Source organism: Chlamydotis macqueenii, chromosome 3 (assembly GCF_036417535.1).
Source record: "Chlamydotis macqueenii isolate bChlMac1 chromosome 3, bChlMac1.mat, whole genome shotgun sequence".
In the NCBI taxonomy this organism is placed as follows: domain Eukaryota; kingdom Metazoa; phylum Chordata; class Aves; order Otidiformes; family Otididae; genus Chlamydotis; species Chlamydotis macqueenii.
In genome coordinates this window covers 110,568,429-111,029,792 of record NC_141558.1, presented here as the reverse complement: position 1 = coordinate 111,029,792, position 461,364 = coordinate 110,568,429, and the positions used below count along the sequence as shown (strand labels likewise).

Here is a 461,364-nt window from a genome sequence, read left to right as displayed (position 1 = left end):
GCGGGTGGGCGATACGGAGAAGCCCCTCCCACGCGGCCTGACCTAGCGGCACCAGCCTCTCTCCCTGTGCAGGCTCAGCCGCCGTCGCTCAGGGGCACGCCCCTCCTCCCGCTGGGAGTTGTAGTTTCTCTCCCTGGCTTTCGCCAAGCGGCTCCGGAGGAAGGGAGGGCGGCGGGAGGGACTACAAGCCCCAGCATGCCTTGCGAGGCGCCCCGGCGGGAGGGGGCGGAGCGGGCCCGCCGGGCAGCCCTGGCAGGGCCCAGCGCGACGGGGGGGCGGGGCTGCCCCGGCGGCCGTTGGGAGGGCGGTTCCCGCCCCGTGTGGGGCGTCAGGTGGCTTCGCCCGGCCCGGCCGGGCCCCGCTGACCCGAGGCAGCGCTGCCTTCTCGTCTGCCTTCCCCCGAGGGCTGAGCACTGGGTGTTTGTGGTTGTGCTTGTATTTCAGTCAGGCCTGAGGGCCGGGGCTGTATACCCTGCTGCATCCAGCTGCGCTGCCCTTCCACGCCTCCCTGGTCACCCAGCATAACCATGGGTTGCTCCTGACGCGCCTGCCCAAAGTCCTCGACTTTGCGAGGTGGGCCCACAGCCGGCTGTCCCTACTGGTGCTCATACAGGCAAACGTTTCACTGCTTTAGCGGTGGTGTCCCCGCGTGCCATTACATTGCTGGCAGAAATGGCCTTGTCCACCAACGCTGCCGTGTTCGTACAGACCCTTACCCTGTCCTGACTTCATGAGGCTCATCCTGGGAAGATACAAGCTGCGAAGGAAAAGCTTTTCCAGAAACACAGTCCTGTACCGACCCCTTCTCGCGCGGTACCGCCCTGGTACGAAATGGCGCCAGTGGCAGGGTCACCTGCGGAGAGCCCAGAGAGGGGGGCTTCCCACAGGTGAGGCAGAACCACTCTCCAAGCTGCTTGCTCTTGTTTCTGCCTAGCATGTTCTCCGTGAAGTACTAGAAATAAGCAGGTGTGCACAGTGCTAACAAGGGGTTTGCTTTGACGCATCTTTGACAAAGGTTTGCAACTTGCTAGCGGAGGTGTGTAACCTACAGAGGGTGGACTAGTTTGGGACACGCAGTAGGAATCAACCCTGAGTTCAAAAAACCCAAAAGCATACTGAAAAAAATTTCTGGAAGTTAGGATACACTACAATCAGCCTGCATCGCTCTTCAATGTTGTCCTAGGAGAGACAAAAAAAAAAAGCATGATGCAGCTGAGTTCTTGTACATAGGCAATGTGTTTTCTGTTTTCATAATTTCATTTCTAATTTTGGAATGGAATATTTATCCCTTTAATAATTTAATTTAATTTAAACTAATTCTTTATCCATAAACAGTGCCTCATAACAAAAGAACCATGGAACAGATTGTCCAGCACTGGATATTCCCTCTTCCTTGGAGGAAATTAATTACTTAGGTAACCAAATTACACAGAGTAGCCTAGGAGACACTCTCCTGGTGAGTCTATAATCCATTTTATTGATACACAAGAATCATTTTGGAGATGTTAATGCCACATGGGAAAATACAGAGGGGTGTCTTCCTCTGCAAGGTGTAAAAGAATAGGCCTTTGGCAAGTGGGCAGCAGGATGTAAAACCAGTTTCTGATACCATCTCTCATGCAAATGCATTGGCATTCTTTTTCCTACATGTAATAGATGCTGCTGCATTATTCCTTCCCATCTCCTCCTCCTCTTGTAGTGCCTGTTGTCAACAGTTTGCCTGCTAGCTCATTACTTAGACACCACAGCATTTTTTTATTCTTTGAAATGTTCTTTATAAACAGCTAATAACTTCTATCTTCATGAATATAGCATCAATATATGCCAGCAGAAGCGTGCTGACAGAAATTTTGTGTTCACTGACAAGCATTTTCAGTCTTCATCAGGTTTTTATTAGCATGTTGCTGGAGATCTGTCTTCAGTGCTTTGACAAGATTCATGACTGTATGATGTCAAATGGCACTATTCTCCCCTGAGATTATGAAATATTTTAGACATTCGCAAATAGAGCAAACAGTTTGTGTAAAAATGTCATTGTTGGCTTATCTTCACAGGTAGCACTCTTCAGAAGCAAAACATTTGTAAACAAGACCAGCACCTCGTTCAAGCTGCTGTCTTACTCCACAGTCTTTCCCTTGGGTTTTAAGATGTTATGGTTGAGAAGTCATATTAATTGAGAAAAATACATAAAAGAATTTGAGGAGTGCCTGGAAGAATAATTTTAATAGTCAAGCTTGGAGAACAAACACACTTTTACTTTCAATAGTGAATCTACTTTCGTTCTAACAGGATCATCTAGTGCCACATATTGTACTTTTCACATGACAGCCTGTTCTAGTCCCTAATCAGTACCAGTATTGCCCTGGAATTTAGAGTATTGTTGAAGTCCTTTTGCAAACATTATGAACACACTGTCAACACCTCTTTAAAGCTGCTTTTAAAACAATTGGAAAACTCCCCTACGAAAAAAAAAAAAGACTTTATACAGCTAATATTTCACACAATTTAGCATTATTCCTGAAAGGATTTGCTATTGTTTATTCACAACATTAATGAAAAATGGTTTGAGGCACTGCATAGATTAAATCTTAAATGCAGTAGGTAGGACAAATACTCTCTCTTAGTAAAACTTTGTAGGATCAGCTGTTACGGTATATACTCCTCTGATTTCTTATTTGTGACTCAGGTTGATCTCGTGCAATAAATGAATATGTTGCAGCAACATTACTTAGTTTAAAAAAAATAGATAGACTGTATTTTTGCTAGGAAAATGCTACTGAAAGAGCACACAGAAAGCTGCTATCTCTTACCCTGTCTGCAGCATGGAGGTGTCATAAGGGCGAGTCTTAAAACAACAGGGAAGCTAATTTGCTGAGATGACACGCCACCCCACATACATAGAACATCTGTTACCATGCTTCATGGCAGAATCTGCTTGACTATGGTGGAAGCATTATCAAAACAAAGTATTTAAGTCATTAAATAAACACAAACTAGCAAACTGTGGCATTTTGGACATGAGATATCTGTATTCCACACATCCTACGCTGCCAAACCAACTGCTTTTTACTTCCAACCAAAAAAAAAGGAGATGAAGTGACAGGTATTGAACTGAAAGATGTTCTGATATTCTTAGAGGTGGAAAGCAAGCTAAGCACTGCCATGGACACATTTTCTAGGCACATTTTCCACATATTTCACAATGAATTTTGAAAAAATTTAAAAAATTTTCAAGCAGAGTAGTGATAGTACCATTGTCATGCAAGACACTGAAAGTAGCCTTGCAGGTCCAGACTTGCTGAATAGTACAGTACATCATACATGCCAGTTTTCAGTGCAAAGAGCACATAATGCTGAGAGTGTTGTAAAAATATACCTGTTTTCCTGAACAAATATTTTTCTCCTTTTTCTCTAATATTTTTCAGAAGTAACATCGCCCTGTAGCACTGCTTGGACAGTAAGCCATTGTTTTAGAGTCTTACCAATACCAACTATTCCTTTTGTGAAAGTACTTAATTTACTTGAAAAAGGTTTTGGGTAAACTAGAAATATTGCATTTCATAAAAGTTGGCACATCAGAATCACTCTCCAAGGAATCAACAAAATAAAGAATGGTTTTCATTACAACAATGTGATCAACTTAAGCAGGTCCAAAAAGCTTTTAAGTCTTGCTTAAGTCTTGCTTTTGAAAGACCAGGATGACTAGTCATACAGCCTTCCAACAAAGTGTAACATATACTACTTCTCTGCAGCAGGTGAGTTAAGCAGGCAAGAGGAGGTAAGAAAGTTTTTTCATGGCAAGCTCTGCAGACCAGAAGCAATTTTGTATTTACATTGTCCACTGCACGTTAAAACCAAATCTGTTGATTGAGGTGGTCTTTTTCTGTTTGGAGCATTAGAAACACTGTTGTTTATGATTAAAAAATCTGAAATGGTTTAATCATGTAAAGTCTGGAATATTTTTATAGTTTTTCAAATTATTATTTTGGCTTCTTACCATGTAGCTTCATTGCTTTGGATAGAAATCGGAATCTATGGATATTTTAATTTATTCCAGCAGAATAAAATGAGAATTCTCCTTTAAAATGCAATCAAAATCCTGAAGTTTTCAGAACTGGCCATGCTTCCCTGATCAATGACCGGTTCCAAAGCTCAGGAGAGACTGCCTTAAAATCTTACAATTTAAACTGAAAAAAATAAACACAAGCATTGTGCAAGATCATCAGTGTGGTATTTTAACTCTGTTTAACATTTCTTCTTGCTCTACTTTGAGTGAAAGAAAGAAAAAAGTCTTTCATTCTGGGAAGTTGACAGGGAACATAAGCCAATGCAAAAAAGAAAGGCCAGGAAAGTACGGTTACCTGAGGAAAACCCCAATTTTTCCAGTGTTATCAGTCTTGGAGCACACCAAACATTCCCTCACTGGAGCCCGCAAATAATTTTCCTCAGTCTTACATCATCTATTAGTAGAGTACACTGCTCAAACAGTGGAGTGAATTACAGTTCATTTGATGTTTTGCTTCCTTGTGAAGAATCTTTTATTCATCATTGCTTGATGCAGAACAGTATCATTTAATTGGTCGGTACTATACAGAAATTTCTGTATACTTCAATGAAGGTCCAGCCTCCACATTACTGATTCTTGATTAACACAGTTCATACAGCTTTATCCTAATCCCAGTTCACCAAGTTCAGTATTTTTTCTTCAGTAAACTTCCTCTTTAAAATCACCTTTTTTTTTTTTTTCACAATACGTACAGGAAATGAACTTAGCACTTCAGAGAAACATATGATCGTGGGTCATGCCCATCTATACTCTTCACAGCACATCTGCTTTCCAGTTTCTGTGTGTCTCCATTGCTGAACTCCTTACTGTTGAGCCAGGCCTCATTGTTTGTGTTCAGCACAATTAATATTAAAACAAATGCCCGTGTGAGCAGTGGATGAAACCGAACTGGATTTCCTTTCTCCATCACAACAACCTCGCTTTCCCTGACGGGGGAGGTGTCACCCATTCCCTGCTTGACAAGAGAATCTCATACTCTGGCTAACTGGGAGCGGCACACATGCTGACCAGCGGCCAACCGGCTGCCATCAAATGACCAAAATTGAAGTGACGTAAGATGGGCGAGTGGCTGACCAGAGCTAGCAGCTCACTAGCACCAAGGGAGGAAGGTCACCTTTCCTTTCTCCTAAACTAGCAGTGAAGAGTGGCAGTTGTCCTATCCTTTCCTCTGCTCAGACCCTTCCACCCTCTCCCTTGCAGTCTCTCCACTGCTCATCGGATGTTTTGCTGAGTTGTCTTGGTACAAAAGTATCAGCAGAAACAGAAAACTACTCCCTTTTTTTTTTTTCCACCGAGTTAATTTTCTGCCACTTTATCATGCTGAAATGACTCAGCAAAGGACATGACAAAGCATCCAGGGCTGGTGCAAGGGAGGGGCAGGAACAGATTGCCCAAGAGGAAGTGTAAGAGGAAAGGCTTTTCCTCTTTATAATTATACATACAATAAGTTTAAATACATACAAAATAAGGGCAGAGAGTCGGACTGTAGGCAGCAGTTAGATTGGTCTAGGCTGCCGCTGAACATCAGGCTCAACCAGATGTGCTCACGGAGGCATCCCACAGCTGCAGGCGCTGGCAAAAAGTGAGAGGGGACAACACGCAGCTTAAAACAGGAAAGGGAGGGAGGGCAGGACCTTCGCCCCTGGTAGTGGTTGACTGTTAGCCATGGTAGACTGATGGCTCAAGCCATCTCTACGACTTGCTCAGAATGGTAGTGCATAATGACCGTTTCCACAGCATTGGCATTAATTTATCTTTCTTCCATTGATTTTCAGGAAACTTTTAATAATTTAATTATACTTGAAACTTCTGCTTTTTCCTATTCAGCTGAGCAAGTTCCAAACTCTTCCTTTGGTGAGAGAAGGAAAGCCTGACTGCAAACAATTGCATAAGTCTGTTCCCATAGGAAACAAAACAAAAAATAATAAAATACACACCTACGAATGGTCACATAATTAAAGGGATGCTGTCAACTGCAATTATTTTAATTAAGCAATTAAAATAGTGAAAATGTTTAGAGATAGAGTTCTTTAATATCTCCTGTGTAAAAGAATATCCCACTTGGGGCTATAGAAGGGACTGGACTCCTGGTCAGCAAAAGAATAACTGCAAATATGCTCCAGTTTATCTCACATACAAACTGCCCCCCCCCCAAGCCGTGTATGTTTCCTGGCTGCCTGTTCCTTTCTTTCCTCGGTTGCCTCAGCAAACAGCCGCTTACAGTACTGTGGGAAAGCAGGAATTTGTGCTCTGCAGGAAAGTGATGCCATCCAGCTCACGCAGGAGCATGATGCTCATTTTGAGAAAAGCCTTTTTTATAATTACAGTCGTGGGCTGTTTCACTGTTCTGGATTACACGCTTTGAGCACGTACAGCAGAGCCATCCACTGCTGTCAGTGGAACACATCCATGATGCGTGTTTATATGGCTTAACACAAAATACATAATAGTTTTCCTGGAGGAATTGGGCAATTAGAGACTTCTGAAAATGCCAGAGAGGGGGCTATCTGCATCATTAAACACTTAACTAGGCTGTCTCAAAATGGAACTAACTGCTTTTGAAAATCTCTTTAATGCTTCATTGTCACAATTCAGCATCATTAACGGGGAAGATTTAGTATTATATCGTTGCTTTTCTCTTGTTCCTTTCTTCTCTTTCCCATACTCCTTTCCCTGCCTTCCACTTGGTTTTGTGTCTCTTCTATACCAGCCCTCCTCCACTGCATATACTTTCAGCAAACAGCAATGTTGGTCCTGGGTTTCATACCCAGCCCTCTTTCCCACCTTCCTACTATAAAACAATGAGCAAAAAGAATAAGGGAGAGCAGGTAATTTTACATCTCTCAGAGCTATTGTTTTCAGGACAATAAGCCATGACAGACTCAGGGGTGCAGCACTATAAGGACTTAATTAATTTCAAATTTGGAAAGCCTAGTTTCCTTCCCATCCCCCTCCTAAAACAGCATGAAAAATATTTCATTTACTTGGAAATTTATACTCTGTAGAATCTGAATATTCAATGAGCTCTGTATACAAAGGACTAGCTATGACTCATGAATCATATGGCTGACAACACTGCGGTAGAGAGAGGAAGTCTGACAGTCAACAGAAATGTGATACTGATCATACACAAGTGTGGTCAGAGGCATAAAACAAAAAACTTTTTTTTTCTGCTATTTTTGTTCATTTATTTACTATAGTGATCATTCCTGTTTTTCTGTGAACACGTAACTGGATGGGCTTTGCTCTGCTCAGAAGCTCGTGCCTGACTATGTACGTGTTTATGGCCCCAGAGTTTTAGCAGTTACTTCTATTAGTACTTGATGCAGTATCTTCTGATGGAAATGTGATTTTCACTTTATACATTCATATTTCATTATTGCAATCGATGTAAAGGTTCACCTTTAAGCATTCTCAGAAGTTTGCCTTCTTCAAGTATGCCCAAGCGGGCCTCATAAGACATATTTCCATTTTTTCCTGTAAGATTATTACTCATTAATTATTTTAACCAATAATTATTCTTCAAAAAATTCAAGAACTTCTTATAAGAAAAGGTATGTGATTATTTGTATGGTTAAGACAAGGTTTCAGCCAAGATTCTGAGAGTGACTTGTAAAGGCTTTAGAATACATGCTTTTTACACCAAAATAGAAGAACAGTTTATAAATTTGAATTTTTGTAGAATTAATTTATTCTAATCTACTAGCATTCATATATATGAATTCTGATGAGCAAATGGCAGTCTGCAGTATAATCACATCTTAAACCAATAAAACTGTAACCAGCAAATCCAGGAAATCCATTCAGAATTGTAAAGAAAATTATTAATGAAATAAATAATATGCAAAGATTAGTCTTGGGGGCATTATGTATTGGTATATTTTATTTGATTAAAAGAAGTGTAGGTACAGAATACTAGCAGGAACGTAGCAGAAAAAAAAAAAATCTGAACTTCAGAAAGAAATGAGGTTGAGAGAACAATTTAAACTCAGACTTGATGTAAAGACAACAGAAGTGTTTACCAGTAACCAGAGTTCCTCTTAGTGTGAGGGGAGGAACGTATTCATCTGTAGCACAGGTGTGTGTAAGCAGACATTGGAGAAGTCATTGGAGAAATCTTTTCACTTTGACTATGGTGAGGTGCACTCAGCCTGCCTTCCTTCTAGCTCAGAGCACACGAAGTGGACCATCCTAATTCAGTTGCCTCTCAGACACGGAGCCCCAAGTGACCAGTAAGACCAATTTCAGACCAATTTCAGAAAGAAATTGGGCAGGAGAGGAGTGCTTGTGTGAATATCTGAGCTTGAAGAGCTTCAGTTACTAGTAAATAGGCTCCACTTTTAAGTTGTAGATACAAAGAAAGATTTTTACATATGCAAATTTATAAAGTGAGGTTAGACATAGAATAAGGAAGTCTCCAAGTACCTACAGTGAGGAGCCTGACTCCTTCATGCAAACAGCATCAGCTCTGGATGCCTCAGAGATGGTGAATACCTGGTAAAGTTGATGGCTGAAGCTTCAGGTGGCTGCTCAGAGCTAAGGAGCAGGGGCAGAGGACATCAAGAGGGGAAAAGTACAGTACTCACTGCCCATGGGAGAAACTGCAGATGGATCTTTAGGGATACTTTACTCAGAAGTAACATATTATAAGGGGAAATAATCTGTAAAAACTCGCATTTTTCCACTTCCGAAGACAACTGCAACTAGGAAGGATTCCTCCACAGAGCAAGGCTAACACGAAGCAAATTATTGGTAGCATGAAGGGGCAGCTCACAGGGGTTTATGAGAACCCAATTTAATTTCCATTTTTTGTGATTCTCATCCAGGCCAACTGGTGCAGACCAGCTTTTGATATGCAGGTCAAAGCTAGGGCTTTCCCAGCTTCATCCTTTCTTCATGCTCAGAGAAGCACATTTTAGTGAAAAATCCATCCCGTGCTTTTTTAATCTGCACACCACAGCCCTGCCTATTATGTATTATGCACAGCACTCAGCAATTGTCTCCTCTAACTGCAACACCTAACCACAACATGTTGCTCAGAGTAAGCCTAGCACACATTAGTGACCTTTGCATAGCCTACACTACAAATGTCCCCCACGTGCTGTTCTTTTGCTTACTGCAGCTGCCACTGTACCTGCTCCTTGTGTGACAGCTCAAGAAACCATGACAGCATCTCAGACATCTTCTGAGCCTGCCTGGGTCAGGTAAGCCATCTCCAGATCTCACATCTCAACACCTTACAGAAACTCCTAGATTTACATGAAATAGATTTTTTTTTTCTTTTTTTGCCAAGGACTTTTTTTTTTCTTTTTTTTTTCTTTTTTTTTTTTTTTTTTGGAGATAACCAGAACTTTATAACTTAGGAAGTTTTGCATCTTGGAGAGTAACATTACCTGTGGCACCATGTTATGGTCTGCATCTGGGATGAGCAATAGATAATCAAGAATTCTTGACCACAGGAAGCCACATGAGAGATGCCGGTCTCAGAGAGAGCACCTGCCATTCAGCACTATCATTCTGGGCACCATGCACATTCAGGAGGCATCTGGTACAGTGTGGCTTCAGCAAATCCAAGGTGGTTCTGTTTACAGTCAAGATCTTCAAAGCCATTCTGTGGTATCCCCATACAATCTTTTTCAGCAATACTGAAAATATCTTTTAGGAGCGTGGACTCCTCCGTTGCAAGGAACAAAAGATGGGATTCACATTCCCATAGGCTGCATCTACACAGTTCTTACAACTACACTAAGAGAAAAACAGTCATTGTTAACTCCCCACTCTTCCAGAGTGGGTAGCTGGCACTTTCTACCCCTCTGCAGAACCTTGCCTTCTGCAAAGCTGGAGAACCTGTATTTATGTCAGGCATTGCAGCTTTTTTTTTATCTTGGACAAAGTGCCTGTATCCAGCCAAGCTGCACACACGCAGTGTTGGGAGGGACTCTGCACTCAGCTTGCTAACCATGTGGCCTGCCAGGATACAGGGGATGCCAATGTCCCATGTTTTCCTGGAATCCCTATGACCAGATGCAGCGCACACCATCTCGGTATGAGTGGGTTGGTGAACTCTTCAATATGGATTAGCCCCGTAAGATTATGTCTTTCAGTCTGTCTAGTGCTCACAGGGCAGAATTTTTATCTCCATACATAACTCAATAAAAGCACTGATTTCCTTCCTCCCTCTGCACCTCCTCAAGAAAACAAGAGCAAGAGTTTCCTGTCCCTCTTTATACAAAAAGACCAAAAAATCCAAATCCCCACCCGTCTTCCTTTTTCCACTTCCTTCCAAAATCACAAAAAACACCTACCTACCCAAAACATATAGCTCTCCATCTTCTTAACACCTCATAAGCTTAACACCTCTCCTGCCTCAGAGAAGTTGGCAGGCTGAGGAGTGCTCTTTGCAAAGGCCAGCGGTCAAGCTTGTGTCATGAAAGCCTTGTACAAGAACAAAAACCAACCGCGCTCAGGCAGATTGACAGTATCTCGCTGCTTTTCTGCCTGCCCCATATCCCCTCCAGACAGAGGTAGCCCACACTCCCGGCCACCCCTCCTGAGGAGGCCAGCTGTAGAGTTGAGATAACGGGAGTAAATAGTTGCCTTCCAAGCCCTTACTCAAAAGAGAGAGCAAGCAGAAAACTTTAAATAAAAACATGTTGTAAAATATATGTAGACCTGTATGTAAAAATATTTCTCCTAAGTAGAAGAGTTGGCCATAATTAACCCCTCTCAATAAATCCAAGTGCTTATATGTTACGGTTTATCTAGTGTTCTCAAGGTGGAGAAGCACTGGATTGAGCCACAATGAATAACGGATGCTCAGGCTGGAAGTTGCTTTGGCTGGTTCTATTGCTTGATGGGCTGGAAAGATAGGAGGTTCCCCCTTGGATGAGGTTTGAACAGAGCTGAAAGTCAGAAAGTGCCTGAAGAGCTTTTGAAGAACCTAGCATTCCAGTAATAAAGCACTCTGACCCTGCTAGCGGGTGAGATGTTTGTATATCGCCCATCTCTGTCAAGACACACCACCTCCTTAATAGCACTTGTCTATCACAACTTGTCAGCCTCCTCTTGGCAGCAGGCAGATCAAGAACCTTGTACTGCTGTATGCAGACATCTTGGCCACATCTTCCTCAGTTTCAGAAGAGAAAGAGAACAGGGTGATTCAGGGATTTCCAATGGCTTTATCATCAAGCGCCAGAAATAGGTTTTTGCAGCAATGAAAGCGTGCAATAACCAATGGTCTTTGAATCTTCAAGTGTGTCTCAGAGCTTTTCGTATCACAGGAAAGTCTGGGAGGAGAGAAGAAGGGAGTTCTTCAGTTCTACATTTCTTTGATAAATGGCACCTGCCTGGAACATGCTGTTTGCAGTACTGGGAGATATTGTGAAAGCAGAGGCTTCTCTTCCAGATGGGAACAGTCCACATAGATCATGGAGTCCAGCAGGTGCCTGACAGATATCCTCAGCTGCTGTCAGGCTGAACATTTATCTGAAAATGCACCTAAGATGCTTCCATGTGCGCACAGAGTACAACTCACACAACATGTGGATGAAATTAAACTTTGGGAGAGGATATCAACATGAGACAGCTGGAAACATAAGAGTGCTGTAGCAAGAACCTTAGCTGGCCCAGAACTGGGGCACCTATTTTGTTTGAATAAAATCTTTCATCATGAAACGAATGCTTTGTCTCTGTTGAGTGGCTGAGAACTGAAACAGAGTTGAACTCGCTCCATCTTATATGAATATGTATGGGCAGCGCAGAGGCACACCCTCTAAAGATACTCAAATTTCTCCTGTCTGGAGTGAGAGGACATAGGTACTACACAGCTTAAAGACAGAAATACAGCTGGCAAGGAAGTAACTCTCTTGTGCTACGTGAGGATTTGAACCCAGTTTTTATTACAACTGCATGTTTTGAAGAAAAGGAAATTTTTAGAAGATTGAGTTTTCAAGAGAGAAAGGTATTCACTGGAGTGCCAAAGGATGTTGTCCAGATCTTGCAAAATTCAATTAAAAAAAAATCAATGAGAAATTTTGTGATTTTTAAAAATAATGAAAATAAGAATACTTTTCTGAAAATACTCTATATGGAAAGAGAGAATACTCTCTTTTCAATATTGAGTTAGAATAGGAATAATAATTTTTAATAGATAAGGCTTTTAAATTTTAACACAATCTTTTGCACTTTAATTAAAAGTTACTACAATGTATAATTTTGTAAGTAAAACGCAAAGTTCCTCCCATCCCTAGGAATGGCATTTGATTGCACTGTTGGATTCTTCATATAATAAACTATCTGAAATTCATTGTCTCAGAGGAATATACTACATTGTCATTTTAACATTTGGGAAAGCAGAATGAATTGTATTGATCAACAAAGGTCTCCTTAAAATCTTAGAAAGCTTACCTCACTAGAGGAACAGTGAGAAATGGTGTCTGTGGCTGCAATTCTTCATGGTTTTGGAAGGCTTGCTGGATCCAAAGGTGGAGGTGACATACTGCTTGGAAAAATGGTAAATTAGATTACAACACACATCACATATGGCCATCATCCACGTGGCCAAGTGTCACTTTTATACCCCCAAAAGCATCTGCAGTCAGACCATGTTGTCGTGTCTCTGTCCACCCAGGGCAATAAACACCATAAACCTGGCATTTATAAAGTTCAGAATTAATCTCATATTTTCTGCCAAAGACAAAACCAGGAAGACTCTCTTCAGTTTTCAATTCTTTTTTGCCCCTCTGCTTTGTATCAGGCCGGAATACTCTTTTCCATCAGTTCAAAGGATCACCTTCTCCAGGAGAGGGAAGTTTCCTCCAAACCTTCAGGTTCCTCTAGCCTCTTGCTGAGCTGAAAGCATTTTAAATGTCAGCTGTGAATCAGAAACCCTGGGCTGGTTTGTAGTATTTGTGCCTCCTTGTTTTACTGAATAGGTTCAGCTGACCTTCCAGGTGTTCATATACCCTGTAAGAGGGCAAACCATTCATGTTTGCCCAGTAGGACAACAGATTTAATATAATCTGCCTGATAAATATGCATTCAGCATCCATGCATGTGTTCTAACTCCCCCCCTCTATGCACAGACAGACACAGCAACGTCCCCATCTGACCTTCCAACAGCCATCCTTCCACAGGGAGGATCCATGTGAACCATCTCCTGACCTGACAGTTGATTAGAAGATTGGGGCCACAGTTTAAACTGTGTATCAAAGAGTTGTAAATCCTGACATTAACAAAAAATTAAATAATTTCAGCTCTGTGAATGTGGCAAATGTCATTCTGAAACGCAGTATTCCTGTTTCTTTCTCTGGTCCCTCATTTTATCCACTTTGTAGCTGTTACTGGTGTTAACCTTGTGCGCAAAGCAAAGAGGCTTGGAAAAAAAAATCTGCAGAGGGTCAAGAAAACACACAGCATTTTTCTAGAGAAAAAAGCACCATCCAGTGAACACAGAAGGAGATGAGATGTCAGCAGTTAGTTTTAAGCTTTATTTCTGGTCTAAAACCAAAGACCTCTTTATAGCCTAATACAATTATAGACTTGAGTCTACCATGAGTAGCATGCATGGCGCCAGTGTAATAAAAAATGGAAATTCATTGTCCAGGCATGATTTATGAAGTTCAGTAATTCATATCAGAGTTTCCACAACATTATGCTTCTCAAAAAATCTCAGTTCCAACGAACTAACAGTGCTCCGTTAGGCATTGATCCTTTAATGAATGTGTGCACTTTACTGACTATTTTGGCAATGTTTCAAGCATGGAAGCGAGTGAGCGAGAGAATATGTGCAGTAAATCTCATCTGCTTTGTATTTGGTATCTTTAAGATGTTCATTTCACCTTTCCACCCTCTGGGACAAATATAACCATGGAACACGTAAACTTCTGAAAAAATGCACATTTTTTTCATATTGAGGTCAGCAGAATATGTAACGAATAGATGTGAAGAGGCAACGATCAGACTTGAGGATCATTTTAGCAGTAGGCTTTATTTCAGATCTATAACCTTGAATAAAAATAATGCATAGAAAATATTAATTAGCCCATTTTCAACCATTTGTGTCTCTGTAGCGCTATATGAAGTGAGCTTACTCACTTTTTTTTTTTTTTTTAAACCATGTACGTTCAATTTTAACGGTTTGGCTCTTCTTCAATCATCAATAGGGAGCCTTGTTGCCATGGTGACAGACAGATGGATTAATGCGATGTTTAGCGAGATACAGTAGTGCCAAATTTTGATATATACAGTAAGCACTAATGTACTGCATACACAAGAGGGCATGCATGCAGAAAATCTCAGGGACAGTCTTCCCTATGCACAGAGAGTGCCTTGCCACTACATTCCCATTATCTTCAGACAGAAAGCGGCCATCTATCTCCCACTTACGCCCTTCAAAAACACCCTGTTGGAGTCACGGACAGTTGCTCTAGAAACTTAAAATGAATGTCTAATGAGGCCCGTTGGAAAAGGCTCCTGTCAACACCTAACACGTCAGCTACGTGTATTAGGCCATGAAGCACTAGTCATCTTAGAACGATTATCTATAATCCACTTCTTGAAATGCAGTCTGACACCTTCAGCTGAGACCTTTACATTTGCCTGTTTGCTCATCGCAGGTCTCACTAATGAGAAAGAAACGCAAGGGATACAAAAGTCTCTGGATTTTTACAGAGCACAAACAGATTGCATGCCACGTAATTCTTCTTTACAACGTTCACACTTCCTTCTCTTTCAAACCTTAGTGACCTGCACCTTCCTTGCCCATCTCACCCCCTTCCCTAGAGCTGCTAATGAGCTTTCCTGTTTCCAAAGTATTAGCTTAACAGTTTTTGTCTTGCAAAAATCCTCAGATGGAGATGAAATTAATACAGGAAGAAAACATTTGACAGTTACACCATGAATCTGTTCTTTAGACTGTGAATCCTCCATGATCGTAGAACTAAGGTATTATCCTAGTTGCATAGTTCTGTTTTATTTTATTTTATTTTACTTTATTCTCCATGCAACGTTTGAATCATTCAATCATTGCTGAACATCTTCACTGCAGATACCTATGATAAGCTGCTAAATTGACTGAAAAGTCAAGTATTTTTAAAAGACAATTTGACCTGCCGACTGAAACTCTGGCACAAACTTGGTGCTCTTAGAAATATTCTAGATGTGAAATCAGAAGTACTTTATCCAGATCACACTGTTAATTTATGTTACAAGAATAATTTAATTAGTAATGTTTTCCATCCACCTAGACAAAGTGATAATTATCTTTCATCAGGAGCCTCATATTCAGCTCTCCTTCCAGGCTTTTTTTAATTGTAATATTAAACTGTAGCAATTAAGGTCTGTGAATGACCGCAAAAAAAAAAAGGGCCTTTGGATATAATTGCACTGAGGCTGATTAGGAGAAGTATACTTCTCGTATTCATGCCAATTAATTTTACTGTTGGATTTCTCAGCAGGTGATGTACTCATGAGTCAAGTTTATATTGGCTGCCTCCCCACAATAAATGAAATGCAAGTTCGATTTCTTTCCTCTGCCGGCTGCTCTGCAGCCTGCGCCACTGCTGAGGGCCCCCAAACCGGTGTTGCTGGCCACACGAGGACAGCCGGTGGCATGGGACAGGCATAGCAGCCCACCCAACAGAGCAGTCTTGGAGCATGGCATCTGAGGGGCTTCTGCTGCCCAGCAGTGGTGGCCTACGCCAGCAGCCCCCTCCTGCCCCACAGCCACCATGGCACGGGGTGTTACCTCTGAGCCAGGTGCAAGTGAGCAAAGCTTGAAGTTACCCTTGCCCACAAACCAATTTGTGGGGGAGTCTACCCACATGTCCCGACTCGCTCAGGCTGGAGGGGAGCTCAGGAGGTGTCGGTCCAACCTCCTCCCCAAAGCAGGCTTAGCTGCGAGCTCAGACCAGCTCACTCGGGGCTTTATCCTCTTGAAAACCTCCTCAAAAGGAGAGTGCACAACGTCTCTAGGTGGCCTGATTGTCCTCATGGGGACCAGTTTGAGCTATGGACAAATAAGTCATCTCCTGGAGATGCAGGAAACACAGGATGGACAACTCTACATATTGGACTGTCACCAAGAGGCCTCCTCTGTCCTGCTAACCGTAATTTTGGAAGTTTCCAATTCTGGCTGTGTAGACCAGGAGCAGATTTTCTCTGCAGAAAATCCTGCTTCCAGGCTGTCACCAGGCAGAACTGATCAGCTGGTCAATGCGACCGGCCGTGCAGGACCACCGCTGCAACCTCAGGCAGCAGCATCCAGGCAGAGTGGCTAAGTCTCTAAAGACAGTGGTAATACCACAGTAATTGGGAAGGGATCTATGATTTGCCTCTCTAGTTAATGTGGGCAGAGTCAGAGAGATATGCAGAGAGAGAATATCCTAAGCACTGAGCGGGTAATAAAAAATGTAATTCGGTAAAGGGTAAGAATGGAAAACAAGTAGATGCACCCATATGTAGAAGACCCTCCCGAAGTGTTCTCATCTCTACAGCACCACGTAAATGCTGTCCATGGCATATGACAGCTTTGATAGGTGTCATCAACAGCTCTGAAATTTGTAGTATGCCTCTGGCCAGGCACAGCGTCATCATCCATGAGTGCTAATTTGGGATTTATAACTGAAGCTCTGGTCATACTGCCAGTGGGACTTTTGCCATTTACTGAAACGCGGCCAGGCGCTGGCCATAAAAAGCAATGCCGCTGTGGTGTCAGTGCAGCGTGCTGGCACACTCAGTCTTGTCCAAAGCTATGGCTGACATGCCCTGCTGAATAACCAAAAGTAAAAACAAAATAAAAAAAGAAGCGTTTCATCTTCTGCAGAAGTAAACTGCAGCTTAGAAAGACAGCTCTGGGCCTGGGGGAGGTGACTGGGAATCTGGAGATCCAGCCTCTCAGCTCCTGCTTTTTCTGGAGACCTACAGCAGAACTTTGTGCAAACTGATTCATTTCTTCCTCTTCACTAAATTGAAAAATACCCCTCCCATAAATCTGAGAAGCTAGCTCAACTGATATTTCTAAAGTGTCTTTCAATTCTCCAAGGCAAGGCTCTTCTTATAATTGTTCTTACATTTGACAAATGAGCACTGACTTTGTCACTGTTTCTGTGGTTAAAGTCTACACACCATTATTCAGTGACCAGATTTTTTTCTGCAATATGAATCAAGAGACCTGAGGACTTACTCTCAACATGGGAATTGCAGACAACAGGTTTTTAAGAGATACACAACAGTAACCAGCTTACTGTAAAGACAGAGGTTCCTGCAGAAGCCAAATCACAGCTGCAGAACGCTTTCATTTCTTCTCCAATCGACCAGAAAATTGTTTGGAAATATGTAACTGGTTTCTTCATGCCCCCGCCTGCAGACAGGGCTGAGGCTGCACAGTGCTTTCAGCAATACCAAAGCTTCCACCCGTACAGGAAACGCGCCCAGCGCGAACAGCGGAGAGCAACGCTCAGCTCTCCCGAGAGCCAGAGAGCAGCCCAACTGCTGCATTTTCTCTCTTTCCAAAACCAGCGCTTGGCTCTCTCCCAAATACTTTTGCATAATCCCCATATCATGTCAGTTTAACTGGTATTCAAATCAACCTCCTCTGTGTTTTGAATTGGATTTTCAAACTGCGAGGAGGATCCTGTGTCTCAGTGCCAACTTTTTTTTTTTCTGCAGTGGCACTCAAGAGCGTTTTGGATGTATAAAATCAGTCAGTCAGACGATTTAGTGGATGTACCAAATTACTTCATTTATTATGTTCCGGCCAGCTTGTAAACTAGCTCTGAAGACCTAGATTTCAAGCTTGGTCCTCAAGTGGAACTCGCCTTTGAGAGAAGGGGTTAAAAGAAAACTCCTAAGTAGGTATAGCATTAATCAATTGCAGCTGTGCATACTAAGACAGATGGTGCTTTATGCTTTACTAACCAGCCATTGTGTAGACTATCTAAAGCGAGAAGTCTTGTATCCCTCCCAAGGACAGTTCCTGATAAAAGCTGAGGGGCCTTCTGTATGAACCAGCTAGAACCGACCCTGCGGTTTGGACAAGAACCAAAGCATAACCGAGTCTGCGCGAAAACAAAGGGTTACTAGCGGTGACGAAGAGGAGCGGCCCATCTTCATCCCCACGACCCCCGATGACCACCACCAGGAGGCACTGCGCAAGCGCAGATGGGGGCAGTTTATGAAAATGACCCCTTGGGACTAATTTTAATACGAAGCGAGGATAGGTCATGCATATGTATAGGCGTATTGTAAAACTTCATGTATATGTAACGCTTGGTTGTATAAATTCAAAGTGAGTTGCTGCGTCAGGTGCGCACGGTTTTGGCAGGGCTACCCCCCCGTGCTGCCCGGCGCTGAATAAACATACCTACTTTACAATCTTACAGATGGTGGAGTCCGTTTTCCGCACGTCACGTTCAGTGGCGATGGCCAGGTGCAGTCCCGCACAGAAGAGGAAGGGGAGCAGGAGAAACACAGGCCAAGACTGAAAAACTTCGCAGCATTCTGTTAAGGAATTTGCACACCGTGCTGTTATTTCTAGATAGAGCTGCTTATTGGCAGAAATAGCAGGCATTCACAAGGATTATAAAAATCTCTTAGGGAATATATTTATGCAAACCTATTGCTTTTGTATTTTTCTTAAATTTCTTTTCTTCCTTCCACTCTTCCTTACTCTGTTTCCACACTTCACCCTCGCCAATACTGTACATTTTTAAAGAACTTTCATGAGAAAGGCACTATCTTACCAATTTTTCATTAAAACCCAGGGGTCAATGTAGAAATCCTAACCATAACTTCAGAATCACAGGTAGAGATTTAAAACTTTGTTTGCCTCTCACTGCCTGCTTTTGGCTCAATATTTTATTTTTTTTTTTTTGTAATAAAACAGGAAGACCACAGAAGGAAGCCTACCATCCACAAACTCGGGGCACCTTAGCTATTGCAAACCTTGACAGAAAGTAAGCATGCGCACAGAGCCTGAACCTACCATGTAATTAATTTGCCCAGATTCAAAGCTACTAGATCTCAGACCTGTGGTCAAATTACATATGTATTTTTCAGCTCTGCTATCACCTACATAACCTACTCGTTTGCATACACATTTTATGAAGTGTTGGATATTTGATACTAGAACAATAAAAATCTGTCTCTCAAGCAAAAATGTGCCTGCTTTTAGAAACTGAATTTTAGAAAAATGTAACTGGTTAATTCTGACTAGACCGGTATGCTTGCATGTGTACCGTAACGGTGACAGAGAAGGAATAATGAGAGAAAATGCAAAACTCTTGGGTGAGGTATACATAAAAGGAGAGAAAGCATGTTATACTCAATTACATAACAAGAAGAGATCAATACTGTAACCTAAACAGATGCGATTCTGCTGAAAGTCCTTGGTTTTTTTAAAGCAGGTAAACTTATTTTACAACACTCATAATTTAAAGTTACTCAGTAAGACAGAGTGGAGTTCACGGGTTTTATGCCCTACTTTAAGTCTCTGTGAACAGAGGCAGATCTTATCTGAGTCTCTTAAAGATAGCTTCTTGGCATTGTTCAAACCAGGATTAAATAACATCATTATACTTTTTCTCTTCCTTTTCTTTCTAGTTCTGGAGAAGATTTGAAAGAAAGTGATGTCTTGATTGATGTGAACTTAAAAACTATCCTGAGAAGAAAATCTAGGATTTTATCATCAAAGACACACACAAAAAAATAGGTTATTACCTCTCACAGTTCAAGGATTTTTCTAGCAGATGCAATGGTGATCTTGACACAATTTACAATCAAAATGACATGCATGCTGCTGTTTTAGGTTTATGCATACTAATAGCATTCAAATACTTTATATAATCATGTACACTTCAGTATGAAGGTAAAATAAAAAGTAATTTCCTCTTTTACCTGTACCTGTGCAGTTGTACCTGTGCAGTTTTTCTAAGACCTTTTATCTAAGCTTTTCCGGGAGGTTCTGTTTGTGGCAAAGTCTAATGCTATTTCACAGAACACAGACAGGACTTTGGGGTGCTTTTTCCAAAGGAAAGAATAAGACTAGACATCATTTAGGTGCCCTCCAGATTAGAAAAATTGAGTTAATGATGATGGGTCAGCTATCAGCAGAAATAACACCTACTTCTTTTGAAATAACTGCTTCTTAACTGTGTAAAATTTTGTTTAAATGAGGCCGTACACGGACTATTAGCAAATGGCTTTGGATTGGTTTGCAGAAGTACCATGAACAGGAAGTTTCCCAAAATACTAAATTTTTGCCTAGCAACCCAAGCCCCTATAATTAGCCCCTTAGATACAGGCTATAAATGATGATTAAAAGATACAAAGAAGGAAGCTGGGGAAGAAGCACTTGTTTTGGATTTATTTACATTATTTGCTTGCTGTTAAAGTACTAACTGTTACCATATAAAAATTCATTTCACCTGCTATCATGCCTGTACTGAATCTTGCTCAGTTAGTAGGTTGTTTGATAAAGGAACGCGTTCAATGGCGTGGCAGGGAACTGTACAGCAACTGGTATCCATCAGCAACAGTTGCTGAGAATTACTGCGGCACGGGCGTGAAAGAAAACAGAAACGTATGGTTGCTGTAGTGTTACTTGATGCTTCCATTCAGACAGAGCTGACATGTGCATCATCTACCTAACTTGGGAGAGTGCGGACTTGGAACAACAAAGATGCATTTTACAGCAACACCATTCGTCAAAGTATAGCTTAGTAAAATTCAGGGGAAGTAAGAACTTCCCCCAGTTTTATTTAGTAAAGTCCGTGACGTTATCTGTCCCGCAGACTTAAACAGAAAACCTCTATGAGGCTGCTACAAAAGACTTGATTTACAAGAACGTTTTACAACTTTTGCCAATTTTCCCTCAGCACGATGTGACCTCTCGGGGACACTAAACGCGGCGGGGGGGGGGGGCACTCCCCCTCGCTGGGGGCCGACAGCGGCCGGCCAAGCCCCTCCGGGTGGCGAAGGCTCCCCCACCCGACTGCGCGGCCGAGGAAGAGGAGGAAGAGGAAGCACGGCTGCGCCTCCCGGCCCGGCGCCGTTTCCTTCCGGGTTGCGGCCCGCAGCCGCCTCCCCTTCCCGCGCCCTGGGCCATGGAGGCGGCTGCCGGCGGGGACGCCCAGGAGGGGGCAGCGGCGGCGGCTCCGCTGGACGCCGGGCGCGGGCTGCCCCTGTCCCGGGGGGCCGGGAGCCCTGCGGTGTCCCAGGACCAGCTCTTCTTAATCAAAGGTGCAGAAAGCCCTCCCCTCCTCCTTGGTCTGCAGGGGTCAGGGACCAGCAGCAGCAGCGGGTGCGGGAGCCCCGTGGCCGTGCCGCCGGGACGGCGGTGGCCGGGAGGAAGGCGTTTCCGCGCTCCTTTGCCGTAGCCCAAGGTCTTGCCCCTCTTTCCTGCCCCCGGGGACGAGCCGAGGCGTTTGGGGATGGCCTCGGCCAAGGCCTCTGAGTGCGTGAGGAAGCCCCCGCAACGCTGCCCACCTTTTCCCTCCCCTTCGGCTGTGGCGGCGCCCCTGCCCTCAGCCACCCGCCCCCGGCTCGAGGGCAGCAGGCGCGGGGTGAGCTCCCTCCGGGACGGGGGCGGTAGCCACTGAAGGGAGCTGCCTGTCTCCCCCGCCTCGGTCCGCAAGGCGCGAAGGCCGCCGGGGCCGAGGGAAGCGGACCGCAGCGAGGTGGCGACGGGGGGCTGCGGGAGGTCCGGGGTGCGCCGGGCGGCCGCGGCCGGCCCCGCCGGAACGCCCTGAGGGGCCGGAGCGGCTTCGGTCCCGGCCGCTCCCTCCCGGTGCCCGGGCTGCCCGCGCCCCCTGGCGGAGCGGAGGCTGCAGCTGCTCCCGTCGCGCTGGGACAGCGCCAGGCAGAAGAGGTGCTTTATGGACGTCATTGGCACCGGTACGGCCAACTTCTCCGTCACAGTATCTGGATAATTAGCTTTTAAAAAGCGAGACCTAACATAAGCGTGTTTTGCTTCTTACATCCTATTCATCCCGGTTTTTTTAATTACCTGATACCCTAAAGGCTGGGTATTAATAATTGACAAGGAAGAACATGTAGCCCTCCTGAAACTTTTAAATTTTACTATGAATCAAATAGTTTTGTACAGTGCATTCAGTCTCCGTAACAAGCCTTCTTCTTAAAAGTGGGCAGGTATGGTTACATGTGCCTGTGATGCAAGAACCTTCTAGGATCAAGGGACCTCAAGTGACTTTGGAAACTCTGAAAGAACTGAAAAGTGAGGAATGCTTTCTGTCTTGGGAAGGCTTCCTGCTGGTGTCATTTTCTTTTTTTTAATAGGGCATTAGAACATAAACTGAAGGAAGCTGAAGAACAAGTGTTGCTTATAGAATGGTCTTTGGAAGTACTGGTGGGTTTTCAAGTGGTCATTTGAAATAAAAAGTGATGTAACAAAAATAATTATGTCTTCCTTTTGGGGAAGGGTGGGGCATAGACAAAGAACAGGACGATTTTAGTAGCCTGGCTCTGGAGTGAGAGAGAAATTTCCAAATACCACAAAAAGGCATCGTGGGATTTGAATGATTTGTGTGTATATGTGTGTGGCTTGAAAATACACATAGATTTGCCATTCATTTTCAAAATGCTCAATTTCAAAATATGCTTTCTTGGTTTCTTGCTGTATTGAGTTAATGTAAATAATGTAGACAACTGTGCCTTTCCCTTCAGCCTATGCTGACTGATGTTAATTTTTCAGGTTTTGTTTTCAAAACAGGTTTGGTTTTGTGGTTTGGTTTAATTTTTTTTTTCTCCCCTTAAGAAACAAAATGTTAATTTTTGTTTCTTAAACTTTTCTTGGCAGGTGGAATTTTTCTAGGTACCGTTGCTACAGCAGGAATGATAGCAGGTTTTGGCACCACGCTTGCCATGACAAAAAAGAAGAACCCAAACTGGTTCAATAAGGTTTGTTCCTTTTAAACTATTTTCCAATTGTTATATGCAGGAAATAAGAATGCATCAAGTGCTTTATAGAAGTGTTGATAAATATGGAGTTTGGGTGTATAAAGGTGATGGTAAGAGCACTAAACTTAATTGAAGTAAATGGGGATAGGATTAATTTAAAAATCAATTCAGAATTGGCACTGCTAAATACTTTAGTACTTGAGATTAGTTGAAATACATAAAACTTACACTGTTTGCTGGAATCATACTGCTGCTGTATAATGCAATATGGTTGATTCTGTGATGTGAGCACACACACAGCCTGTATCACCTCAGTGATCCAGTTCACTCTGCGATCCCACATTGCTACAGTGAGTTGGGAAGCGAGGTGACTGCGGTGAGGAGGGGAATGAGGAGGTAGAAAGCCCATAAGCTGTGGAGAATGTAAGTGGAACCACGTAGTCAAAACTGAAGTTCTCCACTCCCTTCCCACTGTTTAAGGGGACTGATGAGAGTGAGTAGTGGCTTAGTACTATGAGATCTGATGGCCAAAAATAGTCTGATGTTGTGCAATTACTAACAGGATCCACCGGAGCATTCTGAATAAATACAACTGGAAAGCAAAGCTAGTAATTATACCATGTTGGCATACTGATCTGAAATACAGCATATTTAATTGAAGAATGCTTATTTTCTTCACTAATGCTTTGTTACTGCTGAAAATATAAAAAAAAAAAGGCCCTTAAAATTGATCAGTCTTGTCTCCACCGAGCCCTTAAAATACAACGCATATTACAGGTGTTTTTAGGGAGCTGGGAACTGTTCAATTGTGGTTTTTTTTGTTTTTTAAATGTTAATTCAATAACAATGCGTATCAAGAGAAAAAAAAATTCTTCCGTTGCGCTTTCTACCAGAGCATTTGTATCTGATCACTCACAATCTCCTTTTGTGGTCAAAGAGCGTGACGTCCTTCCCTTGCCATCCTGTTTTCCTCTGTAGGCTGCTGCGGCATAACTCATCCATTGCCTTTTCAGCAACAGTAAACACAGGTTTGTCTTATTGAAATAGGCAAAACACAAAACTCCATGAGAAGTTATTTCACAAGCTATAGAAATATATTACGATAAGGAAGTTTTCTGTCTTTTTTCTTAACATAATTTTTTTTAAAAACTTCCTTTTTCTTGAGCATTGCATTTTTTTTCCAGCTCGTGTGTATTCTTGGCTGTCTGAGCTGGGCTGTTATCAGTGTGAAATTTATCAAGAGTGACATTACATTGACATCTGAGAATATATATGCTGGAAGTGGCACCAAGTAATACATAACATTTCGATTTTTGCTGCTACTATCTGTGCAGGTGAATTATAACAGTTTTCCTAGCAAAAATCTGTGATTCCTGGACCCCTCAATTTAAATACTGCAAAGATGCTTTTTTGTCAAGGTACTTGTAGGTGAGTAATTTCAAAAGGGAAGGCCAGACTTTGGGAATGGCTTAACGCTCTGTAGAGGCACCCTGAAATACCAGTGAGGTAAACAGTTTTGCAGTAGCATTCTTACTTAAATTTATAGTTCCTTACTGCAAGTAATTTTTAATAACACATCATGTATAATAACAGAAGTGTAACTATGAATAACTACAGATGATTGCGTCCTTCTTAGATGTTCAATGCCTAAATATTATTTTTTTCCATGTTAAGGTGAGGCTATAGTTTCACAGGTACTTTAAGCAAACATCAGCTGTTGAAAGAAGTAATCCTACCAGCCCTTTGTTTCTGGCAATTAATTTCTGCCCCTGTAAAGGCAGCAGCACTTGTACTACTGGGATGATACTGTTTAATTCTAACTTTTTTTTTTTTATTTCCTGTGTTAGTTTTAGTCCCAGTCAGTCTTCTGATCCCCATGACTGCAGTGACTGTGCTGGCACAGGCTTGAGGGCAGGTCTGAAAGAATGAGAATTGATGCTCAATGTTGGGAAGAAAAGCGAGGCCTATTCTTTCAGCAGCTTTGCTGGCTGGTGCCGCTTTCTGTGTCATTGAAATGACGGTATGCAGGTCAGGTAGAAACAGGAAGCGGACATAATGCAGCCTGGGACAGATCGAAATAGTTTTATGGGAGAAAAAAAAATAGCAATTTAGAAGGGAAGCTGACAGCATCATGGCTTCATGACTGCATTCAGACTTCCAGGAAGCAACAGGATGAGGCTCTACTCTTGCAGAGTGGCATCAGCATTACTGGCAAGAGATAAAGCTGACATGGCACCTGCTGTACCTTCTCCGTGGCAGTGAAGGAAAGTAAATGTAAGCATTTGTAGGACTGATGCCCACATGGACTCAAAACTGAGATTATGTCATCCTGTTTAGTGATGAACCACTGCAGAGACCTTCAGTTAAGAAATGACTGGGGGAGAGGACGTGTTAAAATTAAATGCTCAGATGCTGCAGCCTCCTTGTGATAAGTGTCCAGTTTACCAGCATTTATCCAGATGTTTAATTTTACAATGGGTTAGGTCATACAAAACAGTGGACAAGCTGAATACGGTCAACCAAAACAGTTTATTTTAGGCACAGCTTCCTTTCAGACACACTGTTATCCACAAGAGGATAGTTACAGGATTGAGGCCTGTGTCTGAAAAAAACAATGTCGTTTCTCCTTTTTCCACTTCCTGCTTATATCCTCCAGAAAAATAAATTAAATATGAAGCATGTATTTTGGTAACCAAATCAGCTTATTCTGCCCTATATTCTCCTGGCCTGGTTTTTAGAAAGACTCAAGTGTTGTTTAATAGCTTATTTTTTAAATCAAAGTGTTGCTTTTAAAAAAAAAAAATAGAGGAGGAGTAATGAAGAGAAAACAATCTGTGCATAGAATAATGGGATCACGAATAAAACTCCTTTCTCTTAAAAATGTTCTTTTGTTGGTGACATCTTTTTCTCCCATGCTTTTTACATTTTTACTGTTTCATTAATCAGCTTTTTTGATGCTCTGAACAGCGTATCTGATAATCATATAACAAACCATGTTGTTTACAGAAATCCTTATCTATGTAGTTAATACTCCGAGGAATCGGCCTGTGGCTGAATGCTACTTGACTGCTGTCAGTAAAACCAGATCGATTGTTTCCATTTACCACTTCTTTTCTGGGGCAATCAAGCATTTAAATAGCATTCGAGTGGGGGATTTTTTTTTGCCACAATTTTCACAGATAATGACTCCTATTTAAAGATTCTGAGTAGAGGATATTTTTGCCCATTCATTTCCCATCTTCCAAATGGGAGAAATTTTTCTGCGTGTTGTTGTATGTGGTTAGACTATGGAAGCAGGAAAAATGTCAGAAATAATCATCAGCATTTAAATCTGCTCAAAGCAGTCTCTACTGCAAGAGTTAGGAAAGTTCATTAGCTGTGGTAAGGAAATAATAGGAGCTGGTATAATAGTGTGGCTAGAGATCTCTGCTGTTTGTATCTGTGTGCGTGTGCGTATACACACGTGCTCACAGAACATTGTTTTGTTAACAGCTTCCACTTTGGGATGGCCAAATCAGAATAAATAAGGAATAAGATAACATTTTGCTTGTGCCCTTTGCAAGTGTGAATTTGTCCTTGGGTAATTATACTTAGAGCTAAATCCTAAGGAGACGTGTTAATGCTGAGGACTGTCTCAAAATAATTTTAACATTTCAATAGATACCAAGCCAAGAGGAAAGAAACTAATGGTGCTGTTTCACTGACGAAACAGCATAGTGTTACAGACTACATATGTTTAATTATGTCAAAGAAGAAAGAGAACCATTAAAAAAAATTAAAAAAATAAAAGCAGGAATAAAAATACCTTTTTCCTATTTTTTATGATGAACAGAAAAGTGTGGCTCCCTTGGTATGTTTCGGAGGAAAAGTTTTTTGATCCTTCCACAAGTTAATTTAACTTTTCCTTATTTAAGACTATAAATGAAATCATTCTGTATTGAATGTTTTTATATTCTTGCACTCTCATTTATATTTACCTCTGAGCAATAATTGTTTTCCCAATGTACCCAGTAAGTAAGTAGGACTGTTTGGTTGTGTAAGGGCCATAGATGCCAGTTTTTAACAGTTACCAGCTGAAATCTGTGTTTCCATGTGAAGAACTGTACAGTGGTCCTTTGGGGAAAAAAAACCCAAACCCTCCTGCCCATATTTACCATTGTGAGCAAGAGGATTGTGTCTGCCCTGCTGCTGTTGCAGGCTACACAGACTGAAGCTGCCCTATACCAAATACACACAGTGAGGTGGGCGTTGTGAGATGAGAACGGCTGGCTAATGGTGACCGTGCACTGTGAATTGATTGATGTCAGCCAGCCTGTGGCTTATGCCCTTCGTAGCTGCAGTGTGCATTTGTGTGCAGCAACAGAGAAGGTTTCATCGTGGCTGGGACTCCATGATGGCTGAGGCTCCGTTCGTCTTGGCCTGAGGTGGCTCTTCCAAGTGACAGTATTTTGTGTTTTCAGGACAGGTCTCATGGCAGACTCTTATGCAGCAGTATCTTAACAAGTGGTTAAAACTGCCTGCTCTTGTTTCTTACAAAAACGAGGTGTGGAGACTGCAGAGCATCTTGTGTGTTGCCACCTGATGGAGGGGGATGGGTTCAGTGGTGGTGTTTGCTCTTCAGAAAATTTTCCTAAATAGTTTCCAGAGCTCCTTCAGAATCGCAGCCCCTTGAAATTAGTCTCTCAGTCACTGTTACACCTTCTCTGTGTCAAGCTGAAAGCTACTCAGGTTCCTCCAGTTTCCTAATCTGCTCTTTCAGGAGGGCAGATAAAAACTGGTAGGCCAATGGTTGCCCCCCTCCTGTACTCCCAAGGAAAAAGAACCAAAATCAGTGACGTACAGTGATTATGTTCTGGTGTCACTGGCATAAGGGCTTGTGACTGGTTTTGATTCAGTTTTGTATTTTGACTGGTGGGATAACTGAGTGTTGGCTTCTTGTGCCCATGAAACAGTTGACTCCAGCATTTCTGGGTAATAAAAAATCATCCCCAGGTGGTACTGGCAGCCATGAAAGCTGCTTCTGACGGGAAGGCAGCTCATCCAACCCCTTGTGTGGCTCTTTGGGTCTGCTGGCAGCTGTAACTGTTTCTGTGACTACACTGGTACAGCTGGCAGATCAGGAAAAATTCTAGATCACCAAATTAACTTTTTTTTTGTTTGCTTTGTCTTGATCACTTTATTTTTGGTTCTAGGGGATTACTGCCACAGCTGCATTGCCAGAGAGCGGTTCGTCGCTGGCCTTACGAGCCCTAGGATGGGGCTCACTCTACGCGTGGTGCGGAGTTGGATTGCTAAGTTTTGCCATCTGGAAGGCTCTGGGTGTGCACAGTGTGAGTAGCCAGTATGATCCCCTCAAATACTGTATTTTTCCTTGGGTAATGCACCTTACTACAGCCTAGGAGTTTCACCTTCATTCACCACATTTAGAGCGACTAACCAGAGTGTGTGCACACAGGGAAGGCATTCTTACATCTGCAAAAAAAGGGATGTTGTGGGAGGAGACAATTTTGGGTGAGGAACAGTTTTGTCCTGCTTATATTTATTTGCACAGATGTTTCAGATTCTTCACAAAAGAGCCAGTGTTCTAATTTAGAGACTAAAATAGTAGCTGCAAACTTTCTTTATCCTGTGCTTATTGAATTGAGGGTGATCCCCTGCGTCCTATCTTTAGAACAATCCATTTATTTGTCCAAGTTCCATTTTTTGCATCAGGAGACTGGGGACCTAAGAAAAACTGAGAGGAAACCAGCTTGCTTTCTAGTGCGTTTCTGGAAGGGCAAGAGGGCAGAAGATTGAGTCCCATGTGCAATAGCATGGTGGTCCATGGCATGCCACGTCAAGGCAAAGAAACTCGAGATCTGTACGTCTCAAGAGGCTAAGGCTATCTTTAGTAAATTGCTTATGTTTCAGTGTTTCACAGTGTTGAGCATGAACACTAAAGTTCGTGTAAGCATTTTTGTTTGCCCCTAATAATGAGCCATGACTTGAGTTCCCTGCAGCTACAAGTTTGACAGAACTGTCTGCATCCTCTTTAGGACTAGGAATGAATAGACTTCCTTTATCTTCCATGGCAAATTATATATTCAGGAAAGCATCTCCCAAAACTAAAAGGAAGAACATACTACTCCATCCCAGTACTGTTCTCATTTATCTTTACTCAAGTTCTCACTTCTTGTTTACTCTGCTGATGTATCCTCTAGGTATCCCAACATACAGCACTACACAATCCCATATTCCATAGTTTCCAGTGTTGATTCTCAATAGGAGCCAGTAATGGAAGGCAGATCACCAGAAAAGCGTAGCAGAACATAGGAGGCAGCTACAAGACATTTTTGTTTAAACTGAAGTCTTCCTTGTGAGGTTGTAGTGGAATGGCAGCAAAGGGGGAGGAAGAGTGGGAGTACAGTTTATGTTCCCTGTATGCTGAGCTACAACAGTCCAGACTGGTTACCGTCAGTTATATCATCAGCCAAAAGGATTCATTTCACACTATGCTGCCGATTCTTATTTTTATTCTGTCAGAGTACTTCTGGTTCTGCCAAAGGACAGCAGAATCTGACCCTAGTCTGCAATTTACATTAACGGTTCCTCATTAAGTATAATTTCTACTTCCTGGAGAGGTACTGGCCTAGACCCACAGTTGCCTGGTTTCCCTATAAGGCTGCTTTCCTTGAGACTGCCTGACAGGGAACAACCACTTAAGCTAGAGATGGCCAAGCCCCGGACGTGTCGGAGTCTGACAGGAGCTTCTGGCTACCTGGCAGCAGTGGCCCTTGTATCAGAAGGGTACAGCACGCCACAGGGCATTTTAGAGACTCGTTGAGCGTTCCTAGTCAGAAAGCTGCACCTTGTTATATTCTATTTTGCCTTAGTGTTGAAAGGAGGTGGGGGAAACTCCATCTTACGAGGCTCTTGCAAATGCCTGATGGTATTAGTTTCTGTTGTGGAGTGCTTACGTTTCACCGTACTGCACAGTGAGAACTGCAGACACTGAAGGAAGCAGATTCCTGCCAAGAGACTCTGTCTGCACATGATTTTGAACAGCTCTCTTGTTATTTATTTTCCTGCTTCAGGGGAACATTGTGATACTTTTGAAAATTCTTAATTGCTATCATGTAAGCAGAGATAACAGATTAACATTTATTCAGTTAAAATACTGATTTTTAAGAACACAGATGCATATGTTGTGTCTAATAATTATTAGATAGCCACAAAAATAAATGGTTTTACTTGTGGGAAACTTATTTCCTAAAGTTATCACTGTGTGAAGTAATTTTTTTTCCACATAAACTGTTCAGTCTACGGAAGACACTGTAGATTTTACACTAAGGTCAGCATTTTCAAACGAACATTTTAATTTAAGTTAAACATTTTAAAAAGAGGATCTTACAGATTTACCTGAATTAAAAATGTCTTCAGTGTGGCTGAGTGCTGCAAGTTCAGTTGCTCTGTAGTTCATGCAGGTTCCCGATACCTGTAGAAGTTAAGCATCAGGTTTGAAAGCTAGGAACTTAAGGCAGACTTAAGCCTCTGAAAGTGCTGTACGATAAATAACCTGAGGGGAGACTTGACTTGTATTAATGCCAGGAATCTGTGTGAACTTAATAACTAAAGCTTTGGCAGCTGGAGAAAAGAGAAGGAGAGTTTCTGCCCAGCCTCTTCATCTTACTGCCTTTAACAGTAACCAGCTGCCTTTGGGACCTGCCAGTTTAGTAATCTCGCCCTGCTGGGAAGCAGCTTCATTTGTTTAAGAGCTGCTGGTCATATTTGTAACATTACTGACAGCTAATATAGTCTCTTGATATTATTTTTTTCTCTTGATATTAAATTGTTAAGCATAATAAAATTCTGACTGTAAGCACTGCAGATTTAGCATTTAGCAACCAAGAAGGCTGCTTCTGTCACATATAGGAGTACATTAACTCCAGTGCTTTTTCAAATCCATTGCCAACCCAGCTCTGTCGCTGTGACTGTCTCGGTGGGATCTTAGCGACTGAAGGACTTGCAGAGTTTGGAGGGGAGTTCCAAGTGAAGTAAGACTGAGTTGCTACGTAAGTGTTGTTTAATGCCTTGCATCATCTCCAAAAGTGAAACACAAGAAGTCACAGTGGAAAATCAGATGTGATGGGTTAGCAGGATTCACACTGTCCTGGTTTCCGCTGGGATTGAGATAATTTTCTTCTCAGTAGCTGCTGTGTTTTGGATTTAGTGTGAGATTTGGTATGTGAAGAATGTTGATAATACACTGATGCTATGAGCTGTTGCTAAATGGACCAAGGACACTTTCCAGCTTCCCAGGTCTTGCTAATGTGCAGTGCAGGAAGCAGGAAGGGCTATAGCCAGTACAGGTGACCCACACTGGCCAAAGAGAGTATTCCATGCCATAAATGTCATGCTCAGTGTATAGGCAGTTGGCCAGGCCCCCCCCCCGCTGCTCACGTTAGCCGCGCACCGGTTTGGAACAAGGGACCGTTCAGCTGGTGGGGCTGAATTGTCCCAATCCACGTGTCGGCGTACCCGCCGTCACTCCGTTGTGACGCTACTTGTGCCCGCCGGAAGCACTGCGCAGCAGCTGCCGCACACCTGAAAGGGTAGAACTAAACCAGCAAGATCCTCCTGCAGTTTCTGGGGTTGGTTTTTTTTTTGGGATGGGAGCAGGTCTGTACCGGTATTGCCCTCCGCGCTGCGCGGAGCCGTTACGGCCCCGGGGGCTCTGCTGCACCGCAGCGACACCTGCTGGCGCGGCGGGAACAGCGCAGGCTCCGCCCCCGGGGAGCAAGGCCCGGTTTATTTTTCGCGCTGACGGCTCGAGGGGTTTTAATCCTCCTCTCACGACCCGGGTTTCTAAACAACCGCTGCAGTAGTGGCAGATAGTGTCGTCGTTAGTTAGAGCCCGAGAGAGTGGTTTCGTTGGGTGTCGTTGCCAAAATGCTGTGATTGTTAATGTTCAGAGATGTGTTCCCTACGAGCAGAAGTGACCGACGGGACAGTGAGCGATTGATAAAAATATGTATTGCTCTGAGCTTTGTGACTGTTTAAATTATCTTGTCGTCACTTACAAAGTCGGAGATGAAAGGGCAAGAGCAGACGGGCATGGTATTTCCTTGATGAGTTACGATTGCTGTAATTAATCTGTGTCCGTCAGTCTGAGGCAGCGTCCTGACCGCTCGGCAGTTTGTGTCATGGCAGGGAACTGAAGCCAGAATTCAGGGTGCCCTGTCCCTACACCTTCTGAGACAGCCTGCGCTTGCTGTAGGAGCAAGTCATTGCTAAGATCTGTTCTGGATACTGAGGTGATGCACCAGCTTTGGCAATTCCAGATTTTTATTTAATCTTTGTGGCTTATTGGTTCTTAAAACAATGCTATGACAGTGCCTACTTCAGCTCTTAAATGGCTTTATTGTTAAAGGTGATTCCCTGTAGCTTTACAGTCGGCTGCTTTTTATCCCAGCGTGAAAACCCAGGGGTGATAGTAAGTAACTGATCTTTATATCTTGCTAAGGGATATAAAAGATTTTACGCCATCTCAGGTTGGGTTGTTAATATCCCCTGACTGCAGTTACCACTGTTGTAATCTGAGGACACCCTGGTGAGTAATAAACCATACTAAACTCCAGTCAACTCTTATTCCTAAATGGAGAAGTGATGGATCAGTGAGGACTTGGTTTGATATTGGTTTAAGTTCTATTTTTCAATAATGTGAAAGAGAAATCTTCATTTTCAGAACTTAGGAGATGGTGGGTATATAGTCTTTTATTGTATCTCTTGCAGAAAATAACCAGCTGTTAGTAATAGACTTTCTTACCTTGCTTCCTGCAGTCTCTTAGGAAAATATTTAAGTCAGTCTATCTTTGGTTATCTCCAGGCATAGAAGCTCTGTCTATATTAGCTAGTGATATCATGAGGGGGAACAAGGACCTGATATCTACAACATTCCAGGGGATTTTTTAAATTTGGACTGACTCTGGCCTTGCCCCATGGCTTGAATGCCTGTTTGCAGTTGGAGTGTGTTATGTGCACTCCCAGAATGCATCTTCAGTTTTGTGTCACCGTAAAGAAACCCAGTTCGTGCATTTTTAAACTGTTCAGCAGTACACAAACTCATGCCCAGTAAGCACAGACAACTGGGAGATTTGCTTCCAAAGAGCACTCCTGGTCTGAACCCTGGGCTCATCCAGATGTACCCACAGCCTTCCCCTCTGAGGCACTTCAGAAAATTGAAGGACGTGTGCAGTGTTAAACACAAGCTTAATTATTGACATCTGGCTTGAAACAAAATGGCACCACCTTTTTTTTAACAAGTATATTTGCTATTTAACAACTTCCACATCATGGCATTATCTTACAGGGTTTTGAGCTTGCAGAACCCTGCATCTGCCCCCTCCTGGTGCAGTGGGCTGACTGTTTTCTGATGCAAACACAGAGGTATTGAAATAAATTTTGTAGAAAAGAATGGGTTTGGCAAATTTATGATTTAATTTTTTAAAATGTGGAATAGTAGTTGAAACATCTTATTTCAACATTCTCCATATGAAAAAGTTTTACATTTTCAATTGAAGAATAAATGATGTTTCACTCAGTAAAAATTAAAGTAAAAAAATCCAAAATTATCTTAAAAGCTCTGTTGTTACAGTTGACCTAAAACATATTTTCATGGAAGTTTCCAAAAATTAGACCTTTCTTATTTTATTTACCTATTCTGCAGGTGTTATGATCCACTACATGTTTTTGTTGCTTGGACAAATGTTAGTTTCACAATTATCTAGAAGTTACAGTGGAATTGTAAACCCTTGTTTAAAATCAGCAGATTTTTGTTTTTAATTAAACTTGCAGGTATAGAATACTTGACAGATATTAAAATATACCTACGAATGCCTGATGTTTTTTCATTTTTTTTAAATGATCAGTGATTACGAGCCTTCTTTTAAAAGCAGAACAATACCCTCAGCGCTTGTAGGCTGAAGCATGCAACAATTAACAAACAAGATAAATTATGCTTTAACAGCCCTTTTGCTCTTCATGCCCTCTAATAAATTAGGTTTTATTTCCTTAGAAATAAAAGCGTTCTTTCTCCCATAGGAAAAGAGCCAGGATGATTCATATGTAGGTTTGTGAGATTCTGATTGTTGCTTCCACATCTGTTCCAGGGAAAGCTGGAAAAATAGTGAAAAGAATTGCCTAGTAATTTGTGACTAATGTAGTTATAAAATATTAGTTTATCATTTTAATGGTGACTCCTAATGAAATATCCTGTTGTTTATTGATCTTAACCTTTAAAATATTAACAGTCCAAAACAATTGCACAGCTGTGAAGAGACATCTAAAACAATTAAAAGCAATACAGAGAATATATGCTTGCCATGGTTTTGTTGGTAAGGACATTTTCTAGGCGGGCTGCTTTCCTCCAGAGGAAATCTAACCTCTAAATCACCATTTTAAGCATAAAAATAATAACATCCCTCTGCTTATTTTGAGAGATATTTGATATAATTTTTTGAGACTGTAGTCATAGGTACAGTCTAAATACAAAGATATATTGGCTTTAAGGTTGGATTAATTTAAAAAATAAAATGAGAACATGGAGACAGTCTTCAAAAATGATTGGTTTTGGCACCTGTAAATGGTACTAAGATCTATAGATCTCAGCGAAGTATAGGGATATTGCAGTGGCTGAAATTGTTGTGCTGTTTCATAAATGAACAAATGTTGCTCTAAATGCAGTATATCTCCTAGAATCATTCTAGAGTCATTCCTAGATTTTTTGTTGTTACTAGTTTTTAATTATGGTTTTATTTAATCCTCACCTAAGTATTATTCATGGAGTTTCTATTTCTTATCATGCTGATGTTTGATTGTGTAATAAAAACATCTCTTTTCTTTGCTATTTCATGCTAATATATTTCAATATAAATCAAGTCTGCCCAGTTTTTAAACATTCTTTTATTTCCTCAGTACTGATTTAAATTCAAGCTCTTGGAAAGAAGATAGAGTAGAAGTAGGAGTTAGCACTTCCTCCTCCTGTTTATACAGGATTTTTCTGTACTGTTTGTATTGCTTGATCAGTTTGATGTGGAGAAGACTTGCCTCCACACATATGTACTGCTAGTATTTTATCCAAGAAGTAAAGAAAAAAAAAAGTAACCTATGAACTTCACTGTGAACTTGATAAAGCAGAAGGCTTATCCAAGAGATGAGACCATCATTTTCCTACTGGACAGCTGCTACATCTGCCTTATGGATAGAGACAGCTGCAAGGAAGTATTTCAGAAATGTAGGAAGACTGTAACTGTACCTGTCTTGAGGAATTACTCTGCTGTGTCTTGGAAGACAGTCATAGCTGTTGGCAGCCTCCAACCTGTTGAGAAGCTAGAAAAAATAAGATGATGTTCAGCCTTTGGTCTGAAATTGCCTCTGTGGAGCAGTTCCACGTCGCCCTAAGCGGATGAGTGGATTGATCCACCTCTCAGCTGCGTGTAACTGTGAACTACACCTGTACAACTATGATCTGAACAAAAGTAAGCTGATAGGTGCAAGTCTTGGTCCTGTGGGATCTACCTGTGCTGTGTTGAGTGTGGTGGTATGGCTGTGCTTCTCTTACCTTTCTATGGTCCAAGACCTCAGCTGCTCCACTTGCCTGGAGGCACCCAGCTGTCCCTGCCTGGCTCTGGGTGTCACACGGGCTCTGCATGGAATTCAGCCCTGACGTGTCAAGGCTTACACGTCACTGAAGAGTTTTGGTTCTGTGCTGGCTCTTTTCCCAGCCATGAATCTCACTTGTGGATGATACATATAATGAATTCCTGAACATACAGAGGAAAAAAATTATTCAGGTTGCCCTTTTCAGGAACTGCCTGCTTGCAGACAATTCATGTTTTTACTTTAATTCAGAAATCCAAATTACAGCAGAGAAGAGCTTATAGAGTTGGGATGCCCATCTTGAGACTTTGGGTGCATTAACCAACTTGCTCTATAGATTTATATATTTAACTATCTTAAATTTTAAATTACTTTAATATTAATTTTTCAAATTGCCCAGGGTGACTAAGGAGCAATGACTAATACACCATGATAGACTAATCATGTGGATGTCCTTTCCAAGCACCCAGATTTGTAAGATTCTGCAGAAATAAAGGGCGTGTTCCTCTGATTTCAAAAGTATTTCACTCAATTTTTCTGCATGGCATGAAAGACTTCTGAAACATGATCGTATAATCCAAACTTTGTACCATTACTTTTATTTGGAAGCCTGCTGCAGCATCACTGAAATCAGTGAGAACAGGCTTGAGAATGAGACTTCATCCACTCTGAGATAGCATGTACTACAAAAACTTAAGTCCTTGGCATTTTATTTTAGAAAGAAAGATCAACATGGATTTGTGTGAAATTTTAAGGATGCTTTTGTATCTCTGAACCAAAGGAAGTTCTTTTTTTTCCAGATTGTGGTTTACAAAATTACTGTCTCAGTGTACATAAATTAACAGCTGTCTTTCCCATTGATCATAATTAGCTCATCACTTCATTTTTTTTTTTTTTTAATATTCAAGATAATCTAGCCTTAAAGCAGAACAGTTTTGTTTTCTTTAGGCTTTCCTACTGAAATAGCATCTTCTTCCTTTTATGACGGATGTATAGAAAGATTCTTTCAGGCTACCAGTTAGCAATCCCCTCTTTGGGAGCTAAGTGGCATTCACATAGAAATAAAACCAGAAAAGTGGGGCCAGTAAACCACGTTCGTGATGTGGACCAGCTCTCTTCCCATTTGTGAGGTGCATTCATTTATGAGTGAGTAACATGGCAGCTGCACGCTTGGAAAAGTGAGGCAAGTATTCATGTGTTTTATCCCTTCATGTAATCCAGTCAGCGTAAGAGGGACAGCCTGACCCTTGTGACTTGACAGCGCTCAGCAGTTCACCAGAAATTTGAGACAGAATATGCAGTAGCTGTGAGAGGGTACTGTGTCTGTGTCATGGTTTGGGAACTGTGACAGCTTCATTCTAAACAGTGAAGATCTCTCCTGTAAAGTTCCTTGCATTATTTTAATGATGTTATTTTTCTTTTAAAAAGCACAGAACATGTTTTACCCAATTAGACAGGATTTATAGGGATGAGTTTTTGGAAAAATATATCTATGTGATTGTTCAATTTTAGGCATTCAAAAAGCGTATTCAACACTGCATAAGGCTAAGAGTTTGTGTAAGTCTCCATGGGATAGAGGGTTAATGTGAGTTGTTGACTTCTCTAGATAGTTTAACAAAATTCTGCAGCTGCTTTTCACTAAGCAAACCTGAAACACTGGAATCAGGAAACGGTGTACTATGACAGTACAGTGTAAGATAGATAAATATTAGGAGGTATACTGCCAGGATTGACCCTCTGAGGGCCATTTTTGTAGACCTGTAGTGCTAAATAATTCAAACATTCACAATGCCTTTGCCAATGAAGTGTAAGATTTAAGGATATGAACCAGGGCTCTGTGTTCCGTGCTGATTTTGGAGGTCAGCATGCAAACTGGCACAGGGTGGCCTGCAGTAAGTAAGTGCCCCATTTTACACTGGGAACTGGAGAATCACCTTCAGCTAGCAGTCTGCTCTGCTCTTCCAGTACTGTAAGGGCTCAGCTCTTGCCATTTTCTACAAATAACTTGCTGCTTCTGTATGTGGACCTTGGTACTCGTTTGCTAACAAGGGCAACAGCAGTCATTTTAAGAGGTGGGAAAAAGTGGCAAGAACAATCCTCTCCAATGCTCTTAAATCCAGGGCAGCCCATCTCGTCTTCGTGCCTTGTGAAATGGAAGGTGGCTGAGGAGAACACAGGGCACGTACAGGCTGTATCCCGCTGCCGGTCGGTATTCCAGCTCAGGGCATCTAACCTCATTTTGCTTGGAAGCTAATGTAAGCAATTCTTACTGGTGTGCGTCCTAAAATAGGAAACGAATAATTCCTAGAATCTAGGTTGGCCTATTATGAATGTCAGAAAATAAAGAGAACATTTCTTCGTAAAACTTTCATTCTTGGATTCAAATAGACTCTTTTAGCCCTCTTCCATTCATTTTAATACGAACGGCCATGTAAGTGCTCTCAGTAATAGTGCTATCCCAATTTCTGTGCGACATTCTGTCAATGATGTACATTAAAAAGAGATTATTAAATGGAAGATGCTTTTAGGTCCCCATATTTTTGCCACCTGAGGCAGGATCATTAGGTTAAGATAAGAAAATAACAGTGATCTGTAGCTATTACAGATTATTTAATGCAGTAAGGTAGATGATACCCTTTTAGAAAGAAGCCTGGCAGTCAGAGGTGGAACAGTTACTGTAATTTATTTGGCAGGAAGAAACAGCATCAAGCTTTGCAATATCTGTGATAAAAAAAAAAATAAAATTCACTTGAGTGAAATTCATTTCAGAGAGTTGCCTCCAGGAATGGAGCATGCTGGAATGTTAAATCAAGAAATGTGTTACAAATCGTTCATGTACCACTCAGGTTCAGAAGCAGCCGCTGAGAGAGTGGCCTGCAATACTGAAGGCAGCAGGAAGAGGTAAAATACATTCAGCTTTCAGTGCTCGGTTTACTGCACTATTAATTGAAGACATTATCACAGTTGAACCGAGTACCCCAGTGCCAGCATAGCTGACAATAATAAAGAGGCAGCCGTTTCAGTGAATTATTTCAAAACATTCCAGTACTTAGTACACAGCACATTAGCTTTCATAACTCAATTAATGTCTTTTGATTTGAGACCACCAGCATGTGTATTTTGGAATCTGGAGGAATTACAGATTTCCAGGGAGGGAGAGGGGAGAAGAGCCCTCCTGAGTGGCGTGCCTGCTAAAAAAGAAAAGGCAAGGCAAGACGCGGATGCCTAATGCCAGCATTTCTCTCGTCAAGCAGCGTGCTTGCCCCTGAGAGGTAAAGCAGGTAAAGACAAGGTGCCAGTTCTTGCAGCTCAAGTGTGCAGTACCAATAGACCATAAAGCTAGAGTCATCATCTTCACAAGAGGCTCACCACGCTGCAGGTGATGAGCCCTGTTTGTTGATGGAGAACTAATTTACATGTTTAGTGAACAAATTTTACCTTCACTACCTGGATCTTCTGAAGTTGCAATGGGCCTGGTATAGTATCATCAACCAAGTGCAAGCAAGAACAACCCTGAGACCAGTATGAGTTACTTTGGAGGCCAAATTCAGTCCTGTATACATAAATATATTAAATGGAGTTTGGCCAGTCAAGGCCCAGGATATTGAGTTCATATAGGCTCTGACTGAAAGAAGTCACAGCCTGATATTTGGTACTAGAACATTTCGTAAGAAAGTAGACGTTGTCACTGGGAGAGAAGGGACAGGAACTTTGGAATGCGGTTTCCATGCTTATTTATGTGTGTATGCCCTGGTTCCATTACCTCAGAGAACAGGTTGTTGTTTGGTTTTTTTTTTCAGCCTTCTCCATGCTTTTAGCAGTGTGGCAAGCATAACATAATTGAGAAAACAATGCACAGTGGTGGTCAGCCTGGCATTATCATTTATTAAAATAGCTCGCTGCCCAGGAATCACAAAGGAAGAAAGTTAGTGGGAAAAATATAAAACATGGTCAAAGTTGTGAATTGCAGTGAAAAACTATTTTTGTGTAGAGGGGGGCTTGTGGAAAAGGGCACAGATGCTGGCAAGAGAGGAAGTGATAAATGAGACATTGGGTCTGGCATTGCTTGCAGAGTGGTTTTACAAATAGGCATCAAAATCTGAGAAGACAAAGCTGAGGAAATTTCTCTAAGGGTCTTAAAAGCGAAAGAAGGACATTGTGTATTTCAGATTTTGTCCATGCATTAAGGAATATTTTTTTTTCTGGAAAATTAGTTGTTTTTACCTGCAGAACATAAGTTAGTGTTCTGAAGGGAGAAAAATCAGAATATTCTTAAATCTGCAGCTGCTAGCAGTGTTTTAGTGCTTTCTAAATAAATACCTCTTTTCCTTCAGAATAGCGCTGTAGTGTTTTATTTCGCAGACAAGATTGCTTTGTGCATTTGGGGGTTAGGGTTTGGCATGTTAGCAGTTATGAGGTAGCTGCTAGAGTGAGGAAGCACCGTAGGTTTCTGAATGGCTCCCCCACCCACCATCCTATTTTGGAGGCCTTACATAATTGCTTTTAGTTTTTTGGTTTTTTGTGTCTTCAGTGGAGTAATGGAGGTGTCCTCTAGGGCTTAGGAGTGCAACATTTGAATGTGACACTAAAAGAAAGGTAAAAATCTGAGTTTAGAAACAGCTCCACATTGCACCAGATCATTAGCTGGTATAAAATATTTTCTTTCCAGTTATACCAACAGCTTAGAGCAGGTTAGGATCTGACCACTCCTGTGTTACCAAACACCCAGGTAACACTTAGTGTGAGATGAAAGCGTAGAAGAGTTGGTTCACTCTTCAGAAGTAAAGAATGTTAAGCAAACGGAATACTCACCACACATCAGAGAACTGGGGTAACTTAATCACAGAGGACTGGAAAAAACAGTTGAGCCAAAGCTTCTAAAGCATTTCCTACTGTAAATAGTTGTATTTAATTGTTAGCAATTGTTTCATGTAATTTGGACTGTTCCCCTATGTTGGCTCTGATACTGGTGTTTGTTATTCTTGGAAATACTAGCTGTCTGTGAGAGCTTTCAGTTTTAAATAAGAAACAAAAATATTAGTTTAGGAACAATTGTGGGTGATGCCAAGATTTTTAAAAACCAAGAACAAATAATTACTCAAAACAGCTATCTGATCAGAATAAAGTATAAAGCAAACAGTGAATTAGTTTTTACGTAAGAACACAATCAGGATAAAACAAAAAGGATAATTTGGCCCTCAATTTTCCTCCTACTTAATATAACTTGTATTTTTGTTCGATTAGCAGTACCCAGGCATTTTTACACAAAAACTTGAGTTCTAAAATGCTTTCATCCATTATAGTTAGTTATTGTCTTAGTAAAAGATTGGTAATTTTTTATAAATTGTTCTATTCCTTGTATCAGCTGTGACTTGAATAATTGCGTTCCAAAAAGATTGCTCTAAAGAAGTTCCAGTTCTTTGTCAGAATTACTCACACGCAGAAAGACTTGAACAGAAAATGCCCAAAGGTATTTGTAAAAAAAATTGTTGACCCATAACACACAAAATGTAGGCTTATTAGAGAAGTCGCCTGTGTGGCTATTTAGAATATCTAGATGTCCTGGAACCTCTCTGTGGGACATACTGCCTGGGACCACATTTGGTCTTCAAGGGGTCATTGCATCCACTACTGGATTACCACATCCTGTCTTCTCTGCGTGAATGTCATAGATTCTGTACAGCTTCCTAAAAATAGCAGTCCAAAACTTCCCCTGTACATCCAGCTGTTTGTGTAACAAGACTTTCACGGATTTGATTTTTCCACGGCTATCCTTTAAAAATATATTGTGTGTAAAAATATATTATCTGTAAAAATGTGGAAAGAAAGAAATCTGCTAAATCTAAATACTATTTTCAAACAGAAGTGGTTTTTAAAGAAATTAAATTTCCGTTCTGGCCTGCCAGGACTATTTAATCAGACACTGGTGATAAAATGGTTATCATAAATATAGATTTGGCAATTGGTATTAATGTATTGATATAGGTAATATTAAACTAGCAAACTTCCTCTTTCACAGCATTTTAATTTAACAACAGTGAAAGAAAAGTTTGGTCCTGCATATCATTATGAATCTTCCTACTAATGTATAAATTTGAATGAGACTTTGCTTTGTCCCCTGTATCCTTATGGTGGGATAAAGCTAAATTGTCAGAGCTGACCAGTAGTTTTTCTTTAATCCTTGTTTTAAAATCCTTGAAGATACCTATTGGGCTTTTAATCCATTACAAGTGTAGAAAAAGGCACTGCAATTGAAATATGGGCACATTCTACTGAGATAATTTTCCTCCAAACAAAACAATTTTAAATGCGTGTGTATATTTATAGTGGTTCATGTAACAGTAGTGAATCCTTCAGGCCAGTGATCCAAATTAGATACCCCAGTGTGGTGTTTAATAAGAAAGGATTTTTGTGGGCCCCTTCATGCTTTTTTCCACTTCGTTAATTGAACCAACATAATCAGAGGGAAGGTCTTAATTTTCTATTATTTTAAAAGTCTTTTTACCTCTTCTTTACCTCACACAGCTTACTTTGTGGAGTAAACCCGGGGTTCGTGGTGCTGCTTTATTTGCTTCTTATTAACAGTTAACTGATTTTATTTTTTAATCTCTTTTATAGATGAAAGAATTCCAAACTAAAATGCAGTCAATATTTCCAGCAATTCCTAAAAACAGTGAATCCAACGTTGAATGGGAAGACTTACTTAAATCCAAGTGAAAGACTCAGAGCCATTCGGAGATGTCTCTTTCAGCAAGAACAGGAGCAGAAGTAGCAGAAGTGTCCTATCTGAAAAACAGAGAAGAAAACTCAGACTGAGCAAGTTACTGACTGAGTTCACCGAACCTGGAGATGCTGGTTAACATCTAGCAACAAGGGAATTCAAAACAAAACAAAACAATTTATATTGTACTTTTCAGCATGCTTGGTGTAGTTGATTTGTGAGGAAAGGAACCCTCCAAGATAAGTTGGATCCATCTTGAAAAAAGACTGTATCTTATGAAGACTTGAAGAAGAAACTGATCTTCAGTAGTAATTATAAGGAGAAAACTCCGATAAACTCTTATCCTTAAGAGAAATCTTAGGAAATTTCTCTGGGAAACAAAGAACGGTACTTTCAGAGACATTTACATGCCTCATTAGGAATATAAACATCAAGTCAATTATAACAGATCTTTTACTGAGCCTGAAGGTAAAGCATACAGTGCACTCTTCTAAAAATAAAGGAGATATTTAAATTTGCAACAGAGAAAGTATCTCAACCAAACTATTTTTGTATGTCTAAAGGGAAAGTTTAAAACATCCAATATGCAAATAGTGACCTACTGAGCTCCTCTGGAGGGGATCAGAAGACATCCCCTTGTGCACAAAGTGCACAACAGTGAATCTGATAGTTTGCATAAAGGTCTGTACTATATTTATATAGTGATTTAAGTTGTAAGTGAAAAAAATATAAAATAGTGAGATACTCGGTCTGTCCTACACAAATATTTTCAGCTGAGAAAATGTATGGGTAGGGCTAGTTTTTTTTTCTATTTCAGTGGTTCCTGTAGCTCTTCTACCAAGAGAAGCAATGTGACATTTTCCACACTGCAGTAAATCTCATGAAGTGTGGGCGTCAGCTAGGAAGAATAATGTCTTACTCAAACATTGTATTTGCAGAACTGTAGATCTGTAAAAATGCAGAGGTAAAAAAAATGCTATCAGTGAACAATCCTTTGTTGAATGTTCAATTATCAGGCTTTTTTATTAATTGCACACAGTCCAATTAGCCAGTTGTCAGATTCAATAAAGTCTTCTTAAAAACCTGTCTTTTGTGATTAAGTCTTTATATTCCTAGGAAAGAACATTTTAAAAAAAGCTTTAAATGTCAGATGAATAATAAAGAAGTATGGCTTTCCTATGAAACGTGACAGCAGTAAAATAATGTCTTTAAAGCAATTGAAGTGTAATAGTTGGCATCTTTTCCATAGCGTGATGCTTGTAATCCAATACTAAATAAACTGTGGTGAATACTGCCATCATATGCACATGAAAAATGCTACTGTTTTCATACTTCTGTTAGTTTGTGTGCATGGTGATACGTGTATTGCCTGCACTTACGCATATTGGTGCTAAGTTACCAAGTTTAACGAGTAACCACGTCATTAAAACTGGTCAAGTACTAAACTGAAGTAAATAAATGCAAATGGCATGATGTCCTTAAGGCTGTTTACTTTTCGTTTCTAAGGTGGGATTCAGGTCATCTGACTTTTTACCTGGGTTAAATAACTCGCCTAAACCAGTCATCCAAGTTCCCTGCGCAGTCAATGGAGAAAGACAAGACTGGTCAGAGGGTGACCTGCACTGCGCTAAAAATGAATGGCTGGAGTTGTGCAAAGCTCCTGACCTGACCTTGCTGGCTGCCCCTGAAAGAGCCGCTCTACTCTCACTCTCCCATCAGCGCCGTGACTGCATGAGAACATAGTTCAGGAGAAACTTAGAAGAAAAAAAAAATGGTTTTCCTGCGCTTTAGAGCTCTGAGGGTTAGAGAAGTGCTAGTCGTTGCACAAGAGAGCTCTCTGTTCTGGTAACGGTTATACATTGGGTCAGTGTAACTGTGTTATAAAAGTTCCCGTATGACAGGGTGAATTAAAACTGGAGGTGCCCAGTTCTACAGACATATAGATTATGCTCTTCAAAAAAGTAGTGAAGTATACAGACAGAAATCCTTAAAATAGAATCACAATTACAGGGCAAGTAGAGTGAGCAAGTAAATCCACACTGAGATATAAGGCTGAACATAAAACACCTTCCAAAGAGAGAAGAATGCATAGATCATCTTATTCCAAGCTTTATTTTGTGCTTTGGCTGGAAATGGGTTTTCTTTAGATAAAGGTTTGTGTAGAAGAGTAATAACGTAAAAGTAAATCAAGTCCCAATCAATGTGTAAAACGTGGGACATCCTGGCTTTTCTTTATTGCACTGTGCGGCTCTCGTCACTTGGTGAACGTTCCGCTGCTTTTGTGATGGTTCATTTTTTTCTTTTCTTGAAAATATTCAGCAGAGCGTTACTAGAAACCACAACAATACTCTGAACAAATAGAGGGGAAAAGTACCTAGTACACCAAGAGCAGCTATATGCCATAGTGTATGCAGTTATTGCAACTGAGCAAATAAAATCAGGGAAAAAACCAACAACAGACAATAAATGTCAAAAAAAAAAATCAAGTTTCAAGACTTAAACACAGTAGACACTTGCACAAAGAAAGTTGGTGGGTCCAGTGGCTCCCTAATTGCTTTCTCTTTTATTTAAAAATTTGCTTACTCTCTTTCTGCATAAGAATAAAATACGGAGGAGGAAGTTTATTTTCATTATCAACTTTTATTTTGCAAAGAGTTACGCTAAAATAAGGGGATGTTTGTGACACTGCTATTCAAAATGGACAATGTAGCATAGCCATGATGAGGGTCAAGTCGCTTTTCCGCTGACCTCTTTCATTTACACTGATTTTTCACCAATTTTCTGGTCACATTTGGTTATAGGAATAATGGAGGCCATGTATGTTCCTAAAATTAGCCTGTAGGCTAATAATACAGGAGCTCCCTCTGTATTATTACGTTGCTTAGAAGCAAAGAGAGAAATAGGGAAAATTAAGTTCAAAAGAGACCAGTATGGAAAACGGCTGTGGGAGAACAGCGATGGGCAGGCTCCTCCACCATTCTTGTGCTTACCAAGGAGCCTCCACAGTACCAGCAGCCCTAAGGTCAGTAGCAGGGTCTTTGCTCTAGAAGGTGCCATATGAAAAGAAACTGGAAATTCTTGTTTGGTTTGGTTCACTGCCCGCTCTGGCAAAAAAAAACCTCCCAGGGGCTTTTGCTGTGATTTCTGTCACCTACGGCATCTTCTGACTTAAACCAGGCTCCTAAGAGCTCATCGTTTTAGAAAATTCAGGTCACCTAACACACACACAGAGCAGAGTAGCCTTCAATATTTAGGCTGTCATTCAAAAATCTCCAGAGAGTTACATGCCTGAAGCTCAATTAAGGATGAAGAGCTGAATCAACACCGCAAGAGCCTGGGCTGGTGGGTTGCCGAATTTCTAGATGTTTCGTATCTGATAGGCCAGAAAACAATCCCATCTGGGCAAATGGCCTATTTTAGCAATTGGGATTAAGCTGACAGAAGTTTTCTGTAATTTGTCCGTTTCTTTAATAGCAGGGACATATTGTTAAATTAGTTAATGGGAAGAAAAAATGTTTAACAGTTAATGCGATCCTTTATGCGGCATGCCATCTGCGTATTGCGTGCTGAATGTCCCTGGACAAGGAAAAGAGGAAATTGTACAGAATTTCAACCCTGTCTTCTTTACTGTCATTATCATGGGCAAGTATGATAAGTAGTCATATATATCTTCTGGAGCATATACAGTTTTAATCAACCTATTAACCAGGAAGACATTTCTCACAGACTTTGAAAGGCACAAAAAAGACATTATTTTCCCATAAGCAATCCATTTAATGTGTGCTGAGCCCTAGAAACTTTGAATGGAGCGAACAAGACAAGTTATTTTCCCTTTCACATCTAAATAAAGCTATTTGCAGAGGCTTTAGTCAAGCGTATTTGGGGACTAATCCTGAAATTCTGGAAGGAAACAAATCGGCTTTTGTGGACTGTTAACGCAGAAAGTGTAAGAGACATTTTTAATCCTCCATGTCCAAAAATCATCAGTTTTATTTGGTTGAACACTTGTGTCTATGAAAGAGGTTTTGCTTTTATTTGTAGCTCCAAGAGAACTGGTTCAGTTATTCATCAGCCTGACAACTGGGGATCCCGCTCTCCTTCCAGTCTCATGTGTTACTCTGATCCTCAGCAGAGCAGGGAGGGGACAACAATTTGGGTATAGGCACAATTCTTCCCCTCTGACTTCCCCTCAGCTCTGGCTCGCTGGCAGTCACCCGCACCCTCAGGCTCATTCGTGAAGCTGAATGAGTTGTTTGCTGAAAGCAGGGCACGCGTGTGCGCATATGTGCCCATGCGTGTGTGTGTACATGTGTGTATGTGCCCGTGTGCATGTACGCACACACATGTGGATGGATATATGCATAGAGAGAGGTTTGTACAGCCCTTAGACAAAACTGAACAGATAAATACGTTTTGTTCTATTTAACTTAATTTACCAATGGCTAAGATACTAAACTGAGAGTGACAATTTTAAAAGCCATGCATCTGACCGGCAGTAGGAATTTGAATCTTCTCAGTCTCTGTAAAGTTCCCCAAACCAAAACACTATTACGTACGTAGGGTTGAGGAACATGCAGGAAGGCTGTCATCAGCTCTTGCTGAAGCTGTTTCATTTAATGTAAATACGCTGTATTTAATGTAAATACGCTGCATCAAGAGGAGCGTGGCCAGCAGGTCGAGGGAGGTGATTCTCCCCCTCTACTCTGCCCTGGTGAGACCCCACCTGGAGTACTGTGTCCACTTCTGAAGCCCCCAGCATAAGAAGGACATGGACCAGTTGGAGAAGGTCCAGAGGAGGGCCATGAAGATGATAAAAGGGCTGGAGCACCTCTCTTATGAGGACAGGCTGAGAGAGTTGGGGCTGTTCAGCCTGCAGAAGAGGAGGCTCTGGGGAGACCTGATAGCGGTCTTCCAGTACCTCAAGGGGACCTACAAGAAAGATGGGGAGAGGCTGTTCAGTAGGGCCTGTTGTGATAGGACAAGGGGTAATGGTTTTAAGATAGAGGGAGGTAGATTTAGATTGGATATTCAGAAAAAAATTTTTTACACTGAGGGTTGTAGAACACTGGAACAGGTTGCACAGAGAGGTGGTGGATGCGCCATCCCTGGAAACATTCAACGCTAGGCTGGACGGGGCTCTGAGCAACCTGATCTAGTTGGGGATGTCCTTGCTCCTTGCAGAGGGGTTGAACTAGATGACCTTTGAAGATCCCTTCTAACTCTAACCAATCTATGATTCTATGAATACAATGGTTATTATGCTGGAGACAATGAGAGAAAAAAACTGGGAAGCCAATGTGACAGTTTTGCACTCAAGCTATTCTCCTGGGATAGGAAAGGGTAACATTCAAGAATAATTAACATAAAAGGTGCCGGCTTCAACAGTGGAGAGGAATGCCTCCTGCATGGGACACACCCTTGGACAACCTCCTGAGGCGCGAAGAGCTGTTTCAAATTTTATGCTTTCTCCTTTTCTCTTCATATGTGTGTTTTTCTTACTAAAAAATAGAGTAAATAATTCAGAATGGGAACATTTACTTTCATGGTTAGTTGGATTCTTCCAGTACAGAAACATTTCCTATATTCTCCCCAAAAAGAAACATTTTCGGGTCAAGACTGAACTTTTTTTTACCCTGCGCCGCTGGACTTCATTTACATTTGTCTCTTCTGTTAGGCCTCTCTGGAGTTCTTGCAAGCAATAGCAACTGATTAAACTCAATTCCTGATCCCTATCCTTCCCCTTGGCTGTTGGACTATGACTTTATAAAGTGTACTGGACAGGTTATTGTTCTCTACTCTGCTTGGCTACACAGATTATTTATTATTTGGTATGACTTATCTCAAGCGTAGGGTGTTGGTGAAATGTAGAATGTCTGGGATTCACTCATGTATCTGGGTCTAGCTAATCACTTCCATACTCCGCTGTTCTACAGAGACATACGTAGATCCATACCAGTTCTTTATTGCTTGTCCTTCTCCTTTCATTTAGATGATCCTTTTTTTTCTTTTTCTTTAAAAAGAATGAAGAGGAAAAAAAAAAAAAAAGGCAGTGATTTTAGATGTGTGGATTTTGGATGCTCACAGTGAGAGCTTTCCTGATGATGGATAGCCAGACAGCATAGCCCTTTAAAGGAGAAGGAAATTCAGACTGGGCACACAGGGTCGCCTTCTTTTTAAATTTTGGCTTAGTACATTATATAATACATCTGTGTGTTCCATGTGACCATAGCATGGCTCTAATATAGAAAGATATTTTTATAGGTCACAGGTTTATTTTCATGTCATTTATGAGAACACACTATGAGGTAAAGAAAATATTCTGTGGTGATCCTATTGAAAAATAAAAGAGATGACTTAGTCAATGCTAAACTGATATTAAACTACAATGCAGTCAAAACCAGCATTACCTGCAGCCAAAGCTTTTCAATCAATGTACTGGATTTCTATTCCCAATTCCTATAAACATCTGCAGAAGCATACATTGACAGTCACAATATTTAAACATTTCATTGAAAAAGAAAGTGCACCTTAAAAAAATATACCACAAACTGTATAAGAAATTAATCTGATTTTTAGGACCAATCACTACTGTATATTCGCAAATTATAATTTTGCTAGCAGTAACAACAAAACACTTATGTTTTGAGAGTTAAGCTGTTTTCCCTTCTTTGGTGTTACGCAGCATTCTTCCTCTCCAAAACTTACTGCTCTGGGCCCTCACTGTCTTTAAGAAAAGACCAAACATTTTCTCTGCACCAACTTTTCCTGGCAGATAGAAGGAGGCTGGAGAAGAGCTTCTGAGTCCATGTCAGAAGCCTGTGGCCCTTGGCTGGCCTGGCCTCAAACCAGCCGTAACATGGTGGGTTTTGCTAGAATTCTCCTTCAGTTTTTGAGTTTCTTTAAAGCTGAAACTTTGAAGCTCAAAATCCTCAGAAGGAACAGAAAGAGAAACCTCATGCAAAAAATACCACTGATCTTTACACAGCTTTGATCTCTTATATATCTATAGTGCCTTTCATCATGAAGAAGCCCAATAAGATTTATAAACTGCCTTCAAAGGGAAATATCTTATCCTCTATACCACAACACGCACACCACTGAAAACCAGTCTTCAGAGTAGATGATGCCCCATGGCATGATGTGCATTAGCAGGCAGTAGCAAATAATTAGCAAATACAGAACACGTTATTTGGCAGGATCTGTAATATCAGAGACAATAGTAAAGACCTCAGTTTTTAATGGCACGTTTAAGAGAGGCGTCTTTAAGGGACTCACAGAACTACACACGCAGTCTCTCAGCATGGTAACTCCATCCTGGTCACTACCTCAACCCCAGTTAATCACTACATGGGGTCACTTTGAGACTGTCCGCATCCCTGGAAGCTGTTGCCCTGTAAAGGATTCCAAGAGGAAAAGTCAGAGGATTCCGGCTGTGTCTGCGCACATGACCATGCGGGCACACACACACAGCGTGACAGCCGAATCTGCGCCCATCAGACTTCAGGTCCCCTCAGTTTTCCCATAGCAAACACCACAAGGCCCCTCTACCCTTCAAGACCCTCCAGAGGCAGACAGTACGTGCTAAGGCAGATATGGTGGTAGGCAGAGGAAAGATTCTGCTCGCAGCAGGCCAAAGAGCCTTTTGGGAACCATCTCCAGCCCCTGGGAGCCACAACCTGTCGTCCCGGGGATGGCTCAGCAGGTCTTTTGTGCTCTCCGTTACACTGACCTATCTTCACAACAGGGGCTCCTGTATCTCCTCTAAACACGCACTGGTATCCCAACAAGACTTTGGCACAAAAAGTTTTATATGCACACTTCTGTTCCTTCTCCAGATCTCTCTCGAAAATCCTGGCCTTAGGGAACCCAGCTGAAACAGCTCTTCTCTATCCTTTCTATTAGCCAGAATCTTTGATTAACTGAGCCTCCAACTGTCTGAAAATTGCAGGCACCCTTGAAGACTTTCAGGTAATTGCAGCCTCTGCTGCGTTTCAAAGCTAAGGCTTCGGTTACTAAGCCATCTCCATAATGTCTGATCAATGAAGTGATCAATTAGGAACGGGAAAATGAGCTAACGGTACAGCAAGTGGAATGGCTAATGACCTAACGTGGAGAAGTCTTTTAATCTCTGGCTCCCACGACTGCATGCCGACCTGCTCCCCCACAAAGCTAGCAGGGTCCTGGAAAGTTGAAAATTACCATAAAAGAGAGAACAAATGGATAGAGGATAAAAATCAATTAAAACTGGAGGCATTGTAAGGGTCTAGAGTGGCTCAGGAAAAATTCCAAGTGTTTGTTTAATGGATAAGTGAGATTGTTTGCCCTAGTAACTGTGTCTCTGTTTGATATGTATGAGGCTTTGAATATTTTATAACAGTGATGGCTGTGTTCACTTAAAGGCAGCTGCTTTAAAAAAAATTAAAATTCCAGAAAACACTTTGTCTTTCAACTCAGCATTATGTAATGTTTCAGGCTTGATACCCATTTCCTTTGAAGGCTTTTCCGACTGATACCATCAGAAGTGTCACCCAGGAAAGACGTTTCGTCTTAAAAAAAAAAAAAAAAAAAAAAAAAAATGTTGTTGGGTCTTTTTGGTTTTGTTTTGTTTTCTTTTTTTATTACCCTGACAGAAAATGGGTGTTAATGCTTCATCTGAAACAACAAAAAAAAAATGATAGCTGAATTGGAAGAGTGCTAGAGAGGAGGGCACTGGGGAACACATTTGTGAGCCATCACACAAATTCTCAGAGAAGCCCAGGCAGAAATTCAGAATATCACATCTTAATAGAACATAATGTACTCCAGAAAGAGTAGAGATAATGTATCCTAATGTATTCAATATTTGCCTTTGATGTAAGCTTAAGCATTATTCCATATGTTTTACTCCATCACTAAATTAATTTTGGTTGGAAACCATCACACATTAATTATCAAATATGACTAAGCTCCAGCTCGCTTGCTTTTCTAGGTTATTTGATGTCTGCTGTGAGATGGTTACATTGCAGAATTTTGTTTATAATAGCTCTGGCTAACATGTTAACAGCGACTCTGCCAGATTTGCTAGCTATCAGGCACAAATACAGCTCAGCTGTCCGGGGAGGAGACTGTACACGAAAGGAAAGACCTGAGCCTCGTCAGACACTTTGCACATGCATACACAGGGTCTACTTTAAAACAAAATAGAATAAATTAGAATACATTTTTACAGGGAAAGAATCAACCCGGTTGGATCAAACATTTTACATATTGCATGGCAATTACTGCAAGCAAAACTTGCTTGAGTAAAGAAGGCAGAAATTTATTTAAAAAAAATATTCCCAGTATTACAGACCACTTCCTGACCTAACGCTTTACTTTGTTTTGAACAGCTTTTATGTGAATTTTCAAGAACATTTTAAATAATAGATGTGCCATAATTACAGCCTGTGTTTCTTATGAGAGGGGGTTTTACTATTCAGATCTTGTCATTTTAAGATCAAAAGATTTCTATTTCAGTACTGTCTTCCTCGCGGAGCTCTAGACAGACAGAATACTTTGTGAGTTACCAGATCCTTAGCTGTTGTAAGCTCTATTACCGTTAAACTAAAGACATGTTCCTGAAAAATCCTTTATTACACAAGCAGCTTACTGCAGTATTGCCCATGCTTTTCAATAAAGAAGCCCACATTCCCCTCTGAAAAAAATCTAGGGACCATCTTGTATGAGTGAAACCAGAGTGATTTTCATCTAAAGACAAATCATAAAAAAAAAATTGACCTAACAGTAGAATAACAGTTTGCTTACTTAATCATGGATGTATGCAGGGTTTTTTTTGCAATGTTTCATCATGTCGTGTTGATCACCAGAGATCCTTGAATTACATAGTAAGAATACATTTTTATAGGCAAAGAAACTAAGGGAACAAAAATTATGCTTCGGATTTTCTAAAGCTTTTTTTTTTTTGTTAATTCTTCATGATAAAGTAACAGTTCTATCCAAAACTAAAGGTTCATAGATCTAGACCCTGTTGTATGAAAAACAATTCATCCAGCCTGCCTCGTTGCTCAGATGTGGAGAACTTGCCCCTGCTCACAAGCAGGGGAGGCAGGGCTCAGACAGCAAGGAGGTAGTATTCACAGCTAGTACTTGGCTGTTCAAATTCAAGGCTAAATGGCAAAAGCAGTCTGAGTACAATAATGGCAAAAATCACACAAACTGCAAAAGCCTCAGCCCGAATGCTTTCAAGGGCAAGAGTCTCAAGAATGATGATGATTTCCTATTATGTGTCACTTCAAACGTTGTGAAGAAAACAGATTGCTTCCAAGTTTAGGCTCTGACAAGTGATATGTTTTAGGTTAGAATGGAATCGTAGAATCGTTTAGATTGAAAAAGACCTTTAAGGTCATCGAGTCCAATTGTTAACCTAACATTGCCAAGTCCACCACTAAACCCTGTCCCTAAGCACCACATCTACACGTCTTTTAAATAGCTCTAGGGATGGCAACTCCACCACCTCCCTGGGCAGCCTGTTCCAACGTTTGACAATCCTTTCAGTGAAGAAATTTTTCCTAATATCCAATGTAAACTGGCCTGGCGCAAATTGAGGCCATTTTCTCTTGTCCTATCACTTCTTAGCTGAGAGAAGAGACTGACATCCACTCACTACAACCTCCTTTCAGGTAGCTGTAGAGAACGATAAGGTCTCCCTCAGCCTTCTTTTTCTCCAGACTAAACAAGCCCAGTTCCCTCAGCCACCTCTCATAAGACTTGTGCTCCAGACCCTTCACCAGCTCTGTTGCTCTTTTCTGGACATGGTCCAGCACCTCAGTGTCTTCCTTGTAGTGAGGGGCCCCAAAGTGAACACAGTATTCAAAGGGTGGCCTCACCAGCAGTGAGCACAGGGGGACGCGAGATGTATTAGTTCTTTTTATGACCTGTCTCTAGTAATGTGTCAAGTTTGAACCATTCACTCACTCCTCTTAAAATCCCTGCTAGCTTCACTTGAGGCTTTATGGGACCTTCATTTAAAAGGATACTGCTGCAGGAAAAAGTAGCCCCTAAGCTTCCTCTTCCTGCAGCCACATCCTTTGCCATTCCCCTCAGCTAAGCGAGCAGCATTGGTTGTGCGGCTGAGTGACAGCGCAAATCAGGAGCAGATTCAAGCTGAAAGACAATTTATCCCAAAAGGATTATTTCCCAGCTGCTCTGGTTCCCCGACCTCATGCATCGCAGTTCCTCAGCTTGTGCTGGCACAGGGCACAAGGCAGGGAAAGGATGGGGACTATTTCTGAGCAGAAATTAAATGCCAAGCAAACCATGATCTCTGTTAAAGACAGATCTGGAGTCTTTGTAAAAATCACAACCTTAATGAACAGGAAAACCCATTACAGTTCTGCATGGTTACTTCCACACTGAGCTAAATTCTGCAGATTTTAATCACTTTTTACCAAAACTTCTGCAGTCAATGAAATCTCACTGAAAGACAGGCAAAAGCTTGGTCCATGAAGCTTTAGAAGAAGGGGGAATGGCAAGGAAGGGAGAAAGACATGAAAATGGTAGAGATACAATCATTAATTTTTAGAAAATCTTGAAAACTAGATCTGACGAAAATATTATGTAATGAAGACAAGAATCTCATCTTGTAAGACAATGTTTGGAATTAACTTTTACTTTTTTTTTTTTTTTTTAAATCATCCTGCCAGGCATCTGTTAGCATTACTCCATTTTCCACTTACAAAGCCTTCTCATCCTTAGCAGATGTTCAGTTTTTCCTACACGTATGTCTTGTAATTCCTCTCAACTCTTCTAATGGGCTTTGTACTCTCAGAACTACAAGTTTTCTAATATTGCCTCCACAGCATCTGTAACATCCTCTTAAAATTGGAATAGAAAACTGTTGATGACTCTCTACTTTGAGAAAATAGTATTCAAACATCCTCACAAAACAGCCTTTGCCGTTATCCCTAACTGGCAGTGACTGTAATCCCCAGAGTCCCTATTCATTCTGAAATATAAAGTTGAAGGCATTAACTAGCTTTACTATAACTCCTAGTTGCCACAAAAGAAATGGGATGTCTCCCCACGTGGTAAGGAAAAATTTGAGTATGGGATATATACCTGATACTCCTTGTGCTTGGACTGAAATTGTTTTTCCGCTATTTTGTGTTGTATAATAGAAGTCAATGTACACAATTAATGGCAAAACAAGTAAGAGAAGTATCACAGAATGCCGTTTTGCATCCTGCCAGCCAAATGAACATAAAGGACGCATGGCTCCCATACGACGGGTAGAGGTATGAAAGGTCAAACATTTGTACAGCATATATTGCAGCGCAACAGCTTCCTGACACTCCTAAGCTTTAAGTTTTCTGAAATAGGCATGTACCTGTTTCCTTTAACATATCTGTTAGCATTTTCTCTTCCCCACCTCTAAATTGTCTCCTACTTTATAAAATAATTATACTGTTAGGCTTTGTACCAGTGGCTGGTAGAAGAAGCAGAGGAAAGAAGAGATGGATGTTAACAATGGGTGGAGAATATGGACTCAATGAAGACGAAACTCTTCAGAAAGGGAGCAGATAAACGTGAGAGATGATCAGACTAAGGACACTATCTCTTCTTGAAGACCCACCGACATACTGCAAGGAAAGATGGGCAGAGGCTACTGTTCCATGCAGCACTGCCTGGTCAGAGACACCGGCGTTCAACAGCACAGCCACACGAGTGGGAGTCACCCAGTTGTTAGGCAGCGCTGCAGATTTCTGAAGAACACTGCTTCCTTGGAAGGAATATTCCAGGGGATAAATTTGAAGCCAGCCTCAGAGGCACTGCACTCTTCCATCATTGCTGTCTAACAATTAAGGTTTCTTCAAAATAACTTGCTGCCAGCCATCTGCATCTCTTGGTTTCCTTATTTTGCAGCTTTGTCCTTCTGCTTTCTCAAATAGACTTCATTTTTATTTTCTCAATAGCTAAAATAGCAGAGCCTAAAACATGGTTGGCATGATACAAGCTCCTTCTGCCCCACTACTTACTGGAGGGTTTCAGCCTCCCCACTTATTTCTGGATCTGTTTTTTAACCCGCTGTCACTCCTGGCAGGGGCACGAGGGAGGTGTGCGACCTGCACAGAGCTTGGCTGAACGCTCTGAGAGAAGTGATGAGGAGAGCAATTTTAGCCATGAATATCCTAATGAAGCTCCCGTGCTGACCTTACACACGTCTGATTAAGCAAATATGCAAATGCAAAGCAGTTCAGAGCTGGATTAGCATTCAAAGATTTTTTAAAAGCTACTGTGGCTACATGCAGAGTGACCTTTAGGCCTGCTGAAATCTGCTAGAATGCAGATAGGGGAAAAAAAATCCACCTTATAAAGACAGACTCTGTCTTTTTTTATAACTTGCAGCCACCATAAAATGGGCCACAGGAGGAAATGAATATCCAGATCAAGGTTTTACCACTGATCTGGTTATGGGGCAAGAGATTATTTTGCATCATACCTGCAAATGTGTCTTCCAGTACCTTCCCAAACCAAAAAGTTAGCTCAACAGTTGTGTTGGTCATAATCCTGCAGATTTTGTATTTTAAAAGATGAAAGAGTAAAGCTAGTAGATAAAGATTCAAATCTGGGTCTCAACTGTGATACCAAGCTTCAGGGGGGAAGAGGGAATCCAAGGCAAGTAGGAGATGTATCTCCGGGTCACAGGAGGGCCATTCTGGGCAACTCTGAGGACTCTGCTCTTTCCACTGGTTGGTGTTCAGGAAGAGAGCGTTAGGAGCAAAACCTTCAGTTCCTTTTAATTAGAGAAAGCTTCGGTAACAAGGAGATACCCCATTAGTACTGTCAGATGCTATGGTGTATATATCACAATGCAATGGCCAGAGCTGTGGTTTTTAGACTGGGTATCAAGATCCACAGATGCCTGAAGGTTGTTCTAATCTTGTCCTATCTTTCTTGGTATGGAAAGTCACGGGAGGGGAGAGGGTTAAGAAATACTGTGCCAGGATTAAATCATAGAATGGTTAGAGTTGGAATGTTAGAACCATCTTTCCCTCAGCAAGTTTTCGTGGCCGTTCATCAACTGCTCTCACTACAAACACACACCTTCTTTCTAGGGACACAACAGCAGAAGAGACCTCCTCAGTTCTCAAGACTCTGTGATTGCAAGGGCCGTGTTATATTCTCCACTTCAGAAATCGGGGATTTAGTTGCTGCTGTTCTCACTATACCCCCTTGACAGCCTATTCCAGAACAGGCTTCCCTTTTGACTGGGGAGTGTCTTCTGATTTCCAGGCTAAATGTGTTCACAGCTACCTTTTACCCATTTGTTCTGAAAGCCGACTTTGTTTAATTACTTCCAAAGGCCTGTTCTGTATCAATGCATTTATTTTCTTTCACCAAAAACACTGCTTGGAAAGATATTTTAACAATGAAAAATAACAAAGCAGGAGGATGCTGTAAGCCAGACAAGATCCTCTACTGGTATAAACTGGTCTGACTTTAATGCTAACGTGTATTGCCTAGGAATTTAAAAGAAACTTTTCATGTGGTTTTGTTTCAGGTTAGACATGAAAACAAGTATCTGTGCTAAAAGGCTATGAATATATCTGTAGCAAACACATATGGAAATGCACTTTTGGGCAAGATTTCTGCCATTTTTTTCTCAGAATGCATTAAAAAGAAAAACTGAACACTGAAAAAAAAATTCCTATTCTGATTTCCTCTGATATTTTAGTAAAAACCCTTCTTCACTCTTGATCACATTATATCACTGAGTCTTAAGGTAGTATGTCTATTACTGTTTATTTTTGCAATCAACCACCTCCATGATTCTAAGTTTTGAAAGTATTGTGGCATACATTTTTTTCCCAATGCATACTTGAGGTTCCAGAATATCTTTATGCAGTTGGTAACAAAGCATTCTAATACACTGTTTTATTTTCTTGCTTTGGAGATAAACAATAAGGATCAAAATTTACTGCAGCTCAAAATATTGTAAAATGCTCGCAATAATTTGTTCAAGTTACAGTTGAAAGGCCTAAAAAACCTTATTTTATATCTTAGAAGCAATCACTCAAAGTTTTTTAATCTACTGATTCTTTGCATGTGCTAGTCACTTTGAAAAGGTTCAAGTACTTATTTTCCAATACTTGGATAAATCGAAGGAAAACAAAAACTTTGACAAAGATAACAACAAGAAGATTTAAAATCAATAACATGAAGCTGTAAGGGGAAGTAGAAATAATTCTGTTTCTAAGGATGATTGAGCACATTTTTCCTGTGATTTAAGCCCCGTCAAGTTTTATTTAAAACTCAAATAATAAAAAACCTCCATATTTTATACCATTTTAAAATTACAGGCTTCATATGGGCTCTGAGGTAAACTCTAAAATAGTCCAGGCTGATTCAAAATCACATCCGAGTCCTGCGAGAAAGCTGTCTGCTCTGTGCTTATCACAAAATATGAATGCACCTTTATATGCAATGAGTCTTCATACAGTAAATACCCTGCTTTATTTCTGCCCAATATGAGGAACACATATTGCAGCAGTGGAATAAATATGGCTGATTATGACATGAGCCCTTCTGCTTATGAAGTCTGCAAACCAGAATGAAATGTTCCTTTATGAAAACAGCCTACACTTTAAGAAAGACAGACAAAAAAAATTTAAAAAAAAAAAAAAAAATCAGAGCTTTATGAGACATAATTGGGATCAATAGAAATCACTGTAATTCTGAGATATGTTCTATAGGTTTTAAACCCATCTTTTAGTATTCTGTACTAAAGGCACAATTATACCCTAAATTGTTGCAGATGGCACCAGAAACCTATAGGAGTATAATTTTTTAATATATTCTGCTAGGCTTATCCATCAAGGTAGTGCAAATTGGCGTAAATTACACTTTCTTTTGGCTCTTTGGCATGTTGATTTCATCGCGTTGCATCCTCTCAGGGCTCTCCTCTATTCTTACCCTCTAAACTGTGACTAAAAAGTCATCTTGCTTAAACTTAATTCAGGGACAGCGAAAGCTTTGAATGTCAGAACTAGAAATCCCAAGGGCTGGTACTAATCTTATACAAAAGTCCGCTCAGCTCATTTTCCTCCTGAACTAGATAGTCACCCTGGAAAGGAAAGGTGAGAAGGAGAGGTGTCCCAAGAAGAGAGACTGGGAATAGAATTAAGCAAAAGAACAAAAACTGAAAGTGGATTTAGATCCAAGTAGGTGCTTTCCATGCAAGTGAAGAAACACACAGGGAAGTCAGCATTTGGATCCTTCCCGTGCAAGTACAGAAAGATGCAGGGAGGTCAGCATTTGGATCAGCTGCTTCTGCTGGCACAGGGCTGAGATGAAGGCAAGAAGGGCCACGTGCAGTGTCACCACCATGTCGTGGTTCCTCTCCCAGACACAGGGTAGCCCCTCCTTGTCAGGTCAAAACCCAGGCAGCTGTGTTATCCACCTACAGGATCAGCTTTAGGCTGAGGCTTTGAAAACGGTCTGGCACACTTTATTCATCCAATAGCTATGTGCCAGTAGCCTTCTGCGTTCACAAACAAGTAACTGAACTTCCCTCAGCAGCAAAGGAAAAGAGCGATGCTCTTGAACTGCAGAAACCTGCGCGAGAAGTACCAGTGTCTCGCTTTCTTCTTAGAGCCTCGCAAAGAAGCCGGCAACGCCGCTCAGATCTCGTCTCTTCCAAGGGGAGGGCAGCCAGGGGAACACCCCAGCTGGTTTTCGGAGCAAGCAAAACCCTGCATCAGGCCAGTCAATCCCTACCGTCGTCCCCTCCAGCGAGGCCGGGAGAAGTCACTCGGAGGAGCAACGCCGAGCATCGGGAGGCGGGGAGCTGCCGCTTGCCCAGCAGGGGGCAGCATTGCACACGGGAAAACGACGTCCGCGCCGGCCGCCGCTTCGCTGCCGCGCCTGTGCCAAACCCGGGGGCACCGCAGCCTTCCCCCTTCCGATCAGTTCGCGGGGGAACGAACGCATCGTCCCATCCCGGACACGTCATAAAATACGGAAAAGTATTATATTGGAAACGTCGAGCCAGGATTTAAGATTACGTATTTAAAGGAAAATTAGCAGTGACGAAATGATTGAGGCTCCAGCAGCAGAGTTGACTTGAACTCTCCCCACATCTCGCGTTCTGCGTATCTCACAGCACAGACAGTATTATAGCATTGATTACTGCGATGATTAAATATAGACAGTTCAGGAACGGCTAAATCAGTCAATCCCAATCAAGGAGTGGGACCTCGATTCAGGAGGTGCTGAGCACACCTGTATCTGTATCTGTGTGTGTGGAAAATCGACGTGACAATGCGCGTTCCAGCAGACGTGCACCTGAGCAGCTTTATTAAGTATGTCTAGGCCCTTGCCTTTTAAAAAGGTGATGTGAGTAAACAAACTATCCATGCAAAAGCAGCTAAATTAGTATGATTCTTAGAGCCTATTATTTTTTCCATTTTTTTAATATTTGCAGTTTTGTTCTTTCAGTAATCTAATCTAGTTGCGTGAATATTGGGTACCTGTAAGAAATTCGCCCGTGTTGAGAGGCTGAGCCACACTGGACCTTCTCTGCTTATCTGTGGTATTCCTTCCTTCTAGCTTCTAGCTGTCCCTTTGTCTGAATTTATGTCTTTCCAACACGATACTGCTTAACTTCACAGACAGGGCGGTGCCATTCACTATAAAGATGCTGGAAGACAGACAAGCGGCTTGGATGTTCCAGTCACAATACAGAGATGATTAATCTACAAGGCTGCTACCCGCTCCAAGAAGATGACAACTGTGATTAGATCAAGAAAGAGCTTGGGAAGGGATGCTACATAAACAGAAGTTAAACAGACTGCTGGAAGCAACAGCTATGTTTTAAGATGCTGAATTAACCTCTGGACTTCTAGAGTGCACCCATAACTGTGCGAGATACATCTGCTTTTCAGAGATGTAATTCATGGCAATGGGTAGAAGATGATAATTTGTGAATTTTGTGTATGATTTTGTAACACTTACTATCAGGTTTACTAATCTTGTGGGTTTTGCCATACTGCAAAATCGTGATAAAACATATAACCCGTGGAAATTATAATATAACTTAAAATATATTTCTATTCTGTTTCTTTTTGATAAAAAAAAGATATTGACATGAAAAACCCTCAAAAATTCAGTTGCCTGTGTAGGCAACCCTTCAGTGTTCAGAAAAATAAAGGTCCACACATATCTAGTGTATTTGCAAATCTTTCTCTGAAAAAAAAAAAAAAAGTTACTTCTGTTGAAAAAGTAAGGTTTAATAGCGAGTCGGTGATATTTTCTTCCTAATCCTGCAACACTAACTGTATTCATGTGATAAAAATACTGTTGATTTCAGTGTGAACACTCTTGTACAAGGGTTTGCAAAGCCAGGGCCTGAGGATGTATATAAAGGGGAAATTAGAAGTTAATTGAAAAGAAAATAGATGTTAAAGAAAGATGGGCAACAAAAGCATACAGAAAGAAAAAAGAGAGAATAAAGTACAGTACTGAAAGGGGGAGGAGAAAAAGGATGGTATGAACAAAAAAGAAAAAGTTTGACTTTATATATTGTGAAATATAGACATTTTTCATAAATACATACATCTGTGTAACTCAAAAAACCACATCCATTTCATTGCATTTTTCTGTTGAAAATTATTATGTTATAAGTGTATAATATTTGGAATCTAATAATCTAAGTAATTTTAAATTCCCCAGGACTGGTAGAGTAAAACACTGCCTACTTGCCTCTTTCATACTCCAATGCTTCTTCCTTTTACTTCTCACTTTTCCTTGCACAAGAATTCCAGTTAAAAAACCAGAAAAATTGACATGCTCAAATGTCAGCTTTTTCAAACTTGCCGGTGCACCTACACCCCCGAAACACTCATCTGTTTTGTCCAATGAAAATAATTGAAATCTTGCCCTGCTTACACCAAAATACCCATGTGATCCAATATGACCTTCATTTTTCCTCCTGTTGCAATTCCTAGATATTATTATGATAGTACATATTTGGAATATAGAACTGTAGACTTCTTTCAGAGTCTACAGTTAGCTAAGGATGGAGATGTTCATCCTTATAAGTGATATGTTCATTCATATAAGCGCTGAAATCATATAAATTAGGCTAATTCACTTCACTAAAGTTATACTTAAATATTTGTGGGACTGCAACTACACTTCCACTGAGAACTCTACCTTCAACAATTATCACAAACCCTGACACGTTGCTACAGGGGAAAACTTAAGTTAATATACAATCTGTCATAGATAACAGAGACAAGAATGCTCCCAGTCCACAATTCTGAGGCATCCAAGGAAAAGATGTCTGAAAGAAAAAACATTCAATTACATCCCCACTCCTGCGAAGGTATACAAAGCTTAAGAATCGCAGCAATTCAAGGGAAAAAAAAACAATGTTGGAACTCCTATTCTGGGTGAGACTGGCCACACATCCCAGCTGCAGAAAACTCCACAGATGTTTGATAAGCTTGCCACGTAGAAGGCTTATCCAAATTTTTGCTAGGTAGAGGATCATTTAAACCTTGAAGCACAAACCCCTTTAAGAAGCAAAAACCAACAAAGTAAGAAACAAAATTAAGAAACTCCAGTATACATGCAGGAAAATCTGCTCCAGCAGAAAGGAGAGAAAAAGAAATGAACTCTTCCGATAAACTCATTTGTCATTCTTTGCAGAATACCTTGCAAGAAATACACGATCTCGTGCTGTCCATGGAGGCCCCATACCCAGTGAAGGACATGGCTTTATTGATATCTTGTTTTTACTTTCACCTCAGTAACAGCAGAGATTGTATCAGAAAGTTTTAAAAGCAAAATAGAGGTTAGATCCATTTTCGATACTCTAAATTAAAAGAATAAATGAATCACCCAACTGTAGTTAATGGGCAATTAACGTAATTCTGGTCCGGTGTAGCTGAAAGATAATGAAAAAGCTGATTGCAAATGAACCAGCAGTAATGTGGGAGGTCATAATAGTCCCATAACTCTGAATGAGAAACCAATTTCTCCTCTAACACTAGATGCTTTGATTGGTGAAGGGCTTTATCGTGCTATGAAATTTGCCCGTGATAGTATGAGACATAAAAAAAAAAAAAAAAAAAAAAAAGGTTCAGCTGCGTGAAGGCTGGATGGCTTACAGAACAGGTACCCTGAGCAACTGGATGAGCCTGTAGTAGCTATCATAAAGTAGAGGGTAATTAGGAGTGCAGTGGTGAATAGAGAGGAGAGAAGCATATATCTGAGTAATGAGTTCACAACTGTACTACAGCAGGGCAACAACCCACCAGGGGAAACGCAGCGGGGTGTCAGACGGCTCCAGCCTGCCGACGGGATGTGCTGATGCCCTCTAACTTGGCCCACCTCCTGGAGACAGCGTAATCTCTTCTTTGTGCTCAATTTATTCTTAGTTAAGGAAGGGGTAATGGGGTGGGATGAATTCCACCCACAATGCTTTTCTCTTCTCTCCACTTACCCATCTATATCCTGATCCTATTAAAACTTAAGATCTTGTTCAGCAAACTGTCATCAGATAAAGTAAATTACATTTAATGCCAGTGGTAATGCTCTCAAAATCAAGAGAATAATTGTGTCTAGGGCAAGGACCGCCTCTTTCCCTAGAATTTTAAGTAAATCTATATTTAGTCCCTTTGTGACTTTTGAGGGGAAAAAAAGGTAATCATGTTAGAACACTGTAATGGTAAATGAATCTATGTCCTAGCAGCAGATGGCACATTAATAAGGTAGAGACACACAGGAAAAGAGAACTAACCCTCCAAATTCTATTTTTTTCCTCGGTATTTTTCATCACTGTTCCTATGTCTTTTCTAGCACACTGAATATAATGATTCGATAGAGTGAACTTAATCCTAGTGCTAAACTTAGATAATGACAAATCAATAGGCTACTGCTGCATCATGCAAAATAGAAAAAGTAAATAGATAAAGTGACCGTGCCTAATGCTCAGAAATATTTAGCATAACACTTGGGATGCATGGATTACAAATGACCTTTTAGAAAGATCTTTACATCACCTTTTGCACACCTGTCCTATTGCGAAACTGAGTGGTAACACCTCTCAGATAAAGTTTAAAGAAATATTTATTGGGATAACTCTGAACATACTACATTTGTCTACTTGTAAAATTAGTAATAGCCCAAGAAAGAGCAGGTAATAGCTTTAATCCACTTGGAAAAGTCAATATGGCCTTTATAATGGAGTCTTGTCTTGCAAATTTACCATCCTTCTCTAAAGAGATCAACATGTATGTGGATAGTGTTAATTCAGTTGACACAATCTACTTGGATTTCCAAAGGTCTTCTAAAAAAATCCTTCACAAAAGGTTTTTAAGAAAGCTGAGCAGTGATGAGATAAAGGGAAAGGTCCCTTCATGGATAAGTACCTGGTTAAAGGACGGGACACAGAGAGTGAATAGATTGTTTTTGTAACAGAGTGTGTACGACACTTGGAGTTCCAGTGGGATCTGAGCTGGCACCTGAGATAGTCAATGTTTTGGGAAAGTGATGAATAGGGAGTTCAGGAAGTTTGATGATGATACAGAGTTATTCAAGACAATAAGGACAAGCAGTGACCAAAAAAAAAAAAAAACCCTACAGAGGAACCTTATGAGTCTGAGCGGCTAGGCAATTAAGTGACAAATGAAATTCACCGTAGATAAATGGAAAGCAATGCACATGGGAAAAACAATTCTAACTCCACATATTAATATGATGGAGTTGATCATTACTACTTAGGAGATAGATCTGGGGCTATGATAGATAGTCCTACGAAAATGTCAACCTGATGCTTAATAGCAGTCAAGAAGGCAAGTCAAATGTCAGAAAATATTAGGAAATAAATGAAGAACAAAACAGAGAACATCACTGTGCTGCTACACAAAACCATCACTCAACTCCACATTGAATGCTGTGTGCTGAATACTGTCTGGTCCCCCTCTTTCAAAAAGAACACAGATAAGACAAAGTTTCAGAGGAAAGCAACAAAAGTGATCAAAGCTGCAGAGCAGCCTTCACATTAAGAGAAGCTACTCAGCAACTGCAACAGGAGATGCTATCACACTTCATCCTGGAAAAAGAATGTTGTAAGAATATGACAGAAGTCTGAGAAATTATGAACACAACTATGAGGATGGATTTTGACCCTTCCCACATGAGAACTAGGGAACTTCAAATGAAGATAAGAACCACATTCACAAAACAAACACAAGTGCTTCTTTGTCCAATAGGTGGTAGACCCATGAAAATAATTGCCTGATGATGCTGTGGATGCATGGACTAGGAGGGGAAATGAGACAAGTAGATCAGTCATCTATTGAGAATTACCAAAAATACAGAGTACAGCTATTCAGGATGAACATAGCTGGAATCCAGGAGAGCAGCAAGAGCAAGTATCATGCAAAGACAGGTGCTGAGCTAGATGGGCCTTTCGTCTTGCTAGTAATGGCTCTTAATATGATCTAACATTCTTCTAATGGATTGCCGCGTCTGGGATGTTAAAAATGCGGCTGACTGACTAAGATGAGGGAGAAAAGATGAGAGAATGAATAACACGTGTTATAAAATTCAGACAAATGGTAGCTATCTCAAACTTTATGTCAATACAGATTAAGGATAACTAGTAGCTGACAGAAGGCAATGCACACTTTGTAGAAGTAGGCCCTTTAAGAAAATTATATAGCTTCACATATTTCTTCTTAACTCATATGAATCAATGTCTTTATTTTCTTTGATTACTTTAACAGGACATTTCTTATACCAGAGAGAGACACGTTTCCTCCTTCTACTCTCAAATGAATTATGACAGAGATCACCTTATCTAGTGATCTGGGACAATTTGCCAGACTCTCCCATAATCTTCCAGTGTAGTCGCTACCTTAAAGAAATATTTCTACTTTGTTCACTGTAATGAAATCTGAATGATTTCAGATAATGAAGCCAACTGGGAAAGAAGAAAAGGATCTAAATTTGAAAGAAGACTCGTGGAGGGGAGATGGGGGGGATGGGCTGGGCTATATAAGAGAGACTTAAATACATTGCTATAAAAACAGCGTCACCAGATGGAGCTGTTACTTACACTCTTCAAAATTCTTTTCTGCATGCAAGGACCCTCTCAGTTTTAAGACCTTATATATATTGCATAATTTTGTGAAATAATTTCTGTGCTCCAGACTATGGCAAGCAGCACAGGAGTTTGCCCTCTGTCCTCATGTCTCTACCAGAATTGTTACTCTAGGAAAAATAGGGAGCCCCGCTTTCTTGGGGCTCCGAAGTGAAGACATTGCCTGAACCCTTACAACTCCTTATTCACGGAGACTACTACATGTATGGTGGAAATAAAGTATCCTACACAAGGACCAGTGCCTGCCACACCGATTTCCCTCTGTAACCGGAAGCTCACTTGCAAAGCTCTGACATCCAGTGTTGCTTTGGCAGCAAGACAAGCAGTTACAGCTGATCCACAACGAACCTTATCAATTCTATCTCTCCTCCCAGTCTTTCCAGAACAGTGCTTGAGATGGGAGCCTCTCTCCCATTTCTCTTGCCATAGATCTGCTTATTCTTTCCGTTATCAGCACTCCCAATATGCATTATCTCTGTGCATTATCAGTTACAACAAGCCAAAAGAAGAAAAGCTCTCGCTGTAAAATATTAAACTTAAAACCCCAGTTATCTGATCAAAAGCTTTGGCTCTTTCCCAGGGAACAGAGCAGCCTGCAGCTTAGTGCCCATAGAGGAGCCTGTTCTTATTAATCCGGGCACCTCCGCACATCCTTCAGTGAATGGCCACGCTTGGTGAGACCGGCATGGCTGCTGCCTCTGTGGATGGATGCTTACGAGACTGTATTTAGAGAGGGTATCACAACCTTGGCAAAAATTGTCTCCTTGCTGTTAAATTCTTGTCTGTACCAGACACTATCGCAAGGCTTTAAATTCCACTTTGGAATTCTGTTTTTAGAGCTCGAGTGGGATTTATATGGTGCTCAGGCCTGACACAAGCTCTCAGCGTAAGGCTGAATTTAGCCTTGTATGCCCTCGCTGCTGAGACTGCTGACTGTAATAAACTGAGAAGGGCTTGTTCTACATAGGTCTAATAGGCCACTACGTACCTTAAATGCAGGACTTCCATGATGACTAAAATTTCACCAAATGCTTATAGCACAATAAAAATGACAAGTTATGTTTGCAAGTTCACCTTTCCTTGTCAGCAGCACCTGTGCTTTAGTGACTGTTACAGAAAAATACTAAAACCTTATTTTAAAAATAAATGAAATAAGATTCCCAGATTATTTATAACTAAGAAAAACGTCCTCTTTTCAGCCTGGTATATGACCATGCTGTTGTCAGCCCTGGCTCCCTTCACTCGCATAAATTTTCAACTGTTGGCCAACTTAAACAAATAGATAGAAGGGCACGGGGGAAGAGCTCTCATGGATATTAAGCTCCTTTGAAATTCATCAGGTAGGGGAGAGAAATTACTAACCTCCAACTGACAAAAATGTGCTTAACCTGTATTAGACAGTAGAGAAGGCAAACAGGAGCATATGAAGACATAAATATCACAGATAAATCAGACACCGTTGATTTTGTTGCTGATGGATAACATGTTAATGTAGGGGAAGAGATACACAGAGATCAAGACCTATGTGCTCACAATATTGTTAGCTTTGTGTGCTTTGACATTTGTGGTTCCAGCTGCAGGTGCAAGCTGGGAAGCCATAAATGGAGTCCGTTAATAGAAAAATATAGATTAAAGAATCAGTCCTGAGTGTCTTGCCCAAGTTCAACCAATGACGGGAGCAATTGCATACATTGCTTCAAACTGCCTGGTCTAGATAAACTTCTGTTTGAAGCCTGAGCTGGGGTAATGAAAAACATTCCCAGGATGGTCTCAATTTCATAACCGTACATTAGATATAAGCAAAACACAAAATGAAGTAAAAAAACCTCACAACAGTAGAATAAAGCAATGAAGAATGACAGAACCAATGAAGAAATCTGCAATGCGTTCGCCTGTGCCTCACAGTAATTAATGCTTTTTGAGATATTAGATAAACTTTTCTTTGTTGTAATAGAAACAGATTTCCCAGATCTCCTATTTCAGCTCTCAAGCGCCACCTTTTCTCAGCTTTGTCTGAAATTAGCCACATTTTCTACCACTTTAATAAACGTGGAATACAATTTGGAAATTATCTGTTTGCATCAGCACTGGCAACGAACAATAGCTCAAATTTTGAGAGTCAAGGCTTCAATAATAAGGCCTGATTTTCTTAGCAATCAGATGCATACGCATGCATACACACACGCACGCACACCACATGTCTTTGTGAATAGGGCCCAAAACAGCTGCAACCTTCCAGAAATTAATTGGATTCTGGATCATTTGCATTTTTATATAGTTTACCAACAAAAGATGGGGATAGCAAGTTTATTAATGTGAAAAAAGAGAGAGAAACTGAGAGAAAGAGAGGGAGGGAGGGAAAGGGAACGTTTTGGTTGAGCCACTAATCCAAATTTTAATGCACACAGTGCCTATTCACCTTACAATACTGCAGCAGATCCTCCAAGGTGGAAATTGATATGCAGGTCTAAACCGCAGGCAGCTGTTAAGGACTCCTCCTGACGCCTAGGGCCTTTACAGTTCCTCGTCTGGGTAGGCATTATGATTTGATAATGGCCATTTTCAGACAACACCCAAGGCAATTGTAGGATTTGCTGTCACAATAGACACACCGAAAATAAAGTCAGTGTAAATAGATTAAGAAATTGACAGAATAACAAGGCAGAAAGAACGAGAATGAATACACAAATGGCAGATGACAACTCAATGAATTCTGCTGCAGAGATGGGATAAGGAAAGCGGAGCAGGAGAATTTATCTGGTGCCTGCGTGCCTTCAGCCTGCTCCCTGCCCACCTGGATGTCTATTTCACTAAGAAGTGAAATCTTTGTTAGAAGATTTCTTATCTCTCTTGTTCCCCATTGAAAAACTTCCTTTCTGCTGAACTGAAAGTGAAAGCTCCTGATCTGTAGATGTCCAAGACGGCTGCAGCTTTGCCAGGCAGTCGACTAGTGACCAGTGGTTAAAACTGACACCTCCATTTCACTTGGAATAGGAAGAAAATACTGACTTGATACTCAGAGGATAGAGTGAGCTTCAACTCCTGTGGATGTTGATGGGAACACTGGATCACCAGGTGGCAACCAGGACTTTATATTATGTGATTAATTTACAAATTTCTTAGCAACACTTGTGTTGAGGTATATGTGAGGTTATCGTAGTTCAGCCCTGCTCAGGACCAAGCTACGCAGTCTCTCACTCACTCCCCCCACCCTCCAGTGGAACAGAGAGGAGATTTGGTAAAGAAAAGAAGGCAAAACTCGTGGGTTGAGATTTAAAAAAAAGTTTAAGAGAACAGCAGAAGAAAAGAAAACAGAGATGGAAAACAAACAAAACCAGAAAATACTTAAGCACACAACTTACAGTACAATAGGTCATGGTGGATCCTGATGCTCAGTTTCCTCCCAAGTAACAAGAGGCTCCCCTCAGCACCCTTCTCACTAATATATGGTGTCACATGAGATGGAACAGCCCTTTGGCCAGTTTGGGTAAACTATCCCAGCTGTTGGCTAGTTAAAAAACTATCCCAGCTCTGTCCCCAGCCATAAGGGCCACCAGCTCCAGCCCCTCTCCCAGCTCAAGTGAAAGTTAACTCTGTCCTAGCCAGAACCAGGACAGAGGCTCAGTGCATGAACTATCCTGTGGAATCCTTTATGTCTTTTTTTTTTTTTTTGCTATAAATAGATGAAATTTCATTTATTCACTTTTATTGTGATTGCGACTTCATCTCTGCCAAAACCAGCTCCCAGCTCTGCTCAACACAGCCTGAAAAAAAACCAAATCCTAACTGAGTAAACCAGGTACCAGACTGACTCCTGGAATGCTGAATATGACTTCATGTGCAGAATAACAATGAACAGCAAATTGTTTATTGATATGATAGATCTAGAGCACATACAGAGATGGAATACTAGGCAATGACATCCCCAGTAGGTTGCTGGGTAAAGAAGGGACTAGAACTGCTATAAGGATGAAAATGAAACACAGTGCTGTGTTAGTGCTCAGCTGGGTAAGGATCCCATCAGCTTCAATTCTGTGTTAGCACAGTGTCAGACCTGGTGCAAAGTGGTGCTCATGGACCAAAGGCTGAATGGGAGAACACAGGAAACCAAGGCAGTAGCACTGCACAGGACCAGGCTATAGCAGCAGGTGGCTGGGGACACCATATAGCAGTAAAATGGCCATCTACTGGGACTATCTCAGAGCTTTGGACAGCAAGACATGCCACCACAGAGACACTGGAGTAAAAGGTGCTGCTGAGAGGAAGAAGGAATGAGTAACATCCCCTCCCTGGGGCTACACAAGCAGCAAGTTGTACCCTGGACTATCCAAGCCCAGCTCCACCTTTTCCTTCAAGCTCCCTTACTTACTTATTTTGCTAAAATCACTGAGAAGCCTAGAGATGGCTCTTACGTTTGAACAAGGCAAATACAGAACCCGTAGTGCAGGGTATTCAACCAACACATCTTGAGTAATCTAGGGGGAGCTTAGGCTCATTTTGAGTAAAATGCTCAGTTTTTCTTGACTTCATGGGAATTAAGCCAGTGCTTGAGTGCTGTGTTGAATCAGGGACAAAATTGGTTTGCATAAATAATAATTAAATCTTTTATGATTTTATACATGCTTATTATCTTGTATGGCTCTTGTCTATAAAACTTTTCCATCAAATTCTGAAACACAATGCAATGAAACAGCTTTGAACTTTGATTTCTTTACATCTTTCTTTCTTTCCTCCTGCCCCATTTCTTTTGCTCAGTAAGGGGGCTCCATGATTTTCTGACATTTTCCAGGGCTTGTTTTCCTTCTGCATAGAGTTTGACCGCTTCTTCTATGTAAACTTTGATCACAGTCCTCACTTCTATCACTTCTCTGTCCTTTTTTTTTTTTCCCCCCTTTGCCTTCTTCCTTTAGGTGTTTTTTTTAATTCCTCTTTAGGTGTTCTCAACCACTTTTGTTTTATGCTCGCTCGTTCTCCTCTTTCCCTGATTAGGTTACAACCACTCTTTTTCAATTTTCACACTGAGCATCTCTTGACTCTATTCTTCTCTCTTAATCTGTCCTTCACGGATAGAGAAGGAGATAAGATGATGGTAGCTGTGGCCAAAGAAAGGAGAAATCAGGCATCAGGAATAAGGAGAAAAGGTCTGAATGTCACAGAGCCTTCAAGCACTAGGAAGAACAATGTAGAGTAACAATTGCAAAAAGAGGAGGAGGAAAGGGAAGGTTTCCATAAAGAACATGGAAAAAGGATGGCAAATAAGGGTAGTGGGGGGAAAACTACAGTGCTATGACTTTTATTCCTAAGTTCAATGTTCCCTCATTTTTGAAGACCCTGAAACTGCGAGGAGTAGTGAGCTCCATTTAGCCTTGAATCAATCCTGTTAAAAGAAATACCTTGATTACAGCTAGCTTGCCAGCATTTAGAAATGAGGCAGGAACTTGGCCAACATTCTTCTGGCTGAATACACAGATATAGCGAGACACATTACGGAATGATAAAGTATCTAAGTGCACCAAGCCCTTATTTATCTAACTTTTGTTAACCTTAGCAGAAAGCCTGCCAAAGTATTCCAATGGTACTGAAAAGCCAAGTAAGTAATAGTCTTACAACCAGGCAACATTTTGCATAGCACAGATCACCGTTTCTACTGCCTAGGGATTTCATAGTTTCCTGCTTTTGAGACAGTCAAGAAACGTGAGAAATGTAAGCTTGAAATCCTGGCCTCACTGAAGTCAAAGGCAATATATCCACCACACCTTATGGGGCTAAGTGCAGCTAGTTTTCAATTAAAAGGGAGATGGACTGAATGTTGTCTGTGTGAATGTATCTAACAGAAAGCTGATGAATATTAGGGCAGGAGTGATAGAGAAAGTACAAGTAGAGCAAGATCCTGAAAGGATCAGGGCTGAAAGAGCGGAGGAGAAAGTATATCCAGATAGGACTGTAAAAGGAAGAGATAAGGATCAAAAATTGTCAGGGACTGCAGATGAGGTGAAAAGGAGGATACAGGTAATGAGAACTCAGAGCCATTGTGAGCAAAGTAGAGGGTGTTGCTACTAAGCTGGCTGAAGTGAGGACCATGACAGGAAAGAGTGAGGCTCTGGATGTGTCTTTGGAAAGAGAGAGGTATTCTGTGTTTGTCCTTGGCAACCTGGCAAAATATTGTCATATCTTTGCATCTGTTCACTTTGTAGCCACAAAATACATTTTGTTTTCAAAAAGTATGGAACATATGCACTTCCTAAATATTCAGCATTTATAGCACTCATTTATAGCACTTCTGTATTTCAAGACACCTGAAGTCTGCCTGGAGACTGCCTTCTCCAGGGTGAGAAGACAACACCAGGGGCAGCTCTGCTCATGTGAAAAGCTGTGTTTCACCTGTTAAAAATCTTGCAATGCTTCTCCAAGCAGAAATGCAAATATTAGACTGCTGCTTCACTAGGCAATAGAAAATTATTATTTTCTTCCCTGTAGTGAGAAAGCACTAATAAAGCACTAATTTCATTCCCTGAGAGGCAGCAAGAGGGAGAAGCTGTTACATCACCAAAACCAAATCCTGGTAACAGAGAACAGTATTTGATATTAATTTTCTATTGTCTCCTCAAAACTAGTTTAAATTCCCAATGGATATGTCTTCTGCTACTCCTTCTGGGAGCATACCTCATTATTCCTAATGTCTTTCTTTTGATTTTGTCTTTGCTTTACAATAAGGTAATTTTTCTTCCTCCTTAGTATTTACATCCTATAAACATTTACAACTTGTTACATTTCATCTCAGTTACTCTCTCACTAAATTGCCTATACTTGACTGTGTTCTTTTTTTCCGTGCTAGTTCATCTTCCTGTTCTCCTTCTCTGGATTTGCTTCGGTTTATCAGCTGCACCCTAGCAACACGCTAAATCAGACACATACCCGGTATTCCAGCCAGGCTACCGCAGAGCTACACAGAGAGGACTATTAAGAGAGGGCTCAGCGACGCACAGCTTTTGCACATGCAGCCTGAAATGATGCTACGCTTCATTGCGACTGTGTTATGTTACATATGCATGCTTAATTTTCTGTTCACTATTACCTCTTCACAATACAGAAGACAGTGGTATAAGGCTATTCAGCTGCTTTACACTCTTTCTGAGCACGGCTTGAAGGCTAATAATGATGTCATTAAAAAAAAAATCTGAAATCTAAATTGGGCTACTGTGGACTTTACATAGAAATTGCAATTTTATTTTATTTTTAAGCTGTTATATTATGAGAGGTCTGAGGTTTAGCAAAATATTTACCTTTTGCAGCTAATTGCTTCACTTAATGAGAACAGGTTTTTGCTTTGCATAGTTTGGAGAAAGCCACTCAGATCTTAAGCTACCTGAACAAAACAAAACAAAACAAAAAAAAAACAAACAAAAAAAACCCAAACAGTTTTCCTAATTAGAAAACAATTCTAATGCTCAAATAGACATGCCTAGTTCAAAGAAGACTTGAAGTTAAAGATTAAACTCCAAATCATATATAGGCTTGATAAAGAGTTTATGCAGCACTCTCCTGGGACATGGTTGACAGTACATTGTTTCTTGCAGAAGTGAAAGTTCTGGCACTAAATACATACATAGGATCTTCAGAAATGCAACCTATTAGGAGAAAATACTCCAAAAATAGGTATGTATAAATTATTTTAAATAGACTGCTGTTCTACCTTTAGGTACACAAGGTAGGATCTGCCTGGAACAATCCACTATTAGTGTAGTATTAGTACTTCATTAGTAATTGTCAATCATTCTGGGCTAAAAGATGAGAAGAAACTGAGAGGGAATATTTTTTCCTTCACTACCTCTGCAAAAGAGGGGATGCCCTGACAGCATGGATGATTGCCTTAAGAAGATGTGATAGCAGCAAAAGTAAATATACCTACACTACTGCTAAATTAGTTTCCCCCAACAGCATGAACAACAACATAAGGTACTCACATTTGCCTGGGACCCATGGTATGTAGTCAGATGGCTAGCTTACATGGAAATCTAGTTCACATTTCACTGCATATCACTGCAGTTATTAAAGTTATGGCTGCTCAGGAAGCAATTAATCCTCCTCGTTACAGTATAGACACTGCAAGTATGTGGAGAGCAAAACACAGTCCTTGATCAGCCAGCCCTTCCTTGATCCTTGTCACAGCTTCTCCTACACCAACTTCCTACCCCAAATGCTAACAGTTGCCGACCAGGAGCAATGGCTTCCAGCTGCGTGTGCTCTTCTTTTCAGATGAAGATAGGATCAGCTTGAGACACTGCAGAAGAGAAACTTACAGTGCGATGTCAGCTAGTTCTGTAGTGTTTATAAATCATTTTCAGATAATGGATACCATGGAATTCAGATTATTATTGGCTCTTTAATCTAGTTGGAAATTGATAAAGCTATCAGAGTTTCACAAGCCAAGCCGTCTTCTCCATAGATTTAGAAACTGAGTTTGTGCATAAACGAGGCTTAAACCAAGTTTGACCCTATTAGTCCTGGCAGCCCAACCCATGTTTAAATCAAAACTGCATGGAGTAGTAAGTTTTTATGCCAAAGTAATAAAAACTATGAGACACACACATACATCCCTATCACAACATGCATACATTGTGTCCCAGGCATACTTTTAATCTGTGCCTAACTTTTTTAGTAGTGACGAAGCACCTTTCAGTCATTACTAGAACCATTATTTTAAGTATCAGCATTGTCTGGATGTACTGTTCTCCTACAGTGCCTAGGATGTCCACGCAGCCATTGATTTAAGAGACAATATCATTTGCTTCCAAGTTTATGAGGCAATAAACAGCTCCCGCATATTGATGAACGCAGAGGTGTTTGCTCAGCACATTTGCAGGGGACGTTTATTACCCAAGTGCTGTGCTTTAAAAGCAAACGAAATTGCAACTATTCTCACTTTCTTGGGGGGGGGGGGGGGGGGGGGGCGGAAATACTGTTGTTTTTAATTTGTTCCTCTACTTTCCCTCCTCCTGTGACTCATTAAAATGACTGGCACAGCCATGGACGTTTCCCTCATCTGTGCAGTTGAGGACTACAGTCATTTTTTTCTTCGGTGGCTTTGCATGAAACTGCTTTAGAACAGGGTGCAATTGTCAGAATATCAGAGAGACAGGACCAAAATTATTCCTTTGTGCTTTATTACCCTATTATCCCCTTCCAAAGGATTAAGTTAGCTCATCAGCATAGCCACTTAGAGTTACTAACCCTACAGTAATATTCATTGCTCTGACCATACAATAGAAGAATGAAATAATTTTTAATTTGCAGAATTGAGATCATGCGAATGTCAGGGATTAAAAGATGAGTCTTTGGATTGTACACCTGGCAAAACACTTCTTGGAATGTAAACTCCTTTTAAGTCTATGATACTGGGAAGGAAGAGAGGGCGGAGAAAAGATACGAGAGTGATTGCAAAGCTGCATGCCAACTGAGTTGTTATGAGGATGCCAAACAGAGAGAGCAACCCATGAAAAATGTATTAAATTATCAAAAACACAAAACTGATTTATGGCTGCTGTAATTTTTCCTTTGCTCTTTGTTCCCACAAGAAGGACGTCAGGGACAATATTTTCTTACAAGAAAAAAAAAAAAAAGTGTTTCTAACTGTTATTAAAATATATACAAAGATTTTAAAATTATTTTATTTAACTAGGTTGGGGATTAAAACAAAGAGACAATGGAGTGAAAAGTTGGAATACAAAATCTAAGAAGCAAACAAATATTTTCCCAAATATTTTCCCAAATCCTCAAGATGTATGAAAAGTCTTTAATCTAAATAGCAGCATATCTATTGTTTTAAGAAAATTTCTAGCAGAGCAGATGATTCCTTTCTTACCCTTACAATATGAGATTAGAGAAAAATATTAACTTAAAATATTTTATAATGCTCATTAACTCGCTTCATTGTTTGTCTCATTATGTACTTTTCTAATTTAAAACTCAGATATGCAAACTTGTATTCATTTATAGAAACCTTTTCATCTGAGTACTGCCATTAAAATCAACGGGACACATTCTTAGGACAAGCCAACTGTTAGCAATGTTATGCCTGTGGGCTGTAAAAGGTTGTTCTTTTCCTTCATGTTTGAAAAAATGCCTTCAACCCATTTGGAGGTGTAAAAATTATTAAGAACTAACACCTATATTTAAAAGTAGAAAGATTTTCATTAGCTGTTCTTAAGTAGCTCTTATTACTTTACACTGTTAGGAGAAAAATTCTCTACCACACCTGCTTTAATCCGTAGACTTGGTCTTTTCCACGATAGTCCTTTTCTTTCTAACACTTTCTTCTGCTTTCTGTTGTCCTGATTTTTCATTTTGCCTTGATTTTTGTCTGTAATTCTCATTTGACAGAGTGAATTTGTTAAGGAAAAATGAATGGAGCTTATGGGGATAACAGGTTATGCTGACTCCTGTCCAGTCTTTGTGGCCTGGGCTGGGGGTGACTGATGGCAAACAGCTCAGACTCCAGCGTACTCTGCTCTTACTGTCCTCTGCCTTCCCACTGCTGTGGGTTAAAGGGTAGGCTCTGTAAGTGAGATGGAGAACAGTAGCGTCTGTTTAATTTACAAGTCAGTTGGCAAGATTTAGTTTATATCATTAGCCTGGTAATGTTAGGTTATCATAGATTATGAATTTTGGAAATTAGAAGGAACAAATCTTCTAACGGGTTTTGACAACCTAACTGACTGCTATTTGGGAAGTCTGTTGGGGGAGGATAGGGGTGGCCATTGAAAGTCACATATTTGGATTCTGCTTTAACATACCTGAGCTGGCTGCAAGAAGTGTATTCCAGAAAGTCACAAAACTGAAATTAATGTTTTTCCATGCTTATAATTTTAAATAAGGGATGGGTGGAATTCTGAAATTGGAATTACTTAAAAAAAAAGTCATGGTAATAATAGATGGAGCCTGTGCTTCAGTCTGGGAACTGAAGTGAAAATAAGCATCATCATAACATGGTTTAAGTTAGATCTAGCTACCTCAAGTGTGAAACAAAATAATGGAAAATAATATTTACTATACTTTGTTTTTTTTTTTAATGTATCCGGTTCTATAACAATTGGGCTACTTCTGAGAACTGATATAGGAAGAAAGTTCCGTTGCTCGGTAAACTTTACTACATAGTTTGCTCTACAGTTTTTATTTTTATCTGCATGCCTCTGCAGAAGTTCATAGTAGCCTTGACTAAGTTCCACGCATGACCTTAGTCTGGGTATGGCAACAATCTACTAAAGCAGTAGGAAGGAACGGTGGCATAGATGAAAATGAGGCACCTCATTTAACGTACCTAGGGAACAAAAGTAAGTGGCAATATCTAATAGCACAGGGCTACACTGTCTAATATAGAACTTTTGGACTAAAACTATAAAATATTTCTCAGTCAACATAGTAAGAATGAATCAAGTCTGACAACACATGCTGGTGACAAAGTATAATTTATATCAAAGACACAGGATTAAATCAGAGCATGTGATATTTTTAAAGAAAGATTTTTAAAGAGTTGTTTATTTTATTCCTTATTTAGAGTGTCATTGTGGAAGAAAACTGAGTATAATTTTGGTGTCCTAGTTTTGATTTTCATCTTCATAAATTTTTCTATGCAGGAAAGCTCAAGAATTTATTTCTTTCCAAAAGATGTTTTTGAAATAACTACTGCCTCTTTTTTTTTTTTTTTTTTCTTTCTGGTCATGCTATTTGATCTTCCCCCCCCCCTTCTCAAAGCAATGGGAGCAAAGTAAAGTTTCCTTCAGGAAGGATAACCGTGATTTTTAACACCTCGTGCTGGAGGGGGACAACAAGAAGCAGCAAATGGAGAGTGACTAGTCTTTGTCAGAAAGGACTGCTATCCACGTCCCATGGAGAAAAGTGGGTGGTGGTAATAATTTTTGAAAAGGCATTCTGAGTTGGCAGGTATCTCTGTCCTATTGAAAAAATTAGGAGATGGCAATGATTTTGAGGGAGGATCCAGTTTTTTATGGATATGATGTGCCCGCCTCTGCAGGAGGAAACTTGAGAAGTGTATACCAACAAATAAGACACTTTTCCTTCCATATTTTCTCTGCTAAGGATCCCAAATATGATCAATGCACTGTACTCTGTAAGCTTTAATTGCAAGGAAAGTGTGGAAAGCCTGTAATACCCTGTGTGAAGACTATTAAGGGGTCCCCGACAAATCTTGTCTTGAGTGATTAATTGCTAGCAGCAGACAAATTTCTAACTAATTTTAACACAGATTATTCAGATAGAAATTTTCAGACAATAAAAGAGTGAAAGTATGCTGTTTGGCCCAAGGGACACATTAGTGCTGGTAGTGAAAGGAAACCAAGAAACACTTTTGTTTTAAGTAGAAAGGAGTGATACAGTCAGGTCTGTTCTCTGATGCAGTTTTACTGAGTTACTGAAAACACATGCAACCCTGCATCTCCAAACACAGAACAAACCTAGGTGATATTCACACTCACAATTGCCAAGTTTGTCTTCCCAGTCTGTTCAGTGTCCCAGAAACTTCTGTTCCCTATTAAAGCCAGACAAGCACCTCGTATCTCTACCTGGAGCTGGAGAAGGCCTCATGGCACACAGCTGAAATTTGAATCAGGGCCTAACATGAAGCCTTTTGCTTGTGAAGGAAACTCCTGCTCTTTCCAGCCATTTCATTTGTATAAAGGTGCTTAACCAAGCCTTCACTTTAGCCAGAATTAGGGCTGTTTAGCAAACCTTCAGCTAGAGCTGCCACGGCCTAGAGACCACAGGCTTACTTGACAGCAGCCACTGACACTTTCCAGCACAGCAATGTTGTATCCAGCTACAATACCATATATGATTTCATTTCAAAGCCCTTGTCTTCCCGCGTGGCTCCCATCAAGCAAAGCATACACCAAAAGTATAAATTCATAGAAAACGCTGGCTCCTTACATGGATAAGACATATGTGTTAAAAGGGAAAAATAAAAAGGAATTGTATCTGACCTGCTGCTTATGTGTGGTTTTCATATTTATTACCATAATCAGATTTATCATTGTTCTTACGTATGTCTCGAGAAGCCTAGCTGACAATTATTTAATTTTTTACTACTAAAGAAAAGCACATCTCTTAAGTCCCAGGTGACAAGGGCAAGAGACTACCTCTGAGACAGGGCAGTACTTCAAAACCATACCCTCTGTGCGAGAAGGACACTCTGGATGAGCCAGTACATATGAAAAGTATGTATATTCTGGAGTACATCAGAGGCCCTGAAAGGAGAGCAGTCCCTTCCTTAATTAATTAATACAGGCAAGCTTTGCATGCTGGATTTATTCATTCCCTCCTCCCTGCAAAAAAGCACCACCACACACTTACCTCCTGAAAACAGCTCTACTTTTGATGTGTTCTTAATACCATTTGTTATTTCCTGGGCAAAACTGAACTGTGGCTCACCCTCCAAAAAAAAGCAGACGTAGACCTATAAAAGACTATCTTGCTATAAAGGACTCTATAAAACAGTATGTTTTAATTGCATCCTGGTTTCAGCAAACTGTTTTATACTCAACATTAACATTAGGTTGGCTTTTAACTTCTTTGGGCTTTTTATTATTTTAAAACATAAATTATCAGAAGCTATTTATTGTAGCATTTGCTTTCATGAACAGAGGGAGCATTTGCGCAACTGATTAAGCATTTAAAAAACCAGTACAACCCACTCCAGATTTTAATTAGTTGCACAAATTATCACCAAGCACCGTAAATTTAATGTCACCTCTTTTACAATAACAAAATAACTACCGAGCAGGTAATAACACATTTGTGTGGATCAACTGAGTATCCTGTAGGTAGGTTACTATTACACTTGTTTGGGATACAGGAAGATGAGACTGAAGGAGTTGCCTAAGGTAAGGCACTCAACTGATGGCTTGGGTTCTGAAACAGGGAGACTGTTTCAGTACCTCATGTTCAGGACATGAGGATGTTTGGCTTTGTGCAGAGATGACCAGAGCTTTTTTTCTCTGCCTCATACATAATAGTTTAAGAATCACGAATACGATCAGCTGAGCAGCTACTGCCTTTCCTGGAAAAAATACTTGAAACAGTCTCTGTTTGCATGGTACATGTCTGACAATGTTTTGGTGTTCAGCAAGGTAAGTCTTCTCACAGATGTGAAGCCTGTAATATGGCTACTAAAATGTATTTTAAAGGTTTATTAACTTTGGGACTCTTCTGAAATCTGTGTCACAACAAGCTGGTATCATTCTGGAGAGAAAGATAAACAGCAGCTTCTTTAGTGAGGCTCTAGCACTGTTTAATCTCTCAAATGAGGTTAAAAATCAACCAAGTGAATTTTTACATTACAGGTTTCCACCAAAAAACCCTGATGACACGCGAGAGAACAGAGACCAAGCATGCTGCTCACAGTACAGTCTACAGTCTAAAGAAAACCATGGCTGATCTGTAAGCACAAGAGGGTCAGTGAGTAGTTTAAACACACCTAGTTTTCGGAAAAAGCCATTCCGCATTCTTCCCTGTAGAGGATAGGGATATACAAAGAAAAGCAGTATGTTACATTTAAGTCAGCAGTCTATGAAAAACAACACAAATGAGTCTGCACAATCTGAAGACTCAGCCCTTTTCCTGAAGCAGTCAAAACTTTAGTAAGCCACAGCAGAAGCAACATTGAAACTGCATCAGTAATGAACTCTTCCTATAACAAATGCTTTTCCAAGGTCATGCATTTGTGTTGAGTTTGCCTGTCAATCTTTTGGTAGCAGGGAGGGCTAGAAGGGTGTTTTCTCTGAGAAGCTGCGAGAAGTCCCCCATGTCCAATAGAGCCAATGCCAGACAGCTCCAAGATGTACCTGCCGCTGGTGAAAGCCAAGCCCATCAGTGACAGTGGTAGCCACTCTGGGATAACATAGTTAAAAACACACACACAAAAAAAGCCCACAAACCTGCACAACAGCAAATGTAGCTGGAAAGAGAAGTAAGAATACGTGAAAGAAACAACCCTGCAGATGCCAAGGCCAGTGAAGAAGGAGGGGGAGGAGGTGCTTGAGGTGCTGGAGCAGAGATTTCCCTGCAGCCCATGGTGAGGTCTGCTGTGCCCCTGCAGCCCATGGAAGACCCCGTGCTGGGGCAGGAAGATGCCCAAAGGAAGCTGTGACCCTGTGGGAAGCCTGCACTGAGGCCAGCTCCTGGCAGGACCCGTGGCCCTGTGGAGAGAGGAGCCCACGCTGGAGCTGAAAGAGTTGGGGCTGTTCAGCATAGAGAAGGGAAGGTTCTGGGGAGACCTTATAGTGGTCTTCCAATACCTAAAGAGGGCCTACAAAAAAAAGATGGGGAGAAACTTTTCAGCAGGGCCTGTTGTGATAGAACAAAGGGTAATGGTTTTAAAATAGAAGGAAGCAGATTCAGACTAGAAGGAAGGAATTTTTTACAGTGGCACAGGTTGCCCAGAGAGGCGGTGGATACCCCATCCCTGGAAACGTTCAAGGCCAGGCTGGATGAGGCTCTGAGCAACCTGATCTAGTTGGGGCTGTCCCTGCGACCTTTAAAGGTTCCTTCCAACCCAAACCATTCTATGAGTCTAGTTTAGGACGCCTATTCCTGGTGTTTGTCTGGCTTCACCTCTCTGCCACGGATTATTGCAGAACGCAACGCATGCTTGCGCTTCAGCCCATCTCAGCATTGTTACTGGAGGTTTGTGCTACAGTGGCAAGCTGTGAATTGAGGTGGCCGAGATGCAGATACACAGGCTGTTCTGCTGCCCCGGCCACACTGGCTGCAGCCTCTGATGGAGGAGCAGGCCGGCCATACTCTCCTTGGCTGGGTCTGCCTGAACTTGCCTATTGAATTCACTAGGGTGCACTACAATTCAGAGGCTTAACTGCAACCCCTGTAGATAAAAGCTTTCAGCTGCCAAATATTATGCAGGATCCCTGATGGGCTCGGCAGCCTATGTCAGACCCTGTGAGGATGTAGTTACCATCACGCCGCAGTCATGTATCTGAACTGCAGGCTACAATTGCACCTTAAGAGGAGCAGCACTGAGAGAACATAACAGAAATCTGTCTAGCATGCAGTGATGGCTCTTAGCAGCAGCTGCCTAGAGCACAATGTAAGAACACAGGTACTTTTAAAGCCAGAGGCAGCATCACAAACTCCTCTTGTAGGAATCTAGCTAGTTGCTATTGGAAGTCATATAAACTTCTGACTTCTACAGAAGAGGAGGAGCTCCAAATTATAAAACTTTGTTAAAATCAATCTCTTCTTGTTGCTTTCAACCAGCCATTTGCTAGTTCCAGTAGCAGCACCTATTTGTTGGACTGGAAAAAGTAACAATTCCTTGTCCACTTCCCTGTGTCACTCACAGGTTTGCAGATCTGGATTGTCACTATCTTCAGTCATTGCTTCCCCAGACAGAACCATCCTAGTGCAGCTATTTCACATCTGGAAGTCACTCCTTGCCTTCTCTCATTCTTGTCATTTTTCTCCATCTTTCCTACTCTGCTGGTTAGGTAGGAGAAGCACACTGTCACCTTTGTGTGACAGGAGTCACAGTGGCCCATGATTCTGGCACACAGACGTGAGGAACAGCCTAAATCACAGTTAACTGCCCAGCGCTGGGGATGGCCTAGCAGCTCCGTAGGACGTGTCCATCCATCTGTGGTGTGCACCTCCATGCTTCCCGCTCACTCACAAACATCATGAATCATTTCTTGCTCCTCTCAGGCCTTTCCACCTCTTACCTTTTGTAAAGGGATGAAGGATCTTTGCAGAGATGGAGGCTCTCAGTAAATACACTGCTTGAGATAAATTGTAAGTTTGTGTTGCTGTCAGATTTATTAATAGTTAGAAACATTCTAAGATACAACTACAAGTACTCATTTTGCTCTCCCTCTGCTTGGCCCATTTGGTTAAATTCAGTAAATTAACAAGATTATTTCCACCCAATTGAACTATCAAACAGCAAACAAAAAAAAAGCAAAGCAAATAGCAAACAAAAGCAGTATCCAGTTGGGTTCCAATAAACTATTGGACTGCGTTACAGTTTATTAGGTCTAAAATAATATTAATTTGGGATAAGTCTTTTAGTAAAGTAGGGATTCTGTTTTCATGCTCTTTCAACACTTGCAAGAATAAAAAGTTGACTTTTAAAAGAAAGCTGACTGCTTGATGCCAAAAGCTACAGCTTGAAAAAAAAAATAATTGTAAAACCATTAAAGAAGTTCTAGTTGCTGACACCATGATACCAGCCAAAGTCCAAGTCACATGGGATTTCACTCTGCTTAGCATTTTCAGTTTGTGCAGTTAAAACTACAGCATCCATCTGTTTACAGTAAACTAGTGACGCAGGGACAGTTGTTCAGTGTCATATATTAGTTCTGGTAACAGGTGCTCTGGATTTTACATTCACTTTCAGTATATTTCATGTTTCTTCTTTTCCATCTCCCCTTCCAAATAAGCAGAAAAGACTTTTTGAGACTGGCAGCACATATTCTGGGAATGACTATGCCTTCATATTTACAGCCTTAAGAGGAAAACTGTGGCTGTAGGGAATTTGTATCCAGTGAATTCTCTTTTCAGGAAAATAAATGGGAATCTGTGCAAACTGTGAATGAATTGCTGGAAAAAAATACAAAAACTCAAATAATCTCATTACTGAGCATAAAAAAAACAAACAAAAAAAAACCCCCACACCACAAAGAAAAGACACCTTAAAGAAATTTTAGCCCTTAAAGAATTTTAGCCAGCTGCAATTACTGTTAATACAGTCAAGCTAAAACAATTCTACAAAGCATTATTTTAACAGTGACCATAGTAATTATTGATCATAAATTAGCCATATCTTATTACTAAGCTATGTTAGTGGGGATTCCTTGGCCATCAAGCCTTCATTTACCACTTTTGTAACATTACTAATCAATACCGATGCATAACTTAAAGGGCAGCATGTGATTGGCTATGAATATTCAAAATGTGTCACATCTTTTCTATATTAGACAGAATATATTTGCTTTAAAACAAGAACTCATCATTACCCATGAATTTGTATAGGTCTCTCGCTCATCATGTCAGAAACTGAAAAAAAGCTGTGAATACGCACTCTGTATGACTGATGTATGGAAAAGAAAGTTTGCTTAATTCTCCCCCTTCCCCTGCCCCAATGCTATGGAGAAATATGAAGTACACAGCACCAACTTTCAGTTTTCTACAAACGTCCTCAAACATAAAAAAATTATACTTGCAAATGCCTATCAAATAATTAAACAATAAACAAACTGTGGTATCAGACTGTATTAGTGCCTTTAAAAACAATTTTTATTCTTGTTCCCAGAAAACATATTTTTTTTCACTAGAACTAAGGGCAAACACCTAATATAAAAAAATATTTCAGAGTTTGTTAATTATGGGATCAGTTTATAGTCAGTCTTTCTCAGTTAAACTTGCAATCTATAATTTTCCTGGAGGAGATACTGAAATGTCCCAGATCTCGGCAGACTAAATTCTGTATGTAGAAAAGCATGGACTCCATTGAAGCCGTTCTTGAAAATACTAATGTTCAGATTTTGCAGTTTGCAGGAGAATAACCTTCCTGTAGATTATGTGCAATGGTAGCCCTGTCCTACTGTAGCCTCTGCCAGGGGTAAACGAGACATGAAGAGGGAGCGCAAAGGGAATGTATTTTGACTTGTGACCATCTTTATCTCATGATGTCTACACTGGCAGGCACTTGCTGCTTGGACTGCTGACCGCCTGCATTGGAAGAATTCACTATTTAAATATTGTCATCAGTTCTAAGATTAAGGGCTCCTTTTTACTGCAGGAAAAGCAACTTTATAGTGAATGAAAGAATAAAGTAAAATATGGTGGGCCATGTGCCATGCTATTCTATTCAGAGCAGCCCTGAGGAGAAGGATTTGGGTGTGCTGGTGAACGAGAAGCTCAACATGGGCTGGCAATGTGCGCTTGCAGCCCAGAAAGCCAACTGCATCCTGGGCTGCATTGAAAGAAGCATAGCCAGCAGGTCAAGGGAGGCGATTCTGCCCCTCTACTCTGCTCTTGTGGGACCCTATCTGGAGTACTGCATCCAGCTCTGGAGCCCACAACATAAGAAGGACATGGACCTGTTGGAGAGAGTCCAGAGGAGGGCCACAAAGATGATCAGAGGGCTGGAGCACCTCTCCTATGAGGACAGGCTGAGAGAGTTGGGGCTGTTCAGCCTGGAGAAGAGGAGGCTCCAGGGAGACCTTATAGCGGCCTTCCAGTACCTCAAGGAGGCCTACAAGAAAACTAGGAAGGGACTTCTGACAAGAGGCAATGGGTTTAAACTGGAAAATGGTAGACTCAGATTAGATATAAGGAAGAAATTCTTTACTGTGAAAGTGGTGAGGTACTGGAAGAGGTTGTCCAGAGAAGCTGTGGATGCCCCAACCCTGGAAGTGTTGAAGGCCAAGTTGGCTGGGGCTTTGAGTGACCTGGTCTAGTGAAATGTGTCCCTGCTCAGGGCAGGGGGGTTGGAACTGGATGATCTTCAAGGTCCCTTCCAAACCAAACCATTCTATGTAGGCATAGAATAGTTAAACCTTTCACACCTCTGATAAATTTGGAAGAGGTGTCTTTTATCCTCTTATCTGTAAGGTTTTTCCATATAGCAGAATCACAGCTACATCCAGGAGCATTTTCTAGAAATGTACTTTACCCAGAACCACATCTAATAGTTTTGCTCACTGATGGGAGCACTTTTCAAAGCCTTACAGATTAAGTTACATCTGTTACTCCTCTTAGATCAGCATCATAAAGCATTAACTTATGACACATGTGGAGAAGGAACATTGTCCCCCAGACTACAAAAGAGATATTTAATAATGTGTAGTTATTAAAGCATACATGCTTGATTGTACAGTATGATCAAAGGCACGTATAGATGGAGTCTGAATTGAGGTACTATGCTATATACATCATTTATGGATGCCTCCAAGTATTTTAAGGTAAATATGTCTTGATTTGCTTTCAAAAAGTTTTACAGTAACTTTTTGGTATGATTGCATCATTGTTACACCAAACTCTGATTAAGTCTCCAAAGCACATAACCAAAATGAGTTCTGTTTGCAGAAAAGTCCTATTATTGTGAGATGCAGCTAGAAAGAGAAGCAACAACAAGGAAAAGCATGGAAATATCTAGATGGACATTAGTTATGATACCATCACACGTATAACTCCCAGGTTATCTGCAAAATCCTTGAACCCTAGTCAGTATTTGTGTAGGTAATATGTCTGTGTGTAAACAGCACAAGGGGAAGTTTATCCCAGATTGCCTCTCCTTTAATAGCTTCTCCATTTTTGATAGCCCATAACCTCTTCCTCCTTTGGCAATAATTCTTTGCTTTTGCCTCTGATTTTGGGCATATTACTTCAAAGTACAGATTATTCAAGAATATGGACTACTTGATTTTTTTTTTTTTCCAAGGAACAGAATTTTTAGAGTACCAGTTATCAGAAGCACAGTGTGTGGAAGAAAGCACAAATAATTCACTCCATCCCTGTATCAGTGTGCTTGAAGCCTAGGAACCCAATACTCAGCTCTCTTGGTCAAGTTGTAATTTCTGATACTGCTGGGCAGCTGTCTGAATCTCTTTGCATGTTTACATGGCCTATGCCCACATGCTGATAGGGTTCACACCTGTAAATCTGATTAGGAGACAATGTTTGACTTGATTAGTCAAGTGCAAAGCTCAATGCAGTCAGACATTTGAAATTCAAGATTTCCTGGAGTTGTGTTAATAGATTTGAGACCTGAGTGCAAATGAAGCAACAGGAGCCACACATTCTTAGCAACAGTATTTCACTTCTGCATGCTCAGGGCATGCTGAACCAGGAACTGCTTGGAAGTGACATGTGTCTTCCTTGCTAAATGCCTTAGGACAGACAGTGGTTGCCATCAGAGCTTTTCTGGAGCTTCTTCACATGAAAATTAGCAAATTTGTGTAATACTAACCAGCAAATTCCAGTCTCCTATTGACTGCTGTCTGTGTATTTGATGATATCTAAAAGGTCTAAAAGCTGCTTTCAGATTATTCCTTCGCATGAGAAAGGACTAAGTTTTCCATACAGCCTTTCACAAGGCTTATCTATTTGCAGTCTCTAAGTTCATCCTCTTGTTTTCTTATTACTTTTCCATTCCTGTGACTCCCATTTCTCCTCAAATTAATGTCAATGCAAAACCTTCTTTCTCTTCTAACACTCTGTCTCAGTGGAGCACTTGTGATACCACACATTATGGATGCTCTGTGAAACCAGTTTCAGAGTAATGATAACATTGTGTATACTTAGAAATGTACTTATGTTTCCAAATGTTTCCTTGCATATTGTTAAGGTTAGCGAACCAAAAAGATGAGTACTTCTGCCACCATAAGGTGACACATGACTATAGATACAGACCAGTCCTAGTTAGTGTGAGAAAAAGTCATGGGAGAGTTGTCATCTATTATTTATACCTACGCATTACGTGCATGCTATTTTACTATCCAGTAACAAGACACGGATCCTTACCCCTTGATCCTGGGGTAGGATCTGGAACAGGAGAGAAATTCATGCTGCGCTGAAGTAATTGCAGTATTACAAACCCCTAACATTGACAGAGATTGTCAGAAGCAAAGCAAGATTTATTTTAATGCTGTGCACTCTATAGCACACTGCAATAAGTAGTCTGAGGAATGAGCTCTAATCTCTGTTACCACACCTGAATGTCTGTATTCAGACTCTCAGAATATTGTCCTAAATTAGGTCGAAACACAGTACAAGAATAACAGGACATTAGAACAGGGCAAAGTAACGATGGAAGGAAAAAAAAAAAAATCAATAAATACAAAGAAAGGCTGAAAATTGCTTTGAGGTGAGGAGACTCATTCCCACAGAAAGACTATTTGCATTGATTTAGTTTCTGACATGCTTTGTTTTCAAGACTTGTAATGCTCTGTATTACTGTTTGTTCTGAAGCAGAAGGCCTGAGCAAAGTCATGAATAAGCAGGAACGGGAAAGAAAAATTTTAGTGTCTCTATGCCATCTGTGAAAGGCAGGAATCACCTACAGGCATTAAAACATGAGCTGGATCAACAGGGTAGGCAGGAGGCTGGAGCAGAACAGAGTTCAGAGAGCAGCAAGGTGAGAATGGGGGACTCGGCTGGAAAATCATAGACACAGCGCTTTAATGGTCGTTGACTTTGCACTAAACAGCACAGGAAAAAGCCAGTGCTCCAGAGATTTAACACAGGGCAAAACCAACAGGACCAACATTAAATAGGTTTCTCTCTCATGCATACGTTATTTTCCTGTCCATTTCTCCCAAGCCATATTAGCTCTGTGCCTTCTCCAGTACGGTAAGTCTGCTCTGCCCTTCCCCCAGACAGCAGTTCTCTCTCTCTCTCTCTTCCCCCACTCCCCTCAAAACTTAGAGGCCCCTCTGAAACCTGCAGGGTAATATTTATATCCAAACTAACATTTTCTCTAATGAGAGAACTACTTACCAATGAAAATTCATAATTTTTGAGAAGACATTAAAAAAAAATCCAAACCCTAAAATTACAACACTGTATCTAAAGTGAGAAAATCTATGGAATAATTGGCTTTCATTTGGTGCTTATCTGAATGCACAAATGAATATCAAAGACTTTTCTCTCTACCATTTGCTTTATTGCACAGCAACCATTGGGAAACTTAGCAAAGATTTCAGTGAATTTGCATTAAGATCAATATTAGTTACAATATCATTTTGCATAGCACAAGGCAATTTCAGAATTTGTTTATTTTCAGAGAAAAGTACTCCATGCTCATGGATACTTTCAAAATGAAGCTGATATTTTTACAAAAAGGGGAGTCTCAGGGATCAGTGTCCCTCTGTCGTTCACTTTCACATGTTCTGCATCCTTTCTCACATCTTTCAAGACAACTGTGAAGGCACTGTGGTTTGCAAGGGTGATGCATCTGGTGCCTCCAGTCACAGAACAAGAAAGAAAGTGGTGTGTTGCTGCTGGAAAGCATGAGCTTGTACAGTACCACAATCTCTCTCCTCTTCTGTGACCCAAAGCATTGGGTATATCTGCTTGGAGGATCAAAGGATCGATACCTAGCAACAGTGCGAGTGCCGTACAGTGCTCCATAAATGCATGTGGTGCGGTGGTATGCTGAAGACATGAGTTTTAGGAATTGGAATGTTTTCTCTTCTCAGATCAAAATACTGGTGCACACTCACTGCTACTTCCACTTCCACTTCCCACCTCAGCTGACCCACTGCCCCTTTCATGATTTACCTTTCTCCTTCCACAGGTGATGCGGAAACTATCCTCACACAGACCTACTTCCCATCTAAGTTATCCAGATCCCCGTTTCCCCTTCAGAAAAATCCTGCCTACCCTCCTGATGAAATACGGCTGCAGGAGATCCAGGTACACACACGCACAGTCTGTGACAAGGCATGAGGTAACCTGCTGTTACACTGCGCTCTCAGTCTGCGTAACTTCGGCAGGTCTCTATCCCTGGCACCCACTAGCAAAAGCTTAAAGGAATCATCAGAACAGTATTCAACACAGCGTTGCCTTCACATTGAATGCATTCACTGGAAATAAAGAAGAGCGAGCAAACCTCTACTGCTTTGCAGAAGGAGTGCATGGCCTCCAGTTTTGAGAATTTCTGCCTCAGGGAAGCAGGTAGTGTGAATGGTATTTAAATGTTACTGGGGCAGGGAGGGGAAGGTCACTAGAACAAACAGGTGGGAGTGAATTTCTCTCTCTAACACACCATGGTCACCAAGGCTCAGAGGTTGTGTCAGCTGCCTAATCTGGGAGGATCACTGCCATTCTGCTGCTGCAGCAGTTTGTATGAGAGCTTGGGTCATCCGATTCAGGCAAAATCAGCCAGGCTGCTGTAACCTGTTGAACTATGCCGTGTGACTTTTCCTGGCTCATTTTACCTGAAGCAGCTGAGGCACAGCTCAGACAAATGGGTTCCTAGCAGAGCAGTGGCAATGGCATCGTGTAGGAAAGGGGCAGCAACAGGCAATGGGTAGGGAGTGATGGCTTAAATCAGAGCTGCACGCAACACGAACGTCTGTGGCTTGGTCATTTGTCAGTACAGGCGGTGTTTGTCAGTGTCCTCCATGAGGTCATTTGTCAAAGCAAAACTCTGCTGAGTTCCCAGATGCCTCGTTCTTTCGTGTGAACTTCTCTAACATAAGTGTGGAAATAAAAATAATGTTCTTGTCATTACAAGAATAAATTAATTAAAGGTTAGAGCAAAATCCAAAACAATTACAAGGAAGTGTTTACCTCTCCACAGACAGCATCTCTCTGTTATTTTTGCCAGCAATTTGGAAAACTAATTAAAATAATAGATTATTGTACTCAATGTTTTAAACTAATCAGTAATACTAACTTGCTATGCATTTGCTCTTTCCTAGAAACACTATTTTTAAAAGCCTTCCTAAATTGGCACTTTTAAATAAAAATAATTTTCTTGCACTTTTTGATTATTTCTAATCCAGTAAATAACACAGCTCAGCTTGCTGCTCTTTGCATGGGTGTGAGAAAGCACAGGTCATAAGGTCTGGGTAGCTGAGGAGGTTTAATAGCCCAGAGTATCTTTTTTCCACTAGTTTGATCAAATCAGGCTTAGACAGCAGCGACTAGAAAGCATTAGCATTACAGAGTGACTCGACTCCTTTTCTCCAGGAGAAATGTCAGACTCTGATCCTATGATATTGATGTACAAATGCAGGTTCATCGACTGATACAGAATCCCATTAACTTAAATGGGGCTTTACGCAGGCATCTGCCCTCCTCACAAAAATCAAGAACTTTATGATCGGAACCTAGTTCCTGAACAACAGGAGTCCGCATCTCATAACCTCCTTCCTCCTCCATGCCCCATTCCCATGTTGTCCCACCGTTGACGGTTTCAGGAAATTTAGGAAAAATAAAGAAGCAAGAATTCACTTTTAATCCATAGACTGACTCTTCCCTACTGTGACTGAAGTATGGTTATTGGTAAACACAGTAATGCTTACAAAGAGATCCTGTTCTGTGGATAAATATCGTGACTCCATCCCCAGGAAGGCAAGATTTTCATAAAGCTTTTAGATACCAAATATCTAATGCTTTAAAGCAGTTGACCTTCCAAAAGGGTTGACCACCTTTCAGATGTCTCCAGGTGAGCTTTCCAAAGCAGAAGCCCACTAACCTTGAATACCTTGCCTCAGGGTGTTTTTCCACAAAAAATACATACACATACACTCTGCTCATAACATCTGTCTCTTCCACTTGTCTGAGAACTAAAACCCAAATAAGGGAAAGAGATCCTCAGTCAAGCTATAAATTATGAATAGTTCTTCAGTGAATTAAACTTTGAAGCTTAAATAACAGAGCAGTGAAAGTCTGGGAAACTGAAAGATGTGGAGTTTTAATTTAGTGCTACCCCAAAATCTCAGTTAAAACATTTAAACATCTTTCTTTACTTTAACTCACATCTTCAACAGACTGAAAGGGCCTCTGGGGAATCAGTAAAGCATTCTGCAAGATCTGAAGAAGATTTGGGGGGAGGAGGCCATGGGGGGAAACCATCCGCACTTCAAAGAGTTTCCTTCAATATCACTATTTCAGAAGAAGATTTACAAAATGTTTATTATTTATACATTTAGTTATTTAAACAAATGTAATGTACGAGTCAGATAAGAACAAAAAGAGTTTGAAAACTTAATTTTCACACCGTAGAAAAAATAAAGCCTGTTGGACTGAGGTTTCCTTTCACATTCCTTTCTCTTCTTAAAAAGAGACTTTTTTTTTTTTCTTAAAAATAATGTCAAGTTCTCACCTCTCTGTTGAGATTCAAAGGATTTTTCCCCCTTCATTTTAGTATTATTTTGTATGGTAAATATCTTATCAAATGAATGCTGTGTTTATTTGAATTTCAATGAAAAATAAGATAGATGTAAGAAGCTAGAAGCAAGCAACCCACACAGAGAGTGCTACTTTCTACACTTTTGATATAGCTACTCTAAAAAGTCTGCAAAAAGAACAGAAACAGTAATTGGAAAAAGGCAGAACCCCCATATTGACATAACTTTGAAGTTTCATTATGCCACATCATTTAAAACTAGCTTCAGAAAATATGAACATTCTTTCTAAAGACAAGGTACCTAGAGGTGTTTGGTGGGTGGCCTTGGCTCTTACCTGTGGGCAGGAGGATTACACAAAAGTACTAGGAATTTTTTTTTTTTTTAAGTTTCTGTATGATACAAAAATTCAGGAAGTCATTTAAGCATATTATGAACGTTAAAAATAGACTTAAGTTCTGCTTACAGTTATATGACTTTAGTACTCAGGACAGTACTTGATGCTGTCCTGAGCTGGCTCTTAAGCCTGCAACAACCTATCATAATGCTACTTTTCTTTATCTTCATCATTTGCAAGCCCCATTCTGCACCTTAGATCATTTCTGTTCCTTTGAAAGCATAGACTGACTGTGGGAGAAGTTTCACTCAAATTAAACAGGCTAACCTCTCAAAAAAACATGAACTGCCAGGTGATAGATTTAACAAAGGTGTTAGCAAGCATCTGACCTGTGTCTCCTGGGCCTTTGAGGAGGACGTCCTTTCAGGAGAAGAGCAGTGCAGGAGAAGTATCTACTGCTTTGCTCTCAGTCCACCAGTTTTCCAAAGTCTAGCAGCCAGAGGTTCTGCCCAGTGCCCCCAGGTCCTTTGGGAACATTTATTTTTGTTAACGGATACCTGGCTGCACCCAGTCTCACTGGTGTACTGTGCCCTCCCTGCTCCCCGTAACAGCCTTCCCCCAGGTGATCCTGTTCCACCAAGGCACTGTGCTGGTTTGCCCCAATGTGCTTCACCTGCTGCGGGTGCCCAGGCCCTGGGGAGTAGCCAGCCACCTGCCCCGCGTTACAGCCCCGAAGCAGCACCTGAGCAAACCAGCAGGCAGCTGTCTTCTGCCAGCCCGGGAGATGGGCGTACAGAAGTTTCTATACAACCTTTGTGAAGGTGAGGTCCTACGGCCTACCTAAAAGGCAGCGGCAAATCGGTAGCTTTGTAATGGCGTATTGCATATTTTAGTGTAACTTCAGTAAAATCAGAGGCTATTGATTGATTTTATGGCCATACGGATATTGTCAGCTAGGGTAACACACGCGGCAGGCCAGAACTGACTTAATGTGCCGGTAAGACAAAGAGCCTTTGCCAGCAGGGAACTGTAAAGCCCTGAATTCCCTAAGGCTGTAGCTGGGTGAAGGAAAAGCACGGCTGGTTACCTACTGCTATGCTAACATGACTTGTACAATTCATACAGCTGATGAGAAACTCCTAGAAAAACGGAGATGCCTTGGCAATAGTGTGCTTGGTTTTACTGAGGGCACTGTAATGTTCATTTGCCTTTTCTTTGCTGGAAGTAACATTTATCATTGTTTAGGGGGTGCTGACAGCCAAGTTTTTAGTAAGCTTCTCCAGCACGCTGTCCTTTATCTCCTTTTGTTATTTCCGTCCCTGCTGAGAGCTAGTCAACACTTTTTTTTTCTGGATGAAAGCTTGTGCTTTCTCAATCAGGGACTGAGCTTTCACTGCAATTGAGAAGTTTTGCAAAAAGCTACTGCTTTCAAATATATTTTTGATTAGGGGAAAAATTTAGAACAAACCAGTTGAATTTACTGTTTTCTTTTGATCATGTTTAATACCCTTGAAATCTTTAGTTTTGACAAAATGATGTAAGTTATCATTCTGATTACTTTCCCATCTTTTTGTATTATATTAAATATGCTAGTATTGTGTTATAGGCATGTTTGCTATAACTTTTCATCACTGAAGCAATGTACTTTTACTTACCAGTGTTTCAGAATTACAATTTACCTTGCAACCTGTGTCTTAACACAGATTAACTTAACCTCTTTAATCTTAACTCCTACTTTTATACAAGGCTTGCTTCAAAATTTGAAAATACTCTCTGGAATATGGGAAATAAAGTTAGAATCATAGAAATCTCACTTCAAGTTATGAAAATCTCAGTTATTGAAATTTCTGTAGTGAAAATTCAGTGTAGCTATTTCTACTTACTGTTGCTCTACACTAATTTGATGGATTCAGACTTCTCTTACTTTATGATGAATGAATGAAATACAGAAGTTCTCTTAATGTGAAGGATGCGTTATCTGATTCGAAGTCCAAAGAACCCGAGCTTCAGTGGTGATGCTGTTTGCAAAGATGGCTTAAGTTAACACATTTAACAATGGCAGTAGCATTGTAAGAGCAAATATAGCCACAGTTACTAGCAGCTGCCAAGCCACAGATCAGCTTGTGCCCTCTAGTCCTTTAAACTGCTGTCAACCCTCCTTCGGGTTAGAGATAGGAAGAGTTAGGGAGAGGCGGAGAGTACTGCAAACCTTTTAATGCCTTGCCAAGAGTGCTATGAGGCAGACCAGTCCATACAGAGCCTTCTGGCTGAAAGGGAACATCTAAGCAGAACTTCAATGTGAGGTATGAAGATTGATCCATACCAGCTCATGATCTCTCAATTTAAGCATTTTATCTGTTGTATGTTGCTGTGACTATGATGTTTTCTTTCTGTTTTTAAAAAAATAAAATTCAAGATGTGCCTGATATCTTAATCTGCGGCCACCAGATTCCTGGAACCGCAGAAATACCAAAATACTGCAACACTCTGTTTGTTACTATACAGTTAAAGGGGGAATGGGTCATTACTTGATTATTCTTAAAACAGCACTGAATTGCAAAAAGATTGTTCAAAAACTGTTAAGATATAGTAATATCATGCATTTTAAACTTTGATTTATCTACAGCTGATAATGCTGATACTAACACTAGTAAACATCACTGCCTACAAACTAATTAGAAAATGAAAATTTACACTTAGATGAGTGTTCTGCTTGCATTCTTCATAATTTACTATAGCAAAATCATTGTTTGATCTTGAGCGTTGCATAGTAAATGTTATCAGTTGCTTTTTCTTTATCAGACAAAGAATTTTGGAACAGAAGATATTCTTTTCAACTTTTGATTCCGTGCAAATGAAGGGGTGTGTCTGTAATAAATCACCATGCCACTGAAAGGGTCTTAAAATATTACATATTACCAGATACTTATAAACATGAGGTGAGGACTACAATTTTTAAGTTTAAGGATGATAAAGTGGTTCTTTCAGTGCATGACTACTACTCATATTTCTTTCCGTATGAGCTAAAAGATTTTTTTATTTTAAATTAGGACAAGCTGATCTCGTATGTGCTTAAGTTTGATATAGTATGTTAATTGCTGGGTTACCAGTGACTGATGACCAAAGCTTTAGTCTCTGATATAAACATCCTAGTAAAAGGGAAAAAAAAAATATATATATACATAGGCTTTTATACCTGCCTCCTCAAATTGAGTGCACCAAACAAAAATTACCTTGACTTGATTCTATTCTCAGTGGGGAAAAAAACACAGTTAAGATTGACTTTTCAGGAAATCTCCAAGGGTGTTCAGCTGATGACATTTGATTAAAAAGGCAAATAACGGTTGCGTGACACTTACGGCTCGGGAAGCTCGGTGGTGCGGTGCGGGTGCTGGCAGAACCCCGTGGCAGGATGCTGCCCACCTTGGGGGGCCGGGGGCTCACCAGTTGGTGCAGAGGAGCCCCGCAGGTCCAGCCTCACCCGCGGCAGCGCAGGCGGTGCTTTCCCTATGTGAATAGACCTGAACAGATTGCAGAAACCTGCTAAATATTGATTCTGCTAAGGCTTCGAATTAAAGCAAATTTAAATAGTAGGTGTTTTATGAATTGATTTCAAATGACAAAGAAGTATTGAAAAAGCATTTAACCCAAGTACCATTTTACACAATAAATTTAAGCTGATGATAATTGAATTACGTGTTTGAGTAGAACTGAAAGAGTAGGCTGGTGGGAAAACCCGCCCTGTGCTGCAGGACACAGGGGCTCCCTGAGAAGCATCCTGCAAATGCAACGCACCCCTGCCGGCTGGGCGACCCCCTGTTTTCCCCCACCCCAACCTGCCGAGCGGCGTGGAATGTTCTCGAAGGCGGGCTCCAACGGCCGCCGCGCGCAGCGGGCGGGAAGGGAAGGGGCGGGAAAGGGGCCAGTCAGGCAGAGCGGCGGGAAGGGGGCTGGGGTGGCGGGGTGGGGACAGGTCGCTTGTGTGAGGGGAGAGCTAGCGGGACTCGAAGAGGCAGGCATGGCGCAGGAGGAGGGGTGGAGAGCAGGGCCAAAATGAGCTCTTTGCACAGCCCAGTAGAGAATGAGGTCCCATGTGTCGGACCAGGAGGAGCTATGGGTGTCTTTCTGTGCGTCCTTGTTACGTCACACCTCATCGACTACTAAGTAATTAAAAAATTGAAAGCTGGGAACAACCCTCCCTGCAAACCCTGCTACTACTTTCCGTCCCAAGGCAAAAGAGTGGTGCTGATGGAGAAGAAATGTCAAATTCATGCAAATAAGGGGATTATCGGCTTCCTTCCCTGCCTGCTCAGTGATGGCACTGCTGCCCAAAACCGCACGTGTGGCCTTCAGGTGCTCCAACACTTTTGTGATGGATTGATCACCTGCTGGCTGCCCCCCTGCCCCCCCCAGAAAGGAGAAGCCTTTCTCCTGTTCTTGTAGTCGAAGGTATAGTTTCACAAATAGCAAGTCCAGACATTAAAAATCAAGCAAGCAGAGTGCAGATTAGACTGCGCATTAGAGAAATTTGATAGGAGTTGTGCAGTCTCCTTAGATAACGATTTATCAGTATGTTTTGTAGCACCCTTTCAGTGCGAGTCTGTCACTCCAGCACCATGCCTTCTGCTGCTACCTGGGGCAAGAAGCTGTGCTGCACTTTGCACGGTCAGGCTGAAGGTCCAGTGCATGTCGGCTCTCTTACACAAGGCTTCGAGATGCTCTGGGAGGTAAATCTATTAATTTGGCTCCTGGAGAGTTTGCAGCCAGTAACAAAGCATTGTGTGTGGTGTAACAGGTGAATAACTGTGAGTGTGTGGTCATAGCAGCTGTCCAAATGTTCTGGGTGGAAAAACAAGCAAACCAAACACTTGAATGCATTAAGTGTTTCTAAATAAGCTAATGAAATTAGCTTAAAAGTCTCGTGTTTAAAAGAAGGTGTTTAATGGATATGATCTGCACATACACATTATATATTGGTATATTTTTCTTCCTTATGCCACGGATAAGGAACAAAATCTCTCTCTCTCAGCTGATGGTCCACTTCTCGATGTTTTGGTTCTGTCGATTGCCTTTCCTAGACAAGATACGCCATGTTGTGGAAGGCTGGCATATGCTGGGCTGATCATGCGTGAGCCGCTTGAGATACAGAATGAGCTGTGGCTGAGCTGACGTTATGGAGGCCATGATGTTATTTTTCACAGGGTACACTGGTCATGCATCTAAGTGCTTTTAAACAGGCAATTTTACTGCTATTTAGAGAAAACTCTCTTTACTTAAAAGACTCTATATAATAGAAAAGCTGAGGAGATTATAGTTGCTGACTGGAAAGGCTGGTTATTTATGCTTACCGTAAGTAACCTTCCCATCTTTTTGAAGAGGTGTAGAAATGTCAAATGTATAACTCAAAGCCTTTTTCTCTTCTTTACCTCTTCTTGACAGATCTCAACCACCTCCACACTGTTAAGGCTGTGACCCCATTGTAGTCACTTTTCCCTGCAGGACAAGAACCTTCAGGAGATGCTGCTGTCTCAACAACTGGTGATACAATCCAGCACAATGAAGAAATCCCTCTGTATACTAAAAGGTATTAATAATAGACAAAACCCAGGCTATTCAGTTATTTAAAAAATCAGGATTCTGTATTTGGTACTAATGCATAGGGGAAAGGAACAACAACAACATGAGAGACTTTACGGAGTAAATATTAGGAAAGAAAAAAAGAAAACAAAAGAGAACAACTTCCCCTGCACTACTCTGTTACGGGATACGCCAGTGGAACATGCATGACTATATCAAATGGATGGAAATACAGGGAAACACAGGTTTTAAAGTAGGTACAGCTATTGATAACAAATAACTTGTTACAAGTCTGTCTTCCCTAACTGCACATAAAATATATAGTGCTAGCTCTGCTGATGAAGCATTGTGCTTAAATCTCAATATTTTTCAGTCACTGTGTTTCAGTCTGAACAGAGCTTCATCTTTCATAATAGATGAAAGTCTGTACAGATTGAATCAAAAGAAGAATCTTCTATAAGAAGTATGTTGGTAAGCTTTAGCTGTGCTGATATAACCAGTGGAACATTGTTTCTTTTCAAATTCTCTTAGAGAAAAAGAAATGTAATAGTAGATCTTGCAGTTTTGTTACAATTTGATGGTAAAACATGTACTAGATTTAGTTACTTTGTTCTTCTCAGTTGCAGATGTATACATAGAACTGATAAGCAAATTGCTAAATGTAATTTTTCTAGCATGTGTCTAACAGGTTTTCATGTTAGATAATCATTTATCTTTCTCCTGGCATGATAATATATAAATTTGCCTTTTAAAAATACTCCACAGTGGAACAAAAGTCAGAATGTTTGTCCTTCAGGAGTCTCTTTGCAGACCTGGATAAACATTGCAGAGATGCCTGAGTCATTAGGGATTTTCTCTGCTAGCTAGGCAATTCCACCCCATCACCCCTTCAATGTAAATAACTATCCTTAATTAATGGAAATGCAATATATACTAAGTAATGACAGACCAAGTAAATTAACAAATGCAGGGTAAGATGTTGTAGCTCTGTTGAAGGCATTGGATGAGGATCTTGCTCCTTCATCTCCTTAGCTTAGGCCCGTTAAAAACAATGATGTGAAGTATAAACCTACTGTTTTCACCTGTACAACAGCATTGAGATGAAATACATTTTAGACTTTTGTTAGAATAAGAAATTGGAAGCACAAATCAAGTCACTTGGCCGTATGAATAGCTGGATTTGGTATGCAGTCCAGAACAGCTGTCTCCTGTACCCACAGCTACTGACAATCACAGAAAGGAAGGCCAGTCTTTGAAAATCCATTTTTGACAGTGCACAAATAAACAACTGGGGGTGAAATTAACATTGAAGACAACATTAATCCTTCCCCATTCCTGCTGTCTTGGGGATTTGAAAGGTAGATGTAATTAAGCAAAAACTGAATTTGTCAGTCTGCATGTGGAGGCTCATCTTTTCCTTTGCCTTCCCTTCCCTTGCCCCCCACAACTCTCTTTTTACTCCCTTTTTCTGTCTGCCAACCACCAATGAAATGTCAAATTCCCCTAGCTTGGTTTAATTATTCATTTCTTTGGAATGACCCAAATGTAAAAATAGAGCAATGCAGCAGGGACCCAGGATGCTTTTCTTTCAGCTCTGTGTTCTGTCTCCCTTTCTCCAAATGGTCATGTCTTTTCTCCCTTTCCTCCCTCAGTACTTTTTTCTCTCTCCTTTCTTCAAACTTAATAATCCTTAAAACAGTCTTTGTGAGAGATAAAGGGAAAGGAATTGGGCATGGGAAGTGTAAGGTTTCATAATGAGAAAACAGAACAAGGGAGCCCCAAGAAATTTCACAAATTATCCTGAGGAAAATTAAATTTGCAGGTGGTATGGGGCCATATTCTAGATCTGCGTAATTCCACTCTGCTGTAAGAGTGGTACCAGCCTTTTCAGTTTACTGTTGCTTTTGTTTCCATTTTCTCCTGTCTGTCTCCACTTGCAGTTACTTGCTCATGACTTGGAAAATAAGCTTTTTGCAGCAGGGACTGTTCTGTGGTTTTGTATGTGAATGTAGTTTCCACGTATTTGATGTTACCAGATTGATGGTGATAAAAATAGAAGCCATCATCCCTCTCTGGAGAACTCGTCTCAAAACTTGAGACTGCTTCTATTTAAAAGACAAAGACTGACTTCTGTGATTGTGTTATTACTGTGTTTGGGTAATAGGTGTGTACTATTTCTTGGGCACACCAGTGCAGAGTAAGGAACCTACATACAGCTTCTTGGAAGGGTGAAATACCGTGTGCCACCTCAGTTCAGTTCCCACGTACCAGTTCCATTTCAAGTTAGCTTGGCCACCTGCACTATGGATGTTTACAGCTCCTCCTCTTGTACAGGGGGGAGCAGAGGAGATGATGGTGTCTTTGCTACTGGAGAACATTGAACAGCAGCTTCAAAATGAGAGTGGAGCACGATGCCATGGGTTACGACAGTGGTTGAAATGACCCTGCCCCCTGTAATGGCTGGATCTTCTTTGGATGGAAGGGTTTTTCTCATAAATCACAGCTACACTTGATTCTTTATTACTAAGAGGTGCTTTCATATTTATAAAATAAGAAGTGTACCCTGCATTGCAATGTAAAAGTGTTGTACAGTAATAATTAATGTGGAAGGCAAGCATATGCTTTTGCTACAGTATTTCTCCAAGTACATAAATCTTTCTCCTGGATGTATCCAATCCAGGAACGTAATGGTTCTCTCAGTAGTGATGTATGTCACAGAATTCACTGATTGTGGTGTAACACAGCAAAAAGAAGGCGGAAGAGAAAGTGCAGAGGCTTAAAAAGCATGTGGATGAATTTTTCTTCTGCATCCTTCCTTTTGGATAGTTGAAAACGTGGCATTTCCGAGCAGGATGTATCAGTATGTTGTGGTTTGTTTTTTTTTTTTTGAAAGATAGTGTAGGAAATTATGCTAATAAGAAACAAAACAATTTTTTTCCTGTCGAAGGGGATAGGCATCTTTTAATTCCTGAAGTGATTCTAAAGGTGAGTAAGATTCAGGGACTCCATGTATCTCATTGCTGCTCTTTCAATCTAGGAGTAACTGGTGGCTTGCGCCTGCCAAAGAAACGGGTAGCTTATTGATATACATATTAGTCAAATATTTGTGTCTGATTATTGCCTAAAATACTAACTGGCTGCTTTCCCCTAAGTAACTCATTGCAGTTTTAGAATTTCAAATATTGCACCTTCTTGATGGTACTAGTCTGAGCTTCAGTACAGAGTATCTGTGATCACATCAGCATAAAAATGTAAATTTTTTTTTTCAAAACTGAAACCCAACACACCTCTTGTAGGAACAATACCAACAGCAGCTCAAACTTGTTCAGCATTCAGTCAGAACACGCTAGGTTCGCAAGTGTTATGAGCAGGTCTTCTCCAAAGGCTTAAGAGAACACTGTAGGAGAGGTAAAATCATATGTAGAAAACAGAGGGAACTGGAGTTCTTAGCCTTTGCCTTTCTTCTGATAAATGTGCTGTAATACTAACCAGGGATTCAGATAATTTACTCCTACTGTAACAGCATGTTCAGGCAGAATCTGTATGATTGACCTTTCCCTTTTGCTCTTCCAGTTCCCCAGCTAGTTCTTGGCCCAAACTGGAAAAGCGGCAGCAACGTTACATACATACGGGCATCATGTGGCTGGCTGGGTGTCTTTTTTATCCCCACCACGCTGTTTAACCAGGCTCAGAGCAGTCCCAAATAACATTAAAGTGCTGCCTCTGACAGCTCGTAGCGTTTTGCCACAGGTGTGGTTTCCCCCAGAGGACTCTGGGTCTGAATGCTGAAGAGAAAAAGAAAACAGACATCCTTCCTTGTCCTTGACAAGAAAGGGGCGAGTATCGCTCAGCAGATGGTTTATTTAACAGCTTGCATGGTATCTATGGGGTAATATCAAGCAGTAAAATGTTAGGAAGAAACAAGTTTGGTAGGGGATACTAATTCCACGCTGCCCAGTATGAAGCTGTAAAAATCATCCCTGAAATATGCCTACTTTTGTGATGAAGAGTTACAAGTGGGTTATAATTCACGTATTTCGGAATGCAGCGATATGGCTGGGAAAGACAGACGGCTGCAGCAGGTAATGTGGGAGTGGAGAGATTACTGAATAAGAAAAGCTAGAAGGAGAAATTACTTTTCATGACACTAGGGAGTCACGTTTCAAACTTCGCTTATGATTTTATATACTTTACCTGTCTCTGAAATGCTCTTACATATATTAATGTTACAGCAATCTATATGAACTCGATGGGCAACATGCCAAAGGGGGTTGTAATTTTCAAATCCCTCCATATTGTTATTGGAGAGGGGAGGAGGATATCCACTAACAGTGTAATTATGTGGCAATTCCAGGGAAATTGATTATTATTAGCTTTTTATGATCACACTAACAAAGTCAATGATCCAAGATGAAATAGCAAAAATTAGTGCTTGAACAATATTCGGCAACAAGATTATCACCAGGTGAGAGTGGATGTATCTGAAAGCAGGTAATTCCTGAAACAGAAATGGCCATCTCCCACCAATTACAACGATGGATGTGCTCTATTAAAGCCTGATCCCCTTTAATGGGCGACTCCCAGGAGGAGAGGCCATGTTAAGTATGCAATGACACATACAGTATCAAGAAGTGGGTGGGTGTTTATTCTAAATACCCACATCGCTGGGGTATTTGCACCTTTAACCAACAGAGAGAATTACAGGTAGTGAATACAGAACATCTTCTTCAAGTTGGTTATTGCTTTAACAAAATCTTTTGTCACTTTTTCTAACATCCATCTTCAGTCCCTGCAAAACACAGCATGGAGACTGGATACCTGCATAGTCAGAACTATAATTTGCCAGCCACGTCTTCCCCTTTGAGGCTCCATGGTTTTATAAACAACATCTAAAAACACTTCTCTGTGACGCGAGAAGGCTCTTCTAAAAGGAGAGCAAGTTGCTGCAATACAATAGCGTAATACTTTTGAAGGTCATAATAATAAAGTAGGGGAAAGAGAATAATGATTATTGCTCTTTCTTGTAATTAGTTTGCTTTCCGATATCCCACACTGTAACTAGAACATTATTCAAGAACACCCATCACAGTGCTTAACAAGATTTAATGTACATTTATTCTTAACATGTGGAACATATAAAGATTTTATACTGAATAAATGAAATTCATTAAGCCAGAGGAAAAGGAGGAATTTACATCAAGTTTTTTTTCTTTTTTTTAACTACATTATCTTGAAATACAAATGCAGATTCTTGTCACTGAAAAATCTTTGAAGTTGTGTTTCTTCCTTTTTTTTTTTCCTGTATATATTTCTTTTTGTCTGTAGACTGGTAACCATTTTCTTAAATCAATCCATAACGTAACCATTTCCACACCTTGATTTATAAAGCAAATTGTGATCGGCTGCTCTCCCGAAATAGAGCATGACTTTATACATACAGAAACTTGTACATTACCCTCAGTTGTTGGTTTTCAGTGTTGGGTTTTTTCTTTTTTCTTTTTTTTTTTTATTATTTTTTGGAGATATGGCCCAAATGAAAGAAAAAATAATTCTACTATCACTTTGTAGATACCACATCATGAAAAAGAAACTAAAAACTTTGTACTAAAAAAAAAAAAAAATGAGGGTATGTTTAATGTACAACTTCTATATACATCACGGCCCTTAGGCAATAAAAAAATATTTAAAAAAATGATTAAAGGAATCGTGAAGAACTGTCATTGTGGAAGGTCAAAGAAAACAGATGTAGACAAGACAGTTCTGGTGAGGAAGCAATTGATGTTTGTCATCAGGTTTTGTTTACAAATCTTTTAACTTGACTTTTTTTGTTTTGTTTTGCTCCTAGCCTAATGTAACCATTTCTCCTGAGGAGAAACCAGTATCGTTTTGTATTTTGACTACTGACTGACACCCTCCTTGATCCCCTACACCTACATCACTAGAATCTTCTATTGCACAGAGCTTTGGGTGATGGTATACAAGTTTTTTTTTTATTTTTTCCTTATTTGAAAAAATAAAACACACAGGAACTTGGTATGTTGGTTATTTTTCACCTTTTTGTTTCAAAGTGGTGAGATTTTTTTTTCCATCATACAATGGTTTGCCATAACATTTTTTTTAAAAAGTCACTAGTTCGCTTCCCAAAAAAATATGCAATACAAACATGGAAAAGAACATTGAAAAGGATAATCTATGGAAAAAAAAAAAAGTGTGACCTTTGAATGTACTAGACAGCAACTTTGGTTAAAAAAAAATAAAATAAAAAGATGTACTTATACACATAGACAGCAAATATTAATTTCATAACTGTTCAAATTAATAATTTCTTTAATTCCCAATTGGTAAATAGTGAATGGGGCAGAGGAGCAAAGATTCTTTTTTTTTTTTTCCTTCTTCCTACGTTGGATAAACAAGAACAGAAAACAGCCAGTTATATGTGACCCTCTAATCTCCACTCACACATGCTTGGCTTCTCACTTATGTCATAACTGCCCAATCTGAAAAAGTACATCACAGATGACGGATGCAACCAGAGAGTTCAGGACAGCAGATATTGAGATATCCAGCAAACGACCCTCGTGCAAAAGGAACTCTGAGCGGTTCTCGTCCACTCTAGCCATGGCCAGCAAGGCCTTGGCTGCCCTGCACATCATGTCTACGCTAGGCGGCTCCAGAGGTGGAGGCTGCATGTGCATGAGGTTATGCTGGCTCTGCTGGTACTGGGCCATAGTGACCCCATCCTCCAGGAAGCTTATCAAGTTTCCGATGCTTCCCTTCTGCACAGCTATTGCCCTTGCTGCTAATGTGTCCCCCTGGGCAAGGTTCGATAAGAGCGCCATGGACATTTCTCGGCAGACCGGGTTTTTGCGGTCCCCAACGTACCTAACTAAAGTAGCGTAGAGTTTCTCCTGACGACTGAAGGGGGGGGTGGCCAAGATAAGGTCCACATTATTGTCCTGGATACTGAGCTTACACAGGGTCTCCAGCACAAGTCTCTGAGGCGAAAGAACTGAGTTGGGCCCCACGGTTGGAAAAGGATCCTGTGCCTCTGCAGACGGGCACACCATCCAGTGCAGCAAGCCATCCAAAATTGGCAAACAGATGCTTTCTGTGTAAGCAGACAAGTCTAGCTGCCCAGAAATGTTGGCTAATGTGACCAATGTATTATCCCTCAAGACCTCGAGGCAGTCCCACCACCACTCATCCTTGCTGCAGGCCACCCCTTTGTCCTCCTCTTCCTCTTTCTCGTAAGTCTGCGGCGCTCGCTTTCTTTCTGGATGCTCATGGTGAAGAAGGATCAACTTTCCCAGGATCAGCACCAAGCCTGGATGTTTGGACATTTCGGTGTCATTGCCAGGCACAAAAGACAAGCTACGGACGATATTTGACACACAGATGCAGCGTTTGGCCAAGGAGTCTTGCCAGTGAGTTATGGTGCATAGAGGAGTCTCATCCCGGCTCCTTGGCTCATCCTCTAGCAGTTTAATATTCCGGTGGCTTTTGGCTTGATGGATCCCAAAGGGAAATTTACTGCTCTCTGTTTGGGAACCAGAGTTTGAGTCTTCAGGCAATGCTCCTGGCCGAGCTGAGAGGACATCATCAATGGTTGCTGTTATACTTTTTTCTTGCTGTTCCTCTGATTCACCTTTCCCCTCGAGGTCCTTCTTTTTGCTTGGAGAGTTCAAGGGAGGAGGGGCTTTCCTGCGCGGAGGAATCTCCATCTTGCTTTCAAAGTGAGTCTGGATATGCTCAGTTGTGTCACCACCACCAAGCTGCCAGTGGAGGAGTCCACTATCAAATTCCTGAACACGTCCAAGTTTGTCAGATCGGTCAACAACGAAGAGATTATTTTTCTTAACAATCTTTATTGGCAGCTTGTCAAATTTACTGGCTTGTTTTGGCCTCTCACTTGGATCAGCAATGGCACCAGGAGTGGAAAAAACAATGCTCTTTTCTTCTCCTTCTACCTTTTCATCCTCCCCCTCCTCCTCCTCTTCATCAAAATAGTCAATACATTCGTCGTTCTCCTCTTTTCCAGTATCCTCTGCCAAGGACTGGCTATCATCTTTCTTGGCTGCTTTGTGATCAAGTGCTTTGTGGCCTGGATCTCCCACTTCATATTCCATAAGGATTCCAAAAATGTCAATCAGGCATTTTCTAAAATATTCTACTAAAAGCTCAAGAAATCCAGACAACTGAGGGGAGAAGAAAGAACATAAAAATCAGATAAATATTTTTGTCTGCACAGAATTTTACTAGGCATAAATCTTTGAATATTTCCCTCCTCCTGCTGTGGACTTGTGGCTAGGTCCTGCACGGCAGAAGTTAATCAAATGAAGTTCTTCTAGCGTCTCTCCAAACGGTATGTAATGTTCAACTATCTCAGCTCCACTTGCAACTGTAACAGCTATGAGAAATACCAAACTTTATTCATATGCCTCCTTTAAGCTAGTAGACATCTAGCCTGGCTGTTCTGTCCCCTTGGAAGTGTCTACTATTCTTCACTTTTTGTACAGAGTACTGAAGTTTCTAACTTGCTTAGTGTTTCTGTACTTTTATTCGATGCCTAAAGTTTACAATTCTTCCTCTCCTCCTTTGTGTCTCAGTCTCTAAAACCAACCGTCCTGCAGGAATCTGCAGTTCAGTGTCTAGGTACTGACGTGCTAGGTTAATATCCCATCTCTGTTGGAATAGTTCCATTTTTGCCTGGCAGTATTTAAAAATTGTTATTGGAGCCTGGTGCTGTAAGTCACCCTTCAGAAACAGTTTTCATTTAGGTTTAATCCTCTTAATTACCTTGTAATCACTTTCTTATGGAAAGGCAGTAGTTGGACTTGGTATTAATTTATCCTCAGTGGCTTTATTATTAAAAATTCTTTGCTCTTACGATGTATCCAGCCTGATTGTCTGGCTTTTAATGTTTTTTTTTAATCATGGGCTAATAGGTGTTCAGCAAAGTGTATAATTTTGTCCATTCTCTAGTCTCTTACGATTGCCAAACCCTCGAAGAATTAAGAACAAAACGATGCTTATGAACTGCAGGAATTATCAGTCATCATACAGAATCCTGACTGCCATTGGAAATAGAGTCCAAGGCAAAAGTAACAAAAATATCTATTTAAAATGGTATTTTTATATTTTTTATATATATATATATATGTATGTATGTATGTGTATATCTCTCCTGGTATTCTGTGCAACTTGCACAGGGTGCATTAATCCAGTTTCTAATAGAATTCAGAGGAGATTCACCTCACTTAACTTCAAACACCCACAACAGTTACACACCTAACCTAATTGTCTAGATTCCTTTTATAACCAATGGTCTTTTCAGGCCATTTCTAGGGTATGATTCATCTGACCTATTTTAGATCTACTTCAAGATGAGATGAATCATGCTATAGATATCCCTAGTTCTAAAGTTAGGTAGGATGAAATATACCATTTGTGTCTGTATTTTTTTAAAAAAAGGTCATTATATTTAAAAAATGATGAGTTACACTATTAGTAACCAAGGGATGAATGGAGCAGAGAAACTGAATATTTAATTTGTGCAAATTTTAGATGATGTGCATTATCAGCATGCCATCAATTACTACCACCTAACAGGCCAATGGTTAGAGCAGGGCTGAAAAACACGGGGAGGTAGGGAGGCACCAGCACACGCTGTTAACTCCTGTGTTACTTGCATCCTGTGGACCGACAGGGGATTTTAGCCTTTAAATAGCCAATCTGGTATTTCTATGCAAACTTATTTACTGGAAGAAGAAACCAAACAGAAAATAAGCAATTAAAAAAATCCCACAGCCTAGTATGGAACTACTGAATAAGACAAGTAGTCACCAAAAGACAGCCTCAAATCAATTTAATATCGCTTTGCAAAGCCTTTTATGGAAACACAAGTTAAGCAAGATTACTAATATATTGCTGTTTTCTGAGATTGTGCTTATACTGTCATGACTGTGGATTTACACATTAGTCTTCTGTCAGTGCTAAAATTCTTATATTCCTACGTGCTGCTTTCTACAAGAGATGCCCTTCTTTCAGGCTTATTATTTCCCCTACTCAACCTGAAGCTATCTCTTGTTGCTCACCATTACCAATCATAAAAAGGGACGCTTTCCCACCTACCTGAGAGAGGTTGAAAGTAGCGACAGTGCTGTCATCATACAGAAGAATATTAATAGTGTCTAGCGCCCAGGTACTTTCAGCCAAAAGACCAGATTTAAGAGACATCATCACTCTCCAGGCCTCAGGAGTTACTGGAGAAAGAAAGGAGGAGAAGTAAAACAGTATTAGTGAATCCCCAGAGACCATTAACGAGTTCTGAAAGATTAAACTGTTACATTCTGAGGATGCAGAATTTAAATGAAATAGTTTCTGAAACACTGCTTAAGACTCTGGTTTCACCACTTGGTCCTGTTCAGTTTTTCTATAACTGCTCCTTAGCCTTAATACTGGAGAACATCTTAAGAAGGTTGTTCTTCCTGACTTTGCTGAAGCAAAAATAATCGTATAAACTTAGAGAAGTTTGCTAAACCAAATAATTAGTAAATAAAGGTTGAATACTCTGTCAGGAGTGTGGGAACTTGAAGTATGAGAACTTGAATGTATGAAATGTAACAGGAATTCAAGATACGAAGACACTTGGGAAAGAATATGGGGAGAAACAAACATGACAAATAATACGGAATGAATAAATAGGCCATTCAAGGGAGGCAGAGACTATAACTACACAGCAAACCAGCATGAGCTTCCACGGAACAAGAATACAAAAAGCTTTGCTCAGCTAAATGTTGTACTGGTGATTTAACAGACATTCTGAAGGACCTTTCAACACCTATCATTTGGATATCTGAGGCAAGCTCCATTTTTAATGCATTTCTGGCGACCTCAGGTCTCCATATAAAATATTGCCTTCATTTCATGTCAGATTGTCTGGGATGAGTTTTACCTATCATCCTGGCTAATGCATATGTTACTAAATTTTTATTGAAGACAATCGCATTATTGTTACCAAAGTTAACTATTTCTTAAAATAGTTTTACAATGTAAAAGAAAATCAAAATCAGAGTCCCTTTCTTCCAACCAGTTTCAGTATTTGCCTTGTGTTTGATGCTTACCAATATCTTTTGAGGTAATCTTTCGTCTTGGTTTTAAGACTGGTTGGGATGCTTCTACAGAGCCTGGGGGGAAGGTAATTTCTCGCCTAATTGGTGGTGGTTGGGGTGGAGGTCCTGTGACCTGTGACACTGGAACTGTGGGTATAACCTTTTGCATCTTCATGGAAGGTAGGAAAGGAGACTTGCTTGGAGACATACGGTTTTCCAAAGAGCGCTGGAAGGATGCTGGACTTGGAGCTCTAGAGATGTGGTTTGGCATAGAGGGTGGTGTCTGGTAGGATGACTGAGGAGGTCTAGTGATAGGCTGCATGGAGGCTGAGGATGACATATAAGAAGGCTGACGTTGGTTGACATGAGAAGGCCACTGACTCTCGTGGTTTATCCTCTGGTCAGGTACCATCATATCATCAGTGCGATTCATCCCTGGATACGGTGGGGCCTGTGCAGGGCCTCCTGGACCTTGCCTATTCTGGTAAGGGTAAGGCATATCATTTCGTGTTGGCCACATGTTCTGCTGAGGACCTTCACTGGAGGATGATGACTGCATGGGGCCACCAATCATCTGGGGAGGTATTCCATGCTGCTGCATTTGTCCTGGGCCCTGCATCCTTTCCCTGTTATATGGATACGGATACTGTCCCTGCATGGGCCTCCTGTCAGGCCCCGTGTAAGCGTTGCTGTACTGGTTATACATTTCCTGTTGCTGGTTGCCATACTGCATGTTATACATATCCCCTTCGTGGCGTTTGGCTGGAGGCCCATACATGCCATCCATGTGTCGCTTATAGTTCTGAAAAAAAATTTTGGAGAGAAGATGTGTCATTTTTACTCCATACACATATAAATATATTGGCTGAAAGCTCATTTAAAAAGCTAAAGGCACTTAGTTCTGGAGGGACCGTGCTGATTCCAGAGTCAGGCACACAGTGCTACAGTTAGGCTTCATCTAGTGCTTTCTTTTTAAGCCTCTGTTTTGCTGCACTTATAACTTCATCCTAAAAGTAAACTTATCCTTGGGCTAAATTTTCTTATGCTTGCTCTCATTTTTGCCCTTTCCCTTTCCTTTCCTATCTGTCAGATTAAATTCCACTTGTCACTTCAGACATGCATGAAAAAGCAACAGTCCTCACCAACTAAAATATTTTCACTTCTTTTTATGCTTAGTCTACTAAGAAGAAAACTCTTAAAAAAATCAAAGCCACTCAATGAATCTTTTCAAGGGACAAGCACTGAATAAACTCTTAACAAGATACGCTGCAAGCATGCATGTCTGAAACACTGGATCTTACGACAGGGCATAGGCTGCACACAGTGAATTTATTAGCAGGAGGAAACATTCTGCTGCATTTGCTACTCTGTGTAATTCCCAGGAACGTGGTCCTGTTTGGGCAACCATCCCTCTTCCCAACTTATCCTCATCACATTTAATTTACTGTGAGATTATTACAGCAAATTGTCACATCCAGACATTCTGTTCTAGTTTATGCGGGCTCTTACCCTGCTGATCAGTAATGAATTAAGCAATGTAACTAACAGCTGCCACCTATGGTTTATTCCTTCTTTGTTTCTCACCCTCTCAAGTGGGGAATGTTGTGTGAGGTAAGCTGTTTTACCTTGGGGGCAGCTGAGTTGTTTTTAAATCATACAAGCTTGTATGTATTTATGTTGAAGACGGCAGAACAAAAAAAGACACATCGCAGTTTGAGGGGAAGGTGGTGAGGTTTTCAGCGGTCCCTAGTTCCTGTGGGAGTTTGTTCCACAGTTCAAACCGCACTGAGTGCTCTGAAGCAAAAAATGTGAATTAAATGGGTGATTTTTTAATATATGATCTACGGTAAATTCAAAGTTATGGCTCCCTGAGAAACTGTAGCTCAGCTGTAGTGCACAATGTGTACTAATGTACTAGAGCCAAGATCAGATAAAATTCTGTATGTATTCAGTATCGGTCAGTTAAAATAGCTCTGGGATTCATAAACTCATCTTCCAACTTTGGTGCACATAAAATCACAACTACTGTACTGCATTAAAGTATTTTTTTAAAACTTGCTACAGAGCTGCCTGGCTATCTGAGAAATACCTATTTTCAGCCTTATATAAACTGCTTGCCGCAGTAAATTCCACCCTTGGGGCCAATTTATACATTAAGAACTGACTTGGTAGTTGCCACACCTAAAAAGGTGGTGTTTGTTTTGCCAGAGTGACTGAAGTACACACTTGGGAATGAAGCACATGCCTTTCTAAAAGCCGTTCAGCGCTCTTGTATATGTGGTGGCAACGTGCCTAAATGGTAACCAGGCTGAGGACAACGATGCACCTGAACTCCTCCTGTGTAAAGCTTCAGCAGGAGACTGAGGCTGCACAATGCGTCTCTCTCTCCACCGGGGATGTGGAATTCTGTGGAATTGCTGCAAGTATTGAAAAACCTGGCACAAAGTGCTTCATTAGCCCCAGGAGTTCATGCTCCAAGCACCTCCTTCCCATATCATTCCCAGGTCATTCCCAGGACTTCAGGTTGTAGAGGAAGCTTTGAAAGGGACATTTTTCACATTCTTCCTGTATCACTACAGAGTGAGAATTAAGAACCTGAAAATAAGCTAGTGGCAACGTAATCTCTAGCTAAATGAAGATGTGGAATCCTTTAGGAGTGGGAGGGAGAGGCCAAGGCTGAGGCCAGGATCTAAGGCCAAGGCTGAGGCCCTTCATTCTTCACTGCTTTTTTGCATTAAGATATTTTGCATTCAAGACTCATTGTACAAAGCACATAAACAGCACTAAGGACAGGGTCAAATATATTTTTACAGATTCTAGCTGTCTCCTCACTTAAATGAACATGTAGTTAATATACTCCCTGCATATGTCAGCATGGAATATCACAAACTGCTCTCTTACATATATTTGCAATTTCCCCGCTAAATCACCTAGACTGCTAGCATATGCTCATCATAAAGAACAACAAACCAGTTTGTTGATTATGGTGTTTTAGAGATGTTATGAACCAAAGAGACAAGCAAGAAATCCTGTAATTGAAATTTATATACATTTTCAATACACTACAACCTAAGATCTCCTCTTTTAGGTTTCCCCCCAGCCCCAAATTTCCTAGCAAAATTCTAGCCCAAACTGAAAAGGACTATATGAAACTGGCTGAAAACTAGCTTACATTTTAATTTTTGTATTACAAGGAAATGCTTTCTACTGTGGAAGCTAACTTCAATTTTAATTTTTGTATGACTAGAAATTAATTCATAACATGCAGGATGAAACTCTGATCCGGTTGAAGTCAGTGGAGTTTTGCTATTGACTTATAAGATGGGGTTTTGCCCACAAGGTATTAATGATACACCTAACAAAAAGAATTTATTAATTAATACAATTTAGATTTTCAAAGTTATTACACAGTTAGGGATACTGGAATGTACAAATGTTTGAACTATTTTTAACACTAATAATGTTATCTCTCATGTATTTGTACCATCTTAGTACTAGAGGTAACACGTGGGGACTGTGCCATCTGATCTGTATTAAAGAGAGGTATCTCACATGACCCAGCACAGCCTTCTAAGTAATTGAGAGTGCTGCACGTTTTGCTTTGATCCAGTTTTCTGTTGGGCTCACTTGGCTGCATGACATTAAGTTAAGGTCCTTCAACCTGCCAGCCAAGCAGCTTTCCTATTTGTTTCTGGAATTCAGGCTGCTTCACTTCACTAGCCTATGAATTATACCTTCCTAGTCTGCTGGTTATTAACTTGGGACACTCAGCTGATACACATCCAAAGCCACAGAACATCTGTTAAAATTTACACTCTTCCAGTGTAATGAACACATTTTCCTGTAGCTGCCTATACACCGCTTATCCATACGGACTGTCATGTAGAGCAGAACTACAGTGCTCCTCTGTGCCAAAGGACATATATTGTATAAACAAATTTTTGAATGTATACAAGATTTTGGGGTGACATTTTTTAAACAAATGTTACAAATGTTTTCCCCCCTCCTACCTGCTGCTGTGGATACATTCCAGGTTGATGTCCTCCATATGGTGGCTGTCCTGAGGGAGGTCCTTGTCCTGGATACTGCTGCCCATATGGTTCATGCCTAAAATGAAGCATTCAAATCAACACTTAGAGCTGCTGGAATTTCCAAGACACCAGGAAAAGCAAAATGTTCTGACCATCTTGCACCTTGAAGATATTTGCCATTTGGAAACAAGGTGAAGGAACAGTGTGGTATGGTCCTGATCCTGATGTCGTAAGCTCTGCTGGAGCTGGTAGTGGAAGGAAGGAGATAAAGCAGATAGAAGAAAGGAGGAGTAGCAAAGATGCCACAGAGAGGTTTAGAGGTAGCAACCAGGAACGGGAACGGAGTATGGTCAGCAAAGAGGTAAGAAAGGCACCTGCAGCCGCTGGGAACCCATCTTAGGTGGAAAAGTATCTGATGTACAGCTCAAAGGTTGCAAGTCAAAATTCTTGTGTTTTAACAAGTCAGTCTCTAAGCAAGCTACTTTCTGGATTACTTAAGAATACAACCAATAGTGAACTGCTGATTTAAAGTGAAATAATTATTTCAGTCTGATGGTAGTGACAGAAAGTGAGTACACACTTCATTCCAATATGTAACATTTAAATACAACATTACTGAGTAAAAAAGTACTCACAATTTTGCCGTTCATGTAATTTTTAATTAAAGCTACATAATAAAGCATACACATAAGAGGAAGAGTTGCGTTGCACTTGGAAACTTACCTGTGGCCTTTAAGACCTCTGCGGAGCACTACAGTGCAACTGCAATATTTTTAGCACATCTGAATGAAATTTGATGACATGAAGTACTTGGAAACTATTAGGACTGATAGATAATACCGTATTGCAGACTACTATGTCAGTAATTCCTCTCTGTACACCAGCAGTGAGAACATATCTACAATTCGAGTACAATTAGGGAAGTAATATATCAGTGAGAGTCAGAGAAACAGAGGACTAGCAAACCTGACATGTTAAAAGAACTAATGGGACCTAATTTTTCCCAAATCATAGAAAACTCACATTATTTGAGACCTGACCAGAGTGAAAGCAATAGCTGTTCAGTATCTCCTAAAATTATGACACGGATGGAGAGAAATTACCTAATCTGAGTTAAAAGAACAATATAACAGATGGGAATTGCCTGCAGTTGTTCAAGATGGACATGCAATATGATGAAACTGAGCAAGGGTACATGTGTGTTATACCTATGGGAACACTTTCTAAATGTTCCATTTGTTAGCCACAGGATAACCACAAGCCAGGTGAAGTTCTGCAAGCTTCAGAACTGGTGTCAATTAATGCTGCTCTGGAAACCTGGGCCTATAAAATATGTTCAGTTCAATGCTGGCAGGAAGATACGCAAGGTAGGATGTACACTCCTTTTCTAACGTCTCTGATTCTACAGCTACACAAAGTCAACCGATTCACCCAAGCCTCTGCCCCACCGAAAACTGAACCAACGGTAAAAGCCTGAATAAGAACAGACAAAACAGAAGTAACACACCAAGAGGCCACATATTCTGTCTATGTGCTCTCACAGAGGCTGCTAGCACTCGTTACTGCAGATATTACAAACAGAGAAATCAGTGTTCACCCTTGCTGGCCAGGGTAACGATTAGGAGAGTACATGCTTGGGTCACTGTTTGAAGGCACCATGTTGTTTTGACCAGGTGGTCCCATACTGCCTTCAGGACCCAGCCCATGATCTGACCTAAAAAATGACAAAGGAAACCTCATTCTGTAAAAAGCACTTATTCTCTAAAATTGCCAACAAAATAAAACAAAACACACTCCTTAAAGAAAACATTCTCCTGACCTTCCACTGGAACCCTCACTCTCACTGACTCCCCAGCAATGGGACCTATTAAACAACATGATGACACTTGTGTTACTCTACACATCTACTGCTTCAAACTACTGACTGAAAACTACTCCGCCATTAAAAGACCCACACTGCACCACTTTGGCTACCACCAGGAAACAAGAAATGAAGCTAAAGTATGCAGCCTAAACAAAGCAGAAGTAGGAATACAGCCAGAGCTGCAAAATCTACCAGAATACTTGATATAATCCAAACATTCCCAAACCATTCTGCTTGCTATACCAATGCTTAGACATCAGTGATTTTACTGATTTTTTTTTCCAAAGCCTTTCCCAGGATAAACAAGAGGACAAGATTTATTTTGTGTACTTCAGTGAAAGACAAGCTTATGAGGGTCCTGATGGACACACGGCAAGACTGGTCCCCCTACATCTCAGACAACGGACTCCAGACTCTCCAAAGGCAATTCACTAACAGACCACAAACCAGACATATCTAGGCTGTGCATTTTGTTTTTCATGAAATGCCCACCAACAACTCTTAAGATGAAAACATGGCCAGAAGCTAACTCAACTGCTACTTTATGCCACCACAGTCCAGCCCAACCCAGCAGCCAGCTGAAGGCAGCCGTCAAACACACCCATGCGCTGATCTGCTGCAGCCTGAATGACTTCTAAGGTATGACAATTCCTCATTAATGTCTGTGAACAGTTAGACTCGGTCATTACCAGTGGTTTGACTCCCAGTGATTTAGTAAGATGGTGTAGGAAATGTAGGCTGCTCTGTTCTCTGCAAGGTGCAATGGGAAAATGAGAAGGGGAGAGAGAGGATCATTTTCACTAATGGGCTTTGCTTTTTCCTGAAGATTAACTCACCTCCTGTCATAGCCACTTCCGTAAGAGAACTGCTGTCGCTGGCTCATGCTCATGTTGGACATTGCTCCAGATGGACTCTGATTATACATATCTTGTATTCCACTGTTAGGCATTTGTCCAGGGGTCATGAAAGGCTCACTGCTTCCAGGCACTGCAAGAGAAAGGAAAATTAAATATATTATTCTGGGTGTTTGAAGATATCTTTCTATTAAATGATGGATCTTAAAATAATGTTCAGATTCCTAACACTGCCAAGGAGAATTAGCTGGTGTCTGACAAGCTCTCCAGGGTCTGATGGAAAAAAACATGAAGCAGCACCACTACCAAGATGATGGTTGTAATATTAAGGAGCTGCAAGTGAGGAAAGTAATCTCATCCTATGGAACTGAGCTCATCAGCCACCAGGCAGCTTCCTCCCTGTGGTCTTCATAGCTGAAGATGAACTCATGCTCCTTCTTTTCACCCTAAACAATGCTAAATATGAATGCAAACATAAACCTTAGAGAACAGATGAAAGCAAATCTCATAGTTTGGATTACAAAGGTACCAGAATCAGGCTCTTCTTTCTCCCAAAAGCCCTCATACTCACATGTCTACCATAATTCAGTTACAGAAAGGACACTGTGTCCTAATGTAGCCTGTTGAGCAGGATGGGCATATTCTGTGGGTCCAACAAAAGGCACGTTGACCGTTATTAAGGATTTAAATCCCCAAGCAAACAGAGAAAGAGACTCTGTCCTTTAGTCCCTCACAATAGATACTGAACAGAGACATTTCTGTTTCAACAGGATAAATGTGAAATGTATGACAAAATGCAATAAACCCACTTAACATGGATATAAAACCTGAAGTGAATCTAAGGCAGAGAGGGTTTTCCCTTCCTTCAACTGTGTTATGCTAGTGTCCACAGTCCAGGCCAAAGGATTTAAAGGGAAGGTTTAAAAAAAATCACATCAGATTAACTATTTTGAAGCATCTCCCCACTTCATCACATAACTTTCTTCCCCTGATTTCTGGACCTCTTCTTCCCATTCCTCCCTTTTACTCCCTTTCAGTTTCCGCTTTCTTTATTTCATCTCCTCTCTCTGCTCTTCTCTTTGCAGCCATTATGCAACGCATGCAAGATTGATTAATTTTGAGCACATTTTACAATATCCACAAAATCATATGTAAGTTAAGTGTCCAAAAGGACAAGAATCAGGTTTGACATCAATTTTATTTTTTGCTTTCTAAAAATAAAAAAACTTTGAGTGTGTTTATCACCTTTTGTCAGGGGCTGCCCAAGTGAAAAAAAAAAAAAGCTTTCCTGTTCTGAAAAATATGTAAACTGAGATAGAGAGCATTAGGAGACTTGCTCAGTTCTGCAAAGTCAATTCCCAGTTTGGCCCTACTACAACCAGGCTTGTTGCTTCACGTCACATTCTAACACTGAAGTCCAGCATCTGACTTGCAGAGCAGCTAACCACCTTCAAGAAATATACAGCTATGCATAAATCTAACCCCATGGATTTATGCCATTTCCTGATATGTATTCCTACAAGCATTTTTAGGATTCTTTTAAGTCTAAGATAAACAGTGTGACTCTGAGAAGGGAAAATCTACCAGACCAGAATGAAACACAATTGCACTGCACCTCTCCTTTTGCTACAAGGATACAATTTGATCAATGGCAAAATCAGGAAAGTGAAAAAGCTCATTCTGACAACTAGAACATTTTGATTACATAGAAGTAGGCCAGAACACTTAAGCTCCCACAAAGAAAATACCTTTTCTCATTCCACCGAAAGGATCTTTATTCGGCTCATATGGCATCCTTCCCATCATATCTGGCATGTTTATTCCCTGCTGGTATGGTGCATTTGGCGTCATGGAGTTTCGCTTCGGGAACGCTGAATCACTTACATCAGAAAAGGGATCGTGCACACTAACTGCACTGTTTCTAGCAGATGAGAAAAAGGAGGCATTAACATTGTCATGTATTCGTAAGAACTGTGAAAACAGACTGGACTGTAACACACCTAGCCCATGATGCTGTGGCAGTGATCAGCGCAGGATACATCTGAGAAGAGGCAAAAAATTTTCACCATGGACAACCATTAAAAAAATCTCCCCATGTCTTCCCCTACCTTATCTGGCTACTTACCTTAAAGATGAGAAGTTTTAATCCAATTCAACTGTGCGTGTTCCTATTACTCATATAAAAGCCTAAACCTTTCTGAAATTTCACTAAGCTGTTTGCCTCACTACCCCAAGGCAGTGAGAACTACAGATTAATTATATGCTCAGTCAAAACAGTATTGCTTTTTATCACTTTTGTATTTATTACCTTTCAAATCTACCAAGCACTCCATTGCTCCCCTACTAGAGGAAAGACTAAACAGCAACACTTGATTTACCTCCCAAATACCATTTACTGTTAAGGAGAGGCACTAACCTTTATGGTTGCAGTCGGCTTTATTCTAAAGCCCTTAAAAATTTGGCTTGAAAAATGGCATTTCCCTGATAACTATCAGATGTATTCTTAGTGCAAAAGAAAATTTTTTACACAGTGGAAGAAAAGTCAATCTGAATTACATATGACTAAAAAAGGTTTTGTTAGCCTTTCTGCAGTACTACAGATGAAGAAAAAAAGAACTGAAGTATGTTAAGTTTGGGGTGACTCTGTACATGGTTCAGATCTCAGTTCTGTTCCTGCTGAAGTCAGCAAGAACTTTTTTTGGTGGACTTCGGTGGGCTAAGGATCCTTAACAAACGGTGGGAAGGCTCCACTTCAGATTAAGCTGGTCTGTGTGACTTACAGGACATAGAACTGAAAAGGATCTCTTAGTCCATCCGCTGACCCCTCTGCTATCTCACTTAACCACTGCTATTATATATGCTTTTCACAATTTGAATTTAAGTAACACCTTAAAACCACAGATTTTTACTCAACTGTATTTACTAGAAGAGCACTCTAGATCCATACTTTTCTAGTACTTCAAAACAACCTAAGCAAAGCCGAACAAGCTCCTCTGTCTCTGTGTTTCCTCATCATCTTACAAATATTTCTCTAGAATCCATTTCAGTTTTAACTCCTCCTTCCTAAGCATGAATGTCTGGACTTGTATACCTGAGGAGGACAGGGTAAGCAAGGAAAGGAAGGCTGTGGTTTTAAGTTGGTGCTACTGGGGTTTCACCTCCCTTCCCACTCTTCACATATTCATATGCCCCACTTTGCACTGTTGCCTGTCTGGTCCTTCTCTGGTGTTCGGAAAGCTAATGCAGCTCCTACTCCTCCCCGCCTTTCCCTTTTTCCCCTCAAAAAGAAATAATTTTCTGCCACTTTTAAGGGTCTGACTGGTTCAGCACAGACTCAGATGAGTGCCTGAGTAGTTGGGAAAGGGAAAGACTAGCTCAAACTGTTGTAGAACTACAGCCCAACAGAAAATGAAGCAAAGCCCTTTTCATACCTGCCACCCTGCATAGGTGTCATCTGTCCATGAGGTGTTGATGCTGGTGTTGGGGGCTTCAAATCGCCTGGCACTTCTGTCATGGAATTACTACCAGTAGACTGTGGAGTCTGTGGACCTTGCAAGGAACCAGAATTAGCTGGGGAATTAAAGAAACAGGAAGTATTAAAAGGTAGCAGCCAAATTCCTGTGGAAATAATAATCAACAAGGAGAGAAACTGGTTCTTTCCCCCGTAAGTCTGCTTATACCATGCATCTCAGTACTTTATAATTTCCCCTAAATTCTCTGAGATCAGGATATGACGTGCAGTAAGAGCCATCATCTTTTCAAGAAACACGAATTTAATCTGCTGCCTGAAGCAACATTAACAGAAATCACCTAGATGAAGGATCATTTATATCAGAGGTCAGAGATACAAAGTTAATTGTCTGTAGTTTACAACAGAGTAAATGAAGGTTGTTATTTGGCACAGCTTCTTCACATAATCACTATCACAACACCTATGTTTAAAAGGCAAATTTCAGCCAGAAGCTTCTCCTCACAAATTTAAACTGCTATATTAATATAAATTCATCATTCCATTTATCACTAAAAGGCAGACATTTCCATGGTGAAACACAGCAAATTATTAGTGCCACACTGCAACCTTACAGCATCTTTGAGACAGCACAGCAAAAGATTGTATTTAAGAAATGCAAATGGCAATCTGGGATAAGAAGAAAGTGATCGCTGAAAGTAGAATACAAACAGGAGGCTATAGCTAACACTCTGAATAGAACTGTAAAAATAGCAACGGACATCCCAACAAAATGTAGTTAGTGTCATTGTAGAACATATGTAACAATGCCAGGTCAATTCTGCAAAGCATCTATTTCATCTCCAAAAAATTCTGTGTTGAGATCTCAGAATGTAACAGGTACCTGCACCGCTGTGCTCCTTAACCCTGGTAAACAGCTATGTTCCTGATGTGACAATGAGCATTGAAAAGTGCGCAATGTTCGGTTCCAATGAGACTGAGCCCTAAGAAGGGCATTAAATTAAATTGTATAAGCTAATGATAAAATCCATCCAGACTAGTCTTTTTAAGTAGACACTGAAGTTACTTTTTTCATATGATTACTGAAGAGAAAGCCCCTCCCAGCCCTGAAGATCTGACATAGTAGTTTTCTTATTTAGAAGGTGGTAAGTGGGAATTAGTAATAAAATGTCTGAGCCTTGGATCTGATTGGCTTTGCAGCAGGAATTCTACCCAAGAAGAACTTGTAGGATTCAAATCTTTAGATGCAATTAGGAAAAAAAATTACCAACAAAAAAAATTCACAAATCTAATAGACTCAGCAAGACATGGCTTTGGCTCGAGAGGTCCTTCTTTTTTATGAAGTGTCATGTAAGCATTTTATAGTGCCTGACTATCTACATTCAACAACCTATTAAGAAAACTTCATAAATTACTTTTAGAGGGAAAATTGGAACAAGTAGTATGGGCTTTTCTTCCATATGTGAAAGACAGAGTAGTTTATAATTGACTCAGAATCCTAGAACACTTATCATCTTGACAGGCAGAGCTTGTTTTTAACCAAGGAACACCTTTTTTATATGTGTTTCATTTATATCTGTAACACATGTTCCACTATCTGGAAATCAGTCTCAGCAGCAAGTGCATATGTAACATCCACAGTGTGTAGACCACATCGTTCTTGTCCTCAGCTTTCTGAGGCGTGTTTGGATTATGCTCACATAGTAATGAGGTTCAAAAACAGTTCCAGAAAAGCTCTCTGATTGTGTTAATACAACAACATTTGCAACAACTAATGCTACACTTCATTAAAGGCTTTTGTGTTATAATAAAACAAATCCATATGATAATAAAGAAAATCATCATGTTCACATTAAAATGAGCCCTTTGTATATATGACCCCTGAGTGAGCCCGGATCCTTCTCCTGCCCTTGAGCTTTAAACACAATTCTAGATTACTTCTAAAAAGCTTGAAAGCATTTCTGAGTTAAGCCACACATTGTCACATGCCATCATGTTATATTAAAACCATGTAAGTAAACATCTTAGTGCACCCATATACTTACTGTAAAATATGATACTTCCTAACCCTCCATATTTCTCTTATGGCAGGCTATTAAGCAGCAATGAACCAACTAAATTCTTCCCTATCCTACCTAAGTAAGAACTTAATTGATATCTAAAGTAAAACTAAAGAAAACAAGTAAAATATTCTTTTTTTTCAGAATTTATGGGCTGCATGAATATAGAGTCTTTATTATGAATAACAATGTGTTTTATAATGTGTCTCCTTTTCCACACACAGCCACCAGTGGTCCCTTCATTGTCTGAAGAAGAGACTTGGTGGTAATGGTGGGAATGTGCCTGTGACAGGGAAAGTACTCTTGCTGTTCCAGTGTTAATCCTGATTTGGTCAAATACATTTGTGAAAAATACCTGTTTAACATAGAGATTATTAACTTGCTGTACATTCACTGCTTGGTTTTCTGAAGATCCTGTTTGTACTTATTTCAGGCTAGGAGTGAGTAGGACTCCCACTGTGATTCAGCTTCTGGGTGGATCTGGGCAGTCCTGAACATGGAGCTGAGCAGGAGAAGCTACAGCCAGGAAACCACCCCAAACAAGCTCTCATGGTTACAACTGGAGGTTGGCAAGCAAAGGCAGGGTAATAGGGTTTCTGACCACCAACAGAAAAGGAGAACAGAAGGAGGCTGACAAGGGGACAAGGAGAACAGGAGAAGGAAAGGAGATACAGATGCTAAGATCAAATTAGAATTTGAGAAGTCTGAAGTGCTATGGACACAGCACCACACAACAGGGAACACCAAGAAAGCCCAGAAAATACATCTAATGAGAGTTAAAGTACCGGGAAAGGACCATAAGTGGCTGGATAAAGAGGCAAAGAGTTAAACACGGGGAAGAGTCCAATACTGGGCATATGAGCAAACTGAAATTTTGCACATGAGGTTCTTAGATGTGTGTTTCTTTTCTCAGAGAGTCTGTTTAGAGATGCTGTTTTCCAGCTGTGCAGGACAGGTAAGGCAAAAGATGAGATCACACAAAAAGCTATACATGGTTGGACGGGGCTCTGAGCAACCTGATCTGGTTGGAGATGTCCCTGCTCCTTGCAGGGAGGTTGGACTAGATGGCTTTTACAGGTACCTTCCAACCCTAATGATTCTATGATTCTATGACTCTCTGGCAAACTTAGAAAACTGGCACTCAGAATCAGAAAATGCTCATGTTCTAATTTTTTGGTAGCCCAGTTCCTCTTCTGTAGAATGGGAATCACACTACTTTCCCTCTCAGATGAGTATTGCAAAAGCTGATTAATGCTTTTTAAAGCCTTCAAATACAGTTGTAGTGAAGATGAGAAAAAACCAAGGCATAGATTTATAACTCTCCGTTTGAGTCTGGTTGAAAACTGTGGCACAAGTAAGGGCTGTCTACTGAGAAGTGAGGAAAACAGAAAATACTGAATAGCTCCTCATTCACTGAGCACGGTTTATTTTGTGCACTGAACGACACAGACATTTTACAGAAAAAAAATTCAATGTGCCTGTGTAATTAAGAGTGTATTGAACTGTATATGCACAAGGAAACATAATTAAGGTTGCAAAGATTATATCTCACTTTTGGCATTTCCTAACGTTTGAGCACTTGACTTTGCATCAAAGTAATATAGTTCAAACAGGCTTTGAATATCGCCTGTGCACACAGGTGCCTGCATACGCACATGTTAATGCAAACTAGCTACATTCTTTTACACATACAAATATTGCTATTAGCAATGTTTTCTAGTTAAAGAATATGAAAACAACCCTCTTCTCTTTCAGAAAGTGCCACACTCCTTTTTCATGTTTTACCTTAAATTCTACATTTGCTAAGCTGCTCTGTGAAATTTTTACATCTATCCTGGCAGGGTTTTTATTATGGCAGATGTTTAATTTTGATTGTGGACATCCTGAAATAGAAACAGTATCTTTCAAAGTGCTTCACATAAGCTTCAGTACTAAGTAAAGAACTAAGAAGGAAGACAAACAACAATGTTCTTTCAGAATAGGTAAGCTCTGCTTACATGATGCTGCAGCTAACTTGGGGATGTCCAGGAAAAAACCTGTGTGTACACAGCTACTGAATTCTTCATCTCACATCCACATCTAAGCCACACTTGTCTTTCAAGTGACATAACAGATTCCTAAGAATATGCTTTTAACAACAGAAAATCCATCTAAAATTAAATAAAAGGAACATCTTTGTCTGTGAGAAGGTGAGGTCCCACAAACTCTTCCACAGTTCACTCAGTGGCACGTGTTACTCTCGGCAGCGTGGAATTATAGCACTGGGATGGCTTTTTCCTTGCAAAGCCTGCACAGCAGTAAGTACTGCTCTCAGGAAAGACCCTTTATTTACCAGAACAGAAAGATGCAGTTAAAAGAAAATAAAATCTTTCTCTTGCCAGCAATTTTTTCCCTTCAGGGGGGAAAAAAAAAAACACAAGAAAAAAAGAATGTAACCTCTTGAAACTCTATTAGTATGAGGCCTGACATGCTCTCTAGGATATCCCTACCTTTTGCCAGAAGCTACAAATGTATACTCTAAAGTAAACAATGGAAAGGTTACTGAAGGTTAAGTACATTCACATACTTCAGAGTGAACAGCCAGCCGCCATGCTGGGAAGATAATTTACACAGCACGAACCCACTGTCCCAGTCAGGCCAGGCTGGGGGCCACTGGCTGCAGCAGGGGCCCCCCTGGGTAGGCGTGGGTGCAGGCATGGGGGCTCCTCTGTCTGTCCCCTCCTCCACCTCTCCCGACCCCTTGCCCATCCATCTTCCTGGGGATTCCCTGGCTGGCCTCATGACACGCTCCGTGACATCACCTGCCTGCTAATAATAGCACTTCAGTCAGCCACCCGCCAGCAGAGACGGATGGGTTTGGTTACAGATGCACTCGCTGAATGGCTGTGTCGTGTGTGGTGTTGTCTCGTGTCCCCCCCCCCCGCCACCCCCCTCCCCAAGTCTTGTTTCTCTGCTGCCAAGGAAACGCAGGGAACACACTCTTGGCCTGCTTTCGCTCCCGCTTTCCAACACAGGCGCTCAATTTTCCAGGTCTGCTGTAATGAAATCTCTGCTGACATCAGAGCCAGCTGCTGAGCGTTACTCAGGAGCATCCTCAGCTGTACCACTATGGCCATCCTGTTCATTCAGTATAGGATAAACGCTCACCAGCTGGTTAGAGCTGGACAAAATACAACACCCTCCCCACTGAGACAAGCCCCTCTGCTTTTTTATCAGAATTAACTTCCGCCCTAATACTGCAAATGGGTTTGCCTTCGAAGTGGCTCTGCCTGCACTGAGTTAACTGCACATCTTCAGAGGCTACTGCTTCTCCTTGTACTGGGCTCCTGTTCCCTTTGGCTGCCAAGGAGTAACAGATTATCTAAAGTACATCCACAACTCTACTCTTTTGTGCAGTTAAAATGTTAATGTTGGTATATACTAAAGGAAAAGAAGCAAGAGAAAAAGCTGACTATTAAAGAGAACAGGCTTGTACTCTCTGTAGCATCTATACCTCAGCGGGATTTCATGTACTAAAGCTGATACACACTGGGAAAGCCTTTCTCTGAACAGAAGTGCAGTCCATTCAGTGACACGAGCTCTTTTCTTGCCAACAAAACAAACCTTGAGATCTTTGCTTCCTTCCCCCTCTTCTAGTCTCTATGTCCTGCTGTGTTTTTATTTTAGAAAAATAGTTTCAGTTCTCTTCATAGACAGCTTGCTTGAACGTTATGATAAATTTAAACTTGGACTTTGCCATGTTCATCTGTAGCGTCATGATGCAAAAGGACCCCGTAAAAGTGGTATGTCTGACATTTCTATTCCTTTGTTTCACGTTTACATACTTAAGTAATGATTCTTCATCTCAAAATTCAGCCAATTTATGGTAATCACTCCCGAAGCAACTACTGAGAGCAGTGCTGGAAGGAGAGGGGTAAAGGAGGAGAGAGCAAAGTGAAATACTCTTTCATTTTAGTACAGCTGTTTAGTTTTAGAAACAGATTAATTTCTTCTTCACCCCCCCTTAACAAGTCCAACAGTTTCAGCTCCCCTTACCAGCCTTCTCAGGATTTGACAGGCACATCCAACAACTTTTTATTTTTTGTAGTGGTGCACATTCAGGACACTCTGTGCTCAATTCAGACAGACATACATTTGGACTATAGGCTTCCGTTCCAGTACCAACTGTTTTTCTGCATATTCTAAACTTGCCTTGCAAAGTAACCTAGTTATCTTCTCTATTAAATAATCAGCGTTGGGGTACTTGATAACCCTAGGTGTTAACAAGGTGGAGGAAACATTTAAGTTATTACACAGAGAGATGTACCTTGAAAGATTTTAACTAAATACTTCCCCAAATCCTTACCCTGAATACATGAGGCTCAGAAAGATTTAGGCCTTATCGCTGTTATCTTTTTCTGTACTGACCAACTGCCATCATAAGACATGATCTTGTAAATGCCAGACTGTATCATACGGTTATAAAGGTCTTTGCAACTTTCTAATATCCACGATAGGATACTGGAGCCATGCAGCCTGCAAACTGCCTGCAGAGCTTGCTGGGTCCCTGACTTCCAACTTGCCACTTTTCAGCCAGTGAACTGCACCAACAGAAATTAAGTTATTTAATACCTTCCTGAAACTGCCTTCTAATGTAGGAAACTGCTGTAAACGGTCTACGATTTATATTCTCTCGGCAATAACAGAAAGTGGCCTGCCTAACAGTAGCTGTGAAGGTAGTTCACAAATTTTGTCAAATTGTTTCATTAGTCAGAAAAGCCTAACCACCAGCAAATCAAAAGAATTTCATCCTCTTCCATGGGTAGTTCAGAAGTCAACACCACAGATGAGCACTATGCCTCTTCCTATGTACTTAAAATGCTTCCACTTAAGGATTTTCCTGCCTTGAGTATCAATCGTGACTATCAAATCTTGTGAGTATGAAGTTGAACGAATTTAGAAAGAAAACAGTGTGGGTTTGAACACCACACTGTACATGCAAAAAGAACAGCCAAAATAAAGCCATTCCAGTGCTAATTTTTCAGACAAGAAGATAAAGACAGTGATGCTAATGACTTATCTGACACACAGGATCAGCAACAAAAGAACAAGAGAGTGTGCCTCCAAACTCTGAGGTCTGGCAGAGGGGATACACCATACTCTCAGCTCTCTCCATCTGCCACACATTCAACATGAGCTGCATCAGAGCAACCACCTGAGACTCACTCATCAGCCCAGCATCTGCCGTCCTGACTCCAACTGAAGCTTTTCTGACCAACAGTTGTGTTGAAAACGTAGCTTCAGTGTCATAGCAAGGAAAGTGCAACTACCAGAATCTGATCTTTACACAAATGGATGCTCGTTTTAGTACTGGCTGCCTCCGGTCCTGCAGCGCAAGCACGTGCATGCAGAATGCTGCTCTTTTTGCCGTGCCAATGTAATGCTGCTGGTGCACACGTCTTTGTGTGAGTGTTAGAGTGAGCAATGCCAAACTAGACACGTGACTGCGGATGGCCCTTCAGAGTTAAATCTGACCTGACTCAGGAGCTAGCTCCAAGTTTGAAAACAGGATGCCAACAACATATTTGTCCTTGTCGTTTGTCCAGCATTAGCAAGACATGCTTCTAAATATACAAACTGCAACCTAGTGGCTTTTGCCTTCGGAAAATGGTTGTGTAAGAGTCTGCAGTTTTTTGGACTTACCAGGAGATGGCGGCTGAATCTTAGGTTGTTTCTTAGTATCGCCAGTGCTGAAGACTTCTGGAGGGGGCTCCTCCCCTCGCTCAATCTTGCACTCGAAGGCAAACAGGTACTGAATGTATTGTTTTTTCAGGGAGCTGGCTGCGCTGCTCGAAGTGCCAACGTTCAAGGTGGTTGCCAGCTCACGCCACTTCTTGTTTTTATTAACCTAACAAAATAAATGGCAGAACCATTGGTTTGCAGCAAAGTGGTTTGTTTAAATCAGGAGACAAAAAAAAGTTAAAAAAAAAAAAAAGGCAAAAAAAAGCACTTAATGTCTTGGTTTACTTTTTTTATTTTCCTCTTTTAAGTAATGCTCATTACTCCCACATGCAGTAATGCATAGACAGCATTTACAGTTATAAAACCATTAAGGAACCTGCTGATAGCTACATAAAAAGCTTTGCTTGTGGAGACTCTTCTGCACGGCGCATCTTAGAAATGCCTTGCGCTCTTCCAGGGCCTAAGCTCTTCAGTAAGCAATCCATCTCCAAGCAAATTCATGCTCACTCTCCCCATCTCCGACACCCACCCACACCCACCTCATTCTAATTAAAAAGCAGCTTCTAAAAACTAATTTAGAAAGCAATAACAGCATTGTTCTGCAATTTAAGTGTTTGAGCATTGATATGAAAAAAAAAATTTCTCCAAAATAGCCATCAGCTGACAAACAGTTCAGCCTAATATTCCCGGGTCAAGTCCTTTCACTTTGGGGCGTCCTGCAGGGACTAATCAATGATCCTTCAGCTAGATGAGAGGCAGAGTGAAGCCTTAATTAATTAATTAAGGCAGACTTCAAACACACAGGTCTAGTCCAGCAATACTCTGTATTACAATGCCAACTGCACAACTCCACTGCGAGTCTTGCTTGCAGTGCGAGGCTGAGAATATTGAAGGACTCTGCTCATGAGTCCCTCAAACACAGGTGGCCTCTAATAACAGCAAACTTCGTTTGTCATCCTGGATGATGCCACCGGCTCGCTCAGCTGTACCGCTCAGAGCAGACGGTATTTTTGCTGGCTAATACCCGACACCCCAAAGTTCATTCAACCAGTGGTGCAATTGCTAGGTACGATCCAAGGAGGGGAGGCAGCACTGAAATAAATGGGCTTTATGTCCGAGCATCTCAGCTTTGGTTGGGGAAGAATCGAGATTCTTGAGCGCCACGATGACTGCTACTTGCCCTGAGGCCTGAGATTTTAATGACTCCAACTTAACTGGTATAGCTACAAAGGTTATTGTTAGCCATGCTGTTCCTAAGCCTGCGTGTCAATAAAGGAAACGTTTCTTAGCGTTCTCTGTGTTTAATAACACCATAACTGCTGCCAGTCAGCAAAGATCTTCTGAGGATAGCATTAATAGCAAGCAGGCTGGCACGGCTATGCGCAGTGTTTTTATTTCTCTGGTACATCCTGCAAGAACCCAGGAGGTAAAGGAGACAAGATCTTCACAAACTGCCCCTGTTGAGGCTTGAAATCCAAGTTCCACAGCCCTTTGTGCCTACTGACTTACAGCTAAGCAGTGCGTAATGAACACATTGCATAATGCAAACAGAAACATTCATGCCTAAATGCGCAGGATATTGGCATTTAAAAGAAGACTGCCAACAGCTGGTCTGTTCATGTTGGGACCCCATCAATCGCAACTGTTCAGAGAACAGTCACTGCTGCTGCACAGCTCCACTCCCTGCCACTCTTTGGGCAGAATCATGAGATGTGGAGTGCAGCAGTTGGAGCAACAGCTTTTTAGGAGAGCATCACACAGATGCATATAAATAAACCTCAGCAAGCAAAGCTCTTCACCTCTCAGTAGCCCCAAACAGATAAACACGGTGATCATTCATGTGGGTACACCAGTAAAACCAGGAGCCTTTATTTTAAGTGTCAATTTTTACCATTCCTGAAGCACACACATTCGTAACTCAAGCTCTTTCAAAAATCAGTCTAAGTGAGCAGCATCTATTCTTTGGCAATGCATAATGTCTGTCACTGCAAATCAACGCTGTCCCAAAATAAAATACATTTCCATAACAAGCAAACAGGAATGACTCTCGAGAATATCCCTATCTGCCCCTCACCTTGCTTAATTTTTACTGTCAAGAGTCATACTACAGGCACAATCACGCTGTAAGAGGCAGAGCAGCTCCATGATACGATTTACCTGTAATAAAGTTTCTGAGCTAAAAGTAATCAAATCTTTATGATGCTGGGGGGCATGAGCTGATCACTAAAAATGTCAGGATAACATCTCTTACCCACATACAACATTTAACAACTGGCAAGGTGAACTATATTAGGGTTCCCTGCCTTCCTTTAATAACAGGAATAGCTAAAATCTGTGGACTTGAAGGGCCAATGATCGAATTCAGTAGATAAACCCTACGTTGTGAGGTGAACTATTAAAAATAGCATTGAAAATGGTACTAATTGATGTTGGACATTTCTTTCTCGAACTATCCACACAGATTATTAAAATGTGCTCTCTTTCTGAGGATCTAATTTGTTTGCCATATTTTTGAGTTCAGATGATATAATTAGTGTAAAATTATAGATTTCATTATTAAATTCTATCTATTTTATGTTAAATATTGCATATAGATATTTATCTACATCGCTATGTTTAAGACCTCATCTTGCAAAGCATAATTTCCACAGAAATTATGGGTCTCTGCACTTCACAGTAGCTTCTAGCACCTAGCCAGAGTGATTCTCTAGATTCACGGGATGCTTTGTAAAAGCCAGGACAGACAGCTTTGAATACCAAATCTAAGGCTGCAAATACTGAGCGTTTCCTCCTGCTTTCCCTTTTGATAGTGCTGGACAATGAAACACTTAGTTTTGCTCCATGGTGGTCAGTCTTACAGAACACAAGTAATTTCCAAATATTCCTTTACAAAACTCCCAGTTAACTGGTGAGGACACAAACCAAAGCTTTTCTCTCCCATTTGTGACTTCTTTTTATTCTCAGCTCTTCCTGCTTTAATTTTCCTTCATCTTAATTAAGTAATTCAACTTTCCCTTGTAACCATTATGTTTGTAAGGCAACTTGAAAGACCCTGTAAGCATTTTCCAAACACAAGGAAAGCACAGTCCATGCCTAAGAAACAGAGACACTCAGAGATGAAAGGTTTGGGACAAAGAACTGTGTTTCAAGAATGTATTTGCCACTTCTCTGGAGAGATGAACTGATTTGTCCTAGAGGTGGTATCCCTATCTGGGAAGGATGGATTTAAAAATCTCCTTTTTCTTTCAGCTCTACCATCTGTTTCTTGCTCGTAACTTTGATCCAATGGTCTCTTCCTCTTTTCTTCTCTTAGTGGCACTACTGGATTCCCCTGAACAGGTACCAATTTCATCTGTCTATAGCAATGGCCAATTTTGATTCAAACTCTAGAGTTTTAGGGCAATTATGCAGGCCAAAATGAACTCCAGAGAAATACTAAAGCACGAAACTCTTATTTTCTTCAACAAGGGTTTCAGGGCCGAAAATGTAATGGTGCAAGCAGCAGGAAATACTCTAGAAAACATGCGTTATCATCTTTTCAAAAGGTTCAGTTTCAAGCACTTCCTCTCACCTGTGCTAAACCTCCGATCTCTTTAACGCAGACGTAGAGCCTGAACAGGTCCAGGGGCTTTTTGCCCACAGCTGGCAGACTGGCCACGGGTGTGCCCCTCTCCTCCATGAATGTGAGGTACCGATCTACCCACAGCTTGCGCTCCGGCTCATTTCCTAGCTCGTAGACTTTAGTGATCTTCTCTCCAGTCGTGGTAGAGGAACTTGACTTCTAAATTGCAAGAAGAAGAAAAAGAGTTGGGGGAAGGGTGGGAGGGGGAGGGAGAAGAAAGTAAGAAACTCACAACATTGAAAAAGAGAAGATGTCAAACAAACTAAAGCTATCACACAACAGTCAGGAATGAAGGCTACTAGTTCAGGCACAAACAGTACATTCTGTCCATATACAGAAAAGTCAGTTTTTTAAATAAAGGGCCCAAACTCCCCATTTTCAAATTTTTTTAACTGATCTGAACTTTGGATCCCAGAAGGCAAGTTTCTGGTGTTGCCCCATGTCATTTTAAGACGAGGTAGCTTTCACACAGTGCTTCTCATCCACTTATCTCAAAGTGCTTTGCAAGTAGTAATTTGGATAAAATTAAAAACAAATTTGTCCCACACAAGTTTACATGATGCTAAAACGAAACTAAATCAACCCTCTCCTCTTTGCCCTCAAAAAGGGGCTGGAAAACCTGAAAGTGTTCCTCCAGAACAAGAACTGCACAGAAGTAGCGTGAATCATGGCAAACTACTACATGGAAGAGTAGTACTCTCTTTAGAGAGTCACAAATGGTTATACTTTACTACCTCTTCACACCACCACTGACGAAAAAGCAAGATGAGCAAGAGTGCCTACAGTACAAGGAGACTGGTGGCAATACTCTTGTGAACTGCTGATTAGCTGCCCAAGCCAATAATGCTTATGAGTAGCTACTACTCTCCTCCCTTGAAAAAGGACAGAAAACAGCCATCTCGCACGTCCTGCCTTGCCAAGAGAATGTGTATTACGACCTGGGGAAAACCTGGGGACAGCAATCAGAGCTGAATCATCACCAGGAAAAGCAAAAGAGGTGGAAAGAGCTGAATTCCTTCTCATGTAGCAGAAATGCAGGAGGGAACCTGTTCTCCTGCTGCTGTTTGGGCTTTACAGCTAATGACAGCTCACGTTATCCTGATGTCCTTTTCTTCTCCATGTGGAGAGGGCAGAAAGCACCGAGGCTGCTGCACAAGCTGTAACTTCCGACCGCATCTTTCCTGTGCAATATAACCCTGTGAGCTGGGCTCTGCGCCACGTGTGGATGGGCTACACCCTGTCGAGCTGCCTCTGACCCGGCAGCAGAGAGGGGCTGCTGCCACGGCAGGAAGACCCTCCTGCTTGCTGAGGGCCAAGTGATTTGCTCAGCAGTGGAAGACGGGAGTGGCTCAGAATGAGACACAAGAGAAAAAGATTGACATAAAGCATTGGGAAAGGAGCCAAATATATGAAGGGAAACATATCCTTTATGTCTGTATAGTAAAATCCTAAACTTCGCTGTTGATTGCAGTAGACACTTCTTTAAACTCATCTAGTCAATCACTCTCCTTCCTTTGCCTTTTCCTTACTTCGAACAGGAGACAGTACTATTCTGAAGTAAACAGGAATTTATCTCTAGTTGAACATCTCTGAAGAAGACGCTAGCTGTACCGCACAGAAGCTACAGAACCACCCACTTCATCCATGTCCCCACACAGCGCTGCTGAGGACTGGCAATTAACACCACGAAAGATGCAGTGGGGTAGCATCCAACTGCCAATGATTTTAAAAGCACTGCCACCATTCATTCTGCATGTTAGCCTGGAAAATGTGGCAGGCTCTGTATCTCCCTCCAGCCATTAGCTGGAACTTGGCAACACTGGAGGAGAGCCAGGAGAAAAGAGACGTGAAGCCAGTGGGGGTGACCCAGCAGTTCCAGGAGCCATTGCTGTTCTTTCCAGTGAATGGATGTTCATTTTGATTAAATAAATAGCCTCCTGTAAGGTTTTCTGCCTTGCTTCCTGATACTGTAACTTCTTTGCAGTAGTCCTTCCTACAGGCAGATACTATTACCTTTCTTACTTAGAAATGAGGTGCACTCCTGAATTTACTTGAGACAGATTCAGCTGTGTTACCACTCCTGCAGTCAGAGTCAAGGCTGAATTTGTGTTACTAACACTAAGCGGCTGGCAGGAAAGTACTTTTGACATGAATCCTTCAGATTACGCACTGAAAGCACAAACTGATGCTGCAATGGCAACCAGTTTACTCAAAGCATCACTTGCTATGTATCTGGGTGTTTAAGAAAATCAGTTTAACTCTTTTCAACAAGCACGCTTTGTCAAAGATTTTTTTGGGAGGTGTGTGGAAAAAGGGAAGTAGGCAAGTCGTGTTGCTACTGATCTGATTTTGTAGCGAGAACAGATACATGATCCCATAGGCTTGAAAAGCTGAATAAACTGGAGCTACCCGCTACCAACTGCGGTAAGAACAAAGTTACTCTACTGCTATCAGCACTAATTTTAATCTGACACTTGTGATGCCACAGAACTCTAATAAATAAAGGAAGGTGGGAAATTTCAGCTTTTATCCAGTAAATTTTGTATGTGCTTATATTCTAATATATGAGGCAACAGAATAGTTTCTGTTTCACTTTGATGGTAGTTCACGATTAACAATGTTCAGATTTTCCAGTTTTACGTTTTCATTGTTACATGGCAAGATTCTCTTTTTCAAATCAGATTCAGAGCAGAATGGAAACCAGTTAAGAATTTTTCATTCTGTGTTTTTCTACTACACATCTCAAATGATGCTGCTTTTCAGAAGTGTGGCAGCAGGCTCTAAAATGACAGTATAATCTGAAAACTTTTCACAGCTTACAGAAGGTAAGAAGTGTTTCTTACTGTGTGAGCTTTCAGGTTGTCATGCTTTGTAAAATGGGTGCAATTTTCTTCTAAAATGAAATGTTAACTTTAGAAGAATGCACTGGAGGGAAGAATGCTATTCCTCAAGAGGAAAGATCTTTTTTTTCTTCTCTATTTTTATAAATGTAAACATGTGAAAATGACAGATGTGTGCAATCCAGTCTACACACAAACAAACTTCAGCTCCACATGGGCAGGTTCAGTTGGAAACCTAAATTTGCCTATAGCTAAATATTAACCCTGAGAAAATAAGAGTTTATTACAAAACGATGCCATCAGCAGACTGTTAACTAAAATGAGCTGATGCCAGGCAATGCTGGAAAAATACAGATCACGACCTTTTCTTCTGTTAAGTTTGTAGATCATTTTGGTGATAAAAGAACACTAGTGCAAGCCTGCAGCTCACACCTCTACCGATTTGGTTGTATCTTGTCTGCCCTCAGTCCTCACTCTCGCACATTATATGATTGGCCATGTTTAAATAGGTGATTTAAAAAAACCCAGCAAAGTTATGTGGATACCAAAGACAATTCCCACATTAAATCTGTCAAACCCTGTACTTTATTTTCAATACATCTATCACCTATTAAAATTGTATTAAATACAGACCCTTGTATGGTGCATCTGCAGAATCCTTCAGAGCAACACACATTTCTAGTTCTTTTCACATTAAGGCAGTGGGTAGTTGTTTCTGTACATATCTTTAAGCATTTATATTTATAGAACGATCTACCATTTACTTCTCCCACTTCAACAAAGAATTTGCCAAGATTACACTTATTACATAGACCTATTGTACTACAGAACAGAGCGTGCATAGGCAGGCAGCAAAAACTGCCAAAGTCCAATCTCTGGCAAAGGCTTTTCCAGGACACAATCCTCTGTCAAGATTTCCTCCTGAAGGACAGCTAGCACCATGGAGATGTAGTACTATTCAGGTGTATTCACTGTCACGTTTGTGGGTACCCATGGACACTGAAGAGCGTTTTACAGGGTTTTCATAGCCTACTGTTTTATTAATGTTGCAGTGACCCTACAGAGTTCACACTCACGCTTGAAATTTCTCTTTAAAGAATTTTCAAGCCACCTCATCACTGTCAGGGACATGCACTACGTGCAAAATCTGCATAACAGAAGTGTCCTTTTACTGATGTACCCAAAGACCCCTCAAAACATAACATTCAATAACTCCTTCTCCACGTTCTCTCATGCCTCACTTCCATAGAAAACTGCTGAAAGAGAGGATCCACTTAGTAGGATCACAGGAATACTGCAAAGTGAATCACAGACCATTCACCCCTGCTTTTATCCTCTGCTGGAATTGAGAAGTTGTAGCACATGAAGCAGCTTTGGGATTTAATGACCAAATTCAGGCTGTTTTCAAGTGTAACGAAATGCCTGCAATCGATCATTCCAGTCTATGTCAGGCTGCTGTGGAAGTCGATGAAGTTATCCAATACACTGGCCTTCATAGGTAAAAAAGGATCAGCTAATTTACAGCACTTATTCTTCTATCGTTCCAAATATTTATCCGTATCCATGTACCAAGAAACTACCTGAAGCTATAGATGCAGCAACATTTGGAGAGACGGGCATTCAGAAGAAACCGAAAGCACAAACTTTCTCACTTTGCTTTTTCTAGCACTACACTTTGGCATATTTACATGGAAAACCCTCCACAAATGTTCATGATGACTCTAAGATTTGTTACGCAGTTTATGCAATGAGCTCAGGAATGCATTATCATTTAGTAGCCTTGCAGAGGAGGAACTTGATGTGTTAAACAGCTTGTGCAGTAACTTTCTTGCTTTCCTCCAGAAAACTGCCCGAACAAGCAGTACCCAAAACATTACTACAAAGAAAACTAACAGACTTTTTTGGTACCACGCTTTCAGAAATGCTGTTAAGAAAAAGATGAGACTTTGTGGGAACAAGTAACACCGGCTGCCTTCTGAGACTCAAAGTCGTTGCCAAATAAACATCAAAGCATTAAGGTGGTACATTTCATGCCATGCTGCCCCTTTGCTCAGGGGATTCACTAGATGTCTGGATTTTGGATGGGTAGATCTTTTCCCCTCCAATTGGCCTTCCTCTGTTTGCCCTGAGACATACTCTTCAACAGATCTCTTTCTGAAAATTAAATTGTTATGAAAGAATTGTTGCTAATTTAAGTGTACGTTAACATTGGAAAAAACCACCTCTATATTCCTCACAAGAATAGACTTCAGTATTTTTCTACAGAGAAATTAAGATCACTTTTGGTAAAAGGAAAGAAAGGAGGAACAATATCTGTTTTTCTAATTAAAAAAAAAACAAAGCAAAAATGACCAAATGGACATTTGCTCCCCATAGGCCACATCAGCTTATTGTCTGTATTTCCTTTTCTATATATTTACATTTTTTATGTGTATATATATAGATATATACATGATTAAACCAGTTTTTAACTCCACACATCTCTCTCAGGTTTTTCTTTACAACCTGTATGAGAATGACTAAACATTATTACTCTAAAAAATAGCTTTCTAAAAACATACATGCATCTGGTTTTTCATACCCACAATCTGGGTTATTTCAAAATAAGTGAATGAAGCAAATCAGAAACCATTTTGGTTTAGACCATGCCCTGATAACCTAACGATTGTATTTCCAAATCCACAATTCAAAATTAGAAATGTTTCAAAAATACGTGTGGCAGCTTTTTCATGGTGCTGAGTCTGCAAGTTAAACTTTTGATGGATATTACTTTCAATAGGGGAGAAGGTTTCTCATTTTGTTTTGTTTTGTTTTTTTTTTCCTGAACAATCCTTGCAAAGACAAGTGCAGCAACCAGAGCGAAGTCAGTTGTGTGAAGGAGTTTGGGCCCAGGAACAGAAATGGAATTGTCCTTAACAACACAGTTGGCATGCTTGGAAGCTGATGCATTACAGGAAGGACGTTTTCTTCACAACAACTGCTGTATTACCAGACAGCACACTTGCATGATGCACGCAATTTTACTCTTTCTTATTTCAAAGTACTGCTGGGACAAATTTTGCCCTTGGATGAGCGTGCTCAGGCCCCACTGAAGCCAGGCAGTGGAACTTACGGTCATGTGTCCCAGAGCAGAATTTGTACCCAGTGTTATAAAGAAAGAAAACTGTTTAGTGGATAAATAATGAAGAAAAGGAACTTACAAAACAAACAAGCAAGCATTAAAATATAATTAATTACAAAAAAATAAACAAAACCAAAAAAAACCAGAGCCACTTACAGGGCTTGATGGAGTCTTTGGCCAGCCTGGGCTGCTAATGCTATCACTTTCATCTCCATGAAATGAGGAGATGCTAGCAGAGCTTGGGGACATTGGGGAAGGGACTGGCAGGTTGCCTGGGGTTGGGGGCTGAGAAATACCCTGAGAGCTGTAGCTATCCTGTGGTAGAGGAATAAAAAAAAAAAATAATATGACAAAGGCAGGGCAAACTTTATTAAAAACAAAAAAAATACATCCAGTTTAACAGACTGACCAATTTTTATATATAAAATATATATAAACAGAGAGACACATACAGAAAACACACACATATATAAATATATTTATATATATATAAAAGGTATTAAAACAACATTGTTAATTAGTATAATTTGGAAAGTTTGCTGGATGCTTGGCTAAAGTCACTAAGCCACCATGCTTATTTCAAGCTCACATGGAATGCTAAGCATGGGTTTCCCCTTATGAAAGAAAGAAAAAAAAACAAGCCGTTCACCTTATTTTACCAAATAAGGCAGGAAAGCAAAATATTAAAGTATGTTGCTGCTGCTGAGGCGGCCAAAACAGGAAGCTATAACTGAAGGCAGAGAAAAATGGCTGCAAGTACTGAAACCAGGCAAGACCCTCCTTTCCCACCCACCTGGCACAGCCGAATCCCCACGCAACTTTTGGCTTGGGTTGCTTTGCCCCCGCAAGTTAAAATGCCGTAAGAACTAGTAACTTTCAGATCCACACAATGAAGGAGAAAAGAAAAAAAAATAAAAATAAAAGAAACGAAACAAACAAAGAGATTGCACGTGAATGGAAAGGCATGCAGGAAAGAACAGAAGTGGGTAGGCCAAAACCAGAAGATGAAGGACAACACAGCAGACTTCTGCGGGCTGAACCAACGCCACGTGCGGAGGTGGTAAATACCTTTGACTTGCTCTCGGGTTGGGCGGGTCCTTCTTCTTTGCCATCTGCTTTGAGAGGAAGGGGTAGTTTGGACTCACCGGGTGTCATCATATCTGCAAGACCCATAGGTGCTAATCGAAAACAGGAGAAACAGTTAAGCATGACTATGGCTTTGTAGCAAAAATCACACTTCCTGCTGCACAATTGTGGCAACACGTGAAGCAGAGGTTATCCCACCTCTGTCCTGTTTTTCTAGCGTCCGGAAACCTGGAAACCTCTTCAGTTGAAGTGAGGAAATAAAAGAGAACAAACGAGGGGAGAATACAAGCACCGTGCAACAACAACAACAAAAACTTTACGGAGTAAAATTCATTCTTCATGCTGCTGGTGGTCTTCAACTATCTACACACTTGACCATTACATTTTGACAGAACAACAGTCTATTTTAGTTACTACTGTACTTTCCCTTTAGCAACAGACAAATGTAAACGAAAATGATGCGCACTTTGCTTGCAATGGTCAATCTAAGAAAAAGGCTGTATTTCCCAACTACGTCTGTATTAAGATTTGTGTCCAGCAGATAATTCCTGCCCTACCGACTTCAGTATGAATGGGTCAGCCACTGTGAGCCTTAACTACAGAAGCAGAAGCTGTAAACTCCACTCTGTTGGAGAACCAGCACTCAACTTCCCCCCCTCCTGCCAAAATGAGGTGGGACTGTAACGAACGCACAAATGTCTGTCTCTGATAATGGCACGCAGTTGCTTTCCAGGGATGTGCGGAGTTTAAGGGGTTTTTTTTATTTGAAGATGCAAGTGCTAAGTATAGTATTATTGCTGCAGAGCTGCTGGGTTCCTGGATTTCTACAAAGACGCAAGAAGAAACATTCAGATAAATAGACAGAAAATACTGGGCAGAGCAGATGCTAGGAGGTGCCAATGACACTGAATCAATGCAAATAACCAGAGAACAACAGCAAGACACCAGGTGATTCTTTCCCTGCAGAAAACCACGTGCACAGCGTTTGCGAAAGACTGGATTATCTTCCATTCCTCTCCCTTTTTTCTCCCCCTCATGCCCTTCTTTCAAAGAAGGATCTGAGATAAGAAAAACATAGGATAGCATAATCTACAAGGCAATAAAAAAGAAAGAATATATATCCTAAACTTACAAATATTAAGAATCAGCAAAGCATCATTGTTAAAAAAAAAATAAATCTGATCATTACCAGACTAGCGTGCCTCTCTGCAAAACGACAATGCTGGCTTGCGCTAGGCAGCAGGCACGCTGCATAGCAAACCAAAGGTAGGAGGAGGAAAAGAAGCTTTAAAAATACTTCACAGATTGCCCACTACAAAATGATTATTGCACATATTCATGTATTACTATGTTTTAGAAAATAATTAGTTTTAATTACAGCAGTGAGAGCACGAGCAGGACTCTGGCGAATACGCTGGCAAGCTTCGCGGTGCTAATTTGCTAATATCTTTAGCATCACTGCAGGTTGAGACCATGCATCTGCCAAAAAAACCTATCCAGCCATGCGCCATGTGAGTTTACAACTGTACGCTCAATATTCAGCTTTGAACTGCCGTTTTTTCTCATGGGCACATTTTCTTGTTTTTTCAAAGCACATTTGTAGCCCAATCAAGCCCTTAAAATCATCACAACACATAAATCATAATTGAGATTTAAAAAAAAAAAAAAATTACTTGCAATACTTAAGACTTCAAGAATTGGAACAAAAAGCCTTTTTCAAGTGATGCAGCTGCAGAGAAAAATCTATTGGGATCAGCTAAAAATGCTGTTATTTTTATGTATGTGTGTGAAACCTCAACAAACAGCCAAGCAGTATGATACTGGGAAGCCAGCATCCACTAAGCATTTGATTTATATGCATTTTGTCCTTATACTCTGTTTGAGGAGCTGGGGCAGCTTGTGACCATTATGAAGTGAAGGATGGCAGCCTAACACATCTTAGTTTTGAATTCCACAGTTTAAAAAAAAGTTATTGTTCCTTAGAAAATATATATATATTTTTAAAAAATATATGTGCAAAATGGTCAAATGTATGCCACTGTCTGGTTTCTAACTGGAATGCAGAACTGTTATACAAAATCCATTTTAACATTAACACATTTCATGCTGTGAAAGCGCTAAAGAAGAAGTCTTAGTTTTAGTTTCAAAGCAACCAAAGATGACCCTTCCCCTCTAAAGTAATTTTAGAGAGGTCAAACAAAGCAAAGTTAGCAGTCACATTTCTTCACCAGAATTCTGCACGGCTAAATCCTCTGCTGATACCTCACCGTTATCTAGGTTGGCATATTGTATTTCTCTTACAAAGAATATAATGATTGTGCCCGCTCCTGGCAGTCCTGCTTCCATCAGAATTCCTTTATAAAATCTCTTTTCCAGCAAGGTTTAACACCTCATGTAAAGGGCAAATAACTCTAGTTTCTAAACTATCACATATTCTGACCATATGAATCACGTTTAGAAATGTAAAAAAATGGATTCCTTTTGGCTTTTGCATATTTCTTGTTGTCATGGAAATATAACTATCAGGAGTTGGAGACTATTATGAAAAAAAAAAGTTTCCCAAATTCTGTTTCACTTTTTATTCTAAATTATTTCCCTCATCCATAAAAGGATCCATAAAAGGAGAACTGCAAGGATTTTTCCAGCAAATTGCAAGCTGGTCTAGTTTCCCTATAGCTTTTACCTAAGATGTTTCCACCACTACTTCTCTATCCACTGCTGAAATGCTGTTTCATAACTCCTTGCAAACGTACTCTCCAGTGACTGCCAAACAGACATCCCTTCACTTTTTTTTAGCAAAGCAGTACAGTAAGAACATTGGTTTGACCCTTTCTGAGCGTGTTATTGTCACGAAACTGCTAAAATAAGACCTGGTCTCTCTATACAGGTACTAATAATTCTGTGTGTGAAGTGCAGACCAAAGGATAAAACATTTTAGAGAGGAGAATAACAGGGAAATCTTGACTCAAAAAGTGTTGTAATGCACTGTGAATAGGTTTCAAGTACTAGCCTCTGGCTTATTATAAGAATTTAAGAGCTAGAATGATTTCAAAAAGCAAGTATGGGTCAAGGTCCTGAATTAACTATTCCACACTGAATTTAATGTACTCAAAGGCAGATACTGACAGGAGCAAAACTGCAGCAAAGTATTCTTTTTTTTTTTGCTAAAGGCTGCTCTATCAGTCCCAGAAGATGATGAAATACTGTAGAAGCAGCAATACACAAACATTGTTTTTCTCTTTATTGCTAGTGCAATAACAAATCACACGCCTCAAACCAGAATATTACATCCTTTGTAAGACATTCCTTCCTTCCTTCCACCCCTAGCACTTTCTCTCTGAAAAAAGAAAAATAGAAAAAGGAAAAGCAGCGAATTTGTGCCCCATGTGGAGTTGGCCAAAGGATCCCCACTGCTTTTATGCCCATAGGAAAAACAGAAGGGGGACAACAGCATTGCCTAATGTCCTGCCATGAATGACTGTCCCCTTCTGGGGAAAAGCACAGCCCAGGGCACTCGGGCACCTTACCTGAAAGGGAGGAGTGGGCCACCAAGGACCTCAGTGCCACACCTCCTTTCTGCCTGCCAAGTGTCACCTGAGGGATGGCAAGTGCACGTGGTTTGGGATGTGGGTATCGCTAGACCAGGAGCTGGCTTGACTTACGGTCACACAATGACCATTGGATTATGGTCATTGCTTGTTGGGAGTGTATGTGACAGGATACTTCAGCTGTTACCAACTGCTCACACCCCTCAGAAAGTTTAGTTAAACGTGCATTATGTAAGATCTCATACGAAGATATGTGTCAGTGCAAAAAAATAGGGAAAAGTTTTCCATTCCTAATAGTGAGAGGTTTCCATTTTCAGGTTTTCATTTGTAACCAAGCTGGAAAACAGAGAAAACCAATTAAGTTTTCTAAAAATGCTTCACATTCATAAGTATGATGGCTTTCTCTATCAGAGGTTCACCTAAATAAATACAAAGTCAAATATATATAATATATATGAAAAGGCAAATGCTGCATCTATTCTTAATACTATTTTTAAGAGCATCTTTTAAATTCCTTTAGTGCAAAAAACATTTCCTAGAATTTCATGTTTCATGTAAAGTATTACAATGTTAAAAATTCGTTGTGAACAGTAATACCCAGAAAATGGAAGGTTTCATAGGACAGAGGTAGGGAAATTAGGAAAGGATCCTTGTGGCAGTAAGGAGATTAATGCCTTTTTATTGTTTTGTTCACCTCCAGAGGCAGCAGAGACTGAGTGCCAGTTTCTGTGCGGAAACCTGTGAGATCCAAACTCTGTATTACTTATTTTTTTAAAGACAATTTTCACTAGAATTAACAAGGCTCACAGCATGAAATTATTATTTTATTTATGTTGGGTTTTGTAAGTTTCCTTTTATTATACACATTTTTAAAGCCTAAGTTTTAAAAATAGGAGAAAAAAATCTAAAACATATATGGGATGTGTGAACTCATATAACAAAAGGACAGTGGAAGTTATATAATTTTTCTGAATTATTCCATAATTGTGAAGGGATTCTGGCACTTCCTGAAGCTTTTGGTCTTGTTATGGATGGGATACTCTGTCAGAAGGGATACTCTATGAGAAGGATCTGTCTGCTTTGATCTCACAATTTCTGTATTCCTAAACTGCTCTCCATCAGCAGAAGATGGCAATCTGTTTGATCTGCAGTCACTGTGGAAGTACCAGGATGCAGAACTGCAATACAATTTTCCTTTCAATTGTGACATTCATCTAAAAAACTAAAGAATAAAAAGGATCAACTTGTAATAAGAGTTATAAATAATAATAAAAACAGGTGGTAAAACCAGTATTACTCTTAGCTGTACTGAAGCTCCAAAACCATATGCAAACAACTCCAAACAGCATCAGCAATCTTCCTCTGTTTTAGAGAGTAAAACCTAAAAGTGCATTTGATTAAAATGAATATAACCAAAATCTACCTTCCTCCCTCAAAACAGGCAACACAAGTGCACTCTCCAAAACCCAGACAACCAAGAAATCAGCTTCTCCCTGTTGCTTATCACAGTTTTCCACTGGCCTCCCACTGAAACCACAGCTCTTCATGCCCAGTGAGCGTGAGCAAGTTAATGCCCACACTGGACTCCATCAGCAGCTGCTCACTTGCACTTGTTTTTGGCCCTACACATGGACTGAACCCTGTTCTACCCAACAGACTGTGACTTTACACTAGCAGGGGAAAAAGGCTCAAGAGCCAGATAGATGAACTGGTCTTTGCGCCACAGAAAATGCCGTTTTCAAGCCCCTAAGTAGGCATCACCTGCAAACTCTCCACCTCATCAAATGTAGGACCAGAGCTGACTCTGAGGTGCGCCCCCTGCTCAAGACCCAATCATTTTAAGTAAATTTTAAGTATTTACACTTGTCCTAAGCTCAGCCCTTCATTTCTTTGACCCAAGCAGAAGGCTAAGTCAGGGCCCGGGGAAACACAGCATTCCCACTCTGTGTGCCCCCAGCAGTAGAGTGACACCTGATTTTCTCTTTTTGTTCGCCCTGCACCAACCCTGCCTGTGTGCTCTTGGAGGCCGGCTGCGCAAAGCAATACAGTGCAATCTGGATGCACCTCTGCTCACACACAGAGAAAAGGAAGTGCACTGAACTCCTCTAGTTCATCTCATACTTGCTTTCCATTGAGTAATCTTTGAATTAATAAAACTAGAACAAAAGAAAACCTCACAAATGCACTGGCAGAAAAAAACCCTGATAAATGTTTAAATTATTAAAAATCCAATATTTCAGAATGCATAACACAATAAAAAGAGTATGACTACCCCATACAAAAGACTGCTAGGATAAATGGCCTCGCATTGAACAGATTTCCACTGTATGAAATAACGAATGGCTGAATTATCTGAACAAAAAACCCTCTGTGAATCTTCCTTTAAACTGGTTATTCCTTAGGAATACATAAATCTTCTTAGGCAGGGCACTCTGCCATCTGTTTGCTGTTGGTTATTTTTGCAGCTCTGGGGGCCAAAGGAAAAGGGGGAAAAATTACTTCTGCTAATAGCAAAACAGAATTTATAGCACAGTTTCAATGCTCAGAAGTAATTTTATTTCAGCAAGCCAGACAAAACACATAACTACACAAACAAAACATAATATTACCTGGGACAGCTCTGGTGGGGGAAAAGCAAGCTATTATCTAATGGCCTTTTCAATAGCTTTTCCCTCTTCATCCAGACGGTGAAGTGTGCTGTCTGGACTAACCAATGGCTTCCAAGCCAGCACTGGAAAAAAACCTTTTTTTTTTTTGTCCTTTTCTTTCCTTTTATTTTCTTTTAAAAAAATCTTACCGATTAACATCTCCCTTTCTGTTTCTTCTGCCAACCAAAAACGTAATGTAAGATTCTTGAAAAATAACACACTGTTAAGTGTCTCAGGAACTCCTATGTAGAAGAAAGAAACCCTCTGGACATACTAGCCACTAGAATCTCACAGTGGCCATTTTCTGCCCAGGAAGCAGGGACACATAAAATTGACAGGGAGGAAAGACAGGGAAGGAGGCAAAGGATGAAGGAATGAAACAAGTTAAGCAGGGCAGAGAGGAAGATACTTAAACGCAGGCTCTCGGTAAGATACAGTTTAAGTATTTTGGCATCTCTAAAGAAATAAACAAAAGTAGAGGCAGAACCAACTAAGAAACTAAATCAAATTGCCTTAGCACAACCTATCCAGCTTTCAGAAAAACCCCAACGTTTCAAAAAGGGCTAATGCAATCAGTAAAGCAGGCACGGAAACTCCATGTGGAATAAGCGTTTGGGAGGATCCACTTCAGGGTCACTGCAACTCCATCCAAACCCACCTCAATCAAAGAATTGATCTTTACTGAAGTATTATTGTGATGTAAGGTGATTGTTAGGAGTTCAAGCTGATATAAAGCACATTCGCACAGAATTACATTCACTTGTCTTCACAGTCCCACACAAAGCTGCAAATAATTCTAAACTCACAAGTCATGTTACGAAGGATAAATCCAGCAGCTACTTTTTTTTTTTTTTGTAAAACAAAGCTAAGATTAAATTTCATACACTGATATTTAACTAAGTAAATGAAGAAACCTTATATACGGTTATACAAATTTTGGAAACAGTAAATATGGCCTATGTTTTCAGAACAGAGTAATTATCTGAAGGGCTCAACTTACAGCATCTTAAAATCAGAGCAGGTGTGCATCTCTTTTTTTAAACCAGTACCACATTAAATACCTGAAATTGCAATCGTAGGAAGTAAGACACTGAAAAGCAACAGCAGCCTCTTAAAAGATGAGGTTTTTCTCCTTCCCTCTCTTGCAGACACATACACACAAATATACATATACTTGCTACGGAACATCTACGTCAAACGGGGTCCGAGTGTTGCTGGAACTGTTCAAAACACTGTGCTCATCTACGTGCTGTGCAAAAGGACTTAATGAAAAATGTATGAGCTGCTGTACAAAAAAATGTGAATACCTTAGCCTAGTTTCAAATCACTACCCAAACAGGGGTGAATCGAATGAAGCAGGCTATCCCTCTGCCACCAGCCCAGGGCTGCTACCGCGAAGCAGATTTACGGAGGAAGGCCGCTGCTGAGGGGTTACCCATTACCTGTTGAACTGTTCACCATGTTAGGTGCCATGCTGTAAGGAGGAGCCTGCGGGTTCATCAAGCCAGAGCTGTTGTTCATCGACTGAGTGTAGGGGGAGCTGGATCCCATCATACTGCTCTGGTTCATGGCAGGGAAATTGCCTTGCCTAGGAGAAGAAAAAGCACATACAGATGTCTCATTACGTACCTTGTTGCTGAAGATGCTGTGGTTTGTCACAGAGTACTTCTCCTGTTGTTTGCAAATAGCTAAGGAGAAGGCACACCATTAGTTCATTTTACCTACATGGGGAGCTATTAGTCTTGTATCTGAGACAGAATTGGACTGAACACAAATTTCAAGAGATGTATATACAGTGTCTTTATACGTCACAACCAATCCACAGAAAAATACAACTTATATTATTTATCCTGTGAGTAGACAGCAATGTGATCAGGAGTCAAAATCAGAACCTAGGGTTGGCATAAAGGAAATTCAGTGAATCACAATCTTGACCACGTAATAGAAATCTTTGCCTGCCATAGCTTAAAAAAACAGTGAAGCGACCAGAAGAAACATGGGTACCATGGAATCTGTTTCAGTTTTCTGTATCTGGTGTTACCACACACACCTTGTTTCCCATAAAGCCCTTCCAATCCCAGAGAAGAAATCCAATTGCACGGGAGCTTTTATCTTGAGCGAGTTACGACCAAAAGTGGTATTCATGCAACCCTCAATGAAGCCACATACACATAACTTCCTACCTCTCTTCTTCCAGAAACCAGCTTTTTTTTTTTAATAATACAACAGATGTTTCCATTTCCAGTACTGATCTATGGCTCAAAGTCGTTCAGCAAACACCACAGATGTGACTGCAGCACTGAATAAAATGCTCATCTTATATGTGCCATCTACATCCTATCTTTCAAAAAAACACGTACATATTACACTTTGTTGAAACAAGAAACCTCAACAGAACTACTGTGGTTTTAAAAATTAATCACCTATCCATATAATGCTTTCATAACTGAGACTTAAGATTGAAAAACTTCCCGGAATGAAGCCCTTACCTAATTCTCCACATCTTCAGACCAAATATTTTTGAAGGCTAACCCTTATCTACTCCTAAGTTCTAAAAAAGTACCTAAGTACACCTTGTACTTGATTTAGCAAATTCTATAGATAAACTGAGGCATAAGGAAGAAAATAATCCAATCCAAGTAAGCAGAATAACCCCATGTAATGCTTGATCCAACTTAAAAAAATAACTTTTTATTCTTTTAATCCATAATGCAATTATCTACCCTTTTCTTCCTATAGTTGAAGACTGCACATACTATGATACATATACGGCTATAGACTTATACATAGAAAATAATACACGTAAATAAAAACACATGCAAAAATATACTTACTTGTATATTCATAGCCTACATAGGAAAATACAAAACTCAGACCCGTTTCTTCAATGTACACCCTGTAAATTTATGCTGTTTTTCCAAATCAAGGAGAAAAGAAAGGAAGCAACCATCCCTTTACATAGCTTTGGTACCTGTCTGCGCTTTTTTCTCATGAAAAACAAAGCACTTAATTTTACCCAACAGGCAGAGAAAACTGCATGTCCTGGTAGCAAGATGGAGTTTCGGTACAAATTCTACTTTTCATTATTATACAGTAGTCAAACAAACCAGACAACCCTCAAACCAACAACTCTGAATAACTTCAATGGCTTCTTGTCTTCCCCAAACTCATGGCAGGTTCTTAAAGCCACTGGTAGAAACAGATTTCTTTTTTAGGAGGTACAGGAGGAAGACCATGAAAGCACTATTTGGCCTAATTTTTCTTGACACATTGTGAATTTCTTCAAAGGAAAAGGGAACGTGTTATCTAAATAAAGCATCTTTTTCCAAGTCAGTTTTGTCCTTTGCTCTCTGAAGACAAACTTTTCTTCACTCTTGCAAAGAGGCAAAGGCTTGCTTTTGATATGAAGGAGACAACTGCCACACAATGTCATTTCCCTGATGAAGCTTGCAATGAGTAGTGGAGGGAAAAGATTTAAAAAGCACAGTGGAGCAATGCTCCGAGGGAAAATTACAAAGGGAAAAGAGAAGAGCAGGACCATTTGGCAACAACTTGAAAAGATTTCAGTCACACAATCAAGCTTTTCTTATGTAAATACTGTATCTTAAACATCCTCATCCCCCCTTTTTAGCTGAAAATTGCTGTATTTCAACAAATGCAGTTAACTGAGAAGCTATTTCTACACTGGGTAAGCAACATCCTTTCCATTACTGCGCAAAGTTACTAGGGAAGATGAAGAAAGTGTGCAAGCACATTTTTACACTTTAAAAAAGAAGTAATAGATATTGAAACATTCTTTTGTGAAGGAAGGCTGGGATTCCGGAAAAGACAGAGATCTCTACAGGTATCTATCTCTCTCATGTCCTTCTTTTGCTTTAGAAGTACACAGGAGATACGGACCTTGCAGGTAAGCGGAAATTGGTCCTGATCTACTAATATTTCAACACTATTACCTCCTGCAGCACGTGTATCTTCTAAGCTATGGGGCAGTTCATTGTCCGAAATTGAGGTACAACCTGTTTCATGTTACCCACTACGGACATCAATCTCAATTGTAGCTCATGAAAGCACACTGCTGTACAACAGGTTTAAATCAAAAAGTAGGAAACTATTTCCAGTTTAGACGGAGAGTGGAAATTAAATAAAAGGAATATACTAGCTTTGGCCAGGACAGCAAGAAAACAACTGAAGTCTGAAAAAATTGCTTCTATACCCCGAAAGACCTGAATGGCAGGATCTAATTCTGAAATTTCATCTGGCAAGGCAATACCTTTCCCTTTCATCCTTCCCTGTAATGCCTCACTTGGAACGGACACAGCTCTCCAGCTCTGGAAGGAGCCCAGCAAGTAAAAAGACTCAGCACCATCCTGGCAGGACTCTGTCCTTCCCGGTCCCCCATCAAAGCACCGACTGCAGCACGCATGAGCCACCTCAGGAACACTGCGAGGCGACATCCTGTGAGAGCAAGCGTTATTTTACCCCGAGATTGGGTGCAGCGCGCAGTACGGAGCTGCTCCACATATTATTCTGATCTACGATGGCTTGCAAGGGAAAGTTTCTTTAGGGAGAAATAATCAGGTATTACTTCAGCCTTTAATTCTCACTCCACAGTGGGCCTCCTTTGAGTAAAGACTGCCGACTGTGACAAATTGTGCTGCATCAGTGCTATAATATGAAGTGGAGTCCATTAAGAACTGAGCTGAGATCACCAAACTCATTTTGATTAACCTCCAGGTCACTAAACACTTATAAATATGTTACACAGCAGCTGCTAAACATATTTATATATGCTTAAGGTCACAGCATCATCTGTTGGTTGTTGGAGTTAAGTCAAAAATCTTATGTTTCCTTCTGTGCTGCTTTTAGTAAAGGCATATCCAACACACTGTTTAAGAAGTACATGTCTCAAAGCGTACTACCAGACTCTCTCCTACATTTCCCAATTCCCTCCTCCATTTTTCTGGAAAGCTAAATAAAAACCAAGTCTTTTAAAAAACAGTCTGCTGTACACGTAGTGACATCTAATGGCAAAAATTCAACTGACCAGCTATGAATTCTATAGCAGAAGCAACCCAGGGAAGTATATGATTTTACAGTATTTACCACATAAACACCATTGGCTCAGTTGCTTAGGGACGACACAAGTGACAATTAGGAATAATAGGAAGAAACTAAGAAAAGAAACACTTATGTCAAGTACAATCAAAAATGTCTTCACGGCGAGACGCAGTTACCCTCCAAGGGAGCGAAGGAAATCCCAGTACTTGACACTTCTGCACACAGACAACACATTAGAAAATGTACTGGTCAGGGAAACTCTGTATTACATATGAACTAGGTGACTTGTCCGGTGTTTTCCAGCTCTAACTCCTCCAGTAGCGTAATCCCAGATCACATATTTTTCCCAGTTAAGAAGAAAAAGCAGCTTGGCTAATACAAATTTAGGATTACGCTATCAATTTAAGCACCACACGTAAGCCTATACATTTCTTTCTTCTGCTCTACTGCTACAAGTAGATCTCCAAGTATTTGGCAAATGGAAGAGATTAAAAACGGGAAGGCGGGGGAATCTGCTTGCTTTTTGTGCTTTATTTACTCTGTTGACAGTTTGGTAATTCGCAGCACTTGCATGATGCCAGAGCCAGTTGTTACGCTTGAAGAAAGGGCTGCCACCCAAGGGGACGCAGACAGACGGGAGGAATGTGCTGACAGGAACCTTATGAAAGTCAACAGGGACAATCGGAAGGTCCTGCACCTGGGAAGGACGAGCTCCCCGCAGCGGTGCCAGCTGGGGATTGACCTGGGGGAGCAGCTTTGCTGAAAAGCCCCTGGGGATCCTGGCAGACAGGGAGCGGAGCATGAGCCAGCGCAGTGCACTGGCAGCAAAGAGGGCCAACAGCATCCTGAGCTGTGTGACCAGGAGCAGAGCCAGGAGATGGAGGGAACTGCTTGTCCCCTCCTTACTCAGCATTCATTAGGCTCCATCAAGAGCATCATGTCCAGTTTTGGATCCTCCAGTAAAGATGATGATAAACTGGAGTGAGTTTAGCAGAGGGCCCCTTAGATGGTCAGGGCTTAAGCACTAACTCTGGAAGGGCTGAAGGACAAGAGCTAGCTCAACCTGTGGCAGAGACAGCTTTTGAGAGGACCCTAACAGCAGTCCCCCAGCACCTAAAAGAAGGTCAGCAAGAAGATGAAGCGAGCTCTTCACAGTGGGGCATGGTGGGAGGATGAGACACAACAGGTAAGAGTTAAAACATGAGAAGTTCAGATTGGACGTAAGGAAACCCTTTTCCCAGTGAAAACAGCCAGGCCCAGAGAGGTTGTGCAGTCTCTGTTGTTTTCAAGACCCAACTGGATAAAGCCCTGAGCTTTCAGCTGAGCCTGCTGAGGAGGAGGTTGGACCAGAGACCAACGGAGGCTCCTTCCAGTCTGAATGACCACGATTGTCAGCTTCATTGTGCTGTTGATAGTCTGGTGTACTATTGGGTCCAAAATACAACTGGTCAAATTCAAAACAGTCAACATTTGCCCCATCCCTGGAGATGTTCAAGGCCAAGTTGGATGAGGCTCTGAGCAACCTGATCTGGTTGGAGATGTCCCTGCTCCTTGCAGGGGGGCTGGACTAGATGACCTTTGAAGGTCCCTTCCAACCCAAATCATTCTATGAAAATATTCCCTTTTAAGAAGGTCCTGTTCCGCTCTTTTGTTTTCCTTCATTTGCAATCTACCTGAAGCTTAATTTGCACTTAATCTCTTTTCTCTGCAAAACAAGTAGCATCAGATCTAATCGTGTCTTCTGAGCTAATGTAGAAGTCCATTTATTTAAAGAGAGAAGATGACATGCGAGATCTGGTCATCGTTAAAAAGCAGAACAAAGAAATTGTACGAAAGAAGAGCACTGATGATACAAAGGAGCACAGGAGTGGTCACAGCTGTCAAGCAGTGTCTCTTATACTGAGAAGTCTTCCTTTAATTGGACCTGAGATCACCAGTAGGTTGGTATGTCGTCTCTGACTGCTACACAGAAGCCACTCTGCAGCCCCTGCATTTAATACTTGCTGGTATGTGGTTTTGTACCTCCTCAGTGTTGCCATCCGATGAAGGTTTTTACTGTCATCCTCCTCAGATTTGAATAAATTTGAACTAATTACAAAAATGAGTTCCGAGGTAGGTGTGGTCTAGCTACAGACAATGACAAAAATGGATTATGCTGTTCAGCAGGACAAGAAATTAAGGCACAACTTTTCATACGGAAACATGTCAAAGCTCAGGTTTCTGCTGTGTGCAGAGGGATCAAGTTCTACAACTTTCTGGGTATTTTCTGGGATGCATCTGACACTGTGTGTTCCTCTCAATCTAAGCATGTTACACTGGAGCAAAGCTCTTCACACAGTCAGAAAAAAAATGATCCAGCTTTGGTAATGAGCCCTGGGGCAGCCTGAGCACAGGGGTGAGCTGAGCACGGAAACGTGTAGGGAACAGAAGAAGGGTTCAAAGGTGGAGAGTCTAGAAGGACCGGAGGTGAGAAGAGTCTGGGGCAGAAAAGGTGGAAATGGAGGGGAGAGTAGATGGAAATGAGAAATGAACAACAAGGGCTGGGAGCATCCTCACTAGGTGCCAAAGGTTTTTAGGGCCAGGAGGATGATGGGTGCTCTGGAGAAAGGCAATGAAACAGACGCAGGAGGAGGAGAAGGGAGGAACATACAAAGAGCGGCCACTCCTGGGGTAAACACAGGGAAGGTCCCTCCAGCACAAACGTGGAACTTCTCAGCCAGGTCTGCCTGAAGGAAGGGATGGATTCACAGGGGAGCCTCAAGAGCAGGGCGCTACCAGAGATGTGCCTTCCTGCAGCTCCTCTGCTCATGCACGCTGCCATGACATTCTGAGGTGGCCACCCTGGCCAGGAGCTGGGCGAGCCCCAGTCCAGCAGCGTGGCAGAGTGGAGCGATGCCAAAGGAGCACCAGTGCAAGGATGGGAGCCAGAATGGGGCACATAGCCCAGGTAGGGAAGAGCTGCCACTGAGCCCCACCTCACACATCCCGGGGGCCACAAGCTTGAACCAATTATTATTTAGGCACCTCGGCACTGTGCTTCCTGACACTTCCCACACCACTCAAGTAACGTATGGATTTCTCCCAGTTATTCTGCCCTAGGCCCTGGACCTGAAAAATTATTCTGTTACCATGAGCTGGCCACCTGAGCAACTGGCTGGTGAAAAAAAAAAAAAGCAAAAAAAAAAGCCCACAAGCTCATGGAAGTTTGCCATTTTTGCTCCAGATCTTTAACCTCCATCAGTTTTGCAGCGAATGTGCTGCAGCACCTCAGGGGAGTAATTTGTGTAAACATTTTAAAAGGAACATTTTTTTTTTTAATGCTGACACACTGCTAAGGTGGCTGCTTGATTACAAACTGTGAAAATGACTGCGTTAGGCTGCACTCACAAATCACAGCGTACTGACCAAATTGCCCTGTGCTTATCTGTGCCAGGTCTGCAGCACGACAATATTTCCTCTCTCTTTTAAATGTCAAAGTATGATTTGGGAGGTTGTTATTTAAACACACTGACCTGCACAATAAACAGAAGTACTTTATTTAAATCTGTCTTGAGCTGGGACTAGCCTTAAGCGCTTATAATCTGTCATACTTTGACACCAAATGGGTTATTATAATGAGAGTAATTCAGGAGTGAGACCCGTGAATGCTTTCTCCCTGGAGAATTTACACATAAACATGTGCATGCAGATACACATGCTCTTCTGTTACGGATTTTCCTTTACATTATGGGCTTCCCTGGAGAAGTGAAACCGTTTCTGTCATCAGGGAATATGGGAGAACTGGAGGAGGGCGAAGAGAGCAAGGGAAAACAAACCCCAACATCACTTACTTTGCTCTGACTGGAAGTTCACCGGTGCATCACCTCTGTCAGTAAAAGGTCAAAACACACAAAATCTGAATATTGGCTTGAGCAGCTATAAAATGGCATTAAAGGCAGTTCCTACGTAAATAAACCAAACAAATTTAACACCACTATATGTGAAAGCCAAGTATCCCCCTCTCATTAGCTGCTACGGGAAGTGTACTAACCGGGACTGACATTTCCTCTGTTCAGTGGGGATGCTCGCCACTCCCAACAACAAAGTTTTTAACAAAGCAACCATGAAGCTGGTGGTGTGTGACAGGTATTATGTCTGCCACGAGATTTTTTCAATTTTTCAGGTTAAAAGGAAAATGAAAATATTACACTTGTGTGTGTGTGCATGTGTGAAAAGGGGAGGCCAAAGCTCTGAAATGCACTGACAGTGACAAAACACTGGTAAACATGAAGGAAGAAGCATCCAGATTTGTACTGGGGGGTGTGTGTGTCTGCTGACATTAAGCACACAGAACCAGCACCAGATTATTCTTCCCAACGACCGGACCTAAACGGCAATGCTAAAACAGGTTATATGACAGTGCACATCCCCTTGTAATCCACTGCAGTCTAACCGATCAGACTGCCCGTTTTCTCCGTCTGACTGATATAAAGATTATTTTGTAAGATACTTTTGGAAGAATAACAGAAATAGCCTTTCTAAATTTATTCTTTTTCTTCTGATTATGCAAATACTTGTGCCTTTAGCATCATCACCATTACTTGTATTTCACAAAGAAATAATCAAGAGGAAGAAGAAACTGAAAAATTAGTTGTTCCTAACGGGCTGATCCAATGCTCAGTCCCTCAGAAATACAGCCACAAAAGCTTATTGTTTGTTTACACGCTATTAACATCACACTAACCATTTTTCCAGTGAAAACATCTGCCTGACGGGCTACCTACCTGGTACTCATTTAAAGCCCAATAAAACGCAGGAGTGTCACACCACATCAAACACTGGAAGAGCAACATAAGAGGTATGTGTAATTCATGAGTATTGATGCTAACAACTACACAACTACACATTTGTACTGCTGAATGCATGCTGAGATCAGAATAAATCTTCCTATCCCATTTTACAGATAACAAAAACTGAGGGAGAGATCTAAGATTAATAATGGTCTAAAATGTGGCCAAGAGATTAATAAAGTAGCTGAATACGGTGAGGAAAACACAGCACAAGCCTGCAGAAAAAGAAATCCTTAACTTCATTAGGTGCTAATGATATAAAGGTGTGTGACCGAAAACATGAAGGACATTCAGTGAAATACTGCAAGGTTTTTTGCTTCAGTTTTTGGGGGATTTTAGGGTTTTTTTTTGTTTGTTTGTTTGTTTTAGGTTGCAGCTATTTAATTTTGGTTTTATAAAGCTCCTTTTGTGTTAATTCGGTGGTTTTGGTCTGAATGTCAAGGTGACCACAGCATTTGGTCACCAGTCTTCAAATCCACAGGGATTTCCTGAAATTCCTTTATTGAGCAAGATTCTTACCAGTGCAGCAAGACCTCCGTATCTGAATTTATTTGCTTAAGAACAAACTAAGCCCTTTGCACTGAGTGCAACCTGTACTGGATAAATATAATATACTGCTGTGTGACAGAAGCATGGGACTACTGAAAAGTGGGCCAAGTCAAATGGCTTGCAGTCCCACCGAAGCTCCGCTCTTAGTGATCCCTGTCTGCCTTCCCAGTAATGTGGATTTAAACAGCAGCTCTAACGGCAGATAATAATGTCTGAGCACTGAGGAGATAGATTTCTTAGCCCAAGCGGCGTGTATGATGGGTAACAGAGGGCTGCTGTCACTGCCTGGCAAGCAGGAGCACGCAGGAACTGGGTTCGTAGTGAAAAAAGAAATTTGCCCTGTATGGCATGATGCAGTCCATCCAAACCAGAATGCCAAGAAGGGTGATTTAGCCCGGTGTGACTCAATATCAAAATGGGAATGACTCATATGACTCTCTCACTGTGCACCTTCTATTTTTGTGCATGTTTATAAATAGCTGTATTGAAAAGTCGCAAGGACCTATGAACTCTCTCCCAGAATGATTACTTGAAAGTAATTTAGTCTTTTCCCAGCACATGAACAGCCAGGAGGTCACAAAAGCATGGTGCTAAAAAGCCACAGGAAGCTAAGGACACACTACGTGTTTCACTCATTCATTTTCCTCCAGTGGGGCACTGCCTTGGGAGAGGCTCAACTCCTGGGCTCCCTCCTCTTCCGTGTGGGGATGCGGACTTCCTGTTGCCTCTCACCCTGTCCCTGCTACATTCAGTCACGTCCTCGCCCTGGTTTTCAGCATCGCTGCAGCTCCACAGAGCTCACTGTGCTGGCAACCAACTGAAAATCTAATAAAATCCTGATTGTTTCATGCCAGCTCTTCAGTGTATCTTTTCACAGTAAAATGTCATCTGGCTGACAGCACGCTGAACACAACTGTGCTCGTGCAGCAGCATGGTGAGGAAGCTCTCCAAAGGGATTTCCCAACAGACACGCTTTCACTTACCTATCTTTGTCCAACAGCCTGGAGCTGTTCTATGTTTATCAATATTATCATTACCACTATTACCATCAGGCTTGGCACTCCAGACAGTTTCACAAGAGCAATGTGGTGCATATGTCAGCATGGTTTCAGCTGGCTCTTTTCTTCATCTTTGGCTCAGAAAATGCCTGAAACCTACTGTGACAACTGCAACAGGTATTTAATGTATTAGTGAAACTGCTGGCCATCATTAAAAAAAAAATCTTATTGCTGTTATGTTACCATTTAATATAATTCTTACAAGGTTACTTATATGCCCACTTAGAACCAATGCTTCCACGTGAACTCCATTAATAAAGGGCTCTTCCCACTCATATTTTCCCAGGTAGCATTGCTAAAAAAACCTGTTTAATTTTCTCTCAACTATCACAATCGTAAAGCAACCTAAAACCTTAAAACTGCTCTAAAACCTGAAACTCTCCTACCATTTTTTATGTCTCTCCCTTTCTGTCACAAAAATTTTAGGCTGTTCAATCACAGTCTTGTACTTGCAAAATGTATGTGCCAAATCACACAGAGCAGACACTGAATTAGCTTTCTTCATGAGCCCCAGTAAACAGATGGCTATTCTCCTGGTTTTTGTTTTCTTTTCTTTTCTTCTGACTAGTGCTGTGATTTAAACTAGTCCATCTTCTGGCTAATAAGCAAAAAGACAGACAGCATGAAAAAACAGTTTCCTCATCTGAAACATTTCTTGCCATCCAAGAAACAGTACTTAATCTAAAGACCTCACTGATTCTTTACTTTTATACAATAATTAATGAAGTACTGCATTCTTAATGCCCTAAGGATCACCTTTTGAGGTACAGAATTTCTACTAACATCTGACTCTGAGGCAGGACGTTAATAAACGACATGGAGTCCTACACGGCAATTTTGTTTCAAAATAATTAGTACTTCTATAGAGGATAACCGCTCTCCTAAATAACGAAATCAAGCCAAAAGTAATCCTGACATGATAGTAATCAAATTAGAAGTGTCTCTAAGGTGAATGAAAACTCTCATTCATGACTCTGAAAATCACCCTTCCTTCCCAACATCCTCCTGCTTTCACAACTTAAGAATGGTTACTCTCCGAAGGAGGGAAGGAGTAGGACTCTTGAGGTCTCTCCTTAATCTCTAACGGCATGAACAGCATACAGCAGTCTACTTGATTGATGAGTAACCAAAAAAGAAAAAAAATGCCTCCCCAAATCACTGGCTGCCTGCACAAGCTCTGCAGCATGGTGATACCCAGGGCTCCAAAATGATGGATTTACCTTTTAGTAAAACAAAATTCCGGATAAAAATATTTTTCTCTCAGTCTCCCACAAGAAAGGGCTTTGGTTAGGTTGGCTCAGCACGTATGGTTTCTTCCAGTCCTCACAGGATTTTATCAGCAGTTTTGAGCTGATCTACAAAATGCATCTCCGTTTAAAAAAAATAATCACGGAAGTGTGATTTCCAGCTCTCTCCTTACCATAATAAATACATATAAGCTAAGTTGTACTTTACCCCTCCTAATACACTGTAGAAAAAAAGCCATATATGGTTCTGCTTTGAAAAGCAACACATGAAGAAAGGTAGTGCCCTTTCAAAAAAAGAAATAATGAAAAAATCAGCTTGATGGGAATGACTATTTCTCATGAAAAGGGAAGAAGCATGGGTCCTTTTGAAGAAAAATATGTCAATACTGGTTAATAGCTCCTTTCGAAATTACACTTACAGTAAGCATTAGTATTTGGACTTTCACCCCTCAAATCACACAGAAACCTGGCTTAGAGAGAAAAATATTCCAACCCGCAGCTGAAACGTTGCCAGCCTCAGGTGGAGAAAGCACAGCAGCTACTTGGAGCTCACAGCAACACTACGAAAACGTAGTTTTGTGCACTGAAACGTACTGCCTGGCTATTCAAACAGCACTAACAGAAAGCAAAATGAGGATTATTTCAGGGTGACCCATCAGGATCCCTCTAAAGGAAATCTGAAGTCTGGGAGTCTTCGGAGGAGAAGGGTAGAGGGGAAATGCCCAGACACCTTGAGAGTGGAGAATTGTGAATGGCCTGAACTTGAACAGGAGTAATTCCTTCCCAGTGACTGAATGTTAAATAAAAGACCTGGCAGAAAGAGCCTTTCTGCTAGGGGTTTATTTCAAAGGCAACAGATAACCTACCCGTGCTGGCTCCAATTATGGCCACCGTTCCTATCTTAGCCTAGTTTACTTTGGGGATTTCACAGTTGGCAGCCTTTCATCTAGAAGAAGCCTGGTTTGAATAAGCAAAGAAACTTGAATGAGTACTTAACCTTCCTGCACTCCACTGCACTTCCCAGCAGAGAAGAACAGCACCTCCAAGCTTAAGGGGAAAAGGGAAAACAATGGAAAATATATACTCTCTCCAGGGATTAAAGACAGCAAGTTTCACTGTAGCTCTTCAAGTCTTCCTGCTACATAACCGCAGCTTTTAAAATCACAATTAGAATTTTAAACCCAAGTTTCAAGATCAAAAGGGCCAGACTGGAAAATCCTGCATAGAAATTGACAGTCTCTAGGATGTAAAACACCTAAAAGATTCTGTTTTTTATTTATATTATTATTCTTTTTAAAAAATTTATTCCCCATTTCCGCCTCGTTCTTTTTCCTTTTGACATTTTAATGCACCATGTCCATTACTATATTTCCTCACCAGTACCTTCTAGTCCATCAGCAGTGCTGCATTACCCTGCTGTTGGAGAAAATAATACGGAAAAAGTGCTTTGCTGGCACCAGCGACATGGAATATGAATTATACATACATAGCAGGAGAGAAACGCTGATGGAAGGTTAGTCTGCCTCTATGTGCGCAAGTGTGCACGGGTACGTAGACTGAACAGACTGAAAGGAAGACCCATAGAACGCACATTTAAAACTCGTTTACACTAATTGTAATTGTTTTTCTGTAAACCAGAAATTCTCTAGTATCAGTGCAGCTTTTGAAGATTAGATTCAGGAGTGAATGAAAACTTACCTAAATTCTTCTGACCTCACCATGATGAGGCTGTAGTATCTAACCAGCTGCTAAGCAGTTTAGAACCAGAACCACATTCTGGAGTGCCTAAAAGTATGTCAAAGTGATGCAACACCACACACTACTATAGAGAAGAACGCCATCCCTCAGGTGGCACGGGGAGCAGCGGACGGTACTGTAAATATTCACCCCAATTCAGCAACCTAATGACCAGGATTTAAAATGGTCAGAGGCTGCAAACAGCTCAGCTGGATCCCAATTCCTCAGTTTAAGAAACTACTATATCTAAATCGCCTCCTCTAAAATCAATGACACCAAATTCTAAATTAATCCAATCTATAATAAAAATTACTTTCATTTACAAAATTGCAACACACAATCCTGAGAATCATATTAAGGTACAGTACACTGAGGTCAAAGATGATGCCTTCAGAGATAGGGTTGCTCCTTACAGTAGTAGGAGGTATTACTATACCAATATAATGGTACTAAATACTAACTAACATAGTAATTAGTTCAGGTATTGATAACTGTAGATGCACCAGCAAGAGGCTCATTTCAGCATCCAGCTGAATGTGTATCTTATCGCCAGCCAGTACTGAATTATGTCTTCCTAAGGCTTCACTGCTAACAGAATGCAACCCAACTATTTCACAACTACATTTTAACCTTTCCATATACTACAGTGACACCGTCAGCTGCTAAGAAGACATGCTTAGAATGACACTCACTGCGCACAGGAGAGATGCTGAAAATGACGATGACAAGCATCAAGCTCCAAAAACATCTGTTGACTTCAGGTGTCAACCTAATAATCAACTTTCAAAAGTGTGCACTTGGCACTTACTGTAGGAAAAAAAATCGCACAGACAGTGAACACAGAGTCCTGAAAAGTTTCAAGCTGGGCATCTACAAACTAAGGAATGCAAAATTGCCTGGTCCTAGAAGATACTGGCTAAATTTGCTGCCTTTCACATCAACAGGGAAAACGCTATCTCATTTGCTGAAAACTGTTTGCTTCTTCTGAAGGCTTAGTACTTTGCAGGTCTATACACACATACTGATCTATCACTCTAAATACATGTATTGTTTTAAGAACAATAGTGTGATAAAAGACTATTTTTTGGAACCACCTGATCCTCTGAGGCCTCTGCTGGGTTCTAACCTCCAGCAGCAGAACCAGGCCTTGGAGTCTCGGCCAAAAGTCTTTCCTTAGAGTTCCGTAGCTATATTAGGTCTTTCAGTATACAGTCCTTACCAGGCAGTGGGTGTGCTGAGACCAAGACAGATATAAAAAGGAAAACACTGTCTTGCAGTTCCTTCATACTGCTTTCCTGAAAGTAAGGGGGATTACTATACAGGGTATTAGACAGCAATTTGGCATTGCCTGCTGTATCCTGTTACCCAGATCGAGCATAAACATCCCGGGTAGCGTGAAACCACAGCTACTGCCAGTTCAATGGAAAGGTCTTAAAAACACCTTTACTTTCTTTAGCCTGACATGCTAGATATCATTTGGGAAACACCAGCATGTGTGCAGAAGACAGACCAGCACATCGTAAGATTTTAGGTAACTGGGGAGGTATTTTGTAGCTGTAGAAATTACTGTAAGCCTAACATAGAACAGGTCTCAAGGTGAGGTCAAAGGCTAATTCAAATGGTGTAAACCTAGTATCTTCCTCAGCCACCACTTTTATTTATATGATTTTATGTTCTCTAATTACAAGGGTGGTGGTCTGCACTGAGGATGATACCTAGGTATAACTGGCTGACACTCAGATCTTGGTCACTCAGCCTTGGTTAACAAACATTGATTTTCTGCCCTAGTGTAAGTGATTTTGTTCTGATGCATGCCATTTAAATTCATTTTATATAGCTACTTAGTGCGGCTTGGCAAGGCAGAGGCAAACCAGCTCTCTATGTCTAAATGAGACTCCTGAGCTGGTAAAGGATAGATCCTGTGGATCAGCAGCTGAAGATAAATTTCTCTCCCCTATTGATACTTGGCTACTGATCCAACAAGTTGACCTTGAAGGGGAGCACAACCAACTTGTACAGAAATACTGCTGTGTAACCACGACTCTGACACAACCATTTCATTTTCTTCTTATTTCTACATAGAGAGATGTGTTTTATACCAATAAAAACCCAACAGTTTTTGAACCCCACAGCTGACTCTTATAAACTCAAGACATTCAAAGAAAAAGGCTGGATACTATTCATGCACTTTGGCATGCAACAGTGGATGTCCTTCCAGTTAGACAAAACAGTAGGTGCAAGTGCTCTCCCATTTCGCTAATTTTTGGTTTCTGAACAGGAGAATCAGTAGACTTGTGTTCTGTTTTTCTTTTTATTTGCTTTGTACTTTTTAATATGCATATATATGAATGATGTTATTAAGGAAAAAACCCAAATAAACAAAAGCAGCTACAGAAAACTGGTAATTAAAACTTGTTAATAACCACAAAGGCAGCAGTAATTTGGGTATTACAAATTTCCTACAGAGGTAACAACTGAAATAACATGATGGCAGGGAAGTCTATGAAACTTGAATCTCAGGCGAAGCTGGACTTGGTTGTGAGGGAGCAATGGGCTGGGAGCCAGTGAAGACACTTTCTCCCAGTGCTGCAATTTATGATATAGTTACAGAAATCACAGTGCGAAGAACTCTGGTGAGAGGACAGTAGCTGCATTTCAGGCAAATGTTTTGCACTCAATAATTAGTGCTCCTAAAAATTCTTCTAGAGACTAAGTGAAATTTTTCAAACACATTCACGTTCAATTACAGTGTAATAAAACTTTTTTGAAAATCCTATTAAGAAACTCTGTCACCGCTCCTGCAGTACACCACCTCTCACAAAGGTATCATACTTTGGGGGTTGCAGCTCACTGCCCAGGCAGCAATGACAATACCACCACCAAGTCAAGAAAACAGGGTTGCACAGCACTGCTGCAAGACAAGAACACCAACAATGAGGGGAGAAAGACGATGTCTGGGTCAGGGGGAGGAGGGATTTCATTCTTTCTCACTGATGAGGTTCTTCATTTCTCTGTCAGGCAGAAGAAATGGAGCCATGCCAAAAGCCATGCAGGTGTGTGAGCGAGTGACATGCAGATTTTCATTCTACTGTCACAGTGGCATTAGTAAAAAGAAAACAAAAAATAAAATCCCCTCTATGATGCAAGTATTTGTGTGTCTTTCACATGATTTTTATATTCCTTCAGGAGCCAGATGGCATGTTCATAAACATCAAAGAAAACTGCCAAGGTCCCACAGCAAGCCCAGTTTACATTGCTACCTACCCGTACTGGTCAGGCTGGTGCATCAAGGGAGCCTAAGCGTGGCCATAGTTAGGGTGCTGTGAAGAAAACATGGGGCGTCTGCCAGCCCCAGACTGGCTGGGATAAGCAGGCGACCTAACGTATGGTGGCCTAAAGCGGAACAAAAGAACAGCCTCTTTGGGTGCGCTCTGTATCACAAATACGAACCACTGTCAAGTGCACTTCTTCCACAGGCAAGCATGGAGGACTTGCAGGAGCAGCCAAAAGCCACTATGCTTTCTCCCCTACAGTTGACTTGAGATCAGAGAGGAAAACAGCGTGCTTGCAACTCCCTGGCATCAGAGGGGTGTGACAGGTTTTGCTCCATGTGCAATTTATAAATAGCCCTTTTGCCAGGATTCGCAGTAGAGATTTGATGACTGCAGGGCCCTTCCACAGGTGCCGGATCACTAGAACGGGCAATGTGTGATGGTGCAGTTTTGCCCTGGCAAAGCTAAAAACCAAAAGCAGTTTTACAAAACTGACTTGGGGGGAAGGTGTGAAATAGGAGTGGTAATCATTTAACCTAGTTTTCGATCAAACACCACACACTATCGTGCCTGACCTATTAGCTTATAGCCTAAACCAGACAGACAGAAGTAGACTTTTGTAAATCCTACTAGACAGGTCTGTTAAAACAACCAACACAAGCAGGAGACTGCTGGTTCTCAGATATCTGCTGAAGCACAGCCTATTTTAAGGGAGCGTGGGTCTATTTTACTGAACAAGAACACAAAGTACACAAAATTTACCGTTATTGTTTTAAAAGTTTGCTATTGCTTATCACTAGAAGCCACCTGCCTTCCAAACTTGCAAAACAAGAAAGCAACAGCTAGAGGGACGCATTAGCCTCCCATTTCTAGTTTTACATTGCATCCTGGAATTAGAGCAACTCTGGTGTCCAGAAACACCGGCCTTGAGTGCTAAGTATCTGAATGCGTGTATGTGCATCCGTGGATGTATATACGAAAATAAATGCAAGCCGCTTAATGCGCACACACACACAAACACGCTTACCTGAACACTGCAATCAACTTTGTGTAATTCTCAAATGTAATGGGAATTCTCACAACAGAAAACAATAATAAATACACCAGGAGTTATTTCAGTTCAGGAAAATGTGGACATTACATCATCCAAAAAATTTCCCAGAAAATATGATTTCACTGCAAGTATTCGGGAATCTTAAGAAAAACCACGGACAAAAAAGTGCCTTTGCCAACATCCATGCACAAACAGCAACATGCAGCTATGCTGCCTGAAGGGGAGACAAGAAGACAGACGATGGCTCCAGTCTCCACAATCTTGTTTGCAGGTTCTCTCTTATGGATGCGTAAGTGGCAGTTATCAACTCCAGACAACTACAGATTGCTTTTATGCCTCCTTCTGCCTTTCCTCTCCAGCTGCTCCCCTCAGCCTGCCCTCCTCTCCCCCTCTGCACGCCTGCCAAGAAACAAGAACATCCCGTGGAAGAGAACTGCCATTAGCGCTGCTGCTCACAACGTGGGCAGTAAATGCAAGAGCTGATGGGCAGCTTCATAAGCTCCCTTACTCTCTGGCAGGGGCAAGCTGCCAGGGACATGTTGGCTCTCTCTCTACTGGCGATAAAAAATACGTATCTAGCTACTCAATTTTAAGTTGCAGAGGGCTTCTTTTTAACTCCTGATGTCACTGCAACCCCGTGGGTTTTCCTAAAGCCTACAGTGCCAAGGATCAAACCGGAAGTGGCCGTCATCTCCACTGTTAGAGCTGCTCTTTGAGACGATAATTCAAACACACAATAGCAAGCATTCCCTTTACATTTAAGGAAAAGTGGTTTTCCCTTCCCAAACGCCATCTCCTCCCAAAGATAAGGACACAGAGAGAACACACATAAATGCATATACGTACACCTATACAGTGTTGTTACTTCAGAAATGACAGAAAAACATTCCTACTCGTTTAAACTGCTTTCATCTGGATGCATACCTGCTCTGAGCGGAGTTTGCAGCAGCCTGCATCACTGCAGCAGCCGCCTCCTGTGCCTTACGGTTCACAGTTGGCATGGGTGGGCCCATCCCAGGGCCTCCCTGCTGAGACATGCCAGGAGAATTGGGGGTCATGCTGCTCATGTTTCCAGGAAATGGTCTGCTCTGCATCCCAGCCGATGGCATCCGTCCCAGGGGCATGGTACTGCAAGGCTGGCTTGGCCCCTGTCCATGCATCTGACTGTTGGCATTTATACCCATGCCAGGTCCCGGGCCACTGTAACTTGTGTTGGGCACACCGCTGTACGTCGGTGGTCTGGAGTAGTTTCCTGAACAAAATGATAAAAATCACAGAGAAAAACATTAAACTTTCGAGCAAATATTTCTGTTTAGGAAGTTAACAGCTGCAGAACTTACACATGTAAACTAAAGTGAACCACGCTGGCCTCAAAGTCAGAACAACTTTTTCACCATGAGGACAGACAAGGAGTGGAACAAGCTGCCCAAGGAGGTTGCGCAGACTCCCTCCTTGGAGATTTTCAAGACCCAGTTGGATAAAGCCACGAGTAACCTGCTCTGATCTTCTGTCTGACCCCAACTTGGTACAAGGTCAGCCAAGAACAACTCCTGAGCACCCTTCCAACCTGAATGATCCGATGAGCCTGATTGTCATGTACCCTCATTTTCTGCCTAATACATGTCATGGGATAACAGCAAATACAGAAAAGCACAGCCTCTAGAGGGTTAACAACACAGCACACAGTACAAAACCGCCTTATGCAGTAGAGATACGTGGCATGTAAGAAACCCATTACATAAGCTCAAGGGAGAATCTTATTTTTGTAATTTCATGTTCTCATTCTTCATCTTTCTGCAATTTCAGCAGCAGGCTATTCTCACTGGCTTCTTGCTCCTAACCCTTCTGCCTATTTGTGTCAGAGATGCTTTGGCATGGACCAGTGAAGATGGCTGCTGGCCCCGAGGAACATTCCTGCTCCCTCCTCCGCTGTCCCACCTTCCTGTTAAGTTTAAAGTTTGGCTATGCCAGCAGAAGGGGTGGTAGCTCACAGTGCACTTCCTCTGGGAAAACTAGCATTAGGAGAGTAATCAGCAATAGTACAAAGATGCTAATATAAACAGGCACCTTATGAAGGATGGCATGAAAATCTGGCTGACTCCAATCTACTTTGTCACTGGAGCAAACTGCTCTGCTTGCAGCAGCTTAACTCATTTGAGTGCCCATTTTCCTATTACTTTGAAAGCTCAAGAAAAAGTGAGTGTACAGCATTCAGTGTTACAGAAACAAAGCCAAGCAGCATGAGAAAGAGAAAAAAAAAAGTAAAGATATGATAGGACAGTATTTTAGGAAACGGATCACATTACACTACTTCAGTCATCAGTTTTGACTTGTCTTTATTTCCATCTCATCCACATTAGCGGAAAGGCGACCCGTTCCCTCCCTGTGGGATGCCATAGAGCAGAGTTTCCTGACTGCTCTCAGATATTCCCACGCTCGTTCAAAGGAGCAACCCTTGGACTCTTCCTCTGAACGTGGAGATCAGCCACGTCTCTCCTCAGGCCTCAGCTCTCAGCTACCAGGCAGAGGAGTCAGTGGTGTGCAACTCCCATTTATATTTAAAATAAATATATTCATCCATCATTTGAATGCACACATAATTAATTCATACGCTCCTGCTGTTGTGCTTTGGTTAATCCTCCCCTCCTCCCCACCCGGTAACTGACTCACTCTGCTCTAAGTTCTCCTCAGCAAGAACGCATGAAACCTATGCTTCCGAAAGAAATGAAGAACAACTCTCTTCAGGTTTAGAAACCAAGCTTCTGCCTGGGGATATTCACAAAGGATGACCAATATGTGCTTCAACAGAGATGAAAGGCTGAAGAATCAGCTTTATGCTGACTTCAGACTGCCCTGTCACTTCTCTTTCTCCTCCTCCTCTTCCTCCAGGCTCGGCCGCTGGCAGCTGACCATCAGTCAGCGAGCCATCGCCCCAAGCCAGCGTTTTGGTTGCTAAGTCTTGCTCAAGCCACACTTCTGACCCAACATACGTGACCACAAACTGAAGAGTTCACTAGTTCCACGCTGCTCTGCTTAGCGCTAAAACTTGGATGTTGCTCTGGGCTTCCTGTAGCTTTGTGCAAGAAAAAGGTAATGCAGCAAGTTGGAGTGTATGTGCCCTCAAAGATTACGCACAGCCAGTTAACACATTGTATGTGTATGCTATTAGTAACACGGCTTCCCAAAGCGAAGCAAATGCCCTCCCTAGACGAGCAGACTCGAATCCATCATCACTGGGAGCTACCGTCAGTCCAATTTACACAATGCCAACTTGTCTTGTCGTTAGGGTCTACAAAGTACGGCTCAGCAGTGTGCTTGGAGGAGTAAACACCAATGCTAAATACTATTGCTGTTTTGATGCTATTTTGAATTGGGACAAAAACCCTCTTCTTTCATGTTTTGGCTTTTCCAGTGTAAGCAGAACATAGAAAAAAAAAAAAGTGGGATCTTCTCCATAAAAATATGTGGCTCAGTTAAAATAGCTCCTAATCATTCCTCTCCAGAGATACACATCCAAGAGCACAGGGAAGTGGTATTTTTTCAGTAAGGAAAACAAGTTTCAATGTTTTTCCATGTTGTTTTTTTTTTCCCTAAGCATTTCCTCAATACCTCAAGTACTAACTATTCTTATACCTTTCCCAGACCACAAAAAAAAGAGGGCAAAATAAAAGCCAAACAAAATACAAGAGGAACTGCCAGGAATAAGGAGTGCAATCTTATTTCCATGTTTCTCTAATAGATTAGTAATTTGTTGGCAGTGGCTTTGACAGAAAACAGATGGATGCAGCATTAAACACAATGAATGCAGCAGATGCTAGGCCAGCCCACATCAGCTGGACGTGTCAGGCAGCCAAGTCCAAGAGCCCACACTTTTCAAGTGGGTACAAGCCTGGCAACAGCGGCTGTACAATACTACTCAACAATTCCTCCCCTCCATATCCGAGGGATTTTTGATTCCAGCTCCCCCTCGGCAGAGTAGAATTGTACCCAGAGAGATGACATCTCAAATGCATGAGAAAAAAACAAAATAGTAACTGGAATCAGAAAGAAAAAAAGAAAGTGTAATGAAGATAAAATATAAAAAAGCCTACTAACAACCTGCCACAGACAGATGTTCATACTTACTGCTGAAACTGTGGTCCACTTTGTCCAGGTTTGCTGAACAAAGTGCTCTGATACCTTGCCATTTCTAGGCAAGCTGAAAAAGAGAGAAACCTGAGAACTACCTGTTGGTTTTGCTCTCTGCTTTAGAGACACAGGTCAGACTCACAGCATTAAAAACAGTATCTCAAAATCATTTTAGAATTTTTTACATGTGCAATTAACCACCAAGTTTTTCTTGCGCACACGATTTAAATGTATTGTCCTGAATTCTCTGAAATTTTATCTAGGCGATTTCAGTAGATACAGTTGATACTTAAGTCTTAACTCCACAGGCTGTTGCATATGTGGGTCTGGATTCGGACGTCCAGACTCTCAACATCCTTAGGGCATCTCATCCTTAAGAAGATACCACTTTAATTAAAATCTAGGATTAAAATCAGTGGGAGCTAGATAGCAAAGTGCTTTTGTGAAATGAGTCCAACATTGAAGGTTACAAAGCACAAATACTGAATTCATATTACTTTACCCTGAACAAAAGGGAGTTTAACTTATTGTGAAGATCTGGGGTTGTGGTTCAAACACATTCAGTAGTGTTTTCTCTCTTTGTTATACCCAAACAGAACAGTTTTTCTGCTGAATTGAGTAGGAAAAGTTAGGGAAACGAGATGCACTTCTGACACATTTTACTGATCCACAGCAAGTTTTCCCTGCCTCAGTCTTAAAAGACCCAACTGACTACAGCATCCAGCTGCTCTCCAGAGTGCATTTAAGGGACATTGTGCTGTGGCAGCAGTTTGATGCTCGGGTCATAGACCAGAGCTTCATTAGCCCCCGAGCTAGATGTTGTCCAAACACAAACCAAAGAGACTGTTTCTTTCAGTAACAACTTCCATTCTCGCTCTGCTTTTTATTATTCTTGGGGACAGGAAAACATTGGGATTTAACACAAAATTTAAACTAATGTTCCGTACGGCATGCTCCTGTGTTGTATCACAGACACACAGAAGTGTGGAGCCAAAGCCTTTTTTTAATTTTTGTAGGAAATGGCTTCACAGGATTGGACTAGGTCCCTGGTACAGAAGTGCTTCTGGGAAAATACATTCGACTCTTATTATAGATCTAAGTGTCACGTAAACACATGAAACCCAAATAAATCAACCATAAGCATGAAACAGATCATTCTGCTCTCATGAACTGGGAGCTAATTCCTCCAACCCAGACTTACTGGTGTAGTCTTTACTATGGTGAGCAACTCCACTGCAGAGAAAGGACACCAGCCTTGAGAAACGGTTTTCAGGACAGTGCACAGTGAAATCCAGCATTCAAACTAAAAGCTTGATGTCACCAACTGCTTTGACGCCTATATAAAAATACAAATAGTCCTGTCCAACTCAGCCTATGCTTAGCAATGTTCTAGAGGAAGGCCTATGTGAAGATAACACTGAAAGCAAATAAAATCCTTGAGAATTATTTTAGTTTAATAATTTAAGAAGTCGATTGCAACTCAGGTAATTTTTAATATATTTGTTATTTTGGCAATAAAAGGCAAACGGGGTAACTTTATTATATATTCATCATTGTTAGCATACAATTGTGCTTTGTAAGAGGATATGTTAAGAGATGCAATTACAGATTACTTCCATTAAAAATGAAAAATGCTATTAAAAACTTAAATCCAGGTAAATACATGACTTTGAAATATCACCATCTTCACCCGCAGATTTTATTAATGGTCACATTAGCCTGGTGAAAATGTACTATTTTTCTGCTCTATTTGTTACCTGTAAAGCTGAAAGTCTGCAGGGCCCTATTTTTACGATGACCGGTGCATGGGATCACCGGTACTCTCCAAGAACTGGCAGGAGAACACGCTTTTCATCCATCACACTATTCACCAGACCCTTCTGAAACGGCCTGTTAATGACAATGATGCTCATTTTCTTCCTGCCCCTCAAGTTCACTTTTTAATAGCCGTTTCTTCCTGACTGTGACCCATAAAATCATTACATAGGCACTTTCATCTACAGAGGGAGGAAAAGAACTGCTGAACTCAAGCAAAAAAGAAAGTAGTATTTGGCGTGTTACTTAAATGCATTGATTTAGTACAAAACCCCTTCCATTCAATCAGTGTGGATGGCTAATGTTTTACTGCACTTGACACCACTATTCCCATGGTTCGGAATCTCAGCAGCAGCAGTACAGCTGGAAGTCAGAATAGCACATCATAAATCCACTGGATTTTTACCAGTTAAGCTAGCTGCTCACTGTGCAGATAAAAATAAGCACTTGGACAGCATTTTATGGCCACAAAATGCTTTCCAAATAAAAGGAGAGCACCAGTCAACTGGAGTTAGGTAATTAATCTTCACACATGGCTATAAGGCATTACTAGCCCCATTTTATAGTTAAGGAAAGCGAAGCAGAGAAATGAATCTACTTGCCTAAGTTGAAAGATGGTGTAAAAGGCAGAGCCAAAATTAGAAACCGGGAAATCTTGGCTTGTAGCCCTGTGCTCAGAACACTGCAACAAACGCGACCCAGAGATGAAACAGAAAGGAACATTGCGCAGGGCAGCAAGGCTCCCTGCAAACAAACATCAGAACTAGTTCTCAGAAATTCCAGAGACTAAAATAACCGTCCTTGCTAGCATGGGCAAGCGACCGAGCCCTTGCAGAATTTCCCACTGCTGGCTCCAGTCCTTTTTGAGGATTTTTAAGTAAGAAAGCAATAGTAGGAAGTGCTGAAATAGAAAAGCTCTTTCACGTACCTCTAAAGAAAATTCTGCCCCTTATATATTCTGTGGCTTGACTTCAAGTTCATTAAACCCCTAAACAGATGCATACTTTATAAAGGTTATCCATTAAAGGCAAAACAATAGACAAGTTCAAGGTTGTCTGCAATGAATGTCCAGGGGCAGAAATTGCGTATTCTATTTTTGTTTTAGTCCTCCAACAATTCTGTCAAACAAGCAAAATAAAAGGAATTGCCTCTCAGTCTGAAGGGTTAGTTAAGATTCACAAACCGTATGCATTAGAGCTCAATGTTATATTCCCACAGTAGCCACCGTATTATTATGCTCGTTAGAAGACTTTAACCCTCACAGTCGCCACGCTATTTCAGATTGGCCTTGGGATTCAGTGTAAGAAAATAAGCCCTATTCTGGGATCGGTATTGTGGCCCTTGTTCTACGCTTGGTCAAACACGGCCTCGTCGCAGAGATGACACGCTTGGGCTGCTAAACAATGGCCCTGGCAACGCAACAGATTCATCACTTCCTTGCCCAATTTAAGACCGCTATTTTTATACAGAGAAAGGTGCTAATAACAGAAGCAGCTTCTTCCACAAGGTGCATCTCCACCTCTGAATGACAGTTTTGTTTGTTTAGTTTTTTTGGGGGAGGGTGTTATGTGTGTGTTTTTTGGTTTTGTTTTTAAGAAATCAGATACCTACCTACCTACATAATATATATATATTTAAAATATATATATATTAAAATTATCACATGTATTACCAGCAAGCATCTTACCTTGTGGTCCATACTGGCTCATCTGAGGCCCATAAGTACCACTTGAATTACTCTGCTGAAAGCTACTGATTCCAGGATGCACTTGGCCTCCAGGTGAGGGGTGTGGTGACATGGAAGGTCCAGTTTGCTGAGGTCCATACTGTGACATTTGGGGGTTCCTCTGTATGCCTGCCATAAAACCTAAAGGGAAAAAAGCGCCAAAGCAAAAATTAATATTCAGGTAACTGTCCATTAAAAAAATATTTAAAAAACCCAATCCTCTTTAGTTGTTTTCAGACTAAAGATACAGAGAAAACTGCTATTGTTGATACGAACAGAAACAAATGCATCTCCAAGTCAGCAAAGCTGTCTCAACAACCAAAACCTGTATATAAGGCTCAAAAGCTTTTACTTGTAAAAGAAAGACAGCATAGTCCTGCTTAGTTACAAATGGCTGCTGATTTTAAAATTAAAACAATCTTCAGGAAAAAAAAATTAAAGGCAACTATCTGCATTACCTAATAAGTTGTAGGGAATTTGCCCGATGACTTATGGTGGGAGTATCATAACTTCCAAAATTGTGTGTTGCTATCAAAATGCGTAACTTCAGCATTCAGAAATCCACTGTAAATACTTCTATTGTCCACAAACTCTCAGAAGCTAAAATTTCCCTTTATGTGAAGACTTTACATACCAGTCAGAAAAAAAAAAAAGTTATTTTGAGGTGTATATTTGCTCTAGGTCTTTCTTCTGGTCTGTCTCCAGCACACCTAGATTGCATTCTCTCCGCATTCTCTCCTTTTTCCCTTTCGTAAATGTATTAATGAATCCCAATTTAATTTTAGGTTCAAAAGCTGCAGCAAGAGACCTAGTGAAATGCTATAAAATCTAGAAGCTTCATACAAGGGAACAGAACTAAGTCTATTAAATGAGAGAAAAAGAGGGTTTTATGGTGTTTTTTTTAATTTTTCATGAACCGGGAAAAATCCTGCAATCCCTGCCCATGCAACGCCTATGCAGGGATGCTGCTTTTCTAACATTTTACCCTGAAAGGTTTTAGTGCTGCTTTCAATGTTGAAGAGGATGTGCTGAGGAGATAGCAAGGTTTCTTTCTGATTTCTGGAGGAGATTATTTTTTTTCTTCCCTGCTCTGCTTGCATATTAAGTTTCCTTTTCACATTTCTCTGTGAGGTGAAACATGAATCTAGTGAAGGACAGCATTTGTCCTGCTGCCCTGCAGGTGAGGCTGCTGGTGGCTCACCCCTGCCCAGTGTGGCAGCAGACACGGCGCGCTGCTGCCCGGAGAGCCAATGTGCATGAGGAAGCCTGCACGTCGGCCCGTCCTGCAAGTAGTTCAGGGACCTGCGCTTGGAGTCCCCAGAGAGCTGAAGTACTATTTATGAAAGGTGCCCATTTCTGCTCCCCTCCGTTCATTTTAGCAGTGTGCATGTGGGGAGGTGTGAAGCTGAAAGCCAAGAGACACATCGCTTGGTAGGATTATTTATGCCTTTCCTTACATGATGGAGGGAGTAAAGGAAAGGAGCAAAACTCCTTGACAGTGAGTGGACAACTGGAAGCTGCTGAAGGGAAGATCAGAAAAAGAGAAAAAAGAGAAACAGGGAGAGAGGGGCAAAGACAAGCTGTGAAAGACAGAGAGAAGTGAGTGACAGAGGAGGGAGAGATGGCAGAAGGATGACCCTCCTAAAGGGCCGGGATCTCCTCCCCGTGGTTAGCATCAAACGTCACACAGACTGAACGTTCAATGGCTGATTAATGGAGAGAGGTAATTTTTCCAAAGCCACATACAGACACGTGATCAAACTCATAACTGAAAACACCGAGGTGCTACAGCTCCCACGACCAGGAGGCTCAGGGGTCTCTCTGTGGGGACCACAGCCCCAGCTTGCACATCCTAAACTGTAAAGAGGACGCTTCTCATCCTAGCACTGCTGCTACTGACACGGCAGGTGACACTGGAACAACGACCTTCCCATCTTCCTGCGGGTCAGCCTCCCTGTTTGTACGCCGGTCACAAAGCGCTGTACAAAATGGGATAGTACCTATGTTATAGAAATGAAAGGCGGTGTGTACCTCACCAGAGATCAGGCTTTGAGTCCGCACACATGTAAACAGGTTTTGAGCCCTCCACAAACCTTTGCTATATAACATACCTATCCATCCACTAAAATCCTGTCAGAGAGACAAGAAGCTCAATGCCACAGGTCGTAAGGACAAAAACCAATATGTTGCACACCCTTCTTTTGTGCTATGAACAGCTCAACCCATAACGTGCTAGAACTCCAACAACTGCATGGTTTGGCAGAAAACGAAGCGTTTTCCTGATCTTTGTGCAAGCCCCAAGACAAGGGATTTGATGACACCCGAACTGCAAAGTTAAAGCCTGGCAGCCGGACTGGAGGAAGCTGGACTACACACGCTGACACGCGACACAGCAACTAACGCGAGGGCGAAATGGTGGCTTAGAAACTGGTCTGTACTGCTTGGAAACCCCCATGTTTCTCCAAATGAAAGTCTCCAAATGAAAGACCTTCCCCACTTGGCTTTATTTTGAAACAGACCCCTCAATTTTTATAACAGTTCCACTCTGCACACAAATCTTGTTACAAAGCCTATGTCTTCTGCTGACAGTGCTGTAATTAATTTAGAAACCTAATACAATCATATGTCTCTATGACATAAATGCTCGCATTCCTGACACACATATACCATATATATCACACTTGTGGCACCCACTTAATTGAAAAATTTTGTACTGGTCACACTAAGATTTTTATTCTAAAGACAGTAAAGTTACTCCTGTACCTAGTACAGAAGTGAAGGTTTTCTGTTCACCATGGGCCTTTTAATCTATACGAAATAACTTTCCAAACATTGTGCTAGTGATAAAGGTTTTTCAGCCCAGTTACTATTGCAGGCAGTAATTTTCTTAACACCACAAGGATGGAGGACACCTTGAAAAGCTATCGTTGTATATGCTGTAGCAATTTCCAGTAGTGATGCAGAGAGACTGCTGGTTGTTGAATACAACGGAGAACATGGACTAATGTCTAATGGAGAACATGGAGAACATCAGTTTTAGCCAGCTCTGCTGTTGTCAGAAGGGCTCCTAAGGGACTAAGTAAAAAGTGAAATAAATGTTTCCACTCAAATGACCTCTTCTTCAGGAAACTTCTCCTAATTAGTTTCTGATGCTGTGAAGTGGACTGTGTGGCTGTGTGTACTGCCTTAAATAAAACACACTAGAATCATTCCCTGGTCTGGAGAGTGGTGTGACACGCTCGTGTCCATCCAGCTAAACTTTTCCACTCAATCCTGGTAGTCTTATCCGAATGACTCCTGTGTGCAGTCACTTGTGCTGCCTCATCCATGCCTTGGGCTGTGGCTCAGGGAGTGCTCACAGGCATCGGCCAAAACCATGCTGTGGGGCACATCAGTAATTCAGCAGCAGAGGTAACTGTGTGATACTACTCAAACTCATACTCTGGCCTTAGTTTACAGACATGTTGATTAACACAACATGAATGGAACAGACATCTTAACAGCTTTTGACAAGACGGATGAGTTTCATCATCCCAGAGGGTGTGAGATCCCTCTCAAATGAGGTTGGCTTTGCTACCTTCTCTTCAGCGTAGAAAGGCAAAGAATTAAGGAAGCCTGAAATTCAGGAAGAGTATCTGTGCCATATTATCTTCTATCGCTGTCTGTATGCTGAAGCACAGCCTTAAAATAGGACATGCTCCAACTTTCTTCCAGAGAGCAGAGAAGTCATTTCAGCTACAGACGCGATGTGGAGAAGAAGGTGAGATCAGGTTGTTACTGTGATCTGGATTCCATTACAACAAACAGGAGTCTATCCTCATCTACCTCTGTGAGAGCCCAGCGAACGTTCAGAGATCAGTGCATGAGTTTGAAGTGTTTCATGTATTTGCAGGAAGCTCAGATGTCTTTGAGAGAAAAGGAGTTCCTGGTCAAGACGTTAACATTCTCGCATCATAAAGAGAAAACAACATCAATTCAAGAAATCTTATCAGAAATGAAAGGGAGCAGCTGGCATACATTCATTTTTCCTTATTTACACACATTTTCCCTAGTGTTCGACTTCCATTTTGTAACTGATACAAAAAGAAATACATTTTCTTTCCAGAAAATTAGATCTAAGATAAAGTTTGCTTTTGTAAAGAAGGGAAGTAGGATTACATTAGAGCTGCACTGGAATAAAGGCAGTGGAGTGATTAACCAGCCAGATTGCATCTGATATGTCAACCTCTGTGACAACAAGGTGGGGTTTTTTTAAACTGCTAGGAAACAGCTCTGAGTTAAGACTTTAAAAATTGCAATGACAACATGCTCATCAGTGAACAAATCTACTCCCTTCCCTTAATATTAGTGACAAAAGAGGTACAGATGATGCTTTACTTGCCATCACAACAAGAGATTACTTACCTATAAACACTTGAGTGGATTTTGGCAAACTAACCTATTTCAGGAGTAGCTGAATAAAGTGAGCCTGCCAGAAGTATTCTCTTCCTTTTCAGCTATTTTTTTATACTACATTTATGTACCTAAAGAATGGTTGTCTTTATTAAAACCCAATTTAAACTTGTAGAGTCATCTTTGCATTTTTTTTTATTTCTCAATGACACAGCAGCATGCTATTAACAAGCAGCACACCATATCTGTAATAAAACTTGTATGCACATTCAAATAGAACACACATACAAGGTTTAAAAATGGTCAAGTAGTAGCTTACTTGTCTTCTTTCTTTTTAGCAAAATACAGAGAAAAAATATAAACCAGGTAATGCTTATGATAGAAATGTTTCTTCTTTTAAAGCCAGGTTGGACGGGGCTCTGAGCAACCTGATCTAGTCAGGGATGTTCCTACTCCTTGCAGGGGGGTTGGACTAGATGGCCTTTGAAGGTCCCTTCCAACCCTAACCATTCCAGGAATGGAAAAGACAAAAATGAAGCTTCTGTTGTCCTATACGGTACTAACATTTGGTAACATACATCATATAGCTAATGCCATTTACGATGCTTTTGTAAAAATGTTTAAAATCTTGTTTTTCCCTTATCCATATGTATACACAAAACAAATAAATGACAGTAAATTATGAAAGCTTCCTGAAATTATGCACTAAGGTTGTCTTAATTACATTTGTACACTGACCAATACAAAATAATCCGTTTGTTCAATACTATCTCCTTAGTACTAACCATGAAAAACACCCATCAAATGTCCTGGGTGTTGCTGTCAAATCTGAAATGGATTCTTTTGATATTTTAAAGTCTTGGCATGAATATGAAAAAACCTTTCCAGGAAAGCAGGAGTTCAAACACAAAGGAGGGACTGCAAAGTAAGAAGTTATTGCATATCAGCTGATGGACAGCAACTGTCTACCAGCACACACTTAACCCACGGTCAATGAAAGAGGTCTTTTGATTTAGCCAGGAGTAGTGCATTGATTTTCATGAATGAATTAGACCTGAAAACACATGGAACACTTACTCATTTCAAGCTCAGGGAAACTTTGGAGTGCACAGCGATAGCAGATCATCATTAAATTACACATTTGATAAATAAAAAATGAGGGAAGATACAACTTGCAACAGTGCTTTGTAAAAAAGAATTTAGATCAGAAAAAACACATCCGGCTATCGCTGTTTCTTGAGAGGCACGCTTAGTGACAGAGCATGGGACCAGAACAACTGAGGAACCCTTCTGAGTAAGGAATAAGGCAGCTTCCATTGTGCAAGGCCAGAGGCTAAAAAAGGGGCTAGACAGGCTTATTACTCTGAAAATCATGGAACAAGAAAAGCAGAAACAGATTGGATACATTCACTAATCGTAAAATAATTAGAGAAAAGTAACAAAAAATAATCTACTTACAAATCAGCTCAAAAAAAAAATATGTGAAGAGAGATATTTTCCACTACCTATAAAGGAAAAACTTGTGTGTGGGGGGAGTCACACATATTTCCAATGCTCAGTATGTTAGCAAGGCACTGGCCAGTACCCTTGAGAAAAAAAGGGAAATGTTTGCACACCCATGACACAGTTTTTGGCAGACTTTCCTTCCTCAGACAGCCGTCTGGGTTGCATTCACTATCTCATGGTTTTCACCAGAGAATACAACAGAACTGAGACAGATCTAAAGTGGTGACTCCCAAATGTAGCTTGTCCATGCGTAAACAACCCTGAGACAAAGTGGCAGGGTAAAGCTAACCAAAAGAAAAACAATATTCTGTGCAGTGGACATCTAAAATTTGGCAAGCTGTTAGCACAGCAGGATGCTCAGAAAGATCACAGGCTGGAATTCTCCCTAGCCCACCCTTCTCAGACAGCAAGGACAGTTTGGGAAGTCTCTGGACTGGTGAACCATGTTTGGTTTTTTGCCCAGCTTAAGGTGTCCACAGTTAGCACCTCAGGGCACTGCGAGGAAACATCCACCAGAATAAGATTCACACATTAATGAAGTGTTTTAGCAACTGAAAGAGTTTGTTACTGTCACATAAGCCTCACATACCAGGACCCTAAATATGCAACCAGATTGTATGCATAGACAACAATGTTGGTACTGGAACAAGCAACCCCCAAGTACCACCAACTGATGGTACTGGAACAAGCATCTTCAAATGGTGTGGTCAAACCCGGAGAAGAGCAGCTTACAGACTGTAGCTAAGAAAATACCACTGTGCCATTGCTCACAGGGCGCAGCGGTACCTGGCCACAAACTACTTACTGTCACTGGCAAATGGCATGGTACCTCCCTAAGGTGCTACTTAAAACATACATTCAAAAGGACGCAGCGAGAGAGATTTAGATACTGGAAAAACTCTAAGCAGCCAAAAAGTTTATACAAGCCTGAACAAATAACGGCAATGAAGAAGCTGGGGAACGTTTGACCCATGTACTGGAATACAATCCAAGTAAACCAAGTGAAACCATGTGGGTGGCGTAAGAAAATTGGCCTCTAGAGCAAGCAGGCACAAGGTTTCTTTACGTTCAAGATAATGTGCTTTCTTCAGCTCTTATTCTCACTTTCCAGAGGCCAACCTTACTAAAATATGCCCAGCTGGACTGGTGACAGCACATATGAAACCTACTTTCATCATACCTGCAACGTCCAACTTAGTAATACACACTACAGGCTGATGGGTTGGTGAGCACAAGTAGATCAGCTTGCAGTGTAAACCTCATCTACATGATGCAAATACTAATTCTTAATATCCCTGTCCAGTTAACATGCTGGTAAAAACCAAAACAAACCAAAACCAAAAAACAACGCCACCTTCACAACCAGATAGCAAACAAGATTCTGATCCATATTTAGCACAGCTAAGCTACAGTACTGCACCAATACAATACCTTTGGATGGCTCTGGTACGAACCTGTTAGATGTGTCCCAAGGAGCAGCACTGACATGGGTAATACTTAGGTGTTGAATTGCTAATATCCCTGGTACCGAATGCACACTTCTGCTGACAAGCAACTTGGGCAACTGCAGGGTAGCAGCATAAAAACTGTACTGAGACCATTGACACAGGAGAAATTAAGAGGCATACTCTTTAGCCTCTAACAGGAAGCTAAATAATATTTTTGATAGTAAGTTTTTTACTCATGAAAGCCAGAAAAAGATTTTAAAATCCTCATTTCTTTCTCTAATCACAATCTATTTTTTAACAAGTCCCAGAAAGTTTTTAGGAGAAAGTTCTTTATTGCTTCCCCATTAACCATGAAAAAAAAAAAAAATCTAATTTCTACATTGAGCTCTTTCTTAATACCACATGAAACCCTGTAATCTTCTCCAAGTCCATCAGGCTGCCACTAAAAACATCTGAAGTTCTCTGGGCCACAGTAACAGTGACACGATTTTCCCTTCGGTACCTGGACATTCTCATGTTGGCATCTGCTAGTATCTGTAGAATTTCTTCACACCTATTCAACACAGGATGTCTCTTTGCTTATGTGAAACAGCAGTTATGGAAACATCACCTTAGCAAAACTGGAGCTTCCTGCAAGGACTACTGTGGCATTTCTCCTTTTCAGAAAAGGATCAATGTTCTGTTTAAGGAAAAGCACTGGATTGCCTGTTTTGTTTTTTTTTTTAAAAATCCTATTTTCTTAATATGCGTTAATATCTATCTTACAGTCTCCTCGGAGTTTATTTGTCTGACTCCTTCTCGTCACAATGTGAATAGCTTTGGGGAAGATGGAAACTAATGACCTAGCTATGGTTTTAACCCAGACCCCCTGGTGTTTTACCAGCTGTGCTATTAGGTTAACTGGCTGAATCTCCTCTGCTTCCCTCTCTGATATTACAAAACCCAGTCTATGTATAGCATGCAATAACGTTTAAATTTCTCCCACCCCTAAACTCCCTCTGCTACTGCCTGGCCTTGAAATTCATATAATCTATCATTGATGAATTAGAATCTGGCGAAGGATCAGACAGATTACCCAGATGGTAGCCAGGAAAGAAATATCCAAACCTTTCCTAATGCAAACTTTGCGTAATGCTCTCTGATGTAAATTTTAAGTGCTATACTGAGGGCAGTGAAAGAAAGACATTTGTGGAGATGCTGATGTACAGAAAGAACAAAAAAAAAAACATTGCTCATCCACCATCTCACACGATTTGTTAGTGTAACATGCTTTATGCAAGATGCTTTTACTATGGAGCTCAGAAAATCGGGCTAACAGTGAACTGTGGTACAAAAGCACCCCATCTTGCCCCCTAAGCAAATCCTCAATTTCAGGAGGTAGCCTGGGCTGCTGGAATTACTCTGAGCAGCAACACGAAAAACCTGAGGAGTCCGTCTGCTTTATACAATCAACATTTGTCTAAGTTTCCCTAATAACATGCATACTTATGAAAATCACGGAGGAGAGCAAAGAAGGAACGGCATTTTTCAACACATAATATGCGAGGCCTGCAGGCTTAATGGTCTAAATTTCAGGTTTGAAGAATTTACCCTCCCTGGAGACTCCTGTTCAAAGGTTCTGTGGATCAACTCAGATCTTCCTTTTCATGAAGTAAATATATTGAATACCATGAGATATATATGGATTTTGTGGACAAGACTAAAATACACACGATGTGTCTTTTCTATCTTGCATACACATAAAATAAATCATAGTATTTTTTTTCAAAAATACAAAATTGTCGTGTTGTCCTCAGTCCCAAAATGCCTTCGCTTTCGTCTCATTTCACCATGAGTTACGATTTGACTGATTCTTCCCTTCCTTGATTTGCAGTTGTTCCCTCACAACTGTTTATTCTGCAGCCATTTGGGATCCTCTGGGATGGAAAGAACTATCCCGTTAGCTATTAATATATACATTATATAGATTTCAGCTCACTGCCCTATATATTAACTTAAAAAGATAAAAAGGGTTTTAGATCAGAAGTTCTTTATTTCTAGAGAACCTTCATAAAAAGGTTAGCTTAGGTACTGAGGGAGCAGAGCATCCTGGAAACGACGGTGCTGTTGAACAGGCACACCACAGGTGGCTCCCAGTTTATAGGCCACGATGGGAAGCTGTCCCAGGGGCAGGGATCATACCCAGCAACTTTACATCGAGCCTGGTGACAGGAACATCGACTGCCACTTTGTCAAGTTCTTCATCAGTGACTGCTTGTGGCTCATCTCGCTCCCTGAGCCCAGAGGCAGGGAATCTGACGGCTGCCTAATGAAGTCAGTGGAAACTTTTCTATTGAGAAGTCTCTCTGCTGGCAGCTATATAAACTCTCTCAGAATAATTCAATTCTGCTCCCTGATCTCAAAAAAGAGAATCCCCAATTTAGTTTAAAAAATGAAATAAAGATTCATCCCCAAGTATAACAAGATTTAACATCAGCAAGAAGAAAGCAATGACCAGCTGCTAGTATACAAAATTTACTCGGGAGACCTGACTCTGGGTTTCGATTGTACAGATATTATTACCTACTTCAAATTCTACTTCTGCAGTTTTGCTCTCTCCCAGAGTGGCTTATCACATGTAAATCATACCCTTTCCTCCTTCAGTTCTTCTTGCAGATGGCCAATATTGCTGTATATTTAGCGTAGGCCACAACTAATCAGATCAACTGCAAGCTGAGACTGGCTGGTACATGTCTGAAAGCGAAGTATCGTCTGAAATCAGCAACCCGAAATGGTAACTGATTTCTCTAAGAATTAACCTGGTTTGGCAGGGTAACATCATTTCTAATACTTTCGGGCAAGAAAAGCAGTTCTTCCTGCAACACGACTGTTCAATCCCACAGAGGGGAAACCAATAACCTTTTATCCCAAAGATCTTTATTACTAGTCAAAGTAGACATACTGTAAGCTTTTTTGTTGTGTATTGCTACATGATGTAGTACAATACAAACAGATATAAAAATGGGGGTCTTGAGTGTTACTGCAATTCAAATAGCAAAGAAAAATGGCATGTACGCATTTAAGAAACCTGCTCATCAGACCAACACCACATTTCAACACATTACACTTCCACTTTTACAATCAAAGTAAAAATATTGTGGTAAAAAACAATGATGGCCTGATCCTTCTTAAAGACGAAATTGAGAAACTAATGTTAACTTTTTGAGTCCCCCAAGAAATTTAGCGCACAGCTCTACTGCATGGCTCTGCCTTCACACACAAATCAGCTCTGTATGCTCCTGTGAGTCATGTTCCTACTTCAGCACGTGACTTGAGACGAAAAAGAGATGGTTTACAGAGCTAGCCTCGCAATGAAATAACTCCTTGTAAAGACATGTGACAGCTTCAACTAAAACCTGCTTTTCCTCCTTACGTGACACACTTTTCTGGCTGTTGAGGCCACAATTCCTCTAAATCCAGTCTTCCAGGAATGAAGATTTCCTCCCAGCCTGGCACAGTGTTCCTGCACACCAGATGGAGCGCAGCTCCTCCGCGCTGACCCGCTCGGAGAACGCTGTGCACAGAAAAGGCACTCAAACATACCTGTGGCTTTGCACTCAGGGCATGTCTCAAGCATCTTTCCTTAAGAGCCTGAAACACTTCAGTCTACATCAAGTAAACTTATTACCAAGTCTGATTTAACCTTAAGTGGTGTCATCGTTAACATGGCAAGCAGAAGAATGTTAATGACAAGAATCATTTTATTCTGTAGCTCCTCAGTGCTCTGCATAGATCCCAAATCCCCAAATGAGAGCAAAAAATGTATTACCACAGAAAAAGGTTTTTTTAAGATCTAAAAGCAAACTCCAGTCTCTTTTTTTTTTTGTTGCAATAAGAATTCTTTGATCTATTTTCTTCCTTCTGGTTTCTTTTTTTAAGAAGAAAATAGATTTCAGGGAAAAGACTCTCTACCATCAAATGTCACTATTAAGCCATAAATTTGATCAGGAATTGTAAGTGTAAAACACCTGATTGGTATTCTATGTCTTCCACGCAAGCAAAAACATTTGTATTTTGCTAGAAGAAAATACATGACGGTGGAATTTATGTGATGACTGCGTACAAATAAGCATGCCCAGAAAACAGTTAAAAGGGAGAAAAATACCTATATGAAACCTAATGGGCAAATTAGGGAATTGTAGTTACAGGAATTCAGTTGCTACTTAGTGTTTATAGGGAAGCACAAAGAGAACATCAAAATGCCTGATCACATCCCATCTGTTACTACCTCTTGCTGGATAATATCTTGGCTGCCAAAAAGGCTATTTAAATTTACTACATTGCAGCTACTGATAAATATCACTTCTGTGAAGATCTAATACTAAATAAGGACTAGATCTGAGGATAAAGCTTACAAGCAGTTGTGTCAAAAAGATCCAAATTTTGCTTAGTGTAACACCTGTACTCCTACAAGCCCACAGTTTCCTACTCCCTGTCCCTGTCTGTGACATGTTTTTAATAGAGCATACAACTGTACGACAATCCTCAAAAGCTGAATTGTGTCAACAATGGAAAGAAAGTGAGCTACAACGGAAAGAATGACATAGAAAAAAGAAAAAGTACTGGGAGGAGGTGACGGAGAAGAGGAAGGCTACTATTCAACAATTTTGGAGGTGCTTACTCCAGGCACTTTCCACATAGATCTGACAGGCACAGAATGGTGCCATGAAACTGCCTCCAGCAACAGAATACATTTTCCAGCACATCACAGCAGCTGCAACGGCATGAATTCTGCTTGCAATCCATGTCCAAACAGAAAAGTTCTCAGCGGTCCTATTTCAGCATATCTCAAGGACTAATTAAATCCTCATTACTATCTTCTAATTATTCCAGTGCTCTGGGATTTCACTGAGCAAGTCCCCAGTGGTGCATTAGATGAAAAGGGTTAAATAACCTGTGTTGATTTTGAGACTCCAGATCTATTTCAGACCTTTAGCATATCATCAGCATTACCATGAATATTTAACTACGTACCGCTGTGAAAATTATAAGGGGAAAACAATTAAAGTTTTTTTAAAAATTAATTCTGACCCATATACATTTGCACTAATAAATAAGGCTTCTTTAAGTATCTCCATTATGAGAGCGCTTGCTAGAGTAATAACATGAAGTCATTAACTGTTTCCATTAAATTCAATGGTTTTCAGGAGCTCCCAATTCACTATTTTAACGTAAGACTGAAACCTGACATGTACAAAACCAACAGAGTACGTATGAAAAATACTACTTAAAAGTAGGTAAGTTTTCTAAGCTTTTTCAAAATTAGGTAAGGACCCCTTCATTTCTGCCAGGGTGAAAGTACCCATTCAATATCATTGTGACACATATTTTCCTAGTAGTGTTTGCATCGGTGAGTATTCGTATACACAGACAGACATCTCCATTAGATTACAGAAGTATGAGTAGGAGTATAAACTCATGGCCAGGACGGAAGGCTTCTTTTTCTCGCTGCAGCTTCAGGAAACGGATTTTGGGGGTCAGTTTGAATATGCTGGGTTTCTATTGGATCCATACAAATAACTTCTAACCCACTGAGCAGTTTTGGCTACCAAGCACATCCTTGAAGTGTGGCTTCCAAAATCCAAACAGATGAGATAAGCAGGTACAGTTGAACAAAGGGAACTCAAGCAACTGCGTACCTCAACTATTTGCCAAGCGGTTATGACAGCTGTGGTATTGCTGCTGCCCTGCCTCTGGGGGCTGATATAACTAAAGTTTATGTAAAGCTTTGACTTCAATAAACATGAAAAATAAAAATTCTGCTTTTGATTGTAGTACAGAAAAATTTGGAGTAGCTGTATCAGAAACAAAGAGCAAAACATACATCCCCTTTCCCCACAAAGCACAGCAAGTTTCAATGACTAGCTTAATTAGACTACGTTTTCATGCAGTATCCCTACGTAATGCTAATTGCTGGGCTTCAGCAGCCGTTAAATGCACGTGTGAGTGGGTCGGCATGGCTGCTTCTGCTTCTCCAAGAGGCTTCTGACCCCAGTCCTGCACAGCTTCTCCCTCTGTCTCCAGAACTCTCTGGCTCTGACGGTCCATTAAGGTAGATGGGACTTACCTCAAGTTCCAGTACTTTAAAAGACATGTGAGCCGAGACACAGGTTATGCACATAGAAGCACATGCAATTTCTTACTGCACAGGTAGACAACACATGACGGTAGAACTGAAAAAGTTTTAGTGATCAGGCATCAAAAAAAAATTGGCCTGTTACTGATTCTGGGACAAGAACAGAAGTGGGCTGCCTAGAATAGCACGCTCCATTTACGCTGAGCCAGATCCAAATGTCCTACAGCTAGAACAGGACATGAAAAATTTTCAAATTATTTTTAAAAAGTAAGCATTTTTATGCTTATTTAAAAAAAACCATGAAATAAGCTATATAAAAAGCCAGCTGAAAGCGGAGAAATTCCAATCCCCCAAGAAATTCCTCTTACTGTACATATGTAACTACGCTACAACTTCCCTCCTTCCACACACAGAATGCACATGTGAAAATAAGCTCATTGCTTCATGCTGCACTGTATGACAGGGGATGTATAGCCTCAGGCAGGCAAACAAAAATCCCAGCTGGGTGCTGAGTAACTGTGGAAAGTAGGGTAAAATATAATCAAACACTTTCATAATAAAATAAATAAGTGTAAACTTAACGGTTCAAGGTAGTGCTTTAGCATCCAGAAGTGCTACAGCTCAGACTCCACTTGTCAATCAAGCTTCACAATATCTGGTAAATAACATTTTTTGCAAATATTGAGAGCGGAGGACTATGCCCAAGAAAAGATTAGTTGTCTTTTGTTCATTCAGTTCTCTCTCTAAACAAGGAAAGAACTATTATTTAAAGTGCTAAAACAAACAACATTACCTTATCCTATGGAGGGTCTCTGGGGTTTTTGTTTTCATTTTCTTTTTTTTTTTTTCTTTTCTTTTTCGGGGAGAAAGTGTATCAGTAAGCCAAGAGTTTAAATTACTGTAACAGATGCCTACGGATCAGGTGTCCTTAGCAGCAACGATTTTCTGCTCAAGTTTTTATCAGTAAATGACAAGTACCTTCCCTTTGAGTCCCCATCACTCCCCCTCCTTCCTTTCTTCAAGTTCAGTGGAAATCGGTTCAAGCAAGCAAAGGAATCAGCTAATGTAACAGCCTTTTTAAAAGGTGAAGTTTTCCATTTCAAAGGAGCCTCTAATCAATGGCAGGGCGCAAAAGGGAATGCACGCATGTTTATGCACGTGTAGCAGAGACTTTGGAGAAGCTTTGGGGAACATCTGCAAAATCAATACGACCTAGCTAGTTACAAATTTCATATCTGCTGCACGGAACAAATGGACTTCTTGTACAAGCTGGCTCACAAGGATCATGCATGTTACACCAGATTTTGCATATGAAGAGTGCAAAAACTGCAACATTCCCAAATATATTTTCTCTAAAAACACAGCCACAATTCTCCCCTCCTCGTGCAAAGAAGAATTAGACTAAATCAATCTGCAAATTTTATTTCTCCCTGTTATTTACTTGTTTGACTTCCCGGTTACAGCAGCTGTCTTCTCCATTTTACTTCTGAATATTCCTCTGCCACCCCCGACCCACAGTTTTCCTCTGCCTCCCTACAATGACCCACAGTTCTGTTCTACAGCAGCAACGGAGAGGTTCGATCCTTCCAGCTCTGTCAGATCTGCCTAACTCATCCTCCAAGGCCAGGTGAGGAACACACACTGCAGAGCTAATTATTGCTGGGCCGTGTAACGTTCTGTGCCAAGACCCAGTCGTGCCAGGAAACGCACACATCTTTCTGAGACACTTGCCTCTTCAAAGCCTCAGTCCGATTCATCCCTACTGCCTTGTGACACCCTATCCCACAAAACATCATATATTTGCATTTGGTACTGAGGCCATTCTTTTTTCACCAAACGTACATTATTCTAAAAAATTTTTAAGGGGAAATTAAGTTCCTGCACTAGCAACTGTGTATAGAGAACAACTTAAAAGGGAAACTAAATAAATTACTTCAGTGTGGAATTGTTGTTCCATGTTCTCATTAATCAGCATTCCTGGAGAAGGGGACATCCAACACAGAAAAATACCAAAAATTAAGACTCTCTCTTCTTCGTGAGTCCTCTTAGCTCCTCCTGGATGCTATCCCAGAAATTTGTCATTCTGTGAGTTCAACTTGTTTCACTGTGAGAAAACTTCCAGTATTTATGGTATCCCCATATGGTGCTACTTGGAATATTTCTGGTAGCAAGACATTTTAGGAGGGGCATTGCATAAATAACTCCATGTTTATCACAGTTATCATGTGTCTGTTTTGCAAGCTTGTCGCTGGTACAAGTTAACCACTGCATGGGCAGGATGCCTAGCTTACAGCAGTTGATCATACGGCCACACAACAAAACTGCGGCAACTATCTCTCATGAGCTAGAGAGGAAGGAGGCAAAAGGAAAAGGCCTTAAGTTTATAAATGGTAACATCAAGGGAAAAAAAAACCAGCTGTGTTTATTTTTGTGAGCACTTGCTAGGAAGCATCCTTTTAGAACAGCGCTGTTGCCTGCAACGTTTTCCCTTGCAAGACTTCCAAATCTTAGAACCATTTGACCTAAATAGTTCATTTCCCTTTATATTTAAAGATATTTTTATTTGTAGAACTGGCTAGAGGACTAGCTATCATGTCCATGCAAAGACATCAGAGGTGAGAATTTTAAGAACAGCAGCAAAACTGCAGTGCTCATAGCTAGCACTATTTCTATACATCTTAATTCCAAGACAGACAATGAAAAGTTGAATTCTCTAGGATATGAATCAAGTATTTACAGCAAACTGCCTTTATACTCTGGGCATTCACTGTATTTTGAGAAAGCCTTGTTTCCAATTATATTTGGGTAAAACCTGCTATTCAACTGCTCTTTCTCCAAAGAAGGAAACCCCCTGAGCCTTTTACAATGAGGACTGTCATTATTTTCCTTGGGAAAAGAAAAGAAATACCAGGAAATCTCACATTGCTAATGTACGACTTAAAATGAAGGCTGTATTTGGCACCAGCTAAAAAAAACCCCAACACCTAACAAACCTCGGTCCTGTGGCATTGGTGACTGGCTCAAGGCAGGGTGGGAGCTGGATTCTGACTGGCTGCCAGGAGGCTGCGGTGGCATCTGACTGCCTGTAACACACAGAGAAAAAAAAGGGAAAATAGACTTGCTTTTAACATTGCAACGCACAAAACCAAGCTGGCTGCATTTTTCAACCACTCAACATCAAAGAAAGTACAGCCGTATAACGGAGAGACAGAGCTCAACAGGTCTAGCTTTTTTCCAGGGTTTTTTTTCTACTTTTCTTTTTTTTTTCGTGAAACCCAGGGAGGAAACACGCATAAACATATTTAGCAACAGGCATGGCGAAATGTTCAATTTCGTATTGAGTGAGTTCCCAACCTCACCGACATGATCCAATTTATAGCTGCAAATCTCCTGACACATATTTCTGTTAGAGAGTTTAACAAAATCCAAGTCTGCTGAACAATAGGGCTCATCCTGCTGAGCTTAAACTGGACTCCAGCCAGGCAGACATGGACTGCTGCCAACAATATTACCAATGAAGAATTCAGTCAATACAAAAATGACTAACAACAACAGTTTTAAAAGTATTTCAATGAATCAGTGGGTTTAATATTATTTGAATGTCCATGTAGAACATGGGAATAAAGAATAATACGTAGGTGCTTGTGGTGAAAGTGAAGCACGTTTGAAAGAGATCAGACAGAAAAGGGGTATCTTATTATTCAAATAAAAGCAAAGGGAAGATATTTGCTTATTATAATAACAGACTCATTTTTATGGTCTTGTTCAAGACACCCACACAGTTTACCCACTGCTGTTGATGAACCCAAAGAAGAACAGTCCTCACAGCGCTGCCTGAGAGGCGCAGAACACGAAATGTTCCCTTTCAGTACTGCTGGACAGTAAAGCAAGTGCTTACTGCACTGATGCAAGTCACTCCTCTGGGTCACCATTCAACTGGAGCTCCGCGCTACCGCCATCCCACCGCATGCTGGCCCAAGGGCCTCGTCCCCAACAGCCAACCTGTCACAGCCCAAGCGGGAGTCAGCATGAGACCTGGGTGTCCCTTGGGACTCCTCTCCACTGACGGTCTGAGAGACACGTCTACTCTTGACAGCCCAAGCGGCTTGAAGGCCACCTCAGGTTAGGCAGCAAATACATACTTTAAGCATTTAGACACCGTAGCAACGAGCACGGTATAAATAGCAGCAGACAGATTTATAACCCTCATCCTCAGAAACCGCTCAGGTTGTTTTCCGTTTGAAAGAAATGGAAAGAATAAAAACACAGGCAATAGATTTGTGCCTGCTGAGACTCATTTCCTCCTGCTCAGCAGCCGCCCCTCCGCAGTGGCAGGAACGGGAATCCTGCGGCCCTGGCGCTGCGAGCTGGGCTGATGGGGGGCAGCAGGGGCTGCTTTGCTCTTCAGAGCCATGAAGGGCCCGAGGTTGGACCTAAATACAGGAAAGTAAACGTGTCCGCTCCATCCCATCCACTTCCCGGCCTCAAAGCAACTGGCTCTCAGCACCCAGATCAGTAAAGAACAAAAAGAAAATCCATAAAGTGTGAAGCGTAACCACCGCCTAGCCATTCAGATGAGGTGCATTTGCAGTAAAAAACGTGACAGGCAGCGTTACCGGGAGCAGCTGTGACAACTGTCTCCGAGATGCAAATGCTGGACTAGAGGCAGCGTGGCTCCTCCAAAAGACCAAACACGCCACTCAGCGCCCGAGGCTCTGGGATCCACGGCCCGTTCACCAGCTCTAAGGCAGACAACAATAATATTCCAGCCTGTGTTTTGATGTCACTCAGGAGCGGGCTGCGGAGACGGTAAGTGCCTGCATTACAACGAATGCTTTCTGCTTGACAGGAAGGATTCAGTGACTCAAGATTGTAAATAAACAGCACTGCCATGTTAACACAGGGCACTGCCACTTCCACTGTGTATGCCTGAGGCACTGCTATCAGACAGAATACTTCGAGTAGATCTGAACCATCTAAGATTTTTACAAATACTTTAAAAAAAAACAAACCTCAAATAAAGGCAGGGGTAGTCCTGACTGCACCACATGGCTCCCAGTGGGAACCCCCTTTAGGTGGTGGCTTGGCAAACTTTGAAAGACATTAACGCTGCATGGAAGATCTATGCTATACAACATTTTTTGAATACATTTATACATGGTTTTTAATTTTTGACATTGATAGTAACTACAGTTATCCGGCAGGAGCACAGATAGGGAAAGTCAAACCCTAGAACACTCCGTGTACGACATGTTACAAAGAAATCGTTTTCATCTGCATCCTTAGGAAATATGAACTTGGGAGCTTTGCAAATTCACTGAAATTATCAGCCTCGGAAAACATTAATACTATTTCACTAGTTCACTTCCTAAAGTTTATTAAAAAAAATTTAAAGTAATTTTTTTTTGTTTCACAAAGGAAAACAATTTCATGAACAAGACCAACTCCACACATATTCTAACAAGTAACGAATTTGTAAGAGAAGTGGCCATGTATGCTAATTATCAGCGGGTGCTACAAACGATCCAGGTGCTGGACATGAAAGTATCGCATCAAAATGTTTTAGTCGGACTGCCATTCTACCCTTAGAAGTGATCTGAAATGTAAAAGGAGGTTAAGCACCCAAATACCTTTGAAGACTTGAACTGAACTCTTAATTTGGGGATCTAACTCATATTGATTGGGAGCTGACGACAGGACTTTAAAAACCTTTGAAGATTCTGTCTGCCATGCTTTTAAAGTTTCTTTGTTATGAAAAGAAATGACCTTAAAGATTTTCCATTTCTTTGCTTTAAATGATATTAATCCTTCTCTCTCTCAACCAGTATTGTAGCTGGGATTCTTGGAAGACACTTTAAATAATACATGAACAGACTTTTGTATTTTATTAAGGAAGGAAAACCTCTACAAAAGAAAAACAACCTCTTTTCTTTTTAAACATCAATTCTACAGCTATTTAAGAGAGGAAAAAAATACTGTACAATTTTTTTTTTTTTTCACTGACAGACTACTGCCTCCTTTGACCTCATGATACACAGATGGAAGTTCAAACAGGGATGACCTTTCCCCATGTTTTGTGTAAGTACTTTTGCCACAGTGGTGAGACACTCCACCTGCCAAAACTTAGCAATGTAAATACTGCGGATATTTCACAATATTTTCATTATTCAAAATAACAACAAATGCAAAAATGCATATTAAAAGATAAGATGTTGCCACACTAGTTCTTCCACCTAGGTTTAACAGAGGAGCAAAACAGTATTAAATTTATAAAGCTATCTTGTAAAATTAGTTGTTAAAACTACCCAAACCAGCAGCCTACTTAATATCATGTCTGCTATTGAAAAAAGAAAAAAAAAAATAAAGTCAGTTGAAGAGGTGAGGGAATTAAAAAATGCTTAATAGCACAGTTGTAAGCTGGTTTTCTATTTTTAAAATTATGTTAGAAATGCTTTTAAACATTTTGCATGAGACTTTGAAAACTTATGCTTGAAATGGTCAGAAGAGAGTGTACAGCACCTTTGGAAAAGACAGACAGAGAAAAGGACTAAATGGCCATTGCGTTACGACTACAGCCATGAAATCCCCAGTTAAAGTGCAAAAAGTAAATTCCTTAGAGCCAATATAGCAAGAAAGAGCAGACCTCTGATATCCTGTTGAGGAGGGGTCCTTAGGGTGAGTTACGGCCCAAATCAGTAACATTTTGAAACATGGTGAGAGCTCACTGCGCCCATCACTGTAATGACACTGGAGGATGCTCAGCAGTAGCACCCTGTACCAGCTGGACAATACCTCACAGAACTGAACCTGAACAACTGAATCAAGAAAGCACTTCACTGATAACAGGCTCCCCCTGGGAAATTACTAGTTAGGGAGGGAAGGAGGGATATCAGCACAGGAAGTTTAAGATGTGTGACGAACTGGGAAACAGGAGGTTGGGGGACTGATCATAGCCTGTGTTGAAAGAGGAACATTAGTCTGGGGGAAAGGCAGAAGTTAAAGATCTCGTGGGTTGTCTTTGGGACAATTCTCAATCTAATTTAGGAATTAGAGCTAGGACTGGATTAATGACACCAGTTGATTACAAAGTAGGGAATCTTAGTCAATACAGAAGATGATCAAAATACTATCTAAGAAACTGGACTACCTTTCAGGCTGGAGTAACAAAAACGCAAACATTTACACTCGCAGACCAGAAACAGGCCTTTTCTAACTGAAGAGTTGTAGGGTTATCAGTTAGAAATAGGAGAAGAAGGAAAATCTGATCATATTTGTTGACCTACAACAGTAGAGATAAGGCAACAATAATGCCATTGCTGCTGTGTCACTGGTGAGCCTTCACACAGACAAAATCAGAAAGCGCACCGCTAACTGGAATGGGAACCAAGAACAGCTACCAGCCTGACGCAACAGGAGGCTGAAAGAGTGAGTATTATTTACCATGGCAAAATCTAAAGCTATGATTTTGTGACTTCTTTTAAAAAATATATTTGTGGCTCCGTATCATGGAGAAAAAAAGAGTTAGAATGTTTAGGATGATGATCAAACCATTACTGGAATTTGAAACAACTTCCTTTTAGGAATAATGAGGTAGAAGAAACGTAGCGATTAAGATGAAATCTGATAAAATAATGGGATTACATTACACAGTCAATGTGACAGTAAAGGCTCACAGACCGGAAGGGATATGCTGGGTCTGGGATCCCTACATCAGAAATTGAAGATCATAAAATAGGCTTCTACACAGGGTTGTTTTAAATGAGCTTTTCAGGAAATTGGAAGTGAGGTGCAAATGACCTCACAGGAAAGAAATTTTTCTATGGGTAGTATAAAGGGAAACTCGTCATGTGGTTTGTGTTATCTCTTTCATCTTACAAAGCCTACGACCCCTTAAGAATAAAGATTATTTTCTTCCTTAATTTATGCATTGTAGCCAAGCTTCCTGCTGTATCAGCGGTATTTTTAAAATTACTTATTAATCTCAGTATAAAGCAAGGGTTGCCTGCATATCCCCCCAAATCAAGATGCACAAAATATTCAAACCTTCCTCGTATCTATACAGTAGTCTGAGCACAGATGCTTTAGAAGGCCAGCGACACGAGGACCCTTTCAGATACAGCAGCCGTGGCCCTGCCGAACCACTCTGAGGGGAATACGCAGAGTGAAGCGCGCTGGAACCAAGCCTTCCGTCTCTGCTCAGCACCATGCTGCAGCTCATCATCCCTTGCTAGTGACCAAGCCCAGCTCGGGACCAAGCCCAACGCTATCCCACCTTGGAGGCTTTCGGTGGCTGGCTGTGCGGCTTGCTGAAAGCGAGATCGCAAGCGGCTGATTTGTTCTGCCACAGTAATGCAAAGTGCCTGTGAACATGAAGATTATCAACTTAAGCCAGCCTTATGGATGTTCCGCATTACAAAAAGTTATCAAGATTACTGTTGGGCCTGGCCCTGATTTTCCATATTACCTCTTAAAACAAATCCATTATGCTCCAAAGACACAAGATTCTGTAACATATACATGAGTACGTTGTATTTTGTATGTATATGTCACTCAAAATCCAAGTAAAATCAACAAAAGGTAAGAAACCTCTTCTCTTCTCAGACTACTAATCCTTGAAAGCTACACTCCATCTTCTTTTTCATATTTGTGTTACATTTACCATACCAAGGACTGAATTGTGAGCGAGTTCCAGAGATGTCACTATAACCTAAGTGCTAAATTGCTCTCAAATCTCCATTAAAAAAATGCAACACTGAGCTAAGGGGGTCTGCAGAACCCTAGCTCTGACTTTTCTCCACACACATGCAATAACATAAACATCTTCATTTCATGACCAGAAGCTACTTGTTTGACATGACATAACATTTAATTCAAAGCAAAGCTGACACTGACAGGATGAGGTAGCTATTCAATATTTTGATTCATCCTCATTATTCAGCGTGTAGTCCCAAGGTACTACTTATGGAACACCATCCAAATGTCATCCTCAGTACAGATTAATTCATTATATTATGGACTTTAAAAAAAAAAAAACCTGAGTGGCTGAAACTGGGGTCTGCCAAATTAGACATCCAAGTTTTATTCCCAGGTTGTGTAACCTCCGAGTCAGGTATGAAGACTTTTAATAAATACTCAGGAGTATGAAGTGAAATAATTGTTAGTACTGTCTAAACTGACAACGGGCTGAGCGGCAAGGGGCAGGAAAGCAAATATATTGCCTGCCAAAGCCAAAGCTCACTTTGCTCGGGAGGGGAAAGGAGAGCAGCAGCAATCTGTTTCATCCACGCCCCATCCAGAAGTCCCCTCTGCACTTGGACCAAAGTGAAGCACGGCAGCACTTTTTCTTGAGATTTTGGCAACAAGCCCAAAGCAAGCTGTCAATGGAATCTTCAAAAGGCTGTGACTCACCCGAATAATGAACAGCTTTCCAGTAGGCCACGGCAAGCACCTGTCTGCCTGAGGACTATTCCTCTTCAAATTTCCAAATCCTGCTGCAAACCAGGAAGGCACTAGAGTGTCTCAAAATTAAGGATGCATCGTTTACTTTTTTATATAAGTGAAGGCATAAGTCAGCCTAAGTCTAGGGATCACTACATCTCTATCCTCAACAACACCCACTCCAGACCTGCAATTTCACTTTACAGTTCTGCGAAATTTCATTTGGGAGGATCAAATTCTTTCTGCTTTCACCTCTGCCTAACTCCGCGTTCATTTAATGCATTATGTCCATTAAGCTCGGGAGAGTTCCCAGCCCAGAGTATTTCTGCTGGAGGCTGATTCAGAATGGTGCAGCCCAGGATAGCAACCGGTTAAATCTTTTCTAATCCCCGCATTCAGAAATGGTGGCTCACAGTGGCTGGCACGCAGGAACTGAATAGAGCAGGCAAGCTCGTATTTCTCCCACCAGGCCAAATTAATAAAAACAAAACCTGATTTCTCCTTCTTGTTTTCCTATTCTTCCTGCTCCCCAATATTTTTCCTCTTTCAAACTTTTTTTTTTTTTTTTGTTTGAGAAGCTTAATGTTTGGCTGCCTTCTGAAGAAACGGGCACAGTGACAGATGAAAGGCCGTATTCATCGCCTAATTCAGAATAGGGAAAAACCGACTGCTGTGCATTTAAGATTCTAACAACCTTGCAATTTTGTATAGCCGTTTTCCCCAACCCGTTCTTTTGAAGAAATCTGCTTTTATTCCGTTAATAACTAACCACAGTTGCAGCAGCATGGATCCGATTAGCAGTTCTTACGCTACAAAGGAGAGGGGGGGGAGGGCTGTGAACAGGGTTGCCAATTTGTCCACCTGGGTCCCCAGGAGAAAGATTAGATGAGGCGCTTGCTCCTTTCTTCCCCAGTCGCTCGCTGCTCTGTACTAGACAGACCTCTTCAAAGCTCAGCCACTGACTTCATTTTTTTTTTCCTTTTTCCTCTAAAGTCTCATTTAACCGCACCTCCGCACGTTTTGCACTTTGTGTCACCGCATCCCTCCAAAGCGACGGCGTGAATCGGGATGAGAGGGGTTGGAAGAGGCTGCGGCCACAGTTTGCCCAGCGCTTTCCCTCACACCTCTACAGGGCCTCTGAATTGCTTTTAGATTTTGTAAACTATATTTTCTTAAATTTGTGCAAACCACTGGAAAAAAGTGCCTATGTTCTGTAGGGAACAATCCAAACCCTGTAATCATACCGTATTTTTTTACTCTGCCCCTTTAAGCCTTTCATTAAAATGACAGTTTTGCTTGCATTTAGACTGAAGCAGAAGATTGCAAAAGTGTTGCATGGATTTAGTAATTCGTAATTACTTGGGACACAACATTACATGTTTGTTAATGTAAAAAGCATATACTTTGGCTAGAGAAAAAACATTCTCAATTTCTTTATAAAATGTCAATTAACTAGAATATAAAGTTGTAACTGATGCAAGTGCTAAATATCTAAAAACTCCTAACACAGGCCCAGGTAGTATTTCTTCCTTGTATTTGGCTCATTTTTTTTCTTTCCAGAAATGAAACCTACCCTGCCACACACCTGAAACTTAAAACTTCAGAATTCCATTTAAGCAGTTAATCCAGGTTTCAAGAGGAAAAATTTTTCATTATCAATGCTCATTCTCCAGACTGCATTTATAACTACAAGGACAGCTTTCCTCTAAGCTGTTCCTCATTGTGTCTACTGTTTCGAAGAGCCTGAGAAGCACAACACATGCAGACATACCCTTCTAGTATTTGACACCTAATAAAAACCTTGATTCCTAATTTTAACATTGCCAAATTCTAACAAAACCAGGTATCAACTTTCATTCATAATATGCGCAATGTCAAAACATGCAAGATACCAAATAAATACTCAGTATCAGGCAGCATTAACTTGAAAGAGCAGCAGCAATGGAGTTTCACTCCTCCTTGCTCCTCCCAACTCTCTCAAGTTCAGGCAAGCAGGTGGAAATGGGAGCAGTGCTGACAGGTGGCAATGAACTGTTTCGCTAGTCCTGCCTGCTACTTCTCGTACCAGTCCATTGCCTGTGATTAACGGGTGTTTTAGTAGCAAAATGTATTTGCTCTCATTAATACAATCCTCAAAAGGAACACACTCTTAGATAATCTAGTTTTTCTTATTGCGTTATATTGCATATTACACAGCCCTGGCCTCAACAGTTCTTAGGGACGGGGGAGAAAAGGGCAAGTTGAATGCATAAAGGATAAAAGCACCTTCAGGCAAACCCGCTTCCAAAAACCATTTGGTGGGTCTGATCTTCCTGAAGACAAGATCTATCACGCCATATTTCATCTCGCCCGACAACCATAAGCTCCAAAGACTGGGGCATAAGTGGAGCAATTCTTCATGTATTTTTAATCAAATGAGAACTTTCATCCGGCAAGCTCCCTCCGCAAGGTCACACACACCACGCGCGGCCACGTGCCTCCCATGCAGTTTGCAGACGCCAACTTCTATGTCAGCTTCTGTTTGGAAGGGGGAGTATCAACGTTAGCAACCCCTGGTTATATCATTTATAAACATGCAGATGTGGATTATTAAAGATTAATGCATTTTGGGATTGGTGTCGGCATTCTGTTTGTCTCACGCCGAAATCAATTCTGTTCTTCATTAGTCAACGACAACCCACATCACCCTGTTGTGGAAGAGAAATCAAAGGTGCAAGCGTGAATTGAGAATAAGTGATGAAACTGATTACTAAGAAACTTAACGGCTGTAATCAATCAACACATCACAATAATTTGAGTCCACTGTTATCTGGAGATGTGGAACAAACAGAAAAGCTCGTTGCTGGAGTAAGTTGTTCTTTTGTGTTTGCTTTCTAAAAGCCCCCTTTGCAATGTGACTTCCATATCTACCTACGGAACAATGCTGTCAAAGCACTGTTCGAATCTTTCAAGCCGCAGCACAACCTGCATGAATTCAGTCTCCAAGGAGGAGAGAAAATATCTGGCTTTTCATTAATTTTTAAAAAAATTATTATCTGGAGGTACTGAAAATGTTCTTCTTTTGAGACTAAATGGCTATTTTCTAGCTGGCCCCAAATTAATCCAAGCCACATTTGCAATTGTTCAGATTCCTTCTTCTAAGGAGGGACACTCCACGTATCAGTCTAGTCAAGTCTGACACCAACTATGAAGCATGAAGGCCGTTTTAAATATCTCCACTGAAAACCTGAAAACTGCAACAGCCTATCCCATTACAGAAACGAAACCACTTATGATATTTATGCTCTGTTTTATCTAGGTATAACAACCATCTGTCAACAACAACAAAAACATATTGATGGAACTGTGACAGAGTTTTCCCATTCCCTCATCAATCACTGTTTAGTATTGCAAAGGACAAGGGAGTGAAAGACAACCTTTTAATTTTTGGCAATATGCAAATTAATGCCCTATTTGGCAACACAAAGAAGGCACAAGAATCTGTGTTTGTGTAGTCAAGAATGACAGTTTTAAAAACCCCACACGCTCAAAACCAAATATACACTGCACTAAATTTCTCCACAAAAACATAAGTGGGTTGAGTGAAAAAGGTTCGAAAGAAATGTACAAGTTAATGATTAAATGTAAACAGTAATTGTCCAACAATGACCTTAAAGTATATGAAAAACAAAGATACCGGTCAAATCTCGGTGGCTGTGGTTAAGGATATTTCAATTTTGTTACATGAACCAGAGCGCATGCATAGTTACGCAAAGATTTTAACTAGACGTCAACAGCTGTCATACTCTACATGGATTTGTACCAGCATGGGGCGACCACTGACTCACAGAGCTACGGTAAGTGCCCTGCCGTACACGTGCCGCCACAATGGGCACAGCAGCAGATGCCCCATTGCGCTGGCCGTTCGGCAACTGCCAGAATGGCGAAGAGAGGCCTGGCAGGAGCCAACAGAGAGGACAAACCAGGTATGGGGCAGAGCACAGCTATGGGGACCTGAGCGCTACCGACCAGCCCGTCTTGGGGAGGTTTACATGAAGCCTTAGTAGGGTGCTGGATGACCCTCAGCACCATGCTCCCCAGACCCTACAGGATGTTCAGTCCATGGCGCAGAAATGTTTGTCACTGGCTTACATGGCAATTAAACACTGAGGCTGAAATGCGTGACCGTGAAATATAAACATTGATAAACCAGATATTAAGCAGCTGAAAACACTTAAAATTAAAAACCAAAAAGTACCCCTAAAATAAAAACACCCGGGGCATGCTGGTTTTGGTGATTTATCGTTTTTCTATCTGACGCTTAACCTAGAGCTGATGAAAAACAGCAGGCTGATGGTGCTGGAATATGAAACCCTCTGCTGTCAGGAAAACCTAACAGGAGGAACTCGAACAGCATGTCTCTGTCTCATCTCATCTCCTGCACCTGTTCTGGGAAGACCACCTCTGCAGAGCAGGACACCTCCCTGATCCCTCTGGCCAGACTGTGAGTACGACAGGAGTTCTGATAGCACCTTTTGTAGCATGGGCTCTCCTCGAGAAACCAGACGGAGAATATTCAGTTATTTCACAAAGCCTTGAGATAACAGATTATTCATCTGCTGTGACCTGGGCTGAATTCTAATAGGTATCACAGGTTAGATCCTTCATATGCTAGAAGCAACGCCTCGAGCTAGAGTGCCTTACAATTTGTGTATTTTTCCTCTTGTCAAAAGACAGAAAAACTCTAAATGTTGTTCCAACCCTTCAAAAGAAAGGGTTTTAAACTACTGCTACGTGAAACCTTCACATATTTCATTTGTAAGCATTCTAGATTTGCAAAACTGCTGAATAGATGGTTTGTGCACTAGCAGTGATTAAGAATATAGCTACGTCAATGGCATTTTGTGTCTTGTTTTTTTTCTGGTCCCGATGCCAATGAACAGCATGTATCTTCCTCGCAACAAGCTGTTGCAAGATTTTTGCCTCCGGAGAAGCCAAAGGGGAAATATTGATAGATGTGTTAAAATAATCTTTCTAGACAGAGGGATCATATCAATTTCACAAGGATATAATCCCCTTTCTTGTTTTGCAATTATTTTAGGGTATCTGTGAAACTTCAACAAAAAATAAGTATTACTCATTCACCTTCATATGGTGGTCTTCTCTCCCTCAAACAACGTTTGAAAAGAGTCCATGCCGTATAACATACCCGCAGTGGTGGTCAATGGAGTAAGGATGTGGAACAGCTCAATATCAAGCAACTGATTTTTTGAAATTCTTGTTTAGAACAAAATCTGTCTGATCAGCTTGTCTTACTGCAGCCACTTCTGGAAACAGCTCAACTCTTAGACTACTCCTTTTGTAAGCCATGAAAGAAAGCATCACTCCTACTCAGATTTTTGCATTAAACTGTCCTTTTGGACTACTATAGACTATTACTCTTTTTTTTTCTTCTCTCAGCATTTTAGTCTCTCTAGTCCACCCACATATTGACTAACACGCACACCAAGGCAAGATTTCCCGTTACAGCTCTCCCTGGGCATCCCATTCCCCTCTTGCTCCTTTTTTTTGCCTGGAGTGCTAGCTGTAATTCTGTAATTTTGATGGGTCCTGGATTTCAAGCTAGCTGGCAGATCAATAAAGGAGCGGAAAACATCTACGTTTGCAGAGAGTAGAGCAGACTGAATGAAACACATCCATTGACTCAATTAATTATCAGAATTTAAAAATCGGGGTCTTTTTAATCACTGGAGGTTGCTGACCACTGGTTATCAGAAGTTAAGATGACTGGCAACAACATTCCAAAGTGAGAGTATCCATACATGGATTTCTTCCTGAAAATTATAACTCTAACTGTATCCAAGCTCCTTGGTGAAAGAAGACATCAATGCAATTGTAATAAAACCAACAATGCAGTTGATGTTTAACAGAGTGAAAATAAGCTTGTTTGTTCAGAAAGTAAATGTAACATGTATTAAAAGCGCAAAAAATACTTTTATTTATTTCTAAAGATGGCATTTGTTATTCATTACTACGATAGTGTACCCTTCTCTACAAACAAAAAATTGCTGCAGAGGTTTAAAAAGAATAGAACCTATTAACTCATACAAAATCTGCTTGTCCATCATGGGTTAAGGGATTCCTGGCCTATCAGCAATCTTCCACAGAACTTTTAATATTAAAAATTTTTGCTGCTTACACCGCAAGGGAGAAAGAGCTGACAAAAGCCTTTGGCCAGTGAGATCAAAACTGGGGATGGGGAGGGAGAAAGGGGAGTTTAGCTTATTTACATTTTTGCTTTGTTAGTAAACTGCAATGGTTTGAGCAGGAGGGAAAGGGGGAAAAAAAAGAGACAAAAGTGAAATTAACAGCCACTAAATCTTCTGACAACAGCAGTGCATTTTGATGATGTGCTGTGTCAGCTTCCACTAATGGTTTAGGGTTGAATCAGGCCCAGCTCAAGACCCAAAGCAGTGCAGGGCATCACATCTCATTCTTTGGCAGAAGACATACTCTAATTATGAAGATGGCTACAAAATAAAGAGATCAGGATTTCTGGCAAAGCAGAATAACAAGCTACTTAACAGGAAATCACAACACCATTTTGAGTACCTAAAAATCATAAAACAGTAGGATTTCAGTCCTTTATTGAATGTGTGTCTGAATGAGAAGTGTTACCATTTTCACAGAAAACTACATTTTTGAACAAAGCCCTTTGAAGCACCTTTTTTTTTCTGCTCTTAAGGGTTAATCTCACTCGTCTATTCCAGTAATGTGAACGGAAACAAAGGCTGTGTATGTGTGTGCCACTTACCACACAAAATATCCGTCCAGTATTTCAGTGAGCACAGGAAGGAAATGCCCACTGAGCCAGGGCCGTGCCAATGTCAGTGCTGCCTGTGCCAGTCCGTTCTCGCTAAATTCGCGGCGTGCAGCAGAAAGCAATGCGGGGTGGCAGGCTTGCAGTGGGGTGGGGGAGACAGCTTAAACAGGCAGTGGAGGAGAATCAGCCGTTTGGGAGGTTTAATAGGGGGCTGTTTGTTTGTCTGCCTTTTTGATGTTAAATTAGTCTTCAATTTTGTTGCAAGGAAGGAGGCATTGGGAAAAGGATGCTTCCCTTCCAGTAAACCCTGGGAAAGCAACACCTTTATTTTAACGGCCTTCCCACCAAGAACCCCCTGCAACATTTTGGCTTTCCCTAGCCATAGCTATCAGCAACACAACAGCTGCTCATTTTACAATGACTTGCTGGAGAGAGAATGATTGAAAGAGCCAATCTATGTCACATGGAGAAGCTGTGGCACAACATCGCAGGAGGTAATAGGAGAGGAATGAGGTCAGAACAAACAAGGGTAGGGTGAGAACGGAGAGGAAAATAGCAGCGAAGAAAATTATTAAAGGCGAGATGCTGTACTATACAATCTATGTTTAAAAATGGCCACAACCTGAACGCTGCAAACAGCCAGAGAAATGCAAACAAGCTCTGTGTTAATTTGTCATAGGGTCTTGTGAATATGGCTGCTGAAAAAAGCTACCAAAATCCTAGCAAAGAAGCACAATGGTGGGAACACAGGCGAAAGCACAGCCTAATTCTTACAGCTTGAAAGCCCCAGCACCCAGCAGCATCCCACTAGTCACAGGGTTTTAAATAGCAGCCTTGCTCGTGTCATTTTGTAGCTTGAGAAGCGTAGCGGCGGTGGCAGCAGCAGCAACGCTTCTGCAGATGCCCGGCTCCCCTCCGGAGAGCACTGCGTTAGCTCACGCCTGGGAGTTCACCTTTAGCAAAAGAGCTGCAGAGACCAGGAACCTGCCCACGCCAGCGAAACAGCAGTAGGTGATTTTGATTTAGCGCCATTCATAAAAATCATTCCTTTTGTGTTACCGCAGCAGACCAGAAAACCACCATGCAAAATGGTGGCAGAGTTTGTATGAAGAGGCAACACTTTTCACTAGGCCAGTCACAAACATGAGCTTTTGGGCTCAGCTGAAGTGTGAAGTGACTCTGATCCCGACCTTTGAGCCCACATCCCTTCTATTTTTACCCCACAGGGATCAATAGGTTTCATAGAAGTTATTATTTTCCCCTACACACTGTCCTGTTCCCATCCTTATCTATCATGGCTACAATAAAGCTATTTGCAACGTCACAACGTTCTTTCCCTATTCAGCAACCAGGCTGCTAAAATACCAATCCATTTACTTGCCTGAATCCGACTGTGGGAAAACGTTACCTTTCCAGCTAGGTGGACTAGCTGGCTTCACTCAACAACAGGGATGGGCTTCTGCGCCACGTGCTGGGTAACGCACTGCAAATACAAAGCTACCATACTGCACATAACCCAAACACTCCCGTCCTGCTGCTGTCCCTGCTATTCCTGCCCGACTCGAGCACGTGCTGCTGGGCAGAGAGGCCGGAGAGGGAAGAAATAACTGCAGGGTGTGCATGCAGCATCAGGGCTTGACATGCTCAGGCCACATTTAGTATGCAACATTCCTGCGTGCACTGAGCTTGCTCCCCCTTGCTTATCTAGTTTAACCTCTGTATATAAACAGGCATGTACATTTTACACAGATACCTTTGTATGGAATACTGAAACACAGGCTACTCACTGAATTTTAACCTGCGTTTGGTTTACAGCACATCTAATGAAAAGACATCACTGCTTTTGTTTCTTTTAACTGAGCTCTCTGTTGACTTTTTTGTGGTTTTGTCAGCAACTGATGTTATCCCTAGGGTAATGCCAGCACTCTCCTACTCTTAGGAATTCCCCTAGTATTCAAAATGTCAGAAAACAATAAAAAACTTGAGCATCAGAAAGAGAATAAACTCATCTGAAATACCAAATACACAGTGCTGCCTGATGCCCTTCAAGTAACACACTAGATGGGTAGGGACAAAGTAAGAACTGGAATTAATGCATGTCTTTTTTTTTTTTTCTGCTGGGTATCTTAACAGATTTCCACAAATTCCTGAATGTACATGAACAACTGTGTGTCACACTCTGTATGGCACAAGACAGCAAGTGGCAAGCATGCCACTAGCATTTCAGTTATTACTGGTGGGGCTGGATTCCCAGTAACTTGTTGACTTTTGCAAACATTAAGAAATATCTCATACAATATTCTGTACTCATGTGCAAAATTATATTATCACAACACAGGGTTGAAAAATCTCTGCCTCATCCTGCAGGTCTGAAACCACCATACAAGTCCAAGAGCCAAAACCAACAAAAATACACAATAAAAACAGGAAAAAAAAGACCCTATAAATAAAAGAGAGAAATATGTGACAGATAGATGACACATGAATCAAATACAAAAATTATGATTAAGTATTCAGATTGGTCGATGACAAAGACATTTATCAAACACACATGTGGAGTCAAGTTCAGAATTTTGAGCACTCTGAGGGCTTGGCAGCTGAAATTTAGATGGAATTCACCCCTGCTGTAAGTGCATATTTTCTGCAGAAAAAGGCCTTGAACACGCACAATTCTCAGAAAATAACTCAATCTGGAATACGGGAGTATCCATCTATTTAATAAACTTGTCTATTGGTTGAATTTTTTTTGTTGGAACAAACTTACCTGGAATACTCGCTGGAGAAATGGGACCAGATCTCGACTGGTTGCTTCCAACAGGAGAGCCTACAGGAGAAGGCGATGGGCCCCCAGGGATGCCAGAGAGATGTGGAGAAGCATGGGGGGAGAACGGAGACTGTGCAGGGTTGCTCTGCTCCCCTTGGCTGCTCGTAGAGCCTGACGCACTAACGGCTGAGCTCAGGGTTGCTTCGGTTCCAGTCGGCAAGTCGTCAATGGATCCAGATAAATCCTGAGGAAAAAAAGAACGTAAGACATTGTATGAACTAACACTCAGGCCACAGGACTCAAAAGCAGGCATGGCGATGAGGTCCATTTGTTTACTTATTGCAGCAGATAACTGAGAAGTCTTCAGTGTTGGTTCATGTAGTTAAACGATGGCAGAAAACGAGGATAGTATATACATTTCTCTGCTTAATCTCTAATTCTTTTGAGTAAAAGAACAAGCAAGGGCAACAAATGAATTGGAACCAAATTCACTCAACATTGAATTTAACCTTTTCCATCTGGATTCAGCTTTCAAAATTAATCCCACAAATTCTGCCTGAGCACACTAAAACTAATGAAAATGATACATCAGTTTCACTTTCACATGGTATTTCATTTTGGGGTTTGCTACTGTTACAATCACAGCTTATATAATTCACTCTTTAAACCACCACCAAAACGAGAGAAGAAGGGTGTAAAATTCGCAGCCCTCGTAACACCCGCGTGCAGCTCCTTCACCTCGCAGAAGAGACTCGAGGAGAGGCCCTGCCCTCAGCAGCAGCATGGGACTCGCTGGCCACCTAGGAGCAAAGAAGGCTGCTTCTCTATTTCCATCAAACACCAGTCTGACCAGTGTACAATTAACAGCTTTTCTTCAATTTCATTTGAATACAGTGCAAAACAGTTTCTCCATTTTAGTTCGTAACTGCTGCATTTTCAGTGATAAATTTCCTCCGTAGGTCAAAGCCTATCTGAATTCTAACTACAAATTGCTGGGCATATTCCCTAAAGCTGCAACGCAGGAGTAATACTGGTCTGTGGATCTGTGGGAGTAATTTGTTTTTAAATCTTTGTAAAATCAGATAGGAAAAACCAAGAATGTTGTGACAAAACAAGTGCATGCCCCCTAAGTGTCAGGAGAAACACCGATTCCTAAGCATCACAGAGAAATCTCACACAAACTCAAGAGCGCAAAGACAGCTGTGCTTGCATGACTGTCGGCAAGGCACAAGTTAAGGAACACGTTATTATTTCTAATAGTGAGTTAAGGTGTAAACAAGAGGCAGAGAGATACCTCACATATAAACCAGGTCATTAAATGACCTCTGGGGCTTACAGAAACTGGGATGACTGAGTGTGTTACTTTGTCTGGTACCGACCTCACTTGTCTGGCTCGTGCAAGTGGTTGCACTGTAGACAATGGGACCTGTCATCCAAGCAGCACAAGAAGAACTGGGCTCTGCCTGAGCAACGAGCTCAGGAAGCAAAGATTTACTGACGCATAACTTTCATTTAAAAAAAAAAAGTTATTTTTAGAAGTTACAGAACTTGGACGAAATGCAAAGTGGTGTATACAGAGCAAGAGTGCTGTCTACCTCCGTTATGAGGGAGGCTCGCAGCCAGTCTCCCCTGACAGAGCCAGTCAGTCTTCCATGCATGGAAAGACTTGGATTAACAATTTAAACACCAGTAACACCCATTAGGAGCCACCTAGAACGCTATGTGTTATTCCTCCTCGTGCATAAAGGTAAAATACAGCCCACTCAACTTAGCTCTCTGCGGGACACCTTGCAGTCCTTATTTCCAATGAATTTCCACAAATACTTCAAGCACAACTCTCACCACAGGTTAATTTAGCTTTTTCTGACAAGCACAAAATTGTATGTGTATTTCATTAGGCACATGAAAAGCAAAAATTAAGTTTGAAACTTAATCTGTGTGTGGGCTCTGCGTTCACTCAAGAGTAGACTTCCAAACCCCTACAAACTGAAATTGAATTGTGAAATGGGCAATAAACTAGTTCATTTATTTTTACTTATTTCAATAAACTATTTTCATTGTTTCTTTTTTGAAACTATTAACTGTAGAAAATGTAAACAAGAAATAACACTGTTTGATACTGTATAGAGCAATGCTAGAGATTTTTCACAGTAGAACGTATTCGGCACACAGGTAAGCAATCACTGCTTTTCCATACATAATATGGTATTCTTCTAAATGGAATCAAATCACTGCCGTCGTGAGGTGTAACAAATGCTGCAGGAAGTGCTGATAAAACAAATGCTGCTGAAAAGCATGTAATAAACTGCTGAAAACCAAATGTAGCAGAATAGAGTCTATTCTAAAGGAATACAAATTCTGTGTAAAAAACAGATAGGCACCCAGCTGATACAGAAAACACAAGGTTTTAGATTTAGAATAACACAGATTTTCAAAGGGTGTGTGGATTAAAACTTTCATTTGTTTTGGCAAGCCACAAAGTACTTTACAAACAAACATGCCAAAACAACGAAAAGCCATCGAGCAGTCAGCACTGCTCGTGATGAAATTACTGTTGTCGAGAGACCAAGGCAAAACCTGACTGCTCCCCACAGCATCTCCCCAGCTTGCTGAGTGTGCGTGTGGGGAAGAACGTGGGGACAGAAATGAAGTTTACTTTTTCCATCAGGCCACATCTGGCTTCTCCAGCCTTGTGCTGGCGTGGAGCGACTGACGAGTCCCAGGCATTTCCTCAAGTGCCTGCCTTCCAGGGATTTCCTCACCAACCTCCTTCGCAAAAGCGGACAAGAAAGAGGAAAGCTTGCAGGATGCCAGCCTAAGAACAAAGCCATGTCATCCTCGCCCGTACAGGCAGAGGGAGCAGCCAGGTGGGCTCAGCACACCCGTAGGGCCCTGCACTCCTCACCTGCGCGCTAGGATTTCCTCCCAAGGCTGGGGAACCTCGCCATCAAATCATCTGCCGAGGATGCTACAGTAGCATTCATTCACTAGGCCCATCAAGAAAACTGATAATGAGGTTGCTCTCAGGATGGCAGGAAAGGCTGCTGCTTATCTAGATGCCTGGCCTGTGCTACACAACCGTTACCTTGTGTTACAGCGGGCTAAAATGAGAAATATCAGCCGTTCCACGCAGGGTGGTTTGCAGATCATTACTGTGTATTTTTTGTTAACATCCACGTTGTGGCCTTACCTAGTCTTCTAAGGTAGAAAGCCTGACTACGCGAGCAACTGGGAAACTTCCAGTGCACAAAGGCTTTAGAAACACTTCTGTTATCCACAAAAGCTAATTGGAAAATTAAAGAGAAAGAGAAGAAAGACTATGTGAAGCACCCGGACAGAAAGAGCAGAAATAGACTTACTGTTCTCTATTGTCAGTATTTTAATGCTTGCTTTTACCTCAGTGTAACAGAGCAGTACTGAAGCCATGTGCAATTTCCACATCGCAAACATTTATTTATATATAAAATACTGTACATGTGCACATTACACACGTAAATTACATGGATATACTATATGCTTGCATTTACTTTGTATATCCATATGTAAAGCCATTAAAAAGCCTCCTAATAAGAGAAATTCACAGTGGTTTAAGCGTACAGCCTAGTTAACAAAGAAGCTCTGTAACTAATACTCCTCTAGAGGACAATTTAGTCAGCAGGGCACCAACTCTATTCTTCTTTTATAAGTACTATCAGATCTATGATGCCTGTAAAGAACAGAGAGACCTTCCTTACTGCATCTCATTCAAACCAAGGCACCTTCAAGCTACAGTGCTTCCATTTATCTTGTTGGAAAGCTGGCAGGTTAGGTAATTGCTGGGATTCTTTTAAGGGGCTGAAGTCCCCATACCCTAAGGCATGCCTTAAATTCTGCCTCTTTTCACAGGCTTTTTCTGGAAAGCACTTGTTTCTTCCAGCAAAATGTAGCGAGTCTAGAATTACCAGAAATCTCTCGTTATATAGATCTGCTTCTTGTACAGTACTCTTATTCTTCTTGTCTATGGTAATGGTATGACTGTATTTTCAAATGCGGCACCAAACCTAAGAAAAAATGAAGGAGAAAATTTTTTTTTTCCCTCTGTCACAAATTCATATCACAGTTCTGTATTCTCTATGCCAGCTTTACATCCTGTATTATTCAGGACATCCCAACCAGCATTCAAAGTTCATTTCTAGATAATACCTTGATTACAAACTGAAATGTCCCTGCGCAGGATTTATCTCTCTTAGCAAAGTGTTTTATCTCCGACTATCTTCACTTCTAGCCTCACCTTCCACCCATGCATAACCTTTATTCTTGTCCCTCTGACAAGTACAAGAGCTAAAATGAACAGGATCACATTGTGCTCGGGATTATAACGTTATGCCTTCCTGGTGGTACGATCTTATCAGACTGACAGGACAGCCACTCTTGAAACAGCACACCAATTTACTATTGCAACGCAGCCAGCAAGGGGTAGAAGGAAGCAAACTGCTTATACAGAGCCAGGAAACCCAAAGTTACTTAAAAAGACAGCACAAGAAAATACAAACACCCACATATAATATAATAGCATCAACTTACTCAAGGGATACACCCAGATCCAATAAAGAGCAAAAAGGAGACTAGAGTAACTTGGTAATACCACCACAATTTTACACCGACCGAGAGTGTGACAGGATTAGAGCATTCACTGTAGAGCAAAAATTTACACTGCAACGCTTCATGCAATTGCTGGTTTTGCTCAGGAGCATCCCAGCAGACGCAAACTAAGATTTCAGCCCTTGCTAAATACCCACAGTCGGAAAATGATGAGCACCTTCTCTGAAATCAGTAAAAAGATAAAGTGTGGAGCAGGTCTAGTACGTACACAGCACCTTGCTAACTGAGCTCCTACGCTGCTAAATTACACCCTCAGTCCACTGACAGCTTACTGGAGTCTGGGGCTCTCTCGCAGGGATTGCGTGGAGCGCACACAACCTGGGATTTATTTAAACTCCCCACCTATTGCCTCAGTTCCTTTATGCCCAGGGAGTAGAAGAAAAGCAGAGGTACTCTGTAGATATTAAAATTAAAGACACACAAAGCCTCCTGGTCTCCTAGCAGCGGAAAACCCTAGATTCTGCCCTACCATCCGTTTTGCTAGCACGAATCCCAGCGCGATGCGTAGGGAACCGCAGCAACCGACCGGCTGCAGGATCAAAGCCCTGCTCCTTCTGTTCAGGCCTCCCTGCCGTATTTTTATTAGGATGGAGGATGGTGCTGCTCAAAAGACAGGATCCTGCAGGAAATATCCACCTCCTTAACAGGAGTCACCACTTTAGAAGTAAAATACATACAGGCAAACATACTTCACCTCTAAGAACGTAAATATATATTCAGGCAGAGGTACACTCTGCTATTGTTTTGGAGCCATGAGGGATTACAAACAATATGCTCTGTAATTGAGATTAACTTTGAACAAATGATCTGGCTGACAAACACACATACGCATACAAAGGGAAAACCCACAATAGCTCTGTTTAAATTAAGATATTTGTAAGACCTCTTTTCATCACAAAGCAGCCTATAATAGCACGTTTCAAGAAGTCTTCCAAAGGCCCTGCTGGTCACATTGTCGAGGCAGTGAGCGAGCTAACAGCCTCCCATCGCCTGCAACCAGAAAAAAACACATAGGCACAACAACCATGGGGACCGTGAGGAAAATCCTTTCATTTTCAAAGCCTGCGACCCCCTACACGGGTGTCTTCCTTCCATGCCAGCTATGTTGCTACTCTGAACTAAACATAACAAACACACCTAATGCATATTCTTAAAAAATTCTTCTTTACCAGGAGACAGCAAGGCTGCCGGTACATTTTTGCCAAAGTGCCTTTTATATCCCTTACTGAAATGAACTCAGGGACACAAAAATACGTTCATTCTCTGTTTTAAACCAAATTTTTAACTTTAATCTCTACGTGGTAATGTATTCATGCAATACTCTAGATGACGGAAATTCTAAGTGTATGATAAAAACACCAGCTTCTTGCACTAAATTTAGTGACAAAGCACCACTTGCTGGGGAAACACATTCCCTCCATTCCGCAGCCCTCGCATGCTTCCCAAAATAACTCAGTTACTGAAGTGTTTTGCAAGGACTCCGATCAGCATCAAGTACTTATCTCTGAGAAGTTATCCAGGGAAGTCCCAAGGATGCAAAATCTTTTCCCCAAAAGCCCTCTACTCACTCAAGCAACTGGAAAAAAAGCGTAAGCAAACAATGCAGTGCCAGTGCTCTGCCTGGAATTGTATCAGTCTTCAAAAAATTATCTACAAAAAGCCAACTTGGAAAAACAGATTCAAGTCACAGCTTACTACCTAATCACTAAGCAAATGACTGTTTGGGACAGTCCTTACTTGCAATTTGGATATGACATTCCTTCCCAGTCTTAAAAAATCCCCCTGATTAAGAATGCACAGAAAACATTGTTTCTAAGAAGTTTTAGTCCTGATAAATGAGTACCTGCCAAGAGTGGGGAAAATCTGCAAAAGAAAATCTGCTGTTTTGTTTTTTAAACAGATTCACTAAAGCTGCTGTGAAATTCTGCTGGTATGAATTTTGCTGCTGACTTTAAGTGACTTGGGTCTTTCTCCCCTCAGTTAATGGGAATGTTTCATCTGTCAAATGTAAGGGATCTTAAGTGGACTGACTGCAAAGTCAGAACTAAACAAATAGTCATACCTTCCTCCCCGGCCCCCCGTCTTCTCCTTTTTTAGGTAACTCCTGGTGCTACAACACAAACACCAAAGCGTGCATGATGAGGTGGTGCAGAGCGTCACATGAGCGGCCAGGACTCTGCAGACTGCACAGGAGAGGCTGGGGCTGAAGGCACACCTTGCCTAAGTGCCCACAGGCTTGCAGGTTCATCAACAGTGAACACCACTGCGGCAGCATGGGCTGTGATGGTCAAGAGATGCTACCAGCTGTCCCTGCTGCCTAGGCAGGATGGCCACCCTGATGAGGAATATGATTTTGTTCTGAATACAGCATCACACTCTCGCATTCAATTCCCAGTTCATTTAAAGAAAGAGTAATTTCTTACTACGTTTGTTTAACAAGCAAAGGATCTATTTTTGTAAGACAGCCTTAACCTGTGGATACAGGTGTCCAAGAACAGAACATTTTATGTCTGTATCTATCAGACATCTGATGAGAAATTGTTGCTAAGATGGATATAGTCAAACTTCTGTGCCTACACTGATCCATGATGGGATCTTATTTGCTTGTCCAGACAAGAGCTTTACAGCAAGAACAACTTAGGGCAATTAGAAATTCAAAACTGACACCGTAGTTTCAAAGCACCAGACAAAAGCCCAGACAACTCCACACCTCCCTGCCCGTGCCCAGTGCCACCCATCACAGGGTCTGCAGCTCCCGGCCAGTTAATAGGAAGGGGGCTCCTGAGGTCTCCAGCTGCATCAGGAAACCTCCTAATGGCATAAAAAACATCACTAGTTTACAAACATTGGCTCCCATGTATGAAACGATAAATGCTAATGACCTATGTGTTATCAAAGCAAATTGACAAAGTCTAACAAGGACTGTGAAGAGGTAAGACATACAGCTTGTCTGACAACAATACTTTTTTAATATCTCAAATAAACAGTAAACCTCCAGAACAGAAAAACAATAACACAGCATCTCTCAAGATATGAACAGCACTGTTTATCTCCAAAGAAGAATGCTTAGCACGTAGAATTTCTGGAAATAAAATTTAAAAACAAAAAGCCACAAACCCTTAGGAGCCATTTGTTTCCTCACTATTGTAGCAAAGAAAAATTCTCAGCCAACAACTCTTGTAGCTACAGCATCAGCTATTTATCATCAATAAATCATCAACATTTAAAAGAACAAAATCAATGAAAACCACAACAAATTGCCCCTATGAAGAAGAAAGAAAAGTTGCGTTTGCGTAACAGCAACCTAATAAAATTTAGTGGTACTCATACTACTTCCCATCCATAGTTTCCTCAGTGCCAATCTTAACCATCCCCAAACACAAAATCCCTTCCATTAAACTTAAGGTTTTTTCATATAAAGAACAATGAGGTGAGACATAACAACCCCCTTCTTTTGCGTCGCATTTTCTAGCTCGTGTAGCCTACAGCTACCTCCCCAAGGAGCAGACAGTCTAAACTGGCAGGATATAACACAAGAGCAAGCCGACTGAAGGAAAACACGCGCTGATCTAGGACTTTTCAGGCTCTCCTGAGCTTGTTATTTGGGGGATCGCTATGCTCCTCCCTCTCTTTGCAGCAAGCTTAGAATTTGAGGAGCCACCGGGTGACTTCCCTGCTCGCCGGCCCGGCCTGCTTTCCTAGCCATGCTTCTGGCCATGCTGAATCCAGCATCACAAAGCCACGAGGAAAACACCCATGTGCCTGCTATTCCTCCTCCCATTACCCACTTGTTCTACTTTCACAGCTGATGTAGAAAGAAATCAGACCAAGTAAGCAAGGAGAGGAGTACTGAATCACAAGAAAGGCAAACATGGATTGGAGCAAAAGAGTATTAGAAAGAAGAACAAGACATGACCAAAAGAAGATATGGGTCAGCAGATCTGAAAGACACCTAACATTTTAGCAAAAGTAGCAGCAATACACATTAGAAATTACTTCCTTTATTCCATTTACTCTGGCTACCATACTTTTGGAAACTTCAGCATATGCAGTCATAGACAGTCTATCTTGAGACTACATATTAAAAAAACCAGAGATTTTGCAGGTGTGGCTTACGCAAAAAAAAAAAAAAAAAAAAAAAAAAGGAGCAATCATCACTTTAGAATACCATAACACAAAATGTGGTAAAATTCACACCACGTCTGTCCTGCGGTATGCCCATACGTGATGGCAGTGCAGAGATTCTCAACGGGTCTACACAGGGTAGCTCACGTAGGAGAAGCTCTTTAAACACAACCACACAACCTCACATGGTTTAATGCACCTTACTGTTTACTACTACAGACATACCTTGAGTCACAACACACCGATTTGGCAATTATAAATTAACATCTTTTCACATGTGCTTCTCAAGACTATCCTACACTGCATTCAGAGGGCATTAGCCATGCTGTTAAAAGGTTTGGACCTACAATACTGTCTGACTTGGAGACTGCAGTTGAGAGAATGGAAAAAGTGTTGGTCCAACAATCAACTGCCCACCGATCACTGAAAGCAGATCTTTTCATCTCACAGTAAATTAGGCAAGCTGGTAACAAGGGAGCTGTTCTGACAGCCCAAGGCTACCTACGTGTGGGACCACGATAAAGGGCTTAAACAACTGATGAACCTATACACTCATAACTCCGAGGTCTAAAAGCTCTTGATCTACAGCACTTGCCTTTTTTTTTTTTGGCATATTAATACCCTTTGTAGAGTTACCGTTTGATAAAAAGGAGGGCCACGAACATGATCAGAGGGCCGGAGCACTTCTCCTATGAAGAAAGGTGGAGAGAGCTGGGGCTGTTGAGTTGGAGAAGGCTTCAGAGAGACCTTATAGTGGCCTTCCAGGACCGAAAGGAGGCTTATAAGAATGATGAGGAGAAACTCTTCAACAGGGCCTGTTGTGACAGCACAAGGAGTAACGCTTTTAAAATACAGGGAGGTAGATTCAGACTTGATATAAAGAAGACATTATTTTACAATGTGGGTAGTGAAGCACTGGAACAGGCGGTAGATGGATCCCTGGAAACATTCAATGCCAGGTTGGACGGGGCTCTGACAACTTGATCTGGTTGGAGATGTCCCTGCTCCTTGCAGGGGGGTTGGACTGGATGGGCTTTAAAGGTCCCTTCCAACCCAAACCATTCTATGATTCTATGTCCCAACAGGCTACCGTGGGAATAAGGATCTGCAAAACACAATTTTTCATTAGCTTAGGGCTTGTGCATGCATCATACTGTGTCTCTTTCTTCTCTCTCCCACAACACCCTGTAACCAAATACCACAACTTAATGGCATGGTAAATAAGCCACAGACACATCTTAAACTTCAAAAACACAGGTGCTTCAATAACTTTCCATCTCTTCCTCTTGAATCAGAAGCTGAAAGGAGCAGGAAAATGTATACACCAAAAAGAGCAGTAAATGTTAGAAAGGCTTCCTTTTAAAGGAACTGAATAAGGTGACTTGCCTCAGAGAACAATATTAATTCAGTCTTATTTAACAAAACTGGAACAAACTGGATATGCAGTGTTACATCGGGATATCAGGCAGAAATGAGTGTCCTGTGTACTGCAGCAAATTCAGCTTAATTTGTTACTCCAGACTCATTCTCTCAGCATCACACAAGTATCTCTCATCCTCCTCCCTCTTTGTTTTTCTTTCCTTTTTCTGAACCCAACATGACCCCAGTGGTGCACAGTCCGACAACTAGCAAAGCACAAATGAAGGGGCTGTGCTCGCTCTGACTCCGCTTTGCTCCACACCCCGCTCCACACCCCCCGCCACGCACACAAACTGCTTACTCCTTTCTGAGGTTTATGGGCCACTGCAGCAAAACCAAACAATTACACTTCAAGAGCTGTTTGCTCAACCCCTCCCACCTCTTCATTTTCCAGTAACCTGGGAAAAGGTTGGGAAATGAAAGCCAAGACGGTAATAAAGCAGAAAATAAACCTTCAGATCGTTTCTTGCACATGCCAGCTAGAACCAGACTCCCTCATCACCCCAACTTCTGGAATTCTCATTTCTTGCAGTAGTTCAGTCCTGGTTGGGCATGCCATTGTGCACAATAATTGAGCGGCAAGGGAACACGGTATTTTGAGATGATAAGGCTTTAACAGACTTGTGTAGAACTCACGTTTCAGACACTTCTATATACATTTCAAAAGGCTTTTGAAATCCTAGAAAACTGTCTCAGCCTCAGATTTCTTTTAATAATGTCTTGATTATCCTAGTAGGAAGGATAACTTGCAGTGCTCCAATTAAGCTTTAAGAAAAAATTCTGAAAGGCCAATACACTCCCCTGTCTACTGCTAAGCATGTGGTCCCAGCCACGGCTTACAGACTTTGCTTTTGGGAGGGGAAAAGGTACCTCAAGACTAAGATAACGACATGGATGTCCTGATTGTTGAGTGGATTAAGCTAATCTTTATCCAATAGGTTCATTAATTTTAGGTGCACTCTTGAAAATGAGGAGAAATGTGGAAGAGTCACCACAGAAGTGTTAAACCAGGCAGACTATGCAATCTACAGAAAAAGCAACATACCAGTTACTACAGTTCTTTAGTTAATACATCATAGAAAGGAAAGACTTCCATGGCGAATCAGGAAAGACAGCTTGTGAGTTTTTGAGTGTCTGAGCATGCTTCTGCGTCACAGCTTTTTCTTATCATAGAGAAGACAGGGAGTACCAAGATGCTTTAGGTAAAGCCTTCAGCAGGTTGTTCCTCCAAAAGTTTCCTTGTCTTGAAGGGAGGAGGTTGGTATTGCACAGAACTACCAGTCCAGGGTAATGCTAATAAAAATGCTCTGAAAAAATTCCAAGAAAGCATGGGTAGGATGTTCAGTGTACAGCAATGGTGGTCAGCAAAATCGTGTCTGCTGCTCCAGGGACCACAATGGGCAAGCACCACTGTGGTACCATGGAGACAGTGTGTTTGGAAGCCACTTGTACGAAGTATTTGCAAATAGAATAAAAAGAAAACTTTTCCCCCCACTGATCTCTAGTCAAGATCCACTGAATTTTGAGTGTGTTCATACATGGTGTGAAAAGACACATCAGGTAACATGACAGAGGTGGAAAAAAAAGGGCTGCAGCTGGAAGCTTCTTTGAAAGAGAGTCTGCCAGGATCTTGCAAGGCAATGATCCTTTGCCCTCCTCTTCTGCCGCTGCTCCTCCATGGAAACCCCACATCATACAGCAGCCTGAGGAACGGCAGCACTCGTCAGTAGATGCATCCTGATCCTTGCAAGATGAAGCAAAAGAGAGACTTCAGCCCTGCCAGACCTTCAGGCACAACCTTACCACTGCTGATTCTCCATCCTCCAAATCTGTGCCTGAGCTACGTAACATAGCTTAGGGAGCAGGGTCCTCTGAGGTCTTCTGGGGAACGCGTGTGATAAAAAAATGGTAACAGAGTCATCTGCATCAAGGCATGGTTTGTAAGAGCTACAGCTCAAGAAGAACATGGTTCTTAACTTGATGGAAGTTTTGCTGTGTGTCTTCTAAGGTCACTGGAAGACCTTGTCCCAGTTGCCCGTTAGCAGTCTTCTATGCAGAAGACTACAAATAGGGCCAGCATTTATACACTGCTGTTTGTCTTTAAAACTTACCTATCTCACAACTAAGATCTACGTGATGGAACTATCAAACCAAAGCTCATTTCATCCTCTGAGTTATTCATTAGAGAGACCACCAAAAAAGAGGGGGGGGGGAAAGCAAATCAGTAAGTCGAGATCTTCACAAAGTCCCAAAATACTTCTGAAACGTGCTTGTCAGAACAAACAAGTGTACCAAAGGAACAAACAACCTTATGAATTAAGTAAAGAAATAAATAAAGGGAAAACATATGAAAATTTTAAAAACCGTGCCAATCTGTTGCGAGCTGTACCCGTGCCAGTGAGCGGCCTCGGGGCACCGTAGGATTCCTCAACACAGTGCCAAGCTCCAGCAATATTGTTATGGTTAGAGAGGAATTTCTCACAAGAGCTAACAAAGGCAGAAGGTCATAAATAAACACAGCAGGATCGCCTTGTCAGTTCTCATTATTAGCGCTGCAGGCACTTGCTTTTCTATGGGCTGCTCGCAGATTCATTTAAGTGTAAGAGCTCCTCCTCAGAATTTCACATGCTCATAAATAAAAACAACATTTCTTAAGAAAGAAAGGCACACCTAAGTTATTTTTTATTATTACTTTTTATGGGCACAAGGGCATACGTGCATGAGCTGCTTGTTCTGTCTGCAGCCGCCCTGTCCACAGGTACCCATGTGTGCTTCCCGCACTGGCCAAAAGCTTACGTGCAGCGAACCCAGAGCTGCAACATCCTTCTGCGTCGGCCTCCGTTACGCCATGCAGGCCTCCATCAGACTGTGGCCATAATGAATAAGCTGAGCCTTCCTCTTATAATAATGGTCACCAGAATTACATCTGGGCAGGAAATGAGGCTGAGGTCCTAAACTGATCCTGACATGCATTATACAACTAGGAAAGCACAGCTGTGTGATCATTATTGCAATTATAAAATGATATTTAGTGTTAAATTTCTTCTGTTATTGAATTTTGAAACAGAGAGGGGGCAGTACCAGTACCTCTAGGGGTACAAATGTGCAAAGAAGGGAGGGAAAAGTCCTTAAGATCTCAAGTGCTGGTCCTTCATCTCCTGCCACAAGTAAATAGCCAGCCAAGTGAAAACATCTCACCTCTCCTTTACACAGACCTACCTACCCATCTGTATGTATTCCTGTCTATATAAATGAGTGAAAAGTGAGCTCTGTGTAAAACTAGATGCAGTTTAAATAAATGAACACTATCATTTAGCGCATATTGATTTCAAGTTGCATATGTAGTGCTTTTCAAAATATAAGGGGAAATGTAGAGATGAGCAATGCTATTTCTAGAATATTTTTTATTTTCTATTTATTTTGCTGGAATAAAAAAACGCAAAGGTGGCAAGAAAGCTCAAAGGTTCACAACCTTGGAAACACCACCATTAAATTAAAAGTGAGTAAATGAACAGGCCTCATGTTACACAGGGTATGCCTGGCAGCGGGAAGATCGCTGCTCAGTCACCGTCCCTTCCAACACGCAAGAGGAGGTAGAGAATGTAATTACTCACCTGCCAAAAAAAAACCCCAAACACCGCTCCCTCCTGTGAACTGTACTGAACACTAATGTACTGGTTTGTTAAATGGTCGTGTCTATCTTTCTAGTGGGCTAGAATCTGACCAATGTTATTGTCACTATAATCCGTGCAATCTCAAATTCTCACCTTTTACAAGGAAATGGCATGACTGACAAGCAAAAGCCATGGTGCCTTGTATGTTTTCTGTGAGAAGCTCTGGATAATCATTTTCCTTCCAGCTTGCTTCCTATCCCATCATCTGCTATCAAAGGAAGTCAGGTTGTTAGTCCTGATGCGCTATGGCGGAAAAGCCATGTTCAAAGAACTGTTTCTCTCAGCTGAGCAGCCCTTCATTACACACCATTCATCATTATCAACATCAGGAGTTGCTGGAACAGTCCTTGTGAATCAAAAATCTCCCTATTTAACTTTTAGAGGCTGCCAGCACACTCCCCTTTGCCTTCATGCTCAGGTAGGGTTTTTACTTCGGGCATGGGGCTGCCGGCCGTGCCGCGCACGCCTTCTCAACGCAGCCCACCCTGACGGGAGGACAGCAGCCTCTCCCTTCCACCAACTGACCCTATTAAGCTGGCTTCCACCAGACAAAACACCAAAGGTGCTAGGAAAGCTGCTTTCTTTCTGGACACCAGCAATGGTGTGCTTCTTGGCTCCAGCCTGCTTGAGAGGAAAGAGCTGTTGGAAGTGGAAGGAGCTGGAGTAAATGACGAGAGTTTCCAGCTGGTCAGTTCCTCGGTCTCCCTTCACTAGTAGGCAAGGTGCCGGCAGGGCATAGGGCAGGCTGTAATCCCCTCTGCAAGCACAGAAACGGAGATGATTCTCTATTTCTAGCCCCTTCCCTGGGCTGAGTTTCCCCGACTCCCCGCCATCTTGCTTTGGGCCTCCAGGTTGTGCACCGGCGCCATCTTGGCAGGCGGCTCCTCCACCAACCCCGCCAAAGGGCTGCCACGTGTCCAGTCAGGGAGACAGCAAAGGCAGCAGGCAAACCCACCGGACACCCTGCAGAAAGGCAGGTTTTGTTTGATTATTTACAATCTCTCTCTCACTCACTCAAATTTTCTCTTTTCCTTCTTATCAATAAATCATCATAATCAGGAGAACCCTCCACATAACAGAAAACAAATGCATAAGCTAAGGCAAAAAAAAGGTCCATAATAAACTATATATACATTATAAACTTAATATTTGTGTTCCTCCTTATCCCCAGAGCAAGGCATAACCGATTCAGACAGGGAAGCCAGCTTTGTGCATCGCAAGCCATGAAGGAGGCCGTCTGCCATCCGCCACAGTTCTCCTCACAGGATCCGTCCCTCCGCGGCTGGAGACGGTGAGTGGCTTCAAGTTGACTTCTGAGCTCTCCAAGTCTTCTCGACTTGTTGATCTCAAGCATTGCTATTTCTGAGAGCAGGATACCCCTGTCAGAGTAGTACTTACATATCTTTTCCTCATTTTTTCTTATTAATATTTTAAAAACATTTACCTAACAGACATGTTGCAATTAATTTATCTTCCCTGATCAAAACACATTTACTTCTGTAAAAACACTCCTCTGCCACTGATTTCAAAAGAAGAGCCGGCTTTCAGCCCACTCACTCAAACGCGCATTTGTGTTAATTCTTGCATCTTGTAAATTATTTCAGAAAGGGAAAATTCCTTACACAAGGCAGAAAGTGACTGGAACCTGCTAAGTGCTGTGTGCTATGAACGGCGGTGGACAGAGCTGAGGAAAAGGACATTTCTAAGGGGTCTCTGCAGTGAAAAGAACCTCAGGTTTCAAAGACTTATTTTTTTCTTCTTTTTTTTTAGTACAATCTGTTTTGTTCTTCAGTGTCTGTGGTCATATTTCAGTAGCCACCCACAGCTTTTTGGTATTTTTGATATCTTAAACTCACACACTTGGAATGATAGAAAGCATTATAAAAATGTTTCAAGGGCTTCAGATTTCTAAATTAAATCATTAAATGCTTTCTCATATTCAGCAGTACATTTCATTGCCATAGACACGCTACTGTGGAGTTTTTCCTCTAGGAGCAGGAAATATTTATTTTGTACAGTCTGAAAAAGGTCATTTTACATTTTTTAACAGTGTAAAAAAATAATGCAAAGAACAGCTGAGGAAGAGAAAAAAAGAGCACGAGGTATATTTCTCATAAGAATTATGGAGGTATTTTCTTGTTACAAAATATCATTTATTTTTCAATCAAAGAAAACTGCAAGGAATTACTAAAAAGGTTGAACCAACCACTTTAAAAAACTATGAATATGCCAAAAGATCACAAATAGCATGTTAACCTCAGAGTGCTGGCTCCCCTTGACTTCTCAGGATTTTAATTTTGCTTTTTAAAGGGAGAAAATAGGAGAGAAACAGTGAAGGCATCATCAGTTCAAATCCATCCTGCCTAGCCTTAATTTTTTTAAGCTAAAAACCCCAACATTGTGTCCACGATCTGTATCGGTTTGTACCCGACCACTCCAGCTGTCCCTGACACTTGACCTGCTTCCAAAAAGCAAGAAGTCCAATTTAAGTCAACGGTCCTACAGGGAGGTAATGGTTTGACCCTTGGTCCCTCCACCGCAACCGTTCCAATTCTCTAATGATTTCCCTGCAGAGTTCATTTACCAGTTCTGGGTCAAAGACCAGCGCATCCACGAAGGCAAGGGGCAGCACAAGCACTGCATGATGGATTTGAAAATAAGTGCATCGTAAAGGAAACCTCCATCAATTAGGGATGGCCTTTGAATTCAAAACTAAAGGAAGCAAAGTGCAAAGCATAATGTCTACTCTGTTAACTTCAGCGGCACACAGATACATACGTTAAGAGATGTACTCTAGCCTAGGTGCAGACCCAGCAATCATCCTAGGACAAACAGTCCCCATTCATCCTCAGAAGAGACGGCTTTTCACTCACTCCAAGTAACCGGGAAGTCGAAGGGATTCACTATTTGATTCCAAACAAGCTTTCGGTACATCTTCATACTTCAGTGTTATACGCACCGTGACTCTAACCAGAAATATTAAGAACTTCTGTAACTAAGAAGTAGATTATTCAGATCCACTTTCACTTTTTGGAATCTGTGCTTTCATTTACCTTTACAGGGAACAACAAAATTAGCAGTTACAACTACTGCTTTTGCATGCACCCATCGTCATTGGTGGATGGGTATTAAAGTAGCTGCAAATTTCCTTTTTTTCCCTGTGGTCCTCAACACTGAAATGCACTACGTGCTTTTTTGAAAAGAAAGGTATGAGCAATTATGTTTAGTAGTACAGAAGGAGATGCAGTAAAGGCATAAAAATACAAACACTGAAAAAACCAAAAGATACTCTGTGCTTGTTCCCAGTGAGTGGGGGGGGGAGGAGAGAATTACACCTCTTATTACCAGTGAATATGCAAATTTAAAAAATATGAGAATGCTAAAAATAACTCTTAAGAAGGTCTCTGCTTTCCTGCGTGAAGCAACCAGGCGAGGCCACATTAACAACTCAGCTGACGCTAGTCTTCACAAGCCCTGGCCATGGCTAGTGGTCACTGAGCTCTCACCTAGCGACATCAGATTAGCTGTAAGAACTAGGGAGGGTAGCTCTGTCCACACGTGCAACTCTTCCGGTGCTATGGCTATAAGACCACCAATATTAAAACATGGAAGAAATCCTACAGTCACAAATTGTCTTCTTTTTATATTATGCTTTTAATATATCTAGGTTTCTTTTCCCTATCCATTTTCAAAGGATGGGGAAAAAGTGCTTATCCGATGTTCAAAATATGTTTGTTATCATGCCTCTTGCCAAGGCGTTTCAAAATGAATACTGATTGCGATGCCGTAAAAACGCTCTGATTTTCCAAGAGTTCCCAAGAATCCTGAAAAGAAGGGGCTTCTTCATCGTGTTTCAACACCAGCACCTGCAAATTACAACTTGTCTTTGAGACTTTTGTCTGCCTGTGTGCACAAGTATCACTCCCTCACTCTCCAATACTCCGCCCAATACCAATATGTGTATTGTTTTCCAGCACAGGAGGCATATAAATCTATATGAGTCTGGCTAAAACAGAGAGAAAGAAAAATAACCAAAACCTTTCTAACGTGACTTTCTCAAACAATATATGTCTGAAAAAAATTAGAGAGTATGATTGGTAAGACTGAGAACAGCCAAATTTAAACAAGTTGCAGGGATAAAAAAATTATAATGAAAACACTGCGATAGCCAAAATTTTTAAAGTACCTTTTCTTCACAAATTCAAAATCTAAGAGCTACGTAAAAGCCCCAGTATTGAGCCCATCAAATTTGTTGACCTTGAATCTCCTGATGTACCTCCTGATGCCTGTAGTGCTCCCACTTCCATTCTGGCAAAAGTGAGGGACAGGCAAAAACCCCTGAGATGTGACTGAACAGGGTTTGCCTATGCGACGAGAGTAAGTTCTTGCTGCCAACCACACTATATGTGGCAGGAAAAGTTTCGTTAATAAAAACCATATTGATGTACTTGTTAACGACTTGAACACCCCAGTAATTGAATTTAAACCAGTTAACTATTCACCAGGGCTTCATCAGCCCACCTCCCTCATCTCTACCCCTGCACTGTTTCAAAGCAACTGGAAGAGTTTTATACCACCACCGCCCTTCCCACAACAACCCTTTCACCATTATGTGAGCTTGGGAAGCCTAGCATTTAAGCAGCTCATTTGAAGTGCACTTAACTGCATTTTTGAAAGAACAAAGCAGTTTTATAACTCTCTCTATACAAACAGAAGGCACTTATCTGAGAGCTTCTCTTATTTTCAGTCCATCAATAAGTGACACCAGTATGCTACAACTGGCTCCCACCATGGAGACAAACTCTGTCCGTCCCTGACCTCATAGAGATCAATAACATCAATGTTTCTGTGTTGGTTTTTGTGGTTTTTTTTATTAAAAGGGATCAAGGAAAGAAATAAAGTTCCTCAAAGCACTCACGTCCCAGTACAAAAAATGTTTTAACACTGAAGTTTTTCAATTTCCTCATCAGCAACATTATCTGAATGCTGAATTACTAAAAGGTTGCAATTACAGAAAGACAGTTTTCAGTAATTTTTTTGTAGTTAATTCTTGAATTTCTTTCCCCTTATTTTTCATCAATTACATTTAATTTTCCTGTGAGTCAACACAAGGGAGTTGACAATAAAAGCCTGATGCAGCAAAGCTTTCCGGAGGCCCTCAAGCCACGTGATTTCAGCTTATAACCAGGATATGCTACAACCTGTATGCACAGCTACCCCTACCACGGCTCCGCCTCTGCTCAAAAGTGTGGTTTTGCACGATTTCTTCTGGGTCGGCAACATTTTGGTTTTGCAGTTAGATGCAAAGAATGGCTTACTACAAACATTATTGGAAATAAATTATCTAATTGGTTTATTTGTATTTGAATTAAATCACTCCGCGTGCACTTCATTTATCTCATACAGACCACAATTTACTATTGCTATTTATTTAAACAAATTCTGCATCTGATGAACTCCTTATTTCCCTCATAGAAGCCCCTCTTCCTCCCTAAATTCAGGTGGGAACAGAAAGCCAATAGCTGTCTTTAACTTCATACCGGGTCTAAGGCCATACAGTAATCATACACATTGCAACGGACTCGCAGGACATTTGGGCAGCATCTGAACGGATTGATAGCTTGTCTGCAGAGATGTGAACTTATCAAGGTTCTCCTTAGCGTAGATATCCAGACAAGCAGTTGGCAGCGAGGTTTCTTCTGCACTAATTACATTCTTTTCCAAAAGTTCACCCTGCCTGGGTGTCCAGGTAATTGCAATTAAGGCAGGAATCTGGTAATTAGAAATTCAAGTGCCCTGCCAAGAACAATACACTTCCTCTCAACGTGCTGCCCAAAGAACTAATTCACTTGGAAAGGACAGAAGCTGATGTGAAGTGGCAGAGTAGACGTTGATTAAGCAACAGCCACAGAAATAAATTCCCTTCCCCCTAAAATCAAATTCATTACATCTCATTTAGACTCCTAGAAAGTGTTTTATTACCTTTGAAATATTAAAAATAAATGAGAACTCAAAATTTCAGACCTCCAAACAGCAGCATTTTCTGCTCCCTAGCCCCAGACCCTGTCTGCTTAGAATGGCTGGAACATCTTTTTTGAAGTTGGAAATACAATGCTGGTCATGCTCCCCTTCAGTCTCCCAGCAAATGCCAACTTTGTATCATGACTCAGCAACTACCGCTTAAAGGCACTATTCAGTAAGTACCACATCACTTAGTAATCTTTGAAATATGTTTGATGTAGAACAACTAATTTTTTTTTTAAAGTATAAAGTAAAGCCACTCACAATTTAGCACCCTCACTGGATAGAAAGAAACCATACCATCTTCTAAATTCCAAATTTTTAAATGGTACTGTTAGCTGGAAACAAATGGTTATTTCTTACTCTTCCTATACATTTCTTTCTAATTCACAGTTGTTCTTATCAGTTGAGAATAACATCTCTACCCCAAATCTTGGGCTTCATCTCTTATACTTTATACTAGCCTTTTCTTTCATGAAACAGAAAAAGCCTTTTTCCACTGGGGATAAGAACACTCTTATTGTGTGTATATTGCGTACATATGTGTGCGTGCGCATTGACATAAAGTTATATGAACACAGAGGTTTCTGTCCAAATCAAAACTCTGGAATCATGTGTTTGGCTTCAGACATAGCACTGTCTATTCATTTTTATATAACTGAATAATTTGAGATTCAAAGTTGGAAGGATCTGGGATGATGCTGTTTAAAATTATTTGAAAAAAATGAGGTGGGGGAGGAATTCCCTCTCTCTTTCTGAATAAAATTTTATACCAGGTCCGTGTTCATGCCAGATGAATCAAAGATGAACCACGCTCTGTGGTTCCCAAATAGCTTCTTTTGGATGACTCTGCTACCTCTTCTAACGAGCTACCCAGGTAATATCAAATGATCTTCTGCTGCCTTGTCCCATGTTTCACCCACTGGAGGCTTCAATAAACTCCCATCACTGGGATTGACCTAGGATCAAAAACCACCATGAGCGTAACTCACATAATCCATAACGCACTACACAAATGGAGCCTAAAGCAGCACCGTAAAATGTATACAGAGCCGTGATGGAAAACTATGAAAAGGAAAGGATGCTTTGAAATTCTCAAGATTTGTTGTTGGGTTGCTTTCATAAAGCACTGTAAGAACAGTTCTGCTCCCCTCCCATCCCCAATGTTTCTAAGTCTAAAAAATTACTCTGTTCTCTCCTGACCTCTGTTTCCTATTGCTTTAGTGGGTTTCCAAGATTCCTCAGATCATACCCAGACATAACTACTAAAGAAACAAGCTGAGATCATCAAAACCATCAAAACCTTATGACTGAAACACTGGAAACAAAATAAAATGTACAGTTTCCACCACTCACCCCAGAAGTACATCAGGTGCACAGTAAGAAAAGCCTACGGTAAGAAATTACCTCTCACATGCTGCAGCAAAGCCTCAGGAGCTAATAATACAAGAAATAAAACTGCTGCTTTGATTGATAGATCTGTTAAAGTTTCTTATCGCTTATTTCCAACAACGTCAGTCAAGTATGTTTCATCTTTTATCAGTAACAAAATAAAGTTATTTTTGCCTCAGAATCTAAATTATAGATACTTACACGCAGAGAAACAGCACTAAGCCAAGCGCCAATTGAGGACTAATATTTTCCAATTGACCTAATAACGTATTAAACAAAAAATAACAAAGATTAACTATTACGAACTAACACTCTGTTCTTTCCTATAATTCCTTGCAGCTGATCATACGCAAGGTGTTTAGTTCAGTGTCGTGGTTTTGTTAGTGAGGGGAGGGGCCTAAGGTGGTAGCTTCTGTAGGAAACTGCTAGAAGTTGCTCCCCTTTGTTCAGTGGACTTGGCCAGGCCTAGGGCGGACCTGCTGCTGGCCAAGGCTGAGCCAATTGGTAGCAGAATGTCCCGTGATAACGCCTCTGCGATAACGTATTTAAGAATGGGAAAACAGAAAAAAAAAAAGAGAGAGAGGAGAGAAGATGTGAAGAAGCTGAGCGGGGGCAGAGGCGCAGAGGGGGAGGCGCAGGCCTCATGGGCCTTGCAGGCCTCACCCTCTGGCCTCTCGCCAGGCAGCCGACTGGGCCCAACTCGGTCCAGCCCAGCTGCAAGAAGTGGAAAGGAGATGAGAAGTGAATAAGATGTAAAAAAAGATCCTGAGAGACATCTACCAGCCTGTTGTGAGGAACGGCTGCAGACGCCAAGGTCAGTTCAGAAGGAGGGGGAGGAGTAATGCGGCTCCTGGCCAAGATTCCCCTGCAGCCTGTGGTGACGACCATGGTGGAGCAGGTTGTCCCCCTGCAGCCCATGGAGGTCCACGGAGGGGCAGAGATCCACTTGGAGCCTGTGAAGGACCCCGTACCGGGGGAGGTGGATGCCTGAAGGCAGCTGTGGCCCGTGGAGGGCCCGCTGGGACAGCTGTTCTGGAGAGACTGCACCCGTGGAAGAGATGACCCACGCCGGAGCAGTTCCACAAAGGACGGTGGCCCGTGGGAGGGACCCCACAATGGAGCAGGGGAGGAATGTGAGGAGTTCTTCCCCCGACCATGAAGCAGCGGCGTAAAACAACATATGATGAACTGACTGCAACCCCCATTCCCTCTTTCCCCCTGTGCCGCTCGGGGGGGAAGGTAGTAGAGACAATGTTAAGCTTGGGAAGAGGGAGGGGTGGATGGAGGTTATCTTGTTCTCTGTCTCATTATCCTGCTGTTTGTAGTAATAAATGAATAGTTTTCCCCAAGTCGAGTCTGTTTTGCCCGTGACGGTAACTTTAAGGATTTCTCCCTGTCCTTATCTCAAACCTTGAGCCGTTTTTCCTTATATTTTCTCTCCCTATTCTCTCGGAGGGTGGGGGGAGTGAGAGAGAGACTGCGTAGTCTGGTCCGATCGGGGCTGAACTACGACATTCAGGTATACCGGGTTTTGGTTTAATTTAATCTTCCCGTCTGTACCTACTGTAGGTACCTCTTAGGGCACGGCAGAATAGGCCAGAGTTCTCTGAAAGACAGGCTTTTGCTATACAGAAGTGAACTGTATGGTGTTCATGTAACACGTGAATTTTACATGTGTTACACACATTACACATTTATGTAAACACACACACATATATACACACAATACATACAATGATGACAAATCCTTTAATTGGTAAAACTGGGTACTGAAAAATGGCTCACTCAGCAATTCTTTCCTGTTGTGTATCATAAGTGATTTTTATTTTCTGGGGTAAGTTAAAATTTGTTGTTCAAGCAGTATGAAAATCCTCTAAACTGCATGCTGATTTCATAGGTACAACATGCTGAAAGGCATCGGATGCTTTGTATACGGCACAATAGTGAAAATAGTGCTTTGCAGGGAATTTGGAGCAGAAAAGACCAAAAAAAGTTACCAGCCTTTTCCTCATCGTATTTACCCATACTGACAGGGAAGCCGACGAATAGCTGACTGCTAACACAAGGGCTGGGCTGGGCCCCATTCCCTTCCTAATTGCAGGGGTTCATCACAACCCAGAGAGCGACAAGGAAACTGTAAAAGGCCACAAGCCACAAAAACAGCAGAAGGATTTTTATTAAAAAACGGTATTTGTCGTGTCAGAAGCTACCAGATCCCAAGCAGACACCAGGTGTGAGCCCACCCTGATGCTTCCACATGCCTGGTGGGAGCACGTCCCACCTGGGACCGAGGGTGAGCAGCTCCCCTGCCCCTTTCCATAAACCTCTCTCTCCTCGTCTGTGTGCTGCTAGACTAGGACCACAGCTTACGCTACATTAGACCACACTTTTACGTCGTTATCTCCCATCGGCTCCACACAGATGTTGAAGACCTCAGCAGCGTGCCAAGCGTCGGCCACGCTCCCCGACGCTGGCTGCCATCAGCGGTATCCCACCTCAAGAAGCAAAACTGCCTGGGTCTCTCTGGATGGCAAAAGGCCCCTTTTTAACATTAAATATGTTATTATAAACCAAGTCATGTAGAATAAACTTTCTAACATCTTTAAAAATGGTTAATAAGGGATTTTTAGAAGTTAGATTTTTCTATATAACCTCCATAAAACAGTAACATTAGAGCATTTTACTGCTGCTTTCTTCAAAGATGCACAGCTTTTCTGAGAGCTGCATCCATTCAACTAATGGAAAGGAGCCAAGGTGCAACCAGAAGCACTCGCACTTCGAAATCCAAGTGGTCATTTTACAAAAATTATATTAACCAGCACATAGCAATATAAATGGCTCCATAAAAGCAGCAAACTGCCTTATAAACTGTTCTTTTAAAACTAACTTACGAAAAAAATATTAAGTTAACAACGGGCTGCACAGCTGTAAAATAAGTTGCCAGTCTCCGACTAAGAAGATGAAAAGCAGCCATAAGGAAATTTTGGTTAACGGTAGAAAGAACAAGGTAACGACTGTATTTGGGGGAGCAATTGGGCCCTGCAGACCTTACTTCAGTGGCAGAGTACCACATCCATCTCAAGCTGGCATCCAGCTCATGAGGCATGATATTCTAGACAAATCCATTACCATTCAGTAATAACGGCTTGAGAGTCAGTATTTTCTGGAAAAATTAAAAAAAAAAAACAACAGAATTCCCATGGACAAGGAGCAGCAGTTAGACAGGTCTGGGCTCAGTCAACCAGACTAGAGATACCGTCCTCCACTTTATAAAGGTTTAGTCGCAAAACACACAGATGCCTTTTGTTTTCGTAGAATGTTAGCACCGACATGCAACGGGGTGATCACGCGGTAACGTCCTCCATGAATCTGTAGGGTTTGTGGGACAACAGCACCGGCAGCCTCACCGTTTCTACGCAGCCTGAATTTATGCAGTCCTCTCACCAAACTGAGAACGTCATGCTTTGACTGAAATCCTGGATTGCAACGATGAACTCCCCGCTAGCAGGCAATGCACACTGAACGGCAATCTGGAAGTCTTTCCCAAAAACCTATCCCACTCATGCCTCCACTCCCAGACTCCAAATATTTTTCTAAACCACACGCAAAGGCTCGTGTAAACGCAAAGAATGACACAATGGGAAAATTACTAGTCGCCTTGTTTTTCACTAGGTAATTCGTTTTAAAAAGAAGATAGAGTTTCTAACGACCTTCCCACCCAAAGGGTAAGAGCTTTGTCACTTGTGAGTTATTTGTATACTCTTGCTAATTGTATCGCTGCACTCCTCCAACCGTTATGAATATTCATTTTATCTCACTTCTCTCTCGGTGCACTTATTAACTGTATAACACATATACTCAAGAGATTGTGTGTGTGTATGTAAGTATACGTGTGCGTGATAGTCTTCATGTAAATTTAGATCTGACCCATGCACGCAAAACACGCTATTTAGTAGCGGTACCATAGCCCTTAGGAATAAGGTTTTAAAGGTCTGAACTGCAACAGAAATTGAAAAGGTTCCAAATCATCAAATATCACCTCAAATAAAGCCAGTTCCTTTAAGAACTGATTTTTTTTTTGGCAAGGATATGAACTCACTGAGCACTCCTCATCATTATTGTTATTATTATTTACTGAACACTAAACCATGTTTCATCTTATATATTTAAATTGAGTAAGCTGCCTAAAAGACCTTGTCTTGTTGTGTTTGCTTCTATCTGCTGCTACAGTTTTAAAGCACATTTCCCTTTATTTCACTTTTCCACAAGCCATAAAAAAACTCATTTCTAATTCATCCGTTCGTTCAGCTTAACCTCTCTTCTCAGCAATTAAAGCACTCTGCGCATCCCTCATCTATCACACAGCCAGCTAAATAATGCATTGCGTCCTCCGCTCATCTTTTATCATCCCAAATGACAGGTATTAGCATATCTCCCCAGTCAATTACAGTGCAGCGGAATAATCACAGCATAATTGGGCGAAAGCCACTCTAATCACCAACCCTGCAAACTCGCAGAATAAAAACTGAGTGGCAGTTCAGACAGGCCTTGCTCTTGTCCATGACTCCAGCCAACAAGCTTGGCAGGTCTCCATTTCCTTCTGCCTTTTCAAACTTATTCTTCAGGGCTAAACTTCTCAGCACAGACACAGGCAACTCATTCTGTTTTTCTTGAAGGAAGACCACGCGCGTTGATAAAAACTACCCAAAGACTGTTTGCTAACAAACGCGAGGCTGGAATACAGCACGGCTGTTTTCCACCCGTCAGATCATCCATCGGCGCTCTGCTTTGCAGACTAGCTTTGACAGATGGGCTTGTTGCTCAAGGTAGAAAGTTTTACATTTCATGTTAGAGCAACCAGAATTTCTTTCCCTTCAAGTATAAAGGATTTAGGAGATCTAACACGGTTAGGTACTGCTTTAGATGGTGCTGCTTACTGCAGACATTAGCCTGCTGTTTTTCAACACTAGCGAGATGCCCACAAAGCATAATTTTTATTCGTTGTGTGTTTAATACATCTAGATTAAAATCCTACATATATGTTTGAACATAAAACAAATGTTTCATTTGTTAAACAAAGAAACACAAGTAAATTAACATCAGGCTGCTGTCTCCTGTGCTCAATTTGAGCAAATCAGAGTATCAACAGAAATTCTCCATGGCCACTACATCAACTTCAGACTGACAGACTCCAGAATGCATGCTCTTACAGCAGCTCTCAAACTGGTGGTGCAGGTGGAACACTGGCCCAGGTTGCCCAGAGAGGTGGTGGATGCCCCATCCCTGGAAACGTTCAAGGCCAGGTTGGACGGGGCACTGAGTAACCTGATGTGGTTGGAGATGTCCCTGCTCCTTGCAGGGGGGTTGGACTAGATGGCCTTTAAAGGTCCCTTCCAACCCAAACCATTCTATTCTATTATTCTATCACTAATCTCAGGTGAGCTACCTGCTCCGAGACCTCCCTGCTGTTTGGTTAGGATTATGCATAACCATAAGTTCTACCCACTATAAGGTTAAACAGCACAAAATTACAAAAATTAGGACTTTCTGGAAGTGAAGTTTAGGCAAGCTATGTATCTGTTTCAGGCTAAAGGGAGGGGGTTGCTTTTACCTCCTTATACTAAATGGTTGAGATCTTACTCATTATTTTACCTAGAACACATCATCATTTTAAAAAAGCTTTTGATGTTTCATCTTCTTTCCCAGTCTCTTTAAACCACTTTCAAATTTTTACCCCAGTGTGATTTCTTTGTCATCTGCAGAGTTACACCAGATACATCTAATCAGTGGTCATCTTCCCATCCTTGCTTCCCAAAATGGAGCTGAACAAGATATGAACTTTTTTTTTTAATCAATTAATCTTGTATAATGTCTCATCATATAGCTCCATGTGCCAGCACTGTTCCATACAGTGCAACTATGTGAACAATTTAGTATTAAACCACCATTGCAAAGCCAGGGAGTGAAGAACAAAAGCTGGTGTATGTATAGAACAAAGACAAACACCTTCCTTACCCCATGACTTCCACAAAACCTACGCTACCTTCCAAGTCTGCTTACCTCATACAGATAGATGGAGGACTCTTTCCAGATTCCAACTTATTACCCCTTATAATGCCAGGCACCGTGCTACTCTCAACAGATTCACTGAAAACCATGTGACTTGGGGAGAAGCCAATCAATAGGGGAAAAAAAAAGACATTAAAAATCGGCTTTAAGTCTTGGCTTTGAACTGATAGAAATACTTAAAAGAAAAATTGCCTATTTTTAAAACTTCTCTCTCGCGATCGCTGATTTCGCTCCTCTATAGTTGTGTATAAATCCCAGCAAACTGGATGAATGCCGGTCAGCTAGGTCGTAACAGGTAATGCTGAAAAAAGCACCCAGCTAGATGCTGTGACAGGAAACTTTATAAAGCCCTACAGACCTTGCTTTTCTTTCTGTGGTGTATTTACAGCTCATAAAAAGTGTTCAATAGCTATTGAGAAGAGGTTTCTTCATTTCTGCAACGTAAAGGAAGCACAGCATCACTGAACAAGCCTCGCCAACACTGCCCTTCACGTCGCGCTGCGCTAAGAAATGCATCTGCTCTGCTTTTGTTCTTCCTTTTTATCTTTCTGCTCTCCTCAACACCAACATCCAGCTTTATGAAATTAACAACTTCTCTCTGAAGAAGTAGGCTAAGACCAAATCCAAATTTGCAGAAGTATGCAAGTCTCCCTAATTTCTCAACAGATAAACCTGGAAAAGCCAAAAAGCGAAGGATTTGGCAGCCTGTGATAGAAAGCCTCCCCAGGAACCGGTGAGGTATTCTGAGTGCAAGCAGCTTTGTTAATTTGTGTCACCTACAGGGACCAAGGGCTTTTACAGCCCAATTCCAACAGACCTGGCCGGGGTGGGTTAGGGCTGTTCCACCTGTCCAGTGCACCACGTTGCTGCTTTTACAGAAAAGTCATGATATGAGAATTTAAATTTGTGCCCAGCTGCTCAAATCCAAACTGAACCAATGTTTTAAAACTATGATCTGTGATTGTCTGGACTACCGCAGCACAATTCCATCTGTTATAAGGCTGGTAGCTTCTGGTAAGTAGCTAGGGGTAGTAACACCTTCTGCAATAACATCTGACAAAGGATCTCTTGGTAGGCACCTAACCTAGAGAATTCAGAGATGATCCTTAAAATCACACAACTCAAATTCTACATCATTATGTTCTACTGTGACTGATCTCAGCTGATCCAGGGAAGTAAATAAAAAGCAAGCTCATCACATGGTGTCATCAAAGTCTTAGTCGAAGTTCTGTGAATCACCTATTTGATGGCACATCCAGATACACATTGTAGTTCCCATTTTTGAGAAAAGGATAATTCATCTAACAACAACATTCAAAGTCATGTGCAAATAAGTAATCTCCACGAGGAATATGAAAGGCTCTGCAAACAGTAGCTGTTAAGGCAAGGTCTCAGAACTTTGGATGGAAGAACATGCTCTAAAAACCCTTCCACCAACACCCGGAACGAAAAAGAGCCTAAAAAGATATTTCCAAATCTGCATTGTTCGGAACAACTCCATTTCACAGACAACATTTCCTTTCATCCACAACCACGATTCTGTAAGCAGCAAATGGATCAAGTTTCACCAAGATTTCCTAGCGACGCAGTATTTTAATGCCTACAAGCTGCATGCTAATTTCTATCCAGCAAGGGAATTTCTGTGTTGATGTTTAGAAAGTGCAAATGTGACATGTTGCAGCTGCATTGCACGTTATGAGACACATTCTCATATTCTTGGACAATGCCTGTCTGCCAAACTACAAAAATAGAGAGACATAAACTATACAACATCGTAGTCGGAGAAAAAACGGGGGTGGAGAGGGGGAAGGAAATAATGAGTATAGCACTTCTCTCAAGCTCTCCAGCAACGATGGAAAACTCTGTAAATTAGTTTTTGCTTCTCTGAATGTTCCTCTGCTGGTAGCGGACATTACCATGGTGTGTGAATGCAAAAGAATGGTCTGCAAAAAAGGCATGCAAGATAAACCCAAGAACTGATGGGAAGATGTATTCTCTGGAGTAAGTGGTTTGTAGGGAACCATAAGCTATTACTCAAACTAGAACTTAAAGGTATTGAAAGTGTGTGGATTTGGAAAGCCACAGAGCAATTCTCTCCTGGATGCAAACTCTTCATCTCCTCACGAAGGACAGTCCTAGAGAAACAGACAGAAATACAGTCCCTTCCTTCACAACTGCACTGCTTTATGTTTAACAAGTTAGGCAGCAGTATCGCTTTATCAACTGAACTTTTACCACCACTGTAGTACTATACTTTATTGGAAAGTCAGGTTTGGATTTGTTTTGTAGAACTTCAGGAATGTTAAAATACTGACATTTTTATTAAAATACTTTGTTTTTATTCCAACAGATCTTACAGCCCTAACACTTATTTATCTTTTTCACAAACGCTCTAATAGTGTAATAATTATGACCTATGTTCAATTGACTTGAGACTAATGAGCCTTCTGTTAACCCAAGTAAAAATCCCATAAGCTTTGATAAATTGCATAGATGTAACACCTAGCAACATTCAGTCACTACTTTTCCAGAGTGAAACAGAAGCACTGAGACAAAGCTGGGAGGATAAGTGTCCTCCCTAGAATGTTGTTGTCCACATGGGAATTAAACACATGTTCCTCTTCCTTCTTTTTTGAGGGACAGGGGCAGAACGGGGAAAATATGCACTATGTTCCAGCCTCAAAACCCTCAAATCTGAGAGGAAGGTTAGAAACAATGGGAATCTCTTTTAATTTAAAATACTTCCTACGCTAGCTGGATTCTATGATTAATGGGAATGAGGCTTCATTTTTTCCATGGATTTTTCAGCACAACCACACCTACGACATGGGGATACAAACGTCTCCAAAGTAACAGCATTTTCCATCCAACAGAAAATACAGTTGTTTTGAGATCTTATTAGAGAATATAGTACTCTGCATTTTAGTTACTGCTTGGAAGGCTGTAAGAAAAATACATAAGCTCTCAAAAATGGGATTAGAGTTCCCTTTCTCGCAAGAATTACTCTAAATATGTGGAAAGCAATCAGTTCTACATATAGCTATTCTCATTCTCTTTCTGTAAGTGCATGAATGAAAGCAGGCACATGTGGTTATTTCATTTCTTAGTATATGTACGATATCAAGGAAATGATGCAATCTTTAGTTATCTAGGACTTTCAAAATGCACATTATTAAATAACTTATATCATCCTTAAAGAAAGTGTAGCAAAATTTCTATTCTTTTAATCTATAAACAATGTCACAGAAATTAGATGAATCAATAAAGTAATTGAATTCAAAAAATGGTCCCATTCTCTTTAAATGAAATTATTAAAACCAGTTTATGACTCCCTCCCTGAAAAATATTCCATAACCTGTATAACGTCCAAACAGTATTTTAGAATTAGACAGCTGCTCACCACATCAGCTACCTTACAATTTCCTTGCAGAGTGGTTCCAGGTATTAACAAGCTTTTTTTTTTTTTTGGTCAGAGATTATGATATACAACTACAGAACAAAAATGTTAACATAGATCCCCTTTAAAACCGCTTCTGTTTTACAATATTGCTTGCTTGCTAATTTGCAAGTTCATATGTATGTAAGAATAGAAACCATTTCTAATCCCTTTAATAATAATTCCTTGATGGCAATTTACTAGGGAAATATATTGATGAATTATTACAAAGGAAAACATTTTGAAACCCAGAAACACTTCTACGATTTGGAACATACTTCAAATAACAAACTTTCCAAATTCACTTTAAAAAAAATGTCTTTCACTGCTACACAATGACTTGAAAATGGGAGCTTTTCTCCTTTGGTCAGGTGCCAATTTTGGGAGGGAGACACACACCAGGAGTTTGCGCAGCCCTTCAGAAATGCTGAAGACTGGCACTCACAATACTCCTCCTAAATTTACTACGCTCTTTCTTACAGCTCAGTGGTGACACATAAGCAACAAGCAGAGCTGTTGGCAATCTACAGTGACTATCTCAGCCTTATTTTATTTTCACTAAAGAGTTTAATATTACCACTATCCATACAGCTAGTACGTACAAAATGGGCCCAAGGTATAGGAAGTCACTGATTCTGTTACTTCCAGCTGAGAATGGCCAGCTTTACAGATATGCAGCCAAAACTTTGTATGCATAAGCCTTTTGCAAGATCTTCTGAATACAAACATGAAAATTCAGAGTGTATGCATAAAGAAATTTGAAAATTGACAGAAAACCAACTTAGCTTTTCCACATACACTTCCTAGCACAAACTTCAGCGTACAGTGGGGAGCCGTAACTTTGAAATACTAACAGACAACATTGCATTCAGACCATATTTCCTGTCATTTGGGGGTGCTGCTTGCTTTTGTTTGTTTTGTTTTTAAAATACAATACATTTATTTAAATAAATAAAATGACAAAGGGGCAAAACCAATTACAGAGACAAGGCAACCTGCTCTCAAACTGATTAGCCTAGATGTCAAAACGGTCATATTCACTTTTACTGAGCATCTTTCCAGCAAAGCAAATCCACTCTCTTCCAGACCGAGCGTCATACACAAGTGTACATATGCAAATATGTACACTTCAATCTACCCACTGGTGTTTGATCAATTTACAAAGTCGAGTGGCTTACTGAAACCCTCTGCGCTTTGAGGTTACATGTCCCAGAATGTACTGAGCTTGCTGGCATTTGGAAAATTAAATTTAGAAAACCGTATTACTTCACAGTTCTTTCCTCTTAAGTTACTAAAATATTTAGGTGTAAGATATTCTACATCTAGATAAGGGGATAAATCAAAGAACAAGACAATGAACTTCCATTCAACGCCAGCCTTTCTCTGCACCTTTCATCTCCTTATCAAAACACGGAGAAGAGATGAGCCTTGAGGGAAGCAAGCCCTGGAGTGAGACAGTCCGAGTCTGCTGAAGTATGCAAGGAGACCGCGCTACGATGATCGCATGTATTTGAGTGTAGCAAAACCATCTTTCACTTCGAAATTAGAACATGCTGAACTCAAATAACTTTGCAGAGTAAAATTGGAAGTGCAAGACTAAAATAAGGAGAGACAATTTTAACCAAGAGAAAGATCTGGAAATCTGTCCAGACCTCATAGGCAGCTTTTTATTTTTTAATTTTTTTTTTAACCTTAAATATGTGCTAGTGGAAAAACCAGAAGGCTAATGCTTCTCCTCTACTGAAGCACAGCAACTCACCAAAAGCCCATTTCAGGTTTTGCACACTGTGGCCCCCAGTTCTGGGGAGACTTAAGGCTCCACGTAATTCCCACTTGGAAACACCCCTCTAATTGAGGGCTGTTGACATACCGAAGGTTAAGCAGGAGCATACTGACAAGTGTGGCACCCTGGCCTCGACAGAGCTGTGGCACCCAGCCCGCAGAGCACAGGGTGTGCTTGGAGAAGCCAGTGCTCCCCACAGGGTAAGGTTAATGCTGCGGTTTATCACGTAATAATTTGCATTCTGATGGTGTAATGGTAAAGCATCCGATATCCCCGCCAACGCCACGAAGCAACAGGCATCCTTCATACGGTTGTTTTTTATGCATGTGCCCATTTGGGATTTGAAATTTCTATTTTATCAGATTTAGCAGAAGGATGGCCTTTGCCAGAACATGATGGAAGGGTATGTATGGAATGCAATCTTCAAATTACAATACCTGTCATAGTTTAGAGTGTAATTACTTCACATTAGAGTAAAAGATCACAAACTGATCTCCAAATCTTAGTGAGCAATGCTCTTTGGTAAAACGTATATTCACAGTAAGATCAACACAGAGAAACTGTGGCAACAGTTGCAGCAGGAGAAAAAAAAAAAGGAGCCAGGTGACACCATATAAACTACTGTTTGCAATTACTTGTAATTATTTCACAAGGTAATATAATATTTCAGGAATTCCTGCAAAAATAATGTATTACATACTTCTGAAACATTTCTCTTCTGTAGATTTCATTCTCTCTGTTAGTCTGAAGGAATTAAGTGGCAGTGAGTGAAAGCAAACCCTTGCTGGACTCATGAACTGGGGTTTAGTGGGAAGAGAAACGATTTTTTTTTCCAGTATGGAACTACTCTTCACCCAGCTCCCTACATTTTAAGGCAAAATAAATGGGGTTTAACTCTCAAATGCAGAAAGGATATAGTTCTCTTTTTCCCCTTTAACACAGCTTTTCTTTGTTTAACTAAAACAATTTATTTTAAATCTGATGGAGATACGATCGTCGCACATTACTCACACACAGCTTCTCTCCAGTAACCCCGAAACACTACGAGCACCGTCCAAACAAACGAGGGCACATTCCTTCCTAGGAAGGAAGTATTTTAGTGTACATTCAAGTCCTAGCTTGAGCTCACTGAAATCAAGCCTGCGGTACAGGAAAATAATTTTACCACCAGTCCTGGTCAGAAGGGGCCCAGCAGACAGGCCTGCTGCCGATGCATGAGCAGATGGCTGCCCCGCGCCGCCCTGCTCGCTCGCCGTGGAGCACCAACCTGCTCCTCCCCAAGCCCCCGCCAAAGTCAAGAGAGGATTTTCAGCCCAGCTCTCACTTGTTGGAAGAAAAGGGTGTCTGAAATGAACCCTAAGAGCCCACTAGTTACAGCAAATAAGGCTGACTCCCTGGTAAAGGGAGCTCTTAGGGTTGTGGGATAAATAATTTACAAATCAAATAGTTCAGTGTGCGTCCAACAGCAACTGGACCTGTGCCATAATGTGTGTGTACACCCATATGCCTGATGATAACGTGATCCATGCTACCCTGTATTCTCCTATTTCAACTTTAAAATTGTGACCGCCATTTTGGCACAAAAATAGGATGCAAGAAACGAAGGCGCAGAAGGTGCTGGAGCATCTAGGGTTGGTACTGGTTTACTGCAGAGGGAGGTGCTACAGTCACACTGAGTTCTTCTGCTGTTCTTCCCAAAAACTTCTGCCCTGAACACAGGAAACCTAAGAGAAAGGACACCAATTGCACCTGCCATCACAGCCGCCCAATGGTCCAAAAGGCCTGATCAGGTGTTGTGGAAGAGCCTTTCTTGGCTGCAGTTTACAGGAATCACGAATCCTGCCTGCCCACCATCTGGTTGCCAGCACCTCCCAGACAGGCCTGTAAACACTCTTTGTCATCGAGGAGGGCTAAGAGACTGGAATTCAGGATTTTGAAAGGGTGTATTACAAGTTACACTGTAAAATATGGAAAAAGAATAAAGAGTGTATCTTAACCATTAAGAAAAAGATACCCTCTGTAAAAGAAAATTTGTACTCTAGAAGACATCAGTGGGTGATCATGTGCAACTCCGAGCTTCTCCCAACTGCAGAGGGGCCCCGCTGGCAACTGCCTGACAGGAGGGAAGGAGGGCGGTTGGACGTGAGCAGAAAATCCTGAGAAACTCTTTGCAGACATTACAGGAAGATTTAGTGCACAGGTATGGTATGAACCAACTTATGAAAAAATTACAAGATCTGCAGCAAATAACCCTGCTTTCAAATAATGGAAAAATCCTGCCAAAAAAAAAGAGAAAAAAACCTAAGTAACTAAACATAGATGTGTAAGAAATAAAATTATACATATATATTTAATTACACAGTTCTGTGTACATACATTTTCTATTTCTGTATGTGTGTATGAAAATACAGTTTTGAGTATTTTAATAGAAGTGAGCACAAATTGATTTAAATTAATCTCTGAACATTCTGGAGAGCCAGCACAGTAATTAACTGTGTTATTTATTAATTATTATAACCATACCAACTGTCCTTTCTTTTCATCTCTCCAATAAAAACAATTCATCTCTAATCCACTACAGCTGCAGAAACTTTTATGAAACGTTACATAAGGTAATAAAATAGCTCTAGTTTTAGGCCTGCAGGATCAATTTCTGGCTTTCAATCATTCGTGTCAGATTATAATCCCCAGTGAAGAGTTTGATGTTATTTCAACAATCCAATACCTCACTGGCGCATGCAAGCACATGAAAAGAATTTTTTAAGTTACACAGCAATAGAGTCTGAACAGGAGATCGGTCACCGAACAAGCCAAATCTGCATGAAGGAGAAAGACTGAAAGAGCTGGGGGGCTGGCGGGGGGATGTACCGGGCAGTATCAGAAAAATGAAAATAGAACTGAAAAAAGGAGGAGGGATCACAGAAATATACCTTAGTCGAAAAGGTTTGCTAGCAGTTTCTTTACATCTGTGCAATTAGTTCCCTCTGTTACTCTATTGCAGTCAGTAACTTGAGGGGGCATAAAATGGAGAATTTCTAATGGTTTAGATCAACACAGGATACAAACCACAACTGAAATGTATTTCAGTGTGCTAAATTCAGCAATGATTACTGTGATTCAATTGCTTATATATAAATAAGCTATAGCTTATATGCTGTATATAGCTTATGCTATAGCATACTTTGACAATTGAGGTGGTAAGCACGGGGAAAACAGAGGAAAAAGGAAGGCAGAAACATGTTGATTCAGATTACTGCTTATCAAATTTACTTTTGTTTAGCTAGTATATTGTTAAACCCTCTTTTGTGCTTCATAGGAAGACACACACTTTGAAGATGGTTAGTCATAACAAGTTCTTTATTTTGTTTTTGGTTTAAAACACCTATAATTTGCACACCCTGACACCTGATGATTTCATGCCCTGCCTTTTCCTGTCAAAGCCCCTTCTCTGCTCTCCACACGAGGAAACCTCATTTATCAAAATTCTGTTAGTGTAAGGGGAAGGGCTATGCTGAGCTGAGCCATGGCCTTCATTAAACATGCAGAACATAAACTGCTGACACTAAGCACAGTGAACTTGCAGCGTGGCAGAGGAGGGAAAAAAAAAAAAAAAGGAAAAAAAAAGCAACAAGACAGAAGGAATGGTGGGATGGCAAGACGGGAATAAAAGGCACAGTTTGGCAAAGTGTTTAAGTCATACTGGAGTCAGAGAGATTTAATCGCAGACCTGAAGTTAAGCATGTGCTTAACTTTGCCAAACAGAAATAGATAACTAAATTATGAATGGAACAATCTATTTCTGTTCCCAGGAACAGAACGGACACTTTGATCTCCAGGCCACTGCCTGGGAGTGAAAAAAGTGAGGGGGGAAAACGGTAACAAAATTGGAGGAAAATATCCCTTCTTCAACTCAAAATACTGCTCCGGAAAAAGGAACTATACATTATGTTTAACATAACAAGATGAAAAAAGATTAGTATTCAATCATTTGGTTCCAGAAGGGTTCCAGAAGAGAGAAAAGAGCGATTGCCATTATGGTCACTAATTTCAACAGGGTACCAAAGGCGGGTGCTCTGAACAGGAAGAAACAAAAATCTGTGAATTTGGAAGAGGCAAGCACAAAAACAGCAACACACTGAAAATCGAGATTAGGGCTCAGGGAGAACAAAGTGGCTTTTAAATTTTCACTTCAGTTACTGTTCTTGATATTATTTTTTCCCTTTTAATTCTCAAAGATAGCTGTGTAATGCTGCCTACAATAGAAACTGGAATTTAACAGGCACGAAGCAGAAGGTGTGCAGCATTTTCCTCTGATCACAAGGAACAAGCACTTAGCTGTAAGAGAGATCCACAATGAGTCACTGCAGGGAGGAATCAAATGTATCACAGGTACATGCAAGCCCTTTTTATTATTATTGTACCAACTGAAAACACATTATAACTCACAGCTCTAGGAAAAAAAAAAAATCAATCTTAAACCTCCTAGTTCTATAAAAATATGTAATATCTCAATTATATATGCCTGCATTTATACAGTCCAAGCGGAGGCTAAGGCAGATGCAAGGCGGGTGGGGAGGGAAGGTTAATACTTCCTTTTTTTTGGTATTTATAAACAAGCTAAGATAATCATTCCAAGTTGAAACTGTCTCAATACCAAAATTAATGTCTTTCCATCAACTTTCAAACAGCAGCTAAAAGTTATTTTAATATTCATTATCTGAAAAATAATATGTTACAATTTTCTGGTACTTTGACATGTCTTAAAATAATTCTTCAAAGTTAATCTAGAATTAAAAGTACCTTATAAATTAATGGCCAGATTCTGCTACCCTTTCACATATTGAATATCATCATATACCAGAAAGTCTGATCAACTGACTCTTAACATAATACTAATTTTTTCCTCCATCCTCCAGAGTTCTGTGTACGTGTAGCTTAGATAGAAGAGAGTAGAAAGTAGACACACACTTGTGGGCATGCACATTGATCATTCCCCAGAAGTAATTTCTGTAGGTTTTGTTTTTAAAACAAACATTGCATAAATTTAACAGAAAGCAATAGCTGCTTTCATAGTGAAAAAGCTCTAATAGTGCTGTTTTTCTTAACATCACCTAATCATATAGAACGTGATGGCTCTATTCCCCTCTCTTCTCTTTGGATTTGTAAACAGTGCAGTATTTTCAGCTTTTTCAGCTTTATTCTGGTCAACAAGAGGCTGCAGCCTGCCATATAAAGCTGCACACCACATGGCACCATTCAACAGTATATCTAGGTCAGCTTGCATTTTTAATGTGCTCCATTAGCTTTCCTTGGCTCACTGTATCAAGTCTGAGCTTCTCCTTCTCACTTTCAAACCTCTGTGTAACTAAGCCAGGCGACACACAGGATCCTAAGAGTATCGTGATCGTCTTCAACATTTGCTCCACCAAAGATACCAATTCTAATCCTACTTAATTTCCTTCATTTCATGCCATTCCAAAGCCCAGCACCCCCAAATTTCTCCTTCAAGATCCTTTTCCACCACGCTGGTGGTGAAAAAAACCAAACAAACAAAAAAAGAGTTTACTTAAAAAAAAAAAAACCCAAACAAAAAAGCTGTAGCTAAGGTAATTCCTTCCTCAGTACTATTTGGGGCAGGCTAACAAGTGTGACCTTGGCAGCATTCTGCACACACTGCAGCTAAAAACCTGCAAGTTAATAAGCACATAAACAGCCGTACCTACATTACTGCAAAGCTTCCGCACGCACTCATACGTGCTATAATGCTATTTAGTTACTTCGATGAGACAAAAGCCAGTTCCACATGATTCACTTCATTGCCTTCTTTCATAAAGAGCAGTTAACACATTTCTCAAAATACATTTATTAATTTTTAAATTAGTATGTGTTCTAACAGCTCTTCCCACAAGCGTTTCTACGGTGTACACCCCTCCATTGGAGCACAGCCCTGGCACGAGGAGGGAAGTTGTAAAATCACTCTAGATATAGATTACATTTATGAGGTAATCGGTACATCGCTTCTGACACACGGAATAACACCGTGAGGAAGTTTCACAGGAGGCTCGGGGAGATTCAGATAGATCTTGCTAAAGGGGGGTGCAATCGGCCGGTGGAAGGAAAACAGTCACACTAAATTGAACAGTACGAATGATGCTTATTTTGCTTCAGATTAAAACGTTCAGGCAAGTTTTCCTAAAGAGACTGTAAATCTGTTCACTTTCTATTTCAGGTAGTAGCAAGGATTCGGCAGTAAAATCATAAAACACTTAGAATGATTCTTTCCCTAGAAATATATCACAATTGTTTACACACGTATAATATTAAAGAATTTAAAGCACTGCAACAGTATGAAATTCGTGCCAAAATAATCTGTAATCTTGATCTTCCTATATAAGAAAAATATTAAGACCCAGCACAATTAACTGTTCACCAAGAAAATCAAAGAAATGACCTTGGAAAACAAGATTTCCCAGTGTCATGCTAATCCAACAAAATTATCCATCAAAATAAAAATTCATTAGAAAACTCTGTCTCACAAGAAGAAATTCTTAAAAAATGAACAGTGGAATAATTGAAGCTTCAAAGTTACAAAACGATGCTTTTGTAAAAGAAATGTACGTTCAGTAAAAACCCTAAAATTCTGAATTACTGTCATTGTTTCTCCCTCTCTGAAATCCATGGCATGTCAACAGCCCTTTTTTAAGCAAAGCACAGCTCCGAAGCACGATACACACCTGACCTTGTCTCAGACAACAAGGGGGAAATGAAAACCTAAATCACATCTGTCTGCCCAACAACTTTCTCACGTTCCTCTTTGCAATTCCTATTCTTCAAACCTAGCATTAGTTTTAACGAGCTGGCTACGCAATCAGGGGAAGCAGCCGCACAGCAGAAATTTGAGTATTTTTCAATATGCGTATTACATGCTGTTAAAAAAGAATGCTATACCAAAAAAAAAAAAAAGCAAAACAAATGAACAGTAGGGCTTTTTTTTTAAAAAAAATACAAATATTTGTGGTTTCTTTGTTGTTGTTTTTTAAGTTGCAGGAGCAATGGGAGCGTGCTTCCTGTAGCAAGGTGGGGTTGGCTGCTGGAGGGAGCAGTTCTGGTCCCACCAGTTGTGCAATCAGGTAGAATTTACAGAAGAAAAAGAAATCTGGTCTAACCCGCTCTCCTAATCAAGACGGAACATTAAACTATTTGCAAATACTCTTCCCACCCCCAAACAAAGAGACCACCTGCCTCAACATTTATTTAAAATGTGCAGGTATTTACAAGCAAACATTGTGTTCCGATTGTTAGATGACTTCTCGGTAAATCTGATACTCCCTCAAAGTTCAAGCCAGCAGTATAAATCAAAGGGGCCACACAGAACTGCAAAGGACCCGCCGGATCAGCAAGCATCGCCGGGTTACACGTTAACTGGAGGCAGTTGAGTGAGGGAAGATCCTGAGCAGCGTAGCCAGCTCGGGCATGCCGAACTGTGCCACCTAAGAGCTCCCGCCAGTTAAAAATGTAGAGAGTAACAGAAGGAAGATTGAGAAAAGAAATTATCTTTTTTTTTGGCAGCAACTTCCATTGCTGCATTGTAATGACTGGTTTGAAATGGTAGGTTCACATGAAACCCCAGGGTGATGCATGTTCCCATCACAAAAGCAGTACCAAACTTTGTGCTTTTTTGGCATTTCTACAGAATTTGGAAAGGGATAACCATATTATAGACCCTCTCTTAAAAAAGGCAGTGTGGGGAAGTATGGACTGCTGCTGACACTGCTGCCACAAGAGCTGGGTGGTTCAAGGTTGCAGCACTTAACTTCAACAAAGTGGCAATCAGCACGGAAATGCAGGAGAAATACCGACCAAAGAGAGATAGTCATCGATCAGAAAAGCAAAATCAGTTGCCAAGCCTTCTTACTTACAGATGTCACCTCAGCAAACACTGAAGAGTTGCCCTGAATCGCATACACATCTGTTTCTGAAAGCTGCACACCGATTTCTGCCCCCGGTTCCCTCAGAAAGGCGGTGGGAGCTTTAAACTCGTATCAAAACCCAAAGCGTGGTCCCATCCACACCCTAGGAACACAAACTATGCAGCACTGGAGATGAAGGCTGTTCATCACGTTTATGCATGCGCCGAAGTAGAGACGATGCAGGAAGAAAGCTAGCAGTTCACATGTTTTTCACACTAATCCCAGCCGGTGCAGGGCACCGGGCAAATCACCCAACAGCAACGTTCAAGGGTGCTGAGACAGGCGCGATGCGATGCTCACCAGCTGTGCTCCCACCAGCTTGCCACAGAGCGCTCGGCAGCTTTGTAAAACAAATGTTACCACACAGACGTGCAGACTGCCTAAGCCTAACCCTGAAGCCATCAGTATTTATTCTGCAAGCATCGTGAGACGCTTCATGCTGAAGAGGAGCATTAAACATGTATTTATCACTAGTTTGGGTCAGTGGCAAGGGAAGAAACAAGGGAATATCCAAGAAAGCCGGACATGCCGTACCTGCACAGGGACATTGCCACAGGAGACAGTTCCTTCCTAAAACCCTGCCTTGTCTTGTCTTTCCTTAAACTACAGTCCAGGAGCGTGGGCTACAGGGCACAAGGAGGAAAGAACCAACTGTTACCACGCCATTATCCAGCCTGTCTTGACATTCTCACATCTGGGGGTTCTCGGCTAACACAGGACGTTTTTTTTCCTATTCTATGTATTGTTTCATCTTTTCTTCTTCATGCAAGATTGGTTTGGAATTTTCCAGATCCACCTCCACTGCACAAGGAGGCATGAAGACCTCTAAGCAGCCCTCACTTCTTTCCATCCTACCACAGAGCTTTAAAATCTTCTCTATATGGGAAGCGGGAGCAAGCTGTGAGGAGCACAAGAAGTGAGTGCTGTTCGGAATGGATTTTGATGGGGTACAGCACTCTTGTTCCGATTTCACCCTCTGTACTCAAGGTGGTGAGATACACTCCTCTACAGTCTGCAGCCCTCAGGACAAAGCTGGACCACAGTCAGGATGGTACAATGGATGGAGAGGAACTTACAGCTCTAAATCTCTTGGTGTGCCTCTTAAATTCTATAAAATTAATTGGGGAAAAAAAAAAAAAACCCACAGAGATATTTATCGAGGCTAAACTTACCAAACATTAAGAACTATTGATTATGTACGTGACATTTCTAACACAATGATCACATTTGCTCAGTTTTTGCATGTTCTTAGACTGCCTCGAATAACACAGAGTGATATGCACAGGTCCAGGCAGAAGCATATTCAAGTTGTTGCTACTTACTTAGTCATAACTGCTTCAGAACACTTGGACATATCTGGAAGGGGTCCCTAAGAATATTAAAAGAGCATCTTTTTCCCTGCTATAATGCTATTCTCTACTCGTAGAAAACACTCAGCACAGAGGGCACTCAGGAAACTTCAGCAGTCCTAAAACATGGCTTTCAAAAAGACTCAAAGAAAGATGGCTGGAAAATCCTTTAGTCATCTGAACACCTCAAGTAAAACAACTCCACCAACAAAACAACAACAACAGAACTAGGGAAATGCGTAATCCTAACTCTGCTCTGAATAGCAAAACAGAAGTTACTGGAGGCTAATATGAGTACCCACTTTCTCCAAGCTGAAACAAATCCAAAAACTTATTTACAGCCCCCAGAATCCTACCTAAGTCAACAGTCACAGAGGTAAACGAGAACTCATTTCTCTGCATTTTCCCATATACTAAGCATAGACATAGACACTCCAAGTGTCAACACATCAAGGCAGAGATAATTCAGACACTTGAAAACATCCTCTTCCGAAAAGGATTAATTGGCTTTAAGACAATTTAATTTGGCTTTGAAGATGCAGCTTGTATTAGCAACCACCAGATGGCAGAAGCAGAGGCTGCGGAGACTCTTCAACAAAAGAAAGCTGGCTTAAACAAGGCTGCATTAAAGGAAAACGATTTTTAATGCCTACTTTTTCTTCTCCGTCAACGGCTTCTTTTCTCCTTTTTTTTTTTCCAAAAAGTAAGTACGACTTTGTTGCAACTGAGGTAATGCATATTTTTTAAAAAAATTAAGAAAATATATCAAGAACATGTTTTCTCAATTTTCTCAGATGGCATCTCTACTCCCTCTCGTAGCTCAAGGCTTCTGTGTTACGGATACGGCTAGAACAACGGTTTCCTTCTAGATTTGCACAGTCATAACTCAGAGTCAGCCACCAAATGTATTCTCTTCGGTGTCCTATGCTTCCAACCAGGAATCTAACATGTAGCTACACTGTGTAGCTGAATTTCCCCTTGGGATTTGAACTTCTGCTATCTGGGAGTGTGAAAACAAGTGGGTTACAAAAGGTGCACTGTGATGTGCTGAGTACTGCAATAAAGCAGTGTTTGCGAGGTGGAGGAAAGAAAAAAAAAATCTTAATAAGTAAAAGTAGCATGTTTGGGAGGAAAAAAAAAAAAGATATTATAGTCCTGAGCACATTTAATTCTTAAAACCATGTATCCTGTATCAGAGAAAGAGCATTTTAAAAATGCACCCCAGCAGCAGATACTTAAAAGACTGAGAAACAGAGCCTCTCAACAACTTCCAGAGTTACTAAATTATGGAGAAAAGGTCATCACGTTATGCTGTGTCACAAAACAAAAATACGGCTGAAACGCTGAAAGCTCCACTGCACAGCCACAGCCACATCAGAAATGCCACCCTTGCTGCATTTCTTTAATAGAGCTGTGTCTCCATTATGCTGATTTCTCGATCAAAGAGAAAGCTTTTCTCCTGTATTTGTCTTCTGCAAAGGAAATGTAAAATCACTCGTACAGCAAACACATCCACCAGGAACAAGATGCTCTTTCCTCAACCCCAGCAGCACGGTCCCAGAAACGAACAGGTGAGGCTCGCTCCTACTTCGAGACAGCGCGAGATGCAGTTGTGTAGTTAATTCTGCCTCCGTACATCAGCAAACACGCCACTTGCAAAATATGAAAGGCTTTCTCCCCCGCCCCCTGTTTTTAAATGACACCTGCAAATCACTAATCCAGTCGCCATTTATTTCCATATGTCAAATTACAATCTTAACTCGTGCAAAGCAACATAATAGTAATGATTAAGCCAATTACATCACAACACAGCTTAAAACGACACACAATGGAAGGATTAAAGCTCACTACCAAATAAGAGAGTCCTGCTCTTGGTGGAGCTCCCCCACTGTGGGAACATAAGTGTCTCCTTTTCCTGTTGCACAAAGTTGTGAGCCTTCTGACATGTAGCTGCTGGACTGCCATTAACAAACTTATTTATATGAATGCTGCACTAAGCTGGGATCACTGCACCTCGGCATTAGCTGCGGCAGGCGGGCTCGGCGGCCGTCTCTGCAAACAGAGCTTATGGCACTTCACACGTCCACAGACAGGTTGAGACACGTGGACGAGGTGATCTCACCCTGCTCAGCTGAAGGAAGCCTCCTCTACCCTACGTTATTTGGGTCAGGTAGATGCTGACAGTAAAAGCCTGAGGGAAAGGGAGGGAAAGAAGAGGATAATAAACCAAGCACAAATATTTAAAAAGTCAAGCATCTCGTTCTCTAGATAGGGCCAGACACTATTTGTAGCCTGTCTGGATGGAGTACGTGCTATCGCATTCGACACTGTAATTCCAACGGATGCCGATATGCAGCTCCTACAACAATAAAATGTGGGTTAAATCTTTATACAATAACCAACCTTTCCGACTAAGATTTTCTGTTCTACCTCAGGGATTAAAATGTTCTAATGGAAACTGAGCATCTAAATCTCTTAGGAGGATTTTAAAAACTCAGACACTGTTATTTTTATTTGTTCATTGCCTTGGTGTTTAAATCAGCACCATTCAAAATGGTTACACCTTTTAACTTTTATTTCTGCTCTTTGCACCTTATTCCTTTTTTCTTTCCTTTTCATATCTTTGTATCCCTCTTAATTTTCTCTACCATCTGTGAACACTGGTCCCATCTGCTAAAATGTATCTTCCTACTCCAGCTAAAATAAACACAAAATAAATCGGTACAGTTAGGATTTTACATGTCATCATTAGGCTTTAATAAGATTAATGAGACTGAAGGAGTTTCCAACTTTGAAATACATTCCTGTGTGATGACTGCAGACTCAGGCAGATACCACGCCATCTCTTCACTCTCACTCTGTCTCAGTTTCTTGGCAACTGTGGCTTTGAATAAATTTATTATATATTTAAGTTTATACTCAGCAGAATTGGAATGAACCACATGTAACTGTTAAGATCACCTGTCAGCTGTTCCTGATTAGCTAGGTGGTCATTTCCCCTACATCTCTCCACACAAAAGCGTGCGTATGTCACAACCCTTCTAAATTCTGAAACAGAAGGATCAGTCAAAAGCTGAATGTTTTGGGTTTTTTTCTTTTCTTTAAGAAACAAACAGACACACGCACACACACACACACACACACAAATGCATGTGTAAATTAAACCGAACACCACGTGTAGCATCTTCGAAAAAGCTGTTACAGCACACTAACAGGTTCCCCTCCTGTAAAATTAGCTGCAAAGAAACCTCAACAGTTTCCTACCGTTCAACCAAAGGAAAGGTTTGGACAGCAATGCTGCCAAATCTGTGCACCTTTATACTTAACAAACAGCAACTTTTATTTAAACTGACTGAAAAACTGCTTATATTTTAATGGCCCAGTAAGGAGTACTGGTCTCTCACATGCACAAATGAAAAAAAGAACTCGTTCATATTAAAATGTCATTTTTACTGCAACTAGCTACCTTTGTTTTGGGAAGATTGTTTTCTTATTTAAAAGGTGAGGTGGAAGGAACATCTTAAAGACTATTACTAGTGGCTACGGGTTGCACCTGTTCTGTGCATATGGAGTAGAGATAAGATTTCCCTGCGTCTTTTGACAGTGTGAAACAATAGCTTTTGTTTTAATTTTCTTTTCCAAAGTAACAATTAGTTTATCCAAATCGATACGCATATCTTGCACCAAAAGCATCCTGTAGCCGATTTCTACAGGCGCTTATCATCACCGTCAAAGACTCCACTATTGAAGGGCAGACTACGTCAGCCGGTTTGCACTAGCAATAACCACGGCGAAGCCAAACAACGTTCCGCCGTCTCATCCAGCACGTTTGCCCAGGAAATAGCCCCATTCGCTGCCAGCATGCATATTTACCACAGGACTAAAATCACAGAGAATTTAAGACTAACAGATAACTTGTGAGCTCTTTCAGTAGTCTAGAAATATCCTTTTTTTAAAACAGTATTCTAGTATCTACAGGCAACACAGCCTGTCAGCAAGCCTAAAACTAAGTGGTAGGTGTCTAAGGAGAGGCGGAATGGATACAGTCAAAAGAAGAGTCATCCCCTGTCGCAAATTATGCTTCTACTTATGCATACAGAGGGGTCCTACAATGTTTCAAACTCTACACCCAAAAATGTAGAGACAGCCCCTTCAACAGTCCCCGAAAGACATGGAGGGAAATGCAGGCTAAAAGGTGGTATCAAGAAAAGCATTACCTCGTGCAAACTCTGAACCCTACATCCTCCTCAACTATGGTACCTGGTATTCACCATACCAACTTATTTTCTAATTTATAAAACTAAAATTATTTTTTTATTTTTAAAAAATGTGCTTGTATCTATTCTCTGTGGGCATACCAACTCATTTGTTAATGTAACAGATGCTAACATTTATTTGTCGTTGACACAGGCAGTAAAGGAAGCATTTCTTAAGGGAGAGGAGGAAAGAGAGTGCTTTCACAGCACAACTAAATAGTCAGCTAAGCTAAATTCTGGGATTAACAAATTTGGGATGATACATTTACCTTTCCTCTTGATTGAAAAAAAGTACATGAGATTCCCAGACATACACAGGTCACTACATAACGTAAAGCTACTATTTTAAGAGAGTAAGTAGACTCTGTGGATTCTGAGAGATTCAAAGGATGTTAATCAAGATGACTCCAAGACTGAAAAACACCTTGCAAGTCTAGCCATCAAAAAACCAAGCAGCCTCCTCCACAGTGTTTTAGTTGTGAGAGCAAATGGTCACAACAACCTTCAGTACTATTTCCATTTACCCACCCAGTCTTGGAGATAAATTAACAAGAGCTGACCCTCCAGGTTCAGTAAATATTCAGTGAATATTCTGTATGCGTGCTGGGTATTAAACAAAACCCAGAAAATACTGCCAACTACCGTATGTTAAATGCTTCAACTAATACTGGAGTAGTTTGGTTTTTAATAATTTATTTAAATCACTATCGCATATCAACATAAAAATGTACAATACGGATACAACGGACATTCTGGCATTATGACTATTTAGGTGGTATTCTATATAAGCCTGGAGAATTCATTTAATCTTTTCTTTTCTTTTTTTTTTTTTTTTACCTTTACAGTAATAGCACTGCTATTTTCCCACCTGCAGTAGTATCACAGCATGTGGGCCTTCAGCAGCAGGAAACTCTTCATTGTCATGATTTGGCCTACTGTTCCTACAATCTCCTCTTTCCTCTCCCCATCCACTTCCTTCCCAGCTAACCAGATATAGCCTACACACAATCTGCCCTGCTTCGAATCATCTGCTATTAGTGCTCAATTAAAACCGCAGTTGTCACCATAACGCTCACCGGCCAAAGAAACTCGAGCAATAACGAGGATACAGCCCAACCATTTATCAGAGCAGATCTACAGCAGCCTCTCCAACACGCACACGGCCCGCCACACATCAATCTACATTTGAACACAGGGTGATGCAGCTGTTCAATGTACTACTTTCTACTTGAGGTGCACTATGAAAAGGGCCATGAACAAAGTGGCTTACTCAACAGACTGCAAAGCAAATAACAACTACAGTTTTTGAGCTGCCAAACTACAAAACAAGAAAAAAATCCTGCACTTGGGCAACTCCAATCTCAAAAGTTACTGCAAAGCCAACATTCCATGTTTCCACATGGGCTTCCACAAATAAAATTTGCTTACAGGTTTTATACCAAATAACAGGATTAAGACAGCCTGTTTGTCATTCTCAGATTACCACACAAAAGGGAAAGTTTCTGAATTGGTGGATGTAAGTCACAGGATACTCAATTCTCGGGCTGAAAATTGTCACCTTCTGTGACATCACATGCAACAATTTGAATTGATGGCACCTATATAACAAAACGGCATCAAGCTGCACACCTTGTGTCCAAATGTAGCATCCTCGCAGGCCAAGACTTCAGCCTGAAATCATAAGGAGAAAGATAATTTCAAATTTAGCCACTACCAAGAACCTCTCTCTCCTAGTGCAGCACCACAGTCCAGGCAAAGAAGAGATCCGTAAACGAAGACACCAGTCTGGGTCCACCCTAGGAAACCTACATATGATAGGACATGCTGAACTGACAGCTGACAACAGAAATCCTCTAGAGAGGAAACTCAGAAAGCATCCTTCACAACACAAACAAGGTTTCTCAACCTAAACCACGCAAAATGGATCTGGCGGTGTCCAAAATTCACTGTATTACAGCTGGAAGATTGTTCTCCGTATGGAGTTTTGGCTACACCAAAAAGCTGTCTGAGCACAAGCAGAATCATCTGCCACGACAACTCCCTGTTAAAAAAAAAAAAAAAAAAAGAAAAGGCTGGAAATATCTGAACTCTTCCCCTCTCATGATCTTCTGGTAGGCTGGGTACTCCTGCACCACCAGCAAGGGCTCTAACAGCACTAACGGGAAACCCTGCAGCAGAGGTCCCACTTGCAGGCTCCTGCCCTGTCTTGCACACAGCAAATTCTTTGAAAACGGCAGAACTCGGGGAACACAAACTCCTAGGCAAAGGCTGAGACTAGCTGGCCGCAAGATACAGTGGATGTTTGAAAGCTTGAGGAAAGCAAGCTGCCAGGTCATCTCCCCGTGCTCCGAATCGAACTCCTTCCTGGCTGCCACGCATCGCACAGCCCTAAGAGTTGATACGCACTGATCTGGGACAAGAGGCAACAGAGGCAGAAAAGCAGGCACACTGATTTTTCATTAGACTCCTTAAAAATACTTCACACTTCGCCACCTTTCACCCGAGGATCTCAGTGCTTTTATGAATTCTAATTAATTAAGCTTCCCAATACACCAGTGAAGTAGGAAATGTCATCATCCCAATATACAGGCAGAAGAGTGAGGCAGAAACAGGTTAAATAATTTCTTAGTAGTCATGTGCCAAGCCAGGGACACGCTCAGGAAAAGAATCCCAGATTTCTACTCCGAGGCTCACAGTTTAACAACAAGAAAATTCTCTATTTCTCTGATTTACATCCTATTTAAAATGCCTACTGCTGCACTATAATTTATACAACTAGTATAACTATAACTAATGTATCTAATCTCCAGTTTAACTTAAGAAGAGTGAAGGATTTAAAGCAAATCAAGAGGGAAAAAAAATGAATGTCAGGTTTCAGCCTGAAGCACGTTATAATGCCGGAGTTATAAACCCCTGAACAAGAAGGTTTATAATGGAAAGGCTGACAAACTAACAATGATGGCAGCACTTAAATATATTTATGTCATGATCTAGCAACATATGGTATCTCTTCATCTCTACATTTAAAAAGGGAAGGAAAAAAATCAGGAAGGAGATAAAGCATTTATAAGAGCTAGGAATAAAAGCAAAAAAAATAACCCGAAGTTACCCTATTGTGACCTGTCCAGCTGATTAAGAATGGCAGTACAAAATAGCATCTCTTTCAATAGGAGGTAGAAAAAAAAATCCAAGTAAATAAAATCAATCCAAAATGATATGTATTAGCTACTTATATTAAGCTTCTAATCCTTTAGGCACTCTATAAATATTAAACAATCAGTCCTGGTGAGATTGATAAATATCCATAATATATTTTACAGACGAAGAAACAGACAGAGGGTTAAACGACTTGCCCAGGGCCAAAAAGAGAATCATCAGCCACTGGATTGGACATAACAGTATGACTGCCTGTCACAATACAACGCCCTACTCAGATGCTCAAGTGGCTTCTGAAGAAAGTCACGCCAGTACGAGAAGCAGTCCAGCTAGGGTTAACGCGGTACCCCTCTCAACTGTGAATGCTCATCTTCACTAGGCTTACTGTTCTGGTGCTACAGCCAGCTACCTTAGCTAGACAGACCTCACAGCTCCAACAGTCCTGTTCAGAACTCACTCAGGTTTCTCTATCCAGTATTGTGACGGTCACATTACCTTAGATGCTACCTCCAGACTCATTAATGCTTATTACTCTGCTATGTTTCTGTTGCAGATTCACTAGGAAAACTCGAACCTTCTCTGCATCAGTCCCTCTCCAACTCCCTCCTTGAATCCAGGAGGGCTGCTGACTCCTTGCCAGCCCCAGCCCACCCTGCCTCCCTTGCCCTGCTGTCCTTTCCTCCTGCTCTCCATCCCAAGTGGTCCCAGCTGGGCTCAGGGCCCCACAGAGCCTGCCCAGCACCGCCTGCCCTCTGCCCTGCACGCCCTCAACGCTCCCAGCAGCAGGAGCACTGCGCGGCCGCACGAAGCTCCAGCACTGACCCAGCACAGATGGGGCAGAGCGTCCTTTGTTTGGGCTCCACACTCTGCCTCATCTGCAGAGAGGCCACCTCACCATGCAGGGACCTTCGCCGCGGAGTACAGTGGCATTGTCAACAAACGGGCTGTGCTAATTAAGCCAAGAGAATGCTCACCCTTGCCACAGTTTCAAACCACATAAATTAACATGGCACAATGACCAGCACATTTACAAAACTCAATCCTCATTCTTTTCGCCAAGAAACTGAGTTGAGGAACAAACTGTGACATCAAGGAGTAAAGCAGACATTTAAGCTGACGTAACATACTCTCAGTCTCTTTTACATACAGAAATAGTTTCTTTATGCTTAGAAACGTAAGCTCACAGAGACAAGAAAATGGTCTGCAGCACAGCTATTGGTATAGATAGTAATTCTAACTAAAAAATGTTATTGAACAAGCCTGATAATGTAAATTCTGTTTTTCCAAGAGCGATCACACCACTTCTGTGATAAATACTTGTCCTCACCTTGCAGATGATGCAATAAAACATCCTCTGTATTGTTACTACTGTGTTTACCAGCGTACTAGTGTGTTAGTCCATTCATTCTGGTTTTCACCTCTTTGTACAAAAGGCAATTAAGACCAGTAAGAGACGTAACTGCTGACACCGTAAGAGATACAATATAAAGTACACAAACAAGTTGGGGGACAATGTGAGGTTTTCCTCATGCTGAGTTTCAAAAAAAAAAGAAAAAAAAAAACAACAACCAAAATGCATGAGAACCTAGGCTGAGAGGACTCCCCTCTAGTGGGAATGAGAGTGTACTTCAATCAGCACCCACGCTACCCGGGCAGGAGAGGAAATTTCCTTAAGAAATCAGGCAAGCAGCAAGCACCACCTTTCTCTTAATCATCTTCAAAATATATCACTTCCATTCCAATAAACAACAACAAAAAAATGAACACGAGATTCATTATTTTTCGAGATAATCAGACATGAATTAAGAACTTTTCATTATATACTTACTTGTGGCAGTTAAACATTTCTTATTTTCATTGTCTATTCTGATTGTACCTATGTAAATAGAATATCTTGGGCGGCGGGTGTGTTTTTCTGTTACAGTCAAAAATTCACTGTATCATTAAAAAAAGCAGACTTGGTTCTTAAACGAAGCACTGTTGATGTGATGTATCAGACTCATCGATGTTGATTTCACGTGTACACACACACATATCTGTATCAGACGCAGCAGCTTTCCCCTAGGCAGGGCTCTGAATCTTTGCTTCAGCCCGCTCTCCACTCCTCACAGCGCAGTGTTACAGGCCTGTTTGCCTCATATTTTATTTCTATGTAGAAGCAACTTTTAATCACTGTTCATTGGTGGTTTTTCCAGTTTATCTGAAGAATCAAACAGCCTTTTTGCTTCTAATAAACAAGCCCAAACCACACTACAGTATCCTGCAATTCTGGGCCAGAAGGCTATTGTAAGCGGTAAGGGGTAAATGATGGGGTGGTATTCTACAGAGCGCGTGTATTAATCATACACTGTGGATCAATTACATGAGACGCAATTAGTGGTTTAAGCAGGAGTATCCCACAGCTGGAGCACGCCTGTCCTGCCTAGGCAATCCACCCTTCCCAGAGCCCGCTGCTCCCGCTGCCACCCCCGGCCCAGGCGCCTGGGATGGTGCCAAGGAACCCTGCAGGTCCTCCCCAGCGCGTGACAAGACAAACTTCCCACCTCCCTACACAACCCGCGTGGGCTCTGAAATGGGCAGCTGTGGCCAAGACCACTACTGCTTATGGAGTATCCTGTAACTTAACAGAAGAGAATAGCACTTAATAGTTTATATTTTACAAGACGGTAGAATTCATAAATGCGCTTCCATCAGCCTGGAGGATCCTTGATGTACAGTACCCTGAAACAAGCTGGGGAGTAGCCCTGAGTTTCTTTTTGCCAAAACTAATGAGACTTACTCAGTATTTTTGTTCAGCTTTTCAATAAAGGACTCCTACAGCCTCAATTCTACAAACAATATTGCATTGCAACCAAGAGACTTATAGTAAATCATGCACAGAATAACTTTTACCTCCCCATCAAAGAGAAAAGGAGTTGAAGCATAGATCAAAACCTTGAGGAGCAATGCTGAACAACACCTTTTTGGAACAGAGTTGTACAACCTAGGGATTAGATGACACAAGGAATTATTATAATCTGGTCTTCTCGAAAGCCATACTCGGCATTGACTCGGTCCTCAGCTCAGTCCATCTCCTCCTTGTCTCATCAAGACTTTGTTTGAGATAGGATTAGCTGGAACTGAGCAAAAGCCGCCGAAGTGGAATACTGTTAACATGAGAAATTACAGCCATGCCTAATACCTAGACCGTTATCCAAACAACAGAACATGTGGAAGCAAGTACGCAAGGACAACATAACCAGCTCACAAAAGATATGGGTCACAGAAGCCCTCTCCATCTTTTTTGGGGGAATCTGAAAATAAGCACTTACAATCATTTCCAATGCATGCTGACTCCCATATAATATCCTGATAATGCTAATGCTGGAAAGGATCATTGATCCACATTTAACTATGCCGGCAAAAGCTCCCCATACAATGTACACACTTAGCTCTACTCTGGGACTTGGGTCGGAGCTCCTTGGACTTCATCTGATGGAGTCACTATTTGCAGCTGGCAGGTGAGGGGGTTACAGCTACTCAGGCACAGAACGCGGCAGACTGGAGCAGCTCTGAATAAGGCAAAATATTCTGCACGGGCACTTACAGTTTCCATGGGTCACACGTGAGAATTTGCCCAGCTGGCTGAAAATTTTATAGGCTTTCTATTGTCATTTGTTTGACATTATTATCCTAGGAAAATTATAGCACAGAGCTTCTCTGATACCTAGAGGGCTTTTGCCAACCGCCTGCTTAGTAAAAAGGCATGCCTCTGGCACTTTCAAAATACGCTCAAAACAAAATAAATGTGTATGGTAATGCTTGCATTCTGTAATACTTCTGTTTTCCCTCTTCTGTAAAGATCAATCAGATCAGAAAGGACTCTCGACCCCATGATAACAAAACCCAGAAAGAGTGAGGAAATACAAGTGCTCTCTCCTGAACTACTGCCAAATCACCTTCTCGCCGTTTGGGTGCACTTCTTGCTCAATCGTGGTAACACAAACCGCATCACACTGCCCAGTTCGTCATCAAACTGTTTGCTCTTGTACCCACATCTGCCCTCTTACTCACACAGCACTTTGTGGCAGGTGGGGGAAGGCTCTGTAGTCCCCAAAACTTCTAAATGGGACTCACTAGTTCAGAGGCAGAGCGATGCAAATGTAATTCCAACAACTATTTCCCTACACTGATCTTGCTGAGCTGTCTCAGGAAACAGCCTGGACAGCGTGAAACATGGAGGATGCTGTGGTGCTTGGCGCAGACATACTCTCGTAATCCTTTTCCTTTTCTAGTGTGGATTCTCAGCTTTTAAGGTTTTCCCACAGCCCACTCACCCCCACACCACCAGATCTGACGTTGTCTTTTTTAAACAAAGGTGACAAGAAGTTAATCCGGTTTTCATTTTTCGAAGTCCTTAGAAAGTTCCTTTCAAAGATGAATATGGCTATAGTCATTCATATCTTTACGAAATCCAGCCTAATGAGCTGTAGTATCTCTTCACTTTGCCTCCCTTCCAAAATAATTTAGGAATCAACAACTGTAGAAGACAGTTGTCCTCCTTCTCATTGGAGCAGGGACAAACCTACATGACCCACACTAGCTTCTGGCAATTCTTCAAGGACGTACTGAGGGCATACACAGCCTGTAATGCACACAGAACTGCAGGAATAAACTTTGTTAACTGCCACAACCCTTCCTTCTCTTCTTTGCTACCTGCCACCAGTTGTGTTTATTTTTAATGGCAATCATGCAGGTACTTCAGGCTAGGTTTCAGGTCTGTAGCAAGTGAGGACCGGGCATGTTCCCTGGGCAATCCTTGAACAAACACACCACAGACACGCCTTTGTTATGACCCTGAATATAAAGGCATGACAGTCCCACAGCATAAATCTCATGAATTAAGGACAGATCAGCTGAGATTTCCTCATTTGCTACACAAGGTCTGTTGAGACTACTGAGACAACGCTTTTCTGTCAAGTAAATGCCATCTCCTCACTTTGACCTGTGTAAAAAGGGGATACAATGTGACCCACTTCAGTGCAACTGTTCATTAAATTTGGCATCCACTTTTTCTTAGACTTTCCCTTTAATTTATTTTGTGTGTTCTTTGTGGTATCAGTCATTTATTTCTTAGCTCACCAGGTCTAGCAATAATAAAGATCAATGTTCTAATTTATGAAGCTACAACTTCTAGCTCCAAAAATACAAATTAAGTAAGAAAATTATATTTTTAAATTATAGAAGAACTTTGCATGCTACTTTGTGTTAAAAAGGTTTGAGAAGATGTTTCAAGACACTACGTTGTAGCTCAAACTTGTTTATTAATTCTTCTCATTCTCCTTATTAGTATGTACAGACAACACAGTAGCTCAAGGACGCAGCTTGCTGAAGCAGCCCTGTACTTGGACAGCCAGCGTTTGAGATAAAACACAACCATGCCTCATGTTTTTAAAAGCTGCTCCGTGGAACAGATCTGTCCTGCTCATATTTTTAATTTTTTTCTTAAATGTCAATGTTTTTGAGGAAGCTGATTTACAACAACAACAATAACAAAAATCATTCACATCTTCAAGACTGTGCCTAACACACACTCTTGGGCATGCTACTGACTAACCTGCTGCTTTAGTCTCCCATTGCAAATATTTTGCAAAATCCTGGGAACAAGGCCAATCCCTAAGAAGCAAAAAAATTAGACTCTATGTATTAGCTAACTAAAAGCCATAGCCATCACCCTTGTGAGATATAACACCACAGAATTACACATATTAGAAGCAACTTGGGATAAAAAAAAAGTTGTGTGCTACGGGGCAATTCCTGTAACGTCAAAAAGACAGAAAGGGACAAACGTATTTAGGTCTGCGTTAGGCAACGACCGTCACAAATCCCACATAAATTCACATTTGTGTACACGTCTGCTCAGTGCACGCGTACTGCAGGGGAACTATGAGACCCATCTGTGAGCAGCTCCCGTCCCTACAGTGCTGGGGTAACTTGTTCCTCTGTAGGTTCCATATAAACAGCTGATCAGCAGCAAACTCATGACAGTAACATGTTCATCTGCTTGTCATTCAGAGATGAAACACCTAAGATAGATAATACGCACACGTATACGTGCACATTTTCCCTCTGTTCAAATTCTTTTATATTTTGCTGTCGTACTGCTTTTCATATATGTATATGCAAAGATGAGTAACACACAATTAGTTCTTTCACACCAGAGAGCTGCATGAAACAGAGTAACTGCACTGAAAACTAGCTTTTGATATTTATTTGTTTGACAACACAGAGATCAAAATGATTGTTGTACATAGATCAAAATCTCTGAGCAGTCCCTATTTGATTTCCCTTAAGAAAAGAGTGGTAGATATTACAAAAACTAAATTCCAACCTTTCACCCTCACTCATTCTAATACACGGGAAATCCTGAAAAACTGTCATTATACCAGGTAACACAAGCAGTAACAACCTCTGCCACGGGTAAGCCTTTTATGTAGCTATTGTGCCTGCATCTTTTCTGATCCATTTGTATTTCTCACTCTCCTGTTTCGACACCACGATTTCATATGAATTCCCCACTTCCAAAACTGGGAATGTCAAATCCTCATCTACCAAAGTCCACTGGAAAGGGCCTCTACAGCAGCCACCTCCGCACACTATTGGGACCCTGCTACAGAAAACACCCAAAAGGGTGAAAACGTCACTGCCCTCTCGTCGCAGGGCTGGAGGTTCCCACTGCCACAGCTCAGCAACCCAAAGGGGCCACCTGAACACCCCCTCGGAGCCCTTTCAGACAAAGTTGGGTTGTTTAGTGTAAATACGAGATGCCATTCCCAGCAATTACGGGGGGTGGGGGGGGTACTGAACAGCTGCACTGCCATAATGTGTTTAAATATTCCAGTAAGTTCCAGAAAGGCACGTTTCAAAGCCACGCTCACCAGCAGGGAGGGTTTTTGCTGTTTAAGGCCGCAACTGCAGAATATTCCCCTGCTCCCTTCTCCTGCCTCTCTATATACTCTATACTGTACATACTCCATACTGCACACAGCACCTGTGAAAGCGGAAACAAATACAGTCCTAGCTAAAACTGCACACCTTAACAATCTTGCCTAAAATAAGTCAAACTATTTGCAGCAAAAATTGAAGATAAGTGACCAAGGACAAAATATTTACAGAAACAAAGCTGCAAGTTTCAACTCTACACCATTTTGTCAGCAGCTTTCTTATTTAATTGAGCCCGTATACAATCAGCATCAAAGATACTAAGCTGTTTTGTGCTGAAAATATTGGAAGCATGTTAGGGAGAGGTGGCAAACAGAAAGGATCTGTCAAAGGTAACAGATGTATCAAGGACGCCAAGCACTGTGAAGAAGGCGTTAATTATCTATGCTGAAAAAGAAAAGGTGTTTGAAAAACAGAAACTGTTTTCAAAAGATTCAACGTATCCCTTATTGTGCTTAGGAGAAAAAGCTTGCCGCACCTTAGACGACATTCTTTTGGGTATGTGGGTTAAAAAGATTTCTTAGGCGAGGAGGCAAACAATGTAGGGAATACTCTGTTTCAGAAACATGGTTTTAACTTCAAAACCTTTACTGTGTCTCAGAACCAATTCCAACCATAAATTGCATTCTTTATTCCTGCTTTTAATGGAATGGATAACTTATGCAACCTAACTGAATTTCAAAAATAACAGGAAAAGAAGAACACCTTTTTGAGTACCTTTTTGTAATTTAGCACAATCTCCACAGTACTTTCAATTCCTGCCCTACAAGTATTGTTTAATTTTTCCTTTTGCTTTATCTGGAAAAAGAAAAAAAAAAAGTGGTACTTTTTGATAATAAAACACCAATAAGTAAAAAAAAGTCACACCAAGGCAAAATTTATCACCAGAAGACCTACCCTCCAAACAGCTTATGTTCTTAGTAATTTTCTTCTAGATTGTATATGATGATGCTACTCACTCACAATGTAGTTCTGAGTCAGCAGAAGAAACTGATTCTTTATTACAGAATCATAGAACAGTTTTGGGTTGGAAGGGACCTTTAAAGGCCAAACCCCCTGCAAGGAGCAGGGACATCCCCAACCAGATCAGGTTGCTCAGAGCCCCGTCCAACTGGCCTTGAACGTTTCCAGGGATGGGGCATCGACCACTTCTCTGGGCAACCTGTGCCAGTGCTCCACCACTCTCACTGTAAAAAATGTCTTCCTTATGTCTAATCTGAATCTACCTCCCTCTATTTTAAAACCATTGCCCCTCGTCCTATCATACCTATGCTCCCCCCGCACCTTCCCTCGTAGGACTAGTGAATTAGGACTTTCTAAAGCATGACTTTGAGAAAAACAGTTAACACAAAAACGACTCTTTTCATCTTCAACGGGAAAAAAAAAATCAAAACAGATGAGGAAGGAGATGAGCAACAATTAAAAGCAAGGAAAGCCTACATTTTTGCACAAAAAAAAGGCTGAAACGTATTTCTCTGAAGATAATTAAAACCTGCTAAATGCACGTCTGATATTGCATACTCAGCTAAATTAATGTTGTTGCCATAGGAGTGTGCTATGAGCAACAACAGAACCATGGTGGTCCAGGCAACTGTAAATTACGCGGGGAAACAGCCTAGGCAATCGCCAGCCGGGATGTAACAGCCTCTCGGAAGCCACACTCTACCTTCCTAAGCAGACAGAAAGCTCCTCCTGACATCCCCTTCCCCGGAACAACATCATGCCATACGCAGGGGGTGGCTGATACCGACAACATCCAGGCAATTCACGTGGGCATCACCTGGGCATGGTCGGATCCAGACCACAGGTTTGGAAGCCATGGTTTGCACAACAAAGTATCAACACACTCATCAAATAGCCAGGCAGGAGGAATCCCCTGGGTCATGTTCTGTATTTCATGTAGTAACTTGGGAAGGTAATCTATGCAACAAGATTCAGCTGAACTAAATTGTTTTTGCCAATGACCAGAGCATTTCTCTTGAATTATTTTAGGCTGCATCCCCATCGCCTCTCCACAAGGTACAAAGATCGATTAACACTCTGACTGGATTAACTGCTTTAAAAATTATTCAGATGTCACAGCTGGCCAGTTTTTGACCCTTCTGGTATCAGGATTTAAGAGTTTGCTGGGAAAGAACAAGTGCTCCAGTCAGTGCCATAACTCCTCCACACTCTTCCTGCTCACAACAGCAACACAATTCCTCAGAACCGAAGGAAAAACTGGCTCTCAAATCTAGTCCAGCTTTACACCGAACATTTCAACGGGGTAGGCCAAAATACAAACATTTCTAGGAGTCACTTCAGTCCTAGAGCGCATAATAAAGCCTAGATAAACGGACAAAGTGTGTGTGGGGTGTTTTTTCCATTTTACTCCAGTTCTCTTTCTGCTGTAATAGAGAAAAGCGAACACAAAAAAATAACATTCCACAATTCCCATGCACAAAGCCCGAATTTGCATGGAGGAATCAAACAATCAGGTTTCCTCAAATGCTTTAACTACTTACACAAATTGGGGCTTTTGCTCACATAAGCAAGTGCACAACGTACAGTTTTGCAGACAGCTTCAGCATAAACCAAGAAAAAAAAAAATTGGGTCCAAACTCTTCTCAAAGTTACTTCTAGCAAATACCGGCTCACTTATAAAAGCCTGATTAATTGCAGAATCTTGGCTTCAGAATTCAATTACATGTTAGAATATTAAAAATTCTAGAGTCCATAAACAATGACTATAAAACTGTTTATAGCACTTTTAATATTTTATTTGAATACTGCAATATGAACTATACATGTTCTCCCCCTCCTCTTCTTACTTGTTTGCTGCATTTTCTTCATGTGAACAGAACAAGAACGGCACTCGGGGAAAGAGGAGAGGAGAAAGGATGTGGCAGGCTATTGACATGCCACCTCCTCACAAACTCCGATTCTTCATTGTGCTTTATGCCTGCTCTGTGAGTTTTATTCTGGGTCTACAAGGGTGCTTCTGGATAATTACAGGATACAAGCTAGCATTTTTTTCCAGTCTGTCTCAATTTCAAAGTAAGCCCCCTATTCATGCTGTTATTATTTTTGAACGTAAAACAGCAAAACAAATCAATTGCTAACAGCTTTGCGCAGTTTTCTAAACTTAGCATTTCTGTATGACGGTGTGCATGTAAGGTAATATTCAGTGCAGCAGTACATGTTCAGGCACGAGAACCTTGTATAAATCCTCAACTTCAATGACTGCTTTTGTAAAGATTTCTTCTTTACGCACATATATACTGCATGGGTTAGCCTAAAAGAGGACACAGCAAGTACTTGAGTAAAGATTTTTCTTGGAACTTTTTCTGAAGAACTAAAGCCCAACACTCACGGTGTTTTCCAATGACAGTGTCTGCACCAATTGTAACAGTAAGCTGGCAACGCTGGAGACTGCTTTTTACACTCATTTTAAGCTCATTTCCCTCAGAATGTAAAGAAAGACTTGAACTACAATTTCAGATGTGAAAGGCCAGAGTTTTACCGTCTGAACTGCGCAGCACTGGCAGGTCTTTTCAACACTCTTATGTTGTGGACTCTTTGTGGAGTCCATTTTGTTTCTGCATTTGTTTCTACTAAGGTTCCCCTTCTCCCTTAAAACAAAGAGTCTATCACTGTTTTTACAAGGAAGCCAGCCATGGACAGGTTTTGCTGCAGCTCATTTGTTATGTCTCACCCCGAGTTTACAAACAGCTGTCCCATGCATCTCCACTGGATACAATTTTAGTCTAGACAGGGGAAATCCAAGCTACTGCTGCTCAAACAACATAAACACAGGAAGATTTTCAATCAATCATTTCATTAATAGGAACGCGTCTAATGATATAAGGAGAGGGTGTTTTGGAAGAAAGCCTATTTCAGAGCCTGAAACTGTAATTGCGTGGTATTGTTCTCGTGCTAGGCAGGGCTATGCAACAACACTCTCACAAACCAGATTTTGGTGCTGTGGTAGATTTCAATAAAACAAGCCTTGTTTCTCCAACACAAGTGGCTTTCAAGACCACTGACAACTTCGAATTAAATGGTAAACAGACTAAATAAGACTTGCACAGCGCTGGCATTCATCTCCGCTTTGATACAATCAGGTCAGTGCCCACACAAACACATTTCTAGCACGGCCATTATTTCTGGTTTTCTTCAAGTTGTTTTACCTGGGAAACGACGTTAAACACAGCAGTTACTAACATACTAATTACTTTCTCCTGTCCTTCTCTGTGCCAGCTTTTTGTCTGTCCCCAAACATAAATGCCTAGAAATAAACTGCGTCTACTGCAGTTGTTTCTATCTACATTGTTCTGTTTTTAGAGAAAAACACTGCAGGCTCCCTTCTTATGTTTGGAGCATCCACACACTAACTCCTCAAAAAATAAAATAAAAATAAAGAACATTGTCAGGCTTCTTTTTTTTTTTTTTCTGGTAGAGAAAGGAAAACAAGCTATTATTCGGTCCTCGTTTTATTTTTTCTTCCTGAGTAATGGCTGTCCCTTCATCAAGAGGCTTAATTTACAACCATGATCTCAGATCAACTTTTACCAGTGGGTGTCAGTGTAACAGTGTAATGATATAATGGGGGGAGGACAGGGAGAAAATGCACGAAAAAACAAAGATGAAGTTTTATTTTTAAATGCCACGTTTATATTAGAAGTGAAGAGAGATGTTTCCTTTCAGAACCTATTTCACTAAAGATTTATTCTGCAAAGATCCTCTAACTTTGCACGTGTTTGTGCTAACATGCCCGAAGTAAGTAATTTCAGTTTTTGTTTCCAGACCTATGTATGTTCTGTGTGCGCACACGCATGCACACAAACATGGACACACGGTAAATCTTTGGTATATCAACCTTTTCCATCGTTTTGGCAAAGTGAAACTGTCTCTTTAATTCACATTTCACAGTGAGCAGTTAAGAGGCTCTGTGGACCCCAACTTATTAACCTGTGCCAATTTAACCAGTATTACTCAAGAGGTTCAAAAACCTAAAAATAGGTGTTAATCTGGGCAGACTGACAGCAACTAATCAGTACCTGCCCTGTCACAACTTCTGTCCCTCCTACTCGTTAAAGCGGGGGGGGGGGGGGAAGTACAGCACATGGCGAGGCAAAGAAAGTCTGCATTTGTCTTTTCTGAAAGGGGGGGAGAAGTGTATCTGGTACTAGCAGGCAATGGCTTCCTGAAACCAAGAACTGCTTGAACGTCTACCAAATCATTGTTAAAGTGTTAAAATCCTTTATTTTCACTTACCATAAAAATAAACAAGCCTAAAAACCACTGGCCCTACCTTCAAGTCTTAATTAGATGCGTAACGTGCATCTCAAGTTTTAAACGTGCAATCTTCCATCTTTTCCAATGCTGTTTTATTAATTAACAACCTGGTTCAGGGCCTCTCCCCACCAAAGCAACGCAGGTACCTGCGTATGCCTGCGCCGGTACGCCCTCTCCTGCGCTTGCCCGGCTCCCCACAGCAAGCCGGCCCCGCGCGTTGGAGAGAACCCCAGCAGTTACATGCTCACGTACTCAGCTGTCTTTTATTAATACAAACAGAATCATACCCTGAGCGAAAAGCAGCTCCAGTTGCACATCACACATTACCGGCTGCAGCAGCTACAAGGACAACGGTATCTCTGCCCCTAAAACCATACCCTAGAAAAGTGGATTTAAAAAAGAAGTGAGCTGGGCCAGCTCATAACTAAACTGTCAAATAAAAATAAGCACTGAACTAGGTTAGGTCTTTCCGTATATAACTTGTACTGTCCGGGATATGCCGGATTTTGTTAAAAGGAAGAAATATTTTTCCGACTAAGCCACCACAGGGAGATTTGCAGGAAGTACCGAAATAATGTAAAACAATTCTGTAAAACCATTGTTAAGAGAAGGAAGTAAACAACGGGGGGGGCGCTTTGCGAGCCTGGTTTGTGCTGAAAAGAAAATTAACAAAAAAAAAAAAAAAAAAAACCAAAACAAAAAAAAAAAAAGGCCCCGAGCAGGCCCTCCCGCCAGCGAGCCCGGGCCGGGCCACGGCGGGAAGCAAACGACCGCGGCCCGCCAGCGCAGCAACGGCCGCCCCGCGCCCCGCTCCCGCAGCTGCGCCCGCGCCCCGCCGCGCGCCAATGGCGGCCCGCGCGCCCCTCCCCCGCCGCCGCGCGGCCAGACCTGTTTTTGTCTGCTTCGGCGGCAGCGCGCCCGCCCGCCCGGCTTCCTCCCCCCCGCGCCGCCCCCCGGCCTTATTTTCCATCCCTTTTCAACCATCATCCACTCATTTTAATTACGCAGAACGAGTTGCGACTCATCCAGCCTGAAAGTTATATTAAAAAGAGAGCGAGCGGGAGCGTGGGGAAAGAGGACGGGAGAGAAGAGGGAGATGGAAACAGAAAAAGCAGTTGAGGGTGGAGTTACAGGCGGCGAGGGCATGATAAACAACGCTCCTCGCCTCTCAGTAAATTTTAATGCAACGTTTTATTTTAAGCTTTCTCCGAGGTCAGCAGAAACTCCCCCCTCCGTGTTTCTCCCACTCTCCCAAGCCTTCTCACAAAAAGATCAGTATCTTTGGTGCTTATTCCTTTTAACACACGACCTAAAAAAAAAAAAGAAAAAAAGAAAAAAAGAAAAAAAAAGAAAAAAAGAAAAGAAAAAAAGAGGGCCCAAAGGCCAAGGAACCCCCCAACTGCAGTCAGCCCCGCAGGCAGGGCCGGGCGGGCCTGTCAGGAGCGGGCTTTTCTCCAGGAGTTTCCAAGTTTCCGTATTTAGGCCGCCTCCAGGTTTCGCTGCTCTTTAAGCCACTCTGAGGAATTAAACAAGGGCCACTAAAAGCCGGCGCGGGGGGGGGGGGTAGGGGGGCGGCCTTCGGCAAGAAGAAGCCGCCTGCCATTTGCCTCGGCCCCGTCCTCCGAGGGGAGGGAGCTCGGCCTCAGCACGCAATCCTCCTCAGCGTTTATGTGGATTTACAAAGGCACATCTGTGCGTGTTGGAGGGCCGGCCTGACGTGTTTTCTGCTCCCACCAGCTGCGGTTTCTGAGGAAACAAGGCTGATTTTCTAGTCAGGCTAGAAGAGCTCCCCCCCCCCGACAAGCGCCTACGTGCGGGGGAGGGGGAGCAGGAACGGCGGGGGGAGGAGAGGCCAGGCCGCGCCGCAGCGGAGCCGCCGGGGGAGGGGCGGGCCAGGCCGGGCCGCGGGGCCTGCCGGGAGCCCGCTGGGGCTCGCTCTCCCGGGGCGGCTCTCGGTGTCGCAATGGTTCTCCTTCTCGGTTGTTGGTGTGGGTTTGGTTTGTTTTTTTTTTATTATTCCTTCACTTTAACCTTTGCAGTCGCGCAGGGGCTCCGAAGTTACAAGGGGTGCCTCACATCGTCTGCCAAAAATCCCTTAATCCTGCCAACTTGGGGGGAGAAAAAAAACACCACAAGCCCCGCTGAACGGAGTCCTGGCACTTTTCGGTGCAGCGGGGCGGTTTTTCCCCTTCGGGCGTCCCCTTCTGCCTCCCCACCGGCCCTCGCAAGATAAACGGTGAATTTAAACCGCTGCGACTCTGCAAAGGGACGGCCGGTTTCCAAAGCGGTAACACTTTGCAAGGGACGAGCAGGCCTAAGCGGGGGGGGGTTGTCCTCTCTTCCCTCCCATTTCCTGAGTCCCTGTTCAAAAACCTGGCCCTGGCACCCCATACGACCGGATAAATTCCCCGGCCGGTGAACGATTAACTCCGCCGCTGCGGCGCGGGCCAGGCCGGCGGGGGAGGAGAGCGGGAGCCGGAGCGGGGCGGGGGCAGCCAGCGAGAGGCCCGCGCGGGGAGGCGCCTGCGCGGCACCCGAACCGCCCCCCCCCCCCCCCCGCACCCCCTCCCCCCCACCGCACACCCCCCCCCCCCCCCCCACCGCACGCCCCCCCCCCCGGGCACACACAGGTCGGCCTTCGCGGTGCGTTGTGTCAGGCCTGCGCTACCTGCGTGGGGAAGAGACTTGGGCACTGATGAAAAGGCTGTGGGAGCTGACCAGGCAGGATCAAATGTTCCCAGTTAAACACCAGCACGGCCCTTCAGCTCCCCTGTTCTACCCCAGCCCCGGTACACCTCCCTAAAAACCAGAAATTAAAGACTGGGGAGCGGGGGGAGAACCACTGCTGTGCTGACAAGGATGCGAAGAAGCAGGCAGATAAAATGCACGTGGGAAGACTTTTGCTAAGTTCCGTAAATAAAAGTACTAATTGACTCTAACAGGCAAAGGTGGAAGATAAAAGAAACATTTGTGCTCTTTGTTCTGATACTAAAAGTGTCAGATAAAACTTTAATCCCTTGTAGCTGTTTCATTTTTTTTAAATGTCCAACCATTTTCCTGTGCACACACCATAACAAATTAATTTCACTGATGTTTAGCACTTGAGATCACCGTGGACAAGCAAGGAATTGATTCCGAGATATAAAAGCTAATGTTACAAATTTTTCAAACTTGATTGCCTACTATTAGGTACCTATGTTCGTATTTAGTGACTGAAATAATTGGCCTAATTTTCAGAAATGATAAGCACTCACATTTTCAATTAATTTCACATCTCTGAAAATTAGGCCACTGCATATCTAAATTTGACCTAGGTTTGAAAATTTTGGTTTTATCTCTGAAACAGAAAAAAAAAAAAACCTTATTACAACCAAATACTGGCATAATCACTTAACATTAAATACGGCGAGACTGGAAAGGGAAGACACATTTCCTGGGCAACAGGAAAGCTACATGACAATTGCATGAAAAATATTCAAAGCTCTCTTTGAATCTGATACCTAGATTGGTTCCAGTTATTGCTGTGGAAAAAAACAATATAAACAACTCTCACCCCAACAGAAAACAAAGCCCACGTTTACAAATTGTCAGGACGGACGCAAAGCATTTGGCCATATTAATCACACTTAATGCACGTTTTCCCACAAAGGAATAAAGACCAAAAAAAAAAATCACTTCTGCTTTAAAGGGGAAAAAAAGGCAAACCAGGCAAGGACTGCATGTGCATACATACCTGCCTGAATATAATTCAACTGTTATTTCTAACTGTACCAGGGCTGTTTTTCCCACAATGTGAAACGAGCTTTTTCTGTAAGTCTGAGCAAGGCGCAGGGGTGGCTCTAAAGAGTAGTATTAGAAACAGAGGGGAAAAAAAGATTACTGAAAAATGCCAAAAATAATCACGCCTCTTGCCTTCTGCCAGAACTGGAGTCAGTTTTACCAAGTGGAAGCACTCAATAATCCTGTGTTAGGGCTCAAAACAAGGAAAAAAAGCTTTACAAAACACGAAACTTTTGGGAAACAACAAGATTCTTGTAGTTTGTGAACCTGCAGTAGGTACTTAGATCATTGTTCTCACATCCCTCTCCCTCCATTTTACAAGAGCTAAAAAATGCCCCCCTACAAGCACTGGAATGTAGAGGCTGAACAGTTTTGTTGTTGTTGTTTTGTTTCGTTTTTTAACTATGCAAGAAACAAAAATCCAGTCTCTCTTCTATCCTCATCTCTTCCAGCCCTCCACCGCCCAATGCAAACCCCTGAAGCAAACTCCCCCCAAAAAGGTGAACCCAGGGCCCTGCTGTAAGCGTCAGGCAATAACTTCAGTTCGATCTAGGTCCTTTATGCGGGGGGGGGGGGGGACAAAACAGAACAAAAACCAAAAACCCAACTGCAGCGGGTTTAAAAGTGCTCGTTGCTAGCAGGCCTCCCAGGCACACAGATTGCGGGAGACAATTTACGGTTTTCTTCCAGGAATCCGGTGCCGGCCCTGCTGCAGGGGCGGAGGCAGCAAGGCCGAGCCGTGCGCTGCGTGCGGGGTGGCCAACGCGGGGTACATTTTCTAGCCACGCTCGTGCGAGTTCTCAAATGATTTAAGAAAGTTTAAACCCTTAGAGGAACCTAAGGGTTACCTTGACCTGCTAAACTCTTTGAAAAACCCAAATTATCTCATCCTCATCGGATTAGCTCACGGCAGTCAACTTGCTGAGCGTGCTGCGCTTTGATGGCGAGCCCTTAAAGGCACAGCGCAGGACCGCGCCCGCTGGACTCGCTTTCCCCGCAACGGCTCCGGGAGGCCCCGCAGGAACGATGGTCTGTCACTGCGTGTGCCTCTGCAGGCTCTCTTAACCCTCCGTCTTAACGAATGGTCACTGTTAAGGGCCGGGGGGGGGGGGGGGGGGGGGGGGCAAAAAAAAGCTTCAGGAACTGAAAGACAAAGAGAAAAATCTAGTAAGCTTCTCTTACCTAGGGGGGGGCGAAAGCGCAGACTGTTTCGAAAAGAACACCTGCACTTTATCAGTGCTTTAAAATGGACAAGTAGAAGTTCAGATATAATGACCTGTAAGCAGCAGATGTGACTTCAAATAAAGCAAAAGAGGATACTTTTTTTTTTCCAGTCCTGTACTACGTGGGCAGTAAAAACAATTGAAACATCATGCAACTGTAGCTCCCCTACAGAAAGCAACCGGTCTGTTTATACTTGAAAAAACCAAACATCTAGTATGTAGACTATATTGGCTTACGACCTTTTCAAATGAAAACACTAATACTTTGTATATATGATTTTCTAGAACTGCCAACAAGGCCATTACGAGATAAAAAGCATAAAAACCAAATGCCATCCCTCTCAGTGCCTGTTAAACAGAAAGTGACCCCAATTCCTTGAAAAGAAGCTTTCCAAAACTCTAGAAAAGCAAGAAAATTCCCTTGCTGGTAACTGAATCTCTATTTCCAAATCTTCCAAAATCCAATAGCAACATTTAACACACACAATCACAAAGCTCTGAAAAATGCTTTTAAAAAGTTCTAAGACAGCCTGTACTGCCTCATAGGAATTATTCACATCTCTTTCCACGCTGTGGAGCTAACACTTGAAAGGGAAAATAAGGTATATATGCATAAATATTTGACATACTGGTCCGATCCTCTTAAAACGTATGAAAATACAGAACATGTGAAAGGAGCCAACCCAGACAAATGCCTGCATGATTAGATGAGTGCTGCCTTCCATGCCCTGCCTTTTACCACTAAATGAAATTGTCATTAGCAGAGTGTCAGTCTCAATATCATCAACTTAATAAAGCAAGATTGAAACAGGAGACTGAGACGGTTAATGCAGTCCTCCAAACGCAACGCGTATCAGAAGAAAGCAGAAAGGCATGGTGCTTCTTCTAGTGGAGGAGCTAACAACTAACAGACTGGACAACAATTCTGCCAGAAAAAAAAAAAGCCAAGATACTTGTTTCACCGTACAGAACATTGAAAACCTACATCCGATAAAGGTATAGGTAAAGAAGAAACAGGAGAACAATACAGAAGTGGGTTGTTTACAATCCAGTTTAAATATCTCACAACTTTTCAGTAATGAATGATCAGCAGACAAGCAGTAGGTAGATTAGGCAGATACAACCTTGCGCACTTCAAGAGACTAACAATTGTGATTAATTGACACTGCTCCTGGATATTTCCCTTTTTCTCCCCAATCTGAACTGATGTCACCACCATTGTTTACATGGGGGTGGGAAACACCCCCAAAATACAAACAATTTACTTGCTGATCACACCAATTCACTGTATGCAAGGAAAATCCCTGTATGGACTACACACACTCCCTAACGAGGTTTCTCTGAAAAGAAACCTGTTATAGTAGATGTGGGCAAAAGTGAGAATTCATGGTCTTTGGAGGAAGTTGAGTCTTCTTCTGGAACTGGAAAACTGAGATTGTTTTAATACTGTACAAAGGCCAGGCACCCAAATCAATACAAGGAAAGCGTAGCAGTTCAACAAGCTACTGAAGTTCTCATCTTCCACCATACATCAAGAGATTTATGGAGCTCTACATGCTCCACAGCACAATGGCACCAATTTCTGAAACAAGAAACCTGTAACAAAGCTAATTTATTCCATTAGAATGAAGTATCTTTCATTAGGTTCCTCACAACCTTTCATAGACATGGCTTTTATTTTAAAATGTTCAAGTGTAAAATTCTTCAATAATTGTTTTTAACTGTATTTTACAGTTATTGGTAAGTGTTCCTGTATAAGTATTGTCTATGTGTACATTCTCATCATGAGTGAAACCATATGCAAGCACAGAAAGCCTAATAATTTTATTGTCTCAGCAGTATCTGCAGAGAGATACTACATCTGCAGGACCCCCTCCACATGCCCTGCATACAGCTATGAAATCAATGGCGTGTGCTCCTCCCTTTCAGTTCCTAACCTGAGAATTTTTTTTTTTCCTAAGGGACTCCAAGGAAAGGGATAACCTTTCCATCTCCTTTAAATGCCTCTCCAGGTGAGCTCCAAATTGTACTTCCCACAAAATACCATTTACCTAAAGGAGGATTCCAGAGTCCACGGGAGACTGAAGCTCTGCTCTCCGAAAACCAGCACCAATCAGCCAGGCTCCAACAGGCTGCAGTGCTTGGTAAACATGAAAAAAAAAACCCTCTAGGTAATCTGTTGGAAAAAAAACTGAGAAAGAAAACCTGCTGGTATTGCTCAAGCTATGGTGGAGCATGTTTGGGTCATCCCACGCCTTCAATTTTCAGAACTGACCCTCACTGCTTCTCTGCCAAAATAACAGAGAGGGTAGGTGGACACTGGCTGTAGCAGTTGAGTAATCCAGAAGGTAAGGCTGATACTGGTGTTTCACTGAAGGACCTACTCCGCAGCCAGAGAAGAGATTGCACAGATCCTTCAGCGATCTCCGGAGGGTGGGGTGAATTAGCACCGAGAAAATCTCTACTTGTGAGTTCTAGGCAAAGAGCGAGAGCAAGTGCAACCTGAGCAAACTTAACAGAGGCCCGCTCAAGCAAGTAATCCAGAATACTGGGCAGAGCAACCTGAAACAGGGTCATGTTTGTTTTGTTCCTCTGCAGATACTGCTGAGGAAATAAGATTTTCTGGCTTTATGTGCATGCATATGGGTTCACTCACAATTTCAGCCACCCACCAAGCTGAAAAATGTGGTTTATTTGGCTATATACATCCATTTAAGATGTATTCCCTATCTTCAGTGATTTGTAATTCAAGACTTGCTGAGCCAGAGGTCACATATCTTTGTACTAAATAACATTCAATGGTGTTTTCTTTCACTAACTTGTCTAATCTTTATTTTAAACCCACATACTTTTTTGGTGTCTGCAACATCCTGCAGCAAAGATACCTACAGCCTGGCTCTTTTTAGTTTACTTTCAGCATGCTACTTTGCTTTGGAAGAGAGAGAAGTGGGACTGGACTTCACAGGTGTTTCTGGAATGGCACCTCAAGACAGGACTAATGCAAGAACATGAACCTGAGTCCTAAAGCACTCCATGTTCTTCCTCAGAAATGTCCCTTACAAGCCCACCACCCAAATACTGGCGTTGATACACACACATATATATAAAATGATACCTTTTATGAGCAGAGGACCTGTTTCTGCACAGACGTTAGGTGGGAATCAGAGGACTCTGGGTGCAGCGCAGTTCCTGCACCCGTCACTGGGTTCTGTTACTGAACTGGCCAGAGCAATGACTGCGAACACCAAAACTGGCACCCTGACACTTTGGTGCTATTACAAGCTAACAGAGCTCAAAACACATGCCAGGAAGTTGGGGAGAGGGACCATTGTGTGAAGATAACACTCTTTGCTGGGCAGAGCCTATGTCCAGGAAGCCTCTTACTGGAAAGCCAGCCTTTCAGTCTCAGAAAGCACAGTTTGAAAGGTTTAAGTCACTTTGGCATTTGAGATAAAATAACTATCTTAACTTTTGCCTCAGGAGAAGGAATGAACAACTAGTAGAACTTGTTACATGGACTAATTCGCACTTGCCTTACCAGAGGAACAATGTTTGTTGGGAATACCTTGGTTAAACCTGCACTAATCGACTAAGTGCAAAATACAATTTATTTCAACTGTTTAAATCACGGTATTTCCCAAAACTGTAGTTCAGCATTATTGCTAAGGTAAGGTGAATACCTCGAAGTATTGACAAAATTTTGGAACAACTGCCAGTATTTAATTCCTTTACAAAATACTTTTTTTTTCAGAGAAAAAACTCTCAGACAAACTGAAGCCATTAACATCATCTTGAAAGGCAAAAAAAAAAAAGCGTGGGTTTATCAGTTCTATCCATTGAGAGACGTTATACAGGAGAAGTTGTTATCAACAGGTAACAAAGATTATTTTTATTTTAACTTCACTGGCCCGATCTCAGTTATACTTTTATCAAGAGTAACTATAGTAACATTTTAATTTGATAGGTCAAATTAAACAGGAAGCAAAGAAAATTTGCCCCAGCTCTTTCTTGCATTGCTTGTCTTTAAGGAAGGAGGCTTACTGAATACGAAGACAATGAGTTTAACCTAATTCTAATTTAAAGGGGTAAAATAATTATTGGACTATATGGCCAGACTTCTCGGGCTAATAATGAAGACAAGCTCTTCAAAACAGGAGTAAAGTACAAGACAACTTACTACAGAAACAGTGTTAATTCAAATCCAACTATGACAGCTCAGAGCTATCAGGCAGATGTCTTCTCACCTCCGCAGCCTTAGCATCTCTGTGTGCGTGTCTATATATACCTATAAAAATAATTTCTTAATGCGTTTCTTTAACAGAAACTACTATTCAAAGCACTTTACGAGTTGGAGGGTATTTTAGACGGGGAAGGATAATGACTACAAAGGTGAGAGAGATTTACATTAAATTTGGCTTTGGATCTCACAGACTACCTTTCAGTGGAAAATCATCTCTGTTCTACAGGGCACATCATTTACTTGTCTTCACAAAAGGCAGCTAACACTAACACACAAGGCTTTTTGAGTCTCAATTACGGGAATTAACTCCATTTGGCCTGGCTGGATTTAGCCTTGCTACAGCCATGTTTCAGTGCAAACTGTGAGCCTGGTCAGAACACAAATGGTAGCAAATGTTAGGTTATTGGTAAAACAGCTTTATGCATACACACATGTAGTTCTCCTCAATAGACCGCAGTTAAGATGATGTACAAACCTTCACCTGTCAAGAGCGAAAACTTGTGCTGCATCTCTCAGTACCAGCTGGGCAAAGTCCACGTTACCTTACTGAAAACCCACCCCGACCTCCGTGCCACAAAGGCAAACTCTCAAAACCGTAAGTGAGCAAAATGAGATCTAGAGAGTTCTCCAAAGGAGATAGCATCATCTTTGGTAGCGAGCTGTAGCCTGCAAAGTGAGCATGTCCCAGCACACAGCACGCCACACTGCACCTCCGCAGAATGAAAAATTAGGACAGCTGCACGAGATCTGCCACATTGTACGAAAACTAACAAATAAACCTCATGCTTTCTATGGAGTTTGTATGTTACGGTCTTCACGTCAATCTGTGTAAAAACAGATTTTCTTTGTGTCATACAGGAAAAAGCATATTTCCAACTAATTAAAAAGACCTCAAGTCATATAATCCAGTCAGCTTTCAGTCATAAAGACAGAAAACTGATTTTCACCAAAGCTGGTATGTTTAAAGTAAGTGGTATTTTCAAAGTGAGATGCAACACATTAATGTTATTCAATCTCGTAATACTTGCACTGCTTTAATGCTTTGGTATGTATTAAAGCAATGGAACACAGCTTTGCGAGATGTGATGATAGTGAATTTTCCATTTTTCTTCTCCAGTTCTGTGTGAGCACGTGTGTGTACGCACGCACACACTCTCTCTTCTCTCCCCTCCCTTCCCCCTGATGGTACTTGCCCATTACAGTGTTTCAGGGAATAAAGTCTGAAAAAAATTTCATTTTTGCCTCCTCTGCTTTCACGCAAGCATCTAGAAGAAGAGTAAAACAAGGAGGGAAGGTTCTGCTAATGATCCAGTTTGCTTCAAGTCATCAACATCTCAATTTTAATTTCACACACATTCCCCAGCTGGTGCACATAAGTGACCAGTACGCAGCACCTAATGAGACAGCCCATTAATGAGAGGAAGAAAACAAAGAGAGAAAAGGTTAAGGGAAGACAGCAACTCATTCATACTCACTTTTCAGCAGCATTTGTTAGAAAATATATTCCCAAAAAGAGGGATATATTAGAAGTTATATGCTTGCTCACAAACAGAAGAGGACAAAATATTTATTTTTGGTGCAAAGTGACAGGTTATTGGATGGCTCTGTTTGTCTTTGGAATTAATAGTACAACCACAGTATCCGAGCTGTAAATATATGCAGTTAATAAATGAAAACTTGCTGGCAGTAACTCTCCTCTGAATTTTCTAAGAACTCTTCCCAAAGTCCCAAAGAACAACATTTCCCTAATACTTTAATATTCTGACAATCTCTATGCCTGAACACCTGCCCTATTCTACACTTTTTGGTGTACAGCAGTAATTAAATCAATTCTTTAGGGCTAAATGGTACCGGTATTTACCTTGACTTCCACCCAAAGCTGCTACAGACTGACTTCCATGGAACCAGTCATGGTAATGTCTGTTGTTTGCTGGGCAGAGGGCTCAGGAGAGGGGACTTCAGCTCTTGTCTATCCTACACAGAGGAGCCGACGTAAATCAGTGTATTGCTATGCCTTGGCTTCTAGGCTTCTAGCCTCCATGTTCCAGAAATTGCAGGGAAAAAAAAAAAAAAGAAACAAAACCCAGCCTATTTGTCCTTTATCAGACTGGTTTTTGGAAGGCTTAATTCCTTAGTCTACCAACTTAAAAAAAAAAAAAAAAACAAAACACAAACCAAAACCAAACAAAGAAAAAATTCTGACCTTGGTATCTCCCACACAACAGCCCCAAAAGAAGTCAAGTCAACAGTTGCGTTGCATCAGCAAATAGGCACGAAAATGAAAAGAGAAAGGGGAACCCGGCTTGTAAGACACATATTGCAAGTAGACAGGGAGCCGGCAAGTGGCACGTTAGCCCTGGGGCCTTCCTCGGGCCCTGGAAGGAACAGAGCAATTAAGAGATAACCAAGCTGAATGTTTTGTTTGCTTGTTTGGGGTTTGGATTGTTTGTTGGGTTGGGTTTTTTTTTGTTGTTGCTGTTTATTTTTTAATGCTGAAGAACAGAGATTATTCATAATTTGCAGATTTCCTAAAAAGCCAAGGCAGCCAAATAATGTGGCATTGTTATTTGTACTTGTTAACAACAGCAGCGGCAGCAATAACAAAATACTGGAAAAGAAGAGACAGTAGGGAGAGGAATATGATGTTTCCTTTCTTCCCCAGCATTTGGAAAATGGCCTATAGGGAAACACCACTGATTATTTTTCATAGAAAAAACAACAGAAACCGTGCTTAGTCCCCCACCACTGAGGATTAGCTGCTCAGAGAAGAGATTTTTCATTTTCACACATGCACACGCTTATACACACGCTTGGTTTAGATAAATTTGCACAAGCTGCTTTAACTAAACTGATGGGAAGCCTGGCTGCATCTGAAATACATGGTTATTCTCATGGACAAGAGGGCGGGTACCACATGCACGTTGTTAGAAATTAGACAACAATTTAGGACTTCAAATTATCTGGGAAGAGCAACCATGCTTTATTCAGTCACTTATTGTGAAGCAACCAATACTGCGACCATAGCAATAAACTCAGATGCAAGTGTGCACGCAGGTGGAGGAAGAAAGAGGATGTACTTTGATTCTTTTCTCTTTTTAGATTTTAATAGACTCAAACAACTTTAATTTGGGCATGGGTAGAACCATTTAACTGTCTGGTTTGGTTCACATGAAAGCATAATTCACCTGCTCTCTCTTCTTTCCCTCCCCCTCTTTCCATGCCTCCCTTATAGTCAGATCTGACAAAATCTGATAATTTCATTATAACATCTTTCAGAAGAAATACATCTGAAAAACCTCTGTGACTGTGGAACCAGAGCTGAGGGGGAGATCACTCACCATGGCTCACTCTGTTTTAATGTCCAATTTTTCATTACTAACTACAGTTACATCTGTGCAATAATACATTTATAAGAAAAAAAAAAAACTTCTAGCTCAGGAAGTGCCTTTTGTACTGTTTGCCAGATTTAAGCCTAGCTCAAAAAACCCAATGATGGGTTCAGGATAAAGAGTCCACTTGTCCTCCAGTGGCAGAAAAAGTCCAGTGGCATCAAATTGTGGGACAGAAAGGAGTAAGATCCTTGGAAATTCAAGTACAAGTCTGACAAATTATTTTAGACACTGCTAAATTGCAGTTCTAAAGGGACTTTTACAGACTTACTGTAAGTCACATATGTGCTGTAAATATTACAAAATAAGCTTTAATCTTTGAGACAGTCAAATGTTGTAATACGTGAGAATGTAATCTTCTGTAAGAATCTTGTTGCTATTATACAGGTTTTTAACTCATACTAGCCTTTCTCTCTTGACTATATGGTATGTACATTTTGCTTAGTTTTTAGAAGTATTCTTGCTTGCATATGGTATTCCCTAGAAAGATTAATAGCTTCCTACAAAATACATAATTCAGCTGTCTTTTGCCATTCTGCAAATACTACCAACTGTACTTCAGTACACAATTTCTGAATATCTTAAAACTAGCAGCATTCTCCCATTTCACATTAAAAAAAAAAAAAAAACCCAAACACCAAAAACCAAAACAGAGTTTTCTGCCACTCCATATTACGGCCTAAAAATTTTTAAGTTCATGCAAAGTCTATTATTAATTTGAAAGCAAGCACATGAAAAAGGATGTTCAGAATAATTCCTATTTCTGTATATAGCATTTTATTAATTAATACTTCACAGTTATTTAAATGCAAAAAACCTAGCCTCACACTAAATCCTGACACAGGTTTTCTACAGATGAAGAAATGAAGATAGCAAGAACTTATGTGAAAGGTCATGTTACATGAAAAATTAGTTGCTGCACCTAGAACTCTCGATGCTTAAGAGCAGAAACCCTTCATCCTCAGCTGCAGAAAAATGGCAATCGCTGTCCAACCCCAAAGTAAACTGTTCAGCCTCTTCCTTCCATACGAAATTCCCAGTTCCCTTCCTGGACACACTGGAAGGGAATTTATCAACACACTGCTCGGACACAGCGCAGCGCATGGCTACTGCCAGGTGCACGTACTGGGGGAACCCCAATTCTGGAGTCTCGCAGCACCGAGTCCCTGTGTACAACACGCAGAAGGACGAAAGAGAACCACACGTGCCTGTCACGGCGCATTTGCCATTATATCTGTTCATGGATAAATCAAACTCGGATGCTGGGGCAACCACCTAGCTTCTGTTTTCATTTACTATGGAACCTGCCATGACTACAGGTGGCCAGGGCTTTGGTTTTAGATCTCATCTGAACGAAAGGGCCAGCAAAAGGTGTACTGTCCCCAATGCACCCCTGGGACACTGCTTCTGCACCCATTTAGAGAGAAGAGTGTCACCTACTGAATCACAAATACCACTTGCTAGAGCAGTTTTTTCTTCTGCATGTCACATCTAATCAGCATAGCGCAATTCTCACAGCTGCTAGGAAGGCTGATAACATTTTCTTTCAAGGAACTAAAATTTAATTTTATTCAGGCACGATACTAGCAATGCTGGAAAGAAAAGCTTTTACAGAGATTTGGAAGAGCATTAACAAAATGTTATAGGGCCATATGGCCTTTAGTATTCTGGCCAAGCTAAAGACTGTTTAGGGGTCATCTGAGATGTGGAGGGAGTTTCACCACAATGCAAAGACCTCCCTTTGGCAGAGCGCAAAGCTGACGAATGCAGAGAAGGGTGACACAGGCAGTGGCATATCCACAGTGCTCACCAGATCATTTCATTTTTTAAAGTCATATCCAGGATTTTTTTTAAATCGAATTTGCTATTCAAAACAACTTAACATGGATGTTCTTTTAGTATTAGCGATAAATCTGCACAGCCTCCGTGCAGTGCGGAACACTGAATCCATGTGGCTAAAAAACTGGTTATGCAAGCAAGGCATATGCTTGAGGGGATGAAGAAAAATTGGCAAGATACAGCTTGCCAAGGCATGCCACACATTAGCTCTACTTTAAAACTGTTAGCAAAATTTCAGCATTTGCAGTTTGTTTTTCTCTACAGATACACAGAACGCGATGCATCTTCTTTCAGGAACCACCATGAGATGCTCTCCCCCTCCCCTTTTCTCCCCTGGTTTGATCACATCATCTCTTTGAAATGAATGGCCACCTTTCTCAAATTATGTTATCTCTGAGCTAAATAACACTACGTCCTTGATTATTTAAAAGTAGGTATTAAAGAGAAGCAAACATTTTTTTTCTAAAGCAATTACTGCACATTTGTGCAGCATACAGCATTGTTCTTGGAAATGGCTTAAAACATTGTACAAACACATAAAAGAAAGATTGCACGCACAGGATATTGCCATGTTATTTTAAAGAATCGCTTTATCATAAATTGCCTCTTTTTTTTTTTTTAATTTGTATTCTGAATTGTTTCTAATTGTAATCCTGGGAATTGGAGGAGTGGCGGGTGGAATAAGACAGTACCAGAAATCTTCAGGAATCAGTATCAACTGCAGTGTATCTTAAGTAGATCTCTTACCATGACCAGCTAAACAAAATATGTTTTCTTTATAACATGAAAGAAATGGAAATGTTAGAAAAACGTTAGCTTCTTATTTTCTAGTAGTGCAGAAAGTAGGTATATATTAGGCACCGACCCAATCTATTAATGTTTATCACGGCATGGTGAAGCGTAAAAACTTGTCTGGAAAAAGAAGTTAGAGAAAATACAGAAGAGAAGTAAAGGGGGGGAATTGTCTGGAAAGTACACAAGAATTACAATAAAGTACAAGATGAAGCATCAGAGTAAATCGCTGAGTATCATTGTTTACATTCCAGTCTTTCTTACAACAATAAAATTTCCAGAAACTTTTAGAAAAATTCTAGATTTTCAATACATACTGAAAAAGTTAAAACAAGTATAAAATAATGGGCTGTTTAAAATCCTGTTCAAAATATCCAGACTATTTTCCTCCTTCCCAAGGTTACAATTAGCTTTCTGCTAACCTCCATCAATGCAGTTAGCATAATTACTGAGCAGCGTTATAGTTAAGCTGCTGCTTTCAAAGTGACCGTATATATTTGGAGTGTTGCACCTGGAACCCTGCGAGCAAAATAGGAAAAACAAAACAAGCCCCCTAGTATTTTAGATTAAAACATTGCATTCAACCAAATTCCTCGCTCCTCAAGTTGCTTCTGTGTGTTCTTTTCATTTTTTTTTTGAAGAGGTAAGTTAATTTCATTAATAGTAATGATGTAGATCATCTTTTTCCTCCGACTCTGCCATTATCATTCTTTCGAATACAGACACACCAGTTACTGTGAAGCAGAGATTTTAGCCCAAACTTCCCGGAGTTCCACTCACACTCCATAAAGCAAAGCGAAGTGCAGGTTATCTTCTCTATGGCCCCATTATTTTCAGCCTCATTATTTTCTCCCCCAATATTTGTTCACGAGAGACAAAAAATGACCCCATTTAACATTCTGGGGGGCTGCTAAACTTTGCTAAACCACTCAGCAAACCCGTAATTTACCCGACAGCATTAGGCAGAGTTCACGCTCTTGCTTGGGATGCATTTGGTATCCTCAAGCCCCTGACATTTCAATGCCAAGCCAGCTTCCTGCGCATTAAGCTCATGCTAATCAATAGATGTGACTCAGTGAAAAGCCTCAGACTGATAAAAGAAGGCATCAAACATGAAGACAGATCACTACCTCGTCTAGCAGCTGCCTGTCATTTCCAGCGAGGTGCAAAAACTGTTTCTTAAAACACCGCTTTTAACTCCGTTCAAACTGAAACACCATTTCAAAAGCCAGCTCGGTGGGTTTGGTGCCACTATTTTACTAAAATTGGTCAGATCTCATTTTGCAATTGCCAGAAACCATTGTTATTAGCACTGCTCAAAATGCTTCCACAAAAGGCTGTTTTAAGTCTCCATGGAGAGACATTTGGATATCCCCTTTAAAGTCAGGTACTTTAAAGGTAAAACAGAAAAAGAAAATCTGTAAAAAGGCAAAGAGTTTCTTGCTGTATAAAAGGCCAAAGTCAAAACTGATGAAGTTTTCTCCCTTTGCTCTAACAGGTGTTAACAGAGACAGCAGTTAACCCTTGAGCCCAAATTCATTCCTGACAAAAGTATTTCCTTCAGTGAGCTTTCAGGAGCATGGATTAATTTTGCTCCCACTGTGAATAACAGCCTATCAGTGGTATATTTAAAATATTTAAAATTTTTATTAAGAAGCAAAAGCAGCTGTATTAACATTTGGAAGGAAGGGAAAAAAAGCTTGTATTAAATCCTACCTCTTTTACAAAAGATTTCTTTATGTGCCAAAGTCATACTGAAAGCCGGAAGAGCATGGTATCAAGCAAGACTCAGCTAGCTTTGAAAACAGTACCAATAAGCCCAATAATCACGTTGAACACCCAGCTTTCCCACCTTCAAAAAGTCTTTTGGTAACCTCATTGGCTGTAACTTAAGCCTCTACGTCAGTTTACAAGTGCCTTCATGGAAATAGCCAATCAAAATGGCAGGTTTGGAATATAAAAAAGATGTGTAGTTCTCATAAGGGAAAGTTTCATATGTATTTGCTTCAGACTGCAGTCAGCTTATTTCAATGAACCCTTCCCTCTAAAAAAAAAATGCACAAATCTCAAGATGTGTCACGATTGTTTAGAATATGAGCACTGGAGGTCATGGATGCTGAAGTACGTACTTCAGGAAATATGGGCTGTGTTTTTACAAATGCTCGTACAGTAAGGATATTCTGTGTTCTTCCAAGGTCAGATATTTTTAGAACCCCTATGCACAGAGCCCTATATGTTAAAACATTATATTAGGTCACAAAAATAGGATCAGAAGTCAAGATGTGAAAATTGAGGTTGCCAGTGTCAACTCAGATGTGGTCTTCTTTCCCTGTCACATCTCATCTGTTCACGTCCTAGTCCTGCTACCTTTCCTGTGTGAAGCTCTTGGTCTTACTCTCACGGCAGACCTAGAGGTTTCACTCTCCCCTCCTCTGAACTTCCGTCTCTACAGCTCCCAGTCTCTTCCTTCCGTGGGGACCCCCTGCCCTGGCAGTGTCAACCCTCCTCTTTCTCTGCGTCCAGGCTTTGCTGCCTTACCGTAGCACCAGCATCACCTCCAACGCTCAGCGCCTGCTCGCTCCTTGCCCTACCATGGTGCAGCTCCAGCCTCCCCATGGCTCCTCATGAGACCTCAGTTTCTTCCTCCTACTTCTGCCCCTTCCTCCGGCCAGTCATCCCCACTTCTCGCCCCCAGCTCTCCCTTCCTGCGGCTGCTAAGGATCCCTCTGTGCCACATCCTCAGTTCAGGTCTTGCACCTCACCTCTTTCAGAGCAGCCTCCTTTCTCCATAGCCAGGTGCAGCCCGTTGCCGCTAGCACAGGCGAGAGGATGATGCTGAAAGGCTCTTCAAGGAACTGAGCTATGCTCCCGGACCACGTACTGTGGACTCACATCTGCCAGGTGTGAGTGACGTGGGCAGATTCGTGGCAATGGTAAGGGACCTACCCAGCACCCTGAGCACAGCAGCCCTTCATTTCTAAGTTTCTGCTAAAAACAACAGGACTGCAAGGTCTGTTTAAAGGGAAGGGGCTGTGGTGTGGGTCTTTTAACGTATCTAAACCCATTTTCCTTTAAACATATTTTTTTTAAAGAAGCTGAGCTGGCTTTGTGAAACTTTCCAAGTTTTTTAAAACTATCTGTATGCAACTTAAAACAGGCTCTTAAGAGTAGGAAATGTCAGACACCCTGAATATTAGTGGTATCGCGCCTGCCCATAATAATTTCCAAATTAAATTTAGATTCTGTGGTATATCTTCACCTAAACAGATTTCCATAACCACCAACCAGTAACTCTCCTTTTAATTTGGGAGTGCTGTGTTAGATGAATTTGTTCCCAGACTCAGACTGTGAGGCTAGCATCCCAGGAGACACTCCCACCTCTTCCTGGGGATAAACAAGCCAGCCCTGGGAACATGAAACAAACAGCAAGAAACACGCTTTAGCTTTTATAAATTTTAATAAACTAAAACACAGGATTGAAAGCTTGAGGGGTTTTGGGTTTTTTTTTTGTTTGTTTGTTTTTTTGTTTTTTTTTAGTTTTTTACTATTACCCCAGAGTGAAAATTGTGGGGGGCAGAGTATTTTTTGCATATACTTTAGATATAAAAATATACCATTTTTGCCATTCAATACACTTCTTATCTACCCAGCCTTTTTAGTTTGCCTTATTTTTTTAAACAGTCTGGCATTAGGCAAAAATCGACTTTTTTTTTTCTTTTTTGTCTACAAGAGTAATAGATCAGGCTTCATAATCCTAGCAGATATTTTTCGTGGTCATTCCTCAGTTTGTGCATCAGGCAATTAAAAGTCAGCTGTGTCACTGCCATCGCCGTTTTGATCACCGCATGCGAGAAGTTACTGTTCTGCTCGGAAACTTGTTCCGGAGCCTGTCCTCAGAACTGCACATTGCTTTTTACTCCTTCCCTTCTCTTTTTTGTAGTATTATTCTCTATTTTAATCTCTATTTTATACACACGTCAGCTAAGTAAGCAATTTTTGACATTCCTAAACACTTAATTTTACAAAGGATATTTGTAATTAGAAGGGCCATCTTAGCTTGCTTTGTCATCGCATCGCTAATACTTGTTTCTAACCTATTGCAGTATTTACACAAATGTGCGTGTACCGTATGCACTGCTGGGTGGGAGGGGGAACATGAGGGTACATTCAATAATTATCTTGGAGAGAGTGGAAGACAACAGACAGATTACCAAGAAATTCAATATATATTGTTGAGAATGAGTTAGGTTCAGCTTTTGAAATCCAGGAATGGCTCTGCTCTATCATACAAATGGGAAATGAGGGGCTGCAGATGAGAATCGCTCCTCTGACCTTCACCTTCCTGGGTTAAGCAGTCAGAAAGGAAAACTGTGTAAATACCATGAGTAAGAATGCAACAAATCCAAAGATCCCAAACTACTCCAGAGTACACCGGGTCTCCCAGTGACCCATACTAGAATTTTTTTTCCCCGAAATGGGCTATTTCCTCCCATCCTTTGCAGGCTCAAGACCCCTGAGCTGTGTTTTTCTCTCTGCATTCCCCAGCTATCGCTCCTTACTCATTCCACAAAGTGGAAGAGCGTCTCACCTCTTTGAGCTTGTGTCCACTATTTTCAAAAAAGATGTGGGGCAGGAGAAAAGAAGAAGAGAGGGAGGGAAGAAAAGAGAGAAAGAAAAAGACAGAGAGGACACATCAAGGTGAGTTAGATTTCCACATCATTTATCCTACAAGAAAGCACATGCTTTAATCTACCCGGAGCCAGACACAGGCATTGTTAGGGCTGCATTTTGTCTACAAAGCTAAAGCAGCAGTGAGTGTAGTGTTATGCTGCTGTGTCAGTCTAGTTTGACCAGTTTCACAAGTTCCCTAGAAAGGAAGTGTGACATTTTCATTTAGAAGAACATGAGTGAAGCTTAAAAACATGGCTAGGCATGTTGGAGTAAATGGGACGGTGTGTTTCTGAACAAGAGAGAGCCTTGTTTTAAAATCAACTGAATATTTTAACGATGGATGACAGATTTCCCTGAACTTAAAACGCGAATGCAGAAGAATGTCACTGAAGATAATGGGAAACGAAGAAGAGAGATTTGATTCAAGAGGAAAAGAAAGGTTATCTACTGCAACCTCAGTTCTCTGATATCCACAGCTCATTGGTACCCTCCCAAGGCAGGTACATATGCACCCCATCACTCAGGAGCGGATGCCCTGTACCAGTACCTGTCTGGCATACCAGTGTGGTCCTCCCACACGCCTGCTCTCCTCTGCGTGTAAGCTGGAGTGTGCTCTGTGCCATACCACTTTTTAATCCAACTGCACTATCCTAAATGCAGGAGTTTCAAAAGGACTTTCACACAGGAGAGGGAAGGGAGGGGAAGAAGAATGCAAAACACGCATGTTCATGTGGGCTGCATGCTGTAAAGAACATCAGTTACCAATAAGCAGTATCTGTCTTCAAACTCATGTTTACACTCATACAGGGCAAACGCAAAGACGTCCAGGAACAAGCCCCATTCACATTCACAAGCCTGGTAGTGGTCCCAGAATCTTTTGGGTAAAGAACTGCAGGACCTTCCTCCCAGAGCACCCTGTGCACCCAGGGTAGCACCCAGCAGGACCTGAGCTCCATGAGATTTTGGACAGAGTTCCAGGTGGGTACTCTGAGGGCATCAGGAATGGTGGCACGCTTCAGTGAGGCCAGAGCAGTAGCCTAAACATACTCTGATGACAGAAGGGAGCTCCACCTCAACAGTCTTATGAGAGACTTTAACGCATGTAATTACCCAGTTGAACAGAAAAGTCTGCCCATTTCACATGATCCTGCTATCACAGGTAGGGATAAGAATATTCTACTCCCTCAGCCCTGTGTGCTCCCTCGTTAGAAACGAAGTATCTGTCACAACAAATCTCAGCCAGACAGAGAGGAAGGGCTTCCAGTGTTAGGGCTATCCAGTGCTGGAGAACAGATTCTTGCTGGGATGTGAACCAGCTGTCCATGAACCTGAGATGTCTCCGTACACTACGGGAATGATTCCTCACAAATCAGGAAACAGTCTAAATCAAGATTTTAATTTTCATGCCCTTTATGAAGCTACATGGTTTAGAAGGGCTGCACAGAACTATATCAACTGAAAAAAAGTCAGGGCGCCAAGACAAACAACACATGGTCTAAAACCCATGCTGCTGCACAAAGACCTCTGAGCCACTGAATCCAGAGTCTCTACAATGATCTTTAAAGCCCAGATGGAGCTAACCTGTTGCTTTCTGGCATTCATCTTTCTACCTTCAGCTCTTAGGGCATAAAAGCTGCTGCAGAAAGGCTGAGAGATTCTTTCATCAAGCAGTTGTTCAGATAAAGTTAAGAAGATAGTGAATTCCCCTGAGGTAGGAACAGCTTTGTTAAGGTGCTCACTGTGGTAGACGAGGAGACAATTTGGAATTAGGAATGCTCTTGCCCACCCTAAAACAAAGCAAGCATCTGCAGGATGTTCTCATAGCTGTACGAAACCAGAAACCTCAAGATCAAAAGACATGAACCAGCCTTTTACCTCAAAAGCCAAGAATCGGAGCAGCTAGGGTCACTATCCTGAATTTGAACTTGCGAATTACAGTGCTTAGTTTTTCTAAATACAGGAAAAAAATTTAATCTGCTATTCCTCTTCAGTTCCATGAAATACCTGGTTTAAGTATTGCACACACTTTGTAGTGTACGAAAATTATCTGTAGGGCAATCTAGCATCACAAAGGTATTTACTGTTAATGCAAAGCAACTCTAATGAAATAATCAAACAGGTAAAAAGTTTTGGGGAGACAATAAATACAGAATAACTTCTGATAATGGTGTGCTGGACTCATGAGTCTGACATTGCACGTGCTTCTTGAAAAACTCCGCCTCCAGTGATAAAATCAGCGTGCACTTACTACACAGCACCACTGCAGGGAAAGAGAGATGATTATACAAAAATGTGTTTATTCACATTTAATCCACATAATTTCCCAAGGCATAATAAATTTTAACAGTTTGTAAATCAGATGCTATAGAGAACAACATAATAATCAAGGACAGCAAAAAGTACGTCAGAAGTTGATCAGTTCTGAAATACTGGATGTTGTCTTAAAAAATGGTTTCCAAAACTATTTCTGAGAGCTACTCCTAATCTGCAGAAAAATCAGACTGCTATATTTGATGTTACACTAGTTACAGATGAAGCATACCTATGAAAAAAGTTAAATAAGCTCCCTAAATTAAAACAATCAGAAGATAAACATGACAGGAAAGACAGCTAAATAAGAGAAAGGGCAATGCGGCACAAGCAGAAATAGGTAAAAACTCCCAGCAACAACTGGGCTTAAGCTGAAAGTCAGAAAAAGTTCCCAAGTAATGGTGCGACCTTCCGTCAGGGAACCGTATGCAAGAAGGTCCCTGTTCAGAGCGAGATAACGCAAAGTGCTACGTACAGAACCAAGTAACAGGTCTGGGGTGATCTTCTGTGACTACAGCTTAAAGGTTCCTCATCTGTCCCACGTACAGAGCTATTCCATCACCGAGGAGTGTGCCTGGGTGTCGGTGACCTTGTCATAAATGCTTATTTGAGAGTGAATGTATGAACTTTACCAATTAACTGTGTTCCTCCGTTTCCTTCTCCTTTTTTCTCATTTCTCCCCTTTTGTTAGGGGTGGGAAGGAAGGCGGAAGAGTAAGAAGGCAGCAGAGAAAAAGGCATGGGGAAAGACAAGCTAAGAAGATATTTTAAGCAAACCTAGAAACATACAACCTGAATTACAAGTATTACTTCTAGAACAGAATAAGGCTGCCTATACTTTTACAGACTTTTTTTTTAATGTAATGTAAAAATGATGCATACAACTTCACTCTGTCCTTCCTCAAAGGCATGCTGCAGACACAAATGGATCCTCCTAAAAAGTTGTGAATGGTGAAAAGATCTGTGTTTCAGCCTCAGGCTGAAAACTGAATCTATTTCTATTACATCAGTTTCCTTTTAAATATCAATAAACAACACAAGTCCTGAGTGACTTCCTTGCAAGACTTGCTGTTTCTGCTCCTTTTCATCCGTTTATGTTGTCTATCATAGTTCAGGTTAAACACACTTTGTTAATTATGCAGCAGGATAGGACACATCTTCCATTGACATGTTTTTAAATTAAAAAACAAACACACACAACAACAGGTAGGGTTTTCTAGTCATTTAAGCCTTTAAGCTCAGGTCAAAGCCTCCCCACCAAATGATGCAATTATGTTTTATTTCCCTGCACCTACTTCTTCATTGCAAAAGAAAGGCTGATGATAAAGACTTCCCCCCCACCTCCCCCCCCCCCGACCCCCTATTGCTGAGGAAGGAGCAACTGTAAGACCAGAAAAAGAGTGCTATGGTGGCACAGGAGTGCACGAAACACGAATGCTCATCTGTAGCACATCCCAGAGTTTCACTGTAAGAATGACCCCCACAAATACGGCAGCATGAAAACAGCACTATAAAACATGTGGAAAACGCTACCTTCCGCCTTGATGCAAACTGCGAACATGTGGTCCTTTTTTTCTTATGGAAGTTAGTCTTCATCAGACCACATTTGGTGGGAATCCTGGGGTAAGCAGCTCTCAGACATGACCACCACCAGCCACGTGGCAGGCTTATGGCAAGTCACAAAACGACTCAATAAAAGCTCTGGGATGCAAGCGCTGGTGGCAGCACAACTGGGAGAGGTTTCGCAGAAACCAGAGACCACAAAGAAGAATTATCCAAGATTAGAAAGCAGTTGTATGGAAGTCCACAGCAACAGACATGCAATTTATTCTCCCACAACATGGGGGAAAAACAGAATTACCTGACAACTTCAACTAGTGCCACATCTCCTTTAGTGAGACTGCTTCACCATGCCTCATGTCCTCACCTCCATTTTCACCCTCCACTTTTTCTAAGGAAGCTTTTGCTGCTGGATCTCAGCTCAAACCTTTCTCCCCAAGAAGCCCTTTGGGCGTCATCAAAGCTCAAAACATTCCTGTCCTCCCTTGTCCACTCTGGCAGCCTTCCTCCTCAACCCTTCTTCTGCCATGGCTTCCCGGTGTCCATCCCTTCCTAATGCTAACCCCACCTCTAGTAACTTCTTCCATGTGCTCCTTGGAGAGCTGCACCCAATCTTCTGTCATCTCTCCAACAGAGATCTATGAGTCTTGGACGCAGCGTTTCACACCAAAGACTGATGCCTTGGAGAGGGGAACACCACTGAGTCAGGAAGACAACTGAAGTAAGGAGAAAGTAGCCAGTATTTTTAGAGAAACACGTAACTGTCAAGCTGTATTTGTATAAATCCTGCACTTTTCATAACAGACTCTCTGCAGAACACAGCATTTCATAGAGCACTTCAAAAATTTAATCCTAGCCATTGATATCTAAGTAAAAACCACTGTCAGAGCTGCTGATAATGACAAATAAGGAACAGACATGCTCAATGGGAAAGACCTCATGCACCTGTATGAAAAGATGTACTGGGAGACATCAAATCACTAAAAGGGAACAGGATAACATGTATTTTTATGATGCTATTTTCAGATTTTTAAAAACTTTGTTTATATAGTATCTTTCAACATTTACTCAGTATATTCATATTAATTCTATTTACATGCTAGGGTTGACTTTCAGTATATTTCAGTAAATTCTAAATTATTTGTTTCATCTAGAAACAAATTCTGTTATGACCAGATTTTACCATGCCTCCTTCTTGCATCTATTTACATATCCCCCAGAAACTACTGTTTTGAGCTCCTAAGTCCTGATACCGGAATGTTTACTTAAAACAAAAAAATACTTTACTCACTAAATGCAAGAACTTGTATCTCAATGTGAACTATGGCACTGCTTCCATAGTGCTATAATAATTAGAGTTAACATAATGAAAACCTACTAAAGAGACTATAAATTCACCATATGAGCACATATGGATGTGAAAAAGGAAATCAAATGAGTTATCCAAACTAAAATTAGACTCAAAACAGAACAGCGTCCCACAGAAATAGCACAGGCCTAAAAAGTCTATATAAATTTACTATGCCAAATCCAATTTTATCTAACGTTCGGTTTCATCTATCCGTGTTTCTACAGCGTATTTCAGGTATTGAGAGTTTAACTGTTCATGCAAGTCTGGACTGCAAGTGTAGCTACATTAGATAGATTTCTCGTGTTTGAAGCAAACCAGAGCTGGGTTCCTCACAGAGCTACAAAACCACAGAGCCCAGTCAACTGAGTTGTGAATGTGATTTTCCTGACCTAGCTTCTGCTCGGAGATTTTGCATTGCTCGCTCTGTTTATGTTTTCTGTACAATGGGGTCTTCCTTTTTGAGGATTTCAACACAATGAGTCATTTAAAGTATACCTTCTGAAAAGTGGTCTAATCATAAAAAAGGAGAACAAAATCCATTTATTCTGTTATTGTGTATGTATGTATTCATCTAAATCCGCTTTTAAAGCAATTCATCTGTGAAGACGAGCCACCTCTCAGTTCAAATAAATACAGTTTTGAATATGATATTGCTTTTGTTGTAGCCTCTGCAACTTTCTGCCACAAAACTGTGGTGTAAAAAGCTTGTGACAGAGCTCTGAGCAGTTTTTGTTTTGTTTATGCTGCATCCTCCACGTCAGTTCAAATTGCTGTGTCCTGCATCTTCTAACATGTCATATGCACTGAAGGTCATGTCAACCATCAGTTGAGGAATCAAATCAAGCAGTAGCAGTGTGTCCATTTTGCTTCTGGACTGCCCCAAACGTGTTTGCTGCAACCAATGCCAATCATTAGATCAGGACTCTGTTAAACTCACAGGCACTTCTTTTGTGAGATAAAAACAATTTCTTCTGTGCTGTTTAATTACCTCGTGACTTCCAGGATTTAGCTTTTTTTCCAAGAAGAAGTCAAATAAATAGAAAGCCTACACATCTGTTGACACACGGTAGCTGAGGGTGAGCTGCTTCTACTGACTGGGGACCGCAACCGGGGACAAGCCAGTTAATCACTCCTCGTCTACATCTTCCATTTTTATTGTTCAGATGCATGGCCATCCCATGTTTCACAAGCATCCCAAAATATTCAGGTCCTCTTTAATGTAAGAAAGAGCTACTACTTCTAACAGATGATTTAAGAATCACATCCCTCATCTACAAGGTCATAACTTACCGGCCCATTTTACAGTGCTTCAGCTCTTATGTTGCCCTGTCACCCATCCGCTCCCCGTCATGTTTCTATTCCTGTTCTCTCTCTGAACTTTTCATCTTCTGCTGCGTCTCCCCTTCTCAGCAATCCTCCTCTCAGACCTTCCAGGCTCGACGACAGATTTTGTGCACAAAGACTGTAAATTTCTAGGGCAGGAATTATCTCGCTGCTTTTGTTAGTTAACAAGCTATGTAGCTTTGATACGGGAGGGAAATACAACCTACTACATGGTTTTAAATAACCACTATACTCATAAATTATTTGTAACGGCAATAATACGCCTACACCAAAAAGCCGTAGGAAGGATCACGTACAGCCGTGGTCTCTCACAGTCTTCGATGCCATCTGGAGCTCCCAGCAGCTTTGCTCTGCTCGGCGGCCTGCGTGTGCCCAGTCGCACGATACGCAGGAAAATATTTCAGGCCTTCACAGTCCCTTCCCAAGAAACACCTGAATAACGATCGTCCACCCATAGCTAGCCCTTCCACCGCGCACAGAGTGTTCTTGACGAAGGCACAACGGGTCAGCCGGGAGGAGAGCGACCGTCTTTGTCCCCGGCACAATACTCTAGAGCCGCCACACGTGCCCCTCGCTCAGGCTGCGCGTGCCCCACCATTATACTCGCTGGCAGGTCCAGCGGGACCGTTCAGGGGGCTACGGCAACTCTCCAAGGTCCGCAGGCCTCCGAGAAGGGACGGGCCACCTTCTGATCCGTAGCTGGGATGAATGGATTAGCGGCGAGCCGAGCCAGCTGCCGCGAGCTTTATCAGCACACAGCCCTGACAGATGGAAAAGCCTCCTGCTACAGCCCGCGCAGCCCTCGCGCCGGCCTTCTGCTCGCCCCGTGCTCCCATGGACTCAAAAGCGGATACAAAATACGCAAGGGGGGCAAACATGCATTAAAAATAAAGACACCGGGTCTAAGACGCTGCTTAGGTTAAGCAACACCAAACAAGCCGCTCTGGAAGAGCGAGATGGTTTACTGCACTTAAGCTACTTCTGGTAAAATCCTTCGTTTTTGTTTGAATTTGCAGTTGGTGGGATTTCTAACAGATGACACTTGTTTCCACCGGAACGGAATCATCTGCTGGTGTTAAAACAGCACACACAACGACTGGAGTGAGAGACACACAAAAGACAGAAGAGACTATGAACTGTAGAGATTAAATAAAGATCATCTAGTTTTTCCTGTGCTATCTAGACACATAAAAGTCATAGATATTGAAAAAATGCATACCCCAATTCGATCCAGTGGAAACTGGAACTTCCATGTTTTGGACTAGGCAGATATTGTCCATTTGACTTGTAAGTTGTGAAGCATGTGTCTACTCCAGAATTATTTGTTATTTTGTCCGAGAGAAAGGGTTGCAACAAAACCAAAAACACTGACCATTTTTACTGCTGCAATTCCTAGTCATTAAAATTAAAAATCCTTTAAAATCACAGAAATAGAAAGTCATCTTTAAAAGCAAAGTATCTAATTACTGCCAGAAAAAAAAACAAAACACTTTACTGTTGACTATGCCACACTGAAATACGTGCTACACTTACGCACAGCAGTATAAAAAAAGCAAATCATACTGCTTCTATTTAAGAAAGCAACTCTCTTAGCAGATTGTTACACAGCCAGATAAAAGCCCAGAGGAGTCAACAGCAGCCTCTGCCCTGACTGCAAGGGACTTTGTACCAGACACTCCGTATCAATATACATCGTTTCTCTCGTATTACATCTCATGAGCCTACAATTCATTTCTTTTTCTGTGAGCACAAATGTGAACAATATTTGGAAAGAAATGCTACTATTTGGCAGCCTGGTATGTAAAAGCCTCAATTTTCCCCCTCTTTTGCTTCTTGAAAGGGGTCTCGCATAGAAGTATATTCCAACCCTAAGTCTAAAGCTGTTTCACTGTGGGAGAAAAAAATTTTGTAACTCAAAAAAGCTGCCTATCTTTGAGCAAACAAAGTATCGAGAATTTCATTTACACAAGTTACACTTGTGCACCATGGGGAGTATCAACTTTAATTTATATTTTCATAGGTAAATTCCTATTAGAACTCAAATCAACCTCATACCAACTAACAAATCTTTGCATCAGCACTTCTGATTGCTGCCAGTGATCCCAAAAATACAGTCCCAAACCAGTCAATGCAGCTTCAAACTATTTCACAACTTCCTTAACTTGAAAATATATTTAGTGCATAAAAGTCAAAATACAACATATTAAGAAAAAAGAAAGCTAGTAACAAGTACTGCAATGAAACTTGTTTGAACTTTCATTGAGTCAAGATGTCTAGAATACTTTATAAATTATTCATCCAGCTCAAAACTGGCTATTTTATTTACATTTAAAACCAGTGATTTTTGTACTCTAATATAAGTACATATTGAGGACAGCTTTCTTATGATGCATTCTCCAAAAACTAAATGAAATAACTGCTTTCAATATATGGAAAAAACACTACAAATCTATTCAGGCAGCGTCCAACTCCATAAGAAAAAGCAGCCAGTACCTACTTCTAAAGACAAATTGACTTTGCTTCAGCAAATTACATCTAAATGTGTACAAAACTTACCAAGTATCTCCTGAAAAATAACCCCTTTTTCTTATTAAGGCTTTCTAGTAAGCATAAAATCAAGATAAAGGAGTAAAAAATGTATTGTAACTCTTAAGTCTCAGACCAGAAACAGCAAAATTTTTTATGGTATGTTCAAAATCAAAAGCAACACTTAAATAAATAAAAACGCATGCCTCTAAAGCATAGGTAAAGAGCATTTGAAAATACCCTATTCATAAAAAGAAATAAGTCTTTAAAAATTGTTTTCAACAGGAAAAAAAGTGTTTATCAAAAATAAAAAAAAAATAAAAGAGGAAGAAAAGGAATTAATTTCTTAAAAAACCCTCTAGACCAGATAAAGACCAGTGATAGAAGGTAAACAGTGATTAGGATTCCACACTTACACTTGTGGGCCTTCGTCAGTTAAGCCTGAACCCATGTTTTATAAACGTATTTATGAATTCTATGTGTCATTTATAAATGCAGTTTCTGATGTGTGACTGAACTCAACGCCCATGCCTAAGTGATTTCTGAAGAAATGTGTCACCTGTAGATCTCAGTCATTCACGTTTTAAAATTCTACAACATAGAGAATATCGAAGGAATTTAGGAATACTGCCAAGCAAATAACTTCAGATGGAAGAGTTTGGGGGTTTTGGTTTGGATTTGGGAGGGGAGAGAGGGTTTTAAGTGTAGGAGACATCTGTGCATCCACATTTCATGCCACGTAATGTCTGTTTGTGGTACACTGACCTAGTTAAGTCTGATGATGGTAGCACTAATAAATATGGCCACTCAACACCTTTCATCCAGAAACAAGAACAGAGGAACAACAACAAAAAATATAGTCGCACTCATTCACAGACACATCCAACATCCAGAGTTGGCCAACATAGTTGCATCACTTACAATGCTCAAAGTCCAGATGCACTCTCATTCTGACTTGTTAGAAGCCTAATTAGTGTTGACAGACAATAGCTCACTGTGAGAGCTGCAGATAGGCTACTTCAAAGACCAATGGATAGAAAGAAAAGCAAAAACACAGAAGAAATGGGTTTGGGCAAATACTGGAGCAGCTATCCAAACAGAGCAGAGCAGGTGCAGGTAAGACAACCAGTTTTAAGACTGAACTCAATCAGTCTATGAAAGACCGGTATGATCGAGCTGCCTACAGCGGTCCTTGGTTTCCATCACTCTTCTGCTACAACAGCTAGTTCAACATATCCAAACATGACGTCCTTATGCTTGAGTGTCTAAATGGATCAAACCAGGTTTTTTGTGTCATTTTAATAGACTAAGCTTGTGGAAGATCACAAAGAGGAAAGGAAGAGAAATGACAGAGAATGAAATTTCTTCAGGCAGCTCTAAAGCTGCTCCATTGTATGGCAGCTCCATCAGATGTTCCATCACAACCCAAATGGTACAGCAAACAAGCAGTGGCAGCGCCCTGATGTTCTCTCGCTCACTGTAAGTTCACTGTGCCTTGTAACTACAGCTGTATAGAAGAACCCACATGTATGATCACCCAAAAACTCCCCAGCCCCCCTAAAACCTTGGGTGAAGAACAGTTAGTAGAAGATTGAATGGAAATGCAAATATATAATCAGAAATTCAACTGCAGTTGAGATTACTGATGGATAAAGACAATGATTGGAGAGAGAGAAAATAAATGTGGTTGTATTTAGTTCTTCCCCTTGGCAAATTTTGGAACATTTCTTCCCACTGGACAGCACGATGAGCACCATATCCAGGTGTCACAAGGCAGCAGAGTGTTGCTGCTGATGTGAAGAAGGTTTATGTGCAGTCATTTCCTTTGCAGTGAACACTTTCCCAGCTGATTAAAATATTGCAACACTCTCAAAGCTTGCTAAAACCAGGTAAAGTAAACATATGGATTGCTTTACAGAAAAACTAGAATACCGACTCGTGTGTGGGGGGGAACCTTTTGCCAATGGTACTCTACTGCATCCAGAACACCACTGCCACTATCGCTAACAGCTGGCTGACATTAATGCAGTACAGGTGGTACCTGACATTCAGGGCAGACAGCACTTCTCTCTTTGCCTATTCCAAAGACAATTGGAAGCCACCTAACTAAATTCCAGTGCCCAGCCCTGGAAAGCAAAGCATGGATGTGTGAACAAGTTGTTATGTACCAGGAATCACTTACTCTCCTCTGTTGAGGGCTATGGTGTCAGCGCAAAGTACCAGTGGTGACCCCATGTCCACAGACAGTAACTACAGATTTGGGAACCCACCGCCAGCTCAGGCCTTATGCTAAGGTGGTGTGCCTGCACGTGAGAGCAGGGAGGGCGCACGTGCCGAAGGGGCCACGGCTCCAGCAGGACCCCTCAGCCGCCACGTGCTGCTCATGGCACATACAGGACTGCGGCAGCAACAGACTTGCGGTCAAAAAATCCTGTTTTTAACATTTGTTTATTTCAGACAAGTTATCAACGCAGAGAACAGATGGGGAGAAAAGAGGAACGGTTTAAAGGAATAAAATAAAAATTTTAAAAAAAGGTGTGGGATGAGCCAAAAGGAATACCAGCAATTACTTAATACAAATTAAACATTTAAAGTAGGATCTGAAGAAAAACTTAGAAAAAGCAAGGTGTAAAAAAAAAAAAAAAAAAAAAGTATGGTTTTGGTTTGCAGTGCAGATGTTTAGGATTTACAATCAATATGGTTCGCTTTTTCATGCTATAAAATGCATATACAATTATGCCCAAGATGCGTGTAAATGTTTAAATATTAAAACAAACCAGATATTCTAGATGTTTGATGTTTGTTTTTGAAAAGAAAAAAAATGTATTTTACAAGGATCCAAGCACTAAAGCAAAATTAACATAAAACAAACAAACCAGTGTAATAAAATAAAAAGCTCAAAACCAAGTTAACCAAGGTCATTAATGTCAGTTAAGTGGCAAAGATCCATGTTAGCCATGTTTAAATATCAATTAAAGGGGAGAAAACTGCCTTGCAATTACGCTTCAAAGATTTATTTCTGCTTCTTCTAGGGTTTATATTGTCTCTAACAAACACGAACGTGTTTCCTCACATTTCTGAAGCTTAAATTTCCTTATAAAAATTGTCTCAACTACTCGGAAATTTCAGATTTCTTCCTCCTTTTTGCCGTTTATTTTTCCAAATATTTAGGAGAATGCTAGCACTGATCTGCTAGTTCTACCTACCTCTTCCTGTGGTAAATCTGTAACTAGTGAAACCATATGCTGAACCTCTCTATTTGAACAGGAGACAAAGCTCTTGTCCACCTCTTCACTCTAAAAATATCCCACAGCTTAAAATCTTGAAACACAAAAGGCACAACATGCATTAGCACAAATTCACAGTGTTTTGCTGACCATAAAAAAGGTGCTTGTATGGATGGAAATGGAAGTCTATAAAAAAAAGAAATTTATTTAATAAGAAGGTTTTTTCGTGCCCTGCCTCTGAGTGATACTGCCTGGATGGAATTTACAGAGAGCCACAGTCTAAAAATACAGAGGCTGGGAACAGCAAAGCAGCTACGTGGATCGCACGCAGCTCTTACAACCCTCTGTGCCTCACAGGAGAAGCCAGCTGCTGGAGCATCCATCAACAGCATTGTTCCTTCTCCTATCTCGGGAAAAATAACCATTTCAGGAGAACAGGTAAAATGTACCAGCTACAGGAAAGCAAAGGCAAGCGCTGGGCACTGCACAATGCCCACATGAAATGTTAACATGGGGAAATGTCAGCACTAACAAGCCCTCACAGAACACACACACAGATCAACCAGGGGAAACTCTCCAGCTTTTTAAATTATTTCCTTTTTTTTATTTTTAATACAAATCCTTCCTTTTTTCAGGCTACAGGAGATGAAGCAGGTGCAGTTGATGGGTATTTTACGTTAACAATATTAGGGGAGGCCCAGCAGCCTGTGTGCTACTGACACAGAGCTATCTATTTGCATAATATAAATTCTGATTTTGCCTAACCTTCAAAAGAGGATGGAAAAGGAGAGGCTGAGGTGTTTGGGTTTTTTTGTTCGGGGTGTCCCCCCCACCTTACTTCAGCATCCTAGGTAAGTTTGCCTTACGGGCCCCTGTACACACAGGACAGTGAAGCTCTTCAGTCTTTTCCCTGAAATGAAAGAGTGCCTGCTAGACCCTTCTGTCAGGAAGTCAAGAGAGAGAAAAGGATTTTACTAGCAGTCCTGGCCTTTTCACCTTCCTACCTTCACAAACAAGTTCAACAGCCACGTTACTTAAAGTGCCAGTGGAAATACGGATCTTACTTAGATCTGCATAAGCAGTGCCCTTTCCCTTTCCTGCTGGTCCTTGGGGTGTGGAGTTTTGAAGGGGTGGGGTTGACTCTTCCAAACATGCTATCATCTAAACAGGTAAGTTTTAAAAGAGGTAGTTGCCTAATTTCATGTTATTGATTCTCTTCCTGGAACAGGAAAGTTCAAATTTGTCTAATACAGAGAAGCAACCCAATTTAGGGAAAATGTTCTCAGACCCTTGCTTGGTTTACTTGCATAGACACCCTACTACCCCGCTGAGCAAGAGAGGATGTTCACACAATCCCTGCTTCACAGGGAGGAAGATCCTTTGAGCGGCACTGAGCTTGCAAACGTCAAGGCAGAGAATCCCGATACATTTAAAAGACACTACATAATTCTTCAGCTCAAATCAACTTCTTCAGCTCCCCAAACTAAAATCTGTGGTCAGCTACATGTAAACCATATGCACCAGAAATGTACCCTTCAAGATACAATTTCTCTGACCCTACTGGGAAGAGCAGCGTTTTACACGAAAGCATACTCCTCTCTGTGAATACATGAAAGCATTGGTATTGGATATTAGGTAAGCTGATAGAACTTTAAAATGCTTGGAAATTAAAATATACAGGTTTTCAATGAAGATACTAAACCAGAACTAGAAAATTTCTCCATCTCATTCTGCAATTTATATAGAAAGCCTCGCTCCTCTGCCTCCACCATCTGTCTAAAATTTAAATAAAATACTCAAGAGCCCAGGACAGTCTAGAGATGTTCCTAAGCTCCAGCGAGGCAGGTTTAAGCAGTAAATGAAATCAAATTAAGGAAAAAAACCCACTAAATATAAAAACCCAACAGCATTAAAAAAAAAAAAATTATTGTTGTGCCTTTTATGCAAATAATTTCCTTCCCATGGATTCGGTCAGTAATATCCTTGAATGGTTGCAAGTGCAGTGCTTTTTTGAAAGCAACCTGAAAAACTAGGTTAGCCTAGAAAGTGAATTCCATCTGTCCTGGTTGTCATCAGTAAGAGATACCTATTCACTTCCTTTCAAGCATATAATCTAGTACTCAGTCTAAAATAGGATTTTAAAGACTTCTCTTATCAGCTTTTAGCCTTACTTCAGTAAGCAGAAAATACACTACTTCAACCAGGTGCTATACTGAAATTAGAGAACCGAATATTTATTTTTTTTTTCCCACAAAGGAAGAACGGGTACAGGTAATACAGGAGGTCAATGCACCAACAGATGTGGAGAAAATCCAAATACTTTGCAGTCACAATAATACGTACCACAAGCACATGAAAGAACCACACAGCGTGCAACTTGGAGAGGGGAAAAAGGCTGTTGAATGATTATTACAGCCTGGGTTTGATACTTTAGTGGCTAGAAGACTCTGCTTATTGAAACAAACAACATTGCTCTGAATAGATCAATTTTAAAAGAAAAGGCTATTTTGCATATGACAGCATTATTTCAGAAACTTGCTTATTTCACTGGCAACAGTATGTGAAATTTGGGAAAATGGTTGCTACCTTCATGAATAGTGAAAACTGAGGAAGCTGGTCCAAACACACAATATTTTTTTCAATTAGATCCATTTCTTCACAAAGTTTCCAGGATGGTTCCATCCAAGATTATGAAGACGACAACGGCTCACCTTGCACTGAACCCTTGTGTTATTCCCTACAAATTTCTCATTTCAGTATAAATCTTTAGAAATGTCAGTCTCAGTTAATTCTAGGATTTGACAAGATCATACGACACATGGAATGCAAAAAGTGTTTTTCTAGTCAAAAATCCAAGGTAATATGAACAGTATGTTATATACTGTCCCTCAGTAAGTGATGTAAATTCTTTAACATTTCAACACTACTTAAACATCCAAATTCTTAAAAACCTGTAAGAGTATAGAGATTACTGTTCAAGACTTTCCAAGATTTTGGTAGGAGTCAGCATTGCTATATACGCAACTGAACCCAAGGGTTTCACTTGTCTGGTTATAAAAATCAAGACTGGATGAGCAGGAAATTAAAATGCATGCAAGCAAAACAAAGCAGCATAACAATTCTTCAACAAACTGCTCTTCAAAGCAAAGATCACTTGAAAGAGTTGGTCGTGCCTGTGACAGAAAGAAACATGGCACAATCTATCTCATGGCTTCGTGAGGGTTTCCCGCAAGGATGAGGCATGGGTGCACCTCAGCAAAGCGGCTGAAGAGCCGGGGACTCTCAGACCCCAGCACCAAGGAGCAGCCTTCCCACACCCTGGCCCACAGACAGCTGCAGAGGACCAGCCAAGGAAGAGAAAAGCCACCACTAGATCAGATGGAGGAGAGCAAATCGCAGTGCCACTACTGAACCTCTCAAATTCCAGCAGCCCTCCTGGAAGAACTTCATTGCCTTTTTCACACCCAAAGCCTCAGCCCTGTACCAAACACCTCCACTCCAGCCCCAGCCCTTCAGCGATCACACTGATGCTGCCACTCACTGAAGCGTAATTTCCTTTAGACAACAACCAATAAGCACCTTGTCAGCTCATCCAAATTATAATTGTACAGTAAGAAGGTCGAAAGGTTATTTAAAACAAACAAACAGGTAGGATGAGCATTAGTGTTCGAGCACTACAAGACTGCAGGGCAGCTACCACTAATACACTTCAGCTAATGAATTTATCAAACGTTACTGGTTTTACTCAAATTTCACAGTAATTACAGTATTTGTTACAGAACTGTCAAATTAACAAAATGGCTGGGGTTTTCCCCAAAATGCTCCCTCTCTTTTGGAACATCTCATTTAGTGCTTGATATTTACTTCTGGTTTCTTTCAAAGCATAGAATGTATAAATTCACTTTCTCCTATTGACATGGACTGAAACCCAAGGAGGATTCTTCACTGCTGTAGATTCCCAAGAAAATCTCCAGTAAGAGAAAATAAAGTCAAATGGCTAGCTAGTATAAACTGACTTTTACTCATGTGAGCTAAGCAAGTACTGACATACGAGTTAATATGAGCATACCAAACTTTATTTAGGAAAGAGAAATGGGCTATAATAACTGTATTTGATTCCCATTCACTTACCAGATCCACTCTGGAAAATGAAATAAACCATGCCAAAAGACATCAATTCCCTTCGATGTATCAGAAGTACTTTACAGAAGCAGCGCTAAGAGAAATAGCTATTGTTCTTACTTTATTTCCAATCCCCTCATGCTCCTTACTGTTAGGAGGATCAAATTCAAATACACCAAGCAGCTATTTTGAATGTTTGCAGCCCTAGTGAAAGAGAATATAAGCACAGTGCAGCTACATCCCAACTTGCCTGCCTGCCATCCGCTCGTCATTTGGATGGGTAATTTCTCCCCTCGGGACCATATGCAGTGCTTAAAGCTGAGTCAGTTTGCCGTATGGCATTACTCTGTAAAAGCAACACGGCTTTGCTGGAATCTGACCTAGGAGGGTAAAGGCTTCCACATACTTGGCTCAGTAGTTGCTAGACATGTTAAAGAAACAGAGAGGAAAAAAAAATTCAAATGTTAGCGTAATCCGCTTGTTCTACATGGCGTTTTTCCTATCAACAAGTACCAGCTTTACACCATTAAGAAGTAGAGTTCTGAACATTATTCTTGTTATTACCTATATCCAATTGCACACAAGAAATGAAAAAATACAGAATGCACAAAATAATTACATTGCACTGAATTATAGATCTACAGTTGAATTATAAATCCACTGAATATTGTGTCTGCTGAATTATACAGATATATTTTATACTTTTGTTTAGTAATTTGCACTTTCCATCTCTGTCCAACTGTGCTGCTTCTTTTCAAACATTTTATATGAATAATTTGGAGAACACTGAAGATTAAAGGTTTCTAATAAATGGCTGGTGGATGCGGGACTAGCATATTAGAAATGTTTACAAATATTCTCCCCCCTTGCTTTTGTTTTACTGCAGCTACCTATTTCAGCTTTTTACTGACTACTGGGCAAGTAATTACTTCAGAATGCTGTAGACAGAATCACTGTTTCTTTAAATGGGTCCTCCTTGAGAGCAATACAATAAAAGCAAGCCAAGAAAGGGAAAAAAAAAAAACCCAAAACCGAAAAACAAACACCCACCACATACACAGGAGGGTTCCTTCTCATGCCTACTCTTGATTTGTTTTCTGTTGCAAATGCCACTAACGTTCAAGATAAACAAAAATAAAAAAAATTAGGAACAATCCAAAAACTTTTACAGACGCTGGCAATTCTGTCGATATGCATTTGCCGATCTGCATAAGAAATACAGTGTTCGTTTAGAATCGTGTCAGACATCACAGGCAGCAGTGGCTTGCTTCGATGATTACGGTAAGAGGTCATGTATCATTACCAAATTCTTTCTGGCCCCTTCTTTTATAAAAAGTTTTACTACGTAAAGAAGAAAAGGAAGCGAGGAGCACTATAATGCATTTGTTAATGCAGACCTCTGCTACGTTTCCACAGTTCAGACAACTGGCACTCAGAAGGGGTCCAGCCAAAATGGAACATGTGTGTGTAGTACAACCCACTGGCCTTGACCACGGGTATTAAAATATTCATCTCTCCTTTCGGTGTCACTTGCATACAAACAGCTTTTTGAAGCATTAACCTCTGCTCTCCCAGGTGATGCCAACTGGTGGCAGAATTAGCGCTGCCCTTCCACACACAACCACCGCCCAGCTGAAAAGGGAAGCACCTGGCAGGCACTCACTCCTGTCTGTTCTGGGCTGGAACGGCCATTAATTACAGCCTACCTGCCCCACTAGGAGAAGGACCACAACAGGGTGGGGGTTGAAGTGTAAAGTTCTGCCCAGAAACAAAAGAAGAGTTGCATTACGCCCCCCCAAGTTTTGTCCCTAGGACAGCAACTCCCTCCCTCTGTCTTCTCCCCACCTGCCATCTGCATTCACCATCAAGGCTCTTTGCTAGAGAAACTTCATCCTTCGCACACAACGTTTTATTTTAAAACGCCAGGTCCCATAATGCCTCCTTTGTGGCACACTGAGGAATATGAATAATAAGCTGAGGATTCATATGGCTTTATTATTACAGGGCTTTATAAGATAGAACACCCAGAAGAGTTAAAACAAAACAAGAAACCTCCTACTGTAGTCAATTTAAAGTGTTTTGATTAGGAAAATCCTAGTTAGGTATTTATCTTTTTAACACAGAACAGACAAAACTATATTCATAGAGGAGTTTAAAGCCCGGAATGATGCTCACTCATTAACACAAGTCGGGAGGGTGGTGGGGGGAGGACACTAAACCAAACCAACCAACACCGCCTCACAACCAAACAAATAACCAAAACCACCCCCCAGCCAGGCACTATCGGCCCCTAAATGAACAGCAACATTTTGTGAGATGGGTGTCCACTGGGAAATCACATCTGTATTAGCCCAGAAAAATATGGCTGGAAAATATTTATTCGGAAAATTCTGTCCAAAATCCGACTGTAGCTTAACTCTGGCTAGGACACAGCTACCCTGCGGAGGCAAGGAGTGGAAGGAAATGTCCCCTTGAATGCTTTCACCACCACTACCCATGGAAAGGGATACAAGGAGCATCACTTCTGCATTTCGCTTCTTCTGAAGCATAATTGTCACAGTGATGGATGCATCGCAAACAAACATAAACCAATTTCACCATTGAGAGCCGTGCAGCGGGCCAGTTGCTACGCTGGAAGCAGCGCTCGGCTTGGCAAAACCATTAGACAGAGCTCTCTTACTATAAAAGCCTGCAAATAAATGTAGGCTAAAATAAACAGCAAGTCAGATGTTTTATCTGGGGATGTTACCTCATTAAAGGCTATATATGCCAACTCCAATTCAATTTGGAGTAACCTTACGAGAGAAGACAGTTCTCCCCACCCCCCCGCCTCGAATAAGATCCACTTGATCATTTTAATTATACCGCATTGCTCTTTTCAAAAGAGTCCTGCGAGCCTTTATAGGCTGCTGTGCTCCCCTTTGAAATTAACAAATTAGGCTTGGTAATTAGAGAGTCAAAATGGTGCGTTATATTGTTTGGGGGTGACAAGGGATTTAAGAGTGTTTCATTTTAAGCAGTTTTCAAGGTTTGAAGGTAAAATACTATCACTAAGCATGTATGTTCCCATTTTCCACCTACGCTGATTAATATCTACGCAGTGCACTGAGATAAATTTCTTTGCATCTTAATTAAGAACATTTCAAGGCAGATTCTTCAAAGTTCTGTTCATTCGAAATTACGCTGTAAATATCTTTTAAATGCTATTTACCACCAAAAACCACCAACCCTTCTAGGGCATAATAGTAAGTACTAATTTATGCCAGAATTATTGTACTTTTTTTTTTTCTCCTTAATAGACCTGTTGTCAAATCTTAGGATGTCACTAAAGCTTGGTACATCAATTCGGAATATGGCTGAGTCACCCTTCCTTCTGAGAACAGGCCTGTGTATTTGCTTACTGTCAAACAGAAACTTTAATAATTTATGTTTCAGTTTACATTGCTTAACATTATCCTGCAAGCCCCAAACTGATTGTTAGTATTAACCACACTGCCTCCGCAGAAAGATTGCCGTGATGTGTCACTTCAGGCACTGATGTCCACTTTCAATGGACAACACCAACATCAGATCTGAGCAAAGTCTGCCAAAAATTTGGGGAAGGTTGGCCTGAGAGGCCATAAGAGGATATTTATAGCATTGCTTCTTTCATCTCAGGCTCTCAAGCCCCTTTACATACACAACTCTCAGGTAGTTAACTACTTCTGTATGACATTCAGGGATAAACTTTTGGCAATCTTGGTCACTAATCAGGGCAGAAGGACAAGAGAATTAAAGACACCTTCATGCCTCCCACCGTTGCCCTCCTGTAGCAAGTAAGGTACAGTAAGTTTTGATATTTCTCACAGCAAATCTAGAGAAAAAAATACAATGATGTTTTATTCTAGTTTTTAGTATGTTTTTTTCTTTTCAGCAAAGCCACTGCCTTTCTGAGAGTGCTCAGAATAAATGTGACATAGCAGTACTTCTCACAAAACTTACAAAACCTAAAGGGTAAGGTATTTTAATTCTACTCAAAGTTATAAAGCACAGAGTAGATAGTCTTTCTTCCCCTGAAGTACTCTTCTAAGCTAGCATTGTATAACAGTAGGTGAAAATGTCAGAGAAGAGGAGGGAACCTCGTTCCCTTATATAGGATCAAAGAATATAAAACATAGGACACAATAAAAAGAAAGCAAGCAAGAAAAAGAAGTATTAAAAGGGAATGATGAATGGCATCCTTCTGATAATTCCTGTCCTGCTTTATTGCTGGGTAATGATCACACAATACTACACTTCATTGATCACTGCTTGAAATCTAAGCTTCATTTCCTTCACATACATTAAACACCTTTGACTTGAATTCACTTCATGTAACTTTTCAGTACTTTCTTTTTAGTGTAAAGGGAAACCGAATATAAATACTGAATGAAGGGGGGGAAGAAAAAAAAAAAATCATTCAACATTATTGTTCTGTAACATCTACAGAGCTGGGAGATGTCTTTGAGGTTCAAACGTGTCTGTGGCAAACCAGGGCACCACATCAAGGCACTCAATATATTAAGTGCGTGCCTTGGGCTAGTGATTGAAAACCCACTTTGACCACGAGCTGCGAAGACTGAATGCAGATTTCCCCATCGCCAAATCATTCACTGTCTGGACAGGAAAGACGGAACCTCCTGTACGGTCCCACAAGCCGTTAGACCTCGGGGGCAGGCCAGTGCCTGGGACAGTCCTGCCAGCTGCTCTGCGTCCTCTCCTCTCCTCACAGGGCCCACAACAGGATAAAGTCCCCCACGAGTAGTCCACGTACCTGTAGCGTGCACAAGGCAAGCATGCAGACACTTATTACAGACTACTACCTCATGCTTTTTGACTACGTGCACGTTTTCAGACGCCAAATGAACAAATAAGGGTGCTGGCAGCTCCTTTCACGTGGATAAACTCCAGCTGGAAGGACGTAATTTATGAGCAGTTCCTCACTGCATATACTTCCCTTTTAATCAACTGCTAATGGTCACTGCGGTGCTCCCCTTGGACAGCCCCATCTCCGGCTCACTGTGGAGCACAATGACTCCACGCACACAAAGGCATATAATGAATCAACACACCGCTAACAGCTAATATTCTTTCGACAGTTTAATCATTTATTGTGATGAATTCTCTCCCACAAAAACATTGGGGGGAAAACTTAGTAATTTAAACAAAAAGGATTTTGCTTATATTGCATTTTCAGCATTCTGATTTACTCAATGAAACAAAGCACAACAATCTATAATCTTAAAATTAATATATATGAAAGAACAGATGGCACTTAAAACCCGAAGTTCCTAAAAATCCTTTTCACTAAGTTTCTATTCAAGACAAAAGGCACACTGCATAAGGACTGTATGAAGGCAAAATAAGGCTTTTAATACACCACATGAAGAGCACCTAGTTAAGCAAACAAAATCACAAATATTAAGGGGTTACGGTCCTGTGATTAAGGCATCTGACCAGGATGCAGAATATCTGGCTGCAATTCCATCTCTGCCTCTCACTTCCTCCATGACCTTGGGCAAATCAATTAATCTTTCTGTGCCACAGATACTCAGCAGGGATAGTAATAATACAACTTCCTACCTCCTAGGACTGTTGTGAGAAGAAATTTGCTGATGTTTGTGAGGTCAGCTCCCTTCCTCTTAGGTCATACAGATTAACTCTTATTTTGTTTATATCATCAGAGTACTACCAGCAGCGATCCAACACTACCTAACAGCAAGGCAAGCATTTCTGCGGATTGTTTTATGCACAAAGAATGCAAAATTCTGAAGAAACACAAATTCTCCATGTGGCAGTGTACTGTTACAGGGTATTATGAACTTGCAGCTTATGATCACCAACCATATAATAAGTTGAAAGAGTCAGTTATTCCTCAGCTTTTATTGCATATCTGTGTGCTTGACTGGAAAAGTATTTGTGTTTGAGGCATCCGAGAGATATCAGTATTTCATGTTCAGAAACCATTTAAGTACACAGACAATCACAGATTTAAAAAATAACTGTAAAGTGGAAAAAAAAAATTAAGCAAATAACTAGAGAGCACAACATACAGGAAGAAAATTACAGATCACAAGTAAATTTAGCATATAAAATATTGTTCTGCCTACACGTACAGAAAGACAAGTGAAGTGGCTGTTACAAAATATTCTGTAAATCAGAGAGAGAAAGAAAAAAATCTTAGCAGGCATATAATAATGAGGTTTAACAGTATGGACTTCATGCTGTTCAGAAAGTATCCAGTCATTCCTGGGTTTCCGTATTAACCACAAACTGAACAACGGAACAAAATTACTACTTTTTAAAATGGTCCCACAGTCAACTTCAGCTACATGGACAAAAGACAGAAGAAAGTTACTTCTACTGAGGAACACAAGAGAAGAGAAATCATGTCACGAGGAGCTTATACATCCTGCACTTGACTAAAAACCACACAAATGTGTAGGCCATCCTGGCAGATATGGCAGGGTAAACACAACAGGTAACTCTTTCATGTAACTACCATTAAACAGCTTGCCCAAGATTTGAAAGATTTGAGTGTGCTTAAATTCTGAACATGACTGTCCAGTATAGACCAGCACATGGCTGGAAAATCCCAAAAAATACTCCTTCTAGAAAGATCATCAGTGGTGTACAGCTTTTACATTCAAACCACCGGTTCAGTACCTGTGGGCGCAGGCACGATGCACAGTTCCAGACTATCTTGTGCCTTATATATATATGATTAAATGAGCTTTAGAGATTTATTATTTTTGTTTTGAAGGAAAAAAAAAGAGACAAACATTATATTCTGTAGGCTTCAAAGTGCACTGTGAAATATATTGTAAAGTATGAGAACAAAATAACTAGACAAGAAAAATAAGTAGTCTGTCTAGTCAAAACAACACTTGATATTTTTATAAATATTTATTTTATTGCATACTTCAAAGAAAAATACATTTTAATTTTGAACAGACTGGACAGGTAAGTACCAAAGAAATTCTTGAATAAAAGAACAGAAAAAGAAGTGGGGGTATCTTAAGGTCAGCTTTGCATTTCTCCCATTTTCAAGCCAGTTTGGTCCATTAGTATAATACAAAACTTTCAAATTTGTTTAATTTTCATCCATCTGCCAAAGCACTCAAGAGATCCAGAAAGCAGACATGAGCCAACTTAGCGGTGCTACAGAAACTTCCCCAAGTCAGGGTCTGAAGGATATGTAACAGGGCAATCGCATCACCTCGACGCTACCCAAAATTTGCCCTAAGCCAGGGCAATTCTCAAACACCTATACAGATCCCTATGGAGGTGTATATGCCACTATATAAGAGTAATCAACTGCTTGCATTTTTATGATAACTTTCCAGGAACAAGAAGTAGTCAGAGCTGCGGTGTATCACTGAACAGGGTTTGCCAGTAGTGGCAGAGGTCTACAGCAGTTGTGTTTTCATTTTAAATTAAGTTTAAAATATTTTAAATCAGTCACATAAGCTGCACTCAGTATGAAATAAATCAGAATGTTTTAACAATTTGGGACTAATTTTACTAAAACTTCTGGGTTCTTCCTAGCTCTCAGTCACAAGATTAGCCACTCGTCAGGAAACATTCACAAATATTTTCTCGCTATCCATGGCTGAAAACAAGAATAGGAGATGAGGGGAAATAAAAGGAATTTAAAGCTGCTGAAAACTAATGTCTACCACATGAGGCACAAAATAAGCATGCCGTTGTATATTTGATGAAAAAATAACTGTTATGAAATATTCATTTGAAAAGTGATTAAGCTTTGCAATTGAAAAGCTAACCCTTCACAACACGAAATAATCATGCAGCTTGGGAATGAACATATCCTGTGTCCTCTGGTGCTCATTATAATTTATGCAACATCTCTACCCCCATACTTCGGTTGCTTAGATATTTTCCTCTTTTTTCATTTCAAATTTAAAAAAAGAAAAGAAAAAAAAAAAGATCACTAGGCTTGTTTCCTTGTTTCTTACAAGCATTCTTCAAACCCAAAGAACCAGTTTTACCATCCCCATACATTTCCAGGCATGGAATGGCAATATTTTCTCTGAATTACCAGCTGGGGAGAGTAGGAGGCTCTCCAGGTCCCAATTGCAGGGGGCCCCAGGACCCAGCACAGAATCCCACCTCCCACTCCACAGCAGGAAGAAACTCCTTTCTTCAAAGCCATTAACAAATTTACTCACCAACACCACAACCACATACGATGTCTCTCCTAAGGGTTAAAATGAATGACCTTTCATACAGAACAGGCAACCTATTCCCTAAACTATGAGTGATTAATCCACCGAGCAAAAGAAATGTTTAACAATCTCATTTATTTTAACTAAATTTCTTCAGGGATATTTAACTTTACATATGAAAGCTATACTTTGTACATGGTATACATGCAGACGCATTATTTATTTACAAATCCCTGGCACAGAAATCATGAGTTTGAAATTTTCCTTACAATGAATTTCATAATTAGCCCTTCTGTAGTCAAAGCACACACAGAGACCAGGGATTATTCATTAGAGGAAGGAATTAGCAGGATTTTAGGCTTCAATGGCCTGTACAGACTATTAGCTTGCATTTGGCTATTAGGCGGGTACGCAGAGTGGTCTCTAAAGCATCAGCAACAGATAACAATAAATTCTCAAAATGAGACTTAACACCTGCTTTCCTCATCTTGAAGGGACGGGGGGAAACAGTGGATTCGGTGGTGCCGCGGCACCCTGACGACTCCCGGCCAGGGAAGCCAGAGGTCCCGGGACGGGTGAACAAGCCACGCAGCCAAGACCATGGCAACACCAGGCCCCGGCAACCAACAACGTCCTCCAGATCTGCACAACAGCGTGCAGGCTCTGCGTGCGACTGCTTCCCTCCGATAGAGGGGTTTTTGAAAATGAAACAAAAGGATGGTATGCGGGGCTGCCTTATTTGAGGACTATCAGTCGGCCTCCTTCCATCACTTCCAAGGTCTGTATGTCAGAGATGAGAGGAACGTGGGGACTGCGAAGGGCTCATGGAGACACAACCGCAGGTGTGTCCTGTCCATGTATTTTATTTATTTATTCTGAATGCCACCAGCACCCTCCACCTTCTGATAACACCAACTGCCTTCTGGTAATACCAGCCCATGCTTCCCTTTTAACAAGCTAATTCATTACTTCAAGCAGATGGGAAAAATGACAAAAGTCTAAAGACAGTATTTCCCCTCCCCCCACCCCTTTTATTAAGCTAATTCACTGTTGTACTCAAAGATGAAGGACAGAATAACGCCTTTACCAAAAATACAGTGCGAGACCCTTAGGACCACTTTGTTCGGCTACAGCTAGTGCGTAAATACTAGAAAATTAAGGAATTCTGATTTTAACTTTTCTCCCCATTCCTTTGCATTTCCAAGGCACACAGAAATAACTGCACTGAATACAGCTCCTAAGAACAAAAGTGCCGACAGACAAGCAGCATGAACCCAATCAGTGAAATGTTTCATCCTCACCTGGATCAGCAGAGTATTTCAACCGGAATGAAAAGCACCATCAAAAGCACGACCCTAATTCACCACTACTGCAATTCGGTATCGGCCTAAGTTCAATGATTTCCAAGTAATTTACACGGATGTAAAACAAGGATAACTGTGATAAATCAGTCCCACTGTAAATTCAGAGCAACCCTTCCGTGCACATGTACAAATAAAAATATTAAGACAAACCATTACAGGAAGACAAACACAATTACATATAATTGTAAATACACAATTCTACTAGATCCTCGTGTCCAATGATGAAATGGAACTACACTTTGTTCCTAGATTGTTTAAACATCATTATTACAGTACACCTGTTTTGGAAAGAAAAAAAAAGAGTGCAGATTTTTTTTTTATTTACAGAAGATGGAGATTAAATAAACAAAATAATGAAGCAGAAGTACAACAGATCCAAGATGTTCACATTAATTTGTCAGAGCAGTAAGAAGATTCTCTTGCTCATATGAAAGGATTCAGAAGAAGCAGAAAAAGGAAAGCTTTTCTGGATACTGATCAAAGAGAACAGTTTATGTGGGCAAAATGTCATTGCACACAAACAAAATAATTTGAGAAACTTTTCTGGAAAAGGGAGATAATTTTGAGGGGAACACGTCAGACACAGGGGAATGGAAGGAATCGTTAGTTTTGTTATTCAATTAGTAGGACAGTGAATTGTCTTCTATTTTATCCTCTCCTTTAAAAATAAACTTGCTATTTTTAAATAACTATGTTTTTAGACCTATGGTATCACTTATCTCAGCACAGTATTAGTATGAATGAACTAAGAGTTCTTCCATACTCTTGCCTGCTTTTTTACTACAAAACAGCGAGCAAAGCGACTGTTGGTGAGAATGAGGGGCTTACGGCACAATTTTGAAAGGACCAGACAGTTGCACTGTGCAAATCTCTCCATTGCTTGTCAGTGCAGTTCAATCCATGACCCAAAACTGCTCTGCTAATTTCAACCTTGGACCTTACTTGAGCAACGAGCACTAATTTTCTGACATTTTTCTGACAGGGACAAAAGGATTCCAGGAGATAGCAAGAAGCTCACTTCCACTTGAGAACTGATCAGACTATTTGAACTCAGTTCTTTAAAAGGTAACATTTTCTCATTATAGAAAAATCTCTGAACATCCCTTTTCAGATCACAACCAAATCATTAGGGCCTGCCACAAAGCCTATTACAGTCAATGGAAGTCATTCAAAGACTTCAAAGGACTCTGGATCCAGACCTTATGTAAAATATCCAGATGCGGCCCAGCAGCATCTCCCATTGAAGGGGAAGGCTGCGTCTGCCAGAGCAAGCGGTGCAGCTCCGCAGGAACCGGCGCAGGCAGCAGAGCCTGGTGCCGAGCACCCGACACCCACGCCGTACCCCTGTGTACAAGTACCACGTACCCGCTAGCAGCTGGAGCGCATTAGGCAGGCTCCTGGGGCACATTTTTCAGTTTCGTTTCATCTGAAAGGAATCCAGCTTGCTCCTTGACTGCTGGGTAATGTGAATCAAAGTATGGTAACAGGGCTCAACCAGCAGAGTCACTTCAAATGCCCGCTCCTAATATGAACTGAAACATTAATACAGTCCCACCTCAGCATCAAACACCTCAAGCAGCCACTGAAGGAGCAAGGCCAAGTCTCGGTAAAGTAAGGTCCTAAGAGGAACTGAGCAGATTTCCAGAAAAACTGTAGACTTTGGGCACCAGTGCCCTCAGGAAGAGTCCAGCTGATAGAGCCAGAATTGCAGCTCTTGTTCAGCGGTAATTGCTCCACACTTATCTGTACGCAGGCCTGATTCCTGAGCCTTCATATGTAATAAAGAAAACATGGAGTACTATAGTCCAAAAATTTGTAAATTCTAGACTAAAGTTAAGCAAAATTACTTTGTATGAGAAGCCCAACTTCCAGAAGTTTCCACAGTCTGGTTATCGAAGATCAGTGGCATCACTATCCTTTTTCAGGCTTGTACATGATTTTCTGTGATGGTAGATTAATAAATCAGGGAAGTTCTCAGCAATTCCTATTTAACTTTGAGGTGTCTTAATCAGAAATTCAAATTAGTGTTAATTTCTAATACCTACACTTTAAAAAAAAAACCAAACATGTATTACGTAAAAAAAAAAAGGAGTTCCAAAAGAAAGCAAAATATTCCAGTGCTGTCTTTCCCCAAACCAGCTCTAAAACAGTTTCAATTTTCCAAAAATCAGAATTTTAAAATTCCCACTGAGTTCTTTTCAACATGTCAACAGGCAAACACCTGACAATCTCAACACACTTTATACAGACTTGATTTTAGACTGCAAATAAGTGAACATGAAAAGGTCTTCCCTGCTGTAAGGAATTATACATATTCCACTGATCAGCCCTTCCCCAAGCTGAAACAATGTTTGGTAAAGTTTACCAAAGGAAAATTTGTGATGAACTGGAGTGTTTACTGATGTTAAACACTGGTTTAAGTAAATTAGCCCTAGAGGAACTGTTCATTAATTTCATAAAATACGTTATTAAATTCTGTATTCTGAGCAATTGCATTCTAATTTAGGGATACAGCTCCTTTTCTGAGGTATAAAAGCAAACTGAACATAAGAAAGGACAAATTAGTGTTGTCTTTTCATGTGATAAGTTAACAAAATTAAAATACAACTTCATTATGGCAGTGCTACAGGAAACAAACACACAAAAAACCACCAGAGCAAAACCAAACTACACACTTAACCTAGTTCTGAAAGGACACATCAGACCAAAAATGACAGTGTTGTCTCACTATTATTAGCTTTAGTAACAAAGCATTTAGGAATAATTTCAGTTTTTAGGCTGTTACCCTAAATGATGGCATATGTAAAAAGAGCATATACAGAAATGTAGTTTGGAAAAGATTAAGAGATTATTTTAGAAGCAAATCACAGCATAAATAAAGCACAAAGGGAACACAGCATCATTCAGGAATGGACATCTGTCACCCAAGCAGATACCACATCACACATTTGCAGCTTAATTCTGCAAAGAGGAAAAACAAGACTTAAAACAACAGATAGAGCCATACATGCATTACATTTATTTTTACACTTCTAGTTACCATAAATATCCAGACACCATCAAGAAGTATAAACATTACATATAGAGGAAATGGCAAGGAATAAAATGAATAAAGAACAGAAGAAAAAGAGAAAGTCACATGGAGTTGGAAAAATCCAGCCCTATCCTGAGTAGTTCCAATGCTGCTTTTCTTCTAGTGGGGGAGGGAATGAAGAGGGAAGAGAAGTCACATTCAATGTCATCTTGACAGCGACCTCTTATTCAAAAACTATTATTTTTCCATCTTGAATAAGAGAGAACCAAGTGCTCTTCATAATCACATAAATGACCTACCACTCTCTAAGTGCTCTCTCTTAGATCAACAAAGAGCTATCAGAAGCAGAAAGTACTGCACGCTACTTCCCTGTCGTCTCAACCCAAGTCATCAGCACGGTTCAACCTTACCGTAAGAGAAATCTTGAAAGGCCAAAAGCTTTAGGAAATACACTTATCAGGCTATCCTTCCTCCTCACAGCAATCCTTTCAGAATTTTGCAGAGTTAAAATGATAAAGACACAGGAACAAAAAACAAAAAAAATCAAGTTAAGAGAGAAAGAGAGAAGCAATGACAGGAGTCAACATTTATTTTTCTAGGGGAAGGAAATCAATAGCTTTAAACTGGCATTTAACAAGAGTAGGAGGAAAAGTTTCAGTTGTCCTTAGGGGTAGACTGTTCCCTAATGCTGCATTCCAGAAGACCTGTGCAATTAACTAACTTAACATAAGGGTTCTTATTGCAAGGAACTCCACACCTGCATGTAAACTGCCAAACTCTCCCTCTGCTCTCTCCGTGTGGATCACAAGAGCCTGTCTTCATAAGGTCAGCGGATCTTTATCCCAAAAGGAGAGCTGTTTTGGGTGTGTGCATGTTTTTTTTTTTCTTTTTCAGGGAAGGATGAGAGGAGAAATCCTATTCATTTAATTGTCTGCAGTTCTTCCTGTATAATTAAACAGGGAAAGTACCCAGGGAAGAAATGAAAATTCTACCATGTGAAAGAAAAAAAGGGTGGAAAAAAAAACCCCAAACTTTTTCAGACTACTGTATTACCAAACACACAAATATCTCCCAGCAATGCTTTGCTGTTGTGTTGAAATCCAACTGCAAATTAAATTAGCTCAATGAAAAAGAAGGATCTGGTGCACTGAGTGACTCAGCAAGTTGGACCTCAGGCTAACTCACAGTGCGGAGGGGGATAGCCCACATTCCAAATATCCTACCCATTTTACATGCTCTACTTTGTTACTGCAACTGTTCTGAAACACTCCACAACCTCCTATTACACCTGTGAAATATGTGATGATCATGTATGCCGGGGGGAGGGGAAAGAAAGAAAGAAAAAAAACCCTACTTTTTCCCCTTGGTCCCTCAAAGGCTTAGTCAGCAGAGATGCAAGCCTACCTTCAGCAGTCAGGTCAGCCTGAAATACTGACTGTGCAAAAACTTCCATTCATCCACCCAAATCACCCAAAAAGGTGCAAACCAAACTTTTGCCAGAAGATGGATTTACTGGAAATTCAAATCCTCTTAAACAGAATGAGCGAACCACAGCTGAGAAACAGCGTTTGTTGAAATGCTCAGTGGTCACAGGGCTGCAACACACTCCTTGCAATAACCAAGAGCCGGGGAATGTACAGGGACCATGGCAAGCACTGGGATGGCTCAGAACTACTTAAAAAACTAAATCCATAAATTCACTTCTACCGCTACCATAAAGCAGAGGGATAAAGTGTACATTTATCAGTTAGAGGAACCAACAGGCCATAATGCTTTCTTCTGTTTCTACCAGGAGAGAGAGTAGAATAAGCCAAACAGGAAGAGCAAACATGAGAAAACCCTAGGAGAATCCTTGGATCTGACCTTCTCTCCATACTCTAATTTTTTGATTTTTTTTTTTTTTAGCTTCTCTAAAACCCTTGCTGTACTGCTGACCGCAGAACACTTACAGAAGAATGCATAATTACATGTCTTTAACCCCTTGCTGTCACAATGTATATACTGTCCTTGGATCTGTTCTTTTTAACCTGTGTCGTGTCATTCTCCCTTTCCCTCCCAAAAAGAAAATAAAATTAAGAGAATTTGCACAAGCTAGCAAGCCCAAAAAATCATAAAAATATTGCCAAAGATTCCAAACCTTACCAATTTGACTCTCTATATTATTTCAGTACTTGATGCGCTCATGTATTCCTCCCCACTACGGTTTGTTTCAGACTGCTCAAACGCACACATAGTAGTCAGTAAAATGCAAGAACATCACCAAAAAAAAAAAAGAACATTTCAGGCCCAGTAGCTTCTCTCCACATGCCTTTCCACATGAACCTTGCAGTGTAGAAGTGCAACAAGCCTCTTCACTTCCAGTATTTCAATCCCTCCTCTGGAAAAGCTTGAGAACCTACTCATAATGTTGGAGACAAAAAGAACTTCACTCTTCATCCAATGCCTAAAGTAATAAACAATTCTTCAAATTAGTACGTAATTTTGAATTTTTATAGTATTGGTATGCAATCTCAAGATACAGTACTTGTGTTCGCCAAAATTCAAGAACCAGCATACCCTGAAACAGTGCATTCTCATGTAAGTATTTCTGTAGCTGCAGCTGAAAACAGGACTTTTTTTTCAAAAATAATTAAAAAGTACTAGCTGCAATGTTTTAATGGATAGGAGACCTGAACTACTAAGCATACGTGTCCACAGCAGCAGTCAGCTGAAAATGATGGGAAAACACAGATCCTGACCTAAAAGACTTAAACAAAAAACTTTCCATAGGTCAGAAGCTAATGAGGAGCAGGGTTTTTCTCTCCATTTTGTCTCTATTTCCACCTAGTTAGAAGAATAGCCGGAGGCTAAGAAGTCTGAATACAGATACTACTTATACATGCAACACTGGTTTCTAAAGGAATTCTTCTTCATTTGTGTATGGTCTGCAAAGATTGTCTTCAGCAAGGCTTCCACCTGTGCTGAAAGTGTGATTATAGCTCAGCAGAAGGCTGTAAACGTTACCAAGGAGAGTTGTATTTGCTGGTTACTACAGGTACAGCATACACAGCTGTATACAACAGGTTTACAAACCCTGTCCAAAGAAAAAGGCTCAAAACAGACATTAATACAGAGGAATAAGGTGACAACTGGGTAGAATGAACATTAAGAACTAACTGCTCTAATCCAAAGCTCACCGAAACCAACAAGATGACCAATTTCAGCAAAGTTTGAACTGGGCCCTCAAGGAATAAAGAGATGGGGAAAAGTACAGAGAAGTTTACACCCATTTGGGAGTACTGTAGCTGCTGTTCATTGACTAATTTGGAAATAATCACCTGTACAGAAGAGATGTTACTGGTGCTTAAGTAAGAGTCTGGATTTTGCTTCCATGCGGTATTTCTCTTTTAAATATGCTCTCTAGTCTTTTCTTCTTATTCCAAATCCCTGTCAAAGACTGGTTTCAGCTACAAATAACCAATATACTGTTTGACTCCCACGATAAAAACTAATATAGTATACAGAGCTTTCTCATTTTATGTCTTCTATATGTTCTTCTGTATCACATATTATAATTAAAGCTGAACTGGTTTTAGATAAATTATTTTATGTAAATTGTCACAGTTTTATGAAGTCAACAGAGATGACAACTTACAGCAACAAAAGGCTGAGCCAAAAGATTTAAAAAAGAACAGAAAAAATGAAAATACTAGGAACTCCAGAAAAACCTGAGGAATAATTTTAAGTTGCTCTGAATTCTGCAAATACAGTGTAAGAACATTGAGTACCTAAATAATTAAAGTTTATCCTCTTTATTGAAACAGTCCGTGTTTGAGAATTCGCGTGAGTTTTAATGTTTAATTAAGGGATTTAAACAGCGTTTTAAGTGAAAACTCTGTGCAACCTTAACTACGGACCCACTAGGTCACCTCCATAATATATTCACGTTGGGAGATACAGGACCTGGCTTTTACAGAAGTCAGTTACTACAAACACACAGTTCAAATATCAGTCACAAGCATGTGAAAAATCAATTTACAAGTAGATGAAAAAATAAATGTTCTAGGAGATAGGATATGCTAATGAAAATTAGTGTAGTGTGTTTGCTTTTTGTCCATGTCCAGGTTTTGGTTTCACATGCAGCGACTGCTGAGACACATTTACTTAGTGATTAAAAAAGAAAAAAGATTAAGCAGCAACTTTAAAAAGCCCTGTGAGATAAAGATATGCCTGTTTTATAAAGCAATTAGTAATTTCTTATTAATGAAATGTAAACTGTTTTGTCTAATTTTCCCAGAATTTGCAGATTTAAGGGGAATGCAACTCAAAGGATTAAATTTATACTCACAAAACCCAGGAGATGGGAGTAAACCTGTAGTCTAGCCTATTTAATACATGCAGTTGTACAATACTGTACCCACACTTGGACAGATTTGCTAGAACTACCTTTTTAAAAAAGTATTTACACAATTTTAAAAGCCATATATATATAAGTTTTTAAAAGTATGTTACTGCCACATTGACCAACACTACAACACACTCACACCAGGCTGGGCCACAACACAGCCCACAGCTGTTGCTGGCCAAGAGTAGGGACAGCCCCTGTGCTGGCCTCAGGAGGTCGGGGAGTTGGGCTGATGGTCCATCTTTCATCTACCCCAGAGCCTCCCTGAGGCAGGAAAGGGATTTCACTTGAGTCTTAGTGCTATTTACCAGAGGTGTCTATGGGAGTCACAGGGGAACAGCTGCATGCAGGAACAAATGCAGATCTTTGAGACGCCAAGCACTGAAGATGGACGCATGAGGGGAGCCCTGCACACACAGCTTCCCGACTCAGAGACCTGAGCATGGTCTACAGTCCATCTGGATAGGTGAAATGAATCTCAACGTTTTGGTCCACTGTGCAGAAGCTGAAAGTCCATCCCATAAGAGCTGCCATTTCTATCAACATTGCTACACGACATCAGTAAAGAAAAGGACAAAAAATGAGGAACATTTGCCTTTTCCTCAGATGTCCTTGGAAGCATTTAGGAGAGCAGGATCTGCGACAGATACAGAACAAAGCAATGTGCCAGTAAACACCCCTTAACAACAAATGCACAGCATTTTTTTCCTTTAAGAAAAAAAAAAAAATGGAGAGATGGGGTGAGGTTGGGGGGAATTATGAATTCCAGGTTTGCTCGTTACCCTCCAAGTTTTTAATAGAGAGACCATTTGTGTCGGCAGGGATGGCTGAATCCTTGTAACCACAGCACTTGACTGCACTTGGATATATGCCTCCTAACTAGAGGCTAAAATGAAAGCTGTACTTTAGAGCACTGAAAAAGTGAAACAAAGCCTGCAGCTTGTATTTATAACAATACTTCTACTTATCTGGATGTATTTCACCGGCTTCAGATTAAAGAGAAAGGCAGTGGGGGTAAATACCACGTCCCCAGTATCATTCTGGATTTTTTGGTCCCCGATCTTTTAACCATGAAGCACACAGTTGGGTGGCAACACTAAGGGCAGAAGAGTGGATGGGCGCAAATTAAAATGCAACACCAAAATACTTCCTCTACTCAAACCTTCACAACCCTATCAAGGCTCATGTGTGCTGACTTCAGCATCTCCTTCAATTAAATGACAAGAACAGATCCATCTGTATTGCTTTGTAGAATGCTTAAAAAAAAAAAATTAAAATAGGGTTTTGTTTTTTTTAAAAAAAAAGGACAGAGATAAAAAGAAAGCCTTTTTCTGTTTTTAAACACGTTAAACGGGAGCAGCCAGAACTGCTCGAGGCGTCCCTCCAAGTTTTTGAAGACATGATCAAGGAGAGAAAGAGTTAAGTCCTGAAAAATAGAAGAGCAACAGAGCAAATCTGACTACATGTTTGAAAGAGCCTATAAAATGTTACAAGCAAAACAGGAAAGCTTGTGTTAATAATGCATAAACCCAAGGAGGGGGGAAAAACGCTACCCATTTAATGGAATAATGCTTTTATCCTTGCAGTTAAAATGAAATAAACCATGACTATTAATCTGGTAAGGCCATGTAAAAACGCAGTTTTTAAACATTCTCTAAGAGGGGACAGTTCAGTAACCGCTCCGGAGAGCGAGGCCTTGTGCAGGGCCGCGCTGAGCGCTAAATACCAGTCTCCGCTCGGCGGAGGCCATTACCCGCCCCGTCGCCATGGCGACGCTAACAGTGCGCCCGACTTCAAAGACAAAGATGTAATTTCAGACTTCCAGCAGCCAGAGGGAGCGGTGAGAGCTTTCTGCCCGGGCGGTGTCAGCTGATGATCAATTATAAAAATGCTCAGGACGGTTTCGCGGCGGCCTGAACCGCCTGGCCCCCAGGGAACGGCCCTCCCCCCAAACGCCGGCCCCGGCCTGAGGGAAGGCGCAGAGCGCGGGGCCCTGCCCGCCCGCCTTCGCTTCGGGCCCGGCAACAGCGGGAACGGCGTCCGCCGCCCTTCCCCGGGAAGGGGAGGACGGGAGCTGTGTGATGGCTCCCGGGGCCTCGCCAAACCACCTCTCCTGGAGCTCCTGCCGCTGTCTTCGGCCCACGCCGCTCCGAGCGGGAAGCAGGCGCCCGAGGAGGCCGAGCCCGGCCAGGAGCAGGGAGAACCATAGCCTGCTACAATCAGCACTTAATTTTATCGTGTGGTTCCAACAACAACAACAAAAGTCGTTTTCACATTTTCATCCTAGGTGAAAAGAGCAGGGATACTTGCAAGCTTGGTTGAGTGGAGAAAACCCTTATAGGAAAGGAGAAAGCTCACTTTCAAGTTTTGCCACTGCGTGGATACTGGCAATAAAAAGAGTACTACAGAAAAAAAAAAAAACAGATGTTAACTTAGCTTATACACCGTTGTCTCATCAATATGCTCTTATTAAGCGTGACAAAAATACCCACTTAGAAATCAATCTATAGAGCGGGCCTTGCAGGCCAGCAATAGTACAGCGTGCTGCCCAGGAAACCACGAGTTCAAGCTCGGATGCATTTTGCTTTTTAAACCCGCTTCACCGAGTCTTGGGGAGGGACTGCAGTTCTTCCCCTAGGTGCCATTTTCCCCACAGCATCACAGCCATGTGCCGAAACCAAGATAAAAGTAATAGACTCCCTTTTTGGTTTACTGAAGTTGGGTTACCCTGCAAATCACTTAGAGGGGAGACAAAGGAGGTGCAGAAAAGACAGATCCTTGAACAATCCAACACCTTGAAGTGTTTTTGTTCATGTTAATATACAGAGATATATCTATCTATATATAATCTAAATGGCATTACATCATTAACTTGGTTATTACCTTGTCTGAAGGAAAACTAAGCCTGTTCTGCAAAAACAGAGGTATTTTGCTTCCCTCAAGCCAGGTCATGAAGTACCATGAGCTTTCACATCCTTACCAGAAAGGCACCTTCCCAACTAAACCCAAGCCCAGCACTACAAAGCATACTATTTAGCCAAATGCGAACACACCACCCGCTTCAGTCTAAGGTTACATGTCAGCCCTTCAGCTGGCTGGGCCGCGAGTGCTGCCAGGCGAGTTGCAGCGCACGCCACCACATCGTGTCCCTGAACCATGTTCTCCCAGTCCAAGGCGCAATGCAGGCCAGCACTCGCTGTTAGGTTTTGTCACGCTGGCAAGACTGGGACGTACATACTTCTCACAAGCACGAGCTGGATCCTGTGCGCGACCCTGAACCAATAACCCCAGACTGAACTTAGAGGAGCATTAGCTGCCTGATCTGCCCTTTTTTAATCATAAGTGTATGAGTTCTGTGAGATACAAAATTAATCTTTCAACAAAACTGAATCCACGTCATCTAAACTAAGCACACAGGAATCACGAGTCTGTGGGAAATCCAAATACACACAAAAGGGTATACAAAATGTCTTAGATTGCTGAAAAACGAATAATTTTAAAAGTTTAAGACAGAATAAGGTGGTTAGGGTTTTTGTTGTTTGATTTTTTCTTTTAAATAAACATTTATTAGAAAAAAAATATTTGCATAGCCGATCACGTTTTGTTTCCAAGTTACATTTTTTACGGGGGGGGGGGAAGAGGAAGCGTCAGTCTGTAGGTCCTTTAATTACTCGTCAAATCTGTAGTTTCTCTGCACACTAAGTGACAAAAGACAGTTCTTAGCCTGCATGGCTAGTTGACTGTAGCCCTCTGATCACACCTCCACAGAAATGGAGGTCAAGTGATCAAAATTATTATACAGGAAGGGAAAGTTTGTTTTTCTGGCAAAAATAGAGGATTTACAGGATTGACTTCAATCTGTCCTGTACTACTGTGCATGCAGGCATTAAAAAGCAAGTACCAGAAATCACTGGTTCTAACCAGCAAAAATTAGAGAGCTAAAATGTTTATAAGTGTATGTGAGTACGTGCATGGGTGCATTTCTCAGCATTTCATAGGATCTGGTATCTGACCTGTTTCTTTGCAGAGGAGAAAGACAACTCTGTAGGTAGCCCAAATGGCCCCTCTCACATCAAGCTGTGGTCTAAGTACCGGAATAAACCTTTGGCCTAAAGCAGCCAACGACTTCCAGAGCTGAAAAAAATTCCTGTACTTCGTCATACCTCAGAATAGGAACAAAAAGGCTGTTACTGTGATTTCCAGTGAGGCAAAATGTCTAGCGAGCCATGCAGGAAGATTCAGCAGTCATTTAAAAACACCAGTGGTGTGTATATACAGTCTTTCTAAGTCTTCTTTAAAGGCACAAGCAAACAAAACAAAGGAATTAAGATGGAGAGAAAATGGACTGTGAGAGAATCCAAATGAAGCCACAACTATGAGATGTTACTTATTAAAAAGAAAAACAAATGTGGATCCTAAAATTTTACAGGCTTGTTTCAATAAATCCTGAAGAACTGTGCTGAAAATTGCACTAAACAACTTTACTTTTTTCCTACTTTCATGTAGGCATCTAATTATACAATAAACAGGATGGAAAAAAATTAGGTTTTTATGAACTTTCATTAAGTCCTATTATTAAAATCTTTACATGATCTGTACATTAAATAAGGGAAAGGGATGATCTGGAGTTTTTCTTCCATCTCCACTGCAGTATCGCACAAAAACCTGGTAAGGCTTTCAGTTCACTATACAAATCTAAAATCAAAAGATAACAGTTTGTATTAAGTTTTATCCTGTGCCATAATTAATTAGTTCACTAGGGCCAATGTCTGTACTTAATCCATACACCATTTTCTCTACCTATATAATCTTGCTAAGTTGTTTTTATTTTAACAAGTGAGTCTCAAAATCTCAGATCACTTCCAGTTCCTTTATTTCCATACTTTTCAGTGGCTAGCACTGGCCATTTCTCAGTTTGCAGCTTAAGAAACAAAAATAATAATGTTTTAGATCTCTTTTATTACATTTTGTGCAAAATGCACTGGCAAAATTAATCATTTATGATACCATAAATGTACATGTGAGCATACCTCTTGCTACAGCAAGAAACATTGTTCTCTTAACTAGGTTCACCACTGTGCATTCAAACCTTACTAAAGCTTATTGATGCATAACGTATTACTACATGCAAACACATAAATACAAACTCTCATGTATGCTTATCTTTATATTACTTCCCAAAATGATAACTTCAATAGTATGGTACAAGATAAACTAGTAAGTGAATTTCTGCCTTGAAGGGGGGGAAAAAAAAATCCCCAACACCACACTTTCAGTTATAAATTCATGCCGCTTAACTAGGACGTGAAATAAATGATCCAGAATGGCATCTTTTCCTATACTAATGCAATTATTCAAATATGCCTCAAAATTCAGGTCCTAGTTCTAATTTAACACAGTAAGTCTCATTTCACAGGTTGAGATGATTAAAAGGGTCATCTGCAATTGTTTGCATGGAAGGAAAGAGATCAAAAGCCTAAGCACTGGAAACTGAAAGTAGCCTTTTCCTGATGTCATCGCCTTTTTTTTTTATCTTGGTTTCACTGCACTATGATGCTTCAGCCCTCAAAATTACATTGCCAACACAAACAGGACCCTCTTTATAAAGTCCTGTGGGAGCACAACTCCGTTTGGAATTGTGTGGCAAATGGCACAGAATAATCTACATGACATTATGGAAAACCGATGCAGTGAGTTAACATATAGTGCCTTCCAAAGACAAATACAGAAACTCTCCTCATTTAGTGTGTGTATATATATATATTTTTAACATATTTTAAAGGTAAATTGATAACGGAACCCTATTTACATGTGACACACTTCAGAAGCACTTCTCACATAGAATCTGTGCTATACTGTGCTGTATAAAAGGCACCATGAATGGCTGACTTCAAGGGAAGACTTCATAGTGAATCTAAGATGTACGGCTCCAGCAAAGGAAGGAAGGTTTCAGAAGCTTAAGCATTACAAGACATTGGGTTTCAAGAAAACATATTTGAGAGAAACTGGAAAACCTGTTTCAAACCTCAAAAAAATAAAGCAAAACATGTGAATAGTCTCACATGCTAGAGAACTGACTTTATTTGGATTCCAATGGTGTACTACAAAACAAATAATACATTAAAAACACTTCCCATTTGCACTGCGATGGTACCTAAAATCCCCAGCAATTATGGATACACCATAAACAATCAGACAAAGAACTGTGAAACCTGGCCTAATCTTAACACTATTGACCGTGACTGCGCAACCATCTGCTTACACAGAAACAGCAAGCTGACCAGGACCACTCAGAGCAAGCTCCACATCAAAGACCGGTAATTTAAAAACAACAACAACAACAACAAAAAAAACAAACAAACAAAAAAAAAAACAAAACAAAACAAAAAAAAAAAACAAAAAAAAAAAAACAAAAAAAAAACCCCCAAACATGAAAGCTGCAACAATAGCACCAGAAGTCAACACATTCCCAGAAAACTGGAACGGATGGTGGAAGAAAAAGAAGAGGCATCTACTGCTAGGCTTCAGGTGTTGCTGGTCCGAATGAGTTACTGTGTTTAGTCAGGGTTATGAAGCTGAGGTCACACTTCACAACGGTTGGTGAGCACAAGTAAAGGAGTCATTTTGGAAAAAAAATAAATTCCTATCTTACAGGAATACTTGTGGTAAAAATAAAAGAAAGAAAAAACATTTACAGTGTCTCAGGTACTTCCTGAGATGGTATTCAAGTGACTAATACTCTTTTGTCTTACTTTCTGCATTGTAATCCCAATGTTCACACAGGCATGAACAAAGACATGCCCCAGTGAATACATTGAGCTTTGGAATTTATAGTATGTTATCAACTCAAAATTTACAAATAACGAAGCAGATAAGACATGCATGCCTTTATATTCGTTATACATACATGCACACTTTGTGTAAAATATTCTAAAAATAAAAAATTAATCCCCACGTCAAAACAAAGCCTACCATTTTAGAGTTGCATTCCCAAATGCAGAACCTAAAGGCACTGACTTGGAAATCCAGGCAGACTAAAAGGGCAGGCAGTGCAGTTCGTGTCTCCGCAGCAGGTACAGCTGAGCCACGCGCGCAGAGGCACCCGTGCTACTCCAGTTTAAGGCCTTGCATACTGCAGTAACCTTGGGGGTTCTCAGCTTGCCTCTCATTTCAAGCTGCAAGCTTTGCTGGTTCAGGGGCTACCACAAGCGCAGCTCAGTCAACCCCGGCTACGTGGGCAACAGCCTCTGGGGGAGGGAACAAAACAAACAAAAACATACTAGTTTCTTTAATTCTTGAATTGACATCAATACTGTCCTGGTGTTTGGATGTATAAAGTATGTTGATGCAACTCCTCATGGCTTCAAAAAACAGGAAAAAAAAAAGCTACTAACACTTTAATATCCTACTCAGGACAAAATTGGCCTATTTAAACACAAGTTTTTGCAACCTTAACCACTATGGGGATCTATAATCCCTCAGCAGGTTTCCCAAGTAAGTTTCATGTAGAGGTCAGTCTAAATATTTCTCTTTGCATTTGTAAATTTTCCTAAATCCTAAATTAGTAATTTTATTATTACAGGGACATTGTAAACATTGTAAAGGTAAAGTAATCTGAAAATGGAAAAGGTGATGGAATAGTCAAGTATCTTTTTTACAGTACTTAGTGAAATTAGTTTTTGTACTTCAATAACAACCTAACACTGTTTTTAAATAAATATGATCAATTTATCAAGCAAAACCCAGTAATTCTATAAAGCACAAAACACAAATTAATAACAGGACCTTCTCTTCACGTTACAAAGTTTAATAGCAAGAATAATTAATCCAAGAATCAACAATTTTGGTTTCAGTGTTTCAGTTTAACCCTACCTGAAGATGTGCCCAGTGCTGCTCCACACTACTGTAATTGTACTTTTCCCCAAAACCAGGACTTAAAACTGAATGCACAAGTTGACTCTCGGACAATGCATCAACTCGATCACCCACATGAAATCCCATCTCCACTGAAGTCAAATATAAAACACACATGAACACTGAGTGGGCTAAGATTTTCAACAACACACACAAAGTGTAAGCACATCCCACCCAGTACCATCACTGATGTTACTGGTGCTACAGTGGCTCTCACTGGATTTGACCCGCTATTTTGACCGACACCAGGATGCAAACAGGATGCCATGTACAGAATCTGTGTGTACACCAGCATCAACAACAGAGCATGTTCTGCACCTCAGAAGCACCCTGAAACACCTACACTACATATGTGTTGTATGAAATTTGTTCTAGTTATTACATAGAATAGCGAGAAGAATGAAAAAAAAAAACCAACTGCATCTGATCTAGAATTAAAATGACTTATAGAAATAGCAACTTTTTCCAACTCTGTGCATAATAGCTAAGAAAAGCCTTTGAGAAAGCTTAGTCACTTCTTTGCAACTTGAAGCTTTTTTCCTTTTATTTGAGGCTTAAACAAAGTTCAGTGGGGCATCAAACTGCCTCAGTTTTAAATTACAGTCTGTACTTTAAAATAGAATGCATGCACCACATGCTCCTGAAGCTAGAGGGTGGGAGTGTTATTCACTGAAAATTGAAGGCTTGTTGAGTCAATAATCTTCTTTCACAGAGTAACAATTTTCAGCTAAAATTTCTTGACCCAAACAAAGGAAAACAAGATCATTCAGTTATTTTACAACATCGCAGAAAAAGAAAGGATAGTGGGAAAGAGGCACACCAGTCTTATCCTACCTGAGGTAAGAACAATGGAAAATTTAATTCACAAGTGTTACATACTCACATTGCTGTCTTGTTCATGGTTTAACATACTCACAGTTATTTTCAGATAGAGACATGAACAGAAGTAAATAACTTCAGGACAGAACTGCTATCATGTACTACACATACATCTATCAACCGGCAACTGCATTTGCCCTCCAAGAATTACCAATAATCCATTTACAGATTTTTTTTTTTTGCTTCCTTCTTTCTCAAATCAGAAGCAATATTCTGGATTTTTAAAATCCCACTTAAACTTAGATCAAGCTTTCTAATTTGCTTACCTGCAAAGAAAAAAATGGCTTCCACTATCTCTCCTTCAGAACTGATTTGTCCTTACCAGAGGGGGTACACTGCTGATTAATATTTACATTATGATAGTGCCCACAACCCTGATCACGGTTAGGGCTTACTGGACTAAGCTATGCATAAATGTCACCAGGGTCCCTCACCCCAGTAGCTTAACCTCTGAGAAAAGAAGGGCTATCTCCTGCTAACTCTCAATCACAGTTTCTCAAATAATGGTGGAAAATTGTTTTCCTGGTCTATTACGACTTCAGCCATTAAACACATCTGTTCACAGAGCACTGTTGCTTGAGATGACTTTCCAAGCTACTTCATATTCTAGAAGTGAGACTGGGAATGTGGATTCCCAAACCATCCCACGTATCTTCCTCACAGTCTGAACCTAATCAAAATGTATCTGAAACGATATTGTTCCATGAGCCAAGTATATTTAGTCTTACGTTTAGTTCACTACTAGTTCTCTGAGGTCCTCTGAAATCCAATTTTAGTACCCTCCATCTACAATGGAAAAGGTGTGTCGACCAGAGGAATGACTGTCCAACACTCAAAGCATCCTTTAGAGGCTCATTAAAATGAGGTAAAATGGAACTGTGAAGCAGTTAATCAAATCAAGAAGGGATTGCTGATGTACTGTTTTTCACAGTACGAAACATAATGAAGCAAGGCAACTGGCATCTTAAAAAAGTTTATCTGTCCAAGCAACAGTATGTATTATTTGAGACCTACCTGACACTGAAGCTCATACAACTGTAGACATTGTAGGACCATACTCAAACTTCTCAGGTCATGGCATTGCACAAGGTACAATTCTCCCTCCATTGCTGGCTACTATTTTTTTTTGCACAGAAATTCCTCTGTCTCCAAGAAAAGACCCAGTGAATATGCGATGTCATAGAATTAATCCATGACCTCCAGATACAACCTTCCCCGTTCAGCACTGCACGACCTCCAGTAAACACAAGAGGAACCTGAGCTAAGTTCGACGATCAAGGCCACGATTTCCCTACAGTTTACAGCGATGCAGCTGAGGGCCGCCACAAGCCCACCATTCCAGCAGGCTCCAGCTGCTCATGCTCACGCTTCTGGGCTTGCACTGACTGCATTAAACAGCTCAGGGATGTAAACTGGCAGAAAAGTTACCTTACCAAAAGAAGTGAACTGCCTTCTGTCTGTTTGGGGCTCTGTGACTGCTGCAGGGCCCAACTGTGAACACTGTGATCTGCTGTGCCACCGCGTCTCAGCTGACAGGATGACAGCATCTTACACCCTTCCAGCAAGATCATACGGGCTTTTAGGACGTGGCTAAAATCAAAACTCCTGTGGACCTCAGAGTCCCCTTTCCCATCACAGCATTCTGATTCCCATCTCCTCTTCTGAGGTGCCACTGATGCCCACACAATTACACAATGATCCAATCAAAAACTAACCCAGAAACCCATGTTTCAAAAGGACAGCAACCTTGGGTAGGCCATTTGAGCTCACACCTCAAACAAGCATACCTGACACTGGGTAAAAAAGGATCTTATTAAAACAAAACAAAGTAATAGCAAAATCACCAAAGCCTATCTGAAATCACTTTCATACTCATGCCAATTAAAAAATATCAACTTATGTTTTCTTCTTTTCATGCTATCAACACAATCCAACATGAACATTTACAAAATTACTCATTAAAGACAAAATAAACGATTAATCTTCCTAGACATACACAGCCTACTGCTGAGACAAGCTCCTTTACTGCACCACTACATTTGCAGATCTGTCATTTGGAAGCTTTTTTCTGTAAGTTTGCTCTGGCTTTCTCACAACAGCAGAAATGTGTATTTTGCTATTATCCCTTAAGTCTCAATAAATATATTCTGTAGTAGCTGGTCTCTAGACGATTTCATTCAGGCCTCACCCCCTTTATTCCTCCACTCTAATAGGGAACAGTTTCTGTTTATGACTTCCTTTCCTTCACAGCGTACCCAACTCTCATGTTTTCTCAAAAGCTTGAGATTTCCTTCTAATTGTGACCCCAACAAAAGTGCCCGGAGCAATATTCTGTGCAACTTTTCCTTTGGGCTTTCAGTGACTCCACATGGTCAGAGACCCACAGGTCAAACCCTCCAGATATCAGAGCCGTTAGGAGAAGGAAAGCAAGCATTGTCTAGAATCTGACACGCCGTTAGAAGTAGCTAATAAAGCCATATTTTGTTTGTAGCCATTTGTTACCAACCCACATTACAAATTTGTCCGCTTTGAACTTTATGGGAACATTCATGCCAGGACTTTTATATACAATGTGTGAAGGAAACGGAACAACTATTGAGCTGTTTAGCTGCGCTTACTGTGACACAAACCTGCTGAAAAAACTCCCCCAAAGGATGACACAAGCCAGCATTCAGTGCTGCAGAAAGTGGCCAGCTCCTCTTCAAATCCATCAAAGGGAAACTCTTTTTTTCAAAGCCACATCAGAGAACACCATTCACCATTTAGTATTACAACTCTTTTGTTGTTTTTAGACACTTGTGTAAGCTTGCTATGTAGCTGCTGTGATTTTACACAATGCCCTTAAGAAATAAAAAGATAACGGGCAAACTGTATAAATACCAGGATACCATGAAACAAAAAAATAACTAAATTTTACTAAAAGCGTAACACCGCTGCTATCATTTCAAGCTTCATTGTACAAAGGCGACTTACTGACTACCCTCAAGAACAGCACTATCTTGAAAACAAGCTTAAGCAGCCATATTTAGCATCCTGAAATGACACTGTAACTAGGAATACTAAACAAGGGATAGCGATCACAGTTGTTCATACAGCAGTCCAAAACTGAACACAGAACTCTCCTGCTCCAGGGGGAAAGAGAAAAGAAAAAAACCCCACATGTTTATATGGTCAAGCCATCCATACCCCATACAGAGTTATATTAAAACATTTATCATGTTCACCCTACTTTGAATGTATGGATTGTTCCTAATTTCTAAGATATTTTCTTTGGAAATCAGATGATGGGGAGTTTGCTCACAGTCCAAAAGCAGCGTTGTTGCTACATACAAAAGGTTGCAGTTGTTTTTAAATTTGAAAAATAAAACAAACAAAATAAAATACAAAATGATACCTCCCATTCCCCTCCATATCCAAACAGCAGGGGTTTTGAGTGCATGTAGAGCTCTCTGGTTACGTATCAGAGCTTTTCCGTAAAGAAGTGCCTCACTAACAGTATTTAGGACCAACTTAGAGAGTTTAAGCTACGTGGCCAAAATGGTTAACATTCACCGTTAATACTAGCTTACTCATACCGAGAATAATAATGAGCTACTAAATATACCAAACACTCAGGGACACAGATAATACCCAATACTCTGCTTAGATATCATGATGATGGAGTTAGGACAGAGCTTGGATTAAAAGTAGGACAATTGTTTAAGAAAAACCACAGGCAAATTAGTAGAACTTTAGTTGATAAATCACTTTACTTTTCTCTACCCTAATAAACACTGCTCATGAAAAACTGGGAGGTAAAAAGTCCCTTTTAATATTGCTGCTTTTTAAAGTAGGTAGCTGATGCCAAAACAGTTCAATGTCCACAGTAGCTACTATTTTTAATGTAATTGCCAGCATTCATTTTGGAGACCTGTTCAGAGAAATTAGGCTTTTTTAAAAAATGTTTCCTGAAAAACTGACAAATTAATACTAGTTCAAAGCAAATGGCTATCTCTTCTCAAACCAGTTTCCGTAGCTTCTCCCAAGAAATGCACATCTCAAATGTCATGTGAAGAATCTGTGGCACATGCACTCTCCCAGGTGCCAAAGATGTAACTGTAAAATGCTATGGAGATGTTTATTGCCCTGTTTTTAGGGGTTTACAATAGTGCTGTGTGCCAGAGGTAAAATATACAATGTACTACCAGATTTCACAAATACATCTGGTGTCTTGAGAAGGTGAACTCTTCAGAGAGATCCCTCTGCTAACTGGAAACGAATACACACCCAGTGAACTGCAGGAAATATCCTATATGTTTATGATACATTATTCCAAGCCAGAGGTCACACAGTTTATAAACAGTTTTCATCGTTTAAGCTGAACATATTCTAGTTTGTTTGAATTCATGCTGTTTTACTACCAACAAACAAGAAAATCCCAAAACTACAAAAGGCACACACAGACAAGGCCAAGGAGTACTTCATCCATTACGGTGAAATCAGACTTTCAAAAAAGCAAGCAGCTGCAGTGTCTTTGCAAAGTACATTCATTTGTGTGTTTCTCCCACAGCAGAATGCATACAGCTCAGAAATACTAAGAAATGTTAGTCCAAAATAATCTCCTAACCAAAAGATAAGCCTAGCCCAAGTACCACCATCATTCCCACTTCTACACTTCTGCAGTAACAGACAGTTAGCAGAATTAACATGTCAAGCTCATTACTGATGTTCTAGATTTGGAGCAAGTAACTCCTGGTGGCAGTATTCTAAACCAGAATCTACTGAAATCCCTTCAAAAAGGCACAGAAAAAAAGCCTCTTCCTCACCAGATTGTTTTGTGCAAGTATGGAATTCCTAAAGCTAAAAAAAAAAAAAAACCAAACAAAAAAAACCAATCCATTTCCTCTATGCAAGTACACATGTGCACAAGCACAAAACATGCATGTGCATACACCGTGCTACTGTGAACCAGAACAAGCCTAAGGTAAGACCACTTATGTACAAGCTGTCTGGTCTCACCATATTTTTAAAAACGGTTTGTGATCAACCTTGTTTAATATTTTTTCTTTCAATATTTCACACCCTCTCATCCTAGATGCAATGAAATCCTACGCAAAGTGCTTTCATTTTAAAATAATGAAACAAACATTAGTTTCTTACTGGTAAACTCGATGGTCTTTCCTGCTGGATTAGATTCAAGTCTTCATGGTTAGGCTTTCCCGGGGCCATAGGAGGTTGAGATCTGGTTCCATAGCCTTCCTGAGTCATGTCCTGCAACAACAGTTGTAACAAAATTATTAACGTCAGTAATTACAATTCAATCTGCATCACGGAAAATACAACAGCTGAGTACTATTTTTTTTTTTAGCAGAGGTTTTTACTAGTTAAACCTTCTTGACGGAAGTATCAAGTCCATATAGGTACCACTGTGACCTGCGCTGTTTGTAAAGAAATCCAAGGAGCAGAGAGACATGCAGACTAGCAGCAGAGAATCATACCACGGGAACACAGGGAAACACACAAAACCAAACCTGCTGAATAAAGACCCCCTTTACTGTAGAAGAGTAGGAAGCATAAAGTGGTCAAAATGTTGACCTGCTCTGAGATGTATGCTCAAGCCTTTTGATGAAGTACTGAGCCAGGTGGAAGACAGACTTGGAAGGAAGATTGTAATCATGCTGTGTAATCAGACTCCCGTAACAACCCTGGATTTACCATCACTACTACTGGCACGGCTTTCAAACACTGGCTATCAGGTTGTAGCACACAACGTATTCGCTGCATCCGCTGGAGGCACGTTGTGTCTGACGGATTAGAAGGAAAATGTATTTCATCAACAGTAGCTCCAAAGCCCGTCCCAGCAACCTGAGGATTCTCCTCCCTACGTGAGCCCAAGCAGCATAGGGAGGTAATGGCCTCACACAACGCCCACCACGCAGGGGTGGGGGGAGCAACGAAACAACAACCTCCCCCCTGCCATCCTCCATCCCACAACACAGGCTTATTTCACAGATAGAGATACCTGCCCATTGCACAGCCTTCATTTTAGCTCCTACAGCAGCTTCTACACTAACTTCTTCAAGGAGAACAACAGAAAGTGCAGTACGGACTCCAGCACGTGTAACTGGCAGGGAAAGTTGGAGAACCAGTCCCTGACTGCTAGAAAAGATATGGCACCTTAAAGCTTTTTCTGTGTTGTTTCTAAATGGTTTCATTCTCCTCTCACCCTCCCAAATTTACTACCAGTTCAATTTGCCTCAGCCACCCTCACACCTTCAGTTCAGACACGTACCAGAAAGCAGGCACACGTTCTTGGCACGAAGGGGCCAGGGCAGCTGTCCTCTGCCCCATCCCACCGAAGCCTGAGCATCACCTTCCGCTGCTCATCAAGGGCTCTTCTGACAGCCCAGTGTCCCTGTCAGGCACAGACTGGGGGAGGCAGCTGGCTCACAGAGCAGGAAAGCTTTCTGTCTGTTTTTAGCCCTGCTCCTGACAGAGGGAAATCTGTTACCAACCGTACTGTTTCCATTCAGCCCCTTCCATCACTCTGGACTCTCCCAAATTATTTTAAGGGATGCAGAAAATTCAATGGGGCTAATAAAACAAAGCACAGCAAACCTGATACGATGTAAAGCCAGCAATAAACGATTCTATTCGTAAGCCTGTGCCAAGTAAAATCAAGAAATGCTTAAAAGGCCAGCACTTCAATGCTGTTACCAGCAGAGGGTAACAATTAGGCTTAAGGGTGACAAAGGCTGATGGCTGAATGATTATTATCCCCTGTGACCCCCCGTGCTCCCCCCCGCCCAGATTTCCACTTGTCACACAGCTCTCCTGCTGCGCACACCAGCAGGTTCCTGTGGATTAACAGTGAGGTTTAAAATCAACAAATGGCACAAGGCCTCCATTCAGCAGCCTTCACCCCAGCACAAAGGAGTAGAAAGGTGCAGGACAGCTTCACAATAGGCAAACAAATGAGCAAACCTCTGCTTTCCTTTTTATTTAAAAATGCGCGCGCGCACACGCTCTCGCGCACAGGCACGCTAGGGGCTGTCACCGCACAGGCATCTGCAATGAACCCAGCAACTCCACATTTCAACTTCCAGTTCAGCGCTGGACTCTTTTCTTCCTAATTCTTAAAAAAAAAAGACACCAAATAAAAACCACTTGTTAAAACAACAACAACAACAAAACACCCAGAAATACCAAGAGTGGTGAAAAAGGATAAATGGAATATTCAATTTAGGAGACGTCATTTTAGAAACACAATTGTTCCTTTTTCCAAACAGACGCTACAGGGTTTTGCCGGGAAGCAAAACATGTTTTATATTTTGAAAAATCAAGAGCCATTAATTCCTTACAAAGTACCAAGCATGGTTTTTCCCATGTGTTTGCAAGATTTTAACCTTGCTTCCTGCTGAAATCTCCAGGGGGACAGGAGTGGGAGAGGGGACAGACGGCACGCTTTCTCACAAGAAATACTGCATCTTGAACGGGGTTTACTTTTACCTAGGTATTTGAAGGCCATCTATGAAATGTCTTTCCACACACTGAAGAGCACATCAACAAGACACACCCTTTGTCTTTTTAAGTGGACCATTTTCATAGCGCTTTCCTTTCTGACTGTGGAAGAATCAAATCTTTTTGCTCAATTCTAGGTGAGATTTGGAAACAAACACTGCAGACATCCGTGTCTGTTACCACACAGATACCTGTGCACCCCAAACGGGGCTTAGATCACATACTCTTTCTTATACTCTCCATAAAGCCATTTGGATACTGGGATCACTCTCCAGCAGGAAAGCAGCTCTGGAGAAGTAAAGGATCAGTTTGCTCTCAGTAAGCTGCAGGCATGGGAATCTCCCAGATGAAATATACATGGGGCTGTGTGTATAATTTTATGTGTTTATACATATGCATTGTCCAATAAAAACAGTCCATTTATAAACTAAACATAATGACAATTAAATAACAGCGTATTTTACTAAGAGGTTGGCTTCATAACCAAAATAGCGCTTAGTATCATTTTCACTGAAAAACAGAGGAGAGAAAACCTCTACTGCCTTTCTGCATTAGGAAATTCTGTTAACATACAGCACATTACAGAAGAGATATAACAGATTTTAAGAAATAAATAAGAAATAAGGAGAGAAGTAGTAGGGTAAATTTTTCGTCACCGAAGAAATGCATGGAATTGGCAATTCTCACTTCCAGTTTTGAAAGGTCATTTTTCTTTCTAGCATCTAGGAATGGATTTATTGGGGACTGCACAGAGGGAACACAAGGGGAAGAGGAATATGTTACCACATATTGTGCTACAGTCATGGCTGAGGAGTCCCCCCATTGATACCAGGGCTCAATCTTCTCCTGGGATCCTTGTTTTTTTTTCTTTTGATCCCTAATACTTTACCTATCAATGACACCGGCTTTGAAAGCAAAGCTTATGATTTTTTTTTATGAATCATAGAAAATCTTTTCTCCCATAGAAGAGAAGCATGTGTGGAAGAGAGAAATCCAGGCTTTTATAAACAGAAGGCTACAAGTTTCCACTCAGAACTTCCCAACTTGGCACAAACCCAATCATATCATAGCTGTTACAGCACAAACTGTCAACAAAGTTGTAAAATAACTAAAAGCAGGGTTTCCCCATCAGATTTTAGAAAAGGCGCTGGAACAAATAATCTGCAAGTCACAAACATATACTCAAAATAGCTCAAGTTCAGATTGTCTTCACAAAACATTTACACTGTGAAGCAGGTAGACAAAAAAAAAGACTATGCCTAGATATCCCCAGCCTAAGACCTATGGATTGGGTAAGCTGTTCAGAAATCCATCCATATACAGTTATTATATTTGAGGAATAATAATAGTAACAGCAAAACCAATCATTTGCTTATCATCCACAGAGCCAGGACTATCTACCTCCTGCTCACAGACACTTTTAGCTTGCCCTGCAAATTGTGGTATATGGAGCTCAAGTTTGAGGGAAAAGGGAGGAAATTGGGTATTTTCTTCCCTCTTATTCTCCGTTATTGTATTAGTCTTACAGACTTTTAAAGTGTCTAATTCTGGTGTGGGATTTCACTAACACAGAGGTTTTGAATGACTAGTTGAGCCGGCATACCAGTCTGCAAGAAAGTCAAAGGTCCCCTTGTTTCCACCTCCCCCAACTCTTGTGGTTGGACACAAACCCCCCCCCTTAGGTCGTGTTGGGTCTTAACTAGATCACTTTGTGAAATGGCGCCAACTCAAAACTCGACAGAAAAATAACCGCTCTCCCCCTGGCTCTATCACAGATTACTCAGCAAAGTTGGCCTCAAGAAGGTTTGGGTGAGCGGAACAGGAGGAGCTCCCTCCCATAAGCTCGGCTCCACCAGCCACCGAACTGCAGCCCAAGTTCTGTGACCATTCTGGAGTAGGCCACTAAGAGACAACCTTTTCCCTTGTGATGTAATTACTGGCATGCTCTCACTCTCCGGCTGAACCCAGTTTTAGGCAAGCAAGTCTGTCCACATTTACATGTTCTCTGCAAACCTGGATGAATATAGGGCTGATAATACTTGAAACCATGTAGATGAAATGCACATCTGTTGTAAGTTCTACTGAAGAAGATAAGATCTAATTATTAAATAGTTTAAATTATTTTTAATGGAAAATGAAAGCACAGTGAAAACATGAATGTTTCGGGGAAACCACATTTAAAGAAGGGCTGGGTGAGAAATATCATTGAGGCTTCATCCACTTCTACTGCAGCAAATTTCAGAGGGATAACATGACCACCCAGGAAGATAAGTACCATGACGGTTAAACAGAAGGAGAATAATTTATGGAAACGAATATACTAGACTTCGGTTTGAAAAACTCATTAAAAACTATTTTAGCTCATTTCTTGATTCAGTTGTTGATCCTCAGAAGACTTCAAATGTGAAAGCAGTGAATTCTGCAGTAACGTGACAACAGCAAAATTGAAAACAAATGTTAATTTATCCCCCTCCCTCCCCCCGACCACTTGAGAATGGACCTAGTGAAGTAGCCAAGAGGAACATACAGCCCTAAAATACAAGATTATTGTACTCATCTCTGAAGGGATACTATGGAACAGAAAGAAGCCAAGTGAAATGTTAGGGGTTATAGAAGGATTCTTTGTTATCACTTAGCCAAGTTTGTTCTGTGTAGGTAAATACGTATCAACACTTTTTGCCTCTTTCCACGTTCTGCAGTAGAAAGGTACAATTTAAAACAAAACAAAACAAACCTTACCAGAATAGTGAAATATCCCTATACACCCCAATTTCTAGCTCAACCTTCATACCTAACATGTCACCTCCCAAGCTGTACACTCTGTGGCAGCACAAAACTGACAACACAGGACAGCCAACCTGTCAGAGGAATATTGCAAGTAAAGCTGCTCTCAAAAAATGTTACGTCCAGGGGCACAAGCAACACTGAGTCTCATGCAAACAGCCAACAGAATGCAGCCCTGTGTGGAATGATCCACTAAGGACACAAAAGCAGAGAGGTTTGCTTGAATCCTGGGCAGATGGTTTGCAGAGGTCCTGCAGGATGTAGACAGACTCCTGCAGAAGATTGTGGGCCAAGAAGAAATGCTACTTGTTGACTGCTGCTTCAGTGGCGCTGGCAAGCAGCGACAGCTCTTCTTTCAGGTAGTTACCATTTTGCCCGCAGCCAGGCCACGGCATGGTTGTGCCCTCAGAAACAAAGATGATACTTTGCCTTACCAAGTTAATTTTGGTCTTCGTCTTCATTGCAGGTTCTAGAGGGAGTAAAGAGCTTCTGAGAAGTACCAAAGCAAAACAGTCCTTTCCTCTTCCATAAGGAGATAATCTATCCGAAAATGATACCTAACTCTTCAGAGAAAAATCCTACCGTGTACCTGGAGAAATCGGGAAAATCTGTTGGTCTGGATGCCTCAGGTGGAGATCAGTCATTGTCAGCAAGAGATATCCATCATCTTCAACACTATTAATACCTTCCCTTCCAAGATACCTGCAGTTTCATTCTAAAACTTCCTATTTCCTAGATCTCTTTTTTAAGCTAATTAAAAAAAAAATAACAAAACCTACAGTGGGTAACCATTCAGATCATCCTTTCAGGATCCCAATTATCACACAATGACAACTCAGTTAAGACACCGGATAGGGAAGGAAAAACTGTACTTTGCGTAGCAGGCAGCAGTAGATGCAAAAGAGAATTAACTTAGGTAAGCAAATATATTATTAAGGCTCAGTCCATCAAAACTCCCAGGAACTTATTAGAAACTCAGACTACCGAACTACGGAAGGTTTTTCCCTGCAGAATACACTGGAAGTATTTGACTCTGTCTGCGTTTAAAATCCTGCATCTTACAGGAAGGACATTTGTTTGGACAGCATGGCTTCTAGTCACATATCAGGTAATCTGAGCCAACGAACCAAAGAAGGGGGTCTCTCTCCCGAAATGCTCGAGTTCATTTCACGTGTCTCATCTACATTGCTTCCAGGAGCCAGGTTAAGCAAGTGATGCAGGAAGAGCTCCAAGATGAAATCATTCTGAGAAACTCTTATCTTGCTCTTCTCTTTCCGCCACAATTGCATTCCGTGGATCACAGAGCATATCAATAGTGGATTTAATCAAAAACAAGACGTTTCTTCTAGTTTTCTTCTCTCATACTTGTAACATGCCACATGAAAAAAAACAGGCGAGTTTGATGTTCATATTAAAATGCGACTGTTGCACACTGCACAGCCTGATAAACAGCTGTCAGTTCTTCATTTACAGGCAAAAAAGGCAGTTTCTTTGTTCTGCAGATGTGAAGTTTCAGTGTGAATGAAGAGATGAGACAGACCTGAAAAGGTAATCTCAGAAATGTAACTTGGAAATCAAGAGTAAGCCAAATATTTTATTTCCATTTTTCTCATGTTTACAGAGCTTTTTGGACTTTTCCTAAAAAACCCTACAAGGCCAGGCAGTCCAACCACTCTTTCATTTTCTACACCCACTCCTTCCTCTCCCAGTCCATCTTTTCACTGACAAAGTTATATTAAAAAAAAAAAAAAAAAAGAAAGAAAGAAAGAAAGAATAAAAAGGAAGGAAAGAAAGAGAGCCCTGGCAGTTTTCACATGTCCTATTCTTCATAGTCACCTGGGACAAACTACCACGTTAACGTGATGACTTACAGATTGTGTGCCACCCACATCCTGCCCTGCCAAACTAGTCCTCCCTAAAGCTGCGGGAGGAATGCATCTCTCCACCAAACTCGAGATGCAAAGCTGGGCCGAGAAACAGCTCTCTCCTCACCCTGAAGAAAGACCTAAACTGACAAAATGCAGAAGAGGGTCAGGATTTAAAACCTGCCATTTCTTTCAACTCAGCAGCTGCAGAAGCGGGGAGCTGAGGGGCTCCGTGCCCCCAAAGGCAGCAGCCTGCCCCAGACCGCCTGCCGCCGCCAAGGAAGCTCTCCCAAGCATACAGCTGGCTGGCAGAAACGAGGTCAGAGCACTGCCCGCAGCTTACAGCCGAGCTGAAAGCCCAAAGCCAGCTTACAGAATAAAGAGGAAAGCTGCACCCAGAGCAGCTGCTACCTCTCGGCTAACCGAGCTAGGTACCCGTGGATGAGGCTTCCTCACTTGAGACCGGGAAACATTTCTTCAGCGTTTTCTTAGGGGCACGTCCGGAACTGTGCTTCGAGATTAAAGCCAGGACTTCATCTAAAGGCTCATGAAAACCCATTAATCTGTAAGGAAGGGTTGCAAGCAACATGCAAAACATCACTGAGGTCATATTAAAAATCCCAGAATGATGAGGTTTGGTTTGTGTGCTTGTTTTCTCCCCCTCCTCAAATACAAAGCTATATTACATCATAGACAACATTTATATCACAGTCTAGTGACATCTGTTAACTTAATTCTCTAATACTCCACCATGGAGGTCTCTTAAAAAAAAAAAACTGAAGTGAGGTTTACACACTATTTTAACAGCAGAATCATTGGTGAAGGAATTGAAGCTCACATGCAAAGTCTGTAATTGTTTTGGTAAAGAAGGTTTTCTCAGCAGGACTCTACTGTTTTGGTTGACTTAATTTTTCAGTACACAAGAGAGCTGGTGTGTTACATTTGGGGGTACTGAACACAGAGAATTAGCTGCATTACCATCCTGTCCTTCTCTGCAGTCTGTGAAGACACAATCTAAATCCAGCCACCGCGTGGAAAAACCATCTTAGTCCAAGGACTGGAAAGACAACAATAAGTTATAGAAGGAAGCACCCAGCAGCAGAAGCAATTCAGTGGACTGCTCAATACAACAGTTTAAATCAACAGCAGCAGACGATTTCTTTAATCTTTGCGGTAGAAAACTCTTCACCACCGTCACCACAACTGTGATTTTTCTGAAAGAAAGCATTCCCAACTGGGTTGGTGTTGGGAGAGGTGGGAGGAGGGTGGAGGAAAACAAGCAAAAGCAGTGAGGAAAACTTTAAATTCTTAGACCAGACCACTGACTACTCTTTAACACAGCAACGAGACAAACAGTGACTTTCATTAGAAGTTGTCAAAGGCCTGCCAGGTAATAAAGCAACAATAAACCCCTCCTTTCTTCTGAGGGTGAAGGAGTATGATCTTTATGAATTCTGTAAGCAGACACCCAAAAACCAAACACCTATAGCTAGTTGTTGAATTTTTTAACCTAAAAACATGCATGTGGAAGGTATCCAACATGGGTATTTGGCAATCAGGGAAAAGTGCAAGGAAGACATGAAGAGAGAGGCTGTGCTCTTGCAGAGCTTGATTTATTGAGGGACAGCTCACCAAGATCAACAGTTGTTCTCCTCTCGCCCACAACAAAAACACCAAGCAGTTTTGTCAACATGTAAAGGTAAACTTGTTTTATAAGTGGTATCTTAGTTGCTTTGATTTGCTGTTTCATTCTTTGTTGTCCGTATCTGACTGCAACAACTAAAACACCCTGTAAGATTTCAGCTGCACGCTCCAAAATCTATTTTAAATCCTACTACAGTAGAAGAGAAATGCAGTAAAAGGAAAAAATACTGGAAGGGATAATGATACATATAAAATATATGCTGACCTATATTCAGATAATACATTGTCTTAACAACAAAATTCCAATTCAAAACAGAAAATAAAGCTAAATATATGTACACTGAACGTCTTCAATTATTAAAGAAAAATATGGGCAGCCAAAAAAAAACACAGTGGTAAATTTTATGCCAGGAAATATTAACAAACTTATTTTCGCTACCTCTGAGGAAAATAATGTGCGTTAATTTAAAGGCCATAAGAGACTACTGCTGCACTGCAACTGCCCATGAGCTGTAATTTACAAGACCACTAAAATTTGGAATATATACTGCACATACAGAACTAAAAAAAAAAAAAAAAATCCAAAACCCAGAAAACAACCAAATAACCAACACTCAAATTTATTAGTACTTTTCAGACTTTAACTTAATTCATAGTACTATACTATTTGCATTTTAACTTTTTTTTTTAAAACAAATTTGTGCATTTATATTCTAAAACATTTGGGTAGACAACTTTGTCTATAAACAGCATCAGATTAATGGATCATAAAGTAAAAGACTATTACATGATCAGGTATCCTTTGATAAACTCACTATTCTGTTTAACTTACTGCTAAATTTCATAGGCATGGATAAAATTATTTCTGGGATATTAATTTTACTCTCAGAATAACAGTAAAAGAAAATAATCACTGAGTAATAAGGAGAGTGGTAAGGGGAGCAACAATAGTTATGATCAGTAATCTCCTAAAAGAAAATAGTTTTTATCAGCCTGCATTCCAATAGTTTTACTATCAAGTTAATTAATAGACTCCTACGCTAATGTCTAAATGACAAGCAATTAATGGCACTGAACTATAAATGGCTTTGTCTTTGCTCTTGTAGAGTTATTTTATAAAGCAAATGCAATCCTATCATTTCACTGATTTAATGCAGGCTTTGTGAGGTTAATATTCTCAAGCAATCGCAAAAGAAAGAACTGCTTTAATTAACCTTCTGTAATTTAAATACTGAGAGAAATCAGAATTTAGAAGCTTTAAATACCACCATCATAACAACAACAATAATAATACTTTGTGGATCAAAGCCAAACCGCTGATTTGAGAACTTTGAGAAATACATTTGCACACGTGTATCTTGCTGTATTTCTGAACTCATTAGAGAGACTTTTCTCTAAGCATAACATACTAAACACATGATAGATTTTACACAGTTTTTGTAGTTGAGGTGAAAAATGTTTCCTTTCGGGATTATTCTGTTATAAATACAGAAGTTTTTAGTTTGAAAAAATTATTCAGCATCCCCACCTTTGGCACTGGAATGCTTCGCAGGGATTTTTTTTGTTACAGATGTGGGACACTGCTTGCTGAATCTACAAACTGACGGCAAGTACATAACTGACCACTTAAAAACAAAGGAGCAAAATAGGACTTCCCTCTTCCCCCCCAACTAAATTTTCTCTTTCCAATTTAGTTGAAAGGAGGCTCTTATTGCCAGAGTTTCTTTATACAGAAAAAACTCATCAGGTCTCCAGCCTTTCTGTATTGCTCATCTTATAAGCACAAAAGCTGTGATATGATTGCTAGGTTTAGAATGATACAAAAACCGGAGACAAAAGTAAAAACCAGCAGGGTACAGGTGGTCATGAACGTTCCTGCCAAACAGGTTTGCAGTGTGCTCTGACCCATCTCCTCTGACTGGCCGCGTATCATCAAACCCCCATCAGCAGCAGATGCCCAAAGAGGTGCACTTGGTGCTTTCTCAGGAGAAGAAAGCTGACCTTCAAAATTCCTCCTTCAAGCTGCAAAGAGAAAAGCCTGCTTTTGGCAGAAAACCATTAATAGATGAACACAGCAAAAAAAAAAAAAAAAACATAAAGGCTGGGAAAACATTTAGCTGCAATGAAGGAACTTTAAACTGAAGGTGCCGCACAATTGTTGAGACAACACAGAGGGGAGTAAATACTTTCACTGACAGCCCTTCGGAAGATTATAAAACAGAAGCATAAACAAGTTTGTTACATTTTGTACATAAACAGCAGTACCACTTTGCAAGATAAAAGACTTCTCCTTTCCCAGTAATATCACTTAACAAATCCAAGTTACTACACAGACAGGTATGTGTAAGGGGTAATTATACATGCTAGCTTTAAAGGCTTCCGACCTAATAGACTGGGAGTTGATTTTTATTTGGCTAAATCCATCACTATGTCTGTAAACGCTCACTTTCAAACAACAGGGCTGAGAAAGCCTTCTCAAAATGCGACTGCAGTTTTTTGGGTTTGGTCAACATGCCTTCAGCAACAACAAGCCTGCGCTGCTGCCAGTGCTGCTCTGTGCTATGCCCTCAATTTTGTGTTCGTGCTCAGGTGTGAGTTTACAGACAATTATCCTTGCTTTTTCTGCCCAACACTGTTCCTGCTAGCTACTTGGCTCCGGTCTCCAAGTCTGACAAGCTAGCACCTATTATAATCTTACAAATACAGCTATAAATCACTGAGGGAAAAGAAAAAGGTTTGACACATTTCCTGGAATGATATAAGCAATGCTGAAGAAACAGAGCATTCCCTGAACGGACAATAATCAGCTATTCCCACTACTGGGAGAAGATGTAGCGCAACAGGAGTCATGGCTTCACCGAACTCCTGAGCTGAGTAAGTAACCTCCGCCACACAAATCAACAGCCATACGCTTACCTGCTATTACAGCAGCATCACGATTATGAAATAAGACTTTATAAAAGCAGAAATCTAACTGGCAAAGACTTCAATCAGTTGAGTGCTCATTGAATCTACACAGGTTCCAGCCTCATTTGCCCTTCCTGAAAACACCACGTGCTTAAGAAAGGCTTAAAAACGATAAATTAGTTCTATGCACATGATCAGTACAGTTCCCAACTATTTCAACAGTTTGTCTTTTTTTAAGTCACTTCAGTGCTCAGCAAGGTAAGGTGACAACTGCCTTTCAAAGGTGCTGCTCACTGGTGGCGTGTCTAGAAGTGGGAGCGTGGAAGTCAGCTGCTGAAAGCCTGCTCCCCAAGTCCAGCCAAGCTTCGTTACAGGTGCCGAAAGCCAAGGTTGCACTCTGCCTTTTGATAGCTACCCGATCTCTCTGAAGCAGGTTGCCAACAAAGGGTTCGGCGTACCAAAATGTATGTCTTCAGAAAAAGTTATTATTGTTTTTCCTTGTCCATGATTTCAGGTCCCACAGAAAAGGGGCTGGAAAAGCTGGCAGAATTATGTGTATCTGTATGAGATTTTTCCACCTAGACATTTTGTTGTCAGGCATTCCTCTGCTCACTATGTACAAGCAACTCTGGTTTTTAAAAGCCAACCAACAAGCACCCATTACAAGAAAAAGTTCTTAGTGCCATGAATTTGAGGTTGAAAGGAATCATGTCTCCCTTGTACCTCTTTACCCTGGAAATAAAATAATTGTTTCTAAGCTAAAAACAAGCCCCACATTTCAAGAAAGTGTGAATATACACTGGGCACTTCTGTTGCTGAGATGACAGAAGTCATGAAGGATTTACGGTCCCCAACAAGTAGTGGTGTCAGCCACTGCTGATGATGGCAGCCAACAATCTTTTCTGAACATTAAACTTGATTATGAGTTCACATAAAACTGTAATAGCCAACTTCCACAAAGAATGCTTTCCTGTATACCTGGCAGCAAATGTCAGATTAACCTACAAGTTTGTTCTTTCCCAGATTTCCTGTGGTTCATAACACAACAATACTAAGTGCAACCACTCGTCTAGAGGTAGATTATTACAGACACAAGTTAAAAGGACAGAAGGACAAACTATTTTCATTACAACTTTAAGCCACAGGCAGCTATATGTTACTTGCAAGGCCCCATATGTTCTAAAATAAGCTTAAATTAAATTCTGCAGGAGTTAAGACTAAACTTCAGTACAGTTGATTGCTAATTCTGTGTCAGTTTCTAGTAACTTAAAAGTGAAGATTTTACTAAAAAGATTAACTGCGTTGAGGTATAAAACTTAAATTTATACTCATTGAGGATTGTCTGTATTACTAATGGATTTGGTATTTGAATCTAACACAACTATTCCTAACTTGCAGCAACAGTGTTTTTGTACAGTGTTACACCCCAAAACAGCTTGGCAATGTTAATTAACATGCTGCTTACTGCACTGTTAAAAGACCTTTAGAAGCTCACATCAAATTTAAAAACAAGACTTCATCCTCATTGTACCAAAATCACTTTAATAATTTGATGCATTTTGCCACAATACAATTTGTTCTGTTTTCATGACAGTCGTACAGCTTGGACATGAAAACAGATTAATTAGTTTCACATTTTGTTCACATTTTCAAAGACTGCTTCAAATTGGGTAATGTTTTATCTGTCCTACCTTGCACTGACTCAACGCTACAAACAGATGTCTGCACAAGAACATTCTCATCATCATCTCAGACTTGCGACTGAGACTAGTTCAAACTGTTGTCACCAGTTCAGGAAGAAACTTGAAATTTATGGCCTCCACTCATGGCTGTTTGGGGAACTGGAGAGAACCCGCAGCCCCTTGCAGGAGCGCAAGTGGTCCCCCAGCCATCCACCTGGAGAGACCCATCCAGGCACCACCAGAGATGCCCCCACCTTGTCACGCATGCTGCCTTCCTGCCTGGGACCGCTGAAACGGTTCACAAATTCTTACTGGCCCACTCTCAGTTTAAAACAAAACAAAAACAAAAAAAACACCAAACACCACCACCACCAAAACAACCAAACACCTAAACAACCCCACTAATTATTCTACTCTTTATTTGTCTTATGAAAATTTGAGTTGAAAAAAAATGTCATCATGATCAGCAGGTCTTATCAGTAGGTAAGGTATTACGCTGCGGGTGGGGAACCAAGGTTTTGGCCAGCTTTTAGAACATTTTAATAAAACCTGACAGCGAAGGAGTCTTGTTTGTTTGCTTGTTTATAAAACATTTTTTCCTTTTAAATAAAAACAGATTAGAGACTAAGACAGAACTACTTGACTGTTCCTTTAAGGCGTTTGAAAGAAATTATGGTAACCACACAGGAATGGTGTAAAACCACACATACAGTCTCTTCGTGCGCGCTGTTAACCAGAATGACCAACGCCCCAGAGAAGCAGACACGCACGCCCCACCTGAAGGGCCTGCCACACTTTTCTCCTCTTTCAGTCCCAGGCCTGCACGTGAGAAAAGGGATCAGCATCATCCCATTTTATTCTGGAAGCTTGCAAGCAGAAAGCTTCCAGGAATACTTAAAACAAAAGATGACTTCAGGATAAAAGTAGCAGGTGTAGAATGAAGTAACTATTTTTGTTTAACTAAGAGTAAGGCCATAATTATTTTGCAGATCCATTTCATCTGTGAAAAAGTGATGTGGTCCCAACTCATAAAATAACACATTAAACCTCAAAGGCACAATCCTCTCTCTATACATATGAACACTGCTACATAAAACAAGAAAATACACAAACGTTGCTGTTTAACAGGCAGTTGGAAAGCACAATAACCCAAAATATACATCACACTATCTTAACAAAATAATGTTTAATGATGACAGTTTAAGTTCGCAATTACATGACATTCTTGAGCAAAATACCACTTCTACTTATGGCAAAAGATTTAAAACTGCAAAAACAACTGAAGCATTTATTCATTTATATGCCATTTCAAGATGAAAAGCCCTGCCAAGGGCAACACTGTAGCAGTGTAGCACAGATTTCTCTTTTCTTTTAAAGAGCAGTAAAGGTAAAAAGTTTTTAAAAAGGCACTATCTACATCTACTGGCAATATCTAATGATCAATGAATCTGCTACTGCAATAAATTTGCTTAAAACAAAGCTCTTCCTTTAATGGTTTTTACACAGCGGGCTCCCGATATGAGGAGGGAATGACTGATGCTGGCTTACAATATGGCTCTGCAGTAAACTCTGCCAGTTTTGCTATCAAATCACCTCTTGCGAAACTCCCTTTCTGCCCACCACGCAATCAATTTAACAAAGATCTAAACAACTTACAGTCCAAACATTCAAATAAATCCCACTCGTCTCCTTCCCCTCTATGCTTATTAGAAGAACGGAAAGTCACAAGTCACTGGAACAGTCCCAGAAATTCTTTTATCTGTTTACTCTTATCGACAAGATCACATATTGAATTCAAGGGAGTCAAGGAAAAGGAGCAATGGCTTCACACTTCCACAGTACGTGAGAAACGAAGACGAGTACCAACTGCAAGGCACAACACCAAGATTTATACCTGACTGCAGAAGCTCACTCACATTCTATCTAAAACAGTAAAAATAAAGCATTATCCGCACGAAATTTTGTATCAGTACTCTCCCCATAATAGAATAGCCAGTACATCACATGACAGGGTTTTACGTAAAACGAAACCAGTGGCAAGAAAAGTCTATCACCCATCCAGAATAAACACTACTTTCAGCTTGATAATCTCCAAAACAAGCAGATTTACAAAATCTACAAGGGAAATAAAGAAAATACAATAGGGAAAGGAAGGCAAATCACTGAGAAGCCCCCTTTCTCCAATCCGGCATCTCTCTTCTCCATCCTGAAGTTTCAATCACGCTGACATCACAAAGGCAGCAATCAGGGAGAGGGCTTATTTACCCTAAAACACAACATGAAACTTCTTCACTTAACAGCTGCTGCCCTGCTACAAGCAAGATCAGCTTCCAGTTCACCAGGCAGAGAACAGCCTGTCAAGTCTTTGGGGTAAGACCACCTTTTTTTTATGTACTTGCAGAACAAGCAGAATAATAACGTCCTGATCCACAGCTGGGGCGACCATGAACTGCTCCAATATTATTACAGTGATCTTCTCTTGCTTCATGATCCAACCACGTCCTCCAGGAAAAACACTTGCAGTCTAAAGTTTTCCTGTAACTCTGGCTAGCTGGCATGAGGCAAAAACACCTTCAGAGGCCAGCTTCTCTTCTTGAGGTCGACATCCTGAAGCAATTGATTGTATACATTCCTCAAAGTTGTGACCTTTCAAAACGAGGACTTTGTACCAATGCTGAGTGCAAAAAGCAACAAAACCAATATGGAACCAATCTGGAGACGGGGAAACGAAAAGGAGCAAGCCCTAAGGTGTTAAGGACTAGTTATTTATATTAAATAGTCCCATCTACACACAAATACTCCACGAAAAAGCCTGTATAATTCAGAACCTGGGACCTGAGTTCAAAACTTAAGAGGCTGACCACTACTGAAGAACAGGATAACCAACCAGCCATTCAGAAACCACGAAGAACTTCAGGTGCGATTCTCACACTAAGGATTACCAACCACAAGGCTGAGTTGGTGAGGACCTAACGCATCACTTGGATTTGTACATTCAGGCAAAAACACCTACTGACCTTGAGAAGTCTGTGTCATTCCTGGAGTCTGGATTTAAGCAGTCTCTTCATGTACTCTCAAATTCTCAAAGAAATCTGGCTACATCGAGGCCGATATCTTCTACTTGTGAAACTGTCCCTGCCCTTCTCTTCAATCCCAGTTCTCTGCAGTCCATAATATACGGAAGACTTGACTCTCATTTTGCCTTTACCCTCTTCTATGAAACCCCTCACTTCATTGCAAAAACCTTCACTTTACTGGCTATGATAGTAAATGATCTAACTGGAACGTGTATCAACAGAAAAATCAATGTCTTGTAATTTCCTAATTCCTGTATAGTTGCTCTGTTTTGTATATTTTTTTAAAACTAAAATACTCAATCCATTCAACTGACAGTATTTAAAATACGATGAGGTGTCCAAGGCAGCAAAAAAACCCATTTCAATTTCACAAATTGTGATATGTAGACATTGGAGCAGCTGTGTTTCTTCTATCTCATAGACTGTATGACTAGGACTTTATCTGCTAAGACTTTACCAAGATGCTTATGAACAGTATTTTCAAGTCATACAGAAATCAAGCATTTAATGCCAAAGTAAAAAGGGACAAAATTAAATTTAAAAACACAACTGCAATCTTTAAAGTATACTTTAAATGGTGACATTTACAAGAATATCATAGATACAATTAAGAATTCTATTTCATAAACCATCCAGCATTTTAATGAAAAAAATTTAATTCTCAATGGAATTTTAAAATGTAGATGAAGAAAAATTAACATGTAATTACACACTGAAATTATCATAGCTTTATTTTAAAATCAAAGGAGGGGAGCCTCCTGTATCATTGCTACTTACGGCATCTTTTGTTAGTTTATCTTACGCACTATTTTTATTTCAAGCTAAGATTTCTCCATTGCACCAGCATTATCCCAAAACATTAATCAACCATGCCTGACAGAATTCCCCAGTGATCTGCAGCAAGTGCTGATGCTTCCACTAATACCCAGACTTCAGCAACTCACTTTTGTTAGATTTCCCAGGATGACGAGTATGCTTTAGTTTCATCCTTCCATTTCCAGATCACCTCCCTGTGATTAACAGAGCTGAGACTGCAGACAGAGCTGAGCCTACACATACAGCCACATCAGCTGTGGATATCCATTTTGTTCAGTATCTAAACTCTGAGTGTTTCTCAAGCTCTGGGAAGGAGACACATACACTATTACTTCTGATCTTAGTTAAAAACAGAATCACTTTAAATACATTTTAATGGCTAACATATAAAGCACAACTCAAGAATTGCAATGGATATTGAATTATGGAGTTTCACTAACTGGATGGGCAAACTGACAACATTCAAATTAACAGCTGCAATATCAATTAAAAATATCTCCTAGGATGCTCTCTTGACAGAGCAGCTCAAAAATGTCTTCAACTCATCTACCCTCAAATGAAACAACACGAAAAACCATCTAACTGAAGATGTCCCTGCTTCTTGCGGGGGCAGGGGTTGGACTAGATGACCTTTAAAGGTGCCTTCCAACCCTAACCATTCTATCATTCTATGTTAGATGTGGGAGCTCTACACAATTGTCTTGTGAGGGGAGAACAAAACAAAACAAAAAGGAAAACCTCCACCCTCCACTGACATCTGATCAAGAAACTGTTACTTCTTTTTTAAAGCACAATTAATAGTTGTTGGAGTATATATACTGGCTCTATTCCAAAAAGCCGATATAAAATAAAGCCTGAAAGTGTGTGCAGATATATTTGTGCGTATTTCCCCAAAGACTTTTCAGAAGGATGTTGTCTGATTCTGTGTTCATGCAATTTTATTTTTAACACTATTCTCTGGAAAAGGGGTCGGGTGGGGTTTGATCATTTCATACAGATCATTTTGACGCTTCCAGCTCCAGAGCGACTATCAGTGGTGGAGGACGGTGCTTACCTGCTGAGCCTGGTACCTCTGCTGGGCCTGCGACAGATATTGTGCCTGCGGCGGCAGATGCTGCGGCTGCTGGTTGTAGTACGGCTGCTGGCCTTGCTGGCAGTAGCCACTTACGCCTTGCTGACCATACTGAGGCGGTATCTGTTGGAAGAGCCAAGCAAAGGAAACGCATGAGCTGAGGCAGGAGGCCATGAAATCAAGCTATGCCACACCCGCACAGCAACCTGACCATAAGCGGTACCCTCAGCTGCACACCTGACCCAACAGCCCTACTCTTTTACTCAGCAGTTCATCCCAGCCCTTAGATCCTCCTGCCCAAGCAGGAGGAGTAGAAGCCTCAGCGCTCTGTATCTTTACTCTTTTCAGGAAGAGCTTCTAAGGAAAACGCTGTGCTTCTGAACATCATGACCCCATAATGCCCAGCCTTAAAATACAGAAGCAGTTATTTTAAATGTTTGCTCTCGACAGGTACACTACCGAGGCAAATCGGCAGAGGAAACGTTCTGATGCGCTGACCCAAAAGTAGAACTGTGGAAAAAAGGGCACAATTCTAAAAGACATATTCAAAGATAAATGTGCTCTTTTTTCAGCAATAAAGTACTAATTTTTGTGAAACGCTTTGCCCACAACCCTCAGGTTCTCGGCATTTGTGTGTTTAAGCCTTCTACAAATAAACTTAGGGGTTTTGCTTTTTGTCAAGTTCAATCTCTCTCAGTCTCCTCCCCACTACTAAGATAAATCTTAAAAAAAAAAAATAAAATAAAAACAAAACACTGGCGCAACACAAAATAACCTGTTACAAGTCCTACTAACAGACAAACCAGCATATGTATCATGCACTGAGAATTTAAGTTGTAACCAAAAGCAAGTCAATTATAACGTTAGAGGAATTTTCTGCATCTGTTCAGTCTGTAAGCCTTGTACCAACATTTTCTTGAGGTATGTGAAAGAGCACACTTCCAGCAAGCCCCTGATACTGTTTCTCTATTAACCCTATTTTAGGTACCTGTGCTTTTCCCCGAACACTGGTATTTAGCACCATGGCAGAAGAACAACAGACACAACACAGGACTTCTCTGCTCTAGAACGGGCCTCCCACTGGCCCTGCACATCTCTGCCCTAAGCAAATGTCTCTGCTACCCAAGCACATCTGAAAGGCTTTGATCTCTGAGTTGTTCCCACTGAGCCTGATACACCGATAAATCTGTTTACTCAACAGGTAAACACATACCTGTTCTACTGAAAGGTAACTTACTATGTGTATTCAACAATACAGTAATATTTGCTGGTTGATAATAACAATACAAAGTCAAATTTAAACATGTGCGTAGGTTGTTTTACTATCACAACTTGATCTGCTCCTATTACTTCTGCTAGCAGTTAGCAGTCCTACTTCTTGCTAACTCCGAAGCTCAGCACTGTAACTCCACTTCTGCACTCATCCTCTCTGCTTGTGCTTCCATTTCCTTCATCATCATTTCCCAGGCAGTTAGGTGTTCCTGTACCAAAGTAACCCATTCCAACAAATGCCCTCTCCCTGCCGATGCATAAATGAGGCAGTCAGAATGCAAACTAAAAAGGGTATAATTGGAATATCATCAGGCAAACAGACAGCTGAAGTCTGGGATCTGACAGAAGACCACATGGTGATTTGCCCATCATCTGCAAAGGTCACACAGCCTGGACTGGTTCCTAGGAAATGCTGAGCAGAAGCCTATGTTGTGGTCCATCTGGGTCCCAGTAACACTAGGAAGAAAAGGAAAGATATCCTGACAGGAAAATATGGGCTTCTGGAAAGAAGAAGAAAAAGAATTTGAATGCCTAGTTGACAGGATGGTGACAAAGCAAGAGATCAGATTCATCAGGAACTTGATTATTTGAGTGAAAATACATGAGTATTTCTAGAGTACAGATACCGTACAGGAGAGCTGGAGCTCAGCTGAACATAGGAGCCAGGTCGCTGGTAGCCAAGGACCAAGAAAGTGAAATTTTAAACTGAAGAGAGGTGATTAGAAGAATACATGGTCCAAAAGTATCGTATTGCTCTGACAAATGAAGACATGGAGATTTTGGGTCATCAAGTGAAGATGCTGAGAAGAATCAAAGAATGAAAACAGACACACAGATGACTGCAGAGTAAAAAGGGTGGCAAGAAGAAAATCCAACAACATATTGCCTTCTACACAAAGTGGGGGCCATAGAAGAAAAACTGGATCAGTGGAACATCAAGCCTCAAACAAAAGCACTAGCAGTAGTTTTATCAGAAATCTAGTAGAAGGAAGACAATTAGTGGGTCATTATTTTGCATCATCCTAGGATACAAATACATAGGGAAGACAGCTGATGACAAAGTAGTAGTATATGCTACACAGTTTAGAAAGAAATCAAAACAAAATTCCACCTCACCAAGCAGCAGAGGCCTGGAGCTTGGTCAGATCAGAAGAGAGTGCCAGGACCACCAGGCATGGCTGGACTACAGCAAGGCTGACAGCAGCACACCACGCAAGATCAGCAAAGGGCAGGGTGCAAGAGGGAGACTTCAACTCCTCCCATGTAGGCTGAGCAAGCAGACCACAAAGCAGAGATAGATGAATCGGGTAACCCCTAAAAGGTTGTTCCTGCTGGTTAGGGAGCCTGCATGAGGAGGCGCTTGCCTTTGGCTCAGTCCTGAGCAGTAGGAATCATCTACATCCTCCAGCTCCAGAACCACTATGCATCAGTGACCATAACAGAGTTAAACTCAGCATCCCTACAGGAACAATGAAAACCAAGGAATCTACTACTGTTGTGCTTAACTTCAAAAAGTGTAAATACATAAAAAAGGAGCAAGCTTGTTAAAAGGAAGCTCTCACATACAGCTGAGAAATAAAATCTGACTGGCAGTGTCAAAACTGCTTAACAACCGCCTCATGGAAAGCACAAAACCAATATTCACCACCTCCCAAGAAAGACTTGAGAAGAGCGCAGGGACATCAGCATGGCTTATTGCAGATTTCTAGAAGCAAAAAGGCATCCTTCAATAAGCCAACACCAAGTCCAAGTGGGGAAAAGAGAAAAGACTGTAAACTCTGGCACTTCAAATGTAGTAAGGCAGGCCAGAAAGAACTGGAGGAACAGCTAGGAAAGAGAATCAAATGAGTAATGAATCATTTCTTCAAACACACAAGGAGCAAAGAGAGTCTGAAGTGTCAAGTGATGATCAAGGTAAAAAAGGAGATTCAGAGAAGACAGGACCATCACGGAGAAGCTTAACAAATTTTCTGCACTAGTGCGCACTGTGGAAAAATCTTGGGAGGTTCCCAGGCTGCAGTCCTCCTTTGTGAGGGACTCAATGAATGTGTCTGAACCTCATGGGACTATTCATGGAACAAACTGACAGAAGAATGGTAAGAAATGCTCAAGACCATACAGTATCACCCCAAAGGTGTAAACAAATTCAAGAATGTCATAGCTGAATTACTAATGATGGTACACGGCCTCTAACTTGGCGCTGCCTTGGTAGGTGAGCACTGGAGTATGGCTTAATTTAAAAAAAAAAAAAAAAAAAAGAAAAGGCGCAGATATTTGAGGAATATAAGACTATAAAGGACTGATGACTGTTCTGGATAAATCAAGACAGACAAGAATGAAGATCAGAATTAGGAAACATCAACACAGCTTTTGCAAAGGAAAATCCCTTGCTACAGACTCCTTTGACTTGCTCGGAAGGGTCAAACATAAAGGTTCAGAGAAACGCAACCAGAATGACCAAAGGTATGGAACAGTTTCCATACAAAGAAGCTGTAAAAATAGGTTTGCGTATGCAACAGACATCAGGAAATAAGAATATGGCAGAAAGCTACAAAAGCACTTTGCCCGCTCAACAATTAGGAGGCACTAAATGGTAGAAGCTGGTAGAAGCAAACTTCGAGACAGGTTCTCTAGTCAGAGGTAGCAGGTATTTGAAACTCCTTGCTAAATGATGCCTGGAAAGCTGAAAATTTATGTGGGCTCAAGTAAAGACTGGACAAGTTCACAACAGAGACATCCTCTGAGGGTTACCAAAAATACAGAGCCACATCTGGCTCAGGAAGTCCCTGAACTGAAAATAGCTGGAGGCTTGGAGAGCACTGGGGGAAGAATCACATGCTTGCTTTGTTCTGGCTCTTCTCTAGGCACCCAATTACAGCCTCCACTGGAGGCTGGATACAGGGCTACATGAACCTTCACCTGACCTGATATAGCCATGCCTGTGTTCTAACCACCTCTTTGCAATACCTATTTGTGTCCTGTGAGAAAGCAGTGAAAATTTGGTGTGCCAGGTATAAGCAACGAACGTAAGCAACCTGAAGAGGCAGTAGCACCTTCATTGACAGAAGCTCGGAGACTGCTCTAACTTCTTAAATGTTTTCCCTAGTCATCTGCTTCCAGACACTGCTGTTTAAAAAAAAAAAAAAAAAAAAAAAAAAAAAAAAAAAAGGCTACTGGGTTCCTCATCTGACCTTATGTATCAGCTACTCATGCTGGAATTTGCCCCCACATTCTCCCAATCCAAACTGGTTTTGTTTTTAAAAACTCAAAAAATGTAACAGTAATCCTGATGCTACATATACTTTTAGATGCTACACTCTTCAGTGCAGAGACCCATCACCGCTACCTTAGCGGAACACTCAGTATAATTTCTGTGGCTATTTAAATAAATAACAATCAACAACATGCAAATTAATCCTCCTGCTTTACTGATGGGGATCACAAGATACCGCTTATGGACAAATGTTTATTAAGCAGCATATAAAAAAGCTTAATTAAAATCTCCCCAGAACAAAACAAATCTGAAGCCAACTACTTACAATGCTTGGAGTGAATGACCTGAGCATCCTCTTTCTTCGTAAGGTAAACCCTCCCTCACTTTCTCCCTTACACCCACATTCCTTGTGGCCACACAACGCAGGAGATGAGAATTTGGGAAACTTCAGCATGCCTGTGGCAACACACACATTCTTGGGACAGTTCAAGAGAGAACAGACCCGAGTTTGAATCTATTTCTAGGAAAGCACAGAAACTGTAATAATTACTTTGCCTCCTAATCTGACTTGCACAGTATAAATAGCATTATTTTGGGAGAAGTATGACTGACCATCAGTGATTAAACCACTCTGAACACAAACAAGGAAAGGATGAGAATAAAAGAGGAACAAAATTGGCAGCCAGAATGAAGAGGTGGGAGAAATCCAATTAAACCTCTAACTTAGCCCATTATCTTTAATTCTTGCTTGGACAAGGGGTCTTGTGGCAGTCATTCTTTGTCCAGGTAATACCTTGATAGTAATGGAAGTTTCAAGCAATTTTTGCATGCATAATCTATAACTAATGTCAAAGGAGAAGGATCATTAGACAGCATTATAGTCATTATAATAATTTTTAAAATTAAAATGTAACAGAATTAGTGTGTTAGCACAGGTATGCTAATAATACCAGCAATATGCAGCTACTGCACTTTTAAACCATCCTAACGGCCAGATCCGGTCAATAATGGAAGAAACGTTACATGTCCCCTATCACAAAAAACTCTGCCAAGTGACTCTGGGACCCACCAGAACATGCCAGTCACCATGACATGCTCACTACACGGAAAGAGTCCTGGCAACGCTGGTCATTGCTTCTCCCCGCAATCTATCTGGTGCCCAAAAAGTAAGGCAGTGCCTGGATAATGGCGGCAGCGCCTGGATAACGGCCTCAGCAGGCAACAGCACAGCTCAGAACTCTTGAACCAGGGGGAAAAGGGTGCATCTGGCCTGAGTAGCATTAAGCCCTACTTACAGGGAGAAGAAAAGCTGAACTCCAGAGGCAGAGGTGGCAGTCAGAAGAAGGGGTGACCCCACCTGATTCAACGGCCCACTTTGCTGAGAAACAGATCTGAACACTGTGAAACAAGCACCATCTTCAAAAATGTAATCATCAGTAACATTCCACTTTCCTAGCAACTGTAAAGCTGTAATTACATAGAAATGAGAATACAAAACGTATAGATTTCCAGGGAAAAACAAAACTACCACCTGGCACTACCACCACCACCACAGGAGTAAACCAGCACATTCTTCCAGTCAATAAAATGTTACAGACAAATTTCATTCTAATTCTTTTGAATCTACAGTGGTCACTTCAGTAATAACAATAAAGCAAGCTGTCACACAGTTCCCATCAAACCTTCAAATAAAATTCTTGTGCTACTGCTTCAGTCTTAAGAGTTCCAAAGCCAGACCTCTGCCAAAACATAAGTATTTCCCCCTAAACATTCAAACCATGCATTTCTCTGTACTTTCGGACGGAAAGTTGTAAGGGTAGACTAACCCTCTGACTTTTCACGTACTTTAAAAAACATTTGGTTCATATCTAGAACTTTCGAGTTCATGTAAGCCCAGGTCTTTATCTGTATGTTTAGCTGGATTACAGAAAGAAGGAAAATATAATATGCTTATACAGCACAGGGAAACCCTCTGGCACACGTGCAGTGGAAGACTCTATCAAGAGTTTGAGCAGCCTAGTCTCCTGTCTCAAGTCACCATCTCCAACCCCAGTGTGCTTGTGTACACACATTCTGAACAAGGGCTCCACGTCCTTCTCACCAAACGACAAAAAGCAACTCAAAGAGGAAACCAAGGAAAAAGCTGGGTGTTACCGCCAAGGCTATTAATCAGAGGTAAATCAGAAATCTTGACGCTAAGGCACTTTATTCACACATTCTGTAAGTTCTGTTACTTCTTATCACTTAGCTTTGACCTTTTGACAACACATTGGTCACAACATTCACCTATGCTACTGTCTTTCCTAGACGGCTTGCCTTTTTACATTGAAGTATGAACTTTAAAATCTTATTGAGAGCCTTTAAAATATTAACACCGAGTCTGATCCTGGCCCAGCCTGTGACCCAGAGCAAGGAAGCAAAAGGATGAAAAGCATGTTTCTGTGTCACAGCACAATAATCCCCGCTCCAGAACTTGCAAGGTAGTGGATTTTGCAGCGTCATTAAATGCACGTCTATGGTGAAGACTGCAGTTCGGTGCACCGACTGCAAACTAGCTCAGGTACTGGAAGGAACCTACACCAAAAGCCTGGTGCTAGGCTAATTTGCCGTGCTCTACAGAAGGGTAAATTGGGTCAGAGGGAGATCCACGCTCCTGTAGACAGACTGCTTCTTGTACATAAGCCAGTTCATTTAAAAAGGAGGCTCAAGTCTCTTTACAACCCACTGCAGTCTGCAATGCAGTCATCCCCTGTACTACTGTTACGCGCAGGACAGAAAGGACAGGACTTCAAACACATGCCTGTAGCCCGCTTTTCTTCAAAAAGTGCACAGCAGCATGATTACAACAGTTGTCAGAGCAATGTAAACGGCATCAAACGCGTACCTGTCACGAGGTGCTCTCTGGGTACTGCTTTTTATCGTAGCTTAAATCAAAGCAACGTGAGCTAACTCATTATTAGTACAGGCAATTTTCCTCTCTTTTAAAAAAAGAGAAACTATAAAAATTAGAATGTAAAAAACTACTAAGATTACATGATTAAAAAAACTCTCCAGTCAGAAAATATAGATGTTAAGGTTCCAAAAGCAACATTAACTGAGCCATGCTGCACGTATATAGCACCTTCTCTTACTGATTTATGTTGTCAAAGGCATTTCATAAAATATAGAGGATGTGAAATGTGGCTCAGTTAATGTGCCTGCTAGAATCTTATCATTTATGTTTTCTGACTTCTTAGCTGTGCAACCTTCACATCTTATTAACATAGTTTTTTGCACAGACTGTAGTACGGAATAGTACTTATGTTTTATGTATTGACATATTTTTGATGTACTGAGATTTTGAATAAGTTTGCTATTCTTCATGATGAGAGCCAAATAAATAAAGACTACTACCACAAAATAGTCAATCATTTATAAGAAAAAGCAATATCTCTCCTTCCAAGAAAGAACACTTTGATTCCCTTGTCAGAAATTGATGAAAACTACTTCTGCCATAAATGCTAAATCTATGCCAATATCACAACCACCTCCCACTCCCACCTTCCCCTAAAATCAGCAAACAAACAAAAAGAAAAAATTTGCATATTTTAGATGAGCTAAAATTAGTTTCAAGGGAGAGGTAAACAGCTGAGTCGAGAAACAATAGGAAGAAATTTTTCCCTTTTTTTTTTTTTTATTTGTATGCTGCATTATAGGTTGAACAAACGCAACATTTGGTCCTTTCTGCAAGTTAAGGGATGAAAATATTATAATCTCTAGTAAGAGATTTCTGTATTGTTACATCCATCCCCTCAACCAACACCATAAAGAGGATAGAAAATTTGCAACAGAATTTTTTTTTTCAGAAGGACTATTTTGATATATTTTATTAAAAACAGAGAGAAATCATAGTGCCTATATACACACACACACTCTTAAATGATGAGTCAGGTAAGACATCTGTTCTTATACTATGCCTTCCCTTTTTTTTTTTTTTTTTAAAGTGATCAAAACAATTACAAGAGATCATGTAATCGGCTTAAGTATTTGATTTCCATTTTACAAATCAACACAGAAAAAACCAGAACTGCCACAACCAATGCAAGCTTCACCTGATCCCTACGGCGTCTCCAATGGTTGGTGCTTCAGAGAAAAGCACGTAGGCAACCTCATCCCTCACTGCGCTAATAGCGTAAAACTCACCTACGAAACGCCAGCCGTTAAAGAAAAATGCAAAAGCCTGTATTTAACCAGATTTTTAATCATATAACAAATATTTTATCACAGGGCACTTTTTGTGCATCTATGAATGGACTATATTTGGGGACCAATCTTTGGTCCCCAAATCCTGTATTTGCCATTTATTCTCCAGGAAATTGGTAACAGTTTTGACCACTATTTCTCAAATGGCAGTTAAAATAAAATACAGTTAAGAAAATACATACACATAAAGATTTTTCTTCAGACAACTTTTGCAGTGCCATTCAAACCTTCCAAAGCAGGGAACACAAATGAGAGGTACGGGTTGAGTCTGAATAGCAGGTAATTTAACCGCATGAGTAATCCTCCATTTTTAAGCATTTATAGACAGAGATACTCCCAACACTTAACTACTGGAGACTGAAAAATGCCTCTGTAGCGTAGCATTCACTCTACATTTCTTCTGGCACACAATCTTGGTAGCTGGAAGAAATGCAAACATTATTCTTTAATTGCAGTACTGAGAAAAGGCAGAATGCACACACACCCTGTTTACCATCACTTCCCCAACACCTTACACACCCTTGGGTTTTCTTCCCTTCTTCCAGTCTCTTTCAAGAGAGAAGGGTGCTTTTTAATTCATTCACGTGCTCCTCCAGAGATACCGATCTTGATGAATACTGTCTTTACCATATCTAAGTTTGACGGCTTTCACAGCTAAGTCATCTGAGACAGTTTAGGGTGCTTCACTGTGCCTCTTAAAAACAGCAAGAGAAGAATATAAAATTTCTTCCACAGGGAGCAATGCTGCGTACTCTTCAGCAGCCCATGCCTTTCTCCTCTGCCCACCCAAACTTGTTTAGTTCCACAGACAATCATAGTGCACACACTCTTTTTTTCTTCTCATTCCTTTATTTCTATCTCTCCCCCAAAGAAAGGTCCACGTGAGTACACCCGTGACAACAGATGTGTTTGCTCAGGCACTCCAGCACCTCACTATGCAAGGAGATGGATGACCCCAAGCTTTTGAAAGCTTTTGATGTTACAGAAGTGCAGTTTCAACTCTTTCATCCTCCCTGGGCTCCAAGTTCCTTGAGAAATACGGTGAATGTGAAGGTTAAAAAATCCAGACCCTTTCTGGGCAATCAGCATGCCAGGATGCCTCTCTGAAGTGCCTGTACACAAATGCATACAGCATAGGCATAAACATGAGGAGTTAGAGCTCTATGCGCAGTCGCTGGGCTACGATCTTATCGGGATCACAGAGACGTGGTGAGATGGCTCCCATGACTGGAATGCTGCAACAGAGGGATAAAGGACAGAAGGACAGGTTGGGAAGACGAGGATGTGGATGGCCTTTATCTGAGAGAGAGGCTGGAATATATGGAGCTCTGCCTGGGGCCACAAGGAAGACGAAGGGACTGGAGCACCTCACATACGAGGAGAGGCTGAGGGAGCTGCCACTGTTGAGCCTGGAGAAGAGAAAGTTCAGGGGGATCTCATCAATGTATACAGGTACCTGAGGGAAAAGAGGATAAAACCAGGCTCTTTTCACTGGTGCCCAGTGACAGAGGTTCCCTCTGAGCATCAGAAAACACCTTTTCACCATGAGGGTGATTGAGCGCACTGGCACAAGTTGCCCAAAAAGGTTGTGGAGTTTCCATCCTTGGAGATATTCAAAAGCCGTCTGGACACAGTCCTGGAATACCAGCTCTAGGTGTCCCTGCCTGAGCAGGGGGCTTGATCCAGATGACCTCCAGAGGTCCCTTCCAACTTCAACCAGTCTGTGATTCAATAATACAGAGCTGCTCTAAACACACATCCATTTAGCATCTTAGTAAAAAGTTAACAGCCAAGGGGCACACCCAATTTCTGGTGTTTAACAGAGAACCCCTCTCATTTTGGCCCAGACACCTTTAACAAGATCACTACTTTCAAGTTTGCCCCCACAGCTCTGCCTCTGGGCCTGACTCTGAACCAGCAGAGCAGTAGGTTGATGTTACATACAGCAAGTCATCTCCAATTCCAGGCCTTCACTTTTCTAAGGGATATCACACTTCTTCACAAAAAAAACTTGCCATGCATATGGCGTGGGAGAACAGATTTACGGCTCTCTGTGTTCTCATTATGGATTTCAATCCCCAAATACTGCCCACAGAAGAGGAGGTCAACACATGAAAGAAAAAGGCATGACCTCCCACAGCTATCATTTAGGTTCAGCAATTTCTGTGACAAATGTAGTCATCTGTACAGTCCAATTCTACTAGTTTCTTCTACTGCAGCAGGATCAAAATCATACTTTTCATCTGGACACTAAAAATTCCCCACAGCAAGGAATCCCAAGACAAACAGAATGACTGGCAGAACCAACTGATAAGAAAATTTTATTACCTCTCTACCAGCCTGGCATAATGTTGTGATGCAAGATAATAAATTAACTGCCTAAGATCAGGATCCCATTCCTGTGGTACAGTCCCTCAGCAACAACTTTCCTAGCGACACCAACAGTCTGGAGTACCCATGCTTGCTTAAAGAAAGAAAAAAAATTCAAACCTCTTAAAATTAAGAGTTTGACCAAATAGCATCAGCAATTAAAAAAAAAAAAAAAAAAAAAAAAAAAAAAAAAAGGAGAGAGAGAGAGAGAGAGAGAAAGATGCAAATATTTTCTGTGCTAGCTTTTCTTTCTCTGTTGGGAACAGATAAAAAACAAGTCAGCCTCTTAAATAACAGTACTTACATAACGGTCTGAATGCTACATCTTACAACGGTAATAGAGCTATGACTTCAAATATTGCTGCAAGTATTTTTAAAAGAAAACTTTCAAACTCCTCCTTGTAGTCACAGAGTTTAGATATTTGAATTATTCTATTTCTATTCTTTAATTTGACCTATTACTTAGCACTGGAAAACATCAAAAGAACCCTGACAGAAACATCAAAGACATCAATCTTATAAATTCATAGCTGAAACCATATAGCACATCGTTATTTCTTAAATAATTATAGTTTTATTATACTCAAAATAAGATGATTATTGTAAATTATTCCTCATATCAGTTACCACAAGTAAGTCTTCAAAACATCTGCTGAATGTAAGTATCCGAATACGCATAATCCAATTCACGTAACATTATCCTCAAAACGGAACAGAAAAACAAACAAGAACCTTTATAGTCATACCACCACTTACTAAAAATGACCTGGTTTGATTAATTGAAAATAGTCCCCTTTAAAAACTTACAAAGAATCAGCCATCGAGCTCATTCATTCATTCTACCAACCTACTAGAATTCTTTTTTTTTTACTTAATATAGCAACTAATCTTAATTCAAATATTGTGCTCCATCAGTTAATCTTTATAATAGCTACTATTCTTCCAAAGCATCCAAGCATCTCCGGTATATCCATGCACGCTCCCTCCCTTTCTTGAAAGCTTAAACCTCCCTTCCCCCCAGGTCTCGTCGGTTTGGGCTATTATCTGAACACCTATTTTGTTGAAGCATTCACAAAACAAATTCTTCCACTCACAATAACATGCTTCCTTCTCATTTATGGCCAGACTGAAGTAATATCTATCTGTACACAAAATTAACACACAAGTGTATAATTGTAGTTTTATGCTCAAGTGCCCCAATTACGCACTCTAAAACACTTTAAGGGATCCATCAGGAACATTCAATACCTCCAAACTGTGGAGTCTAGCGAAGTGTCTTTTGACAAAGCAGCTGCATTACAGGGAAATCTATGAACTTTGGGTTTTTTACTCCAAGACACCCAGACTGTAAAGAACGGCGGGAGCTGGCTGATGCAGCGTATTTTGCCAAAAGTAACAGACAAGCAGGAAACGGAATCATTCATTTTGCCTTTGTGTACTAAAGGTGACTCAGGTAGCCTTTGTCGTACAGTGCTACGCACAAAAGGGGCCCAGACTTAAACTTGTTCAGAAAGGTGATTAAGGATGTCTGCATTGCACAAGTGAGGACCCGACACCTTCCTCTTTCCACTCCCAAAGCAACTGCAACTCCTCACACATGTTCTTTGAATATTCAGTCCTCTGTACTCTCACTTATAACATACTGTTAAGCAGGACCCTTTCCCAAAAAGGGCTGCAGGAGGTGACTGCCAACAGTTTTTTGTTGATGGAATAATAGAATGGTTTGGGTTGGAAGTGACCCTCAAAGGTCATCTAGTCCAACCCCCCTGCAAGGACAACCAGATCAGGTTGCTCAGAGCCCCACCCAACCTGGCCCTGAATCTTTCCAGGGATGGGACATCAGCCACCTCTCTGGGCAACCTGTGCCAGTACTTCACCACTCTCACTGTAAAACATTTTCTCCTAATATCTAATCTAAATCTACCTCCCTCTATATTAAAACCATTATCCCTTGTCCTATCACAACGGCCCTGCTGAAGAGTTTCTCCTCATCTTTCCTGTAGGCCCCCTTGAGGTACTGGAAGGCCGCTATAAGGTCTCCCCAGAGCCTCCTCTTCTCCAGGCTGAACAGCCCCAACTCTCTCAGCCTGTCCTCACAGGAGAAGTGCTCCAGCCCTCTGATCATTGTTGTGGCCTCCTCTGCACTCACTCCAACAGGTCCACACCCTTCTTATGTCAGAGGCTCCAGAGTTGGTTGTAGTACTCCAGGTGGGGAGTAAATCTCTGCACATGTGGGGAAGGGAAATCTACGTAAACCCATCTGACTGCATGGAAATGGATTACAAGTGCTCACAGGATGTATTACACTTTTTCACGCAGATCAGTGATACACTTGCAGATTCTTGCATTGTTCAGTTTATTAGAACAATCTAGAGTGGTGGGTGGTTGGGTGTGTGTGTCTGCCCATCTGTCTGTGTCCCCGTCCCCCCCACCTCCTTCAGCAGACATAGAGGAGGATAAGGACATAATTATTTTTGTTGTTTCCTATGACAAACGTGTATCAAGTTCTTAATAAACAAGAGGTGGGGAAATGAGGAATGGTAAAAATAGCAAGCATAACAAGAAGGCAGACACTTCATTGCATTAAAAAGCAACACAAAGAAGAGGGCTTCAGGCTGACTCAAAGATGGTTAAGTAGTTAACCATGGTTAAGCCATGTTAGCAAAGATTTTCCTCGACAAAAACAAGAATAGACATTAAAACTTCCAATGAGAAAATGCAACGCTCTGTGCAACTCATACGGGATTTAGCATCAGGTGTCAGTTGCATGCAGTCACAGTTTGTTGACCATCAACAAAAAGATGTGAAGATATTTTGGGGTCACACTCCTCAAAGAGTGATCACAAGCACCAGGCAGAGCGAGTCAAAATAGCGGTTGCCATTGTAGCTCTCCAGAGGGGCCAAGTTGGTGCTAAGCTCTTCCAAAGGTGATGGAAAAAGCACACGTTCTCAGGAGGGAGCCATTCAAAGCTGTTCTGCAGGCAACGCTCCATCCAGAAATGCTCATCGTCTGATCCACTGAGTGAGTTCGTGCCTGACAACTGCCCAGTGCCCCACCTCAGCATGCTGAAGGGCTGGGGAAAGAAGAGGTCTCCTGACACCAGGCACCACAAAGAGTAGGACTGCCTCTTCCGGCAAGACAGCAGGACACCGTGGGGGTTGTTCACCTTTTGTATAATGGTCCAGAGGCTAGAGCACCAAGACAGCTGGTCTACAGCTCCAAGCCAATCTATCTGCTGTTCCAGAAGCCCCAATGGCTTCTCTCTGCACTCAACCTGCCAGTGCCCCACCGCTGGTCTAATCCTCTACTGAACCGTTCCAGCACATTAAAATAGCAGAAAGTTAACAGACAGCCTTCTGCTGGCTTCGCACACAGAAACAGCTCAGCGTGGTCAGATGAACCCAGAGGTGACCTAAGAGAAGTGGCACGGCAGCTACCAGTTCAGTTGTCTTTGGCTGCTGTGGAACTGCAGTCTTTGGTTTTGGTTTTCCTGGGCTCTCCTCATCTTGTGAATCCAAATCCACAATTCTCACTTTCCAAAAAAGCATCCCATGGGCAAAGTAACATCTTCCAGCTCTCCACAAGAGAGAACATGCAGAGCCCTCTAACACACAGGTGCCAGGAGAAAGCTGCAGCCTAAAGTGAACCTACAAAAGGAGCCTCTTCTCCTTGACTTTCAGGGAGGACACTGGCTTTTTGGGTCTCCTCAAACTCAGACACTTCAATTCTGTCAAAGTTTAACCCACTTTAAGCAGGAAAGCAGTCATCGCAGCTCTCATTCAGAATGACACCCAAGGAGAAAGTTGCGATGCAGGGAGGGGATTGCACACACCATTCTCCTTCCCTTCCTTCCTTGCAGGAAGAAGAAACAAATCATTAATGCATTTCAGGGACATTATTTGCACAAAAGTAAAGCCACTTTGTGAAATGCAAGTGAGCAATGTCCATTTAGATTAGTTCTTGAATAGTGTGAGGTCAGTGATCACTTTTCTATGTTGGTAGTTAGATATTTAAGCCTCCCATGGTTTGGCAAATCTTTCTCTGAGTACCAGTTGTATTTTACTGGCTACAGCATTGTTCAGGCATGGGCTTCTAAGATTAAACTAAGCTTCTGATTTTGCAGTTGCATAACTATTTAAAATATTTCAAACAACAGGTCAATATTTCTCAGCAGCTGTATACACCCTCCAGAGCACAGAGTTCACATGTCCTGAAGAACAGGCAAGTTGCATTTTAATTTTAAAAGCAAGTATTTGCACTACTTAATTGTCTCTGAAGTACTATAAATCTGATTTTTTTTTTTTTTTGAGAGTATAAAACTAGAGAGAAAAGTGCAGGAAGCAGCACTGTCTGCTTTGGAGGGAGTACTTACCCATCTGCCCTTCTGGCCAGAGGTTTAATAGATTTCTATTTTTATAAAGGACATAAGGGGAGGGGGTGGCTCCATCAGTTTCCTACAGAAACCCAGCTGCCAAACTGGATGTGCCAAAGGGGAATTTTAGGGAATTTTGAAACGATAACCTCTGCTGAGACTGCAATGTCAGCTTTGTAACCTCATGACTGGAACATGTGCAGTGAATGCTGGATTGAAAAAGCTGTGCTATGGGAGTTAGAAGAAAGAAAAGGAGAAAACACGAACAGCACGAACTGGGATCATTACTCTGTGATGAGAAAGGGACTGGAGCTCAAAAACACTGTTAGTTCACTATGGAAAAAAATACATCTATAGAGTAAACTCACTTTGATTTCGGTATTTATTGATAACCTCTGCGCACTTCCATCCTCTCAGACCTAATATGGTCTCTGCATTTTATGCTGATGCTGTGTGTTCCATTTAGCAGTTCAGTTGCAGCGTATTTTAACACCACACAGAGCCAAACTGACCTCTGCTTTAAATATTCGGCATAGAAATTGGGGGGTGGGGGTCGAGCAGGGAAGAGGAAAGGGAATAGGAGGGAATAGGAGCACTGCCAACTAAAATCAAACAACAATTAAGAAAGTAAATGTGTGCTTTTTCAATCTAGCCCTTCAGCTTCTACTCAGCTGTAAAAATAAGCTCAATCGCTTCAGTTTAAAATTATCAAGACTCTTAATTTTACAGAAAAAACAAAGAACCACAGCACGTGCTACTATTTACTCACTAAGATCACAATGTTTGAAGAAATTTAGTAAGCTAAGAAAGCTGCAAAACATTTGTGACTCAAAACTAGGATCAACATTCAAAACAGTAATGATAGCCAAACAACCCACACAAATACCTTCAAAGGTCTGTAAAAATGTATTACCAAGGAAGGGAACAGCATTAGAAGTGTTACTCTGGGATTAAACAGGTAAAACTAGCAATTTTCACTTAGACAAGTAAATTTCTATACTAAATTAAGTAAGGGAAGTCTCTTTTCAGCAAGACCCCATTACAAGACACTTCCAGTGTCCACCTGTTTTCTTCCTTTCCTCACACAAAGCAGTGTGCTTGCAAAACCTATATCCCTCTTACTACACTCAAAATAGATGGGGAAGATGATGTCACCACATGTCACCTAGAAGAGAAGCAGTAATAAATACCCTTTCGCAGTGAAAGCAGGAATGCTTTATGATAAAATACAACAGCTCTTTAAAAAGAAACATTTCAAAGTAACAGGAACGTTAGAAAGGTAAAATAAATTAATGGTCTTATGTTGTTAAATGTGATCTACAAATCTTTATAATTCAGTTCTCTCACCAGGTTCAATATGTGGTGAATGTCATTAAATTATCAATCTGAGAGAAGAAGCTATCTTCAAACTTAAAGACACATGTTCTCTTTAGCCTGGAAATTTGGGAGTATTTATAAGGTTGGGTTTTTTTTGGTTTTTTTTTTTTTTTTTAACATTTTGGATGAGTGGTGGGTTTTGGGGGGGGGTTAGGCTTTTTAAAAAAATTTTTTAAAGGAAGCTGTCAACTGAGGACCCTTAAAAACCAACTAGTTTTATAAGCTCACATCATAAGGCGTACAAAGTATACACTACTAGATGCTATCTTTAACCAGATGCAGGTTTATTTCACCAGTGTTTGTTCTTCTTCCTGCACTTCACTGAAGACCTGCTCCCTTGAGGAAAGACAAGCTGTTTCAGTGCAATGTATCTCAGTCTCTCTAGAAGAAAAGGCACGTAATCAAATAATTAGCATCCAACGTAACTGTTCTGCACAGAGAAAAAACCTAGACAAGCACCTATTTTAAAAGCATTGCCTCTTCAACTCTGTTGCCTGGAACTGATCTGAAAATAATCTTCTTTCATCTTCAAGTCAAAAAGAAAACAACTTGTTACATGGCAAGAGGCTCTTCTGCTGCCTTGCAGTAAGAAAAGCTCTGCAAAGTCGGAAGATTTTTGCTCTATCAAAAAAGTATTTCTGTGATGTATTGTAAATCTTTACCTCCCTCAATTGGGAGGTAGGTTTTCATGCCTTTCAAAATTTATTATGTCTGCTTGACTGTGCTTTCCTCAAGATCCCCTTCAGCTTCTGTTCCAACTAGCAAGCAAAAACTCTCTCAAGTGCAGTAATATAGAAGAAGCAGGAAAGAAATTCAGCACATGAACAGGACAGACACACAATGTAGAGCAGAGCTCTGCAGAGCCCTACAAAGCACATTACAGCTGGATTCATGAAATACATAAACTCAAAGTACTTGCTATATAGGTTTTATAATTTATTAAAGTTTATAATATAAATAAAACCATGAAGTCACTCCCAGTTGAAATACTTCTGTTTCCAAAGAAGCCCTACAACTCAGCAAAACCAGCAGCCTTTTCTATACGTCTTTCTCACCCACATCCTTACTTATTCCCATTACATGTTATTCAGGTTCCAACTCTACAAACTGCTATGCATTTTTAAATTTTAATCATACGAGTCGTGCCACCGAGCTTAACAGGACCAATGCTATAGCGTAATGCGTGATGCACACATGAATATATGAGCTAAGCATATATTGCTATATACTGCAATATCCTTGGGGCAAGGAATATGGATTTGTCTACATTTCACAAAGCAGCACATAATTCTGCTGGCAAACAAAAAATAAAAGGTTTCAGTTTAAAACTGTCATAGATCATGAATGCGGAAGGTAACTCCACCGTCACCAGCAGCGTCTTCGTTACCAGCAAACCCGAAGAGAACAGCAGAAAGCCCAGAAAAAGCTCTGTAACGTGTCAGATTAAAAGGACCTCCACAATCTTTTTGTCTGATTATGACAGGCAGGAAAGGTACTATACAAGCTATGATAGAAGAAATTTGCAATTAATTGGAAGACTAATCAAGAATCAGTTTTTTTTCCTGTTAGTTATTCTCAGATGTCTTTTTCTACTTCTGTCAAAAGCAAAGGAGTTCCAACAAAATAAGAAAAGACCATATTACTTCTATTTAAAAAAAAAAAGCAAACGCAAAACCAAAACCATTTCAACTACACTAACTATTCCTTCCTTACATTTTTCATACTGGTAAGTTTATTCAATTAATAAAAAAGGAAAAGAACTACATACAGAGGCACTATCAAATTCACTATCTCAGAAACAAGCAAAAATTAGCCTGGGAATGAATTCTCTGATATTTCAGTACACATACCATATGATACATTCAACACTACTTCTAGGCTTGAACAGTAAATTCATCCTTCGTATGCAGAAAGTGCAGCAAATTCTGTGATAATACAAGGGTGCAAGAGAACCTTGATAATTTTAATTACTGAGAAGCTTGTATTGGGTTTCTAAACTCAACCAATAACAAAGTACACAACGCAAGCAAGTTATACAGAAACAGAAGCCAAGGCTAGTTCAGCAAAACTCTACCCTGCTAATACTTTAGGATTGCAGATTTCGGTTTCACTACCAAGTACGAGCAAGCATATTTTGCTAACTTTTGTAAGATGAATTGATTATTACTAAGACATTTCAACCACACAGAAAAAAGGAAGGCTATGCTACAGCAGAAACGTGCTATCAGTTCGACAGTGGTGATTTTGAGAAAGAGCTTTTCAAGTTTATACTAATGGGGTTTTTTCACAAGCTCAAAATAGTTTTATTCCCTTATGTCAAATAACATTTATGTTTTAATGATGAATCTGTAATGTATACCATACCACAAAAGAACGACATGAAGCAAAAACATGACTTTACAGACATGGCTTTACCATCACACAGTTTTGCCTTATAAATAATGCTGAAGTAAACAGAATCTGCATACAAATAACATCTCTCATATTGACTGTTAAATACATTGACAGAACCAAGCAGCAGTAAAATGTTGCTTATTGTAAAAAAAATCTGCTTTAGTTCTAAATATATAAACAAAATATTTATTTTTTTTAACCATCAAAGCATTCAGGCAGCTGACTTTTGATTTTGTCTGTAAGGAGCACACATCTACAAATAAAGGAAGAGGGGAAAAAAAAGAGGGGAGGGGAAAAAAAACACAAGTGAGCTTTCACACTATTGACAAGGCTTATAATCCAGAAAAATCTGCCATGCGAGCCAAGGCACGGCAACATAATGTTCAGGCACATCGAAGAGAAATGCTTGTAAATTCCACTGGTCCAATGAGCAGAGACACAGTTTTCATAATTTTATCACTGTGCTCCACGGCTGAGCGGCTGTCAGGCCAATGGCAAGGCACAGGTTCCCATTTGAATGACATATGGGTTCACCCGACCAGAGAGATGTTAGAGCATTAAATACCACAAACAGACAGGACAAGAATACAAAAAGCCAAATTAGCGCTCGCACAACGGCACGCTCCGGCAGGGACCTGGCTGCTCCTCCTCAGTGCCTCCGCCAGGTCCCCGGCATCGGGAAAGCCACGTCCTCCGAAAAGCAGCCTCTCACCTCACAGAGCTGAAAGACAAACTGAAAAAATTGTACTTCAAAGGGCAGTGGGAAAATATGAAAATATGTATTTTAAAACACTGGGAAAGGCAGACTGAGGTATGTAGGGAGAGAGAAATGAGCAGGAATTACTGTTTCCCACAGTAATTCTAAAAAGTGCCATGGAAAATACATTTTACCTTTGTGGAAAGCTGTTCTTCAGACAGAAGTGTTTAACATGTTATATAAACATGTTATGCAGTGAAATGTAAAACACAGGGGGATTTTCATCACATTTATTGCATTTGTTAGCCAAAACGTAGTAGTCTTGTAATCACTGCTGCTGCTGCAATAAAACATCTCAGTAATATTAACAAAAAAGTGCTTTTAGCCAGGCTTGTTGAAGGGGAAAGAGATTACATTGAACAACTCGGACCTAAACAAAACAACAAAACCAAATAAAAACCCCAAAGAACAGCAGACAAGAGTATGCCAAGAGTGCAGGACTGATTTCAACTGGCAATTCACCATCCTTTAAAATCTTCTTTTGTGAACAAACCCAACCCAAGTCAGACAAATTACCGAACACTGCCTAAAACAGGAGTTGTCCCCTCCCTGCACGAGGTTGGTGGAACAGGACACAAGCCACACGACAACACCTGTCCGCAGGAAAGGTTCAGACTTTGGGCAGTGGATGGAGGAATTGCATTAGCAACTGTCAGGCTTTGGTCAAGAAACCGTAAGTCAAGAGGTTCACCATCATTGTGTATAACAAAGGGAACTTTTCTTCTCAGTCTTTCACTGCTCTGTTTTCACTCTGCAGACCTCTCTCCAGACATGGTCTCTTCAGATTTATTTTCTGATACCAGGATCCTCTTCTGTCTGTACTGTGTTTTTCCTTCTCTACTTTGTTTCACATTTCCAGTACCACCGCTATCGTTGTGTCTATGCAGAAGGCTTGGGAGACTTCACTGGGATCCGCAACATTCTCCAACAATAAATTGAAATGTCCAGGAGGGAAGATTGTTATTAGGCACCTAATCAAAAAGGCTGTTTAGGTCGAGGGTCCCGATTAATTACCACAACTTGTAAGCCAGCGACAATCTCTTCCCAACCAAGAAATAACTACCTCACAAGACAGCAATCCATAATAATCTTTATTAAGAGTTATTTAATCAAACACAATTTATTATTTTTAAATGGCTGAATTTATACTTTACTGGGAAAAGTTGGTTTGCTTTTTCTTGAAAAAAAATAAACACTTTTTAGCACAACAAAGAATTAGGAAAAACAACAAAACCAATTTTTTTCCTTAAAAATTCCAGCACACCATCACCATCTGCTACCTCTTATTGCTCTTCAGTATCTCCACATACATCACCTGGTAGATCCCAGTAAACTGTACGACAGATTAAGCTCTGTCCCAAGGTTTATCCCGGCAGTATCTTTTTACCTCCAAATTTGTTTTGCCTGACAACTTCATATTCCAGCAGGACTTTCAACTGAACACATGCAACTACTATCCTCCCACCTTCTTTTTTGTAGTTAATTACTAAGAACCTATTTCAGGACTATGTACACAAAAATACCAAGAGAAAGTCCCTCTGACTCAGGAAAAACCCCAAACATCCACTTAAGTACGTCCCTAATTGTTCTTCATATAAGCAAGCAGTATGCCACCTGGATACGGCAAAGAGTAAATGAATCAAAGACTGTGACATGTATCCTTTAGTTATCTTAACATCTAACAGCAGAAATTTTTTTTCAGAGCTACCAATACACACAGAGAACAGTGCTGATAAAACCCAAGAAAAGTGAATATGAAGCAGGACTGTCAGTGATGTCCTCCTTAAAACACTGGCTTAGAGAACGACTCTCATGCCCTCTAGGCTAATCCATTCCCATACTCGGTGTTGGAAGATGATTCTCATATTAAAAGATCCATCAATGCCCACCCTACCTCAGACAAGGAAAAAGCAGGCAGCACAGCTAATGGAGAGAAACCCCCCGAGCCGCAGGCAGGGCATCTCTCCCCTTGCTATTATCTCTGCCACGCTAAGGGAAGCTGGCAAACTGGGAGAGAATCTCCAATTCAAAAACGCAGGGGCTTTCAGAAAGGCTTAGGGAATGTGGAAAATTAGCCTGAAGATTAATAGGGTCTTCAGAGTTCAGCAAAGTGCAGGACATAGGCAGGAGGGGGAGGGAGGAAACAAAATCAGTGCCTGACATATCAAAATAAATGTGAGTAACATCCTTTTCCTAGATGTTTAAAATTTTAATTACACAGATGCAAGTAATGCCTGATATAGAGATGTGAAAACCCCTGAGGGTTAGTTTGGTGTGATTTTTTTTTGTTGTTTGGGTTTGTTTTGTTTTGTGGTGGGGGGGTTTTTTGTTTGTTTTGGTTTTTTAATGAAGTGCAGTACCAAACCATGTGTTTTTGGAAGTTTTCAACTCAGAATGAAAGCAATTTTTACACATACACATAAGAAAAAAACAAAAACAAAACAAAAACAAAACAAAAACACAACACCCAAACTTAAAAGTTTGTCAAAATGTTAAACTGGAAAAGTTTAAAAATTTGAATATTTAAATGTGACTATAATTGTCAAGAACACACAAGTAACAAATTAGAACTAAAAAAACCCCAACACTCAAAAGTAAAACATTATTCTGGAAAAAAAAAAAAAAACAAAACAAAAAAAAAACAAACCAAAAACCCCAGAACTTTTCAAATCCCTCTCCCCTCCAAAATGCTTCCTTTTAAATCAGTTTTATTTGGAAGATACTTCAACTATGACAAAAATTCATTGCCTAGCAGAAAACTACACTCATCACAACAGCTTACAGGTATCCCAACTAATGCACTGCAATATACCATCCTACTGAGGTAAAATGTGCAAATACTCAAACATAATAAGCACTTAATAGAGATAAAATTAAGATTGACTTAAACAGACTTGCGCAGTATGAAGATAAGCATATTGAGTTAAATTTATACATTTTATTATAGTTTGTTTAATGTAGTGTCCATAAATCTGCAGGCAGACACACACTAAACCGAGTCAGAATGACTTTCTTGAATGTTAAGATAATGTTAACATGGAAAAATGTTGTACCCACCCTACAGAGTTCCAAAATACTGATGGACCTTTTCTAATGCTGCTTCTCTAGAAAACAAGCAACTAGACATCAACAAAACAAACAAATCATTCTCACAAAGTTAATGAAAACCAAGTTATGATTTCACCACATCAACTGGTTTCTTTCCAAAATTACTCTGAAACTAAAGGCACCAAAGACTGGAGTAGCACTGGTAAAAATGTTTTCGGGTCAGAAAGTAATGCAGCTTAATGCTTAATGTTTGGGCTGTGCAGCTCAGGGGTTTTTCAGAAGACGAGGAGATTTCAGCCAAACCCTGAGCTCCGAGGGGAACAAAGCCTCACAAATTATCGCTTCTCCCACTCCTGGGCAGCGAAGCCTCCTGCGTGAATATCATCTGAACTCCCAACCAAACAGGTATTACAATAAATAAATACAGGTCATCTAACGCACACCAGCGCACACTTAAACAGAAGTATTTCTTTTCCAAGTTGTAAGGACAATATCTGACTGCTCACATCCCCTTCTACTCTCTGACCCAATTTGTGTAATGGATGGAAATGGTAAGAGCTCCACCACTGTGATCAGCTGTAAAAATGAACAGCTGTCCTCATCCTTCATCTAGATGAACAAAGACACACACAAAAGTCAGAACTGCACTCACTTCATCTCCAATGCTTTTTCAACTGATGACCGAGCAGTACTTAACAGGCTGACTGAAACACAATGACTGGAGAGGGGGTGAACAGAGGCAAGACATTAACAAGACAGTGATACTTCAAAATTATTTTTTGTATCATAAACTTTCAGCTATAAAACCAGTTCTAGATTAAGGATATACTTGAGAAAATATCCTGTATTTCTGCTTCCAGAGACAATGAGAAAAACACCAAAGTCCTGTAGGAATACAAACACGTCTTAGGCATTCACCCAGAAGGAGGAAGGTTTCAGGCATTAGGATGTAAAACCACACTGAAAATACAGGCAGGGTTAATGGTAGTTTGATAGACTTGATTTAAAAAAAAAAAAAAAAAAGCCACATGGATAGATGACAGTCAGTGCCTATTATTGCAAGGTCTGGATGGGATTATTTTAATTAATGTTCTACCTAAACTCTTACTTCAATAGCTACTAATTACCATTTAAAACTACCAGCTATCCACAGATTAAACATTTCTCCCCACCCCAAACACCCAATTTTAGAAGCTGCTTCTACAACAAATTACTTGTTATACTGTTTACGGTACCATAGAAACCTTTACATCCTTTTAAATTTGTGGTAAGATCCTTTGATGTAGATCCTTTTAAAAAACAAACCCTGTTGAACAGATACTCTCAAAACAAATGCCTCTTTACTGCATGCCCAAAGAAGAGTGTGAAAAAATGTCAATATACTACACAACTTTATATCAAAATTAGAGAACTCCCAGTATTTGATGCAATCTTCAGGCTGACTTAAATCCTGTAGCTTTCTCTTTGTTTCTGAATACACTTAGGAACAGAGAAATAAGGAAGACTTTGTCTTGAAGATGCAATTTTTTTGTAGATTGATGTATTCTCTTTTAAAGGGATATAATTTTGCAATCCCTCACAGGTGAGATAGTGGGTTTAATATCTAAAGGAAAGACATATTTGTCTTTATGTCAATCTACATGAAAGAAAAATCACTGGGAAACTAACAATAATACACATGCACTGCGAGCATCCATCTACATTCCTATTTTGTGGCTCAGATTTGACGTATTATTTGCCGTATTCAGAAACATAGTATTTCTCCATGCACACACATAAGATCTTTTTGTCAAGATTTATTTCAGTCATGCTGATCCTATTTTTAAATTTATTTAATACTCAGCTATAAAAGGAGAATACTATTTTATAATTGAAAAGGACATAATAGTCGAGAAATATTCCTGATTGAAAACACTGTCTGGATGGATAAAACAGAAATCCTACTCAGTTTCCTTTAAAAATCAATAGAGTAAGACAGATATGTGCAGAGTTTGAAGAAACTAATAAACAAATTGCAACAAGAACAAAAATCCCCCTCCAAACACCTCAAAAATATAAAAAATATTATCTCAATTGTGAATTTAATAGAAACTACACCGGGTACATCTATGCAATGCTTTAGTTAAGGATTTTCACAGCTGTTTAAAGATATCCACAAATTTAAATAAAACAATTAGAGCCTTGCAGTTTAAAAAAAAAAAAAAAAAAAAAAAAAAAAAAAAAAAGGTGAAAATTCCAGTAGAGGAACTGAAATCTCTTTGAAGAATGTTTTTAAATCTGTTCTCCTGCAAGACAGAATCTCCCGTTTTATACCGCTTAGCTGACAAACCCCATGAGAACGCACTGGCTATGGTATAGCCAAAACAAAAGCATTGTACAGCTAGATGCTACCTCACCCTTCAGAAACAGTGAAGAGCAAAGAATAAATTTAAGAACAACCAAATGCTGTGCACCAATTATGGATAAAAAGTGACTATTAGCACAGATACAATACTTCAGACAAAATTTTTAACAACATTTGCTTTCTCCATCTGTCTTTTTTTAAGACTTACTTCACCAGTGAGTCAGATTTTGGACAACACTCGATGTGGTGCCATTTAAAAAGAAAGAAATGAGAACTACGAAGAGATTTTATGAAATAAATTCTGCCACAATGTAAGGCAGATCTGGAACATGCCAACAAATTCATGTCTAATAACAGTCTGCCTGATGTTTAGATTCTTAAGACTTATTTAGAAAATGTGAAGAAAAGGAATTAAAGTTTTCCAAACAGTCTTAAGGAACTTAAGATTCCAATGCCTGTAACACAGTATAAGAAAATTAATAGATACATGAATTTAATGAAATGAACCCGTGTTTGCTTATTGCTGTTATACACAGAGGAGCAATCATACACTGGTAGCGGACTGCTGTCATTAGAGCGACTTCTGCTATTTTTATTTTCCATGTACAAAAGCCACTACACAGCTACAAAGGCAGCAGCAACAGGGCCAGCTGCTAGGGGTTTCACTCATCATTCACCTTCACGATCAATGTTGTACAGGTTCTTCTTGGAGAGAAGAAAAAAATCATTTTGAATCACAGGATGGAGCAGACAGGGTTTTGGTGAGTGGACCTCCTGCACAGAGACCAAGTTCACAAGGTAAGAGTACCCTGACAGCACATTCTCTTTACAAAAAAAAAAAAAAAAAAAAAAGATTTACTAGCCTCTCCATTCAGAGTGCCTCCCTAAACAATGCTTTTCTAACACGCTGTCAAAACATGCCAAATTAAAGCCAAAACTTCTTGTGCAGTGACCTCATTACTTCTCACAAGTGGGACTGTAGAAGAAAAACCCTATGCTAATGTATTTTGTAATAGTTATCAGTGAGTCGTCGTCCTTCTGAATACATCTGGTTTGAGAAGTCAGACAAAGCATCTTGACAAAATGCTGTTCCATAAACCCAGAAGAAAATAATGGAAACTTATCAATTTATTTTAAACATTTATTAGGTCCAGAACAGAACCACGGGACAGAAGAGCACAAGGCATCGCCGGGTAGCTTTGGCAGACCCAGTCGCAGCCACCAAGATGCCTTCTTCAAGGACACGAGCCTTAACCAGCAAATTACTGCTTCTTTTCAGATTGTTCTGACTGTGGCAATGCAGCAAAGCAAGCTGATCTAACTGCCAAGTGCCAGCAATTCACTCTCCTCTCCATCCTCCTGCCACACACTGCCCACTTCTTTTTTCACACAACCCCAGCACCAGCTTGGCCCTGAGCTGAGCCATTTCAGTGCACTAAACCAGCAGAAAACTAAATCTCCTTCCCAGGAAAAAAAAAAAAAAAAAAAAAGAAAGTCTCCCACCCATTCCGTGAATCACTGCTAAGCTCCACTAAAATTAGCAAGGCAGTGTATTGATCCACTGGGAAAGCCCAAGGTCCAAACTGAATCAGTGTGCCGCGAGGAACAGAAAAATATCCCAAGTTAAGGAAACTGTTTCCCACATCCCCGATTCTGACTCAGATTTGTAATACGCGCAAAGCACCACGTAACAGCAATGAGACTGATGCATCCTGTATTTTGCATCACGCAAATCATAAAAAGCATAAGAAAAACTCAAAGCATAAAAAAAAAAAAAAAAATCACTCCAACATCCAAGACACATTAAATACATACATATATACACATCTATACTTAACAGACATCCTCAATGAATTTTATAAGTAATTAGTCCTTCAACTGAAAATCTGAAGTAAATCATAATGATACATAAAATGTATTGCTGAAGCTGACAGACATTACCACCTCAGTAGAGACAGTATATTAAATCTTTTATTCGAGTCTATGGCAGAGCAACGAAGCCCACGACTTACTCTTAGCATTTTAGAACAAACTCTCCCCATACAGAATTACGTTTAGCCTGTTTATCTTCCCCTATTGATTTAGTTTGCTAAATACTTTTTGCTATTTCCTTTCTTCCAAATATGATGTAACATGTCTAGCACACTGTAGTTTCTGAAGCACTTGGGTAGTCAACACACATATATAATCTGGTTTTCAAAGTCATAACGTGCCTTGAGGGATGTGAAAGGTGTTAAGAAAAATAAATAAGGCAGCAAGAGCTTTTGCTTCAGCTAACCAGCCTAAAGTTACGTTTTCCTAAGTACTTGTATGTATTCTTAGCCACTTTTAAGTATGTGTTAAAAGCACAGAAACAAAAGAGAATGTGTAGTTTCCCTGCAAGCCATGAAAATCTCCGCAGCTCCCTGGTGTAAACGCAGAGGGTAACGGGTGAGGAAGACAGACGGTCACCTTCTTACTGCTCACTGGATTCAGGTTCGGTTCAGCCTACTTAAGCTCTTCAGTAACAACTTCAGTGTTTAAACCAAAACCAATATTTAACTAATTCGGCAAATTTGTAACAACAGCTTGCTGAAACCACCAGTAGAGGAAAGCCAAAAATTATCTGAAAATTAGGGACTATATAAATTATTATTTAAAATCCTGTTAACTAGGATATTGCCAGCACTCTTCAGACATAAAAGGCTGACATCTTTTTTGTTCAATTTGAGCCCTGCATGTCTAGATGGTTACAAAACTGAACAATAACATTTTTAATATTTTTTACTGAAGTTTTGTATTCCAAGAACAGTGTTCTGAAAGACGCAACTGTCTTGTAAGTGAAACATCTCCAAAACAACCCCAAATGGCTGCAGAAAACAAGGAGGGATGAAGGAGAAAGACAAGCTTAGATGTTGAAAATATTGCCATTACTAAGGATATCAAGGTAAAAACTGAAGGGATGAATTGAAGGTATGCTCAGTGCTCAAAGCACATTTCTGAAACACAAGATAACAATTTGTCAGAGAACATCTTCTCTTTATCTCCCTCAGAGGGTTGTAAGATTATTAATCTTGAGAGCACAAAACACTGCAAAACTACAATTCCCGATGTACCCTGCAGCCCATTCAATTACTGCAAGTACATCAGTCCTTTCTAAGAGGAGGTGGATTAGTTTTAAGAAAACATAAACCTAGCTCTGCTGTGCGGTTCCCAGCTTTTTGTGGCGAAGCATGTATTCTTCCCTGTGCTCTTCTGATTGATCAACTGACAGGGGCTGAGTAATGTTCTTGGTTTCCTGCGGAAGAACAATGCCAAGGTGATACTGCAAATACATAACCGCTTTTGGAACAGATTTTGGCCATGCCTTCAACGCAATCCTATGTGGTATTGAAACAGTAACCTCAGAGAAAAAGAGTACGTTCCTGGGTTTCCACTGTCCCCCAAAATGCTTCAGCTGACCAACAGAGGAAACAAACCTCAAGCTGAAATAATGAAGTGGCACCTGTGAGCAAGAACGAAACAGGGAAAATGTCTCATCTAATGCTGTAAAAGGTGGCGTGCACAGGCACACATAGAGATGATTTCATCTCAGACATGTGCATCCTTTTCAGCTCTGAAGTCGCAACCACCACACCAGGGGTTGATAGGACAAGTCATAGTTATGACTAACAGAGAGTGCAACTCCAGCTGAAACATCTCTGGTGAGATGGGAAGGAAAAAAGGGAACTGGTTGCGGGGGGGAATGTTTTATCTCCATCATATGGTTTGCTTGAGCTTCATGACCTCAGCTCAGTCCCACTGCCTGGCCCCTCCAATCCACTCCCCAGGCTCAGGCAAGCCAAGGGGTGCACTAAGGGATGGAGCAGAGGGACACCCGCACCATGCAAGCACAAGGGGCTCTGGCAGCACCAACCTGCCACCAAAGCCTCCATGGTGTCCAACGGTGCTAGAAAAGCCACACCTAGTCGCCAGTGAAAGCAAAGATCCCTCCAATATAAGCCACAAGAATGCACAAACCATCACGCAGAAGTAACTAATAGTATTTATTGCCTCCACTACTTCAGCAGCAGAAGAAAAAACCCACATCATACAGAAGACCACTGTCACACTCTGGAAGTGCAAAGGAGAAGACAGCTTGGGAAGCATGCAGGGGAACCACCTACCACCTCACCAAAAGGACAAGGGGTCTCATGCAAGAGACAGCCAGGAATGGTTTGTCCCCCTCAGCCCCAGCGGGTCAAAACAAGTTGAATAATAAACTCTACCTCGCAGAAGACAAAATACCTGGAATTTGGTGGTCTGTGCCAGTACCCACTCCATTACCGAATTAACCAGCGGGGAGGGGGCAGGTGACACACACTAAATTTACTGCCCGGTACTGCAAGACCATTAATTTACCTTACAGCTATTTTATTGGCACAACCCCCGCTCTCTAATGGCGCTCTTTTCCTGACTATGAGAAATTATTGGGCAGTTTGTGCTAACTGCTTTCCTGTCATGTTTCATTTCCAAACACCATCTTCTGTCAGTTTATTCTCATTCAACTCAAAATGACTGTCAACGTGAATACAGATGATCTGTTCATTTTTACAATCGTCTAATTTTGAGAGTAGTTTCCACCTCCCCTACTCCTTGAACTTAAGAAGACTAACCAAACTCGGGGGGGGGGGGGGGGGGGGGGGGGGGGGGGGAAAAACCACCCACCAAAAACACTAGTAGATTAGATGTCAGCATTATAGGAAATATATTCTGCACATGTCATTGACTCATTTACATTTTACTTTGAGAAAAGACAAGAATTCTGGAAAATTGGGGGGAAAAAAGAAAAAAAAACACCAACCAAAACCTCACCAAAAGGAAAAACAGACAACCAACCAACCAAACCCCAAACCACTCCACCCCTACAATGTTTTATCTGTATATAAACATTCTGTGCCATGAATAGGCATATTCTGGTTTTATATTCATGCTTATTTTACTAAATTTTAGCATTTAACCAAGAGGAGACGCCCTTCTTGAGGGCTGAACCCCCACCACCCAAGCACCCACAAACTTGCGTTCGCACTGGAAATACTCTCAAAATGCAGCAAAATCAAGTAAAGGCTGGGCAGAGGCATGGGAGGGTTAAAAAGAAAATAAGGAATCCCTGGAAATGGTCCTGTGCTGCAATTATGTAACTCAATATCAAAGGTGCGAAAGCTAGAATGAAAATATTTGATGTGACAGCTCTTCACCTCAGTTGTAGCATGCCCTATCTAAATAGCAGGAGAGCAGATGGTAATTTTCAAGCACATTTAGACCAGAATACAAACGATACTTAAAAATAAATACATAAATAAACAAATAACAGCACACATGGAATAAATAAAGCAAAGTGTGTGTAGGGGGAGGGAGTCTCTTACTAGGCTAACTGACATAGCTAGGGGAAAAAACCCACCACCACACACAAATATACAGTCACACAAACCCTTCTTCAGAGCCGACATTGCCAATTTATTTCTAAGCTAAAGCACCAAATTGTGGAGCAATACAAAGATGCAGACACTTGTCCCGGCAAAAGCTTTGAAGTTCATTGGTATTAAATCTGCAGCCTGGTAAGCTGTGCAGACTCTGTCCTTTCAAATGAAGCAGCTTTTCAACACTTGTTTTGAAAATTTTAAGTGAATAAGCAGACTGCATAAAATTTTTTCAAACACCATTTCCTAGAAATTTATGCAACATCAGATGCACCCTCAAACTCCAAATTATTTTGATTACAAGAAGCACTAAATCATTTAATATTAAAGACTGGTTTCAAAATGCTGCTTGTTCCACAGATAATTCTGAATAGTTTTCCAACTGTCCAATCAAATAAATCAATATCTGGGGTCATGGCAGAGGTGGATTTGTGAGCTATACATGGTTTGTATTTAATTGTCATAGCAAATCCCAGATTTAAAACATCACTATGGCTGACAGAGCTAAGAACAGTCAGTGTCGTTACCAAGAGCGGTGCCTACCACTGCCCAGGAATCCACGTGGTCAGGATACTCCTGGATATGGAAATATACGTACCACCATATCTATGTATGCATATATATAATATATCTATGTGTGTATATTACAAAGAAAATTTAGCAAAACTGGGACCAGATGAAGAGAAAGAACAGAAATACACGGTGAATTGTTCTTAAGGATCTACTAATCACCAGCATGGCTAGCGGAAGGGGATGCCACCACACACCTTTCCCAATTCTCCTCATCTATCAGGTAGGCCAAGATGTTTGTCTGCTGGTCACCTTTTCAGGATTGCTACCTATTCTAAAAGGTGAGTAAAATACAACCTACCATTGACAACTAAATGGAAACTGCTACAACTTTTAAGCTTAACTTGCTGTGTTTTTAAGGGGAAAAAAAAAGTTTGTCTGCTTAACTAAACAAAACTTCTAAAACTGCTTTTACACATACTGTTCTAACAAGCTACAGGCACACACATGCCCACGCCAGTATACCAATCTCCAGTGGTCACAGTAACATCCTGTGACAGTAAATAGGGAAAGAAAACGTAAAACTAACTGTGCCTAACCAAACCAGCAGGCACTATTGCCTCAATAATCCTGACATTAATTATTCCAAAGCCCTGATGCTTCATCCAGAGAAACTGCACCTAAAATTAACAAAATCCTCTGCCTGCATAGCCACATATCCCATCCATGCCCTTGTCATTCACGTCACAGTGACTGCAGTGTTCCTCTCTGGTGCAGACACACCACTTTTGTTACCCGGCTGTCCTGTACTCCTGCAGACACCTACCTGACTCCCTGCATTGGCCCTATCGTCCTTTGTGTACGTCTCCGTTGGTTTCTGTTTCCCCTGCTCATCTTCATTTTCAAAGGCCTTCCCAGCTCATCTCCAGACCTTCTTCTATGATGCTACCATCTTAAGCAGGAACTCACATGCAACACAGCAAACTTCTGCTTTTCTGAAAACAAATCTAGAAGCCTCCCCCCTGGAAAGGGGCAGCTTTTCATGACAGCAACAAGGCACATTTCTACCTGATCTCAACTGAAAGTGAAAAGATTTCAAGGCAAGACTATTAACAGACAGAAAGACAGACAGACATAAAATCATATTAAGTGCTGAGATAAAAGCAATTAATTGTTGCACCTACAGCACAAGTGTTTCCACCTGATGTGTAAGAATACATTTGTCTGAAGTGTACTAGAACTCCCATACATTTAAAACTTGGATTTCACTTACATATTTTGCAAGAACATGATTTCTGCTCAATAAACATTATTTGGATAAAACGCCTCTGAATATGCAGCACCAGGTAGGTATTTTATCATTTATTTGCAAGTATCATGCATTTTATAATAAATTAGCATAACAGTTCAGCAGTAGATTCAAAATTTGTACCTATGCATCCTAATTACCAGGATTCTTTCTACATTCCAACTCTAATGTGTTATCTCATTTGCTCATTAGTATGTAGTACACATGCATTACTAAAAGCACACACAAATGAAATTATCATAAATACATAACTACAGTTACATTTTTATTAGGTTTACAGAAATTCGAAAGAAAACTGAACTATTAAAAGCAAAACTTACATATAAAATTGTTACAAATTGTGCATTAAGTTTAATTTATTCTCAAAAATACCCCAAAAAGTTCTAAAATGAAGAATTATATTTTATGTAAAAGCTAGTAATAACTGTCTGTTCATTGTCTAGAAGAACTAGATGTTATTATCTGAAATAATAACTTGAGTACATTGTAACATAGCTCCCAGGCATTAAAAAATATAAAGCCATTTATTAGCTATTAATAGAGCCAGACTAAATTGATATGATTAAATCACAGTTTAATCTACTGTACAGTTTTACGAATTTGTTTAACTTGCTTCCTTGTGGTCAATTTTGGAGAGTAAACAGTTCAAACAGTATGAAGACCCTGACTCCGAAAGCAGCCAAGACACAAAGAACAGATACAGAGGAGCACTTGCTATGGGTACACTTGCACACACATTCTCGCACGGGAATTTGGTGCGGTAAGCTTTTCTTTCTCTGTACATTTTATATTTCACAGCAAGCAGTGAGAATGAAGATGGATGGCTAACCAACATACAAAACACAAACATCATTCTCCAGAAGTGCCTCACACAAATGCAGGAAAACCCGCAAGTCCACACCTGACCTCCTTCCTTGGAAAAATTCTCAGTAATCTTCACTGGGACACATTTGGGAAAGAAAAGGAACAGCACACAAAAAAAAAAAAAAAAAAAAAAACCAACCAAAGAGCCCTGCTGTTTAAATGGGCTTCACAGAACAGGACCAAGTCAAATTCAGGATAAAAAACCTCTGTGTACCCTATTCACCGGGTCTCCTGTTCAGAAGTCCTCCCTATGAGCCATGGTTGGTTAGTGCTTCTTGCAGCGATGCCTGCCCATGCTGCAGAGACCACGGCAGCCCGCAGACCAGCCTGCCGGCTTACGGCCGTCTCAAAAGCAATTTTCTTCTGGAGGATGCAGGTATTATCCTGCTCATGATTCCAAGCAAGACGCAAAACAGCATTTCTCTGCCTTCTGAACTCTTACTGTTTACTTGGTATGTTTTATAAGAAGTAAGAATGCCTTCCATGTCCAGAAGGCTTTTTCATAACTTCTACATGCATTTTAAATTACTCGCCTGATGGCAAACATCTTGGGTATAGAGAACCCATCTCCACAAAAAGCACTGACTTTCGCAAAATTAAGAACCACAGTACATTATTTTTAGTAATTTAAGTTCCTAGTTTCTGAAGGCATAACAATGTGCTACAAGTTTAATAAATCGACCACATTGTTGGAACATGAGATTCACTAGAGAAAGAAAAACAAATACTCTGATTGCAATAATGCAGGAGGAAAGTTATTTCACATTCATGTCACTCAATACTTTAAAGACAAAGTTGACTTTCAGATCTTTGGGGGTTATTTTGATTGTCTGAAGATATTCTGCAACACTTGAGGTAGACAGTAAGCCTTACATGGCATCTGCATGTGGCCACAGTTCTCCAGTCAACGTGCTTTCCTTGTCTGTGAAAGCACAGCCCATACACCTGTACGCTGGACTGAAAATTCTTCTTTAAAATTTTTGTTCCACACATTCAAGTATACACAGATTCAGGCCAAAAAATCTAAATCACCTCCTTTTAACCTGAAGTGTTATTCAGTTCTTGGGAATTCTTATGATCGACCACATTCTCCAGTTCACTGCAGCCATCCTAACTCTTTTATCGGAGCTCCATCTCCACTAGCCATTTTGAGGGACCAAAAACCAGATTAATTTTTCCAGTATCACTTTCTTTTACTCAGCCAAATATCATATTAATGCTTTTAAACTGCAGGACTGCACAAGGAACTTGCACTCAACTGGTTATCTACCACGACCTTCAAAGAGTTCTCTGTCACTGCTTTTCCAGAAGAAAGCGATATCCCGTAAGTGAGACCTGCGTTTTAGTTCCTAGATCACAGTGGATTTACTCAAATCAAAGTATCGTATATTAGCCTGGTCTTAATTTAAATTGGCAAGCAGAAAATCTTCTATAAATAACAGTTTAATCTTCTGTTGCATTAATTATTTTTTGTTATTATTTTAAAGAAAGGTTTAGTCTCTGATTCATAACTATTCTGTCTTATTACTAGTCTCTAGCTTTTGCACTACCCTTGGCAAGTCTTTTTGCTAACCAGAAGTATTTAAATGTCCACACACACTTATTTAAGCAATTATGTACTTAAACAAATATTTATTCAGTTCTTAAATTTAACATGCTTATTACATTAGAAAGATGGTAAACAGAACATTTCTTTCTTACCAGATCATTTTTTTAATTCACAATTAGCGCTCATTTATAGTTGAAGGAATTTGACTCCTTTTAAAATGAGTCTTCGTTAGTTAAAGAAACCACTTTAAAATAAACTTGATCCACATTCAAAATATCCTTATTAAACAAAACAAGAAATAGCTTCAAGAAGTGAAGCTTCTAGTTCTAAAATTCTGACAGATGCTGGAGACAGAAACAGCAGGAGAGAATTAAGTTTTTCCGCAATTATTCATTTAGTAAAAAAAACCTTTAAGCCATTTCCAAGTATCATCTATAGAAAAAAAAAAAACTCCTCCCAACCAGTTCAGCTTATGACTACTCCCATCTTTGGGCTGCCCTCCCTCTAAAAGTAACAGACACATGTTTGTATGTGTACACAATATATCCACCAATCTACACCCATGCACCATCACAGACTATGTTGCTGCTTATTTGAGCTCAATTCTTTCTGCATACAACAGTTAAATCAAGCTACAGCCCTTGCAAGTAATAAACACTCATTTACTTCTGTGACCAGTTCTTCATTCGGCTTTGAATTCCTCAGTGTCAGATACAATGCCTTCCCAGACAAACTGCCGCCTGCATTTACACACACAGTTTTTAACAGAAATTCCTCAGGGTTTCAATACCTGCAGCAGGTGGTGTTCAGTCCCTGCTCCCCCTGCCCTCCCCAGTGCCAGTAACGTCCTGGAAGGACTGGTCATCCTGCCTTCTACTTTATTTCAGTGGCATCCAGCAGGTACCAGCTAGTACTCATCTCCTGCCTTCTTTGCCAGGACAGTAACTCAGAAGCATTTAAGATCATTTGCTTTTGAGTACCCAGTGATTCAGAAATACATAATATCGCTCTTGATATAGAGTACCACTTTGCCTCCCCTTCTACCCATTCAATTCTCTCTAAATAGGTTATAACCGTTTACTTTAACATTCCAATCCTGTGAACCTTCCCACTAGATTTCAAGTAATACCAAGTAGATGAAATTTATAATCATAAATGAGAAATTTCAGTTCCTCTTGTTTATTACCCTGGCTGCCAGCATTAGAATATAGGCAATTAAATAGGGTTGGGTTTTTCTCCCCTCCTGTCATGTCTGGGTACCTTGATCACTTTTGCTCACAAAACCATGATTCAGATTTCAACGTGTGCTTACATGCTCCTCTAATCTTACCCTCCACCCCCACTGCCCCAGCTCAGAGCTCTTCCACCCGCTCAAGCCGAAGTGGCTCCCAGCAAATCGCTCCTCCAGCTACTGGAGGGAGCCCAGCCAAAGAACATGCTCCCTTCCCTTCACAGACGACAACCAGCTTCTCCGAAACCCCAATAGCTTTCTACATGGAATTATTCACCCTGCCAGCAGGTCACTTCCAGAATCTTTGTTTCTGTCCTGCTTAGCAGGAAGGAAGGCTTTTGAGCACGTCAACTGGATAAAGAGACTTTTAAAAAGCTTCTGCCTCCTGGCAACTAGCATCAAAACCCTACCTTACTGATGTGAATTCTTCCACCAAAGCTGACTGACAGGACAGCCAAATGTGGCTGGGGGGCAGGAGAATGCAAAGAGGGAGGTGCCAGGTTTCTTGCATTAAATAGAAGAAAACCTACCTTTTCTATCTCATGGGAAGTTCTGAGACTTGGGAATGTCCCTCGGCCATCACCATCTTGGAGTCTCAGCAGCCTCAACAGTGTGAGCCATCCTTCCCTTTCTTTAGGTCAGAAAAAGCCTGTCTAGGTGTACTTTCTGGACAGTGGAACAATTCAAGTATCATGGCTCCAAAGTCTTTCGATCGCATAGCATGGATTTAGTCCACTTATTTCTGCTACCTTGAAATTTCTGAGATATTCTGTCATTTTGCTCTATACTAGGAAAAAAAAAAGCCACTGCTTCAATATGCAGTATGGTTTCAGGAATTATCATATTCTAAATCAGCAGTATGAAGGATATCAAAAGGTATGACAAGGAGTCAAGTTCAGGCGAGACACTAAACCACAGTGGCCAGTCACAAACCACTACCAGCTTTGTTCAGGAGAAAGTATTGATTTTTTTTTTTTGTCGTAAAGATTTGCGTTTGCACACTTATTTCCACACAGTAAGTATTTTCTCAATAGTTATCAAAGCATACCTTCATTCAAGTGACAGCTGCATCAATATGTTTTTTTTTAATACAGGTCCAGATTTCTTCCACAGCCCTACCGTTACCATGTTTACCTTGATTGTCTCACAAGCAGAAAGGAGACCTTGGAGACAGCTCAGCTCATAACCGCCGCAGTTTTCCACTACACAACTCTACGAAAGGACAGGTCGCCACAGGAAGGGCTGGTAGCCTCTCCTTCTGCCCGTGAAGGCAGCTCTCCCTGCCAAACCGGAAACCTTCTGCACCTCTAGTTGGAAACTGCAGCCGTAAGGGCAAAATTGACATGAACAGCATGACCTTAGGCAAATTTCACTAAAACTCATGTAAACCTACTGGAGAGCTAATGGCTAGCGAAACAGTGTTTCAAAGGGAGCTCCCCTAGCAGTACAATTTCCTCCCCCAGAAGGGAGAGCAAACAGAAGACTGACCAAGCATCCATAACACTGCTACCCAGCACAATGTTTCAGGGTTCCATCATTTACCTTTTTTTCCATGAGCAAATATAGCGTAGCTAACAATATTAATGTAGCAATAAGGGCAAACATCTACACCTCTGCCTAAGTTGACAAATATATTTGCAAGACTCATTTCACCTGAAGCTAAACAAAGAAAGTTGCCCCAAGACAGGGAATCTTAAGGAAAAAAGACAAGGAAAATCCCTCAAGGCAACTGCATACAAATATACTGTTGTTGTATGTTGCTTGCTCCAAATAAGCACTTACACTGACTTCAGCTGCAGGAAAAATTATGGGACAAGAGTGAATTCATGTCCTTTCAAGGGGCCCTATCACCCAATTCATTCTGCCTTTTTCAGCACAATTGGGATTTTCACAGCGTATCACATTCCGGTGTCTGAATATCTCAGTTTCCAAAACAAGATGTTAGCAGTGTAGATAAAGAACTCCAGCAAGTGCACGAAAAAAACAAGACCACACTTTTTTCAACCAATGTTCAAATATCAGTGACAACCTCTTGCCAAGTGTATGAAAATAACAAAGAAAAGGTATTTCTCTAAGGAAAATATTAAGTCCTAATAGTCTTATTGCATCCTTTAGGTGAGTCATTCACAATATTTGTTTTCAATTGTAATTTGACATTCTCCACATCACGTGCATTACTAGATGAACAGCACTACTGAAACCAACACAGCAAGCGCAAATATTGCATTCCAAAAACAAAGACAGTGTAGTAATAAAAATATGCAGATTTATGTTAGATTCCCTGTAAAAATATCTCCAGGCTAATCACAAGCTGTGATAGCATCCTCAATATTACCCACTGCTATTGTCTTCCTCTAACAGGGGAGGGAAAAAAAGAAAAAAGTCACGATTCAAAATGGAAGTTCAGTAATTATTTACAGCCCAGTATGTAATCGGCAAAACGACTGGCAGAGTTCTTAGCACATCAACTCAGATATATGTAAGCAAGGCATTCCTTCCCCGCGGTAGGCGGCCCCATGTCAAGCAGCTATGTGCTAGAACTTGTCCTGCGCTACCTGTTCAAAGGGAACTGTGCAAGAGTATTTCAAGCTCTGACAGATACCACTTTGTGCAAAAACATCCACAGGAGTATTACAAAAAAAGACAGCGCTGATGTTTCAGCAACCCCTGTGTCAAGAAAGGTGTTCTCCTGCATTTTTATTGACATGTGGGAAGTGGATGATCATTCCTCGCACAATGAGCGCTAGCACTGCCAACGCTGCTTCTCTACAAGCCCCCTGCCTCTTTCCATGCCTTTTACCAAAGTCTGTTATTTAAGACTTTGCACCCCCCTTTTTTAGAGATGCTACTGAAAATGCCAAATAACCTGCTGAAATTTTGCATCTCAGTAAAAAGTACTGCAAAATCATAACGCAATTTAAAAAGCATTCGTTTGCAGCATTTTATTACTACAGGATTAACAGATGCCAAACTGTGTTATCCTTTGTCTCAGCAAGTATTTATAAAAATTTTGGGGACACTTAAATGTATTGTGTGAAAGGATTCGGGACAAAGTCACTCCTGCCTACGGCTGGAAGTAGAACACAAGATTGGGTCCACATATAAAAAAATACTTTTCAAGTGAAAACATGTTTTCTCCGATAAGCAGAACACTACACTCAGCATGCATCTTTCCACATTCTTATAAACAACAGCCTTACAACCAGGTTTTGTAACAATAAATAATTTTATCCTCTGGACTAAAAACTTTTTATTTAAAAAAAAAAACAACCCAGCTTTACTGAAAGCAGAAGTTTCAGAGTTCCTGCAAGCAAGTCTAAAGCAACTCCAGGAATAAAAATACAGCAACTCACACGTACACAGGGTTCTGATATTTAGTCAAGTTTTTATTCTGCTAGACAGGATCTTAATGCACGTCAAGAATAGGAACATATTTTTAGATAGTTATATATGTGAAAGACAAAAATGGGATGACAGAACACGAGAGAGAAAGAAGAAAGAAAAGCCTACACCCAATACATCCAAAGTGCATCTGATCTTTTCCTGGATATTCTTCAATTACTTTTTGTGGTTATGCTCTTCTTGTAACCCCTGCATTATAGGCCTAAAGCAATATTAGAAAACATTATTTTTCTTGTGATGTATGAAGTCAAAAAAGAAAGGACAAGTGCCTATACAGTCTTGGAATTTACTGAATTTGCTGCAAGACTGCAAATTTACTCAGGTCATAAAACTCAATCTTCAATTTGAGAAGGATACATGGGATTTCTCACAGCATCACCTCAGAGGCCTTAAAACTCACCTGCCTTCTCTTCAACATCAGGTATGACTTTTTTCCTTGGTGAACACAAGGTCTAAACTACCATTTCCAACAGAACTTAAGGTTCATTTTAGAAACAATAGCTTTCCTTTCTAGAACAACCTTCAAAATGTAAAAGGGCCATAAATCTATTAAGTACACACTTCCCAAATCTGCAGGGGGATATCTTGGCCTCTGATCTTCTTCAGTTTTGCCAACCAGCAATAAAATGAAACCAATGGAAAACACAAAACCAGTCAATTTGCATCCATCCTTTTAAATACTCTCCAGTACGGTGGAAGAGTCAAAACACTACCAGTTTTCAGTGCCGCCAGTTGGGAAATTTAAGGAGGCCAGGGGAGGGGAGCAGTGGAGTTACTCAGGAGGGGCAGGACAAGCACAAATCTGAGGTCCTTGCTGAGCCACCCTGCCTGCTTCCTCCATGCACAGGCTCAATCTGGTCTTGGCACGGACTCCTACGTATTTGTTTTTCCTGAGCATCACTTGCACAGCACAAAACAGTTCAGAGAAACAGACAATCCTGTGAGAAGACCAAGGCAGTTTTGCTAACTTGTCCCGTAAAGCACTTATTTGCCAACATGGCCTGTAAAACATGCACATGTACAGAGTCTCGAGATAAGTAATGTCACTTCTATAATTAAAACAACATTATTTCCTAAGTGGCTATATAAACTTTGTTTATTTTGACTGGACTCTTGTCTCAAAAGACAAGTTACATTACAGTTTGCCAAAAAATACGCAGAAATCTCTTCATCACTGTTCTGTGAAATAAACCAATAGCTAGTGTAATCTGTCCCTTTGACATATATACAGAAGCCAAATTCACTCACTTTCCAAAAGGTGTATTTGAATATAAGAGTCAAATAGGCTTTCTAATACTGTCCAGTCACTAAATTGTTTATTACCTGGTACCTGTCTTGTTCTTAACACAAAAATGCAAAATGCACTACTAAGAAACAATATTCAGAAGAGGAGGAAAAGGATGGAGCGTACAAAGAAGTCAGACATTGATTTTCTCCTTGTTCCTCTTCCCCATCCCCAAAAGACATTTTAAGATTCAGAGATCAAATACTTATCAGCAGGGATGCAAGCATTTAACACATTTGTTCTATTTTAGGCAAAGCAATGAACAAGCAGCACAAGTACCAGAGAAACACCCAAAAACGGGGTCACACAAGGTGGCTCAAGAATAAAAGCCTACAAAAATTAAATGAGCTGTAGCTTTAAGTTCTTAAATCTTTCTTTCATTGGTCTTGAAAAACAACAAAGCACCAAAAGCTTAAAGTATTTACATTAGGATCTTTATATGTCCCCAGTTAGTACAGTTATAAGGAGCAATGTAACCATAAACTTAAGGTGAGTCTTAAAAATGTCCTACAGAGAATGTTAATAGTCTTAAATATGTTTAAGTTTGGGTTGTTTTTTGTTTTGCTTTGTTTAAAATTTTATAACTCATTTACTCCCACAAAAGTCTTAGTGCTTTAGGTGATAAAACATACTGAACTGAAGCAGACTGCTGAGCAAGCTTTGATTATACTGCATGGGACCCCTGTCATTTAAGACTGACCACACAAAAAAGGTGTGGAAAATGCTTTTGATTTTTTGCAGTACTTACTGTGCTGCTGTAAAGCTCATTTTTACTTAAGTTTTGCTGAAACTAAATCTAACATAAATCTTAGTTTAGGGGAAAAAAAAAAAAAAAAAAAAAAAAGGCGGCAAGCTGCTGGTAGCAATAGGAGTCTAACCTTGAGCTACTGAACATCAGATATTTCTTGAAAGGTCTATTGTTCCAAGAAGAAAGCTACCTGACTCTGTCCCAGGGTCACCAAAGTGAAGGGTACTGACCTGTCTCATTCTGAAATTCTCTTCAATTGACTTAGAGGGTTGACTCTGCCTACGCTGCTATCAACTAAAGACAAGTCACCCAACCCCAACAATGTGGCCCCCAAGTGAAATTGTAGCTCCACTGAAGTCACAGCAAATTTCCCACTGATTTCAGGCAGGTTTCACCTTCTTATCTTCAGCCCTACTTTCAGCTGTGGGAAACACACTCCCTGTTTTTAAAAAAGCACACTCTATTGCCTCCCTTGCTTTCTCTGAGTAAGTTCAAATTTACAGACACTTGATCCTATCTTCTGAGAAACTTATACCAAGACTTCGGGGGTGGGGGGGGCGGAAAAGCTGAGTTGTCCCCTGAGGATATTACAGAAAATATGGTTACAAAAATCTTAACGTGCATGCACATGATTGGTCTGCATGTCGTTTCAATAGTTTAGAGTGCCAGTTATTCTTTGATGAAAATTATTAACAGAAAACTACTATGACTATAATATCAGGAGTAACAGCTAATTACTCCTTACCTACACTTTAAAGTCTTCCTGGCACAGCCATTATATGGCAGCTGTTGAACAGAGTAATGCAGCAGCCTTTTCTTAAAGCAAGATGCTTATTTTACTTCATATGTAAATAAACTCGTGTCTCCTACCACCATGTAAAATGAACTGTTCATAAGTAAATGATCTTGTACCTTCGTAGTGAAGCAGCAAAAGGCCCTCTGTTCTCCACTTCTGATCACCAAAATCTGCTTCCTACCTAACTCAGTGTAGACTGACAGCTAACACTGCTAGCAAACCAAGCTCTCAACAACAAAATAACTGCTGCTTCCTTAACAGCAACCTTTTCAGAACACTAGCACATAGGGTTTGCATGTTTTCCTCTCTCATACCCCCAAGTGTGATAACAGCCGTTAAATATTCCAAGTGAAGTACAATCATTCAGCAGTAACAAAAAACCCATATTTTATTTGGCATAGTAGGTTGATGATTCCTATGCACTTTCTATACAACTGTAGACTGCCATTTACTCCAGGGTGGATGTAAAAATTAACATTTACTGAATATCAGTACATAGTAATTGAATAGATAAAAAATGTCGACCCTGTCCCATTTCCAAGCTCTCTCTCACAGGCTGAAGGATTCTTTTTCCTTTTCAACCTGCATTTTTTTTTCCACACAGTTTCAAAGAAATTATAGAAGCTACTGAAATGTTTCTATTTACCATAATAATGCAATTCCACTACTTTAGGGATTTTCTTCAGTAAACAATCTCAGATGACCAGCATTAAGATGAAGAGCTAAGCTACCATAAAGACCGCAAACTTATGTCAAATTTGATTCCGTGATTATCTGTAATCTATGCTCACCTCCCTCTATAGAGTGAATTACACCCAATAGAAGGGATAATTCTAAAGGAGACAATACAACACAAAGCCTTATCCTGCCATGAACTGAAGTAGCAGCCTTTTTTTCAATTTAGTCAATGAGGCTTAGTATACCAAAAAGAAAGAACCACGCTAAACATTTTCCTACAGTCTGCACAAGCACGCTATTTAGCATTTTCCTAAATGTGAAATTTAAAAATCCCATTTCTTTACATGACAAAGAGTAGCAACTTTTCTTTGCAATTATTAACACTTGACCATCAAAAGATCCATTCTTAAAGATGACCTTACAAGGAAGACAAATAGCTGACTTCTCATCCCTTTTTCTGACTCATAAAAGGAAGGATTCAAAACTTTACACTCCCCAGGAAGTACTACTTATTTTATTGATTCCCCCCCCCCGAAGTTTATAGCAGTTCAACAGGATGACAGATGTATCATTCAGATAAAATTTCACTGAGGAATTATTTTCACTCAAAGTATTTACATGTTTTTTATTAAGAGGAAGAGGAAGTTGTGAAAGATTCATCTTTAAGAGTTTCAACTTTTCTGCTTTCCAGGAATTACTAAGGTCCATAACCCACTAGTGAGAGCTCCAACTAAATGCCTAGGAAAAGATGCAAAACAAAAACAAAACAAACCAACAAACCCCCAAAATAAGACACAGCACTCCTCCCAAAAAAAAACAGAACAAAAAAAACCAAACCAAAACAAAAAGCTCCAAGGGAAATCAAACAAAAAATCTGGAAAAACATACTTCTGAAGCACAGGCTGATCAAAGCTTCACACTCCCTTTTTATGTATGTGTATGAAATCCATCTATCAATCTTTAGGAAACAGCAACACATCTTGATGTTTTGTCCTCTGATTCAGTCATATTGATTCACTCTCTGTTCTTGCAAAACAAATAGGCTAAGAAATGAAAACCCTGCTTATTTTCTTGTTGGCTCCCTTAACCAATACTAATATCAACTGTGCTAAAAGTGGCTTAGGATCACAAAATACTGCAATCTATTCAATATTCTCTAGCTGGTGAGGGCAATTATACACACGGAAGACAAACGTATCACTTGACTAGTATTCGCTGTATGCATGCACTGTATTTTAAGTTAACAGTTCAGAGTAAAACATTACAGAAAGCCTCACTTTCTTGGCATACTTCAATCTTCTAGAATTAAAATTATTTCAGAAAGTAACACACATACAACCAGCTACTCAGTAGTAAACACATCAGTGTCTGCTAGCTTTAAAACTCTACCTGCCAAGCCACCAGCCAATTGATTTCATTGGCATGAATTCAACAGTTCCAACCTGGGATATTACCAAATATGAGCACTGTAAACCCTTTCCTAAATGAGGTAATCACATTGGTACTGCTATAGTTCTGGTTGACCTGCAGTTTCCATTACAATAAATCCTTGCTGCACATTCCCAGAGATTTTACAGCTTCTCTGCCCCTTTAAAAAAAAGTTACTCCAAGCTGAAACCTGCCACATAAGACTTAAAAAAAAAAAAAAAAAGGCAAGCAGCCTATTTTCCTTAATCCTCAAAATAATCTGTACATTTTGGGGGGAAAAAAGAACAAGGGAAAAATAAAACAAAAAATATTTCTCAGAATATTTACAGTTCCACTCTTAAAACTACAAGGACACTGAATGCTTTTTTCTGAATTCTGCAAATCAAGAATACAAAAAAAAAGTGTTAGAGACAAGCGGTCAGCACCGTTTCATCTTATACTACTTCTACAGAAAAAAAAAGGAGAAAGATTAGACTGAGGCTCAAGCCTCGTAACTGACTTACTAGAAGCAAGCTCAAGGGCCAAGACAACAGCATGATCAGTACTGAAACAATAAAGTACTGAAATACTCAATTTTAAACAGTTATTAGAAATGGCTATTGTACATATCCACACAACTATCTTTTATAAATAATTTACTATGCATTATAGCAACATGATCCTATTTAACCAGTAAGTTGTTGTTCCAGTCCATCAAGTACACAAGGAATTTTAATACATCCTAAAAAAATCAATTAGGCAGTGATCATCTGATTAAACAGGCACATCATACCATTCAATTCCTTCAAACATATTCATAAATCCAAGCCTTCAGATTTTGCTGACAACTTCCAAAATCTACACATGGGTATGTCAAGGTGCTGATTTTTAAGCATGATGAAATTCAGCACAAAATAAAATATTGCATGCTATTAACATGAAAAATTAATGCCATCAAACAATGGTAGGAAAAAGTTTACTTTAATAGGTACTCTGAGGTACTTCTAGTTTTAGCAAAAATGTTTTTACAAAGTAGAAGGCTTTCCTACAGCACACTAAAGCACAGAAACACTTTGACATGGCAAGGGAACCAGAGCAAGAAACTGATAAGGGCATCGCCACTTGCTTGTCTGAGCTCCAAACAGAGTCAGGGAAGAAAAAGAAATTAAATTAAAAGGAAACTGTTGTCCTTATAATCAGATCTTATTACTCAAACTATAGTGAAACATATGGCAAAATCAAGCCTGAAGTTTGCAGATGCTAAGCGTCCATGCATCTCTGGCTTTTCAATTTTGACATCACGTCTTTGCAATTCCATGAAATACCTAAGAGATGAGAAACTGAAAGTATGTTTTTCTGCTGTCTGTTTTTACACACATACTGCGATCTCCCTCAAGTCCTGGGTGAGGAGTGCTAATAACCCTAAAATTATATTCATCCCATGCAAACCAGGAGAAAGAGTACATGAGATGATGAGATAGCAGCATTATGATTTACATGCAAGACCAGCATTTTGAAACCCTGGGATGCAAACACTGGCCTTGTTGCTACTTGTGTTTCAATCATGTTGAAAACAGACAACACAGGCATAGGTCAACTTGCTCCCAGCTTTGCCTTGCCTCCTTCCCCTCTCATCCCACTGAAAGATGATGGGAAAGACAAGAAAAAAAGTTTCCAAAACCATAAAAATATCTTTGTAATTCATTCATTCACCATACATATTTATGCCTGCTGCCAAAAGGGACAAACTGTCCAGTCTGCAATCCTATAAACTAAGTATATGATTCTTTTAGTAACACCTTTCTTTCTTACACTTCCCCTTTTATATTGGTGCAGAATAATTTTATTTTTAATCTCCTAACCCATTAAGACAATTTTACCCAAATCAGTCCAAATGCTTTACATATTTATTTGACTCACACTGAGTTAACTGGAAATATCATTAAAATTTGACAAAACGCTGTAACATTCTTCAAATTGCTTAGTATTTTGTCGCAACAAGCTATCACCCATCCTCACATGATGAAACTGGATTGCTCTTACCAAGTGCTGGAGAAAAGAAAACCTCAGGTTACCATTAGCTTCATCACAGTTTTACCTCTCTTTCCCACATGCTCACATACGAATCTGAAACCCTTTACTTTTAGTTATATGAGCAAGCAATGCAAAAAAGACTGTCTGCATTTCAAAGTCTGTACCTTACATAAGGCTTAGTGTTTTGTTCTGGAGGTCATCATCGGTAACTCATGAGAGATGACTTCCAACTCCAAATGCTTAGGAGATCTGGTTTCTCTTCACAGCATCCTTTGCAGCCATGTCACAGTACACATCCCATACATTCTGTACCCTTTCCACACAGAATGTAAAAAAAAAAATTAGGAGTTTATTTGCAGCTTCCTGTTTGGTATCGAGCCTGCCTAGACTAAACAGTAGTTGTAAGAGAATGTCTGCAGCATTATGTAGATATCACTTTTTCAACAGGTTAGCAAGCTATGCTTGACATCCACGTTGCAGATATGTAGAATGATTGTACCCGATAACATTTTATTTTTTTCATCCTCTAATCTTTCACTGTTTATGTCAGAGGCCTCCCTTCCCACAAGCCCTCTCCTCCACCTCTGGCCTGCAGGCTGGAAAACACTATTCTCTACTGCAACATGACACGGACCAGCTACCTCCATCTAGAAAGTTATCTTCATTTCCACCACTTCCATTAATTTTAGTGGGACCTTTAGAGTGCTGTTTTTCATCTTATTTCTTCATTTGCAGCATTCTGCAGCAGAGCCTGCAAGTTAAAATCTGTCAAGTCCCATAGTTCTAACCTCAAGCCACAACACTCGCTGACAAAGAGCCAGACTTAACATTTCAAGGTCTTCTACAAAATTCAAAAATCTTCACAACCTAACAAAAAGCCTGCTTGTTTCATCCACGGAAATAGAACTGACACTCTCAGTTATCTTTGGGCAACAGCAGACTATAACTTAAAACAAGAACAACCCCGCCCATCAATGCTTCCCACCCTTCCACCGTGTGGCACTTCCACCCTCACAATCCATCTATCCAATGCTCTCTCTGCACAATAGTTAAATACAAGCACTGTATGTGTTTAAGGCCCAGTATTTTTTAACCGATCAAGTTTTCGGAAGCGCCTTGCACTTTTGATAAATTCAATGCGACACTGTAAAGGACTCCAATTTCCAGAAAGTGCTGAGATTCATCTTCTGAAACTTCTGGCAATATTATTTACTTTATATATATATTATATCTAGAAGTAGGCACACGCTACACAGCCAATTTTAACAAGCGTAGCTAGGCTCTCCTTATTTAATATTCATGTCACAGGAGTAAAAATCCAGCCAGGAATCAAACTGTGGCATCCTGTGCCAAAGACAACTTACCACTCAGCTGGTAAGTTGGCAATTCAATTTACAAACCTGCATTCCTGCATTTTAATCCTTTGTAGAAAGGTGGTAATATATGAGCAATATGAAAAGAACTGGATTCAGATCATTAGAGGTTCACAAACCAAACACATGAAGCTTTGGAGGCTGTCCAAAACAAAATCGTGCCTAGGTGGTGATGTCCGTTCAATAAAAATCCAATGTCATAATTATCCTCTCACTTTTTCCCCAAAGAGCATTAGTGCTCAGAACTGTGCTGCTGCTCAGCCAATTATATTAATGCTGTGAGAAGACGGATAGGGCCGGCAGCCAATCGCCGTGCCAGGTCACTGCCTGCTGATGGGTAATTTACAATTATCAAGCAATTAGCAAATGAAGTGAAAATTCAACAATCATCTCCACATAACGCAGAATAACTCATTTCAAAATTAAAAATATGTTTTAATAACTTCATTTTGGCTACAGGCACACAGAGAAAAATTTCTCCTCCAATTTCTCCTCCTTTTACAACTGACAAAACACTTTGCTGTCTGAAGCTAGTGACCGAACATATGGTTTAATGTTTCTCAACTAGACAATCTCTTCCTTGCAAGTAAATACCTATTTAACAGCAAAGAACAAAAAAAAAAAGCTGGTTGATAAAGGTACTATTCACCCAACTAGCATATTTGAAACTGTTATTTAATTAACCATCCAATTAACGTCCGGTCCTGGTGGATGGGTGATAACTAGAATTAACCAGGCATCTATCTGCCAAGAGTCCAAAATTTTATTTTCTTCTCTATATTTAACTATAAACAACAAAAAGAAGCTGATCTGCAACTAGTCAGTTGCACAAAACAAATGTTCTTTCCCATTAATGATAAAGTTCCCAGTTTGTTGTACTCACAATGAAGTATAGTTCTCCCATTTCATACACTCACAATCCTAATAAAAATAAAAAAAAAAAAAACAGCATAACAACTTCTGGATAACCTTGGTTTATCATCTCTCTAGAAAACTACTGCACCTTCCTTAGTATATGGTATGAACACTGGAACTGGTCTTCTTTAAAAGGGTAGGAAAAAGGCAGAAGAGGTCACCATCAACAGTGAAATTCAAGTAGATAAAAGGAGATTCTTACATTTCTATGTCCTCTGTATGAAAATAAAAAAAAAAAAATCCTGACTTAAAGAGCTGGTAAAGAGAAAAAAAATAGGAAAAGCTACAGGCTTCTATCAAAACGAGGAGGGAAAAACAAAACACCACACCACAACAACAAGCAACTGACATAAATACGTAACACCTCCGCACGCCCTGGACAATACTAGTCTTGCTGCACTGATGTCAGCTCTCAGTTTTCATCTAACATTTAAATGTATCTCAGAGAAAGAGAATTAAAAAAAAAATCCAACCATAAAATATGCAAGGCTAAATGATGTCAACTGGGAAGGAGAGAAAAAAAACAACAACAAAAAAACCCCACACACAAAAAAAAACCAAACTAATGGCATTTGACATACTTCTCTCTCCACAAAGATACCAGCAACAAAATAAACTTTTTTCTGACTGTATGGGGCTTCAGAAAATACTCACACTGTCAACATAACATATTTATTTTTAAAATAGTCCTTCACCCTCCTTCCACACGTGAAATATTTCTTTCAGAATTTTTTTTTTCTTGCATCCTCTCTATTACCACAGTGTCAGAAGGGAAGAGAAGGAGAGGAGGGAAACAAAGCAACCCAGAAAAATCCTCCACCAACCTGTTGCTGTGGATACTGCATTCCTCCCATGGCTGCCGGGGCTCGGCCCTGCATTCCCACGGGATAGCGCTGGGGGCCGGGAGGGCCGTAGGACTGCCCGGGGTAGGGGCTGCTCTGCTGCGGCTGGGAGTGAGGGTTGTTGCCCATGCCGTACAACTGAGGTCTCTTCATGACCATTGGATCCATCGGACTGCCCTGTGGTGGAACACAAGCCAAGAAACACTGTAAGATACAGACGGAAAAAGGTCAGGGGTGTCACGCTTCTTGCAGACAGGTTATACACATGTTTTCTCAACGCTGACTTGACAGAGTACCACAGTCTGGTTCTCACATTCAGCAAACGAGTTTTTGAATGGGATTTTCACTGCATTTAAGGAAAAAAAAAAAGCTTCCGCTCAAATTTAAGGTTGTCTCTTACCTACAAAAAAAAGCAGGTATGGCAACTACCCAATAAATTTCAGCTCAAGAAATAATTAAGTATACTGCTGTAAACTGCTTAGCATCACTGACTTTAATGTGTAAATATAAATAAAACCGCGCCTATCAAGAGACACACAAGTAGTGGGCAAGCCATTTAACCTTGAGAAAACATCTGCTTTCTTACCTTGAAAAAAAAAGGGAAAGTAACACAAAAAGAACGTTTCCGAGAAATGCAATGCATACAGAACGCTGTATTTCAGCGCTTTCATATTGCTATCGTGTGCATTAATAAGTTTCCAGATCATAACACACGCCATAACCCACACTTTGCACAAAAGTTTATTTGCCTCCTTAATAGACCTCAGAAAATCCAAACTGCAATCACTGACGGAGGGGGAGGGGAGGCAAGGGAGGAAAGGTTTATTTTTAGACTGTTTGGCAGCACTTACCAAGCATCGTAACAGTTTCAGGACAAGTGTCAACCATTGTGTGGTATTACTCTCATGTTTTATTACTGAGGACTAACTGAACCAGAAAAAATCCCATACTTTGTCAAGCGCAGCACTGTATTGTTAATACGACATCCATTTTTTAATTCCTGAGTGCCAGTTATATTCACTGAAGAAAGGGGTGAAAAAAAGCTTTTAAAAAGCCTATCACAAGCTCGTCTTCATGAAAGAGACATATCCCCCCCTCTTCCCCCCCATTAATTCAGACGGCCAGCCCACCCTCCCGCCACGAGCGGCACTCCTTCCCACAGCACATTTTGTGTGCGTCCTCCTACAGCATACTGTTGGCTGGTTTAATTTTAAAGCCTCATATGTAATACAGCTTCCGCAAGTCCTTTTTGGCCATTATATTCTGATGTAATAGTTGTTATGACGATAAATTACACACACCTCTCATTTCTTCTCATTATTGCTCTTTGTACCAACACACTATGGCTGTTTTTCCCTATAGGCACAAGGTGCGTGCTCTCCAAAGCAGTCACTGCTTAACAATCTACTAAATATGTTGTCCTTACGATTTCTTTCCTGCAAGTCAGTAACCTAAGCCTTCTCACAGTTTTCACCGGCACCCGTACCAATATCAGTTTGCCAGGAACATTACCCGAGCTGAATAAAGTATTCCAAACGTGGACGCACTGCACCTGAGGAGGTGGGAATGGCAACTGCTGCCTCCCCCCTCCCACAGCATCGCCGCTCACTTCAGAAGAGGACTGACCTTTTTTGCCACCATAGCAAATTGCACATTCACGTCTAATTTCAGGTGAGTATTACTCAGCAAATTTCCCTTTATTATTTGGCTTCTTTGTGGCCAGATCAAAAGTTTTATTTTTCACCACTAAATGTCCCTGGGTAATTTACTATTTATATTTTTTACTTTTCAAAATCAATGGTTCCCCAACCACTCCAGGCCACCTGACCCATAACAAGACTTTTTTTTTTTTTAGACCATCATGCACTCACTTTTTTTTTCTTTTTTAAACTAAAAACAATGCAAACACAAAGGTTCAGCAGATGAACTAGATTCCTTCTTATAGGGTCCCAGGGGACGACTTACATTTCCTGCTATAGGCCAAGATCCTTTATCTACGTTTATTTCTGTGTTTTAATGTTCACTCTGTGCATCCCCTGCCATATCCATCTTCTCAAATATAAATCCCTGTTCAAAGCAAGCCTTGAGTTCCCTTCATGAGATTCTCACGAAACCCAACAGCACTGTTCATTGCCACCATCTTCTGTTTCAGGATATTACTTCCCAGTCAACTCCAGTAACAACATTTACTCAAATTCAATTTTAACTAATTTTGAGTGTAATATTTTCTGTTCTGCATCCAATACTTAAATGGAATTATAAACAACGCAGATAGCTACTCAGCTAAAACAGACTGCCACTTGCCATTATTCAGACTACTTTCAGGTGCACATAAACTTTGCCAAACTTCAAGCATTTAGGCTGAAATTTTCCAGGCCACATGTATGCCTGAGGCTGAAATTCTCTGGAAAATTCAGCAGAAACAGTTCAGCTATGTCTTAGAATGAGGCCACAGAAAAATACATCGTTTATGTTCTTACATAAAACACTTAAAAATACCTCTTGAATACCATGCTTTGGGGCTGAGAATTTTAATTTGATAGGGTGACAGTGGATGTTCAGGGAAGGCAAGGCCTGTGCCCCTGTTGATAGAACACCTGAGTATCAGCAGACCCTGAGGAGCACAGGAGAGGAAACGAGAGCACGCAAGCAGCACACCGAGATTTCAAAGGTCTACAGAGGCAGCCTCAAAGTTGTCTGACCAAAAAAAAAAAAAAGGGACAATGGGTTAAAAAAAGCAGCAGTGACAGAAGCAAGGCAGGAAGAATTGAAGGGAACAGGAGGAAAGGAGGTCAGGAGGTGACATGGATACAGGCCGAAGATCTCTGTCCTCTGGACTAGTGACCTCCAAGCAGTGGAGGTTTTTTCTGTGTGCGTGTGTCAGGAGAGTGAGCCTTACTGCCACTGCACCCTTCCTTCCCTTCTTCTCAGCCTGCTGTCTCTTCACTCCTCCTTGTCCTCTCTGGGAGAGCTGCTTTCTCTTTCCCTCAGGTGACACCCCTCCACATCAGAAAGGTGGAGAGATGAGAAGCCTGAGATACAGCTGTAACTCCAGTCTGTAGGTGACCCAAACAACGCTGAAACCAAGGGGGCTGTGGTCACAGGGTATGGGTAACAAGGGACCTGGCTGTACTCAGAACTTACTGTGGACACTGTGACTGAGGCATCAGGATTCACGGACTGGAGATACTGGATATGACAGAGCTGGACTGAGAGTGGGAAATATCCCCAAGCAAATTACTGGGACAGAGACTCACCCTAGCTGCCAGTGCTGCCTGTTCCCCGCTGCCTCCAAGGTCTCAGGGAAAGAACAAACAGTACAGAAGAGTACTCCGATCATCTTGAGGGTTAGAGAAGACAGACCCAGCAAGGAAGCACATCTCATCCAATGCACTGGCTGGTCCCTACAGAGGGTGGCAACTCACCACTGCTATTCCTGACTCCCTTCAGATTAGATCCCAATTGTTTGCCCAGTGCAGCTAAAGGTGAATTCACCTACCAGCGACTCAGTCGCTGTTAATATATTTCTGCAAGGCAAACCAAAACCAAACAGCCAGCTCTCCCCCAGGTTTAAGAAACACTACCACTGTAGAAGTTAAGAGCTGCTGGAATTACGTCTGCCCTTCCAGCATTAAACGTGTCCCCTTCACAGATATAACTGTTATCAGCCCTTAAACACACAGTCACACTTTCATCCTCACAGGCAGTGGATGAGCCTGCTCTAGAGATGAGCCAGCAGCAGAGCAGCGTTTGGTCCTGTTCTGTGCTACAGGACCAAACGCATCACTTACCGCATGGGTAGTGAACCAAGCAGAAGATGGCCTTACCATTAAGGTACCTGTATGCTGCTTAGGCAGAACTGGAGCCTACCCCTGCATCTGACACTTTCTCACTAAAACAAAAAAAATTCAAAATTTACCAGTTTAATGCATCCCTCATTTCCTGACTTGAAATCATAGGACTTAAATTGCAGAAAATATTGCATAGATACAACTGTAACTACTTTTGAATTTGATGAGAAACGTACTTTGAAGGTGTTTTCAGAAGCTTAATGTTCCAGAAAATTTAACCTATAGCCATCATAAACAGGCCACTCAAACTACCCTCAGCAATGCCTCAGTTTCCCAACTGTAAAAATGAAAAAAAATAATTACCTGTTCACCAGAGAGGTGATTTTAGAATTTAATATGACAGTGATCAATATCATAGAAAACTCTAGCGCAAGAATAAATTTCTTCTTCAGAACAGCGTATGTTAAGAAAGACCTGGAGCCATAACCTGGAGTTAACCAACAGAAAAACCAGCCGCTCACTCACTACTACGTGTCCCATACAGTGGAAATGAAAATTTAATTATAACTTTTTCCAACTTCAACACACGCATAGCTTTCAGCTTCACCATTCTTTCAAAGTTTCATTTTTATAGCAAGAGTTTGATACACAATGTTTTGAAAAGTATTTAGAAGGCGCTGTTAGTGGCAAAATAGGTATTTCGCCACTAACCTTACCTGAAGGTGCCTTTAACATTTATTAAATTCAAATACTTTCTTTAATAACCATTCGACCAGTTTTCAAGACAGGTTTTGGGTGACAGGAGGATTATGACAAGTATGAACATCTTTATCTTGTAGGGATCACCAACCAATCTCTCCACACCTGCTCCATAACACTCAGTGAAAATAACAGCATTGCTGTAACTGCACCCCATTCTTCTAAAACCCAGTGGGCATGTACGACCATGAATGGAAGATGGCATCCTCTATGCCTTTACTTAGTTCTATTGCATGCTGTACTACAGTTTTAATTACTTTTTTTCATTTTATTTTAGTTTCATTGCAGTCATCAATCCCCATTTACTTCCTTTACCTTCCTTTACAGAGGGGTCCAATTTTTCTCTAGTACTATTTTACTCCCAATATACACGTTATCTTTTCACCAATTTAGCTAGTGTTTGCTCATAGTATTTTTACTGCCATATTCTGCCAGGCAGGCCTGAATGGATTCAGCCTTTTGCTTCTGATTCTGCACCTCCTCTTTAAGCTGCTGCATTTCATTTTAACTTTGCACAGATCTGCAGTCCCTCAAAATACCTCAGTCTTGTTCTTTGCTTCAGTTCACAGCAATATTATAATTTATAACCCCTTTATTATAGTGCCTACCCTGTGTCAGTATCAGACTCATTTGCACACGTACTATCAGGCTTTGTAAGAACAGAGCATTTCTTAAGAGTCCTTGCCATTATGTGCCTTGTGAGCGCATTAAAACACCCAACGGAAAGTTTGCTAATCATTTCAATAGGACCAAGGTTTCACTCCCGGTCAGTCCAACCATTAAGGTAGGACCCAGGAAAGCCTACACTGCCTACAAGTAGTAACTGATAACTTTTTTCTATTACCTGCTCATTTTTCCAATGTTTTTGTGTAGAAGAATGCATAAACTCAGCATCCCTACTATAAGAAATGGAAAAATTAATATTCTCCACCCACTTGTAAATTCAGTTATCATCACTACTTCTGCTCTCCTCCTAGCCAAAACAATCAAATAAGCCACCTGACCCTGAAATACCTGGAGATTCAACTTTACCTTTTCTAAAGTGAGAGGAAAAAAAAAGCACTACCATTTTCTCTCATCACTTAACCAGTGTCTTCCCAGATCTTGCCTCAAATTAGATCCAAAGTAGGGTGTACAGTAGAATAACTTGAGCAGCAGTCTGCCCAAGATGTTATTAACTCTGCCTGTTGGGGCATTACTGGTGTAACATATGCAGGATATATCATTAAGTTATCAATGTATGTTTCCCTTCTAACATCAAAATCTTTATTTGAAAGACGTTTACAAATATGAACGACACTCGTCACAGCCTGAAAACACAATGTAGTCCTTTAAAGACGCCACAAAGACCCCATCACTAAAGTCCTGAGGCAGGGAGGAGTGGGAGACACTTTACAAAGGTCACAGTGGGATTCAGATGTGACGAGAGCGCTCTCATACAAGGCAGACAGAGCAATTCACTACAAGACAAGAGTATTCACATGAGATATAACTACTCTTCAAGTGAAAGTGTGCTCTTTTTTGCTTGCTTGAACCAAAAAAAAAAAAAAAAAAGAAAGAAGCAAGCATTGGTTTGGCTGACAACAGCAAACGCTGCAACTTAAAGGGACTACAAGCCACAGTGTATCCCAACAACTAATGCTGCATCATTTGCACCTATAACAAAAACATGAACTCACTCTCAAGTAGGCTTGCCCTCAAACTTCTAGAGCTACTGAATACAATAACTCTTTGTTTATTCATTGATCTGCAGCCAAAGCTCCTGTCTCCATATTAACAGTTTTTTAAAAAGCCTCTCTATTAATACCAAAGCCTTGAAACCTCATAATAAAAGACAGCTGACAATCAGCTACCAACATTCCAAGAAAGATGGGCATGGAACTCTCAGCTGTAGGTCAGGCACCAAGTTACAAATTTATCACTAAAGATAATCACAAGTATTCACTATAATACAATGGCACAGCTGGCATGAGGATGCAACTGGGGAAAAGATAATCCATTCCTAGATAATGCCATCATTTGTATGAACATGTACAAGGACTCCTCAGCCAATGTTTTCACACGACAAAAGCATGAGTATCAAAGCACAACTCTTATTACATATGTTATAAATTCATTTAAGAAAGAGCCAAATTACTATTAAAAAGTATTAATGTACAGCATTAAAATCTGATTTACATTAATATTAAAATCTGAGAGGTGATTAGCAAACATGCTTCCTTTTTTTTTTTAATAGGTCTACTGTCTGTATTTTACTAAAACTTAAAAGTCAGTTGCACAAACACAAGAAATAAGGACAGAGCCAAGTTCACGTAAGCCTACGAAGAACGAAAATCCAGTGAATGAAGCAGCATATACTAGCAGAAATTTAACAACAGTATCAACTGTCCTTGTCTTAAAGGCTTTGCATACTGTGTGATTTCAGATGCAGGGAGACATTGGAAAGGTAATTTCCCACCCAAAACAGAAAGTACATAATTCTAAGAGCGGAAGGGAAGAAAGTGAAAGCTATGCTCAACCAAAAAAACAACTTCTCCACTAGAACATTTAAAAATAAATTATACAAGTAGGTGTATCTGAGGGGTGGAGGACAAGCATATTTATGCCTGTTTTCCAGGTTTCTTCTGGGTCCTCTTTAACACAACCTGAAGACTAGGAGGTCAGTGATTCAAGCCATTCTCTAGTTATTATTTTGTAGACAGATAAACGTAAGTGACTACTGAAAGAATAAATCACAATAAACATAGCAAAGAAAAGAAACCTTTTTTTAACGAGCTACACAACTAACTTCCTAGTGAGTGCACTATGAGTGCATGCAAAGGTTAAGACAACATCAAAGAGAAATTACACCCATTTCTCACACCTGATGGCCAAAATAAACCTACCTCTCTAGGAAGTTCACATGGCTATACAGCTCAGAACTGTTGCCCTTCAAATCGCCTTTGTCACTGCCAACTACTGACAAACAGGTAATACCCCAACTGCTCTGAAGTCAACTGAAGCTGTCATTCGTCCCTATCGCACTCAAACCCCTCAGCCTTCTCCTATAACCCGCTTTCCTACTTCCAAACTTCTTCCAAGAGGACTTGGGAATTATCCTGTCTTCATACTTGTTTTCTCCAAGTTGGATGCTCTGTACAGAAAAGACACCTTCCTTTAGGCATGAAGATGCTCTAGTCTCCTAGCAAAAGTGCTCCTCAGCAAGTCAGCAGTAATTTCTAGTGCAGTAGAGTTTAGGGTTTGTTACTGACGTCTTCTGGCAAACTCATCTGCCACCATACAATATGTGATTGATTCCAGCTACTTTTCCTACTTGCTGCCAGATTGTGACCACGCTTTTAGCTAACCCCTTCCACAGTCCAGCATCTGAACTTGAAACTGCCCATGTACGGTGGCTTCACACTAATACAACAGCGTTGGCACTGGAGCATGTGAGACACAGGCACAGTTCTAAGTCTGCCATTTCTGCTCCTGAAATAGTAACCTGCAGCAGGAGAGCAAAGCAGATAGCAAAGGAAAATAGAATCTTAAAGTCGCGAGCAAGGCTCACCACAGGATGTCTCACAGCCCTAAGGCCTTGTCAGTAGCCAACACTATGGCTTAACAAGGAAGAGAAAATCCATTCATAAATCTAGAAAACCGTAAGTTAAAAAAAGGAAAGCCCCACCCAGAATACCAGTTACTTCTATTTTGTCTGGCAATGAGGTTCTCAGCTTCCTAGACAAGTAAACACCTTCACTCACTGTGCACGTCTGCCATCTGGAACTTGAAAAAAATTCCCTTACCTACTTTGTATAGCTCTTACACAAACACAGGGTTAGATGGACAGAAAAGGATGTACTAAAAATAGTGTCCGTCAGGCAAGTAGCAGAGAGCAGCCTCGAATGGAATGAGGAGAGCTCTGCAGGAAGGCTCCCTGCAGAGAAGTACTGGAGTAGGAGGCAAAAATGCAGAAAAGTCCTGAAAACCAGTAAGTGGCAGAGGAGGGGGAAGGGAGGAGGGGTGTAAATAAGTGAAAGAAATCCCACATCCACTTCAAATTTTAAAAATATTAAAAGAAAAATCTTCCTAAACCTAATACGTATATTCACAAGAAGATTTGAATACACTTTCTCAGTTACTTGGCTTTATTAGCAAAAATAGAATTAAAGGTTAGATGTATTTAATTGCTGGAGAGAACATTAGCTGAGAAAATGACATTACGGACACTGGGGAGAACAGTGTACCCAGAAAAAGGTATAACCAATCTCAACTAGGTCACAGGCCAGAAGCACATTCAGTTAGCTGCAGATTTTTTCCACTCCAAGTGTTATATATCGTTCTATATTAACACACACACACAAAAAGGTATGCTGGTCATATATCCTCAGCATTTATGGCAAATTATTAATCAAGTCCCACCTGAAACAATTTGTTAAATTGATTTTAATCACTGGGCCTCTCATGTGAAGCTTTGTATAATCAGCATTTCATTTACAAAATTAATTGCCTGATTGATTCTCAAGAGGCAGTAGCTGTCATTACACTGCTGTCATAACTTTTGAGTAGGGGTGTCACAACACTGAATTCTGACAGTATGAAGAGCATTGCTATTTAAAAATTGAGGGCGGGGAGGTAGGGGGGAAACAAATACAGTGATTTCACAGAATTGCTCTTTAGCCCCACAGAATGTTAAAACCATTTCCCAGCCATTTCAGCCAGCCTCCCTGTTTTCTATTCATTGAATAATGTGCTACTCAGCTATTCAGTCTCTTCTCTTAGAGGCAGGTCCATTTAATTCAATTTTATCATAGCTGCGGTTGCATAAAATGAGTTTGTTGTTGAATATACAAAAGATTTAATCACAGGCCACTCTTAAGGTTATTTGTATAGCAGAATTTGACTTTGAAACACATCACTTTCTTCCACAACCTTCTGGAAAGCTATTTTCAACTAGATTTTTTTTTGTTTTAAAACTGAGCAAAGCAAACCGTGACTTTACAGAACTTACCCAGGAGCTCCTTTAGAAAGCTGTTTTTTCTCCCCCAGTATTTTAAGCTATGTACAAGCCTCAAAACCCTACCAGAGTTGGAAGCAAAGCTCCTGTACTTGCTGTAGCTACCTCTATACCCCATTGCTACTACATTCTTGGAAGAGATGGGTGCTCCAGAGAGGTGGCACAGGCCAGTGGTTAGGGCACTGAGTCATAAGACAGGGCTTCTATTCCTGGCTCAGCAGCTGACCTGCTATGCAAACATGAGCACAACACTTCACCTTTCTGTGACTGGGTTTCCACTCTCATAATAACAAGTATTATATGCACTCTTAACAAGGAACAAGACATGAAGAATTTGGGGAGACCGATGTCAGTTATTATCTACACAGAACAGGACTAGGAGTCATGAGTAGGCTAAGGAAGAAAAGAAACAAACTCTAGAAGGTTTTAAAAAGGAGAAATCGCATCGTAGGCTGTAACAAGATACTCTAAACTTTCAGAAACCTACCTTCAAAAGAAAAAAGGTGTCTGGAAACATCTTAAAAAAAAAAAAATCTTGGGTTTCTGCTAGATCACTTGGAACAGTATTAATGCCTTTGAGAAACTGACCTATTTCTAAGATAAGTCCAAAAATAAGCCCCTCAATTTCTCAAATGCAACCCTATGCACTAGATTTCATCAAGTACTCCTGAATGAAACACATTTTAAATTTCTAGGCTATGCTTCAAGATTACACTATTACAAAAAAAGCAAAAAGCTTAATTATATACTACTGCTGGCATTCGTAATGTACCTCACCAGAATGCAATTCCAGAACAAATCTGAGTCCAGATAACACTAGAATCTAGCAGATACTCTAGAAAACACAGCTCCTCTTCCCTTCCCACACCCCCAGCTCTTACGTTCATCCCTGACTGCCAAAGATTATCTTCCAGTTCTTTCCGCAAAGCACCCCGCCACTCTCTCTTCCAGGCATACAGCGTAAGTTGCTTTGGTATGAAGCCTCTAATGCAGTTTTATTCTCTTTTTGCAGGTCTGAGTTCACGATGAAAAAAATTGCAGGGGTGGGAGGAGGAAACAAAGAAAAAACCCCACAAAATAGATAGGATACTGGGATAAAGTGCATTAAAGGGTAACACCACCAGGCAAACAAAAGCAGTTAGTTGTTTTCCTGCTTCATAGCCACAACTAAAGAAAGTTCAGAAAGTTCTGGCCACACTGAGAAACGGTTGCCAAGGAGTTTTAAGAGTTATATTCCTCTACCACACCAGGAAGAAAAGAAGCTCAGAAAAAGGAGAAAAATCAGTCACCCTACTCACACCAAGTGATAGCAGACTGGGACATTAAAAAGAAGTGTGAAGCACTTACTTTCTGTATTTGTTGGTTTCTAGCCTCACAGCAGGTAGCTTACTCACTAGTCTAGTGTTTTCTCTTTCAACCCTAACATTTTAGGGTTTTTCAAATATGTAATAAATAGTCTTAATTAAATAAGGGAACAGGAAAAGCCCCTAGCTAGAGCCAATATATGCAAAATTCCTAAAGGATATATTTAGGATCAGAATAATTGGAAGGCAAACTCAGCTCTATAACAGAAGCCCTATCACTTCTTGAAGTGCCAAGAAACTGCTTCCCTTGTAACATATTTTCTACGTTAAAACTGTATCCTGTAAAGGCTGAAAAAAATTTGGTTGTAAATAATGCAAAATATTAATAGTTACCTGGAAACTAAACAGCTCTTTTTTTTTTTTAACCATCATTCCATAATGGTCTCTGTATCATGCTGGTTGAACACAATAAAAATCCACTGTCCCAGTTAGACATACCAGCAGCATCAGCTCAGTCCAAGAGACAAGTAGATACAGATAACATATTGTAGAGCTGGAGCAACAGAATTTTGGTGAGTGCCTGCCTGTGATTACTTTGCATTCATGATGATCTTCATCAACACAGACACTGTCAGGAGTACAAAACTCACTTTCCGGGAAGGACCAAACCAAACAAAAATTCACCAGCAGTAGGGGGTTTAAAGCATTCAAAAATAGCCTTTTCAGCAATTAAAAAAAACCATTTAACTCACTTTTAAAAAAAATTTAAAGCAATCACCAAACAAATTTTGGTTATGAGTGGAACTTTTCCTTACTGATTGAAAACATTTATAGTTAAGTAATAAACTAGAAGAAACTAAGCAGACTGAAGGCCAAAGCCCCCGTATTACTTGAGAGAACAATGTGATTGCAAACCATGAACTCACACACATGCCTACATTCACACCAGCTCTTTTGTATAATGTAACTGATTCCAAAGTATCATTTTACAATTCTGATGAGGTTTTACAAAAATCTTGTTTACTAAATTGCTTTCTTTAGGCATGCATAGCTGCTAATTTGTTTCTAACTAAATCATGTATCATCTGAAAAAGATTACATTGCAACAGCAAAACAACACTCCTGGGACTACGCTTCATCTAGATTTTAGAATTAAAAGGACAAATATTACAGGAGTTGTAAATTTCCCTTTAAAGGTGTTGGTGGAGAGAACACCCTGCAACAGTGTAATTCCAAACAGAACTATTGGTGCACTTGACATCTAGCAGCCATACTAAGAGACACACTTAGCAAGTCAAAAACTCAAAGTATTAAGGGATTTGTTCAGCTTTAAAACTTAATTTCTACAAGAAAAAAAATACATTGCTCTTTAGATCAACATATACCTATTTATACAGACATATTTAGCAAGCAAAATAAATAATGGTAGTAAAAGAAATCAATAGCACCACTGATTTAGAAATATTATCAGCTCTAATACCCACAGGATTTAAACAAACTTAAAAGTTTGCAAAGATTTGGGAACGACTCCTAAAGAGCTCTACAGAACAGACCTCCAAAACCACACCTGGATACTAACACAAAGCTCCCTATGGCTTGGGGGAAAAAAACTGACCTGGGTTTAAAGCAGGTCAAATTCTCGTTTAACCCTACTGGTGCCTTCACCTGCTTCTCACTCAAACCAGGCAAAAGTTGCCAAGTCTTCACTGCTTTTCTCACAATCACTCCCAAAAGGGACAAATTCTTCCATAAACTCTGGCAGACTACAAAACATCCTAGAGCATCTGAGCACAAAGAAACACATGCATACAAGACATGCACGTGAATAAGCACAGAAGTAGGGAAGCAGGATTAACCATGGGTATGAACACTTCTGCAATAAATTATCCTGGATGTTCAGAACTAAGTGCATTGGTTTACTGTAGCTACTACCCAGAACTTTCAGTTTCTATACAAAGAAGGCATCTGTTTTCAATATAGGATCATAATTTTCTTTTAATATCACACCATTTAAAATTAAATTAAAAATCAACATGCGAGACATATCTGGTCTGAGAAATATGAAAGCAGGAAAGCTGATCCACTTCTTCAGTATTTCTCATCCAAAACCCATCATTTAACAGGAAACCTGACTACGCTATATTCATAGAATTTCCTCCCCTCTCCCACAGCAGAAACCATTTTTTTCAAAATCTGTCTGCCTGAAAACTCTCAGCTTCTTTCCACTTCTATGGCCATCTCTTATTTCCCAGTCCTTAAGAGAGCCCACATCAGCCATCATGTGAAAACACCAACACAGCTTTCCTAAAAGCACTTCAAAGAAACTCTATTTAACAGTCAGAGAGGATATTCAGGATTAATAAACCTCCTTCGGGCATGACCCAAAATACAGTATTCCCAACTTCCTGAAATTACAAAATCTAGGACAGAATTAGAACTAACAACCAGATTAAATGGGAAGAAAGAGATGGAAACTACTGCCTTTGTGAACACTGAAGCAGTACAGGTACAGAGAATCTTTCCTGTACGTCCAAGTAAATTATTTCTGAGGGCAACAGCAATTTGAGTACATTTACATTTAATCTTTCCCCCTTCTCTGAAGCTGCAACTTACAGCAGCCTCTTCCTGCAGCTGATGAGGGCTGAAGACAGTTCATTCTGTCAAAATCATTTGGCCTAGTCAGTAGAGGTCACTTAGTAGCGAAGACAGATGTTTCTCAGCTGATATAACTAAAAGGCAAAATAGAGCAAACAAGCCCAAAGACTCATTTTAGCAACAACGTATCTGCAATTCCAATTTTAGGTATTGTTCAATTTAGAAAGATGTTATTCATCCGACACTCATTTGCAAACTTCAATTTTGGATTAAAGAGCTGCAGATACCATGTGTAAAATCCCAAAACGTACATTCTATTTATTCTTCAAAGAAAAAAGATCTTTTCTTAAAGCCACATTATTCACTTCATATCTAACCTGGCATTTCAGCTAAACCCAGCTCTTCTGCCAAGTACTATGATTTCTTGAATACATTCCTCCTCTTCTCCCTTTACACTCCTACCCCTAAGTTTTTTTTGCTCAGCTCTTTCACACAGAAAAAGAAAGTGAATTAAAAAAGGAAAACTGAAACTGATTGTACACCAGAAATACTGTCAAGGATGAAAAGGAAATGCTACACATTCTTAAACTAAACCGCTCAGTGCTCGAGAAGATGAGACACTGGTTACAGACCTAACACAGAAAAAGGACAATTTCAGGATGAAATGTACCTGAACAGACTGCCAGTTAAAATTAGAAATGAGCATTACACTCAAAGTGACACAAATATCATTAGCCTATTTTGACAGAAAGCATTAAGTTTCAAAAAAAAAAAAAAACCAAGAAAGAAAACTCCGGTACTTGAAATAGTCCTGTATGAATCCACATATCCTCTCACACCATTTCTGTGCCAAGTTCAGCTTGCACAAAGCTTTGACGGGGAGGGGGGAGTGTATGTATAAACAACTCTTTTTGCTCAGTCTGTTACTGCTACAGGACACAGCAACATCTGTCATGAATGGTTTAGGTCTGTTCCATCCTGCCTCAGAGCAGAGGGATGGATCAAATGACCTCTTGATGTCCCTTCCAGCCTTGCTCTTCTATGATCTGGAGGTTATTACATCATCTCTATTTTATTTTAAGACTTCTGCTGTTTCTGCAATTTGCTTTTCATTTGAAGTCATAGTCCGCAATTTCTGGCACAATGAGACACCATGGACATTAGAACACTAGAAATGTACCAGAAATGTTGCTAGAAGAAGATTAAGAAGACCAAAAAAAAGGGTATGTTTTCAAATCAGACATTTCCTAAGAAGTAAAAAGGACACGTAAGAAAAACTGTTTCTAAGGAATTTGTATTTGCAGAATCTGCTAAAATACTGTAAAGTGTTTACATATTCCTATTTTGGGGTCTGTGCGAAGCCAAGGATGAGGCATGCTGTATTCTAAGCAGCAAAGGAGATATGGGCAGAAGAGAACCAGAGAAGGTGGCCAGTCTCAAAGCACTGTCCGTGTAAACACCTCTCTCTAGGTACCCACTTCTGACTGAACCAGGCAAGAGAGATCACTCCTACCAAACATATCTTCTACACAACATCATCCTCTGACTGCATCACACACCAGAGGAGCACCCTCCCCTTTCTCTGCATCCAATCTGAGCTGCTCCTTGTACAACTTATGCTTAGCAAGTCAATTATGGTCTTAACTGTCTTGTGTAAAGATCAATAAATTTCAGCAATTCTCCAAAAAATTAACATTTTTGGAACCATTTTTTTCCAACTCCATCAAGGTAGCTTCTTTCTGTGATCCATAGAGATGCACGCAATTAGAGTCACAGCACAACAAAACTCAAGGAATAATGAGAAACAGGAGACAAAAAGAGTCCATCACAGAATTCACTAGACAGTCACAGACTATTGCACCTGCTGCACTGTACACCACGTACTCATAAAACCACAGAGGGGAAAAAAAATAATGCAGATATATCCAAGCAGCTAGGAACATGAATTTTGATCCCTTTTTATATCCTATTGTTATCCACAAGCCAGGAAGCTGTTAATTGGCCTAAGTAATTGGTTTAAATACCCAAGTCCCATTATAAAAATATACTATGAAAATGCTTAGACACTTATCACAACCAAGAAACTCTTAACTAAAGTTCAAAGCTGAAAAGGCACTGGAGACTTGTCTACACTGAAGGAAAAAAATGCATAATTATACCAATATAACTAGCTCAGTGTGGAAACTTACTCCAGTATAAGAGTACCCTTTCCCACTTAAGCTTATGTGCTTTGGAAGTAGAGTAAGATAAACCATGAAAACTCTTATTCTGGTATAAAAGTGTCTCCATAGGGAGTTGTATCGGTGTAATTATAGCATATAATTATAGCACATAGTTGTACCATTAAATTTCCTTGTGTAGACAAGCACTAGGTGCCCAGTCCACATACATTTTCTAGCAAAACAAATGGTTATCAAATTCCAATAGAGGCACATAAAATACTTAGCTTTTATTTTTGTTTGATGAACCTTCTTCATTTTAAAGTGATTAATTACTTCAATTAATCTTCCTTGCAAATGCTTTTCTCTCTGCCATCCTATATGGTAATAGATTATTCTTCTGGTGGAGGCATCATAAACTAACACTTTGAGAACGGCTGCGGTATCTCCCACACTGATGTAGGCTCTCACCAAATAAAACAAGTGGTGAGAAATCAGGTACAAGGAAGGAATGAGGTGCTGTTTACACATTTGACTGTTAGACTCGCACCTTTTATAGTACATCCCCAGCTACTTTAAACAGTCAAGTGCTTCAATAATTTAGTCTCTCTCTTTCTGACAATTTCATTCTCACCTCATTTGCTGCAAAAGTTAAAACATTCCAGTCAACCTTGAGGAAGTCATGCTTCCTCCTCCTACCCCCATACACATCAGGGGGGAGAAAAAGCACATCTAAAAACCATGTCACTAGTTGAACTTCAAACTACAAAAGACAACCATAAAAGACATACAAACTATAAAACTACAAAAGACTCTTCAAAATCGTTTTAATTTCTCAGAGGATACTGAGCTCAGAAACCCAAGCTTAAGCAAAATAAATTGCCACTGTTTATGAGAAAGATCCCTTAAAAAGGGAGCAAACAGTAATACTGGTTACGCCAGCCTCCAGAAAGTGGAAAGCACTGACGATTTGCCAGAGATGTCAGTGAAATTATTAATAGCAATAACAACTTCAGTTTGGGCATTTTAAACACTCTACTACGAAAGGTGAAGTGACCCTAGAGATAATTAAGGATTATGGTAACCAGCTTTCAGGACACGTAGGTAAATATCTTTTGCAAAATGTGTTTCTCTCCTCTTTAACCATTGTAAAAAATTGCATTCTCCCCCCACCAAAAAAAGAGCTCTCCATAGGGTAGGCATCCCTCTGTTTTCTTTTGTACTTCTGAATAATTTTGTCCCTCAGCATTACACAGAGTTTGCTCCTACGGGCAGCAGCTCCCTTGGTGACAGAGAACCCTCGACTGGGCTGCCCCTTCCTTCCTCCCCATGGCCAGCACAGTCCCTCAGCCCTGCCAAAGCGCTCCTCGGGTTTGCTGCCCTGCGTGACGCCCCACAGACAGACGCAGCCGAGCGACCAGCAGGATGGCTGCCGAGCCTCATGGAGTACGAGCGCTGGGCAAGGACCACCACCACCACCTCGGCAGCTCCTTCCAGAGGTGCCCACTTTGCCGCGTGTCAGCAACGGGCAAAGAGCTTTCAACCGACTGTGAAGCAGCATCTACGCGACAAAACTGCCACCCTATTTCCAAATCAAAAGCTTGCATCTCTGCACGGAAATTGCGTACCTAAGCGTTAAGGTCAACTGATCTGAAAATTCATGCCGATATTTTCCAATTTGCCAGTATGCCTCGTGTCTACAAATACACTTGAAAAGAAACACCGACAGTTCTTACATACAAAAATTTAACATATCAAAAGGAAAGCAACAGCAGGAAAAACTCTGAATAGGTATTATAAAATAGGACAACAAAAAGAAAGGTATCAAGCTTAACAGGAAATGGGTATTAAAACCATTAGTTCTAACAGGTTAGCAAGATAATGAGGAAGGTTAGCCCAGAACTCCAAACAGGAGTCTGGAGTCATTTGCCTGAATGATTTGAAAACACTATAAATAGTGGAAGGAATTAATTTCACCTGCCCTTTGACATCAACACCTGAGCTTATCGGCTTAGACTTTCTTTAGAGCCAGGGGGAAAACATGTAACTTTAGGAGCATGGTTCATTAGACCTGCCTTACATGTCTCATTTAGGATGAGATGATTCACACCAAGAAATAACTTCTCTTTACACCGAAGCGAAGAAAAGTCCACACAAAAAAAAAAATCAGGTACAAATGCCTACAATACGTATGGTCAGATGAGTCCCACCCTTGAAATTTAGTATTTCAAACATACTAAAGGCTTATTTGGCCACTGTAATTAGTGCATTCCATATAAGGGGGGGGGGGCAGAGTTTCCTTTACTCTCTGACTGTTTCTTTCCTTTTTAAGAGGAAGATAACAATGATTCTCTCTCGGTCATTATCCATAGAGTCATTTCACACCCAAGAAACAGTCTCATGATGATTTTAAGCTGATACAAGCCTGTACCACCACCAAAACGGGCTGTCCTGCCCTGACCCCCACCCTCAGCTGAATCCACCACACGCTCCCTCGCCTTACCTCGGTGCTGCAAGTCAGATCAGCTCAATGATCTGGCTGAAAGCTAACCATTCACAGGTTTTGTTTGGCAGGATTAGTTTTCAGACAAATCAGCAAGCTGATGCGACTCACCTTATGACACAAGGGAAGCAGCAGGGAGCTGATAAAAGGATAGAACTGGTCTTTTCAGCAAAAGGGAAGTCTTACATCAGCTTCAGGCAACCATTACACCCACCCTTTGGTGTGAGATCTTTTAGCAACACAAAACTCGATCAAAGAGTGCCCAAGGAGTGTAACGAAAGGCTTTGGGAAAATGCAGAGGTAAACAAATTTGGTTTTCAAGTTTTCTTCAGTTTTCCCCAAAGAAATTCTGGCTTGGTATCTAGAAAAGGCACATGTCCATTTAGTTCAACATGTATCTTCCTATATACATTTATGTCTTACAACCCTTCTCCTGCTAATTTGCTCTTTGTTTCAGTCCCTGATCCTCAAAAGCCAAGAAGAATAAAAAGCTGCCTTTTCGAGGAATACCCACTAGGATCTTCTGATGAATGTCTAAAGAATTAAGTCTATTTAAAAACATATTCCCTGCTTATTCACAAGCATTAATCTAAAACTGACAGACAAAACACGTCACTGAATCCTCAGTATCGGATAAACATTTGGAAAAACACCTAAGAATAAACAAGTCATATTCATAGTCTTCTTCAGTCTACTATAGCATACATAACCCAATTCTGGGGAGAAAAATTGCATTTCTACCTATTTCTGGCACCCTGGCTGAGAAAACTTGCTCAAGTAAGACAAACAACCATAGGTGAGCTCAAGAACTTCAAGAAAGTAAAAATTCCATCAGAAATCCTAATTATTTGAACCTTCTGTTATGATGCCATAACCAGCTGCCGCCACCTTTAACAAAAAACATCTTTCTTCCTCCATCACTTCAAGGAAGACATCAACGCCAAGAAAAGAAAAAATTTAAACTGAACGTTAAAAAGCAGGAGTAGAGAGAAGGAACAAACAGGGTAAGTCAGACTCAGCTTTTTCAAACCTAGAAGATCAGTAACTACTACAAGTAAACATGAGATTTTTTTTTAAGAAACAAGAGTTGTTGCAAATAAACATCTAGGTCTTCTTAGAGCAAAGTAATAGTTTGGAGACTACCATACAAGAAGAAATCAGCCTTTGTTCTTCTTTGAATTCCTAAGGTATTTTCTTATAACAGTGGAAGCTTAACAAACTTTTTAAACACATTTCATTCACCAGCTCAACAAGCTACATCCTCTCAAAGAAAATGCGACATGGTGAAATAACAACCAACCATCCTTGGAAGCTTGCTTCTCTTTAGACCCCCAATCTTCTGAGAAGAATTAAAAGGAAAAGAAATCTATGAAATTAAATATCAGGTATTATAAAATTGCATAGACTGCATCTAGTACATCACATTCACTACTTAATATAGACAATTACACACAAACCGTTTCCTCTCCTCAGTTCTCGTCTTTTCTACGCTTTCCACATACAGAGCAGAGCGACACCACACTTCCATTTTCATGCTGACATTTTTCAAATATCGTTTCAGCAGATATAGAAAGAGAGATTTTTAATTACAGCTGCCATGTCAGGTAAAACATAAAGAAACTGTGCACATTAACATTTACATTCCAGCTTGGCTTTATCTCCTTTGTTTGTTTCCCCCTTTTCTTTAAGTCTGCTATTACTTAGAGGATCAGTATTAGAGGAACCTGAAAAAAACCCAGCACCACTACCCACAGATAACTACTTTTATGATTCCTCCTATTACACCGCCAAATCTCGACAGGATTTGGCGGTTTGTTTGCTTGGTATTTTGGTGGCGTTATGCACAGATTCCTTGGAGGACAGAGCAGAGCAAATGCAAGTCAGAGGGAGGGATGGACTTAAGAAGAAGAAAAAAAAAAAAAAAAAAAAAGCTATTTCTCCCTGGATATACGGTCACACTACTCACTCTCATGCAACTATAAAATGGGAGAAGACAGTAAGGATGGCTTCTTGATGACTCCAATGATTTGGAAGGTGAGAAAGATAGGAATTTGGAGACAACATTTAAAGAAGGAAAAACAAGTATCACAAGACAAAGGAGCAAAAAAAGATGATGATGTTGGCATAAAAGAAAGTAACATAACTTCGGGAAGAAAAGAAGTGAGACAGAAGCAAATAAATCTCTCACTCCCTGCAGGAGAAAAAGCAGAGGAAAAGCTCTGAGCAACCATATTCCACCATAGAGCTGACACATAATAGTGTCTGTATCTCCAAAAAAGTAGAGCAACGTATCTACCATTCTGCCAAACACACTCTAGCAAAGTAACAGCTCACTCAGGCCCTCCCCCACCCTCCTCCTAATGACAAAGTGTGTTGTTATCTTTATTATCAAAACGAGCTGTGAAGAACTAGGAGGACGAATGGGGGGGCAGGGCAAAGTCTTCCTGGCACAGACAATCCCTCTCCATTTGGCAAGTTCCTCGTGAACAACTGAATCCCTAAATGCTACCCCAATATATGAGACAACCAACCCATATATCTAAACCTAAACCTTACCGAGGGTCTCAGTTCATCCAGAAAAGATCCCAGTTATCACCAGCATTCACACAAAACTCTCAACAGCCTGAGCTGTGGTAGCTCTCAGATCCCTAGCTGATTCTTGGAAAAATCTGTCTTTCTTTTTAGATGTTGGCAACTACGCCAACATGTTGAGCACTTCAAGAAGACTGTTCTAAAACGCAAGACAGTTTGCTTCGGATGTTGCCCGATCAGCCTCTCCTCTTTAAAGGAAGAGCTCAATTAAGTTGGGAACTTTTCCTCTGAATGATTTTAAACGTTTTTTTTTTTTCATTGTGGTTGCATCTCAGTTACTGTAATTGCTATTTATATCAAAACTTTAAAAGGTCTGGTTATAGGGTTTATTAGAAAAGCAAAATGTGTTTTTAATACTTAAAAAAAACCACAACAAAATACTTTGTAGCACTATTTTCCCCTGTATTTGCATACCACATGTTCAACAACAACAAAAAGTATTTTACAAAGTTAAAAATCTCAAAAACATTACTAAAGTAGCAGCTCCTACAGTTTGTTAGCATTAAAAATGCTTTTGTGCCAGGTTGGGGGGGACTATCACAAGTGATGCGTGCTAGCCTCCAGATTTAAAAGAATAATATATAGAGATATTGTAAACCAAAATGTAACATACAAGACAAACCAATATAATATCCCTTTATTAGCAAAACCACAATTTTAAATGTAAAAAAGTGTCACTTAAAGAAAACTGCTAGATATACTCCCTCTGCATAATGCTGTTTTGAAGATGTGAAGGCAGAGGGTCATACAGGATAAAATCTTCTTCGAAAGGCACCTTAGCAACATGTAATCAAGAACTATAGTTGGAAACAAGCAGAGCATTCCCCAAACTTCTCCCTTTCCACTCGCGTCTCCCGGGGGTCCCTCTCCCTCCAGTCGGCAAGGCAGTGGCCTGCCTACGTGCCATTGGAATCCCATCTCCTTGCGTTATCTCTACCCAGGTCGGGGATGAATGGCTGTCGAATTCCCCAAGAAATAAAAATAAAATTAAAAAAAAAAAAAAACAAAACCCAAAACCCCAAACCACCACACACTGCCCTTTCTTCCTGAAGCAGCAGGCCTGAACCGAGGGAGCGCGGGGCCCATCTGCATATGTGAAGGTCAGGGCACTCCAGCCGGGGAGGTGAAGAATGAAGCAGCTCTTGTACGGGTGCCTCACACGCCCTGGCCTGCTGCCCGACAAGCGAGATTGTTGAAAAGCAATAGATAGCTTCTGGCAGCGGCAAGGGGAAAAATATTTTGATCATGTGACGCTATACAAGCTCACTAGTTTGCTTCATGTGTGAAACTTTTACAGGCACTACAAACACCGCGTTTGTAATCAGCCCCAGAACCCAGCCCACTCTGCTCTCCTCTCCTCCCCGGGGAAACCTCAATCGCCCGGCAGCACTTCTGCAGGCTGGAATCCCTCAACCCAGCAAAACGTCAGCGTAAAACAAATTACGGAAAACAGAACGCAACCAGCTAGCACCTATCTGTATGTTCCCGACACTTTCCATGACCATTACACACAGAGCACCATGAAGTTACCTGCCTCGCAGAAATCCACCTTCCTGTTTACAGCAAGGAAGGACTTTCAAATACAAGTAAAACTGCCACGTAGAATTATTTTGCTATTGCTGGTACACAACTAAAGCAGCCTCAAACGTACCTATCTGTATTTTTCCAGAATTATTTCTTCAAATAGCCTCCATCTACGACCATCTGTAAATACATGAAAACAGCAACAGCTGTAAAGAACACGCTCGTTTTTCTTGACTTGGGAATTTCAAGCAACTAAGAAACACTGAATTAAAAAAAAAAAAATCACAAAAGCACAATTATTTTCCATAAATCATGTCTGAAATAAGACATCAATACTACCATTTCATATAAACAGAAAATACCCAAAACATTCACAACATAAATTGCTAGAGAAAAAAAAAAAAAAACCAGAACTCCATACATTCCACCCAAATCAAAGGCTGCAAATAAACCAGCATATTCCTTTGATGCTGTCAAAACAAACCTCCTTATCTTTATTTTTAACTTTAAAAGAATAAAATTTAAGAACTACAAATCCCGTTCTTGTGCTTTCAAAAGAAATTTTCAGAGCTGATGTTTCAGTATCTTGCTTACAAACAAGTAAGCCTGACAAGCTAACCAAATAACATGATCAATGTCGGAACACCTCGTCTCAGATCCCATCCAAACAAACAGAGAGGAAGGTACCATACAGACTGGATACCTTCACACATAACAAGCATTCAGGCTGCCTATTTATTCTGCACGACACTGTAATTAAAACTGCACATCAAACTCAGCTAATTAAATAAGGTGAATATTATCCTTAACACAGGGAAACTGATGTACCCAACAGTGAAACCAGCTACCTTTAGATCACACAGTCAGCTCTCCAGAATTCCTGCACCAATCCTCTAACACTGTTTTCCTGAAGTCACATAATTTACTTACCACAGCTGAATTCACTGCTTGTGTGAAGAAGGCACTATTCCACTTCAATCAGCCTGTGAATTAAGCCATGTCCACACTGGGAATGGCACACATGACTACAATTATGTTTTAAAACAGAATCTCTCCTTTTGGGATTTTCTGAAACAATTTTCTTTCTTTACTCAAACGAAAAACAACCACACTCAAACTTCAGGTCCTCTGGTGAAAGCCAGCTGTACTGGGGATTGTGCTACAGCAAGACAGCTCTCTTCCTTGCCTAACACCCATCACTTTGCGCTTTCAAAACATGACCAAAACATGTTGTGGAACTGCCTACTTCGTGGAAAACTCAGCAAGTTACCTCTAGCGTAACAGCCACAGCTGTAAACCCCTCAGGAGAGGCCTGTTCTAAAAGCTGTTATTTCGCCAGTACAGACACACTACCACCCCAACGGTAAGCTAAATACAAAGGGGTTTGCCACAACAGCTATTAGTCAAGGATGCAATTAATTCCCTGAACCTAACTATGTAGCTACAACAACAGAACTTCAGAGTGGACTGGGCCACATGGTCTTTAACAGGCAAATAAACTGATTCAGTAACTTGGCAGAATCAAAACCATTTTGTAACTAACACAGATAAAAAAAAAAATTACTAACATCCAAGAGAATCTCCTAGTATAGATTTTTTTTTTTTAAAGTAGATACCTAAACTAGATTCCAAACAAAGCTCTCAAGGGAAAAAAAAAAAATCTTGAGTGTAACAGTTTAGAGTAGAATCTTACAAGACCCTATCACTAACACAACGAACACTAGTTCCTAAAAAAAAAAAAAAAAAGGTTTCCCCATTTTCTTGATTATTATTTTTAGCAAACATGCTAAAGAAAATAAGTAACAAAAAAAAACCTCACATGCATCTAATTTCTTAAAAAAAAAACAAATAAAAAAATCCAGCAGATAATTCCTTGTCAGCCCCCCAAATGGTCAGAAAGAGACTGATGGGTTGGCAGGGGGAGATCAGGAACTCAGCCCTACAGCTGGAAGCGTGAGAGGGCCTATCACTCAGACAGATGTCTTCATAAACAGTTATCAGATCACAAACCTAAATGCAGAATCTTTTCAAGCCTGAGAAGGCTACAAAGCAGGGGGGAAGACAGGGCACAGCAGTGAATTCTTAAATGCAGATCAGCATTTGATAGTTGGGCAAGTTCAGGTGCAAAAGATTAGCTAACTAATAGTTCTTGAAATCTGAGAAGGGAAATTAATAAATAGATTACACACTTCTACACATGCTCAGTTCTTCTGATACAGTTACTAAACCCACCATGACTCAAATGCAAGAAGTAATATGCAAGTAGATCAAACATCGGTAGCTCTGTACTGAAAGTCATTCTTCAGACACCGCAGAACCAAACTGTTTTATATCCACAAATTGGCTGCTACCCACTCAGAAATTCAGCAGCCTCATGACTTGCTTTGGTATATAAGGAAATTAATATTTCCACTATACACAGAATATAAACGCACAATACATCAACACCCTTTCAAATCATACCCACTGAAGACTTTTACACAGAATTCACATTGGTTTTAATAAACACAAATGAAACATTTTGATAACAGCATCAGGATAATGATCTCAGGCTACACTATTTTCTAAACAGTTGCAGGTGCCTTCATATGAAGTAAGCTACCTATATAGGGAATACAAAGTCTGCTAAAAGGTACTTTGTATTTGCAGTAAGAACAATTCCCATATGAAAAGCAATTTTTAAACAAGACATAATAATTGCGATTTCTGCATCAAATTTGTTCACTTTAAAAATGAAAGCAATGTATCTGCCAGATAAAACAACCGGACTTGGTGGTAAGGAAGCCTGTGCACGCACCCCACAGCCCCCAGCACATACTTGTGCTCTGCACATCACATTCACCAGAAGGCAAGTTCTGCAACACCAGCAAAGCTCCTGGGCACTTGTTCAACTCAATTTTCCTCGGAGTTTAATTTCTATGAGAAATCCAGGGACTTTATACTGATGACATTGAGTACATAATGATAAAACGGTGCAAGGAATACTTGAATTTTAGATGATGGTGCCTTTAGTTAAGGTTGACACAGGAGACAAATCCTTCATTTCGCTCAGTCATTTGTCCTCTCAATTGTCTGAATAGTTGCCTGTAAAGCTTAAATTCTCCCAGAATATCTTGTGTTCACAGTAAGACTGGATTTATTCAAAAGCCAAAGTTTATGGCACCAAGGCCCTATTTATTTCTAAGAGACCTCTATTTTTCACTGTGCCAAGGTGTGCCTGCTTGAAGGGAGGTGTGTGTTATGTGCCTCAGTTTCCCCACCCTGTACAACAGGAAGAATAGTCTGTTGCTCCAGTGCAAGGCACACTAGAAAGACAGCATAAAGATCAAATGTACTTGAAACGTTGGTACTGAGAAAATAAAGGTAGTTAAAAGTAAGCCTGTACAAATAAGTCATCTACTGTCCCCAGAATGCATCGTTCACAAATATACATGGGTATCTTGGGACACATTCATCCCTGAGAATTCCTCAACTGCAGTGGAACATCACCCTGCATGGGTTTGGCCCTTTCGGAGCTGACATGTTCCTGGTGGATCTCTGGATGCCACATTCTCAGAACTGCAAGTACAACAACAGAAATTCCCCAGCCCACCTGCAACACAAACACTGCAGCGCTGTGCCAGCACATCAGCATTCGTGTGTAAAATTGAGCATGAATAGGTACGACTGGGTAACAGAAAAACTCGAAAGGCAACCTTATGATCTGAATGGCAAAACACACATCAGATGTGCAGAAACCTTTGTGATTTCCCAAAAAGTAATATTTAGACTTATTAACAGGTAAAGCTTCTTTAAAACAAATTTTTCCCTAATATGATTGGCTCCGTAAGATTTTAATGCGTTACGTTTATTTGCTTCTCTCAGCACCAAGCAATACAAAACCAACACTGCTTAGAACCACTTTTCTATTACTAGTTTTCAAAACAAATTTGAAAACCACTAAGGTACACTTTTAATTTAAGTTTAATTAAAGTCCTCATTCAATCCTACCAAAACATGCATTTAGCACTATGTAAATAGCCTGAAAATTGAAAGAATTTTTTTTTCCCAAGTACCTTAATAATCACAATTCTAAAATATATTCTAGCAAGTTAGCCTACCACAAACACATGCTACTGAAATTCTGCAGCCTTGAGCATGCATGCACAGCGAGCATGGCAACACTATTTTACATATCCACAGAGAATCTTCAAAGCCTCCTGATAAATGGCACGTTATGAAAACGTACTGAAATGTAACTAGATAGGACACAGGTACAATAGTAGGGACACAAGGATAAAGAAATGACTTCTACTCTCACATTAACAATAACAATTTCAAAATACCCGTGATAAAATATTGGAGATACAAAAGTAAGAAAGCGAAAGACGTATCAGTAGCTATTGAAACTTGTTTTCATTGCATGAATTCCATCTAGTTTTAACTAAGGTAGTATTTCAGAATGAAACAGCATCACCTGACAGGCTGTGCTTAGTAATTTCAAAAATTTTATGTTACATATGTAACTAGAAAACTTAGCAACAGATTAAATGCCTCAGTTCTCATCCCCGCAGAATCAGAATGACAAAAAAGACAGTAATCGACTGCTTAGTTGTAGAATCCTTACACGATGGAGGCAGCAATATCGAGTAGGTAGGTTTGCATCTTGCTTTCTTTATTGTATCTCATACACAGGGTCCTGCTGTTCCAACATGTAGGCATAAGCGCTACTACAGAAACCAATAACTGAATGCCAAACCACAAAGTGTCAAATATATGGTCGTAATACATATATAGATGCTACTAACTGAGAATATTGCTATTTGCTACTTCTAAATAGAAGCTATGTGAACACTAAACTGTTTATTCAAAAATGCACAGGGAAAAACATATTTTATTCTCCCATTGAGACATCAGGAATCTATTCACCACACTAACAGCTGTTTAACGGCCTTCAGGCACAGGACAGGATTCTGCAGCCCTGGCTTAGCCAGAACTCCCAATATGGGCAATCTATTTGACATAAAAAGAGCTGCAGAATCAGGCATATTCCGAGTTTCTCCACTGCAAAACAATGATACACATACAAAGTCAGAGCAGCTCAACAGATTCCCCCCCACACACACACACTTGCTATATACCTTACTCTATTCAGGTACTCCTGAAAATACTCGGGTTCTTTCTCTGCGTGCAGGTCTACGTAAATCTTACACACGTGAACAAAGGAGAAAGATGTGTTTCTGTGTACTGTTAGCTACTGCAGTGCAAATCAGAAGTGAAGAATAAAAGGAGCTTCAGGACTCTAAATATCTGTACACTGCCAAGGAATTAATCAATAATCAAAATAACTGAATGACAAGGTACTGTTACGAGCATCACACAACTCCTTCACGATCAAATCAATGTATCTGCGTGAGCAATATCCATCTGCTTTGAAAACGTGTGTATCTCCAGAAACAAGAAGCCTCTTTTTCCAACTTACATCTCATCTCAAGATTGGGTAAAGCAATTAAATGCAATGGAAACGAAATTTTCAGAAATAATTTAATAGTCTGAACTAACTTCTGTGTTTGTCCAGAGTGGGATGCCACGGTTCTACATATTACAAAAAAATCACCCATGCTGAGGCAAGAATTTCCTGAACAAGCATCTCAGATGTTGTAGCCTACCGACAGTCCTTTTTCTCTGTTCACAGCATAATAGTTTCTTATAGGCGTAGGGGCCAATCATCATCTGCTTTGCAAAGACACATGACAAGTGAGTACATTCTAACGTGTATACACACATTATATAGAGTATACACACAGATTACTATTAAAAAAGAAAGAGAAGCCTTCTAGTCAAGTGCTGGACTGAATATCCCATTTTTCTCTTTCAAAAAGCAATCAATATCTCTGCTTAATGATGTAACATACACGGAAATTGATCTGTGGGAATTAAAAATAAAAAACAATGTACAAAAACAATTGTGTCCTGTAAGCTAGTGGTAAGTATTTTTTTTATTTGACATAATCTAGTTTATACACTAAAAAATATTAACTTAAAATGTAAGAAAATGTCTTATTTCAATCACTTACTGATTAGATGGGAAAACTGTAATATAAAGAACACTGATGACTTGCCTTTATGACAATTATTTTGAGGGGAAAAAATAATAATTTAAGGAAAAAAAGAAATTGTGCCTTTGCCAAATTATTCTTTCTAAGCTGCATCTGAATTCTTATGTTACAAAAAAAAAAAAAAAAGAAAGAAATAAAGAAATCTGTGAAGGAAGATGTAAACCTATAAATATAAGGAAGTATTTCTAAGGGTCATACTGAGGACATAATGAATTTACTCTCACTCCTCCAATAACAACAAAATACTTTAAACAATTTCTGTCATGAAGAAACAGCACTCTGAAGTAACATGTACTACAACTATCTGACAACGATTTTCCTAGCTTTTAGAGCCATAAATTCTGAACTACCTGTGTTCAAAAGCAAGCAGACAATGCAAATATTTTTAAACGAAGTGTGAAATGTTATGCATATAAGGCCTCATTACCTTATGGCTTACATTGACCCTCTTAACCAGTGCAAGTTAAAAAAAAGCAAAAATTAACACTCACAAAAAAAAAAAAAAAAAAGTCTTATTTCCCAGGAAGAACAGAAAGGAAATGGAATAAAAAATAAAAACGTGACAGGAGTGGTCTGTTGGAATTAGACAAACATACACACAGCCAGTCCATCCAGAGTTTCTATTATTATTATTTTTTCAGGATTAATACACCATTCACAATATTAAGTGATGTTTTCTCCAGGTTCCATTCATTACTTTATGGAAAGATCCAGCCGTTTGAGGACCCCAAAAGCATACACCTGCATTTGTTTCCTGCCAGTCCTCGTTGTTAAAAGCTATTAAAAGATTTAACAGTTCTTAATAGAAAGATCTTGTTGAATAGAGAAGAAACCCATAAAATTCTAATGCACTACTCCATTTAACACAATTCACTTTCCTACTGAGAATCCAAGCCTAATCTCACACTCGTGTAGAAAAATAATGAGATCAACAACTCCCAGTGGTTCTTGAAGTATTCTAACCACAGTTTGGATGCAAAAGCACATTTTTTTCTCCCCAATATCTGGATTTGTCGCAGAGATGAAACAAACGCAACGGCTCCTTTTTTCCCTTCTTTGTACAACACGCGGCGCCGCTCACCTACAGCAGCTACATGCGAACCAGACTTTTTTTTTGAAGAAGCATGCATAGGTTAGGCACCGAGCTAAAAGAAACGTAAAGAAATTAGTATTTGGATTAAATCTCTTTTTTTTTTTTTTAAGAAAAATCTAATCCCCTTGTACAACATCCACCAGCCGCAGCGTTACAAAATGTTTGCAGAGGCAAAAGCGCATCTTGAAACCCCGAATCTTCGTCCGAGCACAACGTTATGACCAGATCCCCCCCCCCCCTCCCCGACCGCCTCCAATTAGGCACGGAATTCAAATAAATAAGTTTAAAAATGCCCAGAAAAACCACGCCACGGCACCAGACTGGGCGGGGGACGGGGGGGGGGCAGGGTAGAGACGCCCCTGGCTTTTCAGGGGGCCCTCTCCTCCGCTCTCCCCCTCCCGCCCGCCCCGGCGGCGCGAGCGCCGGCTGTTATTTGCGGCGGGGGTTTGGGTGACTGCGCGGCTCAGCACTTCTATTTACATCAGCGGCGCGAGGTGCCCAATGGCGAGCGGGGAGCCAATCAGATGGCAGATTAGATGTCAACTCGGAGGCAGCTGTCTGGAGACGGTTGCAGCCAGTTTACCTCCACAATTCAAATTCCGAACCTGGCGGAGGAGGAGGCCCGGCCGCTCCTCGGGCCCACCGGGGCCCGCCGCCTCCTGCCTCCCCGCCACCGCACCGCACCGCCGCGCCCGCCCCGCAAAGGCGCCGCGGCCCCGCGATCATCGCGCCTGTCTATCGATCTATCGATCGATCGGCGGAGTTACCGGGCTGGGGGGCAGAGAGGGTGCGGGTGGGGGCGGCAGCCCGCCCGCTCCCCGCGCCCCTTTGCTGACGCTAAGGACTCTTCGTTCTTTTTTTTTTTTTCCCTTTTTTTTTTTTTTTTTTTTTTTTTTAAAGCCCCGGGTTGGATTTCCGCGTGCGTTGGGGGGGCGAGAAGCGTCGTCATGCGCGCGCGCACCCACGCGCGCTTCTGCGGGTGGGCACGTCCCCTTAAGGTCACCGGACGGAGGCACCCCACGCGCCCCTGGCCCCGCGCCGCGCGGGCCGAGGCGCGGGCACACGCGCGCACACGCACACACACACACGCGCGCGCGCTCTTTCCACAGCAAAAGGGGCCCGGCCGCTCCCGCTGCGGTAACTCCGGCAGGGGCAAACTCGTCTGCTCAGCGCGCGCCACGGCGCGACGCGTTCCGTTCGACAAAAACAACCGGTTTTAAAAAAAAAAAAAAAAAAAAAAAAAAAAAAGGGGCGGGGGGGGAGAGAAGAAAAAAAAGCCCCGTGGAAGATAACGGACGCCGTCCCCCGGGAGCCCCCCGGGTCCGACACTTCGGTTACAAAACCCTCGCCGCCCGCTCCCCCCCCCCCCCCGCCCCGTCCCAAGCTTCCCGTCCGCCGGGCCTCGCGTCCCTCCGCCGCCGTTTCAAAGTGGAGGGCCAAAAAAAAAAAAACCCAACCCCGTGAATTGGGTCCGAGAAGCAGCCGGGTTGGGGTGCGAGAGCCGCGCTCCGCCACCCCCAGCCCCAACGGGACCGCGCATTGTGCGCTGCTCACCCCTGCTAGGAAGGCAGCGAGGAGCAGGACTGGCCCGGGTGTGGGGGGGGAGAGGTGAAAAGCGGGGGGAGGGGGGGGGGGAGAGAGGAAAAAAGTGCATTATAAAGAAACTAAGACCCCGACACGAGTGGCACGGAGGCTAGGTACCGTCGTTAACGGAGCGCGGGGGGTTACCTGGGTCCTGCCGATGGCCTGCCCGCTGTTCCCGGGGCTCATCGCCGGGTGATTCCTTTGTTGTGCCGCTGCCCAGGCCGGGTTCGCCGCTCCGTACTGGGCGCCCATGTCCTTGCCCATGCCCATGCCCGCCGCTGCCTGCTGGCTTCCCGGGGCGGCCGCCGCTGCCTGGGGCTGGGGCTGCGGCGGCGGGGCGCTGGGGCTGCTGTAATCGGGGTAGCTGCTGCCGTAGCTCCTCATCATGGGGCTGGGGGACGTGAGCAGTTGGTTCAAGGTAGGGGTGGCCCCGGACGGGTGCTGGTTCTGCCCGGAGAACCGCGCGAAGCCGCCGGCCGCCGCCGCCGCGCCGGCAGCAGCCTTCCCGAGGCCGGCCCCGCCGCCGGGGCCCATCATCATGCCGCCGCCCGGCTGCCGCGGGGAGCTCAGCACCCCGTAGCCCGCCGCGGAGCCCCCGTAACCGCCGCCGCCTGCCCCGGCGGCCGCCGCTGCTGCCGCCGCCGCCACGGCTCCCGCGCCGCCGCCGCCGCCGCCCGCGCCGCCGCCACCGCCGGGGCCGCGGCCGTAGCCCGGGTAGTGGTTGTACTGGCTGTTGGGGTAACCTTCGTGGGAGTTTTGCAGGGGGTCCATGCTGTTGGGGGCCGCCGTGGGGTGCATTATCCCCATCCCGGGGCTTTGTTGTCCGCCATGTTGATCAAAGCAAGGCCCGGCGCGGCTCGCCGTAGCGCTGCTGGCAGGGGCAGGGGCAGCGTTGCCATAATAGCTATTGAACTCCGAGACACCCACCGCGGAGGGGCCGCCGCCGCCTCCCCCGCTCCCGCCGCCGCCGAGGCCGCCGCCGCCGCCGCTCCCAGCGCTCGGGGGCGGCTGCTGGGGTTGCTGCTGTCCGCCCAGGGGTCCCAAGCCGGGGTGATCGTAGCGGCCGCCGATGGGCTCGCCCATCTTGCCGGGCATCTCCTCCTCGTCGGCGCCTTTATTCAGCATTTGCTGCGTCTGCTGGGGGGGCTCGGCCTGAGCGCCCAAAACACTGTCTTTTCCTCCATGTTGCTGCTGCTCCATGTCTGCACTGGGCTGAGCAGCGCCGCCACCGCCACCGCCGTTGTTGTTGCTGCCGCTGCCGCCGCCGAGGCTGCTGTTGTTATTCTGCACGGGATGGTGCTGAGGCGGCGGCTGCTGCGGCGGCGGCGGCGGGAATTGATTTAGCTGCTGCTGTAGTGCATGGTGGTGGTGGTGGTGCGGGTGGTGGGCATGGTGGTGGTGGTGGGCATGGTGATGCGGGTGGTGGGCATGGTGGTGGTGGTGGGGCGGCGCGGCGGGGTGATCGCCTCCGACGCTCTTCAGCTTGTGGTTGGGGAGCAGCCCCGTCTCCATGGCCGAGCCCGGGTTGGAGGAGGAGGAGGAGGAGGAGGAAGAAGAACAAGAAGAAGAAGAAGACGAAGATAACGCCGAGGAGCTTCCACCTTGCTTCAGAGCCGGCTCCGAGGAGGAGCCGCCGCTGCCGCTGGCGTTGTTGTTGTTGTTACCGGCGGCAGCGGCGGGAGCCGCGTTATTGGCCATGTTCAGCGGCTGGCTGTGGTGGTGGAGGAGATGGTGATCTACATTATTCACGCCGCCGCTGCTGCCGCCGCCGGCCGGACTCCCCTCTCCGACCCCCAGCGCGGGGCCCGGCCCGGGAGCCCCCGCGGCGGCGGCGGCGGCGGTGGCGGCGGCCCCGGCCCCCCCCGGGCCCCGCTCCGGGCCCAGGCCGCCCGACAGGCTGGGGGCTTTGCCCTTGCTGTTGTTCGCACCCGCCGGAGCCGCTGCGACTTGCGCGGCCATGATCACCGCAACATTGCGAGTCCGGAGAAACTAGTGCTAATAATACTAACTACCAAAAAAAAAAAAAAAAGAAAGAAAGAAAGAAAAAAAACGAAAAAGGAAAAAAAAATCGACCCCCACTCTCAAAAATTGGAGGCGAGCAGGGCTGAAGGGAGGGAGAGGCGAGGGGCAGACAGCGCAAGGGCCGGGGAAGGGACCGGCCTGAGCCAAGGGTGTCCCCTGCGGAGCGCTCCGCGCCCCGACTTGCGGGAATTTCCCTCCCCGAGTCCGTGGTTGAGATTAGAAACGGTAAGAACGCCTTACGGTCCGCGCCTGTTCCTGCTGTGTGATTTCATGTTGAAAGTTTTTTTGTTCAGGTTTAAATGAAACTTTTTTTTTTTTTTTTTTCTCCCTCCTTTCCTCTCTAACCCGGATATGGGTAAACACACGCCTGCCGGAGCCGCGCGGGCCCAGCATGGCATGAGCCAGCGCGCGAGCCAGCGCCGGCAGCCATCGCCCCCTGCGCGCCCGCGCACCCGCAAAACGCGGACTGGACTCCGCGCCCGGCTCCGGCTCCCGCTCCCCGCCGGCAGCGGCGCGGGGTTGGGGAGCGCGGCCCCCTCGAGTGCCCTTGGCTCGGCAGTCGAGTCCCACTCGTGTGCCGGACTCGCGCGGGGTTGCCGGGGGGAGGGGGCGGGGGGGGGGGTGCTCCGAAGGGAAGGATCGGGCTGGGCCCCGCCACGGTGCGGGGGCGGCCAGAGATGCGGTGCCCCGTGAGCGGGTGTGCAGGAGCGGGCGGGTCGGTCAAACTTTGGGGGACCGCACGCTGTCCCCCGCCCCCAGCCCCATGCGCCGTGCTCAAAAGCCGCCGCGTTGTGTTCCCAGGGCAGGGAAACGTTTGCTGTGACACGGAAAAACACGACTTCCCCCCCCCCCCCCCCGAAGATTATATTGTGAGTGCAGACGATTATAAAATTTAACCTAAAATTCTGCATCGGTAGCATCTTTGCAGTTGTCCACACTGTCCAGCTGTCCCCAACCCCTAACGGTCATTTGCACTGATGATGCTTTTCCATACAGCGCTGTCTTCAGCGTGCGCTCTGTACCTCTTCGCAGATCAACAGGAGTGGATCAAGGAGAGCGAGACGTTTTCAGTCTCATAATTGTTTCCCCAAGCTATAATTTCCAGAACGCACAAGACACTCGTGAAAAATGTAGTAACGCAAACCCCAAAATACGTAATCCCAGCAACTCTTGCTCCAAATGGAAAGCTGCTGCTGCTGACCTACATTTCGGAACCATTTTTCAGAATGGTTTGAAGGGTTTTTTTTATAACTATCTTAATACAAATGACACCCTAGTATAAGAAAGGGTAACAGTCGCTCACTACGTTCAACTAATAAAAGCGTTTGAGAGATCTCACTCACTTGGCTATGAATACAGCAAACTGGGACATCAGCGAACGCTTTCAATATAGTCAGAGTCTAAACCACGTTGTTTTAAATGAATATATTTATGCGCTCTGTTAAAGGCAAGCACGTTTTCAAATTTCCAAATGGATAAATAGGAGATTCAATAATAACGCTAGAGAAAAAAGCAGCATATCAAGAAAGACGCTGTCATGAGTAGGTAGGCTTTTTTGAATCTGCTGTGAAAACATTAAAGAGCAGAGGCTTCATGCTATAATGTTGAATTACATGCAAAGATTATTGATAAATGTGTGAACAGCGTGACTCCAGTGTCTATTAATTTTAGTTCTGTCTGAAAAAATCAGAAATATTCTGATTTCCATTATGGAGTTAGTTTTGAAAAGTCTCAGTGCTCGTCAAGTACATCTTGCTAATACTACTGTTACAAATGTATTTTTCTCTTTCTCATCTTTTTTTTTTTTGTACTCTTTGCAAGTGCAAAAATGTTATACAGCTAGTAGAAAACCATAGAGCGGGGAAAAAAATGTTGAGTAATTCTAGTGGGGGGAATCAGGTGCGTACCCAAGGGTCATTATAGTCTGTAGCAACAACAAATTGCAGTTCTATGCAAACTGCTAGAAAGGGGTATATCATCTTTGTAGGAGAGAGAATAACAGAACTGTAAGATGAATTCGTGCCAAATCATTCATCAGCTTTTGCCAAGAGAATACTACATCTTTGTTAGTGAGCCTTTTTGACATTTTCTCCTGGATTTTCTTCTTTTCTATATTCAAATGCACACTAATTATACACATTAAACCACATAAGTTGATTTTTTGAAGTCTTTCATATGCAAATATAAATATAGATGTCTACTTGAGTGTATTTATTTACATGTGTACTCTAAAATAAAATATAAAATCAATTACACATTTATATTTATACTTTAAGACATTTATATTCAAGCAAAAATACATCTATTGAAAATCTGATAAGATGGACTGGTAGCGCCTCGGCTGCGGATCACGATACTTCCTGATGTGCTCCACAACTCTTTCCGATCAGGAAAATAACCCGCAAAGTTTAACATAGATTTACTTTGAAATGTTTTCCCCAGGAAAGAAAAAAAAAAGAGATGAGGCTTTAAACTCCAGAGTTTATACTACTAACTCCTTTTCCTCCCATTTGTTTCAGCAACTCGGCTACAGGATTGGAACTCAGAGGCTATAAAATAGAGGCCCTCAGCACAATGAAATCAGTCTGCTATAAAAGGCAACACATGCCAGTTTTTCCTCCCCAATGGCAGATGCCACACCCTAAAGCAGACAGAAGGCACTGCAGTCTGTGCAAGGGAAGCACAACACAAAGCAACAACGATGGTTCAATTTTGTAGATCGCAAATAATGTTGAAATTCCTTTTGCCATCTTTGCTCAGATGATGAGTGGTAGTGTTTGTTAAATTCAAATGCTCCTTTCCAAAAGCTCTCATTGTATGCATGAATTATGAATTTATTATAATATAATGTAAAAAAGCTCTAATTGCCATGCATATTATCTGCTGCAAAATGATTGCGTTGATATTTGATATCGCAAGTACGCAGTTTCAACTTGGGTTCCATTTCCATTGTTTCTTCAATTTAATTATTTTCTATAAACCAATGTTGTCCAAGCGTGGTTTCTTCCTCTTGATTTTTTTTTTTCTGATAAATTATAAACTCTGGTGCTCTGGGATCCCTTTCAGGATAAACAACATCATTTTCTAAACCTTCTGTTGGTAACTTGTTTATTCCATTGGCCACGACATCCGTACAGACCCCCTAGGCCGCCCGGCTGTAGCTTGGCCCCATGGAAGCGAAGTGCCTTTCCCCGCGGTACGGCAGCCGTCCTTCCATTTGATCAGAGCGGTAGCTTTTAAATTGTACCAAGAGTAACACTAAACGAGAGATACAGAAAACAAACCAGTACTCTAATAGCTCTGAGCTGTTGTTTTAGAGGCATTTGGAGAAACAGCGTTATCTTTAATTTGTTGGGTGAGATAAAAGTTCAGTCAGAGGTTCGAGAGTCTGTAGCATCTGACCTGGGTACCCACTGGAGTCTGAAAAATGCCTGTGTACAAAAACCCCCTTTTTGTTGGGCTCTTGTTGTGCATTATGTTTAAATCCACTGCACAGTTCAATAAAACAGTTGTCAAATTCTCCGTAATTCTCAATTTCCTTCTTTTAGATTGGCATTAGATTTAATGAGGAAAAAAGAGAGGAGTACGTGGGCTTTTATTAAATTATCACATCTTTTACTAGTTAAACATCCAATTGAAATCATTCTGAAGTCAGTGCAAATCTTTTAATTGATTTCAATAAGGCATAAATCAGATCACAGAAAAGTAAGCAGCCAACTCAAGAGCTTTAGCTTTATGCTTTAGCTCAGTATTTGGGACTATATTAATGGAATTTTGCTTTTAAGAGAGCCTTTACGTGGTCAACATAAATATAATATAGTAGTGTTTTCTTTATTACGTAATATTTACATTTTGGTCACAAATGTAATATGTAAACGATTGCAGTTGATATCCAGCTGATAAGCCAGAATCTGTTAGGTGTAAAGCCTCTGGGTAAGTGTAAGCACTTTATTTTAGCTGGTCATAATGAACTTTGAAAAAACACGGTTTGTGCCAACAGATTGTGGCCTAAAACATGTAGAGAGTGACACATTCTACCATTTAATTAAAATCCATTCTTTAGCAGCAACTAATCCCGGGCAATTTAATCAATTTATTCTGGCAATGTGTAAACAAAAGGACTTCAAAACATCACCGTCTCCATCTCAAGAGTGTCATACACGATTTTAGTATGGAAATGCAACATTAGCAATTTTTTTCCTTGCTGGATTTAGACCACTTGAATGGAATATTTAAATACCTCAATTTTACAAATGCGAATCATCCCTTGAAGTCAGTAAGATCACTCACTTCCTTAAAGTTAAGCCCTGATTAAGTGCTTCTGTGGACTGAGGCCTCTAGGAACAACCGCTCTTGAGCCTGTACTTCGGTGAGATGGCAGCCCAAGCGATGTTCTAAATCAAAACAAAATCTTCCACTTGGCAGTAATGGTAGGGGTTGTTGATTTCTGGGTTTACCCACCGGTGAAATCTGAGCCTTTAAACTGAATTACACCAATATTTCTGGATCCTGTATCTTTGTTTGGGAACATCATTGCCTTTTGGAGAAATCTAGGAAAAGGCCAGCTTTCCTTTGAATTAATAATTTATGGTCCTGTTCATTTATGAATTAGAAAACTAAAATGACATTCAGTGCAACAGTAATCACAGAGTTCTCTGCCAATGGTTCTTGCCCGTTCTCCTGCCTTTTAAAAATCTTTCCTTTGCTGATGTGCAAGAGGCACATGGGAAACCAAAACAAACGCTTGCTGATAGCTGCATATTGGTCGGAGGTCCTTTCCATCCTCAGTTGTAGCACGCAGGGGTGACAGATACATTGAAGAAACAATCAAACTGACTACACAGCTTTCACACTCATAAAATAAACGAGATCGCTACCTTAGCGGTAAACATGCTGGATCTTCAAGGGGAAAAGAAAAAAAAAAAAGCCCTAATTTTCTTTCCTAAACTTTTTCCACAGTGTAGTTACACATTTTATGTGTCACAATGCGAGCATTACCTATAGCCTGCAGTATTTGTCTAGTGCTGTCTCTAGGAACAGATTACTGTGGCCTCTGTGTCTCCATCAAGGGAAATAATTTGTCTGTAGGATATTTTTATGTACAGCCAGAAATGAATGGATTTTAATAGGAGATGGCACCATTTTTTTTTTCCTTTGCAAACTGAATTTCTTTTCTATGACTATAGTGAATATGCAATTCTGAATATTTGCAAGGGTGACAAAAGAATGGTTTTGCCTGATGCGCTCTATTTTTGACCCATTTCTGTAACATTTGGCCATTCACACTCTATAATACAGCAGCTCCGAGTCTTTTGGCCAGAGCCCCACCTTTCTCCTTTGCTGTAACAGTCTGCAATTCCCTCCTTCCTCCACCTTATCTTCATTCCCCACCCTTTTACACGTACATGCACGTTCGCTCTCTGGGTAACCCCAAATTCCTGCAGCTCGATTGGCAGCTGCCTTAGCCTCCCGAAGTACAGTCATACTGTATCACTCATGGGTATCACTCATATCCTTGCTTTCCCTGAAATGAATCCTACCCTCCAAGTTCCAGGAAAGTTCACCCCGGCGGTGGGAGAGGCCAGATGAAACTTTCCTGAGCCTTCTCCATCCCAGCCTGGAACATGCTTTCCCAAGGGGGCACTTCCTACGTTTGAGAGCTGTTGCTTTGATCCATTTATCCTTTAAGCACTCCTATAAACGGAGAAGTCCAATTACTCCCACTTCACCATCAAGGAAAGGGCCTCAACGGCACCTCAATGGCAAGGGAGGAACGCTGTGACGGCATGAACGTTTCTTTCAGCCGCAGCGCCAGCTCCAGCAGCTCCAGGTGACTGCCGACACCACCTGGTACGGGCCTTTGGGGTGCTGATGCAACGGTCTGCGCAGCTGCATGCTGCGCCACTCACCCAAGGGGGGAGAAAGAAAACTTATTTTTATCCAGATCCTTGCCCTGACTCATCCAACGGCCCAACCAGTAGTGCTGGCATAACAGGAAGGGGGAAGAGAAGGGGCAGAGCGCACGAGGCCGTTACCCACTTCTTACTGTTTGACCGAGGAGGAGATTTGGAGGCAGGGGGAGATGAACAGGACCTGTTTAGCCAGTGCTATTGCCAAAAAAAAAAAAAGTTTGTCTGAAGATAATAAACAGGTGCTCTCTTCCAAAGCCCAGCTGAGCCAGTGAAAAAAAGTTACCGTCCTCATTTTTTGTTGGCATCATCCCTGCCAGATATTAATGTCCTCACATCTGCTAGTACAGTTGCTCATGTGTGTTCCTCAACCCTTTTCAGATTAAATGAGCCAGGTTACCAGACTTACTACTTAGACTATCTGCATTAGCTCAGACCCATTTGCCTAAATAAGATTAGGATAAAGTGAGCCAAAAGATCTGAGGAGGCAGCAGACTCCAGCAGAGGGACAATAAATAGCTGGTGGGTTGTAGTAGCCTCTTCAATAAGCATAACCTCTTGTGTACTCAGGGAGCCCATCCACTTAGGACCTAAATGTTGGTCATGGTGATGCAGAGACAGTTACAAGTCAGTGAAGAGAGTTTATCCTTTTTTTTTTTTTTTTTTTTTTTTTTTATGTCTGGCCTAGAGTAGTAAAAGCTCCAAGGTGTGGGGTTACCATTTACTATTACTGCATCACAGGAGAGTTAACTTGTGACGCATATGCTGAACTGTATGAACATCTCCAGAGTCCCAGGCTTGTATTATGACTGCTGGTCCATCTTCTTTGCTCATACAGTGGCTCAACGGAGCCTCTAAACTGCAAAAGTGAGCTAGCAAGTCTTGCCTAAGCTAGGGAATGTCCTTGCACAGGAGGCAGCAGAAATGCCTGCGATCTCTAGACTCACAGGGAAAGGTTCACTTGGATGAAGATACTCCACACGCGCCAGCTGGAGAAGGGGCAGCCACGGCATTGTTCCCAGGGAAATGGCGCAGAAGGCTGAGGGGTGCAGGAGCTGTCGGTTACGTACGCAGTCCCCATGGACACGTTGAGCTTGTTCCTGTCCTCAGCAAACAGGACGTCACCACCAACTGCCATTCGGGTGCTTCACTTTCACATCCTCTCTGCCACGACACGGCTGATTGTCAAAGCCACAATCAAATCCTCGTTACAAGGGCAAAGTATTTCTCAAGAAGAGCATCTCCCATGGCTGGCTCTCTGCTTCAGCTAAGCTAAAAGCTAAACTAAGCCAAGAGGAGATTTTTTCCTACATCCTAGATGTATACTACTTCAAGATATATAGCTCTAAAAAATCTCAAAATGTTACTAGTCTGGGGCCTGATCCTGGAAATGCTTACTAATCCATGTAGTCCTTGCTCCTGTCAAACCATGAAACTTAGTGACAGACTTGAGCAGCTAGCATGTGGTGAGGACTGATCTGTTTAAAACATCTGTTTCTTCTTGCTTAAATTTAAAAAGAAATGTTATTAAAATTAGAACAACCATTTTATTAATCCAAAATATCATCTAGTTATTTAACAAAGGCTTAACAATGTGAGTCATCTGCATTAGCAAATCCAGATGCTATAGTCAGAGGCAGCAAAGACTCAGGGACTGACAATAGGCTTGCTTTGTACGCTAATTAATTTTTTGCTATTTGTTTTTCATTCCAAACAGACCATCCCTAATATTTTATCTCTCTTGGTGGACTTCAGGGAAATTGTAAGTCAACAGAAAAATACCAGATTCTCTCTCTTTAAAAAAAATAATATACATATACTATTACGATTTTTTCCTAATCTTGATTTTGTCTTTTCAGCGGACTTCACAAAAAAAAATGAAATGCGTGTGTATCTCTTTGCCATGTTACAGCTGGTTTCTTCTCATCTAGAGGATCGGACAAATGTGGTTTTCATTTAACCACATTTAAATTTAAATTGCCACACCATTCTGTGCTGGGTGTAAACTTACTATGCATATGTCCAAGAAGAAAGGAGCTTAATTTGGGAACCGCTATCCATGGTGATTCTCACCAGCTAGAAATCAGCACTCGTTCTGGGAAAGGCCACATAATGTACAATCATCAAAATCATCTTGTCCTTTTAGCTCTTCACTGAAGGGCTGGTCCCAATCAATGGGAATTTTCAAAGCACCTTGTGACAGAAAAATTAAAGTTCAGCAGGAGCAAAGTGAGACCAGCACTAAACACTTTACTGATTTAATTTTAATACGTATCATTTTTATACAGGGATCTTATTTGCACAGCTCAATGGAGCCATGTATTTGAAGAGCACTGCTGATTAATTAGGTTGGTTCAGTATGAATGAATTAGGTGATCTCTATTTTATGTCTGTTTTGAAGTTCACTATTGTGAACTTCACCCCATTCAGTGCTTCATCCTGTTTAAAAGACTTATTACTAACTTTACTTGGGCAAGAAAGGGAATCATTAAAAGCACTATGGAAGCCTCTTGAGTATTCTGTTACAGATGTATAAATCCAGCTCATTACTCGGCTAAGGGGAACTGACTTTCTAGGCTGATTTTGAAAACAGAGGGATCATGAACTGGCAGGTGTGAAAACTGCAGTTTTTATGGACCAGACCTGAACCCAAGTTCTCTGTTCCTGAGGTGATGTCTGTACCAGCTTTAAAAGTAATTGGCCTCTTTTTATAAGTATATTGTGTATTTTGTTCCTATTTTCTCAAAAGACTGCAGAAACAACTGTTTTTGGTTATTTGGAATATTTATCTCAATGCTGCAGTAAAAACAAAACCATGTTTCACTTAAAAACACAACAAAGGTGGAACATGCTAGACTTCCCTTTTTACCTCTTTACTTCCAGTTCAGGAGTTCCTTTATTCAGCCTGATGCTAAATCTACTTGTATTAGAGAATCCTTTTTATCTGAGCAAATCTTATTCCTTAGCAATGAATCTCAGAACATTGTGGTGTGATTGTATAAAGCCATTGCTTTTTCTTTATTGCCCACTAAAGAAACATTTATGATTAAATGGGAAAAGGAACTATCTCATTCTCTTGAGCTGGAGATATTGGACTCAATAATGTCCTTCATACGTGTATGCTCTATTTCAGCTAACCTGTTAGAATTGCAATATAAAATTGTAAATCAATGGCATCAAACACCTGTGAAGATGAGTAAGATTGCAAGCCATTTCTCAGATGGATTCGGTGAAACAGCTCCCAGCCAAGAACTCTTTTACATGTTCTACAGAGTCTGCCCTAAATTACCCCAGTAAAGTCACTTGTTATACATCATATTGAGAAAATTGCCAGCTGCCTGATGTCAAGTACTCAGGAACACTATACATAGGGACACTTGGACTTTGCGGGATGTGACAGACAACTGGATGTTAATAAAAATCGAGTTACAGGCCATTCAGCTGGTTATTTGCAGAGCTAAAAATTCAGACTCTTCTTTCATAATGAAAGTGGATCCTTAGGAATTTGTTCAAATCTGTTCTGTTTAGCTATAACTACAGAAAATGCACGCTCCTCTGTACAAGGCGTTCCTTAATTGATTACGTTAGTGAAGGTAGGAATAGTTAAAACCAGCTACTCATAAACACTTTATGGGATAGAAAGAATAAAAGTAAGGAGGAATTTTGTTTGTTTTTCTTGTTTTTCTGTAGTCACAGTGGTATCTCTTTTAAGCTTGTCATCTTCTGCTTGGCTGATTCTCTTGTAAGGACTTTAATAATATGAATTTAATATGAAGTGTACCTTTGTACCTACAAATATACATCAGTCAGAAAACCTTTACTCCCTGTATTTTGGAATAAACTGATTGAGATTTATCGATGTGAAATATCCCCAGACCTAACAAATGCAGAGTTGTTATTGCCCAGGCATGCTTTTTACCTTTGCAGAGCACGGAGATCAGTGCAGTATAAACATTTGGCTGCCAGAAATTGTAAAATAAAAATACACACCGCCCAGCTGATGGTATTTCAACTCGGCTCACAGAGCTGACAGTACTCACTGAGCATGATTCTGTCACAAGGGTGTTCTCCTGCTCCCTGCAGAGGACACCAGAAGGTGCGGGGAATATGTCTTAGTGCATCAACCTGATGGTTTGTGCTGCTCTGGAAGGGTGATGGCAAGTCCGCTGGTGGAGAAGGGATTACAGTGTTACCTGGAAGAATGCACCTAGAAGGAGTCGAAGAATGATCAAGGAAAGGATCAGAGAGGAGCAACTCCAAGAAGAGGCACCTGCACAGAAGAGGGCATCACAGAGGTCAAAATGTCTTGTTATGGCTCTGGATTCAGTAATGAGGCAAAAGTTACAAGCTAGTAAGGAAAACAGTGACTTCTTCACTTTCTGTCTTTGAGTTAAAATTGGGTTTTGGAAGATCATTGCTCATCTATGAATCATGAGGGTTAATTACATAAAATTGTTTGACCTATGTTATACCTCAGGTTGTATGACCTAAAGGTATCTTCTGACCTTAAATTTTATGAATCTGCATTAAGTAGCTGTAAGGAAGGAATGGCAGAATAGGATGTTGTTTCACTGATTTGAATTACAGGATGTATTTGCATCTTCATTTGCATTTACTGTCTTAAGAGTAACCGTACTGAATGCAGTTGTGGGATTGAGTTGTCACTGTGAGCTGAAAAGAGGTGAACGTGTGTTCAGAGAGACCAAGATCACGTTTACAGGACTGATATCTACTAGCAGAGTTGTAAACAGATGCCAGCCCTGACAGGCAAAGCTGTGTCGACAGAAGCCTCTGGTAAAGGCACAGTTGTACCAGTAAAACTATATTTTTACCAATAATATTTTATGCCAGTGGTGGGAGATGGTTCTATTCTACTAGCAGAAAATACTGTTTTGCTAGTACAGATGTATCCACACTAAACTGCTTAGGATTTTAGTATGCGCAGCAAAGCACTCCCCTCAATGATTCCTAAACGCATCGATTTTGTTGGTGCTGCCAGACAAAGGGCACGCAACCGGCCCTGGCAACTGTCAGCTCGTGGTACCATACATGACAGCATCTATTAGAGTGTGCAGAGAGAGTTTCGGGAGAAATCCAGGCTAAATCTGTTGGCCAAATAGTTTTGTCAGGGAGGAGTGTGAAAAGATCAGGCTGAACAAAGTTGGAAGAAACAATGAGTAATGAAAAAGTTCTTTTTCTAAAATAGTTTCTGTCATTTGAAGCAAAGGTTTAACAATGCAGGCAAAAATGACACTGGAATACTGAAACCATGGTTTCAGTAATTGAAGCGATACTGGAAAATCATTTGTGGTGTAAACTAGCTCCAAGAAGAGACCCTAGGGGAACGGGTGAAGGGTGATAACAGTTAGCACTCCATCCAGGAGCGGGGAAGGAGGAGGGAATGTCACTACTCTGGTCTGTAAGTGTGGGCCAGATGTGCCAGCCCTGATCAGACTGTGTGACCCACTCGCAAGCCTTGCGTGGGTGAAATGTGGGTGTTACTCTTTATTCAGCAGTGCTCACGGGCTCCATTTCCAGGGAGTTCCTAGGACGTGGGTGTGCACAGCTTTAGCATCAGCCTAGCAGATGCAGTCTGTACTGAGCTGGTGCTCAAAAGCGCAGTTCTTGCTTTTCACACTTCACGTCGAAGTGCTGCATATTTTGGGAGGGTGTGATCACTAATCAACCTTTACTCCACCTGAATAAAATTTTGCAGTATTCCATGCCATTCCCCCCTCCCCACCCCCCCACTCCCCCCCCACGCCTCCCCTCCCAATAACCTTATTTAAGCCTTTCAGTACTGTGACACAGCTTTTCTCCTTCACTGCTTCTGCAGCTTTAGCAATGGCTCTCCTGGTCAAAGTGGCGGCTGGCTGCGTGCTAGAGCTTTCACTGTGTCTGCACCACTCACACCTCAGCCCTTCTCACCGAGGAACAGGACTCAAAGGCTGAACCTCAGGGCATTCAGAAACAATTTGGAGGTGGTCGTGGAAACGATTGTTGGGAATGTGTTTTCAAGCGAGTGAGTTCATGCAGGGAGCTAGGGGAGAGGGTTTTGGGGAAGCAAAGTGCCCTGGCTGCTCTGACTGCTTCGTATCTCTCTCCCTCTTGCGCTGTTGTTCCTTGCGGTGCTGTTCACAGCGCTCACCCACCACAGGGCTTTTATTCTCTTTATTTCCAGCTTTGCAGCTCTGACTCTTCCCTCACCCATCCCATCATCACTCCTTTTGCTCTGACCCCTGTCGCAGCAGCTGCTGGTCTCACACACGTGCTCCGACGTCCCACGCAGGACTGCGTGGTGCTTTGTTTCACTCCTTCTCTGGGAAAACATGGAGGACCGGCAGTGAGGCGGGAAGATGAGGGAGTTGGGAGGGGTGCAGAAACACCTCAGGGAAGGCACAGCTACTGGCCAGGAGAAGCAGAGGACTGGAAAAAAGGTTGCAACCTCTGCTCCAAGGTTGGGCCTTGTGCCTCAGAAAGGATGGCACTGGCACACAGGACGCCCGGGGAAGACTGAAGTGGCCTGTTCCTTTCCATGAGGTGTTCCAAGCCGCATCAGCACCTCGAGGAGACGAGCACAGCTGGGAACAGGAGCCTGGGGAACGGTGAATCGCTCACTTCACTTCAGTCACTGCACATTCTTGCTTGCCCTTTCCTAGGGATTTGGGCTCGTGGAGGCAGGGGAGAAGGGCTCAGCTGCCAGTGGCGGCAGGAGCAGCGCAGATCCTAAATTCACTCCTGGAGGAGCTGGTGTGGAGCCTGCCATGGTGGTGACGGAGGGCTGCAGTCCGGCGCGTTCGGTGCTGCCTGCCACTGTCCTTCTTCACCCAGCCCAGGGAAAGGAGATGCCAGTTGGCTCGGTTCGGCGGGGCAAGGCATGCACCAACAGCCCACCCTGAGGCGGAGGTGGCTGAAGGGCCCAGCACGAACCCCAGCACGGCTCGGGCAGGGCCAAAGCTTTGGTGTGAAAGCAGGAGGCTGGGCCGGATGACTCCTCGGGCAAGCAGCCTCCGGCTCGGACTGCAAGCGCCATGCAGCCCCTCGCTGAGGCACTGGGGCTGGAAACAGACTTGGGGGCATTTGCAGGAGACTTCAATTTTAGAGATAAAAGCACTGCTCGTCTAGAGCTGTGTTTGCCTTTGCTGGCATACGAGAGGGCGATGAAAAAAAAAAAGCCACTATGGTTGAAACAGGGAATTCAAATATCACTTATATTCATGTGTTGCAGATTTGCTCCATGTAAAATGTCATTTTAGCACAAAGATTTGGGAGTGTGAAGAACACAGACCCAGACTGTCATAATACACTTAATACATGAATAAGTATTTATGTGGAATCCTATGTTTAGTGGGTAAATAAGCATGTATCTCTAAACTAATTCAATCCAGCGCAACACAACTAACTGCCTTGACTCTGGTGCCGTTTATAATGAGCCCAGAACGCTTTACTAAAAACAACGAATTAAACCGAAACAACCGCACTGCCAGCCGCGGCAGCTGACGGGGCACACGGCCACGGCGCGCCGCCGCTCTGCCGAGCGCCATCTTGTGGCCGCCCGCCAGCCGGCCGGGCCTGTGGGCGCCCCGTGCCCGCGGAGGTACGGGCCGCGGTGCCTGCCGGGAGCGGCAGCCATGTCGCGCACCGCGGGCGGCGGGAAGGGCGAGGAGGGGCTTCCCCACCGGCTCCTCCCCCTTGTTCCCGGCCCTCTTTCCTTCACTCCTGTCGTACTGTGGTCAGGCCGGGTAAGAGCCAGAGCACTTGACAGGGGTTAAATGTTTACCTTCTTTTCAAATTTGGAGTGTGTTGTGCCAGATCATCCACCGCTGCTCGGCAGCCTGGTGCCACTGGAGCCGTGGAGATGTGTGGTGCCTTATGCCGCCTGCTGATCTGCTAACACTGGCTTCCAGGGTTAATTTTTTTTCCAGGAGGCAACGTTTCCCCCCCATACCTGCCCACGCACCCCTTGTTCTGCTCAGGAGTAAGCGTTTTTCTAAAAGATACGCCATTTAAGTTCCACATGATGGGACTTGGCAAACCTGTTCTCTGTAGAGAAACGCTTGTAGGAGTAGGAGTTATTATAAATCACACTGTAACTCTGAAGGAGTATAAATGGCGAAAATGGCAAAAGACTTAATTTTTTTTTTATTTGGGCTACAAAGAGCACAGAAGTTAAAATTTCAAAGGGTTACAAATACCAATAGAAAATCAATAGAGGGATTAAACAAGAGCATTGGTTTTACCACACCTTGAATGCTCAGTTTGTAAATATACTGCAAGGCTCTTAGTAATCTATAAGAGTTCAAAGAGTCATAGAATGATTTGGGTTGGAAGGGACCTTTAAAGGCCACCTAGTCCAACCCCCCTGCAAGGAGCAGGGACATCTCCAACCAGATCAGGTTGCTCAGAGCCCCGTCCAACCTGGCCTTGAATGTTTCCAGGGATGGGGCATCCACCACCTCTCTGGGCAACCTGTTCCATTGTTCTACCAAGTCTGAATCTGTTTCCTTCTATTTTAAAACCATTACTCCTTGTGCTGTCACAACAATTCCCTGAGTATTGCGTGGCCTTGGGAAAATGCAACCATTTTCTACCTATCTCTGGAAGGGCTGTGGTGTATCTCTGCTCCATGCCCCATTTGGTGGGCGTGTTTCCTGATGCTGGTCTTGGCAGCAGGCGAGGAAGAAGTCGTAATACTACTGCTCCATGGGGCAGCGTTGTCCTCCGTTGCCACTGCTGTATGAAGTTAGTTGTAAAGTTATGACAACATTCTTGAGAGCTTGATAGCAGTCCAGTGTTCTGGAGTCTTGCAAGAAATTGAGTATCTTAATTTTTATTTAGGAAAAAAAAAAAAAAAAGATAAGTGTCCATGTTGGTAGTGACAGGGTTAGAAACGCTACTGAAATGTACCCCTCAATGGCTGGAATGCCAGAAGACCCAGACAGTCATTGTTTGTTTTTCAGCCCCATAATTAGGACAGTATTGGACTGGGGAAGGGGTCTGACTCCTGATTTTGTAATTTCTTGGGTTTGCCATACTACCTGACACTGGACTTTATCCTAGTTTAGTAGTGGACAGGAGTGTCATGCACATGAGAACATGCTGATGCTCACAGTGCTGTGAGGCTCCTCGACAGTTGGTCAGTAGTATCTTCCCTCACAGAACATAGCAGCCCCTCCAGTGTCCAGACTTCTGAAACCAGGAGCTGCCGGCTGGCATGGACACTTCTTTCAAATCACCAGGGCTCACACTTTTGTCCTTGCTTTGTGCCATTATAAACTGCCGGTGTGCTGTTCCTTTCCTTCTGCAGCCTGCTGACCCCTGAAGTAACAGATTTGCTGAGGTGGTTCTTCTCTTCTACACTGAACCTGTCAGGTACAGTCTAATTGAGAGGACAAAGTGGGCTTACTGGTTTTGTGTGGTCCTCTGTGCATACATCTACATTTACGGATGGACCAAGACTTCTGAGTATCTCACCCTCCAATAGAAAATAAAAACTTTGTTTAATGTCTTAGAAAGAAATTTCTTATGTCTACAGAATAGCTCTGTACTTCTCTGACTACAGAACAGGGCTTTCTCTCTTGGGTTTTATAAAATGTACTCAAAATGGGGGCCAGAGAGAAAAATCAATGATCAGAGACACTATATGCTGATTTACAGATAGATTAGGGATATAAATATTACAGCCAATATGGATGTTTATGCCTTGTGTGTACTGTCTGGTGCCTTCAGCTTATCCGTAAGTCTAAATCACATCAGAGATTCCTGAGCTTTCAAAAATAGGAGATCTTACATAACTGATAAAGAATAGAAAGATTCTGAGGAATATAACTGTCTTCTTGGGTGTGTATCAGACCCGTGATTGTGGAGAAGGGAAAAACAAGTTCACGGAGTTCAAGCTTTTTCTCCTTTGTGAAAACAAGAGCAACCTGAAAGATGGTGTAAGTTTTAGAATTCAAATGGCTCAAGTGCCTTTCTCTAGGAGTTGGAGGAAAGAACATCTTATCCATACTGTTACCACTTACATGTATTTAAAAATAGACAACACAAAGACTCTGTGTATTCCTGATGTATCTTGAACAGTGAATACAACTTTGATGGTTTATGCCGTGTCCCAAACAAAAAGAGTTCCCATACCTTCTGCTCTAACAGAAGGTTTTGTCTGAACCGAGTGTGCTTGAAAAGGAGAGGGGCAAAAGCACAACTGAAACCCAGCTGTATTGTTCCCCCTACGCTAATTCAGCTGAAAGAATATCAATTCCCAGCTGAATTTGAGACAATCAAAAAGGGATCCTTCAGTAAGACTGGATTTTTCACAGATAACAGTATGTGAGGAGGAATATTTTCCCCAACATTTTCTTTGCTCGGTGTCTTTTTCTCTGGCTATCATGTAGATAACAGCAGGGAATTCCACTTAAGTAGATCCTTAATGGATTTAACTAATGGTTTCTTTGTGATGCTCTCAGACAGTTCTCCTGTAATGTGGATCCTCTAAATATTTAAATCCACCATTGAAGCATTTAATAGGAAGAAAGTCTCCTACCACTAGAATAAAGAAAAGGCTTTCAGCTGGAAACAATACCAAAACAAAATCTGATTTGTACAACTGCATCAAGAATCTAAGCCCACTTACGCTCTGAGGCAGCTGATACAACAAGGACCTGGGGTGCCAGGTAAACAACAACCAGTCATTTGTGTATTGAGACAATCTCTGTCCTTTCCTGTTTCTGTAGATCCTCTGTATTTTTGAGGACTGTTGGTAGTGATGAATGGTTTGAATGAACAATAAAGCTGGTAAATTAATATTGCTACTTACTGTTGGTACAGGGTAACTGCCTAACCCAGGGCTCGTGGAATCTTGAAAATAATGGATGGGTTAACCTGGGATGCCTCTCCTGGTTTTGAGTCTTTCTTCTGACACTGCCTCAAAGTAATCTTTCTTACTGTTGTAGCCATTATCCTCTTATTTTATTCTTCTCACAAGTGGAGCCTGATGTTTCTCCTGTTCCATAAAATATTTGAGCTGGAAGGAAAAACCTTTTAGAAATCTACTTCATGTCTTGTCAAGACCCAATTTTTTCTCTCCTGTCTCTTGCTTGGGAGGAACAGTGACTTCAGAAACTAACACTGCTCTTTAAGCTGTCTGCTTAGCCCTGGATTTTACCGTGTTTCCCTTCCACAAAAACCAAAATCTACTGTTTTCAATCTAGATTGTTTCTGAAAATGAGAAATAATAGAAAAATAAAGGCTCCCTGTAGCTTGCATTCAACGGAACGTAGAGATGCTATTGCCTCACAGCTGCTTTTGTGGTATGTAAGATACATCCCCTACCTTTGCAATAGATAGAACTCCTCAAAAAAGAATAAATACCACTCTCAGCTAAATACATCTGTTTATTCTTCTCTGCACAGTTTGGGCAGGGAAGTTTATTTCTGCAGATGATATAAATAAATTTATAGAAATTTTCTGCATCGCTTCACAATCCATATTGTCTAAATCCATCTGTAACTTGTTCCATATCTAGCCCCTAAACATAGACATGTTTTAAATTTTACTTTCCAATATTTCTGTGATACAATTAATTTCTACATTTCAGCCACTTGGTATTACTACCTATACTACAAGCATGTAAAACCATTCTGAATTCCTTTGTGCACCACCATGGTATAAATAATACACAATATAAGCAGCAAAGTTTCTCGCTTGCTACGGAAACTGGCCATGCAGAAAGGGTATGCTGGACTGACTTATCCAAAACGGCACCCTCATTTGGCTGTAATGGGAAAGTTCTCTAATAAAATGAGTGTGCACTTAGATTTTCCTTCTTGTTGCATGTCAGTGCTCTTACGCATAATGCAGAACTATCAGCATGTTCCTCTCACGCTTGTACTTTATGTTGCGTGGATACACTCAAAGGCTCAAATTCAAGCTTTTTTGCTGTCCTGCCCACTGCCAGAAATGAAGTGCCTGTTTTTAAACCAAGTGCCTGATTCTTTGTTACTCTGTATCTCCTGCAGTTATGTAAGCCAAAGAGAGTTAATAGCAAATGGCTGTCGGATATTAACTTCTGTGTAAATCAGGGCAGATGCTGAATCGATAGTATCTTATACCCCCTTGCAGAGCAGAATATGACTACCCCAAGTTTAAAAAGGGGTGAAATTTCTTTCAAGTGAAGGAAAGGAGTAATGAGTGAGTACACAGGACCTGCTGTTACTTAGAACCATGAAACTTTTTTATCTAAGTGTCTGTGTATGTAAGTTATTTGCAGAGTGGTTAAAAAGCAGAGAATGCAAGTATTAAATTCCCAATAAAGGCCACTTAGGCACCTAACTCCCATTTGTGCCTTTGAAAACCTCTCGTTCTTACCTATTTGTAAATGTATTTACCTTTGAAGATGTTGCCTATTTTATCAGTGAGAGCAAAGAAAGGATATAGTACATATAGTTTGAATTGGTACAGGAGCAAATGCCTCCAAAAATAGTGTGTTTTTTTTTTTTTAACAGAGGCCCATCTGTGAATTGCTGCTTTGTGCTGACCCACAATTTATGTAGCTTTTGCCCAAATCTATCAGATGAAGCTTTTTAAATGGCTTAAAAATAGTTTGTAAGTGTTACAGGCATTCAGTCAAATTAGTCACTTAGTCAAATCATCCTTTCAACTGGTGCTTTCAGCAAATGGTTAAAACAGCATTTGAGGAAGGACCAGGTGTATGATCTAATGCCTGAAAGCAGCTCATGCTCAATGACATAATCCTAAGAATAAATGTATTGTAAGTGCATGGCCAAACACAAGAGAATATCTGTCATCAAGTAGCTGGAAGTGCCGCATGGTTTTTGCATCACTGTGCTTTGGCTGGAGCCGCTGAGACTTGTGCAGCACTTCCAGCTCCTTCTGAGAAAAATACCACCTACTGCTTCAGCGCTTCCTGGATCCAGGGCAGATACTTTTAAGAAACCCTTGACTAGCAGAAGTAAAATCTTACTGGATATCTTTTCTTCTAGATGGAAGAAACTCAAAACTCACAGAATTTTGAATATGCAGCTTCTAGTGGCCTATATTCCATGGGTTGTGAGACAGTGCCTTTTGCCATGCTGCGGCAGTACAGCTAAACAGGCAGAGGAGGACACTGGGAGTCCTTGTCTACAGGGGTCAAAGTCTGGGTTCATTGGTGACATACATGATACCAGATCAATCACCTGGACTCTTTATGCCCTGTTTCTGCTAGCACGTCAGGACAATATACAATATGGACATTTGGAAGAAAAAAACTTGGGAGAAAGGAACTATACCATTACTATTACACTTACTACTACAGTTGTAGTTGTGCTCTCAGAACTCATAATCAATTATACATCCCTCATTTAAAGATTACTCCAGATTTATCCAAGATTTCTTCTTGGACTAGCCCCCATTCTTCATCCCTACTTCTGTTTCCACTGTGAATGTGTACAGCTCTGTCTTTACTGTTTTTACAGGTAACTTTTAACTGGACTCATTGTCCTTGTCTTCCTCCTTGTTCTTACTCCTCAGAGCTTGTGCTTGAGTTCTTTGTTGATATTTTTCTTTTCCTGCAGAATGGTGTGCCTCCATTTACAGTTTAAAAACTAGCACTTAAATGGAGTGTTAAATCACTTCTGGAAACTCTGCCTAAAATAAACGCTTATACTCTATGAAAAGCCGCATCAACCTTTTGACTCTGGTCTTGCCTCTTTTCAGAGGCATGTTAGGAACAGCTGTGTATACAAATTGAATGCACTCTCTATCTTCAGACCTTTTACTAGGACCCAGCCTAGTATTTGAGTGTTCCTTGCAACTCTATGACTGTTCAAATCCATCCTCTTCTGCTAACTCTGCAACTAACTTCTCAGCTTTCCTCCTGCAGTTTCCTGCCTCTCTGTTACCACCACAATCTGCAGGTGCTCCCCCCGGCTCTCTTGCACATCACTCCCCAACCACTCTGCGTTACTCCTTTCACTGGTGAGTCCTCTGACCTTCTGTAACTTCCCCTGTTCAGCTGAATTGCTGTTAGCCAGCTAATTTTCCCAAATAGTTAAAAAAAAAAAGAATCAAGGCAATTACACTGCTGTACAAAAATTAGGGAATGAAACATTGGAGAATGATGAACCGGAGCTCAAGGCAGCATGGATTTTGCCTTTTCTGAGGGGGAGGAGGATTCATGGGCTTCATTTCTCACAAGTACTAGGCAATGACACTTTTTTAAAAAAGTAAACAACTTAAATTTTTTATAATGGGAAAAAAAAAAGGAAGGAAATTAACTTTAATAAATTGAAAATAAGAATGCAGAATGGAACCTGTTCTGTGGCCACAGGAGCAGTGTTGAATATGGCTCATTCAGCAATCATCTCTTCTGGCAGCAGATGATGACTGGGGTTTTTCTTGCTCCTAGATAATTGGTGCTTGTGGAGTGAGAGAGGACTGGGAGGCCTCATGTTGCACCAGCCAGACCCAGATTCCCAACCTAGTTCCAGTAAAAGGGAGAGGAAAAACAGGGGGGGAAGGAATTTTTCTGCAGTCTTTTTTTTCCAGGAAGGGAACAAAAGTGCAAACAGGTGAAACCTTGCAGCAGCAGGAGGTAGAGATGGGTCTTTCCTCTTCTGCCCTGATACAGCAGTTGGATCTGTGCCTGGGATGTTCACCAGGGAACCCTTCTTGTGGCCTGCTGGTCTGGGGGTTGGCAGACAGTCTCACAGCCTGTTTTGTCATTCAGGAGTGAAGGCACTGTTTGAGCCAAGCTCTCAATGGCTTAGACAGGGAGGTAAGAAAAGAGATCTTTTACACCGTCTGTATTTCTCTTGATGTGGAGTTCGTATCCTGGTGCATTTCCGTGTGTATGTCCCTTGATGTCAGTAGAATTAATGCCAGGGGAGGAGCAGCAGCAGGTCCCGCAGGCATGGTTGAAGGGCAAGGAAGAGATTTCCCAGGGGCCTCCTCAATTTGTGAGGGCAGTGGAATGGTAGATCGGAAAAGGAATACTAAATGTGAAATAGGTAAGTGGGCTATTTCAGCTCATTAGTGGTTGTTAAAAATAACTATTACTCCGTGAGTGTAAACAGTACTGAGTATGCCGTGCTTAAAATGAGATTGAGCAAGATGCTTTTTCACAACCCAGTTATTATACATGGTCATCTACAATCATTGCTTTTTAGACTGTGGCTTTCAAAGTGTGTGAAAAATACTTTAAGTATAAAGTGTGTGTCTAAGTTGATTTTGCACAGTCCAGCCTGGTCGCCATGTGCAATCATTTAGTGATTATTTTGTGCGCCTTTCTAAAAGGCACGTTGAGCAATGGTAGATATTTCATTGATTGCTTTTTTTGTAAAGTATCAGCATTCAGCCAGTAATCAATTTATTACCAAATGCTGCTTGGAATGAGCAGCTTTCTCCCTGACAGTAATCTCATCGGTTGTGAAAAGATATGATCAGGTGACAATGAGACCTTCTCAGTAACACTACAGTAAATCACACTCAATAAGAATAAAGAGTCCTGAGTAAAAATAATTCCATTTTCTATTAACAAAATCCTTGGCAATCGGCAGCCAGTGCAACAATGACAATACTGCTGGAGAAGTGAGAGATTGTTGTCCGAAACAGAAAAAGTCAGTAAGGAAGCTCGGTTTAACTGAGCTTTCTACATATACTCATTTTTCACTGTTAGCTGTGACAATCTTTTCTGGGATGTGTGTGTCCCATTTTAAAGCTTCTCCCTCTTTATTGCTGTGAAATTGTCAGGTAAAACTTAACCCGTGCTACCTGTTAAGGCAGCTATATCCAACTTACCTTCATGACATTTAATATACTTTAACAATTACGCACAGAGGTACACTTTTTTTGGCCTACATTTGTATCTTGCAGTTAGCATTGCATTTGTTTATTTATTATATCGAATTGCCGTTGTGTCTATTGGACAAAAAGTGGTCTCATGGCAGGAAGATCTGCGACTGTTCCGGTGTTTTTCAAAGGGAGATAGTTCCATACTCAACTTTCTGCTTCCTGTACTGACAGCTCTCATTCTTGTTGCAGACGGTTGTTTCTGAGAGGTACTTTGAGAAGTCATGTTAGTGTAGGCTGAAAAGATTCCTAACTCTCTCTGAACTGTCCCACAAAGGGGTAGAATCTTCAAAATCATTAAACACAGTGGCTTAAGAAGATACACGATCTCTAGTCTGTAGTATTTTGCATGACAGAAGCTTTTAAAGTCTCCTTCCCTGATGCATGCGATCCTTGGAAGCCACAAACACATGGTCATACTGTGTCCAAGACACAATGTCACTGTGCCCAAGACTGGATGCTTCTCGACTGGGTTTGGTGAAGTCATGCTGTTACTGTAGTGCTTTGTTCAATTGGCTTCAGCCTTCACAGGTTGATTTGAAATAAATTAACTTGTCACAAGTGCTGGTGGACTCTAAGATAATCTACACCATGCTGGTATGTAGGCTTCTGTCTGAGTGTGCAGATGACTTGAAATAATAATTCAAAGTATTGAGAACTTCCATATTTTTATCAGTTATGGTAATCATGATTGGTTAAGCATTAATTCTGACATTTTAAGTCTCTCAGTTATTACTTCTTCTGGTAAAACCACTGAAGAGCAAAGATTGAATTGTGAAGATCTACACTGCCTACTGTGAGTGGCCTGTATTGTGTTGTGGATAGGCATGAATGGCTATTTAGGATAATGGAGAAGGCTGAGACAGGACCATACCATATTTTCCTCTGCTAGCTCCCAGCTAACAAGTAACCTCAGGAAAGAAAAATGTCCTTGATGTGTCAGTTCTTTACATCAGCCATCACACTCAGGACAGGTACTTTCTCAAGACACAGCTACCTCTATGGAATAAAATGTACAATATTATTTTTAAATGAAGAAAAAATGCTTTCATTTGCATTTCTGCAGACTTAAAATGGCTAAATAAATTTTCCTGAGATTTAAAAAAACTTGTCTTTGGTCACAAAGTGTGAATGGACAGTTGTAACCCCAAGGTGATATTTTCAGCAAGATCTTGTCAAACAGGGATCTGTCATGAAATTTTTCCCCTCATCCTATCTGTTACCAATGGATGATAGGTTTTCCTTTCATCTTCTGTATGATACCTCCCACAATTGTGTCTGAGTCCATCATTAAATTCCTGATTCCTAATTAATACAAGTTGTTATTTATTGTTATTATTAAAGAAGGGCAGGGCTGCCTTCATCTGTCTGGAGGGTCTGCCATTATATCTGCTCTGTGCATTGCTACTACAGTGGAATTGAATACGCCTCAGCTTCATGCAGATGCACTGTGTCAGAAAACATCTGCTAGCTGCTGATTTTATGCATATTACAGAGATTTTATGTACTGTTAAATGGACCACTTTTTCATTCCAAACCATAATTTTCCATGTGGCATCATTTGATCTGTCCTCACTCCAACATTTGGTTTGATCAAGTCATTTCTTCCTACCCGATGTGTGTGTTGTGACTTCCTCTGTGGCTCTGTGTATGTGTGTGTCCTGTCTGTGAATGGAAATTACTGCAGTGCTCCCACCATGATAATATGGTGGTAGGGCAAAACATATCGTTTTAATAAATATATTTTATTGCCATTAGCTTCTTTCATCACTGAGCTTTAGTCTAGACAACTTAGGTCTGATAATGCCAGCTGCTACCCAGCTACATAGTAACCTACCATGATCAAATGCACTTTTTCAGAAGTACTGAGGATACTTACCCAGGTACCAGCTTTAGAGCTTAAATGCAGCTGGTGAGGAAACACATGTCCTCTGCACAGAACTCCCCTATGCCTGTAGACTGAACTTCAGAATGGAAGAGGCAGAGGGGCAGCTCAGTCGGTCACTGCCCTTTGGGGATGCATCCATCTGAACCCTGCTGTTACCCTCGTGGCAGTCAAGCTGCAGGGCCACGGCAGCAGAGGATGCAGGAGGGAGAAGCTGGAAAGGGCTCAAAAGGGGGCAACTCCCTCTGGAGATGCTACAAATTGTTTTGCTTTGATTTTCTTGTACCATTTAACTTTATATCACCTACCCTCCACTGAGAATGATGCATGCTGCAATGCTGTCATTCTCCCATGGTTATACTTGAAATTACTGTGGAGAGAGTTACCCCGCAGACTGTTCATGGCTGCTCTGCAGGGGCTGTGCAATGATGACTCTTTGCCTGTCCATTCCTAGGAGTTCCTGTGCCTGTCCCTTCCTAGGAGTTCTTGCAACAATAAATCTCTTCCGTACCTGTTAGAATCACAACTTGGGATTAGCACAGCTCTGATTACAAAGAGAAGACAGTACTTCTTTGGTAACCTTTAGTTGTGGTGACATTTCTAGATGCTACAAAGAGAAAGATGTAAAGTTTGAATAAACCTACCGATCATTTTTTATATATTTAAGTAGCAGGAGGAGGGGCATATACTGCCAGGGAAACACTTTTGCCAAATAAAACATCACACAGTCCTTCTTGGCACGCAGAGAACTCCACTACATTAAAATAATTTTAAAAGCATAGTTTTTGCATATTTAGTGACTCTGACAAGTTTGAATAAATATGGTTTATTAATAATAATAATAAAAATGCACATTTAGATAGCTCTTTTAATCTTCAAAGCACTTTATAAATACTAGTTTGTTAAGTAATCCTTGCAACATCCTTGTGAGGTGGAGAATTATTATCCAAATATTAGAGGTATGTAATGGTGCGCAGTGCACCAGTTTCCAGGAACTTTTTAACAATGCACTCAGGTCTGATATATGACCTGTCTCTCTATATATCTGGAATATCATACACTGAAATAAATGCATCTAAAATTAGTATTTCTTATATGAAGGCAGAGTAGATATATCACTTCCGTGTGTATAACTCTCTTCCAATCCATTTTCTGAAAAAAATTATCATCATCATTTAGTTGTGCTTGAAATAACAGTGAGGGAACCCAGCAGTGATGGTGATGGGGATACTGGGGTGCAAGGCACTAAGCCCATTTGTATATGTGTATGTATGTATGAATGAAAAAGGCTGGTTTCTATCCCAGATATTTTGCAGTCCAAGTACATGATAAGAGACAACAGATGGATACAACAAAGAGACAGAGACATCACGAGGTTACAGTGAGAGGATTACAATTACTATAAGAAGTGGTGGTCATAGCACACCAGCTGTTTAACCATTTTCAGATAATTTTTTAGGCATCACAACAGTGAGAGTCAGGGAATTATTTGAAGGAGGATGACAAAGTGACTGGGCAGACTTTTTTAAGGTCTTCTTCACATGTGGATGTAGAGGCATGGGGAAAATACCTTCATAAGAAAATGAGATGAAAACCATTTCACCTTTGGTAAAAATAAGGTGAAAGCTAAGGCTTCTAATTAACTGTATGAAATCATGATGGATGAGACAGGGGTAAGCCCTGAAGAGAAAAACTGAAGCGAATTTGAGTCTGAAGTGAAATGCAAGGTATAGTCATGTGGTGACAGTGAAGTGAGGTGACAGGAGTGAAGTGCCAAGACAGAAGATGACAGTTGTGTTTTGATAGAGCTGTTCGGTAGAAGCTGTTGCAGTTCTGAGGCTGTAAGAGCATCTGTTTATCAAAGTCTTTGACAAAAGCCCTGTGTTTCTTGACTATTCTACAGGATGTTGTGAGGACAGTCTTCTAACTAACTTCCTGTGGCCTCCACGACGCGGACTCCAGTTCTGTGCTTTGCGGCTGTTTTAGTCCTGTGAACGAGTGGCCTGCGCTCTGGCTCGGTGTTCAGCTAAACCACTCGCTGTGTCTGCACCTGTGCCTTAAGACCCAGTTGAAACACAGAGAGGGAGTGAAGATTTCCATACCGCGTTTGTCTCTGATCAATGTGGTCTCCGTTCTTTGCTGCTCATGGTAAAGCCCTCCCCGCACACCACCCCTGAGGCTACCGCCACTTTGCCATATTGCCCTTCCAGCCCTTGCAGATAGCCCGGGCCTGGGCATGGTAGTTTCACGTATCCACACTGCATACCAAGGTGTAATGTAAACATATAAGAGCCTGTTTTAAATGGGAAGCAGCCTCGTTGTGGTAGCACTGAGGTCTGTGCAGATTAATTTGTCCTTTGAAAAAGGCAGTAACCCTAATTTGTGTGTTATTTCCAGTGTAAGCATTTAGGGTTTGATCAAGCAATTCATGTACTTGATGAGTGTCTTTCGATTGCCTGCAGTGGGCTTTGGATTGGAACCATAATCCGGATGTCTCACATGCATATACATCCTTAATTAAAATTTTCTAAATTGCTGTTACATAATGAGGATCCAAAACCTCCTGTGAAGTGTTTCCAGTTAAGCCAGTGAAAAAAAAAAATGCACTCAATATCTTACCATCACAGTCAGCATGAAGTACAGCGATTCTCTGTACTGAGTACTGAGAAGACAGGTGACTTATTGGTATATAGAGAACAGTAAGTGAACGTCCTGACTTTTGTATGCTTGCAATTTATAAACAAAGCTGCTTTACTGTAATCTTGTCACATTACACACAGACAGACATATAAACACACTCAGAAAGTTATGATGAGCTTTAAAAATAGTCCTAGAATGAAAATAATAAATCAACCTTAAATATAGCAAGTGCTTCTGCTGTAATTATAGTAATTCAATTTGCTGGGCATATTTAAAAAAATATATTAGATTGCTGCACCTTTTTGCCAAGCAGAGATGCATCCCGTGACAGCTGTCCATAATTAGCCACAGAATCTTTTTACACTGACCTAAACAAAAAAGCTGAAGGAGACCTCAATCAAACCCCCTCTGTTGGGCAGTAAAAGCAGTCATTCAAGATTTTAACTCATTTTATTTTTTTCAGCAGGAAATACCAGTCTGGTCTCATAGAAAGTGCTCTGACTTGGATTTATATGACCTGCTTTCTATTCCTGGCTCTGTCTCTGAGTGACCTTATGAAAGTCATTTTTATGTACTATTGGTTTTAAATGGGCAGAAAGATGTTTCCTAGCAGAATGGGCCAAACATAGGCACTTTTTTTTCCCATTATTCTACTTCAAAAACCTATCCACAAAAAAGCTACACACCTGTACACATGCAAATGCCAGTCAAGTTTTTGCCTTAAATAAGCTGCTCTGCCTCTTTCCCTCCTGCTCTCTCCCTCTTTTGTTCTTTATAGCATGAGAGAGTCACAGAGGATGCCTAAATAATGTTCTTTAAATATACATAACTTGAAAAGCCTAATTACGTATACCCATTTCTGCTCCGGTAGGCTGAGGTGATTTCTGAAAGCAAATACAGCATGGACCAAAGTGAGCTTACCAAAATATTTATGGGCTTACTGTACTGCTACACCCAATACATGATAAGTATTTTTTGGAAAACTGCCTTCCCCTGTAGCAGTATAACTGTCAGACAACAGTTCATACACAGCAACACGAAGTCGTAACTTGGGAGATAATCTTTTATATGCTGCTAACAATATGCTCTGAAATCCTACATTTAAAAGGGTTTAAAAACACACAATACCCCACACCATCAAATAAGCAGTAAAAGTAACATGCAGAGCCAGGCACAAAACCAGAATGAAAAAGATTTTTTATTATTCTCCTCTGTATTACCATAAATGACATGCTATATTTAATTTTACAGTGCCCCTGGACAAATCATCAAATACTTTAATAACTACACAAACATTAATATTTAAATACAAGAGATCCCCTCAGTTACTGAATAATCATAACTCTGGATTGATAGGATACTAAATGGAAAAATCTTGTTTAGACAGTTGTAAGAGGGGGGAGGGTGTTTAATGAAACAAGTTTGATGGTCTTGTCATCATAAAACTGATAGATATTTGGCACAATTTATATCTTTGCTGAGAAGAAGTTTGAGAAATGGAACAATTGTGGTGAAGATTAATTCTCCCTTCTTCTGCTTGAGAGCATAGTCCTTTAGGTCATTAGCAGGAATGTCTGACATAGATTGCACTTTACCCATGCAAGCCCTGTGCTGACTCTTGGAAAACGCATGTGTTAAATAGCTGTGACTTCTAGACTTGTGGCACAGGCTGCCCAACTATCATCACAGCTAGCTGGACTCATTTTGTGAGAATGATGAATATGGATGATAGAAGAGACAGCATGCGGAGTTCAGGCTGTCAGTGTCTGTTAGACCTGCCCACCCGTTCTACCCACTGTCCTCAGTGGGATTTGTTTTTTAATCCAGATTTTGTATTGTCACTTCAGCCACTCTCTCAATTAAATGTTCTACCTAATAATGGAAGTTTGACTCCTAAAACACAACAAGAATAGTGAATTGCAAGGTATTTCTGATTCCTCCAGCACCAGAAAAAAAAAAAAAAAAAAGACTGAAAGGCTTTTCAAACTCGCTCACACAAACATCTAAACCAAAAGTCTGAAACTTTACTAGACTTTTAGGTCTCCAGATGTGGGACTATGTTCATGCATGTGTACTATGTGTCACTAAGCACACATGACAGTAAGCTAATAATAACATCTGTTCATTACTGGACAGAGGCTAGGCTTTTCTTTGTATCATATCATATTCTGCTTGGGTGCCACAGCATTTGTACGTAAATGCCCAGAGAGCTGGTGGATGCCCCATCCCTGGAAACATTCAAGGCCAGGTTGGACGGGGCTCTGAGCAACCTGATCTGGTTGGAGATGTCCCTGCTCCTTGCAGAGAGGTTGGACTGGATGGCCTTTGAAGGTCCCTTCCAACCCAAACTATTCTATGATTTTACCCAGTGCCCCACCAAGCTTCTACAGTGCTAGGAAAGGTGAGCAGAAGAAAAAGACAACAGGACAAAACTAAAGGACTAAGACTGATGGAGGTTTCCGTGCTAGGAAAAAATGGGTATTGTCACCACATCCTAATGAAAAACAAAATACTATGGAAACTCCAAAGCTACAGACCTAGAATCAGAGCAAAGAAGGTTAAAACAGCGTAAGAAGTTAGCATGAACACTACTGCACAGAGCTGAGCAAATCTTTAAATAAGTAATTAATTCTTTCTGTCTCAGCTTTATATACTTAATCATAATTTATCATTCACTTCTTGTAACTCCATTTATTTTAGCCCTTTTCCCTTGTTATGAGATACCAATAAAATGAGAAGAAGTTGGAACTGAGTTCTTGATATTAAGAAAAGGGCTGATTACTGGCTGAGACTAACTCTGGGCGTGGGCTGCCTCCACCTCTGCTGCTGCAATAGTAATGCAGGCTCCCTTGAGAGGACAGATTTAGCCACTGAGCACAACCTCTTTTTCAGGAGAAGAAAATGTAAAGAGACAGCAGTTTCTAGCAATAAAATAAAAAACCAAAACAACAGAAAACATTTCTCTTCCACTCATTTCTCTCTCCCTCATTTCAGCTTTTCTGGAAATGGACAACCCATGCCCACTGAGGAGATTTTGAGCTGTTCAT

At 41.1% G+C, this 461,364-nt stretch overlaps 2 protein-coding genes across 8 annotated transcripts; one reads left to right on the top strand and one right to left on the bottom strand.

Moving 5' to 3' along the window:
- Nucleotides 1-21,065: 21,065 nt before the first annotated feature.
- On the top strand, nucleotides 21,066-43,422 carry TMEM242 (transmembrane protein 242). Of its 2 annotated transcripts, XM_086745445.1 has the most exons (5): nucleotides 21,172-21,304; nucleotides 22,361-22,430; nucleotides 22,881-22,981; nucleotides 28,174-28,311; nucleotides 42,236-43,422. In XM_086745445.1, the coding sequence occupies exons 2-5, from the start codon at nucleotides 22,412-22,414 to the stop codon at nucleotides 42,332-42,334; spliced, it is 357 nt and encodes a 118-aa protein (XP_086601571.1). In that variant the 5' UTR covers nucleotides 21,172-21,304; nucleotides 22,361-22,411; the 3' UTR covers nucleotides 42,335-43,422. The 2 variants fall into 2 exon arrangements, with proteins under 2 accessions (XP_086601572.1, XP_086601571.1); XM_086745446.1 differs by lacking the exon at nucleotides 22,361-22,430 and having other exon boundaries at nucleotides 21,066-21,304.
- A 58,486-nt stretch (nucleotides 43,423-101,908) lies between these two features.
- On the bottom strand, nucleotides 101,909-432,481 carry ARID1B (AT-rich interaction domain 1B). 6 transcript variants are annotated; one of them, XM_086745997.1, is made up of 21 exons: nucleotides 430,160-430,212; nucleotides 428,420-428,483; nucleotides 399,000-399,194; nucleotides 349,228-349,368; nucleotides 331,038-331,148; nucleotides 202,198-202,441; nucleotides 186,187-186,276; nucleotides 169,694-169,873; nucleotides 162,988-163,315; nucleotides 144,702-144,847; nucleotides 137,046-137,155; nucleotides 136,134-136,292; nucleotides 129,966-130,175; nucleotides 126,356-126,560; nucleotides 118,576-118,714; nucleotides 116,893-117,065; nucleotides 115,127-115,277; nucleotides 112,406-112,502; nucleotides 108,408-109,197; nucleotides 107,416-107,546; nucleotides 101,909-105,479 (listed from the first exon to the last, which is right to left on the bottom strand). In XM_086745997.1, exons 3-21 carry the CDS (start codon nucleotides 399,183-399,185, stop codon nucleotides 103,767-103,769), a joined length of 5,304 nt encoding a protein of 1,767 aa, XP_086602123.1. In that variant the 5' UTR covers nucleotides 399,186-399,194; nucleotides 428,420-428,483; nucleotides 430,160-430,212; the 3' UTR covers nucleotides 101,909-103,766. The 6 variants fall into 6 exon arrangements, with proteins under 6 accessions (XP_086602123.1, XP_086602124.1, XP_086602125.1 ...); XM_086745998.1 differs by lacking the exon at nucleotides 430,160-430,212 and adding an exon at nucleotides 429,889-429,953; XM_086745999.1 differs by lacking the exon at nucleotides 430,160-430,212 and adding an exon at nucleotides 429,015-429,625.
- Nucleotides 432,482-461,364: the final 28,883 nt, after the last annotated feature.

What these genes read in the sequence shown, in the direction of transcription:
- TMEM242 (XM_086745446.1), top strand. Translation starts at nt 21,169, where the DNA reads ATGGAGGCGGCTGCCGGCGGGGACGCCCAGGAGGGGGCAGCGGCGGCG. An exon ending in CCAGCTCTTCTTAATCAAAG is followed by an intron (nt 21,305 to 22,880) that starts GTGCAGAAAGCC and finishes TTTTCTTGGCAG; the next exon opens with GTGGAATTTTTCTAGGTACC. An exon ending in ACCCAAACTGGTTCAATAAG is followed by an intron (nt 22,982 to 28,173) that starts GTTTGTTCCTTT and finishes TTTTGGTTCTAG; the next exon opens with GGGATTACTGCCACAGCTGC.
- ARID1B (XM_086745995.1), bottom strand. Translation starts at nt 431,974, where the DNA reads ATGGCCGCGCAAGTCGCAGCGGCTCCGGCGGGTGCGAACAACAGCAAG. An exon ending in ACCAATGCCACAGGACCGAG is followed by an intron (nt 169,874 to 186,186) that starts GTTTGTTAGGTG and finishes TTTTCCCTTTAG; the next exon opens with GTTTTATGGCAGGCATACAG. An exon ending in GATTCAGCCGCCATCTCCTG is followed by an intron (nt 118,715 to 126,355) that starts GTAAGTCCAAAA and finishes TTAATTCCCCAG; the next exon opens with CTAATTCTGGTTCCTTGCAA.